Here is a 559,621-nt window from a genome sequence, read left to right as displayed (position 1 = left end):
GCACTGTGACGTCCAAGGCTTCTTAACTGCTGGAGTATACACAGAATGAGTTTTGAGCTGGTGATTTTATTTCTCAGAATTTGTCTTTTTCACAATTTCTTTTTTTCCCGCTCTCCAACCTGACTCTGATTCAGCCTTCAGTTTTATTTCATAGTTGCCCTTATTTTTTAATTCTTTTCCCACCTCCATCTTAGATTCACTTGGCCTTTAAGATCTTTAATTTCCACTTTGGTCCCCAAAGCTAGTTGGATTATGAAACCACAAGTCTGGTTTTAAAATCCAATCAGGAATACTGAGATTTGTGTGCCTAATGTGTCTTCAGGTAGGTGGAATCTTTAACTAGATAGGAATCTATTTTAAATCAATATTGTGTCTGAACATGTATTCTCTGTTTTCTCAAGTTATTGTCAGAGAGCAGTCACATATTTTTTCTTTTCATCTCGGTATTTTCCTTCTGGGTCAGTAACTTTTTTTTAGCATGTCCTTAGGTACTCTGATAGAAAGATTTTGATTTATCTAAGCTTTTACAAATTCAAAGGCACAGCTCATGTTTCTTAATATTGGAGGTGAAGTTTTGATTGTTTTTGTGACAATTATTGATGTACATAATATATCCAGACCTGTCATTTACAGATATGTCCAGAGAGGTGATGTTGATATAAAACTGAAATAACTGCTCACTTGGCTCCCTTTCAAAGTTGCAGCATGATTGTTCCTTGTGGGTTAATCACTTGGGTGTTAAATATTTTCTCATCCAGCAAGCACACTGAGAACCTACTGTGCCAGACCTAGTGCTCCTTCAGGAATCTGGTGATGAGGGTAAAATGTGAACAGATTTGATCTATAACAGTGCCATGATGGGAAGCAGTGCCAGGGGCTATGGAAGCCTGAGCAGGGGCATCTGACCTGCCTTTGGAAGGTCAGGATGGCTTCCTAGAGTAGGCGGCACCTCTGCTGAGTGTTAGAGGAAAAACAAGAGGTCAATGGACAGAAAAGTGGGTCAGTCAGTTAAGATGGCACTTGAAAGCATTTTTTATATAAGATCTTATTTGTCTACAAATAACCAAGATCAAAAAAAAATTAGTGGCTGAAACAGGTAGAAGTTAGTTTCTCTCACACATAAACAAAGTCCAAAGGTGATATGGAGGCTCAATGGTGTTCTTAACCCAGGGTCCTTCTATTTTGTTGATCTCTTGGCCCAAGATGGCTGCAGGAGCTCCAGCTGTGACAGCTTCATTCCAGGCAGCATAAAGGTAGAAAGAAGGAAGGCCTTCTCATTTTAAGGAGGCCTCTTGATATGCCATACTTTCCTCACTGATCAAAATTTATCACATTGTTCCACATAGCTGCAAGGGAGGCTAGGGAATGAGGTCTTTAACTGTATCTGGCAATATGCCCTGGTAAAGTCAGGTTGTCAGTAAGGAAGAAAAGGAGCTATTGGGAAGCAACCAGCTGTCTCTGCCAGAGCAGTAATTGTGGGTGGAGAGAAGGCTTTGTGACCAAAGGAGGGAAGGAAAGCTTATATTGTTTCAAGGGAATAGATAAAGATAAGTAGGTCAATTCGGTTTAGAGTTTGGTTTGCCAAGACATCGGGCTGGAGAAATAAACCAATGTAGGTTGTGGGAGGTCTTGTAAACTGTGCCCTGCTGAGGAGCTGGAGTGTTATCCTGAGGACCGTGGGGAGCCAATGAAGGAATTTCATCCTTGAGGTAGAGGGGGAAGGAAATGCACTGGGAGGTGAGGGCAGGGCGTCATTAAGAGGTGATGACAGCCTTTCAGGAGAAACTACGACAGGCAGTGGCATCAGGGATGGGGAGAAGTGAACAGATTCAAAAGATTAGAGGGGTAGAACTGGTCAGGTGGAGGCGGTAAAAGAGAAGTGGCTAAAGATGGCAAACACCCAGGAACGTGGACGGATGTGACACTATTCCCTGAGATGACAGGAAGTGCTAGAGAAGCTGGGTGACGAAGGCAAGCTTGGTTTGGATGCATTGTCCCAAACATTATATCTGCACACACAGTCTGGCTTGATCCATTTCTTTAGCAGTGCTGTTCCAGTGTAATTCATATACAATAAAATTCATCCATTTTAAGTGTACAGTTGGATGAGTTTTAGTAAATTTACATAGCTGTGCAACCATTATTTAGTTTGGGAAGACTTCCACTGTACCAGGAAGTTCCCCCATGCCCATTTATAGTCAATTCCCTTCCACCCCTAGCTCTAGGGAATCACGGATTTGCTTTCTGTCAGATCCCCTTTTAAAAATATAAGTTCAATAAAATGATACATGAAGTGATTCCCTGGTGGGGAGTCAAAGGGCAAAGGCGGGGGAGGCCATGATCCCCCCGGAGAGGATACAAGAATTATGAGGCTTTGCAGTCTACACCCCCTCAAGGATTATGCTCCCTTCCTCCTCCAACCCTCCCCCATAAGGGCCACTGTTAGAGTCAGGGATAAGGGCTATTCTTCAAGTATTCTAGGGCAGAAAATGGTAGGAAACCTCTGAGCTTGCTGGGGTTTAATAATCAGCTTAATAGATATTGTATTTTACTATTTTCAACTGGATGTTTTGGCAGTTATCTAGACAGAACTCAGATTTTTGGTTATGTTCCAAATACCAGATAAGATGGTATTGAGAGCATACTTTATAGAACATACCACCTCAGGCCCATCCCCTGGTTTTCTCACAAAGAGTGTCTTAACAGTACTGAGACACTAAACCCAGACACTGCTCCCTGGATAAAGTTTTTCAAGTGCAGTTCAGCAATTTACAAACCCAAGGGGTGCCCTGGCCTCCCTTGATACTATGACCATATTTTTGGCTGTGAATAATTCCACACTTAAAAGCAGACAGATGATTGTTATTTTTAGTGGCAGTGCAACCCTACTGAAATGGTTTGAGGACACATCAGTTTGAATGTCCCCTGGTTTTCCTTGGGAAGACTGTTAATCAGGAACGTTTTTTCTTAGTCCTTGACTTTCAGCTTGATATAGATATCTAAAGCCTCTCAGATACCATTTCACTTTTATCTATCTTGAGTAATGTCAAGATTTCTTAATTAGTTGTTAACACCATCAATGCTTTGAAGCCTAAGACTGCTGATTTAGAAATGAGAATTATGTAGGCACTTTTTGCTCCCTTGATTGTCTCGAAGCATTAAGGATTCAAAGTGGCTTTTGGATGGGACTGTGGCTCTAACATGTTTCCATCCTTTAAAGAGGCTTCTCCACTGTTTTAACCTCCTCCAATCTTTCTGTCACTTGCAAAGATAGGAAAAGTGATATTAAGCACTGCAGAAACCATAAGCTTTAAAAACCATCGTATCAAATATTCTTCAAATTCAACGTTCCTTCTAGCAAGCATCACTGGGATTGCAGCTCCTTGAAATCAGTGCACAACCTCTCCAGAAATGTGGCCCAAACATGTTACCATGGATTCCTTTATCACACAAATATTTTTTGAGCACCTACTATGTGCCAGGCCCTGCACTAGGCACAGGAGATTCAGCACTGAACAGGACAGGGAAAGTCTCTACTTTCTGGGGCTGACCTTCTGGGTAATTTCAAAGTAGTAAGTGAAGTAAATAAAACAGGGTGATGTGCTGGTGAGTGCCTGGGGAGGGTCTTCTTAGAATGGCATCAGGGAGGCCTTTTAGAGGAGGTGAATTTACACCGAGCTCCAGATGAAGAGAAGGGAGCAGCTGAGGTCAGGAGAATTCCAGAGAGAGGGTGTAAGAGAGGACATAGCTTGTCATGCTGAAGGCACTTCGAGGAGGCTGGGGGTCTGCAGGAGTGTGAGCTCGGTGAAGAGTGGTATGTGATGGGGCGACCGCTGGTCAGGATCTGGATTAGCTCACCTGTAGCCCATGGCAAAACATTTGGATTCTATTGTAAGAGCCACAGAAAGTCACTGGGGGGAGGGAGGGCATGAAGCAGGCTAGTAGCAAGATGCCCTTTGCTGTGCAGGAAAGTCACTCTAGCAGGTGAGTGAAGGTGGGACTGGGAGCAGGGCAGACAGGAAGCAGGGAGACAGGTTAGGGAGGTATTGCATAATGGAGGCTAGAGACTGTGGTGGCTCTGAATTGGACGGTGGTGAGGCAGGTGGCAGGAAGAAGCGTGACTGGGGACATACTATGGAGTGAGAGCCCCAGGATGCAATGGTGGGTGCAATGTGGAGAGGGTGATGAAAGAGGGGAATCAAACCTGACCCCAAAGTTCTTTACTTGGACAACTGGATAGATGGCTGTGCTGTTTACCAGGGTGGGGAGGAGGGTAGAAGGAGCAGGTGTGGGGAATCAAGAGTTCTATTTTGGGGCTTCCCTGGTGGCTCAGTAGTTAAGAATCCACCTGCCAATGCAGGGGACACGGGTTCGAGCCCTGGTCCGCGAAGATCCCACATGTCGCGGAGCAACTAAGCCTGTGTGCCACACCTACAGAGCCTGTGCTCTAGAGCCCGTGTGCCACAACTACTGAGCCCACGTGCTGCAACTACTGAAGTCCGTGCTCCTAGAGCCCATGCTCCGAAACAAGAGAAGCCACCGCAATGAGAAGCCCGCACACCACAACGAAGAGAAGCCCCCGCTCGCTGCAACTAGAGAAAGCCCATGCACAGCAACGAAGACCCAACGCAGCCAAAAATAAATAAATTTATTTTTTTAAAAAAAAGAATTCTATTTTGGACACATTAAATCTGAGATATCTATTCAGTCCGTCAGTCAGTCACTCATTCATTCATTCACTCACTCATCCATTCGACTCTCCTAGAAATTTGTGCCCTCTGTTCTAGACACCAAACATTTTCACTCGGGTCATCAAGATAAATGAGCCAGAGTCCCTGCTTTCTAGGCATTCCTAGTCTAGTAGAGGAGGCAGACATATAGGAAAAGGGTCATGACATGGGTGATCAGTGACATAATAGAGGTGTGTTGATGGACCAGCCATGCCCAACCGAAGGGACAACCACCTCTCTTGGGAGGGGAGGAGTGGTGATGCTTAGGAGAGGGGAGCTCTTTGAGCTGGGTCTCGGGGGATGACAGCAGCCAATGAGTTTACCAATAAGGGGGATTTTCCTGGGGCACCGGAGACAGTAGCCATGGTGGGTCAGTAATCCAGCCCCGGGAGGGAGAACTGGGAAAGTGTGCGACCCTCAAGAGGAGCCATATAACCCCAGTGCCTGGCATATCTTTTGAACCTGCACCAAACTGAGATAGTGACATGTACTGGATATCACAGAGTTTTAAAAATTATTATATGAACAAATATACCATATTATATTGGCTCCAAATAATAACCTTGTAAAGGAAAATGTATTTTCAGTAGTATTTCTGGTGGTGTCTCTCCATTTGTAGCAGGGACACAGGGAAGTTAAGGAACTTGACCAGAGGCACTCAAGGGGAAGTGCTCAGCCAGGATTTCATCCCAGGAGGCCTGTTTCCAGAGCCAGGCTGGCCCCCGCCCCAAATGTGCCCTCCTGGAAAGATTAGTGAGTGAAGATGAAGATATTGCAGAACAGTGGGCTCAGCGTGATCATGACTCCACTTATGTTCACAGTGGGGAAAGGCACTTAACCACAAACATATTCACATATACATTCTGTGCATTCAATTTTTCTAGAAGGATTAAAAAAACCCCAAAACTTCAAGATTACCTTTGGGGAGTTGGAATGAAGTAGGGGAAAAGGAAATTTTCACTTTGAATTTCACAGCCTTCTACTGCTTAGATTTTTAAAAAGTGAGAAGGTATTACTTTACAATTAAAATATTAAAGATAGGTAGTGCAGGCAGGGCTGTGCTAGCATCCATGGTCCACCTCACCACTGCTCATTCCACCTTTGTGGAATTTTTAGGATGCTGGGTCATTTTCCCTCTGGTACCCCAGGGCACATGTGGGTAGAAAGGACCTCAGTTTTGGAAGCTCATTTTTGAAAATTTAGTTCCTGAACCTTCTTGCTTATACCTCACGCCAATCTCTGTCACCTCTAGCTTGGGACATGAGGTCCAGAAAGAGTCATCGAATTCTTTCATTATTGCCCCGGGAGGAACATTCCTGATTGTCCTTGCTCTGAGGGATTGCAATACAAGCCAGAAGTGTTTTAGGGGTAGAAACCCCAGATACCAGACAATCTTGGATGATTAAGGATGGATAGAGAGTACAGGTAACCCAAGTGGGGCATCTCCATGCAACAATAAAGAGGAAAGGTGTGACTGAAGTTCAAACATTTCTTTTCTATATTATTTGCCTGACACCATCTCAGTGTGATAAATACCCTAACCACAGATGTGGCAAATAGCTTTCACCATGAGTGCCAAATCCATTCAACTGCTATTGCACTAAATTGAGAAAAATTCCAAGACAAAATCTGTTCTCTGCAGAAAGAAAAAAAAAAAAAGGAATTAGTGATTGATTAGTGATGTCTGCCATGAGCAAGGTACAGGTAACTAAGGTATGGATGCCAGCTAGCTCTCATCCCTGCTTGAGTTCAATCCTGCCTTTGGCTTTTTCTTCAAATGAGCTGAGTAATTCAGATTCTTTCCGCTGATATTTATCTCATTCTTTCCCCTATACTCATAGCACTTGGTTCATACTTCTGGAACCATACTTGCCACAGCCTGCCCCATGCCTGAACCAGTTCCATGTGCGTCTATCTCTCCTTCTAGCTCACCATTCCCAAGGGCAGTGGCCATATCGTAACCCGGTTTCCATCCCCAGTGCACTCTTGTGGCATTCTGCACATAATTGGCACACAGAGAATGTTTATGGAATTGAAATACATGGAACTGAATTTTGGTGGGGCTCCTGAGAGAGACGTGAGCAACCTGGCCAGTCCTGAGGAATCATAGCAAGGGAGGGGAGAACCTGCAAGAGGGGGCCAAGTCAGAGAGCCAGCGTGTAATAAATACCAATTCCGCTTATTATCTTTTGTATTAGTTTTCTATGGCTGCTGTAACAAGTCACTATAAACTTAGTGACTTAAAACAATAGCTTCATTCTCCTACAACTCTCTAGGTTAGAAATCCAACTGGATGTCACTGGGCAAAGATTGAAGTGTTGGCAGGGCTGCATTCCTTCTGGAGACTCTAGGAGAGAATACTATCTTTGCCTTCTCCAGCTCCTAGAGGCCACCTGCATTCCTTGGCTTGTGGTTCCCTTCCTTCTTCAGAGCCAGCAATACATAACATCTTCAGATCTTTTTAGGATTCTCTTTTTCTGAAGGTGTCTTCCATTTTTAAGGACACTTACGATTACATTGAGCCCGCTGAGATCCTCCAGAATAGACTCCCTATCTCGAGGTCAGATGATCAGCAATTTTAGTTCCATCTGCAACCTTAATTATCTTTTGCAAGTAAAACAGAATATTCACAGGTTCCAAGGATTAGAATGGGGACATCTTTGGAGGAGTTGTAATTCTGCCAACATCTTTTAATAAACTTAAATACAGTTCTGACCCCCCAGCTGGTGGAATTGAGGGGACATTTCACCCAACTCAGAATTGAAGCTCCCTCCTGTTGCCTCACAAAGATCAGAGAGGCCCACAGGGCCCCAGGGGCATGACGGGAGGCCCACTACACTCCTGTCCATCATAATGATGGCATCACTCAAGCTGTGACGTCTCTGCAGGGGGCCTTTCAGTTTCAGTAGCATTGTCCAGTCTGGAAACCTTAGTGGAGGAGATCCAGCTTTCTGAGACCCCCAAGAGCCTTGCCCTTTCTCCTGCTCCTGCCTAAAGACCTCCAGCAAAACCCGTCCAGTGAGCTGGGAGGGTTTCATGACCAGATCCTCCTACCCCAGACACACATGCTTTGAGCTTTCAGTGGAGCAAAAATCCCTGAGGTAAAGACTTACAAAAGGCCTGACTACTTGCTTGGAAATGAGGTGGAGGAGGGAAAAACACAGAGAAGGAAACATACATTAATACCTCAGAAATGTCTCGGGCCACACCTTTTGCCCAGTTTTGCCTGGGGCCGGCTCCACACCATAAATGCCTCATTACAAGCCTGCCTGGGGCACTCTTCCCATTTGGAGCTGCTCGTCTCTAAGCCCTGGGCAGGAGGCAGCCCCCCCCCCACCAGCCCCCCACCCCCCACCCCCGTCGCTGGCTGCCATGATCTGATCGTAAATGCCCAGGCCGGGCTGGGCACGTCAGAGCGTCCCCCGGGAGCTGGGGAGTGTTTACACGGCTGGCAAGGAGGCTGGCCTCAGCGTGAGAAGAGGCCTGTTTAGAGTAGAACGCCCGGAAGGATTTATGGAGGGCCGGCTGCTGAAATAGAGCAGTCATTAAGGAGAGGTGAGCAGCCGTTGGAAGCGGGAATATTTAGTAATGACATGGGCGCAAACGTTGGTCAGGGAGGGCCTTCCTAGAATGTGCTGTTTTCTATTTGCTTTGTGGGGGAGGAGAGTCTGCTGCCTTTTTTGGAAAATGGGGATGAAAAGATGTGAATTTAATGCTTGTGAGAGGCAGAGGAAAGCTCTGGAAGCAGAAGTCCTTAACTCGGCCCCAGAGGCACAGGTGGGCTTGGCTGTGACCCTGTGGGCCTGCGGTGGGGCCGAGGCATCGGGCAGAAGCCTGTAGGGTGGACCGGCCCTGGAGACCCACCCTCACGCCACCCCCAGAGCCAGTGAGAGACTTCTGATTTTTCCATCTAGTCTGTACCTCATTTCACCTGCAAAGACCAGCAAGACAAGCTTTTACTCTTTCCCTTTTAGGATTTGTTTTAGAATTCCTAACACTCTTGAAATGTCTTTACCTTAGAGTCTAAGTCTTAGACAAATTTTCATATGTGCTCCTTGAGAGTATTTACAAACTCTTCTTGAAGTTTTTGTTACTTTTCTGCATTGACTTTCCCCCAGACACCGGTAGCTGCATCAGTAATAACTTCCTTAATAAATTCTTGCAATTGGAAGCCCTAAGTGTCGTGGTCATGTTGTGCCGGCCCAGCTCCCCTTTCTTCAGGGAACATCCCTCCCTCATCTATACGGTCCTGCTGTATGTCAATCAAGGGACTCTCATCTCCCTCCAAAATGATGGGCATATGACCCAGAGCAGATATGGTGATTGGTCAGGAGTAGCACGTGACCCAGTCTTGGCCAATCATAGACCATTTCCTCTGGACACAGTGATTGGTCTAGGATCAATACATGACCCAAACAAGGGCAAAGTGAGTGCCATTTGGGAAATGGATGAACATTAATTTGAAAAGAGATGTGCTTTCTCCTGGAGCAATTAAGCTGGGCCATCTTACCTGTCCTTAGAAGGGGGCCTGTCTAGAGTAGGAGAGAATGGACCATGGCATAGGGAAGGAGAATGGGGATGGGGAGGCAGAGGGATCTGAAGTTATCATCTGTGCCCTGGGATGAAGCTGAGCTAAGAGTCAGTAACACTCTGGGGCTTTGTAGTTGGGTGAAATCCCCTTTTGATGTTTAACCTATTTTGAGTTGGATCTCTGTCACTTACAACCCAAAGTTCCTAATACATTTAGCAAATATACTTTGTAAAATGGAAAGACATTTCATATCTCCAAATGAGCATTTAAAATATTGTTTTTCCAGTTTTTTTCCTTTACTCCTAATGGCTCAGTCCTTCATTTGCCATGTGTGTACCTAACTTAGGTGCTACCAAGTCCTCTCCCTCCTCTGTCCTGAAGCTTGGTGAGACCAGACTGTTGACCTGCCTGTACCTGCAGGCCCTTGCCCTGGCTCTCTTGGCCAGCAAAGGCAGCTGCAGCAGCTTGAGGTAACCACCCTGTTGCTGATGATGAAGTGCCTGTTAGAGAATGGAAGTCTGTGCCACAATGCTGATGGCACAGCATTGGCACAATGCCCTGATGCTCCCAAAGCTGGCCCAAAATGGTACAGAAGAAGGGAAGTCAGTCACCTGGAGGTAGTATGGTGTGGCGGTTGAGGGTATGTTTTGTGGGGCCAGGGTAATTGTGGTCCTATCCCAGATTTAACACTTAGCAACTGTGCAAGGTTGGCCCTGTTCCCTAAGTCCCCTGTGCCTCAACAACCTTATCTATTCAATGGGGCTGATAAGGATATGGAATCCACAGGGCTGGCTGAGGATTCAATGAGTTGTTACTGTTACTAATTGAACCCCAGAGCCCAGAAGCAGGACTGCTTAGGCCAGAGTCTCACAAAATCTTTCATGAAATTCTCTTTCTTATCTGTGTTACTTTGGCGAGTCACTTAATGTCTCTCAGCCCAGTTATCCTACCTAACAACATATTCCTCATAGGAATGTGTGAAGTCTGGATGAAATCGTGCTTGTAAAATGTACATATTAAGCACTCAGGACACATCAGCTATCAGGGTGAGATATAGTTCTTTCCCAACAAATTAAAATTGACCTACCTCAGCTGTCTTGGCAAAGCACAAACCTCTCCCAAGTGCAAGGAGCGGCGAAGGGAGCTTCGCCTGAGATGGGAGTCAGAAGTTCTGCTCTGGGAGAGGGGCACCAACCCTTAGGCACATGCGCACAGGGATGGGGGGTCGGGGCTCCGCCTTGGAGGCGGTTGCTGTGGCAACTGGTTCCAAAATTTTGTGTTTGCTAATTACTTATTTTAATTCAAATGGAATATCCCAATGCTTTGCTGAAAGGGTTTCTTCCTTGTCCTGTATCACACAATACTCTACTTTTCCAGGTCAGGATATACATTTCCTTGAAACTTTACTGTTCTTAAAAAGTTATGTATTTTGAAGGGTTCACTTAACTTATTGTGTAGAAATGAATCAATATAATTTATTCATGAAACTGTCTTAAAAGTCATCACGTTTTAACTTTAACCAACTGTGTTTTTGACTGGATATTTATTTGATAATTTAGACATTGTATAATTTAAAATGTACTATCATTATTCTACAACGACTTGGCTCACGCAGTTTATTCTGTCCCTCAGAGAAATGCCGAAGCTCTGGAAACAAATGATTGCTAAACTTGTATTTTTAAAAGAAAACCAGTAGGCTTTTTGGTAGTTTTAAAATCAAATAAATATTGAGATATTTAAACTTGCTTGTTAACCATTTTTTTCAATGATGAAGTGTGAACAATTGGTAGAAGCAATAGTATTTCTAAACAATCTTAGTTGAGAGGATAGGAATCGCAGACTAAACACAGCCCTGCAGAAGGAGGAATAGAGGCATAGGTGGAATGCACAGAACTGGCTATGGCTTCTCTGGGCACAGAGGGAACCTTTGCAGATCTGCCCTCAGACTTGATGGGCTGGCGAACCCAGGAGTGCATGAAAGTTCCCTTCAAATGGCTCTTTTCATCCTGGAATCAAAAAGGACTGCTCAGAGCCCAGGTCAATGAGCCGTCGTGTAATCACAGTCAGGCAGCCACCTCTGAGATGAAACACAAACCAAAGTTCTTGCCAGAATATTCCACCAAGGGGATGGGCAGCCCCTGCACACATTTCCAAGTAGCCATGTGCCATATTCTAATGTTTCCATATCTGTGCCGAATATTTGGGACCTTTAGTGCTCTGTTTAGCACTTTATTCTATTCTGCCTTGTGTTTGTCTCTGTTTCCCATCTCTTGTTTTCTCCCTGAGCCTTTTTGGGAGCCAGGATGGGGCAGTGTAACCAGCCCAGGCTTTAAAACCAAACAGACAGGACTCGGAATCTCAGCTGAGTGCCTTAATCACCAAGAAGAATTCGACACATCTTTACTATCTATGTGTTTGAAAGTTTTAACTTTAATATCCTTTCCAGCCCTCAGTTTCCTCATCCGTAAAGTAATACTAGCAGCTGCCTTACAAGTTTGTTGTGAGGATTAAATGAGATAACCCAGAGAAGGCACCCAGAACACAGGTTGGCACATAGTAAGTTCTTGATATATATTAGCTATCATTGTTTGCATTTTTATCATCATCACTGGAATAAATGAGTAGCCTTCCAAGGTTTTAAATGCCCTCCTTTGAAGAATAGTCACTCAATAACAGTTTGTTGCATGATGTTAAGAAAATAAGCCTCCTTAAAAAAAAAATCCCACATCATTACAATCCCACACCAACTTGCAGAGATGACACTTTCCTTAAGTTTGAACACAATAAGGGTAAGGCAATTAAAAATGTAGCAATAAAATAAACATCAGCCTAGTACTCTTAGCCAGCAAAATGAAAAACTGGGAGAAGGGGGCATATCAATTAGAGGTTCTATTTAAAATAAATTATAGTCATTCTGATCCCATGTTCTCTCCTGTGTCATATGGGTGGTGGTCAGTTTCAGAAATCCCTCCTGAAGGAAGTTCCTTTTGATTGCTCATTGGAATTGCATCACAGGTGGGTAAGTTTGCCCTGCATGGTTTTCTCTGAGGAACGCTTCTTATGCCCAGTGGCTGGCCCCATACCTTCCTGCTCACTCTTAAGCAAGGTTTAAGTTATAGATCAAAAGCATCCATGCCCAGACATAGTCAACATTTTAATTGTCATTCAAAGCCCAGACTTCTCCCCTTCAGGCAGCTGAAGACAGAGTGGTCACATGTCAAGGATTGCCTAGAACAGTCCCAGCTTATGTCTGTTGTCCTGACATCTTGTCCTTGTTAGTATCTCTCCCAGATTTCCCATTTTTAATAAAGAATTATTATTAATATTTGCATGAAAGTAAGTGACATTGGTAGATCTCTATTGGTCCTTTTTAGTTCTTTTAACATCTCTACTAGAAGCATGCAAGACTCTTGCACAATGAGTAGAGCTCTCACTTCAACATAATGTGAAAACTAAAAGTTTAATGAAACTCTCTTTTCCCAACCCTTCCAGACTCAACATAACTAACACCTCCCTTTCAGGGACAGCATGAAGGGTGGTAGCTAATAGAACAGTGTGCTCACACACAAGCATTTGGGAACAGCCAGCTCCTTCCATTAACTATTTGAAATGGGAAAATAATCAATGCAGCTGGGCCGACCAGCCACTTGGCCTATCAGCCAGCTCTACCATGGTCTGGGGTAAGTCACAAAGCTGCCAGGCTTCCCTGGCAGAGTCAGCATAATGTGGGAAATCATAGGTTAGGTGTGAGAGAAGAAATATGTGCAGAAAATAGAAGTTGTGATCCTGCTAGAGAGCATTTAAAGAGTAATTTGAAAGTTTTTGCTGTGGTGGTTTTGTTACTTATTATATGGTATAAATCAACAACTATTATTAATTGGTAATGCTTTTTATTTGCAATAAACCATTTTAGCATCAGTGACCCCCAAAACAATGTAGATGTGTGTTTAATGACATGTTAAGTACTGAATTTTCATTCCTTAAGGAATTAGATGAATATATAACTTGCGAAAATATTTGTTGACATTTGCCAATCCACCAGGGGAGCTGCAGCAATATTATCGACCACATGAAAACCAAGAGACACCAATCTGCCAGAAGAGCACGAACATCTATTATGTTTAATGCATGCAGCTGCAGAAAGGGTTTTATAGATCACCCTGTGAAGCATGATTTTTATTTAGATCAAATGTCTTTCTTATAGATTAATTTTGCTTATTTTTGATCCCACATTTTCTTGTGCACATGTGAAAAGTAAAACCATGGCCGTTAATGCATTGGCTCCTTTGGCAGCAGAAGAATTTTTGCAGTCAAGTGATGCCTGATTTATATCAGTGACATCAGATGCTTCAAACAGAAAACCAGTTAACTCTAATGATAATTTAATATTTTCATCCAATGCATGGAATCAAAGTCTAGTTTTTTTTTTTATTGGTAAAGATTTTATTGGTAAAATCAAAAAGATTGCTAACACACTGTGGTGGTAATCATGTGAGGAAGAGGCACACTTGAACATTGCTATTTGGAGATGATAGATGTACAATCTCTATTTAAACAATAAATATCACTTAAAATGTAATATATACATTTTTGGTACAGAAACTACATTGATAAATATTTCCCTTATAGATAGGCTCTATAGGAAATAATACTTTATTAAGTGTTATTCATTGCAAAATTTTTCTATGATTACAAAATTCTAGTACAAAGTTAAATACCCATTAAAATAAACTGGTTTAATAAATTTTGGTGCATCCATTTAGCGCGATACTTGCAACCACTTACAAAAAATGAGACAGCTTTTTATGTACTGATATGCAACAATCTGCAAGGTACTTTTTAAATTAAAATATAAAGAAACAGGACTATTGTTTATAGTTATGCAACATTTGGTTAGCATATCAAAGTCCAGTTTTTGGAGGTTCACTCTGTCAACAATGAAACACTTTTATAGATCTAAATCAGAAGTTCAACATTGAAGATGAAATTATTTCTTTTTTACAGTGATAATAGGATTACAAATTTTGGTGGAGCATAGAACTGTGGTTAAAACACTGTTATCTCTAAATTAGGAATTTTCTGGAGCAGAAATGTATTTGGAATTGATTGTAAGGCACAGGTAATTTGTCATCACGTCTAAACAAGCTGACACATTTTATTTTCAAAATGGAAGTGTTGGTTATCTATTTATCTAGCTAGCTAGCTAGCTATTAGAAGTTGACTACAAAATTTTTGCAACTGAGATGATGTTGAATACAAACACATACGTCAACATGGCAGTACTTATTTAGGCTTTTGCTTTCTTTTGGCAGTTAGTCATGAATAAAATTTCAGACATGCTAAAGCCTTTAAAAATATTTTATAAATCAACAAAAATATTCTGTAATGGAATTAAACTTTCCCAAAGATGAGTCATCTAAATGTTGGTTGCATTTTTGGTTACACTTTTTTCCAAACAAATGATTCTAACAAGTCAGTTGGAAATATTCAACCAAGTATTCCAGGAATGAAGCAACAACAACAACAAAAAAATCAGTTTTTGAAGCTTTTTAGTGAATTGCAATGATTGAAAACAATGCTTAAAGCAGGAAGATATTACACTTTTTCTTCACAAAAGCAAGGATGGCACAATGAGACGCCACTTCATACCTACTAGGATGGCTATCATAGTAACAAATAAATAGAAAACAATGAGCATTGGTGAAGATGTGGAGAAATCAGAACCTTTGTACATTGGAGGTAGCAATGTAAAATAGTGCAGCCGCAGTGGAAAACAGTTCGGCAGTTCCTTAAAAAATTAAATATAGAATTACCAGATGACCCAGAAATTCTACTCCTTGGTAAATACACAAAAGAATTGAAAACAGGTGTTCAAACAAACACTTGCACAGAAATGTTCATAGCAACACTATTCACAATAGCTAAAAGGTGTAAATAACCCAAATGTCTATCAACAGCTGAATGGATAAACAAAATGCAGTATACCTATACAATGGAATATTATTCAGCCGTGAGAAGGGAATGAAGTACTGATACATGCTATAAGGTGGATGAACCTTGATGACATTATGCTAAGTGAAAGAACCTAGAAACAACGGTCACATATTGTATGAAATATCCAGAACAGGTAAATCCATAGAGATAGAACGTAGTTAAATGGCTGTGGGGAGCTGGGGAGAGTGGGGTATGGGGAATGACTGCTTAATTGGCACAAGGTCTCTTTTTGAGGTGATGGAAATGTTTTAGAACTGGATAGAGATGGTGGTTGCACAACATTGTAAATGTAGTAAATATCACTGAATTGTACACTTTAAAACAGTGAATTTTATTTCAATTTTTAAAAAACAAGGAAGAACTGAACATATTAAACTAAATGGTTTATATGATTCGGGGAAGGGCTTCTATTTTTAAGTAGATGTTTAATATTATGTTTGATAACAGAAAGGAATATAATTGAAAAGATCTAAAATTTTGCAGCACTTAAGCTTGGTGAGACAGTAAAAGAGAATCATAGAGATAATTTATTTGATTATTTTTGTCTTGCACAAATGGTTATCAAAGAAAGATTCTCTGAATGAATGCAAAATTATAATACCTGTGAAAATACTTTGGCTAAAATATTTGCACATTTCAAATCCTGAAAAAATAGAATACTCCATTTAACACTGTTTGCTCTGTGGTTGCCAGGTACCTTGGCTCCTGTAAAGAGGGTATTTTATCAATAAAATTAATACGATCTATAGAGAAAGCTCAATTGAAGATGGTGCCAATTTCAAATTTATTGTTATAATAAATGCATAATAAAATGCGTCTTTGAGGATGGTTTCAGTCAGTTTTACAGGGAAAAAAGGACTATATTGAAAAAATATGCTATTAGAACAAAGCTGAGAAACTGATAAGATGTTAATATGCACCAAGAGTAGTTATTCTGCTTATTTCTTAAAATTTCAGATAATCAACATAAATGAGTTTTTATATTTTTCTTTAATATATATATGTACATGTATAATTTTGTTTTAGAGTAATAATCATATTTCAAAAATAGTTTTTGAATAGAACTATTTTTATAATATGATACCAATTAAGTATCCCAGTTTGGATGGTCAGTCACAGGGTCACCCAGGGAAGGCCTGGAAGACACATAAAGGAGACGTGGTCCAATTCTGCTCCATCTCTTCCCGTCTTCCCTCCCACATTGTCTAAAGAAGGTGGAGAGAGAAGTAAGGGGACAAGAAAGTCTTTACTTGGCTGGATGTTTTGAGCTAACTTTTTCATGGGCACTTTCCAGGGCTCTTTGAAGATTCCCTACGTTGGGAACCTCCACTGAAGATCCCAATAGGTAGGCAACGCATATTCTTTGGCAACCACTGCCCACCTGGCCCCCACCACCACCATTTTGTCCCTCTCGTTCTAGCTATTGGCATCCTGCTATTCTACCACGTTGTCCTGTTGGATTTAGAGCAGGACTTAAAATGGCTCCAGAAACAACATAAATGTCCACTGACGGGAACTAGTTGAATAACCTGTGGTACACAGGGGATTCTAAGTACTATGCAGTAGTAAAGAAGAATGAGGGAGACCGCAATATAGGCATATAGGGTAAACGTTAGGATTTACTGTTAAGTGAAAAAATCAAGGTGGAGAACAGTGTTTAAGGGTTTAGGGGATATATATATATATATATATACACACACACACACACATATATATATAATTGCATTCGATTTCAAGAAGAAACAATAGGAGGATAAAGCAAAAGCAATTAAAACGGTTTCCTGTGGAAAAAGGGAATAAAGAGGGTCGAAGCATGATTATGAATGTACCTTGGCATATGGTTATGATTTTGGATCATATGTTTACTTTACATAATTCAAAACAAAGTTAAATCAAAATGGTGAAAATCAGCCTCACAAAATTGAAAAACGAGTGGAAATGACTTGTATAACTGAATGTTGTGTGGTGGCATAAGCATCTAAAGACAAAAATTCCATAAGGAGACTTTAAAACACATAGTTTTGACTGTATGGTGGTGATGGTTGCATCACCACTTAATGCCACTGAACTTAAAATAAAATGTTAAAATGGTAAGTTTTATGTTGTATATATTTTACCACCATAAAATACATTTTTTTTTTAGAATTTTAGAAAGCACAGAAAACTGAAAAAGGAGAAAATAAAGTATCCTTATTCCTACTAGTTAGAGAAAAAAATGTGTTTCCAACTCTGTCCACTGAAAGGGCCTGGAAGCAATGGCAAGCCAGTAGGAAGAGCACCCTTAGCTCTCAAACTGTGGTCTCTAAATAACATTTCTCACTAAAAGGAACCTGGGTTCCTAAGAGAAATAGCTGATTCTAGATCTCTTGCAATACTCAAAGACTAATGCAGTCATGTCAAAAGGACACAAGAGAAGTTTGAATGAGTTCCTGCTGGCCAAATTTAGGACAATTTTGCATGAGAATAATAATGACCATGGTTGATTGTAACATATTGAGTGAACATATATGAGTGAATAATAGAAGTCAATGAGTATGAGAAAAAGGAAGCAGCTCTTCCTTAAACAAAAGGGTCAGCTAGTAAACATAGAGGTGTAAAATTTTTAAATCGCCATTGTGCAAACTCTTGTGTAGCAATTGATTCAGGCAAGGTCTTCAGTGGTGGTAAAACCATTAGAGGAAAAAATTTTAGGGAACTGGATATTTGCATGATGTCAAAGCAACACTCTGCAGGTTACTTACTTATTTCAAAGGAAAAAAGATATCTTCATAGTGAGAGTTCTGGAGGTGACCATCTTAAATGAATGATCAAGCTTAACAACACTTAGAGGAGAACAAACTGACATTTTCCCTGCCTCTGGTATGATGCAGTTTGAAAAAAGGAAACGCTCAAGACATTCTTGCCAAAAAATAACAAAAATAAACAACAAAAAGCTAAGCTGAATATGATCAAACATCTAGACTTAACTTCCAGGTCATAGAAAACACAAGTTCAATGACATCACAAGGAAACAGATAAATTTACAATCTGGAATGTTCTTAAAAAAAAAAAAAAGCCTGAATCCTTGAAAAAAAAATCAGTGTCAGTGTCACCCAGCACTCATATATATTTTGGTCTCTAAATACCATTGCCAACTAAAAGGAAACAGAAATCTTTGGAGAATTGGCCAATCCCAGGTTGGGAGCAGGAAAGGCACAGGAAGAACCATACTTGTACCAGGGAGCAGGGAAGCTATCAAAGTCCATGAGGGGCACATGAAAAGAACTCAGGAACCATCTTGAAAAGGTTCTCACTGGCAAAAGTTGGGAAATTTTGAGCAATTAGAAGAATAAAGCTGCAATGAAAGGAAACACACCAAATAAGCTCAAAATCAATGAGTCCATGATAATATTTTTAAAAATAGTTAATCACTATTGGATTTTGCTAGACACCAACTCATGACTCTAAAATATGCTAAATAAAGGCAAAGGATCATGTATTTATACTGTCTTTCTTTTAACTTTTTCTGTCTTTTATAAAATTTATTTCAAAGCTACTAAATAGTCTGTAATGCTAACTTTTTCACAAGTGTATTCTAGCTAATAAATACAGAAGGAACGATGGAACTATCACCACTTTGTATTCCCTAGTGAATTAATGGACCTAGGCAATGAGTGGCTACTATATCCACTAGGAGAAATGCTGATGGGGAACTTTGTAATCATGGATTAGCACCTGGCCACACTGATCAATCCTAGTATCAAAAAGAGATAACAGGTTGTAAGGAGCCCCTTGAAGTGATGTGACAGGAAGTACACAGCACCACCTCTTCAATGTTGTTCTTGCCAAAATATTGAGCCCAAATCTAATTAAGCCTTTAGATCTAACCACTAGTTTATGGAAAATACAGGGGACAGGAGACCATACTAAAACAACCTGGATGCAATCAGCAAAATCCAGAATGTGAGAAACTCTACAGACAAATCCCAGTTTCTTCAACAAAAAAGTAGCAATTAAAAACAACAGAGAGAAATGGGACGTATAGATTAAAAGAGTCTAGGAGACATATGCACCTAACACAGTGTGTGGACACTGTTTGGATCCTGATTTAAACAAGGGGAAAAAAGAGATAATTGGGCAATATTAAGGAAGGAGGGAGGGAGGAAGAGAGGGAGGAAACAGGAGGTTTCAAACACGTTCCTCAAGCATATTCTTCTGTAGAGATGCGCTATACCAAACAGCGCTCCCTGAGCTATTCAAGACACAGTTTGAAACCCTGAGGGGTCTCTGGGAAGGATGTGGCTGGGTGGGCTTGAGGAACACCAGGACCCACCTTAAGCACACGAGCTCCTGCCTCCCCATGCCCCACCCCAACCCAGGCAACAGGAATCATTCCAGTGTCAAACCTCAGCCCCCAAATCATTTCCCTCACAGAATCCAAAGGAGGTACCCCAAAGCCTTAGTTTCAGGAGCTGTCACTTACAGGAGCTCCTTCCAAGACCCTGAGGAAAGGGGGGACCTACAGTGTGGTCCTGTGGTCATGTAGTTTTGTAAAATTTACAAACCAAGAGTTAAACCACACATGGATCAGATCCCCGTCTCTCTCCATTCCAAATCTACCTCCCTCACACTTTCCCTCCTGCTGGCGCTGGAATGAACATGGGGAACCTGAGTGGGGAAAGACTTTTAGTTTGGGTTTAGTGGGACATACATGTATAGTTGGTTATCAGTCATTTCGCCAGGTGTTCTCGTAGAGGAAGGGCTTCCAGGGATATGTCCACCTCCCACTCTGTTGATTTACCTGGCAGGCAGAGACCGGAAGGAGCGTGTCCTACAGCACCTTGCACCAAAAGTCTGTGGGTAGTGCAAGAGCAGCAAGGTCTCAAATGCACAGAAGGTCTGAAATGCACTAGAACCAGTCTGTGGAAAATTCTCCCAGATCTTACAAGTTATACATAAAACTTGATGGAGCTTATGGCGCTTTCCCCAAATTTACCTCAATCTTTACAAGGCACGTGACACTACCAAAAATGAGTTGTAAGGCTGAAGGAAACATTTCACAACAATCAAGAATAAAAAATACATTTTCGGGCTTCCCTGGTGGCGCAGTGGTTGGGAGTCCGCCTGCCGATGCAGGGGACGCGGGTCCGTGCCCCGGTCTGGGAAGATCCCACATGCCGCGGAGCGGCTGGGCCCGTGAGCCATGGCCGCTGAGCCTGCGCGTCCAGAGCCTGTGCTCCGCAACGGGAGAGGCCGCAGCAGTGAGAGGCCCGCGTACGGGGGGCGGGGGGGGGGGGGCGGGGAACACATTTTCATCATCCAACAATTAGAGTAGTGACTAAGTAAATTTCTATAGTCTATATAGAAAATATATCACAAAACTGTTACCATATGAAACTGTGATTAAAAAGTATGCAGACAAAAGATGTTACAGAGCTATGTCAGGAAGTTAATAAAAAATATTATGGGTTTTGGGGGGGAAGGAAGATCTTACGTTGTGGTATTTGCAGCTTTAAAAATGTTCACCATTTCTTTTCTCATTCAAAATTAATATTCTCTATTAAACTTAATTTTATATTTATAATTTTGTGCTTTTTTCCATAAAGACAACCCTTTCTTCTACAGTATCAGGACTACAAAATCTGGATCCCTCCTGAACCCCCTAACCAGGTGGGGTTACCCTACTAATGCTCTAAAGACACCTCATACTTTTGTTTAACAGTTCAGACTATGGTTTGCCATTATACATTCCTTATGGTGAAAATTCGATTGATATATATACCTTCCCCCAGACCTTGAGCTTAAGTTCCACAAGGACAGGGACCACTTCTGGTATTGTTCTCAATTATAGTCCCTGTTTCCCTGTGCTCAGCACAGTGCTTGGCACATAGTAAATCCTCAATAAATATTTGTAGAATGACTTAATGAATGAATATGTAAATATGTCTTCTCTCTTTATCAATATTAAGTAGTGTATTGGTCCATCAGTCAGAGTCTCTGATGCTTTGTATACCAGTTTCCCAGTTTCAGTGGGTGGCCTAAATTGTGAAGCTGGTAAAGTATTGTCTTGACATGTTTCTAGGTATCAGCTCTTCCCATTTTTCAAAGGACAGTTCATCACAAAATTTAATTTCATATCTGTAATGTGTTACACTGCAAGAAACTTTCCTTATTTTGTTACTTTAAAAGAAACAATAGTTCTTTTGGGTCTTCTCAAAAAAATAAGTATTTTCTCCCTCATATACTAAATCTATGATTTTATAACTTTGGCTCTAAATCTTCCTGAAATACCCTAATGTATGAAAATTAGATACATCAGAGGGACTTATTCAGAAACCTAAAGGGCTCTCAGGAGCCTGGGGTGGTCCCAGTAGTGTGTTAATGATGGGACCACTCACTAAAATGGGATGAGGAACACTTCCCCAGGTGGTTCTGAGGATTGGGGGGAAGGGAGACATGTCGGTTTGAAAGTGCTTTTAAACCTCTAACATTTTTTTGCAAATAATAGGCATCCATCATCACCACCACCACCACCATCATCACAGTGTTTTGCCAGGGTTTTGATATTTTAAAATATGTAACTTACACCAACTCAAGATATTGACAGAAAATCTTGGAAAAAAACATAATTCTGTATATTTATACCTTATAACATTTTAATGAAAATCATATTTTTGTTTAAATTAAATTTTTCTTCTCTAGAACAAGGATATGGTAATTTTGCCTGTACTATTGCTCAATTTTTTAAGTTAAAATTGAGAGTTCTTAGGAATAATTTCCCAGAAACAATAATCCTCTTATTTCAATTCATAGAATCCACTGCCAGTTTATTCTTTAGTAATTTTACATGAAGAGAAGGCTTGATTTCTTCCAATACTGTTCCATCTTTTGATGTTTATTAGCAACTTGTGAGCTAGAACATAGAATTATTTTCGGGATGAAAAAGCATCCTTTTGTTGAAAATGCTAACAATGGAATATATATTTCAGTCTTGTCCCGGTGTAAAGCATAGTATGGGTACAATGTATGCGTGAAAACAAGGAAGCCCCTATTAACCTCCTCACCCAATGTCAACCAGAAAGGGTTTTAAAAGCATTCCTTTTTCAAATTAAAAATAAATACAGGGCTTCCCTGGTGGCACAATGGTTGAGAGTCCGCCTGCCGATGCAGGGGACGCGGGTTCGTGCCCCAGTCCGGGAAGATCCCACATGCCACGGAGCGGCTGGGCCCGTGAGCCATGGCACTGAGCCTGCGCGTCCGGAGCCTGTGCTCCGCAACGGGAGAGACCACAACAGTGAGAGGCCCGCGTACCACAAAAAGATAAAAAAATAATAAATAAATAAATACAATAACACAAATTTGACCCGACACTTCTGTTCAGCTCTGAGTTTGCTTACCCATCATTACTCGTAAACTCCAGCCAGGATTGGGGTCATTGACAGACACATCCAACCACACCTAAGCTTCCCATCTCCCTCATTAAAAACTATTGCAGAAACACAAATATTTCACAGTTATTGTATTTTTACCTGACATGAGACAAGTAAATATAAGCTGATGGTTCTTCCTATTTACCACTGATTTCTGTAATATGCCTGCAGGTTTATCACAGTCAGATTGACATCCACAAAGGTAAGTTATATCACTGAAGGAAATTTAGAAAAAACAGAAAAGTACAAATCTTAAAATAAAAAGTACTATAACCCCACCTCTCAGAAATAGCATACTGTGAGTATCTGTGTGGTGGTCCATTCAGTCTATTTCCTAAGCATATATGATGATTATCATGTGCATGACTGTCATCAGTCTGATTTGTAAAATGCTTTTCTCATGTGCATCATAAATGGTATTTAATAACATTAAATATACTCTAAACAAAATTTTAAATATCTACATGGTAGACAATAATAACTGTGCCATAACTTAATTCAGTATTTGCTGACATTTGTATACAACTTTGAGAAATCTTTTCCTATACTCAGGATACATCCTAAAAGTGGAATTTCTGGAACAGAAGGTATTCATGTTTTTAAAAGCTTAATAAATAGTTTAAAAATGTTTTCTAGAAGGCTTCAAATAATTCAAACCCCTGATAGCCTTACCAGTGTTTGATATGATCACTAAAGCAATACACTTAAAGACAAAACAATTTTTCTGCATTATTTTAACTTGCCTGTTTGATAACTAATGTGTTTGAATTTTTAAATATATGTTCACATCAACAATGTGTGTGTGTGTGTGTGTGTGCGCACACACACAGTTTTGGGGAGAGGGGATCACCTCTCCATCTCTACCAGGGCAAAGGGTTGTATTTTCCTTATTGATTTGTATGAATAAGTTTAGTTTTTATAAACAGCAGCAAAAGACAAATTCCTAGAACAAGCTGATTGGATTGGCGATAGATTATTTGTTATACTATATGAATACCATACTAGTCTTTTGGATAAAACACTCACTGAGCACACGCGTGCGTGCACACACACACACACACACACACACACACACACTGTGCAATGGCAGTCTGTAGCCAACATATTATAACCCCACCCTTGACATTTCAATATGGGGGAGGCGGTCCAAGGAGTAGGGGCCAGCCCTCATCTCCACCTGGACAGACCCCTGTCTCATGATGCATCCTGAAAGAGTACTTCCAAGGGCATAGCTCCAGCCCATAACCATATTTCTGTCAGAAACATTTCCTCCTTGTGACCATCTCCTTAAGAGCACAAGGCATCAGGCAGACCCCACCATGTACTAGCTGGATGACTCTGGACAATTTCCCTCTCAGGGCAGCCTCAATGTTCTCGTTTAAGAAATGGGAATGATAGTAGGATCACTTGCATGAATTATCATGACAATAAATGATCATAGAAAGCTAAAAGACTTTGTGTCACACAGAACGCATCTTACATGTTTAACCAGCGTTCCAACTGTATGGAGGCGATTGACGTTTTCTTATCAATTTAGAAGGAAAACTTTATATTTTAGAACCAGCAACCAAAACTAATTTTCCAGGATGCCTTAACTAGCTGGTTGGTTGTTGATGATCCAGTTATGGATTCAAATGCAAATAATACCATAATTCTTGGATAAAACACTCAGCACCAAAAGTAGTATTATTTCTATTATTTTTCTATAGGACTGGCAGGTGGGGGAGCCCAAGAGAGAAGAGGAAAGAGGGAAGCGGGCTAAGAGCCGGGCACCACTGAGCACCATTTTGGCACTGTGAGGGTTGGGTAACAGTCCCACCCATCCACCCGCAAACAACCCCAGGCACCTTCTCAGGACAGGAAGATCACCGTCAGTCTGGTCACGAAGCACACACAGATCTCTCTTCCTGAAAAGGTACAATAGATGCATATTCCTTACGCGTGCAAAGCTCTCTGTGCTTCCGGTCCTATCTGATGTTGACCCAACGTGGCAAAGCAGAAGCCACATGGAAAGCATAAATGGAGCCCACATCCCCCGCCAAAATGCTCGCTGCAGACAGACAGCTGGCCAGGATGCTGTTGTTAGTGGAGGATATGCGTGTCACTGAGGATTCCAAGGAATTTGGCTTGTTCTGGGCTCTGCCTCTCCAGCAAAATGATTTCCACTTGTTCCCTGCATTACAGGCTTTCTCGATTATGTGAAGTGGTGGTATCCCTTCCCAGCACAATTGACAACACTAATAAAAATAGATAATGTATTTTTAAAACCTACAGCAGATTGTCATGGCAATAAATAATTGTATCATGTTGCTGTCATAGCAACGAAGTCTGTGTAACAGAGACAAATCAAGCCTGTATGGAATTTTTCTAAATTTAGGTGTTTGAAAAGAGTTAAAATAGCCTATAGTCATGGAGAGGTGCATTAAAAAATCCTTTAACCTTCACTGGAAAAAATATTTTTAGCCTTTTAAAAAAAACTGAATTGCTTATTGTTATATTTCTTCATTCTCTTTAAATTATAAATTGACTTCCCTTTTTGTTCATTATATATATATATATATATATATATATATATATGTATGTATTCTTAAGAGCTTTCATGAGCAGTAGAGGACTAGAGAGAATTCCCTCTCTCTTCTTCAGAAGGAACTTACAGGGTAGCATTTCATAATTCTTGTACTTTTGCCTGGCAGCTAATGACAAAATATTAATGGAATAACAAGTCACATTAGCTAAACCATGCCATACCAAATTAATAGCTAGTTTCCATACTCTTGGCTCCATTTTTCAAAAAAAGCATTTATTACTGCACGATATCTAGTGTGTCATTAAGAACTACAGACACCCAGAGCTAACTATGATTATTCTCTGACACAGTAAACTTTCCCTCCTGACTTCGACTAATTGCTTATTTGTCACTTATGACAAATAAGTGACATTGCCCAAAAAGGGGAGAATGATTTTTTTCACGGATATGTAATCATTGTGCCATTAAGAGAAATCTCCATATTTAAAATAATTACATGAAAAAATCCTGCAGCTTCCCACGTGACAAAACAAGACCTTTGTCATTTTTTGAAATTTTCTTTTATTTCGTTTTAATGAAATAAAAATATTTCCTTTTTTCTTCTGTAAAGATTTTTTCTACCCAAGTCCCCACCAGTGAGGGGCTGTCAAACTATAGAAACAGAGCTCAGTTTCAAGTTCAGCTACCTACACGCTTTGTGAACTTGCAACATCACTAGACAGTACTATTTAACTCTTTATTTAGAAAAAACTAAAAATGAGATCAGAAGTTTTTAAGGATAAAATAATTAAATGAGATAGTACAGGCAAAGTATCTAATACATAGTAAATGCTCAGAAATATGTTAGCTGCTATTTTATTTCATATCAAAGATTGAATTACATATTCAACTTTGATAAGAGACAAAAATGATGAGATCCTTAAACATCTATGATGTAGGAAAGAAACTAATATAAGAATCGTAAGTAAAGTATTATAAATCAATGACTCTAATGATACTATTTTTTTTCTTTACCATCTTGCTTTATGATAATTTCCATGATTTATTTCTCTCAAACAAACTTTATTAAAAGGTGAGTGTTGAAGAGTGAGCAGACTCTGACTTTACTGGGGGAAAAGGGAGATGGTGTCACGGAAGGACAGCATTCACCCCATTGACAGCCACTGGTTTTGCTGCCCGGCTCCCTGGAGCAAGTGGGGCTTCCTGGAAGGCAGGAGACAAACCTTTAGTCTCCGCAGCCCCAGTTCTTCCCCCAAAACCTGATGGCTGACAATAAATGTCTGTGGGAGAAACCTGTGAAGTAACTTAAGAGATTATAACTTGCCCAAGAAACCAGAAGTGAATATATTCGTAAGGATAAAGCGGGCAGCCCAGCATGCCCAGGAAGAAGGTCCTGCCTCCTTCAGAATTCCTCACCAAGAGCTGAGCCCTGCCCATCTCGGCAGAACTGTCCTGTTCTCAGCAGCCGTGTGTCACACACAAGTGCCAGCTCCATGTGTGTGCAGAGAGAAAACTTATTTGGGGGTGTGGTGGCTTCTACTTTTCTGCTTCTTAGAAGATTTCTTTTTGCCTTAACTCTCTTGGGTTTCGTTTTATTTATTTCATTTTGTTTTGCTTTTAAGAGGACTTAAATGCCACCAAAGGACAGCCCAAATTTTCGATAATATTTTACAAGCAAGTCATGCCTTTTAAAGTTACACACCTATGGAAAGTTACTACAAGTGGGAATTATCCTCCACCAAACACATAAAATGCATAGTTTTGTCATTTTCCTTACTGCAAAACCAAATTTCATAGATTTACCACCCCATGTATTTAGGAAATAAACTTCAATATATACTCTAAAGAAGGGGAAAAAAAGGAATAAAATTAACAGATGTTATTTCTAAGTGATGGAACTATGGGTCTTTTTTATTTTTCTCTTTTACTTTTTACCTCATTCCTAAAACTAATATTTTTATCTGAAAAAAGAACATTCTGAGGGGAAATCAAATTCATCTGCATGTGTATCAATTGTCCTGGCTGTAATTGAACTTAAATCATAGCTATGGCATTGAGCCAAATGGAGTGTGTGACCCCCTTCAGATCCTGTGGGTTCAATTTCCACAAGTATGCACAACTAGGAAGAGGTGGCAAAAATAAAGTGATCCTCTTTTTTACCTTAATTGTTATATTTATTGTTTGGTACTATCATTATTGTTATCATTGCATTACATATGACATCTTTTAACATTTTCAAATTGTTTTCCCATTTGTAATTTTCTCCTAAGACTACAATATGACTTTATCATTTCACAGAAAAGAAGACTGAATCACCCCATATTCGGTCTTCAGAACCATTTCTTATACTGCGTCTCTCTAGGAAATCCAAAAGCCATTTGGAGTTGACATCGATTTATAAGTGGCATATGATTTTTGTGTGTATGTTAGAGGTGGCAGCAAATTTATCTTCCTAATTGCGTTTTGCTTAGCCTAACATAAAAATCAGCTTGCATTTTCTGAGCATTCACCAGCTGGAAAGTAGAGAGTGTTTTACGATGGAGGGAAGCTGCCTTGAGATACAAACTTGGGCATGTTTCAAAATAAACAAATAAAAGGGGGGAAACATTTGTGGCATGTGACCAAGCATGTGTTAATATCTTTATTATATAATGAGCTTAGGCAAATTGATAACAGCAACACCAAAAACCCCCAACAGATAAAATGGGCAATATTTTCTATTTCTATATTTTCTATGACTAGGAAAAGAAATATTTTTAGTTGGAAATATAGAAATGTTTGTTCAAACATTGTATTCTTGCTTGACTCTCTAATAAACAAAGAACTTCAGTTTAAAACAATTAGGGTGAGGCTCGTTTCCAAAACGAGCATGTAAAAATATGAAATCAGTATATGTAATCTTGAAAATTATCCTTCTTGAAAATCAATCTGTCAATATCTATATGTATTAAGAGCCATCAAAATGTCCTGTCATTCTACAGTTTTAAGGCAAAAATTACCTGTATGAAAAATGCAAGAAGATATTTGTGATATGTAAAGGGACTGTCCAACAATGTGGAAAATACTCCTGATAAAAGGTACACTCGGAAAAGGAATACAAAATTGCATGTACTCTATGATTATAATGATTAAAAATGAAAATGAGAAAACAATGGAAAAGAGACACTCAGGTTCCAGTGATTGGAGTGTTTTATACTTTTTACTCTCTTTTTTTCCCAAATAATGATCGTGGGGATTTTTTTTTTCTCTTTTAATTTTTATCATTTCCATCCCTTTCTCTTCTCCATGCTTTAATGAAAAAAACAAAAAATACAGCTATGCCCCATCCATACCTGGGACAAGGGGCTGCTATGCTAGAAATCTGATGGAAAGCAGACGGCATCTCCCTCTAGGTTTAAAATGTGTAAATGCTACCGTATCAAACAATAGTAACTTGCACTTTTTAAAATATAGAGTAGTATCTTTTTGTGTGTGTGCTCTTATCATCAGGATTACAGAGTCTCAGAAATGCCTTTATTCAATTACCATTTAGAGGTTTTCCTAGAGGGTGATTCTGAGAATGATCTATTTGAACAGAATATCTCTCTCGTCAAATGCTACTTGAAAATGTAGTTCTCTGGGCCATTCACCCTTTCACAAGGATCTATGTGATCAATTCCTGCTTGAGTTTAGTGCTAGGAAAATTTTTTACAGAAGTGGATTAATTTGTAAGCTCTCTTAAAAAAAAAAAACACCACTTTTTAGCCCCACAGCATGGACAAGAACTCTTTTTTTTTTTCTGTTATCCTGGAGTCTCCAGGGAGCTTTGAGCCAAAGTCATTGCCTATTTGACTATAATCAGCACTGAACATCTCTACTTTCTGTTTCCTACAGGTTATCTGTGTCCTGTAGTTTTAATGCTTTGATGTTTTTTTCTTGAAGTTTTCTCAGAAGTAGATAGGTACAGAAACTGAAAATAAACACGTGAAGAAAAGGATTTTGTTACACAACAGAACATACTAATTTTTTTTTATAAAGATGCAAACGATCTAAACGAGCAGAAAATGAGAAAAATCAAAGTGTTCCTCCACCCAGATCTGTTTCCTAGAAGTAACCTGGTTTGGGTTATATTTTTTTATATCTATGAATAGACAAACATTTTTTTTCTTGAAAAGGAAAGACATTTGAAACATTTGTTTTTAACACTGAATTTAATGTAGTCTTCAAATTTTAAACTTTTTAAAAAACTTTGTTTTTAAAACAGAGTGTGACACCCTGGCGTGTGTGATTGCTCACAACTCCACACAAGTGGACACAGGAAGGTTCAGGTGTGTTTTCCAAAAGTCAAAGAATTATGTTCTGTGTGGCAGATGAACTGATATTTTACATCTAGATCAAGAAAGTACCCATATTCAAACACTTAATCAAACTCTCTCAAAGACTCTGAGCTGCTTAGATTGGCAAATTCAAATGAAACCCTTGGGGAAACATAAAGGAGAAGCCCTCAATTGTTGTTTCTGTGTTTGATTGCGGTGTGTTTATGTTTTGCTTTGATTTTGTTTTTTCCTCTGGTAGGATGGACCTTGCTTGTATCCTGATAGCTCAGACATGTGACAAAAAGCAGTGCTTTCCAAAGGCTGCTTTGGATAAGTGTTTCTGTTGCCTCTTTTCTCAACAGGAAGCTCTAATTGACTCCTGGAAAAGAGTGGACACAGCCTCTAAAACTTAACTCCCCACACTTTCTGCTTAAAAAAATAAAAAGAGAGGGTTTCCCTGGTGGCGCAGTGGTTGAGAGTCCGCCTGCCGATGTGGGGGACACCGGTTCGTGCTCCGGTCCGGGAAGATCCCACATGCCGCTGAGCGGCTGGGCCCGTGGGCCATGGCCGCTGAGCCTGCGCGTCCGGAGCCTGTGCTCCACAACGGGAGAGGCCACAACAGTGAGAGGTCCGCGTACCGCAAATAAATAAATAAATAATAAAAAGAGAGAAATCAACCATTTTTTACTAATGAAGAAGTGGTAGAATTGTTAGTGATTTTAGTTTTAGAAGACATAAAGACGACTTGGATGTATATCACGCTTCACATTATGAAAATTCTTGGAGTCAAGTTTGAAAGCTTAAAAAAAATTAAAATTAACCTCATAAGCATAATAAAGTTACCAAAGTGTTATATAAATATTTGTATATAAAATGACCTGAATTTAAAAAAATTCTTTCCAGAAATAGTAAGGGGAATTTAACATCAGAATTATTTGTTATATTCATGGCTTTCTTTTAGATCTAGTACTTATAGGCAAAGAATATGTTTGCAATTTGCCAAAAATGCATAACAATATTATTTCAAAATAATAGAAAAACTCGAGGCTCAAGGTAGGATAATATTATTTAAATGACTATTGATGATTTAAAGTTATTTTCAATGAAAAGAGAGGGTGTTTCCCCTGTTAAAACAAGAAATTATTTGATAGTTCATTTATCCTATCTGTAATCAAGCTGAAAAAGTCTACATTGCTTATAAAAGAGGCGTTCATTTATTTTAAAGTCTACATTCTTTTTAGGATACTTATTTAACAAAAGAATTTAAAAAATCCGTTGGAAGCCGGATGGACACACTGCACAGGATGACTAAAAATGGGGTTAGGATATCCTATGTACTAACAGGAAATAAACACCCCAAATCAAGAGTTTTTATAAAATATAAGAAAAGGTTAAAAAAAAATTCATTTTAAGTACTCATGTGAATACTGCACAATTCTCATTTGTCACAATCTCTTTTTCATATGATGTTTGATATTAGTTTCAGGTTATGATCAGGAATAGTACTACTCTGCCATGATTAAGAAAAACTTCCTCCAAACATAAAATCTGAGAAAACACACACACACACACACACACACACACACACACACACACACACATACACACACACACACACACACACACACACACACCTTAAAAGCAATGTTTTCTTTTACATTCAAGTTTTAAAGTTTTGTATAAGAGGAATTTCAAAAATACATTTGACTTTTAAAATTTAGCATATTTCACTCTGAAAAATTGTATCCTTTTAGAGTGAATGGTTAAACCAACTGCAGTATATCTACAGCATGGACTATCACTCAGAAGTAAAAAGGGAGGAGCTATTGATGCAGGCAACAACTTGGATAGATCTCAAGGGAATTATGCTGCGTGGAAAAGCCAATCCCTAAAGTTTGTATTCTATATGATTCCATTTCTATAATATTTTTGAAATGACAAAATTACAGAAATGGAAATTATAGAAACGGAGGACAGATGGGCAGTTGTCAGGGGTTAAGGAGGAGGGAGAGGGAGGGAGAGAAGTGGGTGTGCCTATAACAGGGCAATGGAGGGATCCTTTCAGTGATGGAAAATTCCTGTATCTTGACGGAAGTGGTGGATATTTGAACCTACAAAAGTGATACAATTGTATAAAACAAAAAACACACACAAAAAAAGGAGTTCAAGTAAAACTGGGGAAATCTGAACAAACCTGTGGATTGTATCGAGATCAATATCTTGGTTGTGATGTTGTACTATAATTTTGCAAGATACTACCATGGGGGAAACTGAGAAGAGTACATGGAATTTCTCTGTCTTACTTCTTACAACTGCATATGAATCTACAATTATTTCAAAATAAAAGATGTAATTTCTTAAAAAGTTTTGTTGTTTTAGGATTGTGCCTTCTAACCTGAATTAAAACAATGTATTGCCTCTCAGAATAAAAATATTAGTAAGACATATGTGCTGGGAAAATACATAATATTCCCGCATGCCCTGCAACTTTCACTCATCCTAAGGACACCCTTGATGGGGTTCCATAGGCCTTTAACTTTTGGAACAAAACAAGTCTGACAGACCTGAACTCCAAAAAGCTTCTAAACACTCAGAAGCCGCAGGTGATGCCACGCTCCTCCTGGTCCCATTAGATGCGCAGACAAACCCTTTCAGATACCCCAGAACAAAGTTCTCATCTTGTTACCACATATAAAACTATCAAGCTTCAGAAAGCATACATTATCTAAAACATTTTTTCCTTCTATGGACTTTCCTCTCTCCACAGCAGGCTTTTTTGTTTATAGATGGGACTGAAAGAAAAGCTCCCCCTCTCACAGCCTGTGTTCTCTGTTCTTGGCATGTTGCATGTGTAGGAAGCTTGCCTACCAGCTTTGTGCCCTTATCCATCATGGTCCACAAATAGCTGTACACCTCTATGCCCAACTTAAGTAGCCCTTTGTGTCCCACGCTGTGAAAAGTTCCAAGAAAACAATTGTTTGGAAGAGCTCTGAGCTCCCTTAGTTGTAAAGCCCTTAGTTCCTCCTTGCTACGCTTTATAACTATGTTGGGATTCTCCAAACCAGATGGTCTCACAGGGGAAGCTGTTAACAACTTCTCTAGAAAGAAATAACTCTTGCTGTTTCTAAAGTCAAATACTTTGGCCATTAACACACTGAATAGTTCTCCTAATACAACTCTTTCTATGCCAGAACCTGTCCAACTCTTGGCTCTGGATTGGTTTTCACTGTCATTTACTCATGTTCTTTCCTCCTTTCCCCTGCTTTTATCTCCCAGAAGGCATGCCTGCTTCCCTTTATCTTTTCCCCTTCAAGCCTGTTTAGCCCACGCATCTCCATAGCCACTAATTCAACAGGTCTCTCCAGGGAGGATGCCACCTCCTCTTCCTTGTCAGAGATGAAGCCTAGGAAACATGACTGCTTTTTGCTGTTGTCGGAGATGAGCTACTGAAGGAGAGAGTTGCCAAGAGTTGCCAAGATCCTGTGGACAAGTTGATGCAAGAAATGTTAATGCTCTTATCTGTTTAGAGAAGGCACAGTTCACTCCTTGATAGGGATACTTAGCCCTTTGTCTCCCAATAAAGCCGGGTTGAATTAGGATCCTCAAGCAACTTCATAATTCCAAGGGGACTTTGGAATTATGAAAAATAATTTTGAAGCTTTCCTTTCTTTGTTTTGCCTGCAATAATAGTTTTTTGGAGAAAAACTGTTAAAAAAAAAAAAAACCCCTTCTTGACATTTAAAATGAGGTGGGGGGAGGCTCATGCTCTACTCTGTTGGTGATTCAGACTCAGCACTCCCTGCAGGTGAGGTTTGAAGATGTTCACTGGTCTCCAGGCTCTGTCACCTCTCTACATATTTGTGGGTCCCGTGGCTCCATCAGAAATTTGGAGGTCAACATACGCACATCCTATTGGGGGGCAGTGTTGGTCACTCATTTTCCCCATTGGTTAAAAAGACTCTCTTCAAGAGCTTCCCTGGTGGCGCGGTGGTTGGGAGTCCGCCTGCCGATGCAGGGGACGTGGGTTCGTGCCCCGGTCCGGGAAGATCCCGCGTGCCGCGGAGCGGCTGGGTCCGTGAGCCATGGCCGCTGAGCCTGCGCGTCCGGAGCTTGTGCTCCGCAACGGGAGAGGCCACAGCAGTGAGAGGCCCGCGTACCGCCAAAAAAAAAAAAAAAAAAAGACTCTCTTCTCTCTCCCTTGCTTCCCCATCCACACCTATGGGTGGCAGGTGTGGAGACACCCGGGTCAGACGAAGAGCAGAGGAGCTCACCGTGGGAGCCAGCTGGATCTGGCATGGACCTTCAGTCCAGCACTAGATCCAGGCTGGAAGGTCAGCCCCTGCTCACAGACTGCCTGCTCCAGACTTGGAGTCCTTCGGGCCCCCCTCGTCATCAGCACCCTCCTTAAAGGTGTTCTGACTTGGAGACCCTATTCCTGCCCCTCCCCCACTCTCCCTGCCAGCCTCCCTGGGCTTCATGAGAAAACGGCTGGACAATTGAAATTTGTATTTTATTTCCTAGCTCTGCTTTCCACTCTTAATATCCACAAAATTGTAAAAGAAAAGAAGCGGGGGCGGGGAGGAATTATTTCCAGTAAGATTTTGTGCATTTTAGGGCTAGGCATTTTGGTGACACGGGAAACACAAACATCCATCATCCTGGGCTTCAGAGACCTAATTAAAACAGTCAGTCTGTGTGAAACAAAACACTGGCTTCTGCTCATGTCAATTCAGTGGTCTCAGAAAGTCAACCCCCTCATCCCCAAGTCTTAGTTTCTCCTTTTGGAAAATAAGGAAATTGAAACACATGATTTCCAAGGTTACTTTCAGAGCTAACATTCTTAGAAAATATAAATGAATTCTTCCAAAGAAGAGGGTTAAGATGAAGTTCCTGAGAAATGCAATGTCATTTTAAAGGAATTAGCAAATTTGTGTATTAAAAAAAAAACAGATTCAGATACTAAGGGTCCTTCGATCTGAAAATTTCTATCCAAGGACTAACAACTACAAGGTTGCATAGAGAAGTAAAAGTGATCACAGTATGGAAGACTGACTACTGAATATTACAATATTTTTCTTCAATTGAACATCCTTCCAGGTATAAGAGTAAGACCAACTCACACCTATCACATTAATATTGTTTAGGTCAGTCTCTCTCTGATGGTGACAATGCTGAGAATATCTAACAATACAAGGACAAACAAATTGTCTACAAAGTAAGTATGAATTGTCAAAGAAAAAAAGGAAAGGAAGAAAAAGGTCAGCCCTGATTTTTTAAAAAATCACATTAACCTATCATTCTAGAACAATTTTGGCAGAGCTCCTACCACTAAAAATGACAGCTGAGTTATGCTTTGTTCTGAAAATCTGCATGTGATTATTACCTAAACGATTAAGTTTGGTTAAATTGTAGTTTATGTCTTTAGTATTAAGTTCCAATTAAACTTGCTTCTCCCATTATTTGGTAAAATAATTTGGTTTCTGTTTTAAGTGGATTTATTTTAAGCGGTGTTTCCCGGGCCCCCCTCCTCCCGCATCAATCGCAGGGCAATGAGAATTCATTGAGCTTACTAAGGAAGAACAATAGAATGTGCCGACTTAGAGTGGCTGATAAGCTCAAAGAAATCTCCAGGCAAAGTGGGTCACCTAAAACTTGCTCTGCAGCATCAATAAGAAAGGGGTTTAGGCCAGCACTCTGGTGGGAAGAGAGCTCCAGGGGACTTGTCTTAAATCCTGTTTCGATAACAACAGGCATTGTTTACTGAGGACTTGTGCTTCAGAGCTTACAAACACCATCTCTTTTAATCCTCAGGATAATCTTATGAGATAGCTACAATTATGGCCCCAGTTTCACAAAGAAGCCAGCATAGAGCTGTCCCGAATTCACACATCCACTAAGAGGCTAAGGGAGATATAACTCAGGCTCCAGAGCCCCTTCTTGTCTGAATCAATGTTTCCTAAACTACACAGAGCTGCTAGAGGGGGGCCAGAGGCTTGGGTCCTTTTGAAAAGCTCCCAGATGATGCTGCCATGCAGCCACAGGAGAGAACCACTGACTCAGAGCATACAAATTTCTGGGGATCTTGTTAAAATGATATTTCTGGTCCAGAGTTCTGTGATTCTGTAGATCTAATAAACTCCCAGGAGAAACTGATGCTACTGGTCCTGGACCTCACTCTGAGGAGCAATTAGAAGGTCTCTCAATTTGGGGATGGTTTTGAAGGAGCTAATAAAAGTTCTGGGAGGGTAAATCCCGCACCTTATCTTCAAGCCACCCCTCGGTGGCATACCTACAAGGGATCCTTGAAAACCCACCCTCAGCCAATTTTCCACAAGTAGGTGCCTCTCTCCCTTCCTGTGATAGGGGAAATAAAGGAAAAGTTAATCTTTCATATCTTGAGCCATGGAGATGCCAACTTGATATAGGAGGAATGAAAAGGAAAGTCACCTCAAGATGTCCTCCCTATTCTTTTCCCATGCAGGTGGGGTTCTTATCATCAACCTGAGGGGCTGCCAACCAGGACTCAGCACTAAGGAAGCACTGTCTTTCCTGGCACTTCAAGGACAAATCTCTACTTTCCAAAGGGACCCTGAGGGCATTTTATTTTCTTCCTGAACTCCAGGATCAGTACCCCTGGGGAAGAAATAGATAACTGGTGCCTGGAAGAAACCCAAAGCTCATGGAGGAATATTGCAACCCTCCTCCCTCCAGCTCACCTGCCCTTAAATTAGTCCGGTCTCCCTGAGAAGCACACGTTGCTGTTATTAAATAACTATTATTGTTTAACAGTAACTGAATGCATTGTGTACAGAAAAGACACAGTCAGTACCAGATGGACCTAAAATCAAAATGATACAAACAGGCACCAAACAGACACACTGAGAAAGCCCGTGTGCCAGTGGATTACATAAGGCTAAGGTAGTGGCGGATGGTGAGGACCGCAAGATGTTTATCATCAGGACGATATCTGGGTAAAGAAGGAGTTATGCAGTTGAAGTGGATGTGAAGAGTCATGTATATATTTGAGGGCTGGAGAGACAAAGCTCAAATCCTGGAGAACTCAAAGCATTTGGCTTCTGCCACTTTCAGAGAGATGCGTGTAGGACCGCGCCTGCGCGTGAGAGTCTGTGTGCAGATTTAAAAGGGAGTGTTGAAGAGGGAGCTATTTAAAGGTAATAGGGATAATACCATATTTCCTTTCGTTATGTCGAATTCTATGTGGAACTGGATTACACACCTTCAGCATCTTTGCCATGACGCTTGGGACTGTTTCACTTACCAAGAGCAAGCCCCGAACTCCCCGTAGAATGCGTCGCAGAGGGACCCAGGGAAAGAATGGCACTGCACATCGCTCTCACTCTGCAAACTCCTCTAGGTCCTAAAAAAAGTACAGTCCTGGGCAGGAAGCTGTCTTCTCTCTCCAGAGGTTAAACTGTAAGTGGTTTATTCTTTGTTTCTTCTGCATTGTTCTGTGTTAGTTGGAAGGTTGCTGAAGCCTTAGCTGCTGGCAAGACATTAGAGGTGGCCCTGCAGTTTGAAGCCTCTGGCACTGCAATAACACAGCTAGTGGCCTCCTGTCCCACATCTTCCCTCTCACCAAACCTACACCCGTCTTCCACACGTGGGACCCTGCCACGGGGATGTCAGACCTGTCCTGAGCCACCTTGCTTTGAGGAAGGGTCCCTCTGCCATACCCAGTTTGATCAGTTCCACCTTCTTAGCATCCCTTACCCCCAAAGAGCATCCTGGAGCAGAATCTATGACTCACATGGACCGAAAGCCACTGTCCTGAGCCCTCTAAGGGCAGATCATGAAGGACAGGTGGAGCACACACGTACAGAGAAATGCTCCAGGATGCCTTCTAGGAATTTAATGGTATCCAAAGGAAAAGTTAGGCCCTCTGGACTCTGTAATAGCCCTGTAAAAACCAAACCAACATTTTAAAGAATCCTAACATCTTCCACCCACCGCTACATTCTAAACTCTCATTAAGTTGACATCTTGCTCCAGAAAAGATTCCAGTTGGCATTGTGAGATATTTCTTTTTAAAAACTACTTAAATATCTGATGTGTGAAAAACATTGAATTAAATTTGCCATTTGTAATCGGAACTAACATTAAGCAGGGTTTGTCAACAAGGTTGACAATTTCTTGGGTAAAAGAAAAAAGTATGCTTCCAGGTAAATTTTAGATTTTAAAAAACCTGAGACAAGAGTTGACTTTGTGAAGAAGCAGTTGCCTCTGTTGTGTTGTCCAGAGGAGCCTGCTCTTACTCACCATGGGTCTGATTGTATAATTGGTGTCTTTTCCACCAGACTGTGAGCTCTGCAGTATGAAGAATGGGGGAGTGTGTCTGTTTTGTTCACTGTATTATCCCTGGCACCCAGCTCAGAACTTGGCACCGCAGTAGGGTTCTAATAGCATTTGTTGAACAAACTAATTCTATACCGGACTCCTGGGTAAGTCCACCCATTGCATTAAAGGTGGGGGGCAGGGAGCTCTAATGCTTTCAAATTGATTTATTTAATTCTACTCAGAGAAAAGCATTCCTTTCACTCAGCATTCCAACTCTGGTTGAATATACAGATCTTAGTCATAGCGGCTAATATTAACTGAGGGTTTACCATTGCATAGGTTATATTCTTGGATCCTGATGACACCTTTTTAGGTAGATAGGTGTTTTACAGATGACAACAGTGAGGTCAAATTGTTGCCTGAGATCACAGCACCAGCAAGAAGTAGAGCCAGGATTCAAGCCCAGGCCATATGGCCCCACTTCACTGTCGATGTGATTCTGCAAACCCATTCCTGGGAAAGAATACTTTGGGTTTGGATGATGAAGACAAACCATCTGCTTCCCCTAAATTGTATATTTTTAATTTAAAATCCAAAGCCACCGGGCTCCCAAATCAGGATCTACTGGATTCAAATCCTAGATCAGAACATGTGACTTCAGGCAAATTACTTAACCACTTTGAGGGCTGAAAAAACGCCGATCTTCTAGAGACGATGTGTGGAAAACATGGTAGGCACACAACTAATGCTTACGAAGTACATTTTGTATCACTGTTGTAGTGAAGAGAACACAGGGCAACCTAGTAGGCTTTTCCCTTCTTCCCTTTTCATACACACTGGGAAGAGTACAGAGATTATGTCCATGTCATGGAGATGAAAGATATTTATGGGCAAATAAAGGCATTTACCAACAGGAAACAAAGAGAAGGGCATGGGTCCGTGATCTGCATAAATACAGACAGCGTACATGCTGGCAGATATTTTGTGCCTAGAAGCCGGACTACTGCAAAACGAGCCCTTCTTATTTATAGCCGAGGATGGACATGCTGCAGGCTTTGCAACCGTGTTTTCCTCTTGCTGCTCAGAGGAGTGGGGTTTCAGACCAAGTCCCAAGTTTTTAATGATAATCCACACCAAGTTTTGGATTTAACATTTCAAGGGCCCCTATGTCATGAACTAAATATGTGAAGTTCAAAAAACTGGAATGGAATTTAATTTCCAGAGGGATCAGGACGTTTTGTGAGTAACTGAGTACCTTGGGTGCATACAATGTGCACACATGTGCAGGAGAGAGCTTTAAGTAGGAGGGCAGAGCGGAGGCCTCCTTAAAAAGAAAATGCTAAGTACAATTCTGAGAACAAGCGGTCCCCTATATTCCTTGAGCTGGAAAGAATTGGGCATACAGGTATGTTTACAAAGACGGGGCTCATTGAAGAGATTTTAAAGACAAAAAATTTTGAATGGGAAATAATGCCTTCCCCTCCCCCTCCTTCCCCTCCTCTCCCTCCTCTCTCTATCTCTCTCTGTCTCTATCTTTCTTTGCTCATGCACACATACATGTGTACACACACACACACACACACACACACACGCAAATACTGTACCATCAAGGATACCATCCTCAAGGCTGCTGGCTGGCTTCTATGGGTGGTCACTTCCCAAAGAATGTGGTCTTTTGGGTTCCCCTGTAGGAGGCCTGGTGCTCTCTCCTGGCCTCTGGTCTGCTTTCTGCTGGTCGCTTTTAGTCTCACATTCTCTCCATTGAAGCCCTTTCCTGACTTATACTGACAGCCTGAAATCCTACAAATTTGAAGCTTCCACACTGTTTCTATAGTAAACACATAATGCATTATTTAATTTCTTCTTAAACTACAAAAATATTTCCTTAAAAACAATTGTAACAGGAACTTGGCTACATTTTGCAATGGGAAATAAAGTGGCCAAGGAAAACCTCAATAAAAACTCTGGGAAAGCACACAAATTAGTCCTTTCATTTACATTTTTGTTTCCTTACAAAAACCTTCGCCTTCATAACTTTTGAATTAGAACAGAAAGCCAACAGACAGAAATCATTTTGAAACAGCAAGTGAGTCATACAGAAATTACAGACAGGTCTAGATAATTTCAATTGTTTCTGTCCTACTTTTCCCTTTATTTAAAATACTATGTTGTTAAGAAAGTTAAAAGACAACTAATAGAAGGGGAGAAAATATTTGGAAATCCTGTTTGATAAGGGACTGGTATCCAGAATACATAAAGAGTTCTTATAACTCAATAACAAAGAGACAATTCCATTTGAAAATGGGCAAAGGATTTGAATAGACATTTCTCCAATGAAGACACACAATGGTCAATAAGTGCATGAAAATATGACCAACATAATTAGCCATCAGGAAAATACAAATGAGATACCACTTCATAGCCTCCTGGATGGCTATAATAAAAAAGACAGACAGTAGTAAGTGTCAGTCAGGCTGTGGAGAAATTGGGATCCTGATACAGTGCTGCTGGGAATGTAAAATTGTGCAGCCACTTTGCAAAATAGTTTGGCAGTTCCTCAAAATGTTAAACATAAAATTACCTTATGACCTAGCAATTCCACTCCTAGGTATCTACCCAAGAGAAATGACATATACACCCACACAAAAGCTTATGCATGAATGTTCATAGTGGCATTATTCATAAGAGCCAAAAAGTGGAAACAACCCAGGTGTGCATCAACTCTTGAATGGATAAATAAAATGTGGTGTAAATAAAATGTGATTATTATTCGTCCATGAAAAGGAAAGATATATGCTACAACATGGGTAAACCTTGAAAGCATTAGTGAAAGAAATTGTTCACAAAAGAACTCATATATGATATGATTCCATTTATATAAAGTGTTGAGAATAAGCAAATCTATAAAGACAGAAAATAGATTTGTGTTTGCCTAGGGCTGGGGTGGCGAGAGTGCGGAGTGACTGCTAATGGGGTTGATGAAAATGTTCTAAAATTAGATCGTGGGAGATGGTTGCACAACTCTATGAATACGCTAACACCATCAAATCATATACTTCAAATGGGTGAATTTTGCAGTATGTAAATTATATTTCAATAAATGCATTTAAAGTATAATAGTAATACCATGTTAACATTTCATAACTCTGTGCTAAACACCTTAATTTAGCATTTTGTTCATAACATACCTCAGTATACCTGTTAAACTGTTTCTATCCCTAATGGCAGAAACAATTGTATATTTTGACATTAACATTTGAAAGTAATGACAATGGTTAGGAGTTAAACTTTTCCACTTTTCTCAATGTAAATACTAGGAAATGCCATCAGACAAAGAACAGAACTCATTTTCTTTGGACAGCAGCAAAGGATATACTTTCCAAAGTCTTTCCCTCTGAAGAACATTAAACATTTTTTTAAAAAAGCAATTCTTTTGAAAATTAGAAACACCCCTTAAGTGTTTTCCAAAGTTTTCAAATAAACGCACCCTAACAATTCTTTTACTTTCTCAGGCATCAGCTAAATATTTAAAATGGGGGTTTACTTGTGTTATTTCCCCACCCTACCTCCCAGGGCCTTGCATGCAGGTGGTGCCTTATAAGTGTTTGTTAAGAAAGCCTATGACAAAGTTAAGTGTCACCTGCCATACAGGGTAGTAGAACTGCTGGTTACACTATCTCCACCGGATTCACAGAGAAAATATTGAATGTATTTCATGCATTTGCTCCAAGTGTGAGAGAGACCATGTCTTGTCCTGTTCTTTCTCCAGATTCCAGTTCAATATGTGCTGATCTATGGCACATCTGGAACATGCAAGGGCATGTGGCAGGTGATCTTCAGGGAAAAAATATGAGGAAAGTGGTACCCATCCTCATGGCACCTTCAGCCTACGTGGGGAAGATGAGCTGGTGCACAGATACAACTGAGAGCAGGACCTGAGTCCACATAGGGTGGGCGTCCTGAGTATTGTGGAACTGGGAGAAGGCAGCAGAGGGAACGAGGGGTGAAGAGTGTCCTTCCAGACAAGAGGGACATCATGGCTAAAACCTGGAGCTGAAAAGGGAAAGACAAACCTGGGAGAAGAGTCTGGGAAATGATGGAGATATCTCAGGGAAGCAACAATCCCCATTTTCAGTGCAACTGTGTGAGCAGCCTTGCTGGAAAGAGGTGCAGAGGGAGTCAAGAGCATCTGTGAAATACAGACTCGGGGTGTATATAGTCACTTTGGCTGCTGATTCCAAGGGATGCCTCTCTTCACACGTGAGCTTAGAGGGGGGATGTGAAAGCACCCGTGTTAGAGGAGAGCCTGATGTCCAGCGGCAGGTGGTTCTGTGTGGCCGGGACTGGAGAGGACCAGTAGCTTAGGTCTAAAGTGCTGTACACATGCTTGCTGCTGTTATACAGGGTCACAATTTATGGAAACATTGCATCATGGTCCAAACAGAAACAGAAAGTTTCTACAGTGTTTGGAAGTTTGGGAGAGGCTTGAGAACACAGAAATGGCAATTTATACATGACGTGTAAGGAGCAGCAAAGACTCAGAGGCTGCAGGCAGCAATAATTCCATCTTCTAGGGACCCCAGGCAGGGCAAGAAAGTTAGTGGGCATCCCAGCCTCTGTTTCTCTCACCAGGGCACCTCCCATGTGAGTTTTCAGCAGGTACTTCAACTATTGAGTAGGTGAGTGAGCTTCTTGGGGGTGGGAAAGGACCCCCTTTGAGGTGCAAAGTGTCTCAGGAGGAGAGTCCTTCTTCCTCATTCATTTGTCACTAGAAGAAAGCATTGCCTCCTCCTGCAATTGAGGGAACTGTCTAGAGCTTCTCACACAGTAATGGATGAAGGATTTTCTCATCACCACTGAGAGAAAGTCAAGTGAGGTGGTGGAGATAGTTTGGGAACCATGGGGGGCATATCTCTGATCCCCCACTACAAGGCCCTGTGTAAACCTCTCCTCCTCTAGAGCCTCCCCCACCCCCATCCCCACTACCCCCACCAGGAAGATGACCCATCCTTCTCTCGCTGCCCTCACCAGATTCGCTCCTAATTGCTAGTCTTTCCTTTGACCAGAAGACAGAGGTTGCCCAGCCATCGTCTTTGTGTTTCTAGCTTTTAGAACTATGCCAGCAAATGGCAGCCTCCCAATAAATGTTTGCTGAGTGGAAAACCAACTGTCTCTTTGGTACCTAATGGTAATTCCGCATGGAAAAGTCACCACTGAAATCTTTTGTCCTTGCATTTTATTTTATTTTTGAACATTGTCTTATTTTCTTCTTTGCCTTCACTGGGGTCTACCTGGGCAGAAGAGCCTGGTGCCTAGCTAGGGACCTGCCCCCTTGGCTGTGGCCTTTGAGAGAGTAAAAAATATGTCACGGGACTTCCCTGGCACTCCAGTGGTTAAGACTCTACGCTTCCACTGTAAGGGCCGCGGGTTCGATCACTGGTGGGGGAACTAGGATCGCACGGCGCGGCCAAAAAGAAAAAAAAAAGTGTCAGGACGTAGGGGGACCCAAAGATCATCTGGTCTAATCTCTTAATTTTGTGGATGAGGAAACACAACTCTCCCAAGTAACCTTGATTTAACCCTCCTCCTGATTCCTGCCCAGGTCTCTTAGTGAGATCTTTTTATATATAGGAGTAGATAAGATATTGGATAGGAATGGATTTCTCCAACTGCCTGGGTGACATAAGCATGATCACCTCTAGAAGCAGGAGGCCTTGGTTTGAGTCCCAGCCCCTCTGCAGCTTTGAACAACTCAGGTAAATTTCCAACTGCAGTCTGTTCATTTAGAAAATGGACAAGAATGATCATTATTATTATAATTATTATAATGTCTTCGTCACAGAACTATTGTGAGACATTTTATCTGAAGTCTCTTTGAAATATGTAAACGTCTTATAAATGTTAGTTATTGTTATTTTTGTTCTTATTCTCAGTTAAGTCCAAGGCTGTCTGAGAAGGGAGAATACATCTTACAGCTTGGCAGTGACTTTTATAAATGTGGGATGGGAACTCAGAGGATGCCTAGGATCATTTGATCTGCAAAGACTTCCTGAGAGTGTGGCTGGATTCACACCCACTTGGAAGTTGCCAGGTGGTGGCTGATCTGGTTGCACAGAAGCCCAAAGCAAGGGGTTCTGGAACTCTGGGGCCACCCGAGTGATACCAAGCATGTCCTTCTGGCCCAGGTCCAGACCTTTTCCTCATCCAGAAGGGAGAGACGTAACCGTTGCCTCATTGCCCACCTGCAAGGATGGACTTGGGTATGTTTATATCCTTAGGGAGCATAGGACACCATCTCCCTAGGTTCTTGAATATTAGCAGAAGCTTTTCAAGGATGAATTCTGCAAATCAGGACTGCATATGTGAATAGAATGAAGAAAGTCAGGTGAATTTAGAGTACCTTGGAAGGCTGCAAAAATGATTCCTTCCAGTAACGCGGGCCCTTGCAGTTCATCTGAAATCCATCTTAGCTCATCCCTCCAGGACAAGAACACTCTGGGTCAAGTGTCTGGGGCCGAGGTCAACTGTGTCTCCCATTCACATTCCCATGGCCAACTTTTTCTACTCTGCTGGACAGCAAGGTCCCCCTCTGTCACTACTGTGGGTGACAACCAGGAGAGAAAACAAGAGTGGTTATGAATGAGGTCATGGCCCTGGGAGACCAACGAGCCACTCTTACTCCCACCTTCCCCACACTGGGAGAATATACGAACTCATAGGACCCAGGCCCTGCTTCTTGGCACCTGAGTTTTTCTTTTCCGTCATGAATAATCTGCCCATTTTTCTCAAGCTTGCATCGTTTATAAATTAACAGATTCAGTGGTTGAGATGTACGTTGAGTTTTCTGGGTTTATATCCTATCCTTCAAGTGTTCTTACAGTTTCCTTACTTTGACTCATATGCTCTTTAATTTTACATCATGGAAAAAATTAGACATGACCCCAGAGAACGAAGACTGCCATCTCATCCCTGGCTTAGCACCTGCTGGCAGAACAAAAAAGGACACTGTTCTCCTTGCATCTATTTTTTATATAACCATTTATAACTGTTTCCCCCCAAATCCAAAAGCCACGCGCGCTCAGTTCACACACTTACTCCTTCACCAACAGATTCAGCTGTTGTCCATTGTGTGCCAAGCCCTGTTCTAGGCACTGGAGGAGAGGCAGTGAGCTTAAAGGGACAAAAATCCCTGCCCTCACTAAGCTTTTATTCTTCAAACGCTACACGGGACAACTAAAATTCAGGGGACGTGAAATTAATGGAAACGTCACCCTTAATTTCAACTGCTAATGGTTTAGAAATATCCTTCAAGTGCCTTTTTTTTAATGTCTTCATTTTAAAACCTTAATTATTAAAAAGGTAATATATTCCATTCTCTCTACTTTTCTGTATATTTGAAACTTTTTAATAATAAAAAAATTTTAAGTAGGTAATACAGGTAGCTGGGTCCTCTCCACCTGTGCCTATTCCCCAGAGGAAGGCAGTTTCCCCTCCCTGCCTCCTTCCTTTCCTTCCAGAGTGAGTCTGCAGATGTGCAAGCATACTTCTGTGCCTGCTTGGTTTCCTACCTGTGAATCCTAAGATGTTGGCCCCCTGGACATGACCTGCCAGCTGAGCCCCACCCCACTGCCCCACTGCAGATGATTTGGGTGAAGGGGACAGGGGGAGCCCTTCCTCAGGGCTGTGCCCCCTCTGCTCCATGAGAACTTGGCCAGTGCCCATGACCTAGCCCAAGGCTGAGAAGACCAGCATGAGCACCTCCCACCACCATCGTGCAGTCTGGGCACAGACCACCACCTCTTTGAGCCCCAGTTTTCTTTTTGGTGATGAGTGCATGGCACTCTGCCTGGTCTCACGAAGATCATTGTGGGGTCAGGTGGGTTGGGACAGAGTTCTACTTGCAGTGCATTTGTGTGGCAGAAAATGGTCCTATACCAGAGGTCGCCCCCCTTGGTGGCATATTACGATCACCTGGGGAGATTATATATTTCATGTACACATACACACACACACACACACACACACCTTGATTCCTCACCTGGACCAATTAAATCGACCTTGCTGGAGCAGGAGCCCAGCATCGGCAGTTATAAAGCTGTCCAGGTGGTTCCAGCAGGCAGCCGGGCTGTGGGCCAGGACTCAGGAGCACGCTGGCCCTTGGCAGTTTGTAGAGGAGTTCGTACAGACAGGGGTGGTGATTAAATAGTAGTGTGTCGGCTATTTTTGCAATTCCAGTTTAGGAAGACATGGTTGTCACAAGGTTTGTGTCTAGGATCATGGGTGTTTAATAAAAGTTTGAACCCAAAGTGTTGAAACTTTGGCTGGAAGGGGCACCAGCTGGGTGCTGGTGACAGAGGGACATTAAACTTGCTGTAAACTGATGATTTGAGCATTTTACCCCAAGTGGGTTGTACTCTGATAGAAGCACTAGAAATTACACAGACACACACACACACACACACACACACTCACACAGATTGCCACAAAAAGGTTAACAGTAGTCATCTCTTAGGTGGTTAGATTTTGAGCTCTTCGGGTTTTTTCCTTTGTACTTTACATCGTTCGAATATTTTACTGTGAGTAGGTATCCCTTTACAAAAATAATAAATTGTTAAAAAGAAAGTCAATGGAGAAGAAAGATAGGGCACAGAAAGAGAGAGGCAGAGAGGAGAGACATTTTATCATTCGTCAGGATAGCTCTGCTGGTGTCTCACATTCATTACAAAGCAAACGGATTATTTGCTTCTTATGGAACGGCAGTTCCCTAGCAAGTCTTCCAGCCTGGTCCCTGGTAATAGCCTTCAATCCTCAGCTTGAATGTCCTTCCCAAGTCCTGGGACCCTGACCTCTGCTCCCAGCCTTCCTGAAACAGTGGCTACCAAGACCTTTCCTGAACTTGGCCGAGGCGAAGGCTTCATTCTACGTTAAGCTGGAGCATAGGTGGCTCGCATGGAGCACCAGGCATCTGTCCTGGGCGTTGGGAGAGGGACGGGGGAAGTCCAGGCACACACTCCTGTCTGTTGGAGGGAGGTCTCCACTGGGTGCATGCTTGAATTCCCTAATGCCCCCTTAAAATTGCCCCTGCTAGCCAGAGGCCGGGAAGGAGCAGGTGCTATCAACCCACCATGTAATCTGATAACGTGAAAAAGTAGCAATGATCACCCCACTGTAGAGAAAGTGCCCTGAAATAAGTTTATTTGATTATTATTGGTGACTCTTTTGTGATTGATTGGTTGATGGAGGTGAAAGTGCAGTAGCTTTGTTATTATCTGTCATTATATCCTATAAACTCAAAAAAAAATTTTTTTTAAATACACTATTGACCATGGCCCTGTAAACAATGACCAAGGGCTCCATTTCAAGGAGGATTGTCTACAGCTGTGTCAACAGAGGTTGTATGTTCCCTACCCACTAGTGTGACTGCCCAAGACAGCTTGAGAAATATATGTAAAAATCCCTACCCTCCAGTCCGAGAGTGGCTATGGGTTTCTCCTGCCTCCTTCAGAGTCAGAATCAATTCAGGTGGCGATGGTCCGAGCTCCTATTTTACCCACACCTACTCTGAAGTTTGTACAAGGTGGACAGAGCACAGAGTCTGCAAGATGTGATCCCCGTCTCCTGCCCCAGCAAAGTGAGCATCGAGGAAAGGAATTCTGTGCAGAAGTAGCTTTTTTTTTATGCTGGCATTTGGTTCCTGTGGCTGAGCTTTTTAACCCCACTGGGATCGTACCGGCTCTTTCATTCTGGGTGAGTGCAGTGGGGCAGCACCAAATTAAGAGAGTACAGACTCTGCGTAACCTTGAGCAAGCTTGGGTCTCGAGCCTTTATCTCTGCAATGGGGATAACACATGGGAGGATAGTTTTCTCTTGGGGTCGGTGGGAGGATTCCATGAGCTGGGCCAAGTGGAAGTGCCTTGTAGCTGGCAAATCGCCGTGCAGTCGAAGATGGTTTTGATCTAACGACATGCTTACTCCCTGTTCTACCCCGTCTTCTGTTCTCCACACAACCCTGGCTGCCAGTTTTGTGGTACTCCTCCTGACTTAGGGGTGTCCAGGGTGAGGATTTACTGGGCTGGAGAAGGAGAGAGAAAGTGCCAGATTATTTGTTTATATGCTTATTATTGGTCTCGTCACATTAGCATGTCAGCTTCATGAAGGCAGGAGACCACGTGTCCATTGCTGTAACTCAGCAGCTAGGATGGTGCCTAGACCCCCTTACCAACATTACAAATTATCAATATTATATCAATATTATCAGTGACATTTATAATCAATATATTATCAATTATATATCATAGAAAATAATTTCAATGATATAATGATACCAATTACATAATATTACCAATTTTATAAATTATAAGCCCCCCTATCAAGGAGGAGTTCCTGGGCCCAGAACTTTACATCAGCTATGCTTGAAGGGTCGCTGCCCTTTGCTACTTGTCACTGGAACGCTCGGATTTCAGATTTTCTTGCTTTACAGCGTCCTAGTGGTGCACAGCCCTGTCAATCACTGGTCTTGCCCTCCGCTCACCATCTGACTGAGCTAGGATGCCACACTTCACTTCTCATGGAAGTCTCCTCGAAGCTTCCATAGCGTCCCCAGGAGCCTTTCCTTCTCTCTTAATAATTTTTTGATGAACACTAGAGAAACTTTCTACTCTACAAGGATTGTCCAAAACCTTATTTTTTAAACCTGTACTGATCTTGATCCCATTTACATCATCAGATGAGCTCTCCTGCTGGTGACACTTGGAGGGGATAGGTGTTCCATAAACTCTTCCTTTAGTTCAAGCTCTGCCCTCAGACCTATCTCAGTGTTTCTTTCTTTCTGTACGAAGGTCTGGGAGCCAGATCCAAGGGACCTGGCATGAAACTGGGAGACACTGTGCCTGCCTGGCATACAGTAGGTGCCTATCACGTTTTAGTTGGATGACTGAACACATAGTAAATGAGATTTGTTCTTTCCAGAACCTGGAACTCAATAGGAAGGTGATAGAGAGTGTCAGAAGCTTGAAATAGGAAAAATGAAGTTGAGGTTTGGCTTGTAGTAAGAGGAGCAAGGAGGCTACCTGCTGGAAATCACAGGAGACAGCAAGGAGCTGCGGCAGAGGCAGGTGTCGACCAACCAAGAACCAGGGCTGGTGAGCTAACTCTTTTTGTGTCCCTTGTCTGCGTCCCTTTTGTTTTCTTGTAATTTTTAAGAAAATTCCTTGTGAAAATGCCTCCATCCTGTGGTCTTTTCTAAGAGAATAGGGGGAAAGGTCTGGGAGCTGTGATGAGCCAGAGGCAAAGGAAAGGTGAGAACCCTGCCCAGGAAGGGCTGTGACCACCCAGCCTTCCGTGTCCAGGGAGTCCTGTCCTCTGTCTTTTCTTCTTATAACAAACCTGCTATGTAGTCAGGGTCAGCTACGGAGAGTTTATTGAACCCAACAGGGAGGAAAATGCTCAAAGGGAACCCACCAGGACAGCTCTCCCCTCCTATGAAAGCAGACAGCAGACAGCCCAACATATTCCACAGTGGGAAAAGACAGCCAGGATTCTCTGGGTGAGGCAGGCATTTCTCAAATAGAGGGTCCAAGATGAAAGCAGAAAAGCAGTTGCTACCACAGGACATCCTAGAGCCATTTCTCCATGTAATAGGCTGAATAATGGTCCCCAAAGATGTACAGTCTTAATCTCTGGAAACTTGCACAGTAAAAGAGTTTTGCAGATGTGATTAAATTAAGGATTTTGAGGCAATAGATCATCCAGGTGGGCCCTAAATGCAATCACAAGAGCCCTTAGAAGTGGGAGCTGAAGGAGATTTGACACGGATGGAAGGCACTGTGAGTAGAGAGGCAGAGAGTGGGAGATACAGGCAGGAGACAACGAATGCCAGCAGCAGCAGGAAGAGATAGGGACAGATTCTCCTTTAGAGCCTCCAGAGGGAACATGGCCTCTGGACACCTTGATCGTGACCCAGAGGTACTGATCTCAGGCTTTTGACCTCCAGAACTGCAAGAGAGTACATTTCTGTTGTTTTAGCCACCAAGCTTGTGGTCACAGCAGCTATGGGAAAACAGTATGATGTGTTCATTTAAGACCAAATTACAAGTTTTCCTGAAGGTTTGGGACTCCGTCTGATTTGTTCCCTGTTTAATGTCTAGTCCCTGAATAATCCTGGGCCTTGGTACACGCTCAATAAATATTTGCGGAATAAATGTTGGATGTTCATGAACCTCCAAGAGGAGGGCAATAATTTGTGATGCTTCCCAAACTTATTTATTAAAAAAACACTTTTTCAAAAAACATGTTTTGGTAAAAGCGTTGTTCACTTTGGGAAATACTGATTTCTTTTTGCTGAGTCTTCAGGAAGGTGTGGAGGGAGGTGTTGAAATGGTACCTTGTACATGCCTGGCTCCTCAGCTGGTAACCATGTTTTCCCCCTGGGAACGGTCAACATTTTACAAAGTGTCCCATAGTCTGTGGGTGATGGGAGCGGCTTGTGGCTGTTTTGAGCTCAGATTGTGAGGAAAAATATTTATGGGCATGAATGGCTCCGATCACACATTTGTATGAACAAAAACGTGATGGTTTGAAATGTTTAAATGCTACACAGGCACTATTTATAGATTCTCCGTTGAAAAGGAGAGGCAGTCAGAAATGTCATGCTTGCTCAGCTTTACAGTAATAACACTATTTACTGCAGGGATACAAATAGGAATGCTAACAATATTTAGCCGTGGCATCCAGCTTCCTATTTCCAGTGCAAGCTAAAGCGGTGTTTTGTGTGTCAACTGCAAATTTTCAATTACAGCTCTCCTGAAGGGGCCGGCTTCCTTTCTGTGCACAAGAATGAGAGAAGCCCTTACTCTCTTTGCCATCCCTGGCATGTTTATCCCAGGCTTTTTAAAGAAAAACGCACAAAGATAGTACTCAGATTTGTGGGCACTTTTGTTGTATGGGCGGCGGTGGATGCCGCTCTTTTTCACAATGACACACAGTGGTGGGAACCACTCCTCCCTGGGCATGTGTTGTTTTGATTTACTCACAAGATGAACTCCTGGGAAGGAGATTAAGAAACACAGGGATGAACAAGTGAAAGATCTGGGCAACAGACAGGTGGTAGTGGTGGTGAAAGCACTCCCCGTCTCTGTTTAAGAAAGATTTTGTTGTTGTTATTCAGAGGGCTTGTTTTTCTCGCAAGAAAATATAACTGTATTGACAAATTCTAAGAAGCTCTGTAAGAGAGGGAATTACATACCCAGATGGAAGGAGGTTGCTGAGAAGCAGAATTATATTTAAATGATTAGTAATGAAAGGTCAAACTTCAAGAAATCAAAAGATGTCTAAGAGAGCTTTTTAACTCTGAGCTCACAGGATTCAAAGAATGAAATGTGTTCTCGTTTGTCTCCCTTTCCAACAGTTGAGAACATTTAGTTATGTTTTGCGATCAAGGTCACTTACAGTAATGGACAAGGTAGTTTGCATTTTCCCCGGGTTCCACTGGTGAAGTCAGTCATATGGGAAGAACAATGTTCTGAGTGGATGATGGAGTAGATGATAAAGTGTTCTGTCAGGTAACTCCTTTCTGTTAAGACCATTGAGACACCAATTAAAACATCAGGAATCTAGAAACTCTTAAGTGAGTGTATAAAAGCTTGAGAGAGAAAGAGACGAACCTTCTTAGGAGCTATGTAAAAAGGAAGAGAGTAAACACTTTAAAGGTATGTGAAAACCTTATTCAATGCACTAGGTTAATAGCAGGAAAACCATTAAAGCCTCTGTCTCTCCAGTAAAGAACGATGACGAGAATCACAGTCAGGATATAGCTGACCTTCATTCTCAGATGAAGAAGGATGGGAGAGAATGACTACTGAATCTGGTTGGGGTTTTAAAAACAGAAAAATTGTGATTGCTTTCAACGGAATAATCTAGAACAGACTAGGAGCTGAGCAGTGGGGGTGGAGTGGACAGACAGCATTACAGAATATTGAATCGTTAAAACAAAGGATAAGCTGGAAAATAATAAAGATTAAACCCTCCAGGAATATTATGAATGAAAAAAATGCATGGGACTCGGAGTTGAAAGTATGGTTTTCCAAAACTGACAGTGAGGCTGCTCGTGGCAAAAGGTTAGTAAATGTGAGCCATTGCTGATGCTATTACTCCTAAGGAAACAATTTGTGCCCCAGACCATCATTTCAACTGTGAGCGAACAGAATTTCCAGAACTGATTAAACAGCTGAGACTGGAAGCTGAAACAGTGTTGAGTGTACACTTGATTTCATAGGTATTTAAAGTATTCCACATCTCATTCCAAAAAAGAATCTCCACTGTATGGGGCAGTTACATAATAGACAAGCTATATATAAAGAAAGAATTAGTTCAATCGATGTATAAATAAATGAACGGAGCTCTGGGATAATGGAACCATCACCAGAGGTTGGCCCTTTGACTACCCTCAGCAACTCTTCCAGAGTCTCAGTTTTTAGAAGAGCCTGCAGTCAGTGGCAGAGATGTAGTTTGAATTCTAAAGTCCACGCTTCTCCTAGCAGGAAAGGGCCCACGGAGTCTGACAAGCACAGAAAGGCTACTAACTCTAAACTTCCCAGGACAGAGAATGCAACCATGTTGTCTCAGTGTTAAGTGTGAGATGAACACAAGCCACTATTCTATTCATGTGCTTATTTAAAATGTAATTAAGAGTGGTGATTTTCTGCTTTGAAAAAGTGCTTTAGATTAGGATGAGATCAAATGTAGCAGTTGTAGAGACGGTAACCTTCCCAAAGGCAGTGGAAAACTATCTAGAATGTTCCTAAAAAGAAAAGAAAAATAAAAAAGGAAATTCTTACAGATTATCTACTAGATTTGATAGCAGAAAACCGTTCATAAACTCCCTAACCATACACCTCATCTTCAAATAGCACTTCCAGCGTCATGGCAATAAACAATCAGTGTCAATGAGAGAAAAGTACAAAAAAATTTAAAAAATGATTTCTGTCAGATATAAGCTATGAGGAATGGAAAAAGGAAAAGAGGAGAGTGAAAAAATTCTAAGTGTCAGATTTTTCTCAACAGTTACTACCATATAAAAATATTTGTTTTCTTTTTAGAATTGAGTGACATAAAAGAAGCTTAAATATGACTGTTTCCAAAGTGAAGAGACAAAAAAAGAAATATAGCCAAATAATAGATAGTAAGAAAAATAAAATATGGTCACAATGGTTTTAAGTATAACGATTATAAGAGGATATGCCAATGGTTTACATTTCCCTATTAAAAAAAAACTTTAGGTTGTATTTAAGGAAAAAAAAATCCAAGAATATTCTACATAAAAGATAAAGACAAGTAGATGTGGAAAGAGTAAAAATAATTGGTTGAGTCAGAAAATATCAAACATATTATATCAGAGCAGAATACAAAGCAAACAGAATGAAGCAATAAAAGTGAGTTTATTATAAGGCAAAATAATCAATGAGAACAAAAGGTATTAAACTTTATATGAACTAAAACACATTGCAACAAACAACATGAAAGAAACAGAATTACAAGATGAAGTTGAAATAAAAATTGTAGCAGAAATCTTTATCTCGTCATAACAATAGACAAAGTAGGGGGGAAAGGAAATAAGAATTTGCAAAACTACAATTAATAACTGAATAATTGAATGAGCAATTTTATGGTGTGAATTTAAAGGGCAAACACAGAATATGGAGAACTTCCACAGCAAAAAAATTAACAGGAAATTTCAATAAAGGAAAAATACCTAAAATGTTAATATTTTATTTTAAATTTTTAAAAATGACAATACCAATGAAAGAAAGATTTTAACTATCACCTGGTCAGGGAATAAATTTGAAATACAATAACAAATCATTGTAAAATATGGAAAACAAAGGTAGTACCCATCAGATCCTTGAACTGAAAGATAAGATATGTTTAGAGAAAACTCACTTCTTTAAAGGTCTTTATTAATAAGAAAAGCAAAATTTCAAAAACTAGAAATATACTTCTAGAAGAAGAACCAAGCAAATACCTCTAGGGGAAAAATACATGCAGAAGTAAGCAAATGTGATAAGAAATATTCTCTGAAATACTACAGCAGAGATTTCTCACTTTGAAGAGAAAAAAAATTGTTTTAATTCACTAGTAAATTCAACAAGGAAAAAAAGTTAAACCAGAAACATTTAAAAAACAATTAAAAGAGACTAAAAATCATTTGGGAATATGTTGCCCATTTATAATGGTGATACATTTGGACACTAAAGTAAAATAGATGATTTTACCAAAGTTACAGAATTTTAAATGATACAATAAGAGGCTGAGAATGTGAACAGACCAATTGCTAGAGAAGAAATGAAGACCATTAGCCAAGAAACTGCTTTCCTTGCTACAATGACACAATGAGTTAACTGGAAATTTTTTCAAATTTTCAAATAAAACGAAGAACAATTCATAAAAAAAAATTAGATTCAATATTTCTTTAGCTTATTCTAGCAGAAAAAAAAAAAGATCCTGTTCTTAAACCTGGTTAACACTACAAGGGAAATCTCTCTTTAGACGAAGTTCTTACAAATGTGAAAATATCTGTAAATAGAATATGACCCTATTTTTAAAATATTTTTAGCATGAACAGGTAAGGTTTATCATAATAATATGTCCAGTTTTGTACAAATAAAGTTATGAATAAAATACACAATTTAAGTAACTTCAGGAACAAAATTCATATGGCCTTAATAAAAGATTAAAATATTTGATAAAATTCAATGCTCTTTTTGGTAAAATCTTAAGAATAGAAATCAGAAAATACTTCTTTAATAAACCATATTTCTAAAACCTACCAGTCTGTAGAAGAGAAATTTTTGAAGCATTCTATTTAAAAACAGGCAAAAACAAAGATGTTTTTTATTAAAATTATTTAGCATATCTTTGGAGATTCTTGTTATCCTAACAATGCTTCAAAAATGCACTAAAGAATCAATATTATAAAATGAAAAACAGAATTTTAAGTTGAACCTGATTCCAACTAAAAGTATTAGAATTAAAAAGAGTTCATGAAAGTGTCCCGATAAAGACGAACTCCACAAATCTCCAAAGCATTTCTAGTAAAAACCAGCAACTAACTGGTAATTGGTTTGAGGCAGTCCCATTCACAATACTAGCAAAAATATGTAATATTCCAGAATCACCGTCACTCAAGGTGTACAAACAAAACTAGAAAATGCTAATTTTTAAAAGATGTGAAGGAAAAAAACTGCTCTGTTGGGTGACTGAATATAAAAAAGAATATATTCTCCTACATGTTAATTTTTAGATCCGATTTACTTTCAATGAAACCTATAAAAATACTTACCAAAATATGACAAAAACTATTCCAATGCTTTGTCTCAAAAATAAATATGCACGATTGATAAATACAATTTTAAAAGATTTGTCCTCATTATAAAATACCAAAAACAAATAAAATAAAATGCATGCTTATTGAAAAATGTTAGAAAGCCCACAATAGTATAAATTAGAAAATAAAAATCATTATGGTTTTGGTTTAAAAACAGAAACAAATTTAAACACAAGAGAGAATGCAGGAGCAGGCTTATATATAAGAACTTGGTAAATTATAAATATTAACAAAACAAATGGAGAGGTAATGATTATTTAATGGTTGCTTTGGGGATAATTAGAAATCAAAATGAAGAAAAAATTAACTTAGACCTAGCCTTCATAATAAATAGTGAATGGAGTAAATGGTAAATTAATAATGATAATAACAACAAGAAAACTAGGAGGAAACAGAATAGAACTATGTACGAAAATAATTGTGATGATTCAAGCAACAGAGAAAGTAGATTGATAGAATTCAATTTCTAAAATATTCTATAGATAATAAAATATTTGAAATAAATGGTTGGCAAATGCTTATTATCTAAAATAGATGAAAAATTTATTAGGATAGAACCAAGCACCAGTGCTCAAGAGACAAATGTTAGAAGAAAATGGATGGTTTAAATGAAATAAAATACCAATAGGAAATCAACATCTGATGAACCAACCACTTTTTCTAAAATTTAAAGAAATTCAAATTGAATCAATGTGTCATCATTTCACACCCACTAAATTAAATTAAGTAAAGTGAATGACAAAACTCATTGCTAGCTAGGCTTTGGGGAAACAGAGAACTCTTGTTTGTGGATGACAGTAAAATTTGGTTTGTTCCTTCTGGAAAGAAATCTGACAATGCATATCACAAACAAACAAAAAAATGTTCCACTCAGAAAAATTTGCCTCTCAGAATTTATCCAAGTAAAATTATTTTTTTAAAAATCATGTACAAAGAAACTTATAATAGCATAGTTTAAATTTTCAAATACTGAAAACAATTTAATTGTATAGGGAAGGGAAATTGTAAATGTTGAAATGAACTATCATGGTGGTTAGTTCTGGACTAAGTGGGTATCCCACTAAAACATACAGGATTTTGTTTGATAAAATAATTATTCTGCTAAAGAAAGTTTGAAAATTACTCCTTTCCAAGAAACAGAAAAATGTTAAGGTGATTGCAGGTACATTGAAAAATGAGTAAAAAACAAAAGCGAAAAAAACAGAGCATAAAAGTGTATAAAAATGTATAAAACTATGGATAAAGGCAGTGTAAAATCTATTAACATATGGAAAAAAATCAGAAAAAGGCATAAAATAATATAAATAATTGAAGATTTAATCAAATGATGTGGATATTGTTTAAAAATTGTGTTATTAATAAAATTAAAATCTTAAGCTGAAATATAGAAAAGGTTGTATTCTTAAACCCCGACTCATACAGAAATCATGTGCTTTTTGTTATGCATTTCTCAGATCACACCTTAGCAAGACCACTACTGAAATCAGAAGTACATTTACCCCATTTGGGGGAACAAAGCAAAAGAAAATTATTTCGGATCAGGGATCTTTTCCACTTCTCTCATTCATTTCCTGGGGAGCTTTTTCCTTTACCAAAAGTTGCTGAAATAAGAGTTATGGGTTATTCAAACAATCTGAAACCAAATCTCTTTTGACTTATCGATGTTTATAATGAGCCAGTGTCTATATTGTTATTTCTGGTATCAATTAGCATGATATTTAGTTAAATACCTTTGTGATATTTTGTTTAAAAAGTAAAGCAAAAATATTTCAATCAAAAGCATCACCATTCTTCCACTCTCTTATTAATGTTGTGTTCGTGTTATAAAAATACATTTTAAATATTTTTATATTTTTAATAACAAATTGTTTAGGATAAATGGTATTTTTAATAACAAATACCATTCACACCTTTCATTCTTAGAGCACCTACAACATTGCCATACAGCATCTCTGTGCATTTTAACCCCTTACTTGCAGAAAGGGAAAATGAAGTCCTTTCTTATGTTCTTTTCAGAAGGGTTGTTTGAATGGAAACCCTCTCCGCAGTTAGTTCTTTCTCCACTTTGCCCTTTGCCACGACACTTTCAAATCAGAAAAGTCACAGGTCTGACACAGCAGCCACATTTTTGGAAGAGCAGCTTGGGCTGTCTTGGAGAATGCTCAGAACCTGGGGCCAGAAATCCTGGGTGTGAACTGGTATTTTGTCCAGCTTTCCTGGAACCTCAGAGTCTGCACATATAAAACGGAGTGAAAAGGATGACAATGCATGCACTACCAATTTCACACGTTAGTTCTGAGGCTCAAAACAAACTTTTTAAAACTAGATAACATATGTAAAGACTAAGGTGCTACACAAACCCAAGTTACTGCTTTATTAATACCTGAAGACAATATTTCTTGTATTTTAAAATCTGAGTATAGTTCAAGAATTGAGCACTCAGTCTAAAGTTACCATGTTCCAGGCAATAGGGCTGTCTGCCCATCCTGTCCTGCCTCGCAGCCCGCACTCCTAAGAGAGAAGGCACACTCACTGAGAGAAGGCACAAAATGCTAACCAGCAGCCCACTCCCCCTTTACTGCCAGCTCGCCTCCTACCCAGATCCCAGAATCCTCACCACCCCACTCCACCACCACTTGTTTCAGATGGAATTCTGTGGCGTGGGCAATCCTACTTTAGAAGGACCTCACCTCTTCCTGTCCATTTGTGAGTTGCATTTGCACCGTTGGCGTTTCTTCTTCCTCGTGTTCCAGACTGCTCCACCTCTGGCCCTCAGAGGTTGTGTAGAGATGGAGCTCAAAGAATGAATGGGTCTGTACTTGAGGAAATGGGTGAGGAAGAACATTTCACGGCCAAAGGAAAGGCAGGAGCATAGGTAAAGGAGCTGGAAACTGAGTTGCTAGGTGTGGCTGGAGGGGTCTTGGACGGTGGGTAGGCAACACCAGATGTAACTTCCCAGGGAGAGCCCTAAGGGTGTCTCCATCCAGATAAGAGTGGCAGAGAATGGCTAATCATTCTATTGTACCAGATCTCTATTGATTTCTTCCATCCCTTTTTTTAACCTATAAAAGTTACCTTTTTTCTTTTCTGTACCAGTACTATCACTAGCCCAATATTTTTGGAATTCCATCATTCCTATGGAATTTATTCTTATTAATTTCGAAGAGACTTTTATAAAATGAGACACTCACCGTTGGTGAAGATGCAATAAAATCTCACACTCAGCTATGAAAATGTAAATCACAAAACTTCCTGCAAGGCAAATTAATAGTACATGTACATTAGGAGATTTTAAAAAAAATTCATTCTTTGACCCAGTAATTTTGCTTTGAAGAATTTATCCTAAGGAAATAATGAAATGTTCATAAAAGGTATGACAAGGATGTCCACTACAAAATTATTTAAAATTGAGAAAGTATTGAAAACACTTTACATATCCAACAATAGTTGATTGGTTTAAATAAGTTAAGGTTCACGGATAGGAATGGATTCTATTGATTGTTACAACATTCAGTGGGAAAAACCTGCTCCGGTACTGGGTGATCCTGGGTATGTATCTGCATACATATACCTATGACCAGAAAAAAAAGTGCACAGCCTATTTTCACGTTCATTATCACTGCATGCTGAGATAACAGGTGGTTTTAATTTTATTTTACTTTATAGGTTTTCCAACCTTTCTTTAATAAGTAATTGTTGCTTTATTGGGGGAGGGTCTTGAAGAAATTGCCTTTTAAAACTTTCTTTTATTATGGTAAAATATACATAATATAACTTTTGCCATTTTAACTATTTTTAAATGTACAGTTTAGTGACATTAATTACATCCACATGTTAGTTAATTATCACCACTATTTCCCAAAATTTTTCATCTTCTCCAAACAGAAACTCCTCCTTCTCCTTTCTTCCCAGCCTCTGATAACCTATAATCTATTTTCTGTCTCTGTGAATTTCCTTTTGTATCTGGTTTATTTCACTTAGCGTAATGTTTTCAAGGTTCATTCATGTTGTATCATGTGTCAGAATTTCCTTCCTTTTGAAGGCTAAATAATATTCTGTTGCAAGGATATACCACATTTTGTTTATCCATTCATCTGTTGATGGACACTTGGATTGTTTCCACTTTCTGGCTATTGTGAATAATGCTGGCGTACAAATATTTGTTCAATCTCCTGCTTTAACAGTGGAGTTGCTGGCTCATATGGTAATTCTGTGATTAATTTTTGAGGAATCTGCTGCTTTTTTATCAGGAAAAAACAACATATTTTAAATCTCAATGTGATTCAGATTTTAGGAATATAGTGCAGGAAGGGACAGTTTGATGTTGATATCTATTGGTTGTAAAATTGAATGCCTCAAAATGTTCTGGGTTTGACACGTGCCCACACCAGCTAGAAACCTATGCCAACTTTAGAAAATGTCAATATAAATTTAATTTATCCAAATATCCCTAAGAGCTCTATGTATGCCAAGTATTTCAAGGCTAGAAGCTAAAAGAAACTTTGTGATCACTAACTCTTTTTGGAATGTTTCAAGTTGCAAAATCACCCCTGAGAAAACCACATCATTTACTTTATTGCAATCTTTTGCCAACACTTAGGTCTTTTCCTCACATTTCCACACACTAAATTTTCAGTTCCAGGCAAACTCCAAGTTTTTTTTTTTTTTTTTTTTTGGAGTTAGGTACCTAATTTAAAAAAAAGTCAGAATGTCACTTTTTAAATTTAGTCAGAAATGCAATTCTGTTTAAGGAAATTTTTCTTAGGTAACTTGTCAGAAAAGCATGATTGATTGCTTATGGCTTGAATAGTTTAACAATGAGAATCGAGGAATTTAATAAAGTATATTGTTTTCTCACGGGCTTAAGACATCTAGAAAGGATCCAATTCAAATATGATGTTTAACCTTCCTGAATTTTTTCCACAAAAATCTTTTCTAATTAACCTGGCAAATGAAATAAATCTGGTCCACAGTTTTCAGGACAGGGGTTACCTCTTTTTGTCTGCTTTGAAAACTCTTATGTACATAGAGAAGGTTCTAGAAATAGGAGAATGGATAACATATGGAGAGGAGAACAAGAATCTTTACAAACATCTGAATTTCAAATTTTTTCTAGTTGTACAACCTAATTGCATAATCTAAAACCACAGTTACCTAGGATGTACTTCAGAAAAAAAAAATCCAGTGTTTTTATGGTGGAGCAGACATTTAAAAAATAGACTTATACAGAGAGTGGGGACATTGGGAGGAGAACATAAAAGTAGCAATTTAATAGGCAAAGGATTCATATCTAGAATGCATAAAGAATTCCTATAAGCTAATAAGAAGAAGACAAACAATTCAGCTTAAAAATTGACAAAGTGTTGAGCTGGTAATACCCAGGAGAGGAAAATGGAATGGCCAATAAGCATATAAAAATATGCTCGGCTTCACTAGCAACTGGGGAAATGCAAATTAAAACAACCATAAGAAAGCATTTTATACCCATGATATTGCTAAAAGTAAAGTTTAACAACATCAGGTAACAGCATGGAAGCAGGGAAATCAGGACTCTCCTCTCCTGATAGGAGTGTAAATTGGTGAAGCCACTCTAAAGAGTAATTTGGGAAAAATCTAGAATAGTTGAAAATGTACATCTCCTGTGACCCAGCAATTCCACTGCTAGGTATACACATGTGCTTAAGGAAATAAGTACAAATTCCTCCACTAAAAATAGCAAGTTTTATGAGGAAAACAGGGTTGGGGAAGACCACTCAAAACCTGTGGAATTTGTCATGCAAGAACTAACAAAAACAAAATTTTTAAAAATCATGACAAAAATACAGTACAGTTAATCCACTGCTGACATTCACCCCTGGAGTCCTAGATGTCTGTCCTTCCAGGCTCCTTCCTTTCTGGACAGGTAAGTGTAGATGGCCTGCGCAGAGGGCATTTTCATAAAAATTTAAAATATGGCTCTGGGGATAGCCTTCTATTCTATTTTTTTTAATACGGGGGCAATGCTTCTGATTTCTTCATCTGCACTCCTGTCACTGTCTGCTCTGAAGGAAGATATTTCTGTAGTTTTTCAGCTCAGGTCTGTATTCATTGTTAAGACTTTCTCTTTTAAGTGCTTTGAAACAGTAACATGTTGGGAAAAATCGCATATAAGCCAGCATGACCTCCATGTTCTACCAATACCCTTCCCCTATTTGCCAATGGTGTATTAAGTAATTTGTACAAAATGTAACCTGAGTTGTAATACAGATGTTCATTACAGCATTGTTTGTTAGTGAAGAGCTGGGCAGGGGACCCCTAAATGCCTCTCACCTGGGAATGAATAAGGAAAACATGGTGTATACAAATCATGGGATGTCACATAATAACTAAGGCAAATAAACTAGATCTACATGCGCCAACATGAATAGATCTTGAAAACATATATTAAGTTTAAAAAGCAAGCTGAAGAATAAGTAAAATGTTTTAAATCATTTAAAATAATACTAAGAATTACATGTAGTAAAAGTGTAAAAGTATAGATCGGAAAGATACATACCAAAGTAATGATCATCGCTTTCTCTGAAGTAGGCAGGAAGAGAATGAAACCAGAAAAAAACATTTGTAAGTTTTATTTATTTTAAGCAAACAAAGATCTCAAACAAAAGTGAGAAAATGTTATCATTTGCTGCAAATCCTGGCTCGTGGGTAATGCGTCTCTTCAAAACTCTTCTCCTTATTTTTCTGCATTAAAAATTTCCCCAATTTAAAAAGTAGGAATTTAACACAGTTTAGCAGATAATTTACTGAATGCTTCATATGCGCACATACATCCCTGAGTAACACTGATGAAAGGAGTGACACAAACTCTGCCTGCAAATCCTTTGCAATGTGCGATGGTAAGAAGGGTGTGAGGGTATGGAGGTGAACAGCTGATTTCACCTCTGGGACCCAGGGTGGCTTGTTCCTGAGAGATGTGAGGCTCTGGACTGAGTAGTGCTCAGGGGGAAGTTCTCTCTTTAAGGTATGACCTATTGTAGAAATACAAGTTTTGGGGGGGTTGCTTTGTTTTTGTTTTTTAACTCCTTTCCAAATGAAAACCCAATCACATGAGACAAAGGAACCCAGTGGTGTAATCAGAAATGGCACAGGAAACCCTAATTCTACTAATTTAAAATGTTATTGTAATGAGGCAGAATTCAAGTCCATCCATGGAAAAATGTTAATTCTCCTTTGCTAAATAAATTCATTTTGTAAGTAGTATATAAAAAAGTGTTCTCTGTGTCTGTTTAAGACAGAACTTCTAACACTATAATATTACCACTTTGGGAACACCTCTTACCCTCTCCTCGCACTTCAGTTTCCCCATCTGTAAAAGTGGCCATGGTAATGACCACCTCTGTGGGTTAAGGAAAGGGAGATGGTACATCAGGTGCAATGCTGGCCCCGAGTAAGCACTCAACAAAGGTAAGTCCTCTTCCTCCTCTTTTAGAAGAATCTACTTCTATACAAGAAATGTGTATGTTACACTAATTACAAATGGTCATTATCTGTTCATTAATGTAAAATTTATTTCATTGCAATTTCTTACCCAATAAAACTTATTTTTATAATTTTGAAAAGAATAAAAGATACAGTCCATTTAAAAGTATCTGCATTTCAAATACTTTCCTAATTCTCACAATTTTCTTATATCACAGAGGTAAATGAACTTGCAGTTCAGAGAATGCCCACAGAGGGCCTTAGGGATCCTTGAAGCCCAGAAATTGCAAAATTGTATGCTCAAATAAAGGTAGATTATTGCAGGGAGAATGTCCACAGCTTTTATCACATGACCCCCCTGCCCCAGCCACCCCTGTAATTTTATATTGTGTGCCTTCCACTATAACCCAGCTTTTCAATTATATACAAAATGTAAAATTTCCTGCCTACCTTTAAGATAATAAAAATGGCTAAGGACGGGGATAGGAGTGGGGTATGGTGATAAAAGAGAATAAATCAGTAAATCCAGAGAAGAGTCTGGTGCAGAACAACAAAAGTGAGATGAACAGCCCCACTGCCTCATCTGTGGCCCATTGAAAAGCAAGAAGCAAGCAGAAGCAGCAGCCCAGTGGCAGTGGATCCATGATCAGCAAGTGAAAGGGATGATATTTATAAGAATATTCAACATATCATCTTTTTTGCTGTTGTTGTTGTATACATTTTTCTGTTGTCATAGTCATGAACCAAGAGGAAATGTCTAATGAAAATTTAATGTCTCTATTGCAAACGTCAAATTTTGGAGAGCAAGGAAACGTCTCTGCACTCCAAGTGCTGCAGATCCAGGAGGGAGAGGAGGGAGTTCTGGTTCCCATGGAAAATGTCCAGACCCCTCTATGTTTCTTCACTCTCACTCCCATAGGCTGGTATACTCAGACCAAAAGAAAGTGCCCTGTGCCCTTCTCCCTTGGTCCCTCAGTGATGACTTTGGTGCCTTTCTTGGCTGTGGTCTTTGGAGATTCTTCAGAAGTTCTCACCTATTCCCTCCTCCTGAGGTCAGGAGGCTTCTGACTGACAAGGTCATCCAGTCACATCCACACCCCCTTTTCTTCTTGGACATGGTCAATTTTCCCATGGGCAGGGTAGGGCGGCCTTTGAGGGGCCTCAAAAGTTTCCTACTCTGGTAATGGGATTTTACCTAGCAGCAGTATTTACTTCTGAAACGAGGGCCTTGGCTGCTCTAGGGAGCCCTACAGACCCCAGGCTCGGCCTCCGCCTTCATCAACCTGAGGCTCCTCCCTCCCCCGCCCTCACTCTCCGCCTCATTGCCATCCACACGGCACAGTCTCTTCGGGGGTATCTGGTAACAGGCAGTGATTTTCAAACTTTTTCTTTTAAGTAGTGGAATTATTCTTTCCAAAAGAACTATTGAGCCAAAATCCAACCTATAAAACAGCTTGAAGCAGAAAACAGAGTTTGGATGAGGAACTGGTCATATATTTACTGACTGAACTCAGCCAGAGAGGGGCTCTACAGCACCCCACAAATCCCAGGAACATCACTGAGAAATACTTGATAGAAGGGAACAGAGCAGTCACTGGTCACTCACCCTGTCATGTTTCTTGATCGCAAACAGCAAAATCCAGTTCTAGGCCCCCTGATCAGTGAAGGAATTCATTGGAAGGCTGCTGCATAGCTGAGAATTATAAGGAAGGCTGGGAGAACCAGGCTCAAAAAAAGAACCAGAAGGGTCTAGATCAGCTGAGATTCTGAGAAGGTCATGCATGAACATAGAGTTTATATACCACACAAATCCAGGGTGCCAATCGCTAGACTTGTGCAGTGTACAACCTGCACAGCCATCCATGACAGGCCTAAGCAGGGCCCTTAGGATCCATTGGGAGGTGATGTTCATATGGTAGGCAGTCCAGAACAACAATGTCTTTCCTGCTCCAGTGTGCCAAGTACTTTACCTATTTCAGCTTATTTCATCCTCTCCACAGCCTGCAGACATCATAGAAATCATTGGGGGGCCGTTGTTAAAATGCAGAATTCTAGGCTTTGCCCCCTGGGATTCTATCTGATAATAAAAGTTCTGGGTGGCAGCCTGGAAAGTTCCATTTTACAAGAACTTTAGCTGATCCTGATGGGGGGGTGGCACAGAAAACATACTTGGAGAAACACTGGTGGATGTGCCAAATTTTATTCTTGCCATTTTACAGATGGGGAAAGTCTCACCTACCTGAGATCACACCCCTGGCACCTGGCAAAGAGGGGATTTGAACCCAAACCCTTATGGCTTCAAAGCATGTACACTTTTCATTATACTCAAGATATTGTCTCTCTGTACCTGTTTCCAAAACTCTAGTTCCCTATTGTCCCAAATGTCACTTCATATGTTTCTTTAAAATGCTTTTATTAAAAATAAAATTTAGATTTATTTTAAAAGAAAAAAATGTTTATTTCCATAAATAGAAATCCAATGTCATTTGCTACTTGCTATAAATGGGAGTTTACCATAAAAGTCACAGATCCTGGGCCCACACCTGGAAGGCAGGAGCTTTGCCCATTCTGAAAACAGCCGGGCTAAAACAATGCAGCATCCACACTGAGCCCACCTGCTCACCCCTCCCTACTGACAAACAGGCAAATAAACGACATTCATATCATACACATAAGGTTTTCTTAACTTGAGGTGCAAGTATGGGCTCAGAGGTGAGATTTCCCCACCATGGGACAATGTTTTCACGCTGCTTGAGCTATGTAAATGTTTTCCTGGGTTGAGGGTCCTTGGCCCTCACAGGTCTCAAAGGAATCCGTTATTCAAAAGAAGGTAAGAACTGTTTTTGGGAATGAATGTTTCCAATCTTGTTTTTCTCTTTAGCTCCCATCCCATGACTCTCCCTCTTGCCCAATCATCAAGAATCCCTCCAGGTGTGCTTTGGTGGTCTTCATCCTTTTTGTGTGGGACTCGTTTTGAAAGGACATTTTGTCCATGTTTCCAAGACTGCCCCCGGAAGGGTACAAGGCACCAAAAGGGAGATCTGTGCTCTGAATGGATATATCTTCTCCTTCAGATGTCTGCTCTGTAATTAATCTGTACCTTTGCTCTGGATGCTGTAATAAGTTGAAGCATTTCCCTACAGCTTTTCTTCTTTAAAAAATTATAAATGGAGCAATAAATAAATGGATGGCAGATGGTGAGAGCCAGGTTTCTCACTATTGGAGTGGCAGCAAGGGGAGGAGGTCAGAATGACCCATGTGCTAATGGATTAGAGTTGGAGACTCAGTATGAGACTCTAATATTATTTCATGTTTAGTTTAATCTAGACACAGATATGTGTAAAGACACAAGTCAGTATACACACAACATATTTCCTTATTCTGTCAGCTGAGGGGGCCTGGAAGAAAAGACACCTCAGTAGCAGCAAGCACACCCAGTACCCAGATTTTGGTTTCTAATAGAATTCTCCAGAAGGAACCAGATCTCTTGGAGAAATGATTGCTTCCAGGACTAGGGAGGAGATACAGAAGATGACACTGGAGTATCTTGAAATGCCAGAAAATAAAAAGGAGCTGAAGAAAACCCTCCAAGAACCAACAAAATGCAATGATGGGGGTATGTCAAAGCGACCCGGGAGCCAACCGAAAGAACTCCCAATAGCCAAAGCTGGAAAAAAACTGAGCAAAACAAAATAAAGTTGTATTGGATTATAACCCAAAATATGAAATAAATATACATGCGTTCATACTGATACAAATAATGACTAAAGAAAGAAAGAAATGAGGAGAATAGACAAATCTCCCATGCAGAAGAACTCCAAATAATTTATGAAGAAACTCCACCATGAAGGAGGGGGAGCATAACTTCCCACTCCTTAAGCATAGTGACTTGTTTTCAAAAAGGAGAGTATGGAAAGAGTGGGGGGGGGGGAAGAGTAACAGTGGAGAAAATTGATAAATTCTCCCTCAACCAAGTGATCAAGGTCAACAACAGCAGTGATGTTAGGATGACTGTATGCATCCTTGATATGATGTGACAAGAATGCCACTTCATCTTTGTGATCTTCCTCCCCAAAATGCATTATCCCAGTCTGATCATGAGAAAAACACCAAATTCCAGTTGAGGGACAGTCTACGAAATACCTGACCAGTACTTTTCAAAGCTGTCAAGGTCATCAGAAACAAGGAAGGTCTGAGAAGCTCTCACAGCCAAGAGAAGTCCAAGGAGACATAACATCCCTTGTGATGTGGGATCCTAGCTGGGATCCCGGAACAGGAAATAGACATTAGGGGAAAACTGGGGAAACCTAAATAAAGTATGAACTTTAGTTAAAAATGATATATCAGTATTTGTTCATTACTTGTGACAAATGTACAATAATAATACAAGATGTTAATAATAGAAGAAATTGGGTTTGGGGTATACAGGAGACCTCTGTACTCTTTGCAAAAAATTCTGTAAATTTAAACTGTTCTAAAATTAAAAGTGTATTTAAGAAAAGGCAAATGAAAATTATAAAATAGTTCAAGTGTAAAGAAAAGTTCAGAAAATAATTGAATAGACACACATGATGTACCTATTATCTTGGCTTAACGGATACTAACATTTTGCCCCGTTTGCCTCAGATCTCTTTTGTCTTTTCAAGAAATATAATTACCAACGTAGTTAAAATTACTCTCTATCCCTTTCCTCTCTCCTCATTCCCAGAGATAATGTCTGAAGTTGTTGTTTATCATTTCCATGCATATTTTATACTTAGGCTACATATGTACATTTCCATTAACAAGATATGCTATTGTTTTTGTGTTAATAGTTACATAAGCAGTAGCATGTGGTTATTTAACTTTTGCAAATTGCTCCTTCACACGATATTGGTTGTTAAATTCATCTATGTTGATCACTTATATCTAGTTCATTTATTTTGACCTCTGTATAGTATCCTATTGTAAGTCTAATGTACCATTTTTCATCCTTCCCCTGAGGGACAATTAGGGAAAGTTTTTTTACTGTTGAAGATAATGTTCCAATGAACACTCTTGTATGTGTCTTCCGGTGCGTATGTCAACAGTTTTTAGGGTATACTCTCTCTGAGTGGCATCGTTGGGTTTTGCGGTAGGTGCCTTATGGATATTGTCAAGTGCTCTCCAAAGTGGATGCACTAATTCGTCTTCCCAGTAGCAGTGACTAAGAATGCAATTCCGCCATTCATCCCTGTGAACAGCTGGTACAGTCTAATTCTTAATTTTGCCAACCAGGTTGCTGAGTATATTTTCATGCTTATTGGCTGTTCTGGTTTCTTCTGTGAATTGCCTATTTATAGCTATTGCCTTTTTTGTACTGAGTTGCTCATAAATTTCCTACTGAATACATATTTAATTTGTTACAAAGGTAATACAAGGTTCTCAGATAACTTAACCCAATGATGTACTGAAGCGGGCTCATAGGGTCTCACAAAAGCCAGTTGTATATCTCTTCAGAACTCTGTGCTTAGTGACCTCACATTGGTTGCTTAAATTAGCCATGGTGAAATATTTACACAAGGAAAATTGGCAAGCTCTACAAGTCAGGGCTCCCAGTACCCACCCCATGTAGCCTATTGTTGGACACACAAGCACACCAGTTATCTTAACCTCCACCTGACTCCCACTTGCTTCAACCATCTCCCACAATATGGTTGGTTTGAAAGCAATCCCTGACCTTCTAACTTGACTTTTCAGCCTATTGGAACTGGGCCTTGGACTTCTTTCAGAAGCTATTTCATCAGAGTTTCTATAATATGATACATGCAATATCCTATTAAACTAATACATCTTCAACTTTGAAGCTGTTCACTATTCGTTTAAAGCAAAGGCAGGCTCCTTCAGTGGCCATCACACACAGCTATCCAAGCCCAGAAGTAGACTCCAAATGTCCAGTTATCATGGAATTGGAAGGGACCTCAGATGTTACCCTGCCGGCCTCTCAGTCAATCCAGTGCTTCTTTGGATGATTTCCCCAGCAGGTGTGGATCCAGTCTCTGCATGCCTACGATGATGAGCTCTTTCCCACACAAGGCAGTGCTGCAAGCAGAGCCTGAAAGATAATGCTACTTATTTGTTTCTACTGGAAAAGAAGAAACATTCTTAAAAGTAACTGATATCTGCTTTCCTTCCCATTGGGCTAGCTCTGCCCATTGGAATTACCTGGGTCAAGTCTTATAGTCATTTTCCAGGCATATGAAAACAGAAGTCACATAAGACTTCATGTCTGTAGGTCTTAATCATTCCCCAAGGGATACAGGAAGCATCCCTTTCCCATTCTTGCCCCTGTGTCAGTATGGAGTTCTCTTGTTGATCAATGGTCCTCCACGGACAAATGTATAAACAACCTGATTCTCCACGTGTGGTCTCCACACTGCAGAGCAGCAGACATCTACATAACTTTAAGATCTCACTTATTTGTAGTGTGTCCATGAGGCCAGCAACAGAGTTTGGCACTATTAAGGAGCCTGACACATGGATTTTTTTTTTGCTGAAGAAATGTACCAATATATTCTATAGAATAAGGCTCCACTAGAACTTAGTATCCAGAAGAGAACACTTTGCGGGAACATTCTCAGTGATCAATGAGGAGATTATCCCTTTTGTGGGTCACCCGTGGCCACTTGGCGTAGCCCCTGCTGTGGTGATATTTTTGCTTGTCTTTCCATACTTACATTCTTGGAATACATATGGGAATTAAGAACTGCTGGGAAAAAAGTGTTCTGCTCTAAGAAACCCTAATGTGTGAAAAATCTGCATTAATAAAACAAGTTAGGAAACAATTATTCCTTGAGTCTGGCTTCTGTTGCCTGTGCATTGATTTACAGGCTATTAATTACTTGAAAAATAAATTAAAGGTAGGAGCTGTAGTATGGGATACCAAGGTACCACTCTCAATTAAAAACCGAAGAAAGAAATCATGGTATTTTAAGAAGCAGAAAGGTCTACTCCAATATGATCATTTCACAGAGGAGAAAACAGGTAAAGCTACCTTCACAGAGTCACACAGCTTTGCAGAGTGGGGCAGAGCCGCTTGTCACCTTTTGGCATGTTGCTGATAAAACATCTCAGAGCTGGTGGCATTAATCAGAGTGAAGAGAAATTTTGATTTAACCCCACTTTTCAGGTACTTCTAAGATGCATTTCAAAGATGAAGAAGCATCTTTTGTGCTTTCTACCAGCCAAGGATCCTTAAGATTGAAAGTTAACTACGTGGAAGAGTAAAGATGGCACAGCCATCTCAGAGACCCAAGTGAAACAGACAAGTGAAAAAGATGGAGCTAGTACAGCGCTCCTGGTATTGCTTACTGTCCCACAAATTACTGCGAGGAGAGTTGAATATGCCTCACCCTCAGGCTAGTGACAGTTTGTGGAAGGCTGTGCAGCAACAGAAGACTTCCAGCTTCCACCTTGGATCCATGGCGAGCACGAGGGTGCCTGTCACTCCTGGCCCAGGCCTGGGTTTTCCAGGAACTTCCCTTACTGATGTTACACCGGAACATGGTTCTGGAAGTAGTCACAAAAAGATGTCCCACTGTCCCTGTCCAAGGTGGAGGTTTCTGAAAACTCCACTTTGCTTTTAAAGTATTAGGGAGGAATGTAGCACTTGCAGCCCCGTGAGCTGGCTATCTGTGCACATCTAAAATAGAAAACTCTTTTCAAGCTGAGTGTAAACAGATCTCAAGGAGACTGGGACTCACCTCGCTGTGGCTGTGCAGAGACTGGAACCATCTAGAGATCCCTTGTCTCTTTCCTGCCCCCGGATTGCTTTGTGGAGACCCCCTTGGTGGCTTCTCCAGCTAAAGCCCTTCGCAGGAGAACTTAGGCAGATGTATCTCTGAAAGTATATTGATTTGTAGAGACAGCTGTGGGCATGGAGGTTGGAGATGAGCTCTACTAACTCACATAATAGCAAAAATGGAAAGCATTTTGCTAAGCTTTTTTAGAACAGCTGCAAAATTTCTAAATTACATAATGCACTCTTTAAAACTTAAAATTCAGATATGATTACACACAACGAAGTGCATCCATCTTAAATGTACAGTTCAATGTGTTTTTGATGAATACACACACTACCATGCTTTTGAGGCTTATCTATGTTTTTGTATGTATTAATAGTTTGTTCCTTTTTATTGGTAAGCAGTAGTGTGTTGAATGGCTATATCATGATTTGTTTGTCCTTTTCCCTTTTGAGGTACATTTCGGTTGTTTCCAGTTTTTTACTATTATGAATAAAGCAACTATCAACATTCCCATACAGGTCTCTCTGTGGATATATTTTCATTTCTTTTGGTTAAATACCTAGGGGTAGAATTGCTGGATCATGAGTTAGGTGTATGTTTACTTAACCTTATAGGAAACTGCCAGACAATTTACAGAATGTACTCTTAATGAACCTGATTACCTATGGAGTGAATTCTTTGACATTGTTTGTTTCATGATTTGTTTTTGTCTTGAATTGCATTGATAGGCTATGGGTACATACTCCTTGAAATATATCCTTAAGGGTAAGACCTTGATTAACTATACAATTTTAGTGGTTCTTTAATGCTTCTGATTTGTTTATACAAACAGCTTGGAATCTAGAAGAATCATACTGGAAAGCTGGGATGATCTCTTTCATGAATTTCTCCCATATTTTTCTTTCTTATCTACTTTAATATTTTATACATGCAAAAATATGTGTAACATATGTGTTAGTTATAAAGCATAATTATAAAATGGAAATTTGTAAATCTACCACCCCATCTGAGGATGAACATATTTCCAAGAACATTGCATGTGCCTTTGGGGTTCTCCCCACTTCCTCCCTGAAGTAACCAAGATCTGGATTTTGTGCTCTTTATGAATCCTCTTGCTAAGACAAAAACAAAAGCAAAACAAAACAAAACAAAAATATTTTATCATGTATTTGATGGTCTTGCTTTAAAATTTGCCTCATAGTTTTTGTTTTCCCTGCTTTTAAGAGCTTTATCAGAATGGTATTATGTGTATAGTTTTTCGGAACTTACATTTCTTTACTTAACATATTGTTTCAAAGATCTGCTCATGTTGTATGTGGCTGTAGTTTATTCACTTGCTGTTGAATGACATTCCTTTCTGGGAATATATCACAATATATTGTATTACTTGTCAACTGTCATTTGTGCTGTTTCTCATATTTTTCACTTGGTATATATTACATTTGGCGGGGGGGATCTGGTACATTTAGCACAGTAATTTGAGATATAACTCTTTTCAAGTAAACAGTTTTTATAAAGTGAAAATGACCAACCAGTTTCAGTTCCAAAGTAAGGGAAATTTATAAGATACCTGGGGAAAATTGCATAAAACAAAATGTGTGATGCATTGGCAGTGCAGTTGTAAAGCAAATACTCCAATTAATGTTTTACTACCTGATTTTATTTCTAAGGTTGAAAAAATAAGCTTGACTTTGGTATGTAGAATGTAATAATTGAAGAAAATGCAAATCACCTTCTTTGTCTGCGTAATCAAGGTAGAGCTGAAAGGCAACCTAAATTTTGATTTTTTTTCTAAATATTAAGCTATATGATAAAAAACATTTAACTTCACTGTCTAAAATAATTTAACCTTATTGACGTCCTAGCACTTTAGGAAAAAAAAAACATTTAAAAAAATCACAAATGAAAGCTCATTTTGGTTAAAAAAAAACCCCTACAATTTAAATAACTGTATGCATTTCTCTTTATTCCATATATCCCCTTATGTTCTCAGGGACAACTGAATGAATTTACTAATACTAAAATATATATTGTGTAGTATTTAAAGATCTTATATTAGCATCATTCTTTTAAAAAATCAGCTCTAAACTTTTGTCTTAATTTACAAGTATGTATTACAAAATTCGGAATATTAAATATAATGAAAATATAATATTGATATTCTTTTACATTTAATTGCAGAATGGATCTGTAGGCATTGAAACCAACCTCATATAGGGAATTGTCTGAAGAAATATTTAAAAATTAGTAGACCAAATTTTAATTATTCATATGGTAGTGCCTACTTTTAAAATGATACATGCTAAATTTAAATTTCTTTTTAAAGATTCAAATATATTTCTTTCTTTGCTAATGTCCAGGAATATCTAAAACTGGAACATTTTATTTAAAAATTCAGCTGAATTTCAGTTAAACAAAACAATCCCATATGAATGACTTTCTTAAGTAAAAAAAGATTTATTTCCCTTCTATCCAACTGACTTACTGAATTGAGCTAAAAATTTCCAAGGGGAAAAATGATCTAGGGAATAAATATAGGGGGAAAAGGGCTAGGTTTCCATTATAATAGCTTTTGACTGGTTTTCAGCTCTTAATTTAAAAAATTATTTACGAACGATGGGATGCATAATGTAACGCGGAAACCTTTTACAATTAGAGTAAAAAAAAGAAAACTACTTTCCTTTGGAACAGATCCCCTCTTACCAGACAGCCTGATTGTTTATGAGACTAACACTTCTACTCAATCTCGACATTCACAACTCTTTGTTAGCCATCTTCTTTTTACTTATTATTGACAGCAATTAGCCTGAGTCATGAAACCGGACCACATTAAAGGCGACACGTGGTCCAATCACTATTTTTAAAAGTCCACGTATTTCAAACTCCTCTCTCTAGCCATTGCGGGGCTGTTTCCCGCTTTGAGGACCTGGTCTCCGCAGCGTTATTCATTAGATGTCAGTCCTAGGGCAAGTCTCTCTTTGGGGAAACCTCTCCTTGGGCACATTCAAGAAAACCACAGAGGAGACTGGACTGGAAGTTTCTAGTCACTTACAGAGCGAAGGAGGCAAGAGAGACGTGCCCGGGAGGACCCGAGGCAGGTGCGGGTGGGTTTCCGCAGTGACCACTCATTGTGCTTGTGTGAGGCGTGTTCGCCTGTCGCGAACCCAACCGGGAGACCCGTCTCGGCCCCGGTCCCCCCACCCCTTCCTCGGGGAACCCCTCGGACACGCCCCCTAGCCTCGGGGCCCCCGGAGCCCCGCACCGTGCACGCGCCCTGGCCGCTCCCCTCAGCCGTCCACGTGGTGGAGCCAGGAGAAGCGCGAATCCGCGAGGATCTCTCTGGACCCGCCGCGGGTCTCGGAGGCCGGGCCAGCGCTACCCAACCCGGCCGGCCCCCAGTCCGGGCCCCCATATTTCCTCTCCCGGAGGGAGGGAGGCGACACTCCGCGGGCCAGCCCTCCCCGGCTCCTGCCGCGCCCCCTGGCGGCCGCCGCGGGGACGCGCGCTGGGCACGCGGGGCAGCCTGTCTGGGCTCCCCTTCCCCGGCTCCGGGCCCCAGCGGGCCGTCTCCCATTGCTCCCGGGGCCGAGCCACGGGAGCCGCGCCCTTCGCCCTAGCTGCCCGCGAGCCCTGGAACTGTGGGCTCCCCGATGGCGACGCCGTGGCTGCCCCAACCTTGCGCGAATGTGCCCACTTAGTAGCCTGGGGGTCTCCTTTCTCCCAGGTATGCCCCTCCCGCCACGTTCGAGCTTTCCAGCAGGCTGCGAAAAAATGCCGCATGCACGCACTTATTTATTTCTTTTGCAACAGCTGCAAGAAACAATGAAGCTTTTCAAGAACTGGGGAAACGCGTTTTCCAGCCTTGCTGTTGTTGTTTTCAATGAACCTCTCGGGCCCCGCACTCCCCGCCCGCCCCCACCCCCCACCCCCGCCCCTCCTCCCCTCCCCTGCTAGCTCCTCCGCTGTGCCCGGACAGGCGCCGGGGGCATTGTTTTTGGAGTCTTGCGGGAGGGGAGGGCGCGTGCAGGGTGGCCGGCGCAGTGCGGGTGGGGGCGAGAGCGTGTGGGCGCGCGCGCGTGTGCCCGCGCGGGCAGGGGGCGGGGGCGGTGCTTCGCAGCTTCGCATCCCACGCTCGGGCTCCGCTCCGCACTGCCCTGAGATCCCAGGCTCCGGCTCTTGGCGCGCGCCGGCCTGGGCCGGGCCCTCCGCGCGCCGCGGCTGCGGCTGTGGCCGCTCCAGTGTGCGCGCGGGCGGGTGTGCGCGCGGGCGAGTGTGCACGGTCCCGAGAGCGCGCGCGCGCGAGCCCCCAGTGTGTGGCAGCGGCGGCGGCAGCGGCGCGGCGAGGCTGAGGCTCTTGTTTACCAGCATTAACTCTGCTGAGCGGAAAAAAAAAAAAAAAAAAAGGAAAAAAACCCGAGGAGGAGCGAGCGCACCAGGCGAACTCGAGAGGCGAGCGAGAGAGAGGGACGCCGCCAGCGAGCCTGCCCCCGGCGCGCCCGTGCCTGGAGGTTGCAGACCCTCGGCCCCGCTCCCCGGGCCCTCCACGCCCCTCCCGCGCGAGGGGAGCTCCACGGCGCGCCGCGCGCCTCGGCTTTGACCTTCAGCGAGCCGGGGCCCCCGCGCGGAGCCGGCGGCGGCGGCGGCGGCGGCGGCGGGCGGGGGCCGGCGCGGGCCGGGCGGCGGCGGCGCGGAGCCCGGGCGGCGCGGCGGGAGTGCTGAGCGCGGCGCGGTCGGCCCGCCGCTTTGTGTGTGTCCTGGATTTGGGAAGGAGCTCGCGGCGGCGGCGGCGGCGGAGCTGAGGGAGGAGGCGGCGGCGAGCGGAGCCCGGAGGAGGAGGAGGAGGGGGAGCCGCTCATTCATTTTTACTCCGTATTTCTGCCCCCGGTCGGCCTCGCCCGCGACCCGGACTTCGGGGCAATCTTGCGAACTGCGTCGCGCCCTCCCGCCGCGGAGGCTCGGGCGTCGGACAGCCTCCTCCTCTGTCTGGGGCCGGTTTTGTCCTTCCTCGCCGAGACGGATTTGGGCTTTGCCCCCTTTCTTTGCAGTTTTTCCTCCCTCCTGTCTCTTTGGGTTTGAAAATGGAGGCCGACGACGCCGACAGCCCGCCCCGGCGCGCATCGGGTTCCCGACTCCGCCGAGTCCTCGGCCGCGGCTGCCGGCGCTGAGGGGCCGCCCAGCGCCGCCGCCCGCCCCGTCCGCGCAGCCCCGCGGACCCCCGGCCGGCGCCGCCTTTGGAATATTGTTGCCTTCGCCCTTGTTTTTGGAGGGGGGGGGCGAAGACTGAGTTTGAGACTTTTTCTTTTCCTTCCCACCCCCCTTTTTTTTTGAGAAAGGGGAATTTCGTCCCAAATAAAAGGAATGAAGTCTGGCTCCGGAGGAGGGTCCCCGACCTCGCTGTGGGGGCTCCTATTTTTCTCCGCCGCGCTCTCGCTCTGGCCGACGAGTGGAGAAAGTGAGTATGTGCCCGCCGCCCGCGGCCACTGCGGGAACTTTTCCTCTGAGGGGCTGCGCCCTGTTTGCGAAACACGAGTTGCCACCGTCGCAGCTGTTGGGCTCCCGGTCTCGGGAGCCGCGGGGCGGGGCGCCGAGGGGCTCGGCCGGAAGGCCGGAGGGGCCCCGGGGCCCAGGCGCGTTAGTTTGGAGCCCCGCGGGCCCCAGCTCAGCGCATCCCCACGTGGGAAGGGCCTCGGTGGCTTTCTCTTTCGCTGTCCCTAGAGCCCTGCCCCGGGGGTCGGCTGTCTCCGCAGCGCTCACTCCCGGGCGGCCCGCGGGCTCCAGCAGGGAAGTTCGCGCCCGGCTTCCCGCACCACGCGCCCCTCCCGGTGCGCGGGGCCGCGCACCGCGCAGGCGGCGGTGACAGCTCGCGCGGCCACCTCGCGGCTGGGGCAAACTCGGTGACCGGTGGCGGGAGCGGGCAGCCTGCTGGCCTTTGGGGGTGCAAGGTGCCCTGGAGGAGGTGCCTGGCGGAGAGGCTTCGCAGCCCCAGGATGGGTTTCCAAACATTCCAGCGCGGCCTTCTGTGGCCCAACGCGCTTTGTCCCTTGGGCTCTTTGGGTTCCTGGCCTTTCATGTCGCTTTCGCCGGACCCGCGGTGGGTCGCTAGTCCCCGGCTTCCCGGGGCTGCTCAGTGCTGCTTGGGGGTGCGGGGAGCGTTCCCGCCTAGGCCCCCCACCCCTCCACGAAGCCCTTGGAAAAGTGCGAGGTCGGGGGCCCTGCGTCAGTTGGGCTGTTCCGGGGAGCGCGTCCGGACCCCCAGTTCAGAGGGTGCTGGGAGCTTCTCCCAGTTTCTACCGGCGGGTGGACGCTCTCCTCCTCCGGGCAGGGCTAGGGGTGGTAGGGCAGCATCCGAGTGTGCGGGAGTGGGTGTGTGGTCGGAGCCGACTTGCATTTCCATACACGTGCTCGCAACGCGGGGCTGTAGCTGCAGCCACACGGCCGCTCCGGGACACCGAGACGCCGGGCCCTGGCGAGAGGTGTCGTGCGTCGTCGTTTAAGGGGCGCCAGGATCTGCGGCGGCGGGGGTGCGGAGGAGGGTGTTTTGTTTTGCTAGCGCGCAACCTTGGGCTGGGTTTCGTGGCCAGAGTTTTGTTGCATTCCCTCCCCCGCTGCCCCGCACTTCCTTTGTACATAGTTAATAAGCAATATCGCTCCACACGCTGTCGCCTGCAATCTGATAGCTTTTGTTTTGGTAGTGTCGGGTAGGGGTAGGGAAGTGCGGGGAGGGAGGGAGTGAGAACTTAGGGCCCCGCGGTGTGTGGAGGGAGGAAAGGAGGGAGTCCTGTTCTTCTCAAAACATTAAAGTGAGGCTTACTGATACATTCGCGATGGCAGGGTAACTTGAACACGATTAAAGTTTAAATGCAGCCACAGAACTGGGGCTAGGAACGACGAGGGCGTGTTGGTGAGTAATGCTTGCCGAGGGTATGCAGGTGGTGCCAATTAACTTTGAAAAATCACGACGGAGCCTCGAAGAGTGAGGGGGGGAATCGGGAGGCAGCGGGGGCTGTCTGTCCCCATCATAGGGGCAGTTCGGAAAGGCTGTTCCTGTAAACAAACCCTTCTTAAACGTTTTGTAAGAAATCAGTCCATGATGGAGTAAGAGCAGATTTTTATAGAATTAGCGTGTTTACTTCATGGAGTAAGACTCTGATTGAGTCCGGACCTTCTACAAGTCTGAACTCTCTTGTTCTTTGTTTTCTAAACTTTCCTCTGGCTGGATTGGGCGAAGGGCTTTCGGCTCCCTTCTAAGGCTCGCAGATGGTGTTTGGGGGGACAGAGGAGGGTTTCTAGCCTTTAAAAGCTAAATATAGCTTAGGAGACACAGGAGAGTTAATCCATTTTACTACAGCATGTGGTTGAACTGTGTCGTGTTTCTAGTTTTATTGTTTAATGTTAGTAAGTTCTGAAGTTCACAACAGCAGGAATGGCCTTGCTTCTCCCATGCAGGACTCCGGCATTTTAAAATAGGATATCAAAAAAAAAATGTAAAAAAATAGGATATCATGTTTGGAGTTCTTCGTGAAAAATATCTTGGCAAAAGGTGGTTTTTTTCCCTGAGAAAACAGGAGGGGTAGGGGCATTTTAACATACTTTTATAGTTCTAGATGCCAAAGCTTTGCTCAAGGGTCCCTTGAAAATGGTTGGTTTCTGAAAACTTGATGGATGGCCAGAAAGCACCCCAATCCTCATTATTGTTTGTTGAAGTTCAAACTCACTACCTGCCCCTCCCTACCTACAGCTTGGAAGTTTTCAGGAGTAAATGATATGCTCAGTGTCAGCGTGTGTTCAGTCCTTAGTCCAGAAGGTGCTGGAATGCTTACTTCTGATAGAAATAAACCACTGAGTCCTATCAGAGACCAACATTCTTTTGGCTGTCTAGTATAATATAATAAAGACTGGGGTGCTGTTGATTAATATTGTGTTGGCCTGTTTAGGGATTAGTGTTTTCTCTCAGAGTGTGATAGCAGTAGGGATGATTTTTTAAATCTTTAACTTAGAAAATCAAGAAGTTTCGAAGCAGATGAAGTCATACAGAATTTTTTATCAATGTACTGTGAACAGTGCATCTGAAGAAGGGAGGTTTGGGAGTTAGGAGTGATAGCCAAATAATATGATGCTTTTTTATATTAAAAAAGTCAATGTGCACTTTAAATGTATTGTGGCCATCTCATTAAAAAGATGTGTCATCTTTCTGCCCTAGGCACAGTCATATCTTATTGTCAGGAAAATGTAGGTATGTGAAAGGTTGGTGTTAAAAGAAGTTGCTGTTTTATTACCAGGAGAAGAATCCAGAATAAGAAGTTTGGAAAGAACCTAAATAGCAAATTATAGTTTAGCCTCTCTAGAGGGAAATAGCAAGTAAACGGTACTTTTGCGGAGGGGTGGGGCGTGGGTTGGAAGTTTAAAAGGGTATATATTTGATTTGTCAGAAGGATTAGAAAAGTCCAACATTAAGAAATATGCTAAGGTTGACTGGAAGAACATTAAAAACATGCTAAGTGAAAGAAGTCAGTCACAAAAGACCACGTATTGTATGATTCCATTTATATGAAGTCCAGAATTAACAAATCCATGGAGACAGAAAGTAGATTAGTGGTAGCATAGGGCTGGGGGAGGAGGGGGTGGGGAGTGGCTGCTAATGGATGCAGGGTTTCTTTTTGGGGTGATGAAAATATTCTAAAATTAGTTTGTGGCGATGGTTGCACAACCTTCTGAAAATACTAAAAACCATTGAATTGTACACTTTAAATGAGTGATTTTTATGCTATGTGAATTATATCCCAAATGTAATATGGGATTTTTTTTTAAAGAAATATGCTAAGGTTGAAAAGAATGCGTTGTGTTACTCTGAACATAGAATCTAGATTAAAATTATTAAGTAAACTTGTCCAGCAGGTTGATGTCTCTCTTTTTTTAATTTATGGAGTTTTTCAGATCCATGAACTACAAACTGATCGCTGAAGCTCTAACAGCAGAGATTCAGTGCCATAGGAGAAAAAGACAGACAGGAAAAAAGAATCTTGGTTAGACATAGCTCACATTAAGGATTAAGGGGTTGGGTTAAAAAAACGCAAGTGCTAGTAGTGAAAGTCCGATTTGTGACAGTAAAATCCTTAACTGAATCTGAAACGATGTTGGTCTTTCCAAGATGAGAGTTTAGGAGCCGAGTCTGGATGGCATTTTCTATTCTAGTTTTCTTACATATGTTTTCGAACAAGAAAGAATGTAATGTTTAAGATGATAAAGAATTTCCACTGTCTTTTTTTGATATCCCATATTAACCAACCTGGTAGTAAAAACTGAGGAAGAACTGTTCATTTTAATGCAGTGGGCTTTCTTTTTCTTCTTTGTTGCTTGTTTTATTTCTTAAATAGCTCCAGAATCTGAGCAGGAAAGAGAATCTTTGTAGGATACAGCAGCTTTTTCAGGTATACAGTGATTATTTTATTTTTTAATTAAAATTTCTTATTGAACAAAAGATTAAAAAACATAGCAAAGGCATTTTTGTTTTCAAACTGTTCTGTCTTTATCCAGATTTACCTTGGCCTTTTAATAGGAAAAGACCGTAAATTCAATTGTTGTTTATATTTGTTTTTGGTCTTCATCTGAGGCTCAGTTTACTAATAAAAATGTTTCCTGTTCTTCTTATTGTTGCAAGATCAGGGCAGTAATGAATATCAACTGTATCGTTTTCACTTGTTGCCTTAGAGTTTTGCCAAGGAGAGCCCTCCAGGGACAGTAGCTTCCTTTTAAATCTGGTTTCATTTGTTTTGTAAGAATGAGCTGTAAGAAGCAACTGAATCCAGCCAGCACTTATTGAGCACCTGCTGTATGGAAGCTGGATCCTTTGTTAAGTGATGCCGGAGCCTGCACAGAAAGAGAACTTCACTTTTGTCCTTGGGGCATTTTTGTATAATCGTGCATGAAACAAAGTTTCTGGAAAATTCAGATCTTTTTCAGACTCAGCACAGGGTACACAGTCCTCAAATAACATTTTAAAGGCCCTTTAAAAACATTTCTGTAGACTTAAGACAGGAAGCAAATCACTGTTGTTGATATTCTGAAGGCCTGTGCAGCACCGCTTGCCTTATTAATACCTTCCCTCCTATTGCATTGTTGCTGGCAGGCTGTGGCATCCATGAGACAGTCACCCATCTCGATCAGCTGCACTGCCTTGTTTATAACATTGGTTATGACAATTGTGATTAAAAATGGACAGTGTCGTAGTTACCATTTGCCAAAACTTTAGTAGGAGTTACAGGTGTGTACATGAATGTTTCACAGCACGTTTTGAGTTGTAAGGAAGATGGGACTTACTTGGTTTACATTTTTTGGATTTACACATTGCTTAGTTAGCTTTCTGGAAATCTTTAGAGAACTTTCATAATTGTAAGGCCTTATTTAATTTAAAATACTTGACTGCTTTTAAAAGTGTGAGGGGCTAAGAAAGAGATTGAGGAGGCAATTAAATCTTGAAATGTTTTTTAATTGTAAAATGTCCAAGCCATGTTTCTCTCTGGGTTGTGATTTTTTTCGATTTGTTTTCAAAACTCACTTAAAAATCAACCCTAGTTCATAGAAGAGGTATTTGTGCCCACAGGCCAACTTGCTTTGAACTGCTGTTCTTAGCCAACTTATGACAGGTGCTATCTGAGTCCAAGAGATGCATGCCTCTCAATTGTACTAAATATATAATAGTTGCACACGTGCTTGGGATATAGTTTCTTGATTTCTCTGTCTGAGATGTTCCAAAGGAAAATTCTGAACACTTTAAAGACAAGTTGAATTATGAATGAAGCACTCTGACTTCTCCTTGAAAATGGTGTTTGGCATCCGATTATCAAGAGGAACTTTTCCAGTTATTTGTAAAGAAATGATTTGGCTTAAACTAAGGTGGCAGGGAGGTGGGGTGGGTGGGTGGAGTGGGGAACAACAGTCCCAATGTTTTTGCACATTGAGACTTGTTGACATTTGGGGAGGATTTTCAGTATTTGGAAAGATTAAAACTTTGAAATAAGTACCACCCTTATACCAACCCCCAAGGATCTGGAAAGAACTGATTTCTTCTGAGGAAGGGGCATACATTTTGTGTAAAACGGTTGGTAAACAGAAGATCTTTAAAAACAAGTTAGGTTGTTATCTCAATAGATGCACATTCCCTGGGCATGGTGAAGTTCGTTTCTTTTGATAAATTGTTTTGGTTATATTCGACTGAAAATATTAACAGTGTCTTTGATTTTGAGACTTTTGAAGATTGAAGACTAAATTGTTTTCTATTTTTTTTCCCATTTTTAAATCATCAGTTTTACTCATGTTGTAAAATCCCAAATAATATGTTTAGAAGACTTCTCTACTTTTTCCACTTATGCCAGCTTCACTTAGGGCTTATGAAATTGATTAATTTCAAAATCTGAAGGGAATATTGATATTTCTTTACTTGAATTAAATGGTTTTTTCTCTTTCCTCTTTTCCTCAATAAATACATGTTGAGTACTTATTGGACTCAATTCTTTAAGTTTAAAAATTTGTTCTGATATCATAAACTATTCTACATATGATTTTAAATATATGAGTCAAAACACAGAAGTTACTTGCTATGTTTGTTTAAAACACTAAAACAAACTAGTAAATGAGGCTTTCATTTTTCTTTCTTTTTTCTGCCCTGGACTAGAAGAATTTTTAAACTTATAGGTTGCTATTCAGATTTTACTGGAACACAGCAGAAAGTTTCTTTTATGATGAGGGATGAATGCCTATGATTGCAATAACTTTTACCGTGTATTGTTGCTACTATTTGTGATGGGGAAAGGTAGGTAGGGATGCAGGGACTGCCTTTATTCTCATATTGGTCCTCTCCTTGGTTAGTACTGGTGATGGCTACTTGGTCAGTTGCTGGGGATGCGTCCATGGAGCTGAGTGTCCCATGTATGATTGCTGATGGTTTCTTATTTGAAATAGATTGGAGGCTAGCCACATAGGGAAAATGTGCATGCGTAAGACAGGTACCACCAAATGCTGCAGAGATAGCTATACCTGCTTTAAATTGTTCACATTGTGATAGTCTGGAAGCCTTAAAAATTTGTTTTTTAATTTAAGCATTTATATTTTAAAGAGGAAGTATTCTATTCTATTCTTGAGGAAGTATTCTATTCCTAGTCCAGAAAGTTCTTGGGGGAGGGAGGTTTGAAAGTTTATTTTTTATATCACTCCTTAGCCTCTTAGTTCCCTTAACAAGACAAGCATCTACTTTAGTAATAGTTATATAATAAAAAATGCCACTTGTTCAGAATTGTGTGTGTGTATTTCCATCCATTCTTCCGAGTTCTGACAGTTTCAAGTACATTATTGTTGCTGTTTTGTATACTTTTGTATGGCTACTTTTTTTTTTTTTAAACCTATCACGAGCTTTCTTTCAACTGGCTTCGGAATTATTTGTCAGGTTGGTAATTCAGGTGTATGCATACTGCTTTCTAAATTACTCTTGACGTGAGAGAACAAATATATGTTGACAGTCTTAAAGCATAAATGTTTTATAGAGCAGAACTTTAAAATTTTCCTTAGATGTTTTGGATGCCTACTTTCAGCTTATCCTCTCATATAAAATACAGTCAGTGGTTTGTCTCTATGAAATTGATTATTGGAAATACATGTTAGACTAAGTACGTGAGACAGTACCAATTTGAGTTAGGCAAATTTTAGTTAATAACACTTCAAGGGAGAAAAGTCTGATGATAATTAGGGAGAGATGAGTTTATAACAATTTTTCTGAAATTGGAAGCATACCAGTGACCTTTAATAACCTCCTGGAGAAAAGTAGTAAGCATAGAAAGAAAGCCCAGGTGAGAGGTCCATGATCTACCTTCCTCTGTCAGCTGGCAATAGTTTTAAGTCATCAGCTATTAATTATATTTAGGTTGCAAAACCCTCAGCAGTTGTGCTCAGATTATCAGTGTCATCCTGTGTTTATTCTCCCCACCTAATTTTCTGGGGTCTCATAGTAGTGGGGTAATACCTACCAATAGCTCACAGACTCCGAATTTGAAAGAGGAACACAGATTGTCATGAAAACAAAGGAACAAAGAGACCAGCGACAGAGGAAGATCTGCTGTTCAGCTTCTGTAGTTCTGTTGTCTGATTTCTGTGGATAATGAGTTCATGGCAAATGTGAGGTCACAGCATGGTATAGTTTAATCACAGGAAATTCTTTTGTATTGCTGCTTTACTTTGTCAAGCGATATATTTGGGATTTTCTGTCTAACATTACCTCAGTAAGAATTTCAACAACAAATGTTGGATCAGGATGGAATTCCTAGTTAAATTTCAGTTCATCAGCCCTTTTCTGGGGAGACTCATTCATTGACTGTTTCCTTTCTACCTCACTGAGTCACTTGAAATTGTTCAGATTTGTGCATTTCTGGCTCCACCCTGGTCCAGTCCAGACCTGCATGGACTCTTAGAGGAGATGCTTGGTTGGCCTCTGGGCCGGGCACTCTGACTCCTGCGCCCTCCCTCTGCTTTGATGGACTTGCCAGCCCCAGATACTCAGCATGTGCCGCATCATGGTCCAGGAATCAGGTCCAAGGGCCCCCATCTAGGGCTGTAATCCGTCCTACTGAGACTTTGCTGTAGGGATCCCGTGTGAATTCCCAGCACTCTCCAGCAATGGGCTCTAGCTGTGCGGTAAGTAAGCCCATTCCTGTCTCCATGGTTTTGCTCCTGCTGTGTTCATGGCTTGGCATGTTTTTCCTCTTTACTGCTCCCTGTCCCCTCCCCCCTCCAAACTGAATAGTGGAAAGTGCTACTCTAGAGCACAGCAAGGTCACCTGGTTCTAGTTTCTCCTTCGCTGCCAATTAGTTCCCAGGCCCTGAACAAGTTAACTTTTCTGAGTCTCAACAGAAATGTAGAGACTTGAAATAATTGGGGGAGAGTTTTCTCCTTTTCTCATTAAACAACAAAATAAAACCATCTTCTAATATATTTAGAAAATTAAGGTCAGAAAAATTGGGGGAAGAGGAATGTTTTTTCATTTAAAAAAATCTCTAGGTTTCAGATCTGTGAAATAGGGACAATACTGTAACTGTCTAAAGATGGGACACTAAGTCAGTTAATTCCTGTCCCTCAAATACCTTCCTGTGGTTATAGTACATCTGAGATGCCATCCTTTAATTTCTAACTCAGATTCCTTCTCCTTCCTGAAGCTTTTCTTGATTACCTTCATTTCTATAGACCTGACTTCCCCCTTATTCCTTTTGATGTCATACCCCCTGCTGTGCCGGTAAACAGTGATTTGTTTTGTCTGGTACCTGAGCTGTTGTCATTTTATGAGGCTGTAGAGAGCAGGGCAGCCAAAGGGCTTGGGTTTGAATCTCAGCTGCTCAATAGCTAAGGTCTCAAGCAAATTGTTTAATCTTCCTGTGCCTCAGTTCCCTCATCTGCAATACTATAGTTTATTTTTAAATTAATTAATTAATTTATTTTTGGCTGCGTTGGGTCTTCGTTGCTGCGTGCGGGCTTCTCACTGTGGTGGCTTCTCTTGTGGCGGAGCACGGGCTCTAGGCACATGGGCTTCAGTAGTTGTGGCTCGCACGCTCTAGAGCACAGGCTCAGTAGTTGTGGCACACAAGCCCAGTTGCTCCACGGTATGTGGGATCCTCCCGGACCAGGGATCAAACCCGTGTCCCCTGCACTGGCAGGCAGATTCTCAACCACTGCGCCACCAGGGAAGCCCTGTAATATTATAATTTTAATAGAACCTATTCCAGACATTTATTCATAAAAACGAAGTGAACTGATACATATGTCAAGTGCTTAGAACAGAGGCTGGCATATACTGAGCCCTCAGACTTTAGCTTGCTACTGCTCATGACATGACATCCTTGAACAGAGATGTTATTTGGGTAGTGCTAGAAACATAGGACGCACTTGACATTTGACTGCCATTGTCAGAGCCTGGCACATAGTAGGTGCTCAATAAATGTTCTGTAATAAAGCTTTATTTTGCTAAGGTGCTTATTAACAGGATTGCAATTTGCTTCTTAAACACAGTTGTGTGATTTTACCTTTTTTCAGTAAACAGTGGCCAGTGCCTGCAGTGCAGCATCCATTTCAGAGATCTGCTTATTATGCTTTCTCTCTTAATTCTTTCATTTGTCAATTTTTGCTGGTGCCCAAGAAGTGTCCAGTGTGCACTTTGCCCACCTCACTAATGCATAGGCGCCATCTAGTGGCCAGAAAGGAAATTTAGCCTCTTGGGTCCTGAATTAACAGTGCCCTATGGATGAAGATAGCAATTACCCCACTGCCCTTCTTAGATTTTGCTGTTTGGCTTGGTTCCTGGGAATCCGGTTTGCAGGAAAATGTGGAGACTGCAGGCTTCTGTAGGAACCGTTGGGATATGGTTTTGAATTAAGATTGTTCTACTGCAACAGTGAGCTAGCATGAGAGAATTAGGGTCTTCCTAAGTGATGTAAGCAACCTTGGCAAAGTTGTTATATCTAGTGTGCCTTTTACAGTTTGGGATTTAAGATGTTTTTACAGGACTTTAGAAAATGACAACTTCTAAAATACTTCTTTTGAGGTTAGAGATTTAAAAAACCTATTGATTCATTTTTAAAAATAAGGAAGATTTACTTCCCATTGTTCTACTTAAAATATGTGGTAAAACTTTAATTATTCTTAAATGTGTGCCCTTGGGCAGTTTTTATGTAGTTCAGGTGTTTACCAGCCAGAAATCCTAATAGAGAATAGTAACAAACACTGTTATTGCTGGCGTTGGGTCTCACATTGGTTGTATTTTGTTAGATATTTTTCTATATTTGGCTTCATACTTCTTGGGTATTTTCAGAATCCACTTTCTCACTTCCTTAGTTGAGGCTACAGTAAGTTAGTGTATAGGTAGTTCTTCAGTTTTATATTTTGAAAGTTTTAGACTGGTCTCTCCGTGATTGCTTTTTTTTATTCTTAATTTGGAAGTCATTGGTTTGGCTGTCTGATACAGGACTGCAACCTGCCATCATCTAAGACATTTTGAACAGCAGCTCCGGCTGTTTCTGAAACAGGCTGTACCCATTCAAGTCTCTCTGCCTTGGCAGGTGGGAGCCTCTCTGCTTGGAACAACTATATTACCAATTTGCCCTCTGGCAAACTCTTTTCAGAATTAGCTACAGTTCCCCCTCTCTGGTGGCCTTGATCCTGCATGCTGGTTGGCCTCACAGCTCTCTCCTTATACCCCTATTAGTGCATCACCCCCAAATTGTTTTATCTCACTGGTCGGGGAAGGGAATGGTACCTTGGTCATCCTTGAATTCCCAGGACGCGGCCCAGTGCCTGGCACATAGGAAGACCTCAAGAAACAGAAGACTTCTTAAAGGGACAAACTCCGTCCCTCTCCCCACTCCCCCATTCACTTTGAAGCACTCTTTACAACACTATTTACAACAAATTTATTTTCATCTTGTCATGATCACTCTGCCAGGTGAAACATTTTATCAGGCCAGTTACTACTACATAGAACTTGAAAGCAATCTTTAAAATCATTGTTTCATCAGGCTTTTTGTACACTGAGGTGAATAAAAATCTTAGAACCCCTGGAAAGGTCACTTGTGATTCTAGCCCTGTGTCAAGGCTGCCTCATCCCTCTGGAGGGAAGCCTTGTTCCAGAAGTTCCCTATAGGTAGGGTTTAATGAATCACTCATCAGCACCAATTTTGTCCGTGGCAGGCTTCAAACTATGTGGAGCTGGGCTCCTGATTGGAGGCAAGCAGTTGGGCTGGGCTCTGCTGTGTGGTGTGCCTGGCTTGGCCTGATGCAGGGGAGCAGGGGGGAGCCTCAGGGGGTCCGGTGGGCACTGCCTCCTCCGCAGCTGCTGACCACTCACACTCTTCCCTCTGAATGACAGGGACCCTCTAGGCTGTTTCTTATGGCTTTTCTAGTCCTCAGATCCTGAGACAATGTAGAGAGAGATGGAGTTCTTAGGAAGGTCTAGTTGGAAGCAGCAGCATCACTGTGAGCAGACATTTGCTTCTGTTTCTTGCATTGTTTTCTTGCTGAGGCCAGTAGACGTTTGCAGTGGATCCTGGCAGGGACAGTAGCTAATCTTAAAGACCTCTGTCACTGAAGTGCTCCCTCTTCTTTAGGGGTCTGGATAAGGCCTTTGACGGCCTCATCGTAGGGCCATTGGAGGTGAAGCCTGCTCCCTGCACACCACCCCTCCCCCGGAAGTTTACTTGTCTAGGATGGTGTGACGAGGACTCCTGAACATAATTAACACCTAAGAGATTATCGTTAAAAGCATCATAGCCCTGAGGAGACTCGTAAGACGGGATATTTCTTATAGAAAATGTAAACATAATCATTTGAACCTGGCACATTAATTTCAAGCATAGATTGTAAGAGAGTTTTGTAAAATCTCCATGCGAATGTTGAACAGAGTGGATGTGAACCCACCAGGACAAGCCAGCACAGTGCCTGCCTTTCATCTGTCCTTGTCGTGGGGCTGCCTATGCGCAGCGCTGCCTGCCTTTGAAGCCCCCGTCCCCGCACGTACCCCTCTACCTCCCTTTCTCAGGTGTAGGCAGGTATTGGAGCAGGAGTTCCAGGCCTCAGTGTCCCCATCTGTAGTTTGGGATGATGGGAGGATTAGCAATACTGTATCTCAGGTGCTCAGTAGAACCAGCTTGTAGAAAGCATCCAACAGATGCATGTTTTTGTCTGTCTTTTCTCCACATGCTGTGGTGGCCTTGCCGGCCTTTCCCCAGGGCTCCAGGCTCCGGCCTTCCCCACATGCTAACCACTGGAGGATTGACCTCCTTTCCTATATCTACAGTGAAGTTTTGAACTCATGAAGTGTGTGGGCTGCAGGGGTGGGGACGTCGAGCTGCTGAAGAGCACGAGAGGCTGTAGGGGGACGTCTGACTTCAGTGCTCCTTGAATGTATTGGCTCTCAGGGTCCCAGGGGCAAGGTTCCTGGTGGGGCAGGGCCCGTGGAGGTGGGGAGGGCAGGACAGCCAAGCGCTCTGGGAGGGGACTCAGCCTTTTGAGCGTCAGCGTGTTCCCTGGGAGACAGTGTGCAAGGGAGGCCTCCCTGGCCTCTTGATGGGGTCCCTGGCATGAACCGGCGAAGGTGTAGGTGAGGGAGGCCCAGGAGGAGGCGGCTCACACAGCAGAGCCCTTCAGAAACAGCTGCCCTGGACTTTAGAAGTGCACACACACATACACCTCATCTTTGTTGGGGGCATCAGGGGTACCTGGTAAGGGTGAGGACCAAGCTGAAACTGGGGGAGCCAACACGGCCTCCAGACTTACTCCTCTCCTCTAAAAATAAAAGTGAAACCTCTTCAGGTGAGCTTGTGCGTTCATTGCCATATGCTGCTTTCCAGCTTTCCAAGGGAACGCAGTCGAGTGATGACCCTGGTTCCCCTCTGAGCTAGGTCATGGGCCCGGCTGGCCGTGGCCTTGGCCTGCTGCGATTGGGGTGGGCAGGGCCTGGCCCCCTGCAGTGCTGGCAGACCTCGCAGGGCCGTTTCCAGGCCTCACCGCACCACCCGGAGCAGTGAGGAATGATTTGTTTGAAAGGGGATGCCAGCTCTGTGTCCAGGTCTGGGCTTTGCTACTGGTGCTTTTTAACGCGTATTGATTTATGCTTTTAACTCGACCAGGCACGTTGTAGTTCTCCTGAGAAGCAGTTGCTGGTCCTTAGCTGGGGGTTGGTGCTGGAAGATTCCTGCTGCCTGTTCTGCAGCTGTTTTCACTGGACAAATAACCTTAAAAACACGCCAGTTTCAGAGGCTTCCTGAAGGGCCTGGGGACTCTGGTGCTACTTTCCTGCTATCAGCATAGTGAATTCTGAATTTTAAATCTCTTTTCACCTGTTGGAGCAAGCAGAGCCTAAGCGTCTCAGAGTGTCCGTTTTCCTCAGTTGGAAAGCAGGCCTTCTGCTGTGCCACAGACTGCTTTTCTCCCCGGTCATGTTTGATGGTCCAGATTCCCTTTAGAGATTTGAGTTAGAGCCTGGAGTCTCTCAAAATGAGAAGTCTACTGATGGGCTGTTCCTGGGACACCTTGTTTTCCTTCTCTGCCCCGGTTTTCTCATCTGTAAAATGGGAGTTGATAATGGTACCCATTTCAGAGGACAAGACTAAGTATTTCATGAGCAAATACGCATACATTCCTTTGAATGTATGACATTCCTGTCATCTGCACTAGGGGTTAGCTCTTCTTATTTTTGCTAAGGATGGAGGAAATACACATGAAAAGTTGTCTATTTCCTTAAAGAATAATTGGTACCCTCCTGGTGTGTATGGATGCTGATGTACTGCTTTTAGCATCATTTGCCTTCTCTGACCTTTACATTAAGACTTGAGCTTCATTTTACTTAGAGGAGTTTCACGAGTGCTTGGTCCAGCCTTCGTCTTTGGGGATGGAAGACACTTCCCTCCCTTCTGTTCCTCTCTCTTCCTGTTATCCCTTCTGCCTCCGGGGAAGGGTGTGAAACATTCTCCTCCAGGAGAGGCAGTTATTTGAATCCCAAGAAAGCCCAGGTGTCAGCACTACAGGACAGAAATGAGTCATTCCCACAATAGTGTGAAGCGTGTACAGCCCTGCACTCTCTTCCTTCCTCAGGAATAGCTCAGGTAATTAGGGGTCAGGCAGCCTTCTGGGGAAGAAGCAGATCTGCATGAGAGATGAGGGTGGGAGTCATAGCCCCTGCCCAAATTTAGGACACAGGATCTGAAACACATGAATCTACTTATCCAGAAAAACTAATTAAAATATTTAAAATTGAGAGTGTGGAAAAATTGAGAACCTGTGGCCCTTGTAGGTCAAGGGCTGTTTGCAGGAATGGGAGTCCCAGAGCCTGGGTCCCCAGCTGCCAGAGAAGGTCTCAGCGAGGGGGTGGGAAGCCAGCCACAGAAATGGTGCCTGGTTAGTAAATGCTTTACTGGAGAGCTTCCCCTAGGACAGAGAGAAGGAATTGCCCTCTTACTCTGCTCTCTTGGGTTGAACGGGGTCTCTGCTTATCAGAATGGGGATCCAGGTTTAGTCCTGCTTCAAGAGCTTGTTAGGTGGGGTTGGGTGGTCTCACTAGGGGGCCATAACCTTTGGTGGTGTTTCTAAGAGACATGTGTCTTGAATCCAAACCACTTACTCAACGAACTTGATGAAACAACTCACAGTAAGAGATGGTGCTTTTCTTAGGGGGAGGAGTTAATTCCTTTGGTTTAAAACTTATTCCTTGAGGCCAATAAGCACATGAAAAGATGCTCCACATCACTAGTCATTAGGGAAATGCAGATCAAAATGACGAAGAGATACCAATTCACACCCATGAGGATGGCAATTATCAAAAAATTGAAAACAACAACTGTTGGCAAGGATGTGAAGAAATTGTAGCCCTTGTGCATTGCTGGTGGGAAAGTAAATTGTGCAGTCACTGTGGAAAAGTGTGGTGGTCCCTTGAAAAATTAAACATAGAATTGCAGTCTGATCCAGCAGTCCTATGTTAGTATATACCCAAAAGAATTGACAGCAGGGAGTCAGAGATATTTTGCACACCTATGTTCATAGCAGCAAATAATTGTTTGCAATAGCCAAAAGGTGGAAGCAACCCAAGTGTCCATCAGTGGATGAATGGTTAAACAAAATGTGACCCATACAAGCAATGAAATATTATGCAGCCTTAAAAAGGAAAGAGGTTCTGACACATGCTGCAACAGGGATGAACCTTGAGGACATCATATTAAGTGAAATAAGCCAGACACAAATAAACAAATACCATATGATTCCACTTATATGAGGTACCTAGAGCTGTCACATTTATAGTGACAGAAAGTAGAATGGTGGGTACCAGGGGCTGGGGGAGGGGGGAGGATGGGGAGTTAGTGTCTGATGGGTTTGGAGGTTCAGTTTCTCAAGATGGAAAGTGTTCTGTGGATGGATGGTGGTGATGGTTGTGCAACAGCGTGAATGTGTTTAATGACACTGAACTGTGCACTTAAATATGGATAAAGTGGTACTTTTTTTTAATTTTATTTTTTATTTTTTGCGGGACGCGGGCCTCTCACTGCTGTGGCCTCTCCTGTTGCGGAGCACAGGCTCTGGACTTGCAGGCTCAGCGGCCATGGCTCACGGGCCCAGCCGCTCCGCGGCATGTGGGATCCTTCCGGACCGGGGCACGAACCCGTGTCCCCTGCATTGGCAGGCAGACTCTCAACCACTGCGCCATTTTATGTTGTGTTTATTTTACCAAAATTTCAAAAAATCTTATTTCTTGATTGGTTCAACTATGAGTATATGCCATGTGGGAGAGTGGGGGAGACAGACTGAAGAAGGCCAACCCCTGCCCGTGGTGGCCACGGTGGAGAAGGCAAGCCAAGGGTGTCACAGGTGCCATGGGAGCACAGTGGAGGGTGTGTGAGGTCAAGGGAGGCCTCACCAGCAAATGTAGATTTGAGCTGAGTCACCAGGGATGGGTTCGTTTTCCATAATGAGAGAGTGTCACAGATCATGTTTTCCTTTCAGGGAAAGCAAGTCAGGAGTCAGACTCTCATGCCATCGACTCACAAATGAAATTTATTACTAATCAGCCATGTGACGTGTAATTGCTTTTTCATTTTCTTATTTTTCCAGATGAGAGATTTGTTTAGATATTTGGTTTCCTCACTGATTAGACTGGAAGTTTTTCATTTGCTTTGACAACTCAATTTCTTCCTGCACACTGTCTCCCCCACGGCATAGGGAGCCCTGAAGGAAAGGGCTTGACCTCTGCAAGCAAGAATGGGAGCATCTCCGAAGTAGAAAAGAGCCAGTGCCTTCCTGTACAGAAGAGAAAATGGAGGCCCCAAGGGGTGTGTTGCTTGAGGGCACAGGGCATGTGCTTCATGTCCAAGGCCAGGCCCGCCTGCCCACCATTCCAGCAGATGCTCTCTGGGCCTGGTTCTTTGTCCTAAGTTGTCACCCTCTAGTTTAACCAGGAGTCAGGGCTCAGGCCTGGACCTGCTGGATTCCAACAAGACCGGGAGGTAGGCAAGCCTGTTTGGCGGTGAAAGGACTTTTCTCCACCCTGCTCAGTTGAGCAGTCTCTAGGTGTGGGCCCTGTGGGAGGAATCTCACTGCTGGCAGCTTAGCCAGGTTTGGAAGTTGGACTGGTATTTTCCCTGCATCTTGGAAGCAAGCCCGAGGGACCCCTCTTGTCTTCCCCTGGGCAGGAGGTATTGTCACGTGACAAGAGGGTGGTGCACCCCTTTCCCAAGTTGGTGATGTGCTCTTATGGAGCTGGAGGGAAGTCTGCATTGGCTCAGGCTTTTATGACAAATTATCATAGACTGGGGGGTTAAACAACAGACATTTTATTTCCCACGGTTTTGGAGGCTGGAAGTCCAACATCAAGGTGCTGGCAGATCGAGTGTCTGATGAGGGCCTACTTACTGGTTTGCAGATGGCCGTCTTCACGTGGTATCTTCATGTGGTGGAGAGGGAGGGAGGGAGAGAGCGCATGCTCTGGTTTCTTCTTTTAAGGACACTCATCCCACCAAGGGGCCCCACCCTCATGACCTCATTAAACCTAATGACCCTCAAGGCCCCACATCCTAATACCATCCCACTGGGGGTTAGGGCTTCAGCATATGAATTTTCAGGGGACACAAACATGCATCCCATAATGATGGAATAATATATATATAACATTATATTATTATAATATAATACGTATATATATTTGTTCTTGGCCAGTTTTGAGAGTTGGTTACAGGTTAGGTTTGAAAAACTAAGTGAAATTCAGTACCTAAAAGTATATACTTTCAAGATGGCACTAAGCACATTTGCCTTCTGATGCTCCGGCCAAATGCTTAAAATGTATAGTTTGTCTTCTGGGCACCTGATTGCTTCTTCTTAAAGTGAATGCTTCTTGAGAGGAATACGGTTATTGGGAAATCTCACATGACCCCATTTCTGCCATTTCTGGACAAAGAAGTTGCTGCCTTTAAACTCTGCAGTAGCTCCTGGGGGGAATTGTACTCCAGGACAGCTTAACTTTGAGTTTTTGAAAGCTGGGTTCCTTGGTGAGCACTCATCTTTCAAATGCATGGAATGCAGTTCAGAGGCACTCATCTTAACTTCCTCAGGGTCTATTTTGTAAACCTGACTCCAGCATGGTGGGGAGGGGTTGATGCGGGCTGTGCTGAGGACAGTCCTGCCTCTGGCCCACTTGGGAGTCTGAGCGGTACTTCCTCTCAGCACATCCAGAAGGCTGGATGACTGGGGAGGTGACTGTTAATTGTTTATAAGCATGAACTGTTTACAAGTCATACTTGCTATTTTCAATCTGACATTGCTATTATGTTGTTTTGTTTCTGTTCACAGCTGAGTTTTAAGCTGGGTAGGATTTAAGGATGAGTCACTCCCATGATGGTGAAATCAGTATCGATCAAGCCTTCCCATTACCTTCCCGTTAATCCTGTGAGCAGTTTAGAGACGGATGAGACCGTCTTAAGACTTCTGCTAGGAGGATCCCCTGCGTGCGGGTTGCTGCCTGCGGGTTGGGCTTCCTTAGGACTCGGTTAGCCCCTTTAATTTGCTGATCTGAAACCTGCAGGAGACGTTTACCATGCTTCTTGGATCCTCCGCTGCCTGAAAATGGGGCGTGCTTAAGTGAAGGGGATAGAAGCCCATGTGAGGTTTTCTCCCCCGTCCCGAACTCCACCCTGACCACCCGTTTGAATGTTCAGTGAGCGTGTGCCAGTTACTTGTGGGGAATTTATGATCCTTTTCTTGCCGCCCTGGACTCCTACTTGAAGGCCGATTTGCCACCTTTTTCTTGTCTCGATCAGAAAGTTGCCCTGAGGGTCATGTGTGCGTGGCAGCTGTGGATTCTTATGGGTGAAAGGACAGAGAAAGGTCCAGGGTTAGATGTATGGGCAGAGGGGTGGGAGCAGGACAGCAGCAGGACCACAGAGATCAGCCTTTTCTCGGCCCTGGGAATTCAGGCCCCGACTCCCACGAGGGCAGTGGCCGAAGAGCTCACACCCACCTTCCCTCTGTCCTCTCAGCAGCCCTGCCAGGTAGGTGTGGAAGCCGAAGGCTGCCTGCGCTGGGCCGTGCAGCTGGCTTGGTGGCCCACCTTCGAGTCCTGAGCGTGGTCCCAGAGGCTGACCAAGCTGCGTGGGGCCTGGAGGGTGATCTGGCTCCTGGAGGGGCAGTGGGTCTTTCTCTCTGATGCCAGGCCCACCCCGGGCGCCTGTGAGAGCAGGGGCTGAGGGCGTCACTTGGATGTGGCTACAGTGAGCAGCAGAGTGGAAGGGTTTGGAGATGCTTTTACTGCAGAGCTGAGGAGGCGAACAGGTCGATCAGGGGCCTAAGGGATGTTGAGCTGAGCTCGATAGAGAGAATCTGGTTTTGTAGGAGTTGAAGAGAGACAAATTGGAGTGTCTGGATGTTCAGGGACCTGCCAGTGGTAGGAAGGTGTCACAGATGCAGCTCCAGCCTTAAAAAGAGCTTACTGTGCGGCTGAGAAGATCCGGCGTACACAGCTGCTGGGAGAGGCCTGGGCACTGCAATGAATGAGAACAGGGTGAGCAGAGTGGGAAAGGGTGGTGGAAATTGAGGGGGAGATCCTGAGGCTCCCTGGAAGAGGTGCTTGGAGGACCAGGATTTCACTAGGCATGGGGTGAGCTGAGGGTAGGACCTTAACAGCGTGCGGTGGGGCTTGAAGAAAAGGCTGGAGAGGAGGGTTTGTGGAGGTGGTAGTGGAGGATGAGGCTGGAGGCAGATTGGGAATGGTTTTGGGGGTCCTCAGAGGCCAGCCACGTTGAGGGATGTGGGTGAGTCTCGAGGGCAAAAATAGTTCATTAAAGACTGGTTCTCGGGCTTCCCTGGTGGCGCAGTGGTTGAGAATCTGCCTGCCAATGAAGGGGACATGGGTTCGAGCCCTGGTCTGGGAGGATCCCACAAGCCGTGGACCAGCTAGTTCCATGAGCCACAGCTACTGAGCCTGTGCGTCTGGAGCTTGTGCTCCGCAATGAGAGGCCGCGATAGTGAGAGGCCCGCGCACTGCGATGAAGAGTGGCCCCCGCTTGCCCCAACTAGAGAAAGCCCTTGCACAGAAACGAAGACCCAACACAGCAAAAATAAATAAATTAATTAATGAACTCCTACCCCCAACATCTTCTTTTAAAAAAAATTAAAAAGGGCCTCCCTGGTGGCACAGCGGTTGAGAGTCCGTCTGCTGATGCAGGGGACGTGGGTTTGTGCCCTGGTCCGGGAGGATCCCACATGCTGCGGAGCGGCTGGGCCCGTGAGCCATGGCCACTGAGCCTGTGCGTCCGGAGCCTGTGCTCCGCAATGGGAGAGGCCACAACAGTGAGAGGCCCGCGTACCGCCAAAAAAAAAAAAAAGACTGGTTCTCTTATTCGTGTAAGTTAAAGAAACACACTGGAGGCCACTGGTCTTTGTGAAATAACCCAGACCTTTTTTGGGGAGATGGAGGAGGCCAGTCCCTCCTGTATGCGAGCATGCCATCGCATTGTACATTCCGGTGTATTTGCCTGTATTTGATTATGGCAGATTTATTGTGATGCCAGACAAAGGCCTCCCAAATTATCACATCTGATAGGAATAAGTAGAAATGACTTCATTTCCATTCTTTTTTCCTTTGCTTTCCACCCCAGATCAACATTTTTTTATATATGTCATCGCATACAACCTGCTAGTGGAGGTGGTATGTCTGATCCCTATAGAAAATAATTGGGAATATTTTCCAGGCCGTGGTAGCTTTCTGGTGTTTGGACTGTGAGGGCTTTGGAATGGAAAGGCATTTCTGATTGAGCTGTCATTACTTTTGGAAGGAGGATGATGGTGCGCTCTTTGCCCTCGATCAGCATGATAAACTCCTATGCAGACGTCTGTTGGGTGTCTTTGCAGAGGAGCGAGCCCTGCACTGTTGCTCGAGCTCCATTTGAAACAGGTGAGGGAGCGATGTCCCCCTCAAATCGGCGTGGCTGAAAGCATTCACGCAGTTTTGTTGTGTGGGCCTTTGAATTTTACTTAGATTTAGTAGAATCTATCAGGTAGAGTCTTTCCCGAAAACAAAAGTGAGCATCAATATCCATCAATTGTAGTGTGTTTTGAGATGTGAAATATTTAGTGTCCTGAGTCTATTGCAGGTTCCACACTGGGAGGGAACAAGGAGGCTGAAGCATGGGGCCGGCTCTGTCTATGCCCCCCAGGACCTTTCACCCCCTTCTCTTGAGCAACATCTTAAACAAAACCCCATTTGTAGACAGTAAGTCCCCACTGAACCTTTAATTATGGGGGCAAGGTATGTGTGGTGGTAGGGGCATGAAGCCAGAGGTTAGGGGCTCACTCACTGGTTAATTTTCCCTGGCCTTTCTCTCTCAAGTCTCGACTCTTTTAAGATTCAGAAAATAATGCAAAATGCCTGAGATTTCTGAAATTCCTGGCCCTGGAGACTTAAGGACATGAAAGAGCCAGGGTTTTCAGGCTGGCCATTTCAGCATCAACCATTTCCCACTTCCTGATTCATAGCTTCCAGGATTTGTAATGTCTGTAGACATTTTTTTTCTCTCTCTCGTTTAAAAGCAGCCATTGAAAGAAAAAATAAATAGCAAAATCTCCATCCCAGAAGTTCTACTTCCTGTTGTTGTACTATTGAGCTCTGAAAAATAGCTTCACAAGTTTAGGCTCTTGTTTGGGCTATTTCAAAGGAATTCTTGAGATCTTTTTGTTTGGGCAGGCAGTATGAAGGTGATAAGTTAAAAGAACTTCAGTTTAATCAGCACAGCAGTGCACAGGCGAAATTTTAGGTTCTTTCTTAGCTTTATGGTGTATGTGTGAATATAACCCAAGCAATAGTGAGTTCTCTAGGGCACACAGACATTTGCAACAATGCCACTTGTTTCCCTTATAATGTTAATGTTTATTTTTGAAAGACTTTTTCAGGTACAAATTACACTTTGTGAATATAAAAGAAGTGGGAATATTTATAATTCCTGCAACAAGGGAGAAAGATCCAAAGTAATCAACAAAATGATGGAATGTCAGGCTTCACATTTTTTTTCCCACCAACACTTTTCATTAAATAAAAGTGCGGATCAGCAAAAGTGTCTCAAGTTCAAATGCTTCCGTGCTACAAATTTTATTCCTTCTATTTGAAAGTTCTGATGTAATTTGTGATAAAAGTCAACATTTTGAGTAACAGAAGAACCTTTTCGGCTTTAAGGGAAGATATCTTAGCCACTGAAGTGGTTCTCATTGTGTTAACTAATTCTGGCCCAGAATCATTTCATCTGTGGTGAATGGTTTCCCCCCGCCACCCCCAAATCCAGGGGCCTAAAAAGTTGAAGCAGATATCTACTGATACTTGATCTGGGCTTTCATGAAGATTAATGAAAATGTTTCTGGGTAGAATTCCTAATATCCAGCTCCCATTGTGTAGCTCAGTACCTGTTCTGTGCAGATGCTGGGCTGTGTTTTCATCTAGGAGCATGTTAAAGTGCTGTTGCCTGCCTTCTCTGGGGTTATGGTAGCATCTGTTTGGAGGGCAGGTGGTTTTACACAATCTGGTTAATTGATATATTGGTGGAACAGCCCATCTTCTGGGGGACTCTTCCTAGAGGTCATAAACAGGAGAGGTGTCTTTCTGTTTTGTCTTTCTTCAACTGTGCATCCAGTGGGGGAATAACAGCTCTCATCTCTAGTTTTTGGGGGCTCTCTTAACAATAAAAATTGGGGAAAAAAGTACTCAATCCCTGGGTATAACTTTTAGTTTTTAGTGATTTTGTTTTTTTAAAGCACAAAGACCTTCGACTCTCCGTAGCCTTACACATCATCTTTGGAAACACCGTGTTTATAACAAAATAGGTGGTAACTGCTGGATTCTCCCACACGAGGTTACGGTTAGACACACCTGCCTCACCTCTGGCTGATGAATAAATCTTTCCAGGGCTTCCCTCGTGGCGCAGTGGTTGAGAGTCCGCCTGCCGATGCAGGGGACGCGGGTTCCTGCCCCGGTCCGGGAAGATCCCACATGCCGCGGAGCGGCTGGGCCCGTGAGCCATGGCCGCTGAGCTTGCACGACCGGAGCCTGTGCTCCACAACGGGAGAGGCCACAACAGTGAGAGACCCGTGTACCGCAAAAAAAAAAAAAAAAAAAAAAAATGGTGGTAGAGAGAGCTCTTGGGAGCAGGGTGCTCTGAATTAGCAGATGAAGCAACTGCTTTTTAAAATTGCTGTTCATTCTGTGAAACAGTTGATGTGCAAATACCTAATAAGCAACCCCTCTGTGTCGGGCTCTGCTAATTAGTTTTGAATTTTGCGTGTTTGAGGCCAGCATGTTCTTCTCTCTGGAAATCTAGAGAGCTCCCTTTTCTCCTCATCCAGTGAACTTCCCATTGTCATTGCAGTTTCTCTAAAAAAATATTTGTACAACTGTGGAACCATGTTTCTCTTGTCTAGTGAATGCTGTCTTGGGGGCCATAGACAAGTTTAATTGGCAGAATGAGTTGGTGGTGGTCTCTGAATGGTCAAAACGTTAATGCTATCTATAGCAAACCTGTATGTTTAAAAGTAATGATAAATTTTCAGCTTTTGGGGGAGAGTGGATTTTAGTCGTGCTTTAAAATAATTACTACAGAATCTAATTCTTGTATTGAGACAGAATTTGTTATCAAATCATAATTACACATGCCAAAAGGACAAAACAGTGATCATGATTGCTTTAACCTAAAATTTTGGAAAGAGAAACTGAAGGCTCCATGAATGCAAGAATTGTGTTCACTGTTGGGTCCATGGTACTTGGCACGTGGTGGGTTTTATGAAATGCAAAGAAACGGAGACCAGAGAGTTCTAAGATCACAACCAAAGCAAAGCTTCCTGCCCTCTTCCACTTACTGCACTCCCGATAGAGCCCATTGCCTCTTGTAGATGAGCCCTGCAGTCGAGAGGGTTCATAATAGCTGTGAGAATTGATTCAACAATCACATGTGCATATGGCAGTACAACCATTTCACATATTTGACCTGTTTAAAGATAATGTGCCACTGTGATGAACAATGAACCTTTAATTAGGGGCAAATATGCCTGCCACCTATGCTACAATTATTACATTTATTGCTTTTTTCCAATTATAATAGTAATAAATGGTTATTAGGGGAAAATCAGAAACTATCATTGGGAAAAAAGGAAAATAAAAATCATCTGTAGTCAATCAATGTAGAGGTAAACATTGTTAATAGTTTGTTGTTATTTCCTAAGGTCTTTTATTCCCCCTCAACTTATGTGTGTACCTGTATATTTTAAAAACAAAATGGGTGTTCAGTCTACACAGATTTTTATCCTCATTTTCCCCGCTTATCATCACATTGTGAATTTTTGTCTCTTGCATTATATTTTTATCATCTGGAATATGGTCTTTAGTTAAATAATTAAAATTGTATAATTGATAAATTTAAGCATTTTACAATTTTTGCCATTAAAAATACTGTGATAAAATCATGTGTACTATTGTTCATGTGCTACTCTTATTAGTTCTTTGGGTTAGACTCCTAAAAGTTGAAAGTATGGAATATTAGGACTTCTTTAAGTGTGCATACTTTTGATCCTAGATAAATACTGCCGAATTGCTTTCCAGAAAACTCCTAATTTAAGCTCCCAGCAACAGTACCTGTCACCCATGTTCTTCACCAGTATTGAATGCTAAATTGAGCCTTGCAGTTTTAGCATTTAAAAAATTTAATCTCACTGTTTTAGTTCGTTTCATCTTTTTCTTTTAGTTCTTTAATGCTTCGAGGATTTATTTTGTATTTCAGTAAATTGAGATACCTCCCCCGTTGATTATTCAGTTTTCTGAACATGGTGATGTTTTCTTTTTACCTTCCCTGGATTATCTAATATATTTTGTATTATAGGATCTATTTAAAAACTATCTTTTCCCTCTGATCTGTGTGCTGTTTGTGGTAAAATCGTACTGTCTCACACATGGTAGCTTCATTATATATATTAATATCTTCTAGGAAGAATCTCTACTCAGTGAAATATTTTTGGAGAAGCATTCTTCCACCTGAAGTTTTGCGTGTGTGTGTGTGTGTTGTTTTGTTTTGCAGGTCATCTTCTCCATCACCCTCCTGTAAAAGAAAAAATCCATTGGATTTTGGTTGTGATTGTTAATAAATCAATTAAGGAGAAGATAACATTACCAGATATTTGGACTTCTCAGTCAAGGACATTTCATGGCTCTCTTTATTCAACTTTTATTTATCTATTAAGAAATCATAGAAAGTCATAGAGGTTTATACTTTTCCCTTTGGGTTATTCCTAGGTAATTAACACTCTTTTGTTGCTATTGTGGAAGGAATCTTTATTCCCCTTTATATCTTTTAACTGATTATTGCTTTTGTGTGAGGAAAGCTATGGAATTTTGTATATTTATCTTGTATTTACCCAATTCATTGATTGCTCTTGTTAGTTATAGTTTCTTTCAGTTGATTCTCCTGATTTTTCTATACAGAGAGTCGCTGATGACCAATAAGGATAACTTTGTCTCCAGTTTTTTCAGTACTTTGTTTCAGGTATGTATCATTTAGGAAGATAAATGGCTGCAAATAACAGGAAATCTGCCTGATAAAGGCTTAAGCAGTCAGGACTGCTTTTTTTCCAGTTTAAGAAGTCTAGAGGGAAGCAGTCTGTGGCCACTGAAGTGTGCTCAAAGAGGGCATGGAGGACCACAGTCCAGGCTTCTGTTTCTCCATCCATCACTGTGTCTTTGGTCCTCACGTCACAAGATGGCCCCTGTGCCTCCAAGCATCACATCTGTGTTTCAGGCAGGCAGGAAGAGGAAGGTATAAAGGCAAAGGGCAAAAGGGCAGAATGACTTGCCAGCAAGTCCTGCGTAGCCAACTGTCGCTTCCTCAATGGCCACCCCTGGCTAGAAGGTGGGAGGTGGTTAGTGGGCCTGCTGTGGGGGTGGGGTGGGGGGTGGGTCAGTCAAGCAGCATTCACTGGCTGCAGGGTCCTATTGCATTGGCTGGTTCATCTAAATAGTATTAAATGCTGTTTATGGGGATGTTGGCCCTTTTTGGCTTATATTAATGCTAATGTTCCTGGTATTCCTCAATATGTATGATATCTTTTGGTTTAAGAGAGGTTTTCATCATGTTGAAGAATTACCTGTCTAGTTTTCGTGGGTGACTAATTAGGGATGGGTGTTGACTGTCATCAGATGTTGTTTTGGTATCCATTTAGATTGAGATATTGTTGTTGTTATACCCATTAAGGTGATGTGGGAATAGATTACCTGGTAGTCATTCCTCAAATTCCTGGGATAGACTGTTTTTGGTTGTGGTGGGTGACTGTTTAGATTCATAATTTGGTTTGCTTACATTGCATTAAAATTTTTTCATCTCTGTATTTAAGTGAGATAACTCTATGGTTCTCTTTGTATGCTGTCTTTTCCTGGTTTCGCTATCAGGATTATGCTAGCTTTGTAAAGTGAACTACCAGTGATTACCTTTTTACCTTCTCTGCAACAGTTGATATAGTGGCAATACAGTGTCCTTTGAAGGCTTGAAAGGGCTCACTTGTTAAACATTTTGGAGGCTGATGCTTTAAAAAATGGATTGTTCTGTGACAACTTAAAAAAATTCTTCCATGGCTATTGGTCTGTTCCAGATTTCTGGTTTTTTTTAAAAATCAATTTTGGTAGGTTAAAGATTTCCAACAAATCAGTCTAATCACATTCAAAAATTACAGCTTAGTTGTCTGTAGAATATTCTTTCTGGTGTTATTTCTTCAGTATGTGTTTTCTCATTTCTATTTTTAGTTACTTTTCTCCTTTATTCTTGGTTAGACCTGCCAGTGCTTTCTTTGTTTTGGGGCTCCTTCCCTCCCCCAAAGAACCAGAATTAATTACTTCCTTTAAGCTTTCTTAGTATTTTGCTTATGTTAGGATTTTGTCTCTTTACACATCTACCTTGCTTATCAGGAGCAAAGATCAGGAGCTGCTTGAGGCCAAGCACTCTGTCTCCTTTCTCTGCACTCTATTTCTTACACACGTCTGTCCACCTGGTACATGACACACATCTGCTTGTTTAATTCTTGCTTTGCATCCACCATCGGCTGTTGCTGTTGTTAGAAGGGAGGTTTTCATTGATTGTAATCTGTGCAGTGGAGTTGCGTTGACCTTGCAGGCTTTATGGAGAGGAAGATGCTTGCATATTTGGGTTCATCCCACGGGGTAGCTAGCCCCTGGATAAACCTCCAGGTTGATGTAGCATTGTAATTTGCTGGGTAGTTGGGGAACTCCAGAGGGTGGCTTGGATAACCTCCTGTGGTTCCTGGCTGCAGAGGTGGGAGCAGAGTTGGGACACCATCAACCTAGGTGATTTTCTATGTGAGGGACGGCCTGGATCCTCTTGGGCTCATGCTCCAGCCTCGGAGCTATTCTTACAGGGGCTGTGACATGCCCTTCACCTCAGTGGAGAATCTTGTCCTATGTAAGTCTGGCTCAGTTTAATTTGAAAATTCGGCTCGTGTCTCTGATTTAGACCTGTATCAAGCCAAGATCCTTGAATTTAGGATTTCTCTGGTGGCATCTTGATTATTATCTGGTACACGTGACCACAAGGAGATTGTCATTATTCAGCATGGGTGAGGTGAGGGAGGATAAATGCTATGATTTCTGTTGGGTCATGTAAAATCGATCTGGAATTTTGATGGAGCCTTTATACTGTTTCTTTTGAGCTGGGTGATTCTCCATGTAGGGTGGAGAGTGATTAGGAAGGAGTTGGCTGCCCTTGAGGATGCTCTCAGTCACAGGATCATCTGGTGGGGGCAGGATTGATGAATGAACGACAGGGTGGATATGTGAGCAACCTGCACCCTGGAAACATGCAAGCGGCCTGCCATTGCCATCTGGTCACACAGAGTATTCAGTGGTGATCTGGTTTGACATGATTTTGAGTAACTTCCGTCTCCAGTTGATACCAGGGATCTTGCATTTACAAAGGTGATCTGAGTTGTTCTCAAGGAAGGGCTGGGAATATTCTAGGAGAAATGTTTGCTGAAGGTATTCTGCTGGGCGAGCTGGTGTTCCATTTAGGGCCCAAGGGGACCAACCTTAACATTGAAAAAGCATGTCTGTGCTCTTGGATTATTTTTTTGTGGGGAAAAGTGTCAAATATAAGAGGAGTCTTTTTCTTTAAATAGTTGATTCAGAAATGTTAGAGGTTTAATTGAAGAACTTGTCTACATTTTTACATTTTCCTTAGGGACATAGAAACTAATATCTTTCTCTGGGTTGCTTTTAAAATTTATATTTAATGGCTTGTTTTGGGGTCTCAGATGCAGTGGACGGTAATACTGAACTTTTCTTGCTGTGCATTTTGCTCCAAGTGGGCTCTTGGGCAGCCCTTCCCTCCCTAGAGTTGATTAACCTCTTGTGTCAGTGACCTCTTTCCCTGCCAGTGCATCTTGTATGCACTACACGGTACTGGGGTGATTGGTTTATTTTTCTCTCCTGTCATTGTTACAGGGGTTCTTTAAAGCAGGGAAAACGTTCTTTATTTCCCTAGGGCCTGACAAAGTGCCTGGCACATAGTAGGTGTTCATTAAGACAGGTGGAATTGGGTTGGCATTACTAGGTTTTAGAGGATCTGACTAGTTTGACTTCAAAGGGAGATAAAGTGCCTTTTCAAAGGTACAGCTCAGCGATTCCTCAAGTGATCTGGATGTTTACTTTAGGATTCAAAAAGTAAAGTGTTCCGTTTAGTAGTCTAAGTCTTTCACAATCTGATGTTATCCAGTTCTGTTGAATCTCCTCTGTTGTCCCAGATTTGGGGGCCGTTCCTGCTTACAAGGCAGGGAGGTGGCTGGCAAGTCCCCTGGATTCTGCAAAGGGATGTGTCTTCCCTGGGCACTGACCAGCTGGGTTGCAGCTTGTTTATTGCCGTCGGTTTTTAAAGGATGAGGTAGTCTTAGCTCAGCTTAGTTCCATATACAGTAGTTTTGTTTGTTGAGGAAATTGCTGTCTATTGAAGTTTTTAAGATGTCAGGGATATTATGAACTGCAATCAAGTGGGTGTCCTCTTATGTAAGTGCATGTGACAAGCCAATTTCACAAGCACATCTCATCAGTCACAGTTGGATGGTAAGGTTTATTGTTCAAAGTTTTTTGTTGTGTGTGTGTGTGTTTTAAGTAGGGGAGGGAAGCCTCTATGTAGAAACCAAATGGTTTTAGAGGCCAAGAAATGGCACGAAGACATGGGTGTTTAGAAATCTGGACATAATTCCTCATTCCTCTTACTCTCTTCCTTCTTGATCTCTGGGACACTGAGACACCTGTTACTTCAACTCCTTGTTCAAAATATCAAGACGTAATGAAAGGCAAGTGTTGTGACCACCTGGTGGGTATGGATCCCTAGAAGAGCCCTGGAGGCTGATGAAGCCACTCCGAGCAGCATCTTTACCAACTCAGCCTCTGAGCTGAGCCAAGTGCTTTGTTCGTTTGCAAACGGTGCTGCCCATTCCTTAGCCAGTTGTTAAATCACTTTGGATGTGTTGACAGCCTCAAAAAAGTCACAACTTAAGGGCTTCCCTGGTGGCGCAGTGGTTGAGAGTCCGCCTGCCGATGCAGGGGACATGGGTTTGTGCCCCGGTCCGGGAAGATCCCACATGCCGCGGAGCGGCTGGGCCCGTGAGCCATGGCCGCTGAGCCTGTGTGACCAGAGCCTGTGCTCCGCAACGGGAGAGGCCACAACAGTGAGAGGCCCGTGTACGGCAAAAAAAAAAAAAAAAAAGGTCACAACTTAAAAGAAAACAAAAAAAGTTCAGGACTTCCCTGGTGGTGCATTGGTTAAGAATCTGCCTGCCAATGCAGGGGACACGGGTTTGAGCCCTGGTCCGGGAAGATCCCACATGCTGCGGAGCAACAAAGCCTGTGGGCCCAACTACTGGGCTTATGCTTTAGAACCTGCGAGCCACAACTACTGAGCCTGCGTGCCACAACTACTGAAGCCCACACACCTAGAGCCTGCGCTCTGTGACAAGAGAAGCCACCACAATGAGAAGCCCACCCACCACAGCTAGAGAAAGGCCATGCGCAGCAATGCAGACCCAACACAGCCAAAAATAAATAAATTTATATATTAAAAAAACAAAGAACCAAAGTTTTAAAAAAAAAGTTCAAATTTGAAAAAAATGTAAGGGAATGATCTCCTAGGGAGACAGCCTCTGCCTAAAAAATGAAAGCTTTAAAGACATAAATTCTATGTTATAAACAACTTGTAATTTTGATCGTTTTCAGTTGTGGCTCCAACAACCTCTGTGATAGATCTTAAATATGTTTATCACAGCTGGAAAAATGTTTTATTGTCATCTTTGTTTATCATAATATGCCACCTATCTGGTTGTGTCTTACTGTAGCTCTGCTCCGTTGTTTTATGTTTTTTAATAGAAGGGGTGCAGATGAATGTAAACGATACCTAAGAATTGAAACAGGAAAAAAAGAAACACAATGTATTCATCCAAAGCTCTTTCCAGGTTATAGCTAGACGTCAGCTGGCAGCCTCCAAGCTGTGGTTTATTGAATAATACTTAATACTTAGCACAGTCCTCAGTGAAGATCTTTTTATGGCCTTTTCTGAATGTTTTTACAAACATAACTAAAGCTTATTCAGATGAGGGCAGGGAGCTTTCTTTATTTTCCTTTTTAATAGGAGCAAGTTTGGCCATTGGGATGCTACCGTTTAGTAAATAGAAGGAGAATTGCAGTTGGAGGAGCCCCTCCGTGTGCTGAGAGCGTGCGTGGGCTTTGGTAAATCTGGGCTTTCATTCCACCATTTAGTGACTTATTTGGGGCAAATTATGTAGTGCCCCCCACCCCCACCCCCCCGAGCTTCTAGATATTTGGGAAACCCTGTGAAGAGTTAGGTCCCACAGTATGCATTCCACATATACATTTTTTCTTCCTCTTCTTTCCTGCATGATTTTTCATAGCCTTGATTTTAGCCCTGCCACTCTGCAGATAACTGGGTGCCATTTGTTAACATAATTTGAAAATTGCAAATTCATTTTAATAATATCTTAGGTCAAGCGTAAAGAGGAAAGTCAGTTTTATGACCCCAAATCGTACTAGAAAGCTAAATAGAAACCAGTTTTAGATTATTTTAGTTTATCTGTTTCTTTGCCATTCCACCTGATGTATACTGGAGGATCGAATTTCACTAGATTGAAAATCTGAAGATTGATTGGCTCCTAGCATTTCAGGATTCCATTTAACTTTTAAGCAGGAACTCTTGGCTTTTAAGAATGATGCTGTGTTTGAATTCATGGTTAACCTCACCATGATTTCCGGGAAGTGAATGGAAACTTGGCTGGCAGGCACGTGAGCCCAGCAATGGTGCATGGTGGTCTTTAGACCACCGGGAATTGGCCCTGTGGGTCCTTGCTGAGGCTGCAACTTAAAAGGTCACAGACCCCCAACTTCCTCCTTGAGCTGATTAGTGCAGGGGGTTAAAGAGAACCCAGACCCTTGCTCCTCTGGGGTTTTCCATGCTTGGCTTCCTGCTGGACTCTCCTTCCAGATACCCTCCTGGGCCTCTCCTCCTCTGACCTGCTCTGTGCCTGCCCTTCGGCATCTTCCCAGTGGCCAGGCACAACCTCTTTCCTGGGCCTCCAGGAGCAGCCTTGTCTGGCTCGAACAGTGTCTGTATTTGCAGACTGTCTGCCCGGAGTCTCTCTAAAAATGCCTTTTGAGAGCTGGGCCCCCAGGTGGTGCCTCCAGAAGACTGGAAGATGGGAGAAGACTGTGCAAGAGACCAGCGTGCTCCTGGTGTGCAAATCTGTTCAGGGCTGGCAGTGGGTCCCAGTGGTCAGCAGCTACCCTCTCTTGCACCCCTTGCAACCTGATCACCAAACCTTGGGGTTGCAGCCTTTTTGCATGGTGGGGCAGCTACCAGTGTCTAAAACTATTGGGTTGGCCAAAAAGTGCCTTCGGTTTTTAAGTAAAAATAGAAGACACATTTCTCATTTTCACCAAGAACTTTATTGAACAACGTATTCACCCTTTTGTTCCATTACCTTCTGCCATTTTTCAGGCAATTTCATAATTCCATCTTCCCAAAACTTTTTATCTTTTTGAGCAAAAAACTGTTCTGGGTGCCTTTTACAGTCTTATAGGGAATTGAAATTTTTTCCATTAAGAGAATTTTAGACCTAAATAAATGGAAATCTGAAGGTGCAATGTCTGGTGAGTATGACGGATGAATCAGAACTTCCTAGCCAAACTGTAGCAGTTTTTGCCTGGTCATCAAAGAAACATGCAGTCTTGCATTATTCTTATGGAAGTTTTTGCATTTTCTGTTGACTAATTCTGGACGCCTTTCATCGAGTGCTGCTTTCAGTTGGCCTAATTGGGGGCAGTACTTGTTGGAATTAATCATTTGGTTTTCCAGAAGGAGCTCACAATGGAGGACTCCCTTCCAATCCCACCATATCCACAACATCTCTTTCTTTGGATGAAGACCGGCCTTTGATGTGGTTGGTGGTGGTTCATTTCGCTTGCTTTGTGATCTCTTCCGTTCCACATTGTTGTACAGTATCCACTTTTCGTCACCTGTCACAATTTGTTTTAAAAACGGAACAATTTCAATTACATTTAAGTAGAGAATCCCATGCGGAAATACGGTTAAGAAGGTTTTTTTTCGCTTATGTGGAACCCAAGCATCAAAGCGATTAACATAACCAGGCTGGTGCAAATGATTTTCAATGCTTGATTTGGATATTTTGAGTATATTGGCTATCTCCTGCGTGGTGTAATGTTGATGGTTCTCAGTTAATGTCTTGATTTGATCGCTATCCACTTCAACTGGTCTACCTGACTGTGGAGCAGTGTCCAGCGAGAAATCTCTGGCATGAAACTTCGCAAACCACTTTTGACACGTTCGATCAGTCACAGCACCTTCTCCATACACTGCACAAGTCTTTTCTTGCATTTTGGTTGAGATTTTACCTTTCTTGAAATAATAAAGCATAATATGCCGAAAATGTTGCTTTTTTCCTTCCATCTTCATTATTAAAACGGCTACACAAAAATTCACCGATTTTGATGTCTTTTTTCAAAATGCACACTAATATGACAGCTGTCACATACAATCTAACAAAATTGTTTTGAATGAAGTTAAAGACAGCTAAGTGCTACTAGAGCCGTCTTACGAAAAAAACCAAACGAACCTTTTGGCCAACACAATAGTTTGAACTTTACTTAGAGCAGTGTCAGGAGCAATTGACGGCACTTTTTTTTCTAATTTTAATTGTATACAAAACACAAAATTACCTACACATAACATAAAATTTATGATCTTAACCATTTTAAAGCATACATTTCATGGACATTAAATATATTCACATTGTTCTGGAACCATCACCACCATCCATCTCCAGAGCTTTTCATCTTCCCACACTGAAACTCTGTACTCATTGAACACTAACTCCCCATTTCTGCCTCCCCTCAGCCCCTGGTAAATACCATTCTACTTTCTGTCTCTAAGAACATGACTGCTCTCAGGAACCTCATATAAGTAGGATCAAACACTGTCCTTTTGTGGCTAGCTTATTCACTTAGCATAAATGTTTTCAAGGTTGATTCACGTTGTAGCGTGTATCAGAATTTCTAAAGTCAGAAAAATATTCCATTATATGTATATGACATCTTTTGTTTATCATCTCAATGGATACTGGGGTTGCTTCTACCTTTGGGCTATTGTGAATAATGCTGCTATGAACATGGGTTTATAAATATCTCTTGGAGACCCTGCTTTCAATTCTTTTGGGTGTACACCCAGAGCTGGAATTGCTGGATAATATGGTAATTCCGTGATTAATTTTTGAGGAACCACAGTACTGCTTCTATAAAGGCTGCATCATTTTATATTCCCACCAGCAGTGCACAAGGGTTCCAGTTTCTCAGCATCCTTGTCAACATTTTTTTTTTTTTTGCGGTATGCGGGCCTCTCACTGCTGTGGCCTCTCCCGTTGCGGAGCACAGGCTCCGGACGTACAGGCTCAGCGGCCATGGCTCATGGGCCCAGCCGCTCTGCGGCATGTGGGATCTTCCCGGACCAGGGCACGAACCCGTGTCCCCTGCATTGGCAGGCGGACTCTCAACCACTGCGCCACCAGGGAAGCCCAACGTTTGTTATTTTGTTTGCTTACTTGTTTATTGGTTGGTAGTAGCCGTCCTAATGGGTATGAGGTGCTATCTTATTGTGGATTTGATTGAGGACGCTTTAAAGTTTTAGCAAAGTTTGGTGAAGTATTTGGACTTTTTATGGACACACACGGACTTAAACATGACGGTTTGGGTAGGAGGAGAGGGGAGAGAGTGTGTGAACCACAGTTAGCAGCTGATTTTGTACTTGTTATTCATTTGCCCGGTGTTTACTGAGACCTGCTCTTCCTTAGACTTGGGCTGGGTGGGCCCTTGTGAAAGACAGAGAATAAATACAGTCTCTGCCGCCCAGGAGCTCATAGTCCAGTAGCAAGTGAGCACCTGAACCCACAGGTTTAGGGAGATGAGTGCTGCCAGTGTCCCACGGCTGAGCAGAGAGGGAAGGGTCAAGTTGGCACCAAGGTGAGTGTCGAAGGCTGGTGTCGAGAAGATGAGTGTTTTGTTAGAAGGAGCTTCTGGGAAACCTGTGTACCTGATGTGCTGGAGTTTGGGAACCCAGAGTGGCTCCATGTATTGTCCTTGGAGGGGGAGTCCAGGAGCTGAGGCTGGAGGTATTGGCATGGTCAGATCACAGCCCTCACAGGCTATTCTAAGGAGGTTGGGTTTTATCTGGAAGGCACAGGGAGCCTTTGAAGGACTTGAAATAGAAGAATGGGCACCATCAGATTTGCGTTTTAGGAAGACCGCTGTGGTAGCAGGATAGGGGGTGCGTTGTAGATGGTTAGGCCGGGGACCCAGCCCCCAGACAGGTGCTGTGTTGTCATCAGGGAAGAGGTGGCAGCAGCAGCAGCCAGGACTTGGCATCGATGCCATTGGGCTCCAAAGCTGTCATTGTGTAATGGTTAAATTCGGACAAAGAAATAAAGCTCTTAACAGTTATAGCTGCAGAACTCTGTCTCATTTTGCCTTCACATTTTGGCTTTGCTCTCTCTGGCTTCATGGGGAAGATGGAAGCTACTCATCTCTCAGCTGGAGTTAAAGTTCCTCATGATCCCTGGCCCTGGTTTGGTGATGCGACTTGAGCGTATGTGGATGTGGACGGCACAATGGGCTCACCTGGAGATGTTTGCTTGTGGAGCCGCAGCAGGTACCATGTGCTCTGTGGTTCCAGCATGAAACGGGCTGCTGGACAGGGCGTAGGGTCCCACTGGTTGAGGGCTCTGCGTGCCTGCTTGGTATTTAGAGGAGGACGAGGAGGCTGCCGGCTGGGCTGCCAGTGTGTTCTCTGGTGATCTAAACGTGGATTCTTGTTTCGTGAGCAGAGTGCAGGGTTTGGATTGTGACTCCAGCCCTGGCCTGAGTTCATAGTGAGCAGCTGTGCAGAGCTCTCACTCTGGCTTACTACGCAGATTGTTACCTGGGGGTGTTATGACGCTACTATTTCACGTATGTACCATTGTGTGGAATTGGCACATATGGGGATGACTTTATAACCCTTTTTTTGGGTGGGGGGGCAAGGCTTACCTCTGCTGGGTGTGCTGCATGTTCTCTAGAAACATCTCTGCTTGGCAGCATGCGATGAGGGCTTCATTCTACCCTGCCACCAGCTAGTGGGGGAATTTTGAGAAAGTCATCTAATCTCTCTAGACCTTGGTTTATTCATCTGTGAAGTCGTTTATAGATGCTTAAGGCTCAAGAGTACTTGGTTAGTTATCTGTGACTCAGGAGGCCCGAAGATGAGGTTCAGAGCTCTTTTTGAAATTGCATGCAAGCTCTGTAGTTTTTTGGAGAAAAGGCTCCGGTTTATATCAGACTTTCTGAGACCCAGGTACTAAAAAAGAAACCATGATTAATCTCAGAGGCTCCCTTTTAGCCCTCGTGCTTCCATGCATCAGCATCTGCATTTGGACGGTTCCTCCATGGCCTGGCCTTTCCTTCCTCCTCCCCTCCTCTGTGTGGTGGGTGTGACTTTGCCTTGCCCAGTTGTCAGTGTCAAGCAAGCAGAACCTCAGCCAGTGTTAGCAAAATTAAATCACTCCAAAAAAAAAATCAATGTTAGTGAAATTAAGCCACTTGATCTTAAAAGCAACTTGGAATAACAATTTTTCATCTTTATTGCATTATTCCCCCCGTCTAGATATCTTACAGTTCTTTCTGTTCGTTTGCTTTTGAGTCCTTTCAAGGAGCAGCAGCTTTGGATAGTTGCAGTAGGTATTTGGATACTCCAGTTGGGGACCCAGTGTTCTGTCCTAGGTTGATTAATCAGAAGGTATTAATCTAAAATATTAGAAATTATTTACTCAGGAGGAGACCTTGCATAGTTTAAAGGTGATTCAGAAGGCAGGTTAAGGTCTTGCCATACTTTCCTGCTGTTAACGGGTATCAGTTACCATGTTCTCCTAGCTCTGCCAGGATGCTCCAGGGAGAGCAGTGTGCATCCTCATGGACCCTGTTGGACAGAGAGATTCTGTTACCAGCGGTCCAGCTTACGGGTGAGTGAGGGCTGAGGGCCACGGCCAGGGTGCTCCTTGATTATGCTTTCCCCCAACACCTCCCACAACCTCTAGGCTGTGGGCAGAGGAGTGGGCGTGTCTGGCCCTAGATCAGAATCACAAAATGTTTGTCGGTTCCTTTGGGTGTGGTTTGGGGCCAAGGAGATGGAGCAAGTACGGAATGAACTGCGAGGATTTATCGTCATTTTGATGATGATGATTATTAAAAAATATGTGCTTCTGGTAAAACACTTAAACAGAAGGTAAGGAGCAAAAACGCCGAGCTCTCCTGTCTCCACTCTTCTCAGGCTCTTCCTTCTTCCATCCTACTTCCCAAAGGTAAGCTTCACAGATACTCACTACATGCAGCGAACACGTCGTGTCCTGGGCGTTTTTAAAACATAAATGTGCAATTTGTGGTTTTTCAAGGTAATGTATCTTGGATAGCTTCCTGTAGCAGAGAGATCTATCTACTTTGTTTTTAAAATGGTTTTGCATGTACATGTAATATATGAATGTGTGCTCCTTGTAAAAATTAAAACAGCCCAGAGTCACAGAGTAGAGGTGATAGCTTTCTCTCTCCTCTCCCTGGTATCTCTGAATCCACTCCCCCTGCCCCTAGAAGTAACCACTGCTAACAACTCCGTATGTCTCTTCCAGGCATTCTCTCCTGTGTGTTTATACACCTGTCGGCAGGTGAGGAGGGAAGCAGCCACAGAGCAATACCGATAGTTTAACAACAACAACAAAAAACGTAAATACGATCCCTATTGTCATGAGTGTCATCCTCCCTCTCTCTGTCACTGTCTGTCTCTTTTTTAAGTGAGCCTGTTCTGTTAGAATAGTTTTAGGTTACACAGAAGTTGCTGTGACAGTACAGAGTCCATATATACCCCTTAACAGCTTCCCCTGGTAACATCCTACGTTGCCATGGTGTGTGTGCCACAACTGGGGAACCAGCATTAGCACATCACTATTCATTAATGAAACTCAACACTTTTTAAAGATTTCACCAGTTTTTGCCCCGTGTGCCTTTTCTGTCCCAGGATCCCAGGCAGGATCCCACGTTCATTCATTTAGTTGTTGTGTGTCTGTCACCTCCTCTGGTCTGTAACAGTTTCTCAGACGTTCCTTGTTCTTGGTGGCTGTGACAGTTTTGAGGAACACTGGTCAGGTTTTATGCAGAGTGTCCCTCAATTTGGGTTCATCTGATGGTTCTCCTGTGGTTAGACTGGGATCCTGGGTTTGGGCGGTGGGGGAGACCCCAGAGGTGAATTGCCCTCTGTCAGTGTATCCAGGGAACCACACTATCAACATGACCTACCCCCCAGTGATGTTAATCTTGACTGCTTGGTTGAGGTGGTGTTTATTGGACTTCTCTACTGTAAAGGGGTTTAAAAAATCAGCAACATATTGATACTCTCTGTTCTTTTTAATTGCTCTGTATTGATCATTGTAAGGAGACCTTGCAGTTTCTTTAAAAGATGGACATTTAGGTTGTTTCCTGGTTTTTGACTCTATAAATAAGATTCCAGGGAATGCTTTCACGTTTATCTCTCTGCCCCACCTTATGTGAGGGGTGGGTCCCCGGAAAAGGAGTTACTGGGTCAACGAGTTTCAGGCATTTGAATGTTTGGCTGGATGTTGCCCTCCAAAATGGCTACATGCTTGCATTCCTACCAAAAGTAGGAGAGCCTCTGTGCCCCTGTTCTCACTCATGCTTGGTGTTAGGAGATTTATACTTTTTGCTATTCTGATAAGACAAAATGTTTTAGTTCTCATTTGTCTAATCATGATGCCCTGGAAGTCTTGCTGTAGATGGATGACCACGAATCCTGGACTGTCGAGGAGCATTTGAGAAACCAAGCTCTGCTAGAAATATAAACAAAATAGAGATCTCTTCTGCAGGAATCAGAGCCTTTATCTGAAATCTTTCCCACAGGCCCCAGCATTTAAAAGTGGAAAGCACTCAAGATGTGTTACACCAAGTTTGTTGTTTTCCATCTGATACATCTGCGAGAGCTGCTGCCTGATGGTGTGTGCGTGTTTTGATGGGAAGAAGTACATCTTGTCTCGAGCACCAGGGGACCCGGGGTGAGGGAGGCCTGGTGGATGCAGGAGTGCTCAAGCAGTGGGAGGACCCTGGATCCTCGGTCTTCAGGGTCATTACATTTTGCCCAGGCTTTGGCCCAGGTTCCTTTGACCTGTGTCTCCTCTCTCAGGGCATTGACCCTGGAGCACGTAGGCGCAGTGGTGTTCCCTAACCCTGGGGCCCGGTGGACCAGCAGGCCTGGTCCCATGCGAACACCCTGTTCTTACTGCCCCCCCTAATTGCTGCCCACCAGCTCCAGCCACAGTGCTGTGACTGGGAGGCATGTTAAGCCTCAGAGGCTGGGTCTGGGCTGAGCAGAATGCAGCGGGCACGGGGGTGGGGATGGCCACGGGCAGATGCTGACCCTGCCTGTGAGTGGTGCCACCCGCACGTGGGGAGACAGGATTTGCCGACTGTGGGGACTTGAGACGTTGGCCTAGCCTTTTTTCTCCCTTGCAGATCAACTTCACTTCAATCCCATACTCGTAGCTTGGTTCTGTGCAGCCCCTGAGCGTGGCTGCTGTCCAGCTGGCTCTCCCTCCAGCCGTGTGACGCGGGGAACACGGCTGCAGAGGACTCCCCCTCCCAGGGGTTTGTTTGTCCCCTGAGAGAGGGTCATCTGTTTTCCATGTTTCCCTGCTGTCCAGGGTAGAATTCTTAAAGGCGGCATAGTACATTATCCTAAAGAGGAGACATGGGAGAAAGTTTGGACTCTCTCAGAGCGCCTAAGGTGGGACCACCCAGCAGCACCTGTCTCGTTTCTGGTTTCCATTTAGAAACATGTCCATTATCCAGTACCAAGGAGCACTCGAAGGAATCCCATTGCACTTAATTGCCATACTTTTATGTCTCCAGGTTTTGTTTTTGTTTTAAAGCATAATTATTCTTGTCTATACCATGCTGCTGACTTTTAAGCAAACTAACAGTACAGGCTGGGTAAGGATGCAGGGAGACTGAATTGGAGGGTTGTTCGAGGGGTTACCCACTGCATCGTTTGTTCACGTCCACCCATTCCATGGTAGGCTCTTTAATCCTCTGTGACAGCCTAGCAAGTGGGCATGCCTGTCACCCCTAAACCAATGAGAAGGAGCCTTGGGAGGCTCCAGGCTCCCAGCTGTGCTGCTGGGTGGCTTTGTGAATATCTGCCACTTTCCTGGAGTGAGGGGTGGTGGCAGCGTGGCGTTCCCCCCTTCCCCTGGGACCTCAGTGTGCAGTGCTCCCCTGTCCCCAGCACCCCTGAGCCCACTCACCTGAAGGGCATGGGCGAGAGGGATGCAGATGCTGTGGCTGCATTTGGCCCCTTGCACCTCACTAAGTAGTTTGCTTTAAAGGCAAGTGTCGCTCAGTTTCTCAGAGTTCTCCAGGAACTTGAGAATTATATTGTTATAAACCTGAACTTGTAAAGAAAAAAAAAAGAGCTTCTCAACTGCTGTGAAAGAGCATATAGATTTTTTGATTGGGTGGTAACTCTCTTAACATTAGGGTTTCTTGGTGTGATCTGAATTTCAGCACCAAATAAAGACTGTGTGCACTAAGGTTGAGGGGGCCGACTTCTCTGTGACTTGCAGAGGAAAGTTTGACCCGTTTCTGAGTAGAATTGTTTTAAAGAACAACGGATACGTGGAGGGAAATTTGTTTGAGAACTGAGATAAAAGTGGGTATGTGATTTCATGGGAACACAGGGGGTGATGAGTGGCAGTTGTCTGATGGAGTTGAAATCCTGTGTTCCGAATCTGTGAGCTCCGCCTATGTCCTCCAAGGAAAACTTTGCCTGTGCAGGAAGAGTTCTCGGAGTTCGACGAAAGTGTATTTTCTCTCTTTTATTTTTTCGCCATGGTTTGTGAACAAAAACAAGAATTTGACGTTCTGCAGTGGAATTAACTTGTGGCAGCAGTATATGCTTTTCCGTGGGATAAGAGGTCAGAAACATCCCTTTACACGTGGGTTGAGGTATCTGTAAGGCTCTTATGTGAGGGGTCGGGGCTTTGGGGTTGACAGAGGTGTCCACCCTCTGAGCTTGGTCAGATGGCTCTCGAGGTGCACAGGCTGTAGAAGGGCCTCTCTTCTGGTCTCAGGTTCCGGGCAGTAGCATCCTTGCCAGCCTTGCAGTATCACTAAAAAGGAATTTTCTGCTCAGAATCATGTGAGGGAATCCATATGTAAGCCCCAGCTCTGGCCCCTATAGTGACGAACCGATCCCAGGTGGGTCATTTGTTGGTCAGTGTCCTCGGCTGTAAACAGGGCAGATATCACCCCCACAGAGTTACTAGCAGTCGGTGAAATCAAGCTTATAAAATCTCTGAAATGTGCAGGTCCACAGAAATCTTTATCACCTCTTTAGGCAGCCCATTCTGACTTCAGATAAATCCTATTGTGTGTTCTTATATGGAACCCAAAGCCTTTGCCCTGTGTTGATTCTACATTCTGTGTTCCCGTTCCCCATCAGCTTCACATAGAACCCAGCCAGCCCTCCTTCCTGTGGACCTGCGAATGCTCGTTTTCTGCAGCTGTTACCTATGAGATGGATTTCAGGTCCCTCTTCCTCCTGGCGGTCACTTGGATCCTCTCCCATTTTCTCTCTTCTCTTCTAAAGTGTGGAGACAGAAACCTAGTTTTGGGGACCTCTCCTATCCTCTTACTTTACAAAGCCTCCCCGAGTATAGTCTAAGGCTGGCTGACTTTTTTTTTGGCAGCCAAAACGCCCCATCGTCACATACAGAAATTGTATCCAGTTAAATCTCCTAAGTCTTTTTCACACCTCCTACATTTGTGCATTTCTTTTTTTGCATCCAAGTGTCCAAATAACATTATTTCCTCTATTGCAATTCCAATCTGTTGATCTTTTTATCTCATGACTCTGTCATCCAATGTATTTGCCATCTCTCCAAGAAACTTGTCATCCTTGAATTTGATAAACATTTTATCTGTGCCATCGTTCAAGTAATTGATAAAGATGTGGAAACATACAGAAAGAGCCTCGTGGCCTTCCACTAGAGACCTTCTTTGTGCCATTCATGAGTCAGCACATCGGAGGGTGAATTGTGCATTTACGAAGCTATTCAAATGTAGTTCGTATTGTTTCACCTTGTTGACGAGGGTATGATGAAATTTTAATACGGCACTGTAGATGAAGTCTTGTGCCCCCGAAGTCTACCAATTTAAAAAGTCCTCAGGCCAAGAAGGAAAAATAAATCCAAATTTCCAAGTCATTGTGGTTTATGATGGTTTATGGTTTATGATCCATGGCTTCACTTTGCAGCAGTGTTTTTCTTCTGTTTCTGCCTTTGGTTGATAATACGAGAGTACAGGGAGGGAATGTTACTATGGTGGCTTGGGTGTTGGGCTGTTATCTGGAGCAGAGTGGGATTGAACTGCTTGGGAGAAAGGCATTTAACTGATCTTTTGGGGAGCCAAGGTCTGGGAGGGCACTGGTTTAGGATGTCCACTCCTGGCAGGATGCAGGGAGTGTCTTCCTGGAGGCTGCTGGCTAGGCAGCCATGGCATGGATAGAGACATTTTGAATGCAGAGTGTACCAGGCCTCGGTAAAGTTGCAGCATCGCTCAGTGAAGGAGTCAAGGATGCGATTGGCCTCCAGTTGCTTGGATAAGCACACAGTGGAAGAAATACCTGTCCCTTGGAGAGGAGGTGAATCTGGAGGTGTTAGAACAGCATAATAAATGCCGAAGCTGTAGAAAATACAAAGGCCTTGGCAAAAGTGGGAGTGAGGACTTAAGGGCAGGAGCTGCGGCAAGGGGACAGGCTGGAGCGTGACGGAATTTTCTCGTGCTCACCTCACCACATTTTACAAGGCAAGAGCTGCGTGGAGGTACGGCTGTATCTGGCTATAGGAAATGACCTGGGAACAGCAAAAGTTAGAAAATTGATAAACTAGTGTGAGAATTCTGCCCTTGAATCACATCTGACGGAGAGGTCAGCCACAGTCTAGTTGGCAGGGGTGGGGCCTTGCAAGTGGGTTTTTTAGCTTCTTCCCACTTCGTATAGAGGTGTCTGCAGGTGCCCACCTGTCTGACCACTTAATACCTGCCTTGTGTGCTCAGAGCCCATTTTCATGGAGAGTCTGTGCAGGACTCTTATGAGGCCCCTGATTTGTGCCCTGAGGTCTCTGGTTGTACTGGGTGCAGCCCCCCCTGTTATGCCTGGCCTGGCAGCTTATTTCTAAATGCCCCACCCATCTGTGGCAGAGCTGCTTTTCTTCCCACTGGGTTCTCTTTGGTCATGGGTGGTGGATGGGCTGTGTGGCCTGCCTTTAGCTGTTCATTTACACTTGTGTGACCCATGAGGGGCAGAATAAAAACAGTGAAAATTCTCCCCTATGCTTTTAAAAAATTGTGCTTTTAAAAAATTTAATATGTGTACACATATTAAAAAATATGTGTACAAATACACATAGCATAGAATTTACCATCTTAACTGTTTTTAAGTGTACAGTCATGTTAGGGTTGTACAACCAATCTCCAGAACTTTCTTCATTTTGAAAAGCTGAAACTGTACTCATTAAACAACTCTCCATTCCCCCGTACCCCCACCATTCTATTTTCTGCCTCTTTGAACTTGACTAGTGTATGTGGTGGGATCATACAGTATTTGTTCTTTTGTGATTGGCTAATTTCCACTCGGCATCATGCCCTTAGGGTTCATCCATGTTGTAGCAGGTGTCAGAATTTTCTTTCTTTTTAAGACTGAATGCTGTTTCATTGTATGGACAGACCACATTTTATTTATCCATCCATCTGTTAATGGACACTTGGGTTGCTTCCACCTTTTGGCTGTTGGGAACAATGCTGCTATGGACATGGGCATATAATCCTCTATACTTTGGTTTGGTTACTGACCACTGCCAGAATGACCATTCCCAAACTCCATATTTTTATGATATGCCCAGACCCCTCAGTGGTTGCACTTTTCCATTGCCTTATGAGTGCTGGGACGCTGGCTCCCGCTGGGGTTTCCCTTGGCTGCTTTAGTGCCTTCTGTTCCAGGCTTCCCTTTGCCCCCCTGCTCTCCCTCAGACCTCTCCCTCCCCTTTCTCCTCTGTTTAGATCTCTGCTGCCCCTGCCCCCCCCCCCCCCCGCCTCCTCCCCGGCCCTGGGCCCAGCTCCATGTGGTCCCTGCTGAAGTCAACAGGTGGACCACACTTCTTTCTTGGAGCCCCTGCTGTGTGTAGCTTGCGGTGAGCGCTTGCTTGCTTTTAATGGGATAACTCCCTCTCTGGGCATCTGAGCTGGGTGTCCTGTTATGTTTTGTGTGATGGTTCTCTGTAGCAGGTATGCGTTGGCTCCTCGGGCATCCACGCGGTGTTAACGTTTGTCTGAGTGTGCATCCAGCCCGCGGTGCTGGCTGTGTGAGGGTCACTGCAGGCGAGCCCTGGGCTCTGCCCTGGGGGGCACGGAGTGTGTGGTTTTAGAGCCCATCAGGACTGGCTGCTCCATGAAGGCAGGAGTGTGTTGGTTTTGTTCACTGCCGACTTCCCAGAACCTGGAAAGTACACGTTAGCACTTGGGAGGTGTTTTATAAGTATTTGTTGGAAGAATGAATACATCTAGTCCCGTACCCTCATCTGAATCAGGAGGAAACCGAGGCACGGCAGTGAAGGACCAATCTCAGGCCAAGTGGTGGTTGGTTGGAGATGGAACCAAGAGTTATCTGGTCCCTGAAGACCGACCTGGTGCCCCTCCCCTCCATCAAAGGCCCCCAATCATATTCAAAGCCTCAGCCATTCAAGGGCCTGACCTTTAACACCACATCCATGAAGAATCGCCTCAAAGTGCAGGGGGGATCAGATACGTGGGGTTTCCGCACTGATTATCAGCTTGTTTAGATAATTGGCTAATTGAAAGAGTACAGGTCACTCAAGGGAACTGGAGCATCGTAGAGCCAAGTAAAATACTTTTTAAATGAGTATGTGAATTCTAAGTGCAATGATACGTGTTCTACAAAAGCCAGTGAGATAGAATGGGGGCCACAGGGGCGACTTTTATTTTAGAAGACTTGCCTGTTTCTGAGTAGAAAATCCAAAATCATAAGGAAGAGGGAAGAGAAGGCAGACGAAACACATTTTCCAGGTCAGGCTGCAGCAGGTCTGCTTGCCTCTCTTTGATCCTACTGTATACCTCCCGCAGGGCCTGAGCCCCATAGCGCCATCCACTGGCTGCACGGATTCAGGGTTCGGAGGCTGACGCGCTCTCACACCTGCACTGTGGTGTGCCTGGTTAGCGGTGAGGCTCCCACAGGGCCCGTGGGGGCCTGAGCAGGTGGCTATAACCAAGGGAGTCTAGTCCCCGTGTGCTGCTTCATCAAAAAGGCAACCAGCCGTCAGAACTGGAAATAAGTAGAAAGGATGGGAGGCTTTCATAAAGGCGCTTTTGAAATACAGAGACTTAGAAAGAATATTGGGCTTTCGATATTTTAAGATCAGAAAGGGATTTGGAGTAACCGTCAGAGCAGGCAAAGTTGTTTTTAATGAAGACCCAGGAAAACAGTTGGTGCGCCTCCGTTGAAACAAATACAGCTTCCTTCTTTACCAATCTGTCTGGCCCCAGATGCTGTATGTGATGGGGACGCTGGGGCTTGTGTTCCCTACAGCCTTTGAATTAATTCCCGGTAAGTTTCCATTTCTTCATTGGCAGGCAGGATGTAAACATCTCACTTGTCTTTGTAAGTTCTGTGCCACATTGTAGCACTCTGTTTTCAAGTTCAGAGCCTTCAGGACTACATATTATATGTGCATGGGTTTTTAGGTTGTGTATAGTAGACATGGCTCTTACTTGGGACAGTGAACTTGTTCACTACACATTGAAAATTACACTTGATTTTTAATTTCTGTCCCCACAGTCACCTGTGTAATGCAATCCCTTACATTCTTAAGATGGCCTTTAGTTACTGAATGTGTCAGGTGGCCGGACTGCAGTCTGTGTAAAATATAAATGTACATACACAACGTAAATACATCCTCATTGATACAGAAAGATAAAAAGGCTTAACATGAATTGTGTCTGTTTACATTTACACAGAAAATTCTACTTTAACAAACTTGGGAGTATCAGTAGTGTTTGTTATCATAACATTGTCTTTTTTTCCCCATCTCTGATTTTTTTTTTTTTTTTTTTGCGGTACGAGGGCCTCTCACTGTTGTGGCCTCTCCCGTTGCGGAGCACAGGCTCCAGATGTGCAGGCTCAGCGGCCATGGCTCATGGGCCTAGCCGCTCTGCGGCATGTGGGATCTTCCCGGACCGGGGCATGAACCTGTGTCCCCTGCATCGGCAGGCAGACTCTCAACCACTGCGCCACCAGGGAAGCCCCATCTCTGACTTTTTGGTTAGTTGTAGTCTACAGAGGAGAAGCTGGTAGAAAGAAACCCATGCCCTGCCTTCCCTGAGCACAATAGAGGGTGTGCTGAGACCTTTACTCAGGGAAGGGGCCGCAGACTGAACAGCCACGGGTGGACTGGGGGGCACTAGGGACACTCCAACTCCACCACCTTTTCCTTCTGCTTTGCTGTGCTTCCTACATTGTGTCTGTGGGATGCTTGGGGATTTTCTGGTGAAGATCACATTAAGAACTACAGGTGCACAGGCTTTTCCTGCATCACATAGCAAATGCAGTGGGCAGGGAGGGTAGTGACAGGTAAGGGGGGGGTTAAAGTATTATTTTCTGGGGCAGTGGTTCTCAAGGGGTGGTACCCAGGCCAGCAGGATCAGCATCACCCAGGCACTTACTAGAAATGCAAGTCCTCAGGCCCCTGTGTTCTGTGTTTTACCAAGCCCTCCAGGTGGTTCTGATGCATGCTCACGATTTTGAAGACTGTCCTTCAACCTGCAAAATGAAATTGACCTACTGAGCACTTGTCTCAGTCTGCTTTCTAGCATCTGCCCTGCTGTTACCCTTGTTCTTTCCCTGTCACACAGGCTATATCCCTGGGGTTCCCCTGAACTGCCACCAGCCACCTCCAGGTATGTGCCCCCCTTCCCCGTTCCCTGCCTGCCTTTCCTGGCAAGACCCTGCTCACCTTTCAGGTCATCCTCAGGGATCCCTTCCTCTGAGAAGGCTTCCTGATCTCCCTAGAGGTGGGGTGTCATGGGCCCCCTTCTTTGCGGTTCCTGAGCCCTGTTCATTGACTATTAAAACTTTTGTTTTACTTTCCACTGGCTTGAGAGGTGGTTGCTATGTCTCCTTGCACAAAACTCAGCTATACATGAATCCTCTCCTAATCTCTTGAATCTGTTTGGCTTTCATAGAGTGATAGCGTCTAGAGGGAGTTTTGCAGTACTAAGTGATTGGTTCCAAAGAGTTAATTTTAAGGGAAATAAGGAACGCTTATCCTGGGCCGATGGCCAAGACATCGGTTTTGTTATGTTGGGTTTTACCACCAGAACCAGAGATGACAACTGGTTCACGAATATGTTTTTCTTTCATCATTTGCCTGTAGACCTGCAGGAAAGTGATGCTAATTATGCTTCCCGATGTCTTTTATTTCCAAGTACAGCGAAGACTGTCCCATGTCCCATATTTTTAAAGAAGAGTTGATCAAAGTGGAGAACATTTTAATTAGATAACTACCTCTGCTATTCTTTAATGGAATTGGTGTCAGAAGGCTAACCCACAGTTTTGCTCATTTCCCCCCTTTTTTATATATTAGTAATATTTAGATGGGGACAACACAATGGATGAATGTTTTTATTAATGTTTAATTTATGTAGTAATATTGCCTCAAGCTTATTACCGTCGATAGGAACACAAAAGCCCTTATCTGATTCTGTGACAGCCTCTGTGTGGTAGGTATGAACAGCCCATTTTGCAGGTGTGGAAAATGAGGCTTAGAGACGGGAGGGATGTGACCCGTTGAGGTCAGGAGCCAGGCAATAGCACTCCAGCGCTTGGACCTGAGTCACCCCATTTTTCTTTTTCTAGGATCCAAGATTGTGTTTAATATTGAGCATATGATAGAGTTGTAATTGAATTTCTTGTATAGCTCTTCCAAATACTTAGATACACAGCTTTTGGGGGGCTTCTCAATAAATGCTTTTCATTAGCCCTTCTTATATTAGCAGTTCTTAGGGATTTATTTTCCAAAGATGTGTAGTTTGTTTATACCATTCACTCAAGTCCCTAGAGCAGAAATTCTGCCTTTTTGATTTTTTAAAAATACCTAGGAATTTGGGGGGAATAGTATTTCTTTCAATGGAAAGACTATTTAAAATGGTCTTTGGGGGGAAGGGCCTTCTACCCCACCCCCTTGCCGGCCCAGGCCCCCATCCTTACCTTCCAGCAGTGCTCTTTCCCTCTGCTTCCTGCTTGCCTTCAATTCCATGAGCTTCGATGATTATTTCTTTACAGGCCAGCCTGCGATCTCACATGCCAGTGCCTTTTCTAAAGTTTGCGAGTTCTTTGGCTCTCTGTTGCTTTGAAAAGGGAGAAGCGGTGTTTTACAATTTCCTTTTAATCACCAATGAGTAGTAGCAAGGGTATGCCTTTCCTTCCTACACTGTGTGGAATACTCACTCCCTCAAAGCTTGTATTATTTCGCAGCATAAATGAAGCATCCTGTATTCTCTTTCCTGTTTGTGGCTTGTGCCTTCCGAGCACTGTGCTATCATTAATGGTCCAACTGGGTTTTCCCTCTTCAGTTCCTATCACAAAACACCCCGAAGACTGACAGTGTCACTGATGGAATCCAAAATGGCTGGCGGTCGGGTCCTGCCTTGCACTTTGTGGCTTGGACTTGTCTTTTCTTCAGGAATAAGTGGGTAGTTTCTTCCTACTTTGCTTCTATAAATGGGGAAAAAGTGTCCAGTGTGGAGGCACCTCTATTGTTTGAAGAAGCTGTTGGTTCTGGCCCTGTAGTGTGGCCTCTGTGAATGGAATGGTCTATACTGGCTATGGAGGGGAGCCAGGAGGCAGAGTAAAAGGGATTCTTCCCTAGTGTCTGTTTTGGTGGCCATAGAAAACTTCAGCAAACTTTAGTTTTGTGTCTTTATGCTCTTTCCCTGGGTACTGAATTTTCTGGTCTATTGGAGAGGATAGCAAACATTTATTGATGCTAACACTTGCTAGTATCATCAATATATGAATATCAATATGAATACAACAATAATAGATTGCATCCAGGTACTCCTCTATAAAAACTTCTGTTTACTATTTAGGAGGAAACTAATATACTTAATTTACAATAGCATGGAAGGAATATGAATGTTTAGACTGGGCATAGGAAGGAATAAATAGTACAAAAGAAAAAAAAAGACTTTCTCATTGAGTCATTGGCCTGAAGCTGGGTCGTATGTCTTGATTTGGAGAGTCCTCTGGGGGCAGATACCTGATGGAGACCTTGTTCTCTCCATTTCACCTCAGGAAAGGGGAGCAGGAGTGGGAAGCAGGATACAAGGCTTCCTTGGCCTCACTCGGGCAGCACATCTTTCCTGCAGCTGCCGTGTGCCCGACGTTAGGCCTGGGAGAAAAAGCAGTAAACAAACAGGGCAGAGCCTGTGCTTTCAGTGGGGGTAATAGACACTGATCGCTCAGCTAAACACATCCGTTCAGGTATTGACATTTTTCAGACATGAAAAGTGCTCTGAAATCGATGAAATGGAGAAATGAGGGAGGGAGAGGCAGTAGGGGAGTGCTGGTGAAGCTAGGGTGTTTGGGCAAAGCTCTGAGGAGGTGACATTTGAATGCAGAGCCTCATGATGGGAATGAGGCAGACATGTGACAGGAGGTGGACCCCAGACAGCAGGGCATGAAGGAAGGCGCTTGGGGGCCTAAGTGCACTGAGTGAGAACATACTAGAGAAGAGGTAGAAGGAGGCCTGGGTGGTGCGGGCTGGATTCTGGGGAGGCTGTCGCTGTTGTCCACGCTGGAGATGACGGTGGCTCAGGTCAGAGTGAGAGCGGTGGACAGAGACAGGTGGATGTGGAGAAAGGCACTCGCTGTGCGTGTGTGTTAATGATGTGTGGACTGTGCACAGCTGCTGTTTCAGGCACCGGGGATAGAATTGTGAGCTAAATAGAAAATCACTTCCTGTCCCCCTGGAGCTGATGTCGCAGTGGGAGTGGTCAGCGTGAGAAGAAAGGCCAGGACTTGGTCCTGAGGAGGGTGGACACGCCCTGGGGGGGGGAGTGGATGGCGTGGTCGAAGAGCTGTGGTGGGAAGAACATCTGAGATTCCCACAGGCTTGGGAGCTGGAGCCAGGAGGACCGTTTTTCTCAGCTTTACTGAGATGATATTGACATTAAAATATGACATAAACATAAGCTTAAGGTGTATGGTGTGGTGATTAGTTACATGGCAAAATGATCACCAACATAAGGTCAGTTAACACCTCCATCCCCTCACAAAAATACGATTTCTGCACATCTGTGGTTTTAACGCTTAAGATCTACTCTCTTAACAGCTTTCAAGTATATAATTCAGTATTGTTCATTATGGTCACCAAGCTGTGTATTCGCTCCTCCAGTCCTATTGGGCAGTTTATACCCTTGGACCAACATCTCCCCTGGCCCCTGGCAACCACCATTCTAGTCTATTTCTATGGGTTTGGCTTTTTTAGATTCCACATATAAGTGAGAACATAGTGTTTGCCTTTCTCTGTTTGACATTTCAATAAGCATGAGGCCCAAGAGGATGTGTGGCTGCACTGGATACCATGTGGTATGGGGGGGAGAGGAGAATCAGGAATGACTCCTTGGTTTTTGATATGAGCAGTTCAGGGAATGGGAGTGTCAGTGACCAAATATGGAAGCTTGGGAGGCGGACTGGGGTGGGGGTGGGGGACATGAGTTATTAGATTCCTAAGTGGAGCCATGGAGTAGGCAGGTAGATTTTCAACTGCAGAGCTCAGAGCTCCGGAACCATGACACGCCACTGAGAATGAACCAGTGTAGGGGCGGCACACGAAGCCTGTTGCCCACGTGAAATGACAGAGGCCGACATTTAGAGGTCAGGTTGAAGAGGAAGGATGGACAGTGGGTATGTGGGATCAGAGGGGCCTAGAGAAGGAGGCGAGGCCAGAAGACTCTGAAGAGGTCAAGTAAGATGAGGACTGGAACTGTCCTTGTTTTTCTTTTTTTTTTTTTTAACATCATTATTGGAGTATAATTGCTTTACAATGGTGTGCTAGTTTCTGCTGTACCACAAAGTGAATCAGCTATACATAAACATATATCCCCATATCTCCTCCCTCTTGCGTCTTCCTTCCACCCTCGCTATCCCACCCCTCTAGATGGACACAAAGCACCGAGCAGATCTCCCTGTGCTATGTGGCTGCTTCCTACTAGCTATCTATTTTACATTTGGTAGTGTACATATGTCCATGCCACTATCTCACTTCGTCCCACCTTACCCTTCCCCCTCTCGTGTCCTCAAGTCCATTCTCTACGCCTGCCTCTTTATTCCTGTCCTGCCCATAGGTTCTTCAGAACCATTTTTTTTTTTTTTTTAGATTCCATATATATGTGTTAGCATACGGTATTTGTTTTTCTCTTTCTGACTACTTCACTCTGTATGACAGACTCTAGGTCCATCCACTTGACTACAAATAATTCAGTTTTGTTTCTTTTTATGGCTGAGTAATATTCCATTGTATATATGTGCCCCATCTTCTTTATCCATTCATCTGTTGATGGACCCTTAGGTTGCTTCCATGTCCTGACTATTGTAAATAGAGCTGCAATGAACATTGTGATACATGATTCTTTTTGAATTACGGTTTTCTCAGGGTATATGCCCAGTAGTGGGATCGCTGGGTCATATGGTAGTTCTATTTTTAGTTTTTAAAGGAACCTCCATACTGTTCTCCATAGTGGCTGTATCAATTTACATTCCCACCAACAGTGCAAGAGGGTTCCTTTTTCTCTGCACCCTTTTAGCATTTATTGTTTGTAGACTTTTTTTTTTTTTTTTTTTTTGCAGAACGCGGGCCTCTCACTGTTGTGGCCTCTCCTGCTGCGGAGCACAGGCTCTGGACGCGCAGGCTCAGCGGCCATGGCTCACGGGCCTAGCTGCTCTGTGGCATGTGGGATCTTCCCGGACCAGGGCACGAACCCATGTCCCCTGCATCAGCAGGTGGACTCTCAACCACTGTGCCACCAGGGAAGCCCTGTTTGTACACTTTTTGATGATGGCCATTCGGACTGGTGTGAGGTGATACCTCATTGTAGATTTGATTTGCATTTCTCTAATGATTAGTGATATTGAGCATCCTTTCATGTGTTTGTTGGCAGTCTGTATACCTTCTTTGGAGAAATGTCTAGATCTTCTGCCCATTTTTGGATTGGGTTGTTTGTTGTTTTGGTATTGTGCTGCATGAGCTGCCTATATATTTTGGAGATTAATCCTTTGTCAGTTGCTTCGTTTGCAAATATTTTCTCCCATTTTAAAGATTGTCTTTTCGTTTTGTTTATGGTTTCCTTTGCTGTGCAAAAACTTTGAAGTTTCATTAAGTCCCATTTGTTTATTTTTGTTTTTATTTCCATTTTTCTAGGAGGTGGGTTAAAAAGGATCTTGCTGTGATGTGTGGCATAGTGTTCTGCCTATGTTTTCCTCTAAGAGTTTTATAGTGTCTGGCCTTACATTTAGGTCTTTAATCCATTTTGAGTTTATTTTTGTGTATGGTGTTAGGAAGTGTTCTAATTTCATTCTTTTACATGTAGCTGTCCAGTTTTCCCAACACCACTTATTGAAGAGGCTGTCTTTTCTCCATTGTATACTCTTGCCTCCTTTATCAAATATAAGGTGACCATATGTGCATAGGTTTATCTCTGGGCTTTCTATCCTGTTCCATTGATCTCTGTTTCTGTTTTTGTGCCAGTACCATACTGTCTTGATTACTGTAGCTTTGTAGTATAGTCTGAAGTCAGGGAGCCTGATTCATCCAGTTCCGTTTTTCGTTCTCAGGATTGCTTTGGCTATTGGGGTCTTCTGTGTTTCCATACAAATTGTGAAATTTTTCGTTCTAGTTCTGTGAAAAATGCCATTGGTAGTTTGATAGGGATTGCATTGAATCTATAGATTGCTTTGGTTAGTATAGTCATTTTCACAGTGTTGATTCTTCCAATCCAAGAACATGGTATATCTCTCCATCTGTTTGTATCATCTTTAATTTCTTTCATCAGTGTCATAATTTTCTGCATACAGGTCTTTTCTCTCCTTAGGTAGGTTAATCCTAGGTATTTTATTCTTTTTGTTGCAATGGTAAATGGGAGTGTTTCCTTAATTTCTCTTTCAGATTTTTCATCATTAGTGTATAGGAATGCAAGAGATTTCTGTGCATTAATTTTATATCCTGCTACTTTACCAAATTCATTGATTAGCTCTAATAGTTTTCTGGTAGCATCTTTGGGATTCTCTATGTATAGTATCATGCCATCTGCAAACAGTGAGTTTTACTTCTTCTTTTCCATTTGGTTTCCTTTTATTTCTTTTTCTTCTCTGTTTGCTGTAGCTAAAACTTCCAAAACTGTGTTGAATAATAGTGGTGAGAGTGGGCAACCTTGTCTTTCTTTTCCATCCCCTCACTTTCAGTTTGTATGTGTCCTTAGGTCTGAAGTGGGTGTCTTGTAGACAGCATATATACAGGTCTTGTTTTTGTATCCATTCAGCCAGTCTGTGTCTTTTGGTTGGAGCATTTAATCCATTTACATTTAAGGTAGGTATCGATATGTATGTTCCTGTTACCATATTCTTAATTGTTTTGGATTTGTTATTGTAGGTCTTTTCCTTCTCTTGTGTTTCCTGCCTAGAGAACTCCTTTAGGATGTTCTGTAAAGCTGGTTTGGTGGTGCTGAATTCTCTTAGCTTTTGCTTCTCTGTAAAGGTTTTAATTTCTCTGTCGAATCTGAATGAGATCCTTGCTGGGTAGAGTAATGTTCGTTGTAGGTTTTACCCTTTCATCACTTTAAATATGTCCTGCCACTCCCTTCTGGCTTGCAGAGTTTCTGCTGAAAGTTCAGCTGTTAACCTTATGGTGATTCCCTTGTATGTTATTTGTTGTTTTTCCCTTGCTGCTTTAAATATTTTTTCTTTGTATTTAATTTTTGATAGTTTGATTAATATGTGTCTTGGCGTGTTTCTCCTGGATTTATTCTGTATGGGACTCTCTGTGCTTCCTGGACTTGATTGACTATTTCCTTTCCCATATTAGGGAAGTTTTCAACTATAATCTCTTCAAGTGTTTTCTCAGTCGCTTTCTTTTTCTCTTCTTCTTTGGGACCCCTGTAATTCGAATGTTGGTGCATTTAATGTTGTCCTAGAGGTCTCTGAGACTGTCCTCAGTTCTTTTCATTCTTTTTTCTTTATTCTGTTCTGCAGTAGTTATTTCCACTATTTTAACTTCCAGGTCACGGATCTGTTTTTCTGCATCAGTTATTCTGCTATTGATTCCTTGTAGAGAATTTTTAATTTCATTTATTGTATTGTTCATCATTGTTTGCTCTTTAGTTGTTCTAATCCTTGTTAAACGTTTATTGTATTTTCTCCATTCTATTTCCAAGATTTTGGATCACCTTTACTATCATTATTCTGAATTCTTTTTCAGGTAGACTGCCGATTTCCTCTTCATTTGTTAGGTCTGGTCGGTTTTTATCTTGCTCCCTCATCTGCTGTGTGTTTTTCTGTCTTCTCATTGTGCTTAACTTACTGTGTTTGGGGTCTCTTTTCTGCAGGCTGCAGGTTCATAGTTCTCGTTGTTTTTGGTGTCTGCTCCCAGTGGGTAGGGTTGGTTCAGTGGGCTGTGTAGGCTTCCTGGTGGAGGAGACTGGTGCCTGTGTTCTGGTGGATGAGGCTGGATCTTGTCTTTCTGGTGGGCAGGACCATGTCCGGTGGTGTGTTTTGGGGTGTCTGTTACCTTATTATGGTTTTAAGCAGCCTCTCTGCTAATGTGTGGGGTTGTGTTCCTGTCTTGTTAGTTGTTTGGCATAGGATGTCCAGCACTGTAGCTTGCTGGTCATTGAGTGGAGCTGGGTCTTCGCTTCAAGATGGAGATCTGTGAGAGAGCTTTCACCGTTTTTTATTACGTGGGGCTGGGAGGTCTCTGGTGAACTCGGCTCTACCACCTCAGAGGCTCAGGCCTGACAGCCGGCTGGAGCACCAAGACTGTGATTGTGGAGGCTTGGTGAATCCAAAATCTGATGTAGTAGGCCAGCAGGCCGGAGACTCTGGGAAGAATTGCAGCCCAAACGAAGGCTGCCGGCAGAATCCCTGTCCTTGGTTTTGATAATGTCATTGGAGGCTTTGCTAAGCTATTTGGTATCATGACCAGGGCAGAAGGGTAGTTGGAGTGGATTGGAGGTAACCGGTTGGTGAAGATGCTAAGAGATGGGACTGTCCAAGAACTATGTGAAGTTTGGCTGTGAAGGGGCTGGTGTGTTGTGTATGTGACCTTATGTGAAGTACTTGTCTCCTCAAATTGAATTCCTCACCTTCCAGCTGGTGATGGGATTACATAATGTGAGGTACTGTTGAGAGCATCGCAGGAAATGAAGCACACTGATGCATCCAGAGCTTCCAGCACAACCTCTTGCCTGACTGTGGATGTTCTCAGAGTGCTTGTTTCTCCCATGCTCTTCTCTGTCTGAGAGGCTTCATTTTCCCATCAGTAAAAGGAGGAAATTAGGCCAAATGAAGTTTCCAGTTCTAGGTTCTCACACGTTGCCTGCTTCTCAGCCCAGGGGCTCCCCACTTCCCCCTCTCCCACTGCCTCTGTCCAGTTTCTGCCTGTGGCTGTAAGCCCCACTGGACTCTCTTCCCTTTTCCCACATCTACTCTGTTTTGATTCTGTCTTGCACTCGATCACCAGATTACTTCTCCAAAAAAAAACCCACAACACCTTGCTTAGCCTTCTCTCTCACCCAAGAGTCTTGAGAGGGGCCTCATTCCTGAGATGAATGTACCTGTCCCCACCTGTGATCCTTTATGACTTGAGCTGTGCTAGACTCACTTCTGCTCTCCTCTGCACCCCTGGCCATCAGATTGGCTGCCGCTTGAATGTATCTTGTTCTGCCTTTTCTCTGGCCTCTGGAATGTTATACCCAGTTTTAAATCCCACCTGTCCCTCAGGAGCTGGTGCATGTGCAGTGCCCCTTGGTGCTGTGATACAAAGGACCATCTCTCTGCAGGAAGCTCCAAGGCTACTCCTGTCTGCCTTGCTTAGTTCCACTCACATCTAGAGTGGGCCTGCAATGTGCACACACCAACCACCTCCTGCTTCACCTGACAGTTGTTTATCACAGGTCTCAGCTCCCGCCTCCACCACGAGCCTCCTCTGAGGTTTCTTTGCATCTCCTGCAGTGCCATGCATGTTGGGTGCTTCACAAATTAACAAATTACATCAATCAAAAAACGTCACTTTGAGAAGCTGTAATGGAAGGTTTGGGGATTATTAAGTTTTAAGAGAGGATAGTAACCAAGGGTTTTTCTTTGTGTGTATGTTTAGAATTAAAAAAAGAAGTTTCCAGTATTGAGGCTGTTTTATCAAAAGCCTTTAAAATCTGCAGATGCCTTGGCCCAGCAATTCTACTTCTAGGGATTTGTTCTAAGAAAACAGTTTTGAATATCTGCAGAGAATGTCCACTGCAGTGTTGTTTATGATGTGAAAATATGGAGATAACCTAAATATCCAACAATAGGGGATTGGTTTAAAAAGAAAAGAACTCACGGTGCATATTCATATCCTAGAATTACTGTCTCCTTAAAATAATGATGTAGTAAGGCAATGACTTGGTAAAATGTTCATATGAAATGAAGGAAGTATGTTTGAAAACATATTATTGTCCGATTTCCTTTACCTTAAATTATAAAGAAAGGATAATTGGCATAGGTAGTGGTATCTTTGGATGTTGGGATTACTGATGATTTTTACTATCTTTTTGCTATCTGTTACCTAACCTTTCTGCAGGAAGCATACTTTCTTGATTAAGAAAACACTTTATTAAAGTTGGAATTGGATACCTCTTTTATTCATATAAATCACATATTCTTATCTTGCTGCTAAGTTAGCCTTTCTGTCTACACTCATGCAGTGTTGGGGAGAGCCCAAGGCCACCTGCCCATGTCAAATGGTGGTAGGAAACATGGGAGCGTGCTTCTTGGGGTCCCTACCTTCTAGGTCACAGTGACTGTTCTCCAGTGTATACTGCATGGTGTCCTTGAGGCTGGCTGCAGGAGTGAGTCGTTGTCCCTTGGCTCCTGAGCTCTGTGTTCAGGTGCAGGGCACTGACGCTCTGCAGCAGGGGTGGGGAATGTGCAGCCTGGCAGCTGTGCAGTCAGGCCTGGGTTGCAACCTTGACCCTCCCCTGTGCTCCTGTGCGGCCCTGGGCTTTAAGCTGTGGTTTGCACATTGGTGGGATGGGGATGGCACCTCCCGTGACAGTGAGTGTGTTGCACAGCATCTGGCCCAGACTGGGCACTTCCCCAAGGACGGCTGGCTGCTGAGCTCCCCAGATAGCCCACCTGCAGCCACTCCTAAATGGGGTCTTATTTCTTTAATAATAATATAGGTTTCCTGGAAACTGGTCATGTTATGGGTTGGGAAATAGTTTTTAAAAAGTGGTTTCCTTGTAACTGAGACCTGTCCCGCCCTCCCCTCTTGTCTCCCTGCAGTCTGTGGGCCAGGCATCGACATCCGCAACGACTACCAGCAGCTGAAGCGGCTGGAGAACTGCACGGTGATCGAGGGCTACCTCCACATCCTGCTCATTTCCAAGGCTGAGGACTACCGCAGCTACCGCTTCCCTAAGCTCACGGTCATCACTGAGTACCTGCTGCTGTTCCGCGTGGCCGGCCTCGAGAGCCTCGGTGACCTCTTCCCCAACCTCACAGTCATCCGTGGCTGGAAGCTCTTCTACAACTACGCCCTGGTCATCTTCGAGATGACCAACCTCAAGGATATTGGGCTCTACAACCTGCGAAACATTACCCGTGGGGCCATCCGGATCGAGAAGAATGCTGACCTCTGCTACCTCTCCACGGTGGACTGGTCCCTAATCCTGGATGCCGTGTCCAATAACTACATCGTGGGGAATAAGCCCCCAAAGGAGTGTGGGGACCTGTGCCCGGGGACGATGGAGGAGAAGCCGCTGTGTGAGAAGACGACCATCAACAACGAGTACAACTACCGCTGCTGGACCACGAACCGCTGTCAGAAAAGTAAGATGAAGATATGACCGTGGCTCCCCTCCTGCTTCTCTCTACCCCCCTCCCCCGCCCTCCCTCCTCTTCTGAATGCGTGGTTCCGACGGGTGGGTACGGCTGTATTGCAATTAGGATGTGGGGTCTTGAGGGGCTTCCTTTTGCATCTGGGAACTGGTAGGTGCAGGACTGTGGCCTGGCTGCAGGCCATCCCGGCTTCTGTCAGACCATTCCAGTCACACACTAGAAACCGTCACTGCACTCCTGGGCTAGAGGCTTGAGGAACTGCTGCTTTGAATTTCTGATGAGAAGGGTGACCTGGTGTGCTTGAAAGTGCCTAAGCCCTGGCAGTCAGAGGCTGCATACGTATCAGCTCTTCCATCCTTTGCGTGAAAGGATGTTTTTTGGTAACGCAGGGCTTCCTTAGCGTGAGTACACCTGGAATATTGTGGAATAAAGGAAAGGTAAAGGCTAATTCACATCCTGTGAAAGTGGTGACCCACACCCAGTCCTTGGTCCTTAATGATGACGTTACAGTGCTTGGGCATCCTGGTTTATGATGGAGCATCCTTGGAGCACCACCCCAAGGCGGTGGGGGCAGGGGAACCCTGGACCAGTTTCTAGGAGTCCCAGGTTCAGGTCGACCTTGCAGGCTTTGTACACCCCAGGCTACTGCTTCCTTTCTTTTCTACCTCTTTCTTGAAGAATTGTGCAAATCTTGTGAATCACTTATTGAAAGAACTTTGCAATGTGTTTACTGGTCTTGGGGGTCAGGTGGTGGTATTTGGAAGATTCTCGTTTATTCATCTGCTGTGTGTGCTTATTTTCCTTTGAGTATAACTGAACTCTTGCCTGATTGTGATCGATACCTTGAGCGCCGGGTTGTTGGGTATTGAAATGTGACTCTGGGCCTTTGTCTTCTTGCTTTCAGCAATGTTTAGGTCTGTTGGCCAGGAGGGTTCCCCTCACTGGTTGGAAGGCAGTGTGGTAGCTATAAATAGCTGTTTAATGGTTGGCCCAGTTAGAGACCCAAGGAGCCCATGTACTGTGGCTAGTCACGGAGAGCCAAGAAATCCCAAATTGGTAGGCTTGCCTAAACCGTGATGCGTGTAAAATAAACAGACCAAAGGCCAGAGCCCACAGGTAACATTGTTTCAGTTCCCTGCCAGCCAGGGTGGAAGCAGAGAAAGGATGCTTGCTTTGAAGAGCACACGCTTTCCTGCCCTCTGTCATTGGATCAGCGGGTAGGTGAACACTGGTTCGGTAAGGGAGGGATCCCACTGGCTGAAACCAGGACCTTGAAGAGCTGAGAACACCATTGGGCCACTTGGAGAATCCCTTTTGGCTAAGGTTGGGGGAAATACTGTGCTGAAGTCATATTTGTGATTGATTAAAATAGTATCCTATCATTAGGTTACCTGCTAGTTCTGAGAAAACAACAAAAAATATTTTCAAGTAGTCTTGACATTTAAAACTTTTATTTTAAAAGAAAAAGCCATCATCAAAGGAGGTGTCATGTGTCGTGGAAAGATGTTGGATGTGGTATAAGAGGCCTGGGTGACCGTGGGCCAGCCAGCCATTCTGGGCTGTAGTTGGATATGTTTAGAGTGTTCCATTGGGCAGCCCCATACTATTCCTTAGTGGTGATCACGTGTGTGTGCAAAACTGATTTGAAAACTCGTAAGGTCTGTACAAAAGGGAGGTGTTACATAAAAAGTCGTTAGGTGGGCACTTGTTCAGTGATTCAGTCGGTATATTTAGGTCTCACTATGGACTTTGGGCTGTTTCTGGCCAGCTGCTTGTTGAAGAAGCCTGGAGCAGGGGCGAGGCATGAGTTCTGGGCCCAAGTCTAGTAGCCGTGACTAGAAATGAGCAAGTAACTTAAACTTGGCTTGGCCCTCAGTTTCTTCATCTGCAAAATGTGATAGCCCCTTGCCTTCCCCATAGGGCTGTTGGAAGATTAGAAAGAGAAAGAGGAAGAGCTCCATGAGAAAGGACCAGGAGATGGAAATGGGGCCTTGGTGCTTCTACAACTGATGCTGATGGGCCTGCTGGCCAGACAGCCTCTCCTCCAAGGCCACACCCTGCAGCCTTCTCCCAGGCCAGTGTCTCAGGCCTCCTGATGTTTTTCTGTGATTTCACAATGGAGTATTTATTTAAAATTAATAACAGCATTCAGGGAAATTGTCTCCCCTTCAGCTTGTCTTGAAAACTCAAGCGTTGGCAGGTTTCTTGGAGATTTTCTAGTTGAATCAGAACTCTTTCCCTTTGCATAGATTCCCTTCTGACCTGCTCTGTCCTGTGGAGTAGCCACTAGCCCCACGTCTTGTCGAGTACTTGAACTGTGGCCTATCCGAATTGAGATATTTTTAAGTGTAAAATACACACTGGATTTCAAAGTGTAGTATGGGGGAAAGAAAGTAAGATATTTCCTTAATATTTTGTATATTGATTACATGTTAAAAATGATGCTTGAGATGAAGTAAAATATATTCCTATAATTTCACCTGTTTCTTTTTACTTTTTAATATGGCTTCTAGAAAATTTGAAATTGCAGATGTAGTTCGCATTCTAATTCTTTTGGAGAATGCTGCTTTAGATCATGCCGTCAAAGGCCCTGGGTTCTTGCCCGCATCATCTCTCTGGCTGAGCACTGCAGTGCTGTGGTGCTCCACAGCTCTCCAGCCAGAGAGCTTAGGAACGATTCAAGGAGCCAGGTGGAGGGCATTGAGTCCAAACAGAATGTCTGCCTTGGGGTCCACATTAGACTTAAGATGGCCAATTTAAAAGATTTAAGCATAGAAGAATCCCATTCTATTTTTCTTCCCAGGGCTGGCTACAGACGGAGGGGGAGCATCTGGAGAGATATGTCCAGTCAGGGATATGTGTGACATTTTTGACATAACGGAGAAACACTCAGTTATGCAGTGCTGATAGGCAGTTTTCACCTGACGCTCTCCTTTAAAGTCCCTCTGTAGATCCTGACTGCGGTGGCAGGCAACTTCGTCTACAGCCCCGCTAAGGAAATTACTACGCTGTGGGTTCTCTGCCCGCTTCTGTATTTCTCTGTTGTCTTACAATTTTGAGGGGTGGTTTTATGCAGGCTTGAGTTACTCATTCCTAGAAAGTGATTGACCCTTAGAAAAATGGAGTATGGCTTTTTCCTTCCATGACAGTGTAACTGGTGCCCCCTGAGATGCGACACCGTTGACTCCTTCATCCCTGCCTGCCAGCGTCACTGATTCTCCTCCTACCTGTGCAGCTGTCTCTTTTCTGGCTCCTCGTCCAGTCTTTAATAGCTGTTTTCCAGAGTAACATCCTGGGCCCTCTCTCCACTGTCCTGTTCCCCCAGAATATCTCACCCACTGCTTCAGCATCCTCCCATCTGCATCTGGCTTCCAAATACCATCTCCAGCTCTGACCTCTGTGTGAGCTCTCGACCCCGTCTGCTGTCATGACTGGACCCCCATGGGCGTTTCAGCATCTGGTGGTCTTCTCTGGCTCCTCATTTATAGCCCAGGGTTTTCCTTGTTTCCACTCCTGTGGGTAGTGTTCTTGTTCTCCAAGCTCCCATGTCGGACACTTGGGTACCATCTGGATGCTTCCTTCTCCAACCAGACACCAAGCCCTTTCCATCTGAAATGTTTCCCTAGTCTGCCTTCCTCTGCTCTCCCCGTGTTCGGTGACACGGCCTCTCCCCAGCCTTCTTGCCTCTCTGTCTCGGCCCAGTGACCTTCCCCACACGCATGCTGACCAAGAGGCTCCTGTCCCTAAAATCCTGTAGAGGAGCCTGTGAAACCCCATGAAGCGGGCTGTGCACCTGGCCTTGTGCCTTCAGGTCCTTGACCGCGGTGGTGTTCTCCCCCACTGACCAGCTGGCCGCCCACTGCTGGAGGACTGCAGGGCTTTGTGGACTCCGGTGAGCCCTTCCTGAAGAGGAGAAGCCTGTCTGTGGTGCTGAGTAAATTCTGGGCATATCTTCCAACGCTTGGTCAGTGTGGCTGTCCCCCCAGGGGTGAGCACGCACCTGCTTTGTGAAAGATTGATTGTCAGGAAAATACATTTTCCCCCTTGCGCAGAGAAGGGTGTGGAGTAACAGTCCTCAGCGAGCCAAAAGCCTCGAGGATTATGAAATGCGGATGTTTCCTGTGTAATTTTCATGGTCGTTGCTCCCAGGGAGTCACCCAGACCGTCCCCAGCTCATAACTGGCTGGGAGGGTCAACCATGGGTGGGAGCTCTTCTCTCCCTGCCCCGGTCAGAATGATTCAAAGCCAAAGATGATGGAGAAGGGTGGGAACCATCTTGAAAGTTGAAGCTTGGCCTGGGGTGCTGTTCATTTATTCGCTGGAGGTCGGCCACGTCCACGGAGGGAATGGGGTGAACCTTCTCTGGGCACCTGTGCTTCTTTCCCCACCCAGTGTGTTGCCTAACTGTGTGTGGTGTTTGCTTGCGTTGGGGCTTTCTGGTACCTGATTTCAGGTATTACACCCCCCTCACCAAAAAAAAAAAAAAAATCCAAAAACTTACTGCTGAAGTTAGTCTCCAAGTACTTTGTAACCCGTCAGGGTGAACAGCTTGTGGTCCACTCGGATCACTATGTTGCCTGTGAGCAGGCCTGGTCTTTGCCAGGCAATCCACCAAGCCTGCAAGCCTGGCCGTGTTGGAAGTTGGCTTCGCTGGTGGTGCAGCCTTACTGCAATTAAAAAGGCATTGACTGGGAACAGCTGTCCCGGAGCTTGTTGCATTTCCTACTGCCTTCGAGATGAGAAACCAGAAAAATAGCAGAGCGGAGCCTTCAAGTGACAAGGCAGGAAATGGCTCCCTTTATTGACAAAAGGAACACATTATACTGCCGTCTCACTGATGGGGTCAGGGACTTCAAATGAAGGCAGGTGGTGTAAAAAAGATAATTCTACGTGTTTTCCCCCCAAACATGTTCTTCTGTTTTTGTTTATCGGACACTCCTCACAAGGGTGGTATTGGTGTGTGGGGCGGAATTGCACCCCTTCCTCATTTGCTTACAGATTGATATGTCAGGCCTGCCAGGTAAAAGTGGGGGGCTTGTTTAAGTTTTTGTAAATCACCTGCTGCATTGAGATGAGGTGGGGAGACAGTTTCTCTGCCCTGAGACCCCATGCATTATTTCATCCTAACACTTCTGGCTAATTCTTCTTCTTTTCTTCTTTTTCTTTTTTAAAGCTTCTTATGAGGGAGATTTCCCCCTGTGAAATACCGTGTAGTCTCTTGCCACTGTGGACCAGGGTAGGGGCCTGCGTGTCCGCGTGGGGCAGAGGGAGGCCTGAGCATCCGAGAGGAAGGGGCAGACCGTCCAGAGGGCTCCGGCCTGTGTGTAGCTCGGAGCTGGTCTCTCTCCCCCTAGAAGGCCCCTGCTCTGGTTGGCTGCTCCCAGTGTGGGGGTTTCTTTATTTAGAAGGGGGTCACATGCCCCTGGGCCTCACTTCTCTGCCTTCTATAGTCACGCATAAAGGTAGCATTCTCTTCTCCCTGACTGGCGACGCTGTTACCAAGATGGAGAGGCACTTTGTGCCCCTCTGTCCCGTGGACCCTCTTAGCTGACCCCGCCTCTTAGTTCCCGTGCCTTGTCATTGAAAGGCTTCATTCTCGGCTAAGTGTCACCTAATTAAGGTGTCACTCTCCTGCGCTCCCTTCAGAAGTTTGTTTTTTAATAGGGATCTCATCTTAGAGATGAAAAAGCTTTCAGAATAAGTCTCCTAGGGTGATTTTTGCAATTCTAGGTGTTTGGAAAATATTCTGGACTCCCTTCCCATCTCATCAGTTAAGCCTACTTGTAAGACCATTCTGGTTTCTTCCTACTCCTAAAAAGCCTCTTTCTTTTGTTGCGTTAATATTTCTATCTTGCTTTCCTTGTGTGTGTGCCAGCGTGACATTCTCTGCTAGAGTGGGGATGACGTGGAACGTGTGGGCCCGTGGCTAATCCTGTCCTGGACTGCGTTGCTCAACTTGAGTGCATAGGGTGGCTTGGGACTTAGGTTTGGCTCGCAGTGGAGCTGGGAGCCATGACTTGGAAACACGCCTCCTTCTAGCACATGGTGTGATGCCGGGACTCAGGCAGCATGAGGTGGGGTCTCTGACACCATCCTGGGATGGAGTGCCCCCCTGACTTGGAGGAAGCAAGAGACAGCCAAGGTGTTCCAGGAACGCTGGGGGCAGGAGATGGAATCTCTGTCTGCAACACACAGGATACAGAATAGGCATCTGTTTATCACTGTGCCTAACTTCGGAATCTGGACTTAAGACATGTACAGATCTTTTATGTGGAAGAAGGAACCCCATAAACCCCCTAGCTTTATGGAAATCCAAAAGCTAGACCATTCTGGGTTCTGCCACTGGCTAACACATGTGAGCTGGACGTTGTCATGAGAGCTGGGGTTTTGTCTAGTTCCTGACAGGCCTGTCTTCTCAGTCTCTGGAGGAATAGCTCCCTGCAGAGCCCTCGTAGCTGTGTGAGCTGCCCTGCAGGAGGAGGCGAGGGCTGAGCACTTCTTAGAGCTTGGGGGAGACAGCTGCCATCTCAGGTCAGGGAGTGATGGGGGCTTCTGGGGCCTGTGTAGGCAGGGAAGAGTGTCCAGGGAAGATTGTGCTCCTTCAGGGTCAGCATGGCCACTCTTCTGCAGTGTTCAGGGTGTCTTGTTGCTGGCCAGGACCTCACTCCTGGTTTTCCCAGCGTATGCATCCCTGACAACACTGTGGAGGCAGCAGCTACCATCACGTGCCTGCCACCTTCTACTTGACTGGTCTTCAGGCATGTTTAGGTGGCCTCACACCTGGAAGGTGTGGGTTTCCCCTGTGGACCATTATGGTATTTAAGATTGAGATTTGCAAGAATATATAATTTTGTACAAAATAGGATTTAAAAAAAAAAAACCCTACATTCCAGTATGGACAAATGACATCATATGGCAAAGGTTTAAGAACAGTCTGTGAGGCTTCCCTGGTGGCACAGTGGTTGAGAATCTGCCTGCCAACGCAGGGGACACGGGTTCGAGCCCTGGTCTGGGAAGATCCCACATGCTGTGGAGCAACTGGACCCGTGAGCCACAACTACTGAGCCTGCGCGACTGGAGCTTGTGCTCCACAACGGGAGAGGCCGCGATAGTGAGAGGCCCACGCACCGCCATGAAGGGTGGCCCCCGCTCGCCGCAACTAGAGAAAGCCCTTGCACAGAAACGAAGACCCAACACAGCCAAAAATAAAATAAATAAATAAGTAAAAATTTTAAAAAAAGGAACAGTCTGTGAATTGAGAGGATTCCATACATTAGCCTTCTGTGTTCCCAGGTGCTGGGGTGAGGCTTCCAGGACCCATCTTCCATCTCTGAAACAGGAATGAGCAGGTTTGGAATTTGTAAAGCACTGGACAGAGGGTACAGCACATAGTAGGTTCTTGGAAAATGGTAGCAGCTGCTATTATTTTTAAAAATCGAACATAATACCTAAGAGCTGCATTCTGAGGTTATTTAAAATTCTGAGCATTAAACTGGATTGACTGTGTATGTTTACTGCCATGTCTTATATGGTCTTTCTCTATTGCTTTTTCTAAATTGCAAAAATTCAATTATCATAAATAGCATGGCATAGTGTAGGAGTGGTTCTTGCTAGTTTAATCCAAATTGTTCAAATTGCTGTGTCTGTCCAGATAAGCCATATCTTTAAAGGACATTCGGTGAGGTACATATGTCTATATGGGGATGCCAGTGGGGCCTCTATAGTTACGTGTAAACTCTATTTATTTGGTTATCAAACCATATGAATTTATTCCGCTTGCAGGCTTGGTGTTGGGAAGAATTAAGAATATCAACAACAAGATTCTTGTTTGATTCTAACATTAAATATTATCTTTTTAAAATGTGTTTTTCGCAGAGAGCAGCAGAGTGGGCACAATTTGGGGTAAAGATAACAAGGACGTACATTTTTATTTGTGACAACTGCAGGTCTCACAGGGTAAAGGTAGCTAACTGCCTGCTCCCTGCTGAAGCATGTGCCTGTTTATTCTCTTCTTTGGGTAATACTAACTTGGTGTGTGTGCGTGCACGTGTGCGCGTGCATACCACTTTATTCTCCCACCCAGCCTCTTCTGCTTTGGCTGTTTTGTTTTATTTCCATCCTCTCACCCCCAGTGCAGGAAACAAACACTGGGTCTCTCTGTCCTCCCTTAGATCTTCCTTCCGTTCAAGGGGATCAGGTGGGTGGGAAAATGCTGTGCAGGAATGTCAGGCCCTCTCCCGGAAGCCCAACTTCTATTTCAGCTCATTATCTGACAGAAATCGCTTTTTGTTTCTCTGCCGTGGTCACAAGCAACCACCGTGTCCTCTTTCCTTTCTTTGTGCCATTTTTCACGGCATCCACGTGGGATGGGAACAGAGGCAGTGTGTTTGGGGACTCTGCATTAAGACGGTGCAGACAGACCCGACCCATGTGTAGCTGCCTCCCATTTGTTTTTGCAAATCCTAATGAAGGGACTCGGGTGAAGGCTGTGAGGTTACTGGAGCTGGTGCAGGCAAGCAGGCCGCTGAGTGCAGGGACTGAGGCTGGGCAGCCCCTGGGCCCTGATCCGTCTGTGCCCGGGGCCCCTGGGAAGCAGGGCCCAGCTGTGACGCGCCTCCATCTGCCCTTAGCAGCAGATCTATGAACCGAGGCTGCCGTTCTGGGTTTCTGGATAGATGCAAAGTGCTTGGATGGTTTTTAGCAGCTGCCAAGACCGGGGAGTAGGGCTTAGTAGTAAAAAGGGTGAAAAAATAAAAGAAAATTAGGAAGCGTAGAGCCTGCAATACAAAAAAAGGCAAGATGAAGGTTGGTATTAGAAACACTTCCTGGGCAGCCGAAGTGTTCGAATTAGGATTTATTTATTTATTTATTTATTTATTTTAACCCCAGAAGGTATTAGTGGTAATATGGAGACAAATGGAAACTAGTCAGATTTCCTAGGTCCAGAAAATGCAAGCTTTATTCCTGTGGTTCCCAGTGTGATGTTTCTGTCCTGATTTCTTGACCTCCAAATGGCCCCTTATGCTTTGCTAAATCGACAATGTTATTAGGGTCTTATTAGACTGTTCCTCAGATAGGTTATAGGATGTATTTTTGTTCCCTTCCTCAGGGGACTTGAAATGATTGGATTATTTTGTAATACGTTGATACTTCTTTTAGAAGCATTTGCATAACTGTGTCAAAGAAGCTTTGGAACAGGTTTTTAAGCAGTGTTGCAGGAAATGTCCCTCGTGCTCTCCTCCACTCATGAGGGAAGACAGAGCAGCCCAGATGCAGGATGGGGCATTTCATGCTCCCTCTTTGTAACTTCACTCATGGGCTGGGTGCACCATCCAGGTGGTACAGTCTAGGTGACATGGTATCATCTTCTGAGATCAGTGGGTTTCCTGCCCCTCTGACCCCAGCCGCCCCCTCTTTGTGGCCATCATTTCACATTCACTGTGGGAGTCAAGGCTCGAAGGATCTTGACACCATCGTTGCTTATGAATAGAATTCTGAGAATGTATCATTTTCTCAGAAGAATGCTTCTTTAGCTCAACAAATATTTCTTGTTTGCTAAGAAAAAAATCCTTGGAAAAGTCATTGGATGCCCAAGATGGGCGACTAGGAGGGGGGGTGAACTTCTGGGTCTGCTTAAATAAAGCAGTATTTTATTGAGAGGCAATTGATAAAACAGCCAAAGCCAACTTAACAGACTGTCATTTTAAGATGAATTTGTTTTGCAGGATTAATTTGATTTTACATTTTAGATACAACAGCTCTCTGGGCCCCACTGTTGCTTCTGCCTGTTACCAGGCAGAGGAAATGGTTAGGCTGCAGCCACAGATTCACTGAATTTCATGCTAACGCTGTGGGGTCAGGGGACTTAAGACCCTCAACTTGACTTGGTCCCATGGGAAGGTTTATACTGTTTTTTTGGGTAACTGCAACTCTGTCTTGTTGGGCACTGTTGTTCTAACATGGAAAGCCTCAGAGCTTAGAGAGGAGCCACTGAAGATGTGTGAGGAGGGATTAAGTGGTTGTGAGAGGGAAATGGTGATCGGGATGGTGTTCAGACCCCCTTTCCACTAGTAAATAAAAGGTGAGTGGTTTTGGTGACTGGTTTAGCCTGAGCCAGTGCAGATTCTCTTTTCGTAAACAAGCCTGGTGTACATCGTGCAGTTTTAAAAGTGTAAAGTGTGGACTTTCATATGCCAACTCTTCAACCACCAGTCTCAAACTCTTCCACCATTATCAAAATAAATGCAGACCTCTCGTCAGCATCTTCTCATCTCTGAAGCTAGGATGGAGAGACAGGTGGTGGGTAATCAAAAGGCAAGGAGGAGTAGGGGGCCGCCCTGCCTCACGATCAGATGGAATTTGCATGGAAATTGTGAACACACAAGCATCATTGTTTATTGCAGAAAGCACTGACGAGACTCCTCTGCTGCCGGGTAGCTGAGCGGCCCAATGCCAGCCCTTCCCCTCCCTGCTCCTCGGTTTCCTCATCTTTCCCTGTTGCAGAGTAAGGTGTTGGGGACCTGGGATGGAGCCGCTGGCCCTGGCCTTCAGGAAACACTGCTGGAGAATGGAAACAGGTGTTCTAGACTCGCCGTGGTGTGAAGCAGTTGACCTCTTTTGGGATGGGCCCTACCCTTAGGGACAGGCTCCGAGAGCAGTCCTTGGAGAGTGGGCTGCGAGTAGTGGTCTCTGACAAGCTCACCGAGGGGTAGCAGATAGAGCATAGGCTGGCGAAGCATCTCAGTGAAAGGGTAGAAGGAGAGAAAAGCAAAATTCCCATTGTTTCCTTCGGTCAGCCTGTTGTGTGCAAGTCCCATGACAGGCAATGAGATGATAGAAACTTAGTATTTTGTTAAGAGAGAAGATAAAAACGTGGCATTGCAGAGAGAGACACACACACAGCGTATGCCGTGTGATGAGGCACTCCACATTTTTTGCCTAAAGAGAAGGAGAGGCAGCAAGTGCTAAGAGCTCCAAGGGGGGAGAGTTCTGTATTTGGAGCTTTGCATGGAAAGAGCATTTGCCTCAAGTGAAATGGAAGGCTTTCATGCAGAACGTTCCCACTTGCTCAGTACTGTTTGCCTAGCACTGTATACACGGCCCTCAACTCATGAATGGGTTGCATTTTGCAAGCCGTATGGAAGGTGGAGGGTATTATTTCACAAAAACAGAAGTCTGAGTGGTGATTGAGGTCCCAGCCGGCAGCCCTGCCCCAAGCCTGTTCAGCTGAGATATCATCTGTGTGTAACTCCTGCCGACAGCTTGTAGAAGAGACTTGTTGAGCTTTATCCCAGAAGGTGGTGCCTTTGCTGACTGATGGGTGAGGCAGGGGTGGTGATGGGAAGCTGGTGGTTTCCACTTTATATCTGATTAAAAAAAAAAGAATCCCTCCCTGAGGGCTCAGCCTTTCCCAGATGGTCAGACAGGCCTGCGGGACGAGGCTGGAGTGTGCAGTGGGAACAGGAGCTGGGACTCAGCATTCTGGTGTCCCACTTGGCTGGGTGGGAGGATTCTAAGTTGAATCCAGAACACGTCCACCAGAAGGTGCAGTTTCTGCCCTTGAAGGACTCAAGTTGGTTTCTGTGGTGGTGGACTTTTGGTTCATTACTCATGTCATGATGTTTATGAAGTGCGGATTTGTGACCTATGTCTGGGTTAGATTCCCTGCTCCACCACCAGGGCCACCAAGCAAGTTTTATTACATAAGGTCAGTAAAGTGTCTGACAGTCTCTGGAACCAGAACAGTCTCAGGACATTTTAGTTCCTCCTCTTTTTCCCACTTTGGATCTGATGTGTTTGGGGGGCTGATTTAAGCTTTTTATCACTTTTCTTATTGTGAACTGTTCTTTGTAAATTGTGACAACAAAGGGATCGCAGACAGCCTCCTCCCTCTCTCCTGTCTCTGTCCTCTAGTCAGAGAAAAACTCAGCCTATGATCTTTGGCCTAGAGAAATATTAAATCTATGTTAAGTATGCAGACATGAATGGGCAAAGGAAGGATTTGTGGCAATGAGGATCTGCTGAAACAAATAAGTCATGTAAATAGGCAGAAAGAAATGTGAAATTGATTGCATCTTTCAGCTCCTGGTACTTAATGCAAAGATAAAGTAGTGCGAAAAGGTTGTCACTTGAAGTAATAGAAAGATGAGGGAATTTTGAAGCTGGCTGGGATTTTCCTGCCTGCTAATAGAGTGACTTGGATTACAGACTATAAAAGTGAAGATGTTTGAGGAGGGCAGTTCCATTTAGTACGGATCATGACACTCCCTGCTTTCTGAGCATCTTCTGTTCCAGAGGGGAAGAAGCAGAAATCCCCAGGCCTGGTAGATATTGGATAACAGCTCATTAAACTCTTGTCATAAGCCTTCATTTAGCGTCGTGGGAAGACTCACAATATCTACATTATGAAACCACTTAGATTTTTAAAAAATGCATGTTGTTAACATTTTTTGTTTATTAAGTGGAGCAGTAGATTGGAACTGAATGGATTTGATTCTCTCATCCTGTGTCGTATGCTCAGAAGCCCAAGGTTTCCCAGAATTTTTATTGTGGTAGTGAGAGCACATTTAATTAGTAGGTTTGAAAAGCTTTGGAACAGTTTAGGCCTGTCCACAGTTAATTGACTCAGTGATTAATATTTTGAGAAGGGGGCTGGGGGGAGGGGGGAAAATATTTTGAGAAAATGTGAAGAATTAAACAAATTTACATTTCTTCTAGGATTTTATTTTGTTATTTAAGGTTATACTAAGTGAGTTAATTTTTGAACTAATAGACTAAAGCAAACTATAGCAGGTAACCACTAACTGTTCATGTTATGCATCACCCTCCAGCACACCCCAGATTATTCCATGCGCATCACCTGTGAACCAAGAACCTATGCGCTTACAAGATTAATTTTTAAGGAGGCTCAACTTTCTGGATTTCCATGGTAAGGAAGTTTTTGGTGTGGGCCCCAGAAATGAGAGCTTCCTGGGAGGTAGAGACCGTCTCTCCAGATGGGTCAGTGAAGGACTGTTGTGCGTTGTCTTCTAGGCACTGGCAGTTCTGAAGCAGGGGCTACTAGTGCAGGATGAAAAAGCCGGTTCAGGGAGCTGCAGTATGTCTGTGTGGATCTCACAGTGGAAAGAAAGCTTTAGAGATCATCTAGTCTGACCCCTGACTTGGTTCAGAAATCCCGTCTCCAAGGACCTCAGCATGTGCTCTCACGTGTCTGGCCATTTTCACTCTAAGTTACAGCTGTCATGGTGAACCTCTCCTGGGCCCACAGCTTCATTTTTCCATTAAGCTAAGACCTCTGTAGTAGATGCACCCTTGACATTTTTCCTTGTATCTAAACGTATGCTTGACTGGGGGTGGGCTTTCTAGCTGAGAAGGGGCCTGGGTTAGAGCGAACAGGCTGTGATGGCTCCAGAGCGCTTTGCCCTTGTAGAACATGTTCTGGTTTAGGAAGTGAGAAGAGAGCTTTTCCTTCAGTGGAGAAAGGAGGCAACAGGAGGCTGAGACCCCTGGTCTCACCCCTTGTCCTCACAGCAGGATCCTTCAGCCCTGCCCAGGTATCTATGGATTTGGTTATTCAAGGGTGTGGTGCCATTAGAGCAAAAGAAAAGTCATGGGCCCTGGAATATATAGAAGTTCAATTAGAACTTTGTGTTCCATGTGACTTTGTAGGAACTAGCTTCACATGCCGTGCTTAATCCCCCTGAAAAGTCATGGTGAATTAGAGGGAAACTTCGACTTGAAAAAGGTGTGGAAGATTGAGCCAAGGCCACCCCCACGGCTCTTGAGGGTCAAGCTGTTTTAGAACCTGGAACACTCCCCTGTCCACCATCTCCAGCTGGGCACACTCCCTCCTTCCCCTGCCATCATCCGCCCTGCTCCCTTTTCCACTCTCAAGGGCTCTGGGCCTGATGAGAGGGTGGGTGAGTGCCCTAGGCCATACCGATAACATTGTGAACAGTGCCAAGAGAAAGGTATTCACCTGATGGTAGAAACATAGCTGCAGCATCTTATTAGGTCTGGGTCATTGTCTCCTTGTTCAGTATCTTTACGTGATTCAGTGTTTTCTGTGGGATAGGAAAAAAATCCACATCTAAATCCCAGGCATCTAACAATATTGACAAAAGGGCATTTTTGCTAATCTCTGGTTAAAGCTCTTCAAAACCTGTTAGCAGATCCCCCTACATTTGGAGGTTTTGCAGATTAGAACCCCACCATGCTTCTGCAAATCCCGAAATGAGCTGGCCCTCCAAGGAGCCTGTTGATCTAACCGTGGTGGACCCTGGGGTCTAGCGGGATCAGCTCAGAGGGGAGTTCTTCTGCGTGAGATCTCTGTACAGGTGAACTGACCCCTGCGCCCCCTGGATCCCTGTGGCAATTAGAAAGGACTGTGTTTATGATCGCAGCCAGCCTTCATGGAGCAATTACTACGTGCCAGGCGCCTCTCGAGTGGTCTCCTTCAATCTTTGTCGAAGCCTGTAGGGTGTATGTGGCCATTCCCATCCCCTCCATTTTTTATGGATGAGGAAACTGAGGCACAGAGAATGACATAACAGGTGTAAGTTTTCATGCAGCTAAGCTGCCAACCTGGAATCAGACCTGCTTTTCTTTGATTCCATAGCCTGTGATTCTCCCCATCACACCATGCCACTTTCCAGGGAGCCGCCATGTGCTGTCCAGTGAACATACACCCAACAGTGACCGGCTGGCCTGTCTTGCGCTGGAGAAGGCTAGGCCCCACGGTTGACCGATTCTTGATATCCTGCTCTAGCCAAGGGGCTTCGGTGCACAGCCACCTAGTAAAGGTGGTGAGGGTTCTGTTAGCACAGCCTCCCCACCTCCTCCCTCTTATTCCTCCCCCTCCCCCCAACCCACCTTCTTTACATGGTCAGAAAATGTATGACTCTAAAGATAAAGGAAAGATGAAAATGAAAGAGTAACATAAGCATAGTCAAATTACAGATGCTTAATTATGAAATGACTTGTTTCTGAATTTTAAATACTTGTGTCTCAGACTTTACTCCCCCCTCCCCTCCCCTCCCCTCCACTTAGGGTGGATTTATTTTTACATTGATGGATTATTTTCACATAGGGAGCAAAACTTTGAGCTGATCAGTGATCAGGTACCTTTGTTTGGCTGATTTGTAACTGGGAGACTTTTTTTTTCTTTTTAAAACCCTTCTTTAATCTTGTAAAAATATCTTTAAATGAATGGATGCTTTAGCTCTGGTCAAGGGCAGGTTGTGATAAAGGACTAAAGGGATGTGATTTACAGGAAACTTTTTATTCTTTTATTTAAAAAAAGAAGTAACAGTCATGCAGGGAGTAATACGAAGTGTCAGGAAATGATTTCTTGAAATCAAATCTTGGATTGCCGATTTCACCATGAATTAGACTCCTGAATGATGAGTTGGCCACGTAGCCCTTTTTTTTTTTTTTTTTTTTTTCAGTTTTCTTTTATTTATTGGGTAAACCAAACTTGTTGCCTGTCCGGTGTTTAGTTCTGCTTCCCTCAGGCAACCATCATTTACTCAGAGTTTTACTCAAAGAGATAAAGGTGCACCATGAAACTCTGCTCTACGATCCGTTAGCAAAGTTAGGCCTGAGTCCAGAGCCCAGATGCTCTGCGAACCCCGTGTATGTGTGTGTGTGGTGGTGGTGGGGGGCGGGCAGAGGGCTGTCACTGGAGTTCAGGTGGCCCCACCCTCTGCAGAAGTGACTGTCCTGCCCCTCCTGCGCTGCACCCCGGCTAGAGGGCAGAGCTCAGGTTTTCTCTCTGGGGAAGGGGCCCTGGGCTGCTTCCTCCACCCGCCTGTCCTCCTGTCCTGTGGGTGGGCTGGGCACCGGCGAATTCCTGTGCACTTAGTCACCAGGCGTGCAGCCGCGGGACGATGGTGAGACCGAGACCGCTGCGGCTGCTGTCACCCCAAAGGAATGCCCGCTGCCCAACTGCTGGGCTGGAAAAGGTCTCCTACAGGCAGCCCCGCTGAGGCCAAGGGAAGCCCCCTCCTCTGCTTTCCCATCAAAGGAAAAAGGAGCCAGAGCTAGCACTGTGCTCCCTGGATATGACCCTTCAACTCACTTTTTAAATGCGTATTTTTGTTTTGCACATTCCTGGGTCTGTAAACACACCCATGGCTATTCAAGCTAGGCATGTTAGTGAAAAGCGATGTTTCTGGCAAGAATTTCTCCCCATTGGATCACCTGTCCTTTTGTCACTCTGGGAAAGGCTGGCCAGCTTTGGTGGGGGTGGGAACGGTCAGGTTGGCTTCTTCAGCCTGGGTAGTCTCCTCATCCAGGGCTTCCTTCGAGACCCCTGTTCATGGGACAGCAGAACAAGGATGAGGGTTGGCCCCCAGTCTTACCTGTGCCAGCTTGTTGAGCCCATCCTGCCTGTTCCCCCAAAGTCAGCTGCTGGGTGAAACCCCAGGGTATGGCTGGTAGTTTTTTCTCTGAACAGATTTTTAAGTGGCTTCCTTTACTCTAGTGGGGAAGCCAACACTTTTACCCTGTGTCCAGAAAGCTCCTTCTAGAAGGAGATAGTAGAATCAGACAGATCCAGCTGAGAGTCTTGGCTGTGTTAGCTCCTGGCTCCGACACCTTGGTCCGGAGCTTCCCTTTCTGTGGCTCTTCTGTGAGCCGGGTGCTGGCTTCCTTCCCAGGCTGTAGGGGGTAAAGGACAGGGCTCAGCACAGGGCCTGGCACAGGACCCTTCCTCAGTGTAATACCAGCAGACGCCGTCGTGATGCTTTTACTCCCATGGGTGGAAGTGTTACAGAATGAGAGGATTACAAAGTAGGCACAGAAATATTGCATATTGAATGCTTTGGGTTCATACATTTCCAAAGAGTGAGATTCTCACCACACCGCTGTTTTCTTAGAAGTTAGATCTTCATATGCCGATAGAAATTAAGTGTAAAAAGGTGCAGACCATTGTAGGTAGTGTGAGCCTTCAGGTCTGCCTTTAGAAAGAGCATATATGGTGGTAAATGCTTGTACAACCATGAAATAGTTTTCCAAAAGGACTCCCAGACAGTGATAAGCACTTATACTCTGTGGGAAGAGGCTGGAGATGCTGGGTCACCCCCACTGTTCACCTTGTGCTCTTTTAGCACTGTGTGGATTTTCTGACCATGTGCATTTAGTGCTTTTATTCTTTTCGAAGGTCAGCGGGTATTATCTGGACAATAGGATTATGGTCCGTTTTTTAATTTTCTTTGTTATACTTCTTTGCCTTAAAAAAACTGTAATGTGGTTTTTTTTAAGGTAGTTTTTTGTTTTGTTTTATCTCTTTTCTTTCTTTTTTTTTTTTTTTGTGGTACGCGGGCCTCTCACTGTTGTGGCTTCTCCCGCTGCAGAGCACAGGCTCCAGACGCGCAGGCTCAGCGGCCATGGCTCACGGGCCCAGCCGCTCCGCGGCATGTGGGATCTTCCTGGACCGGGGCACAAACCCGTGTCCCCTGCATCGGCAGGCGGACTCTCAACCACTGCGCCACCAGGGAAGCCCCCCCCCTTTTTTTTTTTTTTGCTGTTTTGTTTTATTTTTCTTCACATCTGATTGTCCTTCTGTGAGAGCAGGCTCTGTTTGAGGACTTAGTGAAATCCTCAGCTCTCTGGAGACAGTAGCTGGGAAGCTCCTTGCTGTTCCTATTGAGAATCGGGCTTTCTCAGGAATAGAAGCCTGGGATTCACCTTCATCCTCTATAAGAGCCCAAACAGTAGGTGCTGGCAGGGACCTTGGTCCGGAATGCCCTTGGGACTGTGTGTGTGTCTGTTTCTTTGGTAAATGGCCTTGACAATGCCGTGTACTTTTGGCAGGCTTGGATAAGGTATTCCCTGCGTAACCCTTGAAAAGAACAATTCTCACTTGTAACACCCTGTTTCTGCAGTTCCATGATTTTGTAATTAAAAATTTATGGGATCCCAGGGGCCCATTTAAAGGGCGTCTGGTCTTAACAGACTAGGTAAAAACAGAATTTGTGTCATTGGTTCCTTTAATTTCTCAAATATGGTTATTTGTAAGTGCCTCCTACTGGATGCTTGTGCTCAGTGTTTTATTGATGAAAGAAGCAAGATTACCTAAGGAAACCAGGTGGCCTCACATTCTAATGTCTGAGTGCATCACTGCTTCTCGGGCATTACCTTGGGCAGGTCACCTTGCCTCTCTTGGAAACAGGAAAAGGCATTGTACCCCATCAGTGGTTTGCAGGTTTTTTGACCAGACCCACAGTAAGACGTAGATTTACCTCCTAGCCCCAGGACAAAATAAGGATATAACTAAGATAAGTGTTTCCAAAACACTTCTTATCTGATACAGTGCTCACTCTTCCTACCCAAGAAATACCATAATATTTTCTTATTCGATTCTAACGCTGGTAAGAGATGTATTCAACTGATTTTGAGAACTGTCACTGGGTGGCAACTTGGGGTTTGAAAAACACATGATTAAGGTCTTTTCTAGCTTTGATTTTGAGATTAAGGTCTTTTCTAGCTCTGATTTTGAGTGTGTTGGCTCCGAGTTGAGAATCCTGAACTTAGTACACATGGAATTGGCCTTTGAGGTCAGCTTTCTGTTTTCTTATGAAAATGAGGAGGGAAGAGCATTACTTATTTCTTAATGGCTACCCCCAAGGATGGGAGGGTTATAAGAATTTGAGTGTATGTTCCTAGTGGAAGGGTGTATTTTGTTGTCCATCCACAAGCATTTTTGAATATTGTGATCAATTGTATCTTATATACTTTATATCACTTCCTACTTTGTAAAATAACTTAAGTTTGCCATTATTTTTGTTACTTCAATAACTGACTTTTATACCTTCCTGTTTTTCCTCATACTACTTTAATACATACCAAAAAACTAAAGAATTTATCACGTCATTGTAACCACCAGTGTATTATTTTATACTGGAGGCTTTTTATTAGAAGGGAGCTTGATTCAGAGTGACAGCAGATAATGTATGCGCGCTTATTATGTACTGGGTGCTCTTTCTGTTAACTCACACTTGCAAATAACCCCATTAGCTAAGTTCTAGCCAAGCTTTGTTGGGCGTGTGAAATCATTAGACGAATTTTGAAAATAACTTGGTCTGAAAGGCTCTATGTGATCCAAACCCTGTGGACCAGTCCCTGGTAACTTTGACGGCCATTTTGAAATGTTACCATAGTGATAATTCTTCTGGAATCTCAAGCCATTAAAAGTGATATGGCTAACTCTGGGCTGTGTGCTATAAAAATAGGTGTCATGGAATGTGTGAATCCTTTTCTCAAGATTATAGTCTATACCAACTGAAGGAATATTTTAGTTGATCCTAGAATACTTATTAGGGGCTTGTTGCTCTGCTACCTCTTTTCTTCGTGAAGCAGGTCATCGATCCGCATAATCATTAACCTGTTGGAATGAATGGCGTTTAAAAAACTGTTCAATTTTTCCCTCAGCTGATGACTTCAGTTATTTTGTCCCTTGCTTCCTTCTCCCAGTGAATTTTTCAAATTGGGTTATGACAAAAGATTAATGACTATTGATATAGCTTCCATAGATTGGTTTGTTTAACTGTGTCTGGTGCTCCTTGGTCCTGTGGCTGGGACTTTGGCCTCTTACCCCGCCAGTCGTGGCGCCTCTTCGAGGAGGCTTGGGAGTTGGCACCAATTATGTCCTGTTTCCTGGAATGTGCTGTGGGCACCTCAGTGGACAGAACACCCTTTCAGCTTTGTGCTGCCCCTTTCACTTCTGAACCCCAGGGTAATAATTAAAAGAGTCTATATTAGTCCCTTCTCTCGTTAGAGGAATACAGGTTGGCGACTCGTGAATAGCGATTAACCCAATGGTCTGGGACGTGAGGCAAACCGCTGGAGAATGTGGTCGGCAGGGACAGTTGACAGCATGTTTACACACAGTTGTGCTGTTGGTTCTATGTGTTGACTGGAGTTACTGTCACTGGGGGCAGGGGTTGGGGGGGAGACCAGCTTCACTCCGCCAAGTGGGTAGCGTTAGACCGACTGTGTGTATTTCACAGTCATGGTCCTCACCTCCAAGCTCTCAGTACCATGCGTGCAGCACTGAGGTTCAGCACGCATTGGCTGGTTGCTGCCTCTGCCGGGCACTGAGCTCAGCTCTGGGGACGTGAAGATGAGGGCGCATAGCTGCTCTCCTGGAGGAGACTCACCTAGTGGCACAGACTGAGGTGTTAATAAACTACACAGCAGTGTGGCGTGGATTTTATCAGGGCTGTGTGTGAAGTGTCATGGGAGCCTGGGAGGGGGCTGGTTGGCGTGGAGGGGTCAGGGATGGGTCACACATGAGCAGGGCCTCAGCAGATGCAGAGGAGTTTGTTAGGTACCAGAGATTGAGGGATGAAGTGAATAAAGGCAGTACAGGAATAAATTGGATAGGCAGATTGCCTCAAAGAATGGGGCGGGGAGGCTGGCAGAAACCAGGTTGTGCTGGGCCAGTTTGTCTGCCTGACTGAGGAGATTGGACCTGACTTTACAGGCAGGTGGTGGCTGAGAAGCAGGAGAATGCTAAGAGCAGGTTTGTGTTCTGTAAAGGTTCTCTGACAGTCATTGGGGGAGGGAGGAAGAGAAGCTGGTAGACGCGGTGGGTGGAGAGCGAGCATAGAAAAGGGTGCCAGAGGGCTTTGGAGAAAGATTTAGCAGGACCTGGTGAAGGATGAGGGTGATGGGGACAGCAGAAGAAAAGCAACGAGCCTAAGCATGACCAGTTGAAGAAACTGAGTGATCGCTGGTGCCATTGACCAGGATAGAGGAAGACAGGATAGAAATTTGGTGGGGAGGGAGGGAGAGTGTTTACAGTTTCAACGTGTTAAGTTTGGGGTGCTTGGTGTGAGCAGGTGGACCAGTCTAGGAGGTTTCTGGAAACACCAACATGGCTAGAGAGAGAGAAAGCAGTGGATGCTGTTCTGGAAATCATCCCAGGACTTTGGAGGGGTGTGTGGAGTGGGAAGAAGAGAGTCCCTGGGCCCACTTTTCAGGATAAATCTTCATCTTTTAAATATTCTATATAAGAAAGAGCAGCAGATACACAGAAGGATGTCTGTGCATCATCAAGCACCTGGCATATTCCCTGGAGGAGAGCTCAGTGAGCCCCTGTAGCAGCAGGAACCCCCAGCCCCTAGTGACCTGGGGACTGGGTCCAATGGCAGCTCTGAGTCTCCAAGGGAGGAGGCTGTTTTGAAGGGCCCAGGTTCTTCCTGTCAGGTTTCAAACAAAGATAGAGGAACCACAGAGAAAGTTTAGGTTAAGCCCCATGTGGTCCAGAGGAGGCCACAGTATCTCAGGAAGGGAAATTCATCCAAGGCCTTTGGAGGAGCCAGGCCTCCCCTACTGTTGCCTTTCCCCCAGCACTATCACTTGAGAGAATAATCCTCCAGAAGCCTTAAGCGTATTCTCAGTATAAGTAGCGTGAGCAAAACTACCTGATAAAGGTGAGAAGGGATGGAACCCCCTCCACCCTACCCAGTAAGATCTTAACAAGATGTGGATGTAACACAGGACTGCTTGTGAGCTACTTCTGCTTCCAAAATCACCATGCTAGGGACCCCTAAACAATGACCAGAAAAGGGTCTTTGGGAGGCAAAGCCTAGGGGTTTATCTGGTTTACCTCTGATCACCTCTTCCTTTCTTACAAGTCTTATGTCCAGATAATTTAGTACATTTGATCTGCTAGCGGGTGGGACCGTAATGGGGCTGATATTACACACCCTGAAAGTCCTTTACAAACATACCATGGTGGTGATAACAATAGTTTCCCGAGCAGCAGGTAACATTAGCCTGCCTCATGGGACCCTCGGATGCTGGCCATGCATGTTGCCATTCTTAGATGGAAGCGTGTGCATTCAATTCATGTAAACTATACTGCTGTTTCCATTTGAGGTTTTTGCTGTACTGTAATTTCTTTAGATTTTGTATTTTCCATAATGGTATCACTTAATGTAAAGATCACTCAGGCTTCGTGGCTGGGCATAATAACAGGTATTCATTCTCCTTTAGCAATTTTCCTGTCCTGTTAACCTACAGTCACAGGACATGACGTTTTCATTCAACCTTTTTTTTTTAATGTTTAAAATACTTGGCTATAAATGCATCCTTTTTTATTTCAAAGTAGGTTAGCCTTAATCAAGTCTCAATATTTCTCATCATGCTTTTTTCCTTCAAGTGGAAACACATGGAGAGAAAGTCACGTGTTTCTATCCTCTGGCTCACCTGGTACTGCCCAGAATGGCATACAGAGTTTGCATCCATGGAGGCTTTGTAAAGGTGGCATTAACTTTGCAGTAAAGTAAGTGACCCCAGACCTGTGTCACTTCAGACTTGGTCAAGCGCTAACCAAGCACCTTAAAACTTAAACAGAGGTGTGAGCTTGATAAATCAGTGTGTGTTTTGGACTAATTGGTGACCACCATTCTGAACATTAACTGCCCTTGGATTCCAGGAGGCTGATTGTGTGTAACCTTTGAATACCTCCCTGAGTTCGGACAAGAACTAAATTCATATGGTGCCTTTGTATTTTAAAGGACTCTGGGGGGCCATGAATCACTTTCTTCTAAGGGCAATTTTTGCATTGTTTACTTTTTACGGTTGTTGTTCTGAATTTGGCATTTCCCATCTATGCCAAGACAAATTTATAGGTTAGACTTAAAAAAAATCTGTACAACCTAAATGTGAAAACCAGCCTGGGGGAAGGACTCTATAACTCTACACCCAATTTCCTGCATTTAAAAAAATGCATTGGTAGCAGTATCCTTTCTTCTTGTCTCTGCTTTCTGGTGACATGTGAGACGCTGGCATGTCCTTGTGGCAGTGCTGATTGGACTGTGGCTCTGTTCACTGTGGTTTCCAAGGTTGGGGGAGATGGGGGTGCTGTTTACTGAAGTGCTCTCATGCCAGGGGCTCCTGCAGCGGCCACTTCCCACTTCTTCCAATTCAGGGAGGGCTTCTTGACCTCATGGGAAATGTGTTGTATGGAAATGAAAATGTAGTTTCATTTCCAAGGGGCGATAAACCCATTTCAACTGGTTAATGCAAAAAAAAAAAAAAAAAAAAGCCATTTTCATCTCAATGGGAAAGTTTGGGAATGGATCAAGCTTCAGGAGAGCCCCTGGGCACTGCCTTCCCCCGCTCCCCCGACTCGCCTGCTTGCCACGTTGTCTCCATTCTTAAGATACATATGGTGGTGAGAGGGTTGTTAGCAGCTTCAACCCTGCATCCGCCCAGCTTTGGGTTTGGTGCCCAAGAGCCAGTGGTCTGTTCTAATGGCTCAGACTCATTTCCTTACATCTCTGTTGGCTGAGCTCGGCCCTGGTCCCTGCACTCTACCAGTGTGTTCCAGGGAAATGATGCTTTGATGGGCAAGCCCAGGCCACGTGGTCCCTGAGCCTCAGGGAGGAAGAGGGCAAGGTGATCTCCCCGAGGAAAATGTGGATGTTCTGATCAGAAGAAAGAAAGTCGAGAAACAACACCCACCCACTGTATATAGGCAGCACAAGGTTTACAGGAATACATTTCAGCGTGTGAACAGGTTGGAGGTACTTCCAAGGGCAAACAGGACTTTGGTTTCTTTCTCTTAGTGAGTTTAGAGGCAGATACTCTTTCTTCATGAGATGCTTCTTATTGTGGGGCACAAACGGCCTCTAGCTTCTCCCTCCTAACTCTCCTGCCCACTCTACCCAGAGCTCTCTGCCCTGGAGGAGGAGGGCCTGGTGCCATTGCTCTGTTGTCAAAATTGCATTGAACAGGCACATCAAATTAAAAACTTTTGGGCTCACTCACCAAAATGGTTTCCTGTACAATATTCCCCTGAGGGGGGATTGCAAGTAGTTATTTATCCATTTCATTGATCTATTGTTTTTATTAAAAAGAAAAAAAAATCCAACCAACAGAGGAAGTGTAGCCAGCTGCCTAAAGAGTAGAGATGATGGGAGATGATATTTTGATTACATTAATCCATATCCTGTTAGTTCCCTTTGCTTCTGTCGCTGCTACTGGTGAAGTTACTAATGTGAACTAATTACATTTGCTCTGAAAAGCCAGGATTTTTAATGTGTCTCAGCAAGAAAGGTTAATATTATCAATTTAACAGCATGAATGAAACATTGTGTGTATTGAACTTGAACTGTCCTAAAAGCTTGGATAATAAAAACCCAGTGGCTTCTTTTGTAACTCACTGAATAAACAGCTATTGGTGAGAGATGGTTCATACTTTCTTCTTCTCTTTGAGTCTGACGGGGTGCTAGGCAGGCAGTGCTAGATGCTGTCTGTTTACGGGGCAATCTGGCGTGTAACATAGCAGACCACGTGACTAAAGGTGCTCCCTCCTTTTAAAAGTGTGGTGAGGGGGCTGCATATGTCTTCCTGATCAGTGGGCGTATTTTATTTTATTTTTTAACATCTTTATTGGAGTATAATTGCTTTACAATGTTGTGTTAGTTTCTGCTGTACAACAAAGTGAATCAGCAATATGTATACATATATCCCCATATCCCCTCCCTCTTGCGTCTCCCACCCTCCCTATCCCACCCCTCTAGGTGGTCACAAAGCACCAAGCTTATCTCCCTTTGCTATGTGGCTGCTTCCCACTAGCTAGCTATTTTACATTTGGTAGTGTATATATATCAATGCTACTCTCTCACTTCGTAGTGGGGGTGTTTTAAAAGAGAAAAACAAATCACTTCACCCCCCCAGTGCTAACAGACTTCCTGTTTTAAAAGCATCTATGAATTACCAGGACTTAACAGCACAATATATCAATACTTAAAATGTCAGTCGTTTCTCTGGAACCAGCCAGCCCCTAAAAGACAGCATTTTGGAGAGCAAGGTGTTCTGGGAGGGGCACCTCACCTTCAGGGACTTACATGGCCCAGTCTCTTGCCCACACACATGGTCCCTGCAGTGCTCCCTTATGTGTAACTGTTTCCTGCTTTCCTGTGACTGACTCAGCGGTGAACAATGAGAATTGGCAGAGCCCTCGGCTGTTCTACGCTATCTGTGTCTTGGGAACCGTCAGGTGGCTTTCTCTCTGGGGCAGTGTGTTGAAGTTTTTGGCTGGTGACACTTTGGTGACCAGTTGGTTCCTCGGTGTCATTCAGTGTTGAGATTAGGAGCCCAGAGTGGATCTGTTCTGCTGAGAACATGACTGTCTCTCTCTGGCCTGAGAGGGATGGTAAGAGTAAGTTGATGGCTGGAAATCTGGTAAGATCTGAGGATGAGGTCGTTCAGATAAATTCCAAATGGTCCTCGGCTAAGTTTTTCAACTGGAATTTTTCCCAAAAAGTCATTTTTAGAAGAATTAAAAAAATGATCTTGCCTCCTTCCTTCCTCTCCCCTCCTCACCAGTATCCTAAGATGAAGAGGAGCAGGTTTTAGAAATACTTTTTTTCATCATGTATTTTTCAGCATTCTGAGCCTGTTGAGATCCATGTTGATCACCGTTGACCTGAGATCCACTGTGGAGCAGAGGGATGGAGTTAGAAGAGGAGGGGAGGTCTCGGGGGTGTGTGGGTGGGGAGGGGCGGCAGGTCTGTAACCTCCTCTCTGGCTCTCAAAGAGTCTCAGGCCAGCCCTTCAGGATTTGTGCCATTTGTATGGCGCTGACAGGGAAGGGCCCGCCCAGGCCCTTGATGTCTGTTGTGGGCGCAGAAGTGTTTCTGGGTCCTGATCTGAGCTCCTCCAGTCTTGTTTGTGTGTTTTGTTTTTTGCGGTACGCGGGCCTCTCACTGTTGGGGCCTCTCCCGTTGCGGAGCACAGGCTCCGGACGTGCAGGCTCAGCGGCCATGGCTCACGGGCCCAGCCGCTCCGCAGCATGTGGGATCTTTCCGGACCGGGGCACGAAGCCGTGTCCCCTGAATCGGCAGGCGGACTCTCAACCACTGCGCCACCAGGGAAGCCCCTCCAGTCTTGTTGATGAGGGCTGTCATTCCAATTCCTCTGGCTGCCCTTGTCATTCAGGTGTTTCTGTGTGCTGGGTCACGCTCGTGTGTCTGGACTGAAATCCTATGACAGTCCATCCGGTTCATGCCTAAATTTGGTCAGGGAGCCTGACGATAGAAAACGATGACGGAGGCAGCAGTTACCCTCCATCTGAGTAAACCATGGTTTATTCCTCAGTTTGGTACTGTTGTAAGGCCAGGGGAGGGGCCGGCTGTTGAAGAGCTTTAAAATGACCGGTGGGATGGGATATCCTATTCAGACTTAGGCTTGTCCAAGTTGCCGGTGCCCGTGCCCAAGGCCCTTGTCTCAGATGCTGTCTGTCCGTGGTGATGTCCTGCTGGACGTGGCCGAGTGCCCACCCTGGCTGCTGGAGACCATGCCTGGCACATGGCTCAGGCCTGATAAATATCAGAGAGGCTATTTATGAACATGTGTGGTCATTTTCTTTATGTTCCAGGTATTGTATGTGAGCTAGAAAATTGCCCCACAGAACTTTAGTCCTGACTTGTTCATTATTAGGCAGTTGTGCCTTTTTGAGGCCAAGTCACAATCCATCCCCTCTTCCTACCCCCATCCCCCACCTCCCTATTCATAAACCTCAGTTTCATTTTCAGGTGAATTTCTCTATTAAGGTTATAAAAGACCAAAATGACTGGAAATTCGGACTTGTACTTGAATACCTCATGATGTCCAACATTCTCTTGAATCCTGTTTTACAGTTTGCCCAGCATACTCACTTGATGCTCCCAACGGCCATTTAGGTGGGTGTAATTAACTGCAGTTTACATTCTAGATGATTGAATGTTGTGCAGTGTCGTTGCCCAAGCTTCTTAAGTGAACCCTCACACCCTTCCAGTGCCAGGATGTATACTCATATCCTGAAACACAAACAGAACAAAACTAAATAAGAACCAGATCTAGATGACCTTTTGTCCTACTTAAAAATTCAGAGCTTATACTGCTTTAAAAAAATGAGTTATAACTTGAGTGTGGAAACGACATGCTCGCTGCTTTTATGCTGTAGCTGTACCATCTGGGGGCTGTACTCTGCATTTTAGACAGAACTGACCTTGATTAATGCTTGACTCAGGAACTATGCAGAACATCCAGGAAATGGTGGTGGCTGATCTTGGCCATTCCTGGTTTTGTGAAATAAAGGCTCACGTGCTGTGTTATCTGGGTGACCTGGTGAAGGTCTAGTGTGAGAGAATCTGCTGCTCTTGTGTTTGTCAACAGCCCTGTCAGCGAATCTTATGCACACATATTATTTTTCCATCATTTTCCTCAAAATGGCACTTTGGGACTTTTCCAGAGTCGAAGTGTAACTGGGGGTATTCATCAAAACAAAATTATAAATTGATAAGACATTATGTCTTTTGATACCAAATGGCATTTGCTTGGTGCTTCATCAGACCCTCTGTTAAAAATTTGTCTCTTGAACCTATACTACCGGCATGAGATTATTATGAAAATAGTCTGAAAAAGGGTATCTTTGCTAAAAGAAAATATTAACCTCGTGACTGGAAACTTGATCTGAAGGAGAGGACGGGAGTCTTGTGACTGTATCTGACATTCATCCTGTCCCCTCTGCTATGTACGTTTATGGGGGACGAGGTTTAACAATTCTGTGAAGAACTCAAGCCTAGAGAACAAACCTGAGAGCATGCTTACATAGTGTCACGTTCTACTTGAAATATTTTGTCTTCATTATGTATTTCAGAGAGTAAAAGCATTATGGCTCAATGTTCTATTAAGCTTTGGGTTAGTTCTCTTGATGTTTGAAAATGTCTTAGCATTCCTGTGTTTGTTGGGCTTGCGATGTAGTTTTGCCCTAATTTACATACCTTGCGCAGGTGATGAATTCACCGTGGGATGTGTGTGGTTTTATGAACTCTTCTTTCCAGTTTTTCCTTTAGAGAATGTCAGGGCGGCAGTTAGGAAGATGATAAATGAGACCAAGAGTAAATGAAGGCTAAAAAAAGCATTTAACAGGTCAAGAATCTGAAGCTTTTGAGAAGAAAAAAACAATAAACAAGAAACCCAAACAAAGCCAAAACACAGTCCTGAAGCACAACCCATCAAAACCAGGGTTTCAGCATTAACCATAGCCTTGCTGCCAACTCACACTAAGAGCTGAAAAGGCTTTTGTGGTTGGTTATGTGTGACATTAAGAAATCGATGTGTCTGAGAGAAGGAGGGGTTCTCTTTTTGAGGAGAAAAGGACAACAGAGGGAAATGTTTTATTTACAGTAAATACGCGGCTCGCGTCTCTGTAGGGCAGAGCTTGGTTGCTCGAGTTTGGGAGGCAGGAGAGGGGAGGATATTAAAATGTCTGTGCTGCGGAGCTCCCATTAGGGCTGCATGTGTGAAAACATTCTAGAATTCACACAGCTTAGACAAAGTGTTTGATTTAGGAATTACTCCTTCCTGCTCCTTGGCCCCCCCCAAGTGCCTCTCCCCCACTTCCCTGTTAGGAATCTGAATTGGCTCTTTAAAGAGATTGAGTAAAATTTAATTATCTAGGGAAACCTCCACTTTGTATTCCACAGGAATAGTCTTTCTGGTGGGCATATCTCAGAATATCTATAGTCCAAAAAAATCCTTCCTGAGTAGAAATATTCAAAGGATGGTATTTAATATTGCTTCAACTTTTGTTTTTAAAAAAGTTTTATATGCTCTGTAGTTCCCAGTCTGACTTCACATTTCTAGACCCCATATTTTAGAATAACCCTGAACTGTTGTGTTGACCTGTCCATTTTGCTTTCCATTAAGCTGCCTCCATTGTAGGACTTTTGCTAGAGCTTCACTGTGGTTTTCCTGAGCATTGGGGGTACCCAGGAATCTGTGCACTCTGAAAAAACTTTTGGCTTCTCTGTTCATATCACTTCCTAAAACTTTTAGACACTACATAGAGAAGTGACTTTCTTCTAGGGTTAGGTAAAAGAAAGAAAGACAAATACAGTATGATATCACTTATATGTGGAATCTAAAAAATGCAACAAACTAGTAAATATAAAAAAAAGAAGCAGACTCACAGATACACACAACAAACTAGTGGTTACCAGTGGGAGGGGAAGGACAATATAGGGGCTGGGGAGTGGGAGGTATGAACTATTAGGTGTAAGATAGGCTACAAGGTTGTATTGTACAACACAGGGAATATAGCTAATATTTTGTAGTAACTATAAATGGAAAGTAACCTTTAAAAATTGTATAAAATTTTAAAATTAAATTAATAATTTTAAAAAGAATTAGAGTTAAGCTTTTGGAAATAAATCAGTGTGATTGCACAGGTGTAAATAAATAAACAAACAAACAAATAAATAAATCTGTTTTGAGAGCAGGAAAAAAAGACTTCCTTCCTGGATGAGGTTTGCTGTCCAGTCTTTCTGCCTGGTTTGCTCATTTCCTTCTTCAGCAACAGAAGGCTCTATATTGGCCTTTTATCAGGTACCCAGAGTGTCATGCCAAAAAATAGTAGACTCTTACCAAAAGCATCCCCTCATGGAGAAGAAACTGCCAAGTCCTTTCCAGGCCGCCGAAGGGTTCTTCAGGTGTCACATCACCCTGTGTTGGAAAACAGACACACTTGTGTACCTGCTGGCTGACACCAGTCCATCACTGCATCCTAGTCCTGTATTTCCTCAGTTTCTGTAGAGTAGTTCTTCTTGGACTAGAGGGACTCTCGGAGTTGTTGGATTTTTCCAGGAGATACTGTGAAGGATCGTCATAAAGAAGCAAAATCAGGTCTTGGTCTAAAGCTTTCAGTAAGTAGGTTTAAAGGCGTAGTCCTGTCATTCTCTTCCTACATGTGGATTTTTATGTGGTTAGTAATACAGTTGTATACATTTATTTATCTAAATTTCTGTTATTTGTTCATGTTCGTGTGGATACATATTAATATATATACACTTGTGTTCAGACAGACTTCCAGCGTGTTTGAAAGGGTTGAGATGCCTAGTTTGCAGAAGCCTCTGAGAAGTCAGGTGTGGGGGGCAGAAGGTGAGCCGGTGTGAGGTGGGGAACTTGGTGCTTTAAGAACCGGTCTGTCCTTGGAAAGCTAAGGCTGTAAGCATTCTCTCCCAGAGCTGGGTCCTGAAATGGTTCACCCTACTCTCATCTGGGTGGGAAACATTCTCTTCAAAGATCAGATCTTCTCCCTGAGGAGTGTGTCCAGCTGTCCGGCTTGTGTATCCTGTGAAATATCCATTTAAAATTAGCCCACACCTGGAATGTGGACAACACGGAGTTAGGTCTAAAACACATCATTTTGTGGATAAATGAGGAATTGAGTAACATTTGAAAATAAACCCGCCAGAACTAGTGCTGGTCATTGTTAAAGTAGGCAGGAGCGGAGGGTAGCTTGGTCTGCCTGAGAGGTGAGATGCTTGAGGGGACGAGTGGGCCCGCGCATGGGGCATCTGTGCGCTCTGATACTGTGGAGATGTTGTAAACATTTCTGAAGGGATTAAGATAATTTTGTAGCATTACCTCTAGGCTAATGTGGCTTGATCTGAACCAGTCCCAGCCACAACTCCTGTGATATATGATTAGCGTAAGATTTTCTGAAGTTCAAAATTTCAATGTAATTTGATTATTTTTTAAAAAAAGACGTAGTGATCATTGGGATTGTTTCAAATAATATTATTTTCACTTGTTACAAAAATTAAGTTCACCTGTATAATAATTGCCCTCATAATGAATCCCTTAAGGAAACACGTGTTAATTATGATTCATGGTAAATAGGTTATTTTTAGATTTTTTTTTTATTGCCCCTTCTTCCAGTAACTAGCACTTCTGTGTCTGCCTTTTGAAAATAAAGTACAAATTAGAAGGTTGTAAACCTAAGGGAGGTAAGATGGAAATGCATTTCTGTTTTTATAATTTGCTGCTGATAGGATTTAGAAACAAACAAAACAGTGTTTCCACAACACAGATGTATCATCAAGGTCTTACAATGTACCTTGAGGTAATTGGGATTTTCATGTCATTTGGAGGAGGGCAGGCCAGTGAGTCATTCATCTCTTCTTTCATTGGTTCATTCATTATGTAAACACGTATTAGATGCTCATTGGGCACGAAGAGTCATTTGCATACATTGGTGCCTGCCCATGTGGACTGACTATTGGGAAGTGCATTAATCACACCAGCCACAAACAAATACACTAGTTCCCCCTTATTTGAGGGGGATACATACGTCCCAAGACCCCCAGTGGATGCCTGAAACTGTGGGTGGTACTGAACCCTATATGTACTATGTTTTTTCCTATACATATATACCTGTGATAAAATTTAATTATAAATTAGGCACAGTAAGAGATCAACAACAAAAATTCATGATAAAGTAGAATAATTATAGCAATATACTGTAATAAAATTTATGTAAATGTGGTCTTTCTCTCTCTCTCAAAATATCTTATGGTACAAATTTAGTGCCTTTTCCATCTTAACTAAGCACTTACCATACACCGTGGCCATAACTTGTGCAGTTTGAGGTGTGACAGCAAAACTAGCACAAATTTCTTTTTTCCTTCTTCACAATTTTATAAAGGGAAGATTCATTCTTACCATAGATCTTAGCAACCTCAGCATATGATTTTTTTTTCCCTTTCTTTTTTAAGTCTAGAGCTTTCAATTTTCACTTAAAGGAAGCACTTTACAGCTTCTCTTTGGCACATCCAAGTTGCCAGCATCACTACTCTTGGGCTTTGGGGCTGTTATTAAGTAAAATAAGGGTCACTTGAACACAAGTCCTGTGATACCGTTGATCTGATAACTGAGACGGCTACTAGGTGACTAATGGGCGGATACGCTGGACAAAGGGGGGTACTCACGTCCCGGGCTGGATGGGGCAGGAGGGCCTGCTTTTTCATTGGGCTGCACAGAACAGCATGCAATTTAATACTTATGAATTGTTAATTTCTGGAGTTTTCCATTTAATATTTTCGGACTGTGGTTGACTGAGGGTGACCAAAACTGTGGGCAGTGAAACCGCAGATAAGAGAGGGCTACTGTAGAACATGGCATCTGTGACGAGGGCCACCAAGGCCAGCTGTGGTGCTGTGAAGCTGAGAGGGAGAGGAAAGCCTGTGTCCAGGGCCCATGGTGGGAATGGAGGGGGGCAGGGACGGGGCCAGGCCACGGCAGGGTCCCAGAGGCCAGGTCGAGGGCTTTGTGTTAACCATGTCACGAAGGGAAATCAGATGTGGGGTGCGCATGTGTGAGAGAGAGAGGATATAGTATTGAGAATGTCATATAAAGAATCACCCTGGTCCCCGTGTGCAGAGTAGGTTAGAGAGCAGGCCTATTAGGAAGCTATTGGAGGAGCCGAGGCAAAGCGTGCAGTGAACTTGGACTAGTGGCAGCGATAAGAAGAGGTGAGCTGTGGAGAGGTTAGGAGGGCAAGTGGCCCAGACTCTGCTGAGCGGGTGGGTGAACAGGACTCAAGGATAGTGTGCAGGGTTCTGGCCTGGACGGCGGCTGTGGCAGTGCCTGTCCCTGAGCCAGGCGATGCCGGGAGCAATCAGGCGGCAAGGATCACGAGTGTGAGTTTGACTTTGGAGGCAGGGAGTCTGAGGCACCTCCGAGTCAGACAGGCCTTTGGAATGTGGACTGGTGCTCAGAGCGGGGTCTGGGATGGCAGCTTAGTTGGGAAGTTCCTAGTCCAGCATCCGGGGAGGGGGTTTGGGATGAAGAGGCTGTGCCAGGGATGGAGCCTGGAGGCACGTCGACGGTCAAGGGCCGGATTGGGGAACAGGAACCTGTCAAGGAGACCGAGTGGTCCAAGCACAGGGAGGAAGGCAAGGGAGTGTGGTGTCAAGGATCCAGGCGAGAGGTTTCTAGGAGGGAGTGGTTGGTCAAAAGTGCCCAAAGCCACCACGGAGGAAGAGAAAGGAAGAGGGCCACTGGGTCTTGCCACAGGGAGGCTTTGAGTATGTCACCTGAGAGCTGATGCAGGGGCGTGGTTGGAGGGGAAGTGGATGGTGGGAGGCGAGGACATAGAGACGGGTGGCCGTGCCTGAGGCAGAAGGGATGGCAGCTGGAGACTTTGAGGATGGAGTTTGTTTTCTTTACTTTTTTTTTTTGGCCATGCCACGTGGCTTGTGGGATCTTAGTTCCTTGACCGGGGGCGGGGGGTCGAACCCGGGCCCCCTGCAGTGGAAGTGTGGAGTCCTAACCACTGGACCGCCAGGGAATTCCCCATGGACTTTGTTTTCTTTAACAGAGCCTGGAGTCCATGGGAGGGACCCTGCTGAGAGGGAGGGGGGTGGTCAATGAGAGAAGAGGGGAAAGCCCAGCAAGGATCTGGAGGCTGAGGATGGCTCCAAAGTGCAGATGCAGGGATTCGTTTCAGATAAGAGAGGGGGCAGATGGTCCCTTAGAGGTGACAGTAATGCTGACTGTTCCCTGTTTCATGCCATATTATGACATTTACTGTGGACTTTGTGTATGTTTTCTCATTTCATCCTGGCAGAACCCTATGAGTAGAAGCTGCCATTACCGGCTCATAGAGGAGGACGCTGAGTCCTGGAGAGGCTTCAGAACCGTGCCCGTAGTCCCCCAGGAGGGACACAACCTACTGCAGGACACGACCCCGGCACTTCCTTTCCATGAGCCCGTAGCCTTGGCGAGGAGCTGGGCTGGAGTGGTGGCCTTGTGCTCTGACCCAAAGGCCTGGGGGTAATGGCAACCGTGTCGTGACATTCTTACCCAGTAAAAGTTAGCATGGACTTAATGCTTTCGGGGATGGTTGCATTTATTTTCATGGTTAGTTCTTTTCCTAGTAATATTAACTAGTGTAGGGAGAGGAAAGCTAAGTACTCTTGGAGTAAAACAGCAGTATCTGTGTATTGATTTACTCAACTGAGCTTTCACCTCAATTACTGGCGTTAATTTACACTTTTTTATATTCTTGGTGTTATGAAATGATGGCCATGCATTTATTATAAAATGGTACCAGTTACTCTTTTTTGGAATACATGCATTGGGCCACTGGCTGCATTACGCATTTGCCTACATGACCCCCATTTGATGCTCCTGGCACCCCCATTTGGTTTGTGTGTTGCCACTGACACCTGTTGCAGGTGAGGAAGGCACAGAGGAGGCACAGAGACCTAGAGGCAGTGACCCGTCAGGAGCTCCTCAGTGGCAGAGCTGTCTCTCCCTCCCGGGTTCTTCTCTCTTCTCTCTCCTCTCTCGTTTCCCTTGAAATGAGAGGGGACTTGGAAACTGGCCTGTGTGGGGGCCCTGGTGGGGCAAGAGGGCTGTGCTTCTCTTTGGTCCTGTTATGGTGTCCTGAGGATAAAGGAGAAAAAAAAAAAAGTCTTTGAGGAATTGCAGATGCTGTGTGAGAGATGTCAGGCTGAAAATCCTGGAAGCTGTTCAAATTCCTCTTCGGAGAAACTTCTCTTTTCTCTTCCTTTCCTGTTTGAAGGTTAAAGCTGCTCTAAAATCTAAAAGTCCAACAATCTCTATTGTCAAGACTTTGGAAAAACAACACTTAACACATTGCGGTTGTGACAGTTTGGCGGTGGTATCTATGAAAGTTATGTAAATGCAGGTAACCTCTGAGCCGGAAGTCCTACTTCTGGGAATTTGTCGTATGATACACCTGCACACATAAAAATTGCAGCATTGTTTGTGATTGTAGTAGACTGGGAACAATCCACGTGTCCTTCAACAGGGACTGGTTAATAAACTAAGATATAGGCACAGAATGGAATACTCTGTAGCTTAAAGAAGCACAAAGACACTCTATTCTCTGTGTGAATAGATCTCCAGGATATTAACTGAAAAAAGGCAAGGTTTACTTCTTTTTTGTAAAATTAAGGAGTGGAAAATAAAACTATATCTTTGCATTTGCTGGTGTTTATATAGACTGACACCAGAAGGAAAACCAAGAAAGTGAGTAATGTGAGGACACCTGGGGGCAGGCGGGGAACAAACCAGGTAGGGACAGGGTGGAAGTGACACACCTCAGTGTACATTTTTGTATTATTTTCAGTTTTGTCTTGTGCTTATATTATGTATTAAAAGTTAAAAAAAAATACTGCTGTGCTTTCTCCTGCTCAGGTAGCAGTGTGCTCTGGAACTCCCTCTATGTTGATCTTGGATGGCATTCCCCTCTTGCAGGAAGACCGAGTGGAAGAGGCCAGTCCATGTCCCTTGGATAGATTTCCTTATTCTGTAACTTACACATCATTTGGGTGGTTGCCTCTCGCCACTTCTAAGAAATCACCTTGGCACTCCTTGTTGCATGGGTGTTTCTCCCACAGTCCACACCCTTCTAACATCACCTACACCAGTAGAGGGGAAACTTGTGCATTTTCTTAGTTTGTAGAAAGGGGTATTTCTAGACATGTTTGTCATCTTCTTTTGGCTTCCTTATCCTTCTCATCATTCAAGTCACAAGGTCTGCTGATCAAATATACTCCCATTTTTAAAAAGAACTTACTTTCTGATTGTTCTGCTTTTAATAGAGGGTTGAGGCCACTACGTGCATATGGTAAGGAATTCAAAGGGCCACATGGATGTGTCTCGTTACTTGTTTCTCTTACCCTCTTTGGGCACTTGAATGGTGTTGATTTTTTCACTAATAAGCATTGGTGAAGAAACGCTTTGAACGCTGGTTTGGAGCAGTGTTATTCTACATCTCTTGAGTTGATCCTAAGCTCTCTCTTGCTCTCTCTTCCCCATCCCCCCACCCCCCGCGCACCTCTCGGCCTGTAGGATTTTAGTTCCCCAACTAGGGACTGAACCCTGGGCCCCAGCAGTGACAGTGCTGAGTCCTAACCACCGGACCGCAAGGGAATTCCCTGATCCTAAGTTCTCTTGATGGATGAATATGTAATTCACCAGGTTCATGGATCACTATGATTACTTTTTCAAGCTATCAGCTATTTAGCTGTCTAATGCCAAATGTTCAGGAGATAATATAAATTCGGTGTAATGTAAATTCAAGCTGTTGACTCCAGCAACTTACCCTTTGAATTATAGCTCTATTGGTTCCCATTTATAGCCACCCTTTAACCACTCAGTTTGTAATCAGAGTATGTCACTTTGGGTGCTAAGTTGAATATGGCTTAGTTTGCATCTTAGATTCCCTCTGACAACTCAGTCTCATAAGAAGAGGTGTGTGAGCATGAGAACCGTGTTGTGTGGTCCTGGAGGGCATGTGGGGGCTTGGTAGTGATTAGAAGGGGATTTTGAGATTTAAAAAAAAGCTACTCCAAACTGCGGCCCTTGGACAATGAATCGACTGGTGGATCGCCACTCTGTGGTTGGGACTTTCGGAGGAGTCCATAAGTTCTGCTGCATCTCTCCAGAGCAAGAGAGAAATGATGCTATGATAAATTTGGGTCAGCTGTGTTGCAGCCCATGGTAGTGGGTATCACTAGTTTGTTGGGAAAATGGCTCCTTACCGACTCTGAAAAATATCACCTATAATACTTGCTTTAGCAGCAGAATGTTTCACTCGTGGTGTGTATGTGTGTGTGGGTGTGTGTGGGTGTTGTGCGGTGTTGTAGGGAGGGGATGAGTTAGGCCAAAGATGTTTGGAATATATTTGTAGGAGATAAACGTTTGCCTATTGAATAATTCTAAAACTAAAAATACCCCCCCGCTTAATTTTGATTTGATTTGATTTGCTTATTGCTACCAGGGAATGATTCTTACATGATCAAAGTATGCTTTCACATATATATTTCTGCATGTCCTTTCTTTATCCATTTAGGTGCATTCCTCAGCGATTATATGTAAAATACAAATGTGTATGCAAATCGTCTTTTTCTGTTGACTTTCATTGTAAAATCTGAAAACTGTAGGATCTAAAACAAATCCTGTTTATGACTCCCAATATTCACTTACAAGTGATTGCCTTTTTCAGCATTCTGAGTGTTTTGAAACCTTTTGCTATCGCTACAAACATTTAGTTAATTGCTTTTATTCTTGAGCCATCCTTGCTGTACTCTAGGACCTGATTTTCGGCAGCTACAGTGGCTACTCCAGGAGTTATTAGAATTAAGAGCCAGAGGGAGATGCTGTTTAAGTTCCATTTAGGCTGGGTGGGTATGCGCACATCTTCCGTGTGGGGTGTCTAAGGGGCTCTGTGCTGCAGGGTCAGGCTGGGAAGAAGGCCCTTTGGATGCATCTCTTTTCTTTCAATGAGGCCCCAAACGTGCACTAGTGAAGTGCTTCCTGTTGACCCATTATTCAACAAGTATTTGTTGTTCCTGGAGGATAACATTGCCTCTTTTTTTTTTCCAGTTGGTTTAAAAAATTGAGTTTAGGTAGGATTCATGTTGAAGCAGTATAATTTAATAGGTTATTGACCACCTCTCTGAAACTCTTCTTCATCTGTAAGATGGGACTGATACCACCTACCCAACTGGCTCACATCCTACAGGTCAACACCTATAGGTCAATATAAGCAACGTTGGGAGCTAATGACCTAGAGGTTGATTTCAGAGATGCTTTAGTTTCAATTTGAGGTTGCTTTGCAACCGGCAAGAGATATTAACACTTCAGTTTGTGATGCTCTCTCCTCCTTGTGACACCCTCCTTGTTATTAATGCTTTAGACACTTATACTAGTACTCACCAGGAACCACAGAATAAGTCCTTTTATTAAATGAATAGCTTCTAATTTACCTATTTTTAAAACTTGGGTTTTTTGTACTCGCCTTATATGTAACCAAGGGGGAATGCTATCTCTTCAAGTGCAGAGGTAACGGTTTAAACTGTCTTAAATATTTATTTGTATTTCTGTTTGTTCTTGGTGACATAAAGTGATTTGAGTCACTCTGACATTTAATCAAGTTAAACAGTGTGGCTTGTAGAAAAAATGTCTAGCAGGTAATCTGAGAGCTTGATAACTAGTAAACAGCTGAGAAATTTTATCAGGATTAATTTATTAATTTCTTAAGCACCTCTTGTCCAGTTTGCCTTTAATTTTCATTTTTTCTAAGTTTCCATTAGCAACTGTGGCCTCACTCATTATTTAATAATGAATGGTTACAAATTGTTTGTGTGTTTTTGTAATTAGAATGTGATAGCAATCATCTATCAGATGAGCTGACACTGTAATGACATAAAGTCAGTAACAATTATGCCTAACAGGAAAATTAATTATGTAATCCTATCATACCCTATTTCACCTAGGAGATTAGATTTGGCTGTGACTAGGCTGGGCTAGGCAGGTGACAGTGTGGTGTAACACTTCTCATTTTTCTGGATAGGCTAGTCCACTGTCATGTTCACCGTATGACCCTGGAAAATCACTTGATTTAGATTTTTAAAAGAAATATTTTCAGGCTTTTGATTTTCTGCTTAAAGGGAGAGAGGGAGAGGGAGAGAGGACCGCTTTTACTTGGGTGGTTTATTCTTCCTGTTTTTTAGTGCATAAGGATATTTGCTGGATTTTCATCCAAGAGGGGCCATCCTTTCTTCTCTTTCCTTACCTATTAGGGACAAGAGCTGTGAGAGTGAATTGTCTGCATACAGCGATACCACTTTGACTCCAGAGAAAGTTCTTACTTTACCTCCGATCTAAGGCACCCCTTCCTCCAGCACATGGAGCAGTTGCAAGTCCAAGGTGCAGGCAGGGACTGGACAGGCTGAGGGGTTCTCAGGTGACTCTGGAGCACCTGACCATGCCTGTACTGGGGTCCCGGGCTGGCCTGTTGTGCAGCCCTCACTGTCCCCTGAGGTTTTGTGGGTCTCAGGCAAGGTGGATGGTCTCTCAGGTCAGGTGCACTTTGCCTGAGAGGAACCCTGATATTATCTAGTCCGGCTTCTCATCTTCCAGGTATAAAAACTGCCGTACTCGGGTATTTAATGATTTGTCTAAGGGTGGAGCTGGGAACACAACCTAAGTCTTCTGAGCCTAGGATGGTATTCTTTCTATCACACCTTGTTCCTACTTTGTTCTGTTTTTTTATTTTTTTTAAGTTTTTTTTAAAGGAATTTTGCCTTTTTTATTTTTAAATTTTATTTATTTATTTATGGCTGTGTTGGCTCTTCATTTCTGTGTGAGGGCTTTCTCTAGTTGCGGCAAGCGGGGGCCACTCTTCATCGCGGTGCGCCGACCTCTCACTATCGCGGCCTCTCCTGTTGCAGAGCACAGGCTCCAGACGCGCAGGCTCAGTAATTGTGGCTCACGGGGCTAGTTGCTCCGCGGCATGTGGGATCCTCCCAGACCACGGCTCGAACCTGTGTCCCCTGCATTGGCAGGCAGATTCTCAACCACTGCGCCACCAGGGAAGCCCTGTTCTGTTTTTTTTAAATTGCTTAAAACTACTCAGCATCTAGGGATAAAAGTTTGTCTCTCAGCTGAAGAATTTGGAAAAACTCCAGAAAAGTCAAGCCCCATAAGTTCATCACTGAGAGCAGTTGAGTACATTTTCTTCTAGGTTTTTAAAGCATATTTTACCATAGTCAAGCCTCTTCTAGTAACACGTTTATTTCCTGGAAGTTTAAAGTCTTTCAGTGCCATGAAGTCATTCTAAGCCTTATTTTTTAATGATGATGTAACATTGCATGGGATGAAGGTGTCACAATGTATTTAATCATTCCCCAGTGTTGGCCATTTGTACTGGTTCCAGTTTTTCATAATTTTTCATGATTATAAATAAAACTGCAGTGAACACTGCCATACCTTAATCTTTGTCCTTTACTTCAAATGAACTCCTTAGGATACATCCTCTGAAATAGGGTTTCTGAGGAAAGGTATGAACTTAAGGCTCTTGCCCTGTTGCTTCCCAGACAAGCTATTGTCAGTTTAAACTCTGATTCCTGCTCCTAAATCCCATGTGTGAGATGGTGACGTTCACTTTGTGAGAAGTACCCCACAAATAAGAAAACCACGAGAAGACAGACTAGCACCACTGTTTGGGTATATGCTGTGGTTCACGTGGGTTCCTCCTACCTCTTTCCCCCTCCAGCCTAAGTCAATCTCATTCTAGATAATCAACATACACAATGTAAACTCTTTACTGTTTATATTATACATTTATTTTTAACCCCCCCCCCCGCTGTCAGTGTTTGTTTGCATGGGAATCAGAGCATCGGGCTGTGTCCTTCAGGAGGTTTTCCATGCCCAGGTGTGTACAGTCTTAGTTCTTTGGGGACTGAGTTGGGGTGGCCCCAAACCCATTTACACATCTCCCCACACACCTGGCCTCATCGTTGGCTCTTCCACATCTCCCTGCCCCCAATATTAGTCAACGATAAGTCGGAGCTTTGAATTAAACATTCCCTAGTGGACTTTTGTGTTTGTTTTTCTTTTTTTATCGAAGTATAGTTGTTGTTTTTTTTTCTTTCGGCATTTGTGGACTTTTGACATTTATGACTATTTTCTGAACCCCAAACCAGGTCATTTTGTATAAATCAGGACACACAACTGTGAAAACTCAGGGCATGGGGCAGTTTTAGCCAGTGGGTCCTGCTGTCTGTGGAATTGTCTTGCTTTAAATCCATTTTTAAGGAATGGAGTGTTTATGAATGAAACCATACTTAAATTTTATCCCCTAAATATATTTACATGTGAATAATATAGCTCAACCTAGTGATTATATATATATATATATAATATTTACTTTGAGTTATAAATGATACATAACTATATTTTAAGTAAAATGTATTATTTCAATCAATATCAAACCTCCAAAAAGAAAAACCTATGATCATAATAAATAAAAGTTACTCAGATGAGTTGAGCAATATGTTTGGGACTGGAAAATTAGATAAACTTTGATATAAATTCTTAGAGGAAAGCAGAGTTTCTTTTTCTAAGTATATTTATAAAGTTGATAGGATTTTACATTAACGTAGTTTTTGAATTACTTCATTTAGTTTTTAACTTATCATCTGGAAGGGGACTGTGAGGAATTCCCTGTTAGTGAAACCATGGTTTCTTACAGATGGTTTTATTTCCTTTTTGTGATATTGCTTGGATCATGAAACAAGTATCTTGGAAAATGTGAGATACAAAGATGTGAGTTGAGTGATCTCTCTTGCATGTAAGCTCTTTCTGTAATAGAGAAAGGCTACTTTTAGTTTAAGCTGAGATGTTTCTCGTTTTCACTCTTGGCTGTGACTTTGTTGAGAGGAGCTTCTGTGCCTTTCTCCTTGAGGACAGTGTCTGCTTCTTGACATTATAGTGTTCCCCCCACCCTCTTGGCCAGCTCGTTTCCCAGGGAAGCCCAGTTTTTCTTTTTTGGAAAAATTTAGACGTATTTTAACACCCAATTAAACTCTCTTCCCTGTTGTTACTTTTTCCTTCTCCATATTTTGTTCTTAATGAATACTGTCTTACAGAATGGGACCAGTATCAAGACAGGGAGGGGACCAGGTCTCAACATTGCCCTTTTTCTTTAATGCTTTTTTTTTTTTTTTTTTTTTTGCGGTACGCGGGCCTCTCACTGTTGTGGCCTCTCCCGTTGCGGAGCACAGGCTCCGGACGCGCAGGCTCAGCGGCTATGGCTCACGGGCCCAGCCGCTCCGCGGCATGTGGGATCTTCCCGGACTGGGGCACGAAGCTGTGTCCCCTGCATCGGCAGGCAGACTCTCAACCACTGCGCCACCAGGGAAGCCCTCTTTTCTGCTTTTAATGATCCCTAATTAATCCAGGCAGCTTGGAAGCAGTAGCAGTGACTCTTCCTGATGTTTTCTTTCTACATTTCCATCTGGGATTTGTATATAGAGGGTTCTACCAGTGCTTCCTTTGTCCTTTTCTTATTGTCCAGAGAGTCTTAAGAGATCTTCTCCAGGAAATCCCTAGCTGCTGCCAGCAGTCTGCCTGTGAATATTTGAGAGAAGTGTCTGCTTTTTAAATAGCAGTGAAGAAGTTCAAGGCTGGTGTTGTGGTTGTGACCAACTCCCAATGTGACTGAGGACTGCAAACGTTTTCAGGTCACCTTTGACTCAAACTGGCAGCAGTGGTAACATTGAAAAGAAATCCGAACAGAACCTTGGCTATAGTTGGAAGCAGCAAAGGCTGTGGATTTAGGTGCTGCCAGGCAGCCCTTGGAGACCCACAGGGGGAAGTTTAGTTCCTTGTTTCTGTTCGTTTTTGAGAGGAATGAGCTAATAAAAAGACACTAGTAATGACGAGCTTCGTAGGTGAGGTTAGACAGTTAACCCTCTTAACAAGCCAAAGACGGGTGGGAGAAGCTATCCCCATTTTACAGATGAGGAAACAGAGGCTCTGGGAGGCTAAGGAACTTGCTACTATGTGAAGTCAGGATTCAAACAGTTGATCTGAGGCCAGCTGCTGCAAGGTATTCCCTTCCTACCTTCCTTTCTAAATTGTCTGTGCCTGGAAGGCGCTTTGTGCCATCAAAACAGATTTTGGCGGGGGAGTGGGGGTCTCTTTAAAATTTTCTTTAACAGAATAAAGATAATTTAAAAATGATGCACATGAAAGATAATATCTATATATATAAAACACATCTCAATGTGTTCTTTCTCTAGGAATATGAAAATATGCACATTTGTACAGTATAATTTTGGGTTTTCATAAAAATAGGATCATCTATTAATATAAAGAGTATTCTATAAATAGTATTCTGTAGCATTTTTGTTGATTTTTCTTAAAATATGGATGTCACTTTAGGTCAATTGCATGTATTAAAATGATGGCAATTTCCAATATGCATGTACTGTAATTTAATCAGCCATATTATACTGATGGACAACATGTTGCTTCTTGTTTGTTTTTTTTCTGTGTTTTGTTGTGCTACTAAAACAGGATTACAGTAAATTCACTTATATATACATATATATCCTTGTTTGCTGCTACTTTTGTTTCTGTGGGAAAGGGCATTATTACCTTGCTCCTGATTTTAATAAAAATATTTCAGGGCTTCCCTGGTGGCGCAGTGGTTGAGAGTCCGCCTGCCGAGGCAGGGTACACGGGTTCGTGCCCCGGTCGGGGAAGATCCCACATGCCATGGAGCGGCTAGGCCCGTGAGCCATGGCCGCTGAGCCTGCGCGTCCGGAGCCTGTGCTCCGCACCGGGAGAGGCCATAACAGTGAGAGGCCCGCGTACCGCAAAAAAAAAAAAAAAAATTCAGTGTTTTAAGCATTGAATATGCCTTTGTTAAGTTTTGGTAAATATAACTGATCATATTTAAGTAGCGTATATCCATTCATGTTTTAGTTTTTATTGAAAGAAGTTGATGAATTTTATTAAATGCCTTTTTGTCATGATATATCGATAATTGTAAGCTTTTGCCTCTATTTTGTGGTGTAATAAATTACGTTGATTAGATTTCCCAATACTGAATCATCTTTGGATTCCTAGAATAACCCTGATTTGTTATGGTGTGGTATTCCTTTCATATGTTGCTAAATTTGATTTGCTAATACTTTATTTAATTTTTATGACTGCAGTCTTGAGATGGGTCTGGAGTTTCTTCCTTATTTGCACTCTGTCAGGTATTGATATTAGGATTATGGGATTTTTTTTTGTTTGTTTTGTGGTACGCGGACCTCTCACCGCTGTGGCCTCTCCCGTTGCGGAGCACAGGCTCCGGACATGCAGGCCCAGCGGCCATGGCTCACGGGCCCAGCTGCTCCGGGCATGTGGGATCTTCGCGGACCGGGGCATGAACCCGTGTCGGCAGGCGGACTCTCAACCACTGCGCCACCAGGGAAGCCCCTAGGATTATGTTTTTAAAATGATTTAAGAAGAATTCATCCTTTTCTAAAGTCTGAAAGCATTTGCATAATACAGGAAATACCTAGTTTTTAAATATTAAGGGGAAATCAGCTGGAAAACCACCTGGGCTTGGTATCTCCCCCAACCCTATCCCAAAATCTTTTAAAGCACATTCTTTAATTTTTTAGAATATATTACAGTTGTTCTATTCATCTCTTTACATTTTCTCTGGATCTTGATATTTCCTACTTGCTAGCAAATTAGTTTGCCTAAATTTAAGTTTATTGCACAGAATTGTACATAATATTGTTAAAATTTTTTTTGATATTCATGGTAATAACCCCTTCCTTATTGCTAATGCATATTTTTGCTTTTGTCCTTTTCCCCCCTTAATCAGGCTTGTTAGAGGTTTATATATTTTATTCTCTTCAAAGAACTAGGTATATTAATTTTATATTCAATATTACTTTTTAATTTAATTTCAGTATGTAATCTTTATTAATTCACTTTTACTATTCCTTTTGACTTAAGTTTAATGCCTGTCTCATTTTACTTTTAGTCTTTTAAAATAATGGCATTTAAGGCTATAAATTTTCTTTAACAACAGCTTTAGTTATGTACCTTTGGTTTTAAGATCCGTCTCCTTTTTGTTATTTTCTAGATGGTTTATAATTAAAATATTTACTTGCACTTTGATTCTGAGATTATTTAGGAGCATGTCACTAAATTTTCTTTGGGGTATCTTTTGATATCTTATTACCATCTATGAATGTGGCTCTGAAATATCTATCTAGGGGATTTATTAAAGTTTACTCGTGTCCAAGTACATGATCAATTTTTAATTGTTCCAGGGACATAAAAAAAATTATATCCTTGATAAAATACAAAGCTTTCATTTTCTATATTTAGTAAATCAAACTTATTGATTGCATTATATTCAGAGCATCCAAATCTCTGTTTGTTTTTACTGTCAAATTGAGAGGTATGTTAAAGTGTCTTTTATAATTTTTAAGCTGTCATATTTCTAAGAGCTTTTGCTTAATGTATTCACCTCCCATTTTGTTTGATGCATAAAGATGTATAATTCTTATTTTTGCCTCAGATTACATATTTATCATTATGTAATATCCCATTTTGTTCAGTTTAGTACTTACGGCCTTGAATTCTTCTTTATTTGATTTTAATATTGCCACCCTTGTTTTCTTTGTATTTGCTTTGTATACTTTTGTTCAACTCTTCATTTTTAAACTCTTTATCACTTTGTTTTGGGCAGGTTCCATGTTTTGTTTTTGTTTTAAATAGAGCTGGACTTTTAAAATCCAAGGTGACAGTCTTGTCCTTTAACAGGGAAATTCTGCCTTGTCTCTATTGTGATAACTGATAAATTTTGCTTTATTACTTTCATCTTATTCAGTGGTTGTCTCTTATTTTACTTTGTTTTGTTCTTCTCAATTCTTATGGAATTGTTAATTTAAAAGTTGCATTATTTTTTGTTTTGTTTTGTTATTTGTTGGTTTTTTTTGCGGTACGCGGGCCTCTCACTGTTGTGGCCTCTCCCGTTGCGGAGCACAGGCTCCAGACACGCAGGCTCAGCGGCCATGGCTCACGGGCCCAGCCGCTCCGCAGCATGTGGGATCCTCCCGGACCGGGGCACGAGCCCGTGTCCCCTGCATCGGCAGGCGGACTCTCAACCACTGTGCCACCAGGGAAGCCCAAAAGTTGCATTATTTTTAATCCTGCCAGTGCCTAACAGTTGAAAGTAAAACTCTCGTAACATACCAGCATTAAATCTTTTGTCCACCTGGATGTACATTTGCTGAACTCGTGTTGTCCCCATAACTCTGTATCTCATGGGTCTGTCCTCCAAATCTCTTATCCTTTCACTCATGAATTCCAATTCTGTGTTCTTGTCCTTTGCTTCTTAATGCCTACATTTCTTCTCCTTAATCCTCCAGAACATTAATTTAATACTCTAGAGCAATAGGTATTTTCTCTTCATTTAATTTAATTTTTTATTTTTAAAATTTTATTTTATTATGGTAAGAACACTTGACATGAGATTTATCCTCTTACATTTTGAAGTGTATAGTACGGTATTGTGACTATAGGTACAATGTTGTACAGCAGGTCTTTAGAATTTAGTCATTTTGTTTAACTGAGACTTTATGCTTTCCTGTTAAGTTTTTCATTGTTTTTTTTTTTAATTCAGAAAGTTTTTTTTTTTTTTTTTTTTTTACTATTTATTTATTTTTGGCTGTGTTGGGTCTTCGTTTCTGTGCGAGGGCTTTCTCCAGCTGCGGCAAGTGGGGGCCAGCCTTCATCACTGTGCGCAGGCCTCTCGCTATCGTGGCCTCTCTTGTTGCGGAGCACACGCTCCAGACGCACAGGCTCAGTAGTTATGGCTCATGGGCCTAGTTGCTCCGCGGCATGCGGGATCCTCCCAGACCAGGGCTCGAACCCGTGTCCCCTGCGTTGGCAGGCAGATTCTCAACCACTGCGCCACCAGGGAAGCCCCAATTCAGAAAGTTTTTAAGCTACGATCGCGTCTCCATATGTGTTCTCATTACTTTTTTGTTAAAATTTTCCTCTGCTTCATTAGTTTTACTTCCGTGAGTGGCACTTGCAGTTCAGCTCGTTCACCCTCCCTCAGCCCCTTGTCCCTTTGCCTGCTTCCAGCTGCCCTCAGCAGCCATGCAGGTCCCAGGTTGTGTCACGCAGCTGGTGGCAAAGTAGCAAGTGGTAGATGCTGGAACTGAGGGAACAGATAGTCTACTGCTGCGTTCTCTGTCCCCAGCGTCTCCTGGCCACAAGGCTTGGGAACTGTGCCACCTCCCATTGAAGACACCTTCCCTGGGGTTTCAGCGGGGTCCAAAGCCTTCTCCCCTTCACGTGGACCCTCAGCTACACTGACTGTGGAGAATCACACCTGCTCTCTCTTCTGGAGCTATTCCCTGCCCTACCCACCCCTTAGAAGTCCCTCAACCCCAGGCAATGCCAGCAAGCTTTATAGTTGTCCTTGTTACTTCAGGAAGACCTGGCAGGGAGGCAGGATCAAGTCTGTTTGCTCAGGCCACCATCTTCCCCATAGAGAATGTGTCAGAGTAGAAATTTATTTGCTCTGTGTATTGTGAGATAGAAATAGAAAAAAATGCATACCTGCATTGGGAAGCAGCTGTTAAGAGTGATGATACATCAGTGGGGCAGGATTGGCTTTAATTTAACTGTTTGAAATTAGGATACTTCTGTGAAGGAGACATGCACAGTATGTTTGTCTTATGGAAAGGACTGTGTTTCTTACCCTCATCCCCAGCACCTTTGCCCCCACATCACTCAGTACAGAGAGTAAGACATCCTACCAATGGAGTAATCAACATCAATTATACACCTATAAGTGTACACACACACATACACACCCCCCAGCCCCACCCCCCCCCCCCCCCCCCCCCCCCCGAGAGAAAGGTGGAATTTCCTCTCTTCACAGGTGGAAAACTTGAAGCAAGATACCTAACCTGCTCGGCCCAAATTGGGGAGTGTTAGCATCTGCATCTTAGGATAGGTGTTTGTGGCTTATATTAGCAGGCTAGTTATATGAAGTAGCACTGGGGTGTCCCAGAAAGGACTGCAGAATTAGGTTAAGGCCATGTATGCTTCATTTTAATGAGTCTTATCTTTGGAATTAGTGTGTTTTCCTCCTTTCCAGTATCTTAGAATGGAAGTGCCCAAGTACATCCAGGATTTGGTCCAACGTGGGAAAGACCTTCCCTTGCATCACAGAAGGGCCCCTTGTGTGGTCCATTTGATGAACACACGGATTATTGCAGCGAGGTGCTATAGAAATAGCTTCATGTCCTTGCAAAATTGCCAACACAAGTAAGAACCTGGAAATTGTTGCTATGCATGTATATCAGGTTTCTTAACCACTTCCATACTGAATTTTCTAAAAGATTTTTTAAAATTTTCAAGTTTTGTAGGCATCTGGGGCAGTATGTCAGACAAAGTTGACTATTTTCAAGGCATTTTTAGACGCTTAGGTACATATTCTGTTTAAAATATCTCTGTGTATCAGGTCTCAAAGTTAAAGTGCCTGTAACCTGCTAATAAAATAGGTGTCTGCTCTGGCCAGCTGAGGTTAAACCACAGTACAAATTGCAGGGTTACTGAATGTTGCTAGCTTTTTATTCCTCAAACGATTTATCTGCCTTCCTGTCCCAAAGCACTTTGAGACTTACTTCTTATCTAAGTTGACCAGTATTTGCAGACAGGGCCAGTGCCTTTGCTGCCACTTTTACTTGTTTTCTGCAAGAGAGCACCATCATCTTTGTCTTTTTTAATGAAGCATTAAGGTCCGTTTACATAGTGATAAATAAAGTAATTACTGCAGCGATGGCATTCCGCCCAAGTTACCTCGAAAACTGAATGCAAAATCTTTTTAATAGCTCCGTAAGGGTCTCTTGAAGTGTCACAGATTTTTATAACGATAGCTGTAATACAAGTGCCATTATTTACTGGGAGACTTGAACTCTCTGACCATTTCCATGGGTCCTCGTGCATCTCCAGCTGAGCTGAGGGAACATCACCGCAGACGCGTGTGTGCTGGCTCCTGTGATGGGTGTTTGCCAGGGTAGCCCTCCGCCAGCGGAAGGAGGCTGGCCTACCACCATCTTGTGATGCCTGGGCTGTGGCTAGTCCAGCTCCCTGTTGCCATGGAGGAGGTTTTAGGATATCTTCTTTTCTGGAAGAAGAGAGCTTCTGTTTTGGGAACTCTAAGGCACTGCCTGGTTTGGAGAGTGTTATGTAAGGAGTTATTCTGTTTTCTGATTGCCCATCATTTGATACAGACCAAACAAAGAACACTTCAGTGATGAAAGGGGAAGGGAACTGTTGCTCAGCTCTTTTCTTGCGGGTATCATTTGCTTCTTGATGTCTAAGTTATTTCGACATTTTAAAGGGACATATATTCTGAACAGTCTCTTTGTGCCAAATGCAGAGTGAACTAGAGATGAGTTTAGCACAGAGCTGTACGGACAGTCACCCTCTTGGGAGAGTCTGGACCTAGGTGCCATGTGGCCACCCTACAGTGGGGATTCTGCAGCTCTATGTGGAAGGTGCCCCTGGCTCTGAGTTCCAGAGTGTTCTCCTGTGGGAAAGGCTGCAAGGGCGAGGCCTAGCGCTTGGGTTGTTTGTACATCTGTTATTGGCTGTCACTGGCTTTGATGGCTTGGGGTCTCAGGGAGACATGCCATTGTCACTCCCTGCAGTCTGCCAGCGCACAGCTTTCCAGGTCTTGCTGGGTCCCAAGTGAATTTCACAGAGGCAGAGAGGGAGAAGGAACACAATCCAGAGCCAAACTGGGGAAGAGAAAAGGGTCTACAGTCATGGGAGGATGGGGTGGAAGGTGTAGCATTCAGAGCAGGTAGGGAAGTGATGTCATCGCACAGTTCACAGAGAGGGGCCCAGCCAAGGGTGATGCCCTCGTGATTTGACTTCATAGCTGGTCCAGGGCTGGCTACCCGGGTGAGGGGCCAGAGCCAGGGGTACAGGCTAGATGTGCTCCCCGTCCTAGGCTAGGAGAGCCCGCGTGAGCCTCTAGCTCTGCGGGACCCTGCCCTTTCCTGCTGAGGTTTGAGGTGGACCCTCTAATTGCATTCCCACCTGGTAGTCTAGTGGTCTCACCCCTGGGCTTGAGCTCTTGCCCCTGCCAGACAAGCCTTTACTCCTGGGGGTATTCTGTAGGTCCTATTCAGTCCTAACTCCTCTATGATGGCTATCGTGAATGCATCTTTTCAACAAACATGTATTTGCCACCTGTAACTGCCAGGCACTGTGCTAGGCATGGGGTGGTGGGGTGATGATAGTGATGAACTCGCCTTTGGTCCTGCTTTCAGGATGCTCATGGTCTAGTGGGAGATACAGAGAAAACTTACATCTTAGCCACACAGCCTTTTATTCCTCACCTGTTTTATCAGCCAGTCTTGCCTTCCTATCATTTATTCCCTGTTTAGAGTGTGTCTGAGTCATGTGGCACTTCCATACAGAGACTGCACTGTGGGTTTCCCCACCTTTTGTAATGATCCCACTTACCTGTCTGACGATGACAATAATTCTTGCATGTGTACAGTGACCGTTACATTTGCATAAAGAAATGTTGAAGAATATCCAAGAAACTCAGGAACATTGTTACCTCCTAAATATGTACCTTTTCGTATTATTTTGATATTAGAACCATGTGATTATATCACCTATTACAAAAATGTTTTGAATTTAAAAAATGCACACATTCCAAAAGTTAATTTTTCTGCTATGGAGATCATATTCATTCAAATATGTAAATTAAATTTAAAAGAAAAAGTAGACATTTGAGAGAAAATGAAAACCAACATAATGTGTAGAAATGCAGCTTTGACCATCTCTTGTTATTTAATATTAACATTTTCTGCTGTTCATCTGATATAGTTTAGCTAGGGAAAATCTTTTCATTTCTTTTCTTTCCAACTTTGTTTTTCTCACTGTATTTAAACCTTTCTCCATCCTGTTGTGTTAATTTTCAGTGTTGTGTTTTCGGATGTGAATTAGGGGTCACAAATGATCTTTGAAAGCAAGCAGACATCCTGAGGGCCATAGTTTGTTTGCTTGTTTGTTTTTAGCAACAGTTGACATGGTACAACTGACACGGCTGGGACTTCTGTTTTGTGTTTTTACAACAAAGCACTGTGTCATTGTCATCCTCATGTGGAGCAGGTGCCCCCCCCCCCCCCACCTTTCCCTTGTCTGTGAGGCCTTGTGACTGTGTTAATGCACAGCGTCCTCCCACCCTGGGAAGGATGCAGGTTCTCTTTGGAAATCCCTGGGTCTTAGTCTCATCCAAGTTATAACCTTAAATTCTGGTGCACACTTGCTTGTTAAAACTGGTCTAAGTGGATTTAACCTCTTTTGTGCCTTCATTTTGAATGCTTGGGCTGGAGAGTCCCTTGGAGACCACCTGCCTGGTCATCCACATGTGCTTGCAAATGGCATACAAGTTTTGGGGATTCTTTTTCTGGTAACAGCTTTACTGAGATACTATTCACATACCATACAGTTCACCCATTTAAAGTGTACAATTCAGTGGCTTTTAGTACCTTCAGAGTTACACAGCCATCACCACAATTAGTTTTTTTTAAGAGTATACAATGTTATGATTTAATATATGTATACATTGTGAAATGATTACTACAACCAACGTAATTAGCACATCTACCACCTCACATAGTTATGTGAGGGTTTTTGTTTGTTTGTTTGTTTTTGGTGGTAAGAACACTTCAGTTCTACTCTCCTAGCAAATTTCAGGTGTTGATAGTATACAATACAGTGTTATTAAGGATAGTCACCGTGCTGTGCATCAGAACCTCAGAACTTATTCATCTTATAATGGAAGGTTTGTACATTTTGACCAGCATCTCCTCATTTGCCCCACCCTACGACCCTTGGCATATGTGTCTGGTTCTATGGGTTTGAATGTCTAGATTCTACCTATAAGTGAGATTGTGCAGTATTTGTGTTTCTCTGTCTGGCTCATTTCACGCAGCGTAATGTCTACCAGGTTCATCCATGTTATCACAAATGACAGGATTTCCTTTATTTTTATGACAATAATATTATATATACACGTATATATATATATGTATGTACATGCACACACACATGCACACACACGTATATATATATGTGATATAGAGATATCTCACATTTTCTTTTCCATTCATCTGTCAACGGATATTTAGGTTAGATGTGGATATCTTGACTATTGTGAATAATGCTGCAACGAACATGGGTGCACTTTCAATAATGGCCGTACACTTCTAGCAGTGCTCCCCAGCAGTGATACTGTCCTGCCCAGTGTGACCCTGTTAACATGAGTGGCCTTTAGTGAGAGAGTGTCCTGTTTTTAAAGCATTTTTTCCCCTCGTGGGTCCCTTAGGGAGTGGTCCTTGCTGTGTGCATGTGCCAGGTATGGGTACGTGTTTCAGCTTTTTTATTCTTCTGGAGAACATAATTGTTGCTAATGAGAACGCTTGGCATTGCATCTGATTTGTTTTTGCTGCTGCTGTATTAGTAATAAATAGGTACTCAGTTTGCATATTTAACACCACGTCTTCCTTCAGCCCACACCTCCTCACTACAGGATCAGCTTTTCATTGCTTGGTAGAGCTTTTAATTACATGGGGCTTTTCTGTCTTAACTGGGATATAACTTTTCTCCTTATTAATCAGAAAAAGTCACCAAGAATGTTACAGTGTATAATGGGGAGGAATATTCACAAATAAGCTTTTTTTTTTCTTTTCCTTCCCTTTTTTTTTTTGGTTACACTACTTTTATCACAAGAAAAAAGAGGACTTTTGAAAGTAAAAATAAATTATTCATTTGCTAAAATCATCGACCTTCATGAGTAATACAGTTGGTTTAGTGTTTACAACAAAGGAATTACATACAGGAGAATGCTGGGAACTTACTGAATAAGAGAAATTAGATTTCATTACAAATACAGGCTTTCAACACAGAGAAAGGGTACACTTTATAAATATTGTGAAGAGTTTTTAGAGGTAATAGAATAATAGAGAGTACTAAACCAGTTCAACCAATTTCTAGTGTATTTTTTAACAACACTGTTTCAATGATAATGCTTTACATTGTCTTCGAATCCACAGCTCCACTAAGGTGCCTTGTGTTTTCAGAGCCATTGAGAGTCTGTTTTAAGACTTCCTTTCTGATGTATGTGGTGGGACATTTGCTTTTTTTAAAAAAAGTTTATTATTTTTTTTATTGAGGTAAAATTCACATTACATAAAATTAGCCTTTGAAAAGTGAACAATTCAGTGACATTTAGTTCATCACAATGTTTTGCAACCCCCGTCTCTAACTATCTAGTCCAGAACATTTTCATCAGTTCAACAGGAAACTCTGTACCCATTGAGCAGTTCTCTCTGTTCCCCCTTCCCACCGGCCCCTCACAACCCCTGATCTGTCGCTATGTATTTACCTACTCTGAACATTTCATATGAGTGGAATCATACACTATGTGACCTGTTGTTTCTGGCTTCTTTCACTTATCATATTTTTAAGGTTCATCCATGTTGTAGCATGTATCAGTCCTTTATTACTTTTTTTTTTTTAAATTATTTTTGCCTGTGTTGGGTCTTCGTTGCTGCACATGGGCTTTCCCTAGTTGTGGCAAGTGGGGAAGCCCTTAGTTCATTTTTTATTAAGGTATAATCGACATGTAACATTATATTAGTTTCAGTTGTACAGCATACTAATTTGATTATTTGTATATATTTACAAAGTGATCACACAATAAGTCTGGTTAACACCCATCACCTCACCTAGTTACAGAATTTTTTTCTCATGGTGAGAACTTTGAAGATTTACTCTCTTAGAAACTTTCAAATACGCAGAACAGTGTTGTTAACTGTGGTCGTCGCCATGCTGTGCATTACTTTTTAATGGGTTTTTAATGGGTTTTTGTGGTAGTTGTGGAGGTGATGGTGTGGTTTTCTCTCTCTCATTTTTTTTGGGGGGGGTGGTTATTCTTAATATATCTTCATATATCTGAGTAGTTGAGTTGGTGATTGAATAACTCATTTCTTGATTATTTTACTCTCTGTGGGTCTACAGGGACCTGTCTTTATATCCCTGTTTAAGTCCTCCTTTTAAAAATTTCACAATGTTAACCTCTGCCAAAGTGGGTGCAGTTACTGTGGGTGGTAGGAAGCAAACCTATTGATTTATTCTTGCAGGCATCAGAAGCAGCACCACTTTAAAATGTTTTGTCATGATCATCTTGTACCCATAGTTCTGTACTAAGTCAGTTACTTTGTTAATTCAAGTTACTCAACAGGAGGTTACTTAAGCAAGTGAGAAATTTATCATTTTATTTGTAGAAAGACTCCATTTCAGCTAGCCAGCCACTTTATTCCAGGGCTGCATGTTGTAAGAGTGGGCTTCCTCCAGGTGTGCCCTTCACCCCTACCCTCCCAGGATGCCTTTTGAGCTATTGGAAAACCCAGATAGGTGTTTTGCATTGGTCAATGGGAATCATTAATTTTCCCATCTATATTTGTTCTGTGTTCTCTGGATTATTAGTTGTAAATAGTTCATTTTTACATGCTTGTATTAGATTCTTTATGTGATCTCTTAATACAAGTGCACTAGGGGAAGAACCATCTCAGTAGTAGTATTTTTAATAGTTCAGAGGAAATATCTTTTCTGAGCATGGATTTTTCTGTTCCATCTTTCTTTTCCAGGTAGGCTGTAATTCTGTGCTGTGGTTTTGTTTGGAAGTGGTGTTTTTGTCAAGGTTGCTACCACTGTGAAGTAAGAAAGGGTATGTCAGTGTACAAGGCATAACCGTAATTACCTGGTTGGGCGTGGCTTGTATTTTTTCCTGACTCTTCATGAAATTTTGAAAAATTGAGACCAAAAGCGAGGTTCCTTTTTCCCCTCTAAAAGCTGTTTTAAAATAAAAAATGTAATGAATGTTACATTTGTTAATGTTATGACTGCTTCGAATAACCCAGAAAATATTTTTTATTGTCGGTATTCAATAATTTGCAAGTATAATGATCTCATAGGTAGGTTTTACCTTGATATGTTTTTAGAAATGGTGGTACTTAATATATTAAAATGTGTGGCTCTTAGTTAAAATAGGTTGTCACGGGATGTTGCGCATGAACAGAACTTCATACTTGCACCCAGCTTGTTTCATTCCAGGCAGCCAGCATCCTGGCTGGTGAGGGCCACACTTCCTGCTGGTACTGCTAGGATAGGGAGAGGTGGGGATCACTGTGCCTGTCTTATCTCCCAGCTCAGATCCTTAGCATTGCTTGAATATTTGTGTGTTTGTGTGGGGGTGATGTTTTCCTGAGAATGCTGCTAAATAACAGGAATTCCAAGAGTTCCTCAGCCTGCAGCCCAGTGGTGTGTGTTTCTTCTAGCAATGAGGTAAAATTCATATTGCTGGGGAGACAGCCAGACTTAGAGTTAGAAAACCATCCTCCTGGAGGAGGGGGTGGACTCTTTGGAAATCCACACAGGCCACCCTTCAGGACCTTGGATGAGCTCATTTTCCCAGGAAATTGGACTGAGGTCTCCTGATATCTTCAGCTGCACTGAGATTTTTTTTTCCCCCGTAACTTTGATTTCAGTTGATATGTAGTCTCTCCAAAGAAAATATTGATCAGATGCCCTTTCTACACCGTGGCATTGTGCAAGAGGTATCAGGTTTTAAAGTAAAAGTGCACCATTCTGGCCGCTCAGAGCTTACATATTAATACATTTAGCCAATGTGAAATATAAGCCCATTTGATGTTTGTTGCAAAAAAAAAAATAGTTTATCTCATCTCTTATTTTAACTCTTTTTGGCACAGAATGTATCAAAAGAGTCAGCAAGAGTTTTAAGTGTGTGAATAAATGTTTTGCTCTGTTTTGTGAAAACTTTTAAACAGAAAGACTTAATATTTTCTTTGTAAGCAAACAGCATCAAAAAATAACATTTCTCTGCCTTTCTAGGCTGCATCTTATGGCTAATTTGTCCATGAAGGGATATGTTTTGTGTGATATGGTTTAAATCACTTAAACCCTTGAAAACGTTGCCAAACTCACTCATCTTTGCTTTGACAAGTATAAGGCGTCAGAAAATGAATGGAAGTTAACTCATATTCTCCCTTTTCTGCTGGCTCCCTTCTGTTCTTTTTCTGTAAAAACTCCTAGAGCTCCACTCCTAGGCCTACTCCCAGGAGCCTCCTAAGCCCTCAATCTAGCAGCAGAGCTGCCTGTGTGCAGGGAAAGTAGGAAGATGCTCTCCCGTCATCCCTTTCTTTTAAACTTGGTAAGAAATGTGTCCCAGCATATCAGATGCTCTCAGAATCTCAGCGTGTTACACTACTAGTAATTAAAACTGGAGCCCAAATTGAAGGAGAAATTTTTTTTTTTTTTTTTGTCGGTACGCAGGCCTCTCACTGCTGTGGCCTCTCCCGTTGCGGACCACAGGCTCTGGACGCGCAGGCTCAGCGGCCATGGCTCACGGGCCGAGCCGCTCCGCGGCATGTGGGATCTTCCCGGACCGGGGCACGAACCCGTGTCCCCTGCATCAGCAGGAGTTCTCTCAACCACTGCGCCACCAGGGAAGCCTCGAGAAATAATTTTTTATTGATTGCTGGCGTTTGTAGAAAAGGTTCAATTAGACCAGGATACTAAGGGGGCTTAATGGTGCTTTTATCTGCCAGCACTGACATGGGTATTTTCTGTATCTCGTTTTGCTTGGGAACTTATGAGTCTCTACCACCTTCTGATGAGTGTACCAGCAGCACAGCTTTTACACTTATTAACCATGGCCGTTTTGTTTTGTTTTGTTTTTAAACTTACACATCATGGCACATGCTCAAAGGTTTTCCCAGACACAGTTCCTCTGAAGCGAGATTTGAGGTACTTGCCCCTTCTGTCCTAGGGCACATTGTCTTAGCCCTTCTGTGGTCTTTCCTGTCCTCTGTGGCTCTCTGGGTGCCAGTGGGCCATTAGCTGTCTCTCAAGTCCCTTCCCCTCCCAGCTGTACCCCAGCTCTGTGTAACTCCTCTCGGATATGGAATTTGGGGTCTCCACCACGTCGGCGGACTTCCTAGTTTGGAGGTGATGGTGAGTCACCATAGACTGACTAAATGTCCTTCTGCTGGAATTAGAAGTTAGGGGAAGAGAGGTTTGGGCAGATTTTTATCCTGAGGACCTTTGAACCAGGGAATGGAGGGGTAGGTTCAGGGTGTGGGAGTCCATGAAACTGTGAAATATTGTGTCAGCAGTTTGTCTATGTGCCTTGTTCTGGGCTGGAGGGACGCCTACAGTCATCAGATTCTCAACTATATTTCTGACCCCTAAACCTTTAGAAACCACCAGTCAATAAGAAGTTTCCAGTTGTGTCTTATTAGTCCCCATGGCAGTTCTTGGAGAGAGAATGGAGAAAAGTTGGAGAATGGCTCCGTCTGGCTTCATCCCATTGATGAAGCTTTGAGTGGGGGTTGTTGATGAGAGTTGGGCCCCTGTTGTGTAAGGAAGCACAACTCTCCATCTAATGGGGCCCTCAGCGTGCAGCGGGTGGGGGGCGTGGAACGGGACGATGGTGGCCCTGCTGTTTCTATCGGCTCCATCCATCCGTTGTGTATCCTTCTGTCCAAGTCCCTGACGTGGAGATCAGGAAGGGGCTGATCTATAGACCCTGCTGCTGCTCTGCTTTCCTAACGTGTGGCGGGACAGTTGATATTTAGTCTGGAGAACAAGGCTAAGTAGGATTCGTGAGTATTTTCCCTGCATGCTACCCTCCTATTCTCCACCCCTCTATTCGCCCATCCTTCCCTCTCTTTCTCTGTCCTCACCGCTGTTGCCTGGGGCTCCCAGATTCCCCCAAATGGAGCAGACCCACCTGCAGATGTGTGTGCTTACATGTGCATGTGTATTTGATGAGAAAAAGGGACAAGAAAACGGTGCAGTGGAAGGTGAGGCAGTTGGTCTGGGCCAGAATGTGCCCCCAGAGTGAACTCTGGTGGGGCCCAAATGCATCCTGGAGAGAATAGGTCTCAGGCCAGGGCTTGGGCTGCTTACTGAAGTTCATCTACAAACAAGCAATGACTTATGCAAGAGACGCGTTCAATGATAAAGGGAGAGGAAAAAATTTAAGGGCACAGTTAGGTTTGGATTGTTTGCTTGTTTGTTTGGTTTTTGGCAATTATTGTAAAGCCCAGGGTGTTCTTTGTTTACCAGCAGCGTGCTGATCAGGTTACGGCCCGTTCAGGCTGACTTTCCCTCCTGCCCTTCCTCCTTCCTTCTCCTGCTCTGCCTACAATTTTTTTAAGTAGGCAGGAAGTCTTTTAATTTTTTAACAGCATGGGAATCGCTTAAAGGTCCTCCCTTCTAGTGGTGTATTCATAGCAGCTTAGGTGTGGAAAGACCAGTTTGCACAGCTGAGTTCTCAAATGAACACGCTGCTCATGTTCTTTACATGCATGCATCGAGTGCTTCTCCACGGAGACCCCCAGACTGTGAATAAACATAGAATTTTAGTTGAACTAAAAGCATGAATTTTTTTCTTTAAGATATAACCCCATGGCAATTGTGGAATAATTTGAAAATTTCTGAAAACATGAAACAGGTGTTTGATGATCAGTTTTCTGACTTATAAATTTGTGAAATAAACCGTATCAAAAATTGCTGTTTTACATGTGTAAATATTTTGTTACAGTTGATTTATTAAAACTTTCTAGCCTCTGGAAAAAGAGGAACTTTTTGAAAGTGGCTGGTATTTTTGCTATGCTTTTTCTTTCTCTTTTTTTCTTTTTTTGACTCCTCATGGAGTAGTAGTAGGCTCTGTTCCGTGGAATTACTATTGAACAGGCTATTCTGAACACCAAGGCTTGTGAAGAATTAGAATGGAAGAAGACTTCAAAAGGTCCTTTTTTTGGTAGGGAAGGGGAAGGGGAATGTGGACCAGTAGCAGCAGTCGTGACTTGTTGTTATTCTTTCCATGGCAGGTAAGTAAAGATCATACACAGTGCGTGCTGGTCTCAGGATTGTGAGCGAGGGGGATGTTGAAGGCCGATAGTTAGAATCATTCTCCTTCCCCTTTGGCTAGAGCCATTGCTACTCCTTGATTCAAAGTGCTCCTTACATTATAAATACATGGATTTATGTTCTAAGCTCAGAATTAAAGAATCTTGCCTCACATTTGCGTGCCTCTCTTTCTGAATAAATACTGGTTAGGATCAGGTCAAGTATAGATAAAGTCAGAAAATTGTTTCCAGTAGGGGAACTTTTATCATCATCTCCCCTGGCTACAGTACTCAGATACTTTTGTGTCACTGTTTTTGCCATGCTAGGTAAGTAGCTGGTGTTTCAGAAGATCTCAACCCAACCCCCAATCACACGTTCCCATCCAGAATGTTGGGGGTTGTGCAAAACTTGAGGCTTGAAGTGACTGTCATTTTCTAAAAGATACATGTGGCTGCTCTTGGCCTGGAAGTTCAGCTTTATAAACATACATATAATTAGGGAGGATCAAGGTACCTGTGAACTCTTAACTTGCTCATAAGGGTTGAATCAATTCCCTGAGTGGGGAGAGCGGGAAGCTGTAATGCTAGATAGCTTAATATTCTAATGAAAAAGTTCTTAAGAAGTATGTGAAATATTGACACAAGGGTTCCCATGGAGTGTTGCTTAAGCTGTGAGGTGCCTTGGGGGACATGGACCAGCAACCATTTCCTTTTGCTCACAGCACCCAGGTTTTCCTTTGAGGACCCTATCTGCACTGTGTAGTAGTCACACATTTTGGATGACGTTAATCTCAAACTTGGCATAAGGGGATCAGAGCATCCTCCCATCCCCAAAGGATGGGCTGTCACACAGGCCCACATTATAATCAGGGGGAGGCATTTCCTGGCCACCATTAACAGTACAATTTGGGTTGATTCATTAGAACACTACTCAGGACTTTGGTTTGGTGGTTCTGGGAAGCAGTGTGAATAAGCTTGCGCATTGCAGTTGTGCTGGAGGCATCTTGTAACCACAAGGGACGCCAACTTGAAGACGAAGCCAGTGGGGAGATGGGGGCAGGACAGGGAGAATCACTGAAACATGGAGCAGTAGCCCAGAGCAAACTGGGTGGAGTAGAAATCCACCCTGTTTCTGTATGTTTCAGTTTTGAGCAAATCTTCTTTATTGTATAATCCATTTAAAGCAATTATTTTTATTCCTTTGGAGTTGATTGTTGGTCAATGGCCAATTTGGAAATAGCTGAAGAATTAGGCTATGGGTTAGATAATAACACTATGACAAAACAGAGAGGATCTTAAAAGAGGAGGGCCATTCACTGAGGTTTTATGAGCCCTCCCTCAGTCCCTTCAAATCAGATTTTAGTTCTTTCCCCTAAGTCTTCTGTGCTTAGGAATGTTGTGTCTTAAGTCACGTTGGCCACAGTGCCATCGTGGATCCCTCTTGATTCAGGTTGGATTCATTGGTCCAAATGTGGGGCCAAGATACAAGGCAGAGATTGAAAATTGGAGAATGTCATGCACATTTTCCCACAAAGGATTGAAGGATTTGTTTACCACAAATCGCATGAGAACTGTCTGTTGCATGAGAGCAATGTCTGGGTTTTCAGGCATGGAAAATACAGAGCTTGACTATAGAGTATAGTTTTTTTTGACTGATAATTGTTTCTTTAAGAAGAAATGTAGAATATTATTCAGCCTTCAAAAGGAAAATTCCACTACATGCTACAATATGGATGAACCTTGAGGACATTGTGCTGAGTGAAGTAAGCCAGTCGCAAAAAGAAAAATAGTGTTTGACTCCACTTGTATGAGGTCCCTAGAGTAGTCAAATTCATAGAGACAGAAAGTAGAAGGGTGACTGCCAGGGTCTGTGGGAAGGGGGGAATGGGGAGTTAGTGTTTAATGGGTACAGAGTTTCAGGTTTTTGAGAGGAATAGGGTTCTGCAAATGGATGATGTTGATGATGGTTGCTCAACAATATGAATGTACTTAACAGTACTGAACTGTGCATTTAGAACTGGTTTAAATGGTAGCTTTTATATATATTTTACCACAATTAAAATAACTTAATTTTTTTTTTAAAAAGAAGAAATTAATTGAGCAGGTCATTGGATATTAGATCAGAAAGCAGGAGGTGGGGTCTCACTTGCTCATTTTGTAGCTCAGGGAATCCTGGAGCTGAGCTCACATGCCTGCCGGATGGTCCTGGGTGTGAGTTCTGACTTGGGTTGGGGGCTGTGTGATTACTAACATGCCTTAGCCCCAGATTCCTTATAAGGAAAACAGGTAGATAATATCTGAGGCATTTTCATCAAGTCTTTGGCGGTGCCAGGTCCCTGGGAGCCCTCAGCATAGGTGACACCTGACTTGTCCTAGGCTAGACTCCAGGTTTACTGTCCCCCTCATGCCACGGCCCCTCTACAGCCCTGTGTCAGGTATCATGTGCTGCCATGTCTCTATTTTATCAGTCATGGATCAGCAGGAAGCCCTAACTTGTTTGTTCATTGTAATCACTGGGGAGCTTTTTAAATCTAGAGCCAGGCTGCCCTCCCCCGAGACCAGTCGAATTACCACTTGCGGTGGGACAGGGCATCGGTATTTCCCCCCAGTTTTATTGAGGTATAGTTGGCAAATAAAATTATAGATCTTTAAAGTGTACAAGGTGATGATTTGATGTTCCTATACATTGTGAAAGGATTCCCAACATCAAGTTAATTAACATCCATCATCTGACATAGTTACTTTTTTTTTGATAAGAATGCTTATGATCTGCTCGCTTAACACATTGCATTTATACAATATAGTCACCATGTTATGCATTAAATCCTCAGACTTTATTCATCTTAAAACTGAAAGTTTGAAACCCTGTTACCAGCCACTCCCCATTTCCGCCATGCCCTCAGCCCTTGACAACCCTCATTCTACTATCTTGAGAGTGAAAGTTTTTCTTAATTCAACATTATCTTTCAGTTTCCACATGTTAGTGATTCCCTGCAGTATTTGCCTTTCTCTAAGCTTTGTCTAGATTGTTCTACTTGGTGTAATGACCTCTAGGTTTATCCATGTTGTCGTAAATGCAGGATTTCCTTCCTTTTTGCTGCTGAAAAATATTCCATTGTGTATATAGACACACCATATTTTCTTTATCCATTCATCTGTAGATGGACATTAGGCTGTTTCTATATCTTGTCTATTGTGAATAATGCTTCCGTGAACACGGGAGTGCAGACACTTCTTTGAGATAATGATTTTGTTTCCTTTGGGTCTATACCCAGAAGTGAGATTCTTGGATCATGTGGTAGTTCCACTGTTAATGTTTTCAGGAAGCTCCATACTATTTTCCATGGTGGCTGCACCAATTTACATTCCCACCAATAGTACATAAAGGCTCTCTTTTTTCCACATCCTCGCCAACACTTGTTGTCTCTTGTCTTTTTGATGATAGCCATCCCCGCAGGTGTGAGGTGATATCTCACTGTGGTTCTGCTTTGCATTTCCCTGATGGTCAGCTGTGGTGAGGACATCCCAGGTGAGTACTGTGTGCGAACAAGCTGAGGGATGCTGCCCTGGACAGTGTTCTTCTTATGTCTCAGCCTGGTGTCCCGTCACTGCTACCACCACAGTTATGCCACCTATGGACTGTCCCAAGGTCCCGCTTGTGGGAAAACCCTGGGGAAGGTCCTCTGCCCGCTCTGAGATGTGAGAGTGACGCCCGTAAGCCCCAGCTGAAGCTGGGCAGGGGTGGCCAGGGAAGGACCATCTCCCTGTGTGGTGATTCTGGGAACAGGACCCCTGGGGGGCTTGTGAAGTTTCACCTGGCTGGGCCCCCCCCCCGCCCCCACAGGGCTTCGTGACCCAGCACTTCTCTTACAAGTTCTGCGGTGACCCTGCTGCTGCTAGACCTAGAGTGCACTTGGAGAACCACTGGCCTGTTGAACAAATCTTTGCAAATTAGGGAGGTGTGTCATGGGAGGAAGTGTATCTAGAGTTGAAAGAGTATTTGCTTGAATACGTTGCTGAGCATTTGCCAAGAACACAGCCTTCTTTCTGGCTTTAATCATACATAGAGTCTCTAAATCACACGTAATTACACATCCTTTAAGCAGCTTTTGACTGACTTTGGGTTTCTCTTTATGGTGATTTTCCTTAAACTCCTGAAGGGAGGGCAGGTAGGGCAAGACAGATTGTATTTCTTTAAAAACAAAACAAAAGGCATATTAGTTACTAGTAGAGTTGCCTTCTAAGTACTTGACTTTAGAAGCGTTACTTTCAGGAGCCCCTTCAGGCCCCCCTGGGTTGAGTTAGGGGCTCTGTGTAGCTGAGGCACATGTGGGGGCCACCCGGCAAGGCACCTAGTCAGGATGCTGATCTGCCCTTGCCTCTCGACTCACCTGAGGCCACGTCAGTGAGCGAGGATGGGGGTCTGTCTTGTCGCAAGAGTGTTTTCAAACTGATTGTTTGGTCTGTGCCTGGCTGTTAGTCCACAGAAAAGCCCGAAAGAACTCACGTCTTAAATGCCCATGACCTTGAATGGTCTTTCCCAAGAGGTGGCCGGATATGTGCTCCTGTCACCTCAGGTATGCGTCCAGACTGCTGTTGTTTCGACGCTGGACACAGGTGCTTAGGAAAATTCCTCACCAAAGGGCTTTCGGGCTTGACAAGCTCTTGCTGTTTCTGTGACCTTGTGCGGTGTCTGGTTTCACAGAAGGCTTTGTTTCTGGGTTCTCGTGGCTGCACTCAGCCTGGCCCTGTAATCACTGGGCGCCTGGAAGGGCTGCGGTCTGCTTCCTGGGGTGCGCTCACATACCGTGTCAGCCCACGTGTGTCGCCGTGGCGGCAGGGGGCCTGGGGGGCAGGGTCGCGAAGTGCACTCAATTCCTGATCATGGCCTTTGTTTGAATTTTGCACTTGCCACAGATGGAGACATTCCTTTGAGCTGCTCAGTGTGGTTTGTTTGAAATGGGCCATCTCTTAATTCACGTGACCCTGGAGCTGGGTAGGGTAGGTCCACATGCTTTTCCACGTTTAAAGTTTAGAAGCTGTTAGCTGTAACCTTTCAAAGAGAGAAGAACTTGCCTTGAATTCAATTTCAGCGTTTGGAAGTTTGAGGAAGGTAGTGAAGGGGGCAAGGGAGGCTCTTAGGAGGTCAAGGGGCCAGCCTTGTGGCCTACGTCGGAAGTCTTTAGTGTCCTATGCAAGAAAGGGATCTCAAGGGTTCAGATGGCTGTGGCATCTCAGGCTGCACATGTCAGTGATGAGAAGAGCACCTAAGGAATGATGTACACTGCAGGGGCCACCCAGAGTCGGGGGATGCTGTGGCGGGCGGGAGGGTGACGCAAGCACACCCTGAAAGCTCATGGAGAGAATGGCATTTTAGCTTAAGGAGGACACAGATGCATCATAGAGTCCACAGACACACACCCTAGACTTGGAGAGGAGCAGCTTGGAGCGGCTGCATTGTTTTTCAGAAAAGTAGGGTAAGTTCCCTGTCAGGATCCCACATGGAGATTGTGACAGTAAGACCCACATGAGGACTGACAGTGGAGAAGGAGAGGAGAGGAGAGGAGAACAGTACAAAGACCCATGCATGCTATTGTGGTTTTGGTGAGCGTGGGGGATATTGTCATTTATTGAGCACCTACTGCATGCCGGGTGGAGTATTTTCCATAGGGATACTGCAGAACTCAGTAAAAGCAGCTCTGGACAAGTCTGTGGGGGAAAAGAGAGCAGAAATGGGCAGTTATACCCCCTGTTCTGAGAACACAAGAGGGGCATCATGACCAGCTCTGCCTGTGGGCTGCTGAAGGCTTCACAGAGCAGGGGCATCTGCTCAAGGGCTCCGTCACCCCTGTGGTGCATGACATCTGGTTATCTTAACTAGTGGGGAATGGAGAATTTGTAAGGTCTGTTCAATCTGCCTGTATTGACAGTTTTGTTCTTTGAAAAATTAAGAGTGTCTCGCTCCTTTGGCTCCTTTCTCACAATCCTTGGTGCTAAGGTATAGATAGACTTCGTTTATTGGTTCATAATCCCTCATTTTATTATTCATTATTCATGACCTACATGCCTATTGGAAGTCATCCGGTCCCACCCCTCCACTTCACAGGTGAGAAAACAGAGACCTGGACTGGGGCTGTGATTTACAGTTTGTCACATGGTGCAGAAGCCCAGTGGGCACAGGGGCTCAGCCTCTGACTCTCTCTAGTCCGCAGGCTCCTTGACAATAGGAAGGATGCCTTCCAGGGGAACAGAGTAGGGAGTGGAGACGGCCCTGGGCTGGGTGTGCAAAGGCCGGTCTCTGACTGGCCCAGTGACTGAGCAGGTCCCCTCCCTGACCCCTGAGCCTGTTCCCTTTGATGGAGTAGGAGGTGAGGCTGCTCCCTTCTGACTGACAGCATTCCCTTTCACATCTGTCCTGTCTGGAGCCACAACCTGGTAGTGGCCTTGAAGTGGGAGCCACTGGAGCCATGTGTCGGATCTCAGACGGTGACCTTTGCTGTGTGATTTCCAGTGACTGATCACTGTGGTGTCTCTGGAAGTTAGCATGTGAGTAGTTCTCTGCCTTTTGAAAACAATGGAAAAACCCATTACCAGCTCCCAAACCAGCTGTCTTTCTGCTGATGAACAGAGAGCAAACCATGAAGAACAGAAGAGTGGTTCCTTGTAAGTGCTCTGGGAGTACATAATACCTTTTAAATAAGATTAAAAATTATGTATTATTCTTCCATCCTGGCATCACTGTCAGATAATTGAGCATGAGAGCATTAGGCACTGTGTGCTAGGTACGAACTAGTAACATCAATTCCATGTTCAGTACAGCCACTTTGTTCAAGAACAATGTATTCAAGGTCAGTGTATTTTGGCTGTGCTGCAGGGTTCTGGAAATTCCCAAGAGAATAACTTTTTTGTCTGTTATATAATCCAACACAAGTGAATGCAGTACCTCATGTTTAGTAATGACTTTAAAAATGCAATTGATTCTAAAATTTAGCTTTTAAAAATTTTGACTTGTTTAAAAAAATTCTCTTAAGGTTTAAGGTAGAATTTTTTTTTTTTTCCATTTGTTCAAGAAGTAGTTACAGAGCACTGCTCTGTGCTAGGTACCATCCCAAGTGCTTTACAAATATCAGTTTATTTAATCTTAACCTCATTAGGTAAGTACTGCTGTGCCCACTTTACAGATAAGGGAACTGAACCACAGAGAGGTTAAAGTAAGTTACTCAAGTGACACGGCTAGTTGGAGGTTTTGATTACTTTTTAAGTTTCAGATAACCACTGTGAAATTTTCTTATCTTGAGCTACACATTTCAGAATCGTTTCTGATGCAGACCAACCATTTAAACAATACTGTCTCTTTCTCTGGAGTCAAACACGGTGATAACATAGTAGCACATGGCTTGGGCTTGTCCCTGGAGGAGGATGCATCCACGGGAGCTGAGGCAAGGGCTGCAGCACCTCTGGGACCACAGCCCTCCAGTAGCTCTGCCAGTCTCAGGATATCCCGGTGGAACAGAGATGAAGATGGCCGGAGGGAACCCAAGCAAAGAAGGGTCAGAGATGCTTTCACTAGCAGTGGAGTTTTCCTACCAGGCCTTGGTGGGGCAAGTCTGAGGGCGGAGCTGGAGTCCCCTGTTCTTTTGTGATCCTTAAAACACTCACGGAGTTCTCTGGCTTGGGGTTGTTTAGCTGTTGTAGCGACCTGTATGCAGCTTTATGGGGCTGTCATCTAGAGAGCCCTGCACCAGAGGGCAGCCTCCAGACAGCTGGTGCAGCAGGGTCTACTCAAAATACATACCTCATACACTTTAATGCCACCTATTCAAAGTTAGTGGCCAAGAATGGAGCCAGGTGGACATTTTTCTCTAATAACAACAGGCATTCATATTTATTAAAAATATATCTCTGTGTCAGACACTATTCTAAGTGCTTTGCAATATATTATCTGATTTAATAATTAACTTTGGTAATTTAATAATTCTCAGTATTGTAAATTAATAGAGTAAATAAGACTGTAAGGTGAATATGTAGCCTACTTGATAGAACTCTTTTAAGTACCTTGAAGAGTTTTACAATTTTTTATTTACAGGTGAAATTAACATGCGAATTACAAATCATCCTTCACTGTTCACTCAAGCAGGCTGGCTCCTGAAGGATCCCCTTAAGGTTTAGATGGACAACTTAATTGAATTGCTTAATATATTTGAAATTAATAACGTTGCATTTCTTTTTAATGATATAATCCAAATGACAAAGAATAACTCTAATAAGAAATTGCAGGACGTATTTATGAAAAATCTACCCAATCTTACTGAACAATATAGAAAAACAATTTAAATATAGTGAAACGTCATTTTTCCTAGGTGGGAAGCTGGAATATTACCAACGTCACTCCTCTCCAGATTGATTTATAATTTAAAAACAATTCCACTGCTTTTGCACTTTGTTTGGAGCTTAATAAAGTGATTCTAAAGTTTATCTGGAATATTCAGTAGGTGCGAGAAATTTAAAATTTTTTGGCAAAAAAAGAGGAATAAATTGGGGTTGGAATGTGGAGGGGACTTGTCTGATCACTTTTGCTAGAATTAAGTGTCCTCTCACCTCAGCTCCTATTTAAGTCCATTATAAGATTTTTACTTTTTAAGGGGAACTACCAAATAACTGGGGAAGACACTGCTTATCATTTGTGGAACCCAATTTCTCAGTTATGTTAGATTTATTTGACTGAACTTTTTGCAAAGTAGTACTTGGCTTTATTTTTACTGTTTATCAAATAATTTTTGAATAGAAATAATGAGGTATCACATTTATTCTGTCTTGGTAAATATGATAGTATAAACAAGATTGTAAGGCAAATATGTAAACTACTTGGAGATTTTATAACTACCTTGCAGATTTTATAACTCCTATTTGCATATGCACATCACATACTCCTTATATATGATGACCTGTGCTATCATAGTGCCAGGTGCTGAGGTCATACTGAGTCCATTTCCTGTCTTTGTCTACTTGATGGATAATATAGACAACATTGGGATATTGCAAAGGTGAGGGGGTCAAGTTCACTGTTTCTCAAACTTCGAAATCCACTAAGCATCTATTCATACACTGGCCAAGTAAAAGGCTGATTATCTTATCCCCTCCCTGTTTATGTTTTAAACAGCATTTCTCGAATCTGTGTGAACAAATAACTTTCCTATTAATATGTAGAGTTCCTTGAAAGACATGAGTTTGTGAGTCCCTGTTCTAGTCACTTCTTAAGAAGGAACAAGTCAGTGACAGATTTGGATAAATACCTGAATCTGATATATGAGATGATATGAAAAGAAGTAACTTTTTTTTTTTTTACCAAGTTGAATTAAGTGGAAAACACACGTTGTTTTAATCACAGTTGATTGATAGAAATCTAAATTTGCATTCCGATTGACTTTTTTTTTTAATTACGGTGAAGATACATTTTTAAAATGTCTGTAGCATAAAGTCATTCCTCCTTCATCCATCCAAGTCATCATCCCTTTCCTCCGAATCATTACAAATAACTTTGAAAATACTCTATCTCATTTATTGACATCTTATTATTATTTATAGGCACATATTCTAATATAGTTTTGAAGACTGAAATGGGATCATTCTTTTGCATTGTTCTGTACCTTTTTTCAGCTTAATAATTTACCTTGATTATCATTTACTGGCAGTACATGTGGATCTACCTTGTTATTTTTAACCATTGCATAATGCTAGAATGATGGACACAATTTGTTTAATCACTCCAAATTAGGCATTTAGGTTGTTTCCAGTTTTTTAGTATTACAAATAACCCTGCAATAAACATGTCTTGGATATGCATTCTTTTAGTTTAAAATAGTCTTGTTCCTTCAGAAAGTTGCTCAATAATTGGCTTAGGAATTCTTTTGTGCTAATTATTGTGATTGCTTACTTTTGAATTCTTCCCTTAGTTTATTATTTTTGTAGTATATAATCCTAAACTATTATAACTGAAGTGGTCCTTCTGCTAAGAATGCAGTTTAGCTTAAAGATGGGATTTCTAAATAAAGACCTAAAAATTAACCTCTTTGGAGCTGTGACTTCCTGATGAAGTGGTAACACATGGACAGGATATGTTCTACATCTGGACAGCCTATATTGGGAAATTATGTGATTTGCAAGAAGCCATTTGTCTGCTTAGGCTGCCTCAGGATGGCAAGTGAACGTATTGTTGTTGAAAGATTTTTTTCCATTAAATAAAAAAAAATTTTTGAGATAATTGTAGATTCACATGTAGTTATAAGAAATAATACAGAGCAATCCTATACACTAGTTTCCCCCCATAGTAATATTTTGTAAAACTATATTACAATATCACAGTAGGGCTATTGACATTAATATTAACATAGTCAATATACAGAACATTTTCATCAACACAAGGGTATCTCCTGTTGCCCTTTTATAGCCACACCCACTTGCCCCTACCTCTGTAATCTTTTTAACCCCTGGTTACAACTAATCTATCCTCCATCTCTGAAATGTCATTTTAAGAAGGTTAAGTAGAATCATACAATATGTAACATTTTGGGATTAGTTTTTTTCCCACTTAGCATAATTCTCTATAGAGTCATCCAGGTTTCTGTGTGTCCCGTATTATTGCTGACTAGTATTTCATGTGAGGGATGTACCACTGTTAATTTAACCATTTACCCTTGAAGGACATCTGGATTTGTTTCCAGTTTGGGGCTATTTTTTTTAAAAAAGCTACTATAAACATTCATATATATGTTTTTGAGTGAATGTGTTTTCATTTCTCTGGGTTAAAAGCCCAGGAGTGCAATTGCTAGGTTTTATACGAGAGGCATGTTTAGTTTTTTAAGAAACTGCCAGACTGTTTTCCGGAATGGTTGTGCCATTCTACATAACCACCAGCAAAGTCATATGAATGACACAGGTCCTTCACATCCTTGCGAGCCTTTGGTGTTGTCATTATTCTTATTTATTTACTTATTTATTTAACATCTTTATTGGAGTATAATTGCTTTACAATGTTGTCTTAGTTTCTGCTGTATAACAAAGTGAATCAGCTATATGTACACATATATCCCCATATCCCTTACCTCTTGCGTCTGCCTCCCACCCTCCCTATCCCACCCCTCTAGGTGGTCACAAAGCACCAAGCTTATCTCCCTGTGCTATGCGGCTTCTTCCCACTAGCTATCTATTTTACATTTGGTAGTGTATATATGTCACTGCTACTCTCTCACTTCGTCCCAGCTTACCCTTCCCCCTCCCCATGTCCTCAAGTCCATTCTCTATGTCTGCGTCTTTATTCCAGTCCTGCCCCTAGGTTCTTCAGAACCAATATTTTTTTAGATTCAATATATATGTGTTAGCATACGGTATTTGTTTTTCTCTTCTGACTTACTTCTCTCTGTATGACAGACGCTAGGTCCATCTACTTCACTACAGATGACTCAATTTTGTTTCTTTTTATGGCTGAGTAATATTCCATTATATATATGTACCACATCTTCTTTATCCATTCATCTGTCGATGGACACTTAGGTTGCTTCCATGTCCTGGCTATTGTAAATAGAGCTGCAATGAACATTGTGGTACATGACTCTTTTTGAATTATGGTTTTCTTAGGGTATATGCCCAGTAGTGGGATCACTGGGTCGTATGGTAGTTCTAGTTTTAGTTTTTTAAGGAACCTCCATACTGTTCTCCATAGTGGCTGTATCAATTTACATTCCCACCAACAGTGCATGAGGGTTCCCTTTTCTCCACACCCTCTCCAGCATTTATTGTGTGTAGAATTTTTTTTTTTTTTTTTTTTTTGCGGTACACGGGCCTCTCACTGTTGTGGCCTCTCCCGTTGTGGAGCACAAGCTCCGAACACGCAGGCTCAGCGGCCATGGCTCACGGGCCCAGCTGCTGCGCGGCATGTGGGATCTTCCTGGACTGAGGCACGAACCCGTGTCCCCTGCATCGGCAGGCGGACTCTCAACCACTGCGCCACCAGGGAAGCCCGTGTGTGTAGATTTTTTGACGGTAGCCATTCAGACTGGTGTGAGGTGATACCTCATTGTATTTTTGATTTGCATTTCTCTAATGATTAGTGATGTCAAGCATCCTTTCATGTGTTTGTTGGCAATCTGTGTATCTTCTTTGGAGAAATGTCTGTTTAGGTATTCTGCCCATTTTTGGATTGGGTTGTTTGTTTTTTTGATATTGAGCTGCATGAGCTGCTTGTATATTTTGGAGATTAATCCTTTGTCAGTTGCTTCCTTGGCAAATATTTTCTCCCATTCTGAGGGTTGTCTTTTCCTCTTGTCTATGGTTTCCTTTGCTGTGCAAAAGCTTTTAAGTTTCATTAGGTCCCATTTCTTTATTTTTGTTTTTATTTCCATTTCTGTAGGATGTGCGTCAAAAAGGATCTTGCTGTGACGTATGTCATAGAGTGTTCTGCCTATGTTTTCCTCTAAGAGTTTTATAGTGTCTGGCCTTGCATTTAGGTCTTTGATCCATTTTGAGTTTATTTTTGTGTATGGTGTTGGGAAGGGTTCTAATTTCATTCTTTTACATGTAGCTGCCCGGTTTTCCCAGCACCAGTTATTGAAGAGGCAGTCTTTTCTCCATTGTATATTCTTGCCTCCTTTATCAAATATAAGGTGACCATATGTGCATGGGTTTATCTCTGGGCTTTCTATCCTGTTCCATTGATCTCTGTTTCTTTTTTTATGCCAGTACCATACTGTCTTGATTACTGTAGCTTTGTAGTATAGTCTGAAGTCAGGGAGCCTGATTCCTCCAGCTCCGTTTTTCTTTCACAAGATTGCTTTGGGTATTCGGGGTCTCTTGTGTTTCCGTACAAATTGTGTGATATTTTGTTCTCGTTCTGTGAAAAATGCCATTGGTAGTTTGATAGGGATTGCATTGAATCTGTAGATTGCTTTGGTTAGTATAGTCATTTTCACAGTTTTGATTCTTCCAATCCAAGAACATGGTATATGTCATCTGTTTGTATCATCTTTAATTTCTTTCATCAGTGTCTTACAGTTTTCTGCATACAGGTCTTATTTCTCCTTAGGTAGGTTTATTCCTAGATATTTTATTTTTTTTGTTACAGTGGTAAATGGGAGTGTTTCTTTAGTTTCTCTTTCAGATTTTTTATCTATAGGAATGCAAGAGATTTCTGTGAATTAATTTTGTATCCTGTTACTTTACCAGATTCACTAATTAGCTCTAGTAGTTTTCTGATAACATCTTTAGGATTCTCTATGTATAGTATCATGTCATCTGCAAACAGTGACAGTTTTACTTCTTCTTTTCCGAGTTGGATTCCTTTTATTTCTTTTTCTTCTCTGATTGCTGTGGCTAAAACTTCCAAAACTCTGTTGAATAACAGTGCTGAGAGTGGGCAGCCTTGTCTCCTTCCTGATCTTAGTGGATATGGTTTCAGTTTTTCACCATTGAGAACCATGTTGGCTGTGGGTTTGTCATATATGGCCTTTATTATGTTGAGGTAGGTTCCCTCTATGCCTACTTTCTGGAAGGTTTTTTATCATAAATGGATGTTGAATTTTGTCAAAAGCTTTTTCTGCATCTGTTGAGATTATTATGTGGTTTTTATCCTTCAGTTTGTTAATATGGTGTTTCACATTGATTGGTTTGTGTATATTGAAGAATCCTTGCATTCCTGGGATAAACCCCACTTGATCATGATGTATGATCCTTTTAATGTGCTCTTGGATTCTGTTTGCTCGTATTTTGTTGAGGATTTTTGCATCTATGTTTATCAGTGATATTGGCCTGTAGTTTTCTTTCTTTGTGACATCTTTGTCTGGTTTTGGTATCAGGGTGATGGACTCGTAGAATAAGTTTGGGAGTGTTGCTCCCTCTGCTATATTTTGGAAGAGTTTGAGAAGGATAAGTGTTATCTCTTCTCTAAATGTTTGATGGAATTCGCCTGTGAAGCCATCTGGTCCTGGGCTTTTGTTTGTTGGAAGATTTTTAATCAGAGTTTCAATTTCAGTGCTTGTGATTGGTCTGTTTATATTTTCTATTTCTTCCTGGTTCAGTCTCAGAGGTTGAGCTTTTCTAAGAATTTGTCCATTTCTTCCAGGTTGTCCATTTTACTGGCATAGAGTTGCTTGTAGTAATCTCTCATGATCCTTTGTATTTCTGCAGTATCATTTGTTTCTTCTTTTTCATTTCTAATTCTGTTGATTTGAGTCTTCTCCCTTTTTTTCTTGATGAGTCTGGCTAATGGTTTATCAATTTTGTTTATTATCTCAAAGGACCAGCTTTTAGTTTTATTGATCTTTGCTATCGTTTCCTTCATTTCTTTTTCATTTATTTCTGATCTAATCTTTATGATTTCTTTCCTTCTGCTAACTTTGAGGGTTTTTTGTTCTTCTTTCTCTAATTGCTTTAGGTGTAAGGTTAGGTTGTTTATTGGAGATTTTTCTTGTACCTTGAGGTAGGATTCTGTTGCTATAAACTTCCCTCCTAGAACTGCTTTGCCTGCCTCCCATAGGTTTTGGGTCGTCGTGTCTCCATTGTCATTTGTTTCTAGGTATTTTTTGATTTCCTCTTTGATTTCTTCGGTGCTCTCTTGGTTATTTAGTAGTGTATTGTTTAGCCTCCATGTGTTTGTATGTTTTACAGATTTTCTTCCTGTAATTGATATCTAGTCTCATAGCATTGTGGTCAGGAAAGATACCTGAGACGATTTCAGTTTTCTTAAATTTACTAAGCCTTGATTTGTGACCCAAGATATGATCTATTCTGGAGAATGTTCCATGAGCACTTGAGAAGAAAGTGTATTCTGTTGTTTTTGGATGGAATGTCCTATAAATGTCAATTAAATCCATCTGTCTAATGTGTCATTTAAAGCTTGTGTTTCCTTATTTATTTTCATTTTGGATGATCTGTCCATTGGTGAAAGTGGGGTGACTATGATTCTCTAACTCTCAGTTTCCCGTTTTATGGCTGTTAGCCTTTGCCTTATGTATTGAGGTGCTCCTGTGTTGGGTGCATGAATATTTACAATTGTTATATCTTTTTCTTGGATTGATCCCTTCATCTTTATGTAGTGTCCTTCTTTGTCTCTTGTAATAGTCTTTATTTTAAAGTCTATTTTGTCTGATACGAGAATTGTTACTCCAGCTTTCCTTTGGTTTCCATTTGCATGGAGTATCTTTTTCCATCCCCTCACTTTCAGTCTGTATGTGTCCCTAGGTCTGAAGTGGGTCTCTTGTAGACAGCATATATACGAGTCTTGTTTTTGTATCCATTCAGCCAGTCTCTGTCTTTTGGTTGGAGCATTTAATCCATTTACATTTAAGGTAATTATCGATACGCATGTCCCTATTACCATTTTCTTAATTGTTTTGTGGGGTTTTTTGTACGTCTTTTCTTTCTCTTTAGTTTCCTGCATAGAGAAGTTCCTTTAGCATTTGTTGTAAAGCTGGTTTGGTGGTGCTGAATTCTCTTAGCTTTTGCTTCTCTGTAAAGGTTTTAATTTCCCTGTCAAATCTGAATGAGTTCCTTGCTGGGTAGAGTAATCTTGGTTGTAGGTTTTTCCCTTTCATCACTTTAAATATGTCCTGCCACTCCCTTCTGGCTTGCAGAGTTTCTGCTGAAAGATCAGCTGTTAACCTTATGGGGATTCCCTTGTATGTTATTTGTTGCTTTTCCCTTGCTGCTCTTAATATTTTTTCTTTGTATTTAATTTTTGATAGTTTGATTAATATGTGTCTTGGCATGTTGCTTTTTGGATTTATCCTGGGACTCTCTACGCTTCCTGGACTTGATTGACTTTTTCCTTTCCCATGTTAGGGAAGTTTTCAACTATAATGTCTTCAAATATTTTCTCAGTCCCTTTCTTTTTCTCTTCTTCTTCTAGGACCCCCTATAATTCTAATTTTGGTGCATTTAATGTTGTCCCAGAGGTCTTTGAGACTGTCCTCAATTCTTTTCATTCTTTTTTTTGTTCTGCTCTGCAGTAGTTACTTCCACTATTTTATCATCCAGGTCACTTATCCGTTCTTCTGCCTCAGTGATTCTGCTATTGATTCCTTTTAGAGAATTTTTGATTTCATTTATTGTGTTGTTCATCACAGTTTGCTTTTTTGTTCCTCTAGGTCCTTGTTAAACGTTTATTGTATTTTCTCCATTCTATTTCCAAGATTTTGGATCATCTTTTCTATCATTACTCTTTTTCCAGTAGACTGCCTATTTCCTCTTCATTTGTTTGGTCTGGTGGGTTTTTACCTTGCTCCTTCATCTGCTGCATATTTCTCTGTCTTCTCATTTTGTTTAACTTACTGTGTGGGGTCTCCTTTTCACAGGCTTCAGGTTCGTAGTTCACGTTATTTTTGGTGTCTGCCCCCAGTGGGTGAGGTTGGTTCAGTGGCTTGTGTAGGCTTCCTGGTGGAGGGGACTGGTGTCTGTGTTCTGGTGGGTGGAGCTAGATCTTGTGTTTCTGGTAGGGAGGTCCACGTCCAGTGGTGTGTTTTGGGGTGTCTGTGAACTTAGTATGATTTTAGGCAGCCTTTCTGCTCTTGAGTGTGGTTGTGTTCCTGTCTTACTAGATGTTTGGCATGGGGCATCCAGCACTGGAGCTTGCTGACCATTGGGTGGAGCTCGGTCTTAGCGTTGAGATAGAGATCTCTTGAAGAGCTCTCACCGATTGATATTATGTGGGGCAGGGAGGTCTTTGGTGGTCCAGTGTCCTGAACTTGGCTCTCCCACCTCAGAGGCTCAGGCCTGGCACCAGGCTGGAGCACCAAGACCCTGTCAGTCACACAGCCAGGTACATGGGTATTTTCTTGCCTTTTGGGAAGTCTGAGGTCTTCTGCCAGCGTTCAGTAGGTGTTGTGTAGGAGTTGTTCCACTTGTAGAAGTATTTTTGATCTATTGCTCAGGAGGAAGGTGATCTCCATGTCTTACTCATCTGCCATTTTGAAGGTCCCCCTTGTCATTGTGGTTTTAATTTGCATTTTCCTGATGGCTAATGATGTTGAACCACCTTTTCATGCCTGTATTTGCAATCCATATATCCTTTTCGGTTAAACATCTCTTCATGTGTTTTGCTGATTATCTAACTGGATTGTTTTTTAATGTTGAGTTTTCAGGGTTCTTTCTGTACTCCAGAGACTAGTCCTTTGCCGGATTATGGTTTGTAAATATTTTCTTCAAGTCTGTAGCATATCTTTTTATCTACTTGATAGGTAGGGTCTTTGCTAAGCAGAAGTTTTAAATTTTGCTGATGTCTAATTTATCAATTTTTTCTTTCATGGTTTGTGATTTTGGTGTCTAAGAACTCTGGCTAGTGCTAGACCCCAAAAGATTCTCTTCTATTTTTTTTCTAAAAGATTTATAGTTTTATATTTTAAATGGTTCATGGCCCATTTTGAGTTAATTTTTGTATAAGGTATGAGACTTAGGTTCAGTTTTTTTTCACCCCAAAGGATATCTAGTTCATCCTCATTTGTAGAAAAAGCTGTCATTCCTCCACTGACTTGCTTTTGTTCCTTTGTCATAAGTCAGTCATGCATATTTGTGTGGGTTTATTTCTGGGTTCCCTATTCTGTTCCATTGATCTGTGTCTCTTCCTCTGCCAGTATCACACAATTTTGATTGGTGTAGCTCTATAGTAAATTTTGAATCAGGTAAACTGATTCCTTCCACTTCATTGTTCTTTTCCAAAATTGTTTTAGCTATTCTAGTCCTTTGCCTTTGATATAAATTTTGGAATAAGCATGTCTACATTTTAAAATATCTTGCTGGCGTTTTGCCAGGAATTGCACTAAACCTGTGTATCAATTTGGGGGAGAACTGACATATGTATGATGTGAGTCTTTCATTCCTTGAGCACAGTGTGTCTCCCCATGTATTTTAGTTTCTATTTGATTTCTTTCATTAGCAGTTTATAGTTTTCAACATATGATTCCTGTGTATGTTTTGTTAGAGTTGTACCTAAGTATTTTTTTTTTTCCATTCCTAGTATATTGAAATACAATTTGCTGAGCTCACATAATAGTATTAGGAGGTGGGTTGGGGTTTTGTTTTGTTTTGTTTGTTTTGCTTTGTTTTAGAATTTCTTGGGATTTTCTACATAGACAGTCATGTCATCTGCTAATAGGAACAGTTTTCTTTCTTTCGTTCCAGTCTGTATGCTTTTTATTTCTTTTTCTTGTCTTATTGCAGTATCTGAATAAGGATGATGAGAGAATTCCTTGCCTTATTTATGATCTTAGAAGGATTTCCATATTTTTTCTTTTAAACCTTAAGCTAAAATAAAATCTTACTTTTCTTAAAGATAGAGTAGAATATTTTTCTATTTCAAAACATGTTCTTGTACTAGATAGTACTAACATCTGCCTTATCACCATACCATGGCTTTTAACTTTAATTTAATGTAGAGGAGTTAGTTTATGCTCAATATATTATTTTTATTAGGAACCACCTCATAAATTTTGTGTAGCATAGTGATGCTATTTCCCAGAAAAAGCACTTTTGTCATAAAGTGAGTTTATATATGTTTAAAACAACTTGTTTTGTAAAATTCCTTCCTTCTTCCTGGGAAAGATTAGAAGTTATTTCGGTACTATGTGCATGCACAGTTTCTGATTGGTCTGTCACATATGAAATGGCATTTAAGTCCAGTTTTTAAGTATAAGTTTTTGTCCACCTTGGGATTAGTTGATATATGGTGCAGAGAGCTGGCATTCTCCTCCTCATGGCAGTAAACAGAGGAGGCCTAGGGGAATCTTTTCCCATTTGTAAATACAAAATATCTGAGAATCCTTTTTTTTTTTTCCTTTGCTTTTACTGCTAGAGAGAATAGTGTATGAACCTATTCGTACAGGATGAGGCATGAACCTCGGTGGTTGGGGCTGGCCAAAGCACAGATTATCCTGCTGAGCCCTTTAGGCCAGGCTAACTCATACCTGACAACATGTCCTAGTTTATGGTAATCGTTTACCTGAGTTATTATAATTCTAATCACTTGTCATTTAAAACTGCATATTTATAACATGCCTAGTTTTTGGACAACTTATTAAACTAGAAAGAATATGAACACGCATACATTGTGTATGTGTGTGTGTGTACATTTAAAAGGGTGCGAGCAGTTAAACATGGGAACAGTTCCTAGTAGTTCGTAATTTTATGGTTACAATTCAGTTTGCAACTGAAATTTGTCTTGATTGGTTAGTGTCTTGTAGTAATTAACCTCCAACTCATCAGCATGACATCTTGTTACAAGGAATTGAATCTAATTTTCTTATATAAAGGATGTTTTTAGAAACAATACAGTGTATATCTTGTTTGTACCAAGAATTGAATGTACCCAGTCAGGTACTTGCAGATTCCTTTTGACATGTGAGTTTCTTCATCCTTCTTTCTCTCAGATGCTACAATTCCCTATTTCACTATAACACGTGAAAGTAGGGTGTGTGTGCTGAATTTGGGAACATCAAGTAATAGCATCCATAGAAAATACTCACTGATTTCTGTGCTAGGTAATCCAGAGTTTAAAACAATGTCCTTATTGGGGAGGAGTAGCAAAATTTACGTTTAAATACTGATTATAAGAGGTGGTGTTGATCAGTCCTAGGGGCATGGGCTTTGAGATCCAACAGAATTTGTGGCTTCTAGGGTTTTGTTTTTCTTCCAGTTGCATTGAGATATAATTGATATACAAGCACTGTATAAGTTTAAGGTATACAACATAGTGATCTGACTTACATACATCATGAAATGATTACCACAAGTTAGTGAACATCCATCATCTCATGTAGGTATAATATGAAAGGAAAAAGAAAAAAATATTTTTCCTGGTCATGAGAACTCTTACGATTTACTCTCAGGAATTTTCATATATAACTTACAGCAGTGTTAGTTATATTAACCATGTTGTACATTACATCCCTAGTGCTTATTTATCCTCTAACGGGAAGTTGGTACCTTGTGACCACCATCATCCAGTTGCCCCTCTCCCCACCCCCGCCTGTGGGAACCACAAATCTGATCTCTTCTTCTATGAGTTTGTTTGTTTTTGATGTATAATTGACCTACAATACTATGTTAGTTTCTGCCGCACAACACAGTAATTTGATATTTCTATACATTTCAAAATAATCACCACGGTAAGTCTAGTTACCATCTGTCACCATACAAAGATATTACATTATTATTGACTATATTCCCCACATTGTACATTTTATCCTCGTGACTCATTTATTTTGTAACTGAAAGTTTGTACCTCTTAATCTCCCTCACCTATTTCATTCATCCTCCCACCCCCTCCCCTCTGACAGCCACCTGTTTCTTCTCTGACTCTTTCTGTTTTATGTTTGTACATTTGTTTCATTTTTTTTAAGAGTCCACATATAAGTGAAATCACATGGTATTTGTCTTTCTTTGACTTGTTTCACTTAGCATAATACCCTCTAGGTCTATCCATATTGTTGCAAATGGCAAGATTTCATTCTTTTCTATGGCTGAGTAATACTGCGTTGTATATATATACACCACATCTTCTTTATCCATCTATCTATGGGCACTTAGGTTGCTTCCTTGTCTTGGCTATTGTGAATAATGCTGCAATGAACATAGAGGTGCATGTATCTTTTCAAATTAGTGTTTTTGTTTTCTTTGGAAAAATACCCAGGGATGGAATTGCTGGATTGTGTCATATTTTCTATTTTTAATTTTTTGAGGAAATTTCATGCTGTTTTTCATAGTGGCTGTACCAATTTACAGTCCCACCAACGGCACCCAAGGGTTCCTTTTTCTTTACATCCTCAGCAACAGTTTTTATTGCTTGTCTTTTTGATAATAGCCATTCTGACAGTTGTGAGCAGGTATCTCCCAGGGGTTTTATGGAGCATGTCTGGAGACCTCATCAGTACATTGGGAATAGACACACCTTTAGAGGTATTTTGAGGATTGAAATAGATAAGTGCATAAAGCAGTCTAGCTTGCTGTTTTTATACTATTAATGTTAATACTCAGTAGCCTGTGTCATTTTCCCCTTGGGGCTCCTTCTGGCATGATTCCCTCCCCAGGCAATAAGGGAAAGAGAAGCAGGAGGTCGGACCATGTGGGATGCCCAATACGGTATCCATATTGTAAATCTGGAATGTGGATATCTTTTGGGTTTGCTTACGCAAAGCACACCTGCATGGCCACTAGCTGAGACACAGCACACTAACTGGGCTGATGTGATGAAAGCATGGGTTGCTGGCGGCTGTCTAATCCAATTATGGATGGTTTCTCCATGCCCAGCCTTCTAGTTGTGCCCAGCCCATCTCCCCTGCAGGCCCTGCCCTCTCTCACCCTTCCCTTTCCATGCGTGGTCCGTGGCTGCCCCAGACTGTACTTGTAAGCTTCGCCAAGTACAGTCTCCTTAATCACAGGTGTCGAAAGCAAGTTGCTGAGGTCTATGGTTGAGCGTTAGATTTCCCAGCAAATGACCTCAGTACAGGTCTTGTTCATTCCAGCCATTCAGGGCTGGCACACTTGTGAGGCCAGGAGACTCAGAACAAGGGGAGGGAAACTTGAAGGTGTAACATGGTTTCCTTGGCTCATCTAATGGAGACTCAGAATAATTATCATTGTTGCAAATGGTCCTTACTTTGTGGTCTAATTGTTAAGCAGGGAGTTAAAACAACAACAGTGCCGACCAGGAGGAAGACTAACATCTTGACCTTTTTGAACAGATCTCCCACTTGAAAGAAAGCTGCTAGCTGCAAGAGAGGGCCCAGGTCTCACAGTGTGGGGACCTCCAAGCTGCCTCTTTATAGGTTGCATGTTACAGTGAAATCACCCATCCCCTTTTGCCCATGTTGGGAAAAAAAGGTCCAGGTTCGTGTATGTATTTTTCACTCATAGGGCTTATTTGGCATGGTTTGGGCACAGCTGGTACAAGATGGTACAAGATGACCCAGCGGGTAGACTGTGAGCTGGGCCTCTGAAATGTGAACACCCTCCCAGCTTGTTGCCATCCTAACCTTTTCCTCAGTCGTGGAGAACTGATCCTGACGTGGGCATTCCTTACCTCTCTCACCCACTTGAGGATTGCGCAGGACCTGTGTTCGGGATGAAAATGGCACTATTTCTGGTTGTTGATGACATACACGAAGGCTGCAGTGCAGTTTAAATATCCTCAGGAGTGCCCTGGATCCATATGTGCCAGTGAGTCCTCGGTCCTGAGACCTGATGGGAGGGAGTCAGGTAGAGCCTCCTGTCCTGGTTCCTGGGAAGGAGTCACTGCATGGCAGGAGACTCCAGTGTGGTACCCGTTTTCTGTCCTTGCCTGAATCTGTCTGGCCTGTAGAGCAGAAGAAAGTCACCATCTGGGCCACTCCTGGCCAACCAGAGTTTTCTGCATTTGGGGATTGAGTGGAAGGCGCCCCTGTAGCCCTCCAAATAAATGCCTTCAGACAAATCCAAACACTGTTACAACACCCACCTCAAAATTGTGACACTGTCAGGTTGACTGAATCCAGGAGACAGTGTAGGGCCTTGAGCACGTAGAAATGGTTAAGGAGACATTGCCTTTCATCATCCAAGTTAAACGTTACCCAGCCCTCTCCCCCACCTTTACTAGAACGCTGAACCTGTAGAAGATGGGCATCGACTGTCCTATTTTTATTGAGCCTGAAAAAGGCAACCTCTCACCCTCAACCCAGCTGTATTTCTAACTAAAATCAGTTCTACATTGGAAACACTCTGCAGAAACTTTTAGAATCCTCAACTCAGAAGGAAAAAATTGGCGTTATCAGGTGGTAGTTTCTGGAAAAGGTATGTGTCTGCTTCTTGAATGGGTTACAAGTATTTTGCACATGTGCCTGGAGGCCGTTTGTGGCATGAGAACCTTTTCTTTGAAGAGGGCAAAGGAGGCAGAAGGGCAACAGGAATGATTCTTGAGGTTGCCTCTTTGTGAGGGACAATGGGGTCCTCAATTTGTGTATTTAACCTCTGGAGCCTTGGCTCATGTTCCAGTGATGGCTAGGGATTTTCTTTTTCTTCTGCAGTTTTTTTAGTTTTGGTAACTGGTTTAGTGACTGCTGTAGGTTGGTGAAGAACTCTGGGGTGACCTGCATGTGCTGATGCTGGACTGAGGGGCTTTGTGCAGGAGCAGATGTTTTATACGCCCTCTGAATGGATAGATTTTAATCTGAAAGCATCAGATTCTGTGCCACTTCCAAAGTTAGAAAGCGACCTGCATGGAAGCGGCGGTTGCCCTCATCCCAGGGTTCAAGTGAGCCTCTTGGACACGGACAACGTTGGAGGAGGAGATGCAGGCACCTCCCTTGGTGGGCAGGGCAGCCACCATCTCTGAGTCATGAGCTAGGACTAGTGAAAGGTCAAAGGGAAGAGTTGTCCTGCTGTCTTCTACATTACAAACTCTCTTCCTGTGCTCTGAGCCCAGTCACTTATCCAGGGTGCTTTTTAGTCAGAGGTGCCAGTGTCTGTTTACATAGTATGTGCATCTCTTCTATTAAAGGATTTTAAAGGCATTTATCTAATGCAAGTCTCCCTCTGTCAGGGGATCTTTTTCCTGATTGCATGTAAATAATGATGTCAACTTTGCACTTTGTGTAATTTCTCAAACTGTTTACTGCTTGGCCTTGATCGGGACTCCCTGAGGATGCTGTGCCCATGCAGACAGCCCCGGGAGGGTGGTGAGGGGTGGTGTTGTCCCCTGGGCACCATCAGGTGATTCCACTCAGTGTGGAGGCTGTGCAGAAGCAACTCTGTTCATCCTTGTGCAAAACACATTTTTCTCTGTCCTTTTCCTTTTTCCTCTCTGCCTGACATCTCCCTGGTTTTCAGCAAAGCAGTGGGCTTCATGTTTATTCCTTGTGGTTTCTCAGCAGTTACTTCTAGCATCAATTTCAATCGATTAAAGTGGTTAAAGAATTTTTGTGCTCAGGAGTCAGTTAAATATTATTTTCTCTTTTAACTTAGAAACTAGTTTTACAGTGGCTTTTTTCTTTTTCTTTTCTAACCCCCTCCCCCCCTTTTTTTAAAGTTTCTGAAGGCAGATCCTGCTCATAACAGAAGAGAACACGTGAGCTCATGGCTTACTTTTCCCAGTTGACTTTTCTGGTCATTTACCTTTCTGTAAAATGGAAAGACAAACAAGCAAACCCTTAAATCCAACTCAGATCATGATTGCCAACTTCTTTCTTTGTGTGTAATATTTTCTTTGTGTAGTTATATTATTTCTAGGTTATGCCTTCTTTATCTTTGAAAGAAAAAAGAAAAACCTTTACACTGTTTACAAGAACTCGTTGTTCTAGGCTGTACAATTGCATCTGTGACGCTTTTTCCATTTGGAACCATGGGGGCGATAAAGATGTCAGCTGGCTAGCCGTTTTTTTTAAAGGCAAAAATCCATAGTCTTAATTTATACTGTAATCATTTTCATTATGTTTGTAGTATGTTTCTCAGAAAAGCAAACGTCGCGGTTTCAGTCTCTGTGGTCGAAGCCTCTGGTTCGTCCTTCCTCTGCCTGCCACCTCCCTGCTCCTCGTCTAGTCCTTCTCCTTGGAGGATGGGTTGTCTTTCATTTGAAAAGTGAAAATTCCATACCTTACAAAGAAGGCGACATGCCATGTCTTCAATGTAATTAAATGCAACCGTGACTTGAAGTGGACCTTTAAATTTATGCCATTGAACTTTTTCTTTGGGGAAGGGGCTTTTTCATTGAATGGTCTTACAGTTTAATAATGGGGGGGAAAACAACAGGCTGTACAGGGATACATTCTTAAATCCTGTGACCAAGACCCATAATGTAACCCAGGGGCTCTTTTGTGGCCTTGGGAGGGTCTTCCCACTTTGATGAGGAGGGGAGTCCCGGGGGAAGCACCATTGGAGGGAGAATGGTACGTGGGGGTTTGCTCCTGGAGCTCAGAGAAAAAGGAAAGTCCAGGGCTTCCCTGGTGGCGCAGTGGTTGAGAGTCTGCCTGCCTGCCAATGCAGGGGACACGGGTTCGTGCCCCGGTCTGGGAAGATCCCACATGCCGCGGAGAAGTTGGGCCCGTGAGCCACAGCTACTGAGCCTGCGCGTCTTGTGCGCCGCAACAAGAGAGGCCGCGATAGTGAGAGTCCCGCGCATCGTGATGAAGAGTGGCCCCTGCTTGCCGCAACTGGAGAAAGCCCTCAGTCAGAAACGGAGACCCAGCACAGCCAAAAATAAAAAATTAATTAAAAAAAATAAAAGGAAAGCCCATACCCTGAAAATAGCCCTGAGTTGCTCTGGGTACACTTCATCTGCCAACATTTAGTATCTGTGACTTAGCCAGAGGAAATGCATATTAGCCGCTGAGTTTCCATGGCTTGTGTTCTGGGACTTTGCCCCATGAGGGTACTCTGTGAAGGAACAGGAGGCTCTGTGCCACTGGGGTTTGAGAAGGGCTGGGCAGGTGACTGGAGGAGGAGTCTTGGCAACACCGGAGGCATCCTGCTCGGTCATCTCAGTGTGCATGTTGGGGTGCGGCGTGTGCTGTGACGCTGCAGGTCAGAGTGCACAGGGGAAGTGGGGTGCAAAGTGAAGGGGGCATCTGAGTGACCCGTATCCTTGCCTAGAAAGATCATCACTTCTTTCGTTTAAACAAAGCATGTGACGGAACCGTCAGGGATCATTTCTCCCCCTTGTTTTTCCAGGTGGCCTGTCCCTCGATAGGGCTGTGACAGACCTGCACAGAAAACCTTAACTTCCACATGGAAGCACATCTGGGGAAGTTTATTTCAAATGCAGTTTGCCCCGTGCACAGGTGCTGTGGTGCAGCGGGTGGAACAGGGAGCCACTGTCCAGGGGCCTGGCAGGAATGCTGGCCTGGGAGCCTGGAGCCCTGGGCCTTGCAGTTTTGATTGGCTCAGCAAAGCCCCTGGCCTCCCTGGTCTTTTCCCTCTGTAGGACCTCTCTTTATGCCCTGAGGGAAAAACAGAGAAGGGGCTGATCAGAGTCTTCCCCTCACAGAGGTAAGAGGAAACAGTATTTAACAACATGAAAACAAAGTATAAAACTTCTGCCATCTTATAAAACCTATTTTTCTTTCACTTCATGTTGAATCATATAGTCAAGCTAATCAAATTATAGAGTTTTTACCACCCTAAGTATGTGTGTTCACTTACCTTGTAATGCTTAAAACAAAAGCAGAAAATAATATGGGTAAACATAAAGAAAAGATCATTTCCTTTTTTATATTCTTGATGCCTCCTAGCCAGGTAATTAGAGTCACATACAAAACCATGTGCAAGCCTTCACGAGACTGAAGCTTGTACCAAAATTTCCTTTAAAGTTTTCATAGCTGTTGGTGCCTGCTCAGATGGCTCCATGATGATAGGTTCTTGATTAGAAATTACTTAACAATGCCTAATGAACTACTGACTAATAAATGTTAACATATATTCTTTTAGTGCCTAAATCACATCTTTGTGGTGCCAGGAAAGCCTTATGTGTGTGGTTGCCCTTATTATAGGCCGCTATGCCTTTGGCAAATGCAACACATATTACTCTGGTATCTCAAAAGACTTAAAAAAGCAACAACCAACTTACTTTGTATCTTTTCCTCTAATAATTGACTTTTAACTTATTTGTAACTTATTATTAAACCTAGTAAGCAGTTTTCTTTTTATTAAATTTTACTTGTATAAGAATGAAGCCAAAAAGAGTGGCGATCTGTTCAAACATTAAAGTCCTTATCTATGACCACCTACCATGTAACGTGTGACTGGTGGGCTGTGAAAGAGGACAGTTTTCCCACCTAAAGCATTGATATCATAGATCGACAAACTATTTTGCCACCTGATAAAAAGTAAAATGGATGGATGGATCTTGGAGACAATGTCCAAGTGAAAGAAGCCAGTCACAAAAGACCGCCTATTGTCTGATCCCATTTTTAAGTTGTAAGTTGATGAAAGGCTGTGTGACCAATAAATGCTGAGTGTATTTTAGTAAACAGAGTTGTGGTGCTAGAATGAGTTAAAAATGCACAGGCATGCGTGACGTAGTTAATGATGTACACAGTCAGTATTTTGTTGATGCACAGCAATGATGCACAAATGGAAGGTAGCACATTTAAGGTGCCTGTTATTTTACACAAACACAAATGAAGGGTCTCAGTGGTGTGGTTTGCTGGGGAAGCAGAAGGTGGAAGGAGAGACGTTGGCAAAGTGGAAATCTGCTCGGATAACTTCTGTACATACTGTAGGCATAGCTCCTCACCTGGCAAGGGGTTCGGTGGAAGAGGCTGGGTAGGGTTTATATAATTCTCCCCCTTGGAAGGGCCAACCAGGCAGTTCAGGGAAAATTTTTTTGTCCTCCCTATTACCTTAAAAATCCCCAAATTCACTTCCTGTAGAATTCTTGAGTCAGATTGTCTTCCTGACTTTCAGTTTTAAGGTATGAAGGGCTGACAGTAAACCCCCCCACCACCAATGTTTCTTTGCTGATCCAAATGAGTGTTAATTGGTAGAATATTGTAAATGTAGGGGGGGTGGAATTGGAGACTTCAAATGGTAGCTGCTTAGTCTCAGGAGAAGGGAAAGTGACTGACACCCACACACATACCCACCATTATATGAACTAAGCATTTCTGAGGCATTTTCATGTATCTTGAGAGATAAGAGCACCCAGATTTCTGAGTGAGATTCATCTTTGGAAATATAGAAGACAAATTAGCAAAATCTTTCTAATTTTAAAATGTGCTTTTTGATTTGATGTCTGTTTGTTTGGAAAGAGGCTTTTAAAGTAAAAGCTATCGATGTGTGACCATTACCATCAAAGGCTAAATCCTGGCGGGAAGTTATTACCCGGGTTACCATATTAAGATGATTATGGCTGGCGCACGTTATAAGATCTTTTCATATATATTTTTTACATTATAACTTCAATGTTTTTTATTTACATCCCTAGATGGGGACAGGTGGGAGGCCAAATTCCCAAACCCCAAATTTTAAACAGTTATTATTCCTCTTAATTATTGGATGTTTCCTTGAATTTACTGGGTTTTACTTTTGGAAAAGTTCACTTTCATTTTTGGATATTTTGTACCAATATTCTGTGCCTAAACACGGAATTTTTTGTGTGTTCAATAAGAGTTGATGTTTTGAGAGGTGGTGGTGGGTTGCTTGTGACAGACCAAGTACAGATTTGAGTTCAACAAGCTTTTGAACCGGATGTTTCTATGTGCTAAAACTCTGTAAACACTTGTAGCTTTGTCTGCCATTGTATATTGCTGTATTGATTTTTTTTTTCCTCCTGAAAAGCTCCAGGCCTGTCTGTTCTATACCAATACAAAGGCTGGCCTGTTCCCCAGGGCCACTGCACGAGAACCTCTGGGGTCTGTGCACTGTTAGATGTTACCATCTGTGAAGTTGCTCCAGATTCTCTTGCACTTGATCATAAAATTCCATTCCAATTTTATATGAAATTTCTTTGTCAAAAAGAATAAATGGTTGCTCAACAGATCCAGTTGTCAGTTGCTGACAGATGTGAAAATTAACAAACAGCAAAATGTCTTCCTTTTAGGAAAGGAACGCAAGTACTTTAAAAAAAAAAAACCTTATATTGTCAATAAATGAATCCGTTTTAAAAGCATTTTCAAACATTTGTAATGAAAATGGAGGCCTTCTAATGTTTCAGGGCTTAGGGAGAGCCATACGTAATCAAATGCTCCTGTTACTGTTATCACTGTAGTAATAGGGCTTAGTTCTGCCCTTTAAGTCACGGACTCAGGTTACTCCCAGTTTTAGCTGCAATCACAGTATGTTTCTCTTTAAAAAGAGATTGTATCCCAACACTTCTCTATACTAAAACATGAGGAGAAGGTAGCTTGTTAAAGTGACAGTTCAGATGTTGTTATTTTGACAGAAATATTAGTAAATGCGTCATATTATCCCTTGCTAAATATTTATAGCTTAGAATGTATACTCTGATGCATAATATTTTGTGAAAGAAACATCCTTTTCCTCAAATTTCTTCCACTTCATTGACATCAATCTGTAATTTACACCCAGAGATCTGTAGGAAAAAGACTATATTAAGACCCTTTAATTTCAACGAAGATAAAACTATTCTAAGAGGGAACACCCTTGAATCTTTGGGACCCTTAAAGGTAGAATGTTATGAAATATTTGTATTTATTCTTTTGCTCAGATTTTAATAGCTTCACTTTTGCAGAAAGGCACAAAATGAGGGTGACTTTAGTGCACAGTTTTAGGTTTTGAGATGAAGCAAGGTGCACGATGGTAAGTTACCTGATCTCAGTGCTTACGTAACGGCCATGACAAGTGCCCTATGCATTCCCATCCAGAAAAGAAACGCTGTTGTGAAAATGGCTGTCTTCTCTGCGTTCAGCTCTGTGACTGAAAGACGTTGTTCAACAGCTGTGGGTTTACAAGATGTTGCACATGGAGTACTTTCCTTGTCTCATTTAGAAAAACCAGTCTAGACTTCCACGGTTTGGTATTCATGGCCATGGTTTTGGACTTTATTAGATGGCTCTCAGAGGTACTTTTCAGGTGGACATTGATTTCGTGCCAGCTGTCTGAGATGTTTTTCCCTAAATATGGGTGGGTGTGTAGGCTACGGTCTGCAGTGGAGAGCAGTTGCCCGCAGTGGGCCTCAGGTGGATTGTGTGGAAGAAGGAAAGGAGCAGATGTAGAGGAAGAAGCCTGTATGTCCCGCACGGCTCTGTTAACAGCTGAGTAGTTCTCCAGGATAGGCCAACTACAGTTTTTATTCACAAAATGGACTTGAAAATCAGTTAGTAAACAAACCGTCTCCTTTAGATAAGTGACGTTCTGATTTGTCTGTAAAAAGTTCCGTTTCCTAGCTGACGTCCTCTGAAGCACTTTTATGTGCAACCGCTGTGCCAATGTTTGCTGTCATTTGGTTGTAACGAAATCAGTCGTGAACTTCAAAGTGGAATCATTTCAGAGCCTTTCCTCTACAGTAGTTCGGGAAACACAATACCAAGTGACCTTGATTCACTGCGAACTCAACTGGAAAATGTGCCTAGTGTCTCCCTGAAGCAAGAATCCCTCACCTCTTGACCCTCATCATTTTGGGCTTGAGTCCTCAACCTTGTTGTGCAGACGTCAGCACCGTGTAATCTGTGACCTTCTCTGCTCTCTTCTAAGCTATGGCCTGATTGTTTATACCTTAGTGTTGCTATCAGTTTGGACCAGAAGTCATGAATCTTTCCCTGACCTTAACCTCACTGTGGATTGGCTTAAAGAAGAATCTGGATCTGCTGATGTATAAGCACTAAATTATGTGAAAATTAATAACATTTAACCCTCAACTCCTTAAGTAATAAAGTAGTGGGAAAAGAATTGAATGTTTTATAGCAGTTGTAAGTTATCTAGGAAATAGCTAACAGGTAAGTTTTTATTTAACTTAAGTTTCTGAAAGTGGGATGAAAGAGGGTGGGAAAGGAAAGAGCCATTAAGAAAGCTCACTTTAACCTGTATGCTGTGTTATTTTAACTTTGCCCTCCAGGCTCAGTTAAATAGTCATGTACTTTAGGTCTTAAAAAACATACCCACATGTATTAGTAAGTTAAAAATTTAACAGAACACAAATTATGTTAGAATTATGTTTCTTGAAGAAATGATCTAACTTTAATAAGCATATTTTACAAATGCTATTTCCTGAGAACCGCTGCTTTTAGATGGAACATGCCTTTGTGTTGGTCATGCTTTCTTCCTAGTAATTTGAAACACCTATTTAAATTATCTTTTGCAAACAAGCTAACTAGATCACCACTGAGGTTTGTAATGTGCTTTTTGGATATCTGAAATACTGGAGGTATTGAAGGATCCATCTCTGCCTCGTGGATGTATTGTGCTCCACCGTGTAGCCCTGCAGGCGGCCCAGGGCTCAGCTTGGACAGGGTCCGTGAGCACCCCAGCCCAGGAAGAGGTGGCCAGCAGGGGACGTGGACTGCGGGGCCCAGGTGTTGTGTTGGGCACTGTGCTGGCAGGTTGTAGTGGACCTTCCTGTGCCCCCCTGGGAGGATGGGGGTGGAGGAGAGGTAAAGGTGCCTCTGTGTGTGTGTGTGTGTTTGGTTTTGTTTGGGATCTGTTGTAAAAGCCCAGGCCCTCCCTCACCTTTGGGAGGTTCTGTCACAGAAGTGAGAACTTGGTGGTGAGCATTTCATTTCTTCAGCAAATGCTGCTGAGCCTCTGACCTGTGCCTGGTGTTCTTCTTGAGCTGAGAATCCTGCAGGGAACAAGCGCAACATGGATAGCTTGGTCCTGCAGTTTACATTACAATGGGAACACATTTGTCTGGCAAATAGCATAACTTCTCAGATGTCTCTGAACCCCACATCCACAGTCTGAGCTGCTGAGGTCTCGTGACTGGTAATTGGTGATCTTAATCTGGATTTCTCCATTTATTATTTTCTAACATATGATTTTAACTTACTTAATAATTAAGTCTTTGGTATATTTTCTCTGTCTGTGTCTCCCTTAGACCCACACAAGCTTTACAAGGGCAAGGATCTTATCTTTTTGTTTTTCTTCCCCATGTCTCCCAAGCGCCAAGACAGAGCCTCCGTTCCCAAAGCTCCAGTCAATGTTTGCTGAGTGTGTGTTCACACTGGGTTTGTTTGAACACTCTCGCTAATGAATCCTATTGGAATTCTGACGGTGCATCTAACTCTCAAGGCCGGGGGCCCGGGGTCTCTTGGGGTGGGTGAGCTTGCTTCCACCTCGTTTGCGGGGTGCTCGTGTTGGAGTGGGTCCCCCACATCTTCCACAGCTCTCCCCCCGCCCTATGTGTGTAGTGCCCACAGTCACGTTTTGTGATCCTGGTTTCCCCGAGGTCATGACAGCAGCACCATTAAAGTCCCACCTGCGGCCTTGCGGGCAATTTTTCTTGTTCAGGGAAGTCACCTGATGTCTCTGCTGCGCAGGCAGTGAGTGCATCAGAGGCCAGGAGGCTGGGCGCTGGGGTCGGGGTGCTGGTTTTGAGCGGTGTCCCCAGGCAGCTGTGATGACCGCGCTCAAGCCCGCTCAAGGAGAAGCGGAGCTGACACCTGGTGTTTGGACAGGTCATGCCGTGCAGGATCATTGGCTGTGCGTAGAGTTGCTCATCTGTGGTGACAGATGTTGAGCTGTTATTTAGTAACTTAGGTTTGTTTTCCTTTGCACACAAATAACCTCTTAGCTGCTGAGTGTTTCTGCGGGCGACCACAGAGCCCATCAGCCGGCAGGCGTTTGCAGGCTCCAGAGGTGTTGCATTGAAAGAGAACTTTCGGAGTGTGTGGCACGGGGAAGAACTGGCCCTCCTGCCCCGCTCCCAGATTTCCTTTGTAAAGAACATCAGTATAAGCACCACCATTCTTCAGAAACACAGGCCAGGTGCTCAGGTGCACTGTTGTAGCCACTGAGGGCCCAGTGATGGAAACGTTCTAGTGGCAGAAACAGACCATAATCAAGTCACAGTGTCAGACAGTGATGAGTTCTGTGAGCAAGAATAGATGAATAACTGGTGGGGGGTGGGGTTGGGGTTGGGGTTGGGGTCTCAGAGAAGGGCTTTCGGAGGAGGGGACGTTTGCCCTGAGAGTATGAGTCAGCCAGGAGGAGACATGGGGACGTGGTGGCAGGGGACCATAGGTGGAAAGTCCCCAAGGTGGGGATGATCTTGGGGTGTGTGCATGTGGGGAGCAGGGCTGTTTATTCACCCCACACTCTCTGGGCACCTGCCCTGTGCCAGGTGCTGTTCTCGGTACAGGAACAGAGCCATGGACGAGTCTCTGCCTTCGTGGAGCTTTTGTTAAATCAGGGCGGCCTGGGGACTGTGCTGGGTGGGGTGCTCTTTTCTGTAGGGTACTCAGAGGGGGTCTCTAGTGAGGTGGCATTTGGGCAGAGACCTAAAGGAAGGGTTGCAGGAAAGCCAGGAGGCTGGAGGGCAGGGGGCCATGGTGAGGACCTTGGCTTTGACAGGGACAGGAGATGGCGGGATTCTGAGCAGGGGGGTGACACTGGCTTCTGTGTTGCCAGTAGACTCTAGGGCCGGAACAGAAGCAGAGAGACCAGTAGGAGGTGGCAGTTGCCATGATCCAGGGCAGAGAATGTGCATCTTAGACCAGGATAATGGTGAAGGTTGTTGGGAGATGCAGTTGGAATCCCAAAGCGCCAGCAGGACTGGCAGATGCATATGGGATGCATATGGGACAGCAGAGAAAGAGGAAGAGACAGTCGTGGGGCTGGAGCCCATGAGGGAGGGGTAGAGGGTGGGCACAGCCAGATCATCACGTGGGACAGAAAAAAAAAAAAGGATTTTGTTCTCTGTGTTGGAAAGTCGGTGCAGAGAGTTTAGATGGGGGGTGAGGTGACATAATGACAGCTTAGCAAAGCAACTAATATTTATTGAGCACTTATTCTGTATCAGCCCTTATGACAACCCTGCAAGAGTCAGCTTCATTGTTATATCCATTCTATAGATGAGGACGCTGATGGACAGAGAGCTTATAAGGTATCTTGCCCTATATACCACACATTTAGTTAGGGGCAAACTTGATTAATTGATGTGCGTCGTAGGGTGTATTTTATTTTTCCTTTAGGGAAGTTACCATGTCTTTGGGTAACCATGCCCACCCCCAAGGGGTTAAGAAACATTTTGATGTTTACCAGTTGTTTGCAGATGGGGCCAGAGACAATTTAGGTATTAAAATCTCACTAAATCTGTATCCATTATATGACTCATCTATCTCCTTCTTCCATGGGCCCCCCTCAAAAAATGATCATGGGTACATTCCCCTTACCTGTAAAGCATGTTCATGGTCACAGAAAATACATAGAGAACCACAGGTCTGCAGGTTTCTACATGGGAACTCTCACACTATGGTCAGAAGGTCTGAGACTAGTTAAAAAAAAATGGTTGTGGAATCCGGGCAGCAGCCACTAGGTAATCTCTCTATAAAGGTTGGTGTAATTTCTGTAAGACTCGTTTATTTTGCTCTCAGTTGGTTATCTTGACATTGTTGCCTTGAAGAGGTTATTGTGATTTAATTACAGACCAGGTATCTTACAAGATTCATTTGCTATCTCCACATCATTTTCTCATTTCTTTGGCTGTCAATCCCTGGGTGAAGGTGGGAGGGGGAGGCCTTCGTGGGGGGAGAGAATGTGGTAGCAATGAATGTTTACTGCACAAGAGCGCTCAGGGCTTCTATTATAGTCTGGGGGTGGGGGAGGGAGTGGCGGGGAGCACGCAGGAATGTGACCTCCTGGGCCCCAGCCCTGATGAGCAGGGCGGGATTACAGAGGGACTGTAGTGTTAAAGTTAGGATTTTCTGGAAATGTAGCAGACTCCCCCGCACCCCTTGCCATTTGAGATTTTGAAACCCTACTTCTGTTTTGCAAGAGCCGAGAAGGGACCAGTTAATAGCTCTGATCATCTTGTCTCTGGAGAGAATTTATATCTCAATTTACCAGAAGACAGCTCTGGTATTAGGGCAACAAGAATGGTTTTATTCCTGTTTCCTCTTCCTGCACTCTGTTCCTATTTAATTCTTGCATTAAAACCATTCCTGGTGTGCTTGCTTCGGCAGCACGTATACTAAAATTGGAACGATACAGAGAAGATTAGCATGGCCCCTGAACAAGGATGATGCGCAAATTCGTGAAGCGTTCATATTTTTGAAAAACAAATACTGTATGCTAACACATATATATGGAATCTAAAAAAAAAAATGGTTCTGAAGAACCTAGGGGCAGGGGCAGGACAGGAATAAAGACGCAGACGTAGAGAATGGACTTGAGGACACGGGGAGGGGGAAGGGTAAACTGGGACAAAGTAAGAGAGTGGCATGGACATATATATACACTACCAAATGTGAAACAGATAGCTAGTGGGAAGCAGCCACACAGCACAGGGAGATCAGCTCGGTGCTTTGTGACCACCTAGAGGGGTGGGATAGGGAGGGTGGGAGGAAGATGCAAGAGGGAGGAGATATGGGGATATATGTATATGTATAGCTGATTCACTTTGTTATAAAGCAGAAACTAACACACCATTGTAAAGCAATTATATTCGAATAAAGATGTTTTTTAAAAAAAAACATTCCTGGTAAATTAGAACATGCTCTGTGTTCAGGCCTTGTTTTGAAGAAGGGTTTTGAGTCTAAAAAATTTGATAGCCTCCCATCTATCATGGTGATTTCTGACTTTCCTAAGGGACTGTGTACTTGAGCGAGGCTTGTTCTTTTGTAAGAACCAGCCTCCCTGGGCCTGGGAAGTGGTGAAAGATGCTCTGCTGGGAGGGGAGCCATGGCAAAGGGTTGGACTTGGGGGACTTCAGGATGCAGCATATCAACTGTTGGTGTGTTTGGAAATTTGAAAAGTAATATTAAGAATTAAAGTTGTACAAAACCTCCTAAGATTTCTACCATGGCTGTATAAAGTTTGAGCATGGTGCTATCAGTTTAAAAGTGGACAACTTAAAAATTCCACCTCTTTTGGAAATTTGTTGCCACCTCTACCCCAATTCGGCAGTCTTTAGATAAACTGACAGCCCCCATTTACCAACAAGGAAGAACCTTCGATTTTTGTTTTTTATTATTATCTTTTAAATAGCAGGGTGGTGAGAGATACGGCGTGTGACTCAGCAGATGGGAATTTCTTTAATAACACACTGGGTGTGTAAGCATTAGCCCTGCTCCCCACAAGCAGCTCTGCAGAATGCCCTCCGCCTGTTTGGGGAACAGACCTGGTGACGGAGAGAGGCAGCCCAAACTTCCCTAGAGGAGGCAGACTCGGTGGTGGAATCTGAGGGATTCTCTTTGTTTCATTTGTTTTCCCTCTGTCTTGGAAAACACGGACGCAAATCCAGTCCGGCTCCTGCAGCTGCTGAGGCAAAGCAGGCTTTTTATGAATGAGGCCCAGGAGGGGGAGGAGAGGGCTTGTGTTACAGCAGCAGTTGGTTGGGTAATGCATTTCATTCACTCCCAGCCATCTAGCCCCGGCTGTATTTTAAAGGATATTGTTCATTTTTTGTCGATTCAAATTAGACTTTTCTGCCCCTTGTGCAACTGTGTGTAACTTAGAACACTAAGCATGTTGTGTGCGTTAATTTTTTTTTCGTTTGTTTTGTTTTTTCTGAGTGTTTGCTCATTTAGTTGGAGGAAATGGTAAGAGAAGTGAACTGGGAAAAGGGAAAAAAGGCTTTGTCATCCCTGGGGGCGTTGGTTACATCTCTGTCCCCAAGCCACCCAAGAGGAGGCAGGTGGGGTCCCTGTGCCCAGCCCTGAGAGTGGAGCGCTGATTATGGGCCACCTATTACCTGGTGCCCCAGGTCTGCACGTGCTGGCTCCCTTGCCCTGTCCCCCTCTCCTGTTCCCAGTGGGCAGCTCATTATTTGTGGCACTTGAAGCCTCATTGTTGTGGTCACAGGGTTGTGTGAATTGGAAGCTGTGTGACAATGCTGGCCCCCCTCCCTGCCACCGCTTCCTGCTGGGAGCAGAGAGAAGAGGGCAGGCATTGTCTTGGGCATAAATGAACCTCTATCAAAACAAACACCAGAGAGAGGGGCGGCTGGGTTACAGCTGCCCCTGTGAGCCCCGGCAGAGGGCCGCCGTCCTCGCAAAGAGCGCTTTAAGCCTGGATGAGGCGTGTCCTCGCTGACTGTCCTGTGCGCAAAGAGCGAACCCCAAACCGACGGGCCATCCACACCACCCTCAAAATGATTCCCCATATCAGAAATGCCGGATTTGTGTCCTTGAGCATGGTTGGGGGAAGAGAATTACCCCGAGGCATCATGGCTGTATATGAAGGATAACGCTATTGTAAAGTTGTTCTGCCAGAGACGTTAAGCACACCCTTCTCCAACGTGGACACTGAGAACAGAGATAGAGACGATTAGGCTGTTTTTTTGCTCCAGCTTTTAAATAGGACCCTTCCCTCCCCATTGCTAGTGGTGCTTTAAGGCACCTAATGCCTGATGTCACGAACTCTCCAGATGTGCCAAGCGTCTTTCTTTAGTTCTCCATGTTTTGATGTTGTATAAACACAACTGGCAATACCCCTAATGCCCATTGCCCAGCACCAGTGTGGAAGCTCACCATTGCATGCCTGACTCGCTTTCCTGGTTGCCCTGGTTTCTCTCCTGTGTGGGTGTCGTGTGTCCCATTAACACCACATGCCCCTCCCCAGCCTAGAATGCCACATCTGGGCTGTTTTAGGCATGGGTGATATGAGTTCGGTTTCTTTTTTTTTTTTTTTTAACTGTAAAAGGAAAGTCTTTCATTGCAATTATACCAAAGGAAGGGATGAGAAGGAATGCATTAAGGACTTGATATAAACAGCTAGTCTTGGGTCCTAATTGTCCCGTTTCTCTTTTTGGCCAGCAGCCAACATGATGTCACTGTGTCCACGTCCTGAGGGTCTGAATTAAAGGCACACTGCATGGGCCAGCTCTGGGTACAGCGATGGCTTTGGCTTTGAAGTTCAGTTGGGGTCCTGATTAGAAAAAATTTGGGGTAAGCTGACCCAGGGCATGGCTGGCTGGTTCTAAGATGTGATTCTGGCCTGAGCCTTAGTACTAACAGTGGTAGGTCACTTAAGTCCACAGGCTAGGCCCTTGGAGGACTTCAGGACTTAAGGAAGGAGAAGGGATAGAGAAGGATTGCAATAAGAAATAAAACAAGGAACAAGAGAGAACTGCCATAGAAGGAGAGGGAGCAGAACACTTCCAAAGGGGTATTTCCTTATTTAGGAGATTGAGTCATTATAGTGGATGACTGTGCCACTGGCGGCAAAACCATTTTAGTTGAAGGAGCACACCCTGGGTGGCCCAGTGGTTAAGTTGTCAGCAGAGGCAGGGACTGTAGCCTCCTCCTTCTGAAAGATGGGTAGAAAATGGAAGAGGGGAGATAACGCAGGACTGAGGAATGTTTGGGGTTTTGTTTTCTTTGGCTTGAGGGTGGAGGATTGCACCCATGAGGTCAAGGAAGCCAGAATTGTCAAATTCAAGAAGCGTCTCAGATGTTTTGACCAACAGCAACTTTGGAGAGCAAAGTGTATACAGGCTTTGAACTTACCTCCTTGAAAGACTAGACAAATTCACATTGAAAGAATGGATCCCATCATCGCCATGGTCTTGTCTACGTGCAGACATCTTCTGTATGCATTGTATTTGTCTGGCATCATTGGAACAGAAGTTTTTTGCTTGAGTTGATTTCCCAAGTAATCAAAGCTCCCTTCTCAGAGTGCAAGATTTTTACATTTTTCTCTTAATTTTTGTTCATTAACAGCACTTTGCTGTCTTTAATGTGGATCATTTTCTTGGCATTCCAGGGCACTATTGTGAAACCTGATGCCTCCGAATCTGTTGCTATGTGGGGCTCCAATTTTTCCTTAACTTAAATGGCCTTGGACATCTATGCATGTTTACATTTTATGCATTTGGTGTATTCTCCTTGTATGCAGGGATTGCGAATTCTGACTTAGTCTATCTGTCTCTCGGTAACGTAGATAACTGTGAATATTTATAAATGATTTTTGCTGAAGCTCAGAGGACTTTTGCTTTGCTTTTATGTCAGCATCAGGTTCCAAGTGTTTCGTGGTTGAGGTACTAGAATCCTGTTCATCAGGTCCATGGAGCATTAAACACATACTCATATAAACACATACTCGGCTATGAACTCCAAATGGGAAAGATTTTTATTTAATGATTTTAGATTTTTGAGCCACTTCTGTTTATATCGCTATATTTTTGTCTCTCATATTCATGGTCTTCAGCAAGTCAGATCCCCTAAGAATTTTTGGTTCGTTTATCTTATATTTTTTTTACACATAGCTCTTTATGTTTTCCCAGACAGGAATTGCGCTACTTGAATTGAAAAGTAAATGTAATATGTAATGTTCTGTTGGTAATTGTTTGTTTCTACTTTAGGCTGACACTGAACTAATGATTTTTTAATTGTACCTGGCTTGAAACACAATGAAAAAGTGATTTCCTACTGCTTTTTTCCCTTAAGCTGGTTCAGTAACTTGAAGGTAATTAAAAATGTACAGACCTCAGGAATGTATTTATATTCCATAGTCATGGGGTGACCAAGTAGTGCTCATGTATAATAGCTGGATGGGAGGTACGAACACTGAGGTAATGAGTAGCCTGTTTTATATGTTTATTATGTTATTATTTATTTAGAGGAATAAAAAAATCTTTTCTCTGTAGTTCTAGAATGCCGTGAAATGTCTGTTTGAGGCATTATCCTGCCATTTTTACAGGGTGATCTTCCTCTTCTGAATGGTGTTACATGTTGCCAGTATCCCAAGGGCTGGTTTGGGACTAAGGCAAAGGATTTAGGAGGCACAAGTGAAAGGGAAGAAATAAACACATGCCTTTTCTTCTTAAAAGAAGGGTAGTAGTTAGCTTGTTGATTTAGCTTCGAGACTGTGGAGGATGAAGCCTGCACTGCAGGGTAAGTAATGTAGGGGGAGACCCTGAAGGGGAGGTTACGGGGTGGTAGACTGGGCACCCACAGTATTGTGACTGTGAGTTGGGAAGGAGAGTGCTAAGAGTATTTTCTGAGTCACAGCCACTCAGACAATACTCGCTAATCCATTTGTTTGAAGATACAGTGAACTGGAGAGGATAAACAAAAATGGGAGATTCTTGCAGATAAGAAATCCAGGATAATTATTCACCGGAGTTTGAAATCATCACCATATTCAAGGACATTTTCTTTTGGGGTGGTTTTATATCTAAGGTTTGCATTTAGATGATGCATGATTCAAAATCCTGGGGTATTAGTGGAGTATCTAAGGTACACGGAAATTGCATTTGAGGATACTCCTGTTTAAACTTTCTGCTGCCAGAGTTGGCAGGCAAGTGAAAAGTTGAAAGAAATTTGGATAGGTCTTGTTCCCCACCCCCTTCCAAAGCTGATACTCACTTTGGGTGGAATGTTTCTCATTTTTTACAGGGCTAATATTCCTCGAGGATTGTTTTCCCCAAAGCGGGCACTCATAGACCCTAAAATTGGGCAGAGCAACAAGACCAGTCTTCCAAATGGCAGTCTGCATGTTAATGTGCTTTTGTGCTCATCCTTTCCAGAAGGTGTCGGTGTGTTTATATGGTATCTTTGTGTGTGGGAGTGATTCAAGGCACTTTGCATCTGCCCACCCTCACCTCCAGCACCCCTGAAATGCAGCCCCTCTTGTCTCTCTTAGTTGCCCTGTAAGTGGTGACCTGTGATAACTCCAGGAGGGTCAGGAAGAAGGATTTGTTTTTCTTGTCTTGCTTAACGAATAAAACCTTTAACTGTGGCCCTTAAAAGAACCTCTAAAATCCTAAAGTAGCTCTGATAAGTTATTATCATAAATTATTTTTCGTTAGCTAACATGAAGGACTCAAATACCCTTTTCTTTCTGATTGGTGGGCTGTACGACCAAAACCATTTCTAATAGTTTTGTCAGCTTGTTAGGGAAGACAAAGTGCACTTTTGGTCCTTTGAACTAGGAAAGCACTAGCCATGCACTTCCCACGGCCCTTCTGCAGGGTGAGTATTAGACAGAATTTGTTAGGGGACCGGGCAGGAGGCAGGTGCAGATGTGTGTCTGCAAAGGGCCAGAATCAACGTGGACCCACACATGTTCCCGTCCAGTCTCTGGTTCCTTACCTGTTTCAGGTTTCTGTTAGAGTCTGTCTTTGCCTTAATCTTTTCGGTGCTTTTGGTGAGCTACTTAGGAATGTTGTGGGGAGGGCTGGGATGGGTCGGCACAGTGATTTTGGTGAGGCCCAAGAGTAGGCCAACAGTCCAGGACTGTCTTATGTATCAGAGGAAGATGCAGAAAGAGTCGTCACATGTCCTCTTGTCAGCCCTTCCTGCCCCCTCCCACCAACCCCGCTCCTCACTTCTGGGCTCCAGGGAAGAAGGCCTCCCTGCTGCCCCTGACCAGCTGTTCCTTGAGTGCAGCGGCGGCTCTGGGAACTCTCCAAGGAGGCCTCCTTCCTGTGGTTGTCACTCCACTCGTACAGCTAGTCCACAAGCACCTCAGGACAAAATGCAGTCTCTCTCTCCCCATCCCCTCTCCTCTTCCTTCCTATATTTGGAAAGTCTGGGGCTAGCCTGGCAAGAAAGTGGGAGACGGGGTGCAGGAGGAAGAACTGGGAGCAAATGAATGATGCTTCTGTCAGAGGCGTGCAGGCTCTAAGAAAGTAAGAATGTAACCGCAATGCCTTGTCCATCTGCTAAGCCCCCTTGAAGTGGGCTCAGCTCCGTGTGCCACGCTGACACTGTGAGGCCAGCGTGGGCCCAGCCCATCTTGCAGCGCCTGTGCTAGTATCTCCCAGCTGAAAGTTCTGCCCCTCCCTTCCCTTCATTTTTTCTTGATAAGAGCTAAAAAAAATTTTTTTCTTTAAATTCTCGTTGAATAATAGGAGCCTCCCTCTATAATTGGCATGTGTGGGAATATATATTAAATAAACACCTTCTAATAGGTGTTACCAGAACTCCTATGGGAATTCTTTCACAGTGTTTTTTCAGCATTGAGAGGAGAAAGGCTAAGGATGTCTCTTGCCCTATAGTCCTTTTTGTGAACATGTGCTGAAAGCCAGGAGTGGTCCTGTGCCTGGAAAAGTCCATTCTCTGGTGTTAGTAAGTGATAGACAAGGGTGTGTATTTACCAACATCAGGCATCCACAAAATATTGACGTAAGTGTTTTAGGGTACAGCTGGCCCTAAACCTGACACGACAGTTAATATCATGCAAGTTGAAAGTTTTGTAAGTTCTGATGTGATGCGTTCTGTGGGCATTGAAGTCAGAGCTCCCTTGCTCATCCCCAGCGCTCGCAGATCATACCCCCTGTGCCTGGCTCACAGCTCCTCAATACGATGCTTTGTTCATTGTAGCATGGTGGGATTTTTATAGATTCAAATAAGTTGGAGGTAGTTTCACATTTTTAACAGCTAAAAACATACTAATCATAAAGCTTAGATTCTCCCAAGTAGGGCGTTGAACACAGGCTGCATCCTGGATGTATTGACAGAGGAACCACATAGTGTGATGGATTCTTTGTCCCTTGGAGCTTCCCTTTGCCTCCCCGAATGCTATATGGTCTAGGCAGCTTTCTAGAGACTTTCCTTATGCAACATGTACCTGTACAAGAAATGTACTCCTTTGTGCCGTCTGAGGCATTTGGGTTGTATGGAGCTTGTTCAATTTCGATTCCCGGCATAGTTTCAGATGTGGATGTATGCTTAGAGAAAGGGTAGGGGCTAAAGCCATCCACGGCTGCCAGATGGGGTTCCGTCCTGGCTCTGTTGCTTACTGGGTGTGACACCCGTGCCTCTGTTTCCCCCTCTGTAAGATGGCATGAACAGTGGTGCCCCCTCGAGGGTTTGTGAGTTTAAAGTGAACCAGTGACCGTGAGGACTTTACAGTGGTGCCTGGACCACAGTAGAACACTGTCCGTGGAAGTGTAAGCCATCGTCACTTTTGTCAACATCACCAGTCATTAATGCATGCACTGTCCCCTGGCTTTTTTTTCTTTCATCCAGCAGTTAGGATTTTCTGTCAAACAAAAGAAAGCCTCTATGTTTCACACAGTGTACGTTCAGAGGAAACAACAGCAGCTGTATGAAAATAGTAATGTTCCTTGCAGAGTCATTATTTGTAGATTTAGTCAGAATGTTTGATCTACAAGTTTTTGTTATAGATATTGTCTTGTAATTGGAAAATTCTCTAAGAGCAGCTCCAATGAACATTCCTTTTTGATGGTTGAGGTGTCACTTTTGTGTGGTAAATAAGCTGTGATGCAAAGACACCAAATACATGTTGTTCAGGACAGGCATTTGTGACAGCATGGCATGGGACAGAGTGATGTTGGGTATCCCCACGAGGAGCTTAGATCAACCCAAGGGAAAGTCACATTTGTTGGTGTAAGAGCCATTAATATTAGAAAGAATTTAAAAATAATAATAAGGTATTGGGATATCAGTTAGCACCAAATTAGATAACTACAACTAAATAGCCTTTCATTAATTCTGAAACCTGAAGTTGAAAGATTTCCATTTTCCTCATCAATATGTTTATCTCCCTCAAAAATGTTTCCAGCTGTGGGATAGATTATGAAGAATTATTTCACTTTGATTTTTAATATTACCAATGCAGCAATTTTGCAATGAAAGAACAGTGGCTATAGGAATGACTCTTTAGCCCTCCAGGACTACTGTGTATACCTGTGTTGCCAACAACACATGGGAACTTAAAAGGCTGGTGAGTTTACTGTCCATCCACTGAGAACGCTATAGGCCCTTATGGGTTTTTGTACTGGAGTCATGATGATGAATGTGACATGGACTTCACTTATAGTCTGTGCAGGTATAGGGGAAGTATGTTCTTGAAAGATTCCTATCAGACAGTTAAGATTAGAGGCTTTTTAGATGCGAACCTATTCTGAATGTTCCAGGCCCTCCAGGTGCTAGGTGAGGTGACTGCAGGGTTGATCTGGTGTGGATAATGAAACTCTGAGCAGGGCACATGTCCCAAGGTTCTGGCTGAGCCCCTTTGACATTCCACAGGGCCCTGACTCTGACTCTGCCCGGGCACGTACTGGAGGCAGCCTCAGGGTGGCACAGGGATTCGGGGCACGGCTAGTGGCACTTCAGGGTGCTGGGAGGCTTACCGACCTCCTGTTGTAAACTTGGATTAGTCTTTTTCCAGAGCAGCTGAGATTGGACTCTGCCACCTCAGGGTCAGGAGCTGGAAGTGCTGGCTTATGCTCAGGTGGATCCCGGAGAAGAGCTGTCAGCGTGAGCTCCATGCCTCCCAGGTCCTGCCGGCTCAAGAGGCTTGCCCAGCACCAAGGCTCTGGGCGTTGGGAGTGCTGCCTGCCTGCCAGCCAAGAGATGCGAACCACCGCAGTGAACTGGCAGTGAATTAGCAGGCTCTTAAACTGCCATTTTTTCTCCATTCTGTGTTTTTATAACTCTGCTGCGTAGACACCAGATTATAAATCCTGTGCACATAGTCTTAGAGTTTCTGGATTCAACCCCAGAGAAGACTCATTTGGTTTTGAGGAATACTTAAAGAAAACGTTGGTCAGTTCCATTTTCCCACTTAGAGTGCTGCATAAGGGCTCTGCTGTGACAGCCAGACGTGTCCACGCAGCCCTCGGGGAGTGTCTGCAGTGGACTCAACTGCTTTGGAGGGAAATGGTTCCAATGGGTTTCCCATCCTCCATCTTTGTTGCTAAAATTGTGTTCCCTGTATTGTGTTTTGTTAATGTAATGAGAACCCACTACCCCTACTGTGGGGTCTAGGTGGGAGAAGACGGCCATCCAGGACTAATACAGGGCTTGGCATGGGCTCTGTAGGTGTGCTCCATCCTGAGGGGGATCCCGACTGGTCCTCACTTTGGGGATTTTGGGTGCACTAAGCAAAAAAGAGGTCAGGAGAGGTCATGAAAGTCAGTTTTATGGTTTGAGTGAAGGCCAACCTTAGAAAATGGGGCCCAGGGTGTTGAACTTTATGGTGGAAGGCGTAGGGGGCGGGGGGGGCAGTTTTTTCCTTGCCTCTCTGTGTAACCTGACCAGCGCCCTGCTCTCTGCTTTCTAGTGGTCAGTGGCCATGCTGTTTGCTTAGTATCTGCATTATATCAATATGGTGTGTTAGAACCTAACTATTGCCAAATTACAGTGTGACATATTTTAGGTAAGATTCCCCACCTCATCCCCAAACCAGCACTCTGCCATTTAAAAATGAAAAGTTAAAATGTTTTATTTTAGTCTTCTGGGATAAATTAATCTTGAGAAGAGCAATATTTATCGAACATTTATGTATGTATATGGCCATCCCTTTATATCTTATTCATAAGTGAGCAATTCTCTTGTAAAACAAAGATTCCAAATAATTTTCTTAAGTTTGACTCAAGGTTTGAAAAACAATAGCCCATGCCACCAAAGCAAGCCCGTCATACCTGTTTTTGTAAATAAAGTTTTATTGGAACACATTCATACTCCTTTGCTTACCTCTGTGGCTGCTTTCTTGCTATATGACACAAACAGCACAGTTTTCAAATCTCTTTACAGAAAAAGTTTACTGAACACCAGTGTATTTGGTAGAGGAATAACTAGTCTCTCCTTGAACACCTTCATGTCCAAGAACCTCTTCATCTTATGAGGCAACTTGTTTCATTTTCAGACAACTTAAGAATGCTAGAAGATTCTTCCTTTTTAGAAACAAACAAAACCCTACTTCCTTATAACCTGGTTCCTTTGTGTTGGTTCTATTTGTATCTTATGAACCATAAAAAATAAGTCAAATATCCCTTCAAGATAGTTGCCCTTTTGAATATGTGAGGACAGCTATTCTGTACCCTCTGAATATTTCCTTCTCCAGATTCAACATTTCCTGTTCCTTTACATGTTCTTTACTCCATTTGATAAATTCTAGTTTAACAACCCTCTAAACCATGTCCCAGAGAATTAAAATGCCATCTTTGAGGGTTGTAGCCAATAGAAATCAGACCCAGACTGTTGACTAGCCTTATTTTGGATGCCGTGGCCCCTGGGATGCAGCTGAAGACTGTGTCATCTTTTTGGAACTCATTGACATGGGCCAGCAAAGCACCTTGGACTCTCTGACCCTTTCAGCTGTTAGCCATGTCACCAGTGTATTATGCTTACATTGTTGTTATTTTTCATTAGAACTTTTTTTTTTTTTTTTTTTTTTTTTGCTGTACGCGGGCCTCTCACTGTTGTGGCCTCCCCCGTTGTGGAGCACAGGCTCCGGACGCGCAGGCTCAGCGGCCATGGCTCACGGGCCCAGCCGCTCCGCGGCATGTGGGATCTTCCCAGACCGGGTCACAAACCCGTGTCCCCTGCATCGGCAGGCGGACTCTCAACCACTGCGCCACCAGGGAAGCCCTCATTAGAACTTTTTAAAACTTTGTTGTATGAGATTTGGACCCTCTTTCCAACCTGATCTTTTTATATCCTGTTTTATCTATTTGCCCTTGCTCTCAACTTTATCTTTGAATTTCATATGTATGTTGTCCAGGTCCCTCTTTGAAGCCTTGTCCTTGGGCTTAGCCCTGGATCATCCCCGTGGACTTGACTCCAGATGAGCTGCCTTCACAAGTGTCATGAAATGTACTACTGTTGGCAAGCGACCATCAGCCCATTATCTTAAGTCCATAGACCCACTTCCTTTCTCTTATGCTGTTCTAATCTTCAGCTGAAAAGCAGTGGTTTAAGTGGCTTTGCTGGCAGTGCTGATGAGTTGGGAGGTCCTCTTCAGATGTTCTCATCATCCTCTTGACTTGAACGAAGGGTACTACCTGGGGCCATGAAAGTTTTGACTTAATTGACTTGTGCTACCTTTCTCTATTAATCATGCCTTTTTGTGTACTGTGATTCTGGTGCTTTGATATCTTGAGGCCTTGCTCACTCTGGAGAGACTGTCCCTCCCAGAACTAGTTAATATCTAGAGACAGTAAGTGAGTACACCTTTCATGTGTAAACTAAGCAATCCAGAGGCCATGCCCTCCTCCGTCCTTCCAGCTCCCGTATAGGGCTCTCACGCTCAGGTCCATTATCCACCTGCCCTCCTCACCCCAGGGCCAGGTACCAGCCAACTAGGGACAGCCCCTACACCCCAGAGCCCACTGCAGTATTCAACTCCAGCCAATCCTAAGCCTGCTTACCCTGCCTCACCCATTCCTTCCTGCAGAAGCCACAATTAAAGCTCTTGTTCATGTTTCCCTCTGCCTCCTGACTGACCTGGTGCTTCCCTGTGTGGCTCTGTGCGGCCTGGTGCAGCACTCCTCTTGGGAACTGCAGGTAACAAACTGTCTTTTCAGTGGCAGTCGTCTCCCAATCTGCTGGTCTCACCATACGTGAGTAACAATAAACCCACCCTTATAAAACATGTTGAGATTGTCATATGCTGAGAAATGGATGAAGATTAGGGCAATTTACTGGATGCAGAGTGGACCCATCAATTCCTTATGTCTGAGCTCTGAGACTGGAGAAAAGGTGTAACGGAGCCTGAGTACTGAGAAATTCCTCTTCTGGTGAAGTAGGTTGGAGATACCCAACCCAGCTCCATCATTATGACTCCATATGTTGAAAATCACAATGAGTTTTGACAACCTAGCTCCATCCAATGGGAAAAGGTTCGTAATAGACTCTGGTCTGGCATAGTCGAGGTTTTTTACTTTCAGTGCTGAAGCCCAGGCAAATGCGAAAGCATCCCTCAACTGTTGTGTCAATCGTGAGATAAGCAAAGTCGGTGCAATGCTGAATAAACCGGAATCTCCTACTTGAGCCTTATAACAAATGAAGCACATGATTGTGGACTGCTCGCCTCACTAGGTCCTATCGAGAAACCAAGATTAAACTTTAAAATACATTTTAGTTTAAGTTACTGGCATGAATGATAAATCCCTTCAGAAGAACACTTTACCATGCAGCTAAAGGTCCTTTTTCTGCCCCGATGTCGCATTGATTGCTGTAGCCTTATATGGTTTGTTGACATGGTTTGAAAAACAAAAATGTATAAGCTCTCCAGATGGCTTTCAGAGGGTTTATTAGTATCTTGGCCATTTGAAACTCCATTTCATCTAAATTGGGAGAGTGAAAGAGGTGAGTAGGAGAAAGACCATTAAAACAGGAGGAGAAGAAACCTCTTTGTGTCAAATGTCAGTGGCTCAGACTGGGAGAGTGGCCATTCTGAATTACTGGAAATAGAAAGATGATTTTTAAGCTTTCTTAGTGGAAATATTCTAACTGGTAAATAAGGGCATTCTGGCTGAGGCACTTTCTTGTACCTGTGGGGAAAATCAAACTTAAATTCTGAAAGGGAATCATAATGCTTTATATTTTTAAACACAAATGATGTCTTTTTCAAGCAGCACCTATAAAGTAATGAGCTTTATTCTTTAGTTCATGCTTTTTTTTAAACCAGGAATAGGAATTAGTACAAAAATATAGGCACTCACTTAAATTCTATTTAATTCCGAAAGAGTATGAAGATATAAGATATAAAAACAGGAACATTTTGAAAGTTTCAGCTTATTACAATTTAAAATCATGGATGACATTTCATAGAAAGTTTAAAAGAAATCACCAGCATAAAATTGTGTGATTGGAATTTTAGAGCAAACAGCTCTCTTCTGGTGAAAGGAGAGCTTCCTGGATAAAGCCAAAGGCAAGGGAAAACCTGGGGAACAATGGCCATTGTCTTTAATGGGTGCTGTTCCTTTTCCTCCTGGTAACAGCCTCTTCCTTTCGTAAAGGAATCACTGCAGTGAAGTTACTGAATAAATGAGGAGGGGGAATCACACCCATCCTTCTGCAGCGGAGAGAGGCCCAGGCCGTGAAAGCAGGCCTTTGTGTGCTCTGGGCTGGGCCCATGGCAAACAGGGCACAATCCAGCTATTGTTTGTTTGGGAAAAGCTACAGCATCCTATTGCAATTATTTACGGAAGAAAAGATTTGATGTTTTTGGAAGAGGTTGGGTGTGTGGGGATGTGGGAGGGAGGGAGACTCACCTCTTGTGCCATCCATTCCCCAACTCTCAATGTGTAGGAGAGAGTGTTACGTGATCCCAGGTGTTGGGGCAGTGCAATTCAAAGCATCCCCAGCTTTGGTCACAGGAATGAGAGAGGGGTTCACCTTCCCCTACGTAAGGCTGATGAGAGGCAGCTCTGTTCCCTTTGAGCCTTCCAGTCCCTCTGACTTTTTGATGCTTTCTTGTACTATTGCCCACACTCCCTCCACGCTGGCTGAAGTCTGGACCTGTTGTGTTGATTGTTAACTAAACGTTAGTGAAAATGAGAACATGTTTGCAGCATCACCACTCACCCTCAGTGTGCATCCTGAAGCTGGCTGCTCTCCCCTCCTCCAAAGGGGTGTCCCACACTCCTGAACAACGGGCATTGCTTGAGACGCTGTTTCTGACCCCCCAGCCCACATTCCCAGTCCTCTCCGATTGGAATTCATGTTCTAACAATTACAGCCCTCCTGCCTGTGCCCACTTCATCTCCCCTCTCAAACATCTGCCTTTCTCTCCTGTGGCGTTCATCATGCCCTTCTCCCTCTGAAGCTTCCCTGACCCTAATCAGGGGTCTTTCACTGATTTCCCTGACCATCTGTGATTTGAGCGCCCAGCTCTCCTCAGGACTCTCCCAGAAATTCCGATCAATAACTCCAAGAGCTGATTGGTACCTTGCCCATAGCAGACCATCAGGAATTTGTGTGTTTACTGTTCCATTATACATTTTCCTTTATAGAATCATCATTCTTCATACTGCATTTGTGTGCAGACCGCCCTTTTCAAAGATCCAGTAATTCAGAAGCACCTGTGTATATGGAGTATGGTAGAAAGAAAAGACATCGATCCTGGTTGGCGGGTCTCTCCCCATCTGTCCTCCCCTTCTTTGGCCTTCACGAGTTGCCTTAGGTTTCTGGAGCAGCTCAAGCCTGGGCCCTTGAGAAGTTGCCTGCACACTGGGGACTAACTTTGCCTCTCCTTGGGCCTGCGTGCTTTTGTTCCCCAGGCCTGTGCTTTAACATAACACTGAGACTTGATGCTCCCCGGAGTGAACAAATATGAATAACTACTCACTGTAGGTATTACCATTAATTATTCTCTCCTGTCCCACTTGGTCCCCAGAGGACTCTGAGATTGGCACAAACACGATGACTTTCTTTTAGAGGTGGGAGTGGGCCGGGCTCAGAGAGTGGCTGGAAATGCCCAGTTTTAAGTTTGAAACCTGCAAAGGCAGGTTCATCCACTTACTTATCAATTTAACTGATACTTAGCATCTACTCGATGTCCTGTCCCGATATAGCAGTGAATGAGATGGAATCGGTTTCTACTGGGTTGGGGATGGGGCGGTACTGTGTTAGGCTGAGGAGTCAGGGAAGCCTCTCTGAGAAGGTGGTTGCTAGGGTCAGCCATGGGACGTTAAGGGAGAAGAGCAAGAAGAAAAAGCCGTGAAGTGGATGCAGACTGGTGCCCAGGAGGCTGGAACTTGTCAGAGGAGGGAAACGGTGTGTTAAACAGCTTGGGACGTGATACCAAAATACCAGCGCCTAGGTGGCTTAAACTAGAGCCATTTATTTCTCACACTTCTGGAGGCTGGAAGTCTGAGATCAGGGTGCCGGCATGGTTGGGTCCTGGGGAAGGATCTCTTCTGGCTTGTAGATGGCTGCCTACTCGCTGTGTTCACACACGGCAGAGGGAGATCTGGTGTTTCTTATAAGGACACTAATCCTGTTGTATCAGGCCCTTACCCTGATGACCTCTTTAACCCTGATTACCTTCTCAAAGGCCACTCCAATACAGTCACGCAGGGGTTAGGGCATCAACATAGTAATGGGGGTGGGGGACACGCATGCAACTCAGTCCATAGCACTGAGTTATGAGATGAACCAGAGTGGTAGGCAAGAGCCAGAGCAGGTGGGGCCCGTAAGAGTGACAGCTTACTTGACCTGCAGCAGGGAGCCAGTGATAGGTTAGAAACAGACACGCTCTGATTTATATCTTATAACAATCACTCTGGCTGTTGTGTGGAGAATGGACCAGAGCCTGGGGAGGGGCAGTAAGACCAGTGAGGAAGCTGTTGGGATAACCCAGTGGAGAGATACAGGTGGCTTGAACTAAGCTGGGTGTCAACCTTGGGATTAGTGACATTTGGGGTCAGATACGTCTTGGCTGGGGGAGGGGGGCTGTCCTGTGCATTGTGGCGAGTTCAGCAGCATCCCTAGTCTATACCTACTAGATACCAGCACTCCCTCCGTATGACAATCAGTTGCCAGATGTGCCTGGGAAGGGGATGGGGGTCACTGAGGTGGGGCAAAATCGTCCCCTGATCACCTCGGGATCAGAGTGATAGCAACTGATAGTGAATTGATCTAGGAATATCTGGGGATTTGTGAAATGTATAGAATATGAAGAATGGAGGGAGAAAAATAAAGATAACAGAGACTTCTTGGCTTGGATAGAACAGGGGATGGAGGTGTTGGTTCCTGAGCTGGAAGGGGAGTGGGGGAGGAACAGGTCTGTTCGGGAAGCGTGTAGAAGAAGCAGGATCTCTGTTTTGCATTTGCTCAGTCTGCAATGCCTCTTAGACACCCAGGGGAAGAGCTAAGAGGGAGCTGAATATCGGAGTGTGGGGTTCGGCAGTCAGGGATGAAGGAAGCATTTGGGATCATCCACTGTTGCTGCCCTTGGAGGAAGGATGAAATGACCTAAGGGTTTTCAAACTCTTTAGTCTTGGGACTCCTTTACCTGGTTAAATATTGAGAGAACCCCAAAGAGCTTTTGTTTATGTGAGTTATATCTATGGAAAAGTAATATTGAATAGGTAAAAAATATTTATTGAATAGGTAAAAAATATTTATTAATTCATCTAAAAAATAATAAACCCATTACATGTAAACATATTTTTGTGGGGGAGGGACCTTATCCCCCTCCATCAAAGTAGTGAGGCGAGAGGTGATGTGTTTGAAAATCTCTTTAATGTCTGGCATAATAGAATTCATTTGGGTTCTGTTATCTGTTTCCGCATTCAATCTGCTATCAATATCACACGCTGAAAAAGTCCACTGTACACTCGTGAGACGGTGCAAGTGAAAAAGGCAAGTAATATCTTCGCAGTGTTAATGAAAATTGGTTAATCTCATACCCCCTGCTCCCCGCCTCCCCAGACCTGGGCAAAAGGGCTGCAGAACCCCCAGGGGTCCACAGACCACACTGAGAGAATTTTTTTTTTTTTTGGTATAAGAATGTTCATAGCAGCTTTATTCATAGCAGCAAAAAAAAAAAAAAAAGAAAAGAAAAGAAAAGAAAAGTGGAAACAGCCCAGGTGTCCACCAACAGGAAAATGGAAAAAACAAACTGACATATTCATACAAGAGAATACTCAGCAATAAAAAGGAATGAACCACTGATACAGGCAACATCAATTAATCTCAAAAACATGCTGAGTGAAAGAGGCATTATGCTTTGCATGATTTCATTTATATGAAGTTTTAGAATAGAAAAATTTAATCTGTGAGGCAAAATAATCAGAACAGTAGTTACATCTGAGAGTCGGGGTAGGGAATGACTGGGAAGGGGCATGAGGAAACTTTCTGGCATGATTGCAATGTTCTAAATTTTGAAAAGGGTTTGGGTTACACAGGTGTATGGATTTGGGAAAAATCAGCAAATTTATACTTAACACTTGTGCATTACACTGCATGTGAATGTACCTTAAAAATTAAAAAAATGAAACCATACTAAACCCTACTTAATGATATGCCTTTTGAAGTATTAGGGGGATATATACTGATGTCTGCAAAAGCATCATAAAAATAACGTGGATGGATAAGTATTAAAACATGTAGAATAAAATGTAGAATCCATGTGGTTGGTATTTGGGTATTTACTGTAAAATTCTCTCAATGCCATTGATCCAGAGATTCAATTCCCTGATTTTTATGCTGTTCAGAGTGTGGCTGAGGCTCATCAACACTCCCTTACAGACAATGAGTTCCATGCCCCAAGCTGATATTTCAGTTTGGCCCTGTTTAACTAGAGACTTGCTGAAGCCATTTCCATATATGTATAAATTTAGCTTTACCCTCTGCTCATCCAAAGACATGTACATGGGTACCTTCATATCACAGAAATATGTCCTAAACAGCAGAACGTTCCAAGAATATGAAGAAAAGTTTTAATTATATAATTAATAACTGAGTTACCTGGGTAGTGAGTCATCCTTTTTAAGCAACATATAAAATAATTATTTTTGAAGGAAATATTTGTAAAGGACATTTTTAATTGCTTGCATTGAAGAGAATATAATGAATGTAAACTCACTTTTCTCAGTAGGCAAGGTCATCACTGTGAAAGTAGCTTCATTCTCTGATGAGATAATAAAGTGAAGTTCCCAGGGGGGCAGAGTAGAGTTTTTCATCTGTGGCAATTGAGACCCCCTTTAAAGGTAAAAGATATTCACTGCCCCTCAGTGTCATTTATAAATTGCTCTGCTATAAAGATACCTAAATACTACAATCGTTAAACTAGGCATAAATGTCTTATGATTCTGGATTTTTTATAGCTATAAATTAAATAAATGTACACATTAGATGCAGATAAGACCCCAAAATTCAAACCTAAACATCAGTTTCATGACATGGTGATACTTTCCTGAAACCAGATCAGCACTTAGAATGTGAATAAATAACTGACCTCAGAGGCATGAGTACCTTTCAGTTGTGGGATGCCTCTCTTTGGCATTTCAGGTAGCTTTTCTTTTTAAGTATCGAAGAGTCTCAGTTCACACACAACACCATGACATAATTTGGTCTTCACATGAGTATGTAAACACGTGTTCGTATATTAAATGCACCTTTTCTCTTCCTCTTGGTGTACAAGAACTAGAATAACACAGTCTGCTTCCAGTGTGTTTTTGATGTAAATGCTGATGCTAAAATTGCAGCACTAAATTCTAAGAAGGTTAAATAGAGGAACTAGAAGTTAGAAAAATAGATCATACTCAAAATGAAAACAAACAAAATGAAAACTATTAAGGGGAACTCTCAAGCCCCCAAGAGTGTGCTTGACAACTTTTGGTGTGAGAAGCACCGCACTATGTAAATGGCCTGTGAGTGCCTGGTTTTTGAGATCCTGTGTTGGCTTTTTGTATAGTTGCCTTTTTTTGCATTCTTCATGTTGCTTTTGTTCTAACTGATTTTATCACTACCTCCAGCCTTACTCCCTAAAATTGGCTGCTTCTGATCTACTATAGGCTTAGAACTTAAATATTTAATTTTGCTAAAAGTATATGCAAGTTAATGTTCAGTAGACCATGAATTTAGATGAATAAAACAGAATCGTGAATACATAGTCATCATGGCCCCTTCCTTGCTGGATTTTGGATGTGTAACCATTTTGGAAGGGAGTGGAAGGGGAAAGGGTGGCTTGCTAGCTAATTGAGTTATGGGTAAGGTAGGTGTTAGATGTGCATAGTACTCTAACATGCCTCAAATATTTTGACACCTAGTATGACTTCTTTGCCACAGATGATGAAGCCAAGGCAGAGAAATGAGCTGTAGCTCTCTGACCTTCGTTAGTGATGGGAGTGCTACTGATTTATTCATGAAACTCAGTCTCAAACTACTAAATTTGCTTGCTTTGATACCTGCAAGGAGCTTTAGGAATAGGATGCCTGGGACCAATAGGCCAAGATTTGAAGTGTCATAGGGTGGAAGGGAATTAGTTACTGGCCTAGCACATGGAGAGATGTGCTCGCGCGCGCGCGCGCGCGCGCGCGCGCGCGCGCACACACACACACACACACACACACACACACACACACACACACACACACACACACACACACACACACACACACACACACACACACACACACGTTTACATTCACAGTAGCTTCTGAATTCCAACTCCAGACCAGCTCAGTTCCCTTCCCCACCACAGGTAGTCATGAACCTACAAAGGGTGTGTGAAGTGCTAAAAATATTTGCAGAGTATGTTGCAAATATTGAACTACTCTATAAATGATAAGTAGTAATTGATGGGAAAGTCTGGGTAGAGCAGATCAGTGCAATCACAGAAAAGAGAGGGCTTCCCTGGAAGCCACCTGCCAATTCAGGGGACACGGGTTCGAGCCCTGGTCCGGCAAGATCCCATATGCTGCGGAGCAACTAAGCCCGTGTGCCACAAGTACTGAAGCCCGCGCTCTAGAGCCCATGAGCCACAACTACTGAAGCCTGCACACCTAGAGCCCATGCTCCACAACAAGAGAAGTAACTGCAATGAGAAGGCTGCGCACCGCAGCGAAGAGTAGCTCCCACTTGCGGCAATTAGAGAAAGCCCGGGTGCAGCAACGAAGACCCAACACAGCCAAAAATAAATCAATAAAACAGATTAAAAAAAAAAAAGTCAGGCCTTCAGAAAGGTGGAAAATTCCCTTCATCTCTGCAAGAACTGTTGTAAAGCGGTTGAGCCATCCTCAAATAGTTTTCTATAGTGAGTGTTCCACAACAAAGACGGCCCTGAGAGAGAAACCCTTCCTGAGGCCCTGCCTTCCTGAGATTTGCACCCAGGGCAGTGATGGAGTATGGGGCTTGGTCCTACCCCTGGCCTGCAGGCCAGGGCCAAGTTCTCCTGAGTGTGTTCACGCATCTTTTGGTGATGTTTCTGGCAGGGAGCAAGTAAGTACAAGATTGGGGTCATAGGCATGTTTTAATCTTGAGGCCTTTGTATGTTTGGTTAATGTGGCACAGTATGATCAAGTTCTAGAGTGATAGGAGTTCCTGTCTTACAAGAGCCCAGTGAGCCTAACTTAAAATTTAAAATGCATTTTGACCTGTGGGTATTGGAAGCTGGTGAGTCATTGGGCTTCTCATTGGTTTGGGTTTGTAAAGCCTGTTAATTTTTTTTAAAACACATTATCCTAAAAGGAAGCGTTTTGCTTTGAGTTGAATATAAAAAGTTAATAATGTTGCACCAGATCCTTGAACTCTTTGTACTGTTTTGGGACTTGTGTGATCACTCACTGTATAGAAGATGGAAAAAAAAACAGAACAAACTGCTTTATTTTCCAAATCAGAAAGGAGTTGTTCCAACTTCTGGTGGTCACATTGTTAACACAAAAACAGTAGAGTTAGGTGAAATAAATTAAGATGACTTATTGTGGAGAAAGAGAGGTAGTGTTTGACTAAATTAGAAACATTCTCTGAGTTTTCGACGTGTGAATGATTTAAATGCGGCTCCAGCACAGGATTGCATGTGGTTTCCATTTTACAGTTTTCCTGCTTGAAAACAAACTGTCAGGATTTTTATTTAAGTTGATCTGATTTAACTCATTCAGGGCTCAGCAGCAAGCTTTGCTCCTCTTCCCATCGCCCTCCTTGTGCCAGGAGGAAGGTCTTAACACGGTGGTTGTGCTGGTTGAAACATTCATCTCGCCAGTTCTGTTATAAACTGAAGTTAAACAGAGGATGTTTGACACTTCATGACTCCATAAGACATGCTTCTTCCTCTCTCTTTCTCTTCTAAATGACTTGGCCTGGTGAGGTCCTGAAGTCCCCGACAAGGGGGAAGCTGAAATACAAAGTTGAATAACAAAGTGATGTCACCAGGAGCCAATTGGAACAGTTGACATCATGTGCCTGGCAGCGACTTCAAATGCCCATCACACGAGAGTAAGGGCTTCAGACCCCCTCCCCGCCCCAATGCCTCCGGTCAGCAGCAGACTTCCAAAGAACAGAGGCAGAGCAGTTACTAAGCCAGGCTGAGCAGTTCATGGAGCTTCCATCTTTTTTTTTTTTTTAACATTTTTATTGGAGTATAATTGCTTTACAATGGTGTGTTAGTTTCTGTGAATCTAACTGTACGTGAATCAGCTATACGTATACATATATCCCCCATATCTCCTCCCTCTTGCATCTCCCTCCCTCCCACCCTCCCTATCCCACCCCTCTAGGTGGTCACAAAGCACGGAGCTGATCTCCCTGTGCTATGCGGCTGCTTCCCACTAGCTATCTATTTTACATTTGGTAGTGTATATATGTCTATGCCACTGTCTCACTTCGTCCCAGCTTACCCTTCCCCCTCCCATGGAGCTTCCATCTTAGCAAGATAGTAGGATCTCACAAAGCATCAAGACTAATTCAAAGCTTATTTTCTGTTTTTGCCCTACCGATATGGCCAAAATCATTTCTTATTGAGTGAGAACTGGGATAGGGTCAGCTTTGATTCCAGTTGACCTTTGGGAGCTGAGCAGGGCTGGTCTATGAGCCCTGTGGCACCTTTCCAGGTGACAGACCCCTGGGGCTTTAAGCTAACATTACTTTTCCTGAGCTTAGAGCAATACCCTCTTGGTTTCATTAGCATGGGAGATTGTGCACAGCCTCCACAATTTTCTGTTTGTGACCTAATAGTTAAAACTCTCCAAGGACATGCTTCTCACTTGGACCACCCTGGTTTAAAAAAACATAATAACCATGACAAAAAAACAAAAGCAGCTTGGTTGAACTACTACTTTCAGGCATATTCTCAGAGACTAGACATCTTAAAATCAAGCAAGAAGACTGTACTCATCTTTTATCATTCAGTCGTTTGTGAATGATGTGGTTCAAACAAAACTGAAATGAGAATAGTCTTTCTCACCGAAAATATGTTTGTTGTGTTCGGATGGAACTAACTAGTGGAGGTAACAGGAGAGCACAGTAGTCTGTGCCACCCAGGTGGCGCTGCTTCTCCCCAGGTAGGAAAGAGCAAGTTCACCGCCTGTGTGCACACCCACCTGTCTCTTCTTACTTTCCCATGTGTATCAAGTGGCTCATCATAATTAGGCAGGACTTGGAAGGAATTTTCCTCTCTGTTCCTCTCCTTCATTCTTTTAGGCAGATGCCCCCCATTTCCCTCCCTCTTTTGGTCCCCCTGCCTCTCCCCTAATGTGGTCTCCTGGTTAGAGTCCTCACCATCAGCCTTTCCTCCCCTCTGATCCATCCTGTAAAGTAGCCAAACTGTTTTAGCTAAAGCACTGCTTTGGTTAAGACACTCGCCCACTCAAAATTATTCATAAAGGCTCCCTATTGTCTCTGATGTGAAGTCCTAACTGCTAGACTTAGCTCTCCCTGCTCCATGCCTAGGCTTATTTTTTGCAGCTTTCCGGAAATTCCTGCTAAGATGTCTCCCACCCTCAATCCTCCATTCATGCTTTCTCCCACGTGACTGGACTTCCTTCCCACATTCTTTCCTTGACCATCACTCCCTAACTAAGGTCTCTTTTTTCCCTAAGTTGTAATTTTCAGTCCCTCCCCTAAGACTTGATCATGCACTGAGCTGTTTTTTTCTTTAACTTCACAAACTTGGTATAACCTGGAGGACGTCATAATGGTCAACTCCCTGGATTTGGGAGCCCGGTGGATCCCCTGGTGTTATCAGCTGTGTGACCTTTGTGGCCCTCACCGTCACTTTCCATATCTTTCAAGTAGAATGATCATCTCTACCTCTCAGGGATGTTGTGGGGATGAAATGGTGTGGCCTGTGTGTGTAGAGTGCTTCTGGCAGTGCCCGGTGTGTTAAGTGCCCATAAAGCACTGGTCGTTGTGATAGTGATGGACTCCTGGAAACATGGAGATCCCCAATCCTTCTCCCACGTCCGGACACCTGCATGTTGCAGAAGTTCAGTAAATATTTTTTTCGTCCGTTACTTGTGTACATACACTGAAATTAGCTGAGTCTTTTAAAACCAGCCCAACTGTACATTTCCTTCAGGGATTTAACTTGCTAAATGTAGAAGAATGATAGAATAGGTAAGCAGTATTTTTCTTGTGATTCTACGTACTATCCATGTTGCAACTTAAAGATTTTTGGAAAGCAATGTAAAAATGATTTACTCTTCTATAATTGGTTTCCTGAAAGCAAAATGATATTTATGTGAGCTGCAATGAAAGATGCAGCTACTGTAATTTATCACCGAGGAGTATTTTCAAAGTGTACGGAATGACTAAAGCTTAAGTGTATGTATTAAACATTCTAGAGGAAGACATTTAGACTATAAATCTATAGACTTTTTGGGGAATTTGTTTTCCTTCTTCTCTGCCAGGTATATGAAGATCTTAAGTTCTTAGGCCTCGGTGGGAGGAAGATTTAAGTTTCCGGGAGTACAGTTGTATCTCTTTTAAATTTTCTATTGTTTATCAGTGACACATATAACCATTTTAGGGAAGTGTTTACTGTAACATTCCCCACCCTAGCTCTGTGTAGTTGTCTGGCAACCTGTGTGATAAAGATAGAAGGAAGTGCTCTATTTTGTTGCTGACAAGGGTATCTTGAAAGTGCTGGAGCACCTGAATAGGCAATAAAACATTGAGAACCACGCCCGGAGCTTGCTCACTGTGATGTGTCTATGGGGTTTATAATGGGAGACCATACAGCTGCCTACGATTACCCTCTCTTTATATCACACTAAACACTCTCCTTAGAAGAAAGAACAAGGAGATAGTTTATTTTAAAATGCAATTACTATGTTACTAAGATTTGAATTTAGTACTGAGAATAAACCATTATCTGTTATAGAAGCTGATTGGCTAAAAATGTTCAGTCTGCAAGCACCGCCCCCCCACCCACCCAAGAAAAAAGAAGAAATAACAAATGAACATGACAGTGGAGTCTCACATTGGCATTTTCATACCTGTGTTCAGGAGTTTGAGAGTGAACAGCTCTTGGAAAACATGCAGAATATATGGCAGTGGGTGTCTGAATATATACCTCAGTACACAACTCCGTTCAGACCCCTAGTCTAGATTGCTTTGTTGCATTTAAGTGCTATTAACATCCTTAATGAACTGAAGAGGAAGCAGTTATGGGAAAACTGCTGGACTAGGTGTCATTCTAATGCTTATGAGGAGAGTTGGAGGAAACCCTCTGACTTGGTGAACTGGGCACTTGAAGGTAGTGTGAATTGGTTTAAAAGGCCATTTACTCCTCCTTTTGTAAATGGCCTTTTAAACCAACTAGCTTAGCTGATTAAATGTGGTCATTTAAACTACTAGCAACAATCAGAAGGAAAAAGAGGTTCTCATTGTGGCATTCCGCAGTGGAGAGGGAGGCTTGAAAAGAAATTTTTCCTCCCATCCCCATCTCTCCTGCTGAAAGCTGATGCATCAGCCAGGTATCAAGTTTTCCCTACTGGTGGTAAATTGGCCTCCAAAATTTGGTGGCAGAGGTTGCGGGTGTGGAGCGGGGGACGATCTGAGAAAGAAAGGCAGTCAGGAGACACGTCGCCCAGAGTATTCCACACTGCACAAGTGTGCCCTTTAGAATGGTCCCTCTCGCATGAACAAGACTGCCCAGTTTGACTCTTTATTGACTTAGAAAGGAGTGAGTTCTCATGTTCCTCCCAGCGCTCTAGATGCTTGGCCTAAAATTTTCACAGTCCTTCCTTCAGCCTCAAGAGCGGCTGTTGGGAACTTTCCTTTGACTCCTAGGGAGTCAGACTTCAACCAGAATCCCAAAAGGAGCTCTCTCACCCAGTCATGTTAGACACGGCACCTGGGTTGGGTCCCTGCCACGGGGTGGGCTGAGAGACAGAACGGGCAAAATGACTCACCTGTACCTGACATCTTGTACTTCTGACTCGTTGGATTCTAACAGGGAGACAGAACGGCCTCTGGAAACGTTTGGGGAGAACAAGGGTAGTTGATCCGTTTTGGAAAGAGCACACACACTTTCTGAAACCCATCTAATCACATTGATGTTCAGTTCCTGTGCCCCTGCTGGCCGGGTGGTCTCTGTACCCCACCTCCTCTGCGAAGTAATTTACAATTTGCAAAGAAACACTTACAGGCATGAATAGGACCTACTATTCAAAGGAATCCTGAATGAGTATTTCTTAATTCATATTTGTCCTAATGTATTTACTGAGACTTTTTTTTTCTATTTTGAAGTTCTCTTTTTTAACCTAGGGAAGGCCTACTATGTGCTATTTAGTACATTTGCTCATCTTAATATCACAGTGCATGACAAAGTTGACCAATTCAGTTAAATGCCATACAGTCCTTTATATGAACTTGATGATATTTGAACTACTTGAGAACAACTACTTTCAAGCCCTCAGAAACACTTAGTTACAATTGTTGGCCTAATTGCACATTATTCTTATTCAGTGAAACAAGTTCCTGAGGGCTTCTTAGGATACTGCGCCTTGTTATTTTAAGTCCTTCTTGTTATAAGTCCTTACCAGTAGAAAAACTTCATTAATTTGAAAATAATCTACAATTCAGGCTTGTATTCAAACAAGGCATTTTACCAGCAAGTCCAGCTCAAAGAAATTTTTTTTAACCACATTTGATGTGTTTAGTAAGAGAAGACTATTTTTGCTAGATTCCCTGTTGTTCCTGAGATCAGTTCCCTCCACATCTCTAGCATTATCCCGGTCTGAGATTATGTGATGCTAAGTAACCGTAGCACTGATTTGATGGAATTGCTCCATGACTTCTCCACAGCAGTAGCTGCTATTACCTTAAAAAATAACTTGAGTTCTTTTGCCCCTGTATCAAGGTGTTACACAAATATATATTTAGGCTGTTTGGGGGTTACAGATGGCAAACAGCAAGTCCGCGTTTAAGAACGCATTTGCAAGCCAAAATTAAGTGGTGAACCGCTCCGGGGTGTGGGTCTACCGGGGGGTAATGTCTACTTTGCTTCATTTTGTGGGATAATTTTTCACATTTCTATTTAGCATTCATGATGCTCTAAATAGAAGCAGGAGAACACTGTAGTTCTTGGATCCCGGGAGAGGCAGGCCACGAGAGCTCCTGCTGTTTGGGGACAGTCTGTGATTCTACGTCTTTTTATATGCAGCAATTATGACCTGGAAAGTGGGTGACTCTAATGTTGGTATTCGTCGACTTGAAATTTTTTTAATGCACCAGTGCCAGAGACCAGATCGTCTCGGATGGACCAGAATTGACCACTGCTGTGTTTGGACCACAGTGGTTTGGTGAAATCTGATGCCCTCGCTTTTCTCTGTGTACCTTGTATTTTATTGGAAAAAAATTTATTTATGAAAATGACTGAATATGAAAAGCAAAGTATAATTGAAATTAAGGGGCAGTTCCATAGAGTTGTAACTAATTGACTAATCAGATGTCTATCATAAAATATGTTAAAGGTGGTTTTTCAATACTGAGACAACAGGGGCAGGTAGCCCGTCCTTTGAAGCCTTGTTTGTTCACTTTTCCCCACTGTATCCTGGCCTGGAATGTCCTTTCCCCTCCCTTCAGCAAAGCTGACCCACCCTTTGGGCTCAGCTCCAGCCTCACTCCTATATGGAATCACTACTGACTCCTGGACCCTCCTCCGAGCTTTTGGAGCAATGTTCCTATCTTCCTCCTTTCTGCCTGGGTGGGAGTCCCCGGGAGCTCATCACCGTCATGGCTTTATCTAACATGGCTGCAAGGTGCGTTCTGCCTGGACCTGCCTTTCCCCTGAGTTGTTTTGGTTTTTTTTTTGCCCCGTGTCTCCCATATCCACCAGACTCATGCATTGGGAAAGCCTCCCATCACCTCACACTCAGCCTGTGAAACACCACATGCCTTTTGCTTCTTCAAAGCCAGCCTGGCTTCTGGACTCTACCAGTGATGTACTGGCCTCAGCTCAAAACCTTGAAATCTGTCATCAGGCACCAAATCCTGCCACTTCCTTTCTACTTAAAAGTTCACCTTTCCATTTGTTCCACCCTCATCCGACCCCAGGATTTCTAGCATCCTGAGTGAATTTCCTGCACCCACTTTCTGCACGTCTGAATCCATCTTGCCTTCCCACCTGCCAGCTTAACACTTTTTTGCATGGATCCTGCTCAGGCCAGAAGGTCGCTCACTGTTACTGGATCTAGAACCCACACCCCGCTCACATGACCTCTTCCCCCCACTTACACTGGTGTGTGCTGTCCATACCTCTACCGTGTCTTGACGACATCGCGTCCTCTTCTATTTGCCTGTGTGTCTGGGTCCTTTTCTTTGTATTGCAGGAAATTTTTCCTCTCAACTTGCAGACCTCACATTGCTTTTACCCTCTGGTGGTTTACGTCTGTTTAATTTTATCACTGTGTACAGCTTCTGTGTGCCCAAGGAGATTGTAAACTCCTGGAGGGCAGGGGTTAGGTTTTACAGCACTGGAGGGTAGACAGACATCTTAATACACTCTTACAGCCCCTGTTGCACTCAGAGGTGTAGGAATCACACATGTCTTATACCCTAATGGGTCCCTGGCACCTGGCGCAGACACAGGCACATTCTGGGAGCTCATTACATATTTAAATGAATGACTGAATGAGGGAGAGAGGCCAGGAAGGAAATTTTTTATATTTTACATTATTAGGTTATCACTGAGATGTTTAACCTCCTCACAAGCTAGATGTTTTGAGCCACAGTCTAGGCATTTTATTCCTACTCAAGCAGCAGAAAGATTAAGGATAATCCTTTTACAGATATATGTTGACATGTCTCTGTGAATATGAATTAGCTATGTAAATCTTGATTGCCTTTCGTGGGTGCACAGTTTTCTCTCGAAAAGCAAACTTAAGTTAGGTGGGATGCCTCATGAAGATTTAGGCGTCTTTCTCTTCTCTCTTTTAAGACACAATTAATTACGTTATGCTAAATGGAAATTGGCTTCCTAAACTCTGTTTACTTGCTATATGTCTGCAAAAAAAAATTGATGTAATGTGAGCCAGGGCTTACAGAATTTCTGGCACATTCATCTGGTCCCTATTACTCACAGATTTGTAAAACCAGTTTCTTATTGCAAATAGTACTGTTATCTGTTTAATTGCTTCAGATCCTAAACAGTCTGTATCTGTGATAGTGATTGCATTCATTTGTGGCCTTGACTGCGATCTGAATTTTGACCTAGTGTGATGGGCTTGGGTTGGCTAAATGATGCTAGCCATTACTAGGAGGAGATGGTGGGGACTACATTATGGACCCTCCCTCCAAATCGTAACTGTCAAAGACAAGTCACTTTGGATTGAAGTGTCTACTGGTACCCTCTCCTGAAACTCAGTAGAATGACATGTTGTGTTGGACCATACCAGAAAAGCAAACGAACAAACTTAGGTTCTTGTATTAACTCATTTGATCGCCATCAACATCAATTTCCTCATCTGTCAAACAGAGTTTTGAATAGTCAACCTCAGTGCTCCCCATGTGGAAATTTAAGAACCACTGTTTATGGAGTTGCCAACGGAGAGTACCATACTATCAATGAGTCCTATAAAGTGATATAAATCATAGTTTTTAGTGTTATACGGACTTGGACTTGACTGATTGATTCAATCTTAGTTGTTGACCTGGTCAACCTGGTTTGGTCCAACCTCAGAATGGATTTACAAGTAGACAGCTTTCTAATGTTTGTTGCAAGTAAGCAGCTGGAGTACAGTATTTGCATCAACTGTTTTGTAGAAGTGAGTGATCCTTTATTGATGGTAATACCTTCAGAACTTCATATGAATGACTTGACGATAGTTCCCATTATTGAATGGCCCATTGATAGTTGTCATCTAAAATTTTCCAGAAATTACAAAGGATTTTTTAAAATGGGCTGGGAGTGAGGAGGGGGCATATCAGTTCCACAAGAGTCTTTAGGGCAATTTTACGCTGTTAGGAAGTACATGTAATAGAAACACAGATACGCAAGCTTATATCACACAAATCATTAATCATGCATGCTCCTGACAGGGAGATTATTTTCCAGTTTTTTTAAAAAAGAAATCTTAAAAGCTTAAGCTTTTTTTTTGCTTTTTTTATTAAAAAGTAATTTGGAGCCAGTAACTTAACCTGTTTTTCATAAACGTGCTAGCTGGAGGCAGCCAAAAAAATATTCATGCTCGCATAGTCGGGGTCCTCAAGTGAACTTATGTCTTGGATCATGATATCTGGTAATTGCTTGAATTATCCTTGTTGAGTAATAGTATGGACCCTGAATACAGGGTTTGATTTATTATGGCCAGATGTCTACTCTGCTGGGTTTATGAGGACTTGCTAAATGGTATCTCCTAATTAAAACCCCCTTTGCCCTGCCACCGTTCTCCCCTACCCCCAGGAAATGAATCCATTCTATCTTCATAGCATGTAACAGTTTGTGTTGTTATATGTTTACAGCTTGATCTTTGGCTAGACTGTGGCTTTTTTAAAGGGTTTTTAAGACTTTTAAGCTAATTCTGATTTATCTTTGTATCTCCAACATCACCATATGCCTGGCACACAGTAGGATTTACGCTTACGGCAGAAACACAAAATGTTCATGATAGAAATATCAGGAAGAGTCACTTCCTCTGGCCATGGTAGTCACCATCTATCTGTTTGGCAGGGGGGAAATACCCTTAAGAAAATGGAGGCCATTAAAACCCTCTAGCTTCAACAATATAATCTATGTGCTTCTTTGTTTATTTCACTAAAGGATCAGATTCTGATGAAAACTCTTGGCTTCATGCTTGTTTCTGCTTTTTTCTGCCTTATTCACCATTTAGCCACCAGAATTGATGCATGGGTCAATAAGGCCCCAGCCCTATTGGCAAAAATAGAGCTGGAAAAGACACTGAACTCTGGGGGTTACCAGAAATATCAGAAAACAGAGCAATTACTGTTAGGTGGGGATCTCCGAGAATTCTTAACTTTGCAAACCCTTATAACAGCTCTGAAAGACAGCATTGCTAGATGAGCCAGGCAAAGCAGTCCTGGATGGTTCAGCTGGCTCAGGCGTTGGGGATCAAGGGGACCTTTTGCCCATGGACTTGGAAGGGTATTAATTGGGAAAGGACATTTAGGGTGTACTCATAAACTAGCAGACATAAACACAGAATACTAGGGTACGTACTATTACTTGCACTTAGACTGTTGTCACTGTTACAACAGTTTTGGTTGGGGGTTTTCGGGGGGGCGCCAGTGGGACACACCTAAATGCTTGCCTGTGTTTGTAAGTAGGAAAGTATTGAGCTGTCTCATAGGCTATGTTGAGCCAAGACAATGTGATTTTTGTCAAAAGTAACTCAGGCTTTTTAGGTGGCCAGGGCAAGAGAAAACACAACACACACAGGATTTGAGGACTCTGCTGAGAGGATACAACTAATACAACTGTTGTTCTTTTGTGTAGGTAACTGGTGAGAAGGAATACAATAGGACTACCTACCATTAACTCTGACCAACTCTTACCAACAAGGTGGAAGCACTCATCTTTTTTCCATTCTTACCCTTTCAGTGAAAGTTGCAGAGGAGGGATGCAATTTTAATTGTGGCTTTAAAGTGGAGATTTCCTCCAGGAATAATTGTTCCTCTCAGTTAGGAGGTAGGCTTCCATAGTTGTTTAAGACTGTGTTCACCCCACAGGTTGACATAGGCAAGCAGGGTAGACCCTCTTCAGTTAAGTTAATTTTAGTTAAATTTTAGGCACAACTAGTCAAAGTGGGTGAAGTGGGGAGGGGGGAGTTACACGTCCTAGAAACATGTGAAGTTGACTTAGTCTGTAAGGGAGTGGAAAGGAGTGGAAAGCCAGAGCCATCCCCGCAGCAACTCCACGCAGTTGCAGTCTGGGAAGAGCACTGGTCTCCAAATCCTCTAACTTCTGTATAACGAAGTCGCTGCATCCTTAAGTAACTTACTAAAAGTTTGTCAGGACTGCATTTTCTACACAGCCAAGTTCTGAATAAGGAGTGTTTGCTTTGGAATTTAGCCCAATTACTGCAGTATTGTTGAGGGAGATGTGCCCATGAAGGGGTGGGGGTTAAATGAATTGTGAGGATGGTATGAAGTACTTTCTCAATAATTACACTTTCCTCAATGTCAGTGTGACTTCTTTATTCACCTTCTTCCTTCAGTCTATTGAATTTGAATTTCAACTATGTAATATCAGTGGTACTGAAGATTATAAAATCCGTTAAGGGAGAAGAATCTGGAGAGCTAGAACCAAAGCCAGCACCTTTGTAGTGAGGATGACCCCACTCACCAGGGCTAAACTGAACAGTCTCTCTCTTTCTTTTCTTTTTTTTTTTTTAATAACTTTGTAATAATCTTAGACCTAACCAAAAAGTTGAAAAAACAGCACAGAGAGTTCCTGAAATGTCACCCAGTTTTCCCTAACGTTAACATCTTACATAACCATAATCCAATTATCAAAACCAAGAAATGAACATTGGCACAATACTATTAATTACAGGCTTTATTTGGATTTCACCAGTTTTTCCATGAATGTCCTTTTTTTCAGGCCCAGGATCCTTCATTGCGTTAGTTTACTATATCTACGTGGTCTCCTCCAATTGTGACAGTTCCTCTGTCTTTCCTTGTTTTTCATGACCTTGATACTTTTGGAGATTATTGATCAGTTATGTTAGAGAATGCTCCTCCACTTGAGTTTCTCTCATGTTTTCTCCTAATTAGACTCAGTTTCTGCATGTGGGGGAAGAAGACCACAGGAGTGAGGTTGTGTTCCTCTCAGTGCATCATGTCAGGGTCATGTCACTATGTTTACTACTGTGACATGGTCAAGGGCAAGTTTCTCCACTGTAGAGTTTCCTCTTTGTAACCTAATATCTTGGGGGTGGAAGGATGATACTTGGAGACTGTACAAATGTCCTGTTTCTCATCACTCACTGATGTTGGCATCCCTTGGTGGAGCTTACCTGCAACAATGATTACTATGATGTTCTAACGGCAAGTTTCTGTTTCCTTCTATATGTATTCATTGGGATTTTTCTGTAAGGTTGAGCTGTCCCTTTTCCCCTGAACAGGCTCTCTAACCATATTTTTCTCCAGGTAACTTTCTGGGTGGCTGAAAGTGATTTACAAAGAATGGAAATGTCTCTTAAATGTTGAAAGGACAGCAGTGTACTGGGTCCCAAGAATGTCTTCTTCACCTGCCGTTGCGAATCTACAAACTGCCTTGACCGCCATTCTGATTTGGATCCATTGGATTGCCAAACCCGTTAGAGCATTTGCAAAATAGTTTCCATGGCTTGAGAGTCCTTCTGATACTGTTTTTTGTTTTTTTAGTGTTTCTTTACAAACAGCATTCATTTAGTAGGATTTTACAGAGCATGTTTTGGGCCTATTGGAAAGAATTTAGATTTTTCTTATTAAGCCTTTTCTTTTTCTACAAGCATTTAAAGATATTATCCAGACCTTTTAGTTTATCGTCTGTCTGCATTTGATCATCTCAGTGCTTCTTAGTGTCCTCACCAAATATTGAAAGGTCGGTGAATAAAATGAAATATATCTCTTTGGAGCTGTATCAGAAATACAAGCTATAGGTTAGAATACAAGAAGTTGACATTATTGACTAAAGGGAATTTCTAAGATTACCTAGATTTCAATTAACCATGCTCTTTGGCCTTGCTTACCGCAGATTATCAAAAGCTGGCCATCCGGCAAGGAGATAAGAGAGATAGGTTGTCATAAATTCTACCAAATGATGATGATATGTTATTGATGTACAGCAACTTGAATTGTGGGATCAAGATAGAGTCCTCAGCAGAGATGGTATCCAAACTAACTATACTTACAAGAAGATTAAAATGCCCTCTACATCTTGTATGTAAAGCAATGAAAACTGACACATGACCCTGAAAATTCTCTGCCCCTCATTCTAGATTTTGCAGTTAAAAACGATGTCTGGAATGTTAAGAACTAAGACAATTCTACGACTTCTTGGAGTATGAATATTTAGGAGATGGGAATGGTAGGGATGCCTACTTTGCTTTCTTGAATTCCAAACTTATTGTTCAGAAGATAGATGGCAGCCTGTCTACAGCTGGGCAAGGCTCCAGAATGGCCACTGGGAGCCTGTGCTCCTGCAGCACACGACCTTCTCATGTTCTTGCCCATCAAGACCTTCCCAGCACTCCCAAGGTCAAAGGGCTGGGCAGTGTGCTGATCTGAGCATAGTGTTACCCTTGACTGACTCATCTCTATTTATCGGTAGGTCCCAGTGCCCAGAGCATCCCTTTAGAATGGGACTTAGAACAACTTAAATCAGCTTCCAGCCAGAGGCGGCTGGCTGCAGTCCTGGGGGAGCTGCTTAGGCTCCTTTGTCATTGCCTGAAGCTCTGCCCTCCTGTCCCTCGGCTTTCTTCTCCTGACCACTCAGCGGACCTTGGAAAAATACAAGAATTTGTTTCTTAGTGTCTGTTGGAGAGATGGGCTCCTGCTTGTGCTGGGAGAGTTTCTGTTGTCTCAATGCTCACTCAACCCCAAACTCCTACCAAGGCCACCAAGGTCAGGGGGAGGACCAGAGGGCATTTAAAGGGTGAAGAGGCCACTGGGTTTCACAGCAGCACTGCCAACCAAGCTGTAGCTTGTTAGCCCTTCAGGACTCTCGTTCCTCCTGCAAGGTGAGCTTACACCTAGATTACAACAACAGCTGACACTGATTCAACATTTAACATATGCTAGGTACTACTCTAAGCACTTTGCACAAACTGACTCAGTTTTCACATAGAATTACTATCCCTACTTTAGAGGTGAGAAAACTGAGGCACAGAAGGGGTAAGTGAATTGACCAAGGAAGCACAGCTAGTAAATGGCAGACCTGGGCTTTGAACCCAGTCAGTCTGGCCCTAGAGACATATCTTAGACGCTACTCTCTGCTGCCTTTTATTACAAGTCCCACCACCTACCCACCCACCCCCAGCCCACTGCCAAACACACACACTGACTCTAGCTGGATGGTTCAGATGTTCAGATGGCTGGAAGTGGTATCTCAGCTCTATATGCGTGAGATATGAAAATGTTAGATTCAAATGCCACTGAGACTTCAGATATTCTGGTGGCTTTGTGTAGAGGAAGGAGGGCCTTTCTGTGTTTGTGTTCCCCTTCTTCCTAGACTTAGTGGCAAGATCATTCTCCTGGATGGTGGAGATGCTAGTGGTAGATGAGATATAACAGCCCCCTGATTCTGCTTTGCCCCCATGAATGACAGGTCCAGGGACCCCCATCTTGCATGGATGTCTCTGCTCAAATGGTCCCTGGGTCTTCATTTCATTTTGGAAAGAAAATCATTTGCCTGCTGTCATTTTATCTATAATTAAAAAAAAAATTACAATCCAGACTTTTTACCATATTATTTATTTGTCAGTTACTCTTTTCAAGTCCCTTCCAAAAGCTTAGTTGTTCCACCAAACTTTGACGTGGCCCTTGTGCTTAACTTTATACTTAAATCACTCTCCTTTGTAGTTTTAACTACACGTTCCAGTCTTTGCTGTCTTCCTGGACATTATTGCTAGCTCAGTTGGGGCCGGCAGGCTGTCAGGGATTCCCCACCCCCACCCCTGAATGGGGGCATTCTGGGGGGAGGGGTGTTAAATGAGCCCAAAGCACATGATGTGAAAGCTGGTGTTGATGAAAGATATTGCAAAAACAGTGTGTGCTGTTATCAAACCTGACTGCCCTTAAAACATTGCTTTCTGTGGTAGCAAAATAAGCTTTTTATAGTTTCCTGTTTCTTCTGGTATTATCTAAACTAGTGGGGGAAAAGTAAGTAAGTAGTAACCTTTAGAAAAAAAAGAAGGTAGAGGGAGAAAATGTACTGAAGGTCTTGTTTTACCAATAAGTTGTTTTAAAAAGTGTGTGTGTGTGTTGGAAATTAGCCTTACTGCCATCATAATGAAGTTATCTAGTGCGTTCTACAGGCTACCAAGAAAGCTATTTCCTCAGTCTTACCGTATCCCCATTGGGATACTTGACTGGTCACCCTACCTGTGTGTGGCTGATCCTCTGCGGATCGAGTGCCTTCACAGTACAGACCCAGATAAAGCGTGGAAGCCTTGGCGAAGAGTATTTGAGAGACAAGCTGCCTGGCCTTGGGGGCAGGGGGGAAGTCCGTTTCCTCCCATGTCATTCTGGTCATCTGCTGCAGGGTGCTTCTCCTCAGCCCGTGGGGGTTCTCCTCTGCTGTGCTTGTACATCTAACAAGAAGTTCAGCCTTGGAAGGTTCTAGAATAGGGGTTTCTCCACCGACACTGCAGCATGTTTGCTTCTACATGGGTGGTTTCCTGAGCAGAACTGTTACCCTTCCTGTCTTCCTGGAAGGAGGTGACTCCTGGTATCTTCTTTCCAGATAAACTCCTTACTAGGACGCCTTCAATAAGCGATTTTCTGGGTGCTTTGTTTTGCTTTTGTTATGTTTTTCCCATAGATAGGAGTAACATCCTGCTTAGAAAGTTCCCAGTTATGATACCTAAAATGGCCTCCTTGGAAACTTCCAGAACAGACCCCTTAATCTCTGCCCCTAGACAGGAGCAGAAGCAGGTGATGTGCTTTCCTGGCAAGCCGAGTACCCACCACCGCTGCACAGTCTAAGCTGAGAAATCTACATTACGTATGTTCAGTTTTTGGTTTTCACTTCCTTTGCAAAGGAAGAGACTTCCTTATTAAAACGGATTTTGCTCTGAGGGGGCTAAGAGAAAAACAACCTATTGTCCTGTAGAGGTCAAGGCCATGCTCAACAACAGGACCATTGTGCTGCTGCCCTGTGGGTTGGGGGACAGGGGGAATGTTTATAAAAACAAACTTTTGAAGCAAGGACACTGCAAGGCTTTGTTTACCTGGCACTCTAAACTTAAGGGACTCATTTTGCCTGAAGAATAATGAAGTGCAGAGTTGTAATTAGAAAAGGTTGATGTAATTGATATGTTAACAATCTCTGAGGTTTTTCTCTCTCCCACTTAGGACAGTCATGCACTTATTTTTCTGAAGCCAACATCAGAACTGTCCATCAAAGGTAAAAACAGGCCTCAAGAAACACTGTCTTTTGGCAAAGAAAGACAAAGGTCCTTGTTCTCCAGGCCAGTGCGTGTATGTGTGGAACGTTTTAAAGAACAATTTTGAAATGAACTCTTAGGACAAAACCCTGTTCCAGAGGTGCAACAGGATTTGTGCAAGCAAAGTGGAAATACAGTCATAACAGGACTTGTTCACTTTGACAGTATCTCTCTTAGTCTGGGAGTGAACATTTATAGAAACTTCTGTAGAAACTCAATAGTGCTCTTTTGTCTTTATTAACAAATGACAGTATATATGTAACATGGTGGGTGAGATTTAAAGTTTTCTTTTTGTTATGCGGTCTGAGATCTAACTTAGAAAGTTACATATCTTCTTGTAGTTGTTAAGGTGTGTCTTTTGTTCACTCACTAGCATGTGTTCCATTTCCACTAACTGGCTGGGGGGTTTTGTTCAGTTTTCTCAGATTTCTTTTTCTTTATCTCATCTTTTCTTCCCCCCCTGAAAATTAGAATATTGTCAACTCATTGGTATTAGTGAGATTCCCACCTATGTGGCTGTGCGTTCTCTTGTCTCTGTAAAGAGGTCAGGTAAATTCACTCTCAGTGGATTAGAGCTGTCCGTCATCCCCGACCCGGGTGTGATGTACTGTGTGCCAGACACTGAGGGAGCCCTGGAGACGACAGAAATAAACAGGATGGAGCCTTTTCTTGTTTACTTTCTTGTTGGTTTAGAGTCTTGCCGCTTCTGGGTGGCATCTAAAAGGAAATTTCATATGCGCCCAATAGATGGCCAGTATAAAATATTGTTAGTCTTCCTCTTTGGCACTCACTCACTTGCCCTGTGCAGGTGGATACCTAGCTTTTCTTCATTCTTTTCTCTTTAAATATTTTTTCTACCTTTATAAAGAACACAACTTCTCCTGACACAGACATAAACACAGACATTCCAAGGAGGAGCCCATTCACAACAATGACAACAGAACTGGGGATAGTGGACCTTATTTAACACCAGTCTGTGTGCCCAACTTGGGATCACTGGGAATGTTTCCTCAGATGTGACATCTCACCTCAAAGAAAGGAGACCCATGCTACCCTGGGTCTGGAGGGTCCACTCACCCACCTGCCAGGCAAAAGCTGCACCCTCAGTCTTCTGCACCCTCAAACTGTCCCGTTTCAAAGGAGATCTTGGAATAATGGGATATGAGTGGAGGTGGATGGAGCTGGGTTATAGGTCATGTCTCCTTGTGGGGCACAGCACACCCAAGGTCTGACCTCTGGAGAAAGGCAACCCTGATTGTCAGCATCCCTATGGATTCCCTTAACCTGCCTTCAACTCCAGGTCCCAATCTTCATTAAAAAGATCAGCAGCCTGTTCCTCAGGTGGACAGCCGGACACCTCTTCTGACAGCTTGCAGGTATTCGGTTCCCCATCAGAATCCTCGTCATCCACAGCAAAGCCTTCCTCTTCAGAATGGGTGCCATCACCACGGGTAGGACTATCGCAAGGGATGCTCTGTGCTCCACTAGCGAGTTGATCCCTGGCCTTCTTAGTCTCTCTCTCCTGACCGGAGTGATCAGCTGGGACAAAGCCAGGGGTCCATGCCTGGTGGCCCCCTGCTCAGCACCCAGGATGCTACTGTGCCATGCGACGCCTCTTCATTCTTAATCCAACCAGAGAGCATCCCTTAAAGAAGAAAAACGAGTCCATGGAAGATTCCCTTTGCTGTCACTGAGCAATCCAGAAAACATTTGCTGCTGCTTACAGGTCTTCTGGGCTTTTTTCAGAGTGGGATTGTTTTTTTTTCTTTTACCGTAAGTAAGTCTATCAGATTAACAGTTGCTAGAAGAGAAACTACATCTAGATACAGAATTACATTCTTGTGAGCAGTACATTTTCATAATAGCAATGGAAAAAACAAATTTTTACCAGCAGCTGAAACATACTAATACTGAAGAAATTCCTGTGAACTATGTGCGCTGCTTTTGTTTGTTTGTTTTCAGAGCAGATGGGCTTGTTTGCTTTTTGCTTAAACATTAATCAAAAATCAATTTATGGCTATGTAAGTGGCATTAGATAATTCTCATTCTGACTCCAGTAAATAATATCTATTTGTTCATGTTAGATAAGTCTGGGGGGCAGTGAAATGTAAAATAGAATTACATGAGATATGACATATGGCTATGTGTTTTATAAATTAATGCTTTTATGCATGTGGGAGGAGAAGTAATTTAGCTTACTGACAAAAGGAAAAGCAAAGGAAATTCCAGAGAAAGAACAGGGTAGCAAGTCTAAATAAATTTGGAAGATGAAGAGAATATGATAATTTAGTTATGTCTATTTAACAAATCATCCCCATTTCTATGTTGGGATAAGAACCATGAGAAAAAGAATATTCTAAGTGCTGAACATTTTAATATACTCCAAAGATGCTTTTATAACTCTTGTGCTGACCAAAAAAAAAAATGTATCTGGGGACCGGAGTGGTATCATACAGACAAATACATTTATATATTTTTTTTCCTAATCTTCTAGCAGGCATGTCTGCATTTGTAAATAAGTTGCTTGGGCTAGTCATGTTTGTGCAAAGGTAACTGACATTTCCCTGATATTAGAAAATTAAGTTTAGCTGAGTAACTACATATAGAACACCCATATTTTATATGTAGAGAGATGTACCTTCGTTGAAATATCCAGAGAAAGTGAGAGATTATTCAAATTACGATTAATGCTCCCTTTTTCATAGATGTAGATCTGTTAATTGTAAGAAGTCTGTTTTTAAATTAATCAACGGGAACTTTTTATTTCTTCCCTAAGATTCATTTAGCCTTGAAAAGGCCAAAAGTTTAATGAAGCTTCTAAATGCCAATCTTTCCTTCCTTCTGTGAGAGAATATGCTTCAACTATAATTACATTTGCATTGTTTAAAATATTAGTAATTCTACAGCCAGACCTCTGAGATAGCTGAGAAGTGTAAAAGTAAAAGCTTGAAGACATCATCAGGCACCCTGGAGACCCTTTCCTCATACCACATGCTGATCCACCAAAGGATTTCTTATGAGGCTTTTTTTTTTTTTTTTTTGCGGTACGCAGGCCTCTCACTTTTGTGGCCTCTCCCGTTGCGGAGCACAGGCTCCGGACGCGCAGGCTCAGTGGCTCACGGGCCCAGCCGCTCCGCGGCATGTGGGATCTTCCCGGACCGAGGCACGAACCCGTGTCCCCTGCATCGGCAGGCGGACTCTCAACCACTGCGCCACCGGGGAAGCCCGATGCTTTTTTTACCCCAGCTTTACTGAGATATAATTGACAAATGAAAATTGACCACCTTGACTGAGGCATACAACTTGAGTTTCTGATATGCATATACACTGTGAAATGCTCACCACAATTAAACTCGTGACCATATCCATCACCTCACTTAAAGTGAAGTTCCCATGAATATTTTTGGCTAATTAAACCTGGAAGGATCTGGGAAGTGCCCAAAACTTTGCAAACTCTTCTTGTATCTCATATCAGTAGATACTCAGTGACTCTGAGAGTAGGGAAAAGAATAACAAATACTCTTCTAATACTTTATTCAGGGTGTGCTGTTAACAGACTAGACATTCTGACTTTCCCTGTGAATTGTGCCTTAGAATTTATTTTTCTTTTACCCTGATTCAGGATCAAAGCTGGCATGAAAACCTCGGAGGAGCTTTGTGTGTGTGCAGTATGGAAATTGAGTTAGTCCCTCTGGCTTCCTCTCCCCCATTCACATATATTCCCTCTTCTTTTCTCTTCCCACCCCCGCTCCCTATCAAGTATATCCTACCCCGGACCCCCTGATTTGCAGCCTTTGCTGTCAGTTGAGGTGAGTCTGTGAAGTTCCCTATTTGTAATTGATTAGCGATGTTCTGTTTCCCTTCTGCTGCTGCAGCTGAATCATCACTTGCCTCTGTCAATTTTCTGAATGCCTCACCTAGTGATCAAGGTGGGGAAATTACAGTGATTAGTGTTCCAACTCTTGTTTGCCCATAAGTGTTCCAAAGTAGTACTTTTAAAAACTCTCCTAAGATATTTTCTTCTTTCATAGTAGATATAGTGAATATTAAATGTCCCCTAATTGACTGACACTCCTGTACTATAAAATTGAATTGGCAGCTTTACAGAGTAAAAGGTTAGAGGTATGGGGTTGGTGAAGGCTCAGTTCCTGACAGCATCCTTAGGTTGCCTTGACTATCTTATTGTCGTATGACTACTGTAAGTGGCTGTTTTCATTCAGTCTTTGTTTTTCTAAAAGATATATTCATTTTCCTATAACTTCTTTGATATCAACCAAAGAAACTTTTTTTTGATTATATATACTTTTCTCCCCTCCATTCATTGACCTTAAAATCGATGTTTGCTCTTTCAAATGGCTTATAAAAATTTAAAATTACAGCAGTTGCATAAGCCATGCATAAAAAGCAGGTTTGTACGGTTGCCAAGGATCCATTCATATCTTGTGTTGTTTAGCAGTTGTAACATCTTCTGTTGATTCCTTAGTGCTTCTGCTAGCTGGCTCTGATAAAGTTATCAAGGGTACCATGGGATACATGAAGGCACAACAGTGTGGCTTTACTAAATTTGGAAATAATACATGAGTTAGGAGAGAATTTAAGGGTAATTTAGCTGAGTGTAATTAATCTTTACTTTTGTGCCTATAGCTTAAACTACAGTGGGAAGAATATAAAGACAGGAAAAGTTAAGATCCGTTTCCAGTAGCACCACTAGCAAGTTGGCTGCCTTTGGTCTGATATGTTGGTTTGTCCTTTAGCACTACTGCAAGGTGCTGGTACCAGAGGCACTGTCCAGTCTCTGGTTGGGGCATCCAGGGCTCCCCAGAGGTCTCTGTGTGGGAAACACACAGTGGAGAAGAGGCTGGTACTGATGGACTCAGTGACCCAATGCACCAAGGATCTGCCTTAAAAAATGTTTGAAAGCCACTGGATAAAGCCCTTTGCCCCTCCACCCAAGACTAACAATTCAGTGAATTAGTATGATTAAGGGAAACTACAGAAACACTTTCTCAGGATGTGTTTAAACAAATGTGTGAATGCTCAGTTTTTGGCTTGGCATAAATGAAGTATAGCCTTGACTCAGGAATATGTTACATGGCTACCAATTATTATATCAGCTTGTGAGACAAAGGCGCAACACACCATTGTTTACCGGGAAATGTCTCAGTATAGGTGCAGAAGCACTTGGGGATGCCTTGCCAGCCCCAAATCACACCAGCTCCTTGACTGTGCTAATAAACTAAGAGTGCTGGATAGTGTACTATCAGGAAAGAAAAGCCTTGGAACGGAGCAGACCTGCCTGCATCTGAATCCAGGTTCCACCACTTATTTGCATCAGCTGTTCCCTGTCTGTAAAATGGAAATGATCAGACCTGCTGCCCAGATGGAAGTGAGGATAAATTTAGATGGACAAACAGTATAACTGCCCAGCCTGTAGTAAATGCTCACTGATAGCCATGGAGGTTGGAGAATGTCTAAAATCTAATGACAGTAACCTTTGAAGTATGTTCATTTGACTCATGTGATTTGAGGCTTTTCTACTTCTGGTCTCAGAATTGTCTCATCCTACATTATGTGGGGATTTTTATCCCTTTCTTTACCCCCCAAATATTTTCTAAGCACCTTTGTTGCAGGTTGGGTTCTCCACAGACTCCAAGGTGATGTTAGGAATGCAAAAGGTTTACTAAGGAGGAACACTGTGAAAGGGAGAGAGGAGGAAGATGATGGTGGGGGAGGGGCAGGACATGTGTGCATCTGACAGGGATTCTGATCTGACAAAGGCTGTGCCAGCCCTTGGGGAGCTGAGAGCAAAGAGTGCCCGTTTGAGGAGTCCTTGTTGGATGGAGGACCACTGCCATGCTCAGTTTCTGGCCAGGGGCTGCCCTAAAAGAATGTGACCCTAGAAGACGTAGCACCTGGAGGCCGTGGGTGAATGACACTCTGCAGCTAGACATCACTGTCTAGTCCCTTCTGGAAGAGGACCCACACTGTGCAACTCTTTGCCCACACAGCCCTAATGTTTAAAGTTGGGGTCTCTAGATTTGAAAAATACATGTTTTCAGTGAGAGTTTGGTTATTCTTAAGGGGACATATCTTTAAAACATATGGCTATGGGAGAGGAAACGATTTCTTGACTTATACCAGCAGAGCCTTGCAGTAATCACCTCATGGGAAGTACAGGCCATCACCCACATGTTCACACTTAAGTGCCAATCTCCTTGGATGTTAGCTGGTTTAGACATATGCATTGCTAATATAGTCAACCTAGCCAAGACAGTACCATCTTCCTCAAGCCCCCAGGAAGGTATGAAGTCAGCTGCTCATAATTGTTAGAATCAGTCCTTAATTCTTTTTCCTGTGTATTTCCCCTAACCTCTGAATTGGTTGGGTCCAAAGCTTAAGGATACCATCTTCTCTCTGCCAGCATCCTGCCTTGGCCTCTCCAGCAATATGCCCCACACCATTTGACTTACTTGTTTTATGGATGCCAACTCAAAACGTGTAACTTTGATGCTTGATTAGGATCTTAACCCTTATTTATTGTTAAAAGAGTATTCAGCCTTTGAAATTTTCCATCCCACTGTATTCTTCTAAGGGCAGAGAATAGAATGTCCTCTGCTGGAAACAGCATAAACAGATTTGTCATAATTCAACCCTACAATATGCAACTAACTTGTTAGAAGAAATAATAGAAGAATAGAGTCTATTGTCAATGAAAGTAAGAGAAAACACCTAAGAATTAACAACAAAACTTAACACTATTAAAAAATACAAAGACAACTCAAATAAATGGAAAGACATATCATCAAACAGGAATGATCAACGTTATCAAGACATCAGTTCTTTTCAAGTTAACTTGTAAATTTAATGTGATCCAAATACCAGTTAGACTAATTCTAAAGCTATCATGAAAACAAACAAGATAGCCAAGAAGACTGTATAAGAGCAATGAGGAGCCTTAGTGTTATCAGATATTAAAATAGTCCATAGAGTCTAAATAATTAAAACTGTGAAGTACTGGTGCATGAACAGGCCAATAAAACAGAATAGACAGTCCAAATATAGATACAAGTACATAAGGAAATTTAGTATTTGATAAAGGCAGCCTCTGAAATCAGTGGGATAAAGATGAATTCTTCACTTACTGGCATTGGGACATGGGTAACCACCTGGAAAAGAAATAAAGTTGGGTCCATACATCATACCCTACACTGCGTTGAATTCCAAATGGATCCAAGGTAAAAATGTAAACAGCAAAACTATAAAAGTCCTAAAAGAACACATGAGGGAAACTCCTTTATAACCCTGGAGTGGGTAAGGCCTTTGTAGTTTCAACACAAAATCCAGAAGCCAGAAAAGAAAGCATTCATAAGAATTGAATAAATTATTAAAAAAAAAAAAAGTCCTGCATAGCCAGAAACCATAAACAAAGACTAATGCCAAACTAGGAAAAATATATGCAACTTCTGTCATAGACAAAGAGCTAATCTTCCTAGTGAAAAAAAACAGCTCCTGGAAATTGTTAAGGAAAAGATTACCAATTCCAAAGGATTTGGGGTGAAATATTGAACAGATAATTCACAGAAAAGGAAATACACATAACTATTAAGCATATGAAAAAAATGTTTTACTCTCACTCATAAAAGAAATGGAAATTAAAACTACACAGAGATACCATATTTTCACCTCTCATATTGGAGAAAATTCAAAATGTTTGATAACACGCTCTGTTGGCAAACCTGCAGGGAAACAGCCCCAAGCTGCTGGAAGCTCTGCAAAATGGTACCACATCTGTGGAGGGGAATTTGGCAATATCTCTCAAGTTATAAATCCATATACCCTTGACTCAGCAACTTTGAGGAGGGCATTTACCCCACAGATATACTTGTACACATGCAAAGTAACAGTTGTGCAAAGTTATTCATTATACCATTGTTTGAAATAGCAATAGATGGGAAATAACTCAAATATCCATCAGTAATGGAATAGATAATTAGGTTAAGGGCAATGGCTCCCAAACTTGTTGGCTGATTAGAATTACCTGGAGATTTTTCTTTTTTTTTTAATTTCAAAGTTCAGGTCATACCCCAGACCAATTAAATCAATCTCTGGAAGGTGGGACAGAGATTTTATGTTTTTTTGAAGTCCCCCCAAGTGATTCCAATGTACAGACAAGTTTGGGAACCATTGAATTAGGGTTTATCCATACAGTGGAATATAATTTAGCTGTTGAAGTAGGTATCTTCAACATATATTAAGTGAACAAAATAAGCAGAACCGTGTGTACAAAAGGTTATTACTGGTGTGAAAAGGGAGAAATAAAAATATTTGTATTTGCCACATACTGAAAGCAAAGTATGGGAAGGAAGATTCTGTGTTGTATCTCCTATATATATATTTTTTTTTCATTTCTGAGCTACATAGTTATTACCTATACCAAAAATTTCAGTTTTTATTATTGAAAGTACGAAATTTGTCAATAATAATTTATCCTTTCCTACCATTAATCTGTGTCTGTTTGGGAAAAGCATATAAAGGATGATACATATAACGTGTATCATGTGCATCATGGGGTGCAAACCAGGGACCCCAGGTTCTAGCTGTGGAACCTGGGATTCTCAGGATGACTGGGACTCCTTGGGTCAAGTGCGGCCACAGAGCTAAGCCCTGTCCCCCCCACCCCCTTGTATGTTTCTGTGAGTGTCAGATTGAGGGTTCTGAAGCAAACCCTCCCAGAAAACTAGTCTTCCCTTTGCCTGGATGTGTGTTGCTGAGTGATTTGTTCTGTGCTATCCCTTACGGTGCCCAAAGTTCATTTGGACTAGGCATCCTCTAGGTATACTGGAGATGTGGTGGTGAGTACAACAGATGAAAAGGAAGACAGACTGTAAAGCCTGCAAGTGGATAATCAGATAAGAAGGATGATAGTTAAATCTCATGACGAAAACCAAACAGATCTGCATGATAGTGGCCGGCTGGTGGGCGTGGTGGGGGTGGCGGTGACATTTGAGCCAGAGCTGAAAGGTGAGAAGGAGCCTGCCATAGTCCAGAGGAGGCCTTCAGGAAGAGGGAGGGGGAAGGACCCCGTGGCAGAGCCCAGCTTGAAAGTGGGTGCACTGTCAGGTCTGGAGACCAGAATATACTGGTCTATAGACACCTGGGGGCGGGGCACCACTTTGTGGATTTGCCTTTCAGCTCTTGGTTCTTCCAGCAAACCATGCCAGCTGGGGGACTGTCATTATGCCGTGTCCTGGCCAGGCGGAGCGAGGAGCAGATATCCGGAGGCCTCTTTCTCTGAGATGCTCTGGGGGATGGGGTGGCGGGAGCTTGTGAAAGGTCTGCTGCCCAAGGTAGGAAGTAATTTTTTAGGCAAAGAGGAATTTGCCAAGTAGGGTGGGCAGCAAAGGGCCTAACTGGCAGAGGAAACAGCATAAGCAGGAGCAGCTATGTGTGTGCAGGGAACCACTTAGAGGGGCAGGGGCAGAGCTGTCAGGGCCTCTGCCTGGGGGTGGGGGTGGGGGCTGGGGGTACGTATCTGCAAGGAGCCAGTTCAGAGAACATGAGGAGTCAGCTCTGGGCGGGGAGAGGATGAGGACTGCGTTCAGAGGTTTGGCAAGTCCGGAGCATGCTTATTGTGGGCCTGCATCTCAGTAGATACATACATCAGAAGGTGACACCACTTTTGCCCTCAGGAAGTTCAGGGTCTAATGAGGTGGCCAGAGCTGCAAGCAGAGCCCAGATGCGGTGTTGGATGTGCTGTCAGGGACACTGACAGGAGCGGTCTGCAGGGGCAGGGGAAGTTGTGGAGAACAGTGGCCTCTCCCGGGCTGGCAGGGGATAGCACAGAAAGCAGAAGGGGCAGTGAGTGAAGGGTGTGTGTGGCCAGCACAGGGGCCAGTGACAGGAACAGAGTGGCTGGAGGGAGGGACGGTGCTTGGAAGGAAGGAGGCTGTCGACCCGGGGGCTGGGGCCAGGCTGGAAGGGCCAAGGGGCACTAACTCCATGCCGCAGGCAGTGGAGGCTTTTTACAGAAGGGGGCGACTCAAGGGGTGAATTATGGGGCTCCCCGGGACAGCTGGAGGCGAGGCGCTATTGGAGCGGGCAGACAACAGAGGCTGGCGGACAGTGGGGCCTGGGGGTGATGAAGAGGACCCCCAGGTGGTCAGTTCGCCCTAAGTCACGTCCTGCAAGGAGTCCTTTGTATCTTTCTTTATGTTTAAAGCTTGCACAGTCTGGCTGGCTGGCCACGGGTGGCAGCATGGCTTACCATCAGAGTGTAGAGTCAACAGACAAACAACTGTAGTGGAGACCCCTCCTGAGCCCAGCCTCCTGTTTCCCTTCTCCATCAGTACAGGGAGGGGCCTCTCTGGAACCTCTCTCGGAGCTGGTGTGTGGGGACCTCTGGTGATTATGCCACTCCTGGAGGCAGCCCCAGGAGCTGTCTAGCTTGAGGGAGCAGCGCCTCCATGCAGGAAGCTGCAGGTCCCACGAGGATGGTGAGGTCAGAACGAGGAGTGGATTGTGATTCAAGTCAAACCAGATGGGGAGTTACCATGGGATGCCGTGTCCTGGGTGAACTACTCCCTTTATGGAAAATGCAAGTTAACTGCTTATTTCTTGTCAACTGAGCTTAATACCATCATCTCAGTTTCTTTTTATATATGTGCTTCCAAACACAGTCAGCTCTGAGTGAGATAACAGGTCCCTAAACTTGCGATGAGAAGGTCTAAAAAGGTATCTGATTCACCTTTGTGCCATGAGGGCGCGTTGTGTTAAGAAAACAATTTTTAGTACAAGGGTTTAAATCCACTTATGAAAAGACAGAACTGTAAAACTTAGAGAAAGGGGGCAGGAGGGAGGAGCAACTAAATTGGCTTTCGCTCCTTTTAGAGAGTTTTTAAACCCTAAGAAGGAGAGTAAGAATTGTATTTAGAAACAAAACCTTTTTGGTTTTCCACAGAACAAAAATGATGTGAAACTGCAAGTCAGCAGTTCTCGCCCAGGGGCTCTAAAGGACGCTCACTTGTGTTTGCTTTTCTGGGGGACCCTTGGTCGTCTTCCCGCTGTGGGTTCCTTTTGTCTCGGTGCTGCCCCAGCTCAGGGCGAGGACCTGCGGCGGGCATCCCGCGCCCTCCCCGCCTCGGTGGACCAAGGTTGTTTACTACTTTCTACTCCGAGTAGCACGCCAATCACGAGGACCCGCCCTCCCTGCTGTCCAATCGGCTCGTTGGGAAAGTCCACCTTTCCGCGGTGCCCGGGCGGCGACTGGCTGGGGCAGCTGTCAGTCAAGCGGGCATCCCGCAAGGATGCAGCAAGAGTATTGGGGACGCGATCACCAGAGCGGAGGAGGAGTAACCTTCTCTATAAACAAGATGTGGGCCCCCCCCCCAGTAAAGCGGGGGGGTGGGGGCGCAAAGCACTACCCAGCCCTCGGGCCCCACCGGAGCCGAGCGGGCTGAGCGCAGAGTCGGGGAATCCCTCCCTCCCTCCTCTGTCAGCCTCCCGCCCACCGCTGCAGTTGTAAACACGTTTCCCTCCATGTCTGTTTTCCTTCTCTCTAACAGTGGCCATTACAGGCTGCTGTTTACCAAAATCTCGTAGGGCACAAACGTCCTCCTGGCCCCGTCCTCCATTGCCCGCGCCTCGCTGCCCTCATTCTGGCTTTTTTCTTTTCGTCCCAATGGTCTGCAGACTAAAGGAGGCTGCGTTGCGATCAGGATTGTTTTCCTTTTATTCCTGTCCATGTGGGACAAGTCACGCTTTGTCAACATGCACCATTTTCTACGGAGATCGTGCTTCCTTTTTAAATTGCGTGCTTGGGTTAGACTGATTTTGGTTAAGAACACTGCAGCCGAAACGGGCGCAGCTCTGGAAGAACTCGGTGGTTTTTTGTTGTTGTTGCTGCTTGGGGACGCTTGGAATGCTGTTTCAATTCTGCGTTTCCTTCCAAGATGGGTCTTGAATCTTTCACCCACTCGTAGGTTTGAGATATGTGCCCCCCACCCCCCAAAAAAAGACAGCATTGTGTTGAACTAAATGTTTTTGTACCTTCTTCTGTGATCTGAATCAGGTTTCCCATTTCAAGCTGCACAATGTGGTTGTATTCAGTGTGATAGGGGCGTTGTGGACAGGAATTATTTGCGACAGCGCTGCCTGGAAAATGCGGAGTGGAGTTTGCGTGGCCCGGAGCAGCTCCAATGTCTGAGGCTTCTCTGTTACGCTACAGAAGCTCCCAGCAGGAAACGCAGGCAAAATGGCAAAATACAGCATGTGGCATTCGGTTCAAAAATGCCCCCCTTTTTAGGAGCTGCTGCTGCAGAGGACATCCAGTCTTGTTTAGCTCTTCTTTTCAAAAGAAAGGAAAAGTTCTCTATAAAGATAGCTTGTTTGGGATATTTTGTGAGAAGCTCCATCAACAGAAAAATGATGATTTTGAGGTTCTGGTTTGCTGAATGGAGGTTAGGCCTCCTTCGTGTTCTGAATCACAGTCACAGAGAGGGAAGGCCTCCGCTTCTTGGTTTATAGGAATTGCAGGAACATATGCAGAGCTGCAGCCGTGGGGGCCGGATGGAGCCTTCCGCCCATCTCAGCCCTGCAGCCTGTGTACTTTTTCAGCAGTGGGACATTTGAGGTGCTTATACGTAATGAAAAGGGGGAAAGATACCCTGCAAATGTAAATGTACATTCCTAAATGTAAGGAATGGCACATGTTGGTCATGATTTGCAAGAGCAGCTTTCAGACCGCTTAAACCCCAGGAAACATGTCCTATTTCAACTTAGCCACCACATCTGATTTGGATTTCTCTCTCTCTCAATCTCTCTCTCTCTCTCTCTCTCTCTCTCTCTCTCTCTCTTCCTCTTCCTCCTCTAGTTGTCCCTTTGTACTCTACCCAACTAGGATAATTTTCCTAGGTGATCTAATTAATGTGTATCATGGTATTATTGTTAGGATAGGTTCAACTTTCACTTCATGATTTGACAGAAGTGGTTCTAGGGCACCATGAGATGAGGGAGGGGACAGGGCAGAGTTCTGCCTCCGGGCCCTGAAGTTCTTGGTGGCATCATCACACCACCTTGTGAAGTTACAAACAGGGTGATTGCTTGAAGACAGAAAGACAGTGCAGTATAAGGAAGTGTGCTGTCATGGTCCGTCCTCCAGCTCCTGGCCCTTCTGAGCTCATCAGGGGCAACTCATTTCACCTCTGTGAGCCTCACATCCCCCTGCATGAGAAGGAAAGAGTGATGTCCTATGCAGTGTCGTGAGGACTAAAGGAAACACCTTAGGAAGTGTGTCTGGCTCTCTGAGGGGCCCACGGAGGTACGCCACTTGCCCTCTCTGCTAAATCTTCCTTCTTCTGGGGCCCTTCCCGTGGGCCTCCTACTGATTCAGGGTGGCATGCTGAGCTCATCTTTCGCTGGGTTTCTGCGTCACCTGCTCTTCCTTGGCCAGGTCAGCCTGTTCATTTTTCCATGCCAACAGCCTCTATGTGCCAGTAAGTCACGTCTGAATAACCAAAGCATGTTTCCCTGCTGGAGGATGCCAGGGCAGGCCGGTCTGGGAGCCAAGCGGCTTTCTCCTGTTCAAATAAGTGGGGGAAGCAGGAGAGCCCTGGCTGCTCTGCTCCTTAGTGGCTTGAGGCCAGTTTTCAATCACCTTTAATCCTCACCCCAGTGTCGGGTTCCCCTGTTCTTTCCCACATGACTAGGCCGTGAGCTTTTGGTGATCTGACTTTAGCTTGCCTTGGCCTTGTCCTTGACATTTGCCCTCCCCCCACCCGCCTGAGAGTCTGTCAGCCTCCAGACTACTCAGTGTTCCTGGGTATGTGGGGCTCCTGTCTCCGTTCCTGACTGCCCTCCCCAGTTCTGGATGCCCCCTGTAGGCCCACCCACTCCATCTTCCAGAACCAACTTCAGACTGCCCCTCCACGAAGTCCTCCCCAGTCCTCACCACTTGTGGGACTCCAGCGTTGTCCCGTGCTGTGTCCTCCATGGGCTCGGGTTCATCTTTTACTTTCTGTGCGTATCCCAGCCTGGGTGAAAGGCAGTGTCATATAATTGCACCCTGGGCTATAGAGCCAGACACACCAGCACCTTGGACATATGACTGACCCTCTGAGCCCTTCTTTCCTCATCTGTAAAAAGAGGTGGTAATACCTGTCCCTTGGGCGAGCCGTGAGGATTAACTGTACTTGGCACTGAGTTTGCTCCTAGTAGGCGTTCAGGAGGTGTACATTATTGTAAGTGTTTTTTATCAGCCGTAGAAGGAGATGTTACCAACTTTAAAGGACCTCCAAGAGAATAACTAAGAATTATGCAAAATCACTTACTAGAAAACCTGTTAATGTTTGCTACCTTTCCTCCATGAGGACAGATGCCCTTTACTATACTTACGCCCTTTTGTGTTCTACTTGGCCAGCCCTTGATAAATATTTATTAAACAAAAAATTAGCTTTTCATATGTAGAAATTTAAAATCTGTTGCTCTGTCAATAGTGATTTTTTATGAAAATGAATACTTACAGGTCAGACTAGAACCCCTAATCTGAAGAAATTGGGCCAAACAGGAAAGTCTGAGCCCCTTGAAGACAGAGTTGTCTGATAAACACCTGGGGCCCCGTGGGTCCTTACTAAACCATTGTTCAAGTATGTTTTTAAAATAAATGGGGAGTTCTGAGTAGTGAAAAAATGATAACACTTGAGGAGCTACCAGCTCCTCCCAGTGTTAGGCAGCTGGTTAGACTGCAGTGGCAGGCTGGCCCCTGATATGGGATGGCCATGGGTGGCCAAAGCATGAATCCACTGTATAATGGGCAGGGGACAGGGTCACTGTGATTTCCCGCCGGCCCCTTTGGAGGGAGGTGGGGTGTGCTGAGCTCTGCCAACTGCTGTGACCCTAGTAGGCACCTTCCCCAATGCTGGGTAGCCCTGAGCCTTAAGGACTATTGAGTTTTGTTCAGCAAACATTTGTGAGATGCCAGAGGGCAAGCGCTCAGCTAAACTTGGGGTACAAAGATGCAGAGCCATGCCCAGCTCTTTCCTTGAAAGAGTGCCCAGGACCATTGTAGCCTTCCTGACCCAAGCAAGAATAGTATAACCCGGCATTATGATGGGCCTGGTCCATAATTGTCACCAGGGGAGCTTTTCCAACTGTATGACTACAGCTCTGTGACCTTGGGCAAGTCACTTTATTTCCTTAAGCCTTGATTTCCCCCTCCTCCTGGCTGAGAAAATATCAGAGCGAGGGGCAGATGAGATAGCACGTGTAAAATGCTTAGTGCTATGCCTTTTGGAAGGAGCCATTGCTGAGTATGGAAGATACTGAACTGTAGCCTGCATACTTGCATGAATCAGTCTGCTGAGTTATTTTCAGTTTGCATCTGAAAATAAAGGGTGGATTGCTCTCCAAATATAAAAGAATTGGATCCAGTCTCTAAAAGGATGTTTGCTGTTCTTCAGCAAAATACCATTCTTCTTAAGTTTCATTCAATCATTCCACAAAAATCTGAGCATCTGTTTTGTCCCAGGCACTGTGCTTGTAATGGGTTTACAACAGCAAACAGAACACTTGCTTTCTGCTCATATCAAGCTGACAGTTGGACAGGGAGTGTAGACATTAAATAAAGAGAAGTATCATGATGGCCATATAGGGGGAAGCCTGGTATGTGTTCTAATATGTAACACCTGCTATGTGTTTTAATATTTAAATAAATCTTGGGAAAGTCTTTCCATCTGAAAATAATGATTTACCCTTTTGCCTGCAAATGCCTCCATTCTCTGTAGGCAACAGGAATCCTTATTCAAGTTTTGGGTGAGAGGTTCTGTTGATAGGGAATAAGGGGTTTTACAATTGAAAGTAAACTAGAGATGATGTGGAGGAGAGATTATATATTGGGTTTTCCTTGGCTCGTGCTTTGGCGTTGCTTAGGGAAAGCAGTTGATGTGCAAGTGGAAAAGTGTTGCTTTAAAGGAGCTACCCCAAAGTGACCCCCAAGTTCAGGTAAACCATTTTGTGTACACTTTTGAAAATAAATGTAAATACCCAAAGCTCACAGATCTGTTCTTTGATCTAGACCAGAGCTGTCCTATGGAACTTTATGTGGTGATGGAAATGTCCTACATTTGCCCTGTCCGATAAGGGAGCCGCCAGCCACATGTGACAGTGGAGCACCTGAAATGTGGCTACTGGGACTGAGAGATGAACTTCAGATTTTATTTAATTTTTAATGAATTTAAATTTAAATAGCCACATGTGGCTGAGGTTTGTGGCCATAAGGCCGTACAGTTCTAGACACAAGATTAACTGACAAAATTCTTTCCCCTTAAAAAGTATGTGTTAATTCTCACAAGGGTAACTAAGACCTGTGTATTTCATTTTTCCTGTCATATTTCAGGTTAATAAAGGGGGCGTACAAAATTTTTTAAATGCAGCACAGTCAATTAGACCAGCTGTCTAATTGCACACATTTTCTGGAGCCATTGATGGTGATTATTGGCAAGTGCTAAATACTCCTAGTGACCTGAGAACTATAAAACAAGCAAGTCATCTTCTGTAATGGAATACCAGTGGGTTTCTTGGTTGAGAGACAACAACCGAGAATATCTTCAGGGTTCTATGAAGTGGCTGTTGATTCCTAGACATTCCAACACTTTTGTGGCTATGAAAATAAGCTGGATTTTAGAAATTTTGAAACAAAATTGAAACTCTCATTTAAGTTTAAATTTTTAGTGGAGTTGATTTTTATTTCTTCTTCTGGCTCATCTGTGTTTTTTTCCCTCCTGCTTTGTTGTTTCATCAGGTTGTGAGAATAAAGCCTGGCTGGTCAGTTTCAATTTTATTTAAATTCATTTTGTCTTCATTCCTTCTAATAGAGCACAGTTCTGTGATATATTGAGATCAGAGTGCTCCCAGGAAACACTGAAATATAAAAACATTTTCATGAAAACATTTCCACTTATATTTAATTTTTCTTCTCAATAGAAAAATATTTCCAACTTAATCCTCCCTCTCCCCTCTTGAAATGAATTGCATGCTTTAGAAATAACATCAATCCACCCAAGTACACAAGGACAATCTCAGCCATTTAATGGAGATATAAAGAGCAGAGAATGGTGGGGTATAGAGGCACAGACTGCCTTTCAGGATGCTAATAAACATGGGCGAGGCCCCCACCTAGACCCTTGGTTCTCCCCCCAGTAGCACAGCAGACCAACACAGCACTGAGCTCTGGGCCTGCCACCGAGAAATCTCACTCCATCTTAAACCATCATCATTGTTTTATTTTGAACAATTTCTAAGTGTTTGCCAAGGCCAGTTGATGTTGAAACTTCCTGTTTCCAAACCCCATCTGACATCTGGGACCAGCTTTTCTAGAAAGTGTTCGAACAGGCCACAGAGTGGCTCACCCCTTTCTTAAGGAATGGAGGCAAGCAAGCCCCTCTCAAGGGTGGACTTGTTCCTTCACTCTACCTCTTTATTTTGTTTTTGTTCCTTAGTGACTTCAGCTTACTAGGAAGCCCAGCCTCGGGAAGGTGAGCTTCTCTTCCAAGGAAAAAGTAAAAACTCAAAGAAAAAAATTGTCCAACACACAGACACATCCAATTTGAGCTCCAGTGTGCAAAGCCCATGAATATTGGTGTCTGTGTAAAAATTCAGCACACACCTGCATAACGAAGAGAGCTTACAGCACAGTGGTCAGGCACATTTCATTTAGTTTTTTGCAACCGCCTATGAGGTAGATTCTACCAACATTGTTTTACCGATGAGCAAAGGAAGGCCCAGAAAAAATAAATTGTCCATGTTCACACATCTGGTAGGTGGGAGAGATGGGATTGGAACCAAGATCTGCCCAGTTTTTAAATGTATGCTTTCACATGCTCTACTGCATCTACAGTCTTTGCCCTCAGACATTAGAGGAAATTTTGTTTCATGTTTTCCCCCAAGTAAGAGCCCATTAAACAAAAATTTCCAGTTTGTAAGCTTTTCTCTCAAGAGGGGAAAGAAAGAAAACCCTTGGGTTTCTAAAGCAATAAGATGAAAAGTAATTTTATTGTATCTGGGTTTTTTGATTAAGTTATATTTTGATGATCATGGAAATTTTTCAAACAATATCAGGAGATCTAGGATTTTTCCTTTAAAAATTGAGTCACTACTTAAAACATACGTCACATTCTTTTTTTAAATAAATTTATTTATTTTACTTTATTTTTTTATTTGTGTCTGCGTTGGGTCTTTGTTGCTGTGCGCGGACTTTTCTCTGGTTGCGGCGAATGGGGGCTACTCTTTGTTGTGGTGCGCAGGCTTCTCATTGTGGTGGCTTCTCTTGTTGTGGAGCACGGGCTCTAGGTGTGCAAGCTTCAATATTTGTGGCACACGGGCTCAGCAGTTGTGGCTCGTGGGTTCTAGAACGCAGGCTCAGTAGTTGTGGCGCACGGGCTTAGTTGCTCCGCAGCATGTGGGATCTTCCTGGACCAGGGCTCAAACCTGTGTCCCCTGCATTGGCAGGCGGATTCTTAACTGCTGCGCCACCAGGGAAGCCCCATGTCACATTCTTAAATGCACTGATTACATGCACAGTGGCTCAGTTACAGGGTATTACAGCTGAAATATAAGAATGCATAGGTGTTAGGATTCTTTTCCTCAACAAGGAGAAACAGCTGGCAAATTCAGGAACTGTAGTTCCATGGGCCTTTCATGTTGTTATGTTTTTGTGCAGGCGTAGCTGTATAACTTGGTCGTGGGTACTGGTCCTTGACGTATTGACTGTTTGATTCCTGTCTGATCATAGTCTTAGACCAATTTTGGTTGCTCGTATCTGAAAATAAGTCAAAGCTTCTTTTGGTCTCAGTACTGAGTACAAGAGTCCAGACACTTGTGCTGGCTCTCCTGGTAGAAGTTGGGGTCTTGGGTATCTCAGATCCTTACCAGATGGTGAACTGCATGTGAGCAGGGGCCTTGCCTCTCTCACAGCTGTCTCTTCGGTGTGCTCAGTAAATATCCGTCCAGTGAACAAAGCTGAGACTACGGCACCAGTTTTTGTACACTCTCAATCTGAAAATCTTTCCAACGTAGATTATGTCCTTCTTTGCTTCTCACGCTTATGAATATGATTTAATTATTTCTGGCTGACTCGGGGACATCAGTGAGCAGAAGTTGCTGTAATATTATGCATAATACAGTGATAGCCTCAAGGCCTAGTAGGAGGCAGCTTGCGCTATACTGACGATTTCTCGTGCTTGTTGTGTTCTTATGGTCTGGTTTTATCATTTTTATGTCTCCATTTCTGTTTTAATAGACTTTCTGCAGTAAGGCAAGAAAGCTTTGTCTATCAGCCCCTCTGCCGGTGATTTGTGGCAGCTTCCTCTTTGCTGCAAGTACTTCAAACATAGATTTGCAAACTCGTCAGAATTGTGTGTAAGAGTAAACAGGCAGTAAGTGCAATGTAGCTTCTTTCTGGTTCTTGGCTATATATCCTGCAAATGTGGATTTGCTGGATAGCTGAGTTCCGGAAAGGTGAGGTGTTAGTCTGTGAGCAGTTTTTTCCTTCACGTGATAATTTTCTTCTTTTACTTCCCTTCTTCCTTCCATCTCTGTCTCTGTCTCTCTCACAATGTGACAACTGCTGGAATAATTAAGATGACTGGGACACATTAATCCACGTTGAAGCCTAACACAGTGATCAAAAACCATCTTCGAAAGGCATGCTGTCCCCACTGTTGGATCCTAGACCAGCCCTCGTACCATGTTTAATGACACAGTGTTTTAGGAGGGTCCCCGTGTCCCTCACTGTCAGATAAATATGCCTGCAGGAGTGCACCTCACTCCTGCCTTTCAATTACCTTGCATAGATGTGGCTCGTGTACTTAAAAGGGTCGTGCATTTCTTGACAACAGAATTCTCACCTTTTCTTGCACACCCCATAAATGCTGGGATCGCCAAAGTAAAAAATGATAGCTTTTGCACATTCATTTTTGGCCTCAATCTTCTATTATTCCCCAATGAAGATCATTTCATTTGAGGCCAGTACCTGGGGAAAAAAAGTAGATCAAGCTTTTCCAGTGAGATTTTAGTGCAACCCTAACAAACTCTTTCTATTGCCTTCGCTACCACATAGTGGTGGATCAGGAAACTGTAGGACTACGATGCTAGGAAATTGCTGCTAATGCAGTGGAGATTTTTGCTGTTGAAAGAATTTGGTCTCTTTTCTGCATAACACGAAAAGAGCAGAAGCCTATATCATCTGTAGCAGATGACAGAACAGAGTATATGTTCAAATCAGAAAAATTCTCACTACATTTAAAACAAAAAGACAAAGAGTTGTTATAAGGATCCAGGAGAGACACGCAGTTTTCTCCCAGCCCTTTTTTGATTGTTTTTCTTTGCATCCCTCAACCATTTACTTCCTACTTGGAGGAATTAAATGTTCTGCAATATGGCAGGATGGAAAGGGCCCGCAACATGCATGCCCAGTTCTCCACCAGCCTTGTCGGCCTCTAGCAACAGTATTTCTCTGGGAGTCGAGATTTGCCTTATCTCCAAATTAGGTGTTTACCTTACTTAAGAAACTCTGTCTTGGAGGGTGGGGTTGTTAGTAACCGGTTCAAGTGGAAAGCACACACTGTGAAATTTTGGAGTTTACCAATGATCAATTGGCATGTATCCTGACAGCTCAAGAGTCCCTCAGTTTAGCTGATGATAACATTATAAGTTGCTTTCTTTTCCATTATGAACTTTTTAATAAGATCATTTTGTAACTTTTAAATTTAAAATAATTTCAGACTTGCAAAAGAGTTACAAAAAGTACCAAGAGTTCCCAAACACCCTTCACCCAACTTGTCCATATACTAACATCTTATATGACTGTAATATTGTCAGTTATCAAAACCAGGACTTTTAACACTGATGCAGTACCACGAACCTCTAGATTGGATTCAGATTTATACAGTTTTCCACTGACGTCCTTTTTCTGGTCCTAGATCTAGTAGAGGATCCCACCTCACATGTGTCATATCTCTTCAGTTTCATTGAATCTGGGACATTTTCATCAGTCTTCCTTAGACACTCACTCTCTTCACACATTTGAAGAACATGGACCAGTTTTTGTTTTTCAATTTTTATTGGAGTATAGTTGCTTTACAATGTTGTGTTAGTTTCTGCTGTATAGCAAAGTGAATCATCTATACGTATACATACAGGGACCAGTTATTTTGTAGAATCTCCTTCAATCTGAATGTGTTTCCTCCTGATTAAACTCAGGTTATACATTTTTAGGAGACACATCATGCGCACGTGTATCATTTCTGACGATGATAACTTTGATCACTTGGTTAAAGTGGTCTCTGCAGGTTCCTCCGTTATCATTACTGTTTCTCCCTTTGTAATTAAGAGGCATCTTTTAGGGGTAGATAATTGAGACTATCCTGTTCATACTATTCCTCATTATTTCACCCACTAATTTTAACATCCATTACTGTGGTGTTTGTCAAATGGTGATTTTTCTATTTCTGTTTTCTATTCCTGTTTTCTATTTTTCTATTTCTATTCCACTTAGTAATTGGAATTTTACTCTGAGGACGTTATGTATTTTTAAAATGAGGGACATAAAACTTTTTAAATAGCAGTAGCAGCTCCCCTTTTTCTGGAAGGGTAATTATGAATGACATGAAGCAGAAAAATATGCAGAAGGCTAAGCAATCTCAAATATGAATGTTATTTGAAACATCGTTGCCATCTTTCCCTTCAGAGGAGGTGAAGGAGAAGGGAGGAGATCTCAACTGCCAAAAAAAAAAGGTCCCATTAATTTTGGTCCTGGCTGCAAGTGTCTGTTGCTTTTGAGGACTCAAAGAGAGGACACAATTAGAGGGCTGACTCTGAAGCACAGCCCTGAATGTTTTGGATGGGTTAGGAAGGCTTACGCCACCATAAGAAGTTTAATTAATAGTATGAATTTTTATCTCTGAGCTTTTTAAGCTGTAATTGAAAGGGGTGCTCCAGATACTGTTTTCTTCTTTTAAAATATACACTATGACTGACATGGCGAACAATTTGGAGGAGCCCCCGCATTTAATTAAATTTCAGCGGCCCAACATCAAATTCGTATGAGGAAATCATTATTTTGAGTTCTCCATCACTAAGAGATTAAAATTACTCTTTAATCTCAAAGAGAGGGTCTAAAAAATATATTGGGCTATTTTATTCTTTGATTTTAATCCTACCTATATGATCTTTTATATTCTTTTTACTTATGCCTTAAAATAATAAAAAAGTATCCATACTCAACTGTAATATTTTATTAAAGCTCATGCATCTACTTGAAAGAACTGTGAATGGCTACGTTTTTTAATATCCTGCAATCCACACCAGTTTGTAATTTTATTATCACACTCAGACAAGATCATACTAGGTACACGGAGCTTCCTGTGGCCCTCATTTTTCCTCACTGATGTTTGTAACTTCTCGCAAATTAAATTTTAGGAGTTTGAAATGTAACGGTTATAGTAGGAAAAGACAGAAGAACCTTACCCACCCTAAGCCTTAGATGCTCAATGGGATAGGCTCACATTTGCAGCACCAAGTAGGAATTTTGACAGTAGAACTGATGATTCTGAATTAGTTTGGATGCTAAAGGCATGTCTTTTAAAGGTGTGGCTGCACAGAATTCAGAATACCTGGTACTAAGATTCTTCTGTGTTTGCAATTTCTTGTTGAATGTTTTAAACTTGGCCTCAGAGCAGAAGGAGATAGCTTAACATTTGTTATTTCTAGACCCCAATCCGGATGTTGGAATAAATCCCAATGAATCAGTTAAATTATTGCAGACGTGCAGACTGCTGCCGTGCATGCCAGTTGCGCCAGCCTCTGCCGGGGCTGGCCGGAGGCAGGACTCAGCGAGTGCATGCCAGGCCCAGAGGGTGGGCTGGACCAGGTGACTATGCTCCCGCCACGCCCACCACCACCTCACGTGGTTTCCGGACACCGCGTGCGGAGAGTGCATGGAAAAGCGAGTGGTCCGGTGTGGCGTTGGGATTTTAGAAGACTTCATCAGCTCCCTGTTGATGTTTTCTAATTTTTAAATCCCAATAGCTGAAAACACATAAAAGGGTTCTCATTTATCTCTGATCACGTCATCTAAACCCCTTGCTGGTTCAAGTTTCTCCACGAAAACATGGTTTGAGTCGTGGGGGTCGCTGGCTCAAGCGGAGCCACATTGCCTCCCCGCGAACGTGTACGAAGGGGGATGGCTGGGGTTTGCCCAGTGTTGGTGATCCATGTTACGGTGGAAAAGTAAATCGTTCTGAAGAATTTAACTACAAACCCTAGTTTCTTCTTAAGGATAATTGAGTTTTCATAGAAAACCAGCTGTCCTAAAGTTTTAAGAAGATGGTGCTCTGATCTGCAGCTCTGGCAGCAGTGAAGCCGCTTTCCTGCGGGACAAGCCTCGCAGGGTAGATAACTTGCCGAGGTCGCCCAGGTTCGTTGCCACAGTACTTCCAAGCAGGGGAAAATTTTAAATGAAAACAAAAGATGTAAATGTGATTGCAGAAGAGAAAAATTAATACGGAAGAAGAGTATTCGTTCTCAAATTAAACTGAAGTCTCACTGTTCTGCGTTAGCGCCCAGTTAATTACTCATGCGCTCCTGCCAGGTACGGAACCACGTCCGAAGGGCGTGAGATGCTCATTCCTTCCACAGGAAGACACTGGTGCCTCCATCCCCCGCCGCCACCACAGACACACACGTACCCTCTTAATTTCCTGGCATCCAGTAAATGCAGATCCTAATTTAAATATTCTCGGCACACTCATTTCTTCCCATTTCGCGTGGGAATTTAAGGTTTTCTTCAGTTTGCTTTCTATTAACCTTCATTAAAATGCAATAAAGCAAAAGAGTTTATTAATGGAGATCCAGTGTATAGAGACAATTTAGTGAGAGAAGGAAAGGCTCGAAAGAGTAAACCTCATCTTAAAAATCGGAAACAGACTCGTAATTAATAACTTTGAAAATGGAAATACAACTTTTGATGAATTATTTCATAGTAGTAGTTCTGGGGACCAAACATTTGGTAGGTAACTCTATGTCTGATCATCAATTACCGTGATTTCCTTGCATCAGCTCCAGAAAATCAGAATATTCATGAGCTTTCTGGTCTGTCTCAGACCTTCAGGAGCCGTGAAATTCTCCTGTTGGGATGACAGGAAGTGCTGTCGATGGTTTTGGCAGCTGAATGAAACCAGAAACAGATAAGCAGAGAAGAGGGGTGATGTCCGTTGGTTTGGTCCCATCATCCTGCTTTTAATTTGTGAAATTTGAAGTTTTAAAAGTCATGTTAAATGTTTGATCCTTTTTAGAATTCACTGGGTATATTGAGGAAGTGGTTTTGTTTTTGTGAGTTTGTTTAAACAAATGACTGAGGTTTTTGTTTTTCTGCTCTGTCTGGCCAGGCAGCATTGCTACACTTTTTTAAATTCATGAAATACTGACCAATGAGCCTGTTCTTTAGCCCTCCTCTCCTTTTGTGATGGGAAGACAAGGAGGCAGACACCAATGGCGCCTCTCACAATGGAGGTTTGTTTGTTTATTTTTTAATTTAATGGAGGGATTGTAGATAGCTTAAAATTTCCTTGTGCCAGGACAGAGAAAGAGGAGGGGGTGATAAAAGGCATAATTAGTCTATTCTAAACAACTTCAGCAATAGATGATCCATAGGCATTAACTTGGGAAAGCAACAGAAGCTTCTTTCTGGGCCTCATCCTGTGATGTGTTAAACAAATTTGATTTGTTAATTGAAATTTTTCATAAAGGCAAAAATGCACCGAAGTCATTTTTAAGAACTTTAAGTTATATATTAGTAAAGATGGCAATTTGTAATTTTCTGTTGAAAATTACAACAGATATGAGAAACCCTGCCCCTGCCCCTACCCCCAGTCCCTGAAACCCCAAGGCTCCCTTGCCTACTTTAAGAGTTCCTGCTCAGGTGCTTCTGCCTCCCATTCCATGGTCCTCACACCTGGAAGTATGCTTGTCCTTCTGATGTGTATTTTTATGACATGAATGTTTACCTTGAAATTTTTATCTGTGTGTACATCTCATCTTTAGAGCCTGGCTACAGAAGGCTTTGTGCATTTCTATCAGCCCTCACAGCTCCTAGTGTGTCTTCCAGACAGGTGCACTCAGGTGTTAAATAAACAAATATTTAATCCATAAGAACTTACAGAAGAAGAGCTCTGTGTATCTTTTTTAAAAAGCCACTGTTACTAAACACTGTGTTTGGAGTGGTACTAATTCTGTGCTCTATCAATTTTTGTGAATTACAGCATGTAAAGTAGAAATAACTGAGAAAAATTTTGAAGTTAAGTTAAGCACGGCAGTAAAGTTGTCAGTTTTTTAGATAGTCAAATTCATTGCTTTTTGGTCCTTTGGGATGGCCCAAAATGGCTCTGACAAATCTTTAAGGCAGTAGGCATAGAGGGAACTTTCCTCAACATAATAAAGGCCATATATGACAAACCCACAGCCAACATCGTCCTCAATGGTGAAAAACTGAAACCATTTCCACTAAGATCAGAAAGGAGATAAGGTTGCCCACTCTCACCACTCTTATTCAACATAGTTTTGGAAGTTTTAGCCACAGCAATCAGAGAAGAAAAGGAAATAAAAGGAATCCAAATCGGAAAAGAAGAAGTAAAGCGTCACTGTTTGCAGATGACATAATACTATACATAGAGAATCCTAAAGATGCTACCAGAAAACTACTAGAGCTAATCAGTGAATTTGTAAAGTAGCAGGATACAAAATTAATGCACAGAAATCTCTGGCATTCCTATACACTAATGATGAAAAATCTGAAAGTGAAATTAAGAAAACACTCCCATTTACCATTGCAACAAAAAGAATAAAATATCCAGGAATAAACCTACCTAAGGAGACAAAAGACCTGTATGCAGAAAATTATAAGACACTGATGAAAGAAATTAAAGATGAGGGCTTCCCTGGTGGCGCAGTGGTTGAGAGTCCGCCTGCCGATGCAGGGAACACGGGTTCGTGCCCCGGTCCGGGAAGATCCCACATGCTGCGGAGCGGCTAGCCCTGTGAGCCATGGCCGCTGAGCCTGCGCGTCCGGAGCCTGTGCTTCACAACGGGAGAGGCCACAACAGTGAGAGGCCCGCGTACTGCAAAAAAACAAAAAGAAATTAAAGATGATACAAATAGATGGAGAGATATACCATGTTCTTGGATTGGAAGAATCAACGTTGTGGAAATGACACTACTACCCAAAGCAATCTATAGATTCAATGCAATCCCTATCAAACTACCACTGGCATTTTTCACAGAACTAGAACAAAAAATTTCACAATTTGTATGGAAACACCCTCAGAATGGGAGAAAATATTTGCAAATGAAGCAACTGACAAAGGATTAATCTCCAAAATTTGCAAGTAGCTCATGCAGCTCAATAACAAAAAAACAAACAACCCAATCCAAAAATAGGCAGAAGACCTAAAGAAGATATACAGATTGCCAACAAACACATGAAAGAATGCTCAACATCATTAATCATTAGAGAAATGCAAATCAAAACTACAATGAGATATCATCTCACACCAGTCAGAATGGCCATCATCAAAAAATCTAGAAACAATAAATACTGGAGAGGGTGTGGAGAAAAGGGAACACTCTTGCACTGCTGGTGGGAATATGAATTGGTACAGCCACTATGGAGAACAGTGTGGAGGTTCCTTAAAAAACTACAAATAGAACTACCATATGACCCAGCAATCCCACTACTGGGCATATACCCTGAGAAAACCATAATTCAAGAAGAGTCATGTACCAAAATGTTTGTTGCAGCTCTATTTACAATAGCCAGGACATGGAAGCAACCTAAGTGTCCATCATCGGATGAATGGATAGAGAAGATGTGGCACATATATACAATGGAATATTACTCAGCCATAAAAAGAAACAAAATTGAGTTATTTGTAGTGAGTTGGATGGACCTAGAGTCTGTCATACAGAGTGAAGTAAGTCAGAAAGAGAAAGACAAATACCGTATGCTAACAGATATATATGGAATCTAAGAAAAAAAAATGTCATGAAGAACCTAGGGGTAAGACGAGAATAAAGACACAGACCTACTAGAGAATGGACTTGAGGATATGGGGAGGGGGAAGGGTAAGCTGTGACAAAGTGCGAGAGAGGCATGGACATATATACCAAACGTAAGGTAGCTAGTGGGAAGCAGCCGCATAGCACAGGGAGATCCGCTCAGTGTTTGTGACTGCCTGGAGGGGTGGGATAGGGAGGGTGGGAGGGAGGGAGACTCAAGAGGGAAGAGATATGGGAACATATGTATATGTATAACTGATTCACTTTGTTATAAAGCAGAAAGTAACACACCATTGTAAAGCAATTATACTCCAATAAAGATGTAAATAAAAATAAATTAAAAAATAAATCTTTAAGGCACAAAACTGAGCTTCGTGTGGTCTTTGTGCTGAGCTGCTGGCATTGAGTACTTTTCTGCTTATCAGCATTGGCTCCCTGTCAAGTCACAGCCTCTTTGGTCCTCAGTCTCCTCATCAGTGAAATAATGCTGCTTCCTTTCTATGAGTTACGAGAGTGGGTTATGAGAATTATACTGGAAGGTGTGCTGTAGATACTGGTAGAAAGTAGGGACCGTGCAGTCAGGTCGCCTGGGTTGGAATTTCTACCTCTGCCTCTTTCAGGCTGTGTGACTCTAGGCAAGCTGCTCTCTACGTGCCTCAGGCTCTGTTTCGGAGGATAGGGAAGTAGCAGGCTGTCCCTTTCGAAGTTGTGGAGATTAAATAAGCAGTGTATGCCAGGCTCTTAGCACATTGAGCAGTGAGTGCCCCATAAATGGAAGTTGCCTCACTGTAATGATAAGAAACATTCATTTCTTCCCTCCCCACCTGGTACCTTCAGCTTTTACTTACATCAAGCCTTTGAGAGAGAGAGAGAGAATTGTTTTCATTAAAAATTTTTTAATCTGCCCAGAAGCAAGTGTGACCTGAAAGAAGGCTTGGTGTTACGGCAGATGATTTCTTTGGTCATTCTCAGGGAAAAACCAGCCGAGAAATAAACCAGGGGACTATGGTTCATTTTATTCCTCATTACCAAAAAATGGCTTCTCTGATTTTTGTCATTTTTTTCCCTTTTTAGGTGGGTGCAAGGAGAGTAGTTTTTCATATTACTCTTGTCATTATTGTTATTTATTTAATAACAATTCACTATCAAAACTTAGAAGAGTACTTACCCTGCAGGAAACTCTCTTCTGTTACTTATTTGCTTTCAATTTGTACTTTGTCTAATGCCCAAGAGAATTAGAATTTGAGGCAGATTTCAATTAAAGAAAAAAAAAACCTGGGGAGACCTGAATGGCTCAGTCAGCAAGCTACCCATAACACACCAGAAGGACAGTTCGTCTTCCTGGAATCTGGTTCCTCTGGGATTCTTGGCAACCAAGGCAAGAGAGGAAATACAATAAAATCTGTGTATGTATACACATATACCCCACCCAGTACACATATTGCGTATAAAATCCAAGGGCTTTGCTTTTGGAAAGTTTGCATAAGTAACAGTCCAGGTTTAAATTAGCACCTGACTCTACCTGTGTGTGAGGCCCTCTGGAAAGAGCTGTGAGGCAAATAAAGTTAAGGAATGGCATCCCTGCCCTCAGGGAGCTTGTAGTTGAGTAGGAAATGTGTGAGTATGTCATGAGTCATCCAACTAGTGTACCCTGAGCATCTGCTGTGAGCCAGGTTCTAGGCATGGCCCTGGGAACACAGTGATGCAAAAACAGAATTCCCACCCTGGGGGTGGGGGTGGCTGGGAGGGATAAATTGGGAGTTTGAGATTAATGTATACACACTACTATATATAAAATAGATAATCAACAAGGACCTACTGTATAGCACAGGGAACTCAGTATTCGGTAATAAATTATATGGGAAAAGAATCTGAAAAAGAATGGATATATGTATAACTGAATCACTTTGCTGTACCCCCGAAACTAACACAACATTTTAAATCAACTATATTCCAATACAAAATAAAAATTAAATTTAAAAAAAAAAGGATTCCCACCCTGGTGCAGTGTATACTGGTGGAAGAAAGAGAGAGTGGCATTAAACAAAAACTTAAGCTCGTTTTTTGAACTGTGGTAAAATGCATATAACAAAATTTACCACCTTAACCATTTTTAAGTGTACAGTTCAGCAGCATGAAGTACATTCACATTGTTGTGCACCCATGGCCAGTACCTATCTGCAGAACTCTTTTCATCTTGCACAACTAAAGCTCTGTATCCATTAAACAATAAGTCCCCATTTCTGCTTCCCTGTAGCCCCTAACCAAAAAAAAAGAGTCTTTGATTATAAATGTGGTCAGTGCTTTGAAGGAGATGAATAGGGTGCTGTGACGTAACATGATGGGGCAGCAGGAATGGTACCCACCCACGAGACGCTTTTTGGGGTGAAGACAGCCAGGCCCAGCACTGCAGGCTGGGGAGGCAGGTTGAGAGTAGGAAGAGCAGAAGCAGGGAGAAGGAACAGCCTGTATGAAGGCCCAGAGTCACCAAAGGGTCTGCCTTTTCCAAGAAAGAGAAAGGAGGCAGTGTGTTTAGAGCAGGGTCCAGGAGGGTGAAAGGTTTCAGTTTAGTGTGTCTGTGTGTTTTGGTGTATCTCTGTCATGATTTAGTAAAATCACCCCTACCTTGGCACGAAACTAAAATGAGCCGTGTGCAGCTTTTCTGTAACCTGGAGCCCAAACTCCCAGCTGCATCCCAGAACTCCAGGCAGCACTTGCACCAGGAAATCACAGAAATCCTTACTGAATGTACGAATGAGTGCATCTTCCTTGATACAGGCCAGAACAGGGAGATCTGAGAGGAGCAGGTGGTTGTCGTACTCCTGGCTTCCCCCTTTCCAGCACAGTGGCCTGGAGTGATGGGGTCAGGATGCAGGAATATCCCCGTGGCACTGGCACCCTGGATTATTTGTGTGAAGTAGGAACAGTGGGTTCTAGATAGGGAGGTGCAGGTGGCGTGAGAACTGGACAGTCTGACTGGTGCTCTGGCCAGCTGGCTGTCCTTCCCACCTCTACATGGATGAGCCAGCCTGGGATGCCTGTGCACAAAGCCAGTGATTTTTTTTTTTCAAACAGCCTGCACATGTTCTCAGTTGCAACTCAGAGGTCTAGCCTGAAGATCCTGGAAGAGATTCCTTTGACCTGGAAAATCGCAGCGGCAGATAGTTTTACTCAGCTTTCAAGCAAGCCTCCAAATGGTTCCTGTAGAACCCATAAATTTGAGGAACCTCAATAACTGACAGCAGAAACTAGTTGCAGAGCCCTTTTGAATAGTATTATTTAGCACTGCCCGTTTATTTGAGCATTGATGATGCTTGGTGGTGCCCTATCTCAAATTATTTCTCTCTTCCTCTCCCTCCTCCACCTTAGCCCAGCAATTAACAAGGGAGATGCTTCCTCACCTCTTTCTTTAGTGCTTGATCGGAGTTTTTTCCTTCCCACAGAGGAAGGAGCTTGTATTGATATATCTCTTTGCTACTCCCCGAGAGTCTTCATCTAACCTGGAGTAAAGTCAAATTAAGTTATTTTAGGAGCAGTTTGTGTTGGGAGTTTTTTTCTTTTTGAAGAGTCAAATGAAGTCTTTTGGAAAATAGAAAATTTCTTTTTCTTGTCTAAACAGAGCTCACTGCTTGATAAAAGTTTTTTGGTGTTTTTTTTTTTTTTGCGGTATGCGGGCCTCTCACTGTTGTGGCCTCTCCCGTTGCGGAGCACAGGCTATGGACGAGCAGGCTCAGCGGCCATAGCTCACGGGCCCAGCCACTCCGCGGCATGTGGGATCCTCCCGGACTGGGGCACAAACCCGTGTCCCCTGCATCGGCAGGCGGACTCCCAACCACTGCGCCACCAGGGAAGCCCCTTTTTTTTTATAAATTTATTTATTTTGGGCTGTGTTGGGTGTTTGTTGCAGCACGCGGGCTTTCTCTAGTTGCGGAGGGCGGGACTACCCTCCGTTGCAGTGCGTGGGCTTCTCATTGCAGTGGCTTCTCTCGTTGTGGAGCATGGGCTGTAGGCGCGTGGGCTTCTGTAGTTGTGGCACATGGGCTCAGTAGTTGTGGCGCACGGGCTCTAGAGCACAGGCTCAGTAGTTGTGGTGCACGGGCTTAGTTGCTCCGTGGCATGTGGGATCTTCCCAGACCAGGGCTCAAACCTGTGTCCCCTGCATTGGCAGGCGGATTCTCAACCACTGCGCCACCAGGGAAGCCCCCGCTTGATAAAAGTTGAAGGTTTAACTTCCATGCTTGTGAAAGCCTTCTTGGCAGATTTAAGAAATTTTTATCTGCCCATGGCTCTCAGCAAACCTCCTCACCCTACCCACCCCTCGCCGACCTGCATCTTGAGGACCCTTTAAAACAGTAACTGAAGCTACGGTGAACCCTCAAACAATGTTGTCTTGGGTAAGTCACTATCTACCTTGTGCTGGATGAAGATTATTTTGGAGCAAACGGATTTAAGAACAGCACTAAATTGGAATGCTAATAAGATAATCTGAAATTTATAATATTTTAATTTGTTTGAGCAGAGATGAAATTTGAAGTATTTTAGAATCCTGTCTCTTGGTTTTCTTTTCTTTTTCTTTCTTAGCCACATAACTCTCCCTCTGAAACAAAATCTTGTGTTATCCCTAATATCTGAAACTGATCAGAGACATGGCTCTTGGTCTCTCTCTCTGCCCTTGCCGGTGTATCACAGTCCATAAGTCACCTCCAGGAGATCAGATAGAGACCAGTGGGTCAGTCACAGCGTGAGACCATTTATCTCTCGTACCCCATGCACACATGAGCTGAGCAGGCAGATGGTTGGCAGAGCCAGAGCTAGAACCCTAGGACCTTAAAATCTAGTCTAGGGATCAAATAGTTGTGGCTAATATTTACAGAGGACCTATGACGTACTAAGAAAAATACTCAATACAGTTGTGTGGTTTACCACATTTAATCTTGCACCCATCGCACAAGGTGGTATTATTTGTCTTAGATGTATACTGAGGAAACTCCCTTTGTCATGCAGGAGCCAATAAATGACAAAGCTGGGATATAAACTGACTTCTAACCCCATCGTCCACGTTCTTCTCTAATCTGAACACCACTTGCTCTCCGTGCCATGTCTCCAAAACAGGGTGAACATCTCACAATCTGCATCTCACAGTTTTAAACACTGGCTCTCCCTAAAACCAGTTTGTTGAAAAAGGAGGTAGACAGATAGACATGCCTTCGGCCCTTAAAAATGTGGCCAACCTGGCAATGAATGGGCATAGGCTGTTGCTAAATTTTTGCTTTAAATTTTGTCAGCATAGCTTCTTGGCTGGTAGTTTTGTTTGCTTTGTAATATATTTTTGACACGATTTATGTACAGAGAAATGCTACCACATGCCATCGTGTTGCTCCACCTTGAGGGCAAACCGAGGGTGTCCTGGGGCCACATCAGGGGATATGCGCCCAGACCTGGAAACTGCCCACTGGCAGGGATTGGGGTAAATGACAATGTTCAAGGGCTGGTGGACTTTATACACAGAATCTCTCACAAACATGTAGTGACATGTGTTCATCTATAAACTGAGACACATTGAAGTTTTCTCACTTTTTCCTGTTCTTTCTGTTTCTTCATTTTCATTGATACTTCTTTCAAGTATCAAAATATAAGTTTAGGACCAAGTTAAAGATTTATCTTAGGCAGATTTATATTCTTGATGTCTATCATTGTCCAGTATAAAGATATAGGAAAGAAGCCCCAGATAAAGGAAATAGGATCACTGGCTGCTTTCTCCTGGCTGCTTTAGATGTATGCTAATTTGCAGATTGTTTGTATTAATCAAAAAGCAAAACATGCCCCTTAGGAAGGGGCAGAGCCACGTGGCCGCTGCACCTCTGCTCCCATATGTGCCGTGAGACTTGAAAGCCAGCCAGGATTTGAAAGTATTGGATTGGGATAATGTTATTTTTAAAAAAACACCTGGCTAATTTAATATGAAGTGTTTACACTTCACTTTTCTGTCAGTGGGTTTTCTATGTAGGTGGTGGAAGATTTCCTGTTAAGTTTTGTAAGTTCCAGGGGAGGAGAGTTGCATGTGTGCCCTCTGTGGTCACAGTGACATGAAGGGGATTTCTTAATCCACTGTCATTACCGCGGGCGTAGGTGGATATGGGCTATTGCAGAAGGCGTCCTTTCAACCCCTAGACTGTTGCAAGTTCACAGGTATGTTAATGAAAATTTTTGGAATGGCCTTTTTAGGAATTCCAAATACTGAGTCTTGAAGAAAGATCGTCTTTCCCCCCTGAATGTGTGCTCCGGTTGGAATTGCTGTCTACAGTACCTCGTGGGTGAAACGGATATTTCGAGCATGACTGAGCTTATTAAGAGCCTGAGGCACTTCCTTTACCAGGGGTTTAGAAATTTCAAAGGATGGGGGTTGGGGAGAGAGGAGTTATGAGCATGTGATGTAGAGCTGGCAGGAGGATGGAAGCAACAGGTTCAAAATTTATCTTCTGTGCTCCTGCAGGGCTCTGGTGTGGGCTGAGGTTGGGAATTCAGGAAGATAAGGTCTTACCATCTGTGGAGCAAGAGAAAGTGGATTTGGGGGAAAGTTTAGATGTTTTTGTTTAGGTGGGGGTGGGGGGAGTGCAGGGTGGAGTGAAAATACATTTAATAGGCTTTACTTAGACTGGGAGAGGTATGTTTGTGCAGTGGGAGACATGTGCAATTACGAGGAAAGTACCTGAATAGGCAGTTTCAGAACTGGAAAATGAGGAACAAATCTACTTCAACATTTCTGGTAGTATCGAAGGGGATTTGTGGGTAGATTATGGCAAGGGATCCTGTGCTTTTAAGGTTGAGGGATGCTCCTCTTTTCTGCGGAGTGTGTGTGTTCGGTTGTGGGGCGGGGGGAGGGGAATATCACATCACAGGGAGACTGGAGCCCTGGGTTTGGAGTTCTGGGACCCAGGTACTGGCATCAGTTCTTTGGGCTGAAGCCAAATGAAGCCTGAGACATTGATCTGTGCTCCAAATTCTTGGGCTGCTTTCAGCTCCAGCAAACGATGATGACTCCTTCCTTTGGGCGTTCGTCTCTTTTCAAAGATGCTCCCAGCTCAGTTGGGAAGCAAAACAAAGTCCTGAGGCACAGACTGGGAGTGGGGTGTGAGCCTTAAGTGAGGGGTCCTCCTGGGTGAATGGGAAACTGAGAGGTCTTTGCCTTCCTCCAAGCCATCCACTTAATAAGCAGTGCACAGAGCCTGGCTCAGGCCTCGATGAACAAACGCTGACTTCAGTCTTTACCCTGGGTTTCAGGTCACTCCGATTGTTTGCAAAACATGTTCTTTTTTTGTCACTTGCCAGCACTTGTTCTCTCTGTGAGTAAAACACAAACGTCCTGAGGGATGTCGTGCGCCAGTTTGCAGCCAGGGCCGCGCGGCTTCCGCACCCTGGCGTGCCAGGCCCTCTGTTTGGGGATGAGGATGCACCGGGAACTCGGGAGCCAACGGTTGTTTTGACATGAAGTTCGAAGAAGTTGCTACAGAGCTTATTCCTCTGACGGAAATAACAGATAACTCTTTAACATTTTCAGATCTGTTTTCAGTTTTTTCAAGTCCAGGATTTTGGGTAAGATTTTGGAAGAAGAGATTTATGCTTGAGATCCTTCCTTTTTTTTTTTAAGTGACTTGGCCAGTTTGGGGTTTTACAGTATTTAGAGAAAGGGTTAAGAAGTTTTCTTGGGGAAGCAGAGTCCTGTGTTCTGAAAGTTGCTGCCTGCTGACCCCTCCGACAACAGGCAAACCTTGCACACTCCGGTGGTGTGCCAAGCATGTGCGTCACAGGCACACTCATTGGAGCTTGGTGCAGTTGGACCCCTTTATGTTTATGGACGTTTTGTGCAAATTGCTTCAGTCTTCAAGCCAAGGGCAGAATGAAAGAATGATCCTCAGACGTAGTTTCCAAGTTTTGGGCCTCATTTATGTTTTGCATTGTAGAGCTGCCCTGCTTGTTTTTTTAAAATAAAGTTAGCCCTGAGTGTTAAGTTCTTTTATCTTTCAAAGCAGATTCTTTTGAACCCTGAAAATCAGCCTATAGGATACAACAGATAATGTTCAGGAGGCAATTAAAAGATGAAGATGTGGGATGGGGGAAATGTTGCTCAAGCAGGAAGGGGAGACAGAGCCACCCACCTCCCAGCACAAGCCAGGCTTGCTGTACATCATCTCCTTCAGCCCGGCCCTTGGTGGTCAGGTCGCTTGCCATGACTTCAGGGCGAATGAGTGGCAGTGTCTGAAGGGAAAGCCCTGAAATTTCCACACAGCGTTTCAGAGCTCACAGTAAGCTCTGTCATGTTTTGCTTCACGTTTCAGCTTTCTTAGAGCCCTGAGTGGTGTTGGCTGGGCCTACAGCAATACAATTCACTTTATAATCTGGTTAATGCTCTGGAAAAAAACAAATACCTAAGATCAGAAATGATACTAGATATATATTTTTTAACATCTTTATTGGAGTATAATTGCTTTACAATGTTGTGTTAGTTTCTGCTGTACAACAAAGTGAATCAGCAATATGTATACATATATCCCCATATCCCCTCCCTCCTACGTCTCCCTCCCACCCCCCACATCCCACCCCTCTAGATGGTCACAAAGCACCAAGCTGATCCCCCTGTGCTATGCGGCTGCTTCCCACTAGCTATCTGTTTTACATTTGGTAGTATATATAAGTCCATGCCACTCTCTCACTTCGTCCAGCTTACCCTTCCCCCTCCTTGTGTCCTCAAGTCCATTCTCTACGTCTGCATCTTTATTCCTGTCCCGCCTCTAGGTTCTTCAGAACTTTTTTTTTTAGATTCCATACATATGTGTTAGCATACGGTATTTGTTTTTCTCTTTCTGACTTACTTCACTCTGTATGACAGACGCTAGGTCCATCCACCTCACTACAAATAACTCAATTTCGTTTCTTTTTATGGCTGAGTAATATTCCATTGTAAATATGTGCCACATCTTCTTTATCCATTCATCTGTCGATGGACACTTAGGTTGGTTCCATGTCCTGGCTATTGTAAATAGAGCTGCAATGAACGTTGTGGTACATGACTCTTTGAATTATGGTTTTCTCAGGGTATATGCCCAGTAGTGGGATTGCTGGGTCATATGGTGGTTCTATTTGTAGTTTTTTAAGGAACCTCCATACTGTTCTCCATAGTGGCTATATCAATTTACATTCTCACCAGCAGTGCAAGAGGGTTCCCTTTTCTCCACACCCTCTCCCGCATTTATTGTTTGTAGATTTTTTGATGATGACCATTCTGACTGCTGTGAGCTGATACCTAATTGTAGTTTTGATTTGCATTTCTCTAATGATTAGTGATGTTGAGCATCCTTTCATGTGTTTGTTGGCAATCTGTGTGTCTTCTTTGGAGAAATATCTATTTAGGTCTTCTGCCCATTTTTGGATTGGGCTGTTTGTTTTTTTGATATTGAGCTGCATGAGCTGCTTGTATATTTTGGAGATTAATCCTTTGTCAGTTGCTTCATTTGCAAATATTTTCTCTCATTCTGAGGGTTGTCTTTGATACTAGATATTTTATGGTTCAGAGAGCAAATAAAAATTCACTCTCAGATGTTTTTTCGTTAATTGGAACAGGCAGAAGGTACCTACCTGTGAGCCCAACTCTAGTGGGCTGAAATACTGAAATACTCTTTCAACTAGCATTTTACGCAGGAGATACCTGTGTTGGCACTTAAGTTGAACTCAGTTTTACCTGTTATTTACAAAAAAGACCAAAAACCAAAAAATTCAACTCTTAGGGTTTAAAAACTGGGGAGGAGTCTTAAACTTTGGACTCCTTCAGTCACCCTTTCTGAAGTATTGAATCCAGGTTTTTCTTGGTTGAAATGGAGGAAACGATAGATTCCAACATGATTGATTGTCAAGATGGAATTTTAGCACTTTGCATGCACTCTGGCAAGGTTCATAACATATTTATCAAATGTGCTGCCTCCACCACCCACAAAATAAAAACTAAACAAAATATAAATACAAACCAACAGAATTCTGTGAGAACAGCAAGTTTTGTTTTGTACTATTTAATAGTAATCTTTGCAAGGACATTGCAACATTTTACATTTGTGTGCTTTTCCGAGGCACTTTGGAATCCTGAAATAGATTAAATGTAAGTTCCGTGAATTTGGGGGTGTAGGTGTTCTGTGGTCCAGTTATCCAAAAACTGATTCTCATAAGGTTCGTGTGGTAATTCTGTAAACCAGAATGTACGATTATCTGGGATACCCTGTTCCCCCTTCTCTCCCTATGACAGAGTCTACTATACTTTGAAAGTCTAGTGGATCTTTTGTGGTTTCTCCACAGTAGTAAAAATAATTTAACTTCAGGAAATGGGGCCAGCAATCAGATTAGATAACAGAAAAGAATAATGTGGCATTCTAGCATAGCATATACTCTGAAATATATGTTTACAAGTCCAAAAGTGTGCCATCAGGAAGTAACAAGATCAAAGGAAAAACAACCAGAGAGGCTGGAGGGTAATAAATCACTCCAAGGTTGTGATCTGTAGTGGTTGCTATTCATGCTCCTTGGGTAGATTTAATTACAGAAGGAGGTGGGGGAGGGCTGGGCAGGCATTTTTCTCTCTAGTCACCTAAAAAAATTTTGCAAGGCACAATACTATGTTTAAAAAGCATAGACATCTTTAAGGGCTCAAACAAATTTAAATATATGGTCAAAACTTAAGCTCCCAAGAAGAAAATGGACCAAAGACATTAAGAGACAGTTCATTCAAGAGGTACTGCAATGGCAGGGAAATGGCAGCCGGGGGGCGGGAATCCAGGTGACCCAAGGGACCCAACTTTACTAGCAGCCACAGAACTGAGATGAGATACCTATTTCCCCTTCTGACATTAAGAAAGAAAGAAAAAAATGCGATCAGGGGCCATTTTCTCCTCTTTTTACGAAGGTGTACCCCCATAGAGGCTGTAGCAAAGAAAGTACTATGGTCTCCAGAAGCTTTTTTTTTTAAAGAGGTTTCTGAAGGGGCTTTGCAAAATTGTGAGGTCATTGGCCAGGTGTGTATCCTCCCAAGGAGGCAGCTTTGGAGGAGTTTGTTCAACACTTATGAAGAGGCTGCACCACAGTTCATCTCCGTGTACAGGTGTGCATGTACAAATCTAGATTCCGCACATACTGTAAAAATCCGCCACTGTAGAGAGCTCATTCTTTTATCACTGTCTCCTGATAAATGGTTCTGTTGTTTTCGACAAAATTTTATCCATAACATTGCTGGTTTCTAAATCATAGTTTCCCTGCGAGTGGCTGCCTTCATTTGATTCATTTAAATTATGTTGACATAAATATTTATGTATGTGGAAAGGGGCTTTTGCATGTGTTGTTGAAGCATTGCACCTTTTGGACTAACAATATCTACCAAAATAAATAGGCAGAAGGGAAGTGTGTAGCCACAGCCATATAGCATGGAGCTCCTCACGGCCGTGTGTGGTAGGCAGACTATCAGTAGCAATGATACTGGTCAACACCAGCAAGGCGTGTAATTGCCCAGAAATGGGCCCTAACACCGGTTTTAAGAGATGCAGCCGAAACCACAAAGCTGGAGGCCTCTCCCTCTGAGCTTGGTCTCCACTTGGATGAAACAGCCCCCAATTTGTCCCTACGGGACACAGGCCTGCCTTGTTTGGAAATCAGCAAAGTTTAGGAGCCCACAATACCTCTCATAACTCTGTGTACAGTAACAGAGAGTGGAAATAGGGCTGTGAGCATGAACAAGCAGACAAGTTATAAATATAGAATACTCTCTCAATTCCTCTTCAGTTAGTCATGAAGGGACAGTGTGAGTTTTATAAACTTATAAGGAATATACAAACAGTTCCAAATTTAAAATAACTTGGAGTAATTTTTAAGTGTGTGAAAAGAATATTTTTTCCACCCTGTCCATTTAAGCATCTTTGACAGCCAGTAGTAAGTGATTGCTGTCCTTATGTGCTCGTGCCCAGTGGTCACAGAACTGGGGAAGAGTTTCAGAAGAATCATCCATTGTGCGGTGATGTCTCTCTTCTTCTTTTTTGAGAAAGACTCAAAAAAAGGTGAAGGAGGGGATGTGAGTTTTGTGTGAGAGACACTCTGTGTGCTCCTACGTGGAGAAGCGAGCACAGCTCCCAGAGCAGGGGTAGGTCCTGCCTGGACACCCAGAGTGCCCCCCACCCTCTTTCTTTGATTTTCCTCCCATTAGAAGTCTGTATTTCTAAAAATTTTGTATAGGCTTTGAATATGAGATTAGAAGAAAGAAACTCATTGATTTTAAAGTACATTAGGGTGGTTTGATTTTCTAAAAAGAATATTCTGTTTTATAAACATAAAAGGAGTGGGAAGTCAGGTCCTCCCTCCCCTCTTAATATCTGACTTTATTCCTTTCCTTTTCCCTCACCCCCATCTACGGAGGCCCTTCTGTGATGCAGCATCAACTTCATTTGCCAGGCCTTTCTATAGAGCTTAAGATCATTAGAATATTTCATACTCCATCAGGCATAGCAGGTAGGAGGGTCACCGACTTGGGGAACCTTCCTCCACAGACTAGGTGGCTTTTCCTCTTTTTGCCTAGTACCAGAGGATGACACAATTTAGTCAGTTTGACGGGTTCAAGGCTTTCTTCCTTTAAAATAAATCCAGACCGTGAATAGATTTGGGAGTCCAAATGGGCCTTTGCATCAACTTCTGACTGATGTGCCTGTGATTTTGTCACTACACGTGAATAGAAGGACTTCAGGGCTAATGTGGCCACTTGTGGAACATGAAAGTCTAAATTTATGGAAGAAAATACAGGGGAATGAAGTACTGACACATGCCACAACATGGATGAACCTTGAAAACGTTATGCCAAGTGAAAGAAGCCAGGTATAAAGGGGCACGTTGTGTATGATTCGATTTGTATGAAGTGTTCAGAAGAGGCAAATCTGTAGAGACAGAAAGTAGATTACTGATTGCCTGGGGCTGAGAGGGGAAGGGGCGTGAGGGAAGTGGCTAATGGGTAAACAGTTTCTCTTTGGGGTGATGTTCGCACAACTTGGTGAATATGTTAAAAGCCTTCAATTTGTACACTTTAAATGGGTGAAATTGTGTATGAGTTATATCTCAGTAAAGCTGCTATAAAAATTGTGAAGGAAGAAAAAAATCACAACACCCACAGTAGCCAAAACCAGCAGCTTAGCCAAAGGAAGTTTCCCGGACTGCCCTCTGCTTTTCACTTCGTTTTTGGTGTTAATTGTAATCCTGCATTGAGTCTTTGCATTGATGGCTGCTCTTTCTTTACTCTTACTAATTAGCTATTGACGTTTTAATTTAATAATGGTGTCCTGTATAACTTTCCTCCTGGTTTCCTAGGTGCCTTTTCTCTTTTTCTTCTGTTTTCTCAATAGTCTGCCCAGCACTGCTTATTAGATCCTGGAGACTTCAGTGACCCAATGGGTACTTTCTGTAGGCGATCATTTCTTTTGCTCATTAATGAAATCTTCACAGATGCCTTTAGTAGCCAGTATGAAACGTTTTCCCAAACGTCGTAGCTTATCTCGTGCACCTTGTATACAAGTCAGTAGGGATCTACTTGGAACTTGGCTATTTCTGTGAGCCTAGATTATATTTGTTTATGTGCCGAACCAAGGGGAAGGCACAGAACTGTTTTTTCTTCTCCTTCATGACCAAGGTTGCAGTCTTGCTGAGACATAGGAATTGGTGAAGAGAATGAACTCTGGTTTATCTAATCTCATGAGTAAGACTTGTTTGGGTGAAAAGGGTTCTGTGGGTCATTGAGTCTCCCTGGGTCTGGCTGTTCTGGCTCCTGATAGCACAGTCACTTATATATAGTTGCCTTTGCCCCACAGAATGCACCCTAAGTGTCTTTCACGACACGAGCTGCTGCTTCACTATTGCAACTAAGCGGTGACCGTTGCTGATAAACTCGACAGGGCCCAGCGTTGCTGGAAGAATGTCCTTGAGGGTTCTGTTTGCTGTAACTCAATAAATAAAGAAAGTTTAGTGGGCACATGCGATCTCCTTAATATCACCTTGACGCTTTACCCTTTTCAAGAGCATGTTTTGTGAGTTTTGTCCTTCCTCCAGACTAAGTGGTTCACCTCAGAGAGAAGAAAAGGATGTTATTTTTTCCTGATGGATGCAGGCTTACAGAGAAAAGTGGCATGAGAAGAACTCCCTAGCCCTTTGCTTTTGGGCAGCAGAGCCTGGCTAAAACATCATGCCACCATGGAGCAGAGCAGGGGAAGAGCCTGTGACCCAGTCAGATAGAGCTGGGTTTGAAGCCCAGGTTTATAGCTTAACAGTTATTCACTTGAACAATTAATAGCCCTGGACAGTTACTAAATCTCTGTGCCTCCATGTAGGCATCTACAAATGAGGATAATGATACTGACCCCATATAATTGTTAACATTAAGTTAAACAATAGGTATAAGATTGAGTCCTGTATTTAGACTCAAATTGCATTCAAGGAGAGACTCCAGCAGTTATTGTGAAAGGAGGACAGGAATGTTAGGTGATTAGAAGGTCTGAATGAGCTAGCTCAGTGTGACAGTGGGAGTTATCTCGAAGGTCATACAGAGAGCCCCTGAGTGTGCTGCCTTGGTCATGGAAGACCGCCACTGGTCTCAGTGTCCTCGTATTCCACACTGTGGAGACTGCTTCTGCAGTGTTAGGGTAGATTGGGGACAGGTAGGGAGCAGTGATGTTCATATATGTTGCATGAGCTGTGGCTTGAGTATTGCCTTCAGAAGGAGGCAGGGATCACCGTCTTGGAATTTTGAGTCTGAGCAGTTGGAAGTCTGACATGTGCAAGAAACCATCCACCTCCCCTGAGTATCAGACACCTGAACGAGGCCAGGGGAGAGCACCATTCTGGGTGGGGGTAAGGAGGAACTTGGTCAAGATGGGTGCCATGCGGCAGTAGCACTTTCTCTAAGAGAAAGAGCTCCCTTCAGCATTGCTTTAAGGCTTACCTAGGTTTTTGAAGAGCAGCACCTCAGACAGGCATGGGATGATGACCTCTTAACTTCCTTTCAACTCTGAGGATCCAGGGTTCGACGAAAGGCAGAACATGGCTGCAGAAGTCCTGGTTGCATTTGAACCGGGGCAGATCTAAGGGCCCTGGGAGCTTCTTGCAAGAGGATCTCTGCTCCTGCAAGTTCTGAAGTGTCCCTGCCACCCCACAGCCCCTCGAAAGAATGTGAAGGTTGGAGAAGACAGGTGATGGGAGGCGAGTGATGCGGAGGGAAAGTATGTCATTCTTGCCCCCTCTCCGTACCCAGTATTGCAGAAAGTCCATCTGCTGACACATTCTTGTGTCAGGACCCTTCCTCTTAGGAAGGAAGCTGACTCAAAACTGAGTCTTGGAAACACCTTCAAAGATCACAAGGAGGAACTCGTCCATACACTCTAGTCTTGGGAGAAAATGAGCGCTTTCAGGCTCACTACATTAATAGGTTCAGGAACCGTGGCACCCCTTTTGCTAACCAGCCTCTCCAGGCTCACCGAGAGCTCTGTTCTGGGACCTTTCTGTGTGCCCCAGGTGCCTTCCCCAAACTCTGTTGCTGGCGCTAACCCTTTCTGCTTCAAACAGAGAAACTGGAGTATCTTCAGGTTCTAACCATTACATTGTCTCTTAGTCTGGCCACTACTGTGGTATTAATAGAATGTTTTCTCCTACACAGGAGGTGGTTTCTTTTGACTTTGAAAAGAGAAATGTTGTTGCAGATGCAACTTTCCTTTCTGAATGTTTAAGACACCAGGGTTACCACTAAATTCAACTTAATGGCTATAGTTTTCCAGGCAGAAGCCAGTTGAAGTTGTTGGAAACTCCACCTGGGATTTCTAGGCAGTGGTCCTCTGGAGTTTTACAGTAGCAGTTTCTCAAGATGTCAAGAAACTTGAAAGATTCTTCTTGTCTCCTTTTTGAGAAAATTGTGCTTTACTCATTATATATATGTACGTTTTATAAATATATATACACATTCATACGTATGTGTGTGAGTGGAGCTCACACACAGTTGTGCCAGGTTTATTTTCGATTTATTTCATGGGTCTAAGCATTTTCGTGTAAGCTTGCTTTTCCATCCTAGCTGACGTATTTAGAGAACTACAGAATAATACACTGGGGTGAAATGTAGCTTCTCCCTGAGCCTGAGAAGCCTTGCTGCTCCTCACCTGTCTGCCCCTTTGATGGGTGTCTCCGCTTGGAGTGATGGGTCGGGAGGAATGTGTGTGCATGAGGTCAAAAGGCAGGAGAGATCGAAGATTATTTCACAGGATGAAAGGCCATGGGCTCCCTGGCCTGAGGTGGGTTTTCCCTGACCTCTCTGCAGTCCATCATGGCTCCTGGAGATGGGATACCCTTTCTGTCCAACTGGAACATCCAACCAAGGTGGTTCACCCACCTTCTTTGCAGAAAGGACCAGCGTGGAGCTCCAAAAGCAGCAGGGCCTGCAGGCTTCAGAAGCAGCCCTGAAGGCGAGGGTCTCTTTCAGCACTGGTTGATTTGATGATCAAAGAGAAAGCAGTGGGGCCCAACCTCCTCTTTAAGTCCTTGCTCTGATGTTTGTGTGACTTATAAGAAGAATTCCATAAATATATTATTATCATTACTTAAACCTGAACTTTGTCAAGGAGGGTGGCAGAGAGGGGTAGCAACATGGGACCCAGAATTCATAGGTGAATATATGGAAATCCACTTGTGTGGGTTATTTTAAAAGAGTGGAGGTATATGAAAGGAGCAGGGACTCTAGTGGGTGCTGCGGGGCCCCCATGGGTGGTGGTAGCCTGGGGATTCTGTCCTGGGTCCTGTTGGCACTCCTCAGATGTCCCTCCCTCCCGGACTCCTCTGCATCTGTCTGCTGACCACGCCCCATGATGTTACATCCATGCAGCCGCATGCCAGGCATTTCCATCTGGACGTGTGCAGAAAACAACACATCCCGAACAGAACCAATCTCTCTCTACCCCTGCTGGGGGGGGAAAAAAACGTAATTCACCACATTAATCTGCCTGCTTTTCCCCATCTGTGCTGCTGCCCCCTTAGTCTGGGCCGCTGTCAGTGCTCGCAGAGATGGCGACCGTGGCCCTGCGGGTCATCGTTCCATTCTCTTTTCCACTTAGCAGCCAGAGTGAGCCTTCTAAAATGCATATCTACTCATGTGACTCCCTGTTTAAAATCCTCAGACAGCATCTCTTTTCTCTTAAGAATGTGCCAAACTCCTATCTTGTGGCTCTCTGCCTCCGTCTACCCATCTTTCCTCCCAATCTCCCCCACCCACCCAGGTCCCAAAGCCTGGGTCCTGCAGTCATGCCGAGTCTGGTTCTCTGACCCTCGCTCCCCATCAGCCCTGCCATCACCCCCATGCACCTGCTAGCTCCTACTGGCCTTTCAAGCCAGGTTCTGGTGCTCCCTTCCCCTGGGAAGCCCTCCTTACTGGCCCTTTGCTTGCCCCTCATATTCCCACTGCTCGTCCTCAGGGGCTGGGCTGTCTCACCTGCTGAGCCTGCAGAACTGGGCCTAGGACCTGGCTGATGTATTTAATAGTCAAAGGAGCCTTTCTCATCCTTAGCTGTGGCTCAGTGCTCTCTGGAGGAGAATGCCGACAGCTTTGGGTAGATTTCTGGCTGTGCTTGGGGGGTGGGGGGCTGCTGTGAGTTCAGTTGACCCAGCTGGGGTTTCCCTCCCCTCTCCTCCCCCACACCCCACAGTGTCTGATGGAATCAGTTTCTCTCCTGGCTGGGCAAGAAAACCACAAAATCTCTCTGGACCACATGTCTCTCTGATGTACTTGGGAAGTCAAAGTGTGCTTTCCTGGAGTTAGCAGCAGTTCACCTTAATGCATAGTGATGCCTGTCTCTTAGGAAAGTCACCCTCTTTTTATATGGAACAGTGGTGTGTCCCTTAGCGTACCCGGAAATACCTGAGAGGACCCTATACCAGTCTGTATTTTGATTCAGAAACTTGACCTTATTTCAACATCCATGAACTGGTTCTATCCTTTAGAAATTATTTGGGATGTGTAAAATACATAGCTAGTGGGAAGCAGCCGCATAGCACAGGGAGGTCAGCTTGGTGCTTTGTGACCACCTAGAGGGGTGGGGGGGGGGAGGGAGACTCAAGAGGGTGGAGATATGGGGATATATGTATACGTATAGCTGATTCACTTTGTTATACAGCAGAAACTAACACAACAATGTAAAGCAATTGTACTCCAATAAAGATGTTTAAAAATAAAAAAGAAATTATTTGGTATAGAATGTTTGTGTTTTTTGAAGTTGTATGGCTAAGTGGCCCCTTTTCCATTTTTGTTCCCTGTGAAGAGGATGAGTTCTCCATCTTCTCTTCCAAAATATGCTTTTAAAAATAGTTTCTCTGAGGTAAAGATTGTTAAAGGGCTTATTGGCAAGTACAGAAAGAAAGGTTTTTAAAATCCCTAGAAAGAATTTAATAAATATAAGGACTCAGGGAAGGAGGAAGAGAGTTAAAGGTTGATGTATGTGACTTTTTTTGCTGTCCCCCAAAATGAAGAAAATGAGCTTTTAAATGCAGTGCCTCATTTTTATGGGATTGTGACCCTGAACGAATCCTTTTAGTGTAGATGTGGGACCTGTGTTAGCTTTTCCAACAGTTTACATAGGCGTTTGTTGTTATTGTTGGTCATTGTAAAAATTCCAATGAATAGAAAGATCTCATGGGCAAAATCAGTTTGCTTTCCCCGCTGTGTATTTGTTAATTTATAGCACCTTCCATTTTCCTTTTATTTTTAAAAAGTAGAAATGCCTTTCATCATGCTAGGTGTGCTCCTTATTCATGGAAGCCAGGGAAGAAGTTCCCTTCTTTTCTCCCTTAGCTCTGTAATTGGAAATTTGGTAACTGTACTAAATTTTAAGTTTTGGCACTCGTGTGAAGCAGCCATCCGTCTGCTGGCGAGACACACTGCCCGGGGCTTTTCAAGAAATCCCTTAATAGTCCTGAACACTAATAATATTTATATACATTGAGATGAGGCAAAATTTACAGCGGGCTTCTGGGGCTGGCTCCAGGACTCTCTAATCCTGAACTTCCGCCGGCTCCCCTGCCTCCCTCCCAGAGTCCTCTCAGGTGGTGCTGCAGCCAGGGGAACACTGGCTTCCATCCCTGGGGTTTGTCCTCCAGCAAATAGTCACCTTTCTCTCCCTCTCCCTATCACACCCCTTTTTTATTCCCCCAAAGCATTTGATACATGTTTGTGTACAGTTGCATCATGTGATGTAGAAGATTTGTGATCTTGATTTGTGATCCCTTTAAGAGGAATTGTTCCATCTTTAAAGAATAGGATTTTACCTAATTTAAGCTTAACTGAAATTCCTTCTGAAGTAGCTCCCATTACTGAAACAAAACCCTAATTCCCTAGCCTGTGTGCTGCTTGTTGCAAGAACTGACTGACGGTGCAATTCTAGTAATGCACCTCGGGAGGGGGCGGTGGGGGGGGCGGTTTGCAATGGACCACTGCCCAGAGATGCTGTTTCAGTGGAATGGGGAATGGAATGCAAAACATATCTACAGATACTTTGTCAGGGTTTTTTTTTTTCTTTCTACTGGAAATGCCCAACATTTATGTTTGAATCTAAGCAAGTGCACAGGGGCATTTTTCTATTCTTTTAAATGCTCTTAGTTTTTAATACTACATTAATAGCTTTTTAATATTGATGTCTGCTACTCGTCATTTTATATAGCATTTTATTTAAATTGTAAGCAAGGAAAGAAGGGTTTTACAAGTAAATATTGTCCCCGGTTAGTCTCTGATGATGATCGTAAGATTCTTAATCAATTTTCCTTCCTCCAAACACAAAGCCTGGTGGTGGCTGATGGCTGATGAGCAGCTCCGGGGACTTCAGTGCTCTGAATGGGGTGTGTGCTCAATCGGCAGGTTTGTGCTGTGACACCGTGAGCATGGTTTCTACAGCTAGTTTCACTTTAACTATGTGAACCTCACAGATGTATTATATAACATGAACTTTGTAGGGACAGCATAACATTTCTCCTCTGGCTTCATCCCTCTTCTTTTAGCTCTGCCCCCTCTGGTCATCATAACCCTCTGTGTTGCTGCCAGATGACCTTTCAAATATGAAAATTAGACCACATCGCTCTCCTGCCCAAAAGCTTTGTGATGCCCATTATCCACCAAAGAGCCTAAACCCCTCAGACAGGCCTACAATGCTTCTTTGAGCTGCCCCCCTCCTCTCTCCCAGCATCACCTGTTACGGGACCCCTGCCATCTTCACGAGCACCCAGTTCTCCCACCACAGAAACTCAGTTGCTTTTACACACATTTACATGTGATTTCATCTGTGTTATTCTTATCCTCCTCAGCTTTCAGCTTTCAGTTCCAGCCTCCACACCTCTGTGAAGCCTTCCCGGGAACCCAGGTGCCCTGGGCAGGCTGTACACCACTACACACTCCTGTTCTTACCTGGTGTATTGTCCATCTCTTAAGAACAGGGCCTGGCACACAGGTGCAGTGCACATTCAATAAATAGTTGCTAAGTGGATGATTAAATGAAGGATAGGCGGACTTAAGTTCTCTTGTTTTTAGTTTAAAAACTTGAACTTAAGGGTTTGCAATTTTATTGCTTCTTTAGATCTTGGACATTGAAGTTACTTCTGTAATGGATATATTTGAACTTAAATAGTCATTTAATCTATGTGATTATTAGATTAAGTGTGAGATTTGAGAGTAAAGTGTGTGTGGTGTGTGCGTGCATTTACTGCAAATACACTAAGCTTGTACATTCAAATTGGTGTTATCAACTTGAGGATGATCCCCTTGGTAGACTGTATATGTATCCCAACGTTTTAGGAGCTCCTCCAACAATGTACCTTTTTGGCGTGACTAGAGATCTTGACTCCTTGTAATCTGTTGGGTAGATTAGTTTGTGGAAACAGACAGAAGTCATTGAGAGGCAGTTCTGGTAAACAAAAATGACATAGACCAACAGGAACAGTCTTCTTCTTTGCTTATATTATACGTTGGCTCTGAAGACACTTAGTTGGGATTCATTCAGTTGCATCTAACGAATAGCAGGTGCTTAAACAAGACACAAGTTTATTTCTTATTCATGTAAAGAAATCTAGAGGTAAGCAGTCCAGGGTTAGCCTACTGGCTACACAGTCATGAAGGACCAAGTTCCTTTTATCATGCTCCACTGTTCTTTTTTTTTTTTAATAGATTTTAATGAGTTGTTTTATTTATTTATTTATTTATGGCTGCTTTGGGTCTTCATTGCTACGTGCAGGCTTTCTCTAGTTGCGGCAAGTGGGGGCTACTCTTTGTTGTGGTGCGTGGGCTTCTCATTGTGGTGGCTTCTCTTGTTGCAGAGCATGGGCTCTAGGCGCATGGGCTTCAGTAGTTGTGGTACGTGGGCTCAGTCGTTGTGGCTCGCGGGCTCAGTAGTTGTGGCGCACGGGCTTAGTTGCTCCACGGCATGTGGGATCTTCCTGGACCAGGGCTCGAACCCGTGTCCCCTGCATTGGCAGGCAGATTCTTAACCACTGCACCACCAGGGAAGACCCTCCACTGTTCTTTATGTGTCACCTCATGGCCCAAGATGGCTGCTTGAGCTTCAGGCATTACACCTGCATTCCAGCCAGCAATGAGGAGGAAAGATGTACCCCCTCTGCTTTAAGGACTCTTCTGGGAAGTTCCACCCCAAAAGTTTTCTAGCGTCTCACTGCCTAGAACTTAGGTCACTTCTAGCTACAAGAGAGGCTGGGAGATATAATATGTAACTGGGTGGCAAATGCCCGATTAAAAATCAAGGTTTTATTACCAAAATAGGTAAGAATAAATAATGGAAGGCCACCTATTTGTCTCAGCCAAAAATGATGATCAGATAAGAAACTTGCAAAATTATTTTAAGCCTGACAGTATCATGAGAATTTGTCTGTTTCTTCTGAGGTGATAGTATTCATTTGAATGTCCAGGTTCTGATACCTGTTTTTAAATGCACCTCTTCGCAGTAAAATAAGGTACTCCTCTATGCAGCTAGTGGATGTGTAAATTGGTACCAACTTCCCAGAGGACAGTTTGACCCAGCAAGGCTAACTCTGGAAATTGATTCTACTGAAATAATTAAGAATTCTCATGAAGATTGAGTGCTCATTGTACTAATAAAATGTTGGCAATAAATGAAATGTCTAATAGTAGGAGACTGATTATAACTTACGATACACTGTGTTATGGCATGCAACGCAGCTGTTAAATTATTGTCGAATTCACAGTACGTTATGCCAAAAAATGCTTTCAGAATGACTTGATCCTTTTTTATAGATATTTATATGTGCATGCACATGCGTAGGAAATGATCTGGGAGGGTCTCCATGGAGGTACTGATAAGATGACATTGTGATCAAGCGGACTAGATATTCTATGTATTTTCTTATCTATGATCTCTGATTTTTTCATCTTTTTTTATTATAAAGAAAATAATAGAATCTTCACTAAATAATGCATGTCAGAGTCAATAATATACATATTTAAATAATTTTCTGTTGTTTTCCAACTCAAGGAAAAAGTAGGAAGCATATAATGCAAACCAGATTTCATATTTTGTTGACTTACACTTTACTGGCTAGTAAGGCGAACAGCCCCTAGAGTGTGATCCTTACAGCATTGTTATGGAAATAAATGCCAGCTCATCTATTTGGGACAAAAACTGTGGATCTCTTGTTTTTAGACACTGCTTTCACTTAACTTTAGCATAGAGGGAGTCAGGGTAGATAGTTTATAATATCCTATGGTCCTCTGGGATCGAGACACTGCCCACCCACCCACTTTCTTATATTTGAGAATTACCATCAGACATGGGGACTTCTCTGTGATATATTAGGTTGAGATATCATTGCTTATTTGGGGTAAGACCTTTGATATGATACAGGCATGCACAAACTTTTATAAAGCTATTTTGTCAGCCTGAATGGTATCATCTTTAGCATATCCTAGTTTAACCATTTCAAAAATAAATGAGCATTTCTGCACACTAAGGCTTTTCAAGATATTTCAATAAGGAACATATGCAAAAATGCAGATTAAGTAGCACATATAATGCCTTCTAAGGTAATAATAAACTGTATTGTCCACATAGGGCTTCCACGGTGTCACGCATGCCACAGGTAACCTTTCAAGATGGGTATTATTACCCCATTCTGTAGATGAGAAGAGAGGATCAAGGTCAAAGATGGTAAGGACTCCTCCAAGACCAAACATAGTCAAGTAGGAGAGGCTAGATATTAAACCCTGCTCACCTGACTCCAAACGCAGAGTATTTGCTCCCTGCCTTAATGAAATTCTCAATATGTAATACTGTTGATTCACGTCCAATGCCCAGTGACGTTCCATTTGGGAATCGCGTTGTGGTTGATGGGTTGGATTGTGCCAGGTGGAGCGATCCGGCTCTCAGCCAGCCTCACACCCTGCCTGTCACCCACAGTGTGCCCGAGCACGTGCGGGAAGCGGGCGTGCACGGAGAACCACGAGTGCTGCCACCCCGAGTGCCTGGGCAGCTGCAGCGCGCCCGACAACGACACGGCCTGCGTGGCCTGCCGCCACTACTACTATGCCGGTGTCTGTGTGCCCAGCTGCCCGCCCAACACCTACCGCTTCGAGGGCTGGCGTTGTGTGGACCGTGACTTCTGCGCCAACATCCCCAATGCTGAGAGCAGCGATTCCGAGGGCTTCGTGATCCACGACGGCGAGTGCATGCAGGAGTGCCCGTCGGGCTTCATCCGCAACGGCAGCCAGAGGTCAGTGTTGGGGCCTGGGGGGCAGAAAGGTTGATGCTGCCAGTGGCTCCATCCGGGTGGGACCCTGGGGAGGTTAAGGGAGGGGGGCCACCGCAGAGGGCTGGTATAACTTCAGTTTATGATGACTGTAAGAGCAATGGGGAGTCTTTTTGGTTTGAAAGCCTACTGCCTGGCCGTTTGGAATTAAGTACCTGATTTGTGGGCTCAGGTCCCCGGAGGTCACTGACCCCCTGTGCACATGCAGGGCTGCCACCCTCAGCAGCAGGCCGGTGGGGGAGACTGTAGGTTGAGGTTTTCTCACCCTCGATGCTACTCAACACTAGACCAGTGAAGGCTTTGGGAGTGCGGGAAGGAAGACACGGCCAGCCCACCAGCATCCTTAAGGCAGTGAGCAGGCCTCAAAGTCTCTTAGCACTGGCTCCCGTCCTGCCTGAACTAGCTGCCACTAAGAGCAAGCAGTTTGTTCCATCAGCACCTCCTACACACACACGAACCCTTCACCCTCCCTCAGTTTTCTCTGTCTCTCTCATTTTGCTTCCTGAACATTGAGACTTCTCTTGGGAAGCAAAGAAGTTCCTTACGGCAAACAGCATCCCTCTCGTGCATGCCAACTGGACTTCTGTGAATTGGTTTTAAGTTTTTGAAAAAGCAATGCCAGAATTGTTACAAAATACAGGACTATAACCCTGGAAGCAAGAGAAGACTAGAGATTTGGGGATGCTGTTTCCTCCTCTGGAGCAGAGCAGAGAACTCTTAGGAGAGAGTAATTCTGTTGTAATGGACTAAATGCCTACTTCGTGATTAGCACCAGAGGATCCTTACGTTTCGAGGTTCTTCAAAATAAAACTATTCTACAAATATAAAATACCATTGGAAAAGGAAACATTCATTTTGAGTATAACGTGTAACTTCCCTTCTGTTTGCTGCCTTCTGTTTCTGCAAACCTCATCAAGCAAGTCTTGGTAAAGAGGAATCTGTTTCTGGTGTAATATTTGGAGATGTTGCTCCTTCCATAGGCTTAACTTCAAATCAAAGGTAAAGCTCACATTATTTCATAAAATGAAGTGTAGAGCTTTCTACCTGTCATCATTTCTGTAACGGTTATTATAGTAAAAGTTACTTTAAATACTTTAAAATGGTAAATGTGCCAGGGATGCCAGTGAACTGGAGAGTATACATATTCCACCCAAAATAAGTATGCCACATTTTACTCACATTTTATTGGCAGCCCTAGAACTTAAAAAGGCTTTGCCAGTACCCTGGGCAGTGCCTGGAACCCAGTTAAGGCTCAGCCACAGTTCCTCCCCAGGGGTGGGGGCCAAGATGAGGCAGCTGGTGCATGGCCTTGGGTCATAACTTCTTTGCCTTTCGGGTGTGTTTCCTGTGGTGTCTGGAGGCATTCAGTCATCTGCAGCTGCCAGAGTAGCGGGCAAAGTGGGATGTGCTGTGCACTGTGACAGTTTCTTCTACTGTAATTCATTTTTCAAAGAATTGAGCTGTTATTTTTCCTACCAGTGCTTACAGTCTGTTCAAAGCTACAGATCTCCCTTTTACACTTTAAAATAAAATGCCGTCAAGAACTAATAAATCCCCCTCTCAGCCTTTAAGGGCTATTTGACCCTTACTTTAAAATATTTATTTTTTAATACTGTGTATACCAGAATGGATTTGAGGACGCTTAAACTATCAACATGTAATCAGAGCACTTTCGTAGAAAAACTTTTTTTTTTAAGTGCTGGATGATTCCTAGACATTTTAAGAAAGGTGTTTGGTTCAGAAATTGCTATTTGAATAAAATGTCAGGGGGAACTAAACATACACTTAACCTGCAACCCAGAAGTTACACTCCTGAACATTTACCACAGAGAAATGAAAACTTAGGTTCCCACAAAAACAGGTACACAGTTATTTGTAGCAGCTTCATTTGTAACAGCCAAAAACTGGAAACAGCACAGATGCTCCACAATAGGTAAACGGCTAAGCAAACCGTGATCCATCACACCATGGAATATCAATCAACAATATAAAGAAACAAACCATTCAAACACACACAGCATGGATGGATCTCAAGGACATTATGCTGTGTGAAAAAAACCAGTCTCACAAGGTCACACACCATATGATTGCATTTATATAACATTCTCAAAATAACAACATAACAGAGATGGAGAATAGATCAGTGGTTGCCGTGAGTTAGAGATGTGGGGGCAGGGTGACTGTACGGGTAGCACAAGGGAGATGTTTGTGGTGATGGGCTAGCTGGTTATGGTGATTACACAGGTGATAAGATGACATGTAAGTATATGCAGGCATTGTACCTGTGTTAGTTTCCTGGTGTTGATATTGCTTTATCATTATGTAAGATGCAACCATTGGGGGAACCAGGTGAAGGGTACGCAGAACCTTTCTGTACTATTTTTGCAACTTTCTGTGTGTCTGTAATTATTTCAAAATAAAAAGTGTTTAAAAAGGGAGGTGGGGCATTATCTGGTTTGTAGGTAAATTAGAAGCAATAAAAGACCAACAAAGAGTACTGAAGAAAAGCTGCTACCTACTCTAGAAGTGAGCATGTTGAGTGTGATGTTAGAGAAGGGAGAAACCTCCGTTGCTATGGTTGGCCCAGTTCCTTTGGAAACCTTGCCTCCTGTTCTCCCAATATGAAATAAGAAAACAGTAGGAAAATTTTATTTATCTATAAGCTTTTAAACAAAACCCTTCATCTTTGCCTTAAATATGCAGTAAGGTTCGGGGTAGGGGTACTTAATGCTAAGAGCTGTAACTTACACTGTTTCCTTGACTGTTTTTCACTTCATGAAGTTTGAACGATCATTCAAGAACCATCATGTAAATATAGTGGCTCTCCAATTCACCGTCCTATTACACACACATCCCATAATGTTGTATCATTTATTTGTTTGGAAATTGACCGAACTTTCTGTGGTTCAGCAGCTGGATTAGTGTTTTGTCCACTGTTTCCTAAATAAGGGTAGGTGAGCAGGAAAAGTGCCAGCGTCACTCACTGGTCCCTGACTGTTGGTGGTTTGTGGCATGTTCAAGATTGCATGTGAAATAGGAGCTTATTACAAAGTAATGGAAGTTCCTTGTTTTTATTGTGTATGCAGCGAAAACAACGCTTGGATCAATTTACAAGTTTCTGCCAAACACTGTCAAGAAATTATTTCAGTTGTGCTTTAGCAAGAAAATAATGGATCTGTGCTATAGCACATGCCTTTTGGAATCCCTCATTGGACTTTGCTGGACCGCTGGCTGCAGGAGTTAGATTCCCGTTAGTGGCAGAGACTCTGCCGTCCCTTTGCTGTCCCTGTCCACTCTCCCCGTGGCTCCTCCAGGGTGTGCCAGCAGGGGCCACAACATCAGAGAACAGTTCTGTTCTTCTTGGGAACCCCAGGTGCTTTCTTTCTGCAAAGCTGTTTCTCCCACATGGGACCAGCTGGCTCACCAGTCCCAGCCTATGATACACACATGCCTCAAGGGTGTATCATGTGTTTTGTCTGGAAACAGGCAGCATGCTTTTCCTTTGTAGGCAGTTTCTCCTTTTGGTTGCAATTTGAGTGGTTTATCCTGGGTAGGCTTGGGGATAAGAAACAGTGTGACCACTTGAATGCTTCCACCAGTTGCTTTTTGTAATGTGGACTGTAAAGACACCTAGAATAAAAGCATATCTTTATGATTTTTTTTAATGCAAGAAGACAGACTCAGCTCTCTGTGTTTTGGGTTGGTTTATTTTCAACAGCATGTACTGCATCCCTTGCGAAGGCCCTTGTCCCAAAGTGTGTGAGGAAGAGAAAAAGACAAAGACCATTGATTCTGTCACTTCTGCTCAGATGCTCCAAGGATGCACCATCTTCAAGGGCAATCTACTCATTAATATCCGACGCGGCAGTAAGTATTCCATCTCCCTGGAAGAGAGGGCCAGATCTCTTGGTTTTCTTTTGTTGATGCTTTTCCTACTCATCCATGACTCACAACTAAAATATGGGCCTAGAAAAACAACATGGTGCGTAAGCCTCATGCTCAATGCCCCTCCTTTGAGTTTCCCTTAAAGATAAAAAACAGATTGAAAGGCCGTCTGATTTTCAGCCATTGGCACAGCATTTGTTTCTTCAGAGGGTCATCCCTCATCTTTCTTAAGTCACATCTTACGCAGGATACACACATCCCAACACGTACAAACCCCAGAAGAGACCGATGGATCAAAGGTGTGACTCAGCAGTCTCCAGCCGGAGCCAAGTCCACAGAGCTTTAAGTCCAGAGTCTTGGTTACTTGGATATATGGAAGATACTGAGCAAGGGAAGAGTTTAATGATATCATTTTAAAATTTTATTCAGTCCAAAAGTGGCCAATCTCCAAATTTATTTCTGAGAACCAAAAGAGATAAAAGTATATGTATGTCATCATGCATTTAAAGCTTCGATCTCACCCTCTACAGGATCCCCATTATTTGCAGTAGATGGCTGGCGTTCCTGGTAATTGCATTTGTGTGAAGCATTTCCTGTTGACTTATTTGGTGATACTTTCAGTTCTGATCTGTAATTGACAAGGGCTTCTAGTAACGGTGCCTTAAGTTCTCCACCACTGGAACCACTTGGTGAAGGTACTGATAATTTTGTAAGCTAGGAGAAATATAAGAAGGAGTTGAGGCTGAAAGGAATTTTTTTCTAAATCCTTTTGTGAAGAAGTTTTTTTCTTTTTTTTTATAGTCTGAGGGGCAAAAATGTCCTATTTATTCTGCGCATTTACTTTTCCTTAATACTATTTGTACAATACGTGAGCTCTATTCTTACGGTTTAGAGATGGCAGCAACAAGTTTTCTGCTTAGTTCTTTTGAATTTTTGGATAGCCCTTGATTTTCACAACACCTTTCACTCCTCTACAACAGAGATAACTTTGTTTCCACACAGCTAGAATTTTCTTGCTTTCATGGTATTCTGCAGTTTTATTCTTTTTGCACTTACTAGATTTCTTAATTTTTAAAAAAGTTTTCCTCATTCCCTAGAACATATCCTTTAAATGGCTAACCCTTCTTTTTTTCTTATATTCCTATCCTCAAGATAAAAATTTAATCCACGAATTAAATCCATGGAGAAGTATAATTTGAGAAGGAATTGGTACATATTTGTGCATGATGATGAAATGTGTCTTCCAGATTATAGCCATCACAGGAAATTGGTTAGACATCTCATTGGAAAGGTCCTTCCTCAGCCTTACTAGAAGGCATGAGTCCTGCCCCACATTTATTTATTTATTTATTTTTAAAATAAATCTTTCAGATTTTGACCGTGAGGATTTTTTTAAATTTTATTTTAATTTTATTTATTTATTGGCTGCGTTGGGTCTTTGTTGTGGTGCGCAGGCTTTTCTCATTGCAGTGGCTTCTCTTGTTGTGGAGTGTGGGCTCTAGGCACATGGGCTTCAGTAGTCATGGCACACAGCCTCAGTAGTTGTGGCTCACGGGCTCTAGAGTGCAGGCTCAGTAGTTGTGGTGCACGGGCTTAGTTGCTCTGTGGCACGTGGGATCTTCCCGGACCAGGGCTTGAATCCATGTCCCCTGCATTGGCAGGTGGATTCTTAACCACTGCACCACCAGGGAAGTCCCCCACCCCACATTTTAAATTCATGATCTTTTCCTTGAAACATCAACTGCAGGCAACCGCTAGTCTTTACAACTTGAATTTCTCCTTCATTTCTCTTGGAAAACCATCAAGCTGTCCATAAATGTAGGGTGTTACCCTGGAGGACAGTACACTTATTCTTTGAAGTTTATCAATTGAAAGCAAAAGAGAACCTTTTATTAAGTAAGCCTTCACAAATCATACACAGTAAAATTCTGTTAGTTGAACCACACCCAATTCATTATAGTATGTGTTATAATTTTGGCATAAGTTGAAGTTTATGTTTTTTATTTACTATGAGAAAAAAATAGGCTACAAAATTAAAGGAAATACAGTTTATACATCTTGTCATTTTTACACATCTATTAGCAACGATGTTCCCAACTATTTTATATGTGTGAGAGTTATGAATGTGCATTGTGGAAAACGTAGAAGCATAGAAACGAATTTTTTAAAATTACCTGCCGATAACCATTGTTAACGTTTTGGTGCATTTTCTTCCAGTCTTAGTAAGATGGAAGCTTTAAATATAGATCCCTGTATCTTAGGAACTAGAAATGTGGCAAAGGCAGTTCCTAATGAGACCGAGGAAATGTTGTTTATTTAGTCATGCCCTTGTACTTTGGAGGCAGCACTGTCTGTTGACAGAGCATATTAAAGAAGTTCCCTAGATGTGCCCGCATTTGCTAATTGGCAGTCTGGTGTTTATGGTATTACATTCTGTTAATCAGCCTGGGAGCTGCAGTACCCAGCCTTCTAGAAACTCCCCTTCCCTGGCCTTGGGGGCCCCATCCCAGGCGAGGGTGTTGAAAGCCAAGCTTAGGGAAACGCACTTTTGATAAGGGACAAGGGTCCTGTGAAGCCCGAGCACCTCAGTGGCACCATGAAAACAAGACCCGCACTGAATTGCTCTCCACACGCGTTTGCGAGAAACCAAGTGTGTCCGCCCCGCTCACGCTTAGGGAATGCTCAGTAACACGGCCCCCCTTACCGTAGACAACATCGCTTCAGAACTGGAGAACTTCATGGGACTCATTGAGGTCGTGACGGGCTACGTGAAGATCCGCCACTCCCATGCCTTGGTCTCCTTGTCCTTCCTGAAGAACCTTCGCCAGATCCTAGGAGAGGAGCAACTAGAGGGGTAAGTGCTCCAAATTTCACAAGCTGACATTCTCCCACCACAGAGTAAGCAGCCTGCATTTTAAAGTTCTGTGTTTCTAAGGGAAGAGCCCTTTCTCATTAAAAAGAAGAAGTGAAAATGACAGCAGTGCGGGCGCCCTGAGTGAGGACCCACCTGCTCACATGGGGTCTCGTGTAGTCACAATTCTCCGTCCTCAGGACTGGGTTGTGACCCATCCAGGGTTACGTGTCTGACTGTGGCCAGCAAAGCAGCAGATGGGGCTGCAGTAGGGGCTGTTTCTGCCAAAAGCACTGGGAGTGGGTCTGAAGTGCTTACCTCTCCATGAAATCATCATTTATGGGTCCCTTATCTGCCTCAGGGTGCTGTAGTCCACTACGTAAAAGCCATTCCATCTTTTCAGATGTATTAGAACATCAGAGATTTGGAGGCATGTGAACAGTTCATTTTGTTACAAAGAAATCTTGATTCACAGAATTGTTTCTATTGATCAGCTTGTAGGATTTGTGCTACTCATAGAATTTTTGCCTTCTGCAGAGACGTGCTTTGTGATAAGGGTTTTAAACTAGCCGGAGGCCTTTCACCAGAGGAGGAATAAAAGCGGGTGCTTCCTGCACGCGCAATTTCTCTCCAGCACTTAGCCCAGGTGTTCCTTTGCGTATGTGCTTCTCTTCACCGACCCGCCCCCCCTTTAAATACAGCTCTTGCCTGGCTTTAAGCTAATGCTTTGAAATAAAAGGAGACATCCATTAATGAGTTAATTCCTTCTAAAGAGAATTTGGGGAAATAATTTAGGAAAGCAAGAGGTGGGAAGGTCATGAGAAAGGTTGTCCTTGCTGATTTATGTGCCCCGACTGGATAAAGTTACCGCATAAGGGTTTCCTTACAACCTTCCTGCTTTTTCTCAGACTCACTCTTGGTCAGTCTTAAATTCTTAAAATTCCATCATCTGATATAGCTAAAGAGAGAGGGCAGCTCTTCATTCCATCCTTGAAAAGCACACTGTCCCTCCCTGCTGGGAACACTGATTCTTTAGAAAAATGTCTTTCTTTTGGCAAATCCAAGGAGGCTGCCACTGTGCCCAGCCCAAGTGTCCCAGGTCACCGACATGGCAAACCGAGGCTCTGCCAATTTGAGGTGATGGTGTTACTGTTGGTTGTATTAAATTTTAAAGTGAATTTTAGCACAGTTCTTTTATTTTTTTTCCTCCAAGTAGGTTTGTGTTTCTGGAAACCCTGGTGTTGGTAAGCACTTTTGCTTTGGCGTATTGATACCTGCAAGTTTTCCTGCTGCCTGAGGATACACATTCTTTTTTTTTTTTTCCAGGCTGAGCAAGTGATATACATAGAGGGGAAAGCTAACAGGAGAGTTTAATTCATTTTTATTAGGAATTATTACATGATGTGACTACCTTTCAGTTGCGTGTTAACTAAAAGTATTAGGCACTTGAGTGTAGCTGAAAATTAAAGTGTGATTTTTTTTTTAATTTTTTTATTTACTTTTTTTTTTTGCGTTATGCGGGCCTCTCACTGTTCTGGCCTCTCCCATTGCGGAGCACAGGCTCCGGACGCGCAGGCCCAGCGGCCACAGCTCACGGGCCCAGCCGCTCCGCGGCATGTGGGATCTTCCCAAACTGGGGCACGAACCCGCGTCCCCTGCATCGGCAGGCGGACTCCCAACCACTGCGCCACCAGGGAAGCCCAAAGTGTGATTTTTATTTGCAAGAATATTTATGATGTATTTCTCATTACCTGAATCATGTGTAAAACCCAAAGTCCCAGTGGGGTCTTCTTACAGATGTATGTCATTGCTTAGGTGTTTGGGCCATTTCCAAGCTCAGCTAAGCTTCAGGCCCCTGCCCTGCTGATAGTACTTTAGATGTCAGGGAAGGGCAATGGTGAACCTGCTGCTGGTTAGTAGCCCTTGTAGCTCTGAGGATTCTGGGCTTCTAGCCTTGGATTCCTGCCTGCCATTGTTTGGAGGCTCTCTCTTTAGATAGAGCTTGAGAACCTTGCCTCTCTTGATGGGAGCTGTGTTCTCTGAGCTGCCTTCCTCACCCATGGCCAAAAATGTATGGGTCATCCTTGCTTGTGATGAAGACCCCTACTGGCTTTGTATCAGGTGTGACCAGTAGCAACAACTCGATTCTGTATTTCTCAGATTTAGGAAGAGGGTTAGGTGCAGCCCCTTTGCCTACTCCCCTCACTCCTGTAAGAAGGGAAGAGTCACACAGATACAGAGAACAAACTAGTGATTACCAGTGGGGAGAGGGAAGGAGGGAAGGGCAATTTAGGAGTACGGGATTAAGAGGTACAAACTATTACATATAAAATAAATAAGCTACAAGGATATATTGTACAACACAGGGAACATAGCTGATATTTTATAACTATAAATGGAATATAACCTTTAAAAATTGTGAATCATTATGTGTACACATGAAACTTATATAATTTGTACGTCAACTATACTTCAATAAAAATAAATAAATTTTTTAAAAGAATGCAAAATGAGCTATAAAAAGAGACAGTCTTCTGCTCAAACCTGAAAAAAAAAGAAAAAAAAGGGAAGAGTCAGAAGGGAGGAAGAGAAGAAAGGTAGATGATAAATAGGTAAATGCCAGCAGTGCCGAGCAGAACTTGCAGAGTGCTACAGGGAAAGAAAAGACACATGCCATGGGCATGAAAAAGAGTCAGGTATCTGATTAAGAAGATCAGACAGGGGACTTCCCTGGCAGTCCAGTGGTTAAGACTTTGCCTTCCAACGCAGGGGGCGCGCCTTCGATCCCTTGTCGGGGAGCCAAGATCCCACATGCCTCCTGGCCAAGAAACCAAAACATAAAACAGAAGCAATATTGTAACAGATTCAATAAAGACTTTAAAAATGGTCCACATCAAAAAAACATTAAAAAAGGAAAAAACAAAAACAAAAGAAGAAGAAGATCAGACAGGCTTCTGAGAAGAGGTGGCTTTGAGATGGGCCTTGGAGGGTTTCCAGAAACAGCAAAAAGCAGAGGGTAAAGAAAGGCATTTCAGGACAGGCGGCAGCAGCAAAGGCAACGAGTTGGGGCATCCTGGGACCTGTTTGGCAAATAATACTGGAGAGATAGGTGGTATGAGAATTATGTAAGCTGTTATGCACCCAGGTATGGAGGTTATAATTTGGATAGGCAGTGGAACCTTTTCAGGGCTTTTGAGTTACCAGAGTGTCAGTAGAACATTTCCCTTGAGTGTGCTTTTGGTGTAAGCCAAGATGACTTTTACCCCACGGGTTCCCACACTTTGCTATACATTAGAATCATCTGGGGGCTTTTAAGAAATCCTGATGCCCAAGTTGCACTCTGTCCCAATTCAATCAAAATGTGTGGGGGTGGGATCCAAGCATCATTGCTTTTCAAAAGATTCCCAGGTAATTTCAATGTGCAGCAAAGATTGGAAACCACTATTTTACCCCTTTATTCCTTCTCAGAAGCATATTCCCAAAGCCCTTTGATTTTTTTGCCTAAATATTTTCTTGTCACACTGTTCCTTAAAGTATGATTTTTCTTGTACCTCTCATAACCAATGAGAATATAAGTAAGTGCTTCCATTTGGTTCAGTGGGAAGAAAGTTTTGTAGCCTTTTGTTTTGATGGAGAACAGACAAATTTGTAGTACCGAGATCCTTTTTATGTGTTACCCTTAACTTTCCAAACTGGAACTGAGACCCATCTCCAAATGTCTCCTGAGTAGCCCAGGCCACGCAGTCAAGTCCAGAGTATGAAATTCAAGAACGTTACCTGGAGTAGACCTCTTAGTCCTCGCTCACAGTGAGCTGATTCTGGAATTTGATGTCCAGGCTGGTGGCAGACATAGGCAAAATCACATCGGAACAGACAGCAGGGCTGCTGGTCTCTGGAGAAAGGGGCCGGACAACATAGGCAGTCTTCAGTTTGTCCAGAAGAATTCGGATGGCCAAGGCTTCTTTGAGGACATTACTCTGTGTAAGGTGATGTGTTTCTGGAGTAATAACCTTAGACATTAAGAAGATCAAGGTTGGGCTTCCCTGGTGGTGCAGTGGTTGAGAGTCCACCTGCCGATGCACAGGACACGGGTTCGTGTCCCGGTCTGGGAAGAGGCCCGTGAGCCATGGCTGCTGAGCCTGCGCGTCTGGAGCCTGTGCTCTGCAACGGGAGAGGCTACAACAGTGAGAGGCCCGCGTACCGCAAAAAAAAAAAAAAAAAAAAAAAAAAAAAAGATCAAGGTTGTGCTATTTTGGAAAGAAATGGATTTTGGAATACACATGTACAAGATTCCTATGAAATGGCTAATTTTTAAGCCCTTGAATAAGAAAGAGAATATTTCTGTTCTCTGAAAAAATTCCCTTATTTGAACAACCGTATTTTGTGATACATCAGATAAATGAATTAAAATTTCACAATTTGTTGGTGCCACCAAGGATTGTTGCCCTGAAAAGAATAAGAGTAGATGGAGGTGGTGGGTTATAAGAATTGGAATTCTTGGATGCAGTTAGGCATCTCTGCTCATGTTCCCACCACTTGACTTTGCAACACTTTGTGCTTTATTCTGCCTTCTTGCAACTCCAAGATTAGGTTGCAACATGGCTATACTTTAACACTTCTTCCAGACTTCCAAAAAATATACACTCAGACATGTGACTCAGCAGTTCCAGGCTCTACCCCGGTATCTCCCCAAGAGAAATGAAAACATGTCCACACGAGACTTGTATGTGATTGCTCATAGCAGTGTTATTCATGATACCAACCCCCCTCCACCACCAAAATACCCCACTGGAAACAATCCAAATGTCCATCAGCAGATAAATGGATAAATAAAATGTGGCACAATTACTGCCCAACAATAATGTAACAACATGAGTGAACCTCAAAAACATTAGGCTAAGTGAAAAAAAGCCAGACACAAAAGGCTACACATTTTGTGATTCCATTAATATGTGCTTTGTAGAAAAGGCAAAACTATGGAGGCAGAAAGCAGATCAGTGAAGAGCTGGGGATGGAATTGGAGCTTGACCACCATCGGGAATGAAGAACTTCGGCGTGACGGAAATGTTCTGAAAATGCAGCGTGGTGATGGTTAGACACCTGTGTGAATTTACTGAAGCTTCTGGAACTGTACACTTATAATGAGTGAATTTTTTTGGTAGATAAGTTATACCTCAGTAAAGCTGTTTTTAAAACCCTCAAAGAGGAAACGTTTTCAGAGTATCTGTTTGGTGCCTAGTGCCACTTGAATATAAATTCCCACCCTTGCTGAGCCTCCGAGGCTGGTGTAAATATTGAACTTCAGGGGAGACTGGATGTGGTATAAAGCAATCCGTTGCAGACAGGTTGGAGGCAGCATATGTGAAAAGACCAAATCCTGCATCAGTTGCAGATGGCTCGACTGCTAGAGACAAGCCCCCATGTGCTGGGTTCTGATGCCACTGAGGGACCGCCCAAAAGAGGCCATAGTTTTTTCTCTGAGAAATGAAAGGGACTAATGATTTTTTTTTTTTTCCAATTTGTCAGCAAAGTTTGGAAAGGGGGGAATGTCCCTTCCTGCCCCCATGTTCTGGAGACCCCACCCTCAGCCCCATCTGTCCCAGGTGGGGAGAAACCAAAGAAATACCTTGCCTAGAGTTATTGCTTAGTGAGAGTGGAGATGACGCTCCACCCCGATCTTTGGATTCCCACGTGCAGTGGTCCGAGCCCTGGACCCGGGGCTGTCTTCTAAGTACCACTCGAATCCTCAGCACTTTGCCTTCCTTTGCTTCCCCATCCTTCCTGCCCTTCATTCGAGCAGGCGGGGAGCTGGTGGTGTTGACAACTCAGAAGTAGGACAACCCTGAGATTGGAGCCATAAATAAAACAGTTAGGTGTATAGTATGTGCTGGGCGTTTAGAATATTGATGCAGATAATACATAGATGTCCTCAAGGAGATAACCTCCCACATTGGTCTACATTTTGGCAGATGGGGCCCACCCAAGCATAGAAACAAACATTTTTTGCAACCTTGAAGAGAGCTGGGGCCAGGATACCAATATAGATAAAACCCAGGCACCACGGAGCCTGTGTAAGGGACAGAAGAATAAACAGATAATTTTTTTAAATATGTTTTGAATGTAAAGGCAGCAGCTTAGAAACAATTAGGAAATCACATTTACAGAATAATTGACTTAAACAGGCATTTCCTTTAGGGAACAATAAAATCTAAGTGTGTATATGTGTGTGTTGAAGATATGCAGACAAGTTTCTGCCTTTTACCGTCTTTTAATCCTTACCTGATCGTGGAAGGAATGTGTGGGCAGCCGGGCCTCCAGCTGGGGTTGGGAAAACAAGAGCAGTATTGACAGGCAGCTCGTGAATGGCTTGATTATCATTGTGTTGAGGGTTTCACTTTTATTTTTCTGTCGCTTACACAAGCTCCATAACGCCCGGTTTTATTGATATTGGTATCCTGGCTCCAGGCCTTCTCAGTGTTGTAAAAAAATGTTTATGTTTACTGTAAAAAGATAATCTTGCTTTTCAAAGTGATTAGTCACATACACAGAATTTCAGTGTGTCTGCCATTCATTTGTCAAATTCCTGATTTATAATTCATGCTCCCTCCCCTGGGGAGAAGCATGTTTTGTTCAGAAGGTATTTTCGGTGCGGTTATGTTCTCTGCTAGTGAAATTAGTTTACTAAAATAAAAGCTTCGTCCTAGGTTGAGTCAGCAATTTGACCTGGGTAATTGGCCTTTACTCCCGGCCCAGAGCTTTCTGCACCAACAAGGAGATTTTGTCCCATGTGGCCTACTTGGGAACCTAGGAGCAGCCAGACCCACGGGGTTCGTGTTGATGCCGCAGAGTGTCCTTCAGAGCTGGGAGTATTCTGAGGGCAAGAATGGCCTATGATAGGAGACATCTGCCTCCACCTGTGAACCCTTCCTCCGGTTGTATAACTCTGCAGACACCCCTTCTCCCAGCAGCATCACCTGCAGCCTGGCAGTGAGGGAGCAGATGGTGGGGGGGGGCACTGTGGACCCCACCTTCCACCTGCCACACCACCCTCCTGCACACATGGCCTTGTGGTACGTAGCCCAAGTCTAGATTCCTTTGGACAATGTCTTACATTCCTTTTCCAGCAGATGTTGGGGAGTGAGCTCTTGCTGAAAGGAAAGGATTTGTTGACTTGCCAGTTTTTGTCACATGGTTTGGTGGCCGTGAATGTGTCGAGGCCTCAGGTGGGTTTGTGAGGAGCCTGGCTTAGTTTCTGAGGTGCTGCCTCTGGACTTATTGGCTCATTGCACCCCTGTGTGGGCAGGATCCCCACCCCCAGCACCTGCACCGACGTGACCTGGTGCTCGTGGAGGGGCTGGGCTTCAGGCTGGGGGAGCAGATCCCACCTCAGCTCAGTAACTCCTCCTGGGCCCTTAAAACCGACAGGGAGCTCATATGACACCGTTTGTGCCCCTTGTTGTCCAATAAGTGAGTAAACGGAGCTACAGAAAGCACTGAGTGACCTGCCTGTGGCTGTGCAGCTCATAAATGGCATTGATAGTCCTGGACCCCTGTCTCTGAATGCCTCATGAATTCCCGGGGAAATGTACAGGTGGGCTTCACAGCACTGGAACCATGGCTTTTGCTTTGCTCTCAATGAGTGAGACTCAGGCTGTGGACTGACCGGCGGGTAGAGTCCTGGTAGAGGTCCTGGTCCGGGTGTAAGTGAACCTCACCGGATGCACAGAGGTGCCCAGTGGACACCACCCGGGGCAGAGGAGGTCTCTGGGCTTCTGTCTGAGCTGTCCCGGCTCTGGAAAGAAGGTTGGGATCCTTTCCTTCTCTACTGTTTATGTGTTGGATCCCTGAGTGGGTCCTAGACATAACTCAAAATGTGGCACCAGTACTTAGACTCAGTTTTGTAGAAGGTGCTTGAGTGAGCCCCAGAAGGAAACAGGCTGGGGGATAGGAGGGGGAGAAGGGTCTGAGTTCTGTGGGGAGCAGACCTGTCAGCACAGAGGACTCAGATGGCATCTGTGACCCTGCCTGCCTGGTTTACCAACGGACCCAGACAGAAAGGACCTGCAAGGCTGTTTCTCCAGACCCCAAGCCGGAGCTGTCTGCTCTCTTGCCTCCCCGGGTATGGGTTTGTCTCTGGGTGGCCAGTGGTAGTGGTTGCCGATGCTGGCTGTCCCCCCACCTCTCCTTCAGAAGCAGCTGGGTCTACTGCTTCTGCGTCCACCCACTGGGAGCAGGACCGATGTCTGACTTGGTCGGCTTTGGACCCCCAGCCCCTCGGTGGTGCCCAGGGTCTGTTAGAGCAGTGGTTCTCCAAGTGTGGTCCCAACATCACCTGGGCGCTAGTTAAAAATGCAGATTCTCAGCCCACCCAGACTTCCTAATGAGAAACTCCCGGGGTGGGGCCCAGCCCTCTGAAAATAAGCTTTGTGCACCCTAAACTTGTTGGACATTGAGTTGCTGTTGCCTGGATGGGTGGCCTGGGGGAATGCCCATCGGGAGCCATTTATCTTCCCCCACCTTCCCCGAGGACTTCGGCTGAGGCTTTTCAGGGTGGGATGAATCTGGAGGAGGGAGCTGACCCAGGGTGGGTTCACCCCCGAGTCTGTCTCCCTGTCCCATTCTCTCTTCTACACCGTCATATGCTGCTGACAGCACGGATGGGATGGGATTTACCCCCAAGGATAATGGCATCGACTTTCTACAGCAAATTTGTAAGCTGTTCCGGTTGAGTAGCAGAGCATATCTGTTCTCCCATGGACTGATTTCAAGCTCATTGTATGTACTCTGCTTCAGAGAAATAACCAGAGGCATTTCTAGGGAATGATTTCAGTAGCATCCTCCAGTGTGAGAGGCATTATTGTTGGTAATAGGGGTCATCAAATTAATTAGTGTTTTATCTATTTGATATTGTCCTTGAATCATATTGTTGTTATTGCTAACAGTGACTATTCTTTCTTAGATACCATTAATAACTACATCTCTTACCCGCAAAGGCAGTGTTTTCTGGAGCCTTGTGGCGAAGAGGCACAGCATGGGGTGTCTGGTGGCAAAGGGCAAGGGTGCTGATGCTGATTTCTGTGCTTCTAGGAATTACTCCTTCTACGTCCTCGACAACCAGAACTTGCAGCAGCTGTGGGACTGGGACCACCGCAACCTGACCATCAAAGCCGGGAAAATGTACTTTGCTTTCAATCCCAAATTGTGTGTCTCCGAGATTTACCGCATGGAGGAAGTGACGGGGACTAAAGGGCGCCAGAGCAAAGGGGACATAAACACCAGGAACAACGGAGAGAGAGCCTCCTGTGAGTGGACCCTCCTCCTATCTACACAGCAGCTTCCGTTCGTGGCCCCCTCCTTGTTTCATATGGGGCCTCCTTAATGAGCACTTTGCTCACACGTGGATATCTTCAAAGGCAGTAGTGGGGCAGATTCATATTTGTAAATTTTCCGTAGCATCTATTTGTATGTGCTAAACATTTGTAAATGTGTTCTCACTCAGATTTTAAAGAGGTGCTTACAGAATACACAGAGTTAAGTGTCTTTTATGCTCAGGCACACGGTTGGATTATTTTCTAGGGGAGAGCTGGTCCTGTCCGGCCCCGGGAGGGAGCAAACCCGGCCCTCCATCTCTGGAGTGGAGGGGAGGCCAGGGGCCCCCGTCCCTGACCTGGCCTCCACCTGGTTCCTACCACAACATGAAAGGTGGAGGGAACCTGCCTCCCTGGATTGATACTGCTTTTTAAATTTAGAACAATATAATTATAATCTTACACTGGTTATGCGACTTCTGCTTTAAGGTTTTGCCTCTGAGCGGTGAGTTTCTCACCTAACCCTGTATGTAAAACTGCTTTTAAAAATGGTGTGGTTCTGTGTGGCTGGATCAAGTTATAAAAGTAGTCTCTCCACCATCGGCTTTTGATAAGGGACAGGTATTAGAAAAGAGTAATCTACGTGATCCAGGGTGATTTGCACGTGCGCTCACGGCGCAAGAGAATCTGCGAAACCGGCAGCATTGGACTTCGTTTTGCTGGCTCTGGATTTACCTGGTAGACACTCGAGTTGCTCAGGAAGAGTTTTTAGAGTCGAGAAACCAGACGCAGAGCTGAAGGGCCTTCTCCCTCACATGCCGCGCCACAGCCCTCACCACATTCCCCGTTCAGACCATAGCAGAAGCGGATGCAGCAGAGTGCTGTCAAAGTGTTTTCCTTAGAGTGGGCCAGTCTGACCTGTCAGGTCATGAATGCAGTAGCCATTTATTTTCCCTTGAAAATGAAATCATGTTTCCTCTCTAAATAACACTTTAGCAGGAACTGCAACGTTTTTCCCATCTCAATCCATCACGTTTTGCCCCAGAGACTTCTCAGTTTTTAACTGCCTTTAGCCTCTGTTTCACCTGCTGAGGGTGCAGTGGGAGTCGGGCAGACACGGGGGGAAGGACAATTCGTAGGAGAGCTTCGTGTCTCCACGAGGGAGGCAATCATCATTTCTTCCCGGGTTCTCATCACAGTTTGAATCAGGTCCGGGAGCACGAGGGGGCTCGGGGCAGCATCCCTATCATGCCTCACCAGCAGAGGCTTCCTTCCCACAGAGCGCAGAAGGCTGTTCCAAGTGAAATGGGTCCGATCAGCGCTCAATCCATTCCCCGCTGCGCGTCAGCGCTAGCTGGAGCCGCCAAGGCGTTCTTGTGTCCTTGCACAGGAAGGTGTCGATACCGTGTGCGGACTAAGAAAAGTTCCCCTCTGTGGCACAGCTGTTCTGTTACCTGTCTTTGGTAATTTGACACAAGCGGGCAGATATCCACAACTGCAAGACAGGTGTCGTCATGTCTAAGAAGAGTCCACCCAGCATCAAGGTCCACTCTCACCTTCCCCAGCCCCTTGGGTGGCCGGCATCTTAGGGAAGAGCAGAGACAAGGCCACCTTGCTCCATCCAGAGGTCCTTCTCTTCAGGTTAGGAATCACTCACAGGTTCACGTCCAGAGCCACCAAGTGTACTAAAACAAAGGACCGAGCCCCTTGGAGGCCACGTAGCGCAATGTTTGGGTCCTTAGTAGAAACAAGAAAGCCACTGAGAAGTCCAAAAAGGGGCTTTGCAAGTACAGACAGCTTTGGGGGAGAGGGCCATAGTACAGGGCAGGTGACCTCTCAGACACGTGGAGGGAAAGGACATAGATGGGTGTCACTCATGGATGTGCCTCTGCCCCAGGTGAAAGTGACGTCCTGCACTTCACCTCCACCACCACGTGGAAGAACCGCATCATCATCACCTGGCACCGGTACCGGCCCCCTGACTACAGGGACCTCATCAGTTTCACCGTCTACTACAAGGAAGCGTGAGTGTCTGTGCTTGGTGACGTGTTGGCAGGGCTTCATCCTCGCCACCCTCCTGTCTGTCACGTGACATCCATCACCGCCAGTGACAGCTACAAACAAAACAGTGTTAGCTTGAGGCCTTTCCTTCTTCAGTGGGTGATTAGAGGTGCTTGAATAAAATAAGTCCAAAGGGGAAAACTTGTTTTGTGGAGAATTAGGTCAGTCCAGACGTTCATGAACGGGGTTGGAGGGTCTGGTTGCAATATCATTGCAGCCTTGGTCCCCCTGATCCATAGTCTGGGAACACCCCTCAGGATGCTCAGCTCCCCTTGAGGTGACCTCCCGGTGGGTCCATCATCTATTCTGGTCACTCTATCTGTGGCCCCTCCCAAGGTGTGGCCTTCTGCTCTAGGTCATAAGCCCTCCAAACAAGGGACGGAGAATGGAGAGAGACTGACCTTCATGTCTCAAATCTTTCAGAATTTCTCCCAAAATCTACTGGGGGCTTTTCTTGTGCCTTCAGAGGGTGTTTGCCTGCCTGGGCAGCCAGGACATCCCTCCAGATGGCAGCTCTTCTTGGTCTCCCCCTTCCTTCCTGTGCCTCCTGTATCCAGGTGGTTCCCCCAGGCCTCTTAGTCACCCTCCTCACCCAGGTCCCACCTTGATGCCATAGGTCCCTTTCCCAGGTGCTTGGCTTCCCCGGAGCTGGAACCAGAGCCACCAGTGGCAGCATCTGGTACCCTTTGCCCCTGCTGGAGCCGGGGCCCTGGGAGTGCCCTTGCCATGAGAAAAGCAGGATGCGAGATTATCAGGCATTCACTGTCCCTGCACGTGGGAGTCACTCATCTTCCATCACAGCGACAGGGAGGGGTGTGTGAATGTCTGTTTCAGAAGCCAGTGTCTGTCTGGCCCTTTCATCTGAGAGGCGTGGAATCCCTGCCCAGCTCCGCATCTGTGCAGAATCATCATCCTCTTTAACGGTCTACCAGTGCCCTGACAGTGACGTTAGTGTCTGAGATAATCTGGAAACTAAATATTTGAATGTTATCAGATACTTAAGCAATCAGAATTGTTTGTGAGCATATTAGATTTTAGAAGCTGTATTTGAGAAGTTGTTTTTCTGTAGCAAAGGCATTTTTCTCCAGAAGTTATTCTTTATCAATAATGATGTTTGCATTAAATGACTACTCTTGTTTTTTCTTAATGGTGAAAAAATGGGGAAGAGAGGGAAAGAGCATTTGCGTATATTCTTAAGGAGCAGCATTTCCAATCCCAGTAATTATGGAACTTCCTCTTCCTGAGGCAGAGGGTTCGACTCTATCGTGTGTACAGAACTGTGAAACCTGGAGTCCGGTGGCTTAATTTTATTCTTCTACAAAGGTCTAATTGATGATTCGTTTTTATCTAGAATTCCCATTATAGAAAGTATGATGGGGGAGGCCCTGGGGGGAGGTTTCTGAGAGCTTTGATGTCAGCGGCCTAAAACATTCTCTGAGCTTCATCGATTGTGTTTTAGACCCTTTAAAAACGTCACAGAGTATGACGGGCAGGATGCCTGTGGCTCCAACAGCTGGAACATGGTAGATGTGGACCTCCCACCCAACAAGGACGCGGAGCCCGGCATTTTACTGCATGGACTGAAGCCCTGGACACAGTATGCCGTTTACGTCAAGGCTGTGACCCTCACCATGGTGGAGAATGACCACATCCGTGGAGCCAAGAGCGAGATCTTGTACATTCGCACCAACGCTTCAGGTATTCACGCACCATCCCTGCCGTCCCACGCCTCGTCAGCTCAGGGTCCTCACTCATGACAAGATGTAGTCAGAGGGCTGACACTGAGCTGTGCCTGTTGTCTCTCCCTGTCCTGGGCCAGTCTGTCTTTTATTTGTCTGTCTTGTCAATATATAATACTGTATCATATTTCTTTCCCACTCCCTAGCCTCTTCCAGGCCATCTTCTGGACTTGGTACCATCTTCCATTATCATTCTGACTGTCCTGGACCAGTGAGCTCAGGTCCTCCAGGGTGCTGGGTTGGTTTCATTGGGAGACCCAGACTGGATACGGTCCTCTAAGGCTGCCCTTCTTGTTTATTTGAACAGTTGGACCTCTGGGAACTGAAACCCTGGTTGTTGTTCCAGTTACCTCAGGTGGCTCCCTGGTTTCTCACCTTCGTCCTGTAGTGGCTAGGGTTCCAAGAAAGCAGACAAAAGTTGAAAAACATGAGATGAACCATGTTGTGGACATTCCAAGTGTTCACTGATGAAAATGTGCCTCCTTCTCCCCGATCTCCGTTTTCTAAACCAACTCATTTCTCAGCTCCAGAATCTGGAACTAAGGAGAGCAAACATTTGTGTATATTTTCCAAGTATATAAAAACCAGGTTAGAAGTAGGGAAATGCACATCATTTTAAAAGGCACTGATAAACATTCTTTGATGATGGCCATTGTTACAATACATAGGCTGCTGTAAAATATGCATAAACTGGCACGAAATGAATTTAAATGGCAAAGAGGGTGAGGAAAAAATGTTGGTGGGGAAATCGTTTTGCTCATGTTCTCCTGCCCCCTCCTCCTTTCCCCTCCCCTCCCCTGTTCCATCTCTATGATCCTCTAAGTGGCTACTATCATGTCACTGATGGCACAATGTTTATATCAATAAATGTGACACAGGCTTCTGATTCTAGGCCTGGGATGTTGTAGCAGAGGCTCAAAGGCAACACAACAAGTTGTTCAGCCTAAAAATTTGCAAGTAATTCATTGTAGCTAATTTGGGGAAAATAAAAGTCTTTCTTTGTTAAGACCAATTCTTAAGAAACTTGTTTCCTTTCACCAAAAATGGAAAACAAAGCACTGTACAAATTGAGTCAGTTTGCTCTATTTTGGCGTCTGTCCTCACAAGTGGTAGGGACAGAGACTGACTTGGTCCGTGGCCTAGGCTTTTTTGTGACAACTGTTATTGAAACATCTAGGGGTGAGCTGTGTGTTTCTGAAGTACTTATTCTAGGAAGCACTAAAGTGGCCTAGCATTCAGTAAAATGTTTTCCGAGAAAAAGTTAGTATTAGTCATAACTTTTTCCTAAAGTTTCCTTCCTTACAAGTGTTCAGACCCTTGTGTATAAGATTTTGTACCTTAAGCTTTTAAATTTTAAAAGCAGCTTACATGGCCATTATGCTTAAGTGACATACAACGAAGGTGTCTTTTGCACTTTGGAAAATCTACCAAAATTGATGCTTTTTTCTGAACCCAAAGAGAATAAGATTTCAGTGGTCCCTGGATGCATTTGCCATTTATACACAGTTCAGCTCCAGGTTTGGGTTTAGGGGCAATAGTAAGTAAATATTGACCAGATTCTTATGCTTTGCCTGTAAATCAATGTTCTTTTGCTGCTAACAGAGTCCGTTACTTGAAATCGGGGCTTTATGTGTGTTCGAGGTGTTTTTAGACTGCTTCTCATAGTTTTGACTCCATAGTTCCATTGAATCATGATTATACAATCAGTAGATTTACTGGCCCTTTGCACTACTTTTTCCTCCAAGCCCCCCATACACTCACTCTCTCTCTCTCCCTCTCCCTCTCCCTCCCCACACACACACTCTCTCTCCCCAGCACCCTTTTTACTTCCCCCTTTCATTTTGGCTTTTTGCCATTTTTATCAGAGATTCAAAATCTCAGATGAAATGCAAGTCAGTCAGTTTTACCATTTGCTGAAACTGCTGGCATTAAATGTTTTGGAGGATGGCAGCTGTAGTAAATGAGGAAAGTCCAGTGTTTGCATTAACTGTGGGTTTTAAGTCATCCATTCCAACCCTGGCTGTGCTCCCACCACCCTTTTCCACCTGCAGCTCAGTAATGTTTGTTATCACAGAGAACAGATATTATAAAGGGAAAGTAATACAATTTCGAAACAAGGTTCGGTTTTCATTTTGTGTTTCAGTGTTCACCGCCATTTTCCTGTGGAGATCAGACTTTTGGCTTCTTGTGGGTTTGCTCTGGGTATCTGACAGCCAGGATCTTGGGTTCGTTCCATTTTCTGAAATGTCCTTTGTCCCCCTTTCCAGTTCCTTCCATCCCCCTGGATGTACTCTCAGCATCAAACTCCTCCTCTCAGCTGATCGTGAAGTGGAACCCTCCTTCCCTGCCCAACGGCAACCTGAGCTACTACATCGTAAGGTGGCAGCGCCAGCCCCAGGACAGCTACCTTTACCGGCACAATTACTGCTCCAAAGGTGAGGGTGGGAGGGGCAGGAGACACCTGTGGCTGTGACTCCCAAACCCCGAGGCCACATACACCGGGGCCAGCATCAGCTGTCTGTCGGGAAGCAGCTGTGGTCGTGAGCCCAGGTGCTGATGGCTCTTCCTTTCCTCACCAGCCTGTGTAACTTGGCTCTCGTTGGGCTATTCTTTTCCAAGCAGACAAAATCCCCATCAGGAAGTACGCCGATGGCACCATCGACGTTGAGGAGGTGACGGAGAATCCCAAGACCGAAGTGTGTGGTGGGGAGAAAGGGCCGTGCTGCGCTTGCCCCAAAACCGAAGCCGAGAAGCAGGCCGAGAAGGAGGAAGCCGAGTACCGCAAGGTCTTCGAGAATTTCCTGCACAACGCCATCTTCGTGCCCAGGTACCGTGTCCTCTGAGAGGGTCCTTGGGCAGGTCCTGGTGCTTTCTCTCCACCCTGTGGTGTGTAGGTCAACAGCCTCAAAGGTGAGACCCAGCGGCTGTTGAGGAGGGACAACAGTGTAGGCGGCCAGCTTGGCGAGTGGGGTTACTACCCAAGCCACTCAGCCCTCATGGAACGGGCCGGAGCTCACGGCCTGAGCTGTGGGGGGCTGTCAGCTTGGCAGGTGACAGGTGCAGCTGCCCTGTGGCCGCCCAGCCCCTGTGGGGGGCACGTGGGCGCAGAGAGCGGCAATCACCTGGCCAAGCACACGCCAGCAAGCAGAGGAGCCGGGTTTGGGCCCTCGGTTGCCCTTCCCACGCCTCCCTGCGGCCTCCCAGCCTGGCCAAGGCGGAGCGAAGGGAGAGGGAGAGACTCAGAGTCAGTTTTGAAAGGGGCCCAACTTCAAAGCATAACCGAGAGCCACTGGCACCCTTGACAAGCAGTTTGTGAAGCTGCGCAAAAGACAGCCTTTCCATGCCAAGCAGCCCGACCGACGCCAGGGCATCTGTCTGCTCCGCTGCTCCAGCCTCTGCTTCTGCCTAGTGGGGACAAAAGCGGAGGAAGATAAATGTTTAGAGCAGAATTATTCAAATAGCCAAAAGCTGAGAACATCCCATGTGTCCACCAGGAGATGAATGGATGAACCAATGTGGTCTTGCCCTCCAATGGAATATTATTCAACCCTGTAAAGGAATGAGATTCTGAAGCATGGGCTACCACATGCATGAACCTTGAAAACATTATGCTGAGTGAAAGCACCCAGACGCAGAAGGAGATATTGTATGCTTCCATATGTGTATGAAATATCTTGAACAGATAAATTCATGGCAAAAGAAAGTAGATTAGAGGTTACCAGGGGCTGTGGGGAGGGGAAATAGGGTGTTATTCCTTAATGCGTATAGAACTTCTGTTTGGGGTAATGAAAGATTTTGGAAATAGTGGTGATGGTTACACAGAATTATGAATGTAATTAATGACACTGAAATGTGCACCTAAAAGTGGTTAAAATGACAAAATTTTGTTAGTTTTTTTTTTTTTTAACTTTAAAAGTTTGTTTTACCACAAGAAAAAAAAAAGAAAGAAAGAAAGAAAAGAAAAGTGGAGGGACATTTAGCAGGGCAGCCTCGTGATGTCTGGGGAAGGAAATGGAAACAGAGTGGTGACTGATGGCTCCTTTGTCTTCCTGAAAAATTGTAGCACAGAGTTTAGAAACAACCTCATGCCTGAAATCTGGGCAAAGGAGCAAGATTCAGGCCAGCATTATACCTACGAGCCCGTTTCCTGACCCCCATGGCGCCCCAGCTGCCAGCCCACTGCCAGTACGTTGTCCTGGGGATCACTCTTCTTCCAGCTCCCGACCCAGAGGGGCACCAGCAGTCCCGAGCTTCTGTTTATCCTGCAGTTGCTTTGCCCTTAAAAGCTCTCTTAGGTTGTAGCAACAAATGGTTTTGAAAGAGACTTTTATTTTCTGTCACGTGACCTTCCTGATATTTGTATACTAGTCAAAGATAGATATCTTACTTTGAAAAATCATTAAAACAGGAAATCAAGACCTTTTGGAAGTGGAGGCACTATTTCCTTTTCAGAATGAAGCTATCGGTCACTTAGCAGCTTTCTGCCCCCTCCTCTCCTGCCGTTAAAACCATGGAACCTCCCGACCTGCCCCGCCGTTGACATCTCCTGTTCACGGGTGATTGATATGGCTGCAGTTCATGTGTTGGTCCAGATATCCTGTATATCACGTGTGGTCTCGAGAATCAGAAAGTTTGAGGATGGAAAAGAGCTCAAAGATGTTTTAAAACTAGAACCTGGGTTCAGTGGCTTCTCCACCACCCTGATTCACTAACTATGGATTTGGGGCTTAGCCCTTCTTCCCCACACACCGGGGCTCTTTCCCTTCATGGCATTGCTTCTCAACACAGTCCATCGCCCCCCGTGCCAGCAGGGGCTTGGCCGGTGTTACTTCCTTTGGACACAGAAGAGGATGGATTTAGAGCATCCCAGACAGGCCAGCAGGAGCCATCTGTTTATTATCCAGCAGAGGCTGCCGGCTACATTGCCGTCTTTTCCCAAAGACCTGTCCGAGGTTCAGGCTGTGAGTCCAGGCTTTGGAAAGGTTTCACTGAAGAGCCCCTAGCTTTCTGTTGATAGTTACAAGACAGTGCCTGTTTTCCTCATCAGTCCAAGAACACAGGATCAGGTGATAGGAAGGCAGAGCTGTGGGTGACACAGATTTCAGGAATGCCTTGTGTTTGCATTGTTGAGTTCAAAATAAGTTTCCTCTACACCACATTCCCCTGATGAATGCGTGTGTCCACCCCGCGGTCTTGATGGCCGCTGTCTGAAGTCTAGTCGCACTTGCTGTCCTTTCATTTCACAGGACAGACATAATATCCTAGTTTGCCCATGGTGAGGGGCCACAGTTGATAAGAACCTCACGTTTGGGATTTTTCACGCCTCCTACTGAGGCGTACATCTGATGTCCACACAATTTCCCACAGAATTTGGGTAAAAGGAGTGTCTGGGTAACAGAACGGCTGAATAAATCATAAAGGAAGCTTTTCTGTTTTACAACTAAATTCTCCAAAGACGATTTTTATTTCCTTCAATTCATTCTAAGAACAGTTTATTTAGAGCTTAAAACCAGTCAAGTCAGGTTGAGTATGACGCTATTCGCCGTCCACGTCCATGTGTCTTGAAGTAGGATGGCAGCCTGAGGTCATGAGTTCCTTTCTGGAGTCAGTATCTGGTGCCAAGTGCCTTTCATTGATCCCTGCCTTTATAGTTTAAGTCACAAAGTTTGGTTTAAGTGACTGAAATATCAACAGATGTTGAAGAGTAAACAAGGTTTTCTGACAGGAGTAATTTGTCCCATCGGTGGGTGTGGGAAAAGCTGGCCATGACATTAGCTGCTGGTCACACGGTGTGGACGTGCGGCTGTTTACAGAGAATCAGGACGTGCCATTCTGCTGGCCCCCTGCCTTCCCGACAGCGTCCTGGGTGGCCTCCCTTCCCCAGGCCCTGTCCACTGTAACAGCTCTGAGGAAACAGCCCAGGTGCTACTGAGCCTCCCCACTGGAGGGGCTGAGGTGTTAGTTTGCCTCTAGATACCATTGAGTAACCACTCAGGGAGCCAGGGGGCAGGTTGCACGTTGAGGCTGAGGTTTACAGCATAGAGAAAGCAAAATAAATAATGAGGAAGGAAATCCCTGTATTATTATTTGTTGGTTCTTATGCAAGGGGGTTGAGTAGCTCCTTTTATTCCAAGGTGAAGATTTTTCTTTTCTTTCTCTGACTCGAGTCACAGAAAAGACAAAAGAGGTGGAAGCCCTCACTCACAAGCCACATTTCTCTCTCTCTTCCTTGCAGACCTGAACGGAAGCGGAGGGAGGTCATGCAGGTCGCCAACACCACCATGTCCAGCCGGAACAGGAACACCACGGTGGTGGACACCTACAACATCACAGACCCGGAAGAGCTCGAGACCGAGTACCCTTTCTTCGAGAGCAGAGTGGATAACAAGGAGAGAACTGTCATCTCCAACCTCCGGCCTTTTACTCTGTACCGAATCGATATCCACAGCTGTAACCACGAAGCTGAGAAGCTTGGCTGCAGCGCCTCCAACTTTGTCTTTGCAAGAACCATGCCTGCAGGTATGGTGTCATCCAGCTCACCCCACGCCCGACTCACAGCCTAGCGGAGACTGTGATTTGTAGACACGGAGGCCGACACCCAGGGCGATGACCCTTAGTCTCAGTCCTGCTTATTAAAGAACGGGTGGTCATTTGCAGGCAGCTTGGTAGCCCAGCAGCCCAGGGAATGGAGTTCACACATCGTGACCCCACTCCCACCCCGGTCTCTCCATACAAAGTACTCGAGAGCAGGGAGCTCGATGCAGGGTCCGCTCTTTTCCTTCTCCTTGGTTTGCATTGTGCATTCCCATGGCCCTTTCTTGCCAGGTCCCTCCTGAGTTCTTAAGTTTCAGTGAAATCCCCATTTAGCTGCCTTGATTCAGACTGAGTTTTGCTCCTCAAGGTCCGCTCCCAAGCAGCCTTTTGTCCTGCTTGTTTGGTCTTCACCTTCCCCTTGTAAGTTAGAAGCTGCCTGTGGCTTAGACAGCCATACATCCGTCTTTCAGGATGGGTGAACTGCCCGGTTCACCTCCTTGCAGAGCTGGCAGGTAGCGCAGAGCACAGTGTCTGCAATCTGGGGGCGGGGCCTCCTGGGCGCAGTTCTGGCACCGACGTGCTGCTGCCAGCCTACCCGGCCTTAGTCTCCTCACCCTCCCAGGAGAGAAAGCCCAGCTGATTTCTCAGTGTTTCCCAGCTGGAACTTGCAGTGACATTGCTCACCACTTGGCTTACTGCTTTAAGAAGCAAAAGCAGGAGAGCAGGCACCCCAGCCTCACCCGGCAGCTTCAGGAATCGCTGATGAGGGCAGCAAGCTTGCGCTCAGCACCAGCTTCCTGGCGGCTCCCTCCCAGGCGGGCTCGGGGACCATCCTTTACACCTGCGCAGAAATTGCATCTGCCACATGCAGATGCAGAGCATGAAGGATCTGGGTCCCGGCTTGGAGGCTGGATGCCGCTGCTTCTGCTCACTCAGCACCTTTTCGATGATGCTTGTGTTTGATGGCATCGCATAGAAGCCGAGTAGCAGACCTAAGTGACTCAATTTGCCAAGATTTTCCTCCTGCACTTGAGAGTAGGCTTTTTTGTTGGGAGACTGAGGGGAAGGGAGGATATGGTGGCATCTTGAGACTTACAGGTCATTAGGTTGCTCCAGTTCCAAAACCCCTGCTGTGTGTGCAAGGCCAGGTCAGGAGGATTTGCTGCGGCCGCTGTCCGCAGTCCTGCACGAGGGGTTGGGGAGGGTGTTCTTAGGCTAGTCCAGTGTTTTTCTCCCTCCCTGAGGACTCGAATCTAACTTTATCGCCTATTTCAATTGTTGTGCAGAAGGAGCAGATGACATTCCTGGGCCAGTGACCTGGGAGCCAAGGCCTGAGAACTCCATCTTTTTAAAATGGCCAGAACCTGAGAATCCCAATGGATTGATTTTAATGTATGAAATAAAATATGGATCACAAGTCGAGGTAAGACTGGGGCACCGGCCGTGTGTGGGTGCGTTTCTGTTGCAGGTGTAGCGTGTGTTACACTTCAACACAGGGCACCTCCTGGTTAGCTGAAGACTTTGAACAGTAAAATAAGGAGGTAAGTCAGTGAGGATTCAGGTCTTTTTACCAACTCTATGCTCTTTGGGGAATTCTCACAGTGTGCGAGGAGCTGGCTTATCCTCACCCTCAAGAAACTGTTTCTTTGCAGAAAACGATCTTTCAGCCTAGAGATTGGGCTTAATAACTTAATCCTTCTGGAACTCTTTTTGGTTAAAGAAAGAAGGTTTGGTTAAAGGTCGGGCGTGCTTAGAGTTACTGCAGGACTGCCATAATGTAAGCCTGGGTGTTTTCCCTTTTATTGCAAATTGGGGTCAGTGTTAGGTGGGAGGCGGGAGGCGAGAGGCGAGGCAGTGTGTTTGTGGGAAATTGACACATATGTTTTATTTCCTCCAGGATCAGAGGGAATGTGTGTCCAGACAGGAGTACAGGAAGTATGGAGGGGCCAAGCTAAACCGGCTCAACCCGGGGAACTACACGGCCCGGATCCAGGCCACCTCTCTCTCTGGGAACGGGTCGTGGACTGATCCTGTGTTCTTCTATGTCCAGGCCAAAAGTAAGGCTTGTGGAGGGAGTCGCTGGGAAAACAGAAAGCAGGTGGTGCTGGGACTGGGGAAACCTGGGTCGTCATCCTGGCTCTCTGGTTTTCTGATTTCTGTCGGCCACCTTTCAGAAGAGTCACACTTTTGCCAGCACTTAATCTAGGAGCTCAGGCTGGGGAGCTGCCACACCTGGAGTCCCTACCTCGTCTGATAGGCAGGGAGATGGTCTGAGGCCCTCTTTTGAGGGAGACAGCAAGGGGCCCGTGCTCTCAACTTGGTTTATGTCCAAAGCATTTTACAAAGCATTGAATTGACCATTCTGCCTCCTGCCTCGTCAGGGATGCTGACTGGGGCTCCGACTCAGGGCTTAGAATCCTAAAGGGTGACAGAAACCTGGGGGCCTTCTGCTCCAGCCTGCTCCAGGGCAGGAGTCGCGGTGACAGCATCCCAGGCTGAGGCATCACCCCTGTCTCTCCTCAGCGGTAAAATAACAGATGCACTTTTAAAGCAGCAACACACTTTGAAAGCACACAGTGGTCCCTGTTTGGCACAGAGACTGGGCCATGTGGTGAGTTTATGCTCAAACCATCGACGAGACAGAATTCTTAGAAGGCCATTCTAGGCGAGGATTTTAGATTTTAAAAGTGAGTTTTGTAAAATGTATGAGCACAAGGGCACTATACTTGCTTGGCCAAGAAAATTCAGTATTTTCGTTTGGTGACATAAATATCCCTTATTTACATTTTGAGTTTCTGTTATTTTGTATTAGAAACCAAACTTTTAAGATTATTTCATGTTCAGATAATGGGATCAAATCTGGCATAGCACTATTCCTGACTGCTTCCGCGAGAAAAATCAGTCCCGCCTTGCTCAGTGGTGCTACTTCTGGGTCAGGTGGGCAATTCCCACTGCCCTGGTTTCTCCTGGTGTCCACATCTGTGCTACTCTGGTCTGGAGTCTGAGTTTTTAAATTCAGGATTCAGTCAATCCAGCAGTCCACCTGGTTAGCGCCTAGTCAAAGACATGCATGGTATTTGGAAGTCTACACAGTGACAGATACCAAAAGAAGGATGTGCAGGGATAGAATTGCAGACCTTGAGGTAGCATTTGATGAGCCTGGCGCTGTGTGAGGGGTAAACAGATGCTTGAGAAGATAATTCCATCATCTCAAATAGTCTGAATTCTCCATGTGGTCCATTTTACCTACTCTTCCAGTTGGCTAGTGCCACACACTCCAGCGCTGGAACTTTCACAATATTCCCAGAGCCCTCCCCGAAGAAGTGGCTTGTTTTCTCTCTTCTCCTCTCCTCCCCTCTCCACATCCATCCCTGAGGAACAGAGCCTAGGTTTCGAGGTCTAGCGTGATGCTGTGTTCTTTGAAACAGCAGCATTGGCTTCTGGGGTTCAGTGACCTTGGCTTATCTGCAGAGATGACAGGTTCCTCTCTGCCATTGCTCCCGCGTTTTTAACCCTGTGAGTGCCGGGAGCCAGTGGGAAACCCAAGAGCCGCTCTGATGGCGTCTTTCCAGCAGGAGTTGGCATACACCATGGGGAAATTAAATCTGCGTGCCTGCTTTACCGTTGGGCAGTTTTTCCTTGTGTCAGACAAGATTCTCTCCTGCTGTGGTTGAGTCTCCCTTCCTCCTGTTCAATCCTCAGAGGAGATGGAAGCTTTGGAAGCTTTCTGGCAACTGCTCTCCTTTTAGGAACCCTTCATGTGCTTGAATACTATTAAATTACTCCTTAGGCTTTTCTTCTCCAGACTAAATAATCTCAGGTTTGGGGCCTTTTCTTGTAGCCCAGTCTCACAGAACAATTTTCTAGCCATTCGGTCATTTTTTTCTTCTCTGGATGTGTTCCACTTTTTCCATGTCCCCGTTGAAATGTGAAACTCAAAAAGAATAGGATACAACTTGACCAGTAGTATAAGTGATAGAGATAGAAGAAATAATCCTCGGGGGCAAAAAAAGAAACTCCACTAGCTTCCCAAAGTCCCTGTTAATTTGCAAGTATTTTTAAGAATTAGGAAATGCAGGAGCCTGTATCCATTTTTAGAGCTATTTGATAAAAATATCTTTAATTTAAAAAATTAAAATAGCTTTAATAGTCCTCACAGAGTAATAATAATAGTAGTGTTTAGTGGCAGAATAATCATTGATGGGTGATCTACAATAGATGTAACTTGGTCCCCAGTGAGTTCCAACTTCATTTCCACATACGTGGGTGTCCCACAGGCAATTCAGACGCCTCGTGCACAAAACCAGAATCACAGTTGCTACCTTCAAAATCTCTCTCCATCCTTTGTTCCTCAGCTCAGTCCGTGACCCCGTAATCCACCCACCACCCAAGCCAGGAACCTCACAGCCACCCCTCCCCTTTCCTTCACTCCTGCCACCCATTTCTTATTCAAACCCACATCTCATTGATTCTGCCTCTGAAATACCTCTGGAATCCAGCCTCTGTAGCCACCACCACCGCCTCAGCTCAGAGCCTCCAGGGCGCTTGCTTCGTAGGGAAAATATGAGCCAGAGGCGCCGGAAGCCTGGGTTCCAATCCCTAGGTCATGGCCAGCCAGCTGCATGTGTGACCCTGGGGAGGACAGTTTATCTCTGTGAGGCTTTCTCATTCATAGACAAGGAGCAGTGATTCCTTGGTGAGGTCTGAGCTGGGTGATGCAGAACATGCACAGGGCACCCCCCCACCCGCTGCCCCAGACAGGGCAGGGTCTCCTCGCCGCTGCCAGCCCTTCCAGGCTATCCTCAGGCACAGCCATCTCTCCCACACAAATCCCACCAGTTCACTGTGGGGCTGGAGAGCTCTCACTGGTTCCGCTTAATCTGCAGAATGAAGTTCAGAGTGCTTAGCTTGGACAAGGCCCCTTAGGAGCTGGCCCTGGTTTCTCTCCAGTATCATTTCCAACCATCCTCTGTGCTTGGCGAGCTTCCCCTGACTCCCTTCCCCTCTCCCTTCCTCCCTGCATCCTTGCAGCATGTGTGGTCCACTTGTCTGGTTGTTATGCTACCTATGGACATGCTGATTACCAACATCTGACAGAATTTTCAAGTGTGTAGATCAGCATCCAGCCTGCCATCTGTCATGTAAGAGCTGCGGATGGTGATGAGCAGGCAGGAGCTCTGTGATCTCAGGCTTGGAACTATAGACGCTGATGTTTGGGGCGTATTCAGAGCAGCTTTGGCAAGGGGTGCCATCCAGTTACTTTTGGTTTTTTTTAATTGTCTGTGGAACTGTCCTAAGACAGATAAAAGTCAGTACAGCTTGAGCACTATAATACATAAGAATCTATTCTCTTTTTTAGCAAATGTATGCAATTCCACCAATAGTTATCAAACTGTATACAAAGATTATTTTACTTGAATCCATCATTTGAACTATTATTTCAGAATACACTGTACTTCAAAAATAAAAATGACTTTACTCCTCCATCGGCACTTATTTAATCTTTTTACAAATAACTCAGGGTTTGTTTTTTTTCTCTTTTATGTACAATACTGTTTACCTTCAGAACTCCTAGTTCATGATAGGCAATAAAGGAATTCTCAAGGATTTTTTTCCCCATACTTCCAGCTCAATATAAACAAAGGACACGAGCAGTTTGTTCACCTCATGACATTTTCTTGTTTCCCATTTGTTTCTGCAGCAACGTATGAAAACTTCATCCATCTGATCATTGCTCTGCCCATTGCCGTTCTGCTGATAGTAGGAGGGTTGGTTATAATGCTGTACGTCTTCCATAGAAAAAGGTGAGTGACTTGGTGAAAAGTTCAGATACTTTCTGTGTCTGACTGGTTTGATGATTTGAACCCAAGTTAAGATGAACTTTTTGAGAAGTTTGAGGAATTATCTTATGGATCAGAAAACCTGATTTTCCAATCAAATGTACAGAAAAAAGAGAATATTTTCTAATGATTCAACAACAGAAAAAGACTTTTTCTTTGGAGTCTGGATCATCCCCACACTGGTTGTCCCATCACAGATAACGCTGCTTGTGCAAAGCTTTTTCAAACATGATATTTTAACCCTGTACATCAAATAAGCCTTTCAATTTCCAACAAAGTAAAGAAACAAATGTTTCTTAAAAAGCTCTAATTTGAGGCCGTTGAAGAAGCCAAAAGAGGCGTTAGCAAGTGTGGTGGAGCTGTCCTGACAGTACCTCCACTACCCCTTCCCGGTCCTTAATGAATCAGAACAAATAAAACTGAGGTAACAAAGATGAAAATATATATAAAAGTATGTGGGGATTTTATTTTCTAACCTGAATTTCATCCTTTTTGACAGAAATAACAGCAGGCTGGGGAACGGAGTGCTGTATGCCTCTGTGAACCCGGAGTACTTCAGTGCAGCCGATGGTAAGCTTCTAAACTACAGTCACTGTCTGGGGTCCCAGCTCAGGAGCTTTGGGGAGTGTTACGAATTCAGGGGAAGAGGCTTGCATTATTTTGAGGGACCTTTGGCCTCAGATCCATCTTCATTAACACTTTTTTTTAAACCAATGTTCTGAGCAGTTCACTGAATATGTCAAAAATTCTGGGACTGTCTGGGCTGCCCCAAGGAAAAATGGGCTTCAGAGATGAATGTGGCCAGCACAGTAATCCATTTATTTAATTGCTTGAAATTTTATGCTAGAATGAAAAAATCTGTATAATTGTCAACATCTAGTTGGAAGATATGCTGCAGCTGACAAAACAGTCCTTTTAAACTAGTTTGAGCTTGAGTTTCATGTCATTATAATTGTCTTTGATCACTACGGCTTCTCTGATTTTTGTATATTGGAGATTTTCTGTTCATTCCCTCCTGACTGGGGTCTTCACGATTCTTACCCTCATGGCCTGTTCACATTCCCTCTGGTAGTAACTCATGAGAGCCATTTAGTTAAACGTCTGAGATGGTCTGACTTGGAAGGTTTTTTTTCCTTATTTGCTGTCTTGTCTTCCAAGTTTGCCAAAATCCTAACTTTTCAAAGTAAGTCAGGGTGAGACATTGGTCACTGGGTACCACTAACTGGCAGTTTGCTAGAGACGTTCACAAATGCCATCCCATTTGATCCCTGCATCCCTATAGGATGGGTTGTCTGATGCTCATCTGTCTGTCAGTGGGTAACGAGGCTCAGAGGGGAAACTCACCCTGGTCACAGAACTAGGCAGTTGAGAAATCAGGATGAGGCAGCCCCTGGCATCTTGCTGACATGTGATGCAGTCACTGTGGGGAAGGACTGTGAAGTCCTGTGGGCTGGGGAGACCGGCAAGCTGGCCCACAGGAGCAGCTGGCCAGGGTTTGTCAAGTGAATAAATAAGTGCATGGAATCAGCTGGATGTATTTAGAAAACACGTTTGCCTCGCTCATGCTTCAGAAGTGGAAGTGTGTGTGCAGGAGACGTGAAATAAAGAGTCATGATTATTCTAATTGCTCATCCTCAAATGAGAAAACAATTTAAAAGCACTATATAAGTGTGTAAAGTTTTATTAATGTGATTTCTTTAATAATTTCTAATTCAAATTGTGTTTACAATAAAGCCAATCAAAAGCAGACTCCTCTGAATGTGAATCAAGTGTAGAATAATGAGGACATTCTTCTTCTTTATATAAAGGTCTCACAAAGTTGTATTTTTTTGTGTGTGTGTGTGTGTGGTACGCGGGCCTCTCACCGCTGTGGTCCCTCCCGTTGCGGAGCACAGCCTCCGGACGCCCAGGCTCAGCGGCCATGGCTCACTGTCCCAGCCGCTCCGCGGCATGTGGGATCCTCCCGGATCGGGGCACGAACCCGTGTCCCCTGCATCGGCAGGCGAACTCTCAACCACCGCGCCACCAGGGAAGCCCACAAAGTTGTATTTTTAAAAGACATATATATGTACACACACACCTACATGTCTGTATGTATGTGTGTGTGTGTGTACATATAAGGCTCAGAGAATGTTCTGGAAGGATACACACCAAACTTAAAAGAGTAGTTACTTGTGGAGAGGTTCTTTTTCTTTAAAATAAAAAGGCAAGACGATTTTTATGCATTGTTTGAATAAATAATAGGTTTTTTTTTAATCAAGTAAGGTGAGGAGTCATTACACACTTAATGGAATTTATAAGGAAAATGCAAGTCCACTTTCCGCTCTATCAGTGTGGAGTAAGGCTACTGCAAAAATCTGCTCAGTTTTGAAATAAAGCAAGAAGATTGGCATTTGTAGCTTTGACTGTGAAGGATCCAGGAAGTTTAGAGAGAGCACAAATACAATCATATCAGACTCTAACGGCGATTTGAATTCAAATTTTGTGTCTTTCCAGAGTGCCTTCATAATATTTCTTGATTCTTTAAAAACAAAACAAACAAACAAAACTTATTGTCACCCAGGCCAACAGGTAGGAAGACTGTCACCTTATTTGAACTTAATTTATTCAGCCTTTTGACAAGCATCTTATAGCTAGTTTCCTCAAGGGGCAACAAAATGACATTGCAGTTCAAAAATGCTTTAAAAACTTCTCTCTCCAAAAGCTAATCTGCATGTCACCATTCTCCAGAGTACACTGAAAATCCCCTCCAGGGAAACGCTGATAACATTGTGCACGTAAACCTCTCCTGCCTGGCAGGGCTTAGGACTGCTGGCTAAAGTCAGAGCTACTGGGTTGAATCAGCTACCTCCCAGGGAATGAATGTGATTGGTTTTAACTCCATGTTTCATGGTGTGTTACATCGTTAATTCTGATTAAAAGCAAGCCTGGATTTTCAGAGATAAATGGATATATACAGTGTCTCTTTATACTTTCTGAGGGGTATCAGGAAGAGTCTTATCTACTGGGTTGTCTTGCATACTGACTCTCCTAAGTGAGCATCAGCCCCTTCTTCAGGGCTATAAACTGTCTAAGCCATATGGAGGTTGTAATTCCATTTGTGAAATTCCTGAACACATACATACGTACTATGAAATACAAAAATGTATGTGAAAGAAAATTCTAGATTGATTAACATAGTCCATATTGGAAATTCCTTAGAGGTGTAAATTGGTGGTATCTCCTGGGCCTAATTTATAGGCATCTTTGCTTTAAGATATCACTTAAAGGTAGATACCTGGGACTTGGGGGTGTCGGAATATAGCTGTCAATCCACTGCTTCTCTTACTTCCAGCTACAGGCCCACGGTTAACATCTGAAAGCCTAAAGGCAAACAGAAGCCATTCCAGGTTCTCAGTCCTTCTGCATTTCTAAGCCAGGACCACCTCTTTCCTACCAGTGGAGCATGCCAAGGGTTCCCCTCTCAGGCAAGGACGTAAGCACACAGCATTAGAAGAATATGATAATGATTGAAATTTCTTACGGAGCTGTAGAACAGGTTGATTTTATTTTAGTTCTCGCCTACCCATCAGAGTGGTAGGATGAATCTTCTGTTTTGTTTTCTTTCTTTCCTCCCTTCTTCCTTTCCCTCTTTCTTTCTCCTTCCTCCTGCCTAGAATTATTTATTTATTTACTTAAACCAAATTGAATCTGACCAGAAGCATAGGCTGGACAGGAAATCATATTCAGGCTTAGTCATTACCAAGCCCCACCCCCCCAGCCCCTCACCCCAGTGGTGGGAGGTCTCTGAGTTCACAGGCCCCAGGCCTAAGCCCTGGGGAGGTCCTTCTCATCAGCTGTCCCTCCATGCTGGTCACCACTGAATGCCCCTCGGTGCCAGAGCTCAGTTGCTTCCGTACCTCATTCATCCCTCCAGGGTCTCTGGCAAGGCCAGAGAAACTGTCCAGACTAGAGCAGAGCTACCAATGGAAATATAGGGCCAGTCCCATAAGAAACCTGAAATTTTTCTAGTAGCCACATATAAAATAGGAAAAAGAAACAGGTGAAATACATGTTGATAAGGTTTTCTTTAACTCAGTGTATCCAAAATATTATGTTTTAATATGCAGTCAGTAAAAAAGTTACTGAAATATTTACATTATTTTTTGAAATCCAGCATGAATTTTATACTTATAGCAACATCTCAAATTGGACGACTTTCTGGTTCTTATATGCTGTTGGTATCTTTGAATTATCTAGAACTCCTTGAGGACTTGAAATTTTAGTGTTTGACTGTACAGTGGCCTTGCTGAAATCCACAGCCTGTGGGAGATTCCAGAACAAGCCATATCCTTGTCTCCTGATGTTCTCCTCCGTGGGTTCTAGGAAGTGGCATCTTGCCCTCTTTGGCCTGGAGTTTGCCCAAAGCACGTTGTTTCAGTTCTGGCCTCTTCTTCCCCAGTGTACGTGCCTGACGAGTGGGAGGTCGCCCGGGAGAAGATCACCATGAGCCGGGAGCTGGGACAGGGCTCGTTCGGGATGGTTTACGAAGGTGTCGCCAAGGGCGTGGTCAAGGATGAGCCTGAGACCAGGGTGGCCATTAAGACGGTGAACGAGGCCGCCAGCATGCGCGAGAGGATTGAGTTTCTCAACGAGGCCTCGGTGATGAAGGAGTTCAACTGTCACCACGTGGTAAGAGAAGGGCCCCCATGTGTTGGGGAGCACACTTGTGGGTTTGCTGTCTCGCCCTGTCTTCTGTAGGGATCCCCCCCATCACCCCACTGTTCCTTTAGACACTGTGCACACGAAGGTTCTGGATGTGATGCAGGGCTGGCCCGTGAGCCCCAGTGGCCCATCGTATGGGCTCTGCTCTGGGCCAGATGGTCCCAGCGGTGGGGGAGCCGCAGTCGTGGGCAGCCCTCACCCTCTGAGCCCTTCTCTCTGTCCTTCCTCACAGGTGCGCTTGCTGGGCGTGGTATCCCAGGGCCAGCCGACGCTGGTCATCATGGAACTGATGACCCGGGGGGACCTCAAAAGTTATCTCCGGTCTCTGAGGCCAGAAATGGAGGTCAGTTTTGATTTTCACTGACATCCCATGTTAACTGTTCCCTTTCCTTTAGAACCTTCCCCCAGAAGATACTGCGTCCTTAAATCCTTTCACTTTTCTTGCCCCGTGCTTGGTTCTTGGTCCTGTATATGAAGGAGTTCCCTGACTAGAGAGAGACCTGGATCTTTTGTGAGAGGCACTTGCCAGTCCGCAGGTACCCTATTACTCAAACCCCTGTGTGCTTTTGCTGCTACATTATTCCCTCCACCCCCAGTCACCTCCTCTACCACCGTCTCTCTCTGACTCCCACCCACAGACCATGTCTGCGCTGCTCCCTCCCCTGGAGCCTTTCCTGCCCCCCACCCCAGCCAGGAGTGCCTGTCTCCTCCACTGCCTTCTCTCCTGGACCGGCTTTCTCTTGTTTGGTTCTTAGTGGATCCCCATCTAGCCCATTATGTTTCCTGTCCATCCCAGACCCAGTGTAGCTCAGTGTCGTGCTTGTCAGAGTTCACTGTCAGGTTGACTTGATTCTTGTGCCGGGTGGTTTCCCTCCCAACTCTGTGCGCAGACACCCACTCACTCACAGGCCCCCACCTGACGTGTGCCCCTTCCCCTCCTGTGGGCAATCTGAGCCTTTGAGCCGAGGGAGCCCCATTTCTCAAGCCCTGCATCCACATTTCAGGCTTTATCCAGAATCAGTGTCTTGCTTGAGCTTCTGGATGATCATCACCTCAGCTGCACAGTGATTTCTACTTAGTATCAAAAAAATATCAATTTGTGTTACCCTGGTGTCTCCCCATTGAACCCAGCTTTGTAACATTTGGAGGAGTGACTTTTTTTTTTTTTTTTTTTTTGCGCTACGCGGGCCTCTCACTGTTGTGGCCTCTCCCGTTGCGGAGCACAGGCTCCGGACGCGCAGGCTCAGGGGCCATGGCTCAAGGGCCCAGCTGCTCCACGGCATGTGGGATCTTCCCAGACCGGGGCACGAACCCGTGTCCCCTGCATTGGCAGGCGGACCCTCAACCACTGCGCCACCAGGGAAGCCCTGGAGGAACGACTTTTAAGAGTAAATTGGGAGATAAACACTTAGAAGTGATACCAGCAACATCTGCCTTTCACTTGGCTGCCTTGGTGGGTCTCAAGTCCTCACTTGGACCCTGACTTTGCTGCCTGTTGAGGAAGCTTTGGGTGTGCTTTTGTGCCTGGGATCCTCCCCTTTCTCTACCCCTCTTGAATGTCTGTAGCCTTTCTCTGTTTGAGCTTAATCTTTTGTTTTCTTCTTTTAATTGGCAACTTAATCATCTCCCAAGTAGTAATTCCTTAATTTTTGTTCCAAGCACTTGTTTATTACACGTTGCTTCCTTTACTCACAGCAGATGATGCATGTGGTTCTGCAAGGTCCGCGAGGCCCGGTGTGGACTGAGGCCCTGAGCAGGGCGGTTTGCAACACACCCACCCTCTGCTCTGCCCAGCGTGGGTCCCCAGCTCCCCTGGATCTTAGTGCCTTTTCCCAGCTCACTTTGTAATACACAAGCCAGCACAAAGGAGAAAAGCTTTATCAGCTGGGTAACTGGAGATGTGGCAGTATGTTTCTTATCAGATTCATTTAAGGCACCTCTGAAAAGTCTGAAGCACTTACTTCCTTCGTACCCAGTTTCAGGCACAGAATAAAAATTTGCAACACATAGCCCTAGTCCTGGCTCTGCCACTACCTGTCTGCGTCCTCAGGTGGCTGCTTCAGGCTCTGGGCCTTGGTTTCCTTATGTGTAAAATAAGAGGGTTGGGCAAGATGACTACTAAAGTCCTTTTCAGATGAAAAATTAACTTTAAAAAAAATTTATTTATTTTTGGCTGCATTGGGTCTTTGTTGCTGCACACAGGCTTTCTCTAGTTGCGGTGAGCAGGGGCTACTCTTCGTTGCGGTGCGTGGGCTTCTCATTGCAGTGGCTTCTCTTGTTGCAGAGCACAGGCTCTAGGCGCCCGGGCTTCAGGAGTTGTGGCACACAGGCTCTAGAGCACACGCTCAGTAGTTGTGGCGCACGGGCTTAGTTGCTCCGCGGCATGTGGGATCCTCCCGGACCAGGGCTCGGACCCGTGTCCCCTGCATTGGCAGGCGGATTCTTAACCACTGCGCCACCAGGGAAGCCCCCCCAAAAATTCACTTTTAGATTTGTCAGATTTAAAGTTGTTCTTTCTAACCCATGTCAAGTATAAATATACATATGCTTATCCTGTGGTTTCATTATATTCTACTTGGCATCTTCCCCCAGTGAAGATTCATTCATTTCCCTCACTAAATGCGGATGCTTGTGTATACGCGTCTTAAGTAGTTCTAAGCAAGTTAAATATTTCTGTTTTCTAAGATGTCTGAAAGAATGTCAGTATTAGCACCATGAACTGACAGAATGTCAGCCCTCTCCTTCAATACTTAAAGTCAGGTTCCTTTTTTTGATTCTGTTTTTCATATTAATATTATGAAGCGCCACTTCTAATAAGCGCCTAACTTAATATTCCACAACTTAAGTATTATGAACATAAAGTTAACATTTTACCTGCCAATTTCCTGGTGTACCATGCATATCTAAAGCCCTGAAAAGGTTAAAGGGAATGTTAGGTCCTGAGGGAAAAAGGCTCCTCTAAGCAAGGCCCCTTTGTAAAGGAAGGGGGTAGTTTTGGCTTACCCTTTGGGTCATCACATCACTTCCCCAGGCAACTCAGTAATGAGGATTTTAAATCACCACAGACAGTCCTGATAGTAGCTTCAGAATTCAAGCGTAGGGAACCAACCCCCAAGTACTTGGAGAGTTGTTATACTGCTCCTAGAAGCCAGCTTTGGGGCAGAAACTAGCACCTCACTGGGCGAAACCAGCATTCCCTGGGTGTGGACCTTGGCCAGGCATTGGCGGACACTTGCCATGCATGGTCCCAGGTCATCCTCCCAGCAGTGACCCCGCCTCGACCCCATGTGAAAGAGCCCAGGCAGGAGGCCAGACTGTCTGATCCTAAAGCCCAGGCATGTTCTTCCTGTGGCGCAGGGTTTGAGCTGGGAAGGGGACGTGTGGGACCTGTCAGAGCAGGATGGCTTTGCTGTGTTGTGACAGATGCTCTGTAGTCAGGGAAACTGAGGTAAAGTCTGTTGAACTCACACAAACAAGAGGTGGTCAGCATCTAAACTGGGGGTGCTGATTGGTTTCTACACTTTCTTTTAGGATAAAGAGGCTTGGACACACATTTTATGTAAAACTTTTCTAAATGGATTTATTATTTGGGGGTATTTCTTCTCAATTCTGAAGTCGGTATGTTGCCCTTCTCTGCAAAGAGGAAACGTGTATCCGTGTTACCTGTCACTGTTGGACATTGGTCCCCTCCAGAATAAGCTTCTGCTGGACTTAAATGAACTGTCAAGGGCTTGCTTTCCTCAGCACCCACAGAAGATAATAATCCAGGGAATGCCACTCTGTAAGGTGAACAAATTCATCTTGATGGTTTTGTACTTTAGAGGAAAGTTGAAGGGAAAGAAAAGGATTAAATAATTTAATGTAGGAAATAACACATCCAGTGTCCATTCAAGAAACCCGTTTGCTTATTTCCACATGGCCTTTGTAATGTCCTCTCCCTCCTTTTCCCTGTATGGAGTTGGATTGTAGAAATAAAAGGAACACATACACTAATTGGAATTTGAGTATCCAGAATTTTTAATATCAAAAATTGCTGGTTTCACTTTAAATGATGTTGGCCCCACCCAAAATCGAAGATGCTGGTCCTCCCAAGTTGTGCTAATAGGTGCTTCTCTCTGCAGCTTTGTGATGTGGTCAGAGGGCAAGTGCCATGGCCTCCTTCTGAGCCACTCCTGGTTTCTTAGCAGAATGACCTGTGGTGCTCAGATTGAACAAAGGTGGATTTGCAAACCGTGAAAGAACACGGGGAGGGAAAAATTCCTAAATTCTCACGTGGATTTTTTTTTTTTAATCTCCAACAGAATAATCCAGTCCTAGCACCTCCCAGCCTAAGCAAAATGATCCAGATGGCTGGAGAGATTGCAGATGGCATGGCATACCTCAACGCCAATAAGTTTGTCCACAGAGACCTCGCTGCCCGGAACTGCATGGTGGCCGAAGATTTCACAGTCAAAATCGGAGGTGTGTCCTTAGCTTTCCAGATCTGAGCAAGAACTAAACTCACACATGTTTTAGGGACCAAGTGGGCATTAGCCTGCCTGTGGAGAGGTTTTCCAATGCGTCCCGTGACTGCAGAGTCTTACTCTCTGGAATAATGTGATTGTGTCCAGTCAATAGTCACAAACGCAGCCAGCCTGGCTGTAATCCTGATAGTGCATGGGCGCAGTGGTCCAGGCAGTGGCCAAGGGTGAGCTGAGGCCATGGTCCGTGAGGTTGCCTCTACTGGCACTTGAGGCGTTTCTTGGCAGAACAGTTCTAAGCATTGTTGCCAAAAATGGTTGACACAGTGTCCTCAGGTGATTTTGACTTGTGCCTAAAAGTTGCCCTCCATACTACTAGTATGTCTTCCAGTTTTCCAGCTTACAAGGAACATTGTCTGCCTCACAACAACCGGGGGTCCATGGCGTTTTCTAAGAGGTGAGGTCCCCGATGATGAAGCCCGTGCACAGAGCAGAAGTGGTTACAGGATGAGGGAAGACCGCTGCTTTCTGGGGTTCGCACCTGAGCTGGTCAACCTCGGAGCTCTTGATCTTTGTTGCAAGCCTTACTTACTAGCTAACTAAACTCCTCCTTAGACCCCTTGTTGCCACCACCCACTGTAACACCAAAAACGGGGGGTGCTCACTTGTTAGGAATTTACTTTGGACTTTAGGTTTGGTTTTTACTTTGGTCCTTGAATCTGCCTGATAAAACACATAAAACATCAGGGCTGCATGGGAACCACCTGCTCTTCCCACTGTGAGATGATGATGTTTCAGGAAAATGCTGAATATTTATCCTGAGAAGCTACAGGAAGACTTTACATCCAAAAACTATTTAAACCTCTTTGTCTAGCTCTTGAACTGTCTGTTCTGGAAGTGCTCGCCTTCCTTTAGCAGTGTTTTTGGGGGTTTTTTAACAATGAATTTGAATGAATATTTTGGCCCTTTGGTGAGCAATGAGTATCCCCTCTAGAATGGTTTCCCAAGTGGGGATAGGCATCTTTATCTTTCCTTTGTAGGAGCTAGAGGTAATGGATGGAGCCATATCGTATAGCAAATATCCTTGGCCATCAGTTATTCCGTGCGTCCTTGGATTGGCCCTTTGAGGCATCCACACATTTGACACCCCTGAAAGTCTGAGGCTGTCTTGCCCTGGGGCTCTCAGGGAAGAGCCCCTATGGCTGCTGCCTGGGCTTCCTCTGCTCCCTCCCCTTCCCTTCTCAGCGAGGACCCAGATTGCTCCCACAGAGATGCCAACCAGCTCCCCTTCCCCAGCTGCAGAGCCAGGCAGGCACTAACTAAACTAAATCCCGGTTCTGCCACTAACAGACGTGAGGCTTGTGGCAAGTGTCTTTAAGTTCTGTGAGCCCCAATTTCTTGACCTCTGAAATGGGGATGATGCTGTAAGAGAGCCATGAGATGCTGGGAAAGACTCGGTGCAGGAAAGCACCGGGCACGTACGTGCTGGGTGTAGGGCAGGTCCTTGGAAATGGAAACGTTAGTGTCTGTGGCCTAACTCAGTTCCTTCTCCTTTACTTCCCTGCTCGCCCTCACTGCGGGAGAGCTGTTTTTGTGCCACTTGCCATTGGAAGTCCAAATCAGCAAGGACTCTATTTGCTATTTAACCATGTGGCATATTTATAGTGATGTTTTCTTTGTACTGTGTTTTTTCTTCCTGAAATTTGAAATTTTTCTTTTGGGTTAAGGAGGAAATAATTTGTGCTTTTTTTCTGGGATTTCTGTCTTTCCTTGTTGTGCAAGGAAAAGCAGATCCTCTATTTGCACGTCACTGGATAATTCAGAGATAAGACTTTAGCACTTCGTTTTTATTCTTCGCTAGGATTCAAAAATGTTTTTCTAATGCCCAGTGTCCCATGGATTACAAATATGACAAGCAGTTTTACCAGAGGCAATTCGATGGCCGTTAGCGTAGTACAAGGAAATTATGTTGATTAACGTCCAAGGAACTTTGTTCTCTGTGTTTGCTTTGTAGCCTTACCTCTTTGTGGCAGAGTTAGAGACATAAATGAACATTTTAAAAAGGAGAGCAGCCCTTTCTCCTGGGAAGGAGAACGGAAGAGTCCCTGTAAGAAAAGGTTACATGATTGAGTGGAAAATCAAAATCTGACAAAGAAGCAATAATTTAGGATTATAAAGCAAGCCTGCCATCAAACATAATTATGTGACATCTTCTAGAGACATGGAAAATGGAAGACATTTTCAAAAATGAGTGGGAGTATTATGTTGAAAAACATTATTGAGTAATAGCTTCAGGGGCCTAGTAAATACCATCTCTTAGGCATCTTACTGTGTACTTTTTTCATCGTGAATTGGTCCTCTCAATATTTTCCCCCTTATTAGATGGTGAAACTACTTTCTTTCCTCTGATAATGAGGCAGTGTTACTAAGTAAATAAAAGTCAACATGCTCCTGGCTATTTGATCATGTTTTTAAACCACATACAAATGACCTTTGCTCTCCTCAGTACATATTTTCCTGATAAACTATGGGTCCTGATAATTTGTAAGATGCCTCTCATTTTAAATGCAATGAGGGAGCTACCTTCTTAAAAGAATCACATTGTAAATATATTTAAAGGCAGAGATTTCTGGGCATTTGCTTGTCATGTGACTCACCGGTCCTCCCCTGCGGTTTCTGCCTCATCAGGTGGCAGCATAGATATCGGCCTACCTAAAGCCAGTTTCCCCTTGGACTTGTCTGTGGGCACAGGACCCTCCTCTGAGACGTCACTGTGCCTCTTTGCTTCTCCCCCGACATTACTCACATGGGGTAACTCTCGTGCCTTCTCTCCTCCTCACAGATTTTGGGATGACGAGGGACATCTATGAGACCGACTATTACCGGAAGGGAGGGAAGGGGCTGCTGCCCGTGCGCTGGATGTCCCCCGAGTCCCTCAAGGATGGAGTCTTCACCACGCACTCTGACGTCTGGTACGAGGGACCTTTCCTGTAACGCCAGCCCCCGGCCCCCACGAGTCCTTTCCTTTCCTCCTGTTTTCTGTTCATTGTTACCCGTTTCCGGCTTTGACTAAGTGTGATGGGGGCCACCCCCTCATCACTGACGTGTTCCTGTTGTCAGTGGGCACTTGTGGGATCTAAAGAACTTGTGGGACCAACATTTCTTTCAATGCTTAGCTGCTCACCGAGTGGTTGGGAGGCCTGGAGACACACCACCAGGGGCTAGGGTATGGGGACAAGCCAGAAAGTTTTACCTCTTTCTGCTTCTTCCCCACCTGCCTTCTCTCATTTTCTTTCGCAATAAATAGATGCGACGGATGTGTGCGTATGTGTGTGTTTGGGGAGGTGGTTGCTTCACCTAATTAAACCTTCAGATTGCAGATGCTGCTTATTTTAGACCCAAAGCTTATGAGTCTTGATGTGTTTTCCTATTGGTTCCATCTGCTGTCTGTCCTCTTCCAATGGGCACCTATCGTTGTTGACCCAGGGATGGTGTGGAAAGCAAAATGTCTCCCTTAGTCATGGACGTATCTTGGGGTAGAAGGTGCATCAGCTGCGGATGCAGAGGCCTTTTGATAGTATTGTTTATTGCGGCTCCTCAGCAACATTGTGGAGAGGTGGTCAGTTTCTGAAATACGATTGAGGTTCTTGGCAGGCGAAGGCCCGGGCACGTCTACCTTCTAGAACGTCAGCTAGTTTCTTGGCTGTCCTCTCAGGAGATCCCGTTGCTGGTGGGTTACAGAAATGGTAGTTGTTTACTCCAGCTGTAGGGATGAGCACATAGAGGAGCTATTTAAATAGTGACCGACATCATTTTTTTTTTTAACCTCATGAACCTTGGGATCAAGGGCCTTGGATCCTATTTTGAAGACAGGTGCGAATTGGAAATAGCATTTGAATGTGACCCAGCAAAGCATGATTTCTTCTTGAGCTCAAGTGTGAGATCTGTTTTGCAATCAGCCTATTCAAGATGGTTCCCTCTTCACAGTCAAATCAAAGTGTTCGACACCATTTTTAGATATCGAGATGATGGGGAGAGGACAGGCCTGGGCCCACACCCGCATCTGTTTATTCTAGGATCCATGCTTCCAACAACTTTGAGGTCAGCTTACAGTGCAGTAAAATAGAAAACCACGAGAGCCAGGGAAAACAGAGGCAGGGCAGGAAGATAAAACTAGAGTTGTTAATATCTCACAGGCTAAGTTTACCAAATTCTGGTTAGCAGCAATTGCAACAAGCAGCAGTAAAGGGTGTTTATTGCCATTTTTCTCCCATTTGATGACATAGACATTATGAACCAGTAAGAAAAAATATATATAAACAAGAGTAGGGATTTCATATTCATTCCATTCATGTTCAGGCTTTGACAGTGCTTTTGTTTTTTTTTTTTTTTAACATAGCCTTTGAGGATAACACTGGTAAGGTGGGTAGGCTAGGACAATGGAGAATATGGAAGGCTTCTTAGCTCCCCAGGATCTAAAGTGCTCCCTCTTGAAGGAATGAAAATCATTTTTGAGTATATTCAATGGTACAAAACAGTCATCCCTAAATAGTTAAAGTCTAGAAAGAAATACAAAGAATTGTATTTGACTTTGCAGAAGATACCCTAGAATTTTAGGATCAGAAGATATTCTGAGGTCGGGACCCGTCCCCACACCCCATCTACAGCATCTTTGACAGCTGGTTTTTGAGCTTCTGCTCACATATTTCCAGGGAGTGCTAATTCCTCTCTCATAAAGACAGATAGCCCTAATCCTTAAGACATCCTTGGGTTTTGCAGGTCTTTCTCATGCTATGCTTAAGTCGGCCTCTTGCTGACACCCCGTTGGCCCTTCTCTGTAGCACGGTTGCACAACCTGCTGTTTTTGATGAGACAGGCCTTGGAGTCACAAGGAAATGGTCTCTTTTCTCTAGGTGGAACATCTTTAGGTTTTCCTGCTATCCTTGGAGACATTATTCCCAGGCCCTTGGGCACTGTCCTGGTACCTCCTATAGCTCCCTTGTAGCACTGTGTCCCTGCAAATGGTTCCTTTGGGTTAGAAGACACAGGTGTGCCCTCCAGGCATGGAGGGAACCAGGCACAGGACTGGGGAGGGGGAAATCCATGGCTTGAAGGTGTGTTTCCTTCCTGGGCAACTGAATCACCCTACAACAGTCTTCATTTCTTGACTTACTGAGAAGCTTTCCAAATGGCCACAAATATCCAGGGCTGGTTGCTCCCTCCTAGAGTTATTTGGTTCTTCAGTGGCGAATTCACATCAGCTGGTAATGTGGATATCTCTGTAGGTTTCGATTTGCTGGTGGGTGGGACATTGACAGATCCCGTCCTTGTATGAGGAGGTATAATTATTGAATGCTGACTTTAACCAGCACTGGAATTGAAGTGAGTCTCACACCAAGTTGTCCCTTACTTGGGAAAACAGCCCCAATGCTCGAAATTAGAAAAGACTTCACACAAAGGCATTTATCAAATGTTTAAAGATTAAATCCATAAAATTCAAAGCTTGGTTTTGCATGAGGCATTAAATGCCAGTGCCACATTGTAAATGACCTGCTTGGAAAAGCATGCAGGTGTTGCATCTTTCTCAGCGTCTCTGGCTGTGTGGCCTTGGTCAAACCATGGGGTATCTGTGGACTTCAGCTGCTCCATCTGTGAGTTAAGGTCTGTTTGGGGATGTCTGCAGAACCTCAGTAGATGTTTTTGTTTTGTTTTGGTTTGGTTTTTTGTGGTACGCGGGCCTCTCACTGTTGTGGCCTCTCCCGTTGCGGAGCACAGGCTCCGGATGTGCAGGCTCAGCGGCCACGGCTCACGGGCCTAACCGCTCCGCGGCATGTGTGGGATCTTCCCGGACCGGGGCACGAACCCGTGTCCCCTGCATCGGCAGGTGGACTCTTAACCACTGCGCCACCAGGGAAGCCCCTCAGTAGATGTTTAAATGGCCCCTGTGACAACTCCTGATGACAGGGAGGCACGTTGGCGTTGGGTAGAGATGCTTTAGCCTCCATACCTTGGGGCAGAAAAATGGTTGAACTCAGCTAGTCATGTCCTGGGAAGGACGCCCGGATGCCAGCACTAAGTGGCCCTCACAGACAGGTGACACTGACATCAAACCAGAGTCACTCCAGGGAAAGCCTTTGTGGAGAGCCGGCTCTGTCACCTTCTGTGTTCTTTCACGTGTGTGATCGTGAGGACCTGGCGTGGCCCAGGCACAGTGCTCAGCGTGTGCAAGAACCAGGGTGCCTAGAGACATGGTCCTTGTCCCTGAGGGATGAAGTCTTATAGAGAACAGGAAGCGACCCTGACGGGCTGGGATCACAGACCCCTTCCCCGAAGAGCGGGAGTTGTGGGGCACCCTGAAGTATGGACTTTCACCTTCCGAACAGTGAGGAAGTGGGCTCTTGGCGGTGGGAACACTGGGGGAAACCACGGTGGTGGGAAGCGCTTAGTTCGTGTAGAGGATGGTGGGACTTCCTCAAGGGAGTTAGGCTGAAGAGAGCTCAAGTGAGGCCTTGGCTGTTTTGTTAGGGGTTTGGGACTAATTCTGCAGTCTCCGTGAGGAGAGGCTTCTGAGCCGGAGAGTGACTTAGAGCTGTGTTTTAAGAAGTTCACGTTAGCTAGAGTGTGAAGCTTCTCTGAGTAAGATGTTGGTGCCAAAAAGGAGGCGTCCTGCAGGCCAGGCAAGGGGGACCATCTGCACTGAGGTGCTGGGGGACGAAAGGAGGGGAGCAGACCTTTGGGCAGGTCTGAGCCTGCACGGGCAAGCTGTGGGGGTTATCTGAGGAGGTGTGGGAAGGATGACCTCAGGGTGCTATTGAATATAGTTCCCCGTGCTATACTGTAGGAGTTTGTTGTTGGCATGTGGACTCTTCTAAGCTGAAGGAGTCGAGAAGTGGAATTTGCAGGAAGGACTCTGACCTTCCCCTGAAGCAGGCTTATGACCCTTATATGCCCTGGAGGAAAGAAGCATCCTTATTTCCTAAGACACCAAGAGGAATCTGAACTAACAAGTCTTGCTGGGTTTCCCCAGTTCACTGTACCCTTTGCTCATCTCCTTCTGTCCTGTCCCCCTTTTTCCATGACTTTGTGCTCTTCATCAAAACTAATATAAAAAATGCTTAGGTTTTACTACTTTGTTGGGTCTTCATTTCCTTATGAAGGCTCCTGTGTCGTGTAAAACTTATATTAAAAAAATCTGTACCCTTTCTCTTGTTAATCTGTCTTTTGATACAGAGCCCCAGCCGAGAACTGAGCAGGACAGAAGAAAAGGATTTTTTTTTCCCCTTCTTTACAAAGGAAAGTGGCATTCTCTAAGAAAGTTAATATTTTTTTCCTCGACTGCCCCAAACCCGTTGGGAAACACTTTTTAACTTCTGAAGAATTTCTTTGATTCACTTAGGAGAGAAGCTAAACGCATGAGCTTCTGACTTTATACTAGAGTTGTGGTTCTCGTTTCAGTGATGTTACACTAGCAGTGGTTCTCCACAGGGTTGATGGCATCTCCTAGGAGACATTTGGCAATATCAGCGTGGCGAGACAGGGTTGAGATACATTAAGGTCAAGGGTCCACAGTAACCCAGAGCTTGGAGTGGGGCGGTAGGTGCTGAGAGGTCAGCATGGGCGCCGTTCGGTGGGCGGTGGGCGCTGGCCGCCTGACAGTAGCTGGCACAGCCAAGGAACGTGTGGGGCAGGAGGGGGACGTGGGGCTGGGAGAAACCGCATTTTCAGGTTATTTCTCAGGCCAGGCCTGCCGTCAGTTGGGTACCACATTTCAGAGGTGGAGTTGGGAGCCGTGGCCTCTGAGCCAGAGACCTAGGTGACCGGGCCAATTCAGTCTGCGGAGATCCCCCAGCCCAGGTCGACGGAGGGAGCCCACTGCCCTCGGCTGGGCCTGCGAACACCGCATTTGGGCCTCCAGGCTTTCAACTTTCCTAGGTCTCTCGTGCAATACCAAGACTATTTCTTGGTCACTGAGTTTCAAAAGGATCTTGGGTGGGTCTGTCCTCTGAGGGCTAAGATTCTAAATATTTATGTCTGACATCTGCTCTCAGCATCAATTTGTACAAAACCCTTTTGTTCATGGAAAGGAGCTGAAGCATCGAGTAAAACATTCTGATACAAAGTCCGCGGCCCTCCTGGCTCGGCTTGGCCAGGATCCGCAGAGCTCTGGGCGGGAAGCGCCGCCCCAGAATTTTCAGTGCGGCTTTGCCCACACCCCTGGCCTTTGGAAGGTCCAGGAAGCCCCTCGGGTTGGCCAAGCGGCAGGCTTTAATCTGCAGAAATGAACCGAATGGAAAGGCAAATAGACCGTGGAGAATTTGTGAAAGACGCTGATGTATGCTGGGAAGGCACCTTTATTTTGCAGATTACAGCACTGCCTTTTTTAACATCCTCAGTCTGAAATTTCTGTGTATGTGTATACCTATTTTAGTTTGTTTTCCAGTAGTAGGATCTTCTAACCTACAGGCAGAAGCGCATGCGAGGCGGAATCGCTCCCTGCTCCCCTTCCTGACTTGGTTCCTCAGCCACCCCCTTCCCCCCACCTTGGCTAAACTCTGGGCCTAAGGATTCTTCCTAGTGCGCGAGCCCCACCCCAGCCAGTGCCGCCCTTCTCTGTCCCCCACCTGTGAGGCTGAGCCCCTCGTCTCCCCGGGCCCTTCTGGACCTGTAAGATCCCCACTGAGCTTTTCAAACACCCCAAGGCCCAGGCCCCCACCCCAGACCAGAGAAATCAGTCGGGGGCCCAGGCATCCTTAAGAGTTAAAAACTCAACCAGGGATTCCTGCGTAGAGAACCACCTAGGTAGAAGTTTCTAAAACGGGGAGCTTGTTGAACAGCTTGCTTGTCCCAGGCTGCATTTAGTCCCAGGGATTTGCACTAAATCACTGTCCCAGCCGGGCCTGGGGACCAGCATTCGATTATTGGTGGTATAAAAGCACATTAGGGAGACGCTGCCCTGCAGGGTCCTGTCTGGGGCTGGGCCCTGAACCCAGCTTGCCTGGGGCTCCCATTGGAGATCACGTGCTCGCTGGCTGTTCAAGGGCCCTGAACACTCCTTCCCCTCAGCTGGCAGAACTGTGCCACCAGGGCTGCATTGACTCAACGACACAAGGATGGATGTTCCACACTTAGCCCAGGGCCTGGCTCGCTGCCCGACATGCGCTCAGTCGCCCAAAGGGAGAGGGCTGTGTGGCTCTGTCCACCCCTTTCCGAGCACCTCACGTTTCTTTTCTCCCTGTAGGTCCTTCGGGGTCGTCCTCTGGGAGATCGCCACGCTGGCCGAGCAGCCATACCAGGGCCTGTCCAATGAGCAAGTCCTTCGCTTCGTCATGGAGGGCGGCCTTCTGGACAAGCCGGACAACTGTCCTGACATGCTGTATGTATATGCTGGGTCCCTCTGGCCCTGGCGGGTGCTGGGATGACCAGAGCAGTTAAGAAGAGGGTTTATCCTAATGGAAAGAACCTGTCCCTTTGGGCAAGTGCCTTAATCCTTCCCCATCTTCCTTAATCCTGGGGTTCGGATTTGCAGTTTACATTGTGGTTTCTCAGGCCAAACGTCTTTGTGAAATACTTGACCAAAGCAATCCCTGCTGGTCTGCTCCAGGCAGAGTTTTTTTTTTTAAATGCAGCAACATGACACTGATTACTCTTAAGCCACAGTCCCAGGCTGCTCCCCAGCCATCAGCAGGGCTCCTCCAGGCCTGTGGGGGTGACCTCAGACCTCCTTTTGCAGGCGGTTCCAGGATGCTGCCACCACCTGTGGTCCCTCCATGTTTCTTTCCTGTTAAGTGTTTACAAAAGTCATAAAAGGCCTGTGAGTGGCAGGCTCTCAGCAGCCTCCTCCAGCGGCTGTGCTGACCTAGAGGCGGTCAGGGGGCCTCCCGGCAGGCACAGCCCTGGCATGTAGCTTTCTGTTCCTAAGATCTGTCAGATAATGGGAAACAGTCCGTGATGCCTCGTGGTCCTCCCTGCTCAGTGTTCTTAGGAGAAGCCCCTCTGTCAGTGGAGGTCAGAGCTGCTGAAAGTGTGAGGGTGTGTAGGTGTGAGGATGTGCAGGTGTGCTGTGGTTGGGTCGTCAGGTGCAGACAGGTACAGAAAGCAGTGGACTTGCTTTCGACCTGCACATTAAGGCAGGGCTCAAGATTCTTCTGGATCCCAATAGGTAGAAGGTAGGCTACCACTAATACTTCAAGACCAATGCAGGAATTTTCCAGAAGTGCTTTTCAGGACAGATTTGGCCTCACACTGGAAAGGGCCCCAGAGGAGCTGTTGGGCTGTCTCCATGTCTGTGTGGAAGGCTCTACCCAGATCTGCCACCTACCCGTGCACCAGCCTTGAGTGAGCACTGACTTGGGCAGGGCCCCGTCATGGTGGGGTGATTTACAGATGTGAGTCAGATGCCACGTCGAGTGGGTACCAGGGAAATTGGCCCCAACAGCCAAGAAAGCTCTGTTCATTTGGTCTCCCAAGGTTTCCATGGATTAGGAAATGGGAGTGCTGGCTCCTCTGCTCAGTCTGATGAGGTTGAGATCAAGATGTCAGCCCGAGCTGCGAACATCTGAGGCTCAGGAGGCTCCCTCTCCCAGGCCCCTGCAGGTTGTTGGCAGGAGTCAGCCCCTTGTGGCTGTAGGACTGCGGTCCCAGGGTCTTGCTAGCTCTCAGCTCCCAGTCCTTGCCACACTTCCCCTCCATTGGCCTTCTCACAACAAAGCAGCTTTCTTTTTTTTTCTTTTTTTTTTTTTTTGCGGTACGCGGGCCTCTCACTGCTGTGGCCTCTCCCGTCGTGGAGCGCAGGCCCAGCCGCTCCGTGGCATGTGGGATCTTTCTGGACCGGGGCATGAACCCGTGTCCCCTGCATCGGCAGGCGGACTCTCAACTGCTGCACCACCAGGGAAGCCTCCAAAGCAGCTTTCTTCTTCAGGACCAGCAAGAGGATCTCTCTGCTGCTTTTTGACTTTTTTTTTTTTTTTACCTGATTAAGTCACATCCACCCAGGATAATCTCCCTTCTGATTAACTTAGAGTCAATTATTAGAAACCTAAATGGAGGAGTGGAATCTCATCACATTCACAAGTCCCTCCCACTCAGGTGAGGGGATCATACAGGGCGTTTACACCAGGGGTGGGAATCTTGGGGACTGTCTTAGAATCTGACTGCCTTAGCCTGGGAAGCAGAAACCATTGTCCTGTCAATAAACCAAGGTTTTTGGGGGTTTTTTTAAGCATTTTTAGTGTAGCTTCCAAGACTGAATCCCTAAGCTCCAGGTAGAGGGCGGGGTGGGGAGTGGGGGTGGAACTTGTTCTCCTGACTCTGACTGCGCTGCTTTTTCAGGGGTACGGCAGCTGGGTATCCTGCTCTTTAACTGCTGCCTCTGAGCATTTGCTCAGCCAAAGCCTGTTCTATCCCAGGGACAGCTTGCGTGGAATTAGGAAAGAGGCCAGAGAATGCTGCAGGAAAGGGAACATCTTTGCCTCAGAGTGTGTGTGTATGTGTGAGTGTGAGAGTGTGTGTGAGAGTGTGTGAGTGTATAAGAGTGTGAGTCTGTGTGTGTGAGTGTGAGAGCATCTGTGAGAGTGTGTGTGAGAGTGTGTGAGAATGTGTGTGTGTGAGTGCATGAGAGTGTGTGTGAGTCTGTGTGTGAGAGTGTATGTGTCTGAGTGTGAGAGTGTGTGTGAGTGTATGTGTGTGTATGAGTGTGTATGAGGGTGTGTGTGTGAATGTATGTGTGCGAGTGTGTGTGTGTCTGTGTGTGGGTATAGGAGTGTGAGTCTGTGTGAGACTGTATGTGTGCATGTGTGTGTGTGTGAGTGTGAGAGTGTGAGTCTGTGTGTGTGTGTGTGTGTGTGTGTGTGTGTGTGTTGGGGGGGTACCCACTGATCATCTGAGCATGGGCCCAGACTAGGAAACGTACATGTGTCCTGGACGTGGGGCACAGGATACACCCACGCATGACAGGAAGCTCCTCTCCTCAGAGGGCTGTGCATAAGGGGGCAGTGGGCATCCTGGATCCCTCACCAACAGACTCCCTAGTACAGCCTCTTCAGACTTCAGGACCCAAAAATGGAAGAGATGCACATGGCCACTTAGTGCATTTTCTTGCCCCTGGTGGAAACTCTCCCTCTCTCCACCTGTGTCAGCTTTTTTTAATTGCAGTATAACATTACCCGAAACCTAACAGTTTAAGACAACAATAAGCATTTATTATCTCACAGAGTTTCTGGAGGTCAGAGATCCAGGAGCAGCTTAGCTGGCTGGCTCTGGCCGGGGGTCTCCTGAGGTCACAGTCTGGCTGGCAGCCAGGGCTGCAGTCATCTGAAGGCTTGACCAGGGCTGGGATCCACTTCCAAGATGCAGAACTCATGCCACCAGTTGCCACGTGAGGCCTTAGTTCCTCTGTGATGCTGCTTGAGTGTCGTCGTGACATGCAGCTGGCTTCTTCTAGAGCAGGGCTCAGAAAACCTTTTCTCCAAAAGGACAGATAGTAAATATTTTCAGCTCTGTGGGCCCCTACGATCTCAACTGCAGCTACTCAACTCTGCTGTTGTACAAGAGCAGCCAGAGACATCACAGGAACAAGTGTGGCCGTGCTCCAAGAAAACTTTATTTCTGGATACTGAAATTTGAATTTCACATAGCTTTCATTTTGTCACAAAATATTATTCTTCTTTGATTTTTTTTAAACGATTTACAAATATAAAAGCCATCCTTAGCTCATAGGCCTTACAAAATTAGACAGCTGGCCAGATTTGGCCCACGGGCCTAGAGCTTGCCTTCCCTACCCCAGAGCAATTGCTCCCACAGCAGAGCAGAAGCCACAGTGTTCTTTGTGGCCTGGAAGTCACGCTCCACGGTGTCCACAACCTCATATGGGCTACACGGGCAGCCTTATTTGATGTGAAAGGAGATTATGTGAGGCGTGGACACCAGGAAGTGAGGACCACTGGGGTGTCAGAGGCCAGCCACCACACCCTACTGATGACTGCCCCCCTCACAGGTGACTGCCCTCCACTTTGAACAGTGCAGCCACTGTATTCATTGTCAGCCCATTAGAAGAACAGCCTTCCTTCTGAGCAAAAATATAAGTAACAGAGTTTGAGGAGTGATGCCCACTGAATTGGCCTGAGCGTGTCTGGTGCCAGAAGAGAGTCTAACACTAGAAGTGGTGGTGTTTTAGCAAGCGTAGAAACAGTCCAAGAAAGCAGGTGTGAGCTTTGTTCGTGTGGTTTGGGGGTGGTGGGAGGAGAGGTACTGTTTTTGAGCTTTCTCGTTGACTTGAATAAACATTGTCTCTGAGAAATTTGTGGGACTCTTGAACTTGATCTGCACCCAGGTGACTGGAGTTTTAATATTAATTTAATATGCCTGGGAAGCAACCCCCCTGCCATGGGAAAGGCAGCATACTTCCTGTTCCCAGCCTAGAGTGACAAGGAAATTTACATGGAGAGGTTACTCTGGCATATTAAGTGTATAATTCAGGAGGCATTTCTGCCTCGCCATCTAGAACCCCCTTAGCAAATTTTTTTCCCTTCTAAGAAAAGAACAAAGTGAAAGGAGGCAAGTCAGTTTTATAAGGAGTGTCTGTATTGTCCTTGTGAATTTATTGATGAGCTTAGGTAAGGAAGACGTGTTCTGGGAGAGGGGTTCTTTTATTACAAAAAATGAAAGAATGGACTGTTGTTTCTCTCAGAGGAGAGGAGAGTCACTGAGCCCTCGGGAGTTGCCTAAAAGCCATCGTGGGCCGCCATGTGGGAGAGAGGTCGTGTGCTTCAGTTCCAGAGGTGTGAATGGCACCCATAGGGTAACAGGGTCGGATATGCAGTGGCTGCTGGTGGACCTCAGCTCAGCATCATTTCCCGGGAGCAGATGAAACTGGCTCTTCCCAAGTAGCCAACAGTCCTGATCCCCTCAATGGAACAGGGTACACAGCTTTGGAGGAAAGGTACCATGGTCCAGGCTGCAGAGTGTCTAGGCCCATGGGTCTCAACCCTGAGATTCAGTGTGAATCGATCAGCAAGTGGCATGAGACAGATTCGGCTTGTGGTTCAATGGTGGATCCGTGTTTTAAATTGACAACAAAGCTTGTCCTTAACCTTCTCTTGCACACAGGTCTCCATACTCACACCACCAATGTCCTTGAGCCCCTCTGAGTGAGTGCTGACTGCTCCAGCCCAGAGCTGGGAATGTGGGGAGTGGTCTGCACCCTCAGCAAGTCCGGTGACTGGAAGGACTGGACTCTGATGCTGGGACACGGGCTGGAGCAGAGGTGCGCGCTGAGCATGGACCATGTTCTCTGCGGGTGGGACTTTGACAGTGTGACACATCAAGAGCCTCTGCCAGGGAGGCCTTCAGTGTGCAGTGTTCAGAAAGGAATTTGAACTTTTTAGCCCAGAGAGTCATCAGCTCACGGATGAGTCTGAAAAAACTCAGTAGACTTTGGTGGTTTTGCAGTTTTCAAACATGGTTTTCCCCGTTGCTGATTAAAGCCCCCACATTGTCGGGAATTCTGGGCCAGTTTTGTGGGAATCCAGTGCTTGCGTGGGATCCAAACAGTCAGGAATGGCACTCATGCCCAGTTAGCCTGCAGTGGGCTTTTCCCTGGTGCACGGGCCCTGCCTTAGATCTCTGCCCCAAAACAGAGTAACCTGGGGTGAGCGGTCAGGCAGGCCCCTGTCCCACTGCCCCTACTGGCTGAGAAGTGGTCATAAGACAGTCCTGGCTGTTCAGGGCTGCCAGGAGGGGAGGAACGGGCGCAAATGAGCCCTGCAGGTCCTCTCTGGAATGCGGGCTCTCTGTCGTGAGTCCTCACCTGGACTGAGGCTGTGCCAGTGCTTAGGTGCTGGGCTGCCCTAGGCCGCTTGGCCCGTGCTTGCAGCCTGCCCGCACACAGCAGGGCCGGGGATGGGGAGGGGACAGTGAGCCGGATGAGACCATCACCCGGCCTCCGGGGTCACACCGGGGCAGCAGCTCCGTCTGGTCCTGCCCCTGCCCCAGGTGAAGGCTGCGTGCACGCACGCCTCCGATGCAGGCATTCAGTAAAGGACGACTCCAGCTCCCCGGAGCTGACCAGTTGTAAAAAACATGCTTTTTTAAAGAGGAGTTTTATCAGCTCATAAATCCTTCTAAAGTCTACTGGAAAGTTTTCTTGTGGAGACAGTGTAAACAAGGTCTTGAATCCCACAGAGTAAAAAGACTTCCTTTTATGGGCAGCAGTGGAAGGGCCGTGACTCTGGAATGGTTTAAAAGTGGTGTCACGTGGTTTGTTTGTGCTGATGTCACTCACATGCCTCCCCTGCTGGTGGCACCTTCTCAGCCCCAGGCCAAGGGGCACGGAGCCAGGGCACATCACGTGTCCTTGGCCCTGGCTGTGCTTCTATTCAGGGATAAGTCAGTCGGCCAGAGAGGAAATTGCAGCCGAGCCGTGGAGAGGGATTTCATGTATTTATGGCCCTTTTTTCTTTGCGGGGGGCGGGGGCGGTTATGGAAGGAGGCTTGTTTGCCATGTGACCCAAGGACAAGCTGCCAGTTTATCTGCAAAGCCCGCACGACACCTGTGACTGTCGGTGGACGGCCAGGAGAGGGAGAGCCTCCAGGCAGGACTGTGGTTTCTCTTGTTTAGGTTGAGAGAAAATTCCTCTTTCGAGGTCGGTGGCGTTCAAAGTGTAAAAACACCATTCACGAGAACTCCATCCCTGCACCACCCTCACTCGTTTGGGAACCTTGGACAAATTATTTAATCTCTTGGTACTTCCACTTCCTCATCTATAAAATGGGGCTATATTATGATACACACCTTCCCAGGCTCGTGAAGAGCAAAGCCATTTACACCCATAACACTACCGAGAGCATTAATTAACTACCGTGTGGTTAGTGCTGTGACCTAGTGTAGGTGATTCAGTTGGGAGGGGAAAGAACTAGTCAGTCTTCATGTTTTGTCTAATTCTTTTTCCGCTAGAGCAGGAGTGACAAGCTTTTTCTGTAAAGGCCCACACGGTAAATATTTCGGGCTTGTAGGCCAAACCATCTCAACTGTTCAACTCGTAGTTGTGGTTTGAAAGCAGCCATAGATCATATGTAAACAAACAGTGTTTCTGTTCCAATAAAACTTGATTTACAAAAGCAGGCAGCAGGCCTCTCTCCCATTCCCACCCTCCCTCAAGGTCACATCCTCTTCCCTCTGACTTGACCCGACACCGTTTTCCCACATCTTTCAAGGTAGCTGGCGGATCGACATGGGAGTTTTCCTGTCCCCACAGGCTTTCTCTCCTTGGAACTTGAACTTTCCCTGGGGCCAGACTTAGGCAGTTGCTCTGTCTGTCAAGTGTCAGCCTGACAGGGGCCAGAAGCCAGTTTGGGGTGCTTTGAGCTTCCTAGATGTGGGTAGTTCCATTGGCCATTTTTATTGAAAACGATCTCATTAGCCAGAAGTTTTAAAACAAAACATAGAATAGAATTTTCTAGCGAGAACAGAAGTGGAAGGGAAGGCACTTTGGTCTTCCTGAGAAAGGACTGCTGGCCAGTCCCTTCTCGGAACCTTCTCCACACTCTGGCCAGCCTGGACCTTTGTTCAGCCACCTCCTTTGTGCGCCAGCGGTCTACTTGGCTGGACCACTCTGCATTCCAGGTGAATAAGAAGCACCTCTCCTCCTGCGGCCATTCTGAGCCTCGTCAGAGCCTGGGCCTTCCCTGGCTGTCCTGGCAGCACCCTGCTTTTCCGGTGCAGCCTCCTGCCCTGGGGGCTCAGGCCCAACGCCGGGTTCCCCCCTGTGGCCACGTGACTCTGAGGGCTTCCCAGGGGCTGCAGCCCAGGTGCCCTCTCTGCCTGCCCCAGGCCTGTGCAGGGACTCTGCCACCAGGCTCTCCCTGCTGGCTTGTTGGCATCTGGCTCAGGGACCCCCTGGGCCTCTCACTGGGTTCAGGGCAGCCGGGCTCCCAGGCCGGCTCTGCCACCCCAGGGCATGCAGTGAGCAGCCTGAGCCCTGGCGCCAGACATGGGTCGTGCGCCCCTTCTGTCTTGCAGCCATGCTGCCTGGCACTGCCTGTCCTCAGTTCTCTGCCAGTGGTCCCCTGCCACCAGGAGGAAGAGTAGAAATAGCATGGGTGGAACTGAAGGCGAGATCACTGTGGGGAAAGCTGTGATCAGTGCTCAGCCTTATTAGTGAGAAACCAGAGGTTTCTTGCATTCTAATTCTGGAAATAATGTTTCATCAGTGGCTGCAAGAGATGCTTCAAATAGAAAGCTGGTTTGTTTTTAATGTAAATAATACCTGTAATAGCAGACTTGTGTGGAACCTGTATTTGTCCTTCTCAGGAAGTGAGAGTTTGGGTTTTGTATTGTGGAGGGTCCTGGGTCTGGATGAAGTGACTGCACTGGTGGACGTTAAGTCAGGAGAAGCTGGAGGCTACTTGCGCCATCAAGATAGAAAGCCAGAGGCCCAGACAGGCAGCAGAACTGCTTTGGCACACTTGCTGTACACATGTAGGTGGGGAAGCCACAGCAAGTAGCCACAGGGCTGCTCGGCCGCGGCCCCCTTCTAGGCTGGGCCCATCTCTGTCTATCTTCCCCTCAGGTTTGAACTGATGCGCATGTGCTGGCAGTACAACCCCAAGATGAGGCCTTCCTTCCTGGAAATCATCAGCAGCATCAAGGACGAGATGGAGCCCGGCTTCCGGGAGGTCTCCTTCTACTACAGCGAGGAGAACAAGCCACCTGAGCCAGAGGAGCTGGACCTAGAGCCGGAGAACATGGAGAGTGTCCCCTTGGACCCCTCGGCATCCTCGTCCTCCCTGCCACTGCCCGACAGACACTCAGGACACAAGGCCGAGAACGGTCCGGGCCCTGGCGTGCTGGTCCTTCGAGCCAGCTTCGACGAGAGACAGCCTTATGCGCACATGAACGGGGGCCGCAAGAAGGAGCGGGCCTTGCCTCTGCCCCAGTCCTCGACCTGCTGATCCTGGATCCCGATCCGTGCAAACAGTAACGTGCGCACACGGCGGCGGGTGGGGGGGGAGAGTTTTAACAATCTATTCACAGCCTCCTGTACCTCAGTGGATCTTCAGAACTGCCATTGCTGCCCACGGGAGACGGCTTCTCTGCAGTAAACACATTTGGGATGTTCCTTTTTTCAATATGCAAGCAGCTTTTTATTTCCCTACCCAAACCCTTAACTGACATGGGCCTTCAAGAACCTTAATGACAACACTTAATAGCAACAGAACACTTGAGAATCAAGTCTCCTCTCTCTCCCTGTCTCTCTCTCCCTCTCTCTCACCTTTCTCTTTCTTTCTGCTTCATGATGGAAACACATTTGCTGCAAGCCCGACGCCCTTTGTATTGGATTGAGGCAACGTCTGTCCCTCCATGGCCCCCCTGAACACACCTGCCGGTCACCATAGGTCTTTATAAAACACGTTGAGACAGGATTTTTTAACCGTATCTTTAACATTTTTAGGGACATACGAAATTTACAAAGGGCCATCGTTCATCCAAGGTTGTTACCATGTTAACGCTGCCAAATTCTGCCAAAACCCCGAACTTTCTCCCTCACCGTCCCCGCACTGTTCTTTTGTTTCCAGAGGCCTGAGCGAGCATGGTAGCTAGTCACTCGTTAAGAGCCACGCTGGTGATGCTCTCCATCCGATCATCCCCTGGTGTTCTTTTCAAGTCTCACATTCACACAGGTCTGATTGCTTTTGACGAGGTTATTATTTGGGGGAACTGGACAGAATGAGACTTCCTCTCAGTGAAGATGGCTTCCCCGCTCCCCCTTCTGCACCCACACCTTCTAGCCCCCAGGAATTCTGGAGGAAACAGGTCCTGTCGGGAGCCTGGAAGACAGGCTTTGAGTAAAGGTCGTCCACGTGCCAGTCTCCTGTCCCCGCCCCAGCTCCCCACCTGGCCCCCAAGAACACAGATGGGAAGGGGTATCCAGGGACTCAGCCCAACTGTTTATGCAAGTTTGCAAGGAAAGAAATTCAAATACCACAACAACAGTACGAAGAAAAGCAGTAAATGGATTCAAGCATTCTAAGCTTTGTTGACATTTTCTCTGTTACTAGGACTTCTTCATGGGTCTTACAGTTCTATGTTAGACCATGAAACATTTGCATACACATCGTCTTTAATGTCACTTTTATAACTTTTTTACGGTTCAGATATTCATCTATACGTCTGTACAGAAAAAAAAAAAGCTGCTATTTTTTTTGTTCTTTATCTTTGTGGATTTAATCTATGAAAACCTTCAGGTCTACCCTCTTCCCTCTCTGCTCACTCCAAGAAACTTCTTATGCTTTGTACTAGAGTGCGTGACTTTCTTCCTCTTTTCCCAGTAATTGATACTTATATAACATAATTTGCCATGAACTGTTTGATGCCTTTTTATAAATACATACCCCTCCCCACTCCCCCTGCCCCGTTAGTTCTACTCTACCCCATAGGCTCTGTGGGCACGAGGCTGGTGAGGGGAGCAGGTGGAGAGAAGGCGGGCGCCTGCCCTGGACCCTCTCTCCCCAGCCTGCTCTCACAGAGCATTTGAGTCTGTTACAGTGCAAGACATGATACAAACTCAGGTCAGAAAAAAAAGGTTAAATATTTCGCACATCCTTGTTCAGTGTTTATATTCATCATTGTTGAAAAGTCTCACCTTCTCTTTCCCTTGCCTTTGTTTTGGTTGTGACACACATATATCTATTTTTTTAATTCTTGGGTACAACAGCAGTTTTAACTGCAGACACTAGGCATTTGGATTACTATTTTGTTTTTAATGGATATTTAACCCTTCCATCCCATGGAAAACAGCTGCTGAGGCCAGGGGTGCAGCCGAGCGCGCTCCAGTGGGCCCGTCTGCGGCTTCCCGCCACCACCCTCCAGACCGACCTCCCTGTCCTTAGAGCTAGGGACTCCCCAGAGACCCCCTGGCACCAGCGGGGAGTAGGGCGCAGGGGCAGTATCCTCGGGGTGCCGGCCAGCCCGCTGCCAGCACGGGAAAGCGCAGGCGCCGCGGGGCCAAAGCCCGGCGCTCCCCTCCAGGGGACAGGAGCCCTGGCGCAGGCGCGCTGTTCCTCGGCCAGGAAGCCGCGTCCTCGGGGCCGGGGGGTCTTGTTTTGTTTAGTTTTTAGCACTTCTCACCAGAGTGATGACAGCACAAGAGTTGCTTCTGGGATGGAAATGTTTAAATTATGAGTAAGAACAAAGCTACAACATAATGATTGCTAGTTGTGACTGGAGATTAAACACAAAAAAGAAAGTTTGTAGTGCTTTTTTGCTTGTCAGTAGTTTCAGTCCCACTATTTTCTCTAGTCTCTGTCCCATAGTTTTTCCCTTAAAAAAAAAATGAAAAAAAGAAAAAATTAATTAAGAAGGTATTATATGTAGTTTTCTTTTAATTTATTTTGTGATACCAGTTTCAATCACTGTAGAGAAGCCCCCTTATGAATTTAAATACTGAGAAAAGGGTTTTTGTGTGTGTGTGTGTATGTGTGTGTGTGTGTGTGTGTGTGTGTGTGTGTAAGACGGGACAGTTTTTGGGTTTTTGTTGGTTTTTTTTCCAAACATTTATCTACCTCACTCTTATTTTTTATATGTGTATATATAAAAAGAATACATCTCACATTTCTCAGCACCTGACAATATGCCGTTGATACTGGTAACCTCATCCACACCACAGGCCGTACACACCAGGTGACGCAGGGAGAGGCCAGGCTGTATTCCGGGGTCAAAGCAACACTAGCTCACCTCTCCACTCATTTCGAACAGCTCTCCTTTTTCTGCGACGTCTCATTTTGCGTCGCTTCTGTTGTTCTCCTGACTCGGTATCCCAAGAGGTGGAGAGGGGCCCGGCCCAGTTGTCTTGGAAACCAGCTACTTGGTGCAGATTGGGTGGCGGACAGGGAACAGCAGTGGTTTCCAGGTCTTGAGGACAGGCAGTGCTGGGGCCGGGGTCAGGTGGTGTCTCCTTAGGGCCCCCGTTGTCCCTGTGGCCGTAGGGTGGGTGCTGGGCTTCCGGCTAGGCCGGCTCAGCCCCTCGTGCAGCCGTTTGGGCGCCAAAAGCCCGCTCCGGGTTCCTGACCTGACGGCCAGTCTCATGTGGAATGTACGGAGAAGAGCCCCCTTCTCCCTCTCCGGGCAGTTCTCTCAACCTCACCCTCACCTCCTCCCCAGGGGCAAACAAAGACGTACCAAACCTTCGGGCTGGAAGGGGCCAGCGGTGGGCGCCGTGCCCCCGCTGGGGCTGTGCCTCACCCCCTCATCCCGCAGTTCACGGGGTGGACGGCGCACCCCCTCCAGCAGCTGCTCTCACAGGCACTAGCGTTTTTTCTGGGAAACGCAGTGGGCGTCTCCCAAAGTGTGGCGGCTCCTTTACAGTCCCAGGACTGCAGTTACACTCAGGAGCTCTTCCCTCCTGCTAGAGCACCCCTCCTCTTTCCCAAGTCCCCTGGGATCTTAAGGTCATTGAGAAATAATGTTTGATCAGGGTTTCCCGCTTCCACACTGTAGGTGACCCCTTGGAATAGTGGCCTCTCCTCTCTTTTGCACATACCTACCGGTTTCCACAACTGGATTTCTACAGATCATTCAGCTGGTTATAAGGGTTTTGTTTAAACTGTCCGAGTTGTTGGTGTCACTTTTTGTTTTATGTAAGTGGTTTTCCTTTTAAGTAGAAAGAAAACACTAACAGTATAGTGCCCATCATAACAAATGCTTCAGAAACACTTAAATAAAAGAAAATTTTGCTTGTGTGATGGTGCAGTCATTTTACTGGACCAAACCACCCACCTTAACTATACCAAGGCATCATCTATCCACAGTTCTAGCCTAATTTTATGCTGATTTTCCCACCTCTTCTTGGTTTCCTCCTTTGTATGCTCCAAATAACTTAAGCTGAGTTGTGGCATTCTCCATGCAGCCTCCTGACAGCAGCTCACACTGCTTGAAGTGACGTGAACCACTGAGGCACATCATTGAACTGATGTGAGCATTAAAACATGATCACACACAGCCCTTCCCTGAGGCAGCAGGAGCTGGTGTATTCTGGAGACGTTGTTGAACTTCAGCTGGGTGAGACCCAGACCACCCCAGGACTCCCTTAGAGGATGTCCTGACTTTTGACACAGTTGGAATGTGCTTCCCCCTTGGAAGATAGAAGACCGTGTTCATGGCCGACACTGGCCTTTCCTTCCAGCCTGTTTCTTATGACTTGGAACAACATTTCAATGATAGAAAAAATGGTTATTGTGGAACTAAATGGCAAAATGCTTGGCATGAAGTGGTGTGTTTCAGTTGGGATAACAGATGTAAGAGCCAAGTATGACGCCAAATTCTAGGCCAGTTTGTTCCACCAAAACCTCTTTCTCAGCAGCCCACCTCTGCTGGCAGGTGGCTGCACGGGATGCAGGCCGCTGTTATGGCAAGGTCACACTTAGATCAGTGAGAAGGCTAGGATGCTTGGTCCAAGGTCCTCAGCTGTCACTGTTGGGTCCTCCAGCCAGACAGTGTCAAAGGCAACTCCTTTTGAAAACACAGGCGCCCTCCAGTTGACAGTAAAGCTCCATGGTATGCCTTGGCCCATTCCAGCAGTCCCAGTAATGCATTTAAGGTTTGGGGTTTGTTCTTTTGTTAATGGTACTTTTGTGTTTGTTGGCTGTCTTTTCATTTCCTGGGCTAAGCAGCATTGGGAGATATGGACCAGAGATCCACTCTTTAAGAACCAGTGATGAAAATCAAACTTTCTTACTCCACTCTGACATAGTTGGTGGTACCAATGAGAACTTCAAGAGAGGATGTTGTTTAGATTGAACCTCTGTTGCCAGAGATGCTGAAGATACAGACCTTGGACAGGCCAGAGGGTTTCGTTTTTGGCCTGCAGCTTAGATGACTAGTTGGTCATTTAGAGAAAAAGCAGATGAACACTCCTTGATGGTGGAATGATAAGGCAGCAGGAAACCATTCTAACAGGGATCATGAATGACGTGGAGAGAGGAAGCACGAGCAGAAGGTACAGGGCTTGGAAGAAGTGTGGGCTGTGCTTGGAACTTGATGGTTTCTGAAGGTATCAGACCACATCAAGGCTCAACAGTCATCCATGGGCATTTGGTTTCAACAGATAAACCTAACATCCTACTTTGGAAACTGTTACTGCGGAGTTCAGTCAAATTGTTCCAAGAACGCAAACTGCATCTCACCCGTCAGGTGTCAGTTCTGGGGCATGACTTTAGGGTTTTGTTTTATTTTGTTTCTGCAAGAACATAATGATCACTCATCTGTATGTCCATGTTTGTGTGTGTCCACATCTTTCTGGTAAACATCGTTGTAATTAGTCACTCATTAGCGTTTTCAATAGGGCTCTTAAGTCCAGTAGATTACGGGTAGTCAGTTGACGAAGATCTGGTTTACAAGAACTAATTAAATGTTTCATTGCATTTTTGTAAGAACATAGAATAATTTTATAAAATGTTTGTAGTTTATAATTGCTGAGAATAATTTAAAGACACTTTTTTTCTCTGTGTGTGCAAATGTGTGTTTGTGATCCATTTTTTTAGGACACCTGTTTACTAGCTAGCTTTACAATATGCCAAAAAAGGATTTTTCCCTGACCCAAGCCGTAGTTCACCCTCTTTCCCCCCATGTTTTGTGCCCTAGTTTATAACAAAGGAATGATGATGATTTAAGAAGTAGTTCTGTATCTTCAGTATCTTGGTCTTCCAGAACCCTCTGGTTGGGCAGGGGATCATCTTTTACTGGTCATTTCCCTTTGGAGTGTAGCTACTTTAACAGACTGAAAGAACCTCACTGGCCAAGGAAAGAGCAGAGGTGTTGCAGCCCAGTGGTGCCATGGCACCTTCGGCACCTGGTTGGGTCGGTTTGGTAGTTGTACTGTTATACAATGCCTTGAGATGGAAGGACTCCGTTGCGTAGCTAATGGTTTTCACAGTGAGCACAGCATACAGACTTATCACACAAAAGATGGTAATTCTGGTGCACGCAGGCCATTTGCTTACATGCCTCATATCATGATTAATGCTTTGCTATAATAAGGAAGAGACCCTATTTATTTTTATTTAAGGCAGAACACCGAACATAGATTTTTTTTCAGTACAAAACAAATTCTTTTTAATAAAAACTATACACACACCAGATTTTTTTAAGTTTGACTCCATTTCCTCTAGCTCCCAATGGGTTATTGGCCATGTCAACACAACCCCACAAAATCCCCATCATTGGCAACATTTGGGTGTTTTGCTCTACATGGGAGAAAGATCCAGAAACAATTTGGGTTTTGTTTGCAACTTTTCATTTGGATGTTTGGCGTTGCACAGACACATCCACAGGTGGAGTAGATGCTTGGCAAAAACACCTGTCTGCTTTCTAAGCCAGTGAGGTTGAGGTGAGAGGTTTGCCAGAGTTTGTCTACCTCTGGGACAAAAAAAAAAAAAAAAAAAAAATCAAACCAGAAGGCGCGATGGAATGGATGCATCGCAAATAATGCATTTTCTGAGTTTTCTTGTTTAAATAAAAAAAAAGTTTTTAAAAAAAAGTAAAAAAAAAAAAAGGTAATAACATGGCCAATTTGTTACATAAAATGACTTTCTGTGTATAAATTATTCCTAAAAAAATTCCTCTGTTTATATAAAAAATCAGTAGATGAAAAAAATTTCAAAAGGTTTTTTTGTATATTCTGTTGTAAGAATTTATTCCTGTTACTGCGATATACTCTGGATTCTTTATGGAAAACAAAGAAACTGTCTATTTTGAATGGCTGAAGCTAAGGCAACTTTAGTTTCTCTTACTCTGCTTTTTTCTAGTAGTTAAAGTACTACATGGTTTAAGTTAAATAAAAGAATTCCGTATGCATTTTTGGTCTCTGATTTTGCCCCACCCTCCACCCCTTCTGGAAGAATCACCACACTTCTGAGCAGGGAAGCTGAGCTACGTGTGGCATGTGTGTTCACACATATCGCTGGGAGGTGCTCTGCATGCAGGCTTCGCTCTATTTCTGACAGCTGAACCTTCTCAGCATGCAAATTGCTGGTGAACAGGGAAGCTATTCTGTTTCTCACTCCATTAAATCAGCCAGAAGAACATTTGAATACATAAAATATAGAAATCTGTACTTGATTTTTGAATGATGTGTAGACTTTTCTGCCGACATAAGTCAGGGCAGGTTTGATCTGGGTGACTCTGGGGCAAAGGACTTTCTGCACATTTTCATGTCCTCGTCGGTCACCTCCTCAGAGGGCGCAGGTGAGGCCATAGACACGCACACAGGGTGCAGCTCCCTGGCGCTGCTCAGAAATGTTAGTTACTTTCCAGCCAGCGAGCTTGGCCTGCCCCAGGGACTCTACAATCTGGGCATCGTTATCTTTGCCAGGGGAAATGGTTATGGTAGGAAGTGTGAATACATGTTCTAAGGAAACAAGCTGTACATGTTCTAGAATCAAACCTGAGACACATCAGGAAGACAAGCTCATCATTCATTAAACTTTGATCATGGGAAATTATACTCCAGTAATAAAATCAGGCTACTGGACAAAGCGCTAATTAGCAAGGTGTAGGCAGCAGAAGTAAATGAAAGGCCATGCTTACTAAAGACCTGGTGAGTCTCAAATACTTGGACCTAAAAACAAAAAAGAGGGGACTCTCAAGCTTGGCATTGCCCCGGGGTTTTGCTTACCATTGTCACGGAGTGCCTGGCACTCGGGGGACCCTTACTAGATGACCAATGACTAACAGGCTCATTTCTGAGGCTTGGGTGGGTGTCTGGGCTCTAGTGGGGAGGACACAGGAGCCCAGCAGGATTCCCACCTTCCCCGGTGGGTGATGCCATGCTTCCAGGCTGTGGAGGCGCAGTCTGCACCTGTCCTCAGCCAGAGGAGCTGCAGTTTCTTCTGAGGATGAAGGTGCTGGGTCTTTAGAAGTGTTAGACCCTCTCCCCACCATGCCACTGCTTAAGGCCACAATCCAGCAGGGCTATTTCCATATTTACCCTCACAGGTCCAGCAACAAGCCCACATTCAGTAAAGTTTCCTCTCATCACTGATGGACTTTCACATCCATTCTCTCACCAGATCTTCACAACAACTCTGCAAAGGAAGGATTTTTTATTACTCTGTTTTACAGATGAGCAAACACGCAGATATGTCCAAGACCCCCAGCTATTAAATGACCAACCGAGGGCTCAGCCTTTTGAAGCTGTGTCAGCTTTCAAACTGTCTCAGAACTGCTGCGTATCAGCCATAACTAAACAGACCCCAGTGTGTATCAACGGGGGATGGCAGGCCACTTAGCCCAGGATGTGAACTGGGCCTCTGGGGTTCTCCCTAAAAAACCTTGGAGGCCACAGAGGGGAGATGACAGGGACGTTCATCAAGAGGGAGCTCTGGGCCTCCAACTGGATGACATCTAAGAGTTCGCTTGGCGCCAAGCCATACGCATTTTACAATCTGAAATAACACTGGAGCCGGGTCCCAGAGGACGCCTGCTTGCCACCGTCCTGAGACAGAAGCTAAAATAAGGGGGTGTCCAGGGCTCTGGGTAGCAGGTGTTTGCCTACAACTACAGAAGGCTCTCCACATTAACAGCCGTGCAGCAGGACCTATGCTTGCTGGCCAGACCATCCCACCCCACTTGCTGCCTTTGATCTGATACAGTAGGACTTTGATTTTTATGGCAAGTGAGCCAGTTTCATTTGCAAAGGGGTCCTGTAAAGACTATTACAAATGCACAAGTGTGCTGGAGGGCTAATGGTAAAGTGAGTTCCTTTGCCCAGTTCCTTTGTTATTAAGGTGCAGCTGCTTTTTCTTACAGTGAATAAACCTGGGTACTAAGTGACGATTTTTTTTAATGGAATTAAGTGGAAAATGATAGCTGTGAGCATACCAACATAAGAAGAAATTTCCCAGAGCTTAGCCACCTTCAAGCTCTTTCTCCAAAATACAGTGTTGCTAATGGGGTTCCCAATGGAAATTTGCCCCCAGAAAACACGGGACAAGTAAAACCTTGTTGTGAACAGCTTAGAACCGTGTCATAAAGGCAAAATGAAAGATGAAAAGGGGAGGTTCTGTTTCTTAAAATGTAGGGATAACACTGACCATGGCAGAGAAGCTAAACCCAGCTATTAACCTTTGCTTTAGGACCAAACACTACTGGGGGAATGTAAAGTGATACAGCTGCCATGGAAAGCAGTATAGCAGCTCCTCCAAAAAAGTAAACATAGAATTACCTTATGATCCAGCAGTATACACACATATACACACACACCAGCATTCTAACAGATATTTGCACACCAGTGTTCATAGTAGTAGTATTCAAAATAACCAAAAGGTAAAAGCAACCCAGTGTCCATCAAAAGGTGAATGGGGCTTCCCTGGTGGCGCAGTGGTTGAGAGTCCGCCTGCCGATGCAGGGGACGCAGGTTCGCGCCCCGGTCTGGGAAGATCCCACATGCCGCGGAGCGGCTGGGCCCGTGAGCCATGGCCGCTGAGCCTGCGCATCTGGAGCCTGTGCTCCGCAATGGGAGAGGCCACAACAGTGAGAGGCCCGCGTACCACAAAAACAAAACAAAACAAAAAGATGAATGGATAAACAAAATGTGGTCTCTACATACAATGGAATATTATTCAGCCTCAAAGGAAGGAAATTCTGATGCATGCCACAACATGGATGAACCCTGAAGACATTATGCTAAGTGAAACAAGCCAGTCACAAAAGGACAAGGATTCCATTTATATGAGGTCCCTAGAGAAGTTAAATTCAGAGATGGAGGGTAGAATAATAGACGCCAAGGGCCGGGGTTGGGGAGAAGGGTGGAGACACTGTTTAATGGGGACAGAGTTTCCGTTTGGGATGATGAGAAAATCCTGGAGATGGAATGGTGGTGATGGTTGCACAAGTGAATGTACATAATGCCACTGAACACTTAAAGATGGTTAAAATGGCAAATTTTATGTTATGTGTATTTTACAATAATTTTTCAATTAAGTTAAAAAAGAAAAAACCAAACACTAAAGACTCAGTGGCTCAGAAGTTGCCCACAGCACCTGGATGCACAAGCTTGGAGGCCCAGAGTGGGGCGCCCGAGTAGCAGCTGCACCTGCGTTTCCCATGGTCGGCCAGTCGCAGGTCATCCCACCACACGGGGCTCGCAGAACAGGTCTGGGGTCCCAGAAATCTGGGCAGGATCACACAGGCCTGCTGCATAGACTTTTAAGAGGAAAAAAAATTACTAGCATTTCATTTTATTGTCCGGAAAACCATAACTGAAGCTAGTTAAGCCCTTGTGAAATGTCTGCCTTTCAGAGTGTTCTTTCTTCTGACAATAAAATAACCCTTTGTGATTTCATTGGGCTAATTCAGAACTTTTTTCCTCTGTGTAAACTGTTTTACAAGCAAATTTTTAAAAGCCTCTCAAAGCACAGTTGAACGCTGCATACAGGACTGAAACATTGAATTTTCTCTAAAGGAGCAGTCTCCCAGTTGGTTCCCCCTGTCTGGAATCGCAAAGGCTGAGTTTCCTGTGAACCAGGCGTTGAGACCTGGCTTTCTCAGTCTCCTCCAGCATTTCCTGGATGATAACTTGCAGGGCTTTTCCCAGCAGGCTAGCCGGAAGCGAAGGAGATAATGGAGGGACATGGACGAGCGCCGCGCATCCATTTCCATGATGCAAAGACAGGTAGTAGGTGTAATCGCAGACGTACCTACAACCACACAAAATGCCAAGTTACTCCTTGGACCAGCCTCTAACCTCAGTGAAATGTAAGCAGAAGTGGCAATGCAGCATCCGCAAAGCATGAGGGAAGACTGCCACCAGGGAGACCCAGGTTTTGTTCTTCTGCCAAAGAACATGCTGCTGGGAATGAGCCATGGAGAGACCGGCTCTTGGCCTCATGTCCAGCAAGTGACTGAACCCTGGAAGGGACCAGATTTTCAACCAACTAATCCAAAACGTTCTCCCCCCAACCCCGTGAACCTTTCTCATTCATGTCTGCATTGAGTCATTTTGTTGTCACAGCTGCTCCAGGTCTTTGCTCACAACCCTGCAACCTCCACCTTTAGTAGGAGTTAACATAAATCTTTACGTTAACGGATCCAGAGATAAGACAGGAAGAAACAAAAAAAAGAAGATAAGAAACAAAAAAAAACTAGATGGAACTAGCTGGGAAGAGATGGCCGCAAACCTGACCTCCAACAGACCCTGGGTCTCATTATATGTTGATTTTTCTAAATTAGCATATTAAATGACACATCTACCGGCTGCCATAGCTGGACATTAAGGACCAAAAAAGCATTAAAAAGGGGGTGGCACTCCACTCCCCTGAAAAAGCCCTGCCCCTTCCCAGGCAGACTAATGCCTATGCCACCCCATCATTAGCCTCACTCCTATCTTTCAAATTAAATCCCTCTCACCAAGTGGGTGATAAGTTGACCTGTAAACTTAGTCCCTGCTTCTCCAATCTCTGACTGCTGAATAAGGCTTAACCCAAGCAGGAAAAAGAACCCTCTCCCGCTGAGGCAGGGCGCATCGGCTCGGCTAGGGCCTGAGCAGCGTCCATACAGCTTCATTTGGTAACAAATTCTGGCATCCAACAAGGGGCTCATTCTGTCTGTTAACTCAGGGTTACTCACTGACCCAGGGCCAACAAAGCTGGCTAAATAACTGAGCTGTTTGCCCCAGTTCTCAACCGCTGGGCCAGTGAGGGCTACTAAATTAAGCCTGAGATTGAAAAGCAGCCAAGGATCAAGTGGAGCGCTCCTCAGGTAAAGAACATCTCTTTGGGGGTCCCTGGTGGCGCAGTGGTTGAGAGTCCGCCTGCCGATGCAGGGGACGCGGGTTCGTGCCCCGGTCCGGGAAGATCCCACATGCCGCAGAGCGTCTGGGCCCGTGAGCCGTGGCCGCTGAGCCTGCGCGTCCGGAGCCTGTGCTCTGCAACGGGAGAGGCCACGACAGTGAGTGGCCCACGTACCGCAAAAAAAAAAAAGAACATCTCTTTGTTTCATGTGTGTGACGTGAGCCCTAGTCTCTGTTCTTGATATGAGTGAAGCTTCAATCTCTGTTCTATGTGGTTTCGTTTGTCCTAATGCTCTTGGAAATACATGCCACAACTGTGGGCACGGGTTGAGCACTTGAAGGCCACTATGGCGTTTGCCACCAAAAAGGATAAGTTGGTCATGCACCAGCGTAGATGAGCACTGGGTACCCTGCCAACCAGAAGCAAATGTCTGTGTAAGCAGGCACACTGTAAAACGTTCACAGCCCCAACGTCTACCGCGCTCCCACCTCTAGGGTATAGTCAAAAATGCAAGAGCACACCTTTTGTGTTGGTTCCTCTTGCCCTAACTTGCCATCCCGGGGCAAGGTATACGTCTCTGTTGGGTAGGTCCCTCCCTACTACCCTCTACCACAGATCCCTAGGGATCCCTCCTCTGAGACATGAACCCTTTAAAAATCTCGTTTTCATCAGATTTCAGGAAAATCACGTTGTCTAGTTGGGGAAGGAAGAAGAGGACCCCAAACTGTCCAAAGTCCTTGGGTCCTCGTAGCTGAGAGTATAGAAAACTGGACATGTGCCAAATGGGCATTCGGCCTCCCTGTCTGATTACCTGTAACGGAGCAGGGACACACCTTTTGTGAACAAGCCTCCCTGACTCCCGGAGAGGCTCTTTATCTGAGCAATTTATCTGATTAGAGAACCCTTATTTCCCACTCCCCCTTCACCCTGTCTCTGGGGACTGTTTGCTGAAAGATATCTCCTACAGCCCCACAGCGGGTCTGGGAACATCTAGTCACTGACTTAAGAGGGGCTTTATAGGGACTTCCCTGGTGGCGCAGTGGTTAAGACTCCGTACTCCCAACGTTGGGGGCCCGGGTTTGATCCCTACTCAGGGAACTAGATCCCACATGCATGCCGCAACTAAGAGTTTACAAGCCACCACTAAGCAGGCCACAAGCCAAAACTAAGAAGCCGGCGAGCCGCAACTAAGGGGACTGCCTGCCGTAACTAAGACCCTACACAACCAAATAAATAAAATAAATAAACGTTAAAATAAAAGGGGGGAACTTTATAACTAAGGCCCTCTTGGACAGTGTCTCCCCTACCAGCCCCTGCGAAGATTGGTTCAGGTTTCAGTTAGAGCTCCTAAACCGCTTGGTGTGGGTCAATCTTGTGGGATCTGCATAGCCACCAACCCTAAGAAGAGGCCACTGGGAAGTTGGAAACAGACTAAATAAGGACTCCCCAGTATGGGTAATCAAGCCTCTATCCCAGTGTACGCTGTCAAGGTGCATTCTCCATAACTGGAAATTCTTTGAGTAGCGCCCACTAACAGGGAGACAGCTTATTTTCTGCTGTAACACCGCATGCCCCCAATATAAACTGGCAGATGGAGAAAGTCGGCCAACTAACGACTCTCTAAATTCTAATACTATTTTTTAATTTGACCTCTATTGCCAGCGTTAAAAAAAAAAATGGGATGAGATCTCCTATGTCCAATTTTTCATGGCCCTTAGCCAAATAAAAGGCTTCTGGAAAAAATGTGAGGCTAGTTCAAATTTCTCTTTCCTGGAATTGGAATCTCAGCCTGAGGATCCTCTTGACTTCCCCCCTCTGCTAAGGGTAGCTGCCCCCGCTTCCAACAGTTCACCTGAGACTCCTGAGTCATTGACATCTACCCCTACCTCTCCTGAATCCCTGATGCTCTCTACTCCCTCAAATTCACCACCTCCCTACCTGGTGCCCCCTCTTCCGCCCAATGGGTGGTCCCCCTCCCCGACTCTTTCACCTCCAACTCTCAGTACACCTTCCTTGGGGACTAGTCCAATGCACACCTGTAGCAGCATTCAGTACCAGCCCTCTGGAATCAATAAGCTATTCCCCCTTCAGGCGGTTCCCAATGCAAAGGGCAAACTGACCACTGTGTTAGGTACCCTTCTCTTCCTTGGATCTCTATAACTGGAAGGATCGATCCAAGGGTTTAAGGGAAGACCCCGAGGAAGTCCTTAATTTAGTCTGGGGAATACTGCATACTCATTTGAGTGGATACACAAACCCTCCTAAACATCTTATTGTCTGGGGAAGAAAAGGTACTGATTATAATTAATGCAAGGGAGGAAGCTGCTAAGACCAATCAAAATAACACGGGGCGTGCTGTATACCAGCCTGGAGTCCAGGGGCCCCTGGGTGGGGCCATCTAGAGGAAAATGGTCAGCAGCACCTCACACATTTCAGGAATTTGATTCCGAAGGGCATTCAATTAGCGGGGAAGAAACTCATAAATTGGAGTATGTTCAAGGAGTCATCCAAGGACTGAAGGAAAATCCCTCAGCCTTCCTTGAGCACCTGAGGGAGTGCCTCCGAGTATATACAAACATAAACCTGGTGTCATTGGAAGGGCAGGTCATTATTAAGTACCATTTGATTTCCCAGAGTGCCCCAGACATTAGGAGAAAATTACAAAAGTTGGAGACAGGGCCCACCACACCTACTTCCGGGCTGGTGGAATCAGCATTTTGGGTATTTAACAACCGGGATCTGGAGGCCGATACAAAGGAAGATAAACGAGCAGAACAAACTGTCAGTTCTCTGGCTTTAGCAATTCAGGGTTAATCGACCTCCAAGGGATGACACCCCCCCACAAACACACACACACAAGGGACCCTGTAACATCAATGAGTCGCCTGGGATTTCGAAGACCATGCCCACAGTGGAGAGAAGGGCTTAAAGCCAATCAGTGTGCTAACTGCATAGAGGAGGGCCACTGGAAGGGGGACTGCCCCAAATGTCTCAGAAGGAGACTAAGTGGACCACCATGTCCTGGCCCACCCTCATTGGTCACACACATAAAAGAAGAGGACCGAAGGGGCCCAGGGTCTCCTAGGAGTGCCCCGGAAATTACCCCCAAGAAGCCTTGGCTGACCCTGACTATAGGTGGTAAAAAGGCTGACTTTTTAGTCAACACAGGAGCCACCTACTGGGTCTTGAACACCCAACAAGGCAAAATGACCAAAGATAAATGTAAGATAATGGGAGTGAAAGGGAAGCCGCAGGAACGCAATATTATAGAGCACCTTGAGTGCAATTTGGAAGGAAAAAAGTTATCTCACTCTTTCCTGTATGTCAGAATGCCTAATTCCTCTAATAGGAAGAGATTTACTATATAAATTGGGAGCAACAATTTATCTCAGAGACACAAAACTTAACATCAAAATACCTAAGACTCCCTTCCATTCCATAGCACTCATGCTACCACCCTCTGCGGATTAATCCCTCAGTATGGGCCCACGACACCGTGGGCAGAGCCAGGAGGGCACCAGTCATGGTCAAGCTGCGACCCGCCTACAATCACCCAAATAAAAAACAATACCCATTAAGCAAAGAAGCCCTAGCAGGCATTAAGTAGAAAGTCTACTCAAACAAGGGCGTCTTAAACCTTCTTAGACCCTGTTCCTTGCAACACTCCTAATCTTCCAGTAAAAAAAAAAAAAAAGCCCAAGAGATACTGGCTAGTTCAGTACCTCCAAGCTGTAAATGAAGCTATGGAGGAAATTCACCCAGGGGTGCCAAATCCCTTCACCTTACTCTCTACCCTAAACTGCGAAAGGATTTGGTATTCAGTGCCAGATTTAAAAGACACCTTCTTTTGTGTGCCCTTAGCCCTGTAATCTCAGTACATTTTTGCATTTGAATGGCAGGTGGCAGTATGAGAAAACAACATTTTTGCTGGATGGTTCTGCTCCAGGGATTTAAAAACTCTCCCACTCTTTTCCGAAAGGTTTTAGCTGAGGCTCTTAGTGACCTTGAGTTAGAACAAGGGACTAGGACTTCCCTGGTGGCACAGTGGTTTAGAATCTGCCTGCCAATGCAGGGGACACCAGTTCGAGCCCTGGTCCGGGAAGATCCCACATGCCGCAGAGCAAGTGAGCCCGCATGCCACAAGTACTGAGCCCATGCATCTAGAGCCCATGCTCCACAACAAGAGAAGCCACCGCAATGACCAGCCCGCGCACAGCAATGAAGAGCAGACCTTGCTCGCCGCAACTAGAGAAAGTCCACACGCAGTAACGAAGACCCACCGCAGCCAAAAATAAAATATAAATGAATTAATTAATTTTTTAAAAAAAGAACAGGGTACTATACTTCAATATGTGGATGACATTCTAATCACCACCCCACCAAAGAGCTTTTCGACCATAACACAGTTAATGCCTTAAATCATCTGGCCGAGAGAGGATATAAAGTTTCAAAGGAAAAAGCCCAAATATCCCTCCAGCAGGTAGAACACTTAGGGTTTAATAATCAAAAAGGGGCACAGAGCACTATCTAAGGAGAGGAAAGAACATATTTGCAAGATGGCACTCCTAGTACGAGAAAACAGCTCCGGGGTTTCCTGGGAATGCCTGAGTTCTGCCAATATATGGATCCCCAATTCTGCCTTAATTGCTAAGCTCTAGTATGAACAATTAAAAAGGAAGGAACTTGACCGTTTTGAGCAGACCCCCAATTGTGACTGGGCATTCCTAGAACTCAAAAACCATCTCATGAGAATCCCCGTGTTACCTGAGTCTACCCTTCCATCTACATGTACATGAGAGAGGAGAAACTGTCCTGGGCTTGCTTAAACAAAAACTTGGACCTCTGACTCAGGTTGTAGCCTGTTTTTCTAAACAATTGGACCAAACTGCTAAAGGATAGCCCCCATGTTTACAGGCTGTAGCTGCTACTTCTCAAAGAAGCTAACAAATTAACTTTTGGACAGCCCCTGACCATCTGGACCCCACACCACCTCATAAAGGCAAGGGGGGCAGACTGGTTATCCCCTGGTCAAACCCTCCAAGTCCAAGCCATGCTTCTAGACAACCTGTCTGTGACTCTGAGGCACTGTAATGTCCTTAACCCTGCCTCCTTGCTACATCAGACAGGTCCAAAATTAACTCATGATTGTGAGGAAGTTATGGAACAGGTTTATTCCAGCAGGGCTGACTTAAAGAGCTTCCCTAGAGAGAAGGCAGGATTGGAATGGTCCACTGGTGGGAGTTGCTTTATGAAAGATGGAAAACAAAAGGCAGGCTACACAGTGGTTTCTGTCACTGAAGTGGTGGAAGCTAAAGCCTTGCCCCCTGGCTGCTCTGCTCAGAGGGCTGAGTTAATTACCCTGATCAGAGCACTAGAACTGGGGAAAGGGAAAGTTGTCAATATCTACACTGACTCTAAATATGCCTGTTCAATCCTACACCCCCATGGGGCCATCTGGAAGGAGAGGGGAATGCTGACCTCAGGGAATAAACAGATTATAAACTGGGGGGGAGGTGAATTATGAGGCTGCTGGAGGCTATACTCCTGCCAAAGAGTATAGCCTGTATTCACTGTAGAGGCCATCAAAAGGGAGAAGCAGAAATAATAAGAGGAAATAACAGAGCAGATATGGCAGCTAAACAAGCAGCAGAGGGTGGGGACAGACTTCAAACGTCACTCCTACTGGTACCCCCAGATCCTAACTCTTACACTCCCATATACACCCCAGAAGAAAGAGAAAAGCCTTTGAGATGGGGCTATTTTAAAAGCCCAGAATATCAGGAATGGATGGTTAACAATCATGGGTAGCTGTTCTTCCCATCAGCTTCTGCACTCCAAGCCATCCGGGAAGCTCACCAGAGCACACGTTATGGGCAGGAGGCCCTGGGTCAATGGCTCACCAAATCCATGACTAATCCCAACTTCTGAAGTCTCCTTAAACAGGTGGTTGAAGCTTGCCCCGTCTCCAGAATAACCCCAACACTTACTGCCCACCAAGGTCAAGGGAGTGACCCCCACCCAGTACAGAGGCACACATCCAGGTCACGACTGGTAAACTGATTTTACAGTAATGCCCCAGGCACAAGGAAATTTTTAGATATTTGCTGGTTTTGACTGACACCTCTGGCTGGATGGAGACATTCCCGACCCAAACCAAGACTACCTCGGAGATCTCTAAGGCCCTGCTCAAAAAAATAATCCATCAGTTTGGGCTCCCTAAATCCATTCAAAGCGACAGTGGGCCCGCCTTTGTTTCTCAGATTACTAAGAAAGTCTCTAGAGCCCCAGGAATTAAATGGAGCTTACATTCTTCTTGGAGACCACAATCTTTAGGAAAAGTAAAAAGAACAAATGAAACTCTCAAAAGAAATTTAGCCAAACTATGTCAAGAGACTCATCAACCTTGGATCTCCCTTCACCCCACAGCACTTTGGAGAATGCAATTAGCCCCTAAAGGAAAGCTCAGGTTAAGTCCATAAGAGATCATGTACAGGAGGCCCATTCCTGAAGGACCTGGCTACAAAGCCAACCTTAGGGATATGGACCAAATGAAATATGCCTTACAGAGAGGGGAAATCGTCAAAGCTTTACACGTCTAAGGGAATCAGGAATTGCCGTCCCCTTCTGACATGGTTTTACATTCTTTGTACCCTGGGGATTGGGTTTATTTGAAAACCTGGAAGGCTGGAAATCCACAAGACCAGTTAGACCCCAAGTGGACAGGACTTTATCTTCTCATCTTGACCACTCATTCAGCCTGACAACTGCAGGGCATAACTCCATGGGCCCACCATACCAGAGTGAAGACGGCACCTACACCTGAGGAAGAAGTTACTGAGCCATGCACTCAGTACACCTGTGAACCTGTCACACACCTTAAGTTACTTTTGAAAAGGACTAACTTACCAATAGATAAGTAATGTGGTGGGCAGCCTTATTAGTTGGCCTCATCATTACTATTGCCTTGCTTGGCTTCTGCTGTTCTGCCAAACCCCCTCCCTCTGGCAAACACCTCCTCTGAACATGCTGGACATATGGGATACTAACATTGGAAGCAGGACGAGTGGCCATTATTGTCTATTGTTTCTTCTCTGCTCTCTCTATCTCTTACAACCGTCCACACAGAATGGGAATTCAATGCAATAGTAAATTTCTCGAGAATTATAGCCTGTGGAGAAAATCTATCCCAGTGCTGGATCTGTCACCCCCACTCTCCAAGTGACACCTATGGATTAAAGGTATTACATTTTACCTCTAAGAATGATAACTTCACTCTCACCTTGGCTAAACCTATCCCTCTTGAAGTTCATATCCCATCCCTAACGCAGCTTCCCTGCTTGGATTCCCTCTAACGAATACAAAGCACTCACTCTAAAGTGCCATTGCTCTGATCGTCCTGCTGCCACTGCCCCCCCTATCAAACGCCCCTACCAAAGGGAGGAACTTGCAATAACACCTTAGGGCTGCTCTGGACTCTGATCAATGCTTCTTCCATTATCCCACAATTTAAGTACCCCGGGATTGACTCCTGTGGAAATCTCACCTGTTGGTGCCCTCTGAACCAACCTGATGAATACACACAGGGACCGGAAGGGAGATGTACTTATTGGAGAGGGAAAATGCCAGTTGTCTGGCATTTAGTATATGGCCTTCCTAAGGCCTATGGAAAAGCCACTAGTGAAGAATCCCTCAGTAACCCCTGCTATGCAGGTGGGCCTTTCTCCCCACACTGCAAGGGCACCCCCTCTTGGGCTAGCCACTTATGGAGGTGGTTCAACTCCCCAGAACGTAAGCTCCCCCTGGGTACCTGTTCCTTTGTGGCCCAAGAATAAACCAACTGCCCCATCAGACCAACCCCAACTCCTCCTTCCCTTCTCTGGGGTGGGCTCTAGCCCTTCCTTGTTTAGATAATGCCCAGCTGGGGGAACATTGCATGCTAGACCAGCTAAATTCTCAGAACCTACGCATAACCATTCATAATATCACCCTGCCCTGAGATAAAAGAGCAATAGGACTCATTCTGGCAGGAATAGGGACTGCTCCAGACTAGCAGCTCCCTGGGGAGGCTTCGCATACCATGAAATCACTCTACAAAATCTCACCCAGGCCTAATTGCTATTATCCTCCTGCTTATCTCTGGGCCTTGCCTCCTTAACTGCCTTGTTAACTTCCTTAGTAAACAGCTTGAAGCCATCAAACTTTAGATGATACTAACACAAGGGTACAAGCAACTGGGACTGCAGCTTGGCGAAAATCAGACTTATCTTAGCCTAGTCAGGAACAGTTCTGCTCCTCTAATCCAGGCAAAAATTATGCTCATGTTCAGCAGGAAGCAGTTCAGAAGTCAGACCTTTGCCCTTCAACGCCCCTCAAGAATGAGGAGCAATAACAAGGAAAGGGGGATTTTATTGCCAGAGCTGCTCCAGGTCTTTGCTCAAAACCTGCCAACCCCCACCTTTAGCAGGAGTTAACATAAATCTTTAAGTTAAAGGATCCAGAGATAAGAAAGAAAGCTACAAACAAACAAACAAAAACAGGTGGTACTAGCTGGGACCAAGATGGCCAGGAACCTGACCTCCAACAGACCCTGAGTCTCATTATATGTTGATTTTACTAAACTAGCTTAATATGCTTAATAAGACACACCTACCGGTGTCCAGGACCAGCGATTAAGGACCATAAAAAAGATAAAAAGGGGGTGGCACCTCACTCCCTCAAAAAAGCCCTGCCCCTTCCCAGGCAGACTAACGCATATGCCTCCCCATCATCAGCCTCACTCTGCCTCCCTTTGTCTTTATCTTTAAAATTAAATCTCTCTCACCAGGTAGGTGAGAAGTTGATCTGTGAACTTAGTTCCCACTTCGCCATTCTTTGGTCACTGAATAAAGCTCGAACCCAAAGGGAAAAAGAACACTCAGAGGCCAGGCTAGGACCTGAGCAGGGTTCATAGGACTTAATTTGGTACCAATTTGTTCATTCATTCTTTGCAGGGAGGAGTAACTATCTCCTAGGGGGTCAGAGTCTGGAGAAAAAAAGGTAAATTAATCTTCATCTGGGCTAAACCAGAAGTTAATTCACAACTTTGCCAGCAATAAAAAAAAATAAAACATCCAAAAAATGTTAGCGGCTCTCAACTTCTCCATCCTACCCCTTCTCCTCTGCCAGCCACCAGGCCGGTGAGTGGGAGGGGGACTCGGAACCAGGCCTGGGCGTGAGTGAGCAATGGGCCAGTGTGCAGGGTGACTGGGCTGTTCCCCGCCGCCAAGCACCCAGCTGGATGGCACAGGATGGTACATCCCAGGAGAAAGGCTGGTCAGAGGCCACTTCAGCCCTTCCTCCTCCCCTACGTGCCCAGGAACAAAACGCACCTGCCTGCGTCTCGGGAAAAGGCCACCTCCACGCCCTCGACCACCGCGCGCCTGCTGACGGCCCTCATGCTGACTCCCGAAGCGATCACTTCCGGGCCATCTGGAAGGCACACGCCACGCTCAGGGTGGAAGCCTCGGATGTCGGCATCCCTGTAGCCCCAGTTCTTGCCGCACTGTTCCAGAAAGATGGCCTTGGCGGTGGGGTCCACGCCCACATGCACAACGAGCTGTGTGAACACACGTGGCGGCAGGAGATTAGGGAAACTGAGGTCTGCTCTGCCCCCCAGACCACACAGAGGGAGAGCTCTGGGGTGCAAGACACCTCAACATCCCAAATGTGCCAGCATCACCCCCATCCCCTGCCTGCTTCCCCTGATGAATGTGCTGGAATGAAAAACAGCTGGATAGAAACCCATGTGGCATCTTTTATATTTTAAAATATTCTTACAGGGTAGTGTATTCCCTTTTTCCCTGGGGGATCCAGCTGGTATCTAAGCGTGTCCCAGGAGAAATTTAGCCTTTCTGTGGAGGTTTCCATCTCTTTTATGAAACTCTTTAATAAAGGAAGTTAGTAACAGTCTAATAAAATATTGTTAGAATTTTTTGAGCTGATTATTTTTCCTCTTTGAAAAAATAGCTGATTGTTTTATCAAAATATTTGGGGTGTTGTCTTAATGGTTTGGTGGTCTGTGTTTTATTAATATTATCTGGTCGTCGTGTTTGGGGGATATTTGTACCAGCTTCCTATATAGTAACTCTGTTGTGGTAAGATAGGCTGGGAGTGATGAAGATGGGCCTCCCCAGGTGGGCCACTCTCCCATCTCCCAGTGGGGGCTGCCCTCAAACTGCTCTCCTAGGTCCAAGAGGTCCTTGCCTCTCAGCCCACCTCACAACCCACCTGCCCTGCAAGGGCCTGGCTGGGACCTAACCCAAGGGCCTCTCTGTTAGGTGGAAACTACCTTTGGGTCCGGGCTGGGAATAAAGCTTCCATTTCTTTTCTTCCTTCTTTCTCTCCAGAGTCTTATTCCAAGATCTACTCTGTCTTTCATCTTAAACTTTTACAAATGGACCCTTATGAAATCATCTGGGCCCTTACTGGTGGGATGAGGGGGCAGGGTACACTTCAGCCATTAACCCTAGAAACAGCGTCCTGGGGTTCACAGGTTCTGGGTCTCCACCACATAATCAGCCCTCTGTCCCCCAGCCCAGCTGCCTCCCCAGCTGTCATTTACTTGCGGTTGAAGATCCTCCCAGATTCTGGTGACCCTCTGCTTCACCTCTCTGTAATCCACTGGCAGTTGAAGAATCCGCAACTCCACCTCCATGTCACGCCCCAGACCCAGCTTGGAGAGTTCCTGCAGAAAGAAACAGGTGGACTCACCTTTCCTTATGGAGGGCCAAGGGGAGTTCCTGAAAAGCCAACATCGGGGTCATCCAGTCCATTCTCAGGGCCTTCTGTGGGCCTGGACCCTGCCCTCAAGGAGTGGCAAGGGGCCAACAGGGGGGCCATGGTTCCTGCCCTACACACAAGGCCCCACAGAGCTGCTTCTGTCAAGGTGCACGTACCCCAAAGGCATGCCTGACCCAGTCTGCAGGTTAGGAAGTAGTTCACAGAGGGGATGCAGAGGAGTTCTAGGGGACAGATGGGGGTGAGTTGGATGAAGAAGCTGGAGAAGAGTGTGCCGGGCAGAGGGAGCTGCAGAGGCACAGGGAGCTTAGAACAGGAATTTATCATCTCACAGTCTTGCAGGACAGAAGTCCAAAATCAAGGTGTCAGCAGGGTCATCCTCCCTCTGTACCTGGTAGGAGAAGGATCCTACCTTGCCTCTTCCAGCTTCTGGTAGGCCCCAATAGTCCTTGGCTTGCAGCAGCATAACTGCAGTCTTCACATCACCTCCCGTTTGTGCATGCTTGTTTTTGTGTCCAGATTCCCTGCTTTATAAGAACACTTCACCCATTACACTCTATAAGGCGGTGCTTTCCAGAAGGTTGATGGCATTACTCTTGCCAAAGTAGAAAGTGCAAGGAAGCCAAACTGTAGTTCTCTGTGGCCTTTATAGAGCTATAGGTGTGGAATGGAGTGCATTTGACATTGGACTTGACACCTCTGTGTATTTTACTTATCTGAAAGACAATGCCCAGGAGACTGAAAGGCCCTGCTTCGGCTTATCAGCTGTTTCCTTTCAAGCCTCTAATCTGATGCTCAAACAGCCTTGACTAGTGGTTGGCATTAGAATCCCTCCACTGTTGGGTTCTAGTGGAACTCCTGGTCTAGGGCTGCCCTCCACAACCAGCCACCTTGACATTTCAGTGCAGGAAATAGGAATAGGCACTCTAGGTGGAATAAATACAGATGTCACACATTGCCTCACATCAGCTCAGGTCATGTTTTGCCATCAAATAGATTAAGGAAAACTTTTAATATTTAGAAATCTTTGGATGTCAGAATTGCAGATAAGGGATTGTGGACCAGTATAAACTTGAACTTGTTCAAGTATTACCATGGAATTATTCTCCAGTATCTTCCTGGCATATTTTCTCTCCCTAACTAGAATGTCTCCCTCTTCCTCTTTCCCTCCCAGTTGTCCCTACAGGGAGAGCTGGCAGCTAGGGAGATCTGCCCTGTCACCAGCTCTAGGGACTCTGCTAAGGGGCAGTCAGCCTCCTCTGGAAAGAGGTGACCACTGTCGCCCACACTGTGGGGCTGGAAGTCCTGGGGCCTGCTGATTCCCCCGGAGTACTTTGAGCAAGGGGAGGAACAATTGGAGCCAATAGACATCCGCCACTGAGGACAGAAGGCAGACAGGAGGGTAACTGCACCTCCACTGGCTACAGGTCTCCCAGGGCCTTGGCCAAGCTGCCTGGATGGCTACGGGAAGTCTGCAGCCATCCTGAGGTCACCAGTATGTGTGGTAAGCTGTACTGGTGTTGGGAGGGGGAGCTATGGACTGAAAATATGCCTTCCCCCCTCCAAATTCATATGTTGAAACCCTAACCCCCAATGTGATGGTGTTTGGAGATGAAGTCTTTGGGAGGTAATTAGGTTTAGATGAGGTCATGAGGGTGAGGCCCCCATGATGAGATTAGGGCCCTTATAAGAAGAGGAAGAGAGACCAGAGCCTTTCTATCTCTGCAATGTGAGGGAGGACATAACCAGAAGGCAGTCATCTGCAAGCCAGAAAGAAAGTTCTCACCAGGAACCAAATCTGCGGGCACCTTGATCTTGGACTTCCCAGCCTCCAGAACTGTGAGAAATACATGTGTGTTGTTTAAGCCACTCAGCCTATGGTATTTTGTTATAGCAGCCCAACCTGACTAATACAGGTGACCTTCCAGTTGGTAATGAGATTTGGCCTGGTTGAGTTTCAGATACATGCCAGTTCATCCATCCAACTCATTATAACTCTTGAAAGTGACACAGCCAATGTGGGACTGAAGTCAGAATCTGATTTGGGATATTGAGGAACTCCTTCCAACCTGCAATCATGGAAAGAGTCTCCAGGCACTGACTTATGTGGACGTTCTGCTCCCTCAAGCATGTGTTCTCCCGCTCTCTCTCTCTCTCTCTCTCTCTCTCTCTGTCTGTCTCACAGACACACACTTGGTGTCCTGGGCCATCTACACTGTGACCCATGGCAGACAATAGCATTTTACAAAAAATAGGCCAAGCTGGTGGTCATCAGCAGCCTAAGCCTGGAATGAGGAGGGAACAGGGCAGAAGGGTGCACATACAAAGCGAGACCCCAACTATAGTGATGCAGGGAAAGGCATGGGCTTTGGAGTCAGAAAGACAAAGGTTTGAGATCTGGCTCTGCCACCTTTCACTGGGCAAACTTGGGCATGTTATTTAGGCTTGGTGCATCTCAGTTTTCTCATCTGTGAAATGGACATAATGAAAAGCCAGAGGGATTTTCACAAATGTTAAATGATTCACAAAAAGTGCCCAGCACAGCATCTGGCACAATCGGGACTTTATATGAGGGATTGATGGTTATAATTAATCCATATTAATTTGAGAAAGTCATTTAAGAGGGATTTATTGAAAGTGATATTTATTAGAATTTGATGAGCTTGGGCCTGTCAGAAGCAGTGAGTAGAACATTCTGCAAAAGCAGTCGGCAGGCCACTGGCTGCCACCACCCTTTCTGCCAAGGAGGGTTGGTTGTTTTAGCAAAGAGAGTATCCGTTCTGTGCAGACCAGAGAGAGCCAGGGGTTTGTGCTTTCCAGACTGGCACACTTTCTCAGCTAGAACTGCAGAGTGTTTTGTGCTCAAGGGGGCAGGGACAAAGCCTGGTATAACCGTTACCAAAGTGGAATCCAGGGTACTGTTCTAGCCACAGGAACCACCAGGCTCTGCAGGGAACTGAGTACCCATGCCAGGCCCATAATCCCGCAAAAAGCCTGAACCCCACCAGTCACAAAGGTCCTCAGGAATCAGAGAGTCCCGCCTTCTGCCTTTCTCCCACTTCTTCTTGCCTCCATGTCATCCGAGATCTGGTCACCAGGAACACATGGCAGTTTAACAAAGGGAACCGAAAGAAGGAGAAAAGACACCAGTTGCTCTCGGAATTTTTTTAAAAATCCACCGAGACTGTGGCACCAACTGGTGTTCCAAAGCGGTTGCTGTTTTTCCAAAATCTAATTCTTCCCTTATCAAATGAGAGTCTGGGGCTAGTACCAGGAAACAGGAAAGCATTTCTTCACTCAGGCATTCAAGAAAAACTCCCCAAGTGCTTGCAATGCAGTCCTCTGCTAGGGCTTGGCGTGTCCTGGAGGGTCACGTTCTCAGAGGAGACGCAGACCAGGAACGGGACGTGATCACAAGAGTCCTGGTTCCGGTTCCAAGGGCTGTGTTTGGCCGCCCCCAGCTGCGGAAGCCTGAGGGTGAGGACCCCTGACTAGGGCATTAGGAAGGAGCCCAGACCCCGCTTTTTCCTCTCCCTACTGCGTGGGTTTGGGCAAATTATTAAAACTTGCTGAGCCTCAGTTTCTTGATCTGCAAAACATCGTAATAACAGGACCTCCCTCTCAAGGGTTGCTGTGAAGGTCAAGCAAGGCTGTGCACATGGAGTTGCAGCCTAAGAGGGCTGCACAGAGGGGGCTTTGACTGGCACTTGGAGGATTAAAAGAATGTTCCAGGGAAAGGAATAGTGGGAGCTTGGAGGTATGTGCAAACACCCTCCCTCCCTCCCTTCCTTCCTTCCTTCTGCCCTTCCTCCCTCCCTCTCTCCCTCCTTCCCTCTTCCTTCCATTCTTCTCTCGTTCACTTATCCATCAGTCATTGGACTAGGCACTCCTGCGTGCAGCCTCTGTAATAGGCTCTGGCTAAGGGTCTAGGAGTGCCTGTGTGTGCATGTCCGGGGGCTGACCATGGAAGAGGAAATGACAGCTACTTCTTCTTGACCTGCAGGGCTGGAAGGGACCTGGGAACCATCGGGTGCTGAGACCCAGGCCTGGGCTCCCTCCGACCCCATCAGGCTGGAGGCGCTCCGGGGAGAGAGAAACTAAGGCCAGAACTGGGGAGGGGCTCACCAGGCACAGGAAGAAGCCTATAGAGGTGACAGGAGGCCTAGCATACTAAGTATAGGACAGCCACCAGTGGAGCATAATGTAGCCATTCGAAATGATTTTACAAAGAATTTATTGACATAGGAAAACCCATGAAAAGAAGTAAGTTTAAAAATCAGGATCTCAGACTGTTTCCTGCAGCCATGTATGGAAATGGAAACATACTGAAAATGGTCATCCCTTAAGGGGAGAATTAGGGGAGATTCCTATTTCTTTCCATACTCGGCATAACATTTTCACAATGGAATATTTTTGTATGTAATATTTTTCTGGCTCTGAAAGCTTAACAAAGAGTCCAGTAATCAGACTAGCTGCCCCTGGAGCATCCTCGCTGTGTGCAGGCACTATGCCCAGCACCTCACCCCAGCCCCCCGATGATGTCACCATTTTACAGATGACAAAACCGAGGATAAGTTTAAAAGAAGGGAGGAGTTCCAGGGAGTAGTCACAAAGGAGATGTTACCACAACATTGGGGTCAACTGTTTAAGGCTTGGGAGAGTTCCCAGGTCACTCTCCTTTCCTTAACAAAGCCAAGTTCTGTTCTCTATATGTGATGACTGTCCCAGCCTGCGCCCAATATCTTTTGGTTATTCCTCCAAACTAGTGGGTCTCTTGCCTGAAAAATCCAGTATGAAAAACAGTGACCCCGTAATTCCTAATCCTCTAACTAGAGCAGGTGTCTCCAAATATTTCTGATTGTATGCCCCTATTGATAAAAGATTTTAGTGTGCACACATGCATGTGGGCATGCACGTGCACACACACACACACACACACAATCATTAGCTGATGTCTTCATGTCTTAAGGCATGATACACACTGCATGTGGGCTTCACTGTTAATAAGTCGATGTATATATTTTCAGTGGTTTTCTTAATTCTTCCCCTTTTTTGGCCAATTTCTTATTAGATTGTTCTTGTTTTTACATCAAAATGTGTCTGGGAGAGAACTCAGATGAGGTTAGGAAAAGGGTCACTTGGCTGTTTTCACATGTTTGTTCAGGTTTGCATCAGGTTATATCTGTGGGGTTTTTGAAGATCATTTTTGTAAGGATTCCTTGATCATAATTTGAGGCTTAGTTTAATTAAAACTGGATAATATAATTCTGAAACCCGTTAACTGGGCTGAAATACTCTGTAATAAAATAAAAATTATTCAAAGATGGAGGGCCTATCACCATGGTGTCCCTTGCTCCAAGGGTGACACGTTCCCTCTTCCCTCAGGAAACCAAGCCTGTCCAAGGACCTGCAGATGTACAAAGCCAGGTCAGCTTTGGTCCAGCTATGAAATTTAGTTTTATAGACTAAAAACATAGAGATTCACACCCATTAGGATGGCCACTATGAAAAAAAAAAAAGATAGCAAGTGTTGGCAAAGATATGGAGAAACTGCAACCCTTGTGCACTGTTGGTGGGAATGTAAAATGGTGCAGCTGCTATGGAAAACAGTATGGACACTCCTCAAAATATTAAAAATAGAATCATCATGTGATCTAGCAATCCTATGTCTGGGTACATATCCAAAAGAATTGAAAGCAAGAGCTCAAAGAGATATTTGCACATTCATGTTCATTGCAACATTATTCACAATAGCCAAGAGATGGAAGCAACCCAAATGTCCACTGATGGATGAATAAACAAAATGTGATCTATACAATCAATGAAATATTATTCAGCCTTAAAAGGAAGAAAATTCTGGCACATGCTACAATATAGATGAGCCTGGAAGACATTCTATGCTAAGTGAAATAAGCCAGTCACAAAAAGACAAATACTGTATGATTCCACCTATATGATGGATCTAAAGTGGTCAAATTCATAGAGACAGAAAGTGGAATAATAGTCATCAGGGGTTTGGGGGAGGGGGAAATGGGGAGTTGTTGTTCAACAGATACAGAGTTTTAGTTTTGCAAGCTAAAAAGTTCTGAATATCTGCTGCACAACAACGTGAATATACTTAACACTACAGAAATGTACACCTAAAAATGGTTGAGATGGTAAATTTTATGTGATTTTAATCACAATTTTCTTTTAAAACCATAGAAATGGAAATCCTGATATTTTCATCCTGTCTTCCAATGGATCAACTTGCAAACCCCATTTTGGAAATGATTTTGGATCCTCAAGAAGGTGCTGATGTAGGAAGTATTGGAGGACAAGGGGTGGGTGGGCCTGCACACCTCTCACCTCTGCTTAGGAGGTTGGGCAGGAAAGGGTTAACCCAGGAGTCTGTGGCTGCTCAAACTCTGCACATTTCCAAGAAACACCTGTCTTCAGGACTGGCCCTTGGCTGGCTCCTGGGAGAAAGAGCTCTGAGCCCTTGGGATGTTCTGCTTGATTAGAACAGTTTTGTATGCCTGTGGCCTTGGGTCACATTGTGCTAGTTTGATTAGAGTTTATGCCAACAGTGTGATTTATGGTGGATGCCTGTTTTGCTCTGGAGTCTGAGTAGCTGAGGGCAGGCAGGCAGGCACTGCATACCTAAGTGACCGACCCCAATAAAAACCCTGGACACCAAAGCTCAGATGAGCTTCCCAGGTTGACAACACTTCACACCTGCTGTCACATGGCATTGCTGGGAGAGTTACATGTATCCATGCAACTCCACTGGAAGAGGACACTTGGAAGCTTGTACCTGGTCTCTCCTGGTCTTTGCTCCATGCACCTTTCCCTTTGGTGATTTCAATATGGATCCTTTTGCTGCAGTACACTGCAACCGTGAGTATAACAGCTTTTCTGAGTCCTGATTCAGGTGAATCTTGAAGCCTGAGGGGGGTCTTGGAAACGCCCTGACACAGAGGTATCTCAATGGCTCTTGAATCCTGGCCTCTCCTTAAGAATCATTTCTTCTTTATTTTCTCCTACTAGCTTTTTTTCCAAGCAGAAAAGAAGGCAATTTTCTCTGTTTTCATTCATTCATTCATTCATTTTTTTCCAACATTTTTCAAGTCCTTCCTTTGTCCAAGCACTGTGCTGCCCTGTTCCTACCATGGGTGGGAAATGCCTGTGGAAAGTAAACGTCCTCAGAGCAGGCAGAGGGCAGGCAGGAGAGATGGTACTACTAGGGTCAACTTGGAGGTCACAACTCATTGTAGGAGTCAGGAGAGCAGGCTTGGAGTCTAGTGGGTGCAGTTCAATTCCAGATTTGCCCCTTGGGCACCACCTCAGGCATTTGACTTTGGGAAAATGACTTAGACTTTTAAGAGCTTTGATGTCTCATCTGTAAAACTGAGAGCCCTTGCAGTGGCTCTCCATGGGGATACTGTCCCCACAGAGGGTGTCTGAACATATGTGGAGTGCTCTTAGTGTTTAAGGGAAAGCTACTGACAGTGCCTCAGAGGCTGAGATGCTAAATATCCTTCAATGCACATCTCACTTTATCCCACACTCAACACACAATAGTCTCAGAATAACAATACTAACTCCACTTTTAACAATATGATGACTGAAAAGTTTGAGATATTTTTGTTTTCTATTTGGTTTTCTGTCCTTAAAGTAAATTGCTGGGTTTCAAAACTACTCATCATAGTTCCTCTCTGTGTGATTGTGTCACTAACTGGACACACTGTTAGGCTCATTAACTCAATTTACACGTAATTTCTATGGATTCCTTTTTAAAAATTTTAACGTTGCTTTATTAGTATGTAAAATATGCTACATGGTTCCACAGTTAAATCTACAGAACAAGCTTTATTCAAAGAAGTCTAGTTCCTTTGTTTTTCCCCTCCATAAGAAACTATTTTTTAGCTGTATGATTTATCCTTCATTTTTAATTTCCATAAACAAATATGTGACATATATTTAGGCACCCCTCCCTTCTTATATACACTTTCCCCACCTTTGTGCATCTGTCTTTCCTTATTATTGCCAGTATATCTTTGGGGGAGCTTCTAGAAATTTTCTGGATTGCTGGAGCAACACAAATATTATCTTGCTGGGATTGCCAAATTCCTCTCCATTGGGGCTGTACCACATTGCACACCCTCCAGCAAAGTATGACAGTGCCCATCAGCCTCACAGCCTTGCACACTAGTTGTCAAACTTTTGGACTTTTGCCAATCTGATCTTAGCATGGCTTTAATTTGCTTTCCTCTTATGAGCAAGTTTGGGCATATTTTCACATGGGTAAGAGTCATTTGCATTCCTTTCTCTATAAAGTGACTCTCTGTATCTTAGGCATACTTTTCTTTAGGGTCAGTCACCTTTTTTTTTTTTTTTTTTCATTTATAGAAGCTCTTTATATATCAGGGATACTGCCTTTCAGCTTAGAAGTTTATCAGCTGTATTTGCCCTGAGAGGACTGGACAGGACTGAGTGCGGAAGAGAAAAGACAGAAAGGAATCACCCGCCTAGCTATGGAATAGGAATAGGGAGTCTGCCATGTCCAGAGACCTGGCTAGAAAGGAAGGTAGGTAGAGATTGCCACTGGAGTTTGCTTTTCAGAGGGACACGGTTGGATGTTATTCATCTCTGAATTGATCTCCAGTGGTTTTTGTCCCAAGGATAACACTACACTTTCATTGTCTGTCAACGGTGCTCTCGGCTCCAGTGGGTCCCCGTCTGGGAGCCTGGGCAGATTCAGGCTTCTGCTTGTGGCTCCCAGACCTAAGGAGGCCCCAGGTCTTCTATGCAGCCAGGAGCAGAAGCTTAACCAGAACAGCTACCTGATCCATAACAAGCAAAATCAAGGGTGTTGGAGGGGAGGTACTGTTCAGGCTATAAGATCAGCAGTTCATGCTTTTGATAGGGGCTGGGTACCTGAGGACTGCAATCATTAGTCACATGATCTTTCTTGCAAGGGAGACGTTTTACAAAATAAAGTGTTCTCTGAGTGTCAATCCCCCCAGACTTTACGAGCCATAGAGGACCTCAACCTCAGGTCTGTTCAGCTTACCCTGTCTCTGCAACTGGGTGGAAATGCACCCTCAACCATTTAGCACATCTGACTTTTTCCCAGTGAACTACAGATGGAACTATTAACCAAAATTATCTCAGTCCAAAAGAACATTCCTCCTGCTGGTCTGGTTTCTAATTACCCAGAGGCATGTAGTCAAAGGAACTTGGGTCTGGAAAGTCGAGGTACAAGCCTGTCGCCTCCAATTTCCTCTCTACCTCTTCCAGCTCTGATACCCATGGTCCTGTGATGCTACCCATGGCCTTTACAGTGGCTACTCCCTCCGCCTGGACCACTTCCCAGGGAGGCTGGTCCTGGTCACTCAGGTCCCAGTCAAAATGTCACGTCCTCAGAGAGGCCTTCCTGGCCCACATCTGCTAGAGGAGTTCCCAAGTCACCATCCAACACATCACTGTGCCCTATGATCTTCGTGGCCCGTAGGACTTGCTGACATTCTCTTGCTTAGTTTTTCGTTTCTTGTCAGTTTTGCCACCATGGAGCACCAGCACCACCGGAGTGGTGTGCTCCAGATGTTGTGGAATGACATGGAATGATCTGTCCCACAAATCCTACATGATTGCATTCTTCACTGGGATTCCAGGATTATCCCAAACAAAACATAATAATAACTCTGTCTACTTAGACTTCTGGAATTTTATCAAACAAATTTTCCAATCACCTAGATTTGAATATTTGACTGACAAAAAAAGTGCCCTGTGGGGCATGTACTAAATAGAGAAGCAGGAGTCTTTGTTGTCCAAATGAGGGAGTGGGGTGTTTAATTTCATTTTCAGTTTATTTTTCAAAATCGAATGTGGGAGATATTTTTTCCTGTGTGTTATATTGCTCATTAATTCTAGTCAAGCCAGACCACTTGATTGACATCTGCAAAAATCTTGGGAAAAAAAGTTCAAATATACAGATGCAATATATTATTATGAAGGTTATTTTCAGTTCCTAAAAAAAAATGACCAGTCAGGAAATTCAAAGGAATTGAGTTAATGATACCTCTCCACTCCTTTCAATGACCTTTGTCTTGATTTAAGGGTACTGGTTTAATAGGATTTATATTAACACTGTGGTACTAATCAAACTGGCAAAGATTTTAGAAACCATAACACCCTAGTGTTGGGGTGTGTAATGAAGCAACATGTACTCTCATTCACTGCTACTGCAAAGGGGAATTGGTATAACCCTTCAGAAGGGTTATGTGGATATGTGGTAACATATCTCCAAGATGGTGTTACCAAACCGACCTTGGCAGTTTGCTACTGACATGAGGTTGTAGTGATGAGAAGTACAGCATTTACTGCAGGGCCAAGCAAGAAGAATGGGCAGCTCATGCTCAAAAGATCCAAACTTGGACTTCCCTTGTGGTGCAATGGTTAAGAATCGGCCTGCCAATGCAGGGCACACAGGTTTCAGCCCAGGAATATCCCACATGCCACGGAGCAACTAGGCCTGTGCCACAACTACTGAGCCTGCACTCTAGAGCCCATGAGCCACAACTACTGAGCCCTCATGCCACAACTACTGAAGCCCGTGTGCCCAGAGCCCATGCTCCACAACAAGAGAAGCCACCACAACTAGAGAAAGCCCATGCGCAGCAACGAAGACCCAATGCAGCCAACAATAATAAAATAAATGTAAAAAAACAGAGAAGCCACCACAATGAGAAGCCCGCACACTGCAACAAACAGTAGCCCCCACTTGCCACAAATAGAGAAAGCCCACGCGCAGCAACAGAGACTCAACATAGCCAAAAATAAATAAATAAATTTATTAAAAAAAATAAACAAGATCTTTATATGATTCCTTCAAAAAAAGAAAAAAAAGACCCAAACTCCCTGATGGCTTTCAGGGAAGGATTTTTAAAGGCAACATTTGGGGTGAGAGGGGTTCAGGGGGCATGAATTTCTTCTGATTGCTTGGTGGTGAGGTAACAGGGTGGTGTTTCAGGAATCTTAATTATTAACTTTCTGGTTCCAGCCAATCTGGGTCTACGGGCTTGTGGTCAGTGTGTAGTCACCATCCTCCACCTGGGTAGGGAGTCTCAGTTTCTGCAGAACAGCACAAAGATTTGCATCAGATTGTTACGTATACCCTTTGAGGAGGAACTAGGACTCTGTGTTATGGCTGAACTATTGTTTAAGCTATTATTAATTTTTGTTCTTGACTGCTTTTCCTATGTTTCTGCATTCCCTCACTTTCCTAATTAGTAACTGCTTGAATCTGCTCTTTGGAACTCTGGGAAGGCCTAGGAGATGAAAGCCTTTTTCTACAAACAAGAAACACGGAACATGGAGGGGCTTTTGTACTGGAGAGGGCCCAGCAGGGTCCTACTCGATTTCAGTGGCTTCAGTTATGGAGTGAATGTTTGTGTCCCCCGAAAATTCATGTTGAAGCCCTTATTCCCAGCGTGATAGTATTTAGAGATAGGGCCTTTGGGAGATAATTAGGTCTAGATAAGGTCATGAAGGTGGGGCCACCACAATGCGATTAGCATCCTTATAAGGGCATGATGAGACTAGAACTCTGTCTGCATGCTGCATACATGCACCCAGGAAAGACTCTGTGAGGTCATAACCAGGAAGTGGGCCCTCATGAAGAACCCAACCATGTTGGCACCCTGATCTCAGACTTTCAGCCTCCAGAACTGTGAAAAATAGATATTTATTGTTTAAGCCACCAGTCTATGGTATTCTGTTATAGCAGTTGGAGCTAAGGCAGTCCCCAGTGGAGCATGCCTCTGGTATTCACAGCCTGCTGTCATCTCCTCCCACAGTGTGCCCGAGCTGGCCTGAACTCATTTTACCACCAGAATTCAGCCAGTTCAGGGCCTAAGCCATAGGAGGGCTTAGCAGCTTCTCCCCTAGGCTACCCCATGGGGAGACCTCCTGTGGCAAGGTCTGCTGTCCTAGCACCCAAGCCAAGCTCTGTGATCCTGTCCCAGCCTCCTTCCTACTACAACCACAAGAGAGACCCAAATAAGACCAGCAGAAGAGCTGCCCAGCTGAGCCTAGCTGACCCACACAGCCAGGAAGGATAATAAAATGGTGGTTGTTTGACGCCATTAAGTTCTGGGCTGGCTTGATTGCCAGCAACAGATACCCAACCCAGAACATGACAGTGAAGACTGAGAGGACATGCACTATACTTGGGGTTCTTTTTAGATGGGGAATTACAATCTATTTTTCTGTGTTTCTTTGTGATCTTTGGAGGTCTTATGTAATTGCTCCTCAGTAACTGGAGAACAGAACAAAGCACATTGTTAAAAGTGAGATGTATGTTTTTTTGCTTCCTCGGGAATGTAGTTTCATTAACAGTGATATTCCTTCATGAATGTTAATTGCCCCTGCCAAGTTCTAGGCCTGTGCTGGGTGCTGGAGACAAACTGGAGACCAGGACAGAAAAGAGAGAAGCAACAGATACAGAGAAGAATGTAATGGGGGAGAGAAGGTGGCCAGGCTCAGTGGCAAATGTGGGCAGAAATAAAGATTTATGGTGAAATAAGCAAGACACGATGGACAAATATTGTATGATTCCACTTACATGAGGTTGCTAGAAGAGTCAGATCCATAGAGAAAGGAAGTATAATGGTGATTACCAGGGAGGAGGGAATGGGGAGTTAGAGTTTAATGGGTACAGAGTTTCTGTTTGGGATGGTGGAAAGTTCTGGAGATGAATGGTGGTGATGGTTGCACAAGAATGTGAATGTGTTACTACTGAGCCTGCGCGTCTGGAGCCTGTGCTCTGCAACAAGAGAGGCTGCGACAGTGAGAGGCCCGCGCACCGCAATGAAGAGTGGCCCCCACTTGCCGCAACTAGAGAAAGCCCTCGCACAGAGATGAAGACCCAACACAGCCAAAAATAAATAAATAAATGAAAGCTGAGCTGATGTCCTTCTTCAAAAAAAAAAAAAGAATGTGAATGTGTTAAATGCCACTGAATTGTATGTTTAAAATGGTTAAGTTATATGTTACGTGTATTTTACCACAGTTAAAAAATATGTGTTGATTCCCCGTCACTCTTTTCCACCAATATTTTTTAACCTGACTAAAAAGTACAGTCTGAAGAAAGACTAAATTCACAGTAAATCACTTAGGTCAGGCTGACATCTCCATCTTTCAGACAGGGTTAATAACTAGGTAGGGATTTTAACAGTCTCCCATGTTCTTTTTTTTTTAAATTTTATTTATTTTTGGCTGCATTGGGTCTTTGTTGCTGTGCGCGGGCTTTCTCTAGTTGTGGTGAGCGGGGGCTACTCTTCGTTGCAGTGTGTGGGCTTCTCACTGCAGTGGCTTCTCTTGCTGTGGAGCACGGGCTCTAGGTGCATGGGCTTCAGTAGTTGCAGCACGTGTGTTCAGTAGCTGTGGTACACGGGCTCTAGAGCGCAGGCTCAGTAATTGTGGTGCACGGGCTTAGTTGCTCCACGGCATGTGGGATCTTCCCAGACCAGGGATTGAACCTGTGTCCCGGGCACTGGCAGGCGGATTCTTAACCACTGCGCCACCAGGGAAGTCCCTCCCATTTTCCATATCCAAAAGCCTTCTGGAGTTCTGTGGCATCAAGATCTAGAAGTTGTCTTTGAGACGACAGTAAGGGAATCTGAAAGGTGACAGTGTCTGAGCTTCTGGCCTACTGAAGGAGTCTCAGGATTTGAGAAGTTCTTTTCTTCTAAAGAGAAGAATTTTGGATGGCAATTATTCCCACAAAAATTCTGTATTGCAAATCCAGAACAATCTAAATGTGGTTATTTTACCAGGAACTAGGGAAGAGGCAGGGACAGTGGTGAGTACAGACTTTTCCGGTGGCCAGGGTCTGAGGATATCAGCTGTTTGGAAGAGGGTATGGTCTTGAAAAGGGAAGCTTGTGATTAACTGGTGTTTATTTGATGTATCTTTGAGGAACTAGTAAGGATACGAGCTGAGCTAAAACTTTACAGGTTATTATTTTATTTGATTAAATCCTAACAGCAACCTTTCGAACCAAGAAGGGGAGAAGAAAGGAGGATCTGGTCAGCTTGGGCCTCAGTCTCCTTACCTGTATGATGGGAACAATAACAATACTGTGTCTACCATAAAGATTATTAGGACCCCAGGGAGGTCAAGTAAAATGGCAAAGAAAAAGAGGTCTTTAGTGACTTTGATGGGAGTAGCTTGAGTGTGGAACCAGGGCTAGAAGCCAGGCAGTGGTAAATGAATTTAAAAATTAACAGGAATTATGTTCTCTCTCTCTCTCTCTCTCTTCTTGATCCTCTGGCTAGAGGTTTATCAATTTTATTGATTTTCTCAAAGAACCAGCTCTTGGTTTCTTTGATTCTCATTATTATCTTTCTGTTCTCTAGCTCACTGATTTCTGCTTTGATCTTTATTATTTCATTTTTTCTCCTTGGTTTGGATTTAATTTGCTCTTTTTCCAGTTTCTTAAGGTAGAAACTGAGTTCACTGACTTGGGACCTTTCTTCTTTTCTAATATTGTCATTCAGTGCTACAAATGTCCCCCTAAGTTCTGCATTAGCAATATGCCACAAATTTTAATATGCTGTGTTTTCACTTTCACTTATTTCAAGACTTTATAATATTGCTTCTGATTTTTTCTTTGATCCATTGCTTATTTAGAAGGGTATTATTTAATTTCCAAATATATGCAGATTTTTCAGATATCTTTCTGTATTTGATTTCTAATTTAAATCCACTGCAGTCAGAGAACATACTTTGTGTATCTTCAATTCTTTTGAATTTATTCAGACTTGTCGTATGACTCAGGATGTGGTTGATCTTGGTAAATGTTCTACATGCACTTAAGAGTTGTATTCTGCTTGGGGTGGAGAGTTCTGTAATGTCAATTAGGTCAAGTTGGTTGATAGTTTGTTTAAGTCTTCTGTATCTTTGCTGATTTTTCCATCTATGTGTTCTATCCATTATTGAAAGGGGAATATTAAAATCTCTATAACTGTGGAATAATAGGACTTACAGTTATATTAGTTTTTGCTTTGGGTATTTTGGAGGCACTGTTATTATTGGCATAAACGTTTAGGGTTGGGCTTCCCTGGTGGCGCAGTGGTTGAGAATCTGCCTGCCAATGGAGGGGACACAGGTTCGAGCCCTGGTCTGGGAAGATCCCACATGCTGCGGAGCAGCTAGGCCCGTGAGCCACAACTACTGAGCCTGCACGTCTGGAGCCTGTGCTCCGCAACAAGAGAGGCCGCGATAGTGAGAGGCCTGTGCACGGCGATGAAGACTGGCCCCCGCTTGCCACAACTGGAGAAAGCCCTCGCACAGAAACGAAGACCCAACACAGCCATAAATAAATAAATAATTAAAAAAAAAAAAAAAAGAATCCGCCTGCCAATGCAGGGGACACGGGTTCGAGCTCTGGTCCAGGAAGATCCCACATGCCGTGGAGCAACTAAGCCCATGAGCCACAACTACTGAGCCCTTGTGCCACAACTACTGAAGCCTGCGCAGCTAGAGACTGTGCTCCGCAACAAGAGAAGCTACTGCAATGAGTAGCCCGTGCGCTGCAACGAAGAGTAGACCCCGCTTGCCCCAACTAGAGAAAGCCCAGGTGTGGCAATGAAGACCCAATGCAGCCAAAAATAAATAAATAAATAGATACAACAACAACAACAACAACAAAAATGTTTAGGGCTATGTCGTCTTGATTAACTGGCTGCTTACTATGTAATTGTCTCCAAATCATGAGCTCTTAGAACATAGTTACCAAGACGGATAAAGGATAGGAATGATCTTACAATGGGCAAAAGAGAGGATGACCCCAGCCAGGATGCTGCCTGAGGACTGCTACCCCGAACGCATCTTACGGCTCCCCAGCCACATCCCCATCTCTGGAGAACCCAGGGCCTGAAATCTCACCTCCATAGATGCTTTGGGTTCAACAGTCCCTGTCTAGATATTTTTGCAAATGCCTGTGAGAGAGGAAACACTGCATCAGCATATCTTCCTGCCCAGAGAGAAGGTGCAGCTTGTGAGGGGGGTAGGACCAAAAGCTGGGAGAGTCAGGAGCATCCCAGAGAAGTGCAACCTTACCAAGGCTGGTCGAGGGTGCAGCGTGATTACCTGTGCTTAGATGTTAGTTCAGAGGCCTGGGACCCATCAATGGTGTCTCAAATTGGCTCACAACCTTCAGGCCCACCAGGACCTCCATGGGTTTTGGAATCCCAGGTGTAGCATCCCTAATGTAATGCCAACGTTTTTTCAAAATGTGAAACGTGCTTCTAATGTGGATGTGAGGATGAAGATGAGAAAAACCATTGCTTATAGCCTCTTTCATTTGTTTGTTTGTTTGTTTCTCCAAAAGCTCTGTCCCTCCCCAGAGAAGCTAAGGGTTGTCTTTGAATCCCAGTTCAAACTGACATTCTGCTGCCTGATCTCCAGGGTCACACTTGTTTGTGTACTTTTCTTTGGTGTTAGACTGTGAGTGTTGCAGGATATATTTTCATCATATTTATGGCAACACAAATACAACCCTAAAGCCCTCAAGATTCTGGTGTGGATTCCACAGAACAAGATAAATAGGCCAGAGTGTTTCCTATGCTGACAGAGTGTGTAATCCAGAAAAGACATGATGTATTTCATCAAATCTGAGCCCAGAGAGCGAACACAAAGCATTATTGTATAAACCACCAAGAAAGCAAAAGCTCTGCTCAACTGTAACAAAGTGTAAGATAGAATTGACTGTAAGATTCGTCTGATTTCAGGATGCCAAAATGTTTAAAAAAATGGAAGTGGGGCTTCCCTGGTGGCGCAGTGGTTGAGAGTCCGCCTGCCGATGCAGGGGGCATGGGTTCATGCCCTGGTCCGGGAAGATCCCACATGCCGCGGAGTGGCTGGGCCCGTGAGCCATGGCCGCTGAGCCTGTGCATCCGGAGCCTGTGCTCCACAACAGGAGAGGCCACAACAGTGAGAGGCCTGCGTAACACAAAAAAAAAAAAAAAAAAAAAAAGGAAATGGCTCTTTGCATCAATGAAATATGATAAGTAATGTGATAAGGACAGGAGTACAAGCAGTTTTTTTTTTTTACTACACCAGGTCTTCGTTGCTGTGCACGGGCTTTCTCTAGTTGTGGCGAATGGGGACTACTCTTTGTTGCGGTGCATGGGCTTCTCATTGCAGTGGCTTCTCTTGTTATGGATCATAGGCTCTAGGTACGTGGGCTTCAGGAGTTGCAGCACGTGGGCTCAGTAGCTGTGGCACGGGGGCTCTAGAGTGCAGGTTCAGTCGTTGTAGTGCACAGGCTTAGTTGCTCCGCGGTATGTGGGATCTTCCCGGACCAGGGATTGAAGCCATCTCCCCTGCATTGGCAGGCAGATTCTTAACCACTGCGCCACCAGGGAAGTCCCAAGCAGATTTATATATAAAAGGAATGCAGTTAATTTAAAAAAGTGCCCACCTTAGTCTAACTTTCAATGGTGGAAAATGAAATGTGGGATCTTGTGTTTCCCTTGGAAGAGGTGTGTTAGTAAGCAGGGATAGTATAGGAGGTGGGAAAGGTTTCAGGAGAAGATGGACTTTGATAAGGAAGCAAGCCATAACCCAAAGTATAAAAAATTATCCATGAGTCCATACTGACATAAAGAAATGATTACATAAATACATCAACAGGTGAGGCAGGAAGAGCCAAATCTTCCACGCAGACGCATCCCAAACAATTTATGGAGACACTCTGTCCTCAAGGGGGCATAATTCCTCCCTCCTTGAGTGTGAGCGGCACCGAGTGATCTCCTTCCAAAGAGTGAAGTATAAAGAGGGGGAGAAAGCAACTTTACAGTGAGAAACTGGGAAGGACTCCCTCAGCCAGGTGATCAAGGTCAGCGTCAACGGTGATCAGTCACGTCAACAGTATGTGCCCCTGATATTATGGGATAAGAATGGTACTTGACCTCTGTTCCTCCTCCCCAAGCCTACTTGTCTAATCATGAGAAAAGCATCAGACAGATCCCAATTGAAGGACAGTCTATAAAATACTGGACCAGTACTCCTCAAAACTGTCAAAGCCACCAAAAACAAGGAAACTCTAAGAAACTGTCAAAGATCAGAGGAGCCTAAGGACACATGAGGACTAAGTGTAATGTGCCACCTGGAGGGGACCCTGGCACAGGAAAAGGATGCTGGGTGAAAACTAAGGAAATCGGAATAAACTATGGACTTCAGTTAATAATAATATATTAATACTGGTTCATTCATTGTGACAAATGTACCATACTAATGTATGATGTGTAAGATGTTAATGATAGGGGAAACTGGTGGTGGGGGAGTGTGTATATGGGAACTCTCTGTACTATCTTCACAACTTTTCTGTACATCTCAATGTATTTTTAAATAAAAACATAATTTAAAACGAACACAGGGCTTCCCTGGTGGCGCAGTGGTTGAGAGTCCGCCTGCCGATGCAGGGGACACGGGTTCGTGCCCCGGTCCGGGAAGATCCCACATGCCGCGGAGCGGCTGGGCCCGTGAGCCATGGCCGCTGAGCCTGCTCGTCCAGAGCCTGTGCTCCGCAATGGGAGAGGCCACAACAGTGAGAGGCCCGCGTACCGCAAAAAACACACAAACAAACAAACACACAGAACACCAGTCAGAGAGTTTGCTCTACTTTGGCACCAGGAGGGAGTTGAGGACTCCACGTTTGCTGGGGGCAGGGGTGGGGGTGGGGGACCGCCAGTAAGACACTGGAAAGGTGCTGGTGTCATTTTAAAAGATCTTACTCTGCTTTTTCTGATTTGTCGTCCTGTCAATGTGGGGATGGATTTAGGGTGTAATGAGAAGTAAACATTTGACTCACTTGTCTGTAAATGTCAGGTTTTCCTCCAGATAAGCAGACTAAATGCATTTGCCTGAGTGCTTAATAAAAGCACGGTTTACAGGGAGGGCTGTGAAGCTACCGCAGACACTCCTCATGAGCACGGACTGGGAGGGGCTTCCTCCACCGAGGTGTGGGTTTCCTCTTCATCCTCGGGGGGTGGCCCTTGCGGCCAGGCTGCTTGTGTGGGCTCCCACTGCTATGGGAGCAAGCCTTCTGCCCAGGGCCAGGCTCTTCATCATGGGCTCACATATTCTCCATATCCTTGTGCCATTTCAAAATGAGGATACAAGGACAGTCTTACTTCAGGCTGTACAGGGGCCAGCATGAACTGGGGACAGTAATATGGCTACTTCTCTTCCAACCCATAAGATGGGTTCACACTACACAGTCACCGGATTAAAGAAATAAGGTGTAAGAAATCATGAAAAAGGGTTCAAGTGAGTTGGGGTTATCCAGCCTTCGAGGTCAAATTCCACACAACCCATCCAAGTGGTTGCCCTGGAAATGATTGGCACTGAGCTGGTTGCTATCACAGGTGAGGTCCCTGCACATTACAGGGAGATGTTGGGGTCTCCTTGTATCCTCATGCTGGTGACTTTTTATCCCAGATCTTCCTGTATTAATCAAGAAAACAAAACAAACCCCACTGCGGGCCAGATTTGAAAAATGTCCAAAACTGTCTGTCATACGTATGGTCCGTTTTCCCCTAGGTTGGAAAAAGTTTTATCATGGGATTTTAGGAAAGAAAATAAAGCAGAATCAAAAGAAACAATTTACTTCTACTTGGAGAGGCAAGCAGTTACCTGCCTGTCCCTGAGTGTGGTCTGCACAACTCATCCTTCATTCTAAAGCATTCTTCAGCTTGGTGCTTCTTTTTCTCTTCTGATTCACTGCCTTTTGTTCTTTATTATTATGCTTTTTTAAAGCAACACGTAAGAAAGGCACAAAGCCACCTCATCTCTGGAGTATAGAGAAGCTATTCTGCATATCAAGTTGATCAAATCTGGCAAGAGCTCTGATCTCTTGGCCCCCCAGGCTGGGTTTATTTTAAGTGCAGTTATATAATATCCTAGCCCAACTGACCCAGGGTGTGTTTTACAAAACCCTTGTTTTATTTGCTGCCTTTCCAGGCTCAGGCGCTTCTAAAAGAGTTCAGGACATAATTTCTTTTGAAAGAATATGAGGTGGTACTGGCTCCAAAATGAAAGTGTTCAGAAACCAGGAGATAATGCTCAGCTATTGCATCAGTCAGGGGATGAGGCTTACGACTGGGGAGGGCAGGGTGCCCAGCACAGGCCAGCCTAGTGTTAAAGTCTTTGGTACATGCTGTTGGTAAACAGCGTTAAGTCACCCTTCTGGGAGTTTATAGGAGATGCCTTTGTTCATTGGGAACTTTCAGCATTTATATTATTTTTCTGTATTTTCCTTCTTTTTTAAAACAATCTTCCATTTAAGAGCAACCACAGCAAAAATGCATTCAAGTTATTATTTAGAGGTGAAATAATCTCAGAGGTGAAATGCTGTTGAGTGTAGAACTGCACTCTTTTCCCTCTCTATCATTTCATACATCCCCACTTACAATGCCTGGCATGGAGTAGGCACTCATGAGACGTTGGTATTCACAAGGTTGACTTCCAGTGGGAGGATGCAGGAGGATAGAAAAGAATGACAATCATTCACGTATCCAGTCAACACATAGCCACTGGAAGGCTTGCTTCAGGCCAGGCCCTCTGTGGGGATGGGGGTATGTTGATGCTGGTCCCCACAGTGTGCTGCTTATACTGACTCTGGGAGCTGTGTGCCCTCTTGTGCATTATTTAGTCCATCTAAGCCTGTTTCTGTATCTGTATAATGGGTCCAATGTATATATCTGAACTAGCTTGGACCTTTGTCTTAATACCCCACTTAGATGATTAGCCTTACGACGGATGCTCTGTTGGCCATAGGCTGGCACTTTCAGTGGATACTCCCAGGGAGGTCCCAAACCAGGATCAGAAGGTCTAACACTGAGCGGAGTCTACACACACATTAGTGGAGGTCACTGAATAACCATAGATGGTGCAGGAAGAGAGCCTGGTCTGAGGACTGAGAGTGAAGTAGCCTTTAAAGAGACTGCCAGTGCCTCTGCCCTGGAGCACAACACCAGAAAGAAGGAGAAAGAAGAAGCTATTGATGGATAGCAGGGACCCGTGGAGAAGGCAAATGGGTGGCAGAGGGCACCGAAGCTGGGCTTGGGTTTGCTTCCTCATCAGCTGGTAAGAAGGTTTCTGTTCTGGTCACATTGTGAGCAAGAAGACCAAGCAGCAGATCATCTTGTCTGTGTCTCAGGCACTGGCGGGAGAGCTTCAAAGACGGTAAAGATGAACTCATGACAGAAAGTCAGCCATGATGACGTGGATGTAGGGCTGAGGCATTTGGGTGAATAGCCTCACTTTGTTCACCCCTGGGTCACTGGGTAGTGGGTCTTGATATTTCTTGAGTTCTAAGAAGTTTAAAAGCCATTCCTTTTTTTGTTTTCTGGCCATGCCACACGGCTTGCAGGATCTGTTTCCCAACTAGGGATTGAACCTGGGCCCCGGCAGTGAAAGCACCAAGTCTTAACCACTGGACAGCCAGGGAATTCCCTAAAAGCCATTCTTGTGCTGGAAGAGGTCCTCTTCTTCTGAACCAAGTGTTAATTTCCCCCAAGGGAAGAGCGAGGCAAGTGGGCTGAACCTGGACTTCACTCAGCAGGACCACCTGAGACTGGAATCTAGGCATGGCCATTTCATGGCACATGTCCCCAGGCCAGATAGCCAACCTCTGAGCACACATTTCCTCACCTGCAAAATGGGAATAACAGTATCAACCTCTTTGGACTGTAGGAAGAATTCAGCAAGCCACTCTGCATGAAGTGTCTGGAGCACCCAGCGCATGGTGGTTTAGAGAATTTATTCCCTCTTGCCTTTACCCTGTCCTTCACTGCTGCTTCCAGATGGCCTTCCCAGTGACCTCCCAGGGGTGCAGCTTTTTCTCACTTTGCTTTAGGTTCCTTTCTTTCATACGTTCTCCAGAATGAAATTAATCTTTTCCTCTTCAGAGTCTCATAATGTAGCACTTCTCAGAATCTGCTCTGGGTTATAATTATCTTATTCATGAGCCATCTCCTCCCCCTACACAGGAACCCCTCTAGGGAACTGTGATATGAGAAAGAGTATATCTGGTCTTTGTCTCCAGTTCCAGGCAGAGAGTTTCAAAATTCTTGGCATTTCCAGAGCAACAGGAGTATCTTTGTTATGCTGCTGGGGTGCCTCACGGTGGTCCCTTGAAAGCTGCAGGATGGGATCTGGTCACCAGAAAAGCCAGCCACATGACTAGAGGGTGGGGACTTTCAGCTGCCTGACCTTCAGGGAGGGGAAGTAGACTGAAGTAGACTGAGTTCAATCACATGGCCAGTGATTTAACCAACCTTGCCTACACAATGAAGCTCCAATAAAAACTCTGCATGTGGAGGTTCCATGGCGCTTCCTGGTTGATGAATGCATTGATGTGCCAGAAGGGTGATGCACCCTGACTCCATGGGGAGAGGGCATGAAACTTCTGCATTTGGGACCCATCCAGAATTCAACCCATATGTATCCTTTATTTTAAAAAATTGTAAGTTTAGTGCTTTTCTGAGCTCTGTGTGTCATTCTAGCAAATTATCAAAACTGTGGGGGTCATGAAAATTCCTGAATTTTCCCAAAGCACAGGTGACCTGAGGACCCCTGAAATGCAGCTGGTGTCTGAAGCAGGGGCAGTCTTGTGGAGAACTTTGCCCTTAATCTGTGAAATTTGTGTGTACTCCAGGGGGTTAGTGTCAGAATTGTACTGCAGTATACCTGGCTGGGGTGGAATAGGAACAGGAAGAGATTCATGTGTTAGTAGACTGTCTTCCAAATCAGGAACTGAATAAATATAGGTTGAACTAAGAAGAGTTGACTTAATATTTTATATCCATAGCAACATTGTTATTTCTTTGGCCTTCCTCTGATTTGGGGCAACCCCTAATATTGGGGTCTTGGTGGCAGATAGAGCCTGGCTCCCCCCACAAATGCTGAAAAGGTCAGTCTCACTGTGGCCAGGTCAGGATCAACCAATCAGGCACACTCATCTTTGACTCTGAATCAGGAGCAAATCTCTCTGATAGAAGAAACATCCATCTTCCCAGGGTAACAGTAATGCCACTGGGAGTATGCAGCAGCCAGTGCCATTGGGACAAGTTACAATAACTAGTATTCAGCTGTACAACAACAGTGTATTCATCTACCTTGTTTCCTATGGGGTAATTTTTTGGTCCCTTTGATTAAAGTTTTGTTCATTTTTTCCTTATTCTGTTTTGTTTCCCTGCTCCCTTGGAAACCATATACTCTATTTCTACTCTTTCATAGTTACTCTTGAAATTTTGCCACACATATATAATTGGGATTTATCCCAGGGATGGAAGGATTTTTTCAATATCTGCAAATCAATCAATGTGATACACCACATTAACAAACTGAAGAATAAAAACCATATGATCATCTCAATAGATGCAGAAAAAGTTTTTGATAAAATTCAACATCCATTTATGATAAAACTCTCCAGAATGTGGGCGTAGAGGGAACATACCTCAGCATAATAAAGGCCATACATGACAAACCCACAGCAAACATCATACTCAATGGTGCAAATCTAAAAGCATTCCCTCTAAGATCAGGAACAAGATAAGGATGCTCCTCTTTCCCACTTTTATTCAATATTGTTTTAGAATTCCCAGCCACAGCAATCAGAGAAGCAAAACAAATAAAAGGAATCCAAACTGGAAAGGAAGAAGTGAAACTTCACTGTTTGCAATGACTATACATTGAAAATCCTAAAGATACCACCAGAAAACTACTAGAGCTCATCAATGAATTCAGTAAAGTTGCAGGATACAAAATTAATATACAGAAATCTGTTGCATTTCTATACACTAACAAGGAAACATCAGAAAGAGAAATTAAGGAAACAATTCCATTTACCATTTCATCAAAAAGAATAAAATATCTAGGAATAAACCTACCTAAGGAAACAAAACCTGTACTCAGAAAACTATAAGACACTGATGAAAGAAATGGAAGATGACACAAACAGATGGACAGATATAACATGTTCTTGAATTGGAAGAAACAATATTGTTAAAATGACCATACTACCCAAGGCAATCTAGATTCAATGCAATCCCTATCAAATTACCAATGGTATTTTTCACAGAACTAGAACCAAAAAATTTTTAAAAATTTGTATGGAAACACAAAAGACCCTGAATAGCCAAGACAATCTTGAGAAAGAAGAATGGAGCTGGAAGAATCATATTCTCTGACTTCACACTATACTATAAAGCTACATTAATCAAAACTGTATGGTACTGGCACAAAAACAGACATATAGATCAATGGAACAGGATAGAAAGCCCAGAAATAAACCCCTGCACTTATGGTCAATTAATCTACAACAAAGGAGGCAAAAATATACAATGGAGAAAAGACAGTCTCTTCAATAAGTGGTGCTGGGAAAACCTGACAGCTCCATGTAAAATAATGAAATTAAAACATTCTCCTGGGACTTCCCTGGTGGTCCAGGGGTTAAGACTCCATGCTTCCACTGTAGGGGGCGTGGGTTTGATCTCTGGCTGGGGAAGTTCCATATGCCGCCTGTGTGGTGTGGCTGAAAAAACAAAGAAAAGAAAAAAAGAACATTCTCTAATACCATATAAAAAAATAAACTGAAAATGCATTAAAGACCATAAAAGACCAGACACTATAAAATTGTAAGACCAGATACGATAAAACTCCTAGAGGAAAACATAGGCAGATTGCTCTCTGACATAAATTGCAGCAATATATTTTTTGAATCCATCTCCTAATGTTAATAAAAGCAAAAAGAAACAAATGGCTAATTAAACTTAAAAGCTTTTGCACAGAAAAGGAAACCATAAACAAAATGAAAAGACAACCTACAGACTAGAGGAAAATATTTGCAAATGATGCAACCCACAGGGATTAATTTCCAAAATATACAAACAGCTCATACAGCTCAATATCAAAAAAACAAACAACCCAATCAAAAAATGGGCAGAAGACCTAAATAGACATTTCTTCAAAGAAGACATACAAATGTCCAACAGGAACATGAAAAGATGCTCAACATCACTAATTATTAGAGAAATGCAGATCAAAACTAAAATGAGGTACCACCTCACACCAGTCAGAATGGCCATCATCAGAAAGTCTACAAATAATAAATGCTGGGGAGGGTGTAGAGAAAGGGAAGCTTCTTACACTGTTGGTGGGAATAAATTGGTGCAGTCACTATGGAGAACAGTACAGAGGTTTCTTAAAAAACTAAAAATAGAGTTACCATATAAGCCAGCAATCCCACTCCTGGGCCTATATCCAGAAGAGACGAAAACTCTAATTCAAAAAGATACATGCACCCTAACGTTCATAGCAGCACTATTCACAATTGCCAAGACATGGAAACAACATAAGTGTCCACCAACAGATGAATGGTTAAAGAAGATATGGTACATATACACATGGAATATTACTCAGCCATAAAAAAGAATAAAATAATGCCATTTGCAGCAACACGGATGGACCTAGAGGTTATCATACTAAGTGAAGTAAGTCAGACAGAGAAAGACAAATATCATATGATATCACTTATATGTGGAATCTAAAAAAATGATACAAATGAACTTATTTATAAAATAGAAATGGACTCATAGACATAGAAAACAAATTTACAGTTACTAAAGGGGAAAGGTGGGGAGGGATAAATTAGGAGTTTGGGATTAAGATACACATCACTATATATATAAAATATATAAACAACAATGGCCTACTGTATATAGCAAAGGGAACTATATTCAATACCTTGTAATAACCTATAATGGAAAAGAATCTGAAAAAGAATATATATATATATATTCAGCTATATATATACATATATACAATCGAATCACTTTGCCGTACACCTGAAACTAATACAACATTGTAAATCAACTATACTTCAATTAATATATATATTATATATAAATATAAATATATATAATTTAACAAAGTCTGAATTTGATATCAGGATGCCTGTCTATACAAGGGCCTTAGAAGACTTAAACTTCAATCACTCCTCTTAACTTCTATGCCTTCATTGTCCTATATTTTAGTTCAATCCTTTATTTTTAAACTTACAATTAGCCATTTATTATTATTATCATTGTTAACAAATAATGCTAGTTTAGATTTTACCTTTGGGCTCACAATTCCTCTTTGCATCTCACACCATCTTTCTGGGATAATTTTCCTTCCTTCTGAATGATATCCTTTACATGTTCCTTTAGGGTTGTGCCTGCTGGTAGTAAACTCTTGATGCTTGCTTTAATGAAAATGTCTTCATTTCATCCTTGTTTTGAAAAATAATTTTGCTGGGTATGCAATTTCAGGTTGACAATATTTTTCCAGCATTTTGATGATGTTACTCCACTGTTTTCTAGCTTTTATTGTTGTTTTTGAAAAATTTACTCTCAGTCTAATTGTATTGTCTTTTGTAGGTGACCTGTCTTTTCCCCCGACTACTTTCAAATCTCCTTGTTTTTGGTTTTCTGCAATTTTCCCATGATGTGTATATGTATTGATTTTATTTGTTTTTGCTTGGTATATTTTATACTTCTTATCTCTGTGGATTTATGTCTTTCATCCAATTCTGCAATAGTCTCAACCATTACCTCTTTGGCTAGTGCTTTATTTCATTCATTCTCTCCTTATGGAACTCCAAATAAACATATGTTCAAATATCTCATTTTATTATCCATATTTCTTAATTTCTTTTTTCATTTCCTTGTCCATCTCTTTATGCTGCCCTTTAAACAATATCATCAGAGCTATCTTCTAGTTCATTAATTTTTCTTATCTGTTTCTAAACTGCCATTTACATGTATTTCACATACCATACAATTTACCCATTTAAAGTCTATAGTTCATTGCCTTCTAGTATATTCACAGAGTTGTGCAACCGTCACCACAGTCAATTTTAGAACCTTTTCATCAACCCTAAAAAAAACCCATACCCATTAACAGTCACTCCCTATTTCCCCCAATCCCCCACTCACCTGCCCTAGGCAACCACTAATCTACTTTATGTCTCAATAGATTTGCTTCATCTGGACAGTCATCTAAATGTAATCATATAATATGTGGTCTTTGGTGAGTGGCATCTTTCACTTAGCATAATTCTAAACTGTCTTTTAAGTCATCTGTTAAATTCTTCACTTCAACAATTGTGTTTTAAATTTCTATAAGCTCTATTACTCCCTTTTTCAATTCGCCTAATCTTTTGATAGTTTTTGTGATTCTATCATTACTTCTTCAAGCATTCCATATATAATTATGTTACTTTCTGATAATATCTAGCAGAATGATTTAGAACCTCAAGTTTTTGAGGTTCTAAATCTGCTTCTGCTCATTCTTACTGAGGGTAGTTTGTTTCTTTGAATATTTGGTGATCTTTGATTGGAAATAAATGTTTAGTTTATCTTAGTTTGTGGAAAATCTAAGGTTTTAAATCCTCAAGAGAAATTGCATATGCTTTGCTGGGAGTCAGGGGTGCTAGAGACCACAGGATCTCCTTTCAAGGGTCTGGCTTACAGTAAGAGCCTTGGTTTCATTGTATCCCCTTTGCTAAAAACAATGTTGATAATGGCACGTGCCCCCCTGCCTTTTGTGTGTTAGGGTGGGGGTGCTGACCCTCACCCCTTCAGGCTGCAGCCCTGGGTATGTGTGATGTATTTCTGTGCGTGGCATGACATATATGGGCTTTCCTTTACTACTACGTGTCCAGCAATGCACAGAAGTTCTATCTTATCTAGTTTATCTACAGGGGAAGGGCCGCTCAGAGCACCTAGTTTGCCATTCTACTACCTCTTCCTGGAAACCCCCAGTCTGCTTCTGTTTCTGCCCTTCTGCCCTGATTCTCCAGCTTTATTGGTGAATCTTGAGTCTACAAAATAATCCCCTCCCTCATTCCATTTCCTGTGTGGCTCTCCAAAGTCCAATTCTATTTGCCTGCAACTGAGAAAACTGACTGGTAGAATAGCTTCTTAGTAATAAGAATGAAATTTGTGAGAACCAGCAGTTGCCCTGCCATGCTCTGAGGGCTTTATGGGTGTTAATACCTGTAGTCATCACAACCTTCCCATTTTACAGATAAGAAAACTGAGGCACAAAAAGAAGGACTCAGGGACCATTTGGGATTCAGCAGAAAAAGTCCTGTTTTTCGAGGAACTGGCTGCAAACACCCAGGAACTCATAAAGCCCTGACCTTGCCTTTCTGGCATGTTGTGTGCAGCAGTGAGTCTTGGCAGTGAGTCTGGGGTTCTCTGAGTTTTTTTCCTGGTTGAAAAAAACCCAAGTTCTAACTCAAGAGTGGAGAGTTTCCTTGACCGCGTCTGTGTGGACAGGCTAAAAAATGAATGCTACAGTGGCTGCAAACGCATGATTCAAGTGGTTTTGCTGCATTTTCAGCTTGACTGGGTAACTCTGAGAACAGACTCAAGATCCTACCTTTGGCTTGATCCAACAGAAGCATGAAATTGATGGTCAAGTGTGAATAAGTAGCCAGCTATGCTCTGAGCCTCTAAATGACACCGTGTGGGGACTGGTAGGAGTGGGGCAATGGCTTCAGGGAGGAGAGCTCTGTTCTACGGATGAGACCCCTCTTCACGCCCTGTCTGAGGACATGCTCTCTCCTGACTGCTTTCTTAAAAATGAAGCTGTGCTCTGAGCCTCTAAATGACACCGCGTGGGGACTGGTAGGAGCGGGGCAATTGCTTCAGGGAGGAGAGCTCTGTTCTACGGATGAGACCCCTCTTCACGCCCTGTCTGAGGACATGCTCTCTCCTGGCTGCTTTCTTAAAAATGAAGCCATGTTGTTTATAATTATAACCATGTATTAAGCTCTTACCCTGTGCCAGGCACTATGCTTTAAAAAAGCTGCTTTTACAGACTTACTTGCTTCACACACATACCTCTTTTACTCCTCAGAACGACCCTGTAACATCAGCACTATTATCCTTCCATGTCATGAATGAGAACACCACGGCTGGGGGCAGTGACTTTCCTGACACTCCACAGCCAGAAGGGGTTCCCAGCTCTCAGGGCAGCAGAGCCTTCCTGGGCCACTCCCCATCCTTCCCAGGGGTGTCCCTTCAGCCTGTTTTCTTTACCACTGAGCCAGATGGGCCCCCTATGGGCAGGTGAGTCACAACCCAAGGACAAAAAGCTAGCTCGTGTCCCAGGGCACCCAGTGTGTGTTTTCTCCCCTCCCGTGTGGATCTGGTCACCAAGGAGCCTACGTGCTGGATTTTCTCAGAACCACAGAAGGAACCAGCTGGGTCGTGCGCTCCTGGGTCTGGGCTTAGAGGGTTTTTACCTTTACTGCTTCCCAGCTGGAATTCACCAGGTGCTGCCGGAAGGGCCCGAAACCTGAAACCAAAGAAAGCCTGGTTTCCTCAGTCCGTGCCTTGGGCCGAGGTGTCTCTGCTTCTGTGCTGCTCCCCGCACCTCCTTGGGGACCTCTTGTGATTCCCTGGGCCATCAAGGACTCCACACACCCCCTTTCTTGTGGAGGCTTGCAACCTTGCCCGTCTGGAAGCATTTTCCAAGTCCTCTTGTGTGAGGCATTGTAGGGGGGCCCTAAAGGAATGTGGGGCTGATCCACCACCAAGTAGGAGGGCTCGAGAAGGTGTGAGCACACATGTCCAGTTAAAATGCATGCTGTGTAGAGGGACCAGAAACACACCCATGTGAATATGCCCAGCTGTCTGTTAACAAAGGTGCAAAAGCAATTCAATGGAGAGGGACAGCCTTTTAACAAATGGGGCTGGATAAATCAGACACCTATAGGCAAAAAAAATGGATCCCTCAGCCTGCACTGTATACAAAAATTAATTCAAAATTGATCATGGACTTAAATGTAAAAACTAAACTTATAAAACTTTTTGGGGAAAAAAAAGGGAGAAAATCTTGGGACCTAGTGTTAGGCAAAGAGTCCATAGACTTGACACCAAGTGCGCGATCCATCAAAGTAAAAACTGATAAAGTGGACCTCATCAGAATGAAAACCTTTTGTTCTGCAAAAGACCCTGCTGAGAGGATGAAAAGATACTCTGCAGACAGTTGTAAATCACATATCTGACAAAGGCATTGTATGTAAATCGTATAAGAAAACTCTCAAAACTCAACTTTAAAAGACGGTCTAGGGACTTTTCTGGTGGCGCAGTGGTTAAGAATCCACCTGCCAATGCAGGAGACACGGGTTCGAGCCCTGGTCCGGGAAGATCCCACATGTCACAGAGCAATTAAGCCCATGCACCACAACTACTAAGCCTGCACTCTAGAGCCCACGAGCCACAACTACTGAGCCCGCATGCCACAACTTCTGAAGCCCGCGCGCCTAGAGCCTGTGCTCCGCAACAAGAGAAGCCACTGCAGTGAGAAGCCTGTGCACCACAACGAAGAGTAGCCCCCGCTTGCCACAACTAGAGAAAGCCCACATGCAGCAATGAAGACCCAACACAGCCAAAAATAAAAAATTAATTAATTAAAAAGAAAAAAAAAGACAGTCCAGTTAGAAAACGGGCAAAAGACATGAAGAAACATTTCACTGAAGAGGATATACAGGTGGCAAATAAGCACATGAAAAACGTTTCAACATCATTAGCCATCAGGGAAATGCAAATTAAAATCACAATGAGGGCTTCCCTGGTGGTGCAGTGGTTAAGAGTCTGCCTGCCAATGCAGGGGACATGGGTTCGAGCCCTGGTCTGGGAGGATCCCACATGCCACAGAGCAACTGGGCCCGTGAGCCACAACTATTGAGCCTGCGCGTCTGGAGCCTGTGCTCCGCAACGAGAGGCCGCGATAGTGAGAGGTCCGTGCACAGTGATGAAGGGTGGCCCCCACTCACCACAACTCGAGAAAGCTCTTGCCAGAAATGAAGACCCAACACAGCCAAAAATTAATTAATTAATTAAAAAAAAAGCCATAAAATCACAATGAGATGTCACTACACTTCTCTCAGGGTGGCTAAAATAGAAATACTGGTAACACCCAAAGCTGACAAGGATGAAGAGGAACTAGGTCACACATACATTGTTGGTGGGAATGTAATGGTACTGCCACTCTGGGAAATGGTTTGACAGTTTCTTTTAAAATTGAAAGTGGACTTCCAAGCACTTGCACTGCTGGACATTTACCCCAGAGAAATGAAAACTTATTTTCACACAGAAACTTGTACACAAATGTTCACTGCAGCTTTATTTGTAATAGCTCATAGCTAGAAACCAACTCAATGTCCTTCAATGAGTGAAAGGTTAAATAAACTGTGGTTCATCTAGATCACAGAATACTACTCAGCAGTGAAAAGAAAAAAGCAGAAACAACCCAAGTGTCCATCAACTGATGAATAAACAAAATATGGTATTACCCATACAATGGCATATTATTTGGCAATAAAAAGAAGTGTTATGTTACAACATGGATGAACCTTGAAAACATGCTCAGTGAACGAGGCCAGTCACAAAACTGTATGATTCCATTTATGTGAAATGTCCAGAAGTGGCAACCTATAAAGACAGAAAGTAGATTAGTGGTTGCCTAGAGCTTGACTCTGTGTGTGTGTGTGTGTGTGTGTGTATGTAGTGGGGGAGTGGGGATGAGGATTAGGGAGTCGAGTTTCTTTTGGGGGTAATGAAAATATTCTCAATTGACTGTGTTGAGAAACGCATAACTCTGTGACTACTAAAAGCCATTGAACTGTATGCTTTAAATGAGTGAATTGTATAGCATGAGAATTATATCTCAATAAAGCTGTTAAAAAATTGCTTTAAAAGTGAAGGAGGGCTTCCCTGGTGGCGCAGTGGTTGAGAGTCCGCCTGCCGATGCAGGGGACACGGGTTCGTGCCCCCGTCCGGGAAGATCCCACATGCCATGGAGCAGCTGGGCCCGTGAGCCATGGCCGCTAAGCCTGTGCATCCGGAGCCTGTGCTCCGCAACAGGAGAGGCCACAACAGTGAGAGGCCCATGTACCACAAAAAAAAAAAAAAAAAAGTGAAGGAATTATTGGTATAAACAACTTATAAGAAGCTCAAGGGAATTATGCTGAGTGAAAAAAAGCCAATCTCAAAAGGATACATACCGCATGATTCCATTTACCTTGGGCTGGCCAAAAAGTTCATTCGAGTTTTTCCATAAGCTCTTATGGGAAAACCTGAACGGATTTTTTGGCCAACCCAATATAATATTTGTAAATTATAATTTATATCTATAAACATAATTATAGAGATGAAGAACAGATTAATGGTTACCAGGAGTTAGAGCTGGGGGAAAAGGGTAGGTGTGGCTATAAAGGGGTAGTTCGAAGGAGCCTTGTGATGTTGGTACAGTTATTTATCTTGACGGTGGTGGTTACACAAAGCTACACACGTGATAATACCACATAGAGTTATGCATGCATGTGCGCGCACACACACACACACACACACACACACACACATACACACTGAGTTATACCAATATCAGTATCTTAGCTTTGATATTGAAGATGTTAACATTGGAGGAGGCTGGGTGAAAGATGCAGAGGACCAGTCTATACATTTTCTTTGCAAATTCTTGTGAATCTATAATTATTTCAAAATTAAAAGTTTAAAAAAGTGTGAGATTTGGTCCAGCGTTTCTCAAATGCTAATACACATGTATATCTTATTAAAATGTAGAATCTGATTGGGCAGGTCTGGGGTGATGCTGGAGATTCTGAATTCCTAACAAGCTCCCCAGTGGTACTGATGCTACTGGCCCTTGGACCACACTTGGAATAGCAAGGCTTTGAACAACAACTAGGATCAGAATACAGAGCGGGGAGAGAAGATGGGTGGAGGTGGTTAGGGAAGTCTCCTGGAGGAGGTGGCGGTGACCCAGGACTTCATGGGGGAGGAGGAGGCAGAGAGGTTGGAGGGGCTGAGCCTGGGCAAGGTGAGACCCAGGAGAGGTCTCACTCTGGGAAGGAGCTTCTGGATGAGGTGTGTGGACGGAAGGGCTTGTTCCTAGAACTGGGAACACTTATTTACACTGTGTACTATTATGTAATTTAATTGCAATGAAGATTTCTAATAAAACGCAGTTAAACAGAATTTTGCTTTGGGGAGGACAGCAAACCTCCTCTGAGACTAGCTTAGGAAATGTTTCCTGCTGCCTGGGGAGAAGGACACCATCACCCTCTCAGTGTTGCAGCTGCTTATTTTTACGGCACCCACACCATGCAGTGACCCCGCCAAAGCTCAGGTCGTGGCGCAACAGCAGCCAAGAGTGGTCAGAGACCTCAGTGTCTGGGTTCAGGCTTCTGTTGTTGCATCTCAGCCCCACCACTTAGCAGCTGGGTGACGTTGAGCAAGTTACTTAGCTTCAGTGCCTTGATTTTCTCATCTGTAAAATGCACACTAATTATAATAATCTAAAAGGGTTGTTGTGCAGATTAAATGAATAAAACGGAGCATTTGCAATACTGCCTCAAACACAGGAAGCAGTGTCAGCGTTCTCCTTCATAGTTGTTATAGTTACATACCTCCTGGGACCTCTGGACAGATTAAACAATGCCATGTACAGCACGTATTGTTTCCAGAAGCTGGTAGATGCTAAACAAATGCTAAATCCTTTTATACTGTCTCTCTGGGCAGCGTGGGATGGGCTCCAGCTAGACCCTCACTCTGCCCTGATTCTCTCTGATCATTTGATGCCACCATTTCTCAGCCCCAACCCCCCTGCCTGGGCACCGTGCCTATCAGTCAGAGGCCCTGTCCTTACTTTTCCATGTTGAGATTTCATGTGTACTTTAGGCCTCTATTTCTCTCTCCAGAAATTGAGAGGTCTGTACTGGTATGTATGTGTGTGTGTATATATATATATATATATCTCTGCATATATATAGAAAGAGATTTATTATAAGGTATTGGCTCATGTGATTATGAGCCACAGGCTGGAGACCCAGGAAAGCCAGTGGAGTAAATTCCAGTCCAAGGCTGAAGGCCCGAGACCCAGGAGCACCAGTTTGAGGGCAGGAGAAGACTAATGTGCCGGATCATGCCTTCAGACAGAGAATTCAACCCTCCTCTGCTTTTTTATTCTATTCAGACCCTATTCAGACCCTTAATGGATTAGATGAGGCCCAGTCACACTGGAGAGGGCACTGCTTTACTGAGCCCACCGATTCAAATGCTAAGCTCTTCCAAAAACACCATCACAGACACATCCATATAACGTTTAACCAGATATCTGGGCACTCCGTGGCCCAGTCAAGTTGACACATGAAATTAACCATCACAAGCCTTTTAGGATGGTGTGGCTAGCAGGAGGGACCAGGACCCTGGGGGCCTCTTGCTTCATCTCTCCTTCAGTGTGGCCCATGCGCAGAGCTCAACAGTTCCTGCCTGGCCCCTGTAGGGGAGGCCAGCCGCTATCAAGTGGGCCTGTGACTGGTGGGCTCACTTCAGGGTGGGCACTGGGCTGCAGCTAGAGGTGACTTTCTCCAGCTCAGCTTTACCTGGAACCCAGCTGACGTTCTGAGTTCCATCTATCTGATTCCCGTGATGTATTTCTCAAATCATCAGATTCTGAGATGGGGAGGAGCTACAATTAAATACCTACCTCTGAAACCTCACCTCCACCCCAAACCCCGGACCTCAGGTCTTTAGAGCAGAAGTCAGTTCTGGAGAGGGCTGTGCCTCTGAAATTCTGGAACCTCTGGGTCTAGAGCACTAGCAAGTTTGACTCACAAAGGGTGAAACTTTCTCAGGGAATAGAAAAGTTTGGGACACGATGTCCCAGGAAGCTAGTGGTGTTTTCTGACTTTGACTGAATCTTACAGAATAAATAAGACTGGAGTTGCCAAGCAAAAAAGAAAAAGAAAAAAAAAGGAAAATACTGAGATTAAGGAAAAATCACTGAGAAATCAGGTACCTCCTGGGATGACTGTAGGAATACTAAAAATGCAGTGACACCAGAAAAAATCACATGCTGCTTTAGAATCATATTCAGATCAGTGTATGCAGATCATTTCTTATCTGTTTTCAATTAGGCAAAACAACTCAGCAAATGAAGGTTTGAAGCTCTTGTTTTGCAGGGTCAAACCTTACACTTTAAACTTGGCAGGCCCTCGAGTGGAACTTGTGAAAAGGGGCTGGAGAAATCTCTTGGAATCAAGAGAGGCCCTCTGGAGGGAGGCAGGTTTTCTCACTCTCCCATTGTCATCATTTGGTGCCAGTCCGAATGTCTTGATCTTAAGGCAGTTTGTCAGAGCCCTTGTTCCCCCACCATCTGTCTACGTGCCAATTGTCTTAGTGAGATTTACACGTGAAGCAAAACCAATTAAACGAAAAGACTGCCCTTAGCAGCTCAGAGCATTTTTAATAAAGGAAGGCCACACTCTGGAAGCCAGTGAGTATTCCCAAATCGCAGCTGATTATCAGGTACTTCATCAAACAATCCAGAGTTTGCCAGCAAACCACAAGTTGACAGGACAGAGGCAGGGGTTGATGTGAGTCTAAGGCTTGCCCTGGTGCTTCAATATTCATATTTCATTTGTGACAAGTGTCACATTTATCAGGGGTACAGTTTCCTTAGGAATTCAAGGGTAATCTGAACCAATCTCTAATACCCAAAATAACACAAATGAGAACAAGGGAGATAAAAGGTTTTCGAAAGAACTTTCTTTTTCTCAGAAGGTTAACAGGAGTTTGATTATAGTCTGAAAATATTAAGATAGGTAACTTTCAATTTTCCACACACACAGGAACCCTTCTCTCTTCAATGTTTCCTTCATCCAACACAATTCAAAAAACTTAAAATATGCCAAATGTGTCTAAAAATAAAGAGCTTTGTGAAGAAATCAAGCCCTCCAGGGACCAGCTGTGACAACGACTGGGGGTGTCTGGGGTTGATTTTGAATGTGCTGGTGAAAGGCAGGAGTGGGTGGCTACCATTCCTTCTGAGTTGACCTTCTGGGGTTCAAAGTCTCTAACTGGTGGCTCTCAGAGGGTGCTTAGAGTTCCCTGGGTGGCTAAAAGCCCTCTAGTTTTGTAGGGGAGCTATGTGCCCCTGTCGGGGTGGGCACTGTAGATGGGCTGTCTCAGCCTTATTAGGCTCTGTTCTTTCTGAGTCCCCTGCTCCCCCTTCCTTGCTATGCAGCTGTACCCCAGTGGATGCCACATGGGCCCCAGACTCGGACAGACGGCGCCAGCCTCTGCCTCCCCCCTGATGGGCTGAAGGACAAGGTCTGAGCCTAAGCCACATGTGGGCACCTACTGTGTATGCCACTCAAGGGTTATTTGAAGTGAATGACAGGACAGAAACAGAAAAGCCTCTCTGTCCCCTGTTTTTTTTTTTTTTTTAATAGGGCATAGCAGGAAGTTAGCTCCATCTGGAATTATTGGAACCACCAGTTGCCACTCTTTTTTCCCCATGAGGGAACTTTATGACCAGGATCAGGCAAGTGCACATTCCATGGTCAGGCTAAAAGCAGCAGCAAGTGGAAAAGCAGAAAAGTCGTCTTACCGGTCACCACCACGCAGCTGGACTGGGAATCCATGAAACCGGAGTTGGGAGGGCGCTTCTGCGCCTGCGCGGGTCAGAGGCCCGGCCCTGGGCGCTCCGAGCGCCGCGCGCCCCTCCCGGCTGGTCGCGGGCCTCCCGCTGGGGTGGGGACCAACCACCCCGCCCCGCAGCGTTTTGGGGGCCCTGAAAGACTGAAGACTCTGGGGTGGGGGGGGAGGGTGTAAGACAACCCCCCTCCGAAAGCAGAAATAGCCAGCTCAGGACGCACAGGCTGCGGCAACAGAAAAGTAGAAGGTCGGAGCGCCATCAGGGTCTTTCTGGCCACTTGGGGGCGGGGTCATTTTGTTGGTCGGTGTGTTCGAACGTGAGCCACGAGTCTGGCGACCAACTGTCTCAGTTTGCCTGGGACTGGGATAGGACGGGGTTAAAAGGTGCTGAAACCCGTACAGCCCCAGTGAGTCAGGATGGTGGGGACCTTACAAGTTGTTTTGTTTAGACCTTGGCTTGATGAAATTTGGTAGCTCTTGAAACCGATTTTGCAAAATACGTTTAAAAAAAAAAAAAGGAAAAAGAAACCAAAACCACAGATGAAGCTTATAGTTAAAAGTGATGGTTGAAAGCACCTGCTGCCTGTAAGCTGTGGCTCCGTAGGCAAGTTAACCTGTGCCCCACCCGCTTCTCCTTGCAGCGAAATGGGGATGATCGCAGCACCGCTTCCTGGGTGGAGTCTTACCCCTGCCCACTGTCCCCGTACCTCCCACAGCCCTGGGGGCAGAGGATCACTCGGCCAGCGGTGTCTGCTTGGGCTTCCCTGGCTGTGCTCTCACCGTCCCCAATTCTGCCTGCATCAGTGCTGAATAGGGCGCTTGGCTAGCTACAAGCACCACTAAATGCTTTTGCATGTCACCTGGCTCTGTAGCCCATTCCTCCTCCTTTTTGTGTCACAGTAACCAAAAGAGCTAACATTTGGGGCTAGTTATGCGACATCTTGACCTTTCAGACTATACTACTTAAAACAAACAAACACCTTTTTTAAAATTAAAAATACTTTTTACAAAAGCTGTCTAATAAGAGGTACAAAAACCATCATTCTCTTTCCCCATCTGGGCATGGCCATGAGAGGCTCCATCCAGGGGCGGCCAGGAGAACCCCACCAACCCCGGCATCATACTGCTTCCCCAGGTTCAGACTACTCCTTAATAGAGGGCGTGACCTCTTCTTAATTCCGTCTTCTTAATTGGCCCCCTGATAAACAATACACCTTAATTGGGATTGCTGCCAAGGAACTAGAGTCCACCTGATGCCTTCCTGGGCCACTGAACAAACAGCCATTCCTTTTTTTTTTTGCGGTACGCGGGCTTCTCACTGTTGTGGCCTATCCCATTGCGGAGAACAGGCTCCGGACGCGCAGGCTTAGCGGCCATGACTCACGGGCCCAGCCGCTCCGCGGCATGTGGGATCTTCCCGGACCGGGGCACGAACCCTTATCCCCTGCATTGGCAGGAGGACTCTCGACCACTGCGCCACCAGGGAAGCCCCAGCCATTCCTTTTAATTGGCCCCTGGTGTGGGCTGCAGGCTTATTTACAGCAGAGAACAGGTGGGAAGAGGCATTTGCCCCCAGTGGCCTTCCCGTGCCTGCTGTGGGAAGATGGGGCCAGCTTGTTTTGCAGAGGATATAGAGAGCTTTGCATGTCACCCTATTTTGAGATTAGACAATACAAAATTACAAGTTTGAGAGCAATTAACCGGTTTCTCATATTCTCACGGTTGATGTTCCCCACCACCACCTCTGGTAAATGGCTCCCCTAGTTCATGTCACTCACCTAGTCCTTCTATCAAGAGGGCTTTGCTTGTTCATCACAGTTATAAACGAGGCGATTAGATCATTAGAAATGCCCACATTTGTTAAGTTGGTTGCTGCTAAGGTCAAATTCTGATATCAACATAACTAACGCGGTCTGAGTATCTAACTTGTTTACTAATGTTACTTACTAGTTTACTAATGTTAACTTATCAGACCTCAAAACAGACTCCTCAACTGCTAAGACTGTCCGTTTTTAACAGTGCTACTTTTCTGATAATGAAGCTTCAATTTTTACTTTTCTATGTTTTTCAGGATTTGACATGAGCCATTCTTATTTTAACTGCAACTGGGATGTGTCCTAGAATTTTCACTTTCCCATAATTCACTTATTATGTCCTAAAATTTCCTCTAATTTTGCAGTTAATGAAAAAGAAAATGAGAGACATAAACTATTTCGACTTAGCCACAGTGACATTTTCCCCACTTGAGGGAAAGACACACACACATTCTCATTCTCGAAAATGAGAACAATTCAGAGAAGTATGGATTTTGAGGTCTGACATTTGCACTTTTATTTCTTTTTCCACTGTAAAAACAAATGGTCTCTAACAATTGCCAATGTCAAACATAATCTTTAGGCCGATGAAATATAGTAAGCCTGAGAATGAATAGGGCAACTAAAGAGAGATATCTTGTTTAACAAAAAGCACAGTGATCTTCCTTACAAGTTAGATTCCTGGGAGGAAAAATTTGTAATCATATTTGACTCTGGGATTAAGAGGGCAAGGTGTGACCCTCTCTCACTGAACCGGAAAGCAAGCAGCGGTATGCACGTGTTCTCACCAGGGAGGACAAATGGGGTTGCCAAGATGACAGTATCCCAAGGCCTAAAATATTTCTTGTTTTGAACCAAACATATAACGTTGTGGGGTTTGTTTTAAATTGCTTACTGGCAAATTGTGACTTCCTGCTTAAGGAAGAAGGATTAAAAAGTTTGTTTATTGTCTTTGACACAAACAATTCTTGCAACATATTTTGTACACTTCACATAAATGAGATGTAATCAAACTGGTCAAATTCCTCTTGGGAGGTGGAGAATATAAATCAGCAAGAAGTACTGGTGGTTAAAATGATAATAATAACAACAACAGCAACACTCCTCTGTCAAACATCACTGCTTCCAAATCAGCTACTTACTCTACCATAAAACACAGAACTCCTAGCCAAACTGCCTCTTGTCAAAGCACTAACCAGTTCTCCAAAAATGTCAGTCTTCTAAGGTAGACTTTGGGAATCGCCCTCTCCTACTACTTTGCCTTTTCAGCTTAATAGTCCAACAGGGGTGGATACACAGTTTCCGTAAAGAAGTAGATGGTAAATATTTTAAGCTTTGTGGGCCATATGGATTTTCCAGCAGCCATAGATAATATGCAAATAAGCAGGCGTGCCAGTGTACCAATAATTATCTATGGATGCTGAAATTTGAATGTCCATGTGTCATAAACTATTATTCTTCTAATTTTTTTCAACTATCTACAAATGTGAAAATTATTCTAGTCCACAGGCTGCACAAAAATAGGCAGTGGGCGGGGTTGGGGCTGTGGGTTGTAGTTTGACAAACCCTGCCCTAGAATATAATTTTTCTCTGGTATGGAACATGATAGAGCTGGTGATAAAGTGACCTTGTGGTATACATGAACAAATTTTCAATTAAATGAGTAGATTTTAATTAAAATAAAACCAAGGATTAAGTAATTCAGAATGTTCCATCAAAAACCTCATTGCTTTCCTTTTTTTGTTAGGTTCACCCGGTGTTAAATTAGAAGAGCATTCTGAATAAATGTGGTAGACAGTTTTGTGTTCAAAATGATAGTATTTATGATTTTTACCACTGTGGAATTAGCTCATTGAAGCAGTTATCAATTAATATTTTTTCTCACCCATCTATGTGTAATTGCTAGTTGTCCTAGGCGAGATTAGGCTTCAACACACAGGTAAGGAAGGATCCTGAAGCTGTACTTCATTTTTTTGGAGGATTCAGGTGCCATATATTCATGCCTTATTCATGCCATATATTCATCTTCCTACTAAAGCCTCGCTCTCAAATGCTTATGACATTTACTTATTTAAATATAAAAAATTTGAGACTTTTATAACATTCTGAAACAACCATTTAAAACTGGTTTAAAACAATGAGGGAATTGCTATGTGAGAGATCATATAATAATGCTGGGATTATCTTTAGCATTCCATGGGAAACTGGTATAGAAGATACAAGTTTTTATAACTTCACCTACGCAATATGAATTAATAGCTTGAAAAATTAGTGTTTTAAAATTTCTGACAGTCTGCTGTGATACATCATAGGTAATAGTTTCCTTACATTTTATAGGAGAAAGTTTTGCCTATATTTTTCTTCTGTCTTGTATTTTTCCCTTTGACTTTTGCTGTCTTGATTTTTTTTTTTTCCTAAGGACTACATTTCCTTGACTGAAAAGTAACAACTGCAGCTACAGGAATTGGTTTATTTATTGAAATCCAGTAGCTTGCTAGCCCTATTGTTTAAATACTGTATTTTTCTTTTGAATTTCACAAATATCTTGGGAATGGCTAGAACAGTTGTGTTCTTAACACTGAGGAAATTCCTGTGTAGATAAATGAGGCCAGATGGAGGACGCATCAGAGCACTTAACCTCCTGGAATGAAGGGAGGACCATACTGAAAACATGCTCCAAGCCCCTATTTTCCGGTTTATATATATAAACAATATTTTTCATTTTTTCTTTGTTAGAGTTAAGGGCAATTTTGGTGTCAAAAATGAGTGCCATGTGCCTGAGTAAGTTTGAGCAAGATTTAGAAATCCAACAACTGATTTACAGACCATCTGATAGTCTACCCAGAAATTCTGTGATAATTGACTTTAGAAATTACTGGACCTCATAAAAGTGGCTGAATGTAAGACTGGCATTGACCCAAGCTAACGGTTTTCTTATATACCAGCAATAACTGATTGGTAAATCTAATTGAAGAAAAGAAAGAGCCATTCAAAATAGCTGGCAAATACCAGAAATATATAGGAATAAACCTAGCAAGGAATATATGAGATCCATTTGTAAGAACTGTAGAACTTTGGCCAAAAAAAAAAAAGATAAAAGTAACTCACATATCTGCTGACCTGAGGTGCCAGGTGCAGCCATTTTGCACTAGGAACTCTGGTCTGAAGCGCCAGGTAAGAAGCCTCTATGTTACACCCTATGAAACTAGACGAAGCAGGAAGGAAAAGTGAAAAAAAAGCTGCACTGATGAGACCGCAAGGGAAGACTACCTATTATCAAAGAAAGACTCCAATTCATCTCTACTTAAAAGGGGTTCTTGCTGCTCTGGCTGGCTGTCAGGCCTGAGCCTCCGAGGTGGGAGAGCTGAGTCCAGGACATTGGACACCAGAGACCTCCCATTCCCACGTAATATCAATCAGTGGGAGCTCTCCCAGAAATCTCCGTCTCAACACTAAGACCCAGCTCCACCCAACGGCCAGCAAGAACCAGTGCTGGACACCCCCTGCCAAACAACTAGCAAGACAAGAACACAGCCACACCCATTAGCAGAGAAGCTGCCTAAAGTCATATTAAGTTCACAGACACCCTAAAACACACCACCAGACATGGACTTGCCCACCAGAAGAACAAGATCCAGCCCCACCCACCAGAACATAGGCACCAGTCCCCACTACCAGGAAGCCTACACAAGCCACTGAACAAATCTCACCCACTGGGGTCAGACACCAAAAATAACAAGAACTAAGAACTTGAAGCCTGTGAAAAGGAGACCCCAAACACACTAAGTAAGTTAAAATGAGAAGATAGAGAAATATGCAGCCGATGAAGGAGCAAGGTAAAAATCCATCAGACCAAACAAATGAAGAGGAAATAGGCAGTCTACCTGAAAAAGAATTCAGAGTAATTATAGTAAAGATGATCCCAAATCTTGGAAATAGAATGGAGAAAATAAAAGAAACGTTTAACAAGGATCTAGAGGAACAAAAGAGCAAACAAGCAATGATGAACAACACAATAAACGAAATTAAAAATTCTCTAGAAGGAATCAATAGCAGAATAACAGAGGCAGAAGAACGGATAAGTGACCTGGAAGATAAAATAGTGGAAATAATTACTGCAGAACAGAATAAAGAAAAAAGAATGAAAAGAATTGAGGACAGTCTCAGAGACCTCTGGGACAACATTAAAGGTACCAATATTCGAATTATAGGGGTCCCAGAATAAAAAGACAAAAAGAAAGGGTCCGAGAAAACATTTGAAGAGATTATAGTCAAAAACTTCCCTAACATGGGAAAGGAAATAGTCAATCGAGTCCAGAGGGCACAGAGAGTCCCATACAGGATAAATCCAAGGAGAAACACGCCACGACACACATTAATCAAACTATAAAAAATTAAAAACGAAGAAAGAGGTATGAAAAGCAGCAAGGGAAAAGAAACAAATAACATACAAGGAAATCCTCATAAGGTTAACAGCTGATCTTTCATCAGAAACTCTACAAGCCAGAGGGAGTGGCAGGGCATATTTAAAGTGATGAAAGGCTAGCTGATTCACTTTGTTATAAAGCAGAAACTAACACACCATTGTAAAGCAATTATACTCCAATAAAGATGTTAAATAAATAAATAAATAAATACAGTGATGAAAGGGAAAAACCTACAACCAAGATTACTCTACCCAGCAAGGATCTCATTCAGATTCAACAGAGAAATTAAAACCTTTACAGACAAGCAAACATTAGGAGAATTCAGCACCAACAAACCAGCTTTACAACAAATGCTAAAGGAACTTCTCTAGGCAGGAAACACAAAAGATGAAAAAACATACAAAAACAAACCCACAACAATTAAGAAAATGGTAATAGGAACATAAATATCGATAATTACCTTAAATGTAAATGGATTAAATGCTCCAACCAAAAGACACAGACTGGGTAAATGGGAACAAAAACAAGACCTGTATATATGCTGTCTACAAGAGACCCACTTCAGACCTAGGGACACATACAGACTGAAAGTGAGGGGATGGAAAAAGATATTCCATGCAAATGGAAATCAAAAGAAACCTGGAGTAGGAATACTCATATCAGACTAGACTTTATAATAAAGACTGTTACAAGAGACAAAGAGGGACACTACATAATGATCAAAGGATCAATCCAAGAAGAAGATATAACAATTATAAATATTTATGCACGCCACATAGGAGCACCTTAATACATTAGGCAAATGCTAACAACCATAAAAGGGGAAATTGACAGTAACACAAAAGTAGTAGGGGACTTTAACACCCCACTTTCACCAATGGACAGATCATCCAAATGAAAATAAATAAGGAAACACAAGCTTTAAATGATACATTAAGCAAGATGGACTTAATTGATATTTATAGGACATTCCATCCAAAAACAACAGAATACACTTTCTTCTCAAGTGCTCAGGGAACAGTCTCCAGGATAGATCATATCTTGGGTCAAGCCTCGGTAAATTTAAGAATATTTAAATTATATCAGGTATCTTTTCTGACCACAACGCTATGCAACTAGATATCAATTACAAAAAAAAAAAAACTGTAAAAAACACAAATACATGGAGGCTAAACAATACGCTACTAAATAACCAGGAGAGAACTGAAGAAATCAAAGATGAAATAAAAAAATACCTAGAAACAAATGACAATGAAAACACAATGACCCAAAACCTATGGGATGCAGCAAAAGCACTTCTAAGAAGGAAGTTTATAGCAATACAACCCTACCTCAAGAAATAAGAAAACTCACAAACAAACAACTTAACCTTACATGTAAAGCAATTGAAGAAAGAAGAATAAAAAAACACCCAAAGTTAGCAGAAAGAAGGAAATCATAAGATCATATCAGAAATAAATGAAAAATAAATGAAGGAAACAATAGCAAAGATCAATAAAACTAAGAGCTGGTTCTTTGAGAAGATAAACAAATTGCTAAACCATTAGCCAGCCTCATCAAGAAAAAAAGGAAGAAGACTCAAATCAACAGAATTAGAAATGAAAAAAGAGAAGTAACAGCTGACACTAGAGAGACACAGAGGATCATGAGAGACTACTACAGGCAACTATATGCCAATAAAATGGACAACCTGGAAGAAATGGACAAATTCTTAGAAAAGTACAACCTTCCAAGAATGAACCAGGGAGAAATGGAAAATATAAACAGAACAATCACAAGCACTGAAATTGAGACTGTGATTAAAAATCTTCCAACAAACAAAAACCCAGGACCAGATGGCTTTACAGTTGAATTCTATCAAACATTTAGAGAAGAGCTAACACCTATCCTTCTCAAACTCTTCCAAAATATAGAGAGGGAGGAATACTCCCAAACTCATTCTACAAGGCCACCATCACCCTGATGCCAAAACCAGATAAAGATATCACAAAAAAAGAAAACTACAGGCCAATATCACTGATGAACATAGATGCAAAAGTCCTCAACAAAATACTAGCAAACAGAATCCAACAGCACATTAAAAGGATCATACACCATGATCAAGTGGGGTTTATCCCAGGAATGCGAGGATTCTTCAATATATGCAAATCAATCAATGTGATGCACCATATTAATAAATTGAAGGTTAAAAACCATATGATCATCTCAATAGATGCAGAAAAGCTTTCAACAAAATTCAACACCCATTTATGATAAAAACTCTCCAGAGAGTGGGCTTAGAGGGGACCTACCTCAACGTAATAAAGGCCATATGTGACAAACCCACAGTCAACATCTCTCTCAATGGTGAAAAACTGAAACCATTTCCATTAAGATCAGGAACAAGACAGGGTTGCCCACTCTCACTACTATTATTCAACATAGTTTTGAAAGTTTTAAGCCATGGCAATCAGAGAAGAAAAAGAAATAAAAAGAATCCAAATCAGAAAAGAAGAAGTAAAATTGTCACTGTTTGCAGGTGACATGATACTATACATAGAGAATCCTAAAGATACTACCAGAAAACTACTAGAGCTAATCAATGAATTTGGTAAAGTTTCAGGTTACAAAATTAATGCACAGAAATCTCTTGCATTCCTATACAGTAATGATGAATAATCTGAAAGATAAATTAAGGGAACACTCCCATTTACCTTTGCAAGAAAAAGAATAAAATACCTAGGAATAAACCTACCTAAGGAGACAAAAGACCTGAATGCATAAAACTATAAGACCCTGATGAAAGAAATTAAAGATGATACAAACAGATGGAGAGATATACCATGTTCTTGGATTGGAAGAATCAACATTGTGAAAATGACTATACTACCCAAAGCAATCTACAGATTCAATACAATCCTTATCAAATTACAAATAGCATTTTTCACAGAACTAGAACAAAAAATTGCACAATCTGTATGGAAACACAAAAGACCCTGAAGAGCCAAAGCAATCTTGAGAAGAAAAACGGAGCAGGAGGAATCAGGCTCCCAGACTTCAGACTATATTACAAAACTACAGTAATCAAGGCAGTATGGTACTGGCACAAAAACAGAAATATAGATCAATGGAACAGGATAGAAAGCCCAGAGATAAACCCACGCACGTATGGTCACCTTATCTTTGATGAAGGAGGCAAGAATATACAATGGAGAAAAGATAGCCTCTTCAATAAGTGGTTTTGGGAAAACTGGACAGGTACATGTAAAAGTATGAAATTAGGACACTCCCTAACACCATACACAAAAATAAACTCAAAATGGATTAAAGATCTAAATATAAGGCCAGACACTATAAAGCTCTTAGAGGAAAACATAGGCAGAACACTCTGTGACATAAATCACTTCAAGAGCCTTTTTGACCCACCTCCTAGAGAAATGGAAATAAAAACAAAAGTAAAGAAATGGGACCTAATGAAACTTCAAAGCTTTTGCACAGCAAAGGAAACCATAAACAAGATGAAAAGACAACCCTCAGAGTGGGAGAAAATATTTGCAAATGAAACAATGGACAACGGATTAATCTCTAAAATATACAAGCAGCTCATGGAGCTCAATATCAGAAAAACAAGCAACCCAATCCAAAAATGGGTGGAAGACCTAAATAGACATTTCTCCAAAGAATATATAGAGATTGCCAACAAACAGATGAAAGGATGCTCAACATCACTAATCATTAGAGAAATGCAAATCAAAACCACAATGAGGTATCACCTCACACTGGTCAGAGTGGCCATCATAGAAAAATCTGTAAAGTGTCCATCAACAGATGAATTGATAAAGAAGATGTGGCACAATGGTTAAGAATCCATCTGCCAATGCAGGGGACACAGGTTTGAGCCCTGGTCCGGGAAGATACCACATGCTGCAGAGCAACTAAGCCCATGCACCACAACTCCTGAGCCTGCGCTCTAGAGCCCATGAGCCACAGCTACTGAAGCCCACACACCTAGCGCCCATGCTCCACAACAAGAAAAGCCACTGCAATGAGAAGCCCGTGCACCACAACAAAGAGTAGCCCCCAGTTCCTGCAATTAGAGAAAGCCCGCAAGCAGCAGCAAAGACCCAATGCAGCCATTAAAAAAAAAAAGAAAGAAAGAAAAGATGTGGCACATATATACAGTGGAATATTACTCAGCCATAAAAAGAAACGAAATTGAGTTATTTGTAGTGAGGTGGATGGACCTAGATTCTGTCATACAGTGTGAAGTAAGTCAGAAATAGAAAAACAAATACTGTATGCTAACACATATATATGGAATCTAAAAAAAAATTGTTCTGAAGAACCTAGGGGCAGACAGGAATAAATATGCAGATGTAGAGAATGGACTTGAGGACATGGGGAGTGGGAAGGGTAAGCTGGGACGAAGTGAGAGAGTGGCATGGACATACATACACTACCAAATGTAAAATAGATAGCTAGTGGGAAGCAGCCGCATGGTACAGGGAGATCAGCTCGGTGCTTTGTGACCACCTAGAGGGGTGGGATAGGGAGGGTGGGAGGAGATATGGGGATATATGTATATGTATAGCTGATTCACTATGCTATAAAGCAGCAACTAACACACCATGGTAAAGCAATTATACTCCAATAAATATGTTAAAAAAATAAAATAAAATAAAAGGTGGACACCTGAAGAAAAAAACCTACAAACAATAATTGCTGAAGAGGGTGTGGAGAAAAGGGAACACTCTTGCACTGTGGTGGGAATGTAAACTGATACAGCCACGATGGAGAACAGTATGGAGGTTCCTTAAAAAACTAAAAATAGAACTACCATATGACCTAGCAATCCTACTGCTGTGCATATACCCTGACAAAACCATAATTCAAAAAGAGGCATGTACCACAATGTTCATTGCAGCTCTATTTACAATAGCCAGGACATGGACACAACCTAAATGTCCATCGACAGATGAATGGATAAAGAAGAGATGGCACATATATGCAATGGAATATTACTCAGCCATAAAAAGAAACGAAATTGAGTTATTTGTAGTGAGGTGAATGGACCTAGACTCTGTCATACAGAGTGAAGTAATTCAGAAAGAGGAAAAATACCGTATGCTAACACATATATATGGAATCTGAAAAAAATGGTTCTGATGAACCTAGGGTTAGAACAGGAATAAAGATGCAGATGTACAAAACGGAATTGAGGACATGGTGGCAGGGGGAAGGGTAAGCTGGGACGAAGTGAGAGAGTAGCATTGACAAATATACACTACCAAATGTAAAATAGCTACTGGGAGGCACCTGCATAGCACAAGGAGATCAGCTCGGTGCTTTGTGACCACTAGAGGAGTGGGATAGGGAGGGTGGGAGGGTGATGCAAGAGGGAGGTGATATGGGGATATATGTATACGTATAGCTGATTCACTTTGTTATACAGCAGAAACTAACACAACATTGTAAAGCAATTATACTCCAATAAAGATGTTTAAAAAAAAAGAAAAAATAAAAGACCTGACTAAACCAAGGTGTGCTATGTTCTTTGATGGGAGGACTCAAAACTTTAAAGATGTTAATATTCTGCAAATTAATGTTTAAAACTAGAAACAATCTCAGTGAAACCTCAATATCCTTAATTTGTTTGTTCCAATATTTGATGAGGGTGGTTTGTCCTCCTATATTTCCAAATATATTATGAAGCTGTCGTAATTCAAATAGTGTGGTATTGTAGGAACAGGGCAATAAAACAAGAGCCATAATGTATATAAGGATTTAAAATATGGTTAAGGAAGTAACTCAAATTAGTGGAGGAAAGAATGGACCATTTGATGGTGTGGGGATAATTGGCTATAGTGAGATCTATTCCTTATGCAGTATACATAAATAAATTCTATTTGGATTTATTTTTATTTGTTGGCCATGCCGTGTGGCATGTGGGATTTTTGTTCCCCAGCCAGGGATCAAGCCCGCACCCCCTGCAATGGAAACGCAGAGTCTTAATCACTGGACCCCCAGGGAAGTCCATCTAGTTGGATTTAAATCCAAATCTAAAGACCAAAACAGTACAAACACTGAAAGCAAAAGTAGAAGGGTTTATTTCTAATTTGGGGGTGGTTTCAGCCTACCCAAGCAAGACAGAAAACCCAGAAACTATAAAGGAAAAGAGGAAGTATTTGACTAAGTTCTGACTTTGAGACAGGAGTTGAATAAGCAGCTGAGAAGCAAGGAACTTTTCAGTCTATTGCTGTTTCTTTCTGTTTTTAAAAGGAACATGTATTCAGGTACCATGTGAGTAATTAAAAAAAAAATATGTCAAGGCCTTTGAACAATTATGTTTTGCACCAGAGATTAATAAATCTTTAGCCCTATGTGCCAACAGCTTAAGTAGCACCCTCGATTATCAGGGGCTCAAAAAAGGCACAGGGGCCAAAAAAGAGATTTCCTTCCACCTCAGGACATTTGTACTTGCTGTAGCCTTGGCCATTTTCCCTTCCCACATGTTTAGCCTCTTCATTTTCTTCATGTTTTTCCTCAAATGTCATCCTTTCAACAAGGCTTACAATTAACACTTTATTTAAAATTATAAAAGCCTCCTCCCATCCCATTTCTCTGTTTTATTTTTTTCCTTAGCTGTTCTTTAACATACTATTATGTTCTCTTTATCTCCTGCCCACTTCTGCCCAGAAAGTAACCTCCATGAAGGCAAGGTTTTGTCCATTTTGTTCACTGCGGAATCCCTAGAATCTAGACCATATAGGGCACATAGTAGGAAGCTAACAAATATGTGTTGAATGAAAATAAGGTGTTTGGAGGAGTTAAGTGTCTGGAATGCTATCACCCAAGGAGCTCTGTGTTTTTATCACTGTAGAAAATGAAATCTCACACTTCCAAGAGATGACTCAGGGTGGCTCTGAAAACACGCACCTCAGATTGGAACTTGAACCCACGTGGCCGGGACTCAAACCGGCCAAAACCCACGGTCTTCCAACTGAGATCACACCCCTGGCTTCAGGACTTAATGAAGCTCAGGTTCTTAATGTCTCATCGTGGAAAGAATTCAGTGAGAGACAAAGTGATAGGTAAGAAGTGGACTTATTTAGAGAGAAACACACTCCATAGGCAGAGTGTTGGCCATCTCAGAAGGTGAGAAAGGCACCAGGGTATTGGATTGTCAATTTTTATAGGAGTGGGTAATTTCATAGGCTGAGTGGGAGGAGTATTCCAGCTATCTCAGGAAGGGGTGGGGATATCCAGAAATTGAGCCATCGCCCACTTTTTGATCCTTATGGTAGGCCTTGGAACTGTCATGGCACCTGTGGATGTGTCATTTAGCTTGCAGATGTGTTACAGTGAGCGTATACTGAGCCTCAGGTTCTAGTGGAAGTGGACCTGTCTGCCATCTTGGGCCCATTTGGTTTTAATCAGTTTATGTCATGTCCTCGGGCTATGTCATTCTTTCAAATGCTGTGCCCTGCCCCCTTCCCTCCTGTTTCAGCTCTAAGGGGAGCCTCCAGCTCCGGACACAGTAAATACTGCAGCAATGTGCCATGGAAGTGAAACTGGGACCATTTTTCTTCCTCTGCTTGGGGGTGCCCTGGTCTTCCTCAGGTGGGTTGCTTCAAAGGTGAGGTTGCATGGTGGGGAGTAGCTGAGAGGCCCCCCTGAGCCACGGTTTGCTGGGGTACAGGGAGAAAGCAGGCAAATGAATTCTACACCCATCCTGGGGGCAGAGGGTCAGAAGGGCTGAGGATGCAGCTCTGAGGGAGCCGGTCCAGAAGGGCAAACTTCAGAGCTGCCAACCAAAGAGGGTAGGTGCCAGCTGACAGGCCTTTGGGTTCCAAGGCCATTGGCATTTTAAAACTACCCCTGCTCCCCCTCTCCCCTGTAAAAAACACCTTCAAACAGGCCCAAAAGAAATGGTAGAGAAACAATTGCTTCTCATTGAATTTTGCTACTTCAAGTGAGTAAAAGCTTGAACATTTAATTAAAAAAAGGTATTAGTTATCAGAAAAAGCACTTTGCAGTTGTTAGGAAAAAAACTGAAAAGACTGAAAAAATGGGCAGAAAAGATTACTGGGGGCCCTGCGTTATGGGGGCCATTCGTTGTCTTTGAGCTAGTTTTCAACTGTATACGTTTTCGAAAAGGGATAATACAAGCGATTCTTGCCCATAGAAACAGAAATAACAGGAAGTGGGAAGGGGCGTAGAGAGTGGGGTGCCAGGCCGAGGGGCGCTGGCGAGGGCGTGGGGCTGCGAACGGCTTCTCTTCCAACAGGAGTAGTAAGAGAAATACTAACTACTCACTAACTACTCATCGGAAGTGATGAGCTCGCTTTGGAAACTGTCTGCAGGGAGCAGGGGTCGCTAGCTACGACCGCAGGGCGGTGGCCCCGGCGCTGGGGGCGGGGGAGGGGGCGTAGGGAAAACATCGGGGCGCAGGCCGGGCAGCCGCGGTGCTGGAGCGGGGGCATTCCTGGAGGAGGGGCCGGGGCGGGGCGGGGCAGCGGGCGGGGCAGAGGGGGCGGGGCGGGGCTGGGCGCCCAGAAAGCGGGAGCATGGAGGCGGAGGCCGCGGGCAGGGCAGCAGGTAAGGGTAGCTGCGGCCAGGCCGGCCCGGAGCCTGCCCGCTTCCCTCGCGGTCTGCCGCGCGGGCCCCACCCCACGTGTCGGGTTTCAATGGCTGGGCTGGCCTGAACGGTCCGGGCCCCCGCGCTGCAAAACGAGACTGTAAACAGCGCGCCGCGGCCAGGGAAACTTTCCCCGGAATTGGCGCCACGAGCCGCGCACCTGTTGCCGCCAGGGAACGAGATAGTGGGCGGCCCTGGATGTCAGGGGCGAGACCACCCCCGGGAGGGGCAACCCCCGAGGGGTCTCCGTCACTGCCCTCCCGGCCGTCCCTAGGACCCCCAGCAGCCGGGACCCGATGGCCTGGCCTGGCGAACTCCTTGCCTTCCCTTAGCCTTGGTGGTCTTGTCTGTGAAATGGGAAGCGCACGGTGGGGAGGGTTCGGTAAAGCAGCTCGGGGGACGGCGGGTGCCCCTGTTGCCCCTGTTCGGGGACTGCCAGTTCTGGCCCCTGGCCTGGTGCGCGGCGGGCGTGCCGCCCCGGGCCCTGCAGGCCAGCAGGGGAGCCTGGATTTGCGGGCGCGCCCGGGAGCCCGCCTCCTCCCTCGCGTCCCATGCCTGCCCCCTCTCCGGAGAACCGGGCGAAACCGTGAGACTTCTGAATTTGAAAGCACGTGGGACAGATCCCCGAAAGAGTTTCCAGCAGTCCTGCAAAGGAAGGAGTATTTGGATGGGAGCAAGCATAGGGGCGTTTGATGCCGAGAAGTGACTCTTTCTCTCCTGCATCTTTCCTTTGTTCCCCCGGGGACCCGCGGCACGTAGGGCCCCTTGGCTGGGTGCTCATGTCCAGTCCGACCCTCGCTAGAGCCCTGCGCCCACGTGCAGTCAAACCGCAGATTGGCCACTTTCTCCCACCACTCATCTCTAAGGAAAAACTCAATCTTACAGAGGCTCCTCTGCCTTTTATTAGAAGCCAACGGCGGTGGATTACTTGTTATTGTGACCTGCATTCAAAAACTGTGACTTTTAGTTGTTTTTCCCGATTTCAAGTGAGGGAGTTAAGGAGAGAAGGTGGCCACTGTCACTTGTATGAATTACTTAAATTCCTTGTCAAAGTTTTCATTGGTCTAGAGATTGAGAAAGGGTTTTGTCTCTAGTTTTAGAGGGAGAAGTACTATTTCGTTTTTTATTTTTCTGTGGTCCTTTCTGGAAAGTTGGTTAATAGTGAGTGCTGTTGCCAGTTTATTGTTTGAGAACTTGGGCAAGAAGAAAAAGTGACCTGCTCTTTTGCTATCACCTTCCTCACCTGCAAAACGGAGAAGACTTTGCCCACTTCGGGACTTACTGTACAGAAATATCTCATATATTTTAAACACTTAGCTGGTCTGCACACAAAGCTGCTCAGTTTAGCTTTCTCCCTTCCCCTCCCCCTCCGAGTGGTACCATGAGTCAGAAAGTTCCTCCCAGCTAGTGCCTTAGAGCTGTGCTTATTCTACCCAGCTTTACTGTTTTAATGGGAAAAGTAATGGTAATTTCATCTTCTGGAAAAGTGTAGTTGGCCTAAACGGTTTCAGGATTTTCCTGTATTTATGTCGGCGTTTGCTGTGGCTTTCATGGTTGCTGATGGCCCAGATGACACACAGCAGTTGCACATTAATCATTTCCACATGTGCTAGATCCTAATGGATGGGAGTTTTACATAGCTGAATCGATGCCTGAGCTTTGATAGCCCATTTCCAAAAAGGGCTTCAGCCAACCATGCATACGTGGGAATCCTTTTTCTTTGAGCAAGGAAGCATGAAACTGAGAATTGTGCTTTCAGGTAAGGCTGTGTCCCGGTCCCCACTTAGTTCTAGCACTAAAAGGTAGGGAAAGGGCACATGACATTCCCGTGGGAGTTGCCTCTGTATCTAGATGAGGTTCCTCAATATTGGTGTGTCTGGGCAGGGGTACCCTCAATAATTCAAAACATACCCCAGGGCCACACACACATTCTCTCTCCCTCTCTCTCCCTCTCTCTCTCTCTCTCTCTCTCTCTGAGTCTGTATGTATTTTTAATTTCCCTGATACTGAAGACCGTCTTAGGTTCCACCAGACCATCAGTTGCTGTCATTTCAGCTTGGAGTATAGTAGAAAGGAAGAAGAAAGTCAGACACGACCCAGTTCTGTTACTCCTCTCATCCTTTACCTTGAAGTTCCCTCATCTATAAAATAAGGTCTTGACCTGCCGCATAAGGATTAGATGAGACCTTGTGTTCATCAGAGCGGACTGCTGGGCCCCTTGTGAAATTTTGAGTAGACTCAGAGAAGGCCCTTTATTTTGCACACCCCTTCTGTTTACACAGCAAATGAAAGCGTCTGTGAGAATTACCTGTTTTATGATCTCCATTTAGGCAGTCAGTTTAGTGTTCCAGTTTTGAAAAGTTAGGTGCCAGACAGTTTGCAGTGGTAATACAAGCAGAGCTTTATAGACAGGAAAGCTAGCAAGCAAGGAGGAAAATCCGGATGACTCCAAAGCTTGGGTTGGGACAGTGGTGATGCCACTAAAGAAACTGATTCTGGGAGGGGGAATACATGATGCAGTCTAAACACGGTGACTTCAGAATGTTTCAGTAGCTTCCCGTTGGAGACACTGAAGAGTTAGTCAGAAACACTGACGCTGGAGCAGAGGAGGAATCTAGAAAGGCCAGTGCTGGCCCTTTTGGGGCCCTGTTGGGGACCCCTGTTGCCAAGTGGGAGGAGCACAGCAGTTGGAGGCGTGGCACGGGCATCTCCTGGGAGATGGGAGGTGGGGAGGAGCTGAGGGCACAGCCCGAAGGCTCAGGGAGGGAGAAGCTCTGAGAACCTGATGTTGAGACCCAAGGAGGAGAGACTGAAAAGAAAAAAGCCCATGGGGGCAGGGCCTGGGGCTGAGGGAGGCCTAGGCAGGTGCTGACTGCATGGGCTCAGAAGGAGGGTCAGGGAGAGGGAGAGGCCAGCAGGGAAGGGGGTCGGCATGTCACATGACCCTGAAGGGGGTCAAGCATAGCTGATGTTTCAGGGACAAGAAGAGGGAGAAGGCTGAGCTTGAGGTGGTGATATGAGTGTGGGGAGGTGGCTTTTCCCTTGCGTTTTTGGTGGAGGAGACTTGAAGACACTTTTAGTAAACTAACCCTTAGGAGCACTTTTCTGCCTGCCGAGTATTGCTCTAAACCCTTTCTAAGCGTTACCTTAATTGATCCTCATAGTAAATAGTAAATGTAGATACTATTATTATCCCATTTTACTGGTGAGGAAGCTGAGGCACAGAGATATAGTCACTTGCCTAAGGTCACCTGGCTAGTAAGTGGTAGTGCTGGGATTTCAATTGGGGGGTGATTGGTGGTGGTGGTCTGACTCCTCAGAGAAAGGGACTTAAAATGAGGGTGATGTCTGCCCCCCTTCCCCCTGCCCCAAACCGAAATGGAGGCTCAGGAACGTGATAATCCATGAGCTAGCTCCTCAGAGATGACCTCATGTTAATATAACACTTCAAAAAAAAAAAATCAAATATTCATCAGTCATTTTGCATCTTCTCTAGTTCAAGGTGTAGAAGTGTCCTTTTAGAGGAACAGGGACCTGGCAACTTGGAGGAATCTCAGTTCCTGAGGGGCAGGGCCTCACTGGGGTTATGACAGAGGGCTGGGCTGGGCACTGGGACTCCTGTCACTAAGTGCTTTTGTGCCCTAGGTGAGTCTCCATTCCTTCATCAGGAGGGGGGGAAAGGATAAGATGGTCTCTAAAACTCCACTCGGCCATGAAGTTTGTCAGTTACTTCCTGTCACTGTAACCAGACTGTAATCCTACTGAGGGCAGGACCCTTACTGATGTTTCTGTCCTAGTGCCCTGCTTGCCGCTGGCACATGGTCAGAGCCCTGTGAGCTTTGGATGGAGGAATCATTTCCTTTCAGGTGCTGGTGAAGACCTTTGTTGGTTCCCTGGCTACAGGAAGGGTTGCTGGGAGGATTTTACAGATTGTGTGTTTTAGGATGTGGGGTGATTCAAGCTGGCCTGCCACCCCTGGGGTTGAGTGCCCCTGGTCAGCCCATCCCCTGGGAAATGTCTTTCTAGGGGTCCCACTCTTCTTGGGAAGGCCTGGTCCGCAGTGAGTCCTCCTAATGGCCTGGACATTTTGTATGTCCCCTGTCTGTTGGTTGTGATTCTTTGCCGTATAATGGAATCCATCCTATAGATGGTCGTTGTTCACCCCCATCTCTAGACATCAAGGGGTGTATTATGTCTGTATTAAACAGGGATCTCTGCTATACTAGGCCAGGCCAGAGATGGCTGCTGTCCTGACCTCTGGCTTCTGCCGTGGCCTGGCAGGATGGAGTGAATGACCAGGCGTCCAGGACTCGGGCTGGGCAGTGGGAAGGCAGTGGGCACTGAAGTGTTGTCTTTCTGACCTTTGAAACCCTAGTCTGGTGACCGGCTGACTGGCCTTAGCTGGGTTCCTGACAGCAGCTGGCTCCTGGCTCCTCTGATGACATTCTTATTTGTAGCTCAGCTCTGGGAAATTCCAAACAGAGGATTATAGAAAAGAGCTGTGTTTTCTTTTGTGTTGTGTGGTATAGAAAGCAATTTTAGGACACAATTCAAGCACACTTGTTGGTCAGATGCCCCTGGTGTCCCGTGACTTTTAAAGTCAGGGTTATTGTGGGGGTTAAGTGACTGTCAGTAGCAACTGAAGGTCCAGGGCCTTTGAATAACGTTTGTTAGGATGTAACAGCTGTGGTTTACAAATTCCATGCCTTTTAGTGCACCCATCCTCTGTTGTGGGTGTTTCCTTTTCCAAGGCCGACGATCAGCAACCTTCAGTGGGGGTGGGACACACGGCATGTGTACATAAAGGCCACTGTCTGCCGAAATCCGGGCATGTCTCTCTCCCTGATTCTTTGGACCACTCGGAACCCTTTCGCGGCAGACCCTTTGCATTCCCTGTGCCCAGGCAGTGGCTTCGCTTCCTGCTTAAACCAGTGCCTATTATCTGTTGAGGCACAGAATCATTTCGATGCTTCTTTGCTCCTCCGAATCTGGGCAGCCACGGAGGCCACTGGGAATGGCCTGAGGCTGAGGGCTGGGGGCTCCTGGGGAGGGCAGAGGGGAAGGTTCTGTCCATGTGTGTGTTGGGGGCTCCCAAGGCCCAAACCCTCCTAGACTGCTTGGTTTCCTTGTCTTGCAGAAATTAAGACAAATGTGTTTTTCTTGGAAACCGAGTCTCTAACCACTACTCGCAAGTTCCACTGACAGAGAAAGCTGTATTCATTTACTCAGTGCATTTTGCTGAAATAACCCCTAATTGGAGTCCCTGAGTGTTTCATTCAGTGATAAGTGCTTGAGAAGTCAAAGTTGTGGGGATGCCATCATTGCAGAGACTTCTGCTCACAGTGCTGTCTCACCGCCCACTGTGCTCTGTGAAATGCTGCTTAGTGGACCAGGCTTGGTGAGTGTATGTATGTGGGGCGAGGCATATAGGCTCAAGCAGTGAATTATACTCAGTTGTTCATTTTGACCTATGTTTTCCAGCAAATGATTTCTTTAATGCATGTGTGTTGCCCATGTTTGGTCTATTAGAACGTCCTGGAAAAACATTTTTGTAAGCTATGCAGAAGGAAAAGAATTGCTCTGTGTTTCTTCAGAATACATGATAACTGAGTAAAAATATTAATAAGATATTCAAAAATGCTTGGTCAATACACTAATAAAAATCTGTCCTTGTGCAAAAGCATAGTCTAGTTACTTGTTGGCGAATATATATATTTTTTAACATCTTTACTGGAGTATAATTGCTTTACAATGGTGTGTTAGTTTCTGCTGTATAACAAAGTGAATCAGCTATATATATATACATATATCTCCATACCTCCTCCCTCTTGCGTTCTCCCTCCCACGCTCCCTATCCCACCCCTCTAGGTGGACACAAAGCACCGAGCTGATCTCCCTGTGCTATGCGGCTGCTTCCCACTAGCTATCTATTTTACATTTGGTAGTGTATATATGTCCATGCCTCTCTCTCACTTCGTCACAGTTTACCCTTCCGCCTCCCCCTGTCCTCAAGCCCATTCTCTATGTCTGCATTTTTATTCCTGTCCTGCCCCTAGGTTCTTCAGAGCCATGTTTTTTTTTTTTAAATTTTAGATTCCATATATATGTGTTAGCATACGGCATTTGTTTTTCTCTTTCTGACTTACTTCACTCTGTATGACAGACTCTAGGTCCATCCACCTCACTACAAATAACTCAATTTCATTTCTTTTTATGGCTGAGTAATATTCCATTGTATATATGTGCCACATCTTTATCCATTCATCTGTCGATGGACACTTAGGTTGCTTCCATGTCCTGGCTATTATAAATTGAGCTGCAATGAACATTGTGGCTATTATAAATAGAGCTGCAATGAACATCTTCTTTATCCATTCATCTGTCGATGGACACTTAGTTTGCTTCCATGTCCTGGCTATTGTAAATAGAGCTGCAATGAACATTGTGGTGCATGCCTCTTTTTGAATTATGGTTTTCTCAGGGTATATGCCCAGTAGTGGAATTGCTGGCTCGTATGGTAGTTCTACTTTTAGTTTTTTAAGGAATCTCCATACTGTTCTCTATAGCGGCTATATCAATTTACATTCCCACCAACAGTGCAAGAGGGTTCCCTCTTCTCCACACCCTCTCCAGCATTTATTGTTTGTAGATTTTTTTTTTTTTTTTTCGGTACGCAGGCCTCTCACTGTTGTGACCTCTCCTGTTGCGGAGCACAGGCTCCGGACGCACAGGCTCAGCGGCCATGGCTCACGGGCCCAGCCGCTCCGTGGCATGTGGGATCCTCCCAGACTGGGGCATGGACCTGTGTCCCCTGCATCGTCAGGCAGACTCTCAACCACTGTGCCACCAGGGAAGCCCTGTTTGTAGATTTTTTGATGATGGCCATTCTGACTGGTGTGAGGTGATACCTCATTGTAGTTTTGATTTGCATTTCTCTAATGATTAGTGATGTTGAGCATCCTTTCATGTGTTTGTTGGCAATCTGTATATCTTCTTTGGAGAAATGTCTGTTTAGGTCTTCCACCCAATTTTGGATTGGGTTGTTTGCTTTTTTTGATATTGAGCTGCATGAGCTGCTTGTGTATTTTGGAGATTAATCCTTTGTCTGTTGCTTCTTTGGCAAATATTTTCTCCCATTCTGAGGTTTCTCCCATTCTTTTTGTCTTGTTTATGGTTTCCTTTGCTGTGCAAAAGCTTTTAAGTTTCATTAGGTTCCATTTCTTTATTTTTGTTTTTATTTTCATTTGTCTAGGAGGTGGGTCAAAAAAGATCTTACTGTGATTTATGTCATGGAGTGTTCTGCCTATGTTTTCCTCTAAGAGTTTTATAGTGTCTGGACTTACATTTAGGTCTTTAATCCATTTTGAGTTTATTTTTGTGTATGGTGTTAGCAGGTGTTCTAATTTCATTCTTTTCCATGTAGCTGTCTAGTTTTCCCAGCACCACTTATTGAAGAAGCTGTCTTTTCTCCATTGTATATTCTTGCCTCCTTCATCAAAGATAAGATGACCATATGTGTGTGGGTTTATCTCTGAGCTTTCTATCCTGTTCCATTGATCTATATTTCTGTTTTTGTGCCAGTACCATACTGTCTCGATTACTGTAGCTTTGTAGTATAGTCTGAAGTCAGGGAGCCTGATTCCTCCTGCTCTGTTTTTCTGTCTCAAGATTGGTTTGGCTCTTCGGGGTCTTTTGTGGTTCCATACAAATTGTGAAATTTGACAAATATGTTTTTAATCATAAGAATTAAATATGAATATTGACAGATCATCTTGTTTTCATTTCTTGCCTTTTTTTAAATTGAGATTTTCCCCACCCTGGCTCTAATTCCATTTTTTTCTCTCTCCTATTTTGAAATTTAATATCTATATTTCTATTCTCTTAGGGGTTTGACATTTTAATGTGCATGTTAATTCTAATTAATTCTGAAATTAATCAGTTTTAAACTTTCTCTGGAATCATATAAGGGCCTTGAAATGCCTTCACTCAGATTACTTCCTTCCCAATTTCTGTGCTATGTGTTATGTAGCACCTTAGTTCTGTTATTATTTTTTTTTTAAACCTCCTTAAATTAGAAGTTTTTGTTTTGTATGGTCAGCATTGGCTTGGGTTTTATCCAAATGTTTCTCATTTTCTTTGCTCCCATTCCTTCTTCTTCTTTTTTTTTTAATATAAATTTATTTATTTAATTTTTGGCTGTGTTGGGTCTTCATTGCTGCGTGTGGGCTTTCTTTAGTTGCAGCAAGTGGGGGCTACTCTTTGTTGCGGTGTGTGGGCTTCTCAGTTACGGTGGCTTCTCTTTGTTGTGGAGCACAGGCTCTAGGTACGCGGGCTCAGTAGTTGTGGCACACGGGCTTAGTTGCTCCGTGGCATGTGGGATCTTCCCGGACCAGGGCTCGAACCCATGTCCCCTGCATTGGCAGGCAGATTCTTAACCACTGAGCCATGAAGGAAGTCCCTCCTATTCCTTCTTGACTGACTTCCTCTTGAGGTCAATTTCCTTTCCCTTGATAATAGGCATCCTTTAGAAATAACTTTAGGGAGGATCTGTTGGTAGTAAACTCAGGTTTTGTTTTTCTAAAATGTTTTTTATTTCACCTGCATTGTTGGAAGTTAGTTCTGCTGAATGGAGGGTGAAAGTTATTTTCCTTTCGCACTTTAAAAATGTTCTTCCATTGTCTCCTGGCTTCCATAGTTGCTGTTGAGAAGGCAGCTGTCAACGAAGCTGTCCTATTGGGAGGATGTGTCTTTCCCTTCTGGCTGCTTTCATGGTCACCTTTTTGTATTGGGTTGGTGAAAAGGTTCATTCAGTTTTTTCCATAAGATGGCTCTAGTAGCACTTAGTTGGCTTTAACTTCATTTGAAACAATTTTGTTAGATTGTATTGTGACAGCTGTCATATCAGCATGCATTTAAAAAAACTTATCAAAATTGGTGAATTTTTGTATAGCCATTTTAATATTGAAGATAGAAGGAAAAAGCAACATTTTCAGCATATTATGCTTTATTATTTCAAGAAAGGTAAAAAGGCAACTGAAACACAAAAAAATATTTGTGCAGTGTATGGAGAAGGTGCTGTGACTGATTGAACGTGTCAGAAGTGGTTGGTGAAGTTTTGTGCTGGAAATTTCTCACTGGATGGTGCTCCACAGTTGGGTAGATCAATTGAAGTCGATAGTGATCAAATCGAGACATTAATTGAGAACAATCAACATTATACCATGCTGGGAGATAGCTTACATACTCAAAATATCCAAATCAAGCATTGAAAATCATTTGCACCAGCCTGGTTATGTTAATGGCTTTGATGTTTGGGTTCCACATAAGTTAAGTGGAAAAAAACCTTCTTGACAGTATTTCCACATGTGATTCTCTACTTAAATGTAATGAAAGCATTCCGGTTTTTAAAACAAATTGTGACGGGCGATGAAAAGTGGATACTGTACAATAACGTGGAATGGAAGAGACTGTGGGGCAAGCGAAATGAACCACCATCAACCACACCAAAGGTCAGTCTTCATCCAAAGAAGATGATGTTGTGTATATGGTGGGATTGGAAGAGAGTCCTCTATTATGAGCTCCTTCTGGAAAACCAAATGATTGATTCCAACAAGTACTGCTCCCAAGTAGACCAACTGAAATCAGCACTCGATGAAAAGCATCTGGAATTAGTCAAAAGAAAATGCATAATCTTCCATCAGGATAATGCAAGACCACATGTTTCTTTGATGACCAGGCAAAAACTGTTACAGCTTGGCTGGGAAGTTCTGATTCATCTGCTGTGTTCACCAGACACTGCACCTTTAGATTTCCGTTTATTTCGGTTTTTACAAAATTCTCTTAATGGAAAAAATTTCAATTCCCTGGAAGACTGTAAAAGGCACCTGGAACAGTTCTTTGCTCAAAAAGATAAAAAATTTTGGGAAGACGGAATTATGAAGTTGCCTGAAAAATGGCAGAAGGTAGTGGAACAAAACGGTGTATAGGTTGTTCAATATATTTCTTGGTGAAAATGAAAAATGTGTCTTTTATTTTTACTTAAAAACTGAAGGAACTTTTTGGCCAACCCAATGTTTGTTGTTTTGCAGCTTGACCACAGTGTGTTTAGGAGGGGAGTTTTCTTTATTTTTCCTCCTTTGGGGTTGGTTGGGATCCCAAAGTCAGAGGACAGGTGTCTTTCATTAATTCTGGAAAAATTTCAAACAAATTTCATCAAATCTTGACTCTTCCTTACTGTTTTTTCTCCTTCTGGAACTTCAGTTACATTGTTGGTAGACCATATCATTCTACTCTCCGTCTCTCTTAACCTGCCTTTCATGTTTTACACTTGTTCTGTCTTTCTGTGCTGCATTTCTGGGTAATTTCTTCAGATCTATTTTTCTGTTCATTGGCTATTTCAGACATAAATTTCTAGAAGCTCTACTTTCTTTCCCCCTAGAATGTTATGGGACAATTTAAAAAATCTTGGCCCTTTATATTCCCTATTTAAAGTTCTTCAAACATATTTCATATCTCTATCTTCTGTATTAGATAATTTCAGTATCTGCAGTCTTTATGGGTCTGAGTCTATAGTTTGTGCTCTTTTGTGGCAGTTTATTTCATCATATGTTAGAGATTTTTGAAATCAGGTCTGAATGACCCCGAAGCTCTTGCCCTCGTGCCCAAACCTCACTCTCTATGTGGCCTGATGTTGGGGAGGTCTGATGAGGTGGCATCATTTTGTGGGTGCTTCATCTGTGTTTTTATACTGGTTCAGTTTGTAATACCTCAAGGAAAATAGTATTTTTGAATAATGTACATCTTATTCTTCTGTTGGCAGGTTCATCAATTTCCCCCTTTGGAAAGAGCTAGGATCTTAACAGAAATTAGACTGTTTCCAATGTTAGTTTATAAATGTCACAATATGAAAGCTACTAGTTGAATTTCATTGACTTATATGAAGTGGAGGGGTTAAAGCAGAAAGTCAGCTTAGCCCCTCACCTCACACATCCATCTAGCAGCAGGTTCTGCCATGTCCACTGCTAACGTCTAGCTCAAGCCTGCCATCTCCTTCTCATCATCTAAACTGCCATCATTAGTCTAAGCCATCATCATCACTTGACTCAACTTGCACTGCCCCTGGTTCGGATTCCTGCTGCAGTGTGATCTGGAGGAGGCAGCAAATACACAGTCCAGTTATCATGCCCCACTGGGGACCCTTCAGCATCCTCCTACTGCATTCTTCTTGAAACCTGAAGTCGGAACTTGGCCAGCGTCCTATTACTCTAGCCCCTGTCTGCCTGCTTCCTGTGACCTTGCTCTACTCCCCTTGGCCAGCCATGCTGCAGGCACACTGGCCACCCTTGAGCGCTTGGACTCCCTCCACTCCTTTCTTCCTCCTGCAGGGGCTGTTCCTTCAGTCTGGGTGGCTCTTGATCTTGCTCTGCATGAGGCGAACATTTTATTCTTCAGTCCTTCTGCTTAAAGGTTACCTCCTTAGAGAGACCTTTGCTGGTCATCCTGTCCTGTCTCCCACCTCCCTTGTCACTCGCCTCCCTCCATGCCATGGGGGTATTAACTGTTTTTATGTCTCCCGCCCAGGCGGTAAGTTCTATAAGAGCAGAGGCCACTTCTGCTTTTTCACCACTGTATCGACTAGCACTTAGCACAGTGTCTGGCAATAGTAGGAAAGTTCCTAAATGATGACCATGATTGTTTTATATTATACATTATAAAATAGCTTTATAGCAGAAAGTTTTTTCAAACCTTTGCTGTGGTGTTGGTATTGAATGTGATCAGGGTCTGATTAGACCTCTTTCCAGGACCGTAGGGTATCAGGAAGACCTTTGTCTAAGCTAAGGTCACCCTTGGGCAGGGACCCTGGGAGCAGATATCATAGAAGCCTCAGGGTATTACTACTACTACTACTACTACCACCATCACCACTACTACAGTACTATTACTACTATTATTATATTTTACTATTACTACTATTATTATATTAAAAAATATATATATATATTATATTTTTTAAAAAGTAGTTTTTTTTCCCCCAAGCCTTAAAGTACAAATGACAATGCACACTCAGTCTGTCCTCTTTTCACTGCTGCCACCTCCCAGCTTCTGCCTCTTTCTTGGGAGTATGGCTCAGATGGACAGTGGGCAGAGGTGGCATCATTGCCCTGTGATGCAGGTGCTGTGATGAATCCTGTGTAGGTAGCCCATTTAGACCACATCAGCCTTGCCACTTATCTCTTTGTGAATTCATGTCATTCTAATTCTTACAAGCTTTTAAAGTAGTTGTTAAAAGTTATTAATATGTGGGCAAGAGAGTTAATAGACATTTCTCCAAAGACACACAAATGGCCAGTCAGCACGTGAAAAGATGCTCAGCATCACTAACCATTAGGGAAATACAAATCAAAACCACATCCATTTGGATGGCTGTTATCAGAAAAAGCAGAAAATGACAAGTGTTGGGTGAGAATGTGGAGAAATTGGAATCTTTGTGCATTGCTGGTGTAAAATGGTACAGCCACTGTGGGGTATGGCAATTCTTCAAAAAATTAAGCACAGAACTACTGTATGATCCAGCAATTCCACTTCTGGGTATATCCCCAAAAGACGTGAAAGCAGGGACTAGAAGAGATATTTCTAGATCTATATTTATGGCAGCATTATTCACAATAGCCAAAAGGTGGAAGCGATCCAAGTGAACATCAACAGATGAATGGATAAGCAAAATGGGGTGTGTGTATATATATAATGGAGTATTATTCAGCCTTAAAAAGGCAGGTATTTTAAACAGTACTATACTGAGCACTAGCTGCCTTTTGGTGCTAGTACACAATGTGTGGTCCTTGACACAATATAAATTAGTAAGTACACAAATTGGTGAAAGTACTTCTGGAAATCTCAAGATCTGGGTTTGAATCTCAGCCCCATTACTAACTTTCCATTTTGAGAATGTTTCCACTTCTGAAAAATGGGGTCAGTTCTTTGTTCTTTCTTGACTTCAAAGGGTTGATGTAAGTTTCAAACAAACGAGGAAGTGTGACAGCCCTTTTGTTATCTGGAAAATACTGTACAAATGTAAGGTATAAAAGGGTACATTTTAATGTGAGAACATATCGCTATTTTTCTAATGCTTTCTCTCCCAACTAGTACTTGAGAAACTTTGTTTATCCACAGAAGGCAGAATGTTAACTTTCTTTTATAGGTCTTCAGTTTAAAACTGGGCTGGTACTAACGTGGATGCAAATATTTCTATTAGGCAGGTACCTCTTCATCTACTTTTCAGTTTTACACAGAAGAGACCCGTGCCCTTATAAAATGTAGCTTTCTCAACACATTTCCAGACATTGGGAAGTAACTACACTTTCCCTAAGCGACTCATTGTCTAGGTTTAAGGTAATCCCATTCTTCTCCATTCATTCTCCATGTGGGGTAGTCCGGGTGATGAGGCTGAGTGCTTAAACAGGGGGCACCAGCTTAATCTAGAATTGGGTCATGGAGACTGAGGACTAGTCTACTTTCAGCTCTCCTTGTTGCTTTGCACAGGGCTGAGCATACCAGATAGAGACCTAACTTTGTCCTCTTCAGAAATATTATTGTTAGCAGTGTAATAGATGGACATATAGGGATGTGATTTCTGGATGAAAGTTTATAAAGTCCATTAACAACCACAGTTTTTGGGTAAGTTCTGAGAAATGTTATTCTGTGACTAATGGGTAAAACATTATGGTGATGAGTTATTTGTCTTCCTCTCGTGTGCTGTGTGGTTTAGGGCTCTGCTTCCTGCGGGCCAACTGCCCCCCACCCCCACCCCGCCCAGCCTTTCCCCACCAGCTTCAGGACCACCACATCTTGTGGTGATGTTACTGACACTGGGATTTGATATTTTTACAAGTTCCTGGTCAGTTAAATTCAGGATACAAAGAGTCAGGCTCTCCATGTTCTCCTGAGTATGTGCCAAAGCTCTCTTCCTTCTGGTAAAGGTTAGACAAATAGGGCATCATAATGATGACCACATGGGATGGAGGAGTTCAGGTTCAGGGGCAAAGGGTGGACCTGAGCTTCCTGCAGCTGTATCAGATGAGGACCCCTCTTCTGTTACCATTCATGAGGAAGCAGACATTTGAGATGCTGTTTCCTCCTGTCTGCCCCAAATAGGGCTCCACATTTGTCCCCAAATGTGACACCTCTTTGAATGCAAAAGGAACAGTATGTTTCAGACCCACTTCATATCCTTTTGAATGATTCAGGGGGAAAAATAGTTTAATCTTTGTATCATTTGCCTAAGGGTAAGATGCACCAGTGCTCAGATTATGAGACCTTCATATTAAAAGCAATTAGGATTACATAAATCTTTGTGTGGGTGGCACACAAAGTCATCTGCATATTTTACCATCTTAGATTTGGGACAAGTGATTTATTCTCAGCCAAGGCAATGACAAGTTGCAAGTTGGCCAGTACTAAATCTGTGATAACAGAGCAACAGGCTCCCTGTCAGTTACCAGTAATGAAACCTACCCTGCCACCACCTGCAGACCTCTCCCAGAGCTTCCTCCGTTCCCTGACAACTTTGCTCATCTGCTCAGAAATTCTAACATTTTCTACATTCTGTCTTCCAACATTTTTTTTCAATTCTTTGCTAAGAATATTTTGGCAATCAGATGCTCTTCAAAAACCAACAAAAATATCCAAGTGTGTATTTACTTCACCTTCTGTTCTCTTCTCCTCTATGTGGAGGATTGTTCTGCTGACACCACGGCCCCCTTGCCTGTGGTCCTTGAGCTCCAGGTATTTGCATATTTGCTATCTGTCTGATAGTGATGGGTCCTCTTGCCCTGACATTATGTCAAAGCACTCTTCTCTAAGATATTGTTTGTCATCTGTCCATCAGTGTTCTGGGACGGGGGTCCTTAGTTAAATAAGTTTGGGAAATAAATGCTGGATTAATCAAATCTCATTGCTGCAGGGTTTCTAAATGTCCAGATTGGTGATAGGCACAAAGAACCCCCAGCAGTGAGCTCTGAGCATCACAGCAGTTTCCCTTTTCCAAACTCGCTGGCCTCAGAAACCTCCTTCCACAGCATATCTTGTGAAGCTAGTGTTCCACAGAATATATGTGTGAAAATGCATGCTACAAGGGAAGTCAAGAACGTAGGATTCTTTGGCCCTCTTAAAAAAGAAAAATTAAATGTAATCATACTTTAGGAGTAGTTCTCAGCTTTAAGGCATCCTGTGGTGAATGCTTTGGAGGGTCAGGATGAAGTTTGCATTTGTGAATACTGAATTTTCTTAAAGCAGGCAGCTTTGAAGTGCATGCCTCACTGGACATCAGGGACCCTGGTGAATTCCTGGTGCTGAATTCTGAGCCATTGAGGTGGCATTTGGAAATCTTCTCCCTTTAGGCACTACCCTACCACCGTGGGTGTGCAAAACACCTGGGTTCAGACACTTCTTGTCTGATGCCCTCTCTCGGGTTAGAAACTAGGCTCCAAACTCTCTGCTAAGCTCAGAATTAGGCGCTTAGCCCCACTCAGCGTATTTCTTCTATAATAAGGATTCCTTCTAATAATTTCCTTTTAGAAGCAAATTATTTTGTGAAGAAAACCACCAGATAGCTTATGTGAAAAAGAAAAGCAAAAATAAAGAAATTCTGTACCCTGGAAACTCAAGATTTGGTACAAAGATCCTGAATGATTTCAGCATTTTCCCTGGAAGAATGCTTTAAGATAGACCTCTGCTTTTGTTTTTCGGGTGACCACAACCAACTTATGCTTAAAGTGAATTCTTAAAATCGGGGTTCGTTGGGGGATTTCTATTTCTTTGCTGTCTGCAATGAATTATCATTTCAACTGTGTGCCGTTTTTCATAAAAGCATTTTGCATTGTACTGAAAAGATTACATTCTTTTGGCTTTGGAAAAATATTTCCTGTTGGGTTCAAACCATTAAAGCCTGTTAGCATTTCACATCTGGAAGCTCCTGCCCGAGTCTGCCTTCCATCAGCAGCTCGGAGGCCAGGCTGGTCTCCGGCGCGTGCAGAAGACGCCCCAGACTTGTTTACTTCCCGAGGGCCCCTCTGCAAGGCCCAAATGTGCCCTTGTGGTTGGCGGGTGGGCGGGGGCGGGGCTTCCTTCCTCCCTGCAATGGAGCGGGTGTGTGTGTGTGTGTGTGTGTGTGCGTGCGTGCGTGCGTGCGTGCGTGTGTGTGTGTGTGTGTGTGTCCGTCCTGGGTTGGGGAAGGGGTCTCCCTTGCCAGCCAGCATTGGATGCCCCCTCCCCTCTCCTGCCCTAAGCATTTCCCTTTTTCTTTTTTTCACTCCCACCCAGTTTTCCAGAAAGCTAACCCAAACATTTTCCGTGTAAGGAGGAGTCTGCCCGAACTTTTCTGATGGGGCAGTTTCCCCAGAGAGATGAGAAGGAATTAAAACCCCAAAGGCTGGAGCAGCCTCCTCCTGTCCCCGGCCAGCTTGGGGGGCCCTTTCCCTGGGGTGCAGGGGTCTGGCCCAGCTTAAAGGTTTTAAAAGGGAACCTTTAAGAGATCTTTGGAAATTCCTTTTCGTGGAGGGTTAATTTATCCCCAGAGCCAGGCCCGATGCAGCCCCCATGCTCACGCTATCGGGCTGATAGCGGGCAGACCCCCAGGGACCCGCGCCTGGGCTGCAAGGCAGGAGAGCCCTGAGGGGCCAGGGTGCCCTGGGAATACTGTCCGTCAGGTTCTTTGAGGGGCTCTCACAGCTCCAGCAGCGTACCCGGCCAGGGAAGTGATTTCATGGTGTACAAGGAGCAAAATACATTCACTGCATTTCTCCTGACCACACTCGGCCAGAGCCAATGCCAGGCAAGCTGTGGCAGCCTCTGGGGGAGCCAGGCAGAGGCCCCTAGGCCCAGTGGTCTTGGGTGAGGTACCCCACCCTGTGCCCCTCCGCAAAACGTGGACGATTATGTTGTCCTCCCAGTGCCCTGTCAGCAGAGGTCTCAGCTTGTGTGTGTGTGTGTGTGTATTGGTTGGGGGGGTGTCATTGATAAGGCTTGTCAGTCAAACCTCAACCTCACTGGAGTGGACTGAAGGCTTGACTCTGACAAACATCTCTCCCAAGACACAGGGCCAGCGCCAGAGAGTAAAAGTCCAGGTGGGATTTTTACTTGCTCTGTAAGACTGCATTCCTGGGGGCGTCTGGAGAAAGGTAGCTATTGAAGTTGCTTTCATGGGAGAATCATGCAGCATGAGTCAGGTGCCCTAGGGCTGAAGCAGCCCACTTCCCAGTATGTTTTTCTTAATTTATTTGAACGTGCACTGAATCTTTTTTCATACCTGTGGGAAGCCACTAGACCAACTGGATGAATAGCAGTTTGAACAGAGAGCTCAGCTAAACAACCACCCACATTTCCGAAGTGCTCAGGATGAGAAAGGCATAGGGAGAGACCTTTGTTGGCGAGGGGTGTTGGGGCCAGGAGAGGAGAGAACAAGCACTCAGTGTGCCTGGAGGGAGTCTTCACGTTGCTGGTGGGGTGAGGCTGCCTCACCTGCTGACCCATGTGAAAGGCCGAGTTCAGGTGTGTAAGGCCCTGCAGCACAGGGGAAGTGGCCAAGGTATATCAATTCCCATCCTGAGCCAAGCTGGATTCTAACACGGGACTCAATAACCCACAGAGCCCTTGCCTTTTGGGGCTCCAGGAAGGCCCCTGAGTGTGCTAGAGTTTGAGATGGGCCTTGAAGATGGCAAGGCAGAAGGAGCTGGGGAGTAGGGGTGCTGCAGAGGAAGGGGGCATGTGATTGTAAAGGGCCTTCGAGGCTTGGTAGAGGAGACCGTCTGGATGGGGTCACTAACATCATCTGAGTGTTTTACACATTCTGAAATCAGACAGACCTTCATGCCCTGGTGTTGCCACTGACTAGCCAAATGGTTTCCTCTTTAGGCCTCAGTTTTCTCATCTGTAAATTGGAGTTAGGCTGGACTCAGTGAAATAAGAGGTGTGTAGCACTCAGCAACCTGCTGGCACCTGGGGCCAGGGTATAGCTACAATATTTTTATTGGTGGCAGATAGAGGAAGGATGGGTGGAAAGGGGTGAGGCCAGAGGTTATTGTGAGATGCTGAGGCCTTGAACTGAGAGCATCAGGACGATTGGAGATAGGTGATGCAGGCTGGGGGTTTGGTGGCAGGTTTGAAGTGGTTCCTGAGCAAGGAACCATCTGGCTTGGCTTGGATCCATCGGCTTTGAGCTGTATTCCTGGAGGGCCCAGTAAGGAGTAGGGAGGGCGTAGAGGTTCAGCTTGAGGGCTGTGTCTGATCAGTTGCTGGGGGCTTCCTGGCCCATCACAGTGAGAAGGAGCCTGGGCTTCCTTGAATGTGTGTGTATAGAGAGAAAACACATATGCGCACACACACCACAAGTGTGTGCCTTGAACAGCAGAATATCCCTGCTACCTAGAGGCACAACCTTGTTTAGAAAGAGACCCCCAAGTTCATCATTGACTGTTCATTGTCACTGAATGGACTGTTAATTTTTCATGTCTTTATTTGAAACATTTTAATCAGTGCATTTATAGTTGTAATTTTTTGGTGTGCACTTCACACTCAAATAAATACTTAAAAAAATTGAATAGTGGGAGAGTATTTACTCATCTCTTTGCCACTGTGTGTGTGCTGGTGATGTTTTCACCATGAAAAGTCAGGGGCAGGGGGAGGGGCTCATGCAGGACTGAGGCCTAGTCCACCCCTGCTCTTGACATTCTCTGTTTTCTATGAGCACTGCCCCCAATCAACAGCAGTAAAATTCATCATAGGCAAGCTTGGTGAACTGGAGACGTGAAACTTTTTGCTGCTAAGAGCAGTCTCTCTTCTCTGAAAAGTGTCTGCAGAAGGAATGGAGATTCTGAGAGAAAGTAGGAAGCTGATATTTCAGTGGGTGTTTATGCACAGGCTTATCTTCCTTGAGGAGGCAGAGGAGGAGGAGGAGGAGGAGGAGGAGGGGGGAGGGGGAGGAGGAGGAGGAGGGGAGGAGGGGAGGAGGGGGAGGGCGATGGGGAGGAGGAGGGGGATGGGGAGGGGGAGGAGGAAGAGCAGGAGGAGGAGGAGGAGGAGGGGAGTAGGGGGGATGGGATGGGGAGGAGGAGGAGAGGAGGGGAGGAGGAGGAGGAGGGGGGAGGGGGAGGGGGAGGAGAGGAAGAAGAAGAAGACAGCTGCTTTGGCACCCTTCCCACCATAGGAGGCCCAGAAATGCATCAGAGGAGGGGACCATGGAAGGGCAGAAGCTACAGAGCCCCCTCCCACTCAGGGATGTGCCAGCCAGAGATGAGCCAGCATCTCCTGGGAAAACCAACTGCCATTTCCAAGCTGAATTGTATGCTCTCAATTTGTATGATTATTCGAGGATATAATTTTCCTCTAAAAGTACTGTGATAAGAAAGAGATGCTGAGTAGAGCTGGGAGATAACTTGCAAATTAATCTGTGCAATAGTCTATCTGTGAATGGCCATGTTGGTTTACACATGTAGTTTTATAGTTCATACTAACTAGTACGTTTAAACTCTCTTACAATAAAGCAGTCCAATTAAAGGAGAAGAATTGACAAATCTTAACTTCGTGGCAAATGTAAGCTGGCAAACTAAAAACTCAGGCTGGATTTTGTCAAAGTTAGCAAGGTTCTAAGCAGCTGGGGTCAGCTCTCAGGGTACCTGTTTGTACATGTGGCTGTGGTGGAGGACACTACTAGAAAATACTTGGGAAACCATTTGATAGTTAGGGGGTATGAAAGGAAGTTTCTGCAGTGGTCTAAGAGGGTTCGCATTGAACCTCATGTCTCCTTGGGGTTGGTGCCAACCCCACCATCAGGAATGTCTTCTATTTTCTTTTGGTTCCTGCTGCTACACTGCTCTTTTCTTTTTCACTTAAAAAAAAAACAGGTGAACAGAATATTTTTTTTTTTTGGCGGTACGCGGGCCTCTCACTGCTGTGGCCTCTCCCACTGCGGAGCACAGGCTCCGGACGCGCAGGCTCAGCGGCCATGGCTCACGGGCCCAGCTGCTCCATGGCATGTGGGATCTTCCCGGGCCGAGGCACGAACCCGTGTCCCCTGCATCGCCAGGCGGACTCTCAACCACTGCACCACCAGGGAAGCCCGGTGAACAGAATTTTTAAAGCAAGTTTCAATTGGCTGCTTTTTTCTTTTCATATTCAAGAAATAAGTGACTTTTATTTCAATGATAGAGGAAAGCTCATGTCATTTCTTGCCTTCTTTTTCCCCTAGCAGGCATTTACCCAGTGGATATTTTGGAAGATGACCCTGCTGGGCATCGGGAAGCGGCTCTGGCTTACCGTGCCACTCTTGGGGAAGGAGCATGGCCCTCACCAGAGGTTTTCTCTCTTCCCACTGGGGAGCAGGTATGTGTGGTCTTCCTCATTGGTGGAGAGTTCTATAAAATCTAAATTATTAAAAAGGAGAATGTTAGTGAAAGAGCATTACAGATTAAAAAAAAATCCTTCTGGGGTAAATACTAGAATAATTCCACTTTGAGAAGCAAAAGGAATCCTGGATTGGGATTCTGAGGTCTTGAGGATAAGTCCAGTTCTATAAAGCAGTCAGCCAAATAGCCTGCTGTGAATCCCATGCCTACCATTTAATAGCTGTGTGACCTTGAGCAAGTGTCTTTACCTCTCTGCTCTTGCTATTCTCATCTCAGAAGTTGGGACAATAACAGCGCTTACTTCATACTGTTGTTATGAGGACTAATTGAGATGCTGTGTGTATTGCCTGACTGGCCTCAGTTTTCCCATTTGTAAATGAGGGGATTGACTGACCTTTAGTCTCTAAGGTTTGACTTAGTCCTAAAAGTTTCTGACTTGGAATGAAGTTGTATCAATTATGATTTTCAGCAATGATAAGATTGAATTTTGAATATGGGCTGGAAGAAGACAGAAATGAAAACTATTTGTTAGGACAGTGGGATTGTGGGTGAAATTTAATAATTGTGTTATTTTTAAGGCCTTCCCCCCTCCCCTGAAGTAAATAAAAAGAATATGTGAATCTTGGGCTGTACCTAAATTGGTTACCTGTTTTTCAGATTTGAGGCTGATCCGTTGAAAGAGGCAAGATTTTCTTGTTTTATATGAATAAGATTTCACTCATAACAGAAATCATTGCTCTCTGGCAGGCAAAGTTGGTTGAGGAAGACAGGGTTTTATTTTGCTGTATTGAAGTTGTTCCAGAGTTAATTAAAACAATGGCTTGTACAGTTTATATAGTGTGGCTTCCTTGAGATTTTGGAGATGCTAGTTTGTAATTAACTCCTGGAAGAATCCAGCTCCCATGGGTGATTCCTTATTGTTGATCTGCCGAGGGAGGTGGCTGTACTCACACGCTTTCAGCGCCCCCTAGTGACAGCTAAACCAGCAAGCAAGCAAGCTCTCAGTCAAGACTAGGGGCTTACTCTTGGGGAACTGCGGGGCTGGTGGGCTGCAGGGTTGTTGGGTGGAGTCGGGGAGGGGGGGAATGCTAGGTAATCTGAGAAGTGTGGCGAAATACAAGAGTTAGCGCTGAAGTACTTTAGGGTGCAGTTTCAGTCATCTATCTGATTTTATTTCACATTTATTTATGGATTACATCGCTTAACAACAACAAAACCCCCCAATATGTAGTATGCTCACAGAGTGGATAATTTTAGTGTTACTAGCAAAAACATAATAAAATAAGACAGTTACTAAAATTAAGTTGTTTTAATGTGATAGAAATGCTGAAATGTCTTTCTACCTATTTGCTTCTCCCCTTTCTAAAAAAAGAGTCCTGAAAATAATCATTTGGTTTCCTACCAATTTAGCAATTAATTAAGAAATGGTAGCAGTTTCCTACCATTTAGCAGGTTTTGAAATAGTCTGATTTGCGATGATGATAGACCTCCTCATTTCTTTTAGCAAATTTAACTTTTCTTTTTGAAACCAGAGACATTTTTTTAAACAAACAAACAAAAAAGACAAGGATGTACCACACCACATCACTCTGGTTCTCCTCAAAGTCTTTTCTTTTCATAATTAACTCTGTTTTCAGTCTTGAAATTGTCTTATCATATTTAAAATATAATAATACTTACTGATTTTTCTTGGTTATAGAACAGTATATGCTCAGTGTATACTATTTGGGAACTATAGCCAAGGACAGAGAAAATAAAATCACCCATGTTCATTGCTGTGAACATTTTGATGTGTTTCCATTGGATTTTATTTCTGGGCATGCTTTTTTAACATTCAGATCACACTCAGAGTACAATATTGTCTATAATAAGCATCTTTCTATGTTAATCCAATGCTTTGTACATATTGTTTTTAATGGCCTTGTAATGGCCATCTGATGGGTGAATTGTGCTTCATATAGCCACCACGGGGAGCCAGCTGGGGGACTCTTCGTTAAGGTGACTTGAAGACTGGGAGCCACCAAGATGTTTATGGGTCTCAGGATTTGTTAAGAAACAATTCTCTGAAACCAAGGAGGCCTGCTGTAAACTTTTACAAGCAGCCTGCCTGCCTCACTCAGCCGACACGTCCTTTTCTCATTTTCTTACACTCTCCTCGGTTTTCAAAACAGACTTTGGAGTGGAGCGTGTTGTCCTTTTGCTTTGGGAGCTGATGCCAGTGGGTTCGATGGCCGGGAACAGAACTTGGCAAGTGGGTGCTTGAGAGAAGGCTCTGGGGCAGCCCAGCATCAGGGACCCTGCATGTGCTGCTTGGTATTCCTTGTGGTCATGAGCAAACGGGTGCTGGGCACCGAGGATCTTACCCCCGGGGCTGCCTCAGAGCCAGAGCTGAGACTGCAGGGCCCAGAGAGGGTGTGGGTTTCTTGAGGCTGCTTGCAGGGATCCGAGCCAGGGCAGCAGGCAGCCTGAGTGGCCTTGCGGGTGGACGCAGGCTTGTCTAGGCTGTTTGCATAGAGTGGCTGCAGGGGGACAGTTGAGGTCGGCTTGGCAGGTGCAGCCTGAGGTTGGGATGTGGCCTTCTGCTTTGGCAGGTGGAGGCCCGACAGGGATTCGGGTGGGGAAGGCTGCTGGGGCAGGAAGTGAATGGAAGGAGAGACCGCAAGGGGGTCAGCTGAGGAAATGTTCAGTCATTACTTGGATAGACAGACAGGTGAACAAGGGGAAGAGCACGTTTGCTGGGTGGGAGATAGAGGAAGGGCTGTTGTCAGATTGCCCTCGTGTTTAGCTCAGAGTGGGTAAGGTTTCCATTTTCATGTTGCCTCCATCCTGTCAATTTTTTTAAAAAATTATTTATTTTTATTTACTTTATTTTTGGCTGTGTTGGGTCTCCATTGTGGTGCTCGGGGTTCTCATCGTGGTGGGTTCTCTTGTTGCGGAGCACGGGCTCTAGGCACGTGGGCTTTAGTAGTTGTGGCTCGTGGGCTCTAGAGCGCAGACTCAGTAGTTGTGGCGCACAGGCTTAGTTGCTCTGCGGCACGTGAGATCTTCCTGGACCAGGGCTTGAACCCGTGTTCCCTGCATTGGCAGGCAGATTCTTAACCACTGTGCCACCAGGGAAGCCCCGTCCTGTCAAATTAACTTCTGTGCAACAGTGTTCTTTCAGTGAATATTGTGCTAATTTAATTGTTAAGCAATTTCTTGTGCCCTTACTGTGGTGACAGAACAAAATGGTGCTTTTACTATTTTTTCAGGTTAAACTTGAAGCTTCGTCTGTTTGCTTTTGCACTGTGCACTGTGATGAACCTCAACATAAAATCTTGGTCTTGGTTAATCCCCAGGACACAAAGACAGGTTGGTAGTTATTCATTAATTTAATAAACAAGGATTCTGATTTGTTTACAACAAATGGAATCAAACACCTCAGAAATGATGGTTGTACTCTTCGGCTGGACTTAGAAGGACATCAAGGCAGAACTGGTTTATTTTCAGCTTTTAGAGATCTGGTAAGGCATTATGATTTCTGTTTATTGACACACATTGATTTTTGTATTGAAGACACCAGACACCTTCTTGCCCATAGTGGCAGTATTCAAAGCTGCTTTTAAGGGTAGCATTTACTGTTCTTATTAATAACATTGTGTGCACAGGGTGGAGCCCTTTTGTTGGAGTGTCACCGCAGCCCTGCAAAGCACAGGGACCATTCTTATCCCTGCCAGACAGATGAGGAAATGAGGCCTCTGATGGTCAGCTGGTGTAGGGTAGGGGATTTTTGCAAGGTGATTATCCGGTGGGGTTTTGTTTCTGGTGGTGAAACTTATGTAATCTGTAACTCATTTATTCTCCCTCTGCATTATCGAGAGCCTGTTTTTGACCAATTTCAGCTTCTTGGAGTGAGTGCTCTGAGCACACGTGGATGGCTGTGCTCAGTTGCATATAGGGCAGGGGTCTGGGGCTGTTGGCAGTGAGCAGTGTGAGGTTGGAGAGGGTTCCAGGCTATCAGTCCACCTGGAGCCCAGGCCACCAGTGAGCTGGAAGCAAACTCCTCGTCTCTGACCTCAAGGGAGTCCCAATTCAAATTCAATCCTATTTAGAAATTTACTCCTTTAGTATACTTTAATGTGTTTTAAAGATTTCCTACAATTCCCATATATTGCTTTCCTAATAAGAAATTAAAAAAACAAACCCTTAGTGAGTTAGCCCTCTTTCAGTGTTGTGGTGTCTGGTGAAAGTTTGGGGTTATGGGTCTTTACAATTTGCAAAGGGGCCTCTTTCAGCTCTCCAGCTCCCCTGGAGATGGACTTTTGCCTTAAACACCGCATGTCCATCTGGGGTTTGTAGTCAGAGGATGCCCTGTTCGATGGGTGTCACAAAGCCCAAGGTGACCTCCTTGACTGGGGAACGTTATTCATCACGTAGACGGTTGTTAACGCTTCTCTTGTTACTAATCCTGAGACACGAGTGTGCTTAGCTAGCTGTCTGGGAGTTTTGGGCATGTTGGCGAAGCCTCCTCCTTGCTCCAGGGCTGGGGGTGGCTGAGCTGTGTGTGAGAGCTTTCTGGTCAAGGTTCAGGACATCTCCTACTCCTGTCAGGTCAAGCCCTGGTTGAACAAAGGGATTATGATAACCCCAGGCCTTTGACATTGCCTTGAATTTGTGACTCCAGCTGGCACCAGGTTAGTGAAAGTAACAGGATGTGCACTCCTTGGGAAACAGATTGTCAAAAAACTCTGAAAATATCATTTGCCATTTTTTTTTTTTTTTTTTTGCGGTATGCAGGCCTCTCACTGCTGTGGCCTCTCCCGTTGCGGAGCACAGGCTCCGGACGCGCAGGCTCAGCGGCCATGGCTCACGGGCCCAGCCGCTCTGCGGCATGTGGGATCTTCCCGGACTGGGGCACACACCCGTGTCCCCTGCATCGGCAGGCGGACTCTCAACCACTGCGCCACCGGGGAAGCCCCTCATTTGCCAGTTTTAAGAAAATGTCCAAATATCAGCAGCCCTCCCTCTGCGTTTTTTTGGCATTTAACACTATTCTGGTTATAGGTCTTTAACTGCAATTTGCAAAATGCAAATATATGACTGACTCATAAAAATCTGTTTCCTATTTCTATTGTACTTAATTTTTTGATCGTTTTCAAGAATGTATTATAATAAATATTCATAAGCTCCAAGAAATCTCACTCTGGACCTTTCTTTATATTTCATAGAACTTTAAATAAAGTTTCCAAACGTTTTCCTGCTGCTGGGGCTCTATGATGGTTGCTGCAATTTTGCGTGATTTCCAAAAAGCACTCAGGTGTTATCCACACCTCATGCTCTTTAGTCTGGTATTTTGAAGCAGGCACGATATGTAAATGCACCTCTTGTGCCTTGAAACACGTGGACTCCGAAGCAGCCGATGGTACCATAGAGCCTCTTCACAGCTTTGACACATGTGCCACTTCAGTTATGTGCTTAGCTGTGACCATCAAGAAGGCTGTCCCTGGTTACTTTATAATTTTCCAATTATATTTGTGAAGGCCTTGTGTTTGTGTGGTTAGATGGAAGCTAAAGGGATCAGAGCTGTTTGATAAGCCCGTGTATGAGTTAATTATTGGTAAGCTGATTGAATCCATCATAGTAACTTCCAATAACCCTGCGAGCAAATGAAAAACATCCTGGAGTTGTGAATTCCCTGGTGGCAAGTAGTTAATATTCCTGGCGGGCTACTGAGTTAAGGCAGACCTCAGAGACGTTGCGCAGGTTCCGGACCACTGCAGTAAAACGAATATGGCAGTAAAGAGAGTCACACGAATTCTTTGGTTTCTCAAATATAGAAAAGTTATATTTACCCTATACTGTAGTCTGTTAAGTGTGCAGTAGCATTATGTCTAAGAAAACAATGTACACACCTTAATTGAAAACACTTTATTGCTAAAAAAGCTGACCATCATCTGAGCCTTCAGCAAGTCATAGTAATCTTTTTGTAATAGTAACATCAAAAATCACTGATCACAGATCATCATAACACATGTAATAATAACGAAAGAGTTTGAAATATTGCGAGAATGACCAAAATGTGACACAAAGATGTAAAGTGAGCAATTGCTGTTGGGAAAATGACGCTGACATAGGGTTGACACAAACCTTCGATTTGTAAAAAAAATGCAATAAAATGAAGCACAGTAAAATGAGGTCTGCCTGCAATGCAGCTGTCCAGCTTTCCCCTGTAAGAAACTGGGGATGTGCCTTCCGTGAAGGTGGTTTGTGAAGTACGTGCCCTCGTTCTGTCTGGCTGTTCCCTGCGGGGCTCATGCTTGACTGTTTCTCTAATCAGTGGCTGGTTTCTGTCACCGAGGGGACACAGCCGAAGGCACACAGCCGAAGGCTGCCAAGAACCCTCCCTTCCTTAGTTGTTTTGTACCTCCCCACGGCCCTATCTTTCATTTATTTCCCCTTGTTTTACTATTCCTCTTATTTTTAAATTATTAACTGAACTCAGGTGTTTACAAAGATTAAAAATATAACTCTCCTCATCAAAAAAGTAGTCTTTTCTTACCTCCTATATTAAATCAAAACTGCTTATCCTGGCATTCCAGATTCCCATCAACTGATGGCCTTTTGCTTCTCTCATTTCTTCCTGGGACCTGCAAAATAGAATTGATGAACCCGGACTTTGGCATCAGATTCAACAGACTTGGCGTCCTGGCTCTGACAACTGACTGAGTGACCCGGATAAGTGATTTGGCCTCTCCAAGTCTCAGTTTGGTCATTTGCAAAATGGGGGCATCTTAGCTACTTCACAAGGTAGTTGTGAGGATGAAATGATTTGTGGCAGAAAATCTGATGCTTTGGACCATCTAGGGCAGAGAGTAGGCGTGAAATTAGAAGTATTCTTCCATCGTGGTGCACTTTTGCATGTTCTTCTCTGTCTTTGAGTGCTGTGTTATAGAAGCACAGGGTTTTAGAATGGGAGGCCTTCTTGTCAACTGCTGGCCAAACTTTGGCAACTGAATTACCTCCCTGATGGATTCTGCTTGCAAACATCACGGAGAAGAAGGTAACACCACACTAGGGCAATCTAATCTGTTTTTGAACTACTCTAATGGTAAGACCATTGTTCTTTCTACTAATCCAAAACTGCCTCGTTGGATAATGTCATGCAGTCCATCCAAAAGCAGCCAGAGATCAAGGATGGGCTGGGGAGGATGTACCTCTACACCACCTGGCTAAAAAGAAACAGGTGGCAGTTGTCATCCTTGGAAGCGCAGTGAGCCTGGACATTGCAGTGGGCTGCTGGAAAGCAGATGGAACCTGGGGCTGCCTTAATGGAAGCATAATGTTCCAGCTCAATTACAGCCCCATTCTCTTTGGTTGCTGCTCAGGATGCAGCTGAAACAAACTGGTGCTTATCCGTGGAGAGCAACTGGGGGGGTTGAGAGGGCTTGAAACCATTTGAACAAGGCTCGAGGAAACTAGGGCTATTTAGCTTTAGAGAAGGGAGACAAGGTTCCAGAAGCTCACAGTTGAAAGGGTGTTTAGATCATTAGGTCCAGTGCTTTCCAAGATGATTTTAGGTGGTACAGCTGAATTTCAGAAGGAGAAAAAGGATGATCTTTTGAATTTTATTTCAATTTTAAATATATCAAGGAAAGAGATTGTTTCCTCCTAATATGGCTTTAATGCTTAGCTAACACTTGTTAATCTCCTTTAAAAAAAAAAAAGAAAATAGGTCTCCCAGCTGAGCACCCTTAGCTAGACTTTAAAGATTTATCATAGTAAGATTTATTTTTATAATCATGGCAAATGATGCCTCTTTTATGGTAGGGCTAAGAAGGTAGTATAGAGATATATCAGAATCATGAAGGTGTTGTCTGGGGCACCGGCTTGTAGTCTGGGAGAGCCTGGCCTGTTCCGGGACAGCTCTATTAGAACGTTCTTCTTAAAGAGCCCAAACTGATATGCTCGTGTGTCTCCTCATTGGCCTAGTGCCCCTACGGGGGCCATCCAGGTAGGTGGGCATGGCTGCTCCACAGGGCAGATCTTCCTAGGCCTGAGGCCAGCTGCCATGTTTCCTGAGTCTTCTTTTAAGATCACTCACACGTTTCTCATTCTTTAGCTGTTCCTCCTTTGTTGTGGGCTCCAGAGCCCATCACATCCTGGATCCTTCTTTCAGATCTGGCTTCTCTTGGAACATGGTGTGCAGATACCACGTCATGGATGGTCTGGTGGAAAGAAGCTGGGTTTTGGAGTCAAGTAGACCTGAGTTCAAATCTTCTGCCCTTTATGAGTGGGTGGCCTGGGTTAAGTTATTTAGCACCTCTGAGCTTCAGTTTCCTGTCTTCCTACTTAGGTGTGGCCCGTGGCCTAGCAGCGAGATGGCACCGCACAGGGAAGCTTGTTAGAAATGCAGGCACTTGTGCCCCACCCAGACCCGCTGAGTCAGAATCTGTCCTTTAACAAGATCTCCAGAAGCCATCTGAGAAATGCGCTCTAGAGAACCGTGAGAGGAGAGTGGTGGCTGGTGAGAGCATTCCTCACTTTTCTTGGACATTCAGTTTCCACAAAGTTAGCCTCAGTTTACCTTGGCATTTCCTTAGAACCAGCCCAAGGCTGACTCACCTCTAGCTGATGGCTCATTACCATGCATGCCCGGCCCCTGGGCTTTTATCACAAACTTGTTATCAAGACATTGCTCTGTCCTCCAATGTTTTGAACCCACAGGAAGGACTACTATTATTCCCATTATATATATAGATATATATAAACAAACAGTTTTATGGAGCTGTAATTCACATATCATACAATTACCCATTTAAAGCATATAATTCAGTGATTTTTAGTATATTCACAGAGTTGTGCGTCTGTCACCACACTTAATTTTCATTACCCCTAAAAGGAACCAACCCCACTTCCCTATCCTCCTTAGCCTTAGGCAATCTCTTCCATTTCTATAGATTTGTCTGTTCTGGACATTTCCTATGAATGGAATCATGGAGTATGTGGACTTGTGTGTCTGGCTTCCTTCATTGCATAATGCCTTCAGGAATCATCCATTCTGAAGCATGTTTCAGTACTTCATTTATTTTTATGGCTGAATACTATTCCATTGTATGGATTTGCCACATTTTGTTTATCGATTTACCAATTGATGGATGTTTGGGTCGTTTCCACCTTTTGGCTATTATGAGTAATGCTGCTGTGAAAATTCTTGTACAGGTTTTTGTGTAGATATATATGTATGTATCTTTTTAAGTCAGTGTTTTTGTTTTCTTCAGATAAATACCCAGAAGTGGGATTGCTGAATCATGGGGTAGTTCTATTTAAAAAAATTTAAGGGACCTCCATACTGTTTTTCCTAATGGTTGCACCAACTTACATTTCCACCAATAGTGCATAAAGGTTCCCTTTTCTCTACATCCTCACCAACACTTGCTATCTCTTGTCTTTTTGATAATAACCATTCTAACAGATGTGAAGTGATATTTCTTTGTGGTTTTGGTTTCCATTTCCCTGATGATTAGTGATGTTGAACACTTTTTTATGTAGCTGTTGGCCATCCGTATGTCTTTGGAAAATGTCTTTTCAGATTAAATGTATTCTGAGATTCAGTTTCCAATGTGTGGAAGTGTGTGGTTTCCCATAGCACCAAGTAGTTCTCTAGCACCAGCTGGTTGTCCTTCCATTTACCTCAATTCTGACACTACCTGGAGATACCATCAGATTCTATAGGTTAGGGGTTTAGTCCTACCAGACTCCCTTGCCCCCCACTTCAGACACCAGCCTCAAGCCTACGCTTTACCTGTACTTCTGACCAACTGGCTATAAATCAGAGGTTCCCATGACTCTGTGCCCCCTTCAGGCTCACCACTCTCTCAGTACCTCCACATGTTCACTAGCCCAGAAGTTCTCTGAACCCAGTCCTTTTGGATTTTTATGGAGGCTTCATTACAAAGGCATGATTGATGAAATCACTGACCATTGGCAGCTGATGCAACCTCCAGGCTCTCGCCCCTCCCCGGAGGCCAGGCAGATGGGACTGAAAATTCCATCCCTCCAATCACGTGGTTGGTTCTTCTGGCAACCAGCCCCCATCCTTAGGTGGGTCCAAACATCACCTCAGTAACATAACAAGAGACACCTTCCCTGCTCTCATCACTTAAGAAATTCCAAGGGTTTTAGGAGTACTACACCAGAAATGGGAAGAAGACCAAATATATATATTTCTTAATGTAAATCACAGCATCACACAGATCCTCTGCCTATTTTTTAACCACATTGTTTTTTTGCTGTTGAGTTGTATGAGTTTTTATATGTTTTGGACCTTTTATCAAATATATGATTTGCAAACATTTTCTCCTATTCAGTAGGTTACCTTTTCATTTTGTTGACAGTTTCCTTTGCTGTATAGAAGTTTTTTAGTTTGATGTAGTTCCACTTGTTTTTTTTTTGCTTTTGTTGCCTTTGCTTTTGGTGTCAAGTCCAAAAAATCATCGCCAAGACCAATGTCAGGGGGTCCTTGTGGTTTTGATTTGCATATCCCTGGTGGCTAATGATGTTGAACATCCTTTCAAGTATCTGTTGGTCATTTTAATATCTTCTTTGGAGAACTATCTATTGAGATCCTTTACCCATTTTTGCATTGGGTTATTTATCTTCTTGAGTTGTAAGAATTCTTTATATATTCTAGATACTATCCCTTACCAGATTTATAAAAATTTTCTCCTATGTTGTGGGTTATCTTTTTACTTTCTTGATGGTGTCCTTAGAAACACAAAAGTTTAAAATTTTTATCATGTCCTGTTTATCTGTTTTTTGTTGTTGTTTTGTTGCTTGTGCTTTTGTTGTTAAATCTAAGAAAACTTTGCCTGTTTTGAAGAGTAAGTCCTTTCATCCAGTTATATTAACTCTTCCTACTGGCTGTGTAGTTAATATCATTTGAAGTTCTGAAGGTGTGCATTCTTTATTTTTAATACAAGTATTTAAAAATGCTTATTAAAAATTCATGCAATTATTATACCACAAAACACACACCTAACCCATTATTTAGCATACATTTCTGGAGATTTCAAGAGACTTTCATAAAATGCAAGTCAAGAGACTTTATGAAATACATGCCTGCAGTTAAGAATGGAGGGAGGGCTTCCCTGGTGGCTCAGTGGTTGAGAGTCCGCCTGCTGATGCAGGGGACACAGGTTCGTGCCCCGGTCCGGGAAGATCCCACGTGCCACGGAGCGGCTGAGCCCGTGAGCCATGGCCGCTGAGGCTGCATGTCCGGAGCCTGTGCTGCACAACGGGAGAGGCCACAGCAGTGAGAGGCCCGCGTACCGCAAAAAAAAAAAAAAAAAAAGAATGGAGGGAAATCTGGCTGCTGAAATTAAGATGACTTATGTTTAATTATTCTCCTAACACTTGCCTAGAACACTCGTCAGAAAAGGGAGTGAGGCCAATTTGTCTCTTCTGGTCTTGGTGAATTCATGCTGATTTTAAGTCCAGTCTTTCTTTTCTAGGGTACTTACAGATCATCTTTCATAATTCACTCTAGACCACCATTAGGAAGGGATGTTCAGGGAACCAGGCATTAGTTCCAAGACCTGCACCTTCCCCACACACACCAGGATGGCACTGGCTCATGTGTCTTTCTGGCCCCTTCCGGCATCTCATGCTCTCAGCGACTAAAGGTTACAACTTCAGGATCACATTCGCAGGACTTCTGGCCCCTGGGATGTACATTCACTGAGGCTTATGCCTCTCTAAAAGGAGCTAATGCACTCCTTTGCTTTTCCACTGTTTCCAGCTGCTTGCTCCTAATTTGGAGGCCCTTTGCCTTCTCTGTGGCAAGTAGAGCCTCTGGCTAAGTTGTATTTCTTCCTCGGGCTCTCCCCTCCGAGTCCCGCCAGCCTACCCAGGCAGCTGTCCTGTTTCCTTGAACGTCTTCCCAGCCTGCCTGAACTTCCTCAGTGCCCGGCTTTTCCTACTTTGGTCTTACAGGATGGTGCTGGGCCTGGGGACCTTGGCTGTGGGGAGGCCTCTTCCACCCTTTGCACTCGTCCTTTTAACATCTGACCCTTTCTGATGGAAGCCCTCTTGGCAAGCTCCTAGGCCACATGGATACTTTTCCTAGATGATCTCTTCCTGCTTTCCTTGTCAGGAAACTTGTCAGGTTTTTTTCAGCTCTCCTTATGACAATATCTGTTTGATTTTTTTTTTCTTCCATAAAACGTAGTGGTTGATGATCAGAGGACAGAGCAACGAGTGTCCAGAGGCTGATTAAAAAATGTCTATTTAGCGCTTCCCTGGTGGTGCAGTGGTTGAGAGTCCACCTGCCGATGCAGGGGATGCGGGTTCGTGCCCCGGTCCGGGAAGATCCCACATGCCGCGGAGCGGCTGGGCCCGTGAACCATGGCCGTTGAGCCTGCGCGTCCGGAGCCTGTGCTCCGCAACGGGAGAGGCCACAACAGTGAGAGGCCCGCGTACCGCAAAAAAAAAAAAAAAAAAAAGTCTATTTATAATTGAGTCAAATGAAAGAGACCTAATGCCACAGTGCTATGGAAGCTTCCAGAATAAGGGGACTCTTGGGTATTGCTGGGTGTAGGAGGAGCACGAGTTCTTGGCAGGGAAGTGCCTGTCTGGCTAGCATATGGGGTAGGAGGCCTGAGAAGTTCTCCACTGCCCGCTCACCGGGACCTCTGTTCTCCTCTCCCACTGTCCAGGCCGACTGGTGGTCACACAGTGGTCACACAGCTGCTCCTCTGCCCTGCAGGGCTGGGTGCTCTGGACGTGAAGCAGTACCCGTGGAGGCGCATGGAATCTGGAAAGTAGGCCCCCTCATCCCAGGCAGTGCCCCACCTTACAGACTCTGGCCCTGAGTCTTACTGACCCCTTCTCTGAACGTTTTGCAGCTTCCTTTCATAAAGCCTTCTCTACACTCCTGGCCCCTGCCTGGTGGGGAGGCCATGCTGAGGGGAGCTGGCCAGATGCCTGGTGACGTTATGGAGGATGGGTGGGGACTGGGGCTGGAGAGGGGTCCGCCTTTGGATCTCAGCCCTTCGAAGAATGCCTTAGTCATGATCGGAAGGAAGGATGGAGAGAAGGGAGGACAAGTGTTGAGTGTCCAGGAGTCTGGGAGCGCCCACAGGAGAGATGCTGAGGCCTCGCCCGGTGGGGAGAACTCGGGTTGGTGAAATAGTGGAAACGACAGGATTTGGGATGAATTGGAGGGGCCAAGGAGGGAGGCCTGGAAATGACTGGGGTTCCGGCTGGGGCAACAGTGCTGGGTGATCTGGAAGGAAGAGCTTGGGGCGAGGGCAACCTGAGCTCCTCTGCAGGGTCTGTGGGCTGTCAAATTGAAGGAGGGGTCCGGGCAGGGACCTGGATCCCAGGTGTACATCACTTTGCAGCCGTTCTTGGCTCTTTCTTCCTGGAGGGTGTGTTGTGAATTCCCTGTGCAGGGGAAGTGTTGAGGCTGAGAAACAGAAAGCGGGGTCCTTGCGGAGAGAGAGGACAGAGGGACGGCTGTTTGTGTTTGTTACCACACGCTGGCTTCCCTGATTGGAACATCTATCCCCCCAGCCTGCTTCCAGGACGTTTTGTGACCAAGCATAACACTCATCCTTCAAATTGCTGCTAATTTATTTATGGCTTTTGGTGATTGCGTGTCATGTGCACCCTGAGAAAAACAAGCAGGGAATCAAAAAATGATGATTTTTTCCTGGAAAAGCATGCCCATTCTAGGCCTGCAGTGACAGCGAGAGCCAAGGCAAACATTCAGTTGAAACCAGAGCCGCTGTGTAGCCGCCTTCCTGGTGGCTGTCGTGGGCTGAGAGGTGATTGTGACACAGCGGGCCTGGGGCCAGGCCTTCTCTGGGCTGCGTTTGGGGCAGGTGGGTGGTGGTTCAGGAGGGGTGGGTGGGTGGAAACTGAGATGCCCTGAGATGCCCAGAGAACTTCTGCAGAACTGGAAGGCCCTTTCTGGGACGTTCCTCACCCCTGAGAAGGCTGCCCAGATTTGGGGGAGGGGTTGGGGGAAAGGCCAGAAGATGGGGTAGGGGGAGGCGCTGTGAATTTCTGACCTTCAGGAAGGGGGCACCCAGCTAGAGCAGCTCCTGGTCCCCTGTTGGCCTTGAAGGGAGAGGTCAGGCCTCCCGGTGAGTGGGATGGATGGGGCTAAACCCAGCTCTGTTAGCAGGATGAACCTGTGGACCTGAGTCAGTGAAGTGGTTTTTAATATCTCTGGTAAAAACCAAGCTAATATGGCAGGAGTGGAGGAGAGGCTCGTTGCCCTGGTGAAGTCTGAGTCTCAGCATGTGGAGAACTAATTACAGTTTTCCTGGCTTTGAAGTGTGATGACCCCCGCGGACTCACGAACCCCAAGGGTTCAGGGACCGCCTGATTAGCAGCCTCGTTGGTGCAGCCTCCCGTGATCCCATGGACGTTGAATCTTTACGTTTAAGTCTGTGCTTGCATTTTGAATAAAGGAGAAGTAGACATTAGCCTGAAATGGATCCCATCCTCCCAACCTTCTACATGGGGGAGTCCCGCTTAAGTGGGTTTGACAGTTTGGGGGAAAAGAGTTCTGGCCAGAAATTCAGGCTCGATTTAAATACCTGCTTCTCGTGGTGGCTAAGGCGCCCGTGTGGCTGTGCAAGCTGAGCCGGTGTCAGGTGGCCCCCAGGTTGAGTGGGACCTGACTTCACATAAGCTAAGAGAGCTCCGTGCTAGAAACCAGGAGAGTTCTGTTTTCCGTGGGCCGTGACGGATGCGGATGGAAGAGCTATTTGCAGTGACAGCGCTGTGTGTTTGGGAGCACATGTTGGCTATTGTTTGGGATTTCCTTCTTTATTCCCTATTAATTTATGACACTTACTGTGAGTTGGATGTCAATGTAGGGGAAAACAGCATCCCACAAACAAAAAACATGTCATTCTTACCAAGGGACTAATGGTATTTGGAAAACAGAGAAGCTCCAAGGAAAATATTCCAAGAGTCACGGATGTGCGGGGTTGGGGGCGCTTCTCTGAGGCATCCTAGGGCTTTACCACTGCAGCTTGGGCTGTCTGCACCTCTCTGTGCTTCCCCCAACCCTGAGAAACTTGCTGTACTTGCCTTGGTACGGCCTGTGATTTTAAGATGCCTTTCCTAGATAGACTAGCTCTGGTGTGGGCTTCTTTCGGCCTCCAACACCTTGCTGTCCAGCTGTGCCTCAGGATCCAGGCACCTCATCTTACCTGGTCTTCCTGGAGTTAAAATCTCCACTCACGGAAACAAAGTCGCCGAAGGCAAGAAGGGCCTAAGAACCACAGGGAAGCTGATGCAGATATACTACAAACCAGATGTTTCCTTCTCCCTGGCAAAGAGGTGCCCAAGTTCACAGGGCATCTGGGGAAGCGTTTTCCTCTAAGGAAGACATCTGTATGGAAATGGTAGCCCGAGTAATGCGATATGACAGTTGCTATGTCAACTTGCGTATTTTTCCCCTCCCCTTAAATTATTGACCGGCTCAGTCAATGTTGCATAAAAGTCATGCAATGCCTTGGAATGTGTTTATGTGCTGTCCTCTGCCAGAACTTTTCAGCATTTTTTTCCTACGTGTATTTTGCTTTTGGGAAGATGGCCTGTCACTTTGGTTTAACTGTGCTCTTTTTTGGGGGAAGTACATATTTCTTAGATTTGTAACAGGGCAGTGGCAGCTTAGACTCCAGGGGAGCCATTGGGGGAGGCTGGTGGGGGGTAACAGGCAGACCTGAAGCTCCTTTGGTTGTGACTGAAGAAGTGTAAACCATGGGCCAGTATGTAAACAGCTTGCAGTTATTGTGGGGAGGTAGGGTGTGTGTGTGTGTGTGTGGGAGGGGTGTGTGCGCGTGTGCAAGCGTGCGCATGAGAGCTCCTCCCTCCTTGGTTGCTATGATGGTGTGGGGATGGGCCTTCTCTGTCTCTGCTCACCTCTGGCTGTGTATCCAGCCACCTGCTGGCCACCCCGACGTTGCTATCTCTAACAGGCATTTCAAAACTGAAACCCTCACACCTCTTCCTCGTCCTCACTTCCTCCTGGTGAAGACACCTGCGTGCTTCTCAAGCTTGGGAGCTGGCTGCTGTCCTGCCTTCCCTCTCTCTTCTGCCTTAGGACCAGTTTGAGTCCCAGGTGGTCTTTTCTGCCACCCGAGCATCTCCCTCCCTGCCAGCATGACTGCTGCACTCATCCCCTCCTTACTTCTTGGCTGGATGACCACAGGCTCCCATTGCCCTCCTTGTCTCCAGCCTTACCTACACCCGAATCCAGTATGATCCTTCTCAAATAACCTTTTTCTTTTTTTCTTCTTAATTTCTAAAGGACTAATTCTTCCCACCTGGGCATAACCCAACTGTTCTCTCTCTAAACCACCACTCTGATCATGTCTCGCATCGATTGGACTCCTCCAGAGACTGACAAAGCCAGTACCTCAACCTGGTCCCCAGAGACCCCAGCACCGGAGCCCCGTCTGGCTCAGGCCTATTCTTGGAACTCTGCCTAGCCCTTCCAGACAGCTTGCTATGGTCTGAATATTTGTGTCACCCAGCAAATTTATATGTTGAAATCCTAAGCCCATGTAATGGGGTTGGGATGTGGGGCCTTTGGGAGGTGCTTAGGTCATGAGGGTGGAGTCCCCTCGAATAAGGACACCGTGGGAAGTCAGCTGTCTGCAACCCAGAAGGGCTCTCATCAGAACCTGGCCATGCTGGCACCCTGATCTCAGACTTCCAGTCCAGAAATGTGAGAAGTAAATTTATGTTGTTATAAGCCACCCAGACTGTGGTATTTTGTCACAGCAGCATGAATGGATGAAGACGTAGCCCTTGAGCAGGTGCCTGATGCTGCTTCCATCTTGGGCGCTGGTCATGGTCTGTGTGGTCCTGGCCTGGTGGCCTGTCTCACTCCTGCTGGGCAGTGTCTTCTGCCCTAGATCCCTGGTGCCAAGTACAGTGCCTGAACTTGTCAGTGTTTGCTGTGTAAATGGCAGCCCTCCTCCCCGTCTTGACGTGCAAAACGAGGTCCACTCTGTTCAGGTCTTTCTGTGCCGGCCTCTCCTTTCTCATCGCTGTCTTGGCTTGTCGCCTCCTTGTCTCTCCTCTCATCTTTGTCTTCCCTATTCTGTCGGCCTTCATGGAGTCTGGACTCAGCTCTGTCCCCTTGTCTCTTTGTCCATTCTTCACCTGGAGTATAGAGGTTAGAGCGGGGGCTCTGGAGTCAGTGAGAGCCAGTTCTCATCCAGTCCCAACACTGCTGTTTACAGGCACTTGATCTTGAGTTCTTAACCCTTCTGAGCCTCACCTGAAAAAAAGTCAGCCAGACGCTTGGTGGATGCTTGGACATGTGGTTCTGGTGAATATTATTACTTTAAAACAGTAATCAGGTCATGTCCCTCTCCTCTGAAGCATGGCGGCCACTGGTGGTCTGCAGGATACGGCCCCCAACCCCTCCCTGGCCAGAGGTGCTTTGCGTCCCAGGCACTGTCTCCTCCTCCAAGCTGTAAGTGTCTTAAGCCAGAGTCTAAATTTAATTCCTCCAGTGGATTTATTATGTGCTCTGTACATAATAGCTGCTCAACATGTGGGTTGGATGAGCGCCATGTGCTTCAGAATTGTGACCTCTGCAGGGTCCTGAGCCACTTTGCTGCCTCCTGCATCCTTGGTGCTGGGCAGATGAGGAGGGACAGCAAGCACGGCCACATGAGCCCAGTGCTCCCCGCTGGGTGTTGATCTCTACAGTGCTCCTCCTTGCTGAGCTGGACGGTGGCCTCAGAGTCCTTGTCAGGACAGCTCCCCACTGCCACAGCCCACCCATCCAAGGTGACAGGTGACAATCAGCTCTCCCTGACCTGTACTGTGGAAAAATCACACTAACTTTTAAAAAATGTTTGTTGTATTGATTGATTTAAAAATATTTAAATAAAAAAGGAATTAGCTCCATTAAGAAATCTTAGGCAAGATGAAAGGTTTAAAAATCTTGTTGGGGGCTTCCCTGGTGGCGCAGTCGTTGAGAATCTGCCTGCTAATGCAGGGGACTCGGATTCGAGCCCTGGTCTGGGAAGATCCCACATGCCGCGGAGCAACTGGGCCCGTGAGCCACAACTACTGAGCCTGCGCGTCTGGAGCCTGTGCTCTGCAGCGAGAGGCCGCGATAGTGAGAGGCCCGCGCACCACGATGAAGAGTGGCCCCCACTTGCCACAACTAGAGAAAGCCCTCGCACAGAAACGAAGACCCAACACAGCCAAAAATAAATAAATAAATAAATAAATAAATAAGTAAATAAAAAGCCAAGCATTTGAAGCCCTTTAAAAAAAAAAATAAAGCCTTGAAGTTGAGTAGTGTCAGTCCTTCAAGTTTGTTCTCCTTCAGTGTTGTCTTTGGCCTCTCTATGTAAATTTTAGAATCATTTTGGTGAAATCCACAAAATAACTTCTTGGGATTTTGATTGGAATTGCATTGAACCTATAGGTCAAGTTGGGAAGAACTGACATCTTGATAATATCGAGGTTTCCTATTCGAGAACATAGAATATCTCTTTAATTTTTATTTGATTTTGTTAATCAGAGTTTTGTAATTTTCCTTGTATAGCTCTTACACATATTTTTGTTAGATTGCATAAATCTAAGTATTTCATTTTGTATAAGCCTAAGTATCTCATTTTTGAGGGGTGCTAATGTAAATGGTATTGTTTTTAATTTCAAATTCTACTTGTTCATTGCTGGCATACAGGGAAGTGGTGGGCTTTTGCATATTAGCTGTGTATCCTGCAACCTTGCTATAATCGATGTTTGCAGCTCTGCCTCTCCCTTGTTTAAGCCTTGCCCAGCTACCCCCAATGTTTAGGCTGCCCTGGTGTGGCCTTGGACTTTTAGGGCTCTGTGCCTCTGCTCATGGGTTACTCTGCCCTCTCATGTCATCTCTGCCTGTTTTGAAGCCTTACACAGTGATCCAGAGCCTGAGCTGGCAAATTCCCCAGGGATGCTTTCCCAAACCCCTCAGCAGAACTGACCCCCTCCTCTGGGTCCTCTGGACTCTGTGGCTCCCAGCTCGATTCTAGCACCTATCATGTCCTGCCCTATATCACATCAGCTTGTCTAGCTCTCTCTTCTCTGCAGGCTACCAACTCCCAGGGGCAAGGATGGAGACTTACTCATCAGCCTCTGGAGACCTGGGACAGGGCCGTTTGTGCATTCGGGAACTCAGCCCCAGGTAGTTGAATTCAGTTCATCCTGCTGAGCCTTGATGAAACCAGGCCACTGGGAGTCAGCCTTAGGGACCTCACTGTCTTAACATGTTTGGAAGACCTTGGGGTGTTATAGAATGAAATCCATTACTGGCATCTTCTTTGTGGTTACATGTCACTCAAGGGGAGAGGGGAATTAAATCAGTGAAGCAAGGCTGGCCTGTGACCCACAATGCCCCATCGACTGCTGTCACCACTGCTCAGCCTTTTGCAGGGGTCCAGTCTCCCAGGTCCTAGATGGTGGAGAGCCAGAGGGTACTGATCAGGATTGTATTTTTCTTTTAAAAGTATGGATGTGTGGTTTCCAGTTTCATTTTATTTTATTTTATTTTTTTATTTATTTAGGCTGTCTTAGTTTCAGCACATGGGATCTTCATTGCGGCACGTGGGATCTTTCATTGTGGAGCACGCGCTTCTCTCTAGTTGTGGTGTGTGGGATTTTCTTTCTCTCGTTGTGGCACGTGGGCTCCAAGGTGAATGGGCTCTGTAGTTTGCGGCACGCAGGCTCTCTAGTTGAGGCATGCGAGCACCGTAGTTGTGGTGCGTGGGCTTAGTTGCCTTGCTGCATGTGGGAATCTTAGTTCTCCGACCATGGATCGAACCTGCGTCCCCTGCATTGGAAGGCGGATTCTTTACCACTGGACCACCGGGGAAGGCCCCAGTTTCCACTTTCTAACTCTTGGAACCTGCTGGCTCCAGGGTCTCAAAAGCGATGCCCCAAGGCTGGCTCTGCAATGCCTGCCAGTCCCCCAGGTCCATCTTTTGTCCTTGCTGAGCTGGAAACAGCCTCTCTCCGAGGACTCTGGCCCCTTTCCTCTTGACTAGGTAGCAGGCTTTTCTGATCAAAAGCTGATATTCTTTGGAAGGCTGACTCTTTTTCAAGAGTTGTTTGAGGACAATTCATTTTAAATCTATTACATTTGATCAGACTTCACCTTCATTGTTATGTACACTTAACAGCTTACTATTAGTTTTGAAAAAAATTCAGTCTATTTTGTGACAACTTGTGTGGCTAATTAATGCTCTGCAGTGCACTGTGTAACTTGCAAGGCACCACACAAACACCAAATCATAACACATTTCCTGTTTGAAACTATCTTAGTAAATTGAACATCTGTATTACAGTAATACACTGTATTAGTCAATTGAACATCTTTTATTGATTCACCTTGTTAAGCAGGGAAATAATCCTTATGGTTTTATAAGCCTCTTGCAAGTTCTAGTAGATGCCATTTGGAACATGAATTTAGTTGAATAAGTGAAGGCAGATGTCAGGCATTTAATTGGCACTTCTCTCTCAGTCGGCTGTATCAATTTTGGAACTATTGTTGGAGAAGATAAAATTCGCCAATGGTATGAAACTGACAGTGGATTAGATGCTGTTGGTCTTCGGAGAGGAGGGAGGGACTGTGCAGAGTTAGTGCTTGACAATAGCTAATGTCATCACCTGGTCTTCATAGGGTTTTCTACGAAAGTTCCTCAAAGAGCAGAGAGGAATAGGGAAGAAGGTGGTGGCAGCTTAACTTGATTGCCCCACAAAATTTGTTTTAAAGTCTTGAGCCTTATAGTAAATGTTCAAGGGACTTTTGTTTTCTACTCTGTGTTATTTTCCTTCAACTCTTCAGCCAAAAAGATTTGACTGGGAAGATGTATCTTTTTATCTGTGGCTTTTGGACCCCTTGGGCTCAGATACCTGGCTTGAGAAACAGGCATAAAAATGGCAATTAAAGGGGTATAAAAAGATAGTGGAGGAGAACTAAACTATGGTACCTTCAGACAATGGAATGTTTTAGCACCAGATACGGTGCTGAGAAGAATTTTGAGCTATCAAGCCATGAAAAGACATAGAGTAACCTTCAATGCATTTCACTAGGGGAAAGAAACTAATCTGATGACTCCAATTATATGACATTCTGGAAAAGGCAAAACTATGGAGACAGAAAAAAGATCAGTGGTTGCCAGGGGTAAGGGGTGGTGAGGAGGGATGAACAGGCAGAGCACAGAGTTTTTAGGGCAATGAAAATACTCTGTATGATATCATAGTGATGGATACATGTGAAGATACATTTGTTCAAACGCATAGAGTGAACCCTAATGTAAACTAGAACTTCGGGCGATATGATGTATCAGTGTAGGTCCATCAGTTGTAACAAATGTACCACTCTGGTGGGGGGTGATGATAGTGGGGGATGTGTGTGTGGGGGAGGGGGACTATGGGAAATCTCTGTACCTTCCTTTCAATTTTGCCATGAACCTAAAACTTCTCTTGAAAACAATCTTAAAAAAAAAAAAGATACCAGAAAATAACCAAAGTGACTTTAGTGTTTTAAAATGTAATTTTTAAGCAAGGAAAGGAGAGACAAGAGGCAGAGGCCATGATTGCATTTGCATTTGGAGTGGCCCCTCAGGAGGGATAGATTGGCAGGGCAGACTGGGGGGACAGGGGACCAGGTGGAGTGCTCTCAGTTACCTGGAGAGATGGACCAGTAGCATTCAGGGTTGGGGAGGGAGTGGATCCTGTCCTGGGGCAGCAGGTGGAATGATGGGATCTGGCAACTGCAGCATGAGCAGGGGAGAACTGACGCATTCATCAGCAGGTGCTGAGGGCATCCTACCTGCCTGGCCCTGCGTTGGGTGTTTCACACCTGATCCTCATTGGAATTTGTTAGCCACCTTGGGTGATCAGTTTGGGCAGCTCTGATGAGGAATCTGGGGCTTAGTGAGGTTGAGAGTGTTCCAGGATCACCTCTACTAAGCAGCAGGACCCATGTCTAAACTCAGGGTGGGTGGAATCAACAGGCCTCAGTGACTGTCTAGACAAGGGCGGGGCATGAGTGGGGTAGGAGAGATGTCTCTACCCTTCCTCTCTTGCAGGTCCCAGCCCCAGAGTCTTCTTATCCAAAGCCCCCCCACAACCCCTGCATGATTATTCCTCATCAACAGCTGACCCACCTCTGGCCTCTTGGAAAGAGCACTGAACTTGGAGTCCAGTGGCTGAGGGTTCGACCCGACCTCAGCCCTCCTAGCTGTTTGCCTTCCCCTCTCAGAATGTTAGCGTCCTCAGAAAAAGGCAGATGACAATTTCATCATGAGAATGAAAGAAAAGCACGTGAAAGAAGCCAGCGTCAAACCCAGCACCGAGGGTGATAAGAAGATGGTGTGTTCCATGCCCTTAGATAATGTTGGGTTTGACTAAATTTGCGGAGCTCCAAGTTGTGTCACATAGTTGGACTTTGAAAAAAAATATAATTCTCACCCATTGAATTTGTCAATATTGGTGTGTAGCCTCTTGCGCCCAGTAGCATTGGGGTCCATCCTGTGTTGGGGTCAACAACAGGCCATCTCTGCAGACACCTGTGAAGTCCTTTGAGGTGACAGTGGTCACTCTGTCCTGGTCAGTGCTCTCAGACAACTCAGCTCTAGAAACATCGCCTGTTTTTGCCGCACATAACTTTCCTTTGCACCTTCACAGTGGCTGCATGTTGCTAAAACTGCCCCTTTGGTGGCCAGTTGGCCATGTGTATATCATTGTTTTCTCTTGGCTTCCTCTTTAGTTGTGGCTGTTTACATGAAGGAGTCCTGGTGGACCACTGAAGATGTACTAAGAACCTCTGATCCTGCAAGAGAAGGTCTGATGAAGGTGAGGTATTGCAAATTTAAGTGGACATTGCAAAACAGGTTTTAAAGGTCAGTGTACTTATTATCATGTTAATAATTTAAGCAGTCTACCCCTGTGGATTCATTTTCTAGGACTGCTGTAACAAAGTGCCAACAAACTGGGTGGTTTAAACAACAGAAGTATATCATTTCCCAGTCCCAGAGGCTAGAAGTCCAAAATCAAGGTGTTGGCAGGGTTGGTTTCTTCCGAGAGCTGTGAGGGAGAATCTGTTCCAGGCCTCTCTCATAACTTATGGTGGCCTCAGCTTTCCTTGGCTTATCAATGGCATTCTCCCTGTGTCTTCCCATCCTTTTCCCTCTTTGTCTGTCTATCTTTGTCCAAATTCCCCTTTTCCATGTGGACAGCAGTCATGTTGGATTAGGGCCCACCCGAATGACCTCATCTTGACGTGATCATCTGCAAAGATTCTATTTCCAAATAAATCACATTCATAGGTACTGGGGGTTAGGACTTTAACATCTTTTTGGAGGACACAGTTCAATCTGTAACACCCTGCCAGCAAGGAAAATAGTAGTAAATGGCTATATGCAACAGATACCTGGCTATTGGTAAATCTCTCTTACCTTCCTGAGTGGCCTCTCACATCTTAATTTTGAAACTTTAATCCACATCATCTCTCTAGAGTGTAGGGAGGTTCTCTTTATTGCATTCCAGTAGTGTTTATTGGTACTTACTATGAGGTAGATATTACGTTAGATGCTAGCCTGTGTATTACCCAGACTTTTCACAGGGATTATCTGACTTCAGAATCTTTAAGGTATTTGTTTTGCAGACAAAGAAATTGAAGCTGAGCCACACAGCTTGTAAGTGATTTAACTGGACACAAATGCTAGTCTCTCTGACAGCAGGCCTGGTGGTCTTTGAAGCACTGTGGCTTTATAGAGACCTAGGATGGCAAGGGTGAGGGTTCCTTGTGGCTAAGGATGTTCAATATCTTTTCATGTCCTTATTGGCCATTCGTGTGTCCTTTTGGGGAAAATACCCATTAAAATCCTTGGCCCACTTTTTAAAAAATTTATTTATTTTATTTATTTTTGGCTGTGTTGGATCTTTGTTGCTGCACGCGGGCTTTCTCTAGTTGCAGCGAGTTTACTCTTTGTTGCAGTGTGCGGGCTTCTCATTGCAGGGCACGGGCTCTAGGCACGTGGGCTTCAGTAGTTGTGGCATATGGGCTCTAGAGCTCAGGCTCAGTGGTTGTGGCACACAGGCTTAGTTGCACCATGGCATGTGGGATCTTCCCGGACCGGGGCTTGAACCCGTGTCCCCTGCATTGGCAGGTGGATTCTTAACCACTGTGCCACCAGGGAAGCCCCCTTGGCCCACTTTGTAATTGGATTGACTTTTTCCTGTTGAGTTGTAAGAGTTTTTCTATATTCTAGATGCAAGTTCTTATTGCATATATGATTAACAAATATTTCTCCCCAGTCTATGGGTTGTCTTTTTCAAGTCTGTTTTTCCCCCAGCTTTGTTGAGATATAATTGACATATAACACTGTGTAAGTTTAAGGTGCACAATGCGTTGATTTGATACACTGCAAAATGATTACCACCAGTGTTAGTTAACACCTGCATCACATCACATAATTGCCATTTCTTTTTTGTGGTGAGAACATTTAAGACCTCCTCTCTTAGCAACTTTCAAGTATGTAATATAGTATCATTAGCTACAATCACTATGCTGTATATTAGATCCCCAGAACTTGTTCATCTTATAACTGGAAGTTTGAACCTTCTGACCATCTTTCCCTCTCCCCCACCGCCAGCTCCTGACAACAACCACTCTAGTCTCTGTTGCTATGAGTTTGGCTCTTTCATGTTACATGTATGAGATCATGCAGTGTTTGTCTTTCCCCTTATTTCACTCAGTATAATACCCTCAACTTCCATCCATGTTGTCACAAATTGCAGGATGTTTTCAGATCTGGTTTTAATTGACTTGATAGACATTATTATTATTATTTATTTTATTTTATTTTACGCTGCGTTGGGTCTTCGTTGCTGCGTGTGGGCTTTCTCTAGCTGCGGCAAGCAGGGGCTACTTTTCATTGCGGTGCGAGGGCTTCTCATTGTGGTGGCTTCTCCTGTTGCGGAGCATGGGCTCTAGGCACGCAGGCTGCAGTAGTTGTAGCACGTGGTCTCAGTAGTTGTGGCTCGCAGGCTCTAGAGCACAGCCTCAGTAGTTGTGGCGCATAGGCTTAGTTGCTCCATGGCATGTGGGATCTTCCCAGACCAGGGCTCGAACCTGTGTCCCCTGCATTGGCAGGCGGATTCTTAACCACTGCACCACGAGGGAAGCCCAATAGATATTATTTTGAAAAGGGTTTTCTTCCAGTAAGTTAACGATGGCTGGAGATTCAGCAAATGGGTGCTGCCTGGCATACACACACACACATCTGCCTGTGTGTGTCATTGTCTGTGCATGAAGCAGGTGGTATGAGCGGTTGGGTGTTCTGAATCCCGGGAAGAGTTTGATTTGCTTTTTAAATATATATATATATATTTTTCAGAACAAGAGTGGTCACTTCCCTTGTGTATCAATTCTTCTAAATTCAGATGAGGAAAACCCTCACATTTTCTGAAAATGTGGCTTATGTTGTGAACAGAGAGATTCCACTTAATGAAGCAGGTTGTAAAGATCTGTCTGCCCCAGCTGTATGTAGGGATAGTTTCCCTCTCCATTTACAGAACTTGGTGTCTTGACCTTTTTTTCTTTTAATTACATTCTGTTTCTTAGCCAGCTCTTCTTTACAAATTACCAAACCAAACCAAACAAAACACCAACTTTCTTAGTGTTCTTTCTGTGAACATAATTAGTGGTCCTAATTGAGGGATTAGAACTGGTTCTTAGTTTTGTGTTTTGAGAAACATTTCTAAGTCAGAATCACATGTCACACATTTTTTTCCCCCTGTAATGAAATTGGACAAATTAAGTGCATTTTCTTTTTCTCCTTTTTTCTCCTGCCAGTTTTTGATTGGATATTTCCCTTCTGCCAGATGCAATCTGTTTTTCTCTTCTGGCTTTCCTCTGAACTTTTTGGTTTTATAAGTTGAAAAATATAGCCTCCCACATTACACCCCTTGGGTTTTGTGATGAACTAGTTATTCTTAAAGTCTGAACTTGATTTGGCTGCTACTGTCTGAGATACAAAATTGAGGTGGCTTCTCAGAGTTAAGCTGGTGTGGCTTTTGCAAATCTTTTTCTCATCTAAGATTTGGCTCCAGATGAAGGTGAAACATTTTGCATTCTGGGCCAGTTAATAAGTTTATTGGCACTAAACACTTTGTGCCATTTGCTAGAGGGCTGCAAGCTAACTTATTTTTATTATTGGAGCATTTGAAAAACATACAAATGTCTGAGAGACCACTTAGGCAGTCTTCTCCCTTGATTACTGGAGGAAACTGAAACTGAAAGGCGTTGTGAGTTGCTGAAGATCTCCCAGCAAATCTAGGCCAAGAAGCTGTGACCACAATGATGATGGTGATGATAATAAACATTTAAGGGTCCAGTATTAAATACAAAACCAAACATTTTATATTTATATCAAACTTCCCTTTCCCAAAGCTCTAATGGATGAAAGTGCAGAAGGGAGCCACTGGCTGGGCTGTAGCAGGTACCCTGGCCTGGGACTCAGAAGTCCTGGTCTGGTGCTGTAAACCTGCCTGCCTTTGACAGAGCCCTTGTCCAGCTGTCTTAAGGCCTCTTCAGAATAAGGCAGGGAAATCAGTACACGTAATTGCTTAGCCTCTTTGAGCTTCAATTTCCTCACCTATAAACTAGGACCTCTCTGGTGGGTGGTGAGAATCGAATGGTAGCAGGTGGGGGGCAATCTCAGCCCAGGTAATACTCTTGCTGATTTCACGGTGCTGCATAGGAAGGGGCGACAAACACCCACACCCTTAGGCTGTCACACAGCAATGTTGTTGAAATAAAAGCTAATAAAACAATACCATCCCTTTGTCGCTAGCTGATTGGTTTCATCTCAAGTGCCACATTTTAGCGGTTGCTTGTAGTTGTCCGGGAGACTGCATTTAGGAGGATCCTGAGACCATATCCAGGCTCAGCCACATAGAGTGGGGATTGATTAGTTATGTCTGCTGTGGGTGTAGGAGTGGGAGGCCTTCATTTATGCCACACCTGTGCCATCCGTGGGCTATACAAATGCAGAGAATATGAACAGGCAGGAGCAGGAAATCATTTTGACTTGTTAATGGTCAAGCTCTTTTGTGGGCCTGACCTTGACCACAATACAGTTTCCTCAATTGTCATGACATTGCAATGGGTGAGAGACAGTTCCATTTTGTAGCCTTAGGATGGGCTAGGCCTTGAGTCCCAGTAACTCTCTGGGGTTGGGACTCTAGTATGTGCTCAAAATCAGTCACAAGCCATTGAAAATCAGTTGCTCTTGGTGTAGCAACTGGACACCAATAATTATCCCCAATTATTTACCCTCCTTCTGAGGGTCAGAATTCTGGGGCTGTTGTTAAAAATGGCAGACTGGGTTTATCTCTGGACACATCCAGGGTTTCTGCTGAAATTGCTTGCCTCTATGTAACCTCCTGTTTCACTGGCATGTGACTGATTGTTCTCTGTCTCTTCACATTCCATGTCTGTGGTCCTGGAGACCCAGGAGGCCCCTCTGGCCATGTTCCTCGCTCCTGGAGGCCAGTGCATGTGAAAGGTCAGGGGTGGGAAAACCTCCGTGAGAAACTATGATCCGCATTTTGGATCTTGAGCATGAGAAGAACTGTATGGTGGGGGAGCCCACCTGGCCCCGGGGTGTGGGTTGATTCCAAGCATAGAATTTATTGTGTCTGATTTTCCCCTCTTGTCTCACTTAGATGTTCTTTTTGTTTTTCCTTCAAAGGTTCAGTCATTTGGGGAAAGGATTGTGCTTTTTATTCTAAACGTCGTTATTTTTGGAAGACTGGAGAGGAATTTGGATGATGATGACATGTTTTTTTTACCTCACTCTGTGAAGGAGGAGGCTAAAATTCTGTGGAGAGACGGAGCAGCTGTTGGATTTTACACAACCAAAAGGAAAGGTAAGGGCCACGTGGCCGTGTGGGGTCACTGCCACTTCAGGCTCCGGGGGGGAGGCTTCTGGGTGTCTGCCTGCCTTGGAGGACTCCTTGAGCCCAAGTGTTACTTGGAGAGAATCTTCTGGCACGAGAAGTATCACTAATTCAGCTGTCATGTAAATAAGCCGAAGGTATGGATTTCATTTTCACCACATTTCTCGTTTTACTGGCAGAGTGAATATTCATCATGGTCCTTGGATTCCCAGGCAGTGCCATGGCCCCCGTAAAATACTTGTTGCTGTTAATGGTTGTAAAATGACTTTGCAAGCTCAATGCTTTTCATTTCTTTTCTTTAATGTTACCAATTAGCTGTCAGGAAAAATGCCATTGGTAATAGCTGACATGTGGTGCAAATGCACACTGGATGCCAAGATTTATAGACATTACCTCAGAAGAGAGGGAGGTCGGCGCGATAACGAGGTTAGGGTAAAATCCTGGGGCTTATTTTTAGGGGCTGTGATGAGCAGGGAGTGTGGAACTTGTACTATTTTGTCTAAGAGATCAGTCTCTTCTTTAATGATGCTTTCTTTAATAGTTTCTTTGATTTTGAAAGGCTGTCAACATCTCTGACCCAGCTGGTCCAAGCCCCATCATTTAATTCTTACAAAGTTCTGAATTTTAGCAAAAATAAAATTTCCAGGTACACCACCATAGATATGCTGTTGTCTGAGTTGAGTGTTTTTCTCTGGGGATAAAAAGGCTATGATTATGGTTTTGAGCTGTGTTCACATTGTGTATGTGTTCCACCTGTCCAGGGTGGAGTAAATCTGCGTTTCAATTTTTTCCCTTGATGTGGTGTGAGATGACCAGTTTCCCACGCAAGCAAGTCATGTAATTACTTATTTGTCAAGGTCAGTCACAGAGGCTGAAGCACCTGTGTCTTTCAGCTCCTTGGGTCATGAAAGCCCTTTGTCCTTTGTTTTGATGTACTGTTTCACTTTTTGGGGTGGCTGTATTCTTTAGTCATTATTTAGATAGACCAAGGATCTGGAGAATACTTGAAATGGAAGTATTTTTTTAATTCCTCTTTCTTAGGAGACCCATTTGTTGTCATTTTCTACCAAATGGCTTGTCTTAAATCTGTAGCTAAATCATTTGTGCTGTAGATGTCCTACTAATAGAAACAAAAACTGTTAACAGATTCCAACCTGATGTATGAGAACCGCAGCTAAGGGGCAGAAGGAGCTTGACCTTGGTCTTGCCCACTGCTGCTGTTGCTCCTGGTTGCAGTGATACCCCAGACTTTGTTCTGTGAGAATTAAGCAGAGGCTGGGTGTGGCTGCCTCATTCTTCCCAAGGCAGACCCACCTTGGAGTGGAAGGAGGATATTATGGTGTTGAATTGAGGCAGATCAGTCTAGGTGCTTGGATTTCTGCCTCCTCTTCATTTCTGACGAATTCCACGAATTTGATGGAAAGTTCTCTGAAGCTGCTTACTAGGTATTGTTGTTTTCATCCATGCACTGATTTTTTTAAGTGGCAATTGACTTAGTTACTCAACAACTGAGTTAGTTTAAAAAGTATCAAATGAGGGACTTCCCTGGTGGTACAATGGTTAAGAATCCGCCTGCCAACGAAGGGACATGGGTTCAATCCCTGGTCTGGGAAGATCCCACATGCCGTGGAGGAACTAAGCCTGTGCGCCACAACTACTGAGCCTGCGTGCCACAACTTCTGAAGCCCTCATGCCTAGAGCCCATGCTCCGCAACAAAGCCACTGCAATGAGGAGCCCTTGTACCACAACGAAGAGTAGCCCCTTGCTCGCGCAACTAGAGAAAGCCTGCACGCAGCAATGAGGATCCAACACAGCCAAAAATACATAAATAAATAAATAAATAAATTTATATATTAAAAAGTATCAAATGAGTAGAAAGTTAAGTAAATAAAATATATTTTTCAGGTATACATTGCCAATTAAAAACATTTTTTACTGCCTATTTCTGGATTAGCTTATTTTTGGAGAGACAGAATAAAAGCATTTCCATGGAATAATTATATAGACCTTGCCACCAGCAATGTTTGAGAGTTCCAATCACTCTACATCCTTGCTGGTACTTGGTGTTGTATTTTTAATTTTAGTCATTCTGCAAGATGGGAAGCGGTATCTAATTTTGGTTTTAATTTGCATTTTACTAATGATATTGATCATGTTTTCATGTGCTTTTGTTATGGTCATATATCTTTTTTGGTAAGTGTCTGCTCAAATATTTTTGCCTACTTTTATTGCGTTATTTGTTTTCTTATTATTGAGCTTTGAGCATTCTTTATGTGTTTTAGATATTGGTTCTTAATCAGATATATTTTGAAAACATTTTCATTTTGGTTTAATAATTTTTTCAAAGAGCAGAAGTGTTAAATTTTAGTGGTCTAATTTATCATTTACCAATTTTCATTATAATTCAGTTCAAAATATTTTCCAATTTACTTTGTGATTTCTGTGGTTCCTTTAAAAGTGAGTTTTAAATTTCCAGATATTTGTGAGCTGTTCCAGATGTTTTATTTTTCGTTGATTTCTAATTTAATTCTGTTGTAATAAGATAATATAGTCTCTAACTATATTATCTTACTAAATTTTAATATTTTGAAAACTGTTGAGAGTTGTTTTACGGCCGTGTATATTATTTTGGTAGACACTCCATATGGACTTGAAAGAGTGTGTGTATTCTGTAGGTATTAGGTTTCCTGTTTGGTTAGGAAATGTTGGCTAGGGTAAAGTGACTGATGGTGTCATTCAGATCTTCTATATTCTTAACTAATATTTTTGTCTGAGTCTATGAATTTATGAGGGAAGTATGTTAAAATCTTTATGATTGTGGATTCATCTCTGCTTTTAGTTGTCAGTTTTTACTTTGTGTATTTTGGAGCTTTGTTATTAGTCACATCTAATTTATAATTGCTATATTTGCCTGATGTATTGACCATTTTGTTATTATGAAGTGTCCTTCCACTTGTCCCTAGTAATATCTCTTGTTAAGAAGTCTATTTTGTCTGTTTTTAATACAGCCACTTCATCTTCTTATGCTCACTGTTTGCACAGAATATATTCTTTCTAGCTTTTTACTTTTAGTCTATGTCTTTATATTTAAAGCATGTGTATTGTTGACAGCTTACAACTGGGTCTTGGATTTTAAATCTAGTTTTAATAATCTCTGCCTTTTGATTGGATTAGTCTATTTACATTTAATTTTTTAAGATTTATTTATTTTTGGTAGTGTTGGGTCTATGTTGCTCCTCGTGGGCTTCTCTAGTTGTGGCGAGCGGGGGCTACTCTTCATTGCAGTGCGCGGGCTTCTCATTGCGGTGGCTTCTCTTGTTGTGGAGTACGGGCTCTAGGCATGCGGCTTCAGTAGTTGTGACACGTGGGCTCAGTAGTTGTGGCTCATGGGCTCTAGAGTGCAGGCTCAGTAGTTGTGGTGTGTGGGCTTAGTCGCTCCACAGCATGTGGGATCTTCCCAGACCAGGGATCGAACCCATGTCCCCTGCATTGGCAGGTGGATTCTTAATGACTGCGCCACCAGGGAAGTCCCCTACATTTAATTATTGATATGATTGTACTTAGATCTTCTCTGCTGCAATTTGTTTTGTGTCTTCTGTTCTTCCTTTCCTGTCTCCTTTTGTTTTAATCAGATTTTTTTTTTTTTTTTTTTTTTGCGGTACGCGGGCCTCGCACTGTTGTGGCCTCCACTGTTGCAGAGCACAGGCTTTGGACGCGCAGGCTCAGCGGCCATGGCTCACGGGCCCAGCCACTCCCGGACAGGGGCACGAACCCGCGTCCCATGCATCTGCAGGTGGACTCTCAACCACTGCGCCACCAGGGAAGCCCTTAATCAGATATTTTTTACTATTCCATTTTAATTTCTCTCTTGGCTTTCTAGCTTTATATTTTTGTACTTTTTAAAGTTGTTGCTCTAGAGATTACACATGCATCTTAAACTTAAATTAACTTAGAGTGAATATTGAATTACTTAAGTTAAAATATAGAAACTTTGCAATAGTGTATTTTTATGTACCCATCATTTTATTTACATAACTGCTATTGTTATATGTTAGATCTGTTTGTTATAAATCTGTTGCTACTGACTTATAAGTTTTAATTTAAGTAGTTATATCTTTTAAAGATGTTAAGAAAAAATACATAGTTTAAAAATATTTACCCACATATTTACCATTACAATTTTTTTGTATAGGTCCCAGTTGCCCTTTAGGCTAAAGTACTTCCTTTAGCATTTCTTGTAGTGGAGTTGCTGGCAGTAAATTCTCTCAGGTTTTGTTTACTGAAAATGCCTTTATTTCGCCTTCATATCTGAAGGGTTGTTTAGCTGGATGTAGAATAATTAGTGTTAGCTTTTTTTGTGTGTGTGGCACACGGGCCTCTCACTGCTGTGGCCTCTCCCTGCTGTGGCCTCTCCCGTTGTGGAGCACAGGCCCTGGACGCGCAGGCCCAGCGGCCATGGCCCACGGGCCCAGCCGCTCTGTGGCATGTGGGATCCCCCCGGACCGGGGCACGAACCCTTGTCCCCTGCATCGGCAGGCAGACTCCCAACCACTGCGCCACCAGGGAAGCCCTTAGTGTTAGCTTTTTTCCCTCAGAATTTTGAATATGTTGTTCCAGTATCCTCTGGCTTTCATAGTCTTGGGTGAGAAGTCAGCAGTTAATCTATTGTTGTTCGTCTTACATGACATGGCATTTTTCTCTGAATGCTTTTAAGACTTTCTCTTTAGCTTCTTTTGCAGTTTAACTGATTTGTCTAGGAGTGATTTTATTTTTGTTTATCTTTTTGGGAGTTTGTTGAGCTTTCTGAATCTTTAAAGTTTTCTACCAAATTCAGGAAGTTCTTGGCCATTATTGCTTCAAATTTTTGTGCTATTTTCTCTTTTCTTTTTCTGGGATTCCAGTTATATGTACCTTGGGGTGCTTCACATTGTCTTGCAGCTCTCTGAAATTTTGTTCATTTTTCTTCAAACATTTTTCTCTTTTTTGGCTGGATAATTTCTCTTGAACCATATTCCCAACTTTAGCTGCCATCTCCAAACTCTTGTTGAACCTATTTAAAATTTTCAGTTACTGTACTTTTGAGCTGTATAATTTCTGTTATGTATAGTTTCTGTTTCTTTGTTGAGGTTCTCTATTTATTTATTGAGCATATATTTCCCTTTAATTTGAAAAATTAATTCTTTGAACATATTTGTAAAGCTATTTTAAGTTGTTTGTCTACCAAATCCAACATCTGGGCCTATTTAAAATCAGTTATATTAGAGTGACATCAGCAACATGACAGAGTGAAAAGCTCCCTTTCAGTCAACAGCCAGTAAAGCATCCACAGCTCAACAAAGGTGCCTCTGCTGAACCCACTGGGATGCCAGAGATTTCCACATATCTGCACATTTAAAGGTGGGTGGACTGGAACACATAGGGGAGGCAGAACTGAGGGAACAGCAGCCCAGCTCTCTGGCCATGGAAGCTGAGCCCATAGCCCCAGAGAACACATAACAGCAGGGGAGGCAGTGAGCACAACTCTGGCCTCGCAGCCGCAGTGGTGCCTACAGCCACAGGTAACTGGGCAGCAGCAGCAGTGGGGCCTGAGACCCCATTCCTCCAGCCACTGACGTGCTCTCAACTCAGGCCCCCTACTCCTCCACGCACAGTGATGGAGTCTGTGAACCTTACAACACTGGGCATAGCACAGGTGCCTGGGCAACCCCTGCTCCGCCCACCCTCATCCTCCCCCTGTGGCAGCAGAGTCTACAACTCAGGGGATCCTGGATGCCAGGGAAGAGCCCATCATTCCAGTGACATTAGCAGCAGGAAGGCATCATTGACCCCTGGAGACACAAGAAGCAATAATGAGGACACAGGCCACACCTCTGACAGAGGTGGTGGAAGGTAGAATGTGCCAACTCTCAAACATAACTGGAGGCAGCTCAGGTAAGGAAAACCATAAACTTGTGCTATAGCGCCACCTACTGGAAAACAGAAGAAAGACCTCTAATTTCTAACCTGTTGAGTCATTAGAATCAAGCAGAAAGATATTTGCTACTTCAAATGCATGGGCAGAGAACAACTCATCATGTGCCATGAAGAGCCAAAGTAACGCTATGCCACAAAAAGAAAATGACAGTTCTCCAGAAGCCAAATTTAAAGTCACAGAATATTGCAATTTAACTGACAAAGAATTCAAAATAGGTGTCATGAAGAAGTTCATTGAGCTATGAGAAAACTCAGAAAGACAGTTCAGTGAGCTCAGGAGTAAAATTAATGATCAGAAGGAATACTTTCCTGAAGATATTGAAACTCTAAGAAAGAACCAAGAAGAAATTCTGGAGCTGAAGAATTCAATAAACAACATAAAGAATGCATTAGAAAGCACTGGAAATACATCAGACCACATGGAAGAGAGAATCGGTGAGCTTGAGGACAGAAATCTAGAAATGATGCAAGTAGAAGAGGGAAGAGAATTAAAATATAAAAAATGAAGAAATTCTACGAGAGCTATCTAGCTCTTTAAGAAGGGTGCATATTAGGGTTATGGGTATCCCAGAAGGAGAAGAGTGGGAAAAAGGAGCAGAGAGATTATTTAAAGAAATCATAGCTGAGAAATTCTCAAACCTGCAGAAGAAACTTGATATACACGTCCATGAAGCTAAGAGAACACCTAATTGCCTCAATGCAAAAAGACCTTCTTAAAGACACATCATATTAAAATTGTCAAAAGTCAATGACAAAGAAAGAATTTTTAAAGGCAGCCAGGGAAAAAAAAGGATGGTAACCTACAAGGGAACCCACAGAGGCTATCAGAAGATTTCTCAGCAGAAAGTTGACAGGCCAGGAGGGAGTAGAATGACATCCTTAAGATACTGAAAGATAAAAACTGTCACCCAAGAATACTTTATCCAGCAGTATTATCACTCAGATATAAAAGAGGAATAAAGACTTCCCCAGGTAACTAAAAACTGAGGGAGTTCATCAACACTAGATGTGCCTTACAAGAAATGTTGAAAGGAGCTCTTGTACCAGAAACAAGAAGGTAAAAGGACACAAAACTTTGAGTAAGGTGATACATAGAATCAGAAAATTGTAACTCTTTATCAGAATAGGTATTAAACATTTTATTATAGCATAAAGGTTAAAGGGGGAAAATCAGAAAAAATTATTATAGCTACTTCAATTTGGCAACAAACTCACAACGTGAAAAGGGATAATTTGAGACAACAAAAATGCAGAAGGGGAAGGGGAAAAGGTCAGAAACCCTATAGGTAAATGAAGATAAGATGTGATCAGCAGAAAAAGGACTATTTTATCTATGAGGAGTTTTATACAAACCTCATGGTAACCGCAAAACATAAATCTAGAGCAGAGACAATAAACATAAAAAAGGAGGAAACTGAAAAAAATCATAGAAAACTACCAAACCAAGATGGCAGGCTGAAACACAAGAACAAAGCAACAACAGTGATATAGAGAAACCAGAAAACAAAAGATAAAATGGCAGTAGTAAGTTCTCATTTACCAATAATTACCCTAAATGTAAATGGAGTGAATTCACCAATGAAAAGACACAGAGTGGCTGGATGGATTAAAAAACAAGAAACAACCATACATTACAGGAGGCTCACCTCAGCTCTAAAGACAAGCATATGTTAAAAGTGAAGGGATGGAAGATAACACTCCAAGCAAATGCCAGTCAAAAGAGAGTGGGTGTAGCCATACTCAACAGACAAAATGGACTTAAAGCCCAAAAAGGTAACAAGAGACAAAAATGGACAGTATATAATAATAAAGGGGACAATTTATCAAGGAAACGAAGTGATTAATATATATATATATGTATATATAATGCATATATATATGCATTTAACATAGGAGCACCAAAATATATAAAACAATTATTAACAGACCTAAAGGGAGAAATTGACAGCAACATAATAATAGTAGGGGACTTTAACACCCCACTTACATTAATGGATAGATCGTCCAGACAAAATAATCAACAAGGAAACTGAGGTGATAAATGAAACATTAGACCAGATGTATTGGATAGATTTGTACAGAACATTCCATCCAAATGCAGTGGAATACACAGTCTTCTCAAGTGCACATGGAACTTTCTCAAGGGTAGGCCATGTGTTGAGACACAAAACAAGTCTCAGTAAATTTAAGAAGATTGAAATCACATCAAGCATCTTTTCTGATCACAATGGTATGAAACTAGAAACCAACTACAAGAAGAAATATGGAAAAAATCACAGATATATGAAGACTGAACAAAGTGCTACTGAACAGCTATTGGGTTGATGAAGAAATCAAAGGAGAAATAAAAAATTACCTGAAGATAAATTAAGATGAAAAGATGACATACCAAAATTTATAGGATGTAGCAAAAGTGGTACTAAGAGGGAAGTTTATAGCAAAACAGGCCTACCTCAAGATACAAGAAAAATCTCGAACAATTTAAACTTACACTGAAAGGAACTAGAAAAAGAAGAACAAACAAAGCCCAATGTCAGTAGGAGGAAAGAAATAATAAAGTCAGAAGAGGAGAAATAACAACAGATACCACAGAAATACCAAGGATTACAAGAGAATATTATGAAAAGCTATATTCAACAAATTGGACAACTTAGAAGAAATGGACACCTTCTTAGAATCATACAACTGTCCAAGACTGAATCATGAAGAAACAGAAAATCTGACTAGACTGATCACTAGTACAGAGATTGAAACAGTAGTCAAGAAGCTCCCCACAAAACAGAGGTTCAGAACCAGACAGCTTCACAGGTGAATACTACCAAATATTCAAAGCTTTAATGCCTGTCCTTCCCAAACTCTTCCAAAAAATGTAATAGAAGGGAGTGCTTCCTAACTTGTTTTGCGAGGACAGCATCATCCTGATACAAAAATCAGACAAAGACAGCACACACACACACACACACACACACACACACACACAGTGATGATGTCTATGATGAACATAGTTCAATATCTCTGATAAACATAGTTGTAAAAATTCTCAACAAAATATTAGCAGACAAAATCCAACAATACATTAAAAGGTTCCTACACCATGATGAAGTGGGATTTATTCCAGAGATGCAAGGATGGTTCAACATATACAAGTCAGTCAGCATGATACAGCACATAAACAAAATGAAGGATAAAAAACATATGATTATCTCAGTAGATCTAGAAAAAGCAGTTGACAAAATTAAATGCCCACTTACGATAAAAATTCTTAATAAAGTGGTAGAAGGGACATACTTCAACATAATAAAGGCCATATGTAATAAACCCACAGCTAACATCATACTCAGTCATGAAAAACTGAAAGCTCTCCCTCTAAAATCAGGAACAAGATAAGGGTACTGACTCTTGCCACTCTTATTTAATATAATATTGGAAGTCCTAACCAGGGCAATTAGGCAAGAAATAAAAGGCATCCAAATTAGAAACGAAGAAGTAAAACTATTTGCAGATGATATGATTTTATATATAGGAAAGCTTAAAGACTCTACCAAAGAACTGTTAGCAATAACAAGCAAATACAGTGAAGTTGCAAGGTATAAAATCAACATACAAAAATGTGTTATGTTTCTATATGCTAACGATGAGCTAGCAGAAAGAGAAATTAAGAAAACAATACCATTTACAATTGCAACAAAAGAAATCAAATACCTAGGAATAAATTTAACAAGGAGGTGGAAGACCTGAAATGGAAGAAGACAAAAATAAATGGAAAGATATTCTGTGCTCATGGATTGGAAGAATTAAAATTGTTAAAACATCCATATTACCTAAAGCAATCTACAGATTTAATGCAATCCCTATCAAAATACCAAGGATATTTTTCATAGAAATTAAGCAAAAAAATTCTAGAATTTATGTGGAACCATAAAAGACTTCAAATAGCCAAAGCAATGCTGAGAAAAAGGGCAAAGCTAGAGGTATCACACTCCCTAATTTCACACTCTTTTACAAAGCTATAGCAATTAAAACAGCATGGTATTTGCGGAAAAGCATACATAGATCAATGGAATGGAATTGAGAACCCAGACATAAACTCACACATATACGAACTATTAACTTACAACAAAGGAGCAAAGAACATACAATAGGGAAAGGATAGTCTCTCCAATAAATGGTGTTGAGGAATCTGGACAGCCACATGCAAACAAATGAAACTAGACACTATCTCACAACATACACAAAAATCAGGTCAAAATGGATTAAAGATTTGAATGAAAGATCTGAAACCATAAAACTCCTAGAAGGAAACATAGGCAGTATACTCTTTGACACTGGTCTTAGCAATATCTTTCTGGATCTGTCTCCTCAGGCAAAGGAAACAAAAGCAAAAATAAACTACATCAAACTTAAAAGCTTCCATGCAACAAAGGAGACCATCAACAAAATGAAAAGATAAACTACCAAATGGAAGAAGATATTTGTAAATGTACATCTTATAAAATGTTAATATATAAAATATTTAAAGAACTCATACAAATCAACAACAGAAAAATAAACAACTTGATTAAAAAAAATGAGCAGAGGATCTGAATAGACATTTTCCCAGAGAAGACATACAGATGGCCAACAGGCATATGAAAAGATGTTTGACATCACTAATTATTGGGGAAATGCAAATCAGAACCACAGTGAGATATCACCTCATGCCTGTTGGAATAGCTGTTATCAAAAAAGCAAGAAATAACAAGTGTTGGTGAGGATGTGGAGAAAAGGGAACCTTTGTATGGTCCCATACACTGTTGGTAGGAATGTAAACTGGTGCAGCCACTATGGAAAACAGTATGGAGATTCCTCAAAAAATTAAGAATAGAACTATTATATGATCCAGCTATCCTACATCTGAGTTTCTAAAGAATATGAAAACACTAATTCAAAAAGATATATGTTCATCACAGCATTATTTACAACAGCCAAGACATGGAAACAACTTAAATACCCATCAGCAGATGAATGGATGAAGAAGATGTGGCATACATACACCATGGAATACTATGCAGCCATAAAAAGATGAAAACTTGCTGTTTCTGACAATATGGGTAGGATAGAACTTGAGGGCATTATGCTAAATGAAATAAGTCAGATGGAGAAAGACAAGTACTGCGTGATTTCTCATATGTGAAATATAAAAACAAACAAACAAAACCCCCAAATAAATGAACAAACCAAACCTAATAAAACAAGCACCTAGATATGGAGAACAGAGTAGTGGTTACCACAGGGGAGGGAGTGGAAGGGGGAGGGTGAAATGGGTAAAGGGGATCAACTGTATGGTGACAAAACTAAATTTTTGGTGATGAGCACAGTGTAGGGTATTCAAAAGTATAAATATATTGTACATGTGAAATGTATATAATGTTATAAACCAATGTTACCTCAATAAAAAATAAATCTAAAGAAAAAAGAAAAAGATGAAATCAGTTATATTGACTATATCTGTTTTTGTTTTTTTTTTCCTGAGTGTGGGTCACAGTTTCCTGTTTCTTTGCATGTGTTGGTTGAAGGCTAGATGTTGCAGATATATTGCAGCAACTCTGACTTTTTATGTGTGTTTTTGAGGATTTTTGATCTGGGAGGTATTTAGCTTGCCTGGATTCAAATCACAAACTCTGTCTCCTTTGCTATGTAACTGCTGACACGTGTTAGTATGACGTCTCATGGCTGCTTCTGTAGCCTGGCTCTGTAGAGGTCTTCCCTGTGCCTGCAAAGTTGATGGCCAGACAAAGATTTGGGTATGGACGTTGCTGATCCCTGTGGTTTCCTTGCGTCTGCTGGTTTTGGGCTCTTACCCTTACCCGTCAAACCCATTTGGTTTCAGCTTTCTGCCAGTTGAGCTGCCCAAGTTGAGGAATGTACTTGGTTAAGAAAAGCAACAGAGTCACAGATCTGATCATGTGTAGTTCCATCTTTCAAGGGTGGATATCTCTCTGGTTTCTGACTTCTTTTGGTTGAGTCCTCTGGATTCTCCTTCACTCATGTGTAGATTATTTATGAGCCAGAGATTTGGGCAGTTGCTCTGAATTAAGGTTTCATTCATTCTGTGGTTTCCATGTTGCTACTGAGCCTTTAAATTTCCAACTACTTTCCTAGTCCTAAAATTTGATCTTTGATGCCTTTAGCTGGTAAGGCTGCAGCGTTTCCCACCAATATTTTCTGTAGCCTTGGGGGTTGAGTTATACCCTGTGGCCAGTAAGCTGCAAACTCACAGGTTTTAACCTATTTCATTTGCAATTTTCTGAAATTAAAATTTCTTCTGGTTTCTATGTGCTTTTGAATGCCTTATGGTATCTGTGAGTAATTTTTTAAAATTTGTTTCTAAAATAGTTATTATATATGAGACTCTGCATGACCACTTAATTTACCATCATCATCTGATGGGGACTCTGTCCAGGGATGAATCATAGAATTTTATTCCTTGCTTTCCCATCCCTTTCTATAAGTAGAGAGAGGGATTTGCTCTGATGAATTAAAAAATGGTTGATATTAGCAACATGCTGATAAATTAAGCAAAAAATAATTTAGATAGTGAACAGATATTATTTACAATGTTTTATTATTTTAAACATATGATTTGTGAAAAAAAATCACTGGCAAATACTTGTGGTTTAATTGACTATAGGAGGAGTTAATAGTTCAAAAGTTCAGAACAGTTAATGGTGTTTCTTCAGTCGTGGCCCTGTCCTTGGTGCTTGTCACAGCTTCATGTAGTGTTGTGTTGATACCTAGGTTATGGGCGTAGCACATGGCATGCTTTCCAACTTTGCAGCAGTACAATTTCTCTTCATTAGCTTAGATCCACATGATTCTGAATATCTGTTAATTTAGTTTCAGCTAGGCTGCAGCTTATAATTTCATTCTGTGACGAAAAGAAAATATGCAGATTCATTGCATAAACTGGATCACGGGGGGCAGGTTGCACCTTTTTAAGAGTATACATTGTTCCTAAGCACATTCATTTTTATATGTGTGTGTCTTTAAGTATTATTAAAAAAATTGTCGGACAGTAAAATTGATCTCTTTTTTGGCTTTTCAGTTCTGTGAATTTTATAATCACAACCATAATTAAAATACAGGATAGTTCTCCACCCCCCTCTAAAACTCTTTCTTGTTCTAATCTTTTCCACCCCTTAGCCCCCCACCCGTAACCCCTGGCAACCACTGATCTGTTCTCTATCACTGTAGTGTTATCTTTTCTGGAATGTCACGTAGTGGAATCAGACCGTATGTAGCCTTGTGAGACTGACTTGTTTCACTTTTTCATGATGCTTTTGTGACTCACCCAAATCATTGTGTCTGTCAGTAGTTTGTGCCTCTTTAGTGTGAGGAGAACATTCAGTTTTGAAACAAGTGGGTGCCTTGGTATAGAATGAATGAGATCTTTTCAGGTAGACCTCTCTTTGGGAACATTTGTTAATGGGCCAGTTTGAGTTTCTCCCTTCATTTGATAGTTCCATAATTGCCTTTCTTACAAAATATTGACACTTTAGTCATTTCATTATTTTGTGCTGAAATTCTCCCTAGATAACCAAAATTAGTGGGATTTTACTTTACTTTTGCCCTCAAACCATTAGTCCACAAGACAGCATTCAAGGAAAAAAACACTGGACTGGTAAGTGGAGAGTCGGCCGATCTAAGGCAGGGCTAGTAAGTATTTTGCTTTTGTGTAAAAATAGATGATGAACAGCTTTGTGTCTCAGATTCCTGAAAGCCCAACACTCATGCAAATCGTAAAAACAGGAATGGCACTTAAAAGTCTTCAATTAAGTGACTTGCCATCTAGACAAGCGTGTGACCTGTGAGATGGCTGTGATGCCTTGAAGTGGCCTCAGCTGCCCTGCTGGTCACCAGGGCCTTCTGCTCTCCCCTCCCCCTGATACTCCATGTCACAGGCCACTCCTACCCTGTTGTCCCCTCAAGCAGGGGGCCTTCATGCCATGTTCTGGACTTTAGTGGAGACATAAGCAGCAAAAGTGGAGTAATGGGAGTGTGGTGTAGGTTCAGGTACCAGCTCTGCTGTCCGATGAGAAAGGGGTTGCTGTTGTGTGGAAGCGAAGGGCTTGCAAGATGGGGTATTGGAAGGGTGCAGGGGAAGTTCATGGGATGCAGACCGGCTTCCTGTGCTGGGATGGGTACCCAGCTGCTGCTCCATTCTCATCTTTGCAAGTCATCTTCCTTTGCTCACTTATGTTTCCTGCTTCCTCATAACCTTGACTGTAGTTTGCCATGATGCCCACCCAGCTCTACCTGTACTGCCCTGAAGGGCTGAGACCTATTATAGTGCCAGTTTCACTTCATTCAAAACCTCTTGAAAGAATCAGGTTGATCCAGCTGGCCTGCAGATTGAGTTCTTGTGGATCATGGGTCCACCTTGGTGGGCAGGCTTTCGTGCTTCCGATATGGCCACCTAGCCTCAGCTCTTTAACTGGGGCTGTGGTAGGGGCAGTTTTAAAGAAAAACCGTGGCTGAGCAGACACCCCATAATCATCCGTGGGAGGATCCAGTTGATGAAGTCTCAGCCTGGGCTGGAACACCTCCAGTCAGGACCATCAGGCAGCCCTTCGTTGCTGCATAATGCCTAATGGATAGAATGTTCCAGCAGCACACTCTGTGCTGCTTCTCTGTCCTGGGCCACAGGAGTTCTTGGGCTGTGCCCCAGACCCCCGGCACCAGACACCGGCACTGGAATGGGGCCCAACAATTTATGTTTTAACAAGCCCTCCAGGTGATTCTCATGTTTCATTCTAGAGTTTGAGACCCACTCACCTAAGGCATGCATTTTCAGTGGTAGTTTCTTTTGCTTAAAAAATTTTTTTCTATGTTCTGTGTCATATGAACTGGATAATGTGCAGAGTCCAGTGTTATATTAAACTGAAGCAGTTCTTTCTACTGTAATTGACAAATGAGATGAATTACTGGTACAAATTTTCTTATGTTAAAGCACCCGGGATAAATCCAACTTGGCCAAGGTTATTTCCTTTAAGCAAATAAGTTTTTCTTCAATATTTTAAAAATGAATCTAATTTTATGGCACCTTATAAATAAATTCCTGTTATAATAATCAAACATATAGAAAGAAATGATACTTTTCAAAGAGGAAACAATATAACTAAAGCTTATCTCCCAGTATATCTTGTTTTGGGGTGGTTCATGTTAATGCATTATTTTCAGTTGTTTTTGAGAAAAGATGATTATTATACAAATAGGATTCTGAACACTTAGTCTTGCTTGTTAAAAGTGATTTTTTTTTTTTTGCGGTACACGGGCCTCTCACTGTCGCGGCGTCTCCCGTTGCGGAGCACAGGCTCCGGACGCGCAGGCTCAGTGGCCATGGCTCACGGGCCCAGCTGCTCCGCGGCATGTGGGATCTTCCTAGACTGGGGCACGAACCCATGTCCTCTGCATCGGCAGGCGGACTCTCAACCACTGCGCCACCAGGGAAGCCCCCAAAAGTGATGTTTTTCTGGAGCAGGTGTTGGCAGCTATGGCCCATAGACCAAATTCTGCCTATCGTCCGTTTTTGTAAATAAAATTTTATTGAAACACAGTTTCGCGCATTCGTGTTGTTCATGGCTGATTTTGCTCTACAACTGCAGGGGTGAGTGGTTGTCCCCAAAGCCTAAAGTATTTTCTACCTGACCCTTACAGAAATAGTTTGCCAGCCCCTGTTCTAGAGAATACAGTTTAAATGTCTCATATTAAAAAAAAAAGATTTTATCCAAATTGATGTTAGTAATGCTCCTCGGTGGGGAGAATTTGGGAACATCCAGACCATTTAGTGGTATTGTCAATAGATGCTCAGCTGCCCCAGGTGCCCAGGGAGTGTGGCTCTAACCTTGTGAAGCGGGCTCATGACAGACATGCAGTATGATTGTCATGAAAAGATAGTGTCAATGGTTAGCAAAAGTTAACACTTTTAGCTACTACTGTTTTGAGTTTCCCAGGTTTAAGAGTATCCCAAATATCTTTATAGTTTGCACTTAATCTCTTGGACTAGCAACTGTGACTATTTGGCCTGCATTTGGATTTTTAGAGCAATTATACTTAAAATGCTCCACAGAGCCAAGTGTCTGCAGCAGCTACTGTCAGCGTATTGCCTTTGGGCATTAGCAGTACAAACCCGGACAGGTGCTCACAGCCAACACAAATGCAGCTTTGCAAAAGGAAGTGTGAAGAGAGCTTTGGCCGGGCGCTTGGCTCTTTTGAGTTCTGTGGACCCACACCTTAACTTTCCTGGTGCCCGGGTCTTGAGTGTCAAGACATCCGGGCAGTGGAAATACACTATGGCATTTGTCTTGCCACTTGTCTCTTATGTCGTCTTCCTTCTGACAAATCTTTTTGAAGCAGATACTGTTTATTCCGCTACTTCCTGGCTGTCTGCTGCTATCACTGCCCTATGGTGCACCGTCTGTCTTAGGTGTCCTAAGAATATATTCCTCTCTTCCTAGAGTAACTGTCTTCCTCTTTGTCTTTGATCTGTTGGGGTACGTATTGTTAGGGGGATAGCCTGCTGGTGCCCCCTCCTTTACTCTTTGGTGGGCTTCATCTTATCCTCACAGATCTTCCTTCTTCAGGTCCTCCCAGGCTGTTGATGGAAAAGCCCTCTGTGTGGTGTTAGTTCATGCCTGGGGGTGGTAGTTTCACCCTGGATACCTTATTGATCCTTTGTATCTCCCCCAGAACAGCCTGGGGCATGAGCAGAGAAACCAGTTACCAGTGGAGTAACTTTGTTGAGTTCGGTTTGCTACTGTTGGTTTAGGTTTTTTGTCTTATGTTCAGGAACTACTGTTATTTGCTTAATTATCTGATCTTCATTTGCTTTTTATCTTTTTCTCTGAAAAGGTTACACTGTGCTCATAGGCTGAGTCATGGACTAATGTCTTTTTCTGTGCTCTGGAAGGCTTTCCTGGGAAAGTTGGCAGAACTTATCTCTAAAGTCACCTGACCTGGCGTGTTCAGTGTGGGAGGGATTTAAACTACTGCGTTCAGATTTCCATGGTCATAGGATAGTTTAGTTTTTCTGTTTTTCTGTGAGTCAGTTTTGGTGGGTTGTATTATCTTAGGAATTTGGCCTTTTCATCTGTTCAAATCTATTGGCTTACAGTTATTTACAGTATTCTCTTACCTTTTAAATTTCTGCCACATCTATAGTGATATATCTATTTTAATTCCTAATGTGCTTTATGAATTGTCTTCTTTCTGGCTTTAGCAACTCTTGAATTTAAAAAAAAATACTTTATGTTGTATCTTTGTTTTTGTTTTAATTCATTTCTATCCTTTTTGTCTCCTTCCCTTTAACTTCTTTGCTGTGGTATCAACACTCCCCATGAGCTGATGAAAGCCAGTTGGGCAGCTGTTACTGACAAAAAGGAGCCAAGTCCTATGTTTTTAACCTTTCTTGCCCCTGTCAGCTGCCATGTCTATAAAATGGGTAGAGTGGATGAGATCATGGCTAGGGTTCGTACCAACTGTTCTGTGCTATTGTATGTGGGAAGGTTTCCTAGGATTTTATGTTCTGATTATGAATGGGGAGTCCATTTGTGTGCAGCCAGCTTACTCTCTCAGCCCCGTTCACAATCAGGCTGCAATATTCTTATTACAGTTCATTAATATTCGTATTAAGAGGCCAATTTGTTGCTTTGTGAATTGAGATGGGTTTTATTTGACCAACTTGAAAGTATGATGAGCCTTTAGGAAGGGCTGGTGCAGTGTTCCTCTGCCCCACCCCATACTTTTATTTTGAAATAATTTTAGTTTTACAGAAGAGTTGCAAAGATAGGACAGAGAGTTCCTGTTATACCCTCACTCACCTTGCCCTAATGTTAGCATCGTACATAACCATGGCACAGTGGTCAAAACTGAGAAACTAACACTGGCTGATCTTCCAGCAGTGTCCTTCTCTTGTAGGATCTGATCAGGAGTCTTTGTTGTCTTTAATCTTCAGGTCTTCTTAGCCTCCCCTACCAATTTGGGACCATTTCTTGGTTTTCCTTGTCTTTCATGACCTAGACACTTTTGAGGAGTACTGGTCAGGAGATTTATGGAATGTCCGTTAATTTAGATTTGTATGATATTATCTCATTATTTACCAAGGTTATGGGTTTGGGGCACAGTGAAGCATGCTTCTCCTCACGTGGTCATATCAGGTGTGGGGTACAAGATGCCAACGTTACTACTGGTGATATTCACCCTGATCACTCAAGGGGGTGTCTACCCCCTTTCTATACTATAAAGTTATTATTTTTCCCTTTCCTTATTTAATTGTATCTTTCTAATACAATTTAATACAATTCATTGTATCTTTTCAAATCAGTTTTTTTGAAGTATAATTTTACATCCCATAAAAGTTGCCAATTTTAAGTGTACCATTCAGTGACTTGTTTTTCAGCAAATTTAGAGAGTTGTATGACCAGCACCACAATCCAGATTTTAGATATTTCCATCACCCCAAAAAGTTGCCTTTTTTTGGTGTCAGTCTCTTTCCATCTCAGCTCTAGAGAACGACTGCTCTGCTCTCTGTCTCCATCAATTTGCCTTTCCTGGATGTTTCATATAAATGGAAAGATACAGTATGTGGTCTTCTGTGTCTGGCTTCTTTCACTCAGCTTGGTGTTTTTGAGGTTCATCCAAATTACAGCATATATTAGTATTTTATTCCTTTTTATTGCTGAGTAATGTTCCATGGTATGACTGTACCACATTTTGTTTATGCATTTACCAGTATGGTTTCCAGTTTTTGGCTGTTATGAATAGTGCTGGTATAAATGCTTGCATACATGTCTTTGTATGGACATGTTTTTGTTTCTCTTAAGTGGGTTCCTAGGAGCAGAACTGGTGGGTCTTTGGTTAGCATATGTTTTAACTTCTCAAGAAACTGCCAAATTATTTGACAAAGTTTCTGTACCATTATGTATTCCCAGCAGCAATATATGAGGGTTCCAATTTCTCCACATCTTGTCAGCGCTTGTCTTTTTGATTATAGCCATTTAGTAGGTCAAAAGTGGCATTTCATTGTGGTTTTAATTTGCATTTTTAAATGACTAATGGTGTTGAGTATCTTTTCACTGATTATTAACCATTTGTGTGTCTTCTTTGAAGAAATGTCTGTTCAGATCATCTGTCCGTTTTTAATTGGTTGTTGGTTTTCTTTTTGTTGAATTATAAGAGTTCTTTATATAGTCTGGATATGTCTTTTATCAGGAATGTGATTTGCAACATTTTCTTACAGTCTGTGGCTTGTCTTTTTATTTTTTTTTGTGGTGTCTTTTGAAGTACCAAGTTAATTTTGATGAAGTCAGATTTACCAGTTGGTTGTGTCCATTGATGTCAAAGCTAAGAACTCTTTGCCTAACCCAAGGTTGTGAAGATTTCCTTCTGTGTTTTCTTCTAAAAGCTTTACAGTTTTAACTCTTATATTTATGTCTAGATACATCTTGAATTAATTTTTTAAATGATGTGAAGTAAGGGTCCAGCTTCATTTTTAAAAATATCTTATACATTAAAAAATTAGCAGATTTTACCTTTTACAGCAGTTCTTTTTTTATAGAAAAATTGAGCAGAAAGTGCAGAGAGTTCTCATCCCCCTCCACACACACAGTTTCCTCTATTATTAATATATTGCATTAGTGTGGTACATTTATTATAATTCATAAACCAATATTGATGCATGTATTAGTTGACTAGGGCTCCCGTAACAGAGCACCACACATTGGGTGGCTTAAACAACAGAAATTAATTTTCACACGGTTCTGGAGGCTGGAATTCCAAGGTCAGGGTGTAGGCAAGTTTGGCCGTCTGCTCAGTGTGTCCTCTCACGGTTTTCCTGTGTGTTGTGTGCATTCTTGGTGTCCCTCTGTGTGTCCAAATTTCCTCTTCTTATAAGGACACCAACTGGATTGGATTAGAGCCCATCTAAAGACCTCATTTTGAGTTCATCACCTCTTAAAGGCCCTGTCTCCAAATACAGACACATTCTGATGTACTGAGGGTTTGGGGAGACACAATTCAGTCCATAAGAATACATTATTATTAACTAAAGTCCATAGTTTACATTAGGGTTCATTCTTTGTGTTGTATGTTTTGTGGGTTTCGACAAATGTATAAAGACATGTTCTATCATTGTACCATCATACAGAGTAGCTTCACTGCCCTAAAAATCCTGTGTTCCACCTATTCATCCCTTGCTCTCCCCTACCCCTTGGCAACCACTAATATTTTTACTGCCTTCGTAGTTTTGCCTTTTCCAGAAGATAGAATTGTAATTGTATGCTATGTAGCCTTTGTGGATTGGCTTCTTTTACTTAGTAATGTGCTGTAAGGTTTCTCTATATCCTTTTATGGCACGATAGCTCATTTCCTTTTAACACTGACTAGTATTCCATTATCTGGATGTACCATAATTTATTTATCCACTCTCCCATTGAAGCATATATTGGTTGCTTCCAAGTTTTGGTAATTATGAATATAGGCATTACAAACATTTGTGTGCCGGTTTTTGAGTAGACATAAGTTTTCAACTCCTTCAGGTAAATATAAATGAGCACAATTGCCGGATCCTATGGTAAGAGTAGGTTTAGTTCTGTAAGAAACCACCAAGCTGGGACTTCCCTGGTGGCGCAGTGGTTAAAAATGCCAATTCAGGGGACACGAGTTCGATCCCTGGTTGGGGAAGATACCACATGCTGCGGAGCAGCTAAGCCCATGCACCACAACTACTGAGCCTGCTCTCTAGAGCCTGTGAGCCACAACTTCTTAGCCTGTGTGCCACAACTGCTGAAGCCCGTGCGCCTAGAGCCCATGCTCCACAACAAGAGAAGCCACTGCAATGAGAAGCCCCGTGCACCACAACAAAGAGTAGCCCCCGCTTGCCACAACTAGAGAAAGCCTGCATGCAGCAATGAAGACTCCATGCAGCCAAAAATTAAAAAAAAAAAAAAAAAGAAAAGAAACCACTAAGCTGTCATCCAGAGTGGCTGTACCATTTTGCATTCCCACCAACAATGAAAGAGAGTTCCTTTTGCTCCACATCTTCAACAGCACTTTGGTGTTTTCAGTGTTCTGGATTTTGGCCATTCTAATAGGTGTATGGTAGTATCTCACTTTTTAAAAATTTTTATTTCCCTGATGATATATGATGTGGCACATCTTCTTATGTTACTTGTCATCTGTACAGCTTCTTTGGTGAGGTGTCTATTAAGGTCTTTGGCCCACTTTTTAATCAAGTTGTTTGTTTTTTTATTGTTGAGTTTTATGAGCTCTTTGTATATTTTGGATAATAGTTCTTTATCAGATATGTCTTTTGAATATATTTTTCCCCCAGTTTGTGGCTTCTCATTCTCTTGACAGTGTTCTTCACAGAGCAGAAAAATTTGATTTTAATGAAATTCAACTCTCAATTTTTTCTTTCATGGATCATGCCTTTGATGCTGTATGTACAAGTTTATTGCCAAACCCAAGGTCATCTAGATTTTCTCCTATGTTATCTTCTAGTTCTGTAGTTTTGCATTGTACATTTGTGTCTGTGATCCATTTTGAGCTATGTTTTGTGAAGGGTTTAAGGTCTGTGTCTAGATTCATGGTTTTGCATGTGGATGTCCAACTGTCCCAGCATCACTTGTTGAAAAGACTGTCCTTCCTCTATTCACTTTGCTTTGCTCCTTTGTCAGAGATAAGTTGACTGTGTTTGTGTGGGTCTCATTCTGGGCTCTGTTCTGTTGCAGCTTCATTCATTAATTTGTTCATTTTTAATTAATTAATTAATTTTTGGCTTATGGATGTCCAATCATTCCACCACAGTTTGTTGAAAAGTCTGTCTTTTCCCCCACTGAGTTACCATGGCATTTGTAGAAATTCGGAGTGTAAGAGTTTACTTCTGGACTCTCACTTCTGCTCCATTGATCTATATGCCCACTGTTGCACCATTATCACACTGTCTGATTACCTTGATTTTATAAGAAGCTTTGAAATTGGTTCATATAAAACCTCCAACTTTGTTCTTCTTCTTTTTTTTTTCTGTTTTTTTAATCCTAGAGACTTTGCATTTCACATGAATTTTACTCTCAGCTTGTCAATTTCCACAAAAGAGCCTGCTGGGATTTTGATAGGACTGTTGTTAAACTTACAGGTCAGTTTGGGAAGAATTGGCAACTTAACAGTATTGAGTCATCCAATCCAGCAGTCCCCAACCTTTTTGGCACCAGGGACTGGTTTCGTGGAAGACAGTTTTTCCGTGGTGGGGGATGGTTTTGGGATGATTCAAGCGCATTACATTTGTTGTGCACTTTATTTCTATTAATATTACATTTTAATATATAATGAAATAATTATACAACTCACCATAATGCAGAATCAGTGGGAGCCCTGAGCTTGTTTTCCTGCAACTAGATGGTCCCATCTGGGGGTGATGGGAAACAGTGACACCTGAAGTGTGTTGCTTATGTCCAGTCTATTATGTAAGATGCAGCTTAATTGTCACTTGCCACTCACTGATAGGGTTTTGATATGATTCTGCGAGCAATTGATTTATTATGATCTCTGTGCAGTCAAACCTCTCTGCTAATGATAATCTGTATTTGCAGCCGCTCCCCAGTGCTAGCATCACTGCCTCAGCTCCACCTCAGATCATCAGGCATTAGATTCTCATAAGGAGGGTGCAACCTACATCCTCTCATGCACAGTACACAGTAGGGTTAGTGCTCCTGTGAGAATCTAATGCCGCCACTGATCTGACAGGAGGTGGAACTCTGGCGGTAATACGAGTGTTGGGGAGCGGCTGTAAATACAGATGAAGCTTCGCTCGCTCGCCCGCTGCTCAACTCCTGCTGTGTGGCCTGGTTCCTAACAGGCCATGGACCGGTACTGGTCTGTGGCTTGGAGGTTGGGGACCCTGATCCAATCCATGAACATGGAATTTCTCTTCATTTATTTAGATCTTCTTTAATTTCCCTCAACTATGTTTTGTGCTTTTCAGTATTTAAGGCTTATGCTTCTTTTGTTAAGTATATTCCTGAGTATTTACTTTTTAATGCTGTTGTGAGTGGAATTGTATCTTTATTTAATTTTAAACATTCTTAGCTTTGAAGGACTTCACTGTTTGGGGACCATTATTCTTGTTGTCTATAAAATTGGAAGTTATATAATTGCAACCCAGTTGGTGCTGTTATTTCAGGCACATTTAGGGTAAATTCCAAATTCTTTACAATTACCATCTCAAGTGAATTGGGGTTGCTCGTTGGTCACAGATTATTTATTTATTCATTCATATGGGGCACAAAACCAACTATTTATTTAGCTCACCATTCTTTTGGTTGGCGATTTTGCTGAGGCTCAGCTGGGTGGTTTTCTGCTCTAGGCTGGGCTGGCCTATGCGTCTGTGGTCACCTGCCCACCTGTTTCTTAAGACCAGCTAGATGTTGGCTGGGACCACGAGGGTGCCTGGGCCATGTTTCTCTCCTGGTGGCAGGCTAGCCTGGGTTTGTTCTTGTGGTGAGTGATAGGGATCTGTGAAAGAATGGAGGGGCCCTGGACCCCGAGAGGCCTAGGCTCGGAACTGGTGTGCTCTTGCCAGCTTCATTCTGTTGCTCAAAGTGAGTCACCAGGCCAGCAAGATTGAAGGGGAGAGGAAGTAGACCCCATATCTTGATGGGAGGACCTTCAAAATCACATGCAAAGGTGTGTGGATATAGGAAAGGGAATAACTGTGGCCATTTTTCAAACAGTTCACTACAGTAGCATGTAGCTCTGCAATTCAGCCTGGCTAATTAGACTCAGAATCATTTTTTTTGTTTGTTTGGGAAATTACTCACCTTTGAATCTTTGCAGACACAAATACCACCTCTTCCAATAGGAGCTGACTATGCGACATATTTCTTTTCCTGGATTCCAGTGCATCTAGAGCACAGGCAACTGTGCAGCTGGGAAGTGAGGAAGGTGATATAGTTGGGTGTGTGTGGCATTTCTAGCTAGGGTGACAACAGAGGTGACTGACTGCAAGGGTAGGTTCCTGTTGCAGAAGCAGCAACTTTGCTGCTGTTAGTGCTGCTTGCAGTAAAGTTAAATTCAGGGTAGAAAAGTGGGAGAGGTGCCAGCTGTAGCCTCTCTTGCTCTGCAATAGCAGGGTCATTGATGTTCTATGGGAAACAGGACTTAGTCTGTTTGGGTCAGGCGTGCTTTGCCATAATTGGCCATGGTGAACTCTGAACAAGTCCATGCCATGGAGATGCGTTGGCTGGGTCTCCAAGCCCACATCACGGAGAACTTTGATGTTGCCCAGATGTTCCTCCTTCGTTTTGGGGGTCTCTGAACTGTGCACAGTGAGGGAGGGGTGTGAGGAGTATGGGTGTGCGACGGCCTCGCTCTGCTCAGTCACTGGGTTTGCATTTCATTCCAGGGCAATAGCCTAGTGGCCTTGCTCACAGTAATTGACAATGTGTGGGCTGCCCAGTAAGCTGGAGAGCTGGTGGTTTAGGGTGATCTGCTGTTTGGTCTGTAGTGGTTTAGTTTGTGAGAGGCTGCACTGCTTCCGGATGGTACCAGTGACCTGGCAAGTGGGAGTCCCGCCGGGTCCTGGCAGGCTAGTCCAGCCCAGGGGACAGCACGTGTCTCTTGCTTTCCCCTCAGGCAGCCTGTGTGGTGATGGCACGGGTGTGTGCTACCTGCTGCCTGTCTTAGACACCGTGTTTGTCCGGAGGAGCCATCGCCGCCAGGGCCTGGGCCTGGCCATGCTGAGGGACTTCTGCCAGACGTTCCGAGAGGACGAGGCCCTGGGCATCAGCTGGCCCATCTCCCCTGCCATGTACCAAGGTAATCACTGCATCGGGAGGAGTGCTTGGGTAACGGGGATGGGTAACTCATATGTGTTCCAGATGATTCTGGGGTGGGAGGTCCCTCAGAGCCGCTGGCACCATGACACACCTGTGAGTTGTCTCTTTCCTCTAAGAAATCTCCTGTTGCTTCAGCACTGAGACTTTAAGCTTGATCACAAGGGGCAAACCTTTCCCAGTCCCTGAGAAGAATTGGATTTAGAAATAATAAGAACCAAATCAACACAGCGTCAGAGAGAAGCAGAATCCAGGGAACCCACTGTGCTGCTGGTTGTTGCTGGGCCTCAGAGGGCCTTTGCTCTTGCACGGGAAGATGCTAGTCATCACTTTGCCTTTCCAACTCGGAGCCCCAGGGGGACCAGGAGCTGAGGGAAGGCAAGCTCCAAATGCACTGAGCCCTGGGCACCTGTGTAGCTCTTACTACAGAAGATGGCTCCCCACATCTGCTCTTGTCCTACCGAGTCCATGTATTAGTCAGGCTTCTCCAGAGAAACAGAACCGGTAGGATATATATATATATATATATATAGAGAGAGAGAGAGAGAGAGAGAGAGAGAGAGAGAGAGAGGGGGAGGGAGAGAGAGAGAGAGAGAGAGAGAGGGAGGGAGGGAGGGAGAGAGGGAGGGGGAGAGAGAGAGAGAGAGAGAGAGAGAGAGAGAGAGAGAGAGAAAGGGAGGGGAGGGGAGGGGAGGGGGGAGGGGGGAGGGGGAGGGGAGGGGGAGGGGAGGGGGAGGGGGAGGGGGAGGGGAGGGGGAGGGGGAGGGGGAGAGGGGAGATTTATTATAAGAAATTGGCTCAGACAACGTGGAGATTGAGATATCCTAAGATTACAGTCAGCATGCTGGAAGCTCAGGAGGACTGATGGTGTGGTTCCAGTCCAAATGCCAATAGGCTTGAGAACCAAGAAAAGCCAGTGTTTCAGTTCAAGTCCAAAGATAGGAAAAGACCAATGTCCCAGCTCAGTCAGTCAGGCAGGAGGAGTTCCTCTCACTTGTGGGAGGGTCAGACTTTTTGTTTTGTAGTCAGGCCCTCAACTGATTGGCTGAGGTCCACCCACAATGGGGAGGGCAATCTGCTTTACTCCGTCTAAGATTCAAATGTGAATCCCGGGACTTCCCTGGTGGCGCAGTGGTTAAGAATCTGCCTGCCAATGCAGGGGACATGGGTTTAACCCCTGGTCTGGGAAGATTCCACATGCTGCAGAGCAGTTAAGCCCATGTGCCACAACTACTGAGCCTATGCTCTAGAGCCCATGAGCCACAACTGCTAAGCCCACGTGCCACAACTACTGAGCCCATGTGCCACAACTGCTGAAGCCTGCACTCCTAGAGCCCATGCTCTGCAAAAAAGAGAAGCCACCACAATGAGAAGCCCGCTCACCGCAATGAAGAGTAGCCCCTGCTTGCCACAACTAGAGAAAGCCCTCACACAGCAACGAAGACCCAACGCAGCCATAAATAAATAAATAATTAATTAAAAATGTGAATCTCATCCAAAAACACCCTCACAGACACACCCAGAATAATGTATGACAAAATGTCTGGATACCCCTGGCCCACTCAAGTTGATGTATAACATGAACTACCACAATCCTTCTCCAGATTCTGGAAAAGAAATCTTAATATGTATTTGCCAGAGGAAATTCAGAAAGCCCTTATCCTAAATGTTTCACTCCAAATCAGCAAGGGTGGGAGATACTGGGGAGCATCTCCCAGGATGAACGGTCCCCCATGAAGCACATCCACCCCACACTGGGCCCTGCCTCACTTCTTGTCAAACAGATACTTTTGGACCCTTACTATTGAGTTTCCAGTGTCCTTATGGCGTGAGAACAACAGATAGGAGAGAAAAGCTGCGAAAGGCAAGGAAACTTCTGTTGCTCGGAAGTCATAAGAAAACCAGGTGAAAACATATTTTCCTCAAGTGGGTTTGGTCATTTCTTTGTATTTTCAAACTCTCCATCTCTCACGAAACTCTGAAGATCCTGAATTTGTGCAAAGAATATTGGAGGCTTGCTGCACTGGTTTGCTCACTTGGAGGTCTTGGAAAGTTCTGGAACTCCGGCACTGGTTCTCTGTCCATGCCCACCTGCTGTCTATCCCTCCCCTCATTTCAGCTCTGAGACTTTGTTTGAGTGTGTTGGCCCCCAGGGCAGCCACCTAGGTCTCCCCTGGGGAGGAGCAGGCTCCAAAGGGCGGGGGCCACCCCCAGGCCAGCACTGCAGAGACCCTCGCAGGGATCTGTATCTCCACCTGGTAGAGAAAGAAGATCTGAAGGTGCTGATTCTGAATCACACTTGGGGTCTCAGTGGCCCAGCCAAGGGTGCTGGGGCCTTGAGCTTCTACGTCACCCTGATTGTGCCTGGGCTCATGCGTGAGCAGGCAGAGTGTGGACAAAGCAGGACAAAGCAGCAGCTGGAGGCTCAAGGCCGGGCCGGATGTGGCTGCTTCAGGCTTCACTGACTGCCTTTTATCCAGTACAGTCCTGCCCTTGGAATGGCCCGGAGGGCCTCCCGCCCAGGGCCCCACGCTTTAGCACCCTGTTGAAGCTGCGCCTCTCTCCACGGGATGAGGAATCTGCGGGTCCAAGAGGATGTTCTCGCCTGGGTGCAGGCCACTCCTAAAGCAGGTCAGGCTACCAGAACCCCAGGGTTCCTGTCAGGGGCTGCCAAGGGCCCAAGTGGACTCTGTCCTGGATCTGTGCCCCCAAGAGCAGAGGATGCCACCAATTTGCACATCCTTAGGCCCTGGGACAGCTGCTGGTGGGGTGTAGGTGGAGCGTGGGCGTGGTGTCCATATTTGCATGCACAGGCCCCTTGCCGTGGACTGGGAGCTGGGATGGGAGGAGGGGGTGGGCTGCCAGCTGGGGGCCAGCTCTCTTGGCATCGCCACATTCAGGTGCAAAACTCCAAGGAGTCTAAGAATTCTAAATTTGAAACTGGCTTTTCCTGCTGTTAAGAAGTTATATTTGTCAAGACAGGAGAGCAGAACATTCTCTCTAGCACTCGGCTAGCTTGGCTTATACCTTCTGAGTACTTAGCATCATGCTCTGTGGGTCTCCATCTGTGCTCTTGCCCTGGGCCTGATGGAGCCCCCAGCACCTGCACTACCAGGAGCAGCTTCCCATTCGGCTGGATTCGGGGCCCTGCCACGTGGAAATGCTGTGAACATAAAAGTCTACAACCTTGAGGGGGTTCTGGAGTCAAGGTGTCTGTGGATGAGCTGGAAGGCTCCCTGGGAGAAGAGGGCTGTGGAAGCTCAGAAAGAGGAAGGACAGTGCCTGTGGAGAGGACTGAGTAGGGTGCCGTTATGGGCTGAATTGGATCCCCCCCAAATTCTAACCCCCAAGGGGACTGTATGTGGAGATGGGAGGTATAAGGAGGTAACTGAGTGTGAGGTTAGATGAGGTCATAAGGGTGGGCCCTGATCCCATAGGACTGGAAAGAGGAGGTCCCAGTAAGAGGAGGAGACTAGGACACAGATGGGTACGGAAGGAAGACGGTGTGAAGACACAGTAAGAAGGTACCATCTCCAAGCTGAGGAGAGAGGTCTCAGGAGAAGGCAAGCCTGCCAACACCTCGATCTCAGACTTCCAGCCTCCAGAGCTGCGAGGCAATAAATGTCTATTGTTTAAGGCCCTGGGTGTGTGGTGTTTTGTTGTGGCCGCCTGAGCAGGCTTAATGGGATGGATGAAAGTGGGAGGCAGGTGAGGAGGATGGCGGGCGGGGTGGTGGGGGTTGGCGTGGGCCAGCGGCAGAGCAGAGAGCTGGGGGTGAGCCGGGCCAGGCTGCAGGAAGGACGGAAGTGGCCGTGCCTGGGGACGCAGACGAGGGACGGCGTGTGTGCACCAGGGCTGCGTGGGCCTCCCTGACTCCTGTGTGCAACTTCCCCTCAGTCTGTAGGAAGTTCCTGGCGGCGCATCCAGAGGAGCGGGGGCGCCTGTGGGAGGCGGAGCCCCCAGGAGCCTGGGGCCAGCGAGTCAACATCTGGCTGAAGGTTCAGCTTCAACAGGCAAGGCGTCCAGATTGTGAGTCGGGGTGAAAGCATGCCCTTTGGTCTGGTTTTTTCCAGTGTCGGTAACGGAAGCACAGATTCACTGGTGCGGATCGAGTCAGGCTGCGCAGACGTTCTGTTTGTTGCTGGTGCAGGAATAGAGGAGGGGGTGAAACCCGGGAGGTGGCATCCTGGCCTTCCTCCACCTCCCATCCTGAACGAACCACACCTTCCAGACCCTCTTGCTCAAATAGATCTCCCCCACTTTAGCCAAATCAGAGACTGCCTGGGACTAAGGGTTCCCTGTTTCCAGTCGGAAAGGGTCATTGAAACATGCAAGAGGATTAATTGCCTCTGTCTAGCAGAAGGTCCCTGGAAAGCATTGTTTCCCGTAGGCAATGTGTGCATCTGGTAAAAATTCTAAGACACACGAGGGTTTGCTGGAAGAGCGAGCTCTGTCCCTTCTCCTCCGGGGAGGGTTCACGTGGGTGTGAGGCAGCCCTGTTACAGACACACAGGCCGTCTTCAGCGAGTTTGTGGCGAGTTTTTTTTTTTTTTTTTTTTTTTTTTCGGTAGGCGGGCCTCTCACTGTTGTGGCCTCTCCCGTTGCGGAGCACAGGCTCCGGACGCGTAGGCTCAGCGGCCATGGCTCACGGGCCTAGCTGCTCCGCGGCACGTGGGATCTTCCCAGACCGGGGCACGAACCCATGTCCCCTGCATCGGCAGGCAGACTCTCAACCACTGCGCCACCAGGGAAGCCCTGTGGCAGGTTTTTGATGGATGGTGTCTGTGCCCAGGTGGTGGGTCTGAGGGCCGGAGGGGCAAACAGGGTGGCAGACACACATTGTCTTTAGGTCTCCAGGCTGCTTTCTGTCCGCGTTCCCTCCACCTCTCCCAGGTAGGGGAGGATGGCCTCAGCTGCAGCTGGAGGTGCAGCTGGGGGCAGGGCTGCAGGGGAGATGGGGGCGAGGGAGCGTCTCTTTAGATTCACCGGCCACGATGAAAGCATGGCTGAGGTACCTTCAGGGTCGAGTGCCACTTCCGAGGCTGCAGGCAGCTCATTAGGGGATGCATGGGCAGGCTGAGGTGCCAGGCTTTCTCTTCCCATGGTGACTGATTCCCCTGAGGTGGCGACAGGGGAGAGTGCCTGGGAGTTTATTGATGATGATGGTGATAGGTTTTGCTCCTCTGGTGCCTTTCCGCTAGGAGGCTTAATGGGTCTTTACAGATATTAATGGGGTGACCGGGCACCTGGGAAGGAGGCTGTGGCAGGGCTGTGACTGTGATCCTAATGAGGCAGTTAAGTGACTTGCCCTGTGGCGTAGAAAGTTGGAAATGATGGGAAGCCAGCCAGGGTCCCAGGCCCTTGGCCGACCAGCCGTGTGAGTTTCTCACTGGGCTTCACAAAGGAGCCTGCAGCCCCCATGCCTCCTGGCCTTTGTGGCTTGGATGTTGCACTTCCTTGGCTGGAAATGGAAAACAAAATGGTTTGCCCATCAGAATGTGGAAATCATGTGGAAATTGCATGGGCTGGAGGGGGTTTGCAGGGGAGGACGTTTTTGCATAATTGGGGAGATGGCTTCCTCTGAGGAGAATTCCACTGGGGGTTATTTCAAGAGCTGAGAGAGTTGGTGTGGTCTGGTCAGAGGAAATGAGCTAGAATTCAGATGCCAGCCCTGTCACTTTAACTCACTCTGAGATGCACCAACTCTCTCCTTAAAACGGCAAATGAGGGGACTTTCACAGAGAAGGTTCCAGAAGCATGCTTGAGTCCCTTGAAGGAAGAAGGGTCATCATTATAATTAGGGATATAATTAGATTACCGAGACTATAATTTTTTGAAAAATTCTAAGTTGTGGTCTTTTCACTCCCTGTGTAAATCATGGCTAGTTCCCAGTTTCACCCACACCTCCTGTATCCCCCCAGGGCCAGCAGTCAGGATTTTAATTCACTCGTGAAGGTTTTCCGCCAACCAGCTTCATTTTGTAACAATTTTGTCAGTCGACGCTGACATTCAGGTTTTTTCCAGGCCGGCCGGCTAGTGGGGGCCACAGATGCGATCACAGATTAGCCCAGATGCTCAGCAGTTTCTCTGTTTTTGGTCTGATTCTCTCCTCACGGAAATCAGCAAATGTTAGCCCACTGGGTTTTCCCACCCATCACCAAACAATGCAGATTCTGGAATCTTCTCTTCCTTGGAAATGTCACGAGGCCACTTATTTTAATTTTAGTTTTAATCAGTTATTCTTAGAGTTGCTTTCTTGAATCGTTCTGTTTTTCAAATTCTATCTTTTGTCCCTTTATTTCTGACTATTATTTAGGAGGTTTCCTACAATTTCATGGGCCACAGAAATAGAACTATAAGCCAGAAGCCCGGTGGGGCCCGTTGCTTTTCACATTCTAACTAAGGTGTGGACATATTACAACATTCCACAACATTTCAGCGGGAAATTAACTTCTCCTTTCAAATGTTTTAAAATCTGTTTTTGAAGCAGTGTCATTTGTGGACTGGGGATTTTAGAGTTTGCACGGTCCTGAGTGTTGATAACATCTGTGGCTTATAAAGGCCCTGAAAATATTTACAGGGTTATTCAGACCTTTTGAGAGAAGGAGTTTGTGGGAAACTTTTTTCTTCCTATACTCAGTTACATATGAAGCCTTTGAAACTTGACCAATAGGGTCAGAATTCTGTCCGATGTGACTTCCCCATTAGCTTGCACATGCCTAAGTTTCTTTACTGGGCGGGGCGGGGGGGGGGGGGATGAAATTGAATACGTCAACAGTCGATTTTTTTGTTGTTGTTGTTAACGGAAAAAGTTGCTGGAGGCAGGAAGTAATTGCACACAGATTAAAAAAGAATTTTTTTTTCATTTTTAGGTTATATTTTTGCTTTCTTTCCAGGTGAAGTTTTAATAGATTCAGCTGTCATCCATGGGGAAAATACTTTTCTTCTGTTTGTATTTAATTTTTAAAGCTGGAGGGAATGTACATAAAGAGATGTGAAATATTTGAGCTGAGGAAGTGGGGTCATTTTTCTAAAAGCCTGATGCTTAGCAGACTGCAGCTCTAACTTGTTTCAGCTTGTTCTGGAGAGTCAGGCATTACACAGAGCAGTAGCAAGAGCAAGCATATGGGGGTGAGCCAGGCTGGGAAGGGCAGAGAACAGAACCACCACGCTGGATGGGCTTTTTGGTCTAATGCTGCTCTTTGAAAGGTTGTGTGGCTCCCTCTAGTGGCCACTGTTATCTGCTGCAGCATCGGATGGTAAATCATAGGCATCTGCCTTTGACCTACCTGTGTGACTGCTTCTCAGATTCTCATCCTCGTGAGTCCAAATTATCATTAATTTAAAAAAAAGTATTGCACCTTCATTGCTTAGGAATAAAGTACAAGGGAAAGTTTGATAGCTATTAACATACTTCCATCCATAACACATGACACCAAAGTTTCACACATCAGGAAAGGAAGAAAGTTGATAATGGATTATCTACTTCATTCTCTCATTCATTCATTCACTCACTCATTCAGTTGATTACTGTTAACAGAGCATTTCTCAGCACTGGGAAGTGTCCAGGTGATCCGGATACAGTAGTCAATGAGGCTGGCTGAGAAGTATCTGAGCTCATTTATGAGCTTACGGTTTTTGTGAAGGAAAGTACATGGGCAGCTACTACTGTATTATATAAAATCTTACATATCAGAGAAGGCTAAAGAGGGCTGGCATTTTTAGATGCTTATGATTCAATTTTGCCAAACCAAATTTTCCTCATTTATAGAGTCTGGAAATAAACTTTAAACATTTACTTATATAGGTAACAAGTAATATTCTTTATTCGAAAAATGTGTTTCATTTGTATTTTCATGTGTTTCATTTGTATTTTCAGCTCAAATGGAAAACTGCATATTTTTTTCTTAAAGGATCTGAACTCCTCACCACACCTCCACATATGGATTTTGGGGTGTGGGGAGGTGCACAGTAGGATAAGAAAGTCACCCCCTTCCAAGTTGGTACTGATTTTGTAGGAGCGGGGAGAGAGGCTGAATTAACATGTGTGATTATGGTCTCTCTTGTGAGTAAGAATTCCAGTGAGCAAAGAGGGGGGCCAAGGAATAGAATGGGAGATCTGACTGCATTTAATGCCTGAATAGTTGGGAGAATAGATCAAAATTCCAGCTCAGAAATGCTTGAATAGAACCACTCTCCCAATACCTGGAAGGTTTTCCTGTCCTTGGGGGGCATGTAGCAGGTGTCAGGGTGAAGTCAAAAGGATAGAACTGGGTCGTGGGGTTCCTTGCTTTTGGAAGTGTCCCCATTATATTATTAATCTTTTGACTGTCCAGTCCCTTGGGAGTCACCCCATTTGCTCACCCTACTCTCTTGCTTGGGGAGGGCAGCTCACCCAGGAAATTCCAAGGAGGAAGTGACTGCTCTTGGGTGCACTTCTCAAGACGGTGGACCCGGAATATCCCATAATGGAGAAGACAACAAGGTACAGTGACAAATGTGTGTCATTCTAGGACTAGTCATTGTGTCATGCTCATGAAGTTTCCTAAACACCTCTGCTCTGGGCTCCTCTGGGGCAGTAGGCCCTTGATTTACGCTCAGAATCTCCGAGCTGCAGTGGAAGGAGAGGCCATTGCAATTAGACTTTTCACGGTCCTCTTCTCTAAGCTAGACCAGCTCTGACAAAGCCAAAACTAAACAGAGAACACATGGGAATGAGCCGTAATTTTGCATTGTTAAGGAAATACTGAAAAATCTGAATTTCAGATTCTGTGATGGACCAGTATCTTTCAAGCAGAACTAATGTGTGGACAAATTTATCTTTCTTTCCTTCCCCGCCCCTCAAGCCCAGATGCTAGAAAATGGAATAGGGCATTAGGTTATGAGATGGTTCAGAGCAATGGTAGACAGAACCGCGGGTAAGGATGGTTCCTGAATATTCCTTGCTGGCCTGTTGTCGTCAGTAGTTTATAAGATTTTGGAGTGATACGATTCCATGAGTATTTTCCTGAGGCCAAGCCAGACACTTGTCCACACAAGGTGATTGTGCTGACATCCATTTGCTGGCGTGGAAGGGCCTTTGCTCTGGAATCCCTAAAGAAACGATAATGACATTAAACTCCAAAACTTACAAATGCATTTTGTGGGGAATGCTGCTTATATTGGAAAACAGATGGTTCTGGGATAGAAGACCCAACATCAAAGGCATAAAACATCTCAGAAAGTGCTGGATTATCTTAGAAAAGCTGACTAGTGTCTGACATCAGTTCTAGCCATCTGGCAGAGGAGGGCCTTCCTGTTCCTTGGGTCACAGTGGAAAGATGGGCTGTCAGGCTACTGAACCGAGCGTGTGCTTTGCCTCTTTGCTAATCTCTGACTCTCCTTTTAAACGTTGAAGGCCGTTAGAGGAAGCAGGAGGTGTCCAGTGTGACCTGACGCCTGCGGGCGTGTGTCTGGGGAAGTCTGCGCTTCCCCACTTTTATAGTAGTGCCTCCTTGCCTTGTTCTCTCTTGGATCTCCCCGGGCCAGGACTTCATGTCCCACCACTAAATATATGTTCCCATCAGTAAATCTGTGCTCAGAGCATCTTATGTACAGAACACGGTGTCCCCGCGGCCGGCCTGGTGTGTGAACCTGGCTCGCCTGCTCTGACTCTGAGCTCGCGGTGCGGGGCGCAGCCAGGCCTGTGTTAATTGGGATGCTCTGTTGATTCTTTTCTGGTTTCAGGAGAGGATCAGTGGAGAAGAAGTGGAGAAGAATGATCAAGATTGCGCAGTGACAGAAGCAGCTGGGTGGCTTGCGAGAGCATGCTGGGCTGAGCAGGAGGGGAAGGAAGCCAAGAGGACGGCGGTGGATGCTGGGCTGCCCCCAGGGTCGTGGCGGAAGCACATGCGTCCCAGCTCCTAACCCCTAACTCGCAGAGGCTGAGCTGAGTCCACCGAGAGGCTTGCCTAGGCTCCAGGGGACGTGGGTTTGAGAGCTACCTGCCACTCCATGCTCCTGTCGCTGGGAGCTGGCCTCTGTCCTTGCTGTGCTGTCATTTGAGGAGCAAATGACCACACAGACCTTCCTACCTCAGGCTTGATGTGTGGGCTCAGGTGATGGGAAGCCTGAGAAGCCCCCCATTTAATCCGAAGGTGCTGTACAGGGGCAAGTAATCATTTTCCCACGCTCAGATTTCAGAAGCCCATTCGTTAAACCTAACATGGTTTCTCTTGCTCAGGATGAATTTGTGAAGACTGCACTGGAACCACATGACTACGCCTCTTTCTTCAGCACAAGGAAGCCCAGGGCTGCCCCGTCCACACTGCAGAAATCCCTCTGGGGTTTGCCCATGACAGCTCTGCTGTAACTGCGAGACCCCAGACACCAGAGGGGTTTCCAAGGAGACATGTTTCTTTCTGGAGAAGCTTCAGCCACGTCGGAAGCTCCCTGAGGTCAGGACCAGGCTGCCTGGTGCACATCCAGGCCTCTGGCTCACGTCTGGCTGGTGCAGGAGGCGCTCAGAGTGGACTCCAGGCGGGCACCAGGATCGTAGCAGCACCTACTTCCCAAGGGAACCACCAGAGGGGACTTCAGGCTGATGGCCCTTCTATAGTATTGGTGCCTTCAGCGGACAGGCTTGTGCTAATAAAGGTGACTGTAAAGGTGACATCCTGGCCTGCATGTGACAGCAGCCCCCCTTTCTACATACCTACACAGCCCTGCTCCAGCACGTGCCCAGCCGCCGTCAGGGTTCCTGCCCCCCCAGACCTCAGTGAGGACAGGCGAGGCTGGCCGTGGCAAGTGCTGAAGCCTGTTCACAGGGCAAGGCACAGTCCAGGCAGCTTCACGAGGTCTCAGAGCCTGTCTCCTGAGATCGGGATGGGCTTTCTCCGCAGTCAGCATGGGCTCTCCCAGGGTCAGCAGGATTCTTTCCAGGGAAGGCTGGTCAGGTCGTCCTGGGGCGGGCAACCCAAGTGCCGCCTTGACTTCTGGGGAGTGCAAACCTGATTGTATCACCAAGGACACCCCACCCCCTCTGTGGCTCGACACTGTCTTTGCAGCACTCAGGGCCTGTCACAGAGGGCCCCGCTGACGCCGCACCTGCCTCTGGGCTCGCCCGCCCTGTCTTCTGTTGCCTGGCTGCCTGGGCCTCTCCATCCTCAGACACACCAGGGTCTCACTTAGGGTCTGCTGGGGGTCTTTGCCTTCCCCGCCCTCACCACTCCCTCCTGCACGCATGCATGTGCGCGCGCGCGTGCGCGCGCACACACACACGCACACACACACACGCACACACACGCACACATGTTAGTCAAGCTCATTCCTGCTTACACATCTGGTTTCAGCTCAGGTGTCCTCTCTTTCCCACATGGCCTCTAAGCACTCGTCACTCGCTGGGCCTCCCTGAGCCTCCACCAGGGTCAGCCTGGGGTGGCTGAGTGTCAGCTCCGACCTGGCCCTTGGTAACTGGTGGGGGGTGGATGGTAACATGTCACCTCAGGAGTGAGGGGTGACACCTTCCTTCTGTTCCTCTGCTGCTAGACCCTGGAGAGGTGGGTGGAAGGACAGTTTCAACCTTTTAGGGATTTAGTGAAGTCCATCCTGGAGGCTGGGGGTGGGAAGAAGACGACCGGTGCCGAGTGCTGGCAAGATACTTACTTGCTGCTTCCCTGAGTGGTTAAAGGGTACATGGGGTGGGACCTCTGTTACTTATTTACTCACCCATGTGTCCATCCATCCATCCATCCTCCCACCCATCCATTTCCCTGTCCCTCTCTTGCTCTCTCCCTCCATCTCTCCGCTCATCTTCCCACCCACGAATTTACCCATTTGTTCACATCCATCCATCCATCCATCCATTCATCCATCCATCCATCCATCCATCCATCCATCTATCCATCCTGCTGTACAATAGACATTCAGTATGCTTGCTCAGGGCCAAGCCCTGTGCTGGGCACAGGGGACATACAGATAAGTGAAGCATGGTCCCTGGACTCAAGGAAACTTTTCTGGAAGGGTCCCTCCTGGAATCTTCCAATACGCTTGTCTCTCTTACATTCGTTAGAAAGAGGGATGAGTCCAACTGAACAGAAAGTTTAGAGCTCCGTACGGAGATGTAAAGTCCCCCAGTGCATGTAGGCTCTCTGGGAAGGAGGCACAGTGGTCTCAAGTCTGTAGTGGAGGGGCTGCTGTGTGTGACGTCAGACGTAACCTTTCACACGTGGTGTAGATGTGAGCTGTGAACATTTCGCTGTTTGAGACAAATCACTGGTACTTTCTGTTTATGAGGAAATGAACTGATCAAAGTGGCTCAGGGGTTTGATGAAGTTACTATCAATAAGAGAATCCTCCCAAGGAAGAAAAACTGATGTGTTGATGTAATTCATTTAAAGATGTACGAACAGGGCTTCCCTGGTGGCGCAGTGGTTGAGAGTCCACCTGCCAATGCAGGGGACACGGGTTCGTGCCCCAGTCCGGGAAGATCCCACATGCCACGGAGTGGCTGGGTCCGTGAGCCATGGCCGCTGAGCCTGCGCTCCACAACGGGAGAGGCCACAACAGTGAGAGGCCCGCCTACCGGAAAAAAAAAAAAAAAAAAAAAGATGTACGAACAAACCACGTGGCGTTAGAGAGAAACGTGGAGCTCAGAGCAGCCTCTCCCTGGCAGCACACAGCCCTGTCGGTGTGGGGCTCTGTGCAGGGTTCCTTCCAAGTGGCAGGGGTGCATGAAGACTGTCAGATAGGCTGTGTGCGTGGTGTGTTTTATTTTTATTTTTTAAAAATTTATTTATTTTTTTATTGGAGTATAATTGCTTTACAATGTTGTTTTAGTTTCTGCTATACAATGAAGTGAATCAGCTATATGTATACCTATATCCTCTCCTTCTTGGACCTTGGATCTCCCCTCCCTCCCCCATCCCACCCATCTAGATTGTCACAGAGCACCAAGCTGAGCTTCCTGTGCTTTATAGCATGTTCTCGCTAGCTATCAGTTTTACACATGGTAGTGTATATATGTCAATCCTAATCTCCCAATTTGTCCCACCCTCCCCTTCCCACCCTGTGTCCACACGTCCATTCTCTACGTCTGTATCTCTATTTCTACCCTGCAAATAGGTTCATCTGTACCGTTTTTCTAGATTCCACATATATGCGTTAATATACAATATTTGTTTTTCTCTTTCTGGCTTACTTTGCTCTGTATGACAGACTCTAGGTCCATCACATCTCTACAAATGACCCAATTTCATTCTTTTTTATGGCTAAGTAATATTCCATTGCATATATGTACCACATCTTCTTTATCCATTCATATGTTGATGGACACTTAGGTTGTTTCCATGTCCTGACTATTGTAAATAGTGCTACAATGAACATTGGTGTACATATGTCCTTTTGAATTTTGAATTATGGTTTTCTCAGGGTATATGCCCAGTAGTGGGTTGCTGGGTCATATGATAGTTCTATTTTTAGTTTTTTAAGGAACCTCCATACTGTTCTCCATAGTGGCTGTATCAATTTACATTTCCACCAACAATGTGCTCCCTCTCTAGCATTTACTGTTTGTAGAGTTGTTTTTTTTTCTGTCGGTACGCAGGCCTCTCACTGTTGTGGCCTCTCCCGTTGTGGAGCACAGGCTCCGGATGCCCAGGCTCAGCGGCGATGGCTCATGGGCCCAGCCGCTCCATGGCATGTGGGATCTTCCCGGACCAGGGCACGAACCCGTGTCCCCTGCATTGGCAGGCAGACTCTCAACCACTGCGCCACCAGGGAAGCCCTGTAGATTTTTTGATGATGGCCATTCTGACTGGTGTGAGTTGATACCTCATTGTAGTTTTGATTTGCATTTCTCTAATAATTAGTGATGTTGAGCATCTTTTCATGTGCCTCTTGGCCATCTGTATGTCTTCTTTGGTGACATGTCTATTTAGGTCTTCTGCCCATCTTTTAATTGGGTTGTTTGATTTTTTGATATTGAGCTCCATGAACTGTTTGTATATTTTGGAGATTAATCCTTTGTCAGTTGCTTCATTTGCAAATATTTTCTCCCATTCTGAGGATTGTCTTTTTGTCTTGTTTATGGTTTCCTTTGCTGTGCAAAAGCTTTTAAGTTTAATGAAGTCCCATTTGTTTATTTTTGTCTTTATTTCCATTACTCTAGGATGTGGGTCAAAAAGATCTTGCTGTGGTTTATGTCAAAGAGTGTTTTTCCTATGTTTTCCTCTAAGAGTTTTATAGTGTCCAGTCTTACATTTAGGTCTTTAATCCATTTTGAGTTTATTTTTGTGTACAGTGTTAGGTAGTGCTCTAATTTTATTCTTTTATATGTAGCTGTCCAGTTTTCCCAGCACCACTTATTGAAGAGGCTGTCTTTTCTCCATTGTATGTTCTTGCCTCCTTTGTCATAAATTAGATGACCATATGTGCGTGGGTTTATCTCTGGGCTTTCTATCCTGTACCATTGATCTATATTTCTGTTTTTATGCCAGTACCATACAGTCTTGATTACTGTAGGTTTGTAGTATAGTTTGAAGTCAGGGAGTCTGATTCCTCCAGCTCCGTGTTTCTTTCTCAAGATTGCTTTGGCTATTCGGGGTCTTTTGTGTTTTCATACAAATTGTAAAATTTTTTTTGTTCTAATTCTATGAAGAATTCCATTGGTAATTTGATAGGGATTGCATTGAATCTGTAGATTGCTTTGGGTAGTATTTTCATTTTCACAATATTGATACTTTCAATCCAAGAACATGGTATATTTCTCCATCTGTTTATGTCATCTTTGATTTCTTTCATCAGTGTTTTATAGTTTTCTGAGTATAGATTTTTGCCTCCTTAGGTAGGTTTATTCCTAAGTATTTTATTCTTTTTGTTGTGATGGTAAATGGGATTATTTCCTTAATTTCTCTTTCTGATTTTTCGTTGTTAATGTATAGGAATGCAAGAGATTTCTGTGCATTAATTTTGTATCCTGCAACCTTACCAAATTCATTGATTAGTTCTAGTAGTTTTCTGGTGGCATCCTTAGGATTTTCTATGTATAGTATCATGTCATCTGCAAACAGTGACAGTTTTACTATTTCTTTTCCAATTTGGATTCCTTTTATTTCTTTTTCTTCTCTGATTGCTGTGGCTAAAACTGCCAAAACTATGTTGAATAATAGTGGTGAGAGTGGACATCCTTGTCTTCTTCCTGATCTTAGTGGAAATGCTTTCAGTTTTTCAGCATTGAGAATGATGTTTGCTGTGGGTTTGTCGTATAAGACCTTTATTATGTTGAGGTAGGTTCCCTCTATGCCCATTTTCTGGAGAGTTTTTTCATGAATTGGTGTTGAATTTTGTCAAAAGCTTTTTCTGCATCTATTGAGATGATCATATGTTTTTTATTCCTTAATTTGTTTATATGGTGTGTCACATTGGTTGATTTGCATATATGGAAGAATCCTTGCATTCCTGGGATAAATCCCACCTGATCATGTTGTATGATCCTTTTAATGTGTTGTTGGATTCTGTTTGCTAGTATTTTATTGAGGATTTTTGTGTCTATGTTCATCAGTGATATTTGTCTGGAATATTCTTTTTTTGTGATATCATTATCTGGTTTTGGTATCAGGGTGATGGTGGCCTTGTAGAACGAATTTGGGAGTGTTCCTCCCTCTGCAATTTTTTGGAGAAGTTTCAGAAGGACAGGTGTTAGCTCTCCTCTAAATGTTGGGTAGAATTCGCCTGTGAAGCCATCTGGTCCTGGACTTTTGTTTGTTGGAAGATTTTTTAATTACAGTTTCAATTTCATTACTTGTGATAGGTCTGTTTATATTTTCTAATTCTTCCTGGTTTAGTCTTGAGAGATTGTACCTTTTCAAGAATTTGTCCATTTCTTCCAGGTTGTCCATTTTATTGGCATACAGTTGCCTGTAATAATCACTTATAATCCTTTGTATTTCTGCGGTGTCAGTTGTGATTTCTCCTTTTTCATTTCTAATTTTATTGATTTGTGTCCTCTCCCTTTTGTTCTTGATGAGTCTGGCTAAATGTTTATCAATTTTGTTCATCTTCTCAAGGAACCAACTTTTAGTTTTGTTGATCTTTGCTATTGTTTTCTTGTTTTCTATTTCATTTATTTCTGATATGATCTTTATGATTTCTTTCCTTCTACTGATTTCTGTGCATTAATTTTGTATTTTCTTTGTTCTTCTTTCTCTAGTTGCTTTAGGTGTAAGATTTGATTGTTTATTTGAGATTTTTCTTGTTCTTGAGGTGAGATTGAATTGCTATAAAATTCCCTCTTAGAACTGCTTTTGTTGCATCCTATAGGTTTTGGGTTGTCATTTGTTTCTATGTGTTTTTTAATTTCCTCTTTGATTTCTTCAGTGATCTCTTGATTATTTAGTAGCGCACTGTTCAGTTTCCATGTATTTGTGTTTTTTACAGTTTTTTTTCCTGTAATTGATTTCTAATCTTATAGTGTTGTGGTCAGAAAAGATGCTTGATACAATTTCAGTTTTCTTAAATTTTCTGAGGCTTGATTTGTGACCCAAGATGTGATCTATCCTGGAGAATGTTCTGTGTGCACTTGAGAAGAAAGTGTATTCTGCTACTTTTGGGTGGAATGGCCTATAAATATCAATTAAATCTATCTGATCTGTTGTGTCATTTAAAGCTTGTGTTTATTTATTTATTTTCTGTTTGGATGATCTGTCCATTGGTGTAATCGGGGTGTTAAAGTCCCTTACTATTGTGTTACTGTTGATTTCCCCTTTTATGGTTGTTAGCATTTGCCTTATGTATTAAGCTGCTCCTATGCTGGGGACATAAATATTTATAATTGTTATATCTTCTTCTTGGATTGATCCCTGATTATTATGTAGTGTCCTTCCTTATCTCTTGTAACAGTCTTTATTTTAAATAAAGTCTGTTTTATCTGATACGAGTATTGCTACTCCAGCTTTCTTTTCATTTCCATTTGCATGGAATATCTTTTTCCATCCCCTCACTTTCAGTCTGTATGTGTCCCTAGGTCTGAAGTGGGTCTCTTGTAGACAGCATATGTATGGGTCTTGTTTTTGTATCCATTCAGCCTGTCCGTGTCTTTTTGTTGGAGCATTTAATCCATTTACATTCAAGGTGATTATTGTTATGTTCCTATTACCATTTTCTCAATTGTTTTGGGTTTGTTTTTATGGGTCTTTTCCTTCTCTTGTGTTTCCCGCTTAGAGAAGTTCCTTTTGCATTTGTTGTAGTGCTGGTTTGGTGGTGCTGAATTCTCTTAGCTTTTGCTTGTCTGTAAAGCTTTTGATTTTTTATGTCAAATATGAATGAAATCCTTGCTGGGTAGAGTAATCTTGGTTGTAGGTTTTTCTTCTTCATCACTTTAAGTATATCCTGCCGCTCCCTTCTGGCCTGCAGAGTTTCTGCTGAAAAATCAGCTGATAACCTTATGGGGATTCCCTTGTATGTTATTTTTTTGCTTTTCCTTTGCTGCTTTTAATGTTTTTTCTTTGAATATAATGTTAGTTTGATTAATATGTGTCTTGGTGTGTTTATCCTAGGGATTATCCTGCCTGGGACTCTCTGCGCTTCCTGGGCTTTGGTGGCTGTTTCCTTTCCCACATTAGGGAAGTTTTCTACTATAATCTCTTCGAATATTTTCTCAGACACTTTTTTTTTTTCTATTTTTCTTCTGGAACCCTATAATTTGAATGTTGGTGCGTTTAGTGTTGTCCCAGTGGTTTCTGCGATTGTCTTCAATTCTTTTCACTCTTTTTTCTTTATTCTGCTCCTTGGCAGTTATTTCCACCATTTTGTCTTCCAGCTCACTTATTCGTTCTTTTGACTCAGTTATTCTGTTATTGATTCCTTCTAGTGTATTTTTCATTTCAGTTATTGTGTTGTTCATCTCTGTTTGTTCTTTAGTTCTTCTAGATCTTTGTTAAACATTCCTTGTATTTGCTCAATCTGTGCCTCCATTCTATTTCTGAGATTCTGGATCATCTTTACTATCATTATTCTGAATTCTTTTTCAGGTAGGTTGCCTATTTCCTCTTCTTTTATTTGGTTGTAGGTTTTTACCTTGCTTCTTCATCTGTAACATATTTTTTTGTCATCTAATTTTTTTGTTGTTGTTGGGTGGGATTGTGTTTCTATCTTACTGGTTGTTTGGCCTGAGGCTTCCAGCACTGGAGTTTGTAGGCTGTTGGGTAGAGCTGGGTCTTGGTGCCGAGATGAGGACCTCCAGGAGACCTCACTGTGATGAATATTCCATGGGGTCTGTGGTTCTCTTTTAGTCCAGTGGTTTGGTTCAGACTCAGAGGTCCCACTGCCAGAGCTCAGGCCTGACCCCCGTCTTGTGAACCAAGATCCTGCAAGCCGCATAGGGCGGCCAAAAAAAAAGCAGAACAATAACAGAGTAAAAAATAAAATAAGATTAGAAGACTAACAGTTATGTTAGAAAAAATAAATATAGATGAAACAACAACCAGAAGGTAAAACAGAACCACAATAGCAAAAAAGAGGAAAGCAAAAAAAAGCTGGAAAAGGCCTTGGCTGTGGGGGGCAGGGCTTTGGTGGTGGGCGAGGTCTAAGCTTAGGACCCACATGCAGGAAAAGGCCCTGGGGGTGGGGGTGAGGGGCGGGGCTTAGGCTCAGCACAGCCGGTGGGGCCCACAAGTGCCTCTGGCCTCAGAGGGCTGAGGATCAGGTCCTGGACCCTAGCTGGCTCCCTAGGCCTGAGTGGCCAGGGGAAATGCTAGGCGCATTCCCCCCTGATCCTCCAATCCCAGAGGGCTCCTCTCCATCTGCCTCTCCTCTTCTTCCTCCCCACCCCCCATGCCCCTAGGACCAATGGGGCTGGAGGGGGCCCTGGAAGGCGGAGGACCCGGCCTGGGACCCCAGCAAGCTTCCCGGGGCCTGAGTGGGCAGGGGAAACTAGTTGCATCTCCCTTGATCCTCCGACCCTGGAGGGTCCCTCCCCGGTCGCCGCTTCTCTTCTCCCTGCACACCTCCACAACGCTAGGACCCACACGGCTGTAGGGTACCTTGGAGGGCGGAGGACCTGACCTGGGAGCCCAGCAGGCTTCCCACGGCCTGAGTGGGCGGGGGAAACACCAGCTGCACTTTCCCTGATCCTCTGGTCCTGGTGGGTACCCCCACCTCATCTGCCTCTCCTCCTCTTCCCCCTCCTCTGTCCCTCCTATGCCCCTAGGACCCATGCTGCCAGAGGGGGTCTCGGAGGGTGGAGGACGAGGCCCGGGGCCCCTGCAGGCTTCTCAGGGCCCGAGTGGGCAGGAGAAACGCTAGCCACACACCCCCTGATCCTCTGAGCCTCTGAGGGTCCCCCCAGGTGTGGTAACCCCTCCCTTCTCCCAGCCACCCCTCAGGGGTGCCGGTCCTGTCTGATCTCCACTTCTCCTCCCCCCTCACTCCCCCCCACATCCTACCTGGTCACTCGGGGGTTCCTCCTTTTCCCTTGGGCATCGGAGTCCCCACCTGGTAGATGCCCTAGTTGTGGGGAGACGTGAACTCTGCGTCCTCCCACTCCGCCATCTTGACTCTGCTTCTCTGGTGTGTTGTTTTATTAAATCACCGTTTTAAAATTTATTATTCCATTCCTCCATGTTCTTGCCTGTTATTATATAACAGCTCTGTTGAGATATAATTTACAATCCATCAAGTTTATTTTAAAGTATATACTGTTGTGGTTTCTAGTATGTTTACAGAGTTGTGCAACCACTACCACAGTCAGTACCTCAAAAAGAAACCGTGTACCCGTTAGCAGCCTCTCCCTTTCCACCTACCACCCAGCCCTAGGCAACCACAAATTCTAGTTTCTCTCTCCAGAATTGCCTGTTGTGGACATGTCATAGAAGTGGGATCATACAACGTGTGGTCATTTGCATCTTTTTCTTTTTTTCATTTAGTATAATGTTTTTAAGGTTCATCCATGTCGTAGCATGTATCAGAATAACTGAAGAATATTCCACTGTATGGATATACCACTTTTTAAAAATCCATTTCTTGATTGATGGACTTTTGGGTTGATGTCAGTTTTTCGCAACCATCAATAATGCTGCTATGAACATTGTGTTTTTCTGTGGACATATGCCTTCAATTCTCTTGGGTCTATACCCAAGTGTGGAATTTCAGGTCATATGGTAACTCTATTTTTAACATTTTGAGGAACTGCCAAATTATATTTCAAAGTGATACACCATTTTACATTTCCTCCAGCAATAGGGGAGTGTTCCAGTTTCTCCCCATCCCAGCCAGCACTCTTTGCTTTTGATCTTTGTGATTATGGCCCCACCCTAATGCTTGAGAACTAGTATCTTGTAATGGTTTTCACGTGCATTTCCTTGATGACTAGTGACGTGGAGCAACTTTCCATGTGCTTGTCAGCCCTTTTTATGTCTTCTTTGGAGGAACGTTTATTCAGTTCCTTTGCCCATTTCTTAAGTGGATTGTCTTTTTATTTTTGAGTTGTAATAGTTCTTTATATATTCTGGATACAAGTCTCTTATCACATACATCATTTGCAAATATTGGTATTTTCTCCCATTCCATGGGTTGTCTTTTCACTTTCTTGGTGATGTAATTTGAAGTGCAACATTTTGATGAAGTCCAGTTTATCTGCTTTTCCTTTGGTGGCTTTCTGTGTTGCAGTAGTAATAGTTGTGTTTTATAAATGCATGTCCTTTTATTCCCATCTAAAGGGAGTTAACGGGGAGGAAGTTATTTGACTCTACAATGAATATATATAGAAAAATTCACAGGGAAGTCATTACTTGGAAGAAAGCTATGCCCAGATCCTGGGCCCGTGCCCTGTGGGCTGCTCTACCCCAAACTTAGCATAAGATCCAGAAATCCCACTCTTGGGTATATATGCAAGAGAACTGAAGGCATATGTCCACATAAAAACTTGTACACGTATGTTCATAGCAGCATTGTTGACAATAACCAAAAACTGAAATCAACTAAAAAATCCATCAACTGGCAGTGGGGATAGACAAAATGTCGTATAGCCATACAATGGAATATTCTTCAGCTATAAAAAGGAATGAAGTGCTAATACATGCTACAACATGGATGAACCTTAAAATCCTGCTCAGTAAAGAAAACCAGATGCAAGGTGGGCAGAGGACGTTGGGGACCCAGGGTCATGCAGAAGCTTGCCTTAGGGGTTCAGTGTCTGGCAGCGGTGGTGACACTTATTGCTATGCACTGGACCTCAGACAGATTTTCCCTCAGAGTTTTAGGCTGCCTCAGCATCGGGTATTTTTGAGAAGATTCAGACCTGGATGGGAACCTTAGAACTTGATTTTCCTCGTAATCGATGTCCTGAGCCCTCCTTCTGGCTGGTGGCAGAAAACGGTGATCTTAGATTTGCAGAGAGCGTGGGCAGTTTTCCCAGGGAGATACCCACGGCGGCCACACGATGGCAGCCTTGCACAAACCAAAGCCCGCTCAGCCCAGGCGGCAGGCAGCCCTTGGTGTGTGTCCCCAGGCAGCGGACCCAGCCTGCCTCCTGTAGAATCCGCGGACGCCCAGCCTGGGTGGGTATCTTTAATCGCAGCTGGAAACTCGGTACTTTACAAGGGAAAGAAACAGCCGTGCAAACTGCTCATGCCTGCCTCTGTTGATCGGTTTCAGCATGGAACTAGTTCCCCCCTCCCCCTACCCCGCTCCGCCTCTCTGGCATTTCAGTGTGCAACAAGACGGATAATAAGTTAGACTTATTCTTGAGAGAGCTCAAATCTCTATTCCTTTCTTTCTTTTAAGGAAAAAATGTTTATCTTTCATTGTGAGTCCAGGAGTGCAGACAGATTTCAAAGTTTCCTAATTTCTTCACTCACCCGGTAGGCCTGCCAGCAAAAAAATAGGACCTGGAGCTGCCAACCCACTAAAATTCACCCTACCTCCCTCCGCCACAGGTTGAAAGAGGAGGCTGTGAGGCTCACCTGCTCCCCGGGTAGCTCACAGGGTGAGCGTTTGGGCAATGCTGCGGTTAAAGGGAGAGAATGAAAAATGTTGGGTGGGGCTTCCCTGGTAGCACAATGGTTGAGAGTCCGCCTGCCTATGCAGGGAACGTGGGTTCGTGCCCCGGTCCAGGAAGATCCCACATGCCACAGAGCGGCTGGGCCCGTGAGCCATGGCCGTTGAGCGTGCACGTCCGGAGCCTGTGCTGCACAACGGAAGAGGCCACAACAGTGAGAGGCCCACATACCGCAAAAAAAAAGAAGAAAAAAATGTTGGGTGAACACTGAACCATCTGTGGAGGTCTAGTGTGCTCCCAGCAAAGGGAATTGTTCCCTCTCGGTTTTCATGCACCCGCATATGGGATTCACACTGTTCCCATCAGCACTGGGTGCAGAGAAACAGGGAGATCATTCCATTAAGCTCTCTTTTAAAAAAAAAAAAACAGCTTACTGAGATATAATTGATATACAGTAAACTGCACATACTTATTGTATATAATTCGGTTAGTTTGGACATATGCACACACCCGTGAAGCCGTCACCACCATATCAAGGTAATGGACATGTCCATCACCTCCAAACATTTCCTGTGTCCCTTTTTTTTGGGGAGGGGTAAGAAGATTTAACAGGAGATACGCCCTCTTCATCAATTTTTAAGTGCATAATACGCTAGTCATGACTGCAGGCGCTGCTGCATGTTAGCTCTCTGGAATGTGTTCATCTTATGTAACTGAAACTTTATATCAATTGAACAACAGCTCCTGCATCCCCCACTCCCCTGGCCCCTGGTAACCACCATTCAATTTTCTACTTCTATGAGTTTGACTATTTTAGGTACCTCATGTAAGTGGAATCATGCAATATTTTTCATTCTGTGTCCAGCTTATTTCACTCAGCGTAATGTTCTCCAGTTTCATCCGTGTTGTCACCAATGGCAGGATTTCCTTCTTTTTCAAGGCTGAAGAATATTCCATTGCATGGAGAGACCTGCAAGATGGCGGAAGAGTAAGACGTGGAGATCCCCTTCCTCCCCACAAATACCTCAGAAATACATCGATATGTGGAACACCTCCTACAGAACACCTACTGAACGCTGGCAGAAGACCCCAGACTTCCCAAAAGGCAAGAAACTCCCCACGTACCTGGGTAGGGCAAAAGAAAAAAGAAAAGACAGAGATAAAAGGATAAGAACGGGACCTGCACCAGTGGGAGGGAGTTGTGAAGGAGGAAAGGTTTCCACACACTAGGAAGCCGCTTCGCCGTCGGAGATGGACGGGGGGATGGTGGGGTGGAGGGAAGCTTCGGAGCCATGGAGGAGAGCACAGCAACAGGGGTGCGGAGGGCAAAGCAGAGATTCCTGCACAGAGGATCGGTGCTGACCGGCACTCACCAGCCTGAGAGGCTTGTCGGCTCACCTGCGGAGACGGGTGGGGGCTGGAGCTGAGGCTCGGGCTTCGGAAGTCAGATCCCAGGGAGAGGACTGGGGGTGGCTGCGTGAACACAGCCTGAAGCGGGCTAGTGTGCCACAGCTAGCTGGGAGGGAGTCCAGGAAAAAGTCTGGACCTGCCTAAGAGGCAAGAGACCAATGTTTCGGGGTGAGCCAGGAGAGGGGATTCAGAGCATGGCCTAAATGAGCTCCAGAGATGGGCATGAGCTGCGGCTATCAGTGTGGACAACAGACATGGGAATGAAATGCTAAGGCTGCTGCTGCAGCCACCAAGAAGCCTGTGTGCAAGCACAGGTCACTGTCCACACCTCCCCTCCCAGGAGGCTGTTCAGCCCACCACTGCAAGGGTCCCGTGATCCAGGGACAACTTCCCCAGGAGAACACATGTCACACCTCAGGCTGTTGCAATGTCACGCCAACCTCTGCCACCGCAGGCTCGTCCTGCACACTGTACCCCTCCCTACCCCCAGCATGAGTGACCCAGAGCCCCCGAATCAGCTTCTCCTTTAACCCCCGTCCTGTCTGGGTGGGAACAGATGCCCTCAGGCAACCTACACACAGAGGTGGGGCCAATCCAAAGCTGAACCCTGGGAGCTGTGCAAACAAAGAAGAGACAGGGAAATTTCTCCCAGCAGCCTCAGGAGCAGTGGATTAAATCTCCACAATCAACTTGACGTACCCTGCGTCTGTGGAATACCTGAATAGACAATGAATCATCCCAAAATTGAGGCGGTGGACTTTGGGAGCAATGATATATATATATATTTTTTCCTTTTTCTCTTTTTGTGAGTGTGTATATGTATGTTTCTTTGTGTGATTTTGTCTGTATAGCTTTGCTTTTACCATTTGTCCTAGGGTTCTGTCTGTCTTTTTTTTTTTAGTATAGTTTTTAGCGCTTGTTATCATTGGTGGATTTGTTTTTGGTTTGGCTGCTCTCTTCTTCCTGTCTTTTTCTTTTTTTATTACTTTTTAATTTTATTATTTTTAATAATTTTTTATTTTAATAAATTTATTTCCTTTTTTTTTCCTTTCTTTCTTTTTTTCTCCCTTTTCTTCTGAGCCATGTGGCTGACAGGGTCTTGGTCCTCCGACCGGATGTCAGGCCTGTGTTTCTGAGGTGGGAGAGCTAAGTTCAGGACATTGGTCCACCAGAGACCTCCTGGCTCCACATAATATCAAACGGCAAAAGCTCTCCCATAGATCTCCATCTCAACGCTAAGACCCAGCTCCACTCAACAACCAGCAAGCTATAGCTCTGGACACCCTATGCCAAACAATTAGCAAGACAGGAACACAACCCCACCCATTAGCAGAGAGGCTACCTAAAATCATAATAAGGTCACAGACACCCCAAAACATACCACCGGCCACGGTCCTGCCCACCAGAAAGACAATATCCAGCCTCATCCACCAGAACACAGGCACCAGTCCCCTCCACCAGGAAGCCTAAACAACCCACTGAACCAACCTTAGCCACTGGGGGCAGACACCGAAAACAACAGGAACTGTGAACCTGCAGCCTGTGAAAAGGAGACCCCAAACACAGCAAGTTAAGTAAAATGAGAAGACAGAGAAACACACAGCAGATGAAGGAGCAAGGTAAAAACCCACCAGACCAAACAAATGAAGAGGAATTAGGAAGTCTACCTGAAAAAGAATTCAGAGTAATGATATAAAGATGATGCCAAATTTTGGAATTAGATTGTAGAAAATACAAGAAACGTTTAAAATGGACCTAGAAGAACTAAAGAGCAAACAAATAAAGATGAACAACAAAATAAATGAAATTAAAAATTCTGTAGAAGGAATCAATAGCAGAATAACTGAGGCAGAAGGACGGAGAAGTGACCTGGAAGATAAAACAGTGGAAATAACTAACACAGGGCAGATTAAGAAAAAGCAATGAAAAGAATTGAGGACAGTCTCAGAGACCTCTGGGACAATATTAAACATACCAACATTCAAATGATAGAGGTCCCAGAAGAAGAAGAGAAAAAGAAAGGGACTGAGGAAATATTTTAGGACATTATAATTGAAAACTTCCCTAATAGGGGAAAGGAAATAGTCAAGTCCAGGAAGCACAGAGAGTCCCATACAGGATAAATCCAAAGAGAAACATGACAAGACACATATTAATCAAACTATCAAAAATTAAATACAAAGAAAAAATATTAAAAGCAGCAAGGGAAAAACAACAAATAACATACAAGGGAATCCCCATAAGTTTAACAGCTGATCTTTCAGCAGAAACTCTGCAAGCCAGAAGGGAATGGCAAGACATATTTAAAGTGATGAAAGGGAAAACCCTACAACAAAGATTACTCCACCCAGGAAGAATCTCATTCAGATTTGACAGAGAAATCAAAAGCTTTACAGACAAGCAAAAGCTAAGAGAATTCAGCACCACCAAACCAGCACTACAACAAATGCAAAAGGAACTTCTCTAGGCAGGAAACACAAGAGAAGGAAAAGACCTACAATAACAAACCCCAAACAATTGAGAAAATGGTAATAGGAACATACATATCGATAATTACCTTAAATGTAAATGGATTAAATGCTCCAACCAAAAGACATAGACTGGCTGAATGGATACAGAAACAAGACCCATATATTTGCTGTCTACAAGAGACCCACTTCAGACCTAGGGACACATACAGACTGAAAGTGAGGGGATGGAAAAAGATATTCCATGCAAATGGAAATCAAAAGAAAGCTGGAGTAGCAATTCTCATATCAGACAAAATAGACTTTAAAATAACGACTATTACAAGAGACAAAGAAGGACACTACCTAATGATCAAGGGATCAATCCAAGAAGAAGATATAATGATTGTAAATATATATGCACCCAACATAGGAGCACCTCAATACATAAGGCGAATGCTAACATCCATAAAAGGGGAAATCGACAGTAACACAATAATAGTAGGGGACTTTAACGCCCCACTTTCACCAATGGACAGATCATCCAAAATGAAAATAAATAAGGAAACACATGCTTTAAATTACACAATAGACCAGATATATTTAATTGATATTTATAGGACTTTCCATCCAAAAACAACAGAATACAATTTCTTCTCAAGTGCTCATGGAACATTCTCCAGGATAGATCATATCTTGGGTCACAAATCAAGTCTTGGTAAATTTAAGAAAACTGAAATCGTATCAAGTGCCTTTTCTGACTACAACACTATGAGACTAGATATCAATTACAGGAAAAAATCTGTAAAAAATAAAAACACATGGAGGCTAAACAATACACTACATAATAACCATGAGATGACTGAAGAAATCAAAAATGAAATAAAAAAAATACCTAGAAACAAATGACAATGAAAACACGACGACCCAAAACATATGGGATGCAGCAAAAGCAGTTCTAAGAGGGAAGTTTATAGCAATACAATCCTACCTCAAGAAACAGAAAACATCTCAAATAAACAACCTAACCTTACACTTAAAGCCATTAGAGAAAGAAGAACAAAAAACCCCCACAGTTAGCAGAAGGAAAGAAATCAGAAAGATCAGATCAGAAATAAATGAAAAAGAAATGAAAGAAACAATAGCAAAGATCAATAAAACTAAAAGCTGGTTCTTTGAGAAGATAAACAAAATTGATAAACCATTAGCCAGACTCATCAAGAAAAAAAGGGAGAAGACTCAAATCAATAGAATTAGAAATGAAAAAGGAAAGGTAACAACTGACACTGGAGAAATACAAAGGATCATGAGAGATTACTACAAGCAACTGTATGCCAATAAAATGGACAACCTGGAAGTAATGGACAAATTCTTAGAAAAGCAAAACCTTCTGACACAGAACCAGGAAGAAATAGAAAATATAAACAGACCAATCACAAGCACTGAAATTGAGACTGTGATTAAAAATCTTCCACCAAACAAAAACCCAGGACCAGATGGCTTCACAGGCGAATTCTATCAAATATTTAGAGAAGAGCTAACACCTATCCTTCTCAAACTCTTCCAAAATATAGCAGAGGGAGGAACACTTCCAAACTCATTCTATGAGACCACCATCACCCTGATACCAAAAGCAGACAAGGATGTCACAAAGAGAGAAAACTACAGGCAATATCACTGAAAACAGATGCAAGAATCCTCAACAGAATACTAGCAAACAGAATCCAGCAGCACATTAAAAGGATCATACACCATGATCACGTGGGGTTTATCCCAGGAATGCACAGATTGTTCAATATACACAAATCAATCAATGTGATACACCATATTAACAAATTGAAGGATAAAAACCATATGATTATCTCAATAGATGTGGAAAAAGCTTTTGACAAAATTCAACACCGATTTATGGTAAAAACCCTCCACAAAGCAGGCAGAGAGGGAACTTACCTCAACATAATAAAGGCCATATATGACAAACCCACAGCCAACATCATTCTCAATGGTGAAAAACTGAAACCATATCCACTAAGATCAGGAAGGAGACAAGGTTGCCCACTCTCAGCACTATTATTCAACATAGTTTTGGAAGTTTTAGCCACAGCAATCAGAGAAGAAAAAGAAATAAAAGGAATCCAAATCAGAAAAGAAGAAATAAAGCTGTCACTGTTTGCAGATGACATGATACTATACACAGAGAATCCTAAAGATGCTACCAGAAAACTACTAGAGCTAATCAGTGAATTTGGTAAAGTAGCAGGATACAAAATTAATGCACAGAAATCTCTTGCGTTCCTAGACACTAATGGTGAAAAATGTGAAAGTGAAATTAAGAAAACACTACCATTTGCCATTGCAACAAAAAGAATAAAATACCTAGGAATAAACCTACCTGAGGAGACAAAAGACCTGTACTCAGAAAACTATATGACACTGATGAAAGAAATTAAAGATGATACAAACAGATGGAGAGATATACCATGTTTTTGGATTGGAGGAATCAACATTGTGAACATGACTGTACTAGCCAAAGCAATCTACAGATTCAATGCAATCCCTATCAAATTACCAATGGCATTTTTCACAGAACTAGAACAAAAAATTTCACAATTTGTATGGAAACACAAAGAACCCCGAATAGCCAAAACAATCTTAAGAAAGATAAATGGAGCTGGAGGAGTCATGCTCCCTGACTTCAGACTATATTACAAAGCTACAGTAATGAAGACAGTATGGTACTGGCACAAAAACAGAAATATAGATCAATGGAACAGGATAGAAAGCCCAGAGATAAACCCACACACAAATGCTCACCTTATTTTTGATAAAGGAGGCAAGAATATACAATGGAGAAAAGAGAGCCTCTTCAATAAGTGGTGCTGGAAGAACAGCTACATGTAGAAGAATGAAATTAGAACACCTGCTAACACCATACACAAAAATAAACCCAAAATGGATTGAAGACCTAAATGTAAGGCCAGACTATAAAACTCTTAGAGGAAAACATAGGCAGAACACTTCATGACATAAATCACACCAAGATCCTTTTTGACCCACCTCTTAGAGAAATGGAAATAAGAATAAACAAATGGGACCGAATGAAACTTAAAAGCTTTTTCACAGCAAAAGAAACCATAAACAAGATGAAAAGACAATCCTCAGAATGGGAGAAAATATTTGCAAATGAAGCAACTGATAGATGATTAATCTCCAAAATTTAAAAGCAGCTTATGTAGCTCAATATCAACAAAACAAACAACCCAATCCAAAAATGGGCAGAACACCTAAACAGACATTTCTCCAATGAAGATATACAGATTGCCAACAAACACATGAAAGGATGCTCAACATCACTAATAATTAGAGAAATGCAAATCAAAACTACAATGAGGTATCACCCCACACCAGTCAGGATGGCCATCATCAAAAAATCTAGAAACAATAAATGCTGGAGAGGGTGTGGAGAAAAGGGAACCCTCTTGCAGTGTTGGTGGGAATGTGAATTGATACAGCCACTATGGAGAACAGTATGGAGGTTCCTTAAAAAACTAAAAATAGAGCTACCATATAACCCAGCAATCCCATTACTGGGCATATACCCTGAGAAAACCATAATTCAAAAAGAGTCATGTGCCACAATGTTCATTGCAGCTCTATTTACAATTGCTAGGGTATGGAAGCAACTTAAGTGCCCATCGACAGATGAAAGGATAAAGAAGATGTGGTACATATATACAATGGAATATTACTCAGCCATAAAAAGAAATGAAACTGAGTTATTTGTAGTGAGGTGGATGGACCTAGAGTCTGTCATACAGAGTGAAGTAAGTCAGAATGAGAAAAATAAATACCGTATGCTAACACATATATGTGCAATCTAAAAAAAGAAAAAAAAGGTTTTGAAGAACTTAGGGGCAGGACAGGAATAAAGACGCAGACGTAGAGAATGGATTTGAGGACATGGGGAGGGGGAAGGTTAAGCTGGGATGAAGTGAGAGAGTGGCATGGACTTATATATACTACCAAATGTAAAATAGATAGCTAGTGGGAAGCAGCCGCATAGCACAGCGAGATCAGCCCGGTGCTTTGTGACCACCTAGAGGGGCGGGATAGGGAGGCGGGGAGGGAGACACAGGAGGGAGGAGATACGGGGATACATATATATGTATAGCTGATTCACTATGTTATAAAGCAGAAACTAACAGACCACTGTAAAGCAATTATACTCCAATAAAGATGTTAAAAAGAATTCCATTGCATATACATATCACTTTTTAAAAATCTGCTCATCTGTCATTGGACATTTAGGTTGTTTCCATGTCTTGGCTATTGTGAGAAATGCTGTAGTGAACATGGGGTGCAGAGATCTACAACATTGTAAATCAACTATACTTCAATCAAATAAATTTTGAAAAAATCCTGATTTCGATTCTTTCTCTTTAATGGTACCTCCCAGAGCAGGACTCTTTCAGTCAGACTCATTTTTTGCATTTGATGGCATTTTATTTTTCTTTTCTTTCTTTCTTTTTTAAAAAATGACTATTTATTTTGAATTTTATTTATTTTTGGCTGTGCTGGGTCTTCGTTGCTGCGCTCAGGCTTCCTCTAGTTGCTCCGAGCGGGGGCTACTCTTCGTTGTGGTGCGCGGGCTTCTCATTGTGGTGGCTTCTCTTGTTGCCGAGCACGGGCTGCAGAGCGGAGGCTCAGTAGTTGTGGCGCTTGGGCTCAGTTGCTCTGCGGCATATGGGATCTTCCTGGACCAGGGGTCGAACCTGTGTCCCCTGCGTTGGCAGGAGGACTCCTAATTACTGCACCACCAGGGAAGTCCCCATTTTATTTTTCTTATGCAACCTGTTCCCTTCCTTTTGTGCACCACTGTGTTGCAGGGAGGTGGGGGTGGGGTTGTGCGATGCCTACCTCTGGGTAAATGTGCACTGACCCCCCCCACACCCAGAGCAGGGTTCTGGGGAGGAACACATGTGGGGTCCTTTGTGCTCCTGTGCAGCCCCTGCCCGTCCCTGCTCTCAGCTCCCCGGCCCTTCAGCATCCTCCCTGGAGGAGGGGTTCAGGAAGCCCTGGGGCCCGTGCTCCTAGAGGCAGGTCACCATCCAGCTGTGATCTGGACTCCCTTCTGTTCTGTGTCATCAGTGTGGCCCCATTTTCACCTTTAGTTTTCTGATATGCTACTCGGCCTTTTCTCAGCAGCAGCATCTAAAACATTTTGGGGCCAGTTTTGCTCATTTATAAAATGGGAATAGTGTCCCCCTTGCAGGATTCACTGAGAGGCTTAAGGTTAAATGCCCTATACACAGGGATGCCCAGGTCCTGGTGGCCATGGCTGTAATGCTGAGAAAAATGGACTTGGGGGTGAGAAGAGGGGAGGCAGAATAGCAAGCAGAGCTGCTGCCTGGCCGTCTACCCCATGGAGGGAGAGCTGTGTGGGGGTGAGATGGGGAGCAAGTCTGGCCCTCAGGTCGGGTGGGACGGGTGGGGACACCCTTCTGGCTGACACCCACCCCCAAGTTAAGCCAAGCTGGGCCAGCTCCCAGAGGAGCCGAGCCCGCCCAGCGCCAGCTTTCCACACGGGGACAGCGTGCTTTCTGCCTCTGGGGGTCCTTGTTCCTGGGATGAAACAGTGCGTGTGCGTTCATCCCCTCCATGGGCCAGGCGCTGAGCTGAGGCCGGGACAGCCTCATGCACGTGGAGCCGTGGCCCCTCCCCTCCTGGAACGTTCTGGCCAGTGTGAGTAGCAGCTGCTATTATTGCAAAAAGCAATGATGGTAATGGGGACAGGGGTTCTGGTTTCCTCCTGGCCTGAATAATCAGCATGTGACACATGACATTAAAAAGTGCTGGTAAAAGAGCTCCTTTGGGAGAATAAGCACAGAGCCTGTCGCAGATGAAGACGGAAGGGGGAGGGGGGAATCGTCCTCCCACTGCTCTGGGCTTCAAGGGCCAGATACAAGTACAGCCAGTGAGGTGAATGCAGAGAGGTGGGGGGGGGGGATTTCTGAAGAGGGTGCTGCTGGTGGGGTGGGGGTGGGGAGAAGGGAAGGAGGGAGAGAAAGAGAGAAAGAGAGAGAGGGAGGGAGAGGGGGAGGAGGGAGGGGCAGGGACAGAGAAAGGGAAGGGGGAGGGAGGGGAGAAGGGGAGGGGAAGGGGGAGGAGGGAGGGGCAGAGAAAGGGAGGGAAGGAGGGAGGGGGAGGCAGGAAGGAGGGGGGAGGAAGCAGAGGAGGATTTGGGGCGTGGTGGATAAGGTCTGTGGCAGTGGCTGGTGGCATTGTTTGGCCACCCTGGACTTTCTGTTATGATGCTAAAGGAGCAGCCTGGAAGCGAAAGTCCACTTGGATGTTCACCTTGATTGCCAGCTCCCTGAATTCAGGGTGGAGGCTCCTGACCCTACAGCACTGAGGCAGTCGGCTCTGGTCTGTGACTATCAATTGACAGCCAGAATAGATGGAAAGAAAGCCCAGAGAACTTGGATGCTGTCAAATCTGGTGGGTGTCCCCTGTGGAGAAGCCCTTGGGCTGGGTGGGTGGGCACACACCCAGGTTAGGAGGCCTGTGCTCCAGGCGACAGCTCTGTGGGGCCTGCAGGGCAGGGCTGGGTGACCCAGCAGCCCTGAGGCTCTGCGTGGGAACAGGTGCCCTTGCCTTTAAGGGAGTCATATCCTGCTACGTTTCTACCTGGCCCAGAGGTACACTGCAATTTCTTGGTGTTTATACTTCTAGATCTTTTTCTTTAAAAGACCAGAGTAGTGATCATATTGTACATGCAATTTGCTTCTTGCTTTTTAAATTACCTGAGTTGTTTTACCCCAGTGTTTTAACCATCATACTTAAGACTGCCCAAGATCTCCTGGAATACCATAATTTACACGACCACATTCCTCCTCTTGGATATTTAGGCTGCTTCCTGGTTTTAGCTATTATAAAGAACTATCTGCCAAATGTAGAGATCTTATCCAAAGGAATAAAAGCAAAGCGTGGAGATAGGGGAGATGTATTTGGTTGGGGAGGATTTCCAATATCACTGACACCCTTTCCTCCCAAGGCCACCCTTCCTGGGGATTCTGTTTCCTTGGCACAAGCTTTGGCTTTAAGAGTCTACCCCCTTCCCCCGTCAGCCTCTCTCTGCCTGGGACCCCCAGATCTGAGCTCTCCTCCTGGGTGGATGGGAAGCACAGGGAGAGGAGAGGCACGGACTGGACTGACGCTCAGCTGTGAGGCAGCGCTCAGAACCGTGGAGCAGAGACGTCCAGTTGCAAGAGAAGAGGGCACAGACCATGCCTGCTTCCTGGCAGACATGCCGTTTCTGTATTGTTGCCCAAGAAAGATGAAATTTAGCCCATAAATATGGTTCTAACCATGCAGTCCCGCAAGGGCATCCCCATCCACAGGGTGGGGAATCTTGGAGCTTTGGGGTGAGGGTGGCATGGGGACTGTTCGGGCTACATTGATGGCCCAGCCTCTGGTTTCTCTTCCTACAAGGTGACCAGTGCGTGGTCCACGGTACCCTCCTAGGTGAGACAATGTCCTCGTGGCTACATGGCCGTACCACAGAGACTCTAGATTCTTCCGCTGAGGCACACTGAGGTTCCTTGGAGGTAGGAACCTTAATTGACCCAGTTTAATTTGGGGTGGGAATATTCTTGGTCAAGTAAGAGGAAAAATTGTACCAAGAGCTGGGGGGCTGTGACCTAGCCCATCTCTGCCCTGAGCTGGCGAGTGAGATGGGAAGACACGGCCCCTTGGACTCGCTTTCTTGTCCCAGCAGTGAGGACCTCCCTCTGGGTGCTCTTAAGGCACTTCCAGTTCTTGGAGTTAGTGGCTCCTGTCTCCCCATGGAGACTGGCCACCAGCATACACCTGAGAAACAGCTGGCCAGAGTGACAGTGGGCAAAGATGCAGGTGGGACTGTGGCTCACCCCAGGGCTGCCTGGCTGCCCGGGCCCACGTGCAAACTTACCTTCCTCTGCCCAGGGCACCAAACCAGCGATAGTCATGGAAGAAGTTAGGGATCTAATGAGTAAATGGCCAGGAAAGAAGATGCTGGAAGCCACCGAGGGCCTAGTGGCTCCTGAATAAGATCTTGTATCAGTGAGGGCAGGAGGCTAAGGGTGCTGTATGAGTCAGGGTTCTCCAGAGAAACAGACCAATGGGATATTTATCTACCTACCCTATCTATTGATACTTGCTTACTTACCTTGCTATCTCTAGAAAGATTTACCGTAAGGAATTGGCTCCTGCGGTTCTGGAGGCTGAGAAATCCCGAGATCTGCCATCTGCAAGCTGGAGACCCAGGGAAGTTGATGGTGTATATTGCAGTCTGAGTCTGAAGCCCTGAGAACCAGGAGTGAAGATGGTGTAAGTCCCAATGCAAGGGCGGAAGAGTGAGGACCCAGCTCATGCAGTTAGGCAGGGGGCTGGGGGTGAGGAGAGAAAGAGTATCCTCCCTTCCCCCTCAGTGGATTGGATGATGCCCTACCACTGGGGAGGGCAATCTGCTCTCCTCAGACCACTGATTCCGACGCTAATCTCACCTGGAAACACCCCCACAGACACACCCCAAAATAATGTTTAGCCAGATATCTGGGCACCCCTTGATCCAGTCAAGTTGACACATAAAATGAGCTCTCCCAGGTGCTGTGGCAGAACCAGCAGCCTTGTGAGGAGGGTAAGCTGGTGGCACAATTCGGGGTAGGTTGTCCATGCCTCCTGCTCCAGAGGATGCTGACTTCCCTCACCTGGATCCCAGGGTCTTTGGGAGATTGCGGGCACACTGGAAAGAGCTGTAGCGGAATATAGCACAGTGGTTGCCTGCGTTCTGGTGTGACCAGCCGGCTCTGATTCCCCCAAGAGAGCCTGTGGACCCTGCTTGGAATGTGAGATGTTTGGATTGGTGTGCTGATGACCATTTTTAAGTTTAATAGTTCCGGGTTGATCTTTATTTGAGGCAAGTGATACTGTTTTGATTTACAATTGTGATATGAAGGTGATGTTTAAAATCTATGTATAAGAGGTGAGTTGACTTAAGAAAAATAAGTAAGCAGTAATACAAGTGGGAAAACTGCAAGGGTGATATGGATATAAATACAGTTGGAAAACATCAGGAAGACTCACCCTGGAAGGAAGTTTCTTAAACGCCTAGCAGTGAACTGACCAGCAAGGGCCACGGTACAACTTTGGTAGGGATGTTCCGTCCTTCCCGTTTTTCTCCCTTACATCTCTCTTGGGTCTGTGATAACTTTCTCTCCTCAATTCTTACACTGCAAGGAGACAGCAGTAAAATGGCAGGACACGTACCCGGAGTCTGGAGATTTGGCTTTGTGTTCTGACTGTGCCATTCTGCATGCAGGTGGTCTTGGGCGAGTTTAGCCTCTCTGGGCCTCAGTCTCCTCATCTGGGAAATGGGGATAATGAGATCCTGGTTCCCAGGGTTTGTTGGGCGGTCGGATAAGCTGATGTATGCGGAGGCTTCTCAGCTGTAAGGCGTGTGCAGCTGGGTTGCCACACTGGCTGTGCTGAGTGCAGGACGCCCCATGCAGTTTGAGTGTGGTGGGTGACCCAGACCTAAGCCAGTCAGAGCAGGAGCTGGTTGAGATAGAATCAGTCTAAGCAGACTGAAAAGAGGCTGGTGGGAAATGTGTGGGAAGACTGCTGCCGTACTGTGGCTACAGAGGAGGGCCAGAAGATAGAATTGGAGCTAAGAGTGGGAGAGACACCAGATCCCGGTGATTGAGTCCCTGAATCCAGCCAGCTCCATCCCTAGAGTGTTCAGTTGCAAGAGTTAAAAATCCCCCTCTTTTGCCTAATCCAGTTTGAGTTTTCTCCCCCTTCCTTCCTTCCACCTTCCATCCCTCCCTCCCTCCCTCCCTTCTTTCTTTCCTTTCTTTGCTTTCCTTCCTTCCAAGAGTCCAGACTGATACATTCTTTTTCTCCAGTTTTCTGTCTTTTGTAATAATGGAAGGAAAAGAAAGGTTACATGGAACTACAGATGGTTAGTTTTCTACAGGCCTTCAGGACCATCTAATTCTGCCCATTTGTCTGACACATGACTTTCATGGGACCTGTCACTTTTGCCTCTGTGGGCCCCTTCTTCCATGAAAAACCAAACCAAAAAGCCCATTTTGCTACTGTGTTAGCATAAAGATGAATCTAAACCAGGACAGATTGTATTCATTTTTTTTTCTTAGTTAAAAATAAATCAGAACATTTCCTTGGGCCCTAGGCATGGTGCCTACTGTGCTGATGGATAAGTCACCTCTAAGGGGGTGAGCTTTTCTGCTTGTGTACATTTTTGTTGTGGGCATACATTTGTAATGAACAGATAGTTTCTAGTTATAAGCAAGTTGCTTTTTCAATTGATGTATGATGCAATTAAGAGCCATATCAACTGAGATCCAGTTCTTGATTTACAGGTATAAGCAATGTTGTGGATTCTGGTGGGTAGGGGCTCAGACCATTGACCACTTCTGATTGGGTCAATTCATTTGTGGTCAGATTTACTGCGATGGGGAGTGTGGGTGTTGTGGTGGCGCACAGATCTCTGGCTCACTTCTGATTGGCTGAATGCATTTGTGGTGTGATTGGCTTGACTGTGATGGGGTGGGGCTTAGGGTAATGCTCACTTTTGATTGGCTGAATACACTTGGTCTGATTTACTAGAATGTGATAGGCTGGTACTAAGAGCACTGCTCACTTCTGATTGGCTGAATGCAAATAGTGGCTCAAGACTGCAGGCTGAAAAAAACCACACTGTCATGGCATCATGCTGGTTGTACCAGCACAGAAGCTCCCCATCTGTGTCAATAAATCTCTAGCTTAAAATGTCCCCAATACAAGTCTTTCTGTAAAGGTTATAGAAAACCGAGGAACATTCATTATGCAGAGATGACCTAAATTTGTCCCTGAATGTTGGTTGTAGGTATCCTAACTTCATTGACTGTCTGGATGCTGTGATTAGAACCAAGGGCCTTCACGGCGTGGCAGGTCTGCGGCTGGGACCAACTTTGTCTCCCAGTGGATTCTAGCCTGCAAGGGCATGGGAGTGGGAAAGACAGTCCCGATGTTCTGCTCTATCTTATCTCCTCTCCCATGTTCCCCCAGCTCCTCCTCGGCTTTTCCTAAAAGAGTTCCCATACCGAGGCCCTGGAACTCTGTCAGTATAACTGGAGCGAGATAAGTGCAGACGACGGGAGCTTTCCAAATGTTAGGAGGAAGCGGTTCAGCGTAAATAGCTATTAAGCTTAAACAGCGGGTCCCAGAGTGGGGCCCTAGACCAGCAACATCGACGGTCACCAAGAGAACATGATAAAAATGCAGGTTCTCAGAGACTCCGGATGTGGCCCAGGAATCCTTGTTTTAGCAAGCCCTCCAGGTGACATTGATGCACGCTCAGGTTGAGAACCTGTGCCTTGCTATGATCTCTTCTTGAAAGAACAGTTTTATTTGGAGGAGGCCTTCCCATGACAGCTTTGCTAACCTACCTGCAGACCCAGCATACAGGCCCCAGGCTGGCCGGCTCTAGCCTAGGGAAGCAGTCCCTGAGAACCTGAGAGGTCTCGCACGAGGTTCCAGGTGCTGGGGAGTCCGGGGAATCCCACTCCAGCGACCCCTTTAGGTCCTTCATCAGCACCCAAACCGAATAGGTCCATCCTTGTGTACATTTTGGCCTTTAATTCTCTTAATGATGTGGCATTGGTAGCCACTCGTGTTGTCTAAGAAGCTCCGGAGGAGGTATCACTGTTCTGTGGCGACGGATCCACATTTTCCCTGGAAGGGAAGATCCCGGCTCACAGCGCGCGGATCTCCGCGGCTGCCCCACACGGCCACTAGATGGCGCTGTTGCACTTTCCTGCGGGCTCCCTCCCGGCTTCCTCGGTTCCCACCAGGGCCCCCGAAGTGAAATAACAACGAGCCTCTGTGAGCCAAGGCCTGTTTCACTAAGATGTCCAGGACATGATATGCAGCCAGGAGGCTTTGACCAGAGGGAACGCGGACTGTGGGACTGGAGCTGCAAATCCCTTTAGGACTTTACTGGTCTCTATCCCCACGCACAGCACGGCTCCCCTGCGCGGTAGAGTTCTGGTCACAGGCCCTAATATCAGTCGGGTGGAAGAGCGCTCATAAAAGTGGCGACAGGCTATTTTCTTCTCTGGGGAGACCTCTAATCTGAGCGCATTCCTCTTGTTCTTTTGTGTGTCTGTGCATCAATTCAACCATGACAGGGAGTAAAAGCAAAAACACCGTAGGTTGGCAGGGGCCCTGCGGAAGACCCCGCAGATAAAGAAGGACCTGCCGGATGTGAGGATATGGGGCCCGGGCACGTGCATGAGTGGGCCTGTGGTGGATGGGGGGCCGAGGGAGGGCAGGCAAGGCCAGGCTGGGACCGGTTTAGGGCCGATTGGGTGCGCGGGGGTGGGGGTGGGGCGGTCAGAGCCCAGGACAGCCTCAGCGCCCGAGAACTGCACGCGATTGCAGGGTGGCAGAGGGGCCACGTCCAGCGACCCCCCCCCCCCCCAGGACGTGGCGGTCTCCTTGGAGGATGAGGCTGTAACGGTAATAAACACAACAGCAGCAGTGACAATAAAATACATACCATGTGCAGGGCGCTGTTCAAAAAGAACTACTGCCTGTGGTTTTCCCACCCCACCCCATGAAGGAGAAAGTGCTGTGTCCCAGTTTACAGGTGGGGAGATAGAGGCACAGAGAGGTGAGTCAGGCCACACCACAAAGAAGAGGCAGGATTCACCACTAGGCTCTCCGATTCCAGAGCTTCCTGGTCACAAGGCTGGTGGCCCTTGGCCTCTAGGAGTGGTCCCTGGAAGCTGCCTCCTGACTGAGGGAGGGGCTGGCCCTATTGGGGCCTCTTGGGATTCACCTCTTCTCACTGGCATCAGGGCCAAAGAGGAGCCAGAGGGCCCCAGCGCTGTGGGGTGACATTGCTCTGCTGGAGGCCCACCTTCTCCCCCAGATCAGCTCCAAGGTCCTGAGGTTGCCTGAGGAGCCGTATCAGCTCCCAAAATGCACAGCTTTGGTTCACCAGGGAGGTTCTTTTAGAGGGCTCAGGCCCCTGAAAGGCTGTGCTGCAGAGGCATTGATGAAGCTGCAGCTTTAGAATGAGGCTTCTTCTTGGGCTTCCCTGGTGGCGCAGTGGTTGAGAGTCCGCCTGCCGATGCAGGGGACACGGGTTCGTGCCCCGGTCTGGGAGGATCCCACATGCCGTGGAGCGGCTGGGCCCGTGAGCCATGGCCGCTGAGCCTGCGCGTCCGGAGCCTGTGCTCTGCAATGGGAGAGGCCACAGCAGTGAGAGGCCCGCATACCCCCCCCAAAAAAAAAAAAAAAAGAATGAGGCTTCTTCTCAAGAAGAGAACCTGGTCCACAGGTGCAGGGGCAAGACCAGGTGAGGGCAAGTGGAAACCCCCAGATCAGGGCAAGCAGTCCGCCAGAGCCAGGCATGTCCACGGGAGCCTGAGGTG

The 559,621-nt window shown here is 44.1% G+C and overlaps 3 protein-coding genes across 12 annotated transcripts; 2 read left to right on the top strand and 1 right to left on the bottom strand.

Annotated features, from left to right (window-relative positions):
• The first annotated feature begins 74,771 nt into the window (after nt 1–74,771).
• IGF1R (insulin like growth factor 1 receptor) lies at nt 74,772–379,987 on the top strand. 6 transcript variants are annotated; one of them, XM_079912984.1, is made up of 22 exons: nt 74,772–74,890; nt 75,712–75,834; nt 132,747–133,292; nt 313,385–313,697; nt 317,452–317,600; nt 320,328–320,472; nt 329,557–329,771; nt 331,675–331,801; nt 333,298–333,536; nt 335,845–336,012; nt 336,197–336,404; nt 339,813–340,096; nt 341,398–341,534; nt 342,009–342,168; nt 345,813–345,915; nt 346,451–346,521; nt 350,393–350,622; nt 350,888–350,998; nt 354,957–355,116; nt 357,958–358,087; nt 364,354–364,488; nt 372,680–379,987. In XM_079912984.1, the coding sequence occupies exons 2-22, from the start codon at nt 75,741–75,743 to the stop codon at nt 373,059–373,061; spliced, it is 4,107 nt and encodes a 1,368-aa protein (XP_079769110.1). In that variant the 5' UTR covers nt 74,772–74,890; nt 75,712–75,740; the 3' UTR covers nt 373,062–379,987. The 6 variants fall into 6 exon arrangements, with proteins under 6 accessions (XP_079769110.1, XP_079769109.1, XP_079769111.1 ...); XM_079912981.1 differs by lacking the exons at nt 74,772–74,890; nt 75,712–75,834 and adding exons at nt 95,977–100,961; nt 110,563–110,702; XM_079912983.1 differs by lacking the exon at nt 74,772–74,890 and having other exon boundaries at nt 75,699–75,834.
• A 3,059-nt stretch (nt 379,988–383,046) lies between these two features.
• Nucleotides 383,047–432,236, bottom strand: PGPEP1L (pyroglutamyl-peptidase I like; the record flags this gene model as incomplete). Of its 2 annotated transcripts, XM_079913397.1 has the most annotated exons (5): nt 383,047–383,801; nt 394,262–394,488; nt 395,494–395,616; nt 425,020–425,072; nt 432,192–432,225. In XM_079913397.1, 5 exons carry the CDS (start codon nt 432,223–432,225, stop codon nt 383,561–383,563), a joined length of 678 nt encoding a protein of 225 aa, XP_079769523.1. In that variant the 3' UTR covers nt 383,047–383,560. The 2 variants fall into 2 exon arrangements, with proteins under 2 accessions (XP_079769523.1, XP_079769524.1); XM_079913398.1 differs by lacking the exon at nt 425,020–425,072 and having other exon boundaries at nt 432,192–432,236.
• A 14,782-nt stretch (nt 432,237–447,018) lies between these two features.
• LOC307181710 (protein FAM169B-like) lies at nt 447,019–531,693 on the top strand. 4 transcript variants are annotated; one of them, XM_079912442.1, is made up of 9 exons: nt 447,025–447,056; nt 467,336–467,469; nt 470,744–470,843; nt 490,276–490,361; nt 495,266–495,443; nt 520,114–520,296; nt 524,211–524,342; nt 528,704–528,798; nt 530,040–531,693. In XM_079912442.1, the coding sequence occupies exons 1-9, from the start codon at nt 447,026–447,028 to the stop codon at nt 530,217–530,219; spliced, it is 1,119 nt and encodes a 372-aa protein (XP_079768568.1). In that variant the 5' UTR covers nt 447,025; the 3' UTR covers nt 530,220–531,693. The 4 variants fall into 4 exon arrangements, with proteins under 4 accessions (XP_079768570.1, XP_079768568.1, XP_079768569.1 ...); XM_079912444.1 differs by lacking the exon at nt 470,744–470,843 and having other exon boundaries at nt 447,019–447,056; XM_079912443.1 differs by lacking the exon at nt 524,211–524,342.
• Nucleotides 531,694–559,621: the final 27,928 nt, after the last annotated feature.

This window comes from Stenella coeruleoalba (assembly GCF_951394435.1).
Source record: "Stenella coeruleoalba genome assembly, chromosome: 2".
NCBI classification, from domain to species: Eukaryota; Metazoa; Chordata; class Mammalia; order Artiodactyla; family Delphinidae; genus Stenella; species Stenella coeruleoalba.
The sequence above is the reverse complement of the archived record's forward strand: the minus strand, read 5'-3'. Positions and strand labels throughout refer to the sequence as shown.

Coding starts and splice junctions, on each gene's coding strand:
- IGF1R (XM_079912981.1), top strand. CDS start 110,603: ATGATCCCTGGCCCTGGTTTGGTGATGCGACTTGAGCGTATGTGGATG. Junction 110,703..132,746: donor TGCTTGTGGAGCCGCAGCAG/GTACCATGTGCT, acceptor GTCTCCCTGCAG/TCTGTGGGCCAGGCATCGAC. Junction 333,537..335,844: donor CATTCGCACCAACGCTTCAG/GTATTCACGCAC, acceptor CCCCCTTTCCAG/TTCCTTCCATCCCCCTGGAT.
- LOC307181710 (XM_079912442.1), top strand. CDS start 447,026: ATGGAGGCGGAGGCCGCGGGCAGGGCAGCAG. Junction 467,470..470,743: donor CTCTTCCCACTGGGGAGCAG/GTATGTGTGGTC, acceptor CTATTTTTTCAG/GTTAAACTTGAAGCTTCGTC. Junction 520,297..524,210: donor CTCCCCTGCCATGTACCAAG/GTAATCACTGCA, acceptor ACTTCCCCTCAG/TCTGTAGGAAGTTCCTGGCG.